General features: G+C 29.8%; 1 protein-coding gene and 2 long non-coding RNA genes across 3 annotated transcripts; all 3 read right to left on the bottom strand.

The window, feature by feature from the left end:
- Positions 1–31,801: 31,801 nt before the first annotated feature.
- Positions 31,802–37,729, bottom strand: LOC147814858 (uncharacterized). The gene is made up of 5 exons (XR_015430750.1): positions 37,604–37,729; positions 35,908–35,955; positions 35,784–35,828; positions 34,329–34,384; positions 31,802–31,925 (listed from the first exon to the last, which is right to left on the bottom strand). It is a non-coding gene; the product is annotated as an uncharacterized LOC147814858 (long non-coding RNA).
- Positions 37,730–102,508: 64,779 nt separating this feature from the next.
- LOC147814857 (uncharacterized) lies at positions 102,509–121,177 on the bottom strand. Its single transcript, XR_015430749.1, has 3 exons — positions 121,016–121,177; positions 108,337–108,401; positions 102,509–102,724 (listed from the first exon to the last, which is right to left on the bottom strand). It is a non-coding gene; the product is annotated as an uncharacterized LOC147814857 (long non-coding RNA).
- A 24,881-nt stretch (positions 121,178–146,058) lies between these two features.
- Positions 146,059–556,375, bottom strand: LOC107447604 (hemicentin-2-like). Its single transcript, XM_071177281.2, has 15 exons — positions 555,556–556,375; positions 355,882–356,208; positions 315,957–316,283; positions 295,697–296,014; positions 271,738–272,079; positions 268,330–268,608; positions 258,410–258,700; positions 248,372–248,710; positions 240,281–240,535; positions 221,838–222,119; positions 192,791–192,919; positions 177,735–177,768; positions 175,586–175,812; positions 173,438–173,523; positions 146,059–147,756 (listed from the first exon to the last, which is right to left on the bottom strand). The coding sequence occupies exons 1-14, from the start codon at positions 555,713–555,715 to the stop codon at positions 173,468–173,470; spliced, it is 3,366 nt and encodes a 1,121-aa protein (XP_071033382.1). The 5' UTR covers positions 555,716–556,375; the 3' UTR covers positions 146,059–147,756; positions 173,438–173,467.
- Positions 556,376–576,716: the final 20,341 nt, after the last annotated feature.

The following is a 576,716-nucleotide window of genomic DNA, read 5'->3' as shown; positions in this document are numbered from 1 at the left end:
CCACACTAGATGGCAGCACCGAGATTCTTATTTGGATGCTAAAGTGCACTAGGAATTTAATTTTTCCGGAAATGTCAAGAGCCAATAAGGCACCCCAGGGATCTTTTACATGCTGCATTATCATACGACATGGCCGCTGAGGATTTTTTGCATCTCGAAGATCCAGTGTCTGGGCCGGGGATCGAACCCACAGACTTGGGCTCAGAAGGCCGACGACAAACCAACTGCGCCACCCAGCCACACGTTTGTTTCTCGACACACTGTTAGCTGGTACAGTTGCAAATTAAAAAAAATTAAATAGTTTTTGTTCTTATTATCAGATTTTTAACTATTCATAAAGTTTATACTAGTTAGTTAGCCAAACAGAAAACAGACAGGAAAACGTAGTCTATGGTACCTTTTTTTCTTTAACAGATTTTGATATGGTACTATGGTCCAAAATATAGAGATAAAAAAACTGCGGATCAAATTATGGTATAATGTTCTGCTACTTTGTATATAACATCCGTGAAATCCATCTTACAGTAGAATCTTTTTTACCGTAAAATATTATATCGTAATTTTTACCGTAATATTGATCCAAATAGAGTGATTTGATATAACAATTGATAGAGTGATTGATTGAGTAGAACAAATTTTAGAAAAAATACATGCAGAACTTTTTCTGAAAACGAGTTTAGTGAAGGTAAAGAATAAGCAAAATTTTTTAATGCTTTAAAGTTTTCGAATTATAACTTTTTTAAAAAAACAAGCAAAAACAATGATTAAGTTAAAAAATATGCCAACAAATTAGGCGAAATTTAGAGAAGCTTCAAAGGTTCAAAAATTTTAAATCAATACTCCGTTCAAAGTTAAAATCTTAACCCTTTGACGTAGAATTTTTATTATGCATCAGCAAAACTTTTATTTTTCTTTATTTTGTATTAATTTAGACCAAAATAAGTGAAAAGTATTATATTTAGTATTTTAATAGTTTATTATTACATAAATGCAGCTGCATTTTCTGTGTTAAAGGTTAAATCTTCCAAACTCGACTAACTCCCAAACAAATGTTTTTCAATATTTCATAAATTTTTCTTTTCATCAGAAACGGTTATTCATCATTGAAATTTATTTAATATGCAAAATCATTAGTTGATAAATTTTTGAATGTGATTGCAATATTAATTCTTTTAAGCTACTTTTTCTTACATTTATATTTTAATATAAATAATAGTTATAAATAAAATTTATATTTTATATAATAAAATTTATATTTCTTACTTGCAATAGTACAAATAAATTTAGCAATTCCAATAAACTAAGAAATATTTTCAGTAACTATTAGACTATATTTCATGATTAAAAAATACCAAAATATATTTTAGCTTACAACGAGAGAGCCGGAAATAAAATATATAAAAGGAACACCTGGGTCCATATGCGCAAAATGTTTAAAGGGAAGTTTGAGTATTTTATTTTAGCGCCCAAAAGGTTTTAGTTGAAAAATTTTAAGAACGTAATTGCTTTACTAAAAATATCATAGGCTGTGTTAGAAATATAAATAATTCTATGATATCAAATCAAGAACATAACGATTTTTTGTTTGCATTTAATGTTATTTTTTAGCTATCTTTTGTAAACGACCCTCTAGAAACCCCAACACCCCTTAAATACCCAATAATGTGCTAGCACCCCCTTAAAAGTCTTCATAAACCATTGGAATGCCATCCCAAGTTGGGAACTTATGGTTTAAGTTTTTAGAATCATTCAATGTTCTATATTTTGATGATCAAGAAGCTGGGATCCAGCAAAAAATTAGGCATGCTTTTTAGGAAAAAGTAAATTTTTGTGTTTTATTTCGTAACTTTAAATATCTGCACTAATTAATTAAGTTTAAGGTTTAGCACTCGAACCATTAAAATTGAGTCATAGTATATGAAAATCCAATTATTAGTTTAAAAGGGTGTTCACTTTTTATGTGCATTGAACAACATGTTTGTAAAATAGAGGTGGTTTCCCCACTTAATATTTCTTAATCTGTTATATTAATAATATATATATCTTTTTTAAAAATCGAATGATAATTTAAATTTTATTGGTTATTTTGAATAAATTAAAACTTTTTATTATTATGAAATGAATTAATATTTCTATTTAAACTAAACAGACTCAGATAATAGTCTATTATATTTGTTAATTAATCATCTGTTATATCAATAATGTATTTTTAAAAAATCGAGTGATATTTTCAATTTTATTGGTTATTCTGAATAAATTAAGCGTTTTTATTATTATAGAATGAACTGATATTTCTGTTTAAACTAAACAGACTCTGATAACAGTTTCAGTTTTTTTTTGTAATTCAATTATTAGTTTAATCAATTATAGTTACCGTATATTTGATATAGTTAACAAAGGAGCTAAAGTAACTGAAAGTTTCTGTATCAAAAAATACACATTATTTTCCTTCATAAATTAGAATTTAGTTAATGTGAAACATCACTGCGTTCTTCTTTTAAAATAAATGCGGAAATTTTCGTAAAAATGATTCAATTTTGTTGAAATTGTAAGTTTCTATAGAATAATATTCATAATAATTGTTAGAACTGAAGTTTAAAAAAAATATTTTACAATATTAAAGTAAAGAATTCTCGCAAAGTTGATATTATTTCTTTGCATTTATATTTTGATAAACTAAATATTCAGTAAATTTAGGGGGATATAATATTCAATAATATTTCTTCCGTGATAGTTAACAACACTTTATTTTTGCTTGTTTTTTTCAAATTTAAAATAGTTCAACTTTTTAGAAAGCCATATTTTTTTATGTTTTAGCTATTCTTATGAATTAATGAATACTATATATTCATTTTGGTAGGATAAATCTATTTATTTGTATTCATGCATGGTAATGTGCGTTATATGTTTACCAAGTCTGGTAGGGATTATTTTATGTTGATATTTCAACTCAAAAGAATTTCTAATATCAGAGTCTAGATCTTTTATAGAGTTTAAATTAAACTGTTTTCAAGAATAGGTACACTATACCCTGCTCGCTTTGCTTACCGACACTAATAGAATTTTTCCTTTAAAATTAATGTAAAATAACCGGTAGCAGTCTGCCCATCCAATTAATCTTACCTTAAAGAACATTTTTTTTTCTTAGCAATTTCGGAAACCGTTTATTACTAATATGGGTAAAAATTCATGAATACAAAACTATACGGATTTGTAACCATTCACAACTATCATGGTTTCAAAACCATAAAAAAGATATTATTGACTCCCAAAATATAGGGGGTAGTTCCAATCTGGGGAATATGGTCCCAATAGTTTGGTTTAAAGAGCGGTCCGAAAATTGGATGATTTTTAAAACGAAATGTAAAATTTTCACACACAATTATTCCTTTACCCAAAAATAATTATATTAAAAAAGTTTTTAATTATTTATTATTATTTTTTATAATTTTATTTAACAATTGTCAAACAAATTTTGAATGTTAGGGTATGCAAATTTAAAGACGTTATTATTTTAAAGACTGTAATTTTATATGGCAAAATATTAAATTTGAACGAAGTCAATTGAATTGTTCTTCAGAAATCAAGTTTTAGAAATATCAGATATCAAATATTTTACTATATTGAGGCAACTAGTTTTTTGGAGGACTTTTCTGAGAGCACTAACCAACAACAAGACCACACAAACCTCCCACTGCTAGAGCAACAGCAAGGGGAACCCATGATCCGTCTGCCACTGAGAATAATTTACGTCAGAACTGTGGCCGGAGCGAACCTGGAGCAAAATTCGTATCTACCAGTCCTCTCTGGTATTTGAACCTGGGCCTTCTTGTTGGGAAGCGAGCACTGTATCCCCTGAGCTACATCGGCTGATACTATACTTACTGATAATGTTATTAAGTTAATTACTGTTTTATTCTTTTGTCATTTTTATTTTTAAGTACTGATCTCATGCATATTTGATGCACGGGGGCTAATGATGTATAATTAAGTGCTTTTGGCAATAATAACGATAATAAAAAACAAAAACTATTTTCTTTAAAAAAAGGAGCTGCATGATAAATTTCATAAAAATACAAAAAAATTATTCTATTTTTTTTTTGGGTTCAAAATATCTTTTAAAATCATGCCTCGAATGACAAATTCAATTTTACAAACAAAGTAACCGAAGTAAAATAAATTCCTTTTCTGAAACAAAATCCTCTATGTTTTCAGAAACAGCAAGAAAACATAACTTAACGCATTTCTCGCCATATTCAGCTACAGAAATCATGCAAAACTGTTTGGAAATAAAGCAAGTGAAAATAATTTGTTTATATTTTTACAGCAGAAATATGTCTTGAAATTTGAGCGAAAGATAAAAACATTAAAAATGAAACTCATATCCCTTTAAGTGGATTTTGGTGAGAAACATAACGCCTGCAAAGACATATTCGCCAAGAAAGAAGAAAAAAATCTTTTTTGAAATAGCTTTTCTTCTTCAAACTCTACCGGATATGAATGCTCCTGTCCATTTCTGACAGGTGTCTCAAAGAGATCACATTTCTAATACTTAAGAACGAGGATATCTTCGCACTAACAGACCTTTCAAAAAATCTGTTATGTCTTTTAGGCTCCATTTTTCACGCCTCACTTCGCCAAGGCACTGCACAGGATCAAACTAAGATTTTTATTTTACAGCCATATAAGAATATTTTCATGTCTGGTACATTGCTTTAATTTTATTTGAAAATTGTTTCCTACCTCATCACCACTAGTTTGGTGTTCTTTTCTCTGAAAGAGAAAGTCGTTTTGAAAATAATGATTTTCTTTGTAAGAATATCACCAAAAGCTTTTCAAATTCAAACTATCAATTGCCCGTTCTTGAGCATTTAATTGATTTTTTTAAATTTTACTTTTCGATATATAAGAACTTTTCATGGTATAGACAGATGAAGCAATGACTTTGAACAATATTTCAAAAAATGCCAGTAAGTTATATTAATGCCACTTGATTATAGTTTCTGTGTAGGCGAAATTATTAAAAAAATATAATAATCATTATTTGTCTAGAGGGTAAAATAAATACAAAATTAAATTTTGTATTAAATAATATTGTTAATTTTTAATATATATATATATATATATATATATATATATATATATATATATATATATATATATATATATATATATATATATATATATATATATATATATATATATATATATATATATATATATATATATATATATATATATATATATATATATATATATATATATATATATATATATATGGGTCATTCTCACAAAAACAGTCATTTTCATGTCCCCAGTATATTTTAAGTTTGTTTTACAACTTACGAGAAAAAAAAATTTCAGGGAAAGTGTCCTTCAGAATGCAAGCTAACAAAAGAATAAAAATAAAATTATCAATTTTTATTTTTCATTTATTTTAGGTCATTAAAATATACCAATATGTCATTCCCTCACTTGTCCCCACTGTTGATTTAAAAAAAGAAAACATTATTTCTGAAATAAAAATAAAAAAAATTACAAATTCGTGTTTTTTTATTTCAGAATACTGAAATATAGAATTCAGAAAATCAATTTTAAATTTAATTTCTGATAAAAATATTAACTCACCACTATTTTAAACTTTGTCCCCAGTGTTTCGCGTCATTCCCTCACAACAATGTTCTTATCACCTGCAATCTTCTTAGAATAAAAATATTTTAATAAAAACTTTAGCAGTTAACAACTGGCATCATAGAACAAAATTGCAGTATATATCCATCTTCAACTTAAAGAAACTTTGCTGTGGAATTAATTTGAATGAATCAAACCAGGTAAAATTTTTTTACATTTGTCATTCTCTCACGTCATTTTTTAGAGTAAAATAAAATACAACTTCATCGAGAAAGAAGATAATTATATGTTGCTTTCTTGTATGAATATAATTGTATGTGAATGATTTCAGAAATTAATTAGGCCTAACTGTCATTTTTAAATTTTATTAAATTTTGTCATTGCCTCACTAGTGTATAAAGTGAGGGAATGATGCTGAAAAGAGGGAATGATGTATGAGTATACGTATATTATTAAATTTAATATTATACAAGATGAGTATATTATAAAATTTTTTTTGTTCAATCGTACCAGCCAATTTTATTTCCCAAGCCTGTAAAAACTATTAAAAATATAAAACTAAATTATAATAAATGTTAGATATACTTAGTATGTTATCATTTTAAAACTTGAGGTAGCTGTAACTTACAGAAAAACATGTATTAAAATAAAATATCATTCCCTCACTTCTTAAACAGTGAAATTAATTAATTTATTTAAATATTAAGTATAATTTATAGGATATATACTTTTTTATAATGCCATTGCATATTTCTATTAATATAAAAAGTTTCAGAGCTTTTTATTCCCTTTATTTTTTTGGGATTTTTTTGGGATTTTATAAATATATATATATACATATATATATATATATATATATATATATATATATATATATATATATATATATATATATATATATATATATATATATATATATATATATATATATATATATATATATTTAATAATCATCATTCACCTTTGGGGAAATAAGTAAATAAAAAATAGTAGTAGTTTTCTTATTGTTAATTGGAGTCAGGAATCATTATTACATTTGCTAATTCTATTATTATTGATTTCGATTCTTCTAATTATTATTCCATTTACTAAAAATACATATCTGATCAATGTTAAAGGTACTCTTTTTTTTTAGTTAAAGTTATCTGAAAAATCTATAATCATTATTTACCTTACGAAAAAATAATTAATAAATATAAAATAAATTAGAAGGAAAATAAATTAAATTAGGAAAGTAAATTAATAAATATACAACAGTTTTATTATTGCTAATTGGAATATCGAAATATTGTTCCGTTTATTAAAAATATGCATCTAAATATTGTTATAGTACTTGTCTTGCTTCAGTTAAGGGAAAATTATCTGCGAAATTATTCAAATTTAGGGAACAAGTAGGGGAGAGTCGAGTAGCCCCGCCCACAGTCAATTTCATATGTATAGAATATTTTTTCAAGTCAATGGGCCATCGGACATTAATTGTTATATTAGAAAAAGATTATTTTCAAAGTTTCAAGTATTTATGCTGGTAACATGGTAAAGAATAGTTTTGAAAATATGTTGAATACAGTAGTCATGAAATTACGAAAAATTGGTTGAATGTTTCGATTAAACTTCATTTTAATACTAAAAAAATAATTTTTTCTATACATACAGCATTAAAGTATGTAGTCTTAAGTTTAATTTGCACAAAGAAAGAAGTTTATATGTGAAAAATTGTTCGAGTAATTACAAATTTACAAAAAAATTGGATTTCGGGTAGCTCCGCTCACATGAATGTCGGGTATCAACGACTAATTTTATTTCGTCGATAAATGTACGGTTGCAAAGATTATTATTTTATTGCTTCAAATTTGAATGTTATATGCATTTTTAACAACAAACATTGCTGTTATTAAATGATTGTTATTAAATGATTGTTATTAAATGATAGAGTTCACTAAAAGTATATGAATATGCAATAAATAAAATAATTTTGTGATAAAAATGATAAACGAGGTTTACTTATTGTCAATACATTGGTCATTGTCATTTACACCTGAAAAAACAGACAAAAAACATAATTTTTGTAACTGGGCGGGGCTACCCGACACATTTTGAAAAGAGCTGAAAAACATGTTTTTTTAAATTTATATTTTTTTAAGTTAAACTATTCTTTTTTTGGTTTATTCTTTTTGTATTATTTAATTAGATGATAAAACAATAGAAACATACAAAAATATTGATTATTACTCATTATTATACAGAAATATAAGCAATACTCCTTAAGTGAGCGGGGCTACCCGACTCTCCCCTAAGTAAAGAAAATAGTAATAGTTTTATATTATTGTTAATTGGTGTCCATTTCTTAAAAATATGTATCTGAACAATGTTGCGGTACTTGTCTTGTTTCAGTTTAGGAAAAATTATTCTCAGGGAAAATTATCTGCGAAATTATTTAAATATAAGTTAAAAAAATAGTAGTAGTTTTAGTATTGTTAACCCACTGGCGGTTTAGCAAATGGGAAAAATTGGGAGAACGTTTTAATATCAACGCAATGTTAATGATTTTTGACTATCTTTCGCTTAGCGAAAATTATTGAAGGAAGTTTATAAGCATTATTCACCTATAACAATAACAAAACTACAATACTTTTTTAATAAAAAAAAAAATATAAATATTATTTCTATAGTTAATTTGTGTACACTTAGTATTTTCGTCTGATATCCTGTCGCTATTTCGAATTTCTTATTACTCCTGAACCGTTTGAGCTAGAGTACACTGTTAAAATTTACATTCCAAAATTATGGTAAAATAACTGGCAGCCGTCTGTCCATCCGATTAACCGTAAAGTTCACGGTAAAGAACATTTTTAACTTTTATGGTTTTGAAACCATTTACAAAAAGTATGGTTATAAAACCATGAATGCAAAACTATACGGTTTTTTAAAAATGTACAACTAACGTTTTTCAAAAACGTAAATTTTTATTTATTTATTTAACTAGACATAGGAGCTCGGCTTTTCGTAAGGTAATAGGCATTGGAGAGTGCCGGACCCTGGAAATTCTTCATGTGTTGAAGGGAATGGAAGAAATATTGTGGTGTCAACACTAGGATTCGAACTCCAGTTCTTTCGGTCATGAGATTGACAGATAAGCCCGCTCTGGTATGATATGTATGCAGTTGAAAAGATTCATTATGTGGTTCTAGTTGGTGCGATAAAATTCTGGTTGTTTAACCGTATTAGGTAAAAGCAGTTAATAAACAGTTTTTCTCAAACTTAAAAGTTTGATTACCATTTTATTTATGGTTATTTGACTGTTTCGATTAAATATGGTAAAATAACCATTCAATAAATTTATATTTTACCATTTTTTTCCGAGAAATTTCTAGCAGTGTACTGAAATTTCGGAAATCAAATATATGTAGCCCTTTTTGCCTTTGAAAATCGTTTAAAAATTTTAAGTAATCCCTGCGGGAGAAATGTTTGAAAAATGGTTTGTTCGCATCAGTTTAGCGTTAGCTGTTGCTATAAATAAAACTGTGGACAAAACTTTTAAAGTTTTTATTGCATGTTCTTTAATCTTTAATTATTGTTTACTAGCTCAGTCATCAAAGTGAATATAAAAGTGAGTCGGTGCAACGTCATAAATTAATATTTCACAATTAAATTATCTGAAATAAATTGACAGTCACAAAATCACAAATATGTTTCCAGTTATTGACTCTAGAGGAGCTGCCATTCAAGAGAAAATTATTTAGGAAACATAGCAATCATTATTAAACTTCAGTAATAGTAAAATTACAATTATTTTTAATGAGAAAATCACAAAGTTGTTATTTTTTATTTTCATCTTTAGTTATTATTTTTTAATTAGTGTTTTTTTCTTTTAAATATATGCCTTAATTCTGTTTTAGGTACTCGACTAAATTCCACTTAGAAAAAATAATTTAGGAAACTTAATAAAAAAGATTTTTAGCTAGAAGTTTTTTTTTAAAATTTGTTATGAGTAACTTCTTAAAGGCGAATACTTGTGAAACTTTTTTAGATATTTCCCATTAACGGAAACTAATCAAGTATCATAAATTATGGCTAAATATAGCATTTGATATTTTTTTAAATTTTTTTTTCTTCAGTATTCTTTAAATTGCAAAGGTTCGTCACACACGCTGTTAGAATTTTTATTCTAAAATTACGGTAAAATAACTGGAAGCGATCTATCCATCCTATGTAAAATTTACAGCAAAGAACATTTTTTACCTTTACAGTTTTGAAACTGTTTACATTAGTAATTAGTATGATTAAATAATTAGTAAGGTTAAAAAACCATGATTACAAATCTATTTGCTCTTTTAGCTATTTACAACTAGCATGATTTCAAAACTGCAGGAAAGAAATTTAACTGGACATTGGAGTTAGGCTTTTCTTTGGGTAGTGGGCATTGGAGTTTGGTTGCTGTTGTGTTTTACTAAAGTAACCATGGAATGTGGTTTGATTAGTTTGTCTGTCTGTTTCACCTTTTGTAAGAGATGGAAAATGCAAGACTTTTTGTGTTAAGCAGTTTCATGAGGCTTATATCTATGGGCGAGTGAGAGTATCTATTAGTCCAGGGTCACAAATTGAATTAGTCCAGGGTCACAAATTGATGAGTGCCGGACACTGGAAATTCTTCATGTGTTAAAGAAAAGGGAGAAAATATTGTGTTGTCAACGCTGGGATCTGATCCCTCATTTTGTTGGACTTGAGATTGATAGATTAGCCCTCTTGGCTAAATATACATCCAGATGCAGAGAACTAAGTGTCTTTATTAGGAGGACTAAGTTGAGCGGATAAAATTATGGTTGTCTAACCGTATTCTGTGAAAACAGTTAACGGTTTTTTCCACAGTTAACAGTTTGAATACCATCGTTTTTATGGTTATTTGGCTGCTTTGTTTGAAGATAATAAGTCAACGAAACAAAATATAAACCAATAACGGAAAATAAGCCAACAAAATAAAGAAATAAAATATGACTACATTGCAAAATTCGCCGAAAAATAAACATAATTAGTTAAAATACAGGCATAAAAATAAATATTATTGGAATTTTCAATAAAAAAAAATTATAAGGAACAAAACAATTAAGAAAATTGGCATTATTCTTTCACATTTCAAATCATAGAACATTTCTAAATTTTGTTTCTTTCGTTGCGTAATTAAAATTCGGAGCCACTACAGTAAACCAATTTGATTAAAACTTTAATCAATATATTTATTTCTCACATTTGCACCTGTCAATATTTCAATATTTTACGTTGTGGTGCTAATTATATTTGGATAATTTATTTCAAACTTACATTTTTTTAAAGCTTTCTTGGCTTTAATCAGGATAAAGTTTCAGCGAAGAAAACTTCGAATAATAATTAAAATTTTTGATCAAAGAAACTCGAAACTTTGATTGTGTTTGTTATTAAGGAAAAAAATTTAATATAAGTTGGACGCAGCCTACTTGTTTAATTAAATTTCGTCACGAGAAAGCTCTTCAAGACAATTACTCTTACAAAGAAAACTTAACATAAATCTCAAAAATATTTTCCATTTTCTATATCACTTTCCGTTGTTAATTTAATTAAAGAACACGAACTGTAATAACCTAGTCTACAAATTTGATTGTCGAACTGGAAATGGATTTACTAAAACAATTAAAAAAAATCGCTGTGTAACTTAATCAGAAATATGAAGCTTCAATTATTTTATCCGATTAAGAAAAAAAATTATAATTAAAACTAAGAATAATTGGAAATATTTATATTCTGGTTTTAATTAATCAAATCAATAAGATGTCGATTAATTTAATTGGAAGTAAGTTTTTATTTAATAAGGGAAACAGACTTTTGTTAGCGAAAATAAAATATTCAGTGTTATTTATGAATTAGTTCATGAAACAATTGACAAAATATGTCAACGATTATTTATTTATAGCAATGCTTAATTAAATTCATAGATTGCCACAAAAGGTTCCGTTTTAGATAAATCCGATTCCACTATTGCCTAACCAAAATATGAGATGATTATTAAGCTTTTTTAATTAAAACTGATGAGATTATTTTTCCTGTTCGTGTTATTTTTTCGACTACGTTTTTATTAAATAACTTTCGCTTCTATAATGGTGGAATCATAATAAATTGAAATTTCGACCTCTTTCCAACTAACGCTAACTTTCGGTCTAATGACCATTGAAATTTCAATGGTTTTTTGGGATTTGTAAACAAATTTTATTGTATTTTTATCCCCCAATCTTATTTTTAATTAATCGAAATTACAACAACTTTAATTCATTCTAGCGCAGTGTAGCCAGTCTGGTAACACCTAATTCTTAAATGTTCCAAACCACTAGAAATATAAAACTGTCTTCTTGTAAACGTTTTTCAAGTTTTCAGTTACCACTGTTATTTAAGCAACAAAGAGAAAATTTATGCAATAGGAATGCAATATAGAAGAAAGGTAGCGGTTCCTTGATTAAAATTTGCTATTCCGCAAACTGCTAAGGTTAGCTGGATATCTCAAATTTTACTTGAGATCTGTGATGGATGACATGGTTTCTTGAACGAGCCAGCAAAATTCATCTCGATATTAATAACATCATCATTGATCCACATAGGGAATTTATGGTTTTTTTTAGAAATTCGGACATATTTTAGATTAGTAAGTGGCTTCAAAATTTTTCATGAAACTAAATGCTTCATCACAAGTTAAAATTGACTAAAAAGGATAACTCTATTTTTGTGAAACCCAAGTCGATAAATGCACTTATTGATTTGGTTCATTATATTCTCAATTAACTTAATAATAATTTTTCTTCAATTATTCAAATCTTAAATATCTTCTTAATTATCTTCCGTTTTCTTAATTATCTTCGATCTTCTTAATTATTTCAATTATTTTTTAATTATCTCAATTATATTCCTTATTATCTTAATTATTTCAATTATCTTCTCATTTATATTCTTCTTGATTATCTTCTATTATAATTATAACCAAGATTCTTCTATTATAATCAAGAAGATATTATAATTATCTTTTTGATTTTCTTCTATTTTCTTAATTATATTTTATCTCATTATTTATCTTCTACCTTCTTAATTGTCTTCTGTCTGAAAAAAACATGCTTATCTGGAAATATTAATTGCAAAAAAATAGAGCAATGAAAAATACTTGACATGAGAATCAACGTCATTGTAACACTTGACATAACGTAGGATAAATTTTTATAATTTTTTGGAATATGATAGCTGGACATGAATTTTTTGGACTGATGAAAGTAGAAAGATAAATGTGCAATAGAGAGGATGGTTGAACTCCTCCCAGCTAAACTTCCGGCAACAATTTTTGTTGTTGTTGTGGAATGTGTTTTGGATCAGCACGTCTCAGACCTGAATGCAACTTCTACTACTGTTCTGGCAACTGAAGAAATTTCTCTCTTGACATCACTTTCCATTTCCAAAAATGTCAGCTTTATCACTCTGGCTCCATTTCTACGCGGCATACTTCTACTATATGAAACTTATTCTATGGTACGATTTTTATTTTATAGGCGCTAATGATTTGGTCGCTAGATCATTAGACCACATTCTCCACAATAATGCTTCACTTGACTGGAAAAAAGCAGATAGTGAAGGGCACTCGTCTACATGCAAAGCAGTTATATCCTGGCCAGTTGTGCCAAGAGAGTGTGTAGAAAGTCAACGGTGGAGTGTTTAACTGAAAAATATGGGTACGAAGATAACCGTTTGGAGTTAGTTCAAAAGTTGCAACTGCAGCCTCACGAGGTAACTTAGAAACAAGCTGTGATTGTTTAAGGAAGAAAAAGTTGCGAAATTTGCCACTCGAAAGATGCAATGTCGTCTCACGTAGAAAACTCTTGCAATTTCCAATTTAGCAGAATGTAATCCCATATGTTTCCAGAATCTAGTGGTATGATACTGGTTAATATCCGATGCTTCTTAGACGTGGAAAACCATTTCGGTAAAATGCAAAACACTGTTACGTATTTCCAGAAAAAAAATATAAATCTGGTTAATAAAAACCAATACAGTATTTAAACCATGCATTTGGTAGTTTTTCCTTTTACATGGTAATGGTTTATCGGAAATTCTAGGTTCCGAAATTATGGTTCTTATTATCACACATTTAATAAAAAATACATGACTGAAAAGTAAATTTAACTGAATAATTTTTTTTATGCAATGCTCATTAACATTATAATAAATTTTTTAAATTTTGACTTTTGATCTTTTGAATTTTGACCTTTTTTAAAACTTATTTTATTATTAATTTTGTCAAAATCATCAACAAAACACTTCAGTAAAAATTATCGAGATATTTGGTGTTCCCAGAGGCAGAATCACTGTAAATTTTTAACATATTCTGGTAGTTTTGATTATACTTTCTTTCTTAGTTTCTGTATATTGAAATGGAGTTGTATCTTTTCCATGCAATTATGTTTTGCTGCTTTTACGAACCGCAGAATGCTAACTATCCGGATGACCCTCGTAGTTTTGCTATGACAATTTTATTCATTCTGAAATAAAATATTAATTAAAATAGAATGGAAGAGCTTAGAAGAATATTTTGTACGGCATTGCTGTGAATCTAGAATATGAATAATAGAAATATATGAGCAGTTAAAAACTGTTTACGTAGCATAACGTTACGTAGCATAACGTTACGTAGCATGTAACGTAACTGTTACGTTTAAAATTAAAACGTAAATGTGTTACGTAACGTAAATATTTACGAAATAAATTTTTTTTTAGGAAATGGCAGAAAAAAACTAAACCTGCAATTCAACTGTCTTTAAATATACTCCCAGAACGATTGGTTCCACGTTGACCCTAATATCTGTTCCTTAAACACAGTAAAAATTTGTTTTATCCTTTTTGAAGTGTGAAACTAAACTTCGTTTTTGTTCATAAAGGCCAACGTACTACGCAAGTTTATCAACTACGATAATGCTTAACTTGGAAACACGTTTAAACGATCGAAACGATGAGCGATATCTAAACGATATAACAACAAATTTAAACGATTAGCCTTGTTTTTGTTCATAAGAGCCATAGTATTGTGCAATTAAGTTTAACAACTACGATAACATCGTTTAGTTTGGAAATATGTTTAAACGATCTAAACGAAAACGATATTTAAACGACATAGCAACAAATTTAAACTATGTTGTGTTTTGTGTTACTTTAACATAATATATAATTCACAGAACATGTTTAAATTCAAAATGTTTTAACTTTTTTGAACTTTAATATTTTCTTCAGAATTTTAAGATTGATTTTTTAAAAAAAGGTATGACGTTTCTTCCATCATTTCTAACAAAAGTTAAATTGTGGACTTTTTTCTCATTATTTTTCGTTCAATAAAAAGCTTAGCAATGTATTCTGTTTAAATGAGAAATACATTGTTGTGTTCTAAAAACAAACTCTTCTATTTTTAGATAGAAAAAAGAACAGATATCTATTATTTTGGAACGTTGAAATCAAGAATTTGTTTTTAAAAAATAATAACTAGGTCTCATACTTAGTTACAGCTTTAAAAGTATGAAAGAAAAATTACAATTGGAGTATACTCGTTTAAGAACAAACTTCTGTACTAGAAATATTTTATTATCTCTCGTGATAAAAGTAAATTATCTCGAAAGTCTGCAAAAGTTTAACTATCCCTTAAGAATTTTCCAAAAATTCGAAGAACAATGTGCAAAACAATAGGTTGAAATTATTTTCGTAAGTTTCTTCATTATGAGTTTGAGTTGTTCAGAAATGATTTTTATTTTAAGTCATTCATTGCCATTTTTTTAAATTTCTGATATTCTGAGTTATGAATTTCACTTTTATTGTGTAATATCGCATATTAAAATTAGTTGCAAATTTACAGTACTGCTTTTGAGAATGTTTTTTTTTTAATTTAGAGTCTTAAAATAATGTGCTTATTTCCAAAATTTTCGGCTTTATGAATAGCATTTTTTAAAACTATAGAATGAAAATTATAAATTAAAATAATTTTTGAAAATTTCTAAATTTTCTTATTATGAGTTGTATAGTTCGAATAAAAAAATAAGCTTTAAATATGTATTTTTGAATTATTTTATAAAGTTTAGAGATTTTGCACATGAATTGCAATTTCTTTTTTATCTACTACGACAGTGCTTCCCAAACTTATGACTTTTGTGTGCCCTTTCTAAATTTTTCGTAACGCTATGCACCACTAATAAAAAAATGAATGAATTTTTTAAAAAATATGTTTATTTTTGCTATGAAAAAATTGCGCAAAACTTAAAAATCACAACTGGCTGTTGACACCACTCATTAATAACTGTTAACTCTGCAAAAAATAGGCAATAGAAAAATACGTAATCTTAAATTTTCATGGCTAGCTTTGTTTTTAAATAAATATTTTTCGAAATTTTCACTGCTGCAAGACATTTTGCATAAGAACGCATACCCCAGCTAAACTGTTCCCGTACTCCTGGGGGTACGCGTACCACACTTTGGGAAACACTGCACTAGGAAGCTCCACCGCCTGCTCGCACTACCTGACAACTCCCGAAATTGACTCTCATTCATTACTGTTGATTTCTTTTTCTCCAAAAAAACAAGGAACATTTTGGTTTCAAAATATACGATTATTGTAGCTGTATGAAAGAAAATTTTGTTAATGTGTTAATCTTAATTTTAATCTAGATTTGAAAAATAATCATCTGTATTTGAAAAGAATGTATAATCTAAAGAATACAGGTAGTAAGATTCAATGAGAAGAACACATTTGGCAACGTCGAACACATTTGAGGCATCTAGTCAATGAGGTAATTAATGGGGGGCTGGTGTATTCTGTCCCTCTCCTCCAGAAGAGCTCTTTCCAGTTCTTGGAGAGTTTGTGACAGTGGTAGGCGTCCAGCAATTCGTCTGCCCAGAAGGTGCCAAACATGCTCGATTGGGTCAATGTCCAAAGTCTTGTCTTACGAGTCTTGACTTGTTTACTTGAACGATATCATCATTATTGGGTACACATTTGAAGAGCATCTACAGAACATCCGAAAAATGCTGGTGAAATTCAGAATGGATAATCTTAAATTGAACCCCTCTAAACGTAAGTTGTTTGGCAGTGAAGTTAGCTATCTTGGACACATTATCTCATTGACCTTTAGTTGAAACTTGAGCACTCGAGCTAGTGAGAAAGTGGTTGAAATCTTAATCGGCAAAATTTTTATTTGATCATAACATAGCGATAAATTATATCTAACTCAGTGGCGTGACAGCGCATAGAGGGCCAAGTTCTACTGCGCCCATCTCAGTTTTCTTGATCTTGGGCCCTAGGGTGCAGGAGCAGATGTTCCGGTCAGGCGGTCAGCCGAACGCGGAACCCCCAGTGTTTAGTTCCCAAGCATGCTTGGTACTCATTTATCGACCCACTAAAGGGATGAAAGGCTGAGTCAACCTTGCCCGACCCGAGGATCGAACCAGGGACCTGTGGCACGACAGCGCGAAGTGCTACCTCTCAGCCACCGGGCGTCATAAATTATAACTGCAGTTGACGAAAAATGATTAAATTTTGATTTATTATCAGATATTAAGCTCCACTTGAATTTTGAATGCTTTAGCTACTTGGATATTGATGTTGGTTAATAAATGTAATTTACAGTTAAATTAGCAATAAAAAGTTGAATAAAAAATTAATAATAATTAAATTAACTATTATGTTATTAGCCATTAAATTATGGAGTTAAATTAGCTCTTTGGCTAGTCAGAAAGAGGCCGAAATCTTAAATTGCAAAAATTTAATTTCACCATAAAATAGAACTAATTTCTGTCTCCAGCTGTCATAAAATGATTAAATTTTGATTTATCATCAAACATTAAGCTTCAAGCTGAATTCCGAATACTTTAGCTACTTGGACATTGATGTTATCTGATAAATTTTGTTTAGAGTTAAACTAGCAATAAACCTGCACATGCAATAGTTTAGAAAATTACTGAAACTTGCATTTTCTTTTAGAATAGACCATTGTTGAAACTTACTCATTCTAGCTAATTAGGAAATGGTCGAAATTTCGATTGACGATAGATTCTATTTATGGATAAAATCGTGATGAATTCTGTTTGCAGCGATAATAAAATTATTGGAACTTCTATCGTTATTAAGTATTAAATGTTAGATAAAATTGGAGTACTTTAGCCAGTTGGAAATGGGTCAAATATTATTTGCGAAATTTCCCTTTACTACTCATTAAGGCGATGCAAAAAAAATATGATAAAAAGGCAAACAAACTGCATTTTATTTGGAATTAAAAAACTGTCTGTACTTATCGAAACTTCTATTCTAATACGCATTGATAAATAACATAATGATCACTCGTAACAACATTTTTCCTCATCCGTTTTCATAGAATTCCACTAACATATATTTCAAACGATAATTATCCCTTTGAAAAAGGACGAAAAATAAACCGACACCTGAAAAAAAAGAAGATAAAAAGAGAACTTTTTGTTGGAAAGTGGAGCTTAGCAGCATAGTTTATTGACCAATTCTGCTTCGAAATGCAAACAAATTCTAAGGTAACTGAGGAATTCTACTCCGTCCTAATATGTTTTATCGTCTGCGTATCAAAAGTAATCCCTGAAGAGCTGCAATTTATATACGTACCGTGGCAACACCTTAATCGATTCAATCTATGTCAACAGCGCATTCTTAATCCTCTCTTCCCATTCATAACTTTTCTTTCCTGAGATTTTTTTCCCCTTCTTCCCTCAACAAGCCCAGAAACAGGATAATTTATGATCCTGGATTCAGTTGCCCCCTTCATTCCAAAACAAATCGTTGGCTTCGTTTTATTTTTCTCTTTCGGGTGTTTGGTTGTAATATTTTCTAAGATGGAATTAGAGGAATAGCCAAAACCACTCTAAGTAATGACGATTTTTAAAATTTTTTGTTCATTTGGGAAAACAATCTGAACCCTTTATAGAGGAGTTCATCTGAATCTGGAGAAAGTCTTTGTTGCCATATCTGAAATTTATTAGTTATTGTATGTTCTTTGATATGCGGGGGTCTCATTTTCGCAATTGGTTTAGGCAGTACATTTGGTGAGTGGAAGTTTAATTTTCTAGATAGCTTGGCTTCTTAAATCGTTTTGCGTATTGGTTGCGTACTCTTGATCACTTTAAATACGCCATAAGTACTGAGGCAGGACATTTTTAAAAATGAAATTATGAAGGATTTACATTATTTAATTTAAAGATGTAAAGAAGCGTACAGTGTGCAAGAAAGAACCACTCTGAATTACTTTTGATCTAATGATTTGATTTTCACGTTCTAGAACTCAAAATTAATGGTTCGAAGGGTTGACTTTCAAGAATGGTAATTATTTAGTGAAGGCGATATTTTAAGTTACGAAACTGGAAAGAGAAACGCGCTTTTGCACCATTGACTTGAAGGCACACCATTGACCATTGACCAAGCTCATCGAAGTCGAAGGAGTTAATGATTCAAAGACAGAGGAATACTGTGTGGAAGAACCGTGACGAAAAGTCGAGCTAGACAACAAAACATGTAGCCATGCTCCAACGCTGCACTAACACACAAAAAACAAAAAGCGTTACGGTCCGTCACAGCCATGCGGACTTCTGGTATAGTTTAGTGCGTAATGGAAAATGCCAAGCAAGCATAATTGAAGACTCATCTTTGAATTTATAAAAAACTTTTATTTAGCGAGGGATAAAATAACTAATATTTAACATGACATAACTTTCTGGAAAGTGTAATCAAAAAGAGTATTCTACTCTGCACAGCTATACTCACTCCATACTCTTTCCAATACAAATGTCCCGAAGTGGGCTGATCGTTAAGCAAAGCGGTCATTCTGCAAGGGTCCAAGGGTGTGCTGTATTTCTTCTCGCTAAACTGTTCTACAGTAAAATGCTCAACTTCGCGCGCAATTCCTCGGGCTACCGAAGCAAAGGAGTTACCCTTTTTGCAGAGGATCAAAATTGTGATGGCTTGTCTTCGAATGTTTCTTAGACCGTCGCCAATAGCTCATTGTGCAGCTCTAGTATGATGAAAATAATGCAAATCTAATCTAGATTTGTCTCATATAAACAAGCATACATCTAACATCCAATCAGAAACACTTGCACAATGAGGGTAAAAAATCGTACACTTACAATTGATGTGTAATTTATTTTTAAATATCTGAAATAAACTAAAGAAATAAAGAAATAAACAGGCCAGAAAAGAAAGAAAAAACATCCTTTTTTCCAGAGCATAAAAACTTATATTTTCCCTTCTGAATCACTTTCTTTTTTTTCTCCCTCTTCCAGGGGTGTTTTGAACTTGTGATATCTGACTCGTCGTTCCTCTTACTCGAGCCTCGTTTCTTGAAACTTTTAGCCTGGGATGGCCGAACTATTGTGCTGTACTGCCAGGTTTTTTCCTTGTTCATTGCTGTACTCATCGCTGGCATTACGCTGGTTCTGCCGTTGAGCAAGAGACAGCCCGTATGAAACTAAGGCGGTTACCGACAGTGTCTCCTGAACCATGGTTCAGCAAACGTTGCTGCGTATGGGGCTCAGCAACAAGCGTCTGGTAAATGAACCAACCCTGACTGATGTTCATTGGCGACAAAGGCTGGAATTTTATTGCCAGTTTCGCAATTGGACGTCCACTGAGTGGCAACAGATGGCTTTTCAGATGAATCACGATTTATGCTCTATCAAACAGATGGATTTTGGCGTATGCAGCTTAAAGCATCAGAAAGCTGACATTCTACAACAATTGCGGGAAAGGCCCAAGATGTAGGAGGAAGCATTTTGGTCCAGAGAATATTTTAGTCGCTTTCTCTGGGTGCACCACCGCTGTGGAAGACCCTTTGATATCCCGTAGTCACTTTGGTATATGTCAGAAATATATACTAGGTCTAGTTAAGTGCCACTGCCCGGTCTACATTTAACCGGTGCTCCGAGCACATATGTTTCTCCTAATCTATCTTCAAGAGATATTAAAATATCGAATAAATATAATAATATCAACGAATAAATTAATATCAAATCTGACATAACAAATATTTCTGACATTCACCAAAGCTACTATGTGATTGCTGACATTCACCGGTAAAAGTCGACATTCTCTTCATTTCGATCATTCACCGTAACGTATATACAGATGAGTTGAATAAAAAGAAGTTATAAACGCAAACCAGACCTAATAATCTCATCAATTTTCTCTTGAGATATCTTAACAATATTTTATACAACTAAGCAAACAATTTTCAAATTTGATTACTTTGGAACGAAACTTTAAAAGATAACACTACATAAAAAGATAACAATACATAACGACAGATAATAATGTACAAAGACTTACGCTACTTTTAAAACACCAACCCTTATTTCAGCTTGAAATTTTGCATATGGATACCTCCTTTTTCGGTAGAATGATTTTATAGTTTAATATAAATAACAATGCGTTTATCTCAAGCAAAGATAGTTTTTCAAAAAAATCAATTTTTATTGATCTTTTTTTAAAAACTTAAGTGATTGATATATCCCTTATTTGAATAAAAGATTTTTCATGTGCAAACTTGTATTTTTATCGCTTTCATCAGAAAACTCTATGCAGTTTAATACACTAATGAAATCTTAGTAGAAGTTTATTCATCACATAAAAGTTTTTAAAAAGAAAGCGAGAAAACTTCCAAGACGATGCCAAAGTTTTTTTTTTAAAGTTAAAAAAAAAAAGAAAGCATGCACTTTAAAAATTTGCTTTTCATAGAAAATGACCTCGCCAACGCAGTGGAGCGTGAATTTTTATCTCTTGCAAATTTCCAACTAACGAAATTCCGTTCGAAGTCTTTTTAAAAAGGCGGGAAAAGTGCCGATAATGAGTTATTAAAAGACGCAGGGAAAACTCTTTTAAAAGACTTTTAAAGCAATAACAATGAAAGAAGGGGACCACATTCTCCCTACGTAATCGAAAATTTACCTTAAAATTACGAAAACTTTCCATATTCTTATCAGTTGAACCAGCCAAGATCTTTTTCTTTCACTTAAAATTCAAGATGATGCGATAGCACGGTTTTGAGAGATTAAACAATTTTATAATGAAATCGTTCAGATCTTTCGCAAGATAATCTTGGCGATCGCCGACTCAAAATTAAATAACAGGAGTTGGAAGTAGATTTGTGATAGTTATAGTTATGCTATTTTAGATTATTTTGCGGTTTGTGAGAACGTGAATAATTAACTCGATTATTTGACAAATAAAAGTTCGAAAAAAGGAACTAAATTTATTTCCTTTTCTCTTTTCAGAGAATTAATCATTTTTTAAGTTTAAAATTGCTTACATTTTAATCATGTTAAGAAGAATAAAATTTTGAACAATTGATTTATTTTTCGAATTTTTTTTATTTATTATGCACACTAACACTCCAATGAGATCAATAATGTAAGGACCAAAATATGATAATTAAATCAAATAACCTTATGATCATTTGTAACTAAATGTTCATTTCCTGACGATCATCGAAGACGTGTTTGGAGACGCACAGGGCAGAGGGGGGACTATTGCACGCCACACCGGCCCCCAACAAGACATTATGGTCTGGGGTAACATTTCCTTTGACAGCCGGACCCCTTCGGTCGTCATTAGAGGTACACTTACTGCACAGCGGTACGGCGACGACATCCTAAGACCTGTTTTGCTACCGTTCCTTTTGCAGCGCCCTGGACTGGTTTTTCAGCAGGACAATGCCAGACCACATACGGCCCGTGTTGCTATGAACTGTCTGCAAGCTTGTCAAACTCTTCCTTGGCCTGCCTTATCACCAGATCTCTCTCCCATCGAGCATGTTTAGGATATGATGGGAAGGCGATTGCATCTGGTACGGAATGTTGATGACCTCGCTCGACAATTGGATCGAATTTGGCAGGAAATACCGCAAGAGACCATCCGAGATCTTTATCGGTCTATGCCACGTCGTGTGGCAGCTTGTATCCAGGCTAGAGGCGGGTCAATACCTTATTGAACTTGTCACTGTAACTCAGCAATAAATTATTCAATTGTCCTGAAATTTTAATCATTTACTATTCTGTACATTGTCTTCCTATTCACCAATTTTCGTTTCAATCGGACAACTCCTTCTTGGTGCGTCGATTTTTTTTGTTATAGAGTGTATTTTGTCCATTGCTGTAAAAAATATATTCGACAGGCAGACTACCTCACCCAAATAGCGAATAAAATGTTTGGAGAATGAAATATTTTATTTATTGCGAAATTTATTTTAATAAATTAATTGAATATATATCCACACTAATATCTGCATTTTTCTCGTAATACCAGCACAATGATACGTACATATTTCCTGTATTACTTACGAAATAGTACATATATTTTTCTCGTAAATTAAGTAAGTATCAAAGATAAGAGAGAGAAAATAAAAAAAAGCATTAAAAGTATGATTAAAATTTCAATAATTAGGGTACGTAATTCAACATACATGGCGAAAAAGTGGGCATTTTATAGAATTTTCCTACACAATTGAAAATCTAGGAAGATATATATTAATTTATCTTCCTAATAATATAATAATACAAAGATTTATTTAAGCAGATATGTTAAGATCAAAGTTGAATAAAGTAATGAATTAATCAGCCTCGATTGATATGACTAAGGGTTTAGTTATGGTAATTGAAAATGCATATTTAAATGGAAGTAATTGTAAATATCAATAATAGTAAAGTTGTTCTCTATTTCCTTATAATGACTGCCAACTCGCTTGATTTTCCAATTTTTTCGTATCCAAGACAAAAAAGAATTTTTATTGCTTTGATTTTAATATACGTACATATGCATTCTTCCCCCGCCCCCGCTTTTTCGTATGCCTGTTAAGGCAGAGAGGGGTGCGATTGCTCTTGTTTTCCAGTGGCGCCATCTATGGCCAAGAATTCGACTTCCGCCATACGTCACATCCATTCATTCATCCAGAAATCGTGATTTTGACCTGAACTAGAGAACGATCAATTTCCAATTCAGTACCTCCAGAGGTATTAATTTGGAGGACTTTGCGACTGGACAGATTTAACGTGCATCAGTCACCATTTACTACACGGGGAGTCTTCGGCCGACGGGGTTCGAACCCACGAACTCTCGGGCATGGGCCCAGCACCCTACCCACCAGGCTATCCCGGCCATACATATGCATTAATATTTTAAAATTGATGTGTTTTTCAACAAACAGGAAAAATGGAGCCAAAAAAATAATAAAATAATTACCATAACTGAAGACAATTTATTTAATGTTGTATAACTAGTATTACAAATGCTGTACTTTAAGAGTTATTCTAATGTTGATTTTAATAAAAATAAATCAAAAAGATCTTTCTGTAATCAATAAAGTAAAAAAAACCCAGTTATTTTCTAAATATGTTCGCCTATAAATGATTTTTTGCGTGAAACTTTTATTACGGCTAACAAGAAAATTTTTCAACTGCAATGAAATATTTTATAACAACTAGTATCATATTGAAAAACATTCTATTCTTTGAAATTTGTGAGTGTGTGTAAAACAGATTCATAAAATTCTGATTCTTTTTTAAACAATGCAAAGTTTAAGCATTTGTAGTTTAAAAAGAATGAACAATATCTACAATCACAATTGAACTTCAAAATAAAATGCTTACTTAAAAAAATGCTAAAGAATACCGCTTTTTGTAAGAACATTCAAAAGAAAGAAAGAAAGGTAGAAAAAACAATTTTTTTGAACAAAAATTTGTCTTAGTTTGTTTCGTCGATTGCTAAAGAATAAAACAAATATACCTATGGCAATATCTATTAGTTTCTGTAAATGAAAACCTATTTCTTTGGCTTATTTTTATCTAGCGCCTCCTCAGGAAAAGCAAATTGCGCCGGAAACAAAAAGCAAAAAGCACAACTAGGAATAAAATAAATAAATAAATAAAAAAGAGCACAACAGATAGTACAAATCAAATCTGCCGCTAAATTTTGTTTTATCCCAGAAGGCAAGGAAAAAACTAGAAAATATTTTTTATTTATCTTATTTTTATATCTGTGCGCAATCATATCGCTATTTTATTTTCATTGGAAGTACAATGCTATTTATTTCTGCTTTTTCTTTTTAGGCTTTTAGTTTAGTAATTTTTCTTCTTCATTATTTTTAACGGAATTTTTGATGCTTTCTTACTTTTTAAGGGTGGGTTATATAATAGTTTGTTTTCTTTGTAAAAAAAAATGTCTTGCCGCCTTAACGGTTTCTTCCCATATATATAAAACTGGCTAAAAGAAGACAAAGGTATTTATCTTTAAATAGAAGAAACATACTTTAAAAAAAAAAAAGAAAGTTGCAAAGTTTGTTAATGCGAAAAGACAAGATAAAAGTTTTCTGTTGTAGGCATGATTTTTTCTCTTGTTAAAGGTTTTTGTCATCTCAGAGCCGTAAAAAACAGAAGCAAGAGTGAAATCAGACAATGAGCTATGATAACAATGCAATTTGTAACCCGAAGGGACACGTTACTAATTGCATGTTCATCCTCGTTCAGGCATTTGTTAAAGAATTATCCGCGGGGTACTATACTATATTCATTTTTAAAATGGAAAAAGATTTAAATGCCGATTAAATAGTGCTATGCATCGTTAAATAGTTTATTCTGTTTACAAAATAAATTAAACTCAACTAATGCTGTTTAAAAAAAAATCGGTTGGAGAAAAAGTTAACATCAATACATCATTAAAAATTTCTTTTTGTATTTAGAAGAGTTTAATGTGTATCGCTTGTATGTGTGTTCTATAATAATCATTTCATTAAAAAAGAAATCGAACAACATAAATGATTTTTATGAGTTTCTATATTACTATTTTTTATTCGAAATACAATGCTATTGATTTAAATCTTTATCTCTCCTGGCTTTTAATTAGCAAATTATCCTTTTCATTAGTTTTGGCAGAATTTTAGACATTTTATGCAGATAGACTGGATAATTTATTTAAGCTTACGAGATACACTATTTTGTCTCATAGTCATTAAAATTTAATTTTAATGATGCTAAAAATTTAATTTTATAGCTAAACGAAGGTAAGGAATCTTTGTTTTTTAGCCTTCGCACTGTAATAATTTTTTTTTTTTACAAAAAAAGCTACCGAATAATATGTAGAATTTTAATGAGCAATTAAAGCGATATTTTGCTTTTTTTGAAAGTATAATGTCATTTATTTCTATGCTTTTAATTTTCCTTGTATTTTAATTTGTAATTGTTCTCTTCATTACTTTTAACAGAATTAGATGTTTTCTTACATTCAATTAGTGCATTGCACAATAATATTATCGCTGCTATGTTTTATAATTATTTAAAATATTCATAATCATTTAAATTCCTGCTGGAAAGAAGTAGCATCAATTTCATTAAAAGATATGAGGAAGTTATTTTTTGCTTATATTCTACACTTAGTTGGTCGTAAAAAAATATAACATCATGTATGATTTTTATAAGCAGCAATAGGATTGATCAAAAATGAACGAACTACAACATTACATTAAAATACCCACACTTATAGTTGAAAACTGACTAAAATAAGCAGCTTTAAAACATAATAAGATTTTTAATGCAATCTAATAATAGAAACTTCATATCTGGGATTGATACTTTAAAATAATGTTTTTTTAGTATAGAGAGCTAAAATAACTGAAAATCTGAAATATTTTTTTTTTGCTTATAGAGAAGCCATAGCAATTTAAATCTGCAGTATTTTAAAAAGTATTAACTTCATATTTGCGATTGATACTTTAAAATATCTTTGTTTTTGTGTAAAGGGGGAAGTCACAGTGATTCAAATCTACAGTATTCTAAAAAGCATAAACTTCATAATATGAGAGTGATATTTCAAAAGTTTCTGTTCTTTCGCATAGAGGAGAAACAGTAAACTAAATCTACAGTATTCTAAAATGCATAAATTTCAACATATATTGTATTTTTACTTTAAAATATTTCGCTTTTGCTTATAGAAGAGCAATAGTATTTTTACAAAAGCATAGGATTCATAAGAAGTATATTTTGAAATGATGTGTATTTTCGATTGGAAGGTATTGCCTCCGTATTCTTAAAAAACACAATATTTGGGATGCATACTATGAAATAATTTGCTATAAATGATGCCACAATATTCTAAAAAACTTAAATTTTATAAATGACGAATACTGAATTTAACTATAAGTGATAAATACTTAATTAAAGCTTTCTGCAACACTTAGTCAGTCCCACAGTAATCGTTAAGGCACGGTTCCGAGCAGATCACCGAAGTCAAGCATCACTGGTCGCGGTCAGTGTACGGGTAAGCGACCACTTGGATTAGTCTGCGTAGGGACAGAAGGTATGCGGTATCGATCCTCGTTAAATTGTTCTATCGTAAAGTGCTCGACTTCGCGTGCCAGGTCGTTGGGCTACTGAAGAAGGGGTGCCAGCCCCTTTGCAGAGGATTAAAATTTTGTTGGCATGTCTTCGGATCATCCTCAAGGATGTTTCCCAGACCGTCGCCAATAGCCCATTATGCAGCTCTAGTGCGACGTAAACGAGCTACAACAACAGCAACAACAACAACAACGCTTAGTCGATATTTTTGGTTTAATCTGGACGAAGCTAATTTTTAAAATGAGAAATTTGCTTTAAAATATAAAATACGATTTTTCGCGCTTGAAATTAATTGTGTTTCTAAATTAAGCTTCAAAAAATCCCATCTAAAAACCAAAGTATATAAGTAATTATTAAAATCGGAACTATAAATATTTCCGTAATTCAGAAATTTCCTAAATGATCATTTATGGTTCTTTACTTTTCTATTGCTATAATAAAACCAAAAAAGTAAGAAAAATTTGAAACAATTTTTTTTTTTTAAATTTTAAAATAATTATATCAATGTATTTCAATAGTTATTTCAAAAAAAAAAAAAAAAAAACGATGCGAAGCAGAATTTCAAACATATAATATTTCCTACAATTCAAAATTCAATTTGCTGTTTTCCCAAGGCTTCTAAGGTTCTAATGCGATGATACCCCTTAATATCCCTTAATACCCCGATGGAACCCTTAAAGCACGAGTTTTTTCGGAAAAATTGGTAAAAAATGATCGACGTTTTTTTTCCCTTTTTTTTTTTACTGGAAATGAATGTATACGTGCTGTGTAAGTTATTTTTTACAATTTCAGTTGTGGGGGTGACTAGGAAGCTGGGGGGTAGAAGCAAAGTTTAAACAATTTGATTACAGGTTTATTTTGAACGAAATATTAAAATCAAATTAAATCAATATATCAATTAATAATCAATAAATTAAATTAATATATCAAATAGCTAATTATCAAGATGCACCATGTGGTTCACACAAGAAAAATGCTGCATAGTGGAGTCATCTATGGTAAATAAATTTAACTATAATCTAGCCTATCCATTTTTACTAAACCGGATTTCAGATGGGCATTAGAAACGAAATAATGCGAGATACAAGATTGCCAGTGTGAGACACGGACATGTGCAAATTTCCCAATAATTTTCGTCTGTGTCAGACACGAGCAAATACATTAAGGGTTTATTTTCAAAATGACCTTGAACATCGCACGCGTAAAACAAATGACATATCTTTTTTTCCAGATAACTCATTCCAAACACACATTAAAAATAATACTTTCTCCCAACTGTGAGTTAAGTTAAATTCTTAAATATGATTTATCTTATTCTTTTGTTACCAAGGCAACTACAGCACGTTTCTTAATGAGGAAAATTTATATGCTGTGTAACATAAATTTGTTTGTTTTTGTTAAATTAGTAGTGGTATCCGTGTCACTAAATATTTTATAACAGATTAAATTTAGGTAATGAGCAAACTTGCGTACAGACGGTTATAATCAAGTTCACTCTTGATCTGGCATGAGTAAATTTAAGGCAGTGTTCCCCAACCCCCGGTTCGCGGACCGGTCCGTGGATCAAACGGTACCGGGCCGCCCATTTCATTGAAACTAAATTTAAATTCCTAGGTTTATACCCCAAATTAAAAATATCTGTGCTGCATGAAAATTTTATTGATTTAAATAAAAGTTGCCCCCGAAGGTAGTGGCATAAATTTTTTAATGTTTGTAATGTATCATTGTCACCGATTACCTCCAGATGGAACCGGCTCATTGCAAAGAAACAAGCTCAGGATTCTCATTGATTTAACGTTCTAGTACTTTAAAATGTTAAATCCCTGTATATTTATCTTTTGGTGTGACTGTATTTTGTTTTGAAGGCATGTTTAAATACAATTAAATTAAAATTAATGAATCAAAATAATCTAAAATGTATAAGCAATCAACGCTCCCCCCCCCCCAAGTGGGCCGCGGTAAAATTATCAAACGTTGGTTGACAGGTTCGAGGTGATAAAAAGGTTGGAGAACACTGCTTTAAACCAAGGTTAGTAGACAGTCTCCAGAGTTTTTTATTTGCAATTTCTTTATCCCCGTTTTATGACGTCACAAGCAGCTTGGAAATTTAACCAATATATTCTCTATTCATTGTAACATTTTAGAATGCTAATATAACATTAAAATTATTGAAATACAATTTCACATTATTGTATTTTCCTGGATTACTTTTATTTAAATATCATTATTTATTTAAATATTATTTTATTTAAATATCATTATTTTACCTGGATTAGTTTTTAATAAATATGGGCCATTTATGTTAGAATATTTATTTAATAAACTTAATAACATATTTTAAACATGTTTAAAGACAAAATTTATTTTTTATTAATATCTAATAAATAAAAAATTGATTTTTCAAAACAGCTTAGAAGCAAAATAACGTCAAAAGAATAATTTATTTTTAAACAAGTTTCATAAAACATAAATTGTGTTATAATAGAATGCTAATCTGCAAGTATATTTCTGTTATGTGGAGCCATAAACTCGGATATTTCTTTATCTATTGGCAGCACTATAGTTATTATTCGTTTAAAATAAATAATCCCAAGAATCTAAAGCTGTAAAATATTACTTGATTAAGAACACCATTTATTTTAAAGATACACAAAAAAGGGAAGAAAAAAAACAGCCGACATGTTTTAAGCGTTTCCGAAATAGGAGCCCATTTTCAAGACTTGCTGGACGTGTTTCTTCTCATTCACATCTGGTAAATATTGAAAATAGGCACAGATTTTTAAAGCGCTAGAAACATGCCAACTGTCATACCAATTATTGGTGACGGAACTTGTCTTTTTAGAACGATACCATTCAATATATATTAAGAGATACTCAAGTTATGATTCGAGCAGTGCGTAAGGAAGTAGTACAGCAAGTAATGGAGTATAGGGAAGAGTTTTCTATCTCATATCAAGACAAATAAGAGTAAAACAAGTTTAAATAAGTGGAATTAAGTTTAACAATTCCGATGCCTACTCTGTTGTAATGTCCCGAAATCATACTTATGGTGATTTGTGTGATTTAATGGCTGTCGGGTATATTTTCAGTTCTTCTTTCGATAGCAACATATGACGCATTAATGTCCACTTCCTCATTATTTTTTAACTTTTAATTCAATTTGGTATGTAATATTTGCGAACAAAACAAACGTGCTTTCCCTGAGTACTTTTTGAGAAAAATCAACAAACCTCTAAATTATATATATGTTACGGTGAAACACCGAAATCTGGAGAATGTCGACTCTCACCGGTGAATGTCAACAATCACATAGTCGCTTTGGTGAATGTCCGAAATATTTGTTATATCCAATTTTATATTAATATATTCGTTGATATTATTATATTTATTTGATATATTTATATTTATTCCATATTTTAATACTTACTGACGATAGATTAGAAGAAACATCAGTGTTTGGAGTATCGGGCAAATATATACCGGGCAATGGCACTTGACCTTAAAAAAACATAAGTGTAGGGTATACCAGGCAAATGTATACCGGGCAGTGGCACTTAATCTTAAAAAAACATCAGTGTAGGGTATACCGGGCAAATGTATACCGGGGAGTGGCACTTAACTTTAAAAAAACACTAGTGAAGGGTATACCGAGCAAATGTATACCGGTGAAATGTAAATGTATGGCCCGATACTCCAAACACTGTTTCTTCTGATCTATCCTCAGTAAGTATTAAAATATAGAATAAATGTAATTATATCAACGAATAAATTCATATCAAATCGAATGTAATAAATATTTCGGACATTCACCAAAGCGACTATGTGATTGCCAACATTCACCGGTGAAAGTCAACAACCACCGATTTCGGTCATTCACCGTAACATATAGATTTATAAGCGTGTGTGTTCGCATACCCAATTCGGGCAAATCCGTGGCTAAAATTCTTCTAATAATCAAGAAAGAATTTTTTTTTAAAATTCTTTTTCAATAAATGCTTATAAGGCCAAAATAAATAATAATAAATATATACAGGAATTATGCCAGCTTTTGAGTTTAATGTACCTTTTGGGTATTTTATATCATAATCATTAATACTTAATTGTAAAGACCAGCAGATCAGTTTTCTTTTTAAATTTTTTACATTTATCAGCCAAACTAATGCTGCATGGTATGTTTGAAGAATTTATTGCCAAATAAATAATGATGGAATTTGTTTGATGCATCAACAATAGCAAGACATTTAAATTAGGTGATAATATAATTTTTTTCATAGTCTCTTAAGGAATGAGAATGGATGTAAAACACCTGAAACATCTGGCCGTTTCAAAATTGCTCTGACACCACTTGCATTGCAATTTAGGATTAAATATTTTTAAATGGGTTTAGAAATTCAAGCATCTTTCAAAATTTCAAAATTCGAAATTTGGGAGTACAACACCAAGCAGCATCTCTCTTCAAGAAATTAATTATTTATAAATTTATTATACACATTTATTGAACATAAGAAGCGTTGAAGAGATTTAACTTATGTTGGAGTGATTTAACATATTTTTTCTAAATGTTACTCCACCTATTAAGGAGTGACATTTAGAGGAAAGTATATTTCGCATAGTAGTAAAGAGAAAACTATAAAATGTTAATTAATGCATAACTTGGATATATTCATACAGTGTGTGAGGTAAGGTGGAAAATACATTGATGCATTGTAGACATTGCTCTAATATTTAATAAATTCTTTATTGAGGCTTTAAATTACATAATTCATTTATTATTCTTTCAAAATTTTATATATTTTTTTCTTTCTCTTTCATGCTAAGGCACCTGAATTCCTTTCATTTTCCCCTTTTTCTATCATCCCAAATCACTGAAAAAGAAAAACAAGGCTAGTATTTTATATTCTGCTTGATAAAAGAGTGTTTATTATTTTTTGCTTAAAAATTATTCTTTGGCACATTTTGGCAAAAAAAAAATTATAATTATTTTTAGTATAAATCATAACTTGAATATTAAAATTTGCTATTTAGTTTAATAGCTTTGAGTGGGTAAAGACAAAAAATGTCTTGGTGGCAAGGAAGTGGTAAGCCACACTTTTTCAAGAAGGAATATTTTTGTGAAATGTCTCCTTAGTATGGTTTTCTGGCAAGTACTTCGCAAGTTTGCTTAATTTAGGTAGATGACGATTGATTCACAGAAACATCTTATTTCCTTCATGTATATCATGTTTCAATCAAAAATCCTCTTCTAAAAATTTTGAAAATGTAGCTTATTATTTGTATTACGTCAAACCCATCAAATTAAAAATCATTCGATCTTTTGACGAATAAATTTCTTTTTGTATTTATGGAGTGATTATTATCCAGAACACATTGAAAATATAGGTTTTTCTATTGAAGCTTTTTATTCATTCATCATTTGGAGTCACATGAAAAATAAAGACAACTTCACCAGAAAATCAATGGAGGCTTTAATTTTATTCGGTAAGTTTCTTGATGACTATACAGCCTTGAATACGTCGAGTTCTGCTTCCATTCTGAACATTCCTTCAACGCCGCACCAGTCATCGGTGACTGATAATAAACGCTCCGTCTAGGCCGCATCAGTCATCGGTGACTGATTTTGAACTTCCCATTTAAGCCGAGTCAGTCATCGGTGATTGATTCTCAACGTTCCGTCTAGACCACGTCAGTCATCGGTGACTGGATCTGAATGTTTAGCCTAGACCACGTCAGTCCACCTCCTAGAAAAGAGAAGGCCTCAGCACGGATCAATTTAGTAGTCCGACGTAACGAACGTAAACTGAGCGAGGGAGAAAAATAAGAAATAAAGATGTCACTACGTTTGGACTACTAAAGGATCAAATTTCTTGTTAATGGTAACCTGCTTTAAGGCCTTCTCTTTTCTAGGAGGTATTGGTCTGTCACCGGTGACTCCAGGCTGAGTTAGTTATCGGGGGCAAATTCTGAACGTTCTGTCTAGGCTGCGTCAGCCATCGATGGCTGATTCTGAATGTTTCATTCAGGGAATGTAAGTTATCGATGACAGAAAGAATAAAACAGAAATAAAACTAAATAATTTAAAATTGTTTTACGGAATTACTGAAAATACATTCAAAATTTACTTTTCATGAAAAATCAAATTTTATTATTGGGAGTACAAATTAGATCGGTCCGTTTTTTTGTGGTCAAGAATGCATTTATTTCAGAACAAAATGAATGAACAGATTAATCAAAGTATTGTTTATCGCTGGCTACTACTTTTTCCCACCTCTCAGGCAATTTTCGAATTCCATCTCGAAAAAATGTCTCGACTTTTGAGGCGATCCAAGTTAGGAGCCAATTTTCGATTTCTGCGAAAGAAGTGAACTGGTGACCTGCAAAATCATGCTGCATCCGTCGGAACAACCAGTAATCAGAAGGAGCAATGTCCAGAGAATACAGCGGGTGCGGTAAAATATCCCACTCGAGCGTTTCCAAATAGTTTTTAACGACTTTTGAGACATCGGGCTGACCGTTATTATGCAGAAGAATAACTTTGTCATGTCTTTGCTAGTATTCCGTCTTTTTTTTCGTAATGCACGGCTCAAATGAATCAATTGTAGCCTATACCAATCGCCCGTAATGGAATCACCAGCTTGTAGCAGCTCATAGTATACAAAACTATTCACCATTTTCCATTCTTTTTTCACCATTAACCATTCTTGAAACGTCGAAACCATTCCCTACATGATTTATCAGATGGAGCATTGTCAACATAAACTTCTACAAGCATTCGATGCTCTTCAGCTGCACTTTTCTTCCAATTAAAGCAGAAACATAGAACCTCCCTCAAATGGCGATTCATTACCACAAAATTTGACATATTCAACAAAGTAAAAAACAAGGTTTTTGTATGATACTCAAAGCGATATAAACTGAATATTATTAACAGATGTTTAACCTCTCTGAAACCACTGAAACCAGCTGTCGCTATATAACATTCATAACAGCAGAGCCATTTTTTAAAAACGGACCGAACTAACTATTGTACAACCAATAATTTCAATTTGTTAGTAGTGCGCTTCGTATTGCTACACCGCAATACTAGAGCCTCTAAGCAGCACTTGTTGGAATACGGAATACGGAACGTGTTGAATGTGTCCAAAATTACTTTGCTTGTAATTGTTTGCTGTTTTTTATTTTTACGATTGCGGAGTTTTAAAGCCTTTTTGGGATATGACGATATCGTCCCAACAGATTTTAAATTACACAAATATAAAAGTGTTAGTTACCTTTTGCAATAAGAGGGAAGTGCCAAGCAAAAACTAACCATTGGATTAAAACATATCTGAAAAGAAAACTATAATGAAAATTGAAATATTGTAAAATTTTAATTAGTTTACAAGCAATGAAAAGTTTACATTCTTCTAAAGAAAATAGCCTCTTAAAACAAAGGAAAATCTTTCTAAGTACAATTCGCTCACAAAATTGAGTATTAACTAATTTTGTGTTCGTATGAAAGAAGTGAATAGAAAAATCAGAAAAGTGTATGTTAATATAGGAGATACATACTTAAATGAAATATTTATTTCGCTCTCAATTAAAAGGTATTGTTTTTAATGAACCTGGGAAATGGAGACATTTTTATGTCTTTACTTCCCAGATTTAATCGAAAGGTTTTTTATTTTCTGGGTAGTAACGAAAATAGCAAAAACAAAAATTTTTCTAAATACAAGTTGAGTAAGTAAATATAGAGGCTCAAATTGAGTATAGACTAAGAATAAGCAAGGAATTAAGGAATAAAAAATCTAAAAATAATGGTGAATTGTATGTTTATATGTGAGATACATACTTACACGGAATCTACATTCGCCATTTTGAATTTTTGGTAAAATATTGGATTTACGTTTTTTTATTATTTTTTGTATTTAATAAACTTTAAATGATGTCGTATTACTCGACAGTTCAATACATTTAAAAAAAGGTAGAAATTTGGGGGATTGTGAATTCTTCTTAAGAGTTATGATATGATTTGTAGTTATGAGTAAGTAATTTAAAACTACACGCTCCGCAGATTTTTTTTTAATTTAATTTTTTATAGCCTAAAATGAAAGAAGCCGTTGATGATTTGGTTGAAACTAAAAATATCTTTTAGCATTAATTGCATAAAATAAAGATATTTGTCAGAAATCTAAAGACAGACAACATCTACAATTTACAATACCTTTTAAAAACTGCTGATTGCAGAATTGTATTGGTGTAATTTTGTCAGAAAAAATTTATAGAGAATCTGAAATTGCGCACTTTTTACATCTCAATTTCTGATTAAGTGGTGGTCTTGTATTTTACATGTATCAAAGGATACCGTTGGTAGGAGTAAATATTAAACATTAGTTTATTTGTGAAAAAATAGTTAAAAGCAACAGAAGCACATTTAAGTATTTTCTACTTCACTCCACCCCTTCGACAATTGGAGGGGAGAAGAGGAGAGGAGAGATTTTAAATAAAATATTTGTTTCGCTTTCAATTAAAATATTTCAATTAATTTATTTGTTTCGCTTTCGGTGAACCTGGGAATGAAAGACATCATAAAATAAAAACCATACTTTGAATTTTGTTTTGACCTTTACAATATTTCGTTAAGGAATTGTTGATCAAATAATTTTAAGACAACATCTGAAAAAAAAAGCTACTCAATTTTGGGAAATCTCATAGTTTATTGATGAAGAACGTAAATTTCAACTTACTTTAAATCTCTCTACATCTTCGGATGACTTAGGATCAGTGACAAACTGGAAATAAGTAAATGTTTAAAATATCTTTTTTCTTCAATGTGTAAAGATTGTGTTCAATTTTAGAGAGAATACTTACTTCAGATGTAAATATGTCTGTAATTTCCTGAAGACAATTGAACGATGTCTGAAAAGATTGAAAAAAGGACGCTTTCAAAACTGCTTTTGGTCTTTGACGAAACTGTTTTCAAACTTAAAAAAATGAATTGTTTTTCAAAGTAGAAGTTTAAAAAAAAGCCATTTATAATAGGCTTTTAATAACCAAAACTTAAAAAAAGCAGCAGTAGCCATATTTTATCACATCATTTAGATTATCAGACATGATTGATAATTCATCTTTCTACCAGATTTTTTTTTTGATATTAGATACCTTTTTTCAAGCGAAGTTTCAAAACGGAAACGAGTAAAATAGAAATTATATTAAAAATATTAATTTTTTAATTCATTTTTTAGTTTATTAACTGTTTTCACCTAATACGGTTTAACAACCGCAATTTTATCGCACCAACTAATCCCACCTAATGAAGCCACTTAGTTCCTTACAACTATGTACCTGCCACGGGGGTAGTAGTAGCAGTAGGTTCGAAGAGGATACACAATGTGAATCATCTGACAGGTGGAAAGGCGATGAATCTTACTGGATTTATGGTAAGCTGCATACGGTATATCCGACAAATCATCTTTCTAAGTTACGCCGATGGCTGGCTAGTCTTTGCGAGCAAGAAAAAACACCACAGGATTTCGTAGAAAAAGTTTATCATTTTTTGTTTATTTTAGTTCTTAGATCATATGCATTTCTAGTGCACAACTCACCAATTTACAAAAGGTGAAAATCCACCACGTGGATGCTGGGTCCTCCCTGTGTGCTCCAGGGAGTAGATAGGAAATTAATTTAACATATTGAAATAATTGCTTTCTTGTAGAATTGCGTGATGCATCAAATAATTAGAAGATAAGGTTGCAGAAACTTATAACGGTAAAAATCAAAGATTAAACTCTAGAGCACACAGGGGGAAAACACAAAAAAAGACGCTGCTCTAAAAAAAGAAACCACTCACTTGAATTACACGGTGAATACTGGTCTATCTCCAAAAGATAGCGTCCCCTCCCTAGCGGTTGCGAGAATCTCTAAACACGAGCTTGGAGTCGAGCCCTAGAGACCCTGCAAAGGCAATGAAGAGGGCGCTCCTGTTGGAGACAGCCCAGTAGGAAAAGTAAACATTGTGGTGATCCCATGATCACACCACAGTACCTATTATAGACGAGAGGTCTAATCTGTCAATCTCATGACCAACAGAACTAAGGTTCGAGTACCAGCGTTGACACCCCAATATTTCCACCATTTCCTTAAATACATGAAGAGTTTTCAGTTTCCTGAACTCCACACTTTGTGTCCTGCACTCTACAATTCCCATTGCATAACGAAATGCCTAGCTCTTATGTCCAGTTAAATTTCTCTTTTACGGTTTTGAGACTATGCTAGTTGTAAATGGTTAAAAATGGTTCACGTATACTAATTGCAAAGCCAATACAAAAAAGGTCTCTATGCCGGATAATCGTGACGTGACATTCTGATGTCACCCAAACGTTAACATGAGACCACAAGGAGACATTTAATGTTGCAATGACATCAAGGTGTGACGACTGCGTGGCATATCTATGCCTGAACAAAGTCACTCCGTGACCCCGCAAAGACGTGAATCTGTCACAAAATGTGTCAATTTCACAAAAATGTTTTCAAAATTTCTTAGAAATAATAGTTCAAAATCCCTTACTAATTTCTCTTGGACTGTATCAATGCTTATGTATGGCTTTAAACATTCAAATCTCGTCTTTCCAGGTTCACACTCCGGCAAGTTCACATTACACGAAGTATTCACCATGTTTTTAAAGAATTCCCATGCCTGAAATATAACTTTTCTTGTAGTCATGTGAAAAAAAAATAATAATGATAATTTCACTTAAAGTTAAACTACACACGAAGAAAACTCAGTTCAGGGTCGGATCTTTACAGTTACTGTGATTGACCGAAATTGATGGTTGTTGATTTCTCCCATAAATGTTGACAATCACATAGTCGTTTCGGTAAATGCCCGAAATATGTACTAGGTCCAGTTAAGTGCCACTGCCCGGTATGCCCTGCATCAATGTCTTTTAAGGTTCAGTTCCACTAACTGGTCTGTATGTGCCCGGTATGCCCCACATGAATGTTTTTTAAAATCAAGTAATACTGCCCAGCATGCATTTAACCAGTACTCCGAACACTGATATTTCTCCCAATCTGTCCTCAGCAGATATTAAAATCTATAATAAATATAATAATATCAACGAATAAATTAGTATCAAATCTGAAACGACAAATATTTCGGATATTCGCTAAAGCGAATATGTGATTGCAGACGTTTACCGGTGAAAATCGACATTCTTTGTTTCCGGCTGTTCACAGTAACATTCATACATTTTAACTAATTGGTTGCTTGCAAACTTATTCACGTTTGCTCACGTTTGCTTATTTTTAAACTAGGGGGCTTAGCCCCCTAGTTTAAAAATAAAGTTATAGTTGTTTTGTCCATATTGTTGTTTTGACCGACCTAACAGAAACTCACGAAATCAAAACCAAAATGTTTTTTGTTAGGTTTGAGTATTTTAATCCTTTCATTTGGATAAATTATATTTCTGAAGACTAATAATTTTCGGAAATTAATTTTCGAATTAATTTTTTTGTTGTTAGTATTTTTATATGTTTCAAGTTTTTCTTGCATTTAAAATGTACTTTCTGAAAAACGTTGTTTTGGAAAAAAATGCTTTAAGCTGACACATATTACATCTAAGGTCAAAGTTTGGATTTGATATTCCTATCAAGTTTTAAGAAAGAATGTTCGAATTTTTTTTAAGTTCCATTTAGTTGTCTTTTTGAATTTTTTTTTATGATTTTAGTTTGGAACACAGGTAATCACATTATTGATGTAGAAAAAAATTATTCTGAAATTTATACATCACAATTTGTTGTAGAACTGCAAGCGTAACATGAAAAATATTTTTTAAACTCGAATTTTCCTTTATAATTTTGAAAAAAAAGTTCAAAATTTTTAATTTTAACTTTAGATTTATTTAAAGACTCCTGATTACCAAACACGAAATAAAAATTCTAATTAAATTTTTTTGAAAAAAAATTGTTCCGAAACCATTTGGATATCTTAAAAAAAAAACAAGTTTATTTTACTAGCTCATTTCACCTTTTTAGAAACACGTATTTCGATTTCTGATTATTTTTTTGAGACATTGTTGAATGTAAAGACATAGACGTTAACATTTTTGGAAATTTTAGCAATAAATTTATTTTTGACAGAGGAAACAAAACTTTTAAAATTCTTCGTTTAACGAATGCAAATATGTAAAGAAAAAACATAAATGCGCATATTTATATACTTTTCGTCTCCCTGCTACAATAATTTCAGCAAGTCTTCCCTTTTGCCTATATTTCAACTTGTAACTGAAAAATACTGTCGAGGAAAAAAGCAAGATTTGGCGATACCATGATTATATTGCGGGGGAATATGTGGAGAGTGGAAAAATTGCGTAATTTTGAGGTGCTGTTCTATTTACAAAGAGTATAGAGTATTATCTAAGCAAAAGTATTAAAGTATTATATACAAAGAGTATTATAAAAGTATTATCTAAGCGAAAACTTATGAGTCGAGCTTTTAAAAACTAGGTTTTAAATTCCAAACTTTAAAATAACAGAAAAACTATTTTAAAGCGGGGCATTGTATGTTATAATAACCATCAAAAATTCAAAAATTATCGCTAAAAGTATTATGACACATCAAAAATTTAAAAAATCAAATAACTAAATTCCATCTTACATGTGGATTGAAGAGGTCCCAACACTCTTTTTCTTCGTCTGCTACTTCTACAATATTAAAAAATATAAAAGTATTTTTGACTATTTTACATACATTCGTGGTATAGTGTAAGAAACATATGCGTCATTGGCTAATTGAATAATTCCATTCGTTTTAAACAGCCGATATAATTTTGCAATCTAACAGGCAAATATTTTCCGATATTTTCTAATGATCCTCATACTGAGCCGTACTAACTCACAGATAGAGCGCTTGAATCCCAATGAGGTTGCCTGGGTTCAAATCTCAACGATACCGGTTGTTTGATAGCGAATTCCGCACACTGCCTGCACAGACTGTTGTTCTGACGAAAAATATACTCAGTGGTAGACGGATAATGGGTTAGAGTCCCCTTACCGCCAGGCTGATCATGGGAGGATTTCGTGGTTTTCCTCTCCATGTAATGCAAAGGCTATTTTGTTAAACCATAAATAGACCTCCACAAACGCAAATTTCTCCCAATACTCTATCTAAGAGTTACCTTGTCTTCTGGATCGGGATCAAAATTTCCGGATGTTCAAACCAATGTTTAAACGGAATTGAAACTCAACATTGGGTTCGCTGTTTAACGGGGGGGGGGGATTAAATCACCCTTATACTTTTTTATGCTTATTACAAAGAACTCTCAAACTTTTAGGATAATTAAAAAATCAATCAATAATTGCTTAATCAGTCTGATTTAATTTAGGCCGTTTTCATGATTAAAACTGGTTAATTTTTTGCAAATTTTCTAATTAGACTAAATGCATATAAACTGACTGTAATAAGTCTAACAATATCAGACAGCTTAGAAAATACATTAGATTTTGTAATCGGTGTAGCACTTCGGAAAACGTCGGTGACATTTTACAAAGGGTCAGATTTTATAATTAGTCTACAACATATATAAAATTCTAATAAAAACAATCCTCACGGCAGTAAAAATACTGTGTTAATAAAGTATAGTAAAATTCTACCACAGTCGCAATATTGGTGTAGGGAACATTTCATCAGGGTAGTTAGAGCAGTTAATACTAGTTGTTTACGTGCACTTTCAAACAAATTAAAGGCGCTGCAGTATACAACTGTTGAAAGGAAAATGCAAATTAATTTATTCGTTGCTAACATTTTCACAAGGAATTTCAGTTCGAACTAAGAAATATGAGGAAAAATTTAGCTTAAATAAGTATATTTTTTTTCCTCTTTGAATTAGTGTGCAACTGATTAAATACAAATAATTTTTTTTCAAACATTATTTTATTGCTTTTTAACAGTAGGAGTTTTTAACTTTTATAAATCTACCCACCAATTTCGACCAGCTGCTCCAAATAAATGTTTGTTTTTCATAATAAAAAGTAATTTCCTTAAAAAAGCAAAAATGAAGCATTTTTATCAAAATGATTTTTGGAAGAAACAACTTGAAAAAAGAAACTGCGTTTTTTAATATAAATGTTAGAAAATCTCACATATATAGCTCTCGCATTCCATAAGCAAATTATTATTCCCTCTTAGTCTCAGGATTAAAAATAACGCGTACAAGGTATGTCATCCAAATTTAGATTTAATCTAAATTTGGCTATCTAAATTTAATCTAAATTTGGCTATCAAATTTTTGCAATCTTCAGACGTTTTTGTAGCAAACGAAGTTTTTATTATCAAGTACTTATGCTGCCGTACCTTCCTCACCTACGCCTCCTCTTTAAAAAAACTATTTTTCAGTTCCTCATTAAATATAAAATTGCAAATTTTCGTGACTTTACATAATGTCTGTGACAAAAAAGATGTGTTTAAAAATCAATATTTGTTTATGACAGAAATATTTTTTAAGCTGATTTCGGAAAATACTGTGAGCCTTTTGATTTTGATTTCCACCAATCTAATATAAACTAATATTCTAAAGAAAAGGATGAATATATATCATATCATAATTCGTCACAATTCTGGGTAAAAAGGTACTTAGGCTAGTCATCATCATAATTATCAAAATTTATTTAGTCGCCTATCGCCGGTCTATGGGCTAGTCTGTGATGTGATTGAGCGAAACGATTTATAAACAGTGCGTAAAATAAGAAACAGTCTACCCTGTATAAGTTTTGATGAGATGATCGGATTTTCACGTTTTAGGACTCAATATTACAATATTAGCAGATATAGCAGATAATATTTTGAATTACGAAATCAGACGAAAAAATGTACGTTCTCTGAATAAGCGTACATTTTTTCGACGCATTCGAATTTTGACATTTTGGACAGTTCCCAAGAAATCAAATTTTAAAAAATTCGAATTTTCTCAGGAACTATTGTATGAATTTCATTCAAATTTTGCATTTCGTCATGTAAAATTGCATTCTTTAAAATGGTGTAAGAAATTGCATATTCGAAACAAGAATTGCAAATTCGTTTATCCAAAGATTAGTCCATGGAAAAATTTTTTTTTAATAAGTATTTATTATTTTTCGTTATTTTATTCAATAACAGTAGGAAAAATTTTGAATTGTAAGTAATAAAATATTTTACATCATTTTAAAGCGTGTAATTTTATTTGGTAAAACACTAAACTTGAGCGAAATCGATTGAATTGTTCCTGAGAAATTGAATTTCAAAAAAGTCAGATGGTGAAGAATTTGATTTCTCAGGAACTATTCAACCGGTTTTGTTCAAATCTTGTATTGTGCCATACGAAATAATATTCTTTAAAACGATGCAAAAAATTGTATACTTTACAACTCAAAATTTTTCGACCATCTTCGCAGACAATAAAATAAAGGATTTGATTGTGTATGTGTGTCTTTAAAGCGGATGGACGGTAGACTCTAAGAATACGAAATTCAACAAGAAGTTGAATGAGTACAATTACAAGCTTTTTACGAAGCAGGATTTTCGAATTTTAATCCGATTTTTAAATTCGTGACACTTTAGAAATGGACTTTTCTCACTGGCTTAGCAGAAGCCATTGTTTCAAACTAAGCCATACACGATCCAGTCTTGCCAAATATTTTAAAGACAACACCAGTGTTTGTTAGCTTGTGGGAACCGTAGATATTCGACCATGTCAACCTTCATCTATGAAAAGGTACCCCAACATAGAGTCGAGTGAACATGTCGTATATATTAGTGAATTGTGGTTGTATTTTTGTAGTTGTAGATACGCTACACTACTCCCCCACCAGAATTATAGCTGTGATAGAATTCGAAGTATGGATACCACTAGTTGAGTCGATGCTGTTTTTGTCCGAAGTTGGGAGAGCAGTATTAAATCACCGAACTTTTTTTACTGATCGGGAGAGCTGTATTAAGTTCACGGTCGTAGTCGCTTCTGTGTTGCCTTTAGCAGTCGAGTGTATACGTTGTGTGTGATTGAAACTGAGCAGCAATAGCGTGATGTCGCAGTCACAAGTAGCAAGTCAACTGTTCAATGTGGACCATCCATCGAATAGGCGTTACTGTCTAGGTAGGCGTGTTCATATCGAAGTGGGTGTTTCTGACAACGTAGGCATGTTCACATCACGTCCGAAGGTCACCAATGTGGGGAGTGAGTTGTTTTATCGACCATGTCAACCCTCATCTATGAAAGGGTACACCAATAAGCTCATTGCTCTAATTAAAAAAAGTTTGTGCCGCATTCTGCATTATTTAACTTAATTATTTTTTATTCATTATACCAGATTATCTAAGATCAACGTCTAGCATAAGCAGACTTCGTCCCCTGATTAATTGTTTTTAAAGCTATTTGAAGCCACGTGCTTATTCTGTTTATTGTTATGCTTTTAAAACGAGTTTTTACAAAACTAAATAATTTAAAATCAGCAATAATTTGAATTAAGAAAAAAGTTTTGAACTGAAAGGAAAAATCAAGGGGAAAATAGTATTAATTCGTTGAAAAGAAAGTAATAAAACAGCGATATTATTACTGACGTCAATGATAATTATTTTGGTAATAGTTACAATTTGAAGTAAAAAACGAGCCATGAGCTAAAAAGGAAAGCTAATAAAAAATGGTACGAATTCGTTTAGGAGAACATTAAAAAGCTATAAACTAATATTGATATAAATGGTGCTTAATTATTTTTTGTAATAGGTACTAATTGAAATAAAAAAAATGAGCTGTGTACTAAAAAGCTAAATTGATGGAGAAAATGTACTTATTCGTTAAGAGGTACCATAAAAAATTCGTCCTTATATAATTAACTCCAATACTTAGCATTTCTATAATAGATTTCTTATAGCCCTTCGAAATTTTTACGTACAGTAGCTTGACTGTGGTTAATTTTCAGTATCTTGAGAAACAGAATTATGCAAGATAATGCTGAATAATACAGTTAGCCTTTTTTTTTATTTAAAAATGTGTTTTGATTAATCTAATAACGTAAATCTACCAAGAAGGGCAAAAAATAATCTATACATATAACAAAATATATAGTTTCTGTGTCTGAATGCGTGTAAACCGGATTGAGGGTATACCGTAAACTCTAAGAATGCGAGATTCAAAATTAATTTAAATGAGTAAAATTTAATAAAACTTTTTAATTATATTTTAAATTCAGAAACAGTTAAGAAATGGAATTTTCTCAGCGAAGTGAGTGTTTTAAAATAAGCTATAGACGATTCAATTTTTCGAATATTTTAAATATACTAGTGGACTGCGCCCCCTGCTCGCTAACGCTTGCCAATCGCCTGCTCGCTAACCTGCTCGCCAATCGCCTGCTCGCTAACGCTCGCCTCATCTTATATGGTTTGCGAAGCAAACCATATAAGATGAGGTACATTGCAAATGCACAAAATTCTAAGAATTCAAAACAATCATTCAAATCCATATAAAAACTTTAAAAAAAAAAAATTACATCTTTTTAGTAAATACTAAATCATTAAAATAAATTTGAATTCAAATAGAGATCATTGACTGAGACTAATTTTTCAATGAATAACTAATAACAATAATAAAACAAATAAATTCGTGATATAAATCCAAAATCGTCAAATAAATTCGTAATATATAAATTCGTGAAAAAAAGCGCTTTCGACAAAATACTAAAATAGAGATCTATCGACAAAGACTACTTACTTCTGCCTAGCTTAATAGTATGAGATTGCCGCAGCTGAATTGTTATTTCAGTTTCCGTTTTTAAAAGCCCTATATGTTGAGCCATTTCAGTTAGATTTGGCATGTGACATTTTTAGCGGCAATAATTGGTCGATTTTCTAGCGTTGCCATTCGGGGAGTTGTAATGAGACTTTTTTTGTCGCCGTGTAAGAGAAATATATATATAGATCATTATTTGCTATGTTACATCTTTAATCAAAAAAGATGTAATTTGTGAGTTCTGTTATACTTAATTATATTTTTTTTTGCTATGCAAGGTTATCTGAATGATTAACATAATCGTGGTAGCTTAAGCAAATTACATTTCTAAATTAATATTTCTTAGGATATTTGAAACCATCGTATTAATTTCCATTATGCTTTTAAAACGTGTTTTTATAAAACTCCATAATTTAAAATCAGTGGTGATAGAAATAAAAAAAGTTTTGCACTGAAAGCAAAATTTATGGAGAAATAGAACTATTTCGTTATGAGGTACTGCAAAAAGTCGCCATGCTATTATTGACACCAATGATGGATAGTTTTGGTACTGAGCATCATATCATGGTAATTAATGCACTTTTAATAGGTTTCAAATATACCATTTTATAGGGCCAATTATATAGGGCCAAGTATATAATTCATTACCAATTATATGCACTGTGATGACGAAAGTCATACAATAGCAATATTCAAATATGCAGAGGGGAATAGTATCGCGTACAAAATGCATATATGGGTGGTGCATTAGTAGGACTTTTATTTGTGTTCAAATTATTTATCTGAGAATGTTTCCGATGTAATTATGACCTCAAGACGAAAATTAACAGACTTTAAACGTAAATGGTAGTTAGGTTTAGACGCATGGGACATTCTATTTCTGATATTGTGAGAGAATTCAACATTCCTAGATCTACAGTCTTAAGAGTTTCGAGAATACCTAATTTCAGGCATAGCCTATCACCATGAGCAACTTAATGGCCGAACACCTGCATTTAATAATCGAGACCACCGACGTGTGCGTGGAACTGTCAATGTTAACAAACAAGTGACTTTGCGTGAAATAGCTGCAAACATTGATGCGAGACCTGTCAGTTAGGACAAAGTGACGAAATTCGGCTGTAATGGGATATGACAGCAGAAGATCGATTTGAATGTCTTTATAACAGCACGACATTACGTCCAGTGCCTCTCCTGGACATTGGTTAGGCCCTGGACAACTGGAAAACTGTAGGTTGGTTAGACGAGTCTGCTGTTCACAGATGATGAGAGAGTTCAAGCTTGGGGTAGATCCCACGAAGCCATGGGCACAAATCAACAAAGAACGATGCAATCTAGTGGTACCTCCATAATGGTGTGGGCTGTTTTTTCATGGCAAGGACACGACCGTGTGGTCTAATTGCACCGATCATTGACTATAAATGGTTATGTTCAGATACTTGATGGTCACTTGCGCCATTCATGGATTTCATGTACCCGAACAATGATGGAATTTTTATCGACAATGCACCATGTCACCTGCCATTAAGTGTTCGCGACAGGCTTGAGGAGAATTCTGGACAATTCCAGCGAATGGTTTGGCCACCTAGATTGTCCGAAATAAATCCCATTGAACATTTATGGGATATAAAGGAGATATCAGTTCGTGCACAAAATTCTGCCCCCGCAACACTTTTGCAGCATCTGTTAAGGCTGCATGGCTGAATATTCCTGCAAGAAATTTCTAACTACATACTGACTCCGTACTACGCTGAGTTGCTGCATTTCGGATAGCTAGAGAAATTCGGACGCGAAATTAAGAGGTATCCCATGAGTTTGTCATATCTGTGAACATGATTTTCCTATTGGAAAGAAAACTTCTAATAAGATAAGATGCATAAGAAAATAAGTAATAACTTCGAATAAGATTTTCGTCTTAACCTGAAGCTTTATTGCTTTTACGTCATTTTTTACTTGTTGAAATCTTCCTTCTATCTTATCTTGTTCTTTTTATTTTTATAGAATGCGCATTTTGTTCTCTGCCGTTTTTTTGTAGACAAGTCTTGGTTCCACAAATTAGGGCTTTTTTCATAGGTCTTGCATAAGTTTTACTTAAACTTCTCGCATAGTGTGATTTATTTCATGGTTCTTGAGATAAAAATATCAAGCTTCTGTTATATATTTATTTTATCCAATACCTCCAGAGATTGTATGGCAATTTTTTTAATTCCAATACATAGTTGGAATACGTTTAAATCTGCACATTTAATTTGAGTAGAAGGTGCAATTCCTTGTCCTTCTAAACTAAGGATCATGGTGATTAGCTTATGATTACTAAGAGTTTCGCATTTCTCAACTTGCCATGTTGATATCCAATGTATCCCTTCACCGGAGTCAAATCAATCCAGCAATGGCCAGTAGTTGAATCAAAAGTGACGTAGGTGTGCAGGCTTCATTTAGAACTTCTAGATCCATCAATGATCAACTATCCATCTTCCATTTTGTATCCTTATAATTTTGAACCCAACCTTGAAGACAACGAAACTCCTGAATCATGCATTGGCACAAGGTAGCCCTTGTAGGGGAATTTTTTTTATGAAACTAACTTCCATTTGTATTGCATAGAGAGAGAAAAAAGAGTAAACATCCCATGTTCAGAGTGACTGTAAGGAGATTCTAAAGCATAATCCATCAACCATAGAGAATAGTTTACGTCAGCACAATATTAGGTGCTAGCCGGAATCAGAATTCATATCATTGAGCTATTAATGGGATTCGAACCTTCACCTCATTGGGAGGCAAGCGCTCTATTCTCAGAGCCACAGCTGCTAGAGAAAAAGAATCGAGCAGAAAAAACGACAAACCAAATATTTTTTCATGCATGTTTGAAGCAGTCCTTAATCTAACTAAAATCGAAAACAATAAGTACGCTTGAGGTAAAATCATCATATCTTTGCATTCTGCTTAATCTTTAGATGGTTTCCCATTATTGGCACCCCTAAATGTATGAAATATGCAATGTATAAAGATAATGCATAAAGTAATATTAAGATAAGCATAATTTATAAAGATAAGCAAGACCTTGCCACTCGCCAAGTTTGTTGTTTTTGTTGTTGTTGCCATATTTAATACTTTATCTCATATTTAATACTTTATCTCATATTTAATAATTTTAATGCGTTTTTATTTTTCAGACTGTGAGCTGCTGTATCATGAGCAAGCAACATCACACTGGAGGGGGGAGTAATTGAGTGTCAAAGTTTACCATATAATACCTTTTTTTCGTACAAATATGGATGACTAAAAAAAGTATCATATGAGGGAAAGTTATGCAAGGCTTAACAATAATTTGAATTATTTCCATCTTTCTTTAGAAAAGAAGGTCGCAGGTGAATCACTAAACAATGGGAGACATGCATGTTCACAATGGTTTTATTATACAGAAGAATAAATGGCTTATTTCAGCGTAATAATACTGTTGAGTCACAAAAATAAAGTTTTTTTCTCCGGATGGTTCACGTACATCATGCTAATCAGTTAACTACACGCAATGAATGACATTAGAGATGAAAGAAAATCTTCGTTTAACATTGCTAGAAACATTGTTCTTTCCTAATTTACCAGAAATTACAAGAAAGTAAATTTATTTAAGATCCCATGTTGATATAGAAGGAAGAAATAAAAATATACAAAAATTCGACGAATGTTTATTGAAGTCAGTCTCACCTGAAAGCGATGTTGAAATCATCACACCAAATTTGTATTTAAAACTGGAGCGAAGTTGAAGGCAATTTAGAAATGCATTAGTTACTCTCCGAAACTAAGCTGGTGTTTTTAATAGTGTCTCATGTTTGACGAATATCGATAATGATTGGTCAAAATTTTAACTTTCTTACTACTAGATCCTTGTTCGCTGCTGCGCAATAACTCCAATGATTGCTTCGCAGCAATTGTTGCTTCTTAGCATAAAGCAGTTTTTTGAACGAAAATTGAAATTGTTTACTTAAAATATATGTACTGTAGAGAATTTTGTTTGCTTACGCTTGTGACCCTTCTTCTCGCATCCAACATTCATTTCTTTAAATTAAATATTTGTATTTAAATATTTAATATTTATCTTGAGTCAATTTTGACTAGTAAATAGTATAATAGCTATTAGTGAACATAAGCAATTTTGCTTTGCACCCATCTATATATATATTTCTCTTACACGGTGACAAAAAAAACCCTCATAACAGCTCCCCGAATGGCAACGCTAGAAAATCGACCAATGATTGCCGCTAAAAATGTCACACGCCAAATCTAGCCGAGGTGGCTCAGCATACAGCGCTTTTAAAAACGGAAGCTGAAATAACCAGAGAGAACTGAAATAACAAGAGAGAACTGAAATAACCAATCTCATACTATTAAGCTAGGCAGAAGTGAGTAGTCTTTGTCGATAGATCTCTATTTTAGTATTTTGTCGAAAGCGCTTTTTTTTCTCACGAATTTATATATTACGAATTTATTTGTTTTATCACGAAATTATTCTAAAACTTATACTTATGTTTCTAACAAAGTTGTGAATCGTTCATGATTATTAATTTTTAAAAACATAATGTTTTGTTTATGCAGGTTTTTCCATTGCAATTCACTTATTTCAATTTTTAATAGACTTAATTATAGCCAAAATTTTAACCTTTTTAAAGAGACATCAGTTTTAGAAATTTTATCTTAAGATTTCATACTATAGTACATTTCTAATAGGTTTAACGAATTACATATCATTTATTTGAATACAAATTTATTTTAATAACTTAGTACTTACTAAAAAGATGCAATTTTTATTTTAAAAAAAAAGGTTGTTATATGGATTTGAATGATTGTTTTGAATTGTTAGAATTTTGTACATTTGCAACGTACCTAAGTTAGTAGCGAGGGAAGCGAGCTTGGCTTGCGAAGCAAACCATATAAGATTGCGTAGCAATTTTTGGGGGTTAGCGAGCGTCAGTGATAAGGGGGCGCAGCCCACTAGTTATTTTGAATAACCTTCAAAATTCAAGGTATACTGTTATAATAAATTTGGTAAGTTCACAACAGTCATTTAATAGTTTTGCTTATTAAACAGGTGTAAGTAAAATATTTTATGAAACCCTTATTAATGATTAGCGAAGAAGGCTGTTTCAAAACGAAAAAAGGATTTGATTGCTGTATGCTATTAAAGGGGACTGAATATTAAAAACACCTACCTCCGATAGTGATTCGTCATCTTTTGAAAATTTTTTTGTTTTATATTCACTTAAATAATAATAAATGATCACAATCTATTTTTGAACGATATATCAGAATGGTATACAAACTTCCGTCATCTAGTGTATAAATTTCTAATGTCAGATCCATAAAAATTGATTTATTTTTGAACGAAATATATGCATATTATACAAACTTTTGTCATCCAGTGTGCAAATCTCCGATAGATGATCGATAAAAATTGATATATTTTTGAGCAAAATATCTGAATGGCATACGAACTTTTGTCATCTAGTGTGCAAATTTCCAATAACAGATACATAAAAATGTATTTATTTTTGAACGAAATATCTGAATGGAACATAAGCTTTTGTAATCTAGTGTGCAAATTTCCAACGCCAGATCTATAAAAATTGATTTATTTTTGAGCAAAATATCTGGATGGCATACAAAGTTTTGTCATGCAGTGTACAAATTTCTGATGCCAGTTTGATAAAAATTTATGTATTTTGAAAAAGATATCTGGATGGCATACAAAGTTTTGTCATGCAGTGTACAAATTTCTGATGCCAGTTTGATAAAAATTTATGTATTTTGAACAAGATATCTGGATGGCATACAAAGTTTTGTCATGCAGTGTGCAAATTTCTGATGCCAGTTTGATAAAAATTTATGTATTTTGAACAAGATATCTGGATGGCATACAGAGTTTTGTCATGCTGTGTGCAAATTTCTGATGCCAGTTTGATAAAAATTTATGTATTTTGAACAAGATATCTGGATGGCATATAAAGTGTTGTCATGCAGTGTGCAAATTTCTGATGCCAGTTTGATAAAAATTTATGTATTTTGAACAAGATATCTGGATGGCATATAAAGTTTTGTCATGCAGTGTGCAAATTTCTGATGTCAGTTTGATAAAAAATTATGCATTTTGAACAAGATATCTGGATGGCATACAAAGTTTTGTCATGCAGTGTGCAACTTTTCAATGCCAGATTGATAAAATTTACTTATTTTTGAACGAAATATCTGAATAGAATATTAAATTTTGTCATCTGGTGTGGAAATTTCTAATGACAGTTGGATAAAAATTGATTTATTTTTGGAACATAATATCTGGATGGCATACAAACTTTGTCATCTAGTGCAGTGTTCCCCAACCGGTACCGGTCCGTGGACCAAATGGTACCGGTACCGCCCATTTCATAGAAACTGAATTTAAAATCCTAGGTTTATGCCCCAAATTAAAAATATTTGTGTTCCATTAAAATTTTACTTATTTAAGCAAAAGGGGTAGTGACATAAATTTTTTAACGTTTTTAAAATTAAAGAAAAAAAAACCACCGCAACTATTATCTCTTTCAATTAGATTTAATAAAAAAAATCAATCATCATAACTGTAAATATCATAAATAAAACACGAAAGCGCGTTGCGAAATTTACATAGGAACTAATGAAGAACTTCATCTTCTGTCTCAATCGTAATTAATTGATTTAACGTTCTAGTAAGTTAAAATGTTAAATCCCTTTATATTAATTTTCTGGTGTAAGTGTATTTTACTTTGGAGGCATGTTTAAATACAATTAAATTAAAATTAATAAATCAATATAATCTAAAATGTAAACAATCAACGTCCCTCCCCCCAACGGGCCGCGGTAAAATTATCAAATGTTGACAGGCCCGCGATGATAAAAAGGTTGGGGAACACTGCTTTAAAGTGATTCATATTTGATTACAGAGATTACCACAGTATTCTTAAAAAAACAAAATAAAATTTAATTTTAAGCAAACTGTTTTTAGATGGTGCTAAAGTATCGTAAAAATATTAATTTTTTAATGAATATAAAAGAAATCTTGCTTACGCTTGTCTTACAGTAATTACATCTCTTTTATGAAGGCAGTAACCATAGATATTGGCAAATGAATGAAAAGCGTCGTTAGGGGTGATATCAAAAATTTCATTTCTATTCATGAAGAAGGCAAATTTTTTCTAAGTGGCAAGTAATTGTTCTACATTTTTTTATATAAATTTTTTCAATAATTTTTTTCATCTCAACAATAGTTTTTACGAAATAGCATTTGAAACTATTTATGCAAGAACAGAAGTATTTTTAGCTACATTTTTGAGATATTTTCAATAAATAATATATTCGGATAGATGTTAGTGAAATACAGATATCTCTACTGTTGGTTGTTGTATTTTGATATACATTTTGAGACGTTTTTTTATATACTACAAGTACGTGTATTTGCATTCAATAGCATGTTTGGGAACAAAACTTAATCGATTTATATCGGGTATACCAAAAAATGGCAGTCAATTTGAAAACTTAATTGAAAAAACAAAAAATAAAATTGTTCTGTTCTCTAAAAAAAAAAAAAACATTACAAAACTATTTGCAAAGTTCATTGATAGATGGTGCTGCTAACTTAGAAAAAGCTATTGGTTAATGTTTTAATTATTGTTAAAATTACCGCCCTTTGCAGCAACTACGTGACATGACACAGTCTGTAGACTAAATAAACAGACTGTCATGCAAATATTTTAGTTGGAAGGGAAGTTCAGTTGCAGCAGAAAACATAATTTTAAAGTTTTTCTATTTATCAGTACCATCTGTTGAGCAACTTTTTAACTATTTTTAAACTTTTATAAGTATATTACTAGTTTCCAGAGCAGTATGCAGAGAACCATACATTTATAGCTGCTTTTATGTTTCTTTAATCGATTTTACTCATCGCTCAGGTTTAGGACAACCAATATAAAAATGAAATTATAAAAATGGGACTGAATCTTATCTGTAAATATAAAAAAAGTCTGCAAAAATGACAACTATGTATTTTAGGGACATTATACGAGATACCTTGCGATAGACGAAAAACAAAATCAGAAGCATTTAAAAGTAACTAATTAAAATAAATAGTTTTAAAATTGTTAATAACAAGAAATTAATATTTAAACAGGAAAAAAATACCTTAATGTACTTAAAAGGAAATAAACATCTTAATGTTTGAATTTTCAAAAATACAAAACTAAACTTAGTAAACTTAAGTAGTAAATAACTGAACTTGGAAATACTTCTGAATTATAAATAATGAAATAATGACAAATTCATGCTCAGAAACGTAAAAAAATATAGAAACTTAAAACCTTTTAAGTAATTTTAGGAAGAAAGTTAAACAGAAATGAAACGTTAAGTATTTTTTCCATTAAGAAAAATATTATTTAGTTTATAATGTAACAGTTTAACGAATAAAGATATTAATCTGATATTTATAGAATTTTGAAATTATTTTGTTAAATTTATATTTTCTTTAAGGAAAAAGCATGTTATGTTGAAAATTTTTATGTGGTGTATTTTTTAAATCTTACAAATATTACAAAACAAATATTAAAGACTTTATTTTGCGTCTCGTTTTTTAATGCAAATTCAAATTTGTTACAAATTTTTACAATAACTTGAGATTCGCTTTGAAATAATATTGAGCTTTGAGCTTTTTGATATAAGTTCATGACATTTTAAGATTTATGACTAAGGGTATACGATGTTTTGAAGTATGTGATTTCAGTACAGGGCATTTTAAGATTGGTTTTAGTGTGCATTTTAGTATTTGTGTTAGAGATTAAGGTATTTAAAATTTATGATTTCAGTATACGGTGTTTTAAGATTAATGACTAAAGTATGAGTTGTTTTAAATGTATGCTTTCAGGATACGGTATTTTCAGATTAATGGCTAAGGTATGAGTTGTTTTAAAACTTGTGATTTCAGCATAAGGTATTTTAAGATTAATGACTAAGGTATGAGTTGTTTTAAATGTATGCTTTCAGGATACGGTATTTTTAGATTATTAACTAAGGTATGAATTTCTTCAAAATTTGTGATTTCAGCATACGGAATTTAATGATTAATGACTAAGGTATGAGTTGGTTTAAAATTTATGATTTCAGCATACGGTATTTTAAGATTAATGACTTAGGTATGAGTTGTTTTAAATTTATGCTTTCAGGATACGGTATTTTTAGATTAGTGACTAAGGTATGAGTTGTTTTAAAGTTTGTGATTGTAGTAAACGGGCAAGATTAATGACTAAAGTATGAGTTATTTTAAAATTTGTGATTTCAGCATACGGTATTTTAAGATTAATGACTAAGGTATGAGTTGTTGTAAAATTTGTGATTTTAATAAACGGTATTATAAGATTTAGGATTAACAAATCACTAGCAAGCAAATTTGAAATTTTTTTATGCAGTTAGTTATTTCGGTAGAAAATAATATGTTATTAACATTTTTATCTACTTCACTTTTGTTGTGGAGATGTAAATTATTAAAAATATAAGTTTGGGAGAAAAAACTAAATATCATTAATGCCATAAGAATATCATAAATTTCACCCAGAGCATGATAATGGCTACAGAAAGAAAGATAACTTTTAAGATACTTGAGAAGCTAATAAATATATAACGATTTCTCTATGGAACACTAATTCAGCTAATCAGTTGTTAACTAAAAAATAAATAAATGATTAAATGAGTGAAATATTGACGTTGCTGCTCTATAAAAACCTTTCAAGTTTTTTACTGAAAAAAAAACAGAATTTTCAGTCCTATTTTTAAATTTAATTTTTTAATTTAACCTTTTAAAACGCAGATATTAAATTCCAATTAAGGATAAAATGCTTAAATGAAAGCAATCTTACATAAATCTTTTACACTCAGCAATTGATATCGCATACGGAATAAATAGAACTTGGCGACGTGCGCTATCCTAAATTAATTGAAGAGACATTTTCAGTTTTTAAAATTCTTTATTTCTTTTTAAAATTTTTTAAGTGATACTTAGAGGATTATTTTATAACTTTAGAGATATGTAGGTCATATTATTTTTCCTGCCTATCAATAAAGTTTAAAACTTTCACAAGTATTAAAGTTTGAATAACCGGCAATAACTCATGAACGAAAATAATTTCGAATTCTACAATAATATCAAACACCTTATGTATGAAAATAAGGAAATATATCGATTACATAAATACAATCTATCTTATTATATAAAACGCTAATACGTACGTATGTATGTATGTATCAATAAAACCGATAATATTTCTTTTCTCACGCTGGCAACAGTTTTCATTTTTAATTGATTGGATTCGGCGCGCAAGATCACGTAGTGAGCAACCAGATAACAATAACCAGAGTGAGCATTATCAGGTTGTTCAATTCAGATTCATGCACTAAAAACATGACAATATTTAATTTAAACTCAATTAGGAATTAATTAATTAATTGAAGTGAAAATGCTTTAAAAGGCCGCTGTTGAATTGATATTTTTCTACTGGGAGCTACCTAAACGTCTAAAAAACGTTTAAGTGTTTGTATTGAATGCATTGAATTTTTTTATATTTTGCGTTTATTTATGCATTGAATTTTCACGCTTTAAAATGCAGAATATTAGTGAAGCAATATTTCATAATTTATTTTGCTAATATGTTTCTTATTTAGCTAATGTTTTGATTTTTTCACCATGTATAATCTAAATAGCTAATATACTTTTTTAAAAGCCAATAAGAACATTGGTAGAATTCTTCTACATAAGTACAATACTATGTCTTTGATGATAAAATACTATGTCTTTGATGATAATATATTATGTCTTTGTGCTAGAACATTGTATTCATTGGCGAGCGAGCGCAGCGAGCCATGGTTCACGGCGTGAACCACATAGGATTGCGTAGCAATTCTCGGGGGTTGGCGAGCGTTAGCGAGCAGGGGGTGGAGCCTCCTAGTCTTATTATATAAAACGCTAATACGTACGTATGTATGTATCAATAAAACCGATGATATTTCTTTCCTCGCGCTGGCAACAGTTTTCATGTTTAATTGATTGGATTCGGCGCGCAAGAGCACGTAGTGAGCATCATATGGCTGATCCATGTTATATAAAACGCTAATACGTTTTAATTGATAGGCTTCGGCGCGCAAGAGCACGTAGTGAGCAAAATTAAGGTTTAGAATTGCTTCGGAGAAATTTGAATTGTTAACAATGACTTAAACAAAAAGTTTTATTTTAACTGATAAATACTATATTATAATTTTAACTTTTTCTATGACTATACTCATTTTCTTACTCTTTGTTTTTTATACATTTTATATTTTTGTGATAAAATAAAGAACTTATAGTTGTTCTGCTTCTGAACACTGATGAAAACGCAAAATGATGGGTTTCATCAACAATCAAAAATATATACATTTATTTTACAAATTCCATATTAGGGTGGCGCCATTCAGAGAATTAAAAATACAAAATTATCTTCATCGAAGCCGATGCTTTACATCCGGCGTTCAGTACTATTTCATATTGTTTTACAACACATGATTTTAGCCCTTTGGTGGGAAAGACTTTAAAACAAAACTTACAAAAGTTACTTTTCTCAACAACTGAAATTTAGAATAGTGTGATTAAGAAAAATATGCGAACTGTTTTCAATTTCAAATTAATATTGAAATGCACAGGTTTAGAATTTTCTACAGTGAAAAGTTTTCGGAACTTCAGTGTTCAAAAAAATATACAAAAGCTAGACGTTAAGAACGTATCCAATGAGCGAGCGCCAGCGAGCATCGGATTGCGAAGCAATCCGAAATGAACTGCGAAAGCAGTTCCGGGGGTTGGCGAGCACTAGTGAGCAGGGGGCGAAGCCTCCAAGTTACATGAAATTTCGTTAAGCCTAGTTTAAAAATGTACGAAAATACCGACATTTTTATAAAAATCTATTTTTTTTTCGTACGTTTTTTGCTCAACTTTACAATATTCAATAAAATAATAAAAAAAAATTTGGAGCAATTTTTAATTAATAAATTATTATTATTTAAAAATTTGATAACAATTCGCTCAAAATTGCGGAAGATCCGAGCATTTAAACTAGCTCTTTTATACTGCACATGCGCAGAAAGCATTAGAATTTTTTTTTCCTGAAGCCCATTTGGTGATTTGTTGTATTTGGTAACTAATGTGAAATAATCCAATTTGAATTTTTGAGAAGTTAAATGAGCAGATTTGAGTTTTTGAGAAATTTTTGTGCAGTAAAATTTTTATAAAATTTTCAAACAGATCTGTCACCTATTAGTTTCACTTATAAATGACATTTCATGAGCTATTTTATCAATCGTAATAAAAAAAAGTATTTATTTAAATTCGAATTGTTTTGTTCAGATTTATAAATTGTTAAACCATAGATGATAGTTAAATCGATTATTTTTTTTAAAAGAATAATTTTGTATTCTATATATAAACAGATTGTGATAAATAATTTAATTAAATTTTAAATTACTATTTTGGTGGAATTAAATTACCGTTTCTCATATTCTTTTGGGAGCGAAGTTTTTTTTAATAAACTTTATCTAGTTATTCACAGGTTTCAATGTCTGATGTGTGTTTTTATATTTTTTTCGTTAACGCTTAATCCAATTTAATAAAACAGGATGCTATTTCAAATATCTATTACTTGAAAAAAAAATCAGTGTTATCTTACCCTAAGTTTTGTTGAGTCCCTTATATAAGCTTTTACGAAACTCTATTGTTCTATAATGTACCGTTAAGAATCTTAGAAAAAGAAAATCTTTTAATGGACTTTTTTTTATATATATATAATCCAATATTAAAGGAAGCTACTTTAGTTCATTTACAAATGTTCTTTTATGTCTTACCATTTTTTCGCTCTTTATTCCGTTATAATCCCATTTTCCAATTCCATTTCTACCAAAAGGGAAATGTTTCATTCTTTTAGTTCCATTTTTTAATGTCTTTTAAAAATGAAAATGACATATAACTACAAAAGAGGGAAATTTAGCTTCTTATGGGGGAAAATTATCTTTTTTATTCCCTCCTGCAGAGTGTGTCGTCGGATCTTGACAGCTCAGAATAGTGCTTGAGGGATACCACAGAAGTACAGTTAGTAAGAACTCTGATCTCAGATTTATACGAAAAAGGGAAGAAAAAAAGTATCTTTCGCTTGAATTATTAAGAGAAAAAGGGGAATTTTCTCAAAGGTGTATTCTTGCCTTCTTTTGCCTGGTGGTCACAGTTAGATGTTGCATAAAAAGAGAAATAAAACTCTCTTGAGTTGGATGGACAAGTTTTCGTCTGCTTTTATTCTTTGTGGAATTCTTTTTCGTTCTTTCCTTATATAATCTCAAGAAATTCGATTTGCAAACGATTTTCTGAAATAATTCGAGCGGAGTAAAAAAGGGAACCTTGCGGGTATTTTTTTCATTTATTTATTATTTTTTTGAGCGATTTTCGGCATTTTTTGTTCATTCTCTGTTTTTGAAGACGTGTTTAAAAATTCAAAGAAATTGTTGACGGAGGCAAAGCGGTACAAAGAAATCGTTTTTTCGTGCTCGCGGTTGAAAGAATAAGGTGCTCCTGACGTTTGAAAGAGAGAATTGTTTTAGACTTTATGCAGAAATATTTTTGTTTTGTGTATATAAAAAGGGATTTGAGTTTAGTTAGCATACCTTATTTCAGAATCGTTTAGTTTAAGGAAACCAATTTGCCCGTCAAAAGGCTTCTTAACTAAATATTTACTCAAAGTCTAGACTGGTTTAGATTCGCTAATAAAGATATTATTTTAATGAATTTTCTTAAGAACTAATTTAGTTTGTTTCAGTTGTTCTCCGTATAAACCAAAATGGAAAAAAGTCACATTATATTAGAAGTAATATAAATCTTCCAAAATCATATTCTAATGTTTTTAATTCACACTTTTAAAAATATTTCTATAATGCTGTCTTGTATAGAGGACGTTTTAATTGAATATCAAATATTTCTTGGACGATATTTTTTTATTCCAATGAAAATGCAGAAAAAAATTCTACAAAGCTATCTGTATTAAAGATTAAATGGTTGCCAAGATCAAGCAAAAGCTGCAAAAGAGACTAAGAAAATCAACCCAGAAAAAGGCTACTTGAACCATAAAACACATAGCCATCTTTACCGGTCACCAGCTTTGTATTTATAATTAATTCCAACAAGAACGGGGTATTGGAATTTTGGAGCCTTGGAGATTTCAATTGGAGTCGATATGAGAATATCTTCCATTTCTTTGTAATTTGATGACAAAAACATAATAGGAAAAGAAGTGATTTTTAATAAATTTCAAAATGCTCGTCCATGTATTTGTATAATGTTGTAGTAGAGTTACGGAGACTGAATTTTTTGTTTGGTTTGGTATGGTTGTTATTTACTAGAGCTCCATTAATGGGCTATTGGCGCCGGTCTGGGATTCATCTTTATTGATGATTCCAAGACGATAATGACGATACTGGCACATGAGCGCATTATACGGCTTTAATTTAGATTGAAGGGTAGATGGTGATTGTTAAGAAGCCTCTATTCTCACCATCTTGGAATTTAGGCTACAATTTTGATTTACGTTTTCTTGATATTTTTCTAAGCTTATTTAACTTTTGATGATATAGCATTTGCAATATTCTATACCACTTACGAAATATTTGTTTTATAACATAAATATATTTTGCTATATTTAACCATGGCAAAGTAAAATTACTTGCTTTTATTAATTTGCAATGAATATCATTAATTTAACCATGTTACTTTATCGTATATTTTTGTTAAATATAATAATTTCGTAACTACGAAATATTAGTGTGATTTAATTATTATCCCTTTAATGTAATTAACGTAATCAATAATAAGAGCCAACTAAACTATTTTTTCAATATGCTATTACTGCAATATATTATTGGGTTAGAATATTTTAAATAATTATTTATTATTTAAATATTTGCGTTGTTATTTATTTTGAATGATTAATATTTATGTGAATTAATTGTTAATTTATTTTTTTATGTCATGAGAACAATATTCTTATTTTATTCCACAATTTATACCTGGCATTTTCTTGTTTGTTAACAGTTATCTTTTGATGCTGCCTCCTACTGTTACTGACTCTAATCCTAAAATCATATTGTTACTGACAAACCTCCTTTGATACCTAAATGTTTATCACCTGGGAATTGTCTGTGTCGCGTTAACTGATCTTTTGCATTTGGGGATCACCCCATCACTGGTTTGAAACTAACTATAATTCGGCTGTCAACATCACCCCAAACTATTTAGTACCTGCAGATTCTGCTGTGACATTTAGGTAACTATTTTCTTTGTTGGTAGAAAACCGAAGCTTCAAAACCATTCGTTTTTGACTCGCGTCATATACTCGACGAACCCACTTTTTAGCCTTAATTTTACTCCTTTCTTGACAAATTTGGCTAAATTAGCTTCTTTCTTAAACTCCGGGTGCACAGGCATTTCCCAAGCATACCATTTTGGCTTTTCTGACAGTGTAAGCCAAGATAGATGGTGTTTTCTATACTGAGGCAGTTTGCTGCTATGGAAACAAGAATAACACATTTTAGGGAGGGTAGCTGTTCTTCACCCTAGGGCTAGATCTAAGAAAATTATTATCTTTTTCTCACCGACCCTAGCCAAAACCTGTCCTAAACAGTGACCCCACATCCCTATTTGAAATAGTTATACCTCGTTTCCATAGTCACAGCCACGGGTCCAGACGAATGGCTTGGGGAGTTCTTGCTTTAGACAGACTAGACTTAGGTACCTTCACTCACTTTTTATTATTTAATTTTACAAAGGTTGACAAAATTTAGATTCGTGAAGTATAATTTTTTTTTTACATCATTACAATCTGTATAGTTGTAAATGGGGAAAATCCGAAGTTTGAAAGAAATTGGTTGAATTGTTCCTGAGAAAAAAAAAACTTTCAAGCTATGGTATTTTTAATTTTATAATTCAAGGTATACAATCGATTATTAAGCTCACACCCTAGAAAGCAAAAATGGGAAGCTTTGTTACTGCCTAGTGATCAGTTGTAGCTTTTTTTAGCGGATATTTTTTGTTAAAACATGTGCCCACCTTTACTATAACTCAAAACTGTAAGCAATGAAAATCTTTTGATGCTAATAAAGTAAACCATTTCCTTTAAGACCTTTCTCAAAATATGGTAAACTACAAGGTTGATTTCAATAATGAAGAAAAATTTTAAGAAACAAGCGTTGAATATTTATTATGAAATATTTATAATAATTCCATGTTTATTTAAAACAATAAAATGCACATGGGATATATTTTTAAAGAAAAAGTGGTAAACTGGTGGTCATTAGCAGATAATTTTTTTAAAATTCCATTTATTATATTTAGTCATCCTGAAGAAGAAGAAGAATCATCCTGCACGTGGTAGTTACCGTTAGTTTTGCCCTCTAATGCAACCGATAAGGCTTATAACCGATTTCAAATTTTGAATTGAATTGTTTTAAATTGTATGAAAATGTGAGTATCTTGAATTACAAAGAAACTTTCAGTCATTATAAAGTTATATAAATTTTATTTATAATTCTTTTAGCGTGAAATTGTCTCATGAATAAAATTTTTTTAATTGTGACAAAATTTTCATATGAAGAAAAGCACAAATATTGAAATTAATATTAAGGGACCCGATCATTCGACCACTATCCTGACTGAACGATTTGGCAATTTTTTTCCTCACATTTTTGCTGTTTCCCATTTTTTGAAGGCAAAAAAACTTAACATCTTCAAATGTTTTTTTAAGAAAAAGATCTTTCATGTGACTGATTTTGTAATTTAACTTCGTCATCACAAATTAATTCGCATATTTAAGGTTAGACCTTCCTACCATACTTCACATTCCGATGACAGGATAAAAAGCTATTAAAGTTATTTTTTATTATTTTTATTTTATTTTTTTCTTTATACAAGCACTCAATATATTTCTTTAACAAAAAAAAAAAAAATCAAAGTTATAATTCATAAAATTTTTAACACATTGTTATTTATAAAATTTTCAAAGTAATTATCGAGCTAGATACTTTTTTTAATTTTCAGCTTAGCGCTCTTATTCATTTTAAAACAAATTTTCGTTGACATTGACGAATCGTTTTCGTTCGTAAACTCAGAAATTTATAAATAATTTAATCGAAATCGACGATAGAATCTTGATAGTGATGGTACGAATTATTGTAAAGCTCCGCAGGTTTTCCGACTTGCAGCCATTAGGCACCAAAATCGGAAGCACGGAGTCGGGAGGGGGTGACGACGTGTGAAGAGGGCAGAACAACGTTCGTAATTAATTACGAAAAGGACGAGAGACGCGTCTTTATTCCGTGTCAGTTTATTTGGACAAATCTGGTGGCGCCCGGTTTCAAACTAATCAATGGATGAATGGCATAGCTCTCGAGATAAGTCAAGATTTCAAGAACGTCGCAACATTGTTTTGTCGCATGGGGGGGGGGAGTATATGGGGGACATCTTCTACAAATGTAAATTTTGGTCTTGTAATTAGACTTGGAGATAAGATGGTGGAACAAACTCATTTAAATCTCTGGTTCGTAAAAGTGATGTTAAATGACGTTTTCAGTTAAAAATGGCTTAGTTGAACTTAAACTATTTGAAGGAAAAGAGCGAAGTAACTAGTTGAGTGAAGTTTAGAAAAAATACAGGTTATAGTCAGAGATGGAATGCTGAGTTATTAGTGGTGTGGTATTTAGTTTTATTCGGAACAAGTTTTAAAATACTTGTTTGAGTTATTCATATAATAGTTTAAATTTTGTAAACTGGGCTTAACCAAAACATCAAATTAATCTCATTGACATTCAAATAATTTGTTAATGCCAACAAAATAAATTCCACCAAATAATTTAAAGTGTTTTACTGTTAAACTACCGTCACGTAAATATATTTGCTGTTATCTTTTAAATTAAGATAACTCGAATATTTTTACATAATATCCTTTATATTGACTGTATCCTTTAAATGAAGCTAAGTCGAACAGTCTTATCAAATTCTTTAAATTTGCTGTAATCTTTAAATGAAGCTAAGTCGAACAGTTTTACCATAATATCTCTAAAATTTGCTGTAACCTTAAAATAAAGCTAAATTGAAAACTTTTCTTATCTTAGTACATGAGCTTAATAGTGCGTCTTATGCTGACATGCCCTTAACAAATGTTAGATAAAGAATTTTCACTTTTGCTTCACTGTAGAAGAAAACAGTCAGTAAGAAATAATAATTATTATTATTCCCTCATCAGTTTGTTTTAATTCTAATAAAAATACGTATATTTGTTACGATTTTTAGTTATCATTTTTATTAATTGTTATTACTTGTTAATTAATTATTCAATAAGTTTTGTTTTCCTCACTGCACACAATTTAAGAAAGCAAGGAAAAAGAAGGCTGTGGAACATCGTTTCAAGAATTGGCGATGTTGATATACGTTCTTGCTGGGAGTTTGGCATCCATTTGGCGTTCGCTTAGATGCAAACAGGCTCTCTCCGTTGGGATAATGGTTTTTTCTTAACCTGCTGCGAAGTATAGTAACGAAAGTATTTAACAGTTGTTTTAAAAGGTTAACTCATTACACGGTTTAGGTTGCCTTTTAATAATATTTAACCTATGAAGAAAAATTTGAAAACATAGCATAATAGCATAGAAAATTTTCTAAAAATTTTTTTTAGTCAACTTCTGAACTGTTTAGAAAAGTATTCAATAATATTCCCATCCAAATTTGGCATATTTCAGCAGTTTATCATAGTGAATTGAATAGTTTGTATCATAGTGAAATGACAGATGTCATTTCACTATGATACAATAAAGAAAACTCTTTATCTTAACCGTTTCCAAACCGGTTTCAACTAATATGGTTAAAAATAACCATGAATGCAAAACTATACGGATTTTTTTAACCATTTACAACTAGCATGGTTTCGAAACCGTAAAAAAGACTTTTAACTGGACATTGGAGTTAAGCTTTCTCTTAAGTAATGGGCATTGAAGTTAAGTTGTGTTTTATCTAATGAACCGTGGAATGTGGTTAAATTAATTTTATCTGGTTATTTCATCTATCATAAGAGATGGGAAACACGAAACTTTTTTGTGTTAAGCAGCTTTATGGTGCTGCCATCTATGTGTGAATGAAAGTATCATATTTTTGCAGTTCAAGATCACAAATTGGAGTCTACAGAATACTGGACCCTCTTCATGTGAAGGAAATGGAGGAAATATTATTATTTCAACACTGGGATTCGAACAACAGTTCTGTTGGTCTTGAAATTGATACAGTAGCCATCTTGTCTGTATAATGTATCCTGCCGCAAGGTACTAAGTAGCGGGTATGGGTATAAATATAAGCTTACATATACATGATATATATCGTAAACGATAGCACGAATTAAATTTCTGTCTGACGTATTTAATTTTCAAAAGTTTTTCTATTACTTTGAAAGTATATTTGTATAATTTGAATTGCGAAATAAAACAGAACTATACACAGTCACGGATGATTATTTAAATCCTATACCACAATAATATTTTCTTTTGAGGCTTTTTTTATGTAATAGTTTAAATTGCTAAGGAGTAGCAGAGGAATATCTTGCTGTAGTAAATGCCTGTTTCGCTATAGGATTCATGTAAAATTACGAGCTATTTTTAAAAATGATCATATTCGATTTTTATAAGAATATTTAAAACGCATTTAATATCTTTGAATTCAGTTATGAAATAAATTATTTTTGAAAATTAAATGCTTAGAAACTGTCAAGAGTGTATGAAGTCTTACCAAACGGTTCCACAAACGGTATTTATTCAGTTAATAACAACTTCATTTTCCAGGGGCAATATTTAATTCTAAAAACATATTCAGTGCATCAAAAAGCACAGCCTAAAAAACAACTTATTATCCTAAGATAGAATTTTCAAGTATTGAAATTCAATCTTAATAGTTCAAAGAGCCCACTTCAAATACGCTAATTACACAGCACTATCTATGAGTAATTTACGAAATCTGACACAGAAAATGATGTCATAGAGTTTCCCAGGTAATTACTTGCCCGGGTATTAGGTTATACATTAAAGATGAATCATGTAACAAATGTTTTTTCAGTTACATGCTACTGTGTTGATTTAAAACAGTATTTTGTACTGACTAAATTGTATTTTGATAAACAAATACCTATATTCATGCTTTCATATCTTCTATACATGCCTTATAAATAATAATAACTAATGCCAGAAATCGGTAATCATGAATTTATGAATACATTTATGAAATATATTAAATACATATATGGAAAAAAATTCTTGTAAAACTAATCATACTGCAAATTTAATCTTATTTCTCGTAAAAAAGGACTATAATTCTGGTTAAAAGAACCCAAAATATACGGTATTCAAACGATTCATTTAGTAATTTAATTTTCTTATAATAACGATTTATTGGAAATTCTGGCTTTTAAAATTCTGTTTTTATTACCACACATTTAGTAAAAAACACAAAATTTAAATGTAAATACAGCCGAATAAATGGATTTTATTCCATGCTCTAAGATGCCATGATAAAATTCCCAAATTTTATCGCACATTTTAAAACAATAATTTGCTGTTAACTTTGCCAAAGCACTTTTGAAATATTACCTGAGTTCCCATAGAGCCAGAAACGCGGTTAATTTTACTATACTTTTATTCTCAGTGTCATTATGATGTAACTACCACTATAAATATTAATTACCACTTCACTAGTATATAAAACATGTTAGCTTGATTCAATCCTGAGGTACCTTTTGATGAAGGTAGACATAGTCGTTCACTATATTGCTCATAATAAGACAGTTTTAACAGATACAGTGTAAAAATAAACTTTTGAGAACACAACTGTATAGCAACTTTCGAAAGATTTTTTGTAGCAAAATTTTTAAAAGTAACACGTCATTTTAAAAATAGATACGATTCTGTAATCGATCAAAAATACTGAAGGTACCAACCTTTTGTGACGTATATTACTAAATCAGGAATAGCGGATAGCGATTTCTCTCTGAGGTCAAAGTTTCTAAAGTAATTTTTTTTGGAGACACGGCTCTTGGACGCTTTGGTCTTGTTAGATTACGCTTGTTTCTTTCAAACACTGTGGTTCTTTTGTTCTAGAATCTCACCGGCAGATGATGGATTGCCGATGAATATATGTCGTTAAAATCGAATTGGAGATGGTATCGAAATAGGGCAGCCTATAGAGTTATAGTTGAATTGATACATAATTCTTATTCGTCTATGCCGCAAATATTTCATTAGAATAAAGCCTTTAAATTCGATACTAAAAATCCTATTTTTAATATCATATCAACCTATGGAGTTGTTGGTGACCTACTAGATTCGTACTCGATATTGCTCTATAAATATTTTAGTAAAGTAAAGCGCATAAATTCGACAATATGAACTCTATTTGTTAAATCATATCAACGGAAAATAATTGAAAGTCACAATATTATAGATAAACATAAAAATAAATGACTACTAAAATCTTTAATCTTTTTTTATCTATTTTTGTTAATAATTAATAAAGCCTAATTTTGTACGAATTGTTGCAAGCTTTTCTCAAAATTTTATTCAAAATCGTAAAATGTTTAGTTTTTATTTGTTTTATGCAATTTTAAATTAACAGACAGAGTCGAATTAAATAGATTAATAATTAAAATCATAGAAGCGGAATCAAATAAAATTTAAATAAGTTAAGTATCATGAAATTAGAAATGACTAGAATTTCAATATATCAATATTGAACTTATTTTACAGATTTTACAATACTGAAGATTTTGTCTAAGAATATTTACAGTACAGATTTATTAATACCCTGCATTTTGGTTTCAAAAATTATCATTTGCAATATGATAGATATAACACCACCATATATTATGTAACAAATCTTTATTGTTGTTGTTGTGGCGTATCCTCCAACTCCGCGGGCGATAATTTGTTTCCATTTGTTCTTGCAACGATTAATTTAAAAATCACAACTGAATCTAATATCATACTAACAAATATAAGAAGAGCAAAATCAAGTGAAAGAGAAAGTGAAACTGTACTGAAGATTAATAAATTTCAGAATACGATTTTCAATACAATAACTTAGAATTTACAGTACAAATTTCAATACTTTTATTGGAACATTTTGCCTAAAATAGTACATATTTGATTTTGTTATTCCTGTTGGACATAGTCGAGTTCCGACAATTAATGCCTTAAATGTGATGAATTCAATTCATGCTGCAATGTAATGAATGCTGAAATGCAATTAATGCCTGTAATGTATTGAATACAAAATGTAATGTTTTGTATCCATTTGTAATGATAATTTAAGATACAATAATAGACCATACAGAATTTAATATCACATCAATGCATAATGTCATTCAAATAATATCATTCAAATAATCCACAATGCATATATCAATAATATCATTCATTCTAAAATTATGCAAAACTGACCGACAGCAGTCTGTACATCCAATTCACTGTAAAATTTACGATCAAGAACATTTTTTACCTTTAAGGTAAAAAATGTTGCAACTATGGTTATAAAATCATGAATAAAAAATTTTACGTTTTTTAACCATTTACAACTAGCATGATTTCAAAACAGCAAAAAGAACCTTCACTAGATTTAGGAGTTAGGCGTTTTGTTAGGTAATGGGCATTGGAGAGTGCAGAGCACTGGAAACTCTTCACGTATTGAAGGGAACGGAGGAAATACTGTGGTGTCAACGTTGGGACTCAAACCACGTTCTGTCGGTCATGAGACTGACAGATTGGCCCTCTCGTCTATAACTTGTACCCAGCTGCAAGGAATTTAGTAGTTTCATTAGCTGAGCTTAGTTGGTTCGATAAATTTCTGGTTGTTTAACCATATTGGGTGAAATCAGTTAATAAACGGTTTTTCTCACAGTTAACAGTTTGAATACCATGTTATTTAAGGTTATTTGACTATTTTGTTTTAATATGGTAAAATAACAATTAAATGAATTGTTTATTTTACCATTTTTTCGGTGACATTTCGAACATTGAAGTACACTGAGCTTATTACACATATTTTATAATAGTTATAAAAATATTTCGTCTAAAAATATTATTTTGTCACAGTTGTTGTTACGTTAATGGGTATAGCCTAGTTCCGAAATTAATGTTTGTAATATAATGAATACAAATCTACATGTACTGTTCTGTATTTATTCCTTCTTTGAAATGGTAATTAAACAGACCACATATAAAACTAATGGAAATAAAAGATGCAAAATTAAATAACATCGAAAGGAAATTGAATCATAAATATTAACAAATATCATAATTAAGATTACGATACAGTAATTCTGAACTTATTGTTCAAATCTTATTATTGTTTGGAACGATTTGTAAAAATCATTTATTTGTTACACTTTCCATTGCGCTGTTAGCCATATTCTAGTTTGGAAAACCAATGATTGTAGAGTAATGGAAATAAATCCACTTAAGTTTTGCAGTCATTTGTTCTTTGCGATGTAGAATCCAAATATTATACTAATTGAAACATATGAAGCTAAATTAAATATAATTGCAAATAAGTTTACTGTAAAAAATAGCAAACTTAGGAATCCAGATTTTAATGTACACATACTTTAATTACCGTCGTTGAACAGCTGACCTAGGTAGGGTTTACGACTACCAATGTTCATATTCACATATTGAATTGAAAATACAGATTAAAATCTTATTATTTTTGGATGTATAGGAAAATCATTTATTTGCTGCACTTTTCATTAAATTGTTTGCCATATTCTGGTTTTGAAAACTAACAATTGGAGTCTAGTGAGTATAAATTCAAATAATGTTCTATACTTATTTGTTCCTTTTAATGGTGAGTGACAAGCAACATCTAAATATAATACTTGTTAAAGTACAAGAAGTTAAATTAAAAAATTAAGCAAAATCGAAGAAAAGTTGCATCTAAAAAATAAGTTGAGAATATGCATTTTAATATCACATATTGAATTGAGTATAAAAGTTCATAATTTTTTTTTTTAGGGATTTGTAGAAATCATTTTTCTGTTGCACTTTTTGTTGCTCTGCTGACCATATCTTAGTTTCGGAAAAATTAATGATTGTAGCGTAATGGATATAAATCCACTCAAGTATTGCATCAATTTGTTCTTTGTGATGGTGCAAGCAATTTCTAAATGCCATAGTAATTAAAATATACAACTCATAACTAAATAAAATTTAAAACAAGTTGAATCTTGAAAGATTAACAAATAAAAGCAAGTTGAAAATGAATGGCAAGTTGAAAAAATAACAAGTTTTAAGAATTCGAATTTTAATATTAAATTGATTCAACAAATTTTAATATTTTTCTTTAAACATTTTGTTTAAAATAATCATTTCGTTACACTTGTCATTGCTTGTTGGCCACAGTCTTGTTTGGAAAATTAATGTTCGTAATATATCAAAAGCTGACTTAAATTATAAATTGTACTTTGTGATTAATTAATCCAAAATGACATAAAAGAGATACAGAGATGGGATTAAAGTTTCGGCTTGTCTATTAGGTTATATTTTGCCCAACTTTAGGTCAATATTTCGAACACTTCATCATCAATTTTTAACGCTTCTCTACTCTCTGTCATATAATACAAGGACACTTTCTCAACTGAAAACTTTATTTTCGTTTTTAAATTAATTACGTTCTTATTCGTTTATTAATCATTTTGAAGAACGCGAGTAATTAGTTATAAATATATACTGCAATTATATTTCAGATAACGAGTTTATTCGGTTGATTTGGTTTTCTCGGAGTTAGTTGGAAAATGATTATATAAAAAAAATGAAGGGAGGAAAAAATTTTCTCAAAATATTTGATTGAATTAATGGGTTGCTCGAGTAAATCGACAAGTACCGATGGTTAATAAAGTGATATTAATAATTATAAATGAAATAATTGAATTGCAGCTATCATCAGCAAACTCATTCCGAATTATTTTTTTAATTAGATTAAACGTTTGTCACAATTTGTTTGATAAGCATCCTATTCGAATGAAGGTTACATACTTTCTAATTAGAAATGATTAGTATACAAGGCAATGATGAGTTGAGAGTTCAATATTTATGCCAATGCGAATCTGTTTCTAATTGCATTAGATTTTTGATAGATTGTTTGGGTTGTGAAAATAAAAGTTTCATTCTATTATTAAAAGAATATCAGAGAGATTATTTTTTTAATTTCGTTTTAAGTAGCATTTATTTTAGAGCTGGTGAATGTTGAGTATTTGAGGGTGCACCAAATTCATCACTTTAAGTTTTTTTTTCCTTATAGAATTTTGTTAAGTGGTCCTAGGCTTACGTAAAAACAAAATATTTGAACATTTTTACTCAGTAAACAGTAATTTAAAAATAGCATTAGAATCCAGATATTTTTTTGTAATAAGTTTTATTAATATCTGTAAGGTTGTTCAGTTATATTTAAAATTTTTCCAATCTAAGACTAGTTATTCTTAAAAAATTTCAAAAGAATTTTGAAAATGTCTTTTTTTAAAAAGTGAACATCATTTTGTGCACAAATAAATGCAAAAAAAATTGTTCAAAATATTTAGATGCACTTGCAAGAGAAAATCAAATGTTATACTCTTGTGATTAAATTAAACTAATAAATAAATTAAGAAAATAAATATTTTTCCTTTGCTTCTTAAAATTTAAAATTTGTTTTTTTAAAAGAATTTTTTAAAACTAATTGTGAATTTAACTCGGTTTTTAAAATTTTCCTTTAATCAAGCAAACTTATCATAATTTAGGTTTTTACTAAATTTTAGGGCTCTAACTGCAAAAGAAGCAAAATATATTGCGCAGAAGCTCAAAATATTGATTTTATAATTGTAAATATAATCAAGATATTGAAATTATTGTACAAAATTTATGAAGTGATTGAACTCAATAAATACAATGGAAAAAAATAATAACACTGGAAGTTTTTGAGGTATCAGCAAAACTTTGGTGGTAAATTAATAACATTATTTTTTTTTTTAAAATGAAATATTTCATTGCGAACCCCCTTGAAACCCCTTAAAAGTTAAAAAAATGAATACACAAATGGAAAAATTGAAACACCCTAATAATTTTTACTCTAGAGTTGGGCCTATCATAAACCAGGGTTTATTGATTTAAATAAAATTATTTTTTAGAAGTTTTATTGTTATTTTTTTAAAAAAATTGCTGATTTTAAAGTTTACAAAGTATTTTAAATATATAGTATTAAAATTTTTTATTGATTTTTATCGTCTAATAATGTATTATCGATATATCACTGTGTTAATAGCTTTCAAACAATCGAATCACATTTCTACTGGGTGCTTAAAAATTATAGTACTTTTGAAATGACATTTAAAAATTTTAAAACTCTTTTAGATTTTTCTGAATGCAAATAAAGGACAAAGTGAAATGTTTTTTTTTATACTTAGTTCTTTCTCAATAGTAAAAGTAATTATTTAATATAGATTCTTTTGGCAAAAACGTGCTATTAATAAAAATGTTTCGAATACATAATTTTAAAAAACAATTTTCATACCAGAGGATTGACCTGAAAATATATTTCTGAATCTTAGAGCGTAATCAGCTTTTAAAAGGAAATTATAGTAATATTATATATTAATAAAAAAGACTGATTTAAATATTTATAGACTGACTGAAAAAAAATATTTAAAGATGAATTCAGATACTGTAATTTTTTTTAAGTAAATGGTTAAGATATTGAATATTGAAATATTTTTCAACGTGCAGTTAAGGTATAAGGGAATAATAATCTGTTACAAACAAAGACCATTACGGTATACGATTTAAGTAATCATTCACAACTGCATATAGTTCCTTTTTTTTAGTTATCAAATTATATACAGGTAAATGTGTTTTCAAAAGAATATAAAAGCTTTTAAAAGTTAAACTCACATACATAAATTTATTTCCGACTATCTTTCACGATATATATGTCAGACTATGGATTTCAATGAACAAGGTTCGAGTAAGAGTCAGAGATCACGAGTTCGAAAAACCTCTGAAAGAGGGAGTTCGAACATTTAAAAATAATTCAAAGACAGAATTTGCATAGTATTAATTTTGAGTGTGTAAGTACCTTCGTTATGCAACTGTTATTTTGTATATATGTAACAAATCAAGATTGGATTTGGAGTTTTGTTTCTTTTGATTTTCATGACTGTATGTATTGAATACGTTACCTCATGTTATGGAGAGGATTGTTTTTCCTTCATGATGTTTAAGTTAAGTTATGATTTTTCTTGCTTAATAAAATTTATGATTAGTTAAAAGATGACTTTTTCATTATGCTTGCTGGGCATTTTCCACAACGCACTAAACTCTGCCAGCAAGGTTATGGGCCATGCCTGCCCAGTTTAGTTAAGCTTTTCTCGTCTTTAGAAGCAAGTTTATTATAACGCTACTGGGGCCGTTTAGATAGATTGGAGATGGCCGAAAATGACAGCAGCTCCATATTGGGATTTACAAAGCTAAACAGTTTCAATTACGGTAGTTGGAAAATAAATATGAAAGTATTACTCATCGATAAAGGCTCTTGGGAATTTGTTGGTGGTACAGAGAAGCCATTACCAACTGATGCAACAGACAGAGACTTACGCTCTTATGAAATGCGAAAAGCTAGAAGTTACTCTACTATATTCCAAGGAATTGATGAGCAGTTTCAACCGCTGATAGCCGACACAGAGGACGGAAAGACAGCGTGGACTATTTTGAAGGAAAACTTTGAACCTACCTCCCGAGCACGATTAGCCGGACTTATTGATGAATTCTTTGAATTGAAGTTTGATCCAGAGAAGGAGACTATTGGCATTTTCTGCAAGTTAGTAAATGAAAAAAGGAAACAGATTCATGACGCAGGTTTTGTAATGCCAGAAAAGCTCACATGTTTCCAATTAATTAGAAGATTGCCAGCAGATTATGACAACTTAGTTCAAATGCTTTATCGACTAGAAGATAAAGATTTTTCGATTTCTAATGTTGAAAAGGAGCTCCTAATCGAATCTGGAAGGATACAACAAAAGCAGAAAGACAGAGGAGAGGACATAGTCGCCGATGCTTATACTACTTCATCTACTAGAAAGCAAGCCTATCGGAAGTTGAATGGAAATAAAAGCAGTGGTCACGTCCTGGGCAATGATACAACAACAACAATTATGTGTTCCTACTGCAATAAGAAAGGACATAGTGCGGAAAGATGTTTCCTGAAGAAGAAAACCACGAAACGGAATTCCAAAACTCAAGATTCCAAGGAAACTTTTTACAGTGATTTGACTACGATAAGAGATGCTGAAATTCGCCAAAGGAAAGACAAGCAGTTTGTTGAATTCCTGATTGACACTGCCAGCACAGCTCACTTCTGTACACAAAGAGACTACTTTAGTAACTTCAAGACTTTGAATCCTAGTCAAGTACTTGTTGGAGATAAAAACAGTAAGTCTGATATTTTTGGTATTGGTGATATACATTTTAATGTTAAAGATAGAGATAAATTTGTTCCCATAAAATTAGAAAATGTATATTTTGCACCCAATATGCGTAGAAATTTAATAAGCGGTTCGAATATGGATTTAGCAGGGATTACTGTAAAATGGGGCAACAACAAAATGACTGTATTTGGTAAAAACCATAATTATTTATTTACTGTACCTAGAATTGATAAGTTGTATATACTTAAAGGCTATGTTGAAAAAGTGGTAGTAACTAAAGAATTAGCATTTAGTACAAGTCTAGATAGGGAATTGGTTCATAGACGATTTTGCCACTTAAATATTGGAATGTTAAATCATATGAGTCAAAACAATGTTGTGAATGGTTTAGATAATTTGTGTGGTAAATTTGATGCTTGTAATACTTGTAAAATAACTAAATCGACTAGAACTAGTTTTTAAGTAAATCATGGTATAATGACTAAAAGTGTATTAGAGAAAGTACATATGGATGTTTGGGGTAAAAGTCCCGTAAATTCAGTTGGCGGAGCTGAATATTTCGTATCTGTAATAGATGATTTTTCTCGTTATGTTGAAATTTTTACTATAAAACATAAACATGAAGTTTTTAATTGCTTTAAACTGTATTTAGCAAAATATGAAAGACAGTTAAGTGTTAAACTTAAATCTGTAAGGTGTGATAACGGCATGGAATTTTGTAATGTAAAATTTCAAGATTTTCTTAATGAATTAGGTATACGTATGGAGAGAACTTCAGTATACACTCCAGAGCAAAATGGGGTAGCCGAATCTTATAACAGAGTAGCTGGAGAGGGGATATGCTCGATGTCAGCCGATAGTGGTTTAAAAGGTAGATTTTGGGCAGAAGCACTGCATTGTTTTGTTCACGTAAAGAATCGTAGTGAACACAAACTACTGGAAGGTAAAACACCGTTTGAAATTTTCTATGGTTATAAACCGTCAGTTAAACATTTCAAAGTATTTGGATCTTTAGCGTATGCTCATATCCCTAAAGTTCAGAGAAACAAACTACAACCAAATGCAAAAGTAGGAATTGTAACTGGATACGCAGTCAATACTAAAGGTTATAGAATTTACTTGCCTAAAGATAGGAAAACTATAGAAACTATACACGTAAAAATTGATGAAAGTAAAAACGGAGTTAAAACACTATTTGGTAAACCTAGTAATGAAAACTTTTTATTTATAAATCTGAATTCAGACATCAATTTTGATGATAACAATGAAAATGAAATATATAAGGTTCATGCTAAATCTCCAGATTTAAAATTAAAACCTTTAAAAATAACAGAATGGACTAGAGTTGAGAGACCGCGTAATAAAAGTAACAGAATAGATGTTTACTATTACCCTCCAAGCGATAAAACCAGATTGAGATCAAACAACCAAGCTAAAGAATATTGCGATAAAAACCAAATTGAGTATGATCATTCTAAATTTAATTTTACAGCTTTAAGCAAAACTCAAAATTTAACTTCTTCCCATAGTGACACTGATAGCGAAAGTGAAGATTCGCCATCTAATTCTTTTGTAGATAATCAGATAAGTGATATATTTGAAGGTGAGGTATATAATGCAGAAATACCGAAAAACTTTTCCGATGCACAAAAACTACCAGAAAGAAATCAGTGGAATAAGGCAATGGAAAAAGAGTTAAATATTATGAACGAAAGAAAGGTATGGGAAATAGTTGATAAGCCTCCCAATGCTAAATAAAGTAATAGGAAATAGGTGGGTTTATGCAGTAAAAAGAGATGAAAACAATAATGTTAAACAATACAAAGCTAGACTTGTAGCACAAGGTTTTAGACAACAGCATGGTGTTGACTTTCTTGATGTATTTTCACCAGTTGTGAATTTTTCTGTTATTAGATTACTATTTATTATTCTTGTATCAATGTTATGTTGGAAATATGCACAGCTAGATGTGAAAGCTGCATATTTGTATGGACATCTTAGTGAGGTAATTTATATGAAGCAACCTCCAGGCTTTGAAATTGAAGGTGAAACGAATAAAGTATGTTTACTTAAAAAGTCGATATATGGACTTAAACAATCAGGTAGAGAATGGAATGCAGAGTTAGATACTATATTAAAATCGATTGGTTTCGAAAAATTCAAATGTTGTAATTGTGTGTATAAAATGAATAACATTATTTTATTAGTATACGTTGATGACATGGTGTTATTTTGTAAGACTAAAACTATTTTAGATGAAACTATTAAATTGATTAAGAGTAAACTTGATATTCAAAATTTAGGAAAAGTAAAATATTTGTTAGGTGTTAACTTTGAGAACAAAAACGGTAATTTGTATTTACATCAAAAAACTTATATTGAAAAATTATGTAAACGATTTAATGAATTACCTAAAACTCATGTTACGTTACCAATTAAAGTAGGTTTTAAATTGCCAAATAAAGTAAATGAAATTGTTGAAAATAAAATAATGAAGAAATTTCCTTATCATACATTGATAGGGTGCTTATCTTTTATAGCAAATCGTAGCAGACCAGATATTTCATATGCTGTGAACGTTATGTCACAATTCTCGAATTGCTATAATTACCAACATTGAACTGTAGTTGTAGATTTAATGAATTATGTAATAAATACTAAAGAACATAAACTTTGTTTATCAAATCTTAATAATTCTTCTTTGATAGCTTATTCAGATGCAAATTGGGGTTGTCATTTAACAAACAGATTTTCTACATCAGGTTATTTGATATGCTTAGCAGGTATTCCTTTTAGTTGGAAATGTAGCAAACAAAAATGTATTGCATTAAGTAGCATGGAATCAGAATTTATAGCATTAACCGATACGGTTAAAGAACTTTTATGGTTTACAAACATATGTAATGAGTTAAACATAATATCAAAAATTGAAAAACCTGTTTTGTATTGTGACAATCAATCTGCAATTTATTATTGTAAAAATAATGTTGAAAATTTAAAGACGAAGCATATTGATATAAGATTTCATTTCGTGAGAAATTTGCTTAATGAGGGAAAATTCGAAATTAAGTATATTAAAAGTAAAAGTAATTTGGCTGATTTTTTGACTAAGGCTTTAACTAAGACTGAATTAAATAAAATTAAAGGAATTTGTTTTGAAATGTTCGATGGGGCCGCATGTCAGACTATGGATTTCAATGAACAAGGTTCGAGTAAGAGTCAGAGATCACGAGTTCGAAAAACCTCTGAAAGAGGGAGTTCGAACATTTAAAAATAATTCAAAGACAGAATTTGCATAGTATTAATTTTGAGTGTGTAAGTACCTTCGTTATGCAACTGTTATTTTGTATATATGTAACAAATCAAGATTGGATTTGGAGTTTTGTTTCTTTTGATTTTCATGACTGTATGTATTGAACACGTTACCTCATGTTATGGAGAGGATTGTTTTTCCTTCATGATGTTTAAGTTAAGTTATGATTTTTCTTGCTTAATAAATTTTATGATTAGTTAAAAGATGACTTTTTCATTATGCTTGCTGGGCATTTTCCACAACGCACTAAACTCTGCCAGCAATATATCATATAATTATTAAAAAAGGGTTATAGTTCAGTAGTCTTACAGGAATCCTAGACTTGGCGCCATTTCGATAAATGAGGAGAACATTCGTTAGTTAAAAGAAACAACTATATGACGATGCAACAGCATTGGGTTTGATTGGACCACTAAAAATTGCATGTCTTATGTTGACATGCCCTTAACAAATCAAATGCGAGATAAAGGATTTTTTTAACTTTTGTTTTGTTATAGAATAAAATCGCCCGCAAGAAACAATATTTATTTTTCTTTCATCAGTTTCTCCAAATAGGAACAAAGAGACATATTTGTTACGATTTTTAGACATCATTTGCCTGAATTCTTATTAACGAAGAAAAACAAACAAAAAATAGTTTTTTATTCAACATGTTTTGCTTTCCTCATTTCACCCGATTTGAGAAAGCAAAGAAAAATTAGGCTGTGCAATGCCATTTCAACAGGTGGTGATGTTGATATACGGTCGCGCTGTGAGCTTAATAGTTAATTATAGTTAATAATTGATAATAATTTCTACACTGTTAGAAATTTCGTAGAAAAATGGTTAAATAACAATTTATTTAATTGTTATTTTACTATATTTAAACAAAACAGTTAAATAAGCATAAATAAAATGGTATCCATATTGTTAGATGTGAGAAAAACCGTTTATTTACTGCTTCCACTAACCAAATACAGTTATGGCACCAACTAGGCCCACCTAATATAGCAACATAGTTTATATATATATATATATATTATTAATAATAATATATATATATATATATATATATATATATATATATTATTAATAATAATATATATATATATATATATATATATATATATATATATATATATATATATATATATATATATATATAATTATTATTATTATTATTATTATTATTAATAATATATATATATATATTCTTCTCGGAGAATTTTTTAAAAATAATCTGAAGCATCTGTCTTAAATCAAATGGATTTTCTTAATTATAAAATTTAAATTAAGTTTTATTGTTAAAAAAACTATTTTATTGTTATGGAAAAGTAAAAACGTTTAACGTTACCGTTACACTTTTACGTTATTGAAAACGAATAGTAAAACCGTTTTAAGTAAACGTCATGTCGTTTAAAAGTAAAGAATATTTTAAAACTAATTGTAACCTTTACTATTTTAACTACTAAATCTCAACAAAAATTTTTAAACTTTGAAATAAATTTTATATGAAGAACTTTTCTTGAAGATAAGTTACCATTTATATGATCGATAAAACTTATTTTGATGTACTGCTATTTTGAAAACTAATTTTGACATTTTCAAAATATAACGTTTATTTGGACGGTTTGAACAAATGTTGTTTCGCCTGTGGTGATAACGAATGGAATTCACTATTTATGTTTGTTTTACTTCTCAAATTTTGAAACCACAAATTTCAATTGTTAATTTAAGTTACAATTAAAGCACTATGAATTATAAATTTTATTTCAAGTATCTATTTCTGAACTCATGTTTTTCTGTACCTGGGTAACTGAAAAAAGAACTCTTTCAATAACAATAAGAGTTTCATGACGTTTTCAGTAACGGTATTCGCTATACTGAGAAGAATGTCCTGATATTGATATTTGAAATGAGCATGATTAAGTTTGTTTTAATGTAATAAAACTTGTGTTTTCTGTAACAGTGACGTTATTAAATCAGTAACAGTTTCATAATGTTTTCAAAACTCATTGCACAGACAAGATAGTTTATATATTAGTACTTTTTACAAGCATAATAATTTTAATGTAAAATGAAAGTACGTTTTCATTACTTTTTCAGTAACAGAGAAACTTTTAGTTCACTGACAATTTCTTGACGTTTTCAGCATTTGTATTCAAAACTTGTTTGGACAAATAGAAAAACTTTTAATACTAGTACTTAAAATAAGTATAGTTTAATTTTTTCTGTTAAGTACGCTTTCATGCACTGTAAAAAATTGTTATTCAAATCTCACGAAACTGATAATCAAATCATTTCCTGGTATATGCCCCGAGCAAACATTTTGCCAAATTGACGAAATTACTATCTCCACTTCCTCGAGGAAATGGATTTCGTCAAAGGCAAATAAATCTTCTGTTATTATATTTTACAAAAAAAGAAAAGTGGCATTGTTTATCACTTCTTTGTGCACATCAATTCGGTGAATCAACGTCACCGCAATAACACGAGGACAGATAGAATGAAGAAATAAATTACACCCATGCCTGAAGCAGGGATTCGAACCCGGGATCTTCCTGTCATGCGATTAACTCCTATCACCATACATCCGGTCGGGTTATGCCGTCATTCTAGTTTCACTCGTGCAGTTTTCATTCTGGTTTCGTTATTCTAGTTAACAATTTCACACAATGTTCAGCGACGAGGTTCCAGTTTAAGGAAACATTTTCGTCATATATTTGAGAGTTCGCGCTTCATTACCAATCACGTAATTTCGTGACGAAATGATTCTCAAAACTAACGAAATGCAGCTCACGGATTGCGTCGAAGAGTGTTAATAGGTAATTTAAAACCTATTCATGAAAACGAACATAACTTTACGTTTTCAAGTCTATTACGTACGTAAAAGAAAATACTTTTTCATGACGCTTTCAGCAATTGTATTCAAAACTCACTAAACAGAATGGATAATTTTCGTACCATAATAGTAAATTAACATCATGAAACCAATTCTGAAGTAAAAAAAAAGCATGCTTTCATGACATTTTCAATAAAAAAAATTATATCAGTACCAGTTTGATGACGTATTCGGTAATTGTTTTCAGAACACCTTCCCCAGACGAGTAAACTCGACTATTAGTGCTGAATTTTAGTGCTCATAATTAGTGCTCAAAATTAAATAACATACATAATGCATGCATAACTAAATTCAATTAAATTAATTCGAAAGTAAAAGAAAAGTATTTGTTTTATAAAATTTTCAGTTCGCTGACATTTTTATGAAGTTTTTAGCAATTGCATTCAAATCTCGTTGCACAGTAGATAACTTTTGTATTTGCACTTGAGATAGCTTAACTAAATAAATTTAAAAAAAAGTTAATAATGAAGTTTTGATAATTTGTATTTAAAACGCGTTGTATACGAAAGATAATTTTCTCCTTAATAAGAGCCAGTAACTAACTTTATAGTTAAAATCGAGAGTTATCATTAACTTTGGCATTATTAAATTAGTAACAGCTCCTTGACGCCTTCAGTAATTGTTGCCAAACCTTACAGCAAAGCGAAGAATATTTTCGTATTATTGTAATTGAATTAGTTCTAAAATTATATAAAAAAAGTAAGTTTTCATGACGTTTACTGCGACAGTACGTCATGATGGAGGAAGTGAAATGATTGAATCATTTCATCCAAAAGCTTCGAAGTCCATTTGTTCCCCGAAGAACTCATCTATTTATCGTTCCTCTAAACATAACTGACATTCAGTCCAGCGGCCTTCAAACTACACAAACAGCTCTAAAAAAATTTAACAAACACGCCAAGAAAAATCATCAATTTGTCTTTGAAAACAGGAAGCAAAAGCTCTGTCACTGCTTCTGAAAAGAATAATAGAAAAAAAAGGGGGGAGGCTAAAGCAAACAAAACGAGAACTAAAAAAAAAGAAAGAAAGAAAAATCCAATCATTGCTCCCTTACCCCTCTACTTCATCAAAGAAATAAAAAATAAAATAAATAAATATCAGAAACCTGTCTCTTATCCATCGCCAAATGAAAAAAAGATGCCGAAAGAAAGGGGAAATAGAACAACACATCACAACGGAAAAAAGACATGGTCCAACGAGATAGCATTAGTAGAGATAAACTACTTTTAGACCATTTCTAACCTTCTAACAGATGAACTTAGATTTAAAAGTTTTTTCGGTTTATTTCTTTTTCTTTGGTTTATAGATCATTTCTTAGTGTTCCCTTCCTAACTGAACCAACCGCCCAAGCAGTGCATTTCATTTCGTAGGTTTTTTTTATTCTTGTATCAAAAACCATGGCCATTCCAACCTTTCGTTCGTTTTGGGCCAAGATTAGTGTTAAAAGAGAACCTGGAGCAAAAATGTTCGCTACATCATCTGATATAAATAATGCAAAGGTTTCTTTACGTACTGGTATCTTGGTGAGCTAGAAAAAAAAAGCCGGGTACTGTTTGTTTTTTTGCTGTTATACCTCCTTATCTATCTTCTTGGATTTCAGTTTGGACTGAAAAAGGATTGTATTAAAGAATGAATCTACTCTCGGAAAAGGAATACATTTGAATTAATCTACTCTGCGACTGATTGAAATGTACCTTACTAAAATGTTATTTCAAATTTAAGAATTCTATTAAATTACAAAATTTTAGACACTTACAAAATACCGTATTGAGCAAGTTATTTATTTTAGATGCTGATAAAATATCGTTTTTCGAAATAGTTCTTAAAACTTAAAAGCTAGCAATCCAAGTTTAACTAATAACTAGTGCGAAACAGGCTGAAAATGTCAAAAAGTGTTCGATTACCAAAAAGAACAGAAAGGAGATTAAAAAACGATTATTAAAAATTTATCCAAAAAGGGGAAGGTATAGGTAGGAACTTTATTTACGTCGCATTAGAGCCTGCGCAATGGGCTATTACAAAAAAGGGATTAAAAGAGGATTGTATTATAGAATGAATCTACTCTCGGAAAAGTAATACATTTGTATTAATCTATCCTTTGACTGATTGAAATGCACCTTACTAAAATATTATTACAAATTTAAGAATTCTATTAAATTGTAAAATTTTAGACAATCACAAAATACCATTTTGTGCCAAGCTATTTATTTTAGATGTTGATAAAATATTGTTTTCACTTCAGAAAACCGTTCAGCGCACTATGATCGTTCAAAATTGTTCGAAAAGCATAATATGTAGCTATCGAAATCTAACTAATAACTAGTGAGAAACAAAATACTGAAAATGTCGAAACCTGTTTGATTGTCGAAAAGAATTGAGAGAAAATTAAGAAACGATTATTATAAATATATCTAAATTTCATTAAGTAATTAAACTGGTTTTTATACTTAAAATCTCATTTTTCCGTTGTCTCTGGCTGTTTAGTTTTCGTTTTTGGCCACCATTGCTACGGTTATTTCTAACCTTTAAACCTTTAAATTTTCCAATACTGTTGTAAGATTACGCAAACGCTAAATTGAAAAAAAATTAAGAAGTTGGTAATATATTATTGATTTTTATCTCGTCCGTGTAAATTATTAACTCACAGCTTTACTGAATCTGAAATACGTAAACGTCCCATTTTTAAATAAACCCAAGCATAAAGAACAAAGAAGTCCTAATAGTCGTAAAAAGAATCGTTAGCAAAACTTTTACGAACTACTCGCAAAATTACTGAAAAGCAAGTATTATCGTTGCATATTATAATTACTTGCTCCTATTAATTAATTATTCTGATAACTTGAGTTTTAACAACCGTTTTTTAGCTGTTATCTGCTTTAGCAAGTATTGTAGTTGGATTTGGATACCCGCAAGTGACGTCATCGTAGGTAAATCTTGGTATTTATCGATTCAGAAGCCAATCAGGTTCGGCGTCGCCTACAACCATCCAATTATATCTGATTTAAATCACATGGTTAGGCACAAACATTTCACTTCTTTCTGAATTGAAAGAACCCAGTTGAAAAGAAATTCGACACAAAATTATCGTTTGCATATCTTCATTATATAATACTTAAAAATAAAGTGTTTTATTTTCTTCAGATGATAAAAAGGAATTATTCTCTAAATTTACAATAAGAGTACTATAATATTTTGACTATAACATTTACATAAATTTATAATATTTTTATAACATTTATCAAATTAATATATTAGTACTATAATATTTTGAATCAGAATCGTAGTTAAATTACATAAAAAAAATATATAATTTTTCTTTCTTTTCAATGGATTAAAATAAGAAAAGCTAAAATATACACGAATTAACAAAGCATCAAATATTTTTAGTTTATCTAATTTTATCCTTTTCCTGTAAAAGTAAACAAAATCATAACGTTTATCATAAAGTTCTAATAACATTTATTTAAGTACAATTGGCGCATTATATTATAATCAAAAAGTGGAGCTTAAAGACTCGATTTTAAACAAGCGCTTCATCCTCATCAAAAGCTTCCGTAATGTAGGTGGATTATCAAGCATTAAGCACCAATTCCGATCCTAATCCTCAAAGATGAGAATATGTCCTAAGAGTGAAAACTACCAATTTCTCCTCAACTTTGATAATGTCGCGATTAACCAAACGACCATACAACAGCAGTAATTTGATATTCTCTTAATATCGATACCACCAATACGGAGAATATCGATATTTTATCGGATATTATTACATCTCATCGTGGTATGTTACCTGGGCATATAAAATGAAACTGTTCTGACAATGCTAAAAGAATTTATTTGCCGCGTAGAAAAGGCAATTAAGCTCGTAGATGAAACTGGAAATAATGGCGGACATTACCATTCAGAACATCCAAGGAATTGCCTCTTGCGGATATTTCGCGGTAAATTAACCTCGGATGAAATTTAAGTAGAATTATAAATCGAGAAAAGCTGAATTTATTCTAGCTGACTATTGTAAGCTGCTTTCTATAAATGAGAATAAAGTCATAAAAAATTCACTGGAGCCGAGAGTAGATCGCTGATTGCTTTTGAGTCCGAGGGTCGGTTTTAATTAAATTGAACAAAGCAGGAAGAAACGTGATTCTTATAATAAGTTTTTTTTCTTCTTTTTTTCTAATTTTTCTTATATTCTCTTATTCAGTATAGTAAAATTTAATAAAGAATATGCAATAAATGTTAAGCCTTTTTATAAAATATGTATTTATTTATGACATTTTTGCCATTACTGGTATTAAAGAAATGTTCTTTTAAACAATTTTTTTTTGTTTATTCGCAATGTATGTTTGTGTCTTAAAAGTTTTGGAAGATAAAACGAAATAAAATGTAAAAGTATTCTTTTTCTCTATTTTTGTATATTTTTCAACATCGATATTGTTTTTATTGTCTGTGTTTAAGGTAAATACTTTCATTTCAAATCCATTATTTTTTTACTTATTTTAAAAAAAAAATGCATTTTCAATTTCTCGGATCGATTTTTCGTCCTTGGAAATAAAAGATTGTAATAAATAAAGAATTAAATGTGTAAAATAAAGAAATGAAGAATTAAATTACCTGTAATTACATGTACCTTGGAAATAAAGAATTAAATGAGTCAAATAAAAGTGAATAAAATAAGGATAAAAATTATAAAGGATTTTACAATACGTTTCTGTAAACTTTCTAAACGTTGGTCAGAATATTGCGGGCAAAAATAAATTCCTTTCTTTTACACTATGCTTCAAAGATGTTTTTCAAATGTTAAATGGTAAATGCAACATTATTAATGGTAAATGCAACATTTTATATACATATACCCTAAGCATATGTATATAAAATTATACTACACTGAAAAAAATTCCGGATCAAATTACGGTGATTTTTACAGTATTAAGCAACGGCACTTTGGATTTATTATCCGTAAAATCTGTTTTTATCGTAAAATATAATACCGTAATTTTTACAGTATTATTTATCTAATTAGAGTCATTCTGTGATTTTGCTGTAACTATTACTGCAAAAATCAGTGTATATCAGTTTTTTTCCTGTAATATATGTTTTGGTAAAAAAAGATTTTACCGTGAAAATAAAGACAACCTGAGCATCGAAACTTTTAACTGTAATTTGATCTGGTACTTTTTTCACAATGTATCTAAGTTTATGTTCATATGTATGCCTAATTTTTATATTGAGGGCATAATTTGTAGCTTTATTTTTTATAGTGATGTTTATTTCTAATATTCAAGACAAAGTGATAAAATTCTTATGAAATAAACAAGTATTAAAGTCAATCCAAGCCCTTACCAATTTAACATTTTATCAAGCCAAACTCTGCTATTTTTAAAAATTCATATGGTTTTCTCTTTCAAAAACCTTGGCTATTTTAATAAAAAGTAGACGATTAGTTTGAGAAAATCTGATTAAATTTATTCGCTACCCAAACCAAATTAGAATATTTTTCAAAAAGGTTTTCTCTTTTCCTTCACCAGAAGCTCTAATCTACATCCTTTTGAAACTTGAAACGTGAAATTTAATGATTAAAATTTTTAAAACATCTTGAAAATTTTCTTTTCCTGTTCTTAGTATGGAAGATATTCTCTCGATGTTATATACGATCTTTATCTTTTTACTGTAAATGACCTTTCGTAGCAATTATGCCTAAATTTTGTGATTAAAATGTCATTTTGTACTGACCTAACACCTTTGATTGCCATTATAGATTTTGTATTTGAATCAATTGTTCATGTTTTCTTCCTCTTTTTCAATGCATTTTTTATTTCTCTACCGTTTTTAACCGTAATGTATTCTGAGAAAAAGAATATTGTCACAACTACCAGAATATGATAAAATTTACCGTGTTTCTGGCTTAATGGGAACATCAAAAAGCACGATAATTTTCACCGAAATGCTTTGGCAATGAAGCTTTGTTAAAATTTAAGAGATGGAAAGCATTTTCACACATTCATTCACATATGCAAGATACCCGCACACCGCTCCATGTGTTTTACAATGGTTTCGTGAATGCCCAGAGTTACAGGAAGAAGGTCCTAGAGCCCTATGTGCGTCTTTTCAGGGGCGCTGTTGGCCCTGAGTTCATTTTTATGGACGACAATGCGCTACCGCATAGGGTTCTCATGGTTGATGAGTATCTGGAAAGCGAGGATAATCAACGAATGGATTGGCCAGCCAAATCCCCTGACCTGAATTCTATTGAACATGCTTGGGATGCTCTTGGGAGAACTATTGCGATGCGTCAACCTCCCCCCAGAGCCATTATGGAGTTAAAAATTGCTCTGGTGGAAGAATGGGAGGATCTTCCACAAGTCCTCCTTAACTCCCTTATTAACAGCATGCATACTCGTTGTGTATGCTATCTGTCTGTCAGGGGTGATCATACACCATACTAGAGGCAACACACACTGTACAAGCCTCACTTTTATTGTCATCTTTTATCCTCAAATTCGGACTACATTGGATTTATTGGCAATAGGTCTTGCCAGTGAAAGGCACTTTCATTTCTGTTTTGCATACTTTATTATCATGGAATAAGCTATATCCATACCAAATTTCAATTATTTATATTCAGTAGTTTTTGAGATATTTGGGAAAATGTCTTCCATATCTTAATTTTGTCCTCCAGTGTATAATAAATCCGTAAGAGATCCATTTACTTTATTTCTACTGACTTTATTTTACTGTCTAGATGTATTTTTTCGTCAAATAAATATCACTATTGTTTTTAAAAAACTTCAATCAAAAAATTTGACCCGAATCAAAAGAAAGCGAAATAGATTTAACTGGGTATTTTAAATTAGAACTTAAAGTATTTTTGCACTTATGTAGCAGTTTATTCTATAAAATAAACAAAAATAATTTATAAACAAATCTAGAATTTAAATAAAAGCAAAACTACTGACTACAAATAAATAAATCTTCATTAAAAATATTTTGTGAAAAGTACTAAAATAAAAATAAAATTAAGGTATTGCTATTTTGTAATAAAATCTAAAACAAATTCAACGCCGTTCTTTCTAAAATATGCAATTATAGAGCAAAATTTGATAAAAAAAAAAGAGTTTAAATGTTTTTTTTTGCAACTATAATTATGTGTTAAACTGCAATCTTACAGTTTCAATATACCGAACCTAACAGTGAAAAGAAAGCTATGTAATTAAAACTCACAAAAAATAACGAAATTAACGCCGAACTCCTATTTTCGTTTATTTCGTTGATCAAAGAACCAAACCTTTCTTAACCACCATCTACTAAAAGGAATCCAATTTTTCGCTTCAGTTAACAATGCTAATTTATAAAGTACTTAAACTCATCTTGATGTTGGTCGTTAGAATTAAAAAGCATTTATTTTAGAACTCTTAGCCAGCTGAGCTTACAGAGAGAAGTGTATAAATATATGCTCTCAGCCGAGAGCGGCTCTGTCCACTTAATTATAAAACAATCAGTGAAGAAAAATTTTCCGATCGTTTAGTAAAGGAAAAGGGCGATAATTTTGTGTCAGTTTAAATGATTAAGCTTTGCATCACAAAACAAGATTGATTGCCGTTCGTAAAGTTAGTAAAAAATATATATTTTTTAACTGAACCGGGATATTCATAATATTTGTTTGTCGTCTCTCGTACTTTAAGTGTGCTCTTTAGAAACTTAATGATTTTATGAACGTGTCAGCGGATTAACTGGCAGTAATGATGGATTTTGATTTATGCTGGGAAGGCCTATGTGTGCTTTGCAAAATTGATTTCCTTAAGTCCTTGAATGGGAAGAGTGGTAAGTTGAATGGGGAAAAAAAAGAGGAAATTGTTAGAAAGTAGGGATTTTTTAATTGCTAATTTCCTTATTTGAATATGAGTTTAAATAAGGAAAAAAATTCACTCCACTTTGTTAGCTTTCTGGAGACTTAATGGCTAATGAAAGTTGATTTTTAATTTTGAGAGTAATTCATTGGACGCTTGATGAAAAATAAATATTATTCGAGCTTTTAGCGGGGTTATTTATGGAAGATATGGAGTACTTTTTTTTCCTTGGTTTTATTTCATTAAACATTTTTATTATTTGGAACTTTGTTGCAACTGATTTATACATTATTCAATAATTAGTACTTCGAAGATTTATTATATTCTCGGGATATTTATCACGATGTATCGATTAACTTTTTTAAGAACAAAAACAGTTTTGATTAATTAATTAAATTTATTCCTATTAAGTTATAACTATAAACGTTTTACCTTTTACATTGCAAAATAAGTGATAATTAAAAAAAGGTTAATTACTCATCATATTAAAAGTTTCATAGAACGTAACGTGAAAAAATGATTTCTCACTAACAATAGTCTGGATGTAGCCAATAACATGCATGAACGAATGAAATAAAAATTTTCAATTTTTTGGCTAAAAAATTGAAAAGTGTTATTTTATTACCTCCAATACCCGTCGTCTAAATGTAGTAATCGATAACATACAAGAAAAATTTATTTCGTTCCAAAACCAAAAATTGCTTTTTCTAACTAATAGCTGTCTAAAAGTAACAAGTATCAGACATAAAAGATTTAATTCTTACTAGAAATTAGTTTTTTCTAACTTCTAACATTGTTACAAATTGCAGACATGAAACACGTTCAATGCGCTAAAAAAATAAGTCTTTATTTTCTTACCAAAAGCAGCCATTTAAATACAATAAATGTAGACATAAAAAGGTTTATTTTGTACTAAAAATAGCAATTAGTTTTCTTATTAACAGTAGTTGTCGAAATGTAACCAATATCAGATATAAAACATGATTGCTAAAAATACAACAATCGAGCATTTTACCAATAAGAGCAATTTAAATTTAATAAATATGAGACATGAAAAGTTTTTTTTTTCTTTCTAAAATGAGGAGTTGCATTTTTTTTTACTAAAATCAATCGTCTAAATATAACAAATATGAGACAAGAAATGTTTGTTTCGTTCCAAAATATAATTTTAATTGCTTTTATTAGTAGTTATCAGAATGTAGTTAATATCGTACTTACTAAAAATAATTATTGTCATTTCCTCTTGAACAGCAGTAATCTAAATATAATTAATGTCAGACATTATAATGTATGAGACAGACAATATGAAACGTTACAGATTTATGCAGAACTTTATTTTGTTCAAAAAATAACAACTGTTATCTTTTAAAAATTTTATTATAAATAAATTGCTTATTTATTAACTTTTGGTGAACCGGGATAGCCTGGTTTACAGGATACTGGGCTCATGTTCGTGAGAACGGGAGTTCAAATCCAGATGACGAAAACTTCCCGTGTAGTAAATGGTGACTGGTGTACGTTAAATCTCTCGAATCACAAAGTCCTCCATGTTCCCATAACAAATTAAACCTCTGGGGGTACTGAATTGCAGATTGATCGCTCTCTAGCTCAGGTCAAAACTACGATCTGTGGATGGATGAATGGATATATGAATAGGTCCGCCCTATAAATGAGTGTGGTAGAAGTCAAATTCTTAGCCACAGATGGCGCCACTGGAAAACAGGAACATGCATTAATGCCGACGAAAGCAACAACATTAATTACTAATCACATGCGAGTTTACACAATGTTATACATGCAAATTTATTGTTTATGTAATATTATTATGTATTATAAGACATAACCAAATAAATATAATAAATAACATTGTTTCAGGTTTATTATTAAGATCAAAGATTATCAATACCTAACTTTTTATAAATTTTTATTTGTTTGGAAACAACATATTTACCTTATTTACAGACGCTAAAAGCATTAAAATACCTAAAAAATCAAAGCCTGGCTTAAATTTTTGTTTTTAAATAATACTTTTTTAACAGCTTAATAAAACTCGTTTATTTATATATCAAGTAAAGCGTTTTTTTTAAGGAAAACTTTCATTATTTTAAATTAAATTTTTCAAGGTATAAAAAAGTGTCAAGTAAACCAAAAAAAAGAGAATATTTTAATAATATTTACTAAAACTATTTCAATAAACTACGCTATTTTATTAAAAAAATACCTTTTCTAATTAACAAATATTTTTCTTACGAATAAAATCTATTATAAGCAAATGTTTTTATGAGGTTCTAGCTATTTCTTTTCGCTTTTGATTTTCAACCTAACTTCACGCACCGTCTAGCTTTATCATGCAACCATTTTTTTTTGGCGTAAAAATAATCTAAACAATAATAGCCCAAACTTAATTAAAACTCGCCAAACATGAGTTTCTCGAGCAAGAAAAAAAGAAAGGGGAAAAAATTAGAAAAGCAAGCGATTTTTTTTAATATCACCCATTTTCTGAAGTCTATAAATATCCAAAGAGAGTGCTATTTATCCTTCCTCCTAGACAACCTGTGATCATTAATATTAAGCTGAGAAGGAGATCAATAGCAATTTTTAAAAAAATAATGAAGTGAAGTACTTTATTCAAAGCATAAAAAAGCATGTTTTGTGTAGAGCGAGCTTTTAAGTTAAACTTTGAGTTAGCTGTACGTTCTATAGAAGAACTTTTTTTTCAACGATTAAATTTAATTTTCATATTAAATAAAGTGTTCTTATTTTAATTATTGGTGTATTCAATATTGTTTATGCATAGCTGTTTTTTGTTCCAGTATTTTTATACATTAGATATTCTTTTCACAAATAACATTTAAATTAAAAATATATAATTTCTAAATTTTATTTCTCGGAAACGAATGAAGCCATATCTTTGGATTTTTTAATGTTGCCAAAAGCAGCTACGTAAATTAGCATGAAATACTTTTATATCTTCTTCTATAGCATTTTTCTTTTATTTGAAAAACTCTTTTTGTATTAATGTTTTTGAACATCGAACATTCCGTCCTCAAAAAATTAATATTTTCAATAAAAATATATAGTTTTTAAATATTATTTCTTGGAAACGAATGAAGCAATATGTTTTGATTTGTTAATATCACCAAAAGCAATTATGTAAATTAACATGATATTTTTTTTTGTATCTTCTACTACGGAAATTTCTTTTTAATATTGAAAATAGAATAAAATTAATAATTAGTAAAATAGTTTAAATGTAATAGTTCTGCGAATTCCATGAAAACGTCATTCTCAATAAAAGAGAATTCTTTCAGAGGTTTTAATATTCCATATAGGTTGTGTCTAATAATTTTTTATTGACATTTTAAAAGATTGGAATTCTGAATGTTTTTTCATTAATAATAATATAAAGCACATAATGTGTTTGTAGAAATACATAATACTTAAATGCTATTTCTTGAAAATTACCTAATATGATTACTTTAAAATTTTCTAATAATTGTTTTTTCTCGACAATCGGATAGGTTTCAATGCTTTTATTGTGAATTAGTTTTCTGTTTGTTAAGTAATAAGTTTGTTTTGTTTAGATATTAATAGTCATTTGTAAATTTTTCTGACAACGTTCTCGAAAAGTATTTTAAGAATGCAGATTAAGGGCCATAAATACGGAACATCCTGCATACGAAAAAGTAATTTGGAAGAATGTTTTTTAATGATAATATTATTATCATTATTATTATTATTATTGTTAATAATAATAGTAATATTAATATAATATTTAGTTACTGTTTGAAAGAAGCTGCATTTTCAACAAGAATTGTAAGAATAGATATAAAGGGCCGTCAGTACGGAGCATCCTACACATTAAAAAGTAATTTCGTGGAAAATTTTTAATACTAATAACAACAATAATAATAATAACATAAAATTTAATTACTGATTGAAAATAACTTCATTTTTGACAAGGATTTTAAAAAATGTAGATTAAAGGCCGTCTATAAGGAACATTTTGCACATTAAAAATTAATTTTTGCGTAAGTTTTTCAAATAATAATAATAATAATAACAATAATAATAATAATAATAATTATAGAATAAAGTCGTAGCATGTAGTTACTGATTGAAAAAGTGTTTGCGAGAAATTTAAGATCAAGTCTACTTTAAAAGTTCAATAGAATATTAAATTAGTAGTATTTGAGAATTGTAAACATTCAAATTCCTTTAATAAATGTATAACTTCTCGAGCTCAAACTAATTGATTTCCTTCAACAGCTTCGTAATAATTTATTTTGGGGACTATTATAGAGTTTCGAAAGACATAATAAGCCTTGGTGATAGTAGGAAAAAAAGTTCAATTATGTTAAAGACTCCGATGAAATGAATTCATTACAATATTTTTTATATTTTCGTATCTTATTAAGATATATATAGTATAAATTTAACAAGCAAAAAAGAACTGATTAAACTTGCTCAGTTAAAAAACTTTTAAGTGAATACGAAGAGGTTCGTAAATGAATTGGAATTTATATGTTGTTCTTTTAGTTGGCTTTCGCAATATTATGATGAAAAAAACAGAATCAAATATGTAAGAAAAGTTTGACATTTTCAAATTGACTTTTATAAACAATTACTTAGGTATCTCTTTAATAGTGTTTGTACACACTGTTAAACTTTTCATTCTAAAATTACGGAAAAATGAGTCTGTTCTCCAATTATTTACCGTAAAGTTTACGGTAAATAATTTTTTTTAACTTTCACGGTTTGAAACCGTTTACGACAGGTATGCTTAGAAAACCACGACTACAAAACTACATAGCTTTTCAACCATTTGCAACTAGCATGACTTCAAAACCATAAAAAGAAATTTAATTGGATATTGGAGCTAGGCACTTCGTTAGAAAATGAGCATTGGAGTTAGGTTGTGGTTGAGTTGTGTTTTATCAAATGAACCTTCGAATTTGGCTTAATTAGTTTATCTAGCTGTTTCGCCTATAGTTAGAGCTGGAAAATACTAGTGTGTTGCGTTAAGCAACTTTTTAGCGCTTTCATCTATCGTGAATGAAAGTATCGTATTTTAATAGTTACGAGATTGACAAATTAGCCCTCTCGGCCATAATATGTATACGTCTGCAAGGGATTAAGTGGGTTAATTAGGTGGGTCCATTTGGTACGATAAAATTCTGGTTGTTTTAATTAGGTAAAACCGTTTTAATCAGGTAAAGGCAATGAATAGATGGTTTTAACAGTTTGATTACCATCTTTTTTTATAGTTATTCGACTGTTTTGTTTGAATATGGTAAAATAACAATTAAATAAATTGTTATTCAACCATTTTTAAGAGAAATTTATGTCAGTATATAAGCTCTAAATTGGGAAACTTTAATTGTTGGATTGTGTACGATTAATTTAAAAAGGTGTCCAAGATGCAGCAACTAAGAATATCATTCAAAATTTAAGCAACGTTGTTTATTATAAAATAGCAAAACGACGAAAAGGGTAAATATTTCAAAGCATTGAATAAGAAATGGGAAAATAGGCAGAGTATTCCGCCTTGTCCAATTTTGATATGAAGTTTTAGAATTCTACTCAAAAAAGTCTTTAAAATAATCAATTTTAAACGTCTTCTTTCCCCAGAAATCAGCCCTGTTGTGAAGCTTTCAGTATTACTTTCCTCAGAAATGATGTGACAAGTTTTGTTATCATTTTTATTGTAATTCTCGTTTAAATATTATTTTGTGACCCATAATGCGAAAATGAGGAAAATAATATGCTTGCATTTTAATTTAGCTTATTTTGAAATAAACAAATATACCAGCATCGTATTTGCCGAACATTTTTTAACTTTTGATGGAGTATTTTTAACTCAACTTTTGATCATTATTTACTTCAGTAAAAGACATTTTATGACAAAATCAAAATTTATAATCTCTCTCTTTTTTTTAACAACCGGTATACATGCATAGATAATACTTCTACTTAACTAGGCTTACTTTCAAATATTCCAACATTGCATTTGCCTATTAATTTTCAGCATTTGATTGAGTGGCATATTCTTCACATTTATCACTCATGAAGCAGAGACAAATGATAAAATGAAACAGAAAAGTGACTTCTTTTATTTGTGCATTATTTAATTCAGAAATTTATTTTATATGATAATATCAAAATTTATATTTTCCTTCTTTTTTTTAATGTATACATGCATAGATAACTAAACTGAGCTCTTAACTAAGCTTATTTTCAAATATTCCAACATCACAATTGCTTACTAATTTCCAGCATTTGATTGAGTGGCATATTCTTCACATTTATCACTCATGTAGCAAAGACAAATGACAAAATGAAACTGAAAAGTCACTTTTTTTATTTTTTTATTTTCACATTTATTTTATATCATAACATCAAAATTTATATTTTCCTTCTTTTTTTCAATTACCGGTATACATGCATAGATAACTGAACTAAGCCCTTACCTAAGCTTATTTTCAAATATTCCAACATCACAATTGCTTACTAATTTCCAGCATTAGAATGAGTGGCATATTCTTCACGTTTATCACTCATGTAGCAAAGACAAATGACAAAATGAAACTGAAAAGTCACTTTTTTTACTTGTGCATGTGCTTGAGTAGAATTTATTGTAGGACAAAATCAAAATTTATAATCTCTCTCTTTTTTTTTTAAACGACCGATATACAAGCATAGATAATACTTCTACTTAACTAAGCTTATTTTCAAATATTCCAACATCGCATTTGCCTATTAATTTTCAGCATTTGATTGAGTGGCATATTCTTCACATTTATCTCAACTGAAGCAAAGACAAATGACAAAACTGAAAAGTGGCTCTTTCATTCCGTAAAAAGAATCAAAATACTGTTTACCTCGGGCCGACATTATTTTGACAGCGGTTTGGGGAAAAATGAGCATTTTTCTTCCATTTCTTTAACATCCGGGATATCTATCATCAGTCTATGACTGGTAATTCCGACCAACTATATATCCAAATAAATGAATTCATTTCCATTCAGAGGATTCTGACATATCTGTATCTGACAGAACAAAGCGAACGTTCATCTACTTCTCTGCATTCATAATGGAAACTTCTTTTGAAAAGTGAATCTTTTCTTCTGTTTGTGTATAAGACGGGAGATTTTTCAATTTAATAAATTAGTTTTTCTTTCCTCCGAGAGGAACAAAACATCAAAAGCATATTAAGAATATTTTTTTTCGACTGGAAAAGTTTAAAATTATTGTTGCTGAAAATTATTTATGAGCGAATTTTAGTGAGGCATGACTTGTGATGTTTTTTGAATGCCTCTTTTTATGACTAACCTCAGGTTAAAATAATATGCATTTTCTTTTTATTTCACTGAAGTGCTCAACTACATTTATTTATTATTATCAGATTAAATAAATGTCACGCCAAAAACTTCTCACAGAATGCAAACTTTTTTTTATTAAAGTTTTTTTCTTCCTTTTTTTAAAAAAAAAATGTAAAAAAATGAATGATGTTTATCATGTGAACATGGCAAAGCAATGCAAATTAAGCAAAAGGGTTCTGAAAAGGTACTAAAGTTTCAGTTGCTAAAACAAGAATCTTCCTCAGTGTCTAAACTTAAAAAGCCATTTTTTGCTTCTGGGTTAGAAATTTCTCGGTAAAAACGGTTAGATATCAATTTATTTCATTTTTATTCTACCATAACCAAACAAAGCAGTCAAATAACTATAAAAAAGAAGGTATTCAAACTGCTAAGTGTGAGAAAAAACATTTATTGATTGTTTTTTTTCTTATACGGTTACGCAACCAGAAATTTATCTTTTCATATTTTTTTCATTCATTCAATACATGAAGAGTTTCCAAGTGTTCACTATTCTTCATTCGGTGACCCTGAAGAATACGAAATTATCACTCACACATAAATGTCGTGGAACCCATAGAACTCCAGTATACGTTTAAATTTCACTCCAATATTCCTAAATGGGTACAAAACAGTACAGTTTTGGATTCACGGTTTCTTAACCTTTAACAGTACCAGTTTTAAACAGTTTCAAAACCGTAAAGGTGAAAAATGTTCCTAATTATATACTTTATGGTTAAACGATTGAACCGATTGCTACTGGTTATTTTACTAACAATTTTTTTCAGGTTTTTAATTTACTAACATTAATTTTATTTCTTAGCCGTTTATTTCTGACAATGTACAAAAGAAAGTAACTCAGCATCTCCAATCTCTTTCAAAAAATGAACACTCATTTGTAGCACTATTAAAACTCCTTTTTCGCTCAGCTAATTAACTAAGAATTCATTCTTGATTGTGATTAACAAGGCAACGAAACTTAAGATCTACATTTTCCTTTTCCATTGTTTATCAGGAAATATCTCGGGCAAGCTATGTCACATGTAAAAATTCCAGGACTAGAAATAACATAATTATCTTTCTTTGGGACAGCAGCATCAAAAATTAATATAATAATTTAAATAATTTCTGGTTAAAAAAGTTACGTTTGTAGACAACTACATTTTAATTTTGACTGGAATTTTGTCTAAATTAATGTGACTCACATAACTGATTTTGATTTCGTTGATTTCGATACCTATAACCAGAGAAAGTAACGCAGTATCGCCAATCTTTAACAAAAAATAACGGTAATAAATTTAAAAGAATTTTTAATCTCTTTATTACGATCATTAGTTACCGATTGCTTTCTTTTTCTGGTTTGACTCCGATAAACGCCACAATATTTCAAATCATGGGTTGCAAAAACTGTCTCAATTGATCTTCGTCGTCGGATTGGTTTTCAAATCCTGGCTATATGCGTCAAGACGTCACAAAATACTTTTCCTTCTTCAGTATTCATATTTATATTGAAATCATCATCAAGACAGTAATTATAAGTTAATAATAAAAATAATATAAAAATAATTTAAATAATTATTATGTGAATACATTAAGAATGACCGCTGGTGAAAAGAAAAAGAAAAATAGAATTCCAAAAAAAAAATATCAAGCAGCAGTGGCGGCCATAGCAACGCATGCAATGACAACGCATGCGCGCTATTTACTTTTATTCTTGAACACAGTTGAACAGTGTGATGACGTCCAAATAAAGTGCGCACGCCATAAAACCCAAAACAAGACCCATTTTGCCAATAGATTAAAAAAAAAAGAAGAAAGAACACTCATTTGCAGCACTATTAAAATTCCTTTTTCGTTCAGCTAATCAACCGAGAGTTCATCCTCATTTGTGATTAACAAGACGACGAAACTTCCCTACCCTCAAGATCTACCCTTTCCTTTTCCATTATTTATCAGGGAATATCTCGGGCAAGCTATGTCCCATGGGAAAATTCCAGGACTAGAAATAATACAGTTATCCTTCCATGGGACAGGGGCACCAATGAGTTAGATAATACTATTAATGAGACGTGATCGTTTCGAAAAAAAAAAAGAAGAAATGGGTAAAGAATATGACAACCAAACTGAGCACGAAACGATTGGTTCCCATTTTTTTTTGTACTTTTTTTTTGTGGGTAGCAGAGTGGGATCCTATCTCGATAAATGAGGCTTTTTATCTTTATATTTCATACGACGGGAAATTACACCCCTGAAGATAATTTCCGGATTCGTTAGTACGGAACTGAGGTTTTTATTTTATCTTCTAATTCCTCTTCTTTTTCTTATTTATTTGCTTCTTCCATGCTTTGAAAAAGAGACAAGAGGAAAATATTTAATTTGAAACTGCGGTTTCTTCAGAATTAAATGTATTTAAGATGCAGTTCGAAGTCGCAAGAGTCTTAGAAACCTTTACATTTTAGGTATAATTTAAACTAGTAATGCTCTTATGTGGTTTTAGAATTTTTTTTATATTTAGTGGTCTTAGAATCTTTATTTATATTTATAGATTTGTTGAACATCCATCTTTAAAATCATGTTTTAAATCCTTAATTAACTTAAAAAATCCTAATTTGTTTATAAATAAATTGTTTTTGGCAAGTCAGAATCAGACTCAGCCTAGTAGAAAACTTCAATGTTTTTGATATAGCGTACGTTACTTGCCTAAAGGGGAAACAACATTTCTTATCTAAGATATTGAGGTAGTTTAGTAGCAGTTAAATTGCTAATCAACGTCTTAGTCTAACTTAAAGGCACAGCAATTTTTTAATTATCTATATTTAAGATGTAATATGAAATTGCAACACATTTTAAATCTACTATGTTTAAGAAGCAATTTAGACTCACATGGGTCTTAGAATCAGTTTAAACTAACAATGGTTCTAGAATATTCTATAATTAGGGTTCAGTTTAAACTTAGAGGTTTGAGGATCTTATAATATTAAGGATGAGTATCAATTTACCATGGTTTTAGTGTCTTATATAATTAAAGTTCAGTTTAAATTCACAGTGGTTTTAAAATCTTATATAATTAAGGTTCAGTTTAAACTCACAATGGTTTTAAATCTTACATAATTATGGTTCAGTTTAAACTTACAATGGTTTTAAAATTTTATATAATTAAGATTCAGTTTAAACTCACACTGGTTTTAAAATCTTATATAATTAAGGTTTAGTTTAAACTCACAATGGTTTTAAAATCTTACATGCAATTACGGTTCAGTTTAAACTCACAATGGTTTTAAAATTTTATAATAAAGGTTGAGTTTAAACTTACATTGGATTTAGAATCTTATAAAATTAAAGTTCAGTTTAAATACGCAATGCTTTTAAAATTTTAAATAATTAAGGTTCAGTTCAAACTGACAATGGTTTTGGAACTTTATATAATCAATGTTCAGTTTAAACTCATAATGGTTTTATAATCTTTTATAATCAAGATGGAATTTGAATTGACAGTACAGAATTTTTTCTATTTAATGGAACTTATAATCATGAAATATCAAATAATCGTAAGAAATATATAAAGTGACATATGAAGAGTAATAAATATAGCAATTTCACAATTCAATTTCCCAGATTATCCATTCTTTTAACTCCGATCTGACCCAGATTCCTTTAAGGATATTATTTATCCGTAGATCCATATTCATGATTAAATACACTTCATTGTACTTTTTTTAACCATATTCCATAATCATGTCGGTTCTAATAATCATATGGGGTAAATAGATTATCAGATGTAGATTCATAAATATGAACATTTCATTGCGCTTCATAATTCGAGGCCCCGAATTGTAAACAACAATGAAATCATGCCAAATTTTGAAGGATTTTTTTAATGGATATTGTAATATATTTCTTAAAGCAATTTCGAGCACGTATAATGATAACCTAAAATCTAGTTGATTGTATTTCACTTCATATTTACTCGAAACCTTAACAAATTATATTATACACTTCTGACAAAACTTCATTAATTTCATTTTCGTTCCACCGATTCTAATAAAAGATATTTCCTGATGCTGATTTCTGCAAAGAATTAATTCATTTCAGCAATTTCCAGATTTATAAATTTTTTTTTAGCATATTTCCATTTCATATCAATACCATTGCGAGCATGATATTCTCCAAAAATTACATGCCAATTTGAAGAGTGTTTGAAATGGAGTTTTTTTTTATTTGAAAAATCTAATTTCGTGTAATCCTCTGCGTTATTTGTACTTTATTTGAAACACAATATTCAAAGTTTCACAAAGAATATTTTTTCTCTAAACTAATAAAACTTTCATGCCAGCGTGGCTTTGCATCGCCAATAGCATGCATAGAATGGAAGGAAATTAACACATTAATCCTTTTTCCTATTTGAAACTTTCCTCGGCACTTCATTTTCTAGGAAAGGAATTATGGAACGTAATGTTCGGACCCAAACTATCTTTTCACGGCCTTGCCAGATTCATGAATAATGGATATAATCCCACTATTCGAAGAATTGAATAACAGTGTAGATTATGGAATTAGATATACGAAACTATTTATTTTAAAAAAGATTACATTTTCCGTCATGAATACCGTCGTCTGGAATATGTTCTCTTTTTTTACGGCATTTATTCTCTACCGGCAGACGATAAATTAGAGTAGTAAAAAATGAGAGATTTTGGCAGGTTTATTGACATAATAGGTATTAGAACGCCTTCAATTCAAGTCATTCTCTTATTATGGCAAGCCTGTTGGTTGAGAACCCATAAATCACTTTTCTTTGTCCACTGTTGTCACGTGGAAGAATCGATTAGAATTTCCTGCCTTTACATATCGATAATTCAGGAATTTTGAAATCGATATTTTCAAGGCTTTCTAATGATGACTGAAACTATCGTTTGGAAGTACTTATCGTCTGATAAACGTTCGTAAGAGAGCGAAGTCTTTAAGGACTTTACACGCTTTATTGCACTTTTCAGCAATTAAAGAGAAATGGAGAGAGGGGAAACGAAAAATAGAACAAAATTTAACGAGCTCAATATTGAAGATCCATCCTTAAGCTCTATTTAATGTCGTCTGAGGAAGTTTTAAATACAATTCACTTGTTCTGCCAAATATTTGAAATTAACAATGGTTACTGTTTAAATAGAAATTGTTACTGTTGAATGTGCAGCAGCATTTCGCTCGAGGCAAGATTTGTTTGTCATTTTTAATTTGTTTGCTATTACAAAATTTTCGTGTAAGTGTCTCATTTTCAATTGACTTATCATTACACAAGCAATAGCTCATGCAGAAACCCTATAAGAATATTTACACACTTTTACTGTTATGACTGAATAGCAAAATATTCGTTCCTCTCGAATGAGGAAAATAAAATAAGTAATCAATAAATCAATATAAATTATTACAATAAATAATGCACGAAACTGCAAGGTATTCGTGGAGTATGTTGGTCAAACTTTATCTTGCAATGTCGCAACCAGCATTTTTATCAACTGACGAAAAAGTTGATTTTTGGGGATTTAGAGAATGACGTAAGGATTTGCAAAAAGTATGATATATTTTTTTTTCTACTACAGTTTCAACATTCTAAAAGAAAAAGAAAATTAGTGACCGCATTTGATCAAAATAAGAATGATAGTGAACGTTTGAAGAAATGCTGATGCCAACCTTTACAAGAGATCTATTCGAAACGTTTATTGTACTTGAAATTCAAGTTAAAGTAAATAAAAAAAATTAAGAAAATGATGATAACGATGGGGGAGAAGAATTTCAAACTGAGCCACTCTCAAAGCATTTAACGTCTTTTGAGTATGCAGAAAAATCTCCAGGGGATAGAGAGTTCGTCTTCCAATGAGGTGAACCGGGTTCGAATCACAGTGATGGCTGCTCGATACGAATTCCACACCTGGGTCGCCTCGACCACAATGCTGACGATCAAACATCCTCAGTGGTAGACTGTTCATGGGTTATAGTCCCCTTGCCATCCAACTAACCATGGGAGGTTTTCGTGGTTTTCATCTCCACGTAAGGCAAATGCGGGTTAGTTCCATCAAAAAGTCCTCCAAGAACGGAAATTTCTCCCAAAACTTGATCCAGTAGCTCCCGTGTGTTTTGGATTGGGTTCAAAATTACAAGGTTACGGAGTTGAACATTAGTAATAAAACTGAATTTGGGTCGGCAGTTCAACGACGATGATAAAATAAAATAAAATAAAATAAAACTTTTTTCGAAAACAAGAATGCAAATAACGATGTTTTTTGAGTCCTGAACTATAACAGAACAAGAAGACAATAAGGCAACTGTAAGCAAATTAACAAATTTCTTTTTTACTGTGCAGAAATAAACAGAGTAGGTATTATATTTATAATTTAGTAAGTATGTATGAGATTTTTTAGCGAACTTGCTTCTAACGAACACTGGGTTTTGACAAGTGATCAATTCTTACTCGTTATAAATGAGATCAACAATATCAATACAATTAAAAAGTTTAAAAAATTCCGATTTTGTTCTATTTGTATTGGTCATCGCTCTTCCGGTGACTCTTATTAAATTAAGCAAAAAAAAAAAAATAGTTTTACGAAAAAAGTTAAAAGTTAAATGTTGTTAAAGGGTGTTTTAGATGTTTAACTTATTAACATAATGATTAACTTTTCTCAGGATTATTCCGTAACGAAAATGGCATGTAGTACGGTCAACTCATGAAAAGTTCTATTATTATAAGCAATGTTTAACTATATGCAATTTTACACATTAATTTTGCAACATAAACTATTAGCTTAAATTGTTTCATTTTAATTAATTTTGATAGTTCACTGGTTATAATAAATTAAGGAAAAATTGCAAAAATAGTGATAGCTCTCCCAAAAATAAGGCTATCCTAATGAAATTCGAATATGTTATCAAATAAAACTGCAATATTTAAATTAGTGGTGCTGCAATGGAACGACGTCATTTGCAATGAACATAAAATTGTATGTTTAATCGCAAGCTTACAAATTTCGCTGTGTTTATGAAATTAGAAACTTGAGATAACTAATTCGCTACAATATTTTCTAGTCATCATTTCTCGAAGTGAATCCTTTTGTGGTTTATGGACAACAATTTCTAGCCCCAGCTTCAGCATTCAAAAAGTTCATCTAAGAACAGCTACGAATAGCACCTATGACTGACATTTATCGCTATGTGCACAAAAGTATAGAACAGCAATTCCAAGTCAGCTCAGATTTTCACTGAGTACAGCTATCGGAAACTGGATGTCAACGGCTACTGTGAGTGAAAGGCTTTATGGACTTGGTTTGTTTGCTAGGAAATCAGACATTTATGTGCCTCTTACGTCTCACCATTGAAGGAATGTCAACGTCTTCTGTGCGTAAAAGGCTTCACAAACGTGGTTTGTTTGCTAGGCAACCAGCTATTTGCGTGCCACTTATGTCACTCCTTTGAAGGGAACATTGAAGGGATGTCAACGTCTACCGTGCGTAAAAGGCTTCACAAACGTGGTTTGTTTGCTAGGCCATCAGCCATTTACGTGCCACTTATGTCACGTCATTGAAGGGAACGCAGCAGCATGTCCACTTGACGACTGATCTATGGAGGGCTGCTCTCTTCACAGATGAGTTCAGCTTTAACCTCCAAAACTATCGTAGGTGTTGTTTGATTTGGAGAGTACCTGTAATCCGTACCATCCATCAAACATCCATCGAAATAGATGCACACAAAGGCGGCAGTTCATGTCTGTCGGATGGTATCTCTTTGGGAGGAGGCACAAACTTGCATATCTTTCCACATAGAACGGTAGATGTTCACGTGTATAGAGATGATTTTCTTGATATTATGCGCGCACCTTCATGCTAGAGCAGTGGGTGATAATTTCGTGCTATAGGATGCAAACGCAACGCTACACAGGGGATAGCATCGTGGTTTTACCTGATTTCTTTTGACCTATTGAATCAAAAATAAATTAATATTACGAAACGTTTCAAAAAAGGCTTCCACTTAAACTCGTTTTCAATTGAAAAGAGCTCTAAGCCAGTAAACATTACAGGTGTGTAAAGAAGTAAAACTATCAAATAGGATTTCTAAATTTCGGTTTTTCTGCTGTCTGAACTATTGGAATTATATATTCTAGACTTGCAAACCCCTCATATTGCAGATAAAAAATTCGAATCTGTCAAATAAGGAAAATTCATAGAACGTTTATTCCTGGAATGTACGTTTTCGTGGTTGTTTTAAAAATTTGTAATATCGTTTACTCTAGTTAAGTATTATATTTAGCGTGCAACTATCGGAACTTTAAAAAGGGATTTCAGTATGTCAATGCCCTATCGTTGAATCAAAAGTTATTTAGGTATTCCGTTTCCTGTTTGGCATAGCATACAGTTTTGAGAAATAATGTAATTGATAAAGACGGATGATTATTTCTGTGCTATGGCAAGTACCAAAATGCAACATGAAGAAAAATATAACAATACTACAGGCTGAATCCTGCTACATCAATATTTTATCAGATTCAATGTAGTAATGCCATTTAGAAAATAAACTAAAAGTTCTCTCTCTCTCTCTTTTTTCAAAGCGTTTTTGGTCAAGTTTCTGGGTAGCGAGAATCTCCGGGCGGGGCATTTTTGCACTTGATCATGAGCTCGCGACGCTGTATCGGAAAATGCAGAAACGTGAAAAATGAAAAGAAAAGAAGAAGGAAAAGGAAAAAGAAAACTACAGTTTTTCACTTTTACCATGAGAACAGAAACAAAAAAAGCAATGCGGAAAGAGGAAAATGAAAAGGAAAGAAGAATAAATGGGGAAAAAAGTAGAAAAAATGTAGAAAAATATAATTTTTCTCCCTTACCATGCAATACAGAAACAAGAAATGCAATACAAACACAAAAAAAAAATAAATAAATAAATAAATAAATAAAGAGGAAAGAAGAATGAAAGGGAAAAAAAGTAGAAAAAAGGGAAAAAATATAGTTTTTCACCTTTACTAAAACATAAAGCTTGAGCTTCATTTCCCCCTCTTATAAACAGCGAATATTCCTATTCTATTGTTTTTCCTGAAGATATGAGTTTTTAAATAGTTTTGATGATTGACTGAATTACGAAAATTGATTAAAATTTATTATAGATAGCATTATAAGATAACTATTAAAATATTTCAATATGAAAATAATAAAATTTCGAAAAGTCAAACGTGTGTATTACATTTATATTATATTACATGCCACTTAGGACTAATTTAATATAAAATACCATCAACTAAAGCGAAACTGAGATAAGAAAAATTAGAGTCTGAAACAGTTATTACAATAATTTCAAAGATAATTTTCTTGAAGATACCAACGGTTTCGAGTTTCTTAAAACTTAGCTAATAAACTTAACTTTCTGCTTTAAATAAATTTTGAGGAATGATTAATAACTTCTTCGTTCCCCGATAAGAATCGACTTTGTTTGATATAAACTAAAAGATAACAACGCTATTTTTGATTTACAACCGCTGTTACTTTTAGCTCTAGTTACTTTTAAAAGCGAAAGAATTCAAAGCTATATAAATCATAAGATAATACAGAGATGACAAGCTGGTGATGAATTAGGAATTCTGACGACGCCATGATTTATCGGGGTGTCACCTTACACTATCGCAGAGAATTTTTCTTAGTTTTCTTTGAGGATGTGAATATTGCTTCACGAACTGTGTTACAAAGTTCCCAATTCATTTGAATACACATACACTGTGCGCGGAAACTTGTCAACGAATCGCGTTAACGCAAACAGCTAGGAAGAGTGGAATATTTAAAAAAGAATTTTTCTAAAAATATTTTGGTGATCACTCAAAATTAAGATTTATTTTGGTGTTTTATTGAATCAAAATTTCTTAGCTGTGATACAAAGTTTCAATAGAGTGAATTTTAATGCAAATGCGTGATTAAATAGGCGCAGAGTGATTAAAGGGAGAGCTCTTTCGCCATAAAAGTAAAAACGTCACAGTTTGAATGCCTTAAAGTCGAGACCAAATTTTAATTTTAAGCTACTTATATTATATCGTTAAAAAGTAATGTGCGCTCTTTAAAACCGACAAATAGCTAAAATATTTAAATAAATTCTTTAATATTTTAATAATTCGCTAATTTGGTGATAGTTTTCCAGCTTTCCATGATATATAATTGGTAGTGTTTTTCAAAGCTCCCCCCCCCCAAAAAAAAAACAAATAAATAAAAAAAAGGGCGCAATTTAACTTCTTAAAAAATTGAGGCAAAACTAAAATTTCAATTGTGTACACCATCTTGCCTCAAGAAATTTCTGGTCTTTAGAATGGAAGAAGCATGGGTCAGGATAGCCTGGTTGGTAGGACACTAGGCCCATGTCCATTTGGTTGTGGGTTCGATCCTCACCGGCCGAAGACTCCCCGTGTAGTAAATGGTGACATATGCACGTTAAATCTGTCGAGTCTCAAAGTCCTTCATGTTCCCACGACAAATCAATACCTCTGGGGGTACTGATCCAGGAGTTTCCTTGTCTTCTAGATGGGGTTAAAATTACAGGGCTACAGAGTTGAAAATTAGAAGTCGTAAACCCAAAATTGGGTCGGCTGCTCTACAACGGGTATAAAATAAAATAAAATGAAAGAAGTATCTTAAAATTTTTTACGTTCTTAGAAATCATCACAGACGAGATTTATCAAACTAGATGAAACTATCTATATAAATGTGTTTAGAGAATGCAACTTTAAGGTAATGCTTTTAATTTTCTGAAATTTTGTGTTTTTTTTTATATTGAGTATTTTCCATTTTCATCAGCAGCATATAGAGTGATTGCTATAGAGGGACAAAACTTAATCTAATAGTTATGAATAATTGTTACAAACTCGCAATAGTATATTATTAGTAATTTCATCTGGCGTTGGGATTGAAGAGTTGTAATCTATAATAATTATATCGAAGATCCTGAATTACTGAAAAAGGAAATCTGAACAATGGGTCTCTTTCATAACGTAAGTAGTCACTAAAAAAAAATTTTTTTTCGTTGATATTACTTTTCTATGGGGGTTAAATAAGGAACGAAAGGTTATAAACTACAATAATATATAAAGAATTTGTGTACGTCTGTCTGTTTGTGTGTATTTCTTATAAATCCAAAACTACTTTCGCTAGCGTTCTAAAATTTGGTAAGTGTGTGAGAGGGGTAATTTTTATCTGCCATCCTAAAATCCATTTAAAAACTTCAAGAAGATCGTTCAGAAGAGACATTTGAAAAATGGAATTTTTTTATTGGCCAGTGTTTCAAATTAAACTGTTCTATTTTTTCAAATATTTTAAAGTCAACACCAGTGATGTTTGTTAACCTATAGCACAATTTGATCAAAAAAGGAGTTTATTGAAAGTTCTTTAATATTTAATTATTTTTTATTCGTAATGTCAGATGAACTAGGTGATCAATTGAAATAAGATTGAATAGGTAGATTACGTCACCAAATTAGTGTTTCTAAAGTAATCTGCAATTATACATTTATTTTATTTACTGTTATGTTTTGAAAAAGTGTTTCCATGAAACCAAAAAATTTAAAATCTACGGAGATTGAATGTAAAAAATATAAAATAAATTAATAAACTTAAAGGCAAAATTAGTTAAGAAAAGCGTAAAAAATCGTCGTCCGTACTATAATTAACGTTAATGATGCTTAATTAATTTTAGTAATAGGATGTATTTGAATAAAAAACACTATGTACGAAAAGCAAAAATGAATGAAGGAAAGATTTTTATTTGTTTAGGGGAACCTTAAAAATCGTTAAGCTGTCATTGACCCTACTGATGTTTTAGAATTGAATTGAATATAGGATTTAATGGCACAAAGTCTAAAGGAGGACATGCTGCGATATGATGTTCTAGACAATACTAGAACATCATATCGCAGAACATTACGGTAATTGGTGCAGTTTAAATGTGTATCAAATGTGCATGTAAAATGTTTAATATGTATCTAATACAAGTACAAAATATATTAGTATATTTGGTACCTATTAAAACTGTATCCATGATATACAGTTTTAATATAGATACTGGGTAAATAGGTTCTCAGAGTACCAGACAAAAATTCTTTTTTGTGATAAATTTTCACTATCATGAGTTGGTATAAGACGGAATAAGCCTATCGCGGAAAAATAAAGTTAAAGAAGTCAGTGAAAGACGTAAACGTTTAACTGATCTGTGCAATGACCTTTTATTTACTTTTTTGGCAAGAATGTTTATGTGTTTACTTTTTTTTAAAGCATTGGCAAAATTTATGTTCTTCAACTGAACATTTCTTTGAGTTTTATTCTATGATCTGGACATTAATGAAATAAGAGAACAATAACAATGGTGTTTTGAACTGAGTAGAATATGGAGACATCGCATCATAGAAAGTTACAAGATGATTAAATGATATCAAGCGGTTGAATTTTTGTTTCAATTTCAAAAGAAAAATTAAAAAAAAATTCCCGAAGCGTGTACTGCAGAAAATATATGTAGCAAATATGAAGCAAAATCAAATAATAATTAAATACTTCTTCTCATTCGCTGCTAGCCATAGGATAACACAAGAAGAAAATGTACTTTATGTAGTATTAATAGTTATTAAACATTTAATTTAATAACGAAAATATGTAATTAGACTTTTTAGAGCATCTCTATTCAAGTTTTTTTATTTTTATTTGATGGAATGTCAATTTTTGTATTTTATTTTATTTTATAACCGTCATTGAACAGCCGACCCAATTTTATGGGTTTATGACTACTAATGTTCAACTCCGTTGCCTTGTAATATTGAACCCAATCCAGAAGACAAGGAAACTCCTGGATCTAGTATTGGGAGAAAGTTTGCCATCGTGGAGGACTTTTTAATGGAGATAACCCGCATTTGCGTTACATGGAGAGGAAGACCACGAGAACCTCCCACGGCTAACCTGATGGCAAGGGGACTCAAACCCATGACCCGTCTACCGCTGAGGATATTTCACGTCAACACTGTGGTCGACGGAAGCCGGATGCGAAATTCGTACCGACTGGGATTCGAACCAGGCTCGCATCATTGGAAGGCGAACGATCTATCGCGACTCTAATTTTTGTATCTAAAAAAAAAAAAAAAAATAAGTAAAAAAAATTGTGTTAGCGTAAGACGGAAATATTAAGGAAATAACTTCTGGCTATTCTGACAAGTCTTGAAAATGGGTGCCTGTTTTTGAGCGCTTGCATCATATCGATGGTTAGTTCAATTTTGTATATTTCTGAAGTGAAAAAAGTTTTTAATCAAGCTGAGCTTTTGTTAAACAGTGACTGATTCTCTCCAAGAGAAATTATACTGTTATTAAAGAAAAAGAAAAAAAAATCAAAGCAATTTCATATTATATGTAAATTTTGCTTAAAATCATCTTTCAAATATTTTAATTTTATTAAATTTTTCCTACTGTTTGAATTTATATATAACATAGTATACTGCTTGTGTATTTTAAATTTCTTAACTTCATATATTTCTAACATATATCAATTTTAGAAAATAAGGGAAAAAAATTCTATACTATCACCTTTGATTGCCTTGAATTCTTTGTCCCCCAGACTTTCCATTTGATGATGATGTAGACATAGATAACTGAGGTGGAGTACATATTATATATTAGAGGTAATATAAATGAAAATTATAAATCAGAAATTTGCAACTGTAAAATTGAAATAGGTCATGCTTTTTTAATTTTATTTTATTTCACAGCCGGCGTTGAACAGCCGACGCAAATCTGAGTTTACGATTAGAAATGTTCAATTCCGTAGCTTTGTAACTTTGAACCCAACCTAGAAAACAAAAAAATTTCCTAGATCAATCCTCGGGACAAACTAGCTTTCGCAGTGGACATTTTCATGGAGCTAATCACATTTGCGTTACATGGTGAGGAAAACCACGATAAACTTTCATGGTTAGCTTAACGGCAAGAGGATTCTAACCCGTGATCAATCAACGACTGAGGATATTTTGAGCCAGCACTGTGGTCGGTGTGCACAGGGAGCAGAATTCGCATGACACTCGAATGAATACTCGAATGAATATCACTTAATGAATACCACGAAACGTCGACTTTTTTGTGTCCCTTGGTCATGCGTGTGCTGGTTGTAGCCGAAACATTCCCTACTCGAGGGTCTGTTTGCCACCGACGAGTCTCTAAATTTATACCTGAGTGCCCATTTTAGGGAGCAACGGGGAAAAATATATCTTAACTTTATATAAATATATATAAATATATCTTAACTATATACAATATAAAGTGGTGGATGTTAATTCCTCAAAAACAATCATAAAAAGAAATTATTTTAGTTTTCTTCTTCTCATTGGCACGACAGACCAGGATGGGCCTTGGCCTTCTCAACAAGGCTATGCCAAGACATTCTTCCCTTAGCCAAGGTTCTCCAGTTTATTATCTTTAAAACTTGTAGGTCCTTTTCAAGGCAGTCTGAAAATCTTAGGTTTGGCCGTCCTCTTTTTCTTGTAGCTGTTGACCTGGCACTGAAAACTTTTTTGGTTGTCCTGCTATCCTCCATTCTTATAATGTGACCTGCACATTTAAACTTTTGAATTTCGGTAAATTTAATGACATCAGGTTCTTTATATGCTTTGTAAAGTTCCGTGTTTGATCTTCTAAACCAGGTATCATTTTTACTTATTCCACCAAAAATCGCAGTATTATTTTACTTTTAAATGTTAAAAAATTATGAACTTTTTAAATTTTGAACTACAGCATAAGCATGACGCAAAAAATTTTTTAAAATAGAATATAAAACCCTTTTAAATAATAAATATATTTACAGCCTTTTTGCTGCTGAAATACACAACTTTTATTCCGTCCTGTAATCGGATGCTTAGAAAATCGGATTTGCCCATCATCTCCAGTTGAAATATAACTCTCGACTGAGAAACTTGTGATATTGGATTAAAAGGAAAAAAATATGTCAAATAATCTACTGACTGCTTTAAAAAAAAAGAAAATCGAAACTTTAAAATAACGCATAAGAAAACATATTTACATTTGAGTAAGCAACTAGTTAAAATATTAAAGAAGAAAAAGCTGCATAAATAGAAATTTATAAAATGGCTGCCTTTTTCGATAAATTTCATTGTATATGCATAACTGGATTTAAGAGGAGAAATATGAATCGGGATGTACAGAAAAAAAAAATCGATTTTTAAGTTTTGAGAAGATAAACGACTTTTGTGCCTGGAAAAACAAAGTTTTCGTGTCACGCAAGTTGATAATCAGGCTGAGGGATTTTTTAAGCAAAAGAAGCAAATTTTTATCTTGGATCATAATCAAACAGGGTTAAGAACAGAGATGTTTATAAAACTTTTTTGCTGTATTTCTTGATAATGCTTACAATATCATATTTCTTGAAAGTAAGGTGATTTATTTCTACCTGTCATTTTGACTGTTTTGGTTGTAAATATATTTTTTACTTTAATCAAGTTTTATTTTAGATGAAGATATCTTCTTTGATGATTTTTACTTCAATCATTTTCTGTGTAAAGATGTTTAAAATATGTCATGTATTATATCTATTACTGTTTCAAGTGCTTATACAGTTTTTATATAATATAAAAGTTTTTATTATACTAATAAATTAATATAAATATTTTAAGGTATAGTACTGTCTAATGTATATGCAACACGTTATTTATATCATAATACAAGTAAAATTGAGTTGGAAATGCCACATAAGCCGAGAGAAGCTGTACTGCGCCAAATTCTCAAAGTATTACAAAGTGAAAAGTCTTGAAAATTTTGAGATAGAACTTAACTTTAAATTGCTTATGGAAGGGAAATGGAATTTGCAATTAAAGGTTTTTCTCGTAGTATGGTGTTCTCTTAAGGCTGTTTTCAAAGGCTACGTCGTCATATGAAATTATGCTTTTTTGCAATTAATGTGCTATTTTCGTAACTGCTGTGAGTTCGCTACAGTTACTCATGATTGTTAGGACTAGTTCAGTCCATCTAAAGCCTGCGCTGTCTATGTTTATTCTGTAAAATGATCCAAAATATCAATATGGTGAGATGTCAAAGTTTTGTGTAGATGAAAAGCGATAGTGGTCTAATTTTTTAAGATTTAGAAATTTACTCCGATATTGCATTATCTTGGCTCATAATATTTGCAAAAACTGAAGATAAGCTTGCGAATTTGATAATTTTCATTTAGATGGCAAAATATCGCCAAATTGGTGATTTAAAAAAAAGTTACTCTCAAAATTTGTTGTCAAAACAAAAAAGTTACTCTCAAAATAAGTTGCTTGTCCCTTCCGAAGCCAAGATAATTCTTCACGGTAAATGGTATAGATAGTTTAAAATAATCCCTTTGCTTCAAGGGCAAGGCATTTAAACAGTGGCTTTTTTAAATATTTCTTTTTCGGCAACTGTGCTTCGAAAAACCTTGTTAAGCACGTATTTTTTTAACATTAGGATCCTAGTGAATATCCTTGCGAAGTTATTCGTCTGTTCTAAAGCTCAGATAATTCTTCAAGGCAAGATTATGTATATAGTTAAAATCATCGTATTGCTTCAAGTGTAAGGCACTTAAACTGTGACTTTTTCATTTTCCCTGGTGACAGAGCTTACAACTTTTGATTTCTAAAGAAGAATTCTTTAGCGGATAAATGACGTCTGTTTTTTGTATGTAAGTACACGAAAAAGAATCCCTATAAATGTTGAGAGTACTTGAGATAAGTTTTTATTCTAGTGAATCAGCCTTACAAGATTTGAATGTAATTTTTGAACAGCCTGTGTAGACAAAATTAGAGTAATGTACTGATCATTGAACATACATCATATAACTGTTAAGCGATTTTGTTTGTATTGTGTTCTACTTGTGTTTTTGCTAGCTAACTATAGTTTAAGGCATTTAAGATATTTTGTTTAAAACGCTGCGTAGTAGCCATGAAATCAAAGTCCAGTCCTAAATCATACCCGTACGATTAAGAAGCACGTATCAATTTCTAATTATCAGGTCGACTTTCAAACCATTTAAACCCAAACATCCGTAGCTAAACTTAAAAAATTGCAGAATATATATTATGCTAATATATATTATGCTAATAATCCCCGGCCCAGACACCGGATTTTCGGGATGCAGAAAATCTTCAGCGGCCATGTCAGCGGCCAGCATGTAAAAGATCCCTGGAATGCCTTATTAACTCTTGGCATTTCCGGCAAAATTAAATTCCTAGTGCACTTTAGCATCCAAATAGAGTCTCGGTGCTGCCATCTAGTGTGGCAGAAACTAGACGTCCAAATTAAAATGACCAACGGTATCTCTCCCATTGTGGTGGTCCTGAAAGAGTGGATACCACCTCAGGAGAACGCACTAGGTCTGCTCATCGGCAAGACCGATTGTGCAGCTCATTGGAAATAAAAAAAAATTATTATGCTAATATACTTTTCAAAACGATATTACGCTAATAAATAGCACATGAAATCAATATATATGCTGAAATACATAAAATAAAATAGCACGTGTTCCTTCGTAGAAAAATTGATGTTTTCAAAGCTCTTTGTTTATCGTTAAACTATCATTTTTTGAGTTACTATAGAAATTTTCGTATATAAAATTTTTAGTGTATGAACAACGATAATTTAATAAATCTCTGAGTTTAAAGCAATTAAGTAAAATGCATTATTTATTTTTTTGTTCAGAAATTCAAAATAAAATCAATTTTAAAAAAAAAAAAAAACATCTTCAGAATATATAAACTTTAGGATTAGATATTTGAAATAATCTCTTTTTTGTACTAATTTAAGTAATATCTGAAAAGTCTCATTCTTACGAAAAGCCAGGATATCCAATAAAATATTCTCCGCGAGTGAAGAATCCTAAATGAAACTTTTTCAATAATCCAATAATTGCGCAGCTTGGTCCTATGCATGTAATTCAAATGCTGGTAAATCAGTCATGCACGTACAAACATCTCAAGCTAACAACAAAAGTTTTCCACGGGAGTTATTCTTTTACCTTGCTTATTGAAAATTTAGTCAAAAAGTATTTTTTCTTCTCTATATTGACAGATCAGATGCAAACCCAGATCTTGTCTAAAGGTAGAGAGTAATCGAATCTGGAATATGCCTGCCTCATCAGAAATTCATGTAAAGAACCCCGGGCTAGCGTTTATTCTGGAATCTTGAAGTTGCTTTATGTCCTGTAGGAATAGAGTTACCTCTATGTGAAAGTTGGTGCGTACCATCGCTCCTGAAAATGTCTTGTAAAGTGGGAGGAAAATTGATTTACATTGACTTCCGTGTGTTCTCTGTTATTTTGTTTATGCTTCTGCTTGTGTTTTAGAAATGATATTTCAAATTTATCAACAAAAGTATTTGTCTTTCAAAAAGCTAAGATTTGTGAGGCAAAATAAGGCTGATATACATATGTTTTAGTAAATCCTCCGCTCCCTGGTAAATCTATGTGAATTTGACGAACATAAAAGAAGAGAAATACTTCTAAAAATTTCAGAGAGCGTTAAACCATATCGATTAGATATGCTGTAGCCTTATTATGTTGCTAAAATGAACCCTTTTATCTTGCGTTTTCTTAAAAATTTGATATGGTACAATGGTTCAACATGGTTCAATTTAACACCGCACTTTGGTTGCACCACAATTTATATCAGCTTATGGTTAAAGGCGCCAATTTTCAATGTGGGACTGATTTTTTTTCAGTGGGTGTGCATTTAATATTGTTTTACAGAAAGTTAAAAAAAAAAGAAAAAAGAAAAAAAAAACGTTCGGCTATAAAATAAAGCGAGTTCAGAATATTGCATGGGGAAAATAACTTGCAACAAAAATTCGTACAGACATATAGGGTGTCTCAAAGACGTAGTTATGAGCATCAAGGAAACGTGGAACATATCAGATGGGTAAAGAAATGCACAGCGATCCATAGTCAGAAATTTCATCCACCATCGATTGGTGGTGCATGAGTTCCCTGGAAATTAATTGGGTGAGGTGGGCTGTCAGCACGATAACCTGATGTATACTTTCAGTGTGGTTTCCTGAAGCTACCGCAAGGCACCATAGTACTTATCTTAGAAGAGAGTACAAATTGTATCGGTTAATGGTTAAAGGCGCCAATTTTCAACATGGAACTGAATTTGTTTTCGAGGGTGTGTATTTAATATTGCTTTACAGAATGCTCCAAAAGAAACGTTCGGCTAACAAAATAAAGCGAATATTGCATAGGTAAAATAACTTGCTACAAAAATTAGCACAGACATATAGGGTGTCTTAAAGATGTAGTTACGAACATCAATGAAACGTGGAGCATATCAGATGGATAAAGAAATGCATAGCAATCCATAGTCAGAAATTTCATCCACCATCGATTGGTGGCGCATGAGTTCCCTGTAAATTAGGTGAGGTGGGCTGTCCGCATGATAACCTGATGTTTAATTTCAGTGGGGTTTCCTGAAGCTACCACACATCACCATAGTACTTATCTTAGAAGAGAGTAGACCTTTGCATAGATTACTATAGTAGTCAGAAGTAACAACCATAAACTGTACAGTATATGTTCAAACTACTAAATTTCGATATGGAAAAAAATAAGAAAAATGTCATAACGTTTGAACTATTAGGGCAGCATTCACACTGCTTGCAGTTGCCATAAACGCGTGGCAAATGTTTAGAAATTATCTGTTACTTCTCGCTAATGCGTGAATTACATTGACGTGCAATCGCATATGGTAATCGTACGCCTTAGGAATTCTACATAAAGATAGGATTTCTCGTTTATGGTAATCCGTGCGAAGGCCTTCTCTCTGTCAACAATTCTGTAAAGCCTACAATGGATAGCGAGGTAAGGTCATATATCAAAGAAAAAGGAGGAGATGACATCCTGCATAAATCTTCTTAGACCATTTTGTAACTTCGCTTGCCCCTTGATTCGTTAGGTTTTTGCCAATTTTGTACCCAAAAACACAACACCGTTACGATGTTTCAATGGAAAGCAAGTCACAGGAGCTAAACTTTAGCAATTTTTGCCCCCCTTTTCACACATTAACAGAAAAGATTTGTAATAATAACATATGATAGGACTCGAAGATTTTGATTTTTTTCTGAGGCATTAATATTTAAATTCGACTTATTTCGACATTTTTCTCCAATCAACGATGAAGCAAGTGATCTGTTTCGGTTTCAGAGAATTTCTTATTGCGGGGAGGAGGCGGGTTTAAAATCTCAAATTCCGCACACTCTAAAAGTGATTAGATAAATGCTAAATATTGTAAGGGGACTTCAGATAAGTCGCTCAAAATAAAATGAAAAAAACATAATTTTTATTCTATCTCTTTTAAACTTTTTACAAAATATTGCAAAGCCAATTTTTATGCATTTCTGAATTCCATCAGGCTCTGTAGGGGAGAGTGGGGTCAATTGTAACATTTTATGCTTAACTATTCTTAACTAAAAAAAATCCAATATATTATTAGTATTAATTGACAGACGAGTTTAAATAGACTCTCCTCTACTAGAAAAAAATACCTTAATTTAAATGATATTATATTAGTTATTAACAATTTTTGACAGTCGTGCACTTGTTACAATTGTCCCCACTTACGGGGTCAATTGTAACAGTTCATAAATTCAACTGAAACATAGTTAACATATTATCATAGTTGTGATATATTTTTTATTGATCAAAATAGTAGTGATATTTTAGGAGTAAAAATAATAATGAGCAGAGACCTAAAGGGTTAAACTTTTGACTTGAAGAAGTTAAAAATTTTAATTTATGCTGTGAAAGGTGACAAATAAAATAATGCACATGCAACATAATATAAATGATGCAGGAAACTATTGGTGGTTCTTAAAGAGTTAAGTAAGTGTTTGTAAACATAAGATTATTAATTTTCAACTGTTACAATCGTCCTTCTACTTATTGTTACAATCGTCCCCAAGACGCCCTTTCAGCTTCATTTGTTAAAAACAATGCTAGTTAATTAACAAAACTAATTTTTTTTATTGAAATGTTAATTAAGGTGTCCATTTACATATTCGGTTAATAATTTTTATTTTTTTAAACAAAATTATTTTGTTACAATATAATATTCTAATACCAAAAAAAGTACTTACGTAGCGTGAAAATATCTTTAGTGATGTAGCTCTTTAAAAAGTGCATAAAAATGGTTGCCAGCAGGGGTGTACATGTAGATTTATTAAATACGCCTTGTGCGCCGCCTAGGAACCAAATCTAGAACCCGACACTCGAAATTGTTGCTCTGTTACAATCGTACCCTGTTACAATTGACCCCACTCTCCCCTACGTTTTATAAAATAACGTAAAAAAAAATTAATCATTCAATTTCAAAACACTCTTTTTTACTGAGTTCTAAATACTATTAATACTATATTTTATATTAATAATGAGTTGTTAATACTTAAGTCAACTTAAGTGTTTTCAGAAACTAAATGAAAAAAAAAACGTATTGAACGGAATTCTTTCGATTGTCAAATATTTTATTATGGTTAATATATATGTAAAAATATTTTATTTTAGATAATTTTAAAAAATATATTTTTTACGTTAAATAAACAGTTACCAATTCTCTTTTAATCGAGCACTCATTTCAAATATTTTCTGAAGAACAAAGTTATTCTTTCATTAAAATATGATGTAATTCTATCATATAATTCGTTCAAATATTTTTTAAAATTAATGTCGGAAATGAAATTTTTGGAAATTAAAAAGACTATTAAGCTTCGAATTATTTCAAAACGATAACTCGAATAATGATAATAAATTTAAAAAAGTAGTAAATACAAAACTAAATTATTTTGTATAAACGATTTAAATACAAATTAATTGTGAAAAAGAAATGTGCATTGTCTAAATAAACATTCAAATACATTAAAGTTCACTAATATTAAATATAGTTATTGTCTCTACGAGAGCTTAAGAATAATTTACTAATAGTTTAGTATCGTACAAAATATAAAAAAAAAATAAACCAGCAAAATAATTAGTAAATAGAATGGATAGATAATTAAATTGGATGATTTGTGACTAGAAAAACTAACACGAATACATAAAAATTACGTCATTACGTAAGTCTCCTGAAAACAAATATTATAAATAAATTACAAAAATTATTCATTTACATTTGGTATCGTTTATTAACATTTACTTTAAAAAGAATTGTCGATTTAGTATTAAAAACTTCAAGTGACAAGTTCAAAGCACAAATAGTTTTATTTAAATATAATGCTACTACATATTTAAAAACAGTCAATTTAAAAAAAAAAGACATCAATCAAAATCAATTCAAAGTTTTCTGAATAGATCTCACTCTTTTAGAACAATAAAGTAATTATTTTTTATTATAATAATGACAATATTATAGCAAAATTGTTATTATAAGAATAAGAATGTTAATTGTTTGAGTTGGGCGCAGTGCAGTTATGTGCCGCTCTTGTGGTATTAAACTCTAAATTAAATTGACCATAGCGATGATAAGTAACAATAATTAAGGGAAAAAGACTGTTGCGGGAATGCTTTACTTTTTTCAAATTTAATATAGTGGAGATAAGAGACAATAAATTAAAAGTAAAGTTATGTAATAAACTCGAACGGATTCGAAAATAGTTTAATGAAAACTTTTTTTTTCTTCCAATGCCAACCTGTGTCAGCATCCGTCAATTCAGGTATATACAGGGCGATTGTGTTGGCCTCTCTTTCAGGGGCACCATATTAGGTGGGCCAACGTCGCTCCCACAGTGAGGGCAGATAGTACAGAGAAGGAAAAAACATCCATGCCTTGCCCGGGATTCGAACTCAGAACCTTTCTAATACAAGGACAGTTCCCTGCCCCCAACACCGGCCGTTCGGCAGTTTAAGGAATACTAAAGTCAAATGAAACTAACACAAAATGCATCGATTTATGGCTATCTTGTTTATCAATTGATGATACTATTCTAATATCAATAAAAATCTGAAAAAGGATGTATTTTTAAGCTCAAAAAAATAATTTACACAATCAGTAAGCTCAAAAACATATAGATAAATATTAAATTCAGTACCCAGAATTTAAGAAATTATAATCAATTGGTATTTTTTGAAGCTTTTTTTAACTTTAATAGATTTGAACTTTCTGTCATTTATAAATTTTAATTCTTATAGAGAAAACTAAAATGATTAAAAATGGTTACTTGATATTTATTTCATAAATTTATCAGGTAACATTTTCTAATATTGGGCTACAGTTATATTAAACCAATTTCCAATAACTGCTTACTATTAAGGTGCAGAACTATTCACAGAAACATATTTTCTCTGAATAAACGTACTTTTCTAAACGGATTTAGATTCTCGATCTTTAAATAATGAGCATTCCGGAAAATATTGTTCCAATAACTTAGTCAGGAAACTAATTAGAATTTTTATCCTTTAAGGTCAATTTCGCCTTTTGTGTATATCACTAAAATTCGAAACGTTTTTCAGCAAATTGATAATTTTTGCACACAATTTTAAAATTCGTTTAACCAAATGTAATTACTTTTATATCGAGCCTGATTGGCTTCTGAATGGACAAACGATGACGTATTTACCTACAATGTGATGACGTATTTACCTACGTCAGTTGTGGGTTTCCAATTGTGATGCTAAAATTATTTTGACCTTGGAGAACAAAGAGCACGTATTCTTTGGCCAAGATTTTGATACTAGAGCACTGATATTAATCTTCAAATTTATAATTATTATCTATAGCAAAAATTAGTCTAGTATATATTGCGTCAATCATTATAATTTTTATGGTTAAGTTCGCTTATAGTGTTTTTTTGAAGATTTTCCTTTTGTATAACATTGAACTTAAAACTATTTAGCAGTCTAATTTCTTCACATTGAAATCAAATGCATTGCCTGAATAAATCTAACTGCTTTAATTAAGATACCAATATATTTCCTGAAAGAGACACTTTAAGTATTTTATTCCTGTTGTGCCTAGAGAAAACCTATCTATTCAGATCTATTTTAAATTAATCTAAGTCTTTAGAATTTAAGTTTTATATTATCACTTAAATTACTTTCAGTGTTGATTCTGTTGTAGCTCAAAGTTTCTTATTGGGATTCAAAATTATTTCGCGAGGACTGATCTTTCACTTCAAGGGTGTTTAATTAGAAACACTTTCAATAAAATGCTAAATTGCTTTAACACTTAAAGCAAAAATAGTCACCGTTTTTTATTGCCGTTGTATTACAGCAAGGAAGCACGTAATAAGTATGTTTAACATGTTTTATTACTACCTTGCTTTCGTGCACTGTTAAAAATAGGATTCAACGTCTGACTAAATAATTGGTGTCAATTTAGCTGTAACCAACATAATATGAAGCTTGGTGCTATATTCTATCTATGTAGTGGTGCTGTAAGAAGTACTACAATTGTAGTTAAACGTTGAATGTGGTAAATTTCACGAATTTATTGATATTTAATAAATAATATGCATTAGTAAAAACATTTTTTATTAAGTTGACTAAAAAACATTATGTACCGTTAGATGGGGTGACTGTGTGCAACGAGGGGTGACTTTGTGCAAACTGTCATTTTTTTCAATTACTAACATTATAATAATTAAAAACAAAAAATTATGCACGATTTGTTATCTCAATTGATAAGACTTTTAAAGTATAACCTACCTTCCGGGCCAGGATAACTAGAACTTCTTCAACTGAGCAGACTTTCCAGCCTCCGATTTTGTGACGTTAAAAAATTTGAAACTGCTTGTAACTTGAGCGCACAATTTTCCAAGAACGATGATGTTTACATTGCCAGTTCTTGGTAAACCATTAGTTCGTTAGTTGATACTGAGCTTAAAAATACCCCTAGATGGCACGACGTAAAAATTGAAAAAATGACAGTTTGCACAAAGTCACCCCATCTGACGGTATAATAAGTTGGTTCTAATTCTTACAAACTTTCTCTACCTATTGGAATTTTTATATGTTGAAATATTAAAAAGATTAAAGGGTGATGTGATGACAATTTTGTATTTATAATTCTGTTTGCTCAACTGAAACAGTTTTATTAGTTTTGAAAATCCAACTAAGATTTTAGGCTTAATTCAAGAAAATAAATATTTTCGAGTTTTTAATATAATCTTGATAATCACCCTTCCATTTCTTTCATTATTAACTCATAATCAAATCTATTTTAATAATAATTCTCAGTATGTGATACATGTAGTTGCCTATATTAATTGTTCATTCTATTGTAGACTTATCTAAATTGTAAAAGAACAAATGCTTAATAGGGAGAAAAAAAAGAGATATTAACAATAAGGTTACATTTTTTCTTCATTATACTTTTAATTCTAAGTAACTAATTGAACAAAAACACATCGTTTTTAAATCTGCTTCATTTAGAGGAATTTAAAGAACAATAGTTTATCACATATTAATAATTTGTAGTCAAGTATTTTATAACAATAATGCTTGTTATCATTTAATATTAATGCTTTTATGTGTGATTAAAAATTATTTTCATTACCGGAATGCTTGATTTTGTTTTGAATACTCTTGTTTTCTTTAGTTTTTAGCGACAATAGTGCCCCGTTATTTTGGTGTTGTCTTCCACTTTTAAAATCGCTTTTTTCTGTCATCTGAGATTCTACCCGTAATAACTCTATATGATTAGAATTATAGATAATAATGAAAGAATTAATAATTAGCTTTCATTAAAATATAATTAAATAATTAAACTTGCTTTTTAAATTTTAAGAAATACTAAATGCATTCTAAATGGTTGCTTTTGTTAAGTACTGTACACTAAAATATAAGAAAGAAAGCATAATTTTTTTCGAAATACTAATTTATCGCATAATTTGTGCCTTGAACTGACAGTAAGACAAAAAATTACTAAAATATGGGTAAAAACACAACATTCATATTCCTTTTGTAATGACTTAGCTATACAAAATGCTGATTTAAGGAAACAGAAATATTTTATTTTATTTCAAAGCTTTAGTTCTTCAAAATTGTAATAATCACGCTGTTTAACCGATATTTTTATAGCGACGACTTTAAAATACGTATTTTCGGGAAGTAAATAAAAACGAAGGAAATTATAAATCTAATAAGATAAACAACCCGTCCAAAGTCATATGCTCAATCAAGAATTTCGTATTAAAAGCATGATGCTTTCTAAACAGAAATATAATATTGTAAAAACAATAATTAGTACATTGCACTTACCTTGCCAAATATAAAAATTGGATTTAACTTTCACGTGCTTTTGCTTCGATTGATGTGTCTTTAGTTGAAATACGCCGGTCGTCCGCCATTAACTTGATCTCGGTTACAGTTGCGTTATGTTTATCCACGAATATGGTAAAATCACTTCAATCTTGTCCCGCAGTGGACTGATCGTTAAGACACGGTTCCTAGCAGATCACTGAAGTTAAGCATCACTGGCTGCGGTCAGTGTGCGGGTGGGTGACCACTTGGATTAGTCCACGTAGGGACCAAGGGTGTGAGGTATTGGTCCTCGTTAAACTGTTCTACCGTAAAGTGCTCGACTCCGCGTGTAGGTCGTCGGGCTACCGGAGCAGGGGTGACATCCTCTCTGCTGAGGATCAAAATTGTGATGGCATGTCTTCGGATCATCCTCAGAGAGGTTTCCCAGACCGTCGCCAATAGCCCATGGTGCAGCTCTAGTGCGACGTAAATGAACAAATCAAATCAAATCACTTCAATCTTATTTCAAGTCATTTTTGATTGGATAGAAATCTACGTGAAATTGGTATGCGCCTGTCAGCTGGTTTTTGCTTTCACGAATATTTCGATAAAACGTTTAACTATTTTTTTTTTAAAAATTGCGTTACAATACCAATTGATGCAGAATGTTGTTCATCTTTATTTTGATGGGAAGTTCAAAAAACATGTTTTTTGCATAATAAAGGGTATCCCAAAATAAACGCAATATTTGAATTTGCTGCCATTTTTGCTGCAAATTGTTGGCAACCCTGAAAAAAGAACAATTTGACAGCTGAGTGTTCAAGGTTAGTAGAAATGGAGAGTCATACGATACAACAACGTGTTTTTAACAATTACAACAATTCAATTACTGCATGAGACATTTCCTGGTCGTGTACTCTTTTGTTTCGGTGATCAGAATTAGCCCCCTAGATCATGTGATTTAACATCATTAGATTTCTTTTTATGGGGTTATTTGAAGTCAAAAATCTATGTCAACAAGCCCATAAGCAACCGCGCATTGCAAAGGGAAATTAAACTCTGCATCAACGAAATTCAGACGAATTGCACAAAGGTCATGAAAAGTTTCGCCAGAAGAGTGCAGAGGTGCCAGCAAAGCCGTGGAGGCCATTTGCCCACTTTGCTTCTATTCCATTTTGCTTCTGTATTTTCTATTTAATTCAAAACTTGCGTTTATTTTGGGACACCCTTTATAATAACGTAAAGAATAAATAAAAAAAAAGTAAATATTTTGCCACATATCTTTTTAAGTTTTGTGCAAGATTTCGCAGGTTCATGAATACTGATTAATTGACTATTTACTTTTTTTTACCAGTCAGCTCGTCAAGGAACATATATACACCTATTTTAGGCATAAAAATTGTTGAAGATAATTTATGAGCAATGCATATTTTTTTCACCTTAAAATAGTACATAAACACAATTTTTCATTTAATGGAGTATTAAAAACGAAAAATAAATCCACCCTTAATTTAAGGAGAAACAAAAGTTAATAAAAAATTATAATAGTTTTAATTTTTCTAATAAGAACTTTTCCTTTAAAAATTCTTTGTGTTGCAATTTTCTTGTCTTAAGCTTTTCAATTGAAGAAAATTTTAATATTTCATTTCACTTATTGTTTTTTGTTTTATAAATTAGATGTGTAATTAAAATTTTAAGGTTATTTTTGATGAAATAAATTTAAAAAAAACGCAGCAAATTATAATGGATATTATTTTGAAAACACAAAACTTTTAATCGAAAACCCCCTTATATAATTACTGACGTAGTTAAAGTAAATTTTAAAATTAAAATATATATCTCTTTATTTCGAAAGAAGTTGGATTACAAAAGATACAATATTTCTATATTTAAAAAATAAAATGAAAAAAAAATTAAAACAGGATATTCTAAACAGATATTTAGTGGAAATGGAATAATATGTTTGAGAGGAACAATTAAAAATGAACAATATACTTTCTCTTTTGTTCCATTTCCCAAAAAGCTCTTCAGTCGCAACAATACACAGATTATATTCTTTTGAAACAGTTTCAGCTACGAAATGATAAAATGATGATTAAAAATGAGTTTTAAATGGAACTAGAATGATTATTTTGTGAATGAATGAGTTTTGATACAAAAGAATTGTTTCCTTTTTAAGGACTGAGTCAAAATTATTTCTACAAAATCAGTACTTCCTTCACATTTTCCTGATTTTATGTTGCATTTTTTAATTTCTGTTTTATTAATTTTATATTCGTTTGATTATTATTTAGCTTAAAAAATAAAATGGTTGTTTCCAAAAAATTATGTTTGAATAATATTATTTAATATGCATTATTTAATACATATTATTTAATATACACTCCTCAAAAGTGAAATTGCAACACCAAGAAATAATGCACGTAGCGTCATGCAAATTTCAGGAGCGATAGTAGTGAGAAGGATATGCAAATGATTAAAAAAACAGACTAATAAAATCATTATAAAGCAATTTATTCAATATCTAATGTGGCCACCTCAGGCAGCTATACAGGCCTCAATCCGGCGAGGCATGCTATCAATGACTCCATTGATGGTTGCCTGAGGTAACCTTTGCCAAGCCACATCCACTGCTGTGCGCAGATCATCGATGGTTTGCGCAATTGGTCCTCTGTTCATGCCACCCCCAATGAGATCCCATAGGTGTTCTATGGGATTCAGATCTGGAGAGGCTGCCGGCCAGGGAAGGATGTCAAATCCAGTCAGGCTGTTAAGAGTTCGCCGTGCGACATGCGGCCTGGCATTGTCTTGCTGGAATACCGTGTTGGGTACGCCCTGCAACAAGGGCAGAACAACGGGATACCCAACTTGTGTGACGTAGCGTTCCGCTGTCAAACTGCCGTGAATGTGTACCAGGGGCGTTCTGCGATCAAACATTATGCCACCCCAAACCATGATGCCCGGTGTAGGACCGTTGTGACGCTCGGCGTAATGGGCTGGTTCGTAGCGTTCTCCGGGTCGCCGCTATATCCGTCGACGGCCGTCATTTCTCCACAGACAGAAACGAGATTCATCCGTGAACAATACCCAATGGCATTGGATGGTCCAGGTATGATGACGATGACACCACGCCAGGCGTCTAGCCCTGTGTAAAGCGGTCAACGGTACCGCTGTTGCTGGTACCCGTGCACGTAACTGTACTTCATGCAATCTGTTGAGTATGGTTTGGGTGGACACAGATCCACCTGCTCCTGAAGGCAACCGGCTTCGGATGGCACGTGCCGTGGAGAAAGGGTCTCGAATAGTCAACTGGCGAATACGCTGGTCTGTGCGCCCTGACGTGCACCTGTGCGCACTTCTTCCTCTTCGGCGTACACGTAGACCTTCCTGAATCCATCGTGTGACACAACGTTGGATGGTACTCACGTTGTGCCCAACACGAGTTGCTATTGCGCGCAGCGACAAACCAAGTTCATGGAGTTCGATAATACGGTCACGTTCCCCGGTCGTTAACTGATGGTATTGAACTCGCCGACGTCTCAGAGGTATTTTCTACGCTTTTTCGAAAGTCACCGGAACCTCAGATGCCGTTTATGAGAAGGGAAAGTTGCTGTCCTTTATAGCCCGTATATGCGTACCACGTGATCAGATGCGTGCGCAAATTTAATCATTTGCATATCCATCTCACTACTATCGCTCCTGAAATTTGCATGACGCTACGTGCATTATTTCTCGGTGTTGCAATTTCACTTTTGAGGAGTGTATATTGTTTAATATTTCTTATTTATTAATATATTATTTATTTGTTTTCATACCAGTTTTATGTCACAGGTAAATTTCAGAAATAATGATGTGTATACCAGAGAACCAAGCTTTAAATAATTAAAGAAAATTTTATTTAGAAACATGTAGTTTGGAAGATTGTAATCTCATAAAATATATAAAATATTTCGGTAATTTTCCACTTCGCTGGGCTATATTGGGCTATATTAAAAATTGGACTATATTAAATTGTGCTTTAAAAAAAGCTATCTCCAAAAAATCAGTAACAGTTGAATTCATTTGTATCTGGGGATTTTGCATTGGTGGCGTTATCACCAACCCAGCAAAATTTGAAAGTGTCAATTTTTGAAAAAAATCACTTAATTAATTATAAAATTTTTTCTTAGTCATTTTTAATTATTGCATGCCTTAGATTTTGCGCAGAGAGAATTAATTATAGAATACACTGTATTAAAAAGTTAAAAAAGGAAGGAAAAAAAAAACTGTCACAAAACATATAAAATACCCTGAAATAATTCCTAAGCTATAGTTTGTTTAAAGTAAGAGCTCCCTTAGCCATTCGTCTGGACCCGTGGCGGTGACTATGGTAACGAGGTATAACTATTTAAAGTAAGGGTGTGGGGTCGGCGAAAAAAGGGGAATATTTTTCTTCGGTCTATTGTGTTAGTCTTACAGTGAAGAGAAGCTATCCTACCTGAAATGCGCTATTCTTGTTTCCATAGCAGCTGACTTTGTGGAGGGGGGAGTTCTTACTGCAGCCAAACTGTAAAAAGTATTCTATCCTTTTCGCACTTAATCAAAATAAAACAAAAATCAGAGCTCAGTCATTTACGTGTGCAACTATTGCAAAAGAGTTGAACATGAGAAGTTTTTCACATGTTTAAAAAAATGATGATCATGAAACTAAGAATTTTAGAATTGACTTCAACTGCTGTCTAGTAACGATTAAAAATTTTAATAAATATCTTCAAACTGAAATCACGTCCGTGTGATTATAGACCGTATAATGACGAAATTAGGTGTGATTGGAGTTGTATGGCATAATTGACTGATTGAAGAATGTGATGAAAACAAGCTGATGAAAGGGACAGTTGAAGATTAAAACTAGATCATAATTAAAGTTATTAATTTGTAGAACTCGAGATGCAAATTTTATATTTTATCTATAATAAAACTTTCTAAGTTAAATATTGAATTTTGCATGATAATATCAATGAGGACAGACCGTGGGATGACCAGCCTAAACAAAAGTCAAAATGGAAAGTGATTGAATTGTTCCCAATGGACAGTTAGGAGCATAGGAAGAGATCCAAGGTTGGCAATTTATCGAAAGGTAACATAGCCAAAAACAAAGCCGAGCGTAGTCAATATTATTTTGAAAATAATTTGTCCAAAGCAAATCGTCAAAAAGACTGTAAAAATTAGTATAATTATTTGCCTGAAAGATTTTTGAGGTAAGAAATTAAAAATAAAGAGTTATGAATAGATTTTTGTTTTCGATTTTAGTGAATTAATGAGTCTAGATTAGTATTGAAATAAAAAGTTGGCTATTACATTGATCGACAAGAAAATAGTAAAATATTTTACATTCGCTCTTTATAAAATGTAGTAAAAATTAAATAATTGATTTATCTTATTAAAATTCGATTAAGAATGACTTAAAAATAAATTTAAGAAATTAAAAAACTGCAAAGGCTAGGAAATATGTAATGCCTGTAGTGGTATCACAGGCCTCTGGTGTAGGAAAGGATCATTGCTTGTATTTTATTTTATAACTGTCGCTGAACAGCCGACCCAATTTTAGCGTTTATGGCTATTAATGTTCAACTCCGTATCCTTGAATTTTGAACCAACCCAGAAGGCAAGGAAACTCCCGGATCAGTACCCCCAAAGGTATGATTTGCTATGGAAACATGGAGGACTTTGATATTCAACAGATTTAACGAACATCAGTCACCATTTACAACACAGGGAGTCTTCGGCCGGCGGGGATCGAACCCGCAACCTTTTGGACATGGGCCCAGTGACCTACAAACCAGGCTATCCTGACCGTAAAAGGAGAATGAAGATATCATGTATTTGTGATCGCGGTCTTGGACGGGTTAATACGTCACGCCAGAGTTTTAGCCGAAGTTTTGTATCAAACCCCCGAATCTAGCTTTCAAGCCACTGACTGAACCAATTTGATATCATCAATATTCTATGTAATCTTCTGAAATAAGCTATGCAAAGGGAAAAAGTGGTCGGCAATTGAGTCTGTTATGTTTTTATTTACATTTCAGTTAAATATGAAAAGTCATGTCCGATTTTAAATATACTAAAAAATACATGTATACAAATTAGGGCCGGGCAGCCTGGTTGGTAGGGCACTGTGCCCATGTCCAAGAGGTCATGGGTTCGATCTCCACCGACCGAAGACTCCCCGTGTAGTAAATGGTGACTGATGCGCGTTAAACCTATCGAGTCACAAAGTCCTCCATATTCGCATAACAAATCATACCTCTGGAGGTACCGATCCATTAGTTTCCTTGTCTTCTGGATTGGTTCAAAATTACAAGGTTACGGAGTTGAACATTAGTAGTCGTAAACCCAAAATTTGGTTGGCTGTTCAACTACGGTTATAAAATAAAATTATAAAATAAAATATATACAAATAAAAGTTGATTTTAAGTTAAGACGTGAATTAATTCAATAGTTTTTACTCTATACGAGGTGCATATTTAAAAGTACATGAATCCAAAAAAGCCATCAATGGTATGGTTTTTGTTAAAATCAACTCCATAAAAAGTATCTTTTGGTAAATAATCAATAACAAATCATAAGAAAGGGCGAATGATAATTGATTAGTTAATTAAATTTAATTTTTATATTAGTCATAATATAATGCATTTAAAATTTTTAAATGTTTCCTCACTCAATTTGCGTAACGCCTGCAGCTATAATTGTTGAAAACACCCTAATTAAATAAAGTTAGAGACATTTGGGGATTAAACTTTCCTCCGACATATAACTTCAGAGGATTAGTTGGTTTGTTTTCTGACAAGATTTTAATAGTTAAGAGCTAATTATAATGGTGGAGAATTATGACGTCTATTATTTAGACGTGTAGAAATCACTGCTACATAAATTCTTGTAGTCTAACTGTCATTTTTGTAAATGTATTACACTTTAAATTTTTCTTTTTGTTTGAAAATCTTTCTCAAAGCTTTACTTATTTATTTCAGAAATAAATAATTCTTTTCCATATATTATTTGTGAATTAGTTTAGAATAAATACTTTAAATAATCAAGTTGTAATTTATGGCAATTTTGAAATTATAAATATTTTATCAAAATCCTTAAGTTCTTTTGTTTAATGATATTAAAGATATCAGGTATTTTAAATCAAAGCATTGTTTGAGTTTTTTTATTAGTTATGACCTAATAACATAATTATTTCTTCCTGATATGATATACAATATTTTAAATTTAACTAGTGGACTTTTTATTATTTTGTCCCAGTAAAACAGATTGTTATTTATGTTTTAAAATTTTGATATAATAAATTTTTTTTATCAAGAAAAATGTTTGCAAATTTTTATTGATGACGAGTAAATTTCATAGCTTTTGAAAAAAAATACATTTAAAATTTATTTCTATACTATAATTTATATGTTATTTATATTTTATTTACATATAAGACATGAATATTTTTATTTTAGTACATTATATGCCATAGTCTAATATTGTAAATATTGCGGAGATTTTGCTTGTGTACATCAATATATTAGTGTCGTTACCATACGGTCCTGATTTCCGGATATCAATACTAGAGTTGATATCAGCATACGGTCATAATGTTATACGGGCACCAACTGTCCGGATGCCATGTGGACATAAGCAAACGGATATCATGCTGATATGCGAGGGCATAATTACCTGAAAAGACTAATTGCAAAATATTCAGCATTATTTTAGCTAATTCTATGTACTGTAATTAGGTACTTGCGCTTCAAGATGAAGAGGATCATGGATATCTATACATATGACGTCAACGCCAGCTGATCATTTATAAGCAAAACGGCGTGTTACAGTTGAGCTAAGTTTCTCCACGTAAGTTAGAATGTTAAATAACGCCAATTTAATTAAATACCGAGCCCTATTGCACGTCGAATTTATTAAAATATAATTCTTTCTCGTCTATATCTTTTACTTAACTTTGATTTATTATTTGTGTGCGAATTTATTGCAGCCGGGATTCATTTTTGTTTCTTATACCTGGCAACCTCGATGCATAATTAGTTTGTTTATTTTCTACACAGTTTCATGCCTGTTTTTGTGTTAAATTAGAAATATATAGCGAAAGAATTGAAATCTTTGATTAAGAATATAGAATGCGTCACTTAAGTGAATTGACACTTGATGGTCTTGGCTTACTCGAAGTGGAATATAAGCTGAGTCACTTGCACGTAACCCATTCTCATAAGTTTCTAACAATTGACGCAACACATAGAGAACATTAAAACAAATTTGAATTAGGCTTAGTAAAACCTAAGTGGACCGAACTTAAATCATATAAAATCATTACATTTAATTGACATAAATATGTTAATTATCCTTTAAACACATAATTATCGGTATTACACAATTTACAAGCATACATGCCTTCGGTAGAAGATAATTTATGCATTGGTAGATGCACCATAAGAGACAAGAACTGACTAACACGTTGTTGTTGTCAATAGTAACAATCTACCGTTGCCATCTGACGTCTGTGAAATGCTCTTTTAAATTAGTGTATTATATTTTCTTTATTAGTATTCAAATTTAAATAGTACCTGTAAAGTGTATATTAGCTCTCAATTTGGTGTTTGGTTAAAATAAAGTACTTATTTTGGAATTCTAAATTAATGATTTGAACTGTAATATTGTATTGTAGGGGAGAGGGGGGCACATGTGAACAAATTTTTTTATTTCTTCACTTTCCGAAAAATATCATCAATTTTTCATAGTAAAAAAGTCCATATGTTTAAATAGTATTTTCTTTGTCTTGTGAAATTTTTTGAGATTTTTCAATAAAATATTTCTTTGCTTTATAATATTTTAGAAAAATGACTTCAGTTGTTCACATGTGCCCCTATTGGGGGCACATGTGAACAGGCCTGGGGCACATATGAACAAGATTAAAAACACAAAGCAATCATCATATTTCAAAGAAAAAAAATCTTTAGTATAACAGATATAGATACGCATTATACTGAGGGGGTTGTAGCTTACTATGTGAATTTAAATTGTACAACAGTACTGTCAATAAGAAAATAATTTTTCAGCTGTACAATAATTTATCCGTAATTGGGTTTTTCACAACTTCATGTTCCACGGGTGTTGTAATGGGCCTTTTTCTTTCTTCTCTAATACTCTTTCATGCTTTTTTTTCATTTTTTCTATCTTTTCATTTGTAGCTTTAACAATTCTATTTTCTCAAGTGTATCAATTAATATGCGTGATGCGCGATCAACCATTTAATAAAAAAAATTTTTTTTAAAGGAAAAATTAATAAATTAATTATGGAAAATTAAATAATGATAATTTTAAATGCATACATATTTTTTAAACTTATAATATCATGAGGATAGTAATCTTAATACTATGTAGGGGCACTTGTGAACTGTTCACATCTGCCCCAGATGTTTTGTTCACAAGTGCCCCCATCATCCTTCTTAAACCTAACTTGAAAAATAATGAACTTTTAATTGAGTAAAAAAAAAGAATAATTGTCATAAACTTACCTGAATGTTCATATAATGATCTGCAATAGTTAATTTTAGTTTATTAGTTGATTTATATTATGCTTTCACTTGGAGAAGCGAGCGGTTATTATATATGCAACACCAGCTGATACAAAGAAATTGTCAGAATAGACCAACAAAATGTCTCATTGCTCTGAAAGTTTTTCAGAGAGGTAGGATTAGTACTGCCATCAATTGAAAATTTTTCGAGATTTTTTATTTCAAATCATATTGGTAAAACATACCATGTTCACATGTGCCCCCTGTTCACATGTGCCCCCCTCTCCCCTATATTGTACTTTTATCATAAAAGTAACTTCACTGACTCTTGGGTGTATCATATCTTACAGAAAATTACAAATTTTGGTGTCACTCTTCTCCTAAAATTATGGCAACTAATTGATACCAAAAGAAGTGCAATGGAACGTTTCAGTGCTTTTTCACAAAAACACTTATCCTTGGTGTTTTATATTACCAAGAATTATCTTTGGTACTTCTCTATACCATTTTTGGTGCAACGGAGACAGCATCAATTTTGTAGTTAGGGTATACCAAATTTGTTACAATATATGCGAAATCTTGCCATGGCCTATTTTTTTGAAAAATAGTAAAAAATTTGAATTTGTGAAAAATTAAATTTCTTTTAAAGGAATTCATGATTTTTTTCAAATGATAAAATAGACAATCCAATTTTTCGGAATTATTAAATAGTTTTGATTTGTTACAATGTAACTTTAAGAATTGACTTTAACTTTTAAATTCTTAAAACTAATTACGATACCTTTAGGAATAATGAAAAGAGCTGTAATGAGAATGTAAAATATTTACATTAATTTAACAGTTTGATAGTGTTGAAATATATAGCTTGATATTATTTTATTTAAATTTTTAATGTATTAATAATCTAAACTTTCGTTCCAAACTTCAATCGACAAAAAAGAACTTAAATGCTCCAAAATGAATGATTCAGTCAACCATTTGATAAAAAGTGTTTTTCTAATTATTTACCAGGTAAAATGTTATTGTTTTATTGGAATTAATTAGGAAAGAAACTTTTAAGTTTATAAATCTTAAGAAACGTGAATTAAATATTTTACTCAACTTGTAAAATATTATTTTTTTTGTGGAAGATATAAATATACTTTCGAATTATGTTTGAAAAATTATAGAAATGGAAACTTAAGCATTATAAGTTTGAAATACTAATATAATGGTTTATAGATTTACTCCTTTATTAGACTATTAGTTGTTTTCATGGTATAGATTTGTAGTTTTTATTCATAAATAATAATTAAATTTTTCAGTTTTGTAAGAGAATAAAGTAAAAATTATACCTACTCTTAGGTATCTCTTATGCTGTCACATTGTAAATGACAAAATTTTGATATTATAGTAAATCCCATTTGATTTTTAACCTGAATTAAATATGTTACTTGTAAACGTAAACTTAACTTTTAAAATCTTATTTTTTCATGGAAAATGTAAATATATTACATTGTTCACAATCATATACATGCATAAATAATATACATGCATAAATTGCTTCAAACCTAAATTTAATATGTTACTTGTAGCGTAAACTTGACTCATAAAATATTTTTTTTCGTGGAAATTATAAATATACTATCGAATTATGTCTGAATATTACAGAAATTTAAGCATTATAGGTTTAAAATATACATTTAAAATATACATTTATAGATTTTAAAATATGCATTTATGGATAATTTACAGTTTATGTGGTTTTTATTCATAAATATGAATTACTCTTACAGTTTTTTAAGGGAATAAAGTAAACGTTATAACAACTCTTTGGTAGTTCTTAAGCTGTTACATTGTAAATTACTAAATTTCGTTACCGAAGTAAGTTCTATTTGGGCTTAGTAACATTAAATTCAGCATCCTATTCAATTAATAGAATTTTAATTGATAAATTCTACTCACCTAGTGAAACAAAAAGTTTGTTTTGTAGAATTACGAAAAATTTCATTTGATAAAAAGTAGGAAGGAAACAAACATCGCCCGATAAATATTTGTAGTTTGAATTTTTCTTCCTAAGTAGTAGAAAGTTTTTGTTGATCTTTCTATTTCGTTTCTTGCTGTAATGCTTTTTACTTTTAATGGTTAATGTAATAAAAACAGCTATCATTTTAATAAGAGTTTTAAAATTTTATTGAATTCTTTGGTAATTTCCGTAATTTTGTGTCATTTAGAAATTGAAAATAAAAAAAAAACAAATAAAATTGTTGTATAGAGTATTTGTTCAGTAATTATAACAAAAAAGAGTGTTGTTTTCGGAAAAATTAATACACAAGGCTTTGTTATGTAATTGTAAATGATGCCAGAAAATCCACCCACTCTTCTCAGTACCCTCTCCCCTTTTTTGTAAAATGAGGGGGATTTGAGGGGGAGAATTGAATTTCTTTTAGATAAGCAAGTGAGACATTGTTTCCGTCTACTTTTTGCGCTGAATTTAATGAGATGCTTGGAATAATAGTTGGAAGAGTTTTATTTACAAAAAGTACAAATTTGTACTTGTACCCAATTACTCATATTAATATCTTAACAAGTGAGACATTGTTTTCTATGTAACGACACTATACAAAAGTATGTTAAGCGAAGAGTTCAAAAAATGCAGAGCATTTTTATCTATAAAAAATACGATTTTTAACATGACTTATGTATAGTCTTTACTTTATATACGGACTATCTGAACACTGAAAGTATATTTTCCAATACAATTTCTGACTAAAATAAATGCACCTCCGTTTCCCTCAAAAAAGGGAAAACCATAAAGAGGAGAATAGAACAGTGTTCATGAATCCTTAAGAGTAAGATAACGAAGATTTATGTGAAAATAATCTTCGGTATTAATTTTTCCGAAGAGAAAGTCTAATTTTACTTAACTATAATAATTTTTTAACATCATAGAGGACATATTATGTTTACTATTTTAGTGTTTTGACAGAGTTATGTTCCCTTATGAAAGAAGTTATTGCTAATTGAAACGTCTACTTCATTTATGTGCATATCTTCAGCTTATTCGAAAGAAGCATAATGGAGAGAATGAAGGAGAGAATTTATTAGATTTGAGGATTAGAGGAATTCAATTTGTGGAGGATAGCATAGCTTCCATTAACGGTAGGAATTACACAAAACATACTCAAATGGAGTACTATTCAATTAAATAGAGTTGACTTAATGATATAGGGATAATGGAGCGCAAATCCGGTATTTCCTCTCTAATAGAATAAGCATCCAGTTCTCTAGCAAATTAACAGTGTTATTTTACTCCAGGTTATGAATATCGTTTTTAAATAGTTTTCTTGCATTGTTTTAACTTTTGTTGCATTTTAAAATATGTTTTTTAAATCTCAAAAGCAAAGTAATATTCATTGAATTTCTTTTAAAAATAATATTTAATAATTTAGCATCCAGAAATAAAAGCAATTTGGGAAGGGAGGCAGCTCAAGTTACATTTATTTTGAGGTATAAAGCATTGAAATATTATGAGAGTAGCGTTATTTTTTATATTTTATTCGTGACAACTTTTATTTTGGTAATAGAGATAAGCTGAGTGTGTTCACTAGCTCAAATTAAAATGGAAATTTATTGTATGATCATGCAGGCAAAGCTAACTCTATAACTTATTATAATTTTTGTTAATTACTCACTCACTCCTTGGTGCTGCAACCCATAAGAGATCTTGAACTCTCTCACCATGCATCTCCAAACTTTTCGATCTTCAGTTTTCTTTTTATAGCATGATTTTTAGGTATCACTCAACTTATTCAAGCCATCATTTTTTGGGTCCTCCAATTCTCCTTCCAGTAATTTTTTTACGAAAAGACCTTTTTTCAAACTTCGACTATTCTCCATACTTATTAAGTGACCCAACTTTTGCAGCCTTTCTTTGATTTTATGATGTTATTTATTTCTTTGACTTCATATAGTTTCCCAATTTCTAGATTTGAACTAATTCTGCTGACACGGCCATCCCTTGCAGGTTCAAATATTTTTCGAGCAGTTAGAAATTTCTCGGAAAAAATGGTTAAATAGAGATTTATTTAGTTGTTATTTCACCATATTTAAATAAAATAGTCAAACAACACTAAATACGATGGTTTTCACACTGTTAAGTGTGAGAAAACCGTATATTACCCTTCACCTAATGCGGTTAAGCAGTCGGACGGCACTAACCAGGCCCACATAAAAAAGTCACCTTTGCATATGGCGAATGGATATATATTATAGCCGAGAGGGCAAATCTGTTTATTTAATAGCCGATTAAATGAGAGTTCGGGTCCCAACGTTGACACTACAATATTTCCTCCATTCCTTTCAATACGTGAAGAGTTTCTAGTGCCTTGTAATTTTTATATTTGTGATCCTAGACTATTAGAGTACTCTCGTTCACGCATAGATGGCAGCACCATAAAGCTGGTAGACTATCTGCAATGTCCAGTAAAATTCATATATTACAGTTTTGAAACCATGCTAGTTGTAAAAGGTTAAAAAACAGTAAAATTAAAAAAAAAGTTCTTTACCGTACATTCTACGGTTAATTGGACACTGCAACCGGTTAGTTTGCCATAATTTTAGAATCAAAATTCTAACAGTGCTCTAAAAATTTCTGTAAAATTCGAAAAGGTGACCATGAGTAGTTACGGTCAATGAAATTGCATGGAAAAACAAACAATAGTCGTGATCTTATCGAACATTGCCAAAATTAATGGAATTATACGGTTAGCTTTTTTCTTCGTGAAACAAAGTCCGGTTGTCTCTTCGATCATTTTAAAGTAAGTTATATTTCATAAATAAATTTCATGATATTCCACAATTTCTTTTACTAGTTTCTATAAATCCTAACAATATGAATGACTTCCAACATAAGTAATAACATGGTATTTTATACATAATTTTCATCTCATTCAATAAATTTTTTTAGTAGCAGAAAGCGAATCTTAATAATGGGAATGATTTTGTTATGCGATATTATTGAGATAATTTTTATCCTATTTAACGTTTGTTTATCTATTGAATGTGAATCCTAGTAATATCGATAAAATTAATTTTTTAAAATTTCGTAAATATACTCTGTATTCCTTAATCTTATGTTTAAAACCTGAATTATCTTGTGTATCATATTTTATTTAAAATTGAACAACGATAGTAAGAAATTGTAAATAATAATAATAATAAATATTAGTTGCCGATAGGTGTTTGGATCATGAAGCGTACCAGTCAAAGTATACTAGGTTTAGTACTTATTTAGGTCATTATAATGACAAAATAAATGAAACAAAAATCATAAAAATATTATTTCTAATAATAAATAAAATAGATATACTCTGTATTCCTTAATCTTATGTTTAAAACCTCAAATATTTTATATACCATATTTTATATAAAATTGAACAACGATAGTAAAAAATTGTAAATAATAATAATAATAAATATTATTTGCAGATAGGTGTTTGGATCATGAAGCGTACCAGTCAAAGTATATTAGGTTTAGTACTTAGCAAGGTTTAGTACTTATTTAGGTCATTATTATGACAAAATAAATGAAACAAAAAGTATAAAAATATCACTTATAATAATAAATAAACACTATCCTATAGCTTCCTTAATATTCGTTTTTTTACTTATTTGTAAAGTTATAATATAAGCTTGAATTAATTAATCTTTTCAACATTTAAAATAAATATTAAAAAAAATTCATAGTAAAAATGCTAAAAAAAAACAACAGCGGGTTGTTGTTTTCTTTTTTTCTTCAAATTAATTGTTTTTTGATTAAGTAGATAATTTATAAACATAGAAAAAATGCTGTGGTTTGAAAGAAATGAAGAACTTAAAACTAATCCAGATGTTTTTTGTGAGAAACACAGACGCTAAAAAAAACTTATTGACTTTTCTCAACACGTGTGAAAAACAATTAAAAAACAATATCTCATCAAAAAATCCTATTTTAGTTTTTTTTAAAATTTGCTTAAAGGCAGAATTTATGAAGAGTTAATTACAGTGACGACAATAAGTATTTGGAATACTTTTTAAACAACTATTAGCAAGGAAATAAAAATGTTATTTTTTTTCTTTAGTTATTTCAACGATGAACGTGAAGAGAAACTATTAATAGTTAAATAAATCTCTGTGATAGTAATTAAAAAAAGTAGCAAATCTGAATTCGAGAGTATCATGCAATTAAAATGTTAAAAAATAATGCAAAAAAAAAAAAACGAAATTGTCATGAACTAAAATATTTTTCTTTTTCAGAAATGGTTTTTTGAAAAGAATAAAACATAGGTTGTATTGAGTTTTTTAATGGGATATATTGTGTAGGATTGACATTGAATTTATATATATATTTCTTTGGATTTATTATTAGGTATTTGCAATTTTTATGAAATGTTTAATTTAGAGTAAGTCTTTCATTTGTTTTAGATTCTTGTAAATAAAATATTATTCAGGCTTTGCTTTTTGTCTAATAATAAATGCTATAAAAGGTTCCCTACATTTCAAAAATTGTGGTGTACTGATTTGTTGGAGAGCGACTTAAATTTGTAAAGAAATAGTTTAGTTCAAGTTAACATGAAATTGAGCTTTTAATTAATTCGAGCTTAAATATTAACGTGCTTAACAATTATAAAGAAAAAAGCTTACACCAAACCCACGCGTATTTTCAGCTTTATGAAGTAGTTTCGATTACGAAAACGATAATTTTGGCGTGCGACACATCTTCAACATATTGCTTGAATCGAGTATGAGTTGATGGGACCTTGTAGAATCTAAGAATCATAATAATTTAAAACAACGTAGTCTACTACACAATCATTCAAACTTCGTAGTTCTGAAAGATTATCACTTAAAACTATGATTTTTGAGAAGGCAAAACAATTGCTATACACAGCAATTTAAGTTTTCTTTGACAATTTTTGAATTATATAATGAAATAAATGTTTTATTCAGAAACTAGTTGAATACTCGTTCTTCGTACGGGGTGAATGAAAAAAAGAAATAATCAAACTAAACAACACTGCGAAATCCTTCACAAAACCGAAAGGCATATTCCAACGCAATTAATAAAGCTAAAATAATTTCCTCTTACTTATTTATTTTTATTTGTTGCTCTTCTCGGTGGCCTTACATTACTTTAAATTAAGAAAAATTTTTTTTGTAGTATATCTCATCAGAATAGAGATTAACTGTATTCATGTCTTGGCATCATGCTATTGCTCGCGAAAATCTCATAATAGTCAAAATTTACCACTATTAAATAATTTTTGTAGGTACATGTTCTTTTCGAAGGGCCGTAATATACTTATTTCACAGTTTCGATATTAAACTGCTCAGTATTGGTACAGATTTAATAATTGCCAAGTATATCAATGTAATATTTTGTACCTATATTAGTATATAGTACTCATACATAACCGATTAACGTTTGAGCTTTGTGCAAAATTCCTTTTTTAGTTGTAAAATGTAAAAAATTCTGGGTCAAACTACGGTATCGCTGGATTCCTGGGTGCATTATTTGGAAAATCCATTTTTGCCGCAAGTTTTAAACCGCACACTTATTTTAACTTATTTTACACTTATATTTGATTACACGGTGATTCGGTAAATTTACTCTAAATATTACTGTAAAATTACGGTATATCAGAATTTTTGTTCTATTGGCAAAAATGGATTTTACGATAAAAAAATACTCGCATCCTGAGTGTCGTTGCCTTTTTCAGTTACTTGATCCGGAAATTTTTTACAGTGTTGCAAACTGAAACCGAAATTTGAAAGGCAAATAGAATTCTTATAAGACCTTAAAGGAACTAAAGGTCATTTCTCTATTTGACCTTTATTCTAGAGTGTAAATGTTTATTAATAATTGAATAATTTTAATAAAAAGTTTTATTAAAATATTAATTCATTAAAATATTACTTCACTATCTTTGCTGCCACTGGGGAAAATATATTCACGGTTCCTATAAATGAACAAGTACATTTACTCCATAAACTTTGCTTTTCATTACATAACTTATTTCTTTGATATCAATATGCATCTATTACCTAAACTTATTGGCATCAATAATAGCATAGCATTTTTTTAATGTTTTTCCTAAGCGAATGAGTAGCACTTTTTCCTTTTAATAAATACGAAAGATTTTTTCATTTCAAATAACATTGATTTAAAATTACTTATTTTTATATAAACAAGTTTTAAAAGAATTACTATAAACAAAATAAATAAGGGGTTCAGATAACTTTAGAAATACTAATTTAGTAACGCAGTCCTCTCATGCTACCATTAAAGTTGTTCGTTGAATTTATCTGACATTATTTGAATTTATATGACGCATAAAAATGATTAAATATTAAAATACGTGTAATAAACTCTTTTTATGATCGAATAGAGCTATGAACTACAAAATATTTTTGATGTTATCTTTAAAATATTTGACAAAATATAATTTTCTGCAGTTTAATTTAAAACAAAGGCTTGGTAATAAGAAAACATTGATAATAAGAAAACATTCATTTCCTTGATAATAAGAAAACATTCATTTTGTTTCTGCTCAATCTGCTTGAATCGTTAGTAGTAGAATGTTCAAATGTCAACAGTGACTTTTCCTTACTTTGAACTATCAGTATGCCAAATTTTATTTCTCCTGTTCGGATGGTTAATAAGTATATAAAGGACAGGCAGACAGTCATTCATTTTGATCTAAGTGAACTATTATTATTTTTTCTTTGAAATTTTATTTTTTAAATTTATTATAATTGCTATTTTTTCTCCTTTGCTGGAATTTAACTTGGATTAAACTAGGGTTGTTAACAAAAAAAGACGACGAATTTGAGTAAACTAGGTTAAAGCGAAAGGATGAACTGGCAAACATTTCAAGTGCAATTTCAAAAATGTTTGCTGAAAACGATAATAAAATGAAGTGGTTTCATTTTATTTCACTGTAAATCCGTTTCTCTGCTGTTAGAGTAAGTTGACAGAAAAGACAAACCATCATTTAGTTTTTCGGTATAATTCTTTTATGAGATCGTTCAAAATGATAAATAAATGAAATGGTTTCGCTTACATTCACTGTAAATCTGTTTCGTTGTTGAAAACGGGAGAGGTCCGAAGAGATTAACTGGCTTCTACTTTCTTTGTGTAGTTGCTTCTTAAATTTGCTTAATAATTAAAAGAAATCGTTTCGCTTTTCACACTACAAATCCGTTTCGCTGCTGTTAGCGAAAAGTGTCAGAAAAGAAAAAGTAGCACCTACTTTCTTGTCATAGTACTTTGATGAGTTTGTTTGAAATGAGAAATAAATGGAATGGTTTCGCTTTTCATAGTGGAAATCCGTTTCGTTGTCGTTAGCGTAAAGTGTCAGAAAAATAAATAAATTAATTAAAATTCGAATTACAGAATTATTAGAAATAAATTATAGAATAATTACGGAATTATCACAGAATAATTACAGAATTATTGCAGAATAAATACAGAATTATTATAGAATAATTACAGAATTATTACAGGATTATTACAGAATAAATACAGAATTATTAGAATAAAATTATTATAATTATTATAATTAGAAGAATTAATGATTTAATTTGAAATATGTGCTTTATTTTCTGAAAAGAGCAATTGAATTATTTTTTTGTATTAAATTCTTATGAAAATTTTGCAAATTGGAAAATGTGTTAAGTTCTCGAAAAGTGAGAATTCATCACAAAAATTATGAAGTTTAAAGGAAAATAAAAAGTTGAAAAATAATTTTTAACCAGATCAATCAAAATGGGGATTTATAAATATTTTCGTTTTTATATATGACACGCTGCATAATTTATTTTGTTGCATAATAAATATCTGATTTTGGATTATGTTTATGCAAACGTTAATTAAAAGAACTCAATTTTTACAATGAAAATATAGTGAAGATGTTGGATACGTGAACTTTCCCTTAATCATTATTCTTTAATATTTCTATCTATATTAAAAAATCTTGAATAAGGACCACCGACGCTGTAACTGTTTTAGGTGTTCAAACTGCAATTACATTTCCTTTGTTGAGCAAAAACTTCGAATTTGCAACTACAAATGAGTGTAGAAATATGTAAAAGGAGTACAATAGAATAAAAACATTTAACATTCGATAACTAGTACGAGAATTTATAACTGTTAGACTTGTATAAAAAATATCATGCGGACCACTCTGCATGCCTCTGGAAAATGCTGAAATGTTGAAATTTAAGTGCTGAAAAGGCATTTTTATTTATGTATTTTACACAGAATTGTTTTCGAAATTCCAATTCGTTTCAAAGCTATTGCAATTTTAGTTTTTTTTTTTTTGGCTTTTCATAAAATTTTTTAATGTTTTTTGCGCTTCATGCTACATTTTTTTTAGCTGCACAATATTTATAACACTTAAATATTTGAAATTATGGAGGTATATTAAAAAAAGTAAAAGGAGTACGATGGAATAAAAGAAAATAAGATTCGAAAATAAGTTCGAGAACTATTAACTTGTAGGTAAAAATACCATGTTTGGTCAATCTTTAGCCCACTGAAATGCAACTACAGAGTTAAACTTTGACATGCTGAAAATGCTATTTTTTATTTATGAACTTAACGCGATTTCGATTTTCTAATTTGTTCGAAATTTATTTCAAATTAAAGTTCTTTTTCGCGATTGTTTTCGCTTTAAAAACTGACTAATTATCCATTGTTGTATGAACTTCAGTTTTCCTTCACGAGATCTTTATTTTTTTTTTACTTTATAGCGTGTGAGAAGATGTCAATCATTAGTAGCAAAAATAAGAGTGTGTGTCAGAGCAAGAGAGTGAGATTACGCGTAACCAGATATAAAACATAAAAATTATCGTGGAATTTTTAGAAATGAAAAAAGAAAACCCTAATAAGGACCGATAAGAACCAGTACCCATTTGAAATATTATAAGCTTTGACATCAAGTAAGATTACTGTTCATTTACTTCTTACTGCTTCAAAAATTCTGTGTTCTTCAGGTTAAACCTTTTTTCAAGTCCAGATGATTATTTTTCAAAACCGGGTAATCACCCATTTTGTTATGATTAACATGTCAACAAAATTTTTTCACCTAAAGCTACAATAATTGTATTTCGAAAACAATATTCCGAGTTTTTGTGGAATATATTGACATTTAAGGGGGAAGAAAAACCATGATGAATGAGATAAGCAATTGCGAGGATGGGTGAGTGGAGTCTCCTAGCATACTTTAAAACTCTTATTAAACAAAAAGTTAAAAAGTATAAACGGGAGGATTCTCAACCTTATACTTAAACAAGAGAAAAACTAAACCACTTTCGAAATCTCGCGAATCACTAATGAGGTTGGCGGGATGAAATAAACAGACCATTTGGACTGTCTAATAAAACTTGGAGGATTTTATTTTTTCCGCTGTACAACTTCTCTCCATCTTCTGGAAATCAAATCATTGTTTTAATTTTCAGTTTGCTTCCTTTCTTTTTTTGGTCTCTTTTTTTATTGCACTGTAAAAATGTTACAGTAAATTTCATGGTTTTAAAGCTGCATCTTTTCTGCAATGGTTATGCAAAACCATAAAATGCACGAAGTATATCCGTAGTATCAATAGTTTTTTATAATACGAGAAAAAATTTTTTCCCGTAAGAACTATGAAGAAAATCCGTAGTTAGACTGTTCTTTTTTTTAAAAAATAGTAAGAAGACAAGTTTTTACAACAAAAATTGTCCCAACAGATTTTAACTAGGTGGGAACAAGTTTCCACTGTGAAAGGTATGTAATTAACTGTACTCATGCCTGATGTGAGTATTTCATATCGGCAGAATTTGTATCGATCAATCATCGTTGGGGTTTGAACATGGGTCATTTTATTGAAAGGCGTGCGCCCTGCTCCCTGAGCCACTATAGCTCAAAAGTAATATTATGAATCGAAAATTTCGCTTTAATATTCTTTCCATTCAGCAATAAAGTAGAATCGTTGTTTTATTTATACGATAGTCAAAAGTATAAAAAGTAAGACCACGCAAAGAATTTTTTTTCTTTAATGGCAGACACCGAACTTATCGCTCTTTGCCCGGGAAGATGCCGGAGGTGTTGCTCATTTAGCATTACCTGGTGGGCACTAAACAAAGTGACGGAGGCGAGTAACATTACCACGCCACACTGCCTAAGATACCCGCTTATAGGGTGGTTCACATTAGATGTAAATATAGAAGACAGCACACAGAGAGGAGCATGCGTGTCCTGAGAGCGATTCAAACCCTCAGCCATTGGCTTCACAGTCAGGCACGCTAACCGCTCAGCCACCTGGCAGCCACATATAAAAAATGATAGTAAAATAATTGGAGAAAAGGTAAAACTATGTTACGTAACGCATAACCACGTGGAAAAAACTGGAATTTCAGCAGACGGTTTTGACCCGCTTGTGAATAGGTTGAAAAATAGAGAAAAACCGCCTTGTTAACCTAACAACATTAAACTGTTGAATACACAGCCAAATTACCGCTAAACAGTTAGTATTTTTCATGGTGTGTTGATTTATTAGATTTCGATTAAGTTTTTATTAACTACGTTTAAATATTATTATGTGATATTCTAATATGCATATTCTAATGGTTATTCTAATATTCTGGATGGATATTCTAATATGTATATTTTAATGGATATTCTAATATTCTGAATGGATATTTTGATATTCATATTCTAATATTCTGGATGGATATTCTAATATGAAATACTTTTTTTAATGATAATTTAGGACATGGATTCTAAAATTATATATAAAGCGAGGTTATTATAATACAACCAGTATCATAAGGAAAAATAGAACAACATTAGAAAATGAAACTTCTACCAATAAATATTTTTATTTGCAATTCAAGTTATTCAGGTGGGCAACGCTACAATATTTTTCTTCAGTTTTAAACAACATTGTCAAAATTACACAATCTATCACAAACATAGAAGTTTACACATAAATAATCACGTGACAGCCTTTGACAGTGCCAACAATTCAAAACACATTAACATTCTTTTTCGACAGCTTAGATTTTTTTTACAGATTTGAATCATACGTTTTCCATAACGTTTCCTTCTAGTCCAGCTGTATTTTTCAATATAATTATCAAATATTTTGAATATGTAGCATTTCATGACATTCAAAAATATTTCTCTTCATTTAAAAATTTTATTTCATTTTGTAGAATACACTGCGTTTTTAAATACACATCTTTGAAACAGTAAAAGACACATTCGAATTCATGAAATTCAAAATACTTTTCTGACAGTTTGGTCGCGAAACTTCTGTACAGGTCATTCTTAATTTTTTTTTCTCTAAAAATATCTATTCTATGACATCTTTTATTTTTTTAGAAAAAGTATCTTCGGTCGAGGATTTTTTTATAATCTCGACAACAGTGCATAGTGTTTGAAAATGTGATTTAATGTAAAGCTCAATTAATTATCCCATCTAGATGCAATAATTCTGTACAAAATTTATGTGCCACTCTATAACTTTTTTTGTGTTCAATATTACGATACACTACTTTAGTAATCTTAATTGATAAATCTGTTCATTAAATTATCGGTTTTTGTTTATCATTTTAGAAAGTACTGTTTTATTTTAGTTGTAAAAATAAAATAAAAATATATTAATTAAGAAACATGCTTAAAGGATCCGTTTTTCAAAATGAACGATGATTTGGAAAAAATCTATATCGTAATGAAAATGGAAATTGATTGAAATGCATAGTTTTGTTCAGAAAACTAGATTTTTTCACCTAGTTTCATAATTAGTTGCAAAGTTTTTTCATCAGATGGCGCTGTTAATTGAAAATTAGAATAAAAAATTAGTAGAAATAAAAATAGAGTAAAAGCGTGATGCAGTCTGATAACAAAATTAAGAGGAGTTATGCAATTTTTTTAATTAGGACGTTCTTTTAAAAAGCAGAAGAAAAGTTCAAAATCCACAGTTTCAACTTTATTTATAGAGTTCTCAGATGGCGCTACTGACAGAGAATAATAATAAAACAATATTTAAAAAAAGTATAACAACGCAGTGCAATCTTAGGTCGAAAATAATAGATGCTGTGCAAATATTTTAGTTAGGATTTTCATTAAGCAACTGAAAAAAGGTTCAAAGCAACAGTTTCAAAATTTGTTAACAGAATTTTCTCAACAGACAGCCTCTAACTGAGGATAGCAATAAAACAATATTTAAAATAAAACTTTAGGAACAACATGATGCCATCTGAGAGTGAAATTAACAGAAACTGTGCAAATATTTCAGTTAGGATATCCTATGAAACAGCTGAAAAAATGTTCATAAGCAGCAATTTCTAAATTAGTTACGAAGTTTTATAAGCATCAGGAAGTCCTGTTAAGCAGCGGAAAATGAATTATATTACAGCTTTTTTCAGAGATCAGCGCCATTTGTTTCTAATTTTTCTAAATTGATATTTGGAGTCATCAGTTATTTTCATGGTCATTTCAAGTTTTTTCATGACAAAATTACCTGGTGTCATAAAAAAACTTGCAAATTAATGTTTAGTTTCAGTTGCATTAAAAAGCTTGTTTTGAAGATTATGTTTGAACTTTTTTAAAGATGAAATAATTTAAAAATAAATATGCAATTAGTGAATCTATTATTTATAAAAATTAAGCAATTTCTGATACAGACTGTAAAGATAATTGGTAACATTTCGAATTCAGATGCCTTTTTTAGATACCTTTTCGTTATTCCTATTTCTTCTTTCAAAATAAGTTTCGTTAAGCGATAAGCTTTATATTTGTACAGTGATTTATTATGTAGCATACATTCAGTTAAAAAGCTTTAATCTTTTGAAAAATAAAATTTTAATTATTGCTAATATTTAGTAGAAATTTATTTTACACTTCATAACGCTAAAAACAGATATTTGCATTTTCATAAGAATGAATATAAAGCGACTTGAACTTGTTTTTTATATCTGAGATCTTTTTTAAGGATCTAAGATTTTATTTGCTTCTTTGTACTTTTGATTTAGTTTGAAAACCAAATTTTAGAAAGACTAAAGCAAAATTTTAAATTGAGATACGGGCTGAGAAAAAATACGAAATGCACGTGTCTTCCAGTCGAAATGCATATTGATCCTTTTTGTTACATTAAGAGGTTTTGCAAGAAATAAAATTATTTTTGCAATAAAAATATTGGTAATTAATTTTACATTATATTCGTTATATAGTATGACATGATTAAAAATAACGCTGGATTTAAATTCTCATAATTAGATAGCACATTTACTTAAATTGACTAAGATGGGACATATTTTCAAAGTGTAATCGCTATAGTTATGCAGAGTGTTATTATAAAACTACATTTGATGTTTATTTTTATATGTTTATTAAAATTGAGATTAAAAAGTAAACGTGCCCATTGAGATACCGTAATTAATATTTCCTCCTAAATAAAATTCATGAAATTCCAGCAATTTAATTCATTAAAAAATTCATATTTTCCCTTTTTATAACTTTAATTTTGCACGGAGAAATAATTTTTTGATAAAATTACCATATTGTGGGGTAATGGCATTTCTGGTAAAAATAATTGTAATTTTGATTGATAAAACCAAAATATAATTAATTAAATGTGAATATATATTGGCATTTAAACTATTCATTTCGTAATTTTTCCATTTATATGGCAATGGCCTATCTGGAAATCCTGGTTTTTAAAATTACAGTTCGTATTACCACACGTTTAGTAAAAAAATATAAATCTGAAAAGTAAATTTAACAGAATAAATGGTTTTTAGGGCATGCTCTAAAATATGATAAAATTACTAAGTTTTACCTCATTTATCAAATTGTATCACATTTTATAATACCATATTCTGCTGTTAATAATCACTGCAGCACTTTGTTTAAAATTGCCAAGAACTTCAGTATTCTCATAGAACCAAAAATATGGTAAATTTTATCACATTTCGGTAGTTTTGACCAAGATTTGTTCTCAATGTAAATTTGAATTGATTTTTATTTCAAATTAATGGAGTATTATTATCTATTCCTATTGATAAACTCATAAAATAGCGCTAAAATCCCTTGCTAAATTCATAAAGTACCACCAAATTATTTCCTTATATTTAATTAATTACAATCTTACACATAACAAAATTTTTTTTAAAGTTATGAGAAATATTGAAAGATTAAAATAATAGCTTATTAATTTCATAGAATTTCGTCGTTTATACTTCAACTTAGAGCAATATAATAATAATATACTTTGAAATTATTCAGCAGAGTATACTAGTACAAATCAGGCAATAAGATTCTTATATGTTTCAATAAAGCGTTTAGATTATTAATTAAGTAAAAAAAGCTTTTATGCATTCTGCTGTTATTTAGTGAAAATTTATGAAACTTGTTAAATGTCTGTCAAAAATGCCCACTTTTAAAAAAATGGTTTTGAATCACCATATTTTCACATTCCCTTCATGCAGTCTATTTTTGTTATTAGCATACAAATATTTTTAAAATAGTCTTTGAATGATTTTATATAAGCATAACCTGCAAAATAAAGTCCTTTTTTATGTATGTTCAAATATTATTTTTTCAAATTATTTGCATGTATTAATTTCCATTAGATTAATCTCATTGGTATTTACTAACAATAGAATAAACTAATTTGTTGTATCACTGAAGTAATTTCTCGAAAAGTTTGATTGTATAATATTGCTTATGACGCATTGCTTTTACTGAAAATGAGAGTAATTTATCATCATTACATACAAACATCAACCCAAACACTTTCAACACTAAATTCCATTTCTCTTTACAGACATAGTAATTAAAACTGCAATTGTTGCAAAATTACCATTTTCGGATGAAAATAGTTATAAATTATTATTAAACAGTATAAGTAAAAGCATACCACAACATTGCTTTTTTTGTAACAAAACTTGAAGAACTGTTATTGATACAAAATATTAATCAGTCTATTCGTTAGAAAATGTTTTTTTTCCTTAAAAAAAACTTAAATTGGTATGCCATGTTCGTAAAATGATTGAAAGCTACTTTACAACAATATTCTTGAAATCCTTTTGAGTGCAAAAAGTTTTGTGTGAGTAACGTGTCGTCATCTTGGAGCCATGGAATCAATACTGCACAGATAGAGCGAAACGTCAAGTCTGAAAACAGTTCCGCTTGGACGGCGTCGCCTGAAATAAATAAATTATAAGAATGCATTTTGCTTGAATGAAATAAGCATTTATATATTTTAAATATTAATTTATCGAGTGTTCTATATTGATCACCCTTAATGCATGCTTTCTAATTCTACTAAAAACTCATGTCAAAAAACTATGCACATTTAGCTGTCACAAATTATCATTTAAGGATTAAAGAAATAAAAATTCAACCTCTGTCTGCTCACGATTTCGGTTAAGAGGAGCAAAAAAAGGAATTAAAATAATCTAAGTAAGATTAATTGAGCTTAAAGATATCGTTCTTCAAAATTAATCAATAGAAATAAGAGAATAAAAAGTCAACAGTTTAGGTGCTTTAGCATTGTTTTCGAAGCTTTTTTGCTAAGAAAAATTATTAAAAAGAACCAACAGTTTAAGTGTATTACACTTGAAGCGAAGCTATAATTTCAAACAATATATGCAATCTTGCTGTGAAGAATTATCTTTGCTTTAGAACGGACAAATAACTGAAATAGTTAAAAATATATTAAGCATTTTTAAGAACACGTCAATTTGGCGGCCTTTAATTTTTCAAATCCTTAACTTATTCTCATTTTTTTTGAATACGTATGAGCCCTGATAACTGGAGTAAGTTTTTAAATATTAAAAAATTCGCGAAAGACGTTTTTCCTCTCCACAAAACTGTGGCTATTCTTCGTATTGACGTCCTGTGCCCTTATCAGAATTATCATAGAGAGCCCTAGCTAAACATGGGCTAAACTTGACCTTAGAAGAACTGTTGCAAGAAGAACTGTTGCAAAATGACATCAGTAATGAAAATAACATATTATTCGCGAAAAAGCATTATATCATGCGACAGCAGTGCTCTCGAAAAACAGCCTTAATATCGATACAAAGTTTCAATTTGAAACTTAACGTATTCTCTTGTGGAAAACAAAGATTTTGATTTATAAGTCCAGATGTATTTGATTTTATAATTTTATGACCATCGTTGAACAACTGACCTAATTTAGGGTTTACGACTACTTATTTTCAACTCTATAGCCTTGTAATTTCGAACCCAATCCAGAAGACAATTGAACTCCTGGATCAAGTATAGGAAGAAATTTGCCTTTGTGGAGGACTTTTGAATGGAACTAATCCGCATTTGCGCTACATAAAGAGAGAGACCACGAGAACCTCCCTCAGTTATTGAGGCTGCAAAGGGACTATAACCCATGATCCGTCAACCACTGAGAATATTTCACATCAGCACTGTGGTTGCTGCAAGCCGGATGAGGATTCGTTTAGATCAGCTATCACTGGGAATCGAACCCGGTTCACCTCAATGGAACGCGAACGCTCTATCCCCTGAGCCATCACGGCTTGGTCCATATATATTAAAAATAACTGTAAATATGATAATGGATAAATATAGACGAATACCTGAAATAATTTTTTTAAAAAATGAAGTTTTTAATAAATCGCCAATTTGGCGAGATTTTTCCACTTCGATTTTAATGATAATAATAATGAATTATTCTAAGCTTTTGCATTTACGAGTATTATGAGCCCAAACAATGCAGCATTATAGTATTTTTTTAAAAATGTTAAAATAAATGAGACCACAAACGGCTTTTGCATTCCAAAAACTATGGGTTTTCTTCATATTGACAATTTGCACTATTTCCATAATTTACTTAAAGGGCACCGTTTATACATGAAGAAAACTTAATCTGATGTCATGTTATAAACTCATAAGAGTGAAAAAAACAACTACAAATAGTTTATTGTTTACTAGAATGTGGTAATTCTTATTACGACAAAACCTTCAAAAACGACTTAGCTCTCTGCTTACAGAGCTTATCATAGTGAGGGCAATCACGTTGGTTCACTGGCACCAGCCTTAAGCAAATCGTTAAATACGTTAACTAATTAAAAACTTCATTTGCTTTAAAAATATATAAATCGGAAATAACAGTCGATATGTTTCAAGCGCTAAAAAACAGGAGCCAGTTTTCAAGACTTGCCAGGCTTGAATGAGAAGAAACAAAAGATCAACAATCAAACGAGAAATTAGTATCAATTGCTGCACATTGTTGGAATCTTTGGTATAAGCCCCGAAATCTCATTTTTCCCTGTTAACGACAATAGTTCCTCACCATCTCTCCACAGAGTCTAGAAATGCATTTTATCATTTTTTATCCATCTCGGCCACTGGGGTTTTTCGTATTCTGTTTCTCTCCCTCATTTCTCCATTTTTCGTCAGCAGCTTTTTAATTTATATTTCAAATCACTTTTTTTTCTTCTCGTTCTTATCTGGCAAGTCTTGAAATTGGATGCCTGTTTTTCACAGCTTGATACATGTCGCTTGTTATTTCTTGTTTATATATTTTTGAAGCAAATGAAGTTTTTAATCAAGAAGTACCATAAGAGTCCAGCTAGTTTATTCAACTATTTTTCACGACGCAAAACCCGTCTTTTTTTCACTCTTAAGTGGGCAATTTTCGGAAATAATATTTCAGTTTTCTCCTTTTTTAAATACATATTTAAGCTTTGAACGTTCACACATTTATAACCACATATTGTGTAAGTTAATTTTAAAGACCGTCATCTGGAATCCTTCTTCTTATTGATAGCTTCTAAATTGTTACTTTGTTGGAAACGTCAAGAAAAACAGACACTATTATATGTCAATCTTTGTCAACAATGCATTTGTTTCGAAAACTTTCTGAATTTTCTTTGTGCTCTCTAAAGTTTATGATAACTGCATCGAGTTTCTTTTGATTAAATTTTTTGAAAAGCCAGCCTATCTCCTATACTATTTTGTATCTATGCAGAATAAATGCGTTAAAATGATTTAAAAACAAATTTAATCCTATAAACAGAATGCCTTTTAGAATAATAGAATGTCTTCGCCTTTTAAAAGAAGCACAAAGAAAATCGTTTGAGAATCCATCTCCAATTTCTGTTTTCGATCTTCCGAGAAGGATTCCGGTTCATTTAATTCTTCTTTTTGGAAGTATTTGCTTTGGTGATACAATGCCTCTCCCAATTACATTTCATTCTTCCATTACCATTCCTTTTCCAGAATCTTTTGCAAATTTACGATGTATCTTTCGTCAAATGACGTCATTACCATTTGCATGATGGGTAAAATGGAAAATGAGACGAAAAGGAACTCCTTCTATAGGCTAGATTCGATTAAAGTGTAATATATCGGCTCGATTGTTTCGAATTGTCACTAATGTTTACGGTTTCAGAAAAGTGAAATGGAATTTGGAAATTATCTTATCTCATATAGAGATAGAGAGAATTTTTTCAAACTGAATATAATCTTTGAAATGAATGTTTGGCAAATATTCAGCGTTCAAATGAATACAATTTCGCATAAAAGTTTTAATGATGTCCTTATCACCATTAAATCTTAATCTTAATATGTAATACACTTTTAGCAACATAGCGGATAATAAATTGTATTAAAATGACGATAAACTATTATTTTTCATGAATCCTGATAATAAACGCCTTTAACATTTTGTAAAGCAGAAAAAATTGAATCATAATTTTAGTCATGAAGATCCATAATAATTGTTCTGATCATATGCACGGCTGCAAAGAAGCAATCTGTTTTATGCTTAGACTCTTTTTTATTCAAAAAAAAGTGGGTTGATTAAAAAACTATGTAGTTTAAGAAACAAAAACAAATGTTTTTTCTTCAATTATTTACTAAGAACTCTGATAATAAACGCCTTTAGTATTTTGAAAACCAGAAAAATTTGAATCAGAATTTTAGTCGAGAAAAGCCATATTAGTTGTGGTCCTCATATCCTCGGCTAAAATGAACAATCTGTTTTATGTTCAGAATTTTGAAAAAAAGGTGAGTTTCAGAAATATTTATTCTTCAATTATTTACTAACAATCCTGTTAATTAACGCCTTTAAAATTTTGAAAGACAGCAAAATTTGAAACAAAATTTTAGTCGAGAAAAGCGATAATAGTTGTGGTCCTCATATGCTCGCTCGGTTCAAATGAAGCAATGGATTTCATGCTTAGAACTTTCAAAAAAAGGTGAGTTTCAGAGATAAAGACTATTTTTTTCCCAATTATTTACTAAATCAGAGCTTCATTCAAGAACAATCAATAAAATTGTGGTCATCATATGCACGACTAAAATGAAGCAATTTGCATCAGGTCTAGAATTTTAAAAAATGTGGTTGTTTAAAAAGAATGCAGTTTAAGAGTTAAAAAAAGAGTTAAAAACTATTTTTCTTCCTATTATTTACTAAGAACACAGATAATAAACACCTTTAACAATTTTTTGAGGATAAAAGTTTGAATCAAAATTTTAGTTAAGAAGAACCTTAAGAACTGTGGTCATCATATGTATGACTAAAATGAAGTGACCTATTTTAGATTTTCAAAATTTACAGTGATTGGTTTACTGAAAACCATACAGTTTAAGACATAAAAACTACGTTCCAATTTAGTATATACTTTGCTAAAAAAAATTTACGATCGGTAATACGTATATTAGATGTAATAATAATGACCATCATAATAATTATTATTTTCTAATCATAATTTTAAGAAGAGTATTTAATAATAAGGATCGCTCCCCTACTCGAACATTTTGAAGATATTACGAACGAAATAAATTACAAGTTGCTCTGTACAGTTCTCCCCAAAAATTAAAGTTTTCTTTTTAAAAGCATCTACGTTAAAAACTCGGATAAAATATCTAAACATTTTTAAGTTTTCCCTTTTCCAAATATTTCTAACAAAATGATTCTCATAGTTTACGAAACTCTGATTTACTTTTACCAACAAATAGCATTTTTTTTTCTTTCTTAACACACCAAACTCTTCAACGACCAGTTAGTTTCAATTCCTCTTGCACGAAAGACCTACTCAGTAGAAAATCATCTAAACTATTATACGCCCAAGTCATGTTAGCAAGACGGGAAACAATTGACAAAATAAAAAAACAAACCAAATATGCCATCTTATATACTAGCATTACCTTTAGTAGCACTTTTCTTAGATTTCTAACATTTACCAACTACTTTGGGAAGAAAGGGAAGATGAAAAAAAACCCCCGGATGATGATAAAACACGCAATGGAAGAAATACGTGTGTGGCACAGAACAAAACGGCGATTCAGGTTCTCTGAATGAACGCCGTTAGACGCCTAAGTGTCGCCAAATGTTTTGCGAATGTCACGATTCTCTTCAACAGGGCATTTGTCTGAAAAAGGAAAAGGACTTAGTACTTGTGACTGAGATTCTCTGTGGATATTCTCTGTTTCTCTTTCGTCATCAAAAGATGTTTTTTTCTTCTTCAAAGGAGTCCATTTCTGTTTTGTTATGTGTCCACTCACGTTTTTATGTGAGAAAATTGTTTTTGTTCCGGTGGGAATATTTTCTTCTTCTTCTAAACTGCCCCAGATTCGGTTCTATATTCGGCCATTTTTAGGTGAAAGTTTATATGAATAGGGTTTTGTTCTTATTTGAAGCTTCAATAATGCAGTTTAAGTTTTGTTTGAGTTTTGAATAGAGCTAAAGGAAGCAGCTGCCAGCATAAATGCTTTATTTGCTGTACTTGGTCTTAAATTCAACCATTTTGAGATGGAAGTTTATGTGCATGGAAATTTGCGGTTAATGTGAGAATAATTTGAAGTTTTGTTTGAACTTTGAACAGAATTAAAGTAGGCAATAACGACCGTAATATTTTCGGTACCTTCAGCTACTTTGAGGTGGCAACTTATATTCATGAAAGTTAATGCTTATTTAGTTTTTCTTGAATTTTGAATACCTTTAAAGATAGCATTGCCTCTATGCTGCATTCTGTGATACATTTGATTCTATATTCATCCACTGGTAGCTTATATGCATTGAAGCTTGCGATTATTTTAAACTTCAATAAATATAGTTGAAATTTTGTTTGAATTTTGAAAAGAATTAAATAAAACAATATCCATGATAAAGCTTTTTCTGTCGTACTTCGTTCTATATTATTGTGAAGTTGCACTTTATATGTTTGGAAGATTGTGCTTAGTTTAAGCTTCAATCAATAAAGATAAAATTATGTTTGAATCTTGAAGAGAATTAAAAGAACAAATTACAATCAATTAGCTTTTTGTGCTGTACTTGATTTTAGATTCATCCATTTTGAGATGGCAGTTTATAAGCATAGAAGTTAACGCTTGTCTTAAGATATATTAATGTAGTTCAAGATTTGCTTGAAATTCGAATCGAATAAAAGGAAACAATTGCCAGCATACTCATTTTTGTGCCATGCTTGGTCCTAGATTCAGCAATTTTGAGGTAGCAGGCTATTTGTATAGTAATTTTATCACGTATTCAATTTAAGCTGCAGTTGTACAGCTAAAGTTTTGTTTGACTTCTGAATGAAATTAAATGAAAAAAAATGTAGTTTTAATAGATTTTTCGAGTTGGTGATGTTGGAATGTAGGAGTGTATTTTGAATGATATATAGGAGCGAAATTTTATCACTACGCAAACGTTTTGATCAGAATAAGACAGTATTCAAATACGTATTAGCAATTTTTTACTCATAAATTTTGCTTTTATCTATCATTCTATATAGAACCGTGGTAGTGATAAGAATCCTCTGTACCATGATAAGAACTTTTAAATTTGAGAGCAGATAAGTTTGTGATAATCTTATATAATACTCCTCTTCCTTTTCTGCATTTTATAGCTTTGAAACCATCAGTATCATTACATTAGAACACATTCCGAACCACTAAAATACAATCTGTAAAAGAGCATTTTGATTGAAGGCACATTCCTCTGCAACGATGAATTATGGTTGACGAATTTTCTGCCTACCATACCGATAAGGCGGCTGAAATAATATGGGAATTTAGCACTTTCATGCAGCATATTCACGTACGTATGTTATGCATAGCACCTTTGCTACAGACCAATCTCAGTTCTCTACAGAATTTGTACAGAATATACGCACGTAAACTTGCTTAAAGCTGCATAGAAATGCTAAATCTCTTTAATGTATAATAAAATGTCGAAATTTTTCAACCTGCTATGTAATGATGGTAAAGACGTAACTGTAAAAAGCATTGGAGTCAAGCATTACTGGTTGCAGTCATCGACCGAGGTTGCTCGGTATTGGTCTTTGTAAAACTGTCCTACCGTAAAGTGCTGAAGTTCGCACGCAGATCGTCGGGCTACCAAAGACGGGGAGACTCTTTTTTGGTATCCCAAAGAAGAGTTCTTCCATCTCTGAGTATCAAAATCGTCATGGCATCTCTTCGGACCATTCTCAGGGATGCTACCCAGACCGTCCGTTGCCAATAGCCCATCCTGAAACTCTAGTGCGACGTAAATGAAATGTTACTACTATTATTTGAAATTTTGCATCTAATTTGCAACATAATTCTAAGTAACCGATTATATAAATTACTTTGTTTTACGTGGAACGAGAAACTCATAGAAAATCAATGAATGCAGCAGGAACTATCAATCAAACTAATTACCTCCTGGCATCGTATTCAAAAATAAAAATATGTTTATTTGCATTTTTTTCACCTAACATGCATATAAAACTATTCTAGCTCTAATATCATACACCACAGATGAAAATGTCAGTTTTTTTGCTATGAAGTATGTTAGAATTGATATCATAGAGTACAAAGAGTACTATTTCCTTTTGAAGATTTTACTTAATTTTCACCTTCTAATAAACACTGCCAACTGTGAACCAACCAATAACACGCTGGAAAAATTCGAAAGAGCCAATAGCTGAATGGGAGTAAGGCGACCGTTTTCCAACAGTAAACTTAATTAAAATGCCATCTGGTGTACATCTAATAACTACTGTACATACACGATTGGACTCTTTTAACTAACTAGCCCTGCAACACAGGCGTTTAATCTCGAGTTCAAAGCTCTCTCAGGAGCGGGAGTTATTTTCGATTAGGAAATGAAGTTCGTCGGCTTCTTCGCAATTTGGTGGTGCATCCCTTTTAATGGGGAAGTGAATGGTCACTCTTTGGGAGGAAGGTTTAGGAAGCGTATACCAGAATTAGGATTTCGATTGACTTGACCGATAGGGAAAGTTTGTTTCGGAAATTCAGGGAGTTTGTTCCGGTTCTTGGGACTTCATTCGATCCATTCGGAATAGATTTATTAAGAGAACGGGAATAGGATGAGTATTTGTACGGCATTAAAAGGCAAGAGTATCCTTTTGAAATGTAGAAATTAGTCATACCGCTGACCCCACCATCTATCATGACGCATTCAACGTCGAAGTAGTTAATTAAGAAAGCAAGGTGCGCAATAGTTATCTATAATGTGGAAATTAGTAGTAGCATTAAGCAATCTTGACAAATTTTTAAAAAGCGTTAGAAGTCTAAGTGGTTAATAACAATGATAAAAGAATCTGGGCTATAATGTAAAAATTACTAATATCACTAAGCCTTTCATACTTTAAAATGGCTAATTTGAAAAAAGAAATTTTAAAAAAAAATTATAATGTAGAAACTAGTTGCATCACTAAATTATTCCTCTTTTGAAATACATTAGATGCCATAGTAGCTGATTTAGAAAAAATAAGAATTCAAATTTGAAATTAATAATATTACTAAATGTTCCATCATTTAAAACTCGTTAAATGTCGAAGTTCTTAATTACGAAAGTAAAAAAATTAGAATTATCGATCTGTAATGTAGAAATTAGTCATATTAACCTCTTTAGTTTTTAAAGTTCGATAGAATTTCAAAATGTTAAATAAAAAAAAAAATACAACAATTTTATTTATAAAGTAGCAGAAAATGTAACTATCACTAATCGCTTCATTTAACAAAAGTTTTATTTAAGATTTTACTAGTACCATCTATGTTTTACCCTTTGCTGTTCTTGGGCAAAATATTCCTAGTTACAAATCTACATTTTATAGTATTCTTCTAGTTTTCTTGCAAACATTCACAACAATTGCAACATTCCATCATCTCGTGTTTTGACGTTCATTATAAATATGTATATTTTTAAATAACTCATAAGCTCATCAAAATGTTATATGTGTTTTGAATAAATTCATCATCCTTTAAAAGTATAATTGTCTGAATCGTACGTTAAAACGAACTATTTAAGAACTAAAGCCTGAACGTACTTTATACGGAGAAAAAATTCTGTTAGAGTTACCGCTCTGTATTCTGATTACATATCTATTCAAACAAAACATAAGTCTTGTATTAAAAACTAAAATATACGGTATTCTAACCGTTCATTTGGTATTTTTTTCTTACATACGGTAACGGTTTTCCGTTACCATATGACGATTACCATCAATGGTCCTTATTAACACATATTTAGCAAAAAATACAAAACTGAACAGTATATTTAAATGAATGAATGGTTTTTATGTCATGCTTTGTGATATTATGGTAAAATTACCATGTTTTACTATATTTATTAAATTTCAGCACATATTATAAAACTATTTCATCCGTAATTTTACCAAAGCCATTTCCAAAGTACTTCGGCTAAAATTACGGATTGTAGGCCAAAGGACCAGAATATGCTAATATAAATAGTGAATATATTTCGTGTACCAAAATATGATAAACTCTACCAGAAACACAGCAAAGTTCACCAGTAGTTTTGACAATAATTTATCCTCACTGTGTAAAATATAATAAAAATTTATCTATCGAACAATTTGAGTTTTTCAATAAACTGCAAGTTAAATTGAAAATAATCTTACTCTTTTAAATTATCAAAACACACTTTGGATAAACTAGTTTCCTAGCTGTCTTATAAAATGTTTTGATTTACTTTAATAGTTTCAGAAATATGACGAAAACGTAAGAGTAAAATTAAAATTAAGTTGTCTGAATTTCAGCTTTCTCTTTTAACTTATAATTTTAATATAATTTAAATCATTGTTGATAGATTGGGGCTATCCACACATGCAAGTTTATCTAGGGAAAGTACAGTTTATATGTCTGATTTTTGTAACGTTATTTATCTAAATTAAATACTTTAAATATTAAGACCGCATGTTGATATGTAAAACTGCAATCGTTAGGTTAAAGGTTTATTAATTTTTTTTGTTTCTATATTTCACGCATTATACAGTGAGAATTTTTTTTAAATTAGCATGCATAAAATATGATTTATCGATAATATTTTGACAGATTTCATTAAAAATTTTTGTTTTGTAATTTAAAATTGCATTCTATCAACGCATTTCTTTAAATTGGTGAATTTAATAATTTTGTGCAGAAATTTTTCATTTTAATTGAAATTTTCTCGATGGCAAAATATGCAAAAAAGTAAAATTAACATTAAGGGATCCAAACTTTCGACCACTTTTTTGCCCTAGCTATTGAGACGACCATAATATCCAGATTGTGGTTATTTCCAATATTTTGAAAGTCAGAAATCCGAATCCATCAAAAAAAGGGTATGCTTAATCAGAGATAATAAGTTTTTGCTACTTATTTCGTAACTTAGAATATCGTATGTCCTAGTTAATTAGCATGTATAACATAAGGGGTTCTCGAATCATTAAATTAGAGTCTTGGTACGAGATAATCCGATCATTAGATGAAAAGTTATTCATGGTGTTTCGTTTATTTAGTTGCGCACTGTACATGGACAACACGTTTTAACTTATTTTTAGGAATGAAATAGTTAACCTGAAAATTTCGAGAAATAAATAAATTTTCTTTAATTTTACAAAAAATAATGAACCATAACGTAGCTATGGAACAACTAGCAGTTACGTAACATTTTCTTTGAACAGATGCAAGCAAGAGAACATCATGTAACCTATTCATGTTTTGTAACTTGGCAGTAATTAAGAAACACATCAAACTTAAAGATTGGTTACAAGAATTTAATTGGAAGCTTCGGCATGGAATTTTCCGGAAAAGCATCGGTCTGGGGGGTATTAGGGAGGGGAGGGGTCTACCAAGCGATGATTACTATCTTGGGAATTTCCTTCAATTCCCTTCGAATCTGATTCAATTTATTTTGTCTCTGAGGTTTAGTTGTGCCCTATGTAGTTCTTGCCAATTAAGGCTCAACTAAAAGTTCCAACGCATGGAATGGCCTTAAAAGTTTGCTTTAGAAGAGAAATCTCTCTTGATATTTTTGGAAAAATTGATTGCAAGTTTCTTGATGAAGTTGGTAGAGAGGATGGGTGGGGAATTATATTGATTGAAAGTCTCTTGGAAACCGAAACAATTCAAGCTTTAATTAAGTGTTGTTTGTGTGGAAAATATATTGATTCAACTTGCTTAGAAATGTTCACAGACAGAAAAAAAGTCATAATTAATTTGTAATAATACTTTAAAACCAAGAATTTATGTAATAAAATATCCAACTATAATTAAAAAAAAGGACGAGATTTTATGGATTTCTCTTTCAATAAGATTACGTTTGACAGCGCCACCTAACAACTTATGGAGAAAGCTTAATTTCAGGGATTTTAAAAACCTAAGTGTTTTGACTTTTTTTTTTTTGGAAATTTACTTTCTTATGTAGCATTCTTGTTAATCCGAAAAATATACTGATTTTTTCCCTAGGTTAATGAGTCGGCTGCATTGGCCTTTTTACTTCCAGCTGTCCAGTAAAAAGTAGCCTTTATGTGAAAGTTGTAATCAATAATCAAAAAATTAGTGCTATTGCTTTGGGATGGGAAATTAGTGAAGTTATTAAAATTGCTAGTCTTTGGGAACACAGAGTCCTATGAGAATCATCATAAATGTCTATAAGGCGAAGGTGATTTTGAGATAATTATATCCTATAAAAATTCTGAAATTTGGATGAGATTGTTTGAGGATAAGACTGCATATCATTTTTTCCAGCAGCCCCAGCTGTTTGGTTGTCTTAACAAATTTATTTGTCGCTCTTACAATGGCGGAAGAAATTTGATTATAAGGAAGAACAAATGGAGGTTGTGGAAGCGAGTATCCTTGTTTGGCCAGTCGGTTAACCTTCTCGTTTACATATAGATCGCAATGGCTGGGAATCTACTAAAAGAAAGGACTGGGCACATTTTTAAAAAAAAACTTTTAGTATGTAGAAATGGCACCAACAAGAAACTAAAACTTTCAATGCCTGTTCAGGAACCAATCAGAATCAATATCTCAGAAACAATTATCAGAAACCAATATCTAATGTACATTTACTTAGAGAATAAAGAACTTAGAAAAAAAGCTAAACTTTAACAGCTATCTGGAACTATTTAAACTTGCTACAAACTAAAACAGCTATATAATGAACAAGGGATATTAGTTGTAATCATCTTTTTTCAGTGATCCCGTCCTAACTAATATTTAACTAAGGTTATTTCATACCCTTATAGTGGACACTTGCTTTAAGCAGTTACTTAAATAAATGATAAAAATTTCTTAATTTGATGAAGAGAGATTTCGTTGTAAACAGACTCTACTATATTTAGCACGTTAATTAATAAGCAGTTTATGTGCTAGCACAATCCTTACTTCCTATAATATACTCAAAAATATTTTACAGAGGAATTAGATATTGAGCACCATAGTTTATAGTGAACTAATTACTGTGACTACAAACGGTTCACTGTAGCGGGGTTTCATAATATAAACAAAGACTGTTTTGGATCTGCGGGTATGTTTACAAACAAATGCATGTAACTAAAGTATATTTAAATCAAACAAAAGTAATGGCATCCAATAACATTTTCCATAATGGGGCTACTTATAATAAACATCTGAATAGATGGACTTTAGAACACACAGATGGATAGAATCAAATTACGGCCGAAAACGCCTAGTTATTCCTTAGAAGCACTCAATTTTCATTACCGTCCTTTGCTTTGACGAACGAACGAGCTAATCGAAGTAGAAATCATTGAAATTATATTTAGACTTAACTGATAAATAATTGCTTGGCGACGTGAGAATTGAATTCAACTCGAGTTACACGCCAACACACACCCCCAGCAACCTTTTGTAAATGCCTTTTACTCTTCACCGTTACAAAAGTGCCCGGATGAAATTTAATAAATATTTTCGAGTGGGAAACTCATTAAAAGCTCCAAACCGACTTCACAGAATTTGGCTCAAATTAAATTTACACTTCAGAGGTGGTTCAAGGGTTGTATTAGTTGAAATTCTTATAATTTGATTCCTTAATTTCTGCTCTTTGTTCTTGATGCTCTTTCAATAGCCTTACTTTGTTCAAAACTATTATTTGGAAAATTTCAGTAGTGGGATGATATGTAAGCGGTTTATGTCAAATTTCCATTGGTAGAAGGCAGAATCTTACCTGTATTCTGTTATATTCAACTGCCTTTTTACCAGAATGAAAGGGGAAAATTTGAGCTGGTTTATGACAACTCTGGTTAATAAATAATGAGTCTCAATAATCATAATTGCACGAAATTCTTGAGATTGACTTCATTGATTTGAGATTTATATGTTTTGATTCTTCTTTAAATTTTAAGCTCTTAAAACTAGTACAATAGCACAGGACAAAAATTTGATTAATAACTCTAAATGTAAATTTCATTGGCAGTTTACGACAGCATTGTCTGAAATGTACTGTGATTTGTAAAGAACTTTATCAAGTTACTTTTGCGCAGTAAGTATGCATTTTTCGTTTCGCTTTTTGTATGTTTCTAAACACCAAAAGTTGTGATACATAGTTTTTTCTTTTAAAAAGATAGTTGTTTAAAAATTAAATTGTATGATAGTTGTCTTATAAATTTTTGACAACGAGCAAAATAATCTGAGGTATTCTACAAGCTCCAACAAAGCAGATAACAAGAAGGTAATACAACACTGTTACAAGGTGATATTTCACGTATTCATCTGCAAAAAAATCCCAACGGGTAATGCCAGGAAATCGAGAAAGTTACGTAAGTAGGCCAGTGTCTCGGTGTTCAGCATGGTCATTGCACCATTTCAGCAATGCAAAATTAAAGGAATTTCTTAAATCGATGATACAGGAGAGAGGAGTTCCATCCTAGTAAAAAAACTCAAAATGCATACAAGAAACGCGTTTCAATTTAATTACTTTGTAAGTTGGAGAATGCAGAAATCTCCTATTGAACGCAAGCTATCTCATCACTAGCCTATTCAGGGCCTATTTCTTTGTGAAGAGACCCCTAGCTGTGTTTTGTTAAAGTTTTTAAAGATTTTGAACTTGTTTATTCCTTTTTGTTTCATCCCATAAAATAACCTTTAAATATCCATAACAAAATATGCACTGTGAAAAGATATGACCAAAAATATCGATTATATATGTATATATGGTCATATCGGTTAAGTTTAGCACAAACGTGAATAAATACGTATCAACGTGAATTATTAAGGGGTAAAGCGAAGATTATTAATTAATTTGGATATTATAAAGTTAGATGGTCTATATATCCATGGAATCGATCCTGAAATTTAATTAACTTGTTTACGTCAAGCTGTTAAATGTATCAAGTATAAAATAATTAGTTTATTTAATTTATTTAATAGCTAAATGCGGTGTTTTAAAACAGATTAATCTGCTTAATTTACGTAAGACAACACACCAAGTACTGAAGGAAGAGAAAAAGATGCATTTACGAACAAATTGATTCATTTAACAGAATATAATAAAGCTTATGGATGATATATTATTGAGCGATCATATCTATGTGTAATAATCAAGTCTCTAAGAAATCAATTAATTATAATTTTTAAAGTACTCTCTTAAAAATAATCTTATAATTAACTTCATCTAATCTCAACCTCAAAGTGCAGCAAAGAAAATGAAAAATATATCGCCTTACTGATTCAAAAGCTTTCATTATATCTTCATTTATTTGAAAATCAAATTTAGATGCGAGAAATATCTTCTTGCTATCTCCATTAGCATACAGATAAGGGAAGGTATTGAAATTCAAATAAGGCATCTCGTTTGCGTACTTATATTTTGAATCTTAATACACATTTGAATATATTTATGCTTTATAACATGATGTATGAATATATAAAACGCTTTTTTAACCCTACTCAGTTTAAATTGAGTGTACTAGGTATCCAAAGCAAGTATACTTCCAATTTAATAGTTTTTGATTGTATATGAAGTTATTATAAAGTTATTATGGAGTTATATGAAGTCATTATATGAAGTTATTAAGACTTCTGTGAGAAGATTTTTTTAAAAAGTAAAAACAGTAAGTGTTCTTAGTTATACAAAATATTATTTTTTTCATGTTTTAAACTGTTTAATAAATTTTATTTCAAGACGCTTAGAAATAAATAACTTAAGCAGTCCGTATAAAAATTTTGCTAACAACTTTGAAAAAAAGTGCGGAAATAAGGAGAATGCTGTAATAGAACTATTGCGAAACATACTAGCTAGCTATATTTTTCTAAAAATAAATTAATAAGCTATTGAAACTTAAAAAAAACGATATGTTCTAATTTGATTGAAAATTTGATACAATGATGTTTTTAACTCAATTAAAAAACTAAGACTGTTGTTACCCAACGGTTTTAGTTTTTTAGTTCATTTTTTTTAAGCGGTTTTAGTTTTACCCACAATAATTCGAATGCTTTCACTGCTTACTTAACTGATTTTAAGTGAATACAAATTAATGTCATCACTTTCTCAGTTGATTTTATGCTGAAAGGAAAAAAACAAACAAATATTCTTCTTGTTCAAATCTATTAAATGTTTCCAACTTTATCACTTGTTCAATATCGTTTTTCAAAATATATGTCTTTTTCCATGATTTAAAAAATCACAAAATGTTTATAGCATACTTCTGTGAACCGTTAAACTGGTTTCAAAAAAGCAATAAATAATGTATGTCTACTGAATAATAAATAATGTATGTCTACTGAATTTGTCATTATTGGTAATTTCTTTTAGTTCGTCAGCAACAAAAAGTGTCATGTCAAAATAAGCCTGCTTTAATTTTTTTTAATAAAATGGAATCGAAAAGTATTTTTCATTAAAAATAGAATGTTTTAGAAAATTGTAAATAATATTTAAAAAATGCAAAAAAATTTAGATTAAAAAATACAAAAAAATTTCACTGTAATAAATAAAGTTCTCAGACGAGTATACTCATTTCAAATGAGCAGATTGATTTAAATCATGAAAACATACCTATCTGCTTTCTAAAACATAGAGTATGTTTCCAAATTGATACTTTCGCTTTATTTGTAAATAAACAGGGCGGCAGCGTAAGAAAATAAAGTTAAATACCGATCTTAAGGCATTTTTTATTCACGAAATAAATTTTGGATGCAGGTAGGTGCAGTAAAGTTTTCTCTAATTAGATTTTCTTTTCGAATTTTTGATCGTTATAAACTAATAAAGTTTGGAATTATTATAGCTTGTTCCAAACGATGGTTTTGCTAAAAATCATTTTTTTTATTTAATTAAATCTTTCTTTTTCGTAGAAACTTCATTTTAAAATCGTTCACTAAACAACTCCCCAAGTTTTGTTGCATAATTCAAACATAGAATATAAAATACTGCTTATGTTTACTGCTTCTAACGTATTTTTATTTATGTTGACTGTAAAAACTAGTGTTCGGTAATTTTAAATGAATTCTTTTTATTTCTTTTCTCTAGCCGAACAAGTTTATCACGAAATTACAATAAGCTTGCTATAGATGCCATTCAATTTCAGTTTCCTTCCTGTTTTTTTTCTAGTTTGTTTCTACAATTTTTCCTTTTTGTTTTTACGTATACAAAGGTAATTACGTATTCAAAGGTAATATACATTTATTTATTGATTTTATACTTTTCTAGATTAAAAGCAAATACGTATATTTACTAAATTTCTAATTTAAATTCGTTTTTATTGGAATGTTTCAAAAACATAATTTATATTTTCAGAAACAAAATTTTGGTTTAGTCAAAAAATTGCATAATTAATTATACTTTCTATATTCCCCTTTACTAAAAATTTCAATATTGGATACATAGAATTGTAACAGAATTCTAAGTAATGTTATCTAACTCTATTATCAAAATACTACAATTATGATTATCAACACATTATGTTACTGTGTTACTGTGTATAAGGTGTTTGTAATATCTTTGATCATGATAGCCATTATTACTTTTCTTTTAAATATATTATTTTTATTCATTTTCATGTCTTGAAGAACTCGACAAGATTTTTTTGATGTATTCAAAACTAAATATGATATTGCGTTTATGCTTTAAAATAAAACATTTTGAAGATGTAATTAAAAATGATATGAGATGGCAATAATGTTCTGATGTAACACTTAAAAATACATATTTTATCTTAAATTAATTTTCGTGTATTTTTGAATTGCAAAATGTATTTAAACATTATAATATAAAACAGATTGTATTAAAATGAGTACACTTTTTTAAAATATATTAATTTAGAGTATTTTATATCTCTTGCTATTATGTCTGACAGGGCATTTCAAATTATGAATTATATATAAACTCCTATTTTTAGTTTGCCTTATTTTACCTTTCAAATATTGCTGTTTATTTCTTACCGATTGTTGTATTACATCTTGCTTACTGTTGTGTCGTCTTTACTATTGTTTAGTTATTACCTCTTTCCTTAATTTTTTATTAGTCATGATTGGTCTTATTAATGTTTAATTTTGCTCAATCGTCAAGAGAGAATTAAAAAAATTAATTAAGAAACGAAATTACTTTAACATGTGTGGTTTCATTATTATTGTTAAAATGCTAATTGAAATTCTAGTAATAAAAATTTATATTGTGTTTATGCAAAGGTGTTGCTGCACGAAAAAAAAACCCTTAGAGGGAATCTGATAGAGAAACATAAAAACCCGGAATGTGGATTGAAATAATGCTTGACGTAATGGAATCTTAAAACGTACATTTTATAGAGATTTGATTGTCTTTGATTTGAGAATGATTTATTTAAAACTTCTTTTCATACATATTTATTCATGTTTAACTTGAAATATGTTCATTACTTTTGATAATTTTTTAAATTATAAATCCGGGGTAACGTTTTAGAATTTCCTCTTTTGTTCGAAATTATTTTTCCTTATTTCTATTCATTCTTCCAGAAATGTTATCCTATTTTAAGAGATTATAAGTCAATCAATGGAATTTGCACGAACTAAACCTAAACTAAATATTTGCATCAATATTCAATTTTATATGCGGCTGATTCTCTACTCTGGAGTTTTAATTTTTATGAATGGTGCATTAAATGGAATTAATCTTTTAACAAATGACTCCATTATCAAAACTTCTATTCTATTCATAATGCATTTTGCAGTTGCATTATTCCAAACGGTGTAATCGACACCCCCACATAAATTGCATTATCATGGACTCCAAAAAGGCCTGTTTTCGTACATTTCATCTACAACTTTAATAGGGAGAAAAGTTTTTAATGGAATTTCAGATCTCGCCAAATTCAACTACAGCTTAATGATGAGGTGCTTTCATTTGGCGCCTGGGAACAGAGGACTCCTTCGCTGTATATAAAATTAAGCCACTTTTAGAAAACTGAGGAGTATAGTTAAGCCTCTATCTCTAATTGCTAGAGTAAAAGTTTCGAATTTAAGAGAAGGGTGCAATCGATTAAAGGAATTATGTGATGGGATTTTGCGAGAGAACGAAGAACGAGATCTAATTTGTAAGCAGTTTTGAAGAATTTAAATTGGTTCAAGTCCGGAAGTTATTATTTTATTTAAATTAAATGTAAATATGCTTCGGAAATTTACTTTTACTTAATTAACTTTATGGGAATAATTATATTTGATATAGGAAGATTTAATGTGATTCTTAGATAAAACTTTTGAAAAAAATATTTTGGTTGATTGAATAAATTTGTTAATTAAATTAACAATTTGTTGTAATTAATGAGTTATACATATAATATAGAATGTCTCATACGAGCCTTTCTATATTAAATAATAAGCTTTTAATAGATTTTTCTTATCAATTTTAAGACGTAGAAATCATTATTTCACAAAGAGCCATAAAAAGTCATGGTGCAAATTAAAAGTTTATATTCTGAAGTTAAGGGGTAATAATTCCTAAAAAATTACTCATTAAGAAAATCCCAGAAATTCCCTATCATTTGAATGACGTCATGTTTTGGAGAATATCAAAATTTCTAAATTTTCCCATTTGAATGACGTTTGATTAAGTAAAGGATATTCTTGCAAACAATTCCCTTTCAGAATCCCTTTTTAAATAGCTGGAGCCACTGAAAATGAATGGCTTTTTCCTATTTTCATGGCCAGATAAATCTGCGCCAAATCCCAACATTCCTGCTACGGGAAACCATGGTCATCCATAGAAAAACCCCAAGAAGCCCATTTTTTCAAATTAGCCAAATGTTCTATGATTATCTAACCTTTGAATTTATATTATCACACTATTTTATATAATATTGTTACTTACATATTAATTTAGTTCCGTTGAAGTTTGAAAGATTTCTTTCAAACGCAATTTTTCTAAAGCTTTTGTAACAGAAAAACAGTAAGAAAGCAACAAACAGTGTTTTAAGTTCACTTTTCTAAAATTCAAGATTTAAAAAAGATGAAAATTAACATTAAAAATAAGCTTTTAAACAGAAAGAAAACATAAACAGTTAAAGAGCTTTGTCGTAGAAAATTCTAGGAGCAGAAACAATTTTTGAAAAGATTGAGATATTTTCAGAAAAAAAATATTCTAGTCTTATTTACTTTATTTAGTCACTTTTTTAAATGTTGGAAACTTTAATAAAAAAAGGTGCCAGTTGACTTTGCTTAGGAGTTTTTATGGAGTTTAAAAGGGTTTAGGTGCATTTATCAACCTACATTTGTCGAGTTACATTAAAAAATCTCTCATTTTGTCAGCAATTTTAAACGCCAGGATTGAGATGGCGAACATTTTAAATGAGCGTTATGGAATAATAAATTTCACCAATTGAAAACTTACGGATAAGAATGAAAGGTGAGATATAAGTTTCGTTTTTTACACAGTAATAATTTTCATTCTAAACTAACGGTAAAATAATCGTTAGCTGTCATGCAATTAACCTTAAAATTTACGGTAAAGAATATTTTTTCTTTACTGTTTCGAGCGTTTGCAACTATCATGGTTGCAAAACCATGAATACAGAACTATACGGTCTTTAACCATTTACAGCTAGTATCAAAACTGTTACGAAACGAAATTTAGCCGGAGCTAGGTTTTTCATGAGGTAATGGTTCAATTAATATTTCTGGTTGTTTCATCTAGCGTAAAACATGAAAACTACTAGACTTTTGATTTTTTTATGTTAAACAACTTCATGGTGCTGCCATCTATGCGTGATTGAAAGCATCATATTCTATTAGTTGAAGGTCACAAAGTTGGGGGTGCAGGAATCAGAAAACTCTTGTTGCATTGAGGAAATACTGTGGTGTCAAGGCTAGGACTCAAGCCCTTGTTCTGTTGGTCATGGCACTGACAGATTAGATCTCTCGTCTATAAAACGCACCCATTTACTAGGATTAAGTGGCTTCATTATGTGAGCCTAGCTGGTGAGATAAAATTCTGGTTGCTTAACCTCATTAAATGAAAGCAGTTAATAATAATATAAGTTAAATTTTCTCACAGTTAACAGACTGAATACCATATTACTTATGGTTATTTGACTATTTTTTCTGAATATGGTAAAACAACATTTAAATAAATTGTTATTAACCCATTTTTCTTCGATATTTTTAACAGTGTATCTTTCAGTATCAGTGAATCGAGTTAACTTAAAATCTAGTTTAGTGAAATTCATAAAAATGTTATTTAACGTTTATCCATTCAATTCTTCAATTTTATTATGCCTCATACTATTTTAAACTACTTTGGAAATACCAAAATAACTATCTCTACCAGTATCCTATAAGCGGAAGACAAGTCTGATACTTGACATGATATTTGAAGGCTCATACTATTTGGAGAAAAACGTCTTTGATCAAAATACATTTAAAAAAAATAATCTATTGACATTTAAAACGTTAAAATTTTATTGTTTTAACTAAATACATTTATCACAAAAAATATCGTCTTTAATGATGATGTTATAATTACGTGAAATGACGTGTAGATTATTATAAAAATTAAAAAAAGAAACAAGTTTGAAAAGATTGAGATAGATTTTTCATGAAAGGTATATTTTAGTCTCATTTATCTCCACAACATTCATTCTTTTTGTCAATTTTTTTTGTTGAAACTTTGGAAATCTTAGTGGATATAAGTACAAATTTATAGTGGTAGAATGTTTTTTTTTTGTAATGTGAAAAGGTTTTATGATAATTTTTTATGATACAATTGCTGAGTTACATTAGAAAATCTCTCTTTTGTCAGCTTTCTTTTGTTTAATTTTACGGATGGGTTTTAACGTGTTCTGCATACTTAACGGTTCAAAGGCTAGAATATAAGTATGCAAATTATACAAAATATGCATGCTGTTTTTTTCCCTTTTTACTTTTTTTTAATTTTTTTTTTTTTTTTTTACAGAATTTGCAATATTTATCTATAAAATTGGAATTGGCAGTAATCCGGAAATTTTTGTTAAGATAGTTTAGAACAGAGAGTGGTTGAATCACATAATATTAATTTAACCAAAATAATTGTAGTTACCTTAAATAATTTTTGATGTGGATTAATGATCAATGTGCTGATATGAAATTCTAATTATTTGCTGGGCACATTTTTACTATGCTTATTAAAATCTTTCGCATAAACACAGAGATCACAAGTTGTTTTCATTTTTAAAAAAAAATTCTAACAATTTTTACATGTTTAGTATATAATCATGTTACTTAAACTTTGTAATGTTTCGGATTTATGAGTCGTTTAAATATATACTCTTCTATATCATTGTCTCAAATATTAGTTCGCAATTTTTACCCATTTTGAAAATGAAAGTTGCTCTATAATTTTCATGTCCGTACACTTTGCAACTAGTCCAACTTCAACACCATAATGAAAATTAAAGTGCTATAAGAGTAATAAAAAATCGGGCTAACATAAGCATCAATAAAAAAAACAGCTCAAGATCAAATTAAAAAAAAGTAGACGATAATTTTAAATTTTTGTAGTTGGTTGCTTTCTATAACAGTTTTCTTATTTTTTTATTTTTACCTGCTTGAATATGATCTTAATTTGAAATATTTTTATGTCATTTTAATTACTAATTTACTCATAATTGGGTATAATATAAAAAAGACACAACTACTTCCACTTAGTAGGAATAACATTTACCATGACGCAATGCTAAATTCTATGCTACTATCCACATAAATGCCACTATCCACATAAATCAATTATTAATCAAAAATCGAATATCAATTACTTTTCTTTATAATGCAATAAAATCTGGCGAGTAGCTATTTAAACGATCAAACACTACGTTTGTTTATTTGTGGCTTGAAGTTAGGCTCGCAGAAAATGCCGTTCATGGGTTAAATTTAGTAGGAATAACACAACCTGCGACGTAGGCTATAGTATACCCAATTAATATCATTCAATCAATTTCCGTTTGCACTATTCCTATTGGACGATTCGTATTCCTATATCAATAAAAATACGTTCCTATTGGTTGAATTTGTAACTGATTGATCGTTAATTGATTTCCCGTGGACAGGTAAGTAAAGTGACTTCAGCTAAGGCATCTCTATATTGGCCCAATAGAAGTGCATATTGAATTGAAAACCTACCTTGCCCATTGGACGACATGGGGACAAACGGCAATTTTAGCAGTATGAAACATATGAGTAATGGGTAACAAGTTAGCTTAATTTTATCCGTTTTGTAATTAATTGTTATTATGCTTTCAAATGTTATATTATACTACTTCAGAAAAAAATATTCAAATTTACATTCTATCAACATTTTTAAAATAAAACTTTAAGTTACGTAAATAAAATTTAAACAAAATTCCGATCAATTCGATTAGATTAACTTATTTGCAGTTAAATGTAGAAAAGGAAAAGCTGCAATGTAATCTGAACCAAATGTTCGGACTTACAGGAGCGTTAATGGACGTAACTCAAACTAGGATCGAAACAACTCAGCATAGCCCTTTGGCTACTTTTAAGCCAACGCGGCCAAAACTTTTGGCCAAAGTCTTTACATCTCAGAAACTGGAAATTCGGGATGGAGTAATTATATTCGGTTCTGACTTCTACGAGTATTTAATTGAGAAACCAGTGGCGAAAACCGTTCTCGGATTTCTCTTAAATTACTTAATTCCTTCTCGACTTGGTGAACCACCCCTGATTGTCTTGAAGGCAAAAGTCGCGTTCTCGAACTCTAATGGAAAAGTGATTGGAAGTTGGGAGATTCTGATGAAACGAAGGGGGGGGGATACGGGAATTAGAATATTCCGGAATATTGACTCCAGATAAGGGTAGTTGAAAAGGTATTATTTAGAGCTAGAAATAGCTTTTATGTAACTAAAACTAGGTGATTTGCTATTGTAGCAAAATAGTGTTCCATTTAAAATCAATAAATAATAGTGTTAAATTCTGTTTAGCAGATTAAACGGGGGGGGGATTAATTACGGAACTATAAGAAAACAAGATAAAAAGAAAGGAGAAATAAATAAAAGAAGTAAAAGCTGAATATAAGAAAGAAAGAATAAATAAAAGAAGGAAGAGATAGATTATAATAGTCTAACTTACATACTGTAAGAAATTTTTGTAATTATTATTTTACCATATTCAAACAAATCAGTAATTAACTGCTTTTGCCTAATACGGCTTAACAACCAGAATTATCACACCAACTGAGCCCACCTAATGAAAACACTTAGTTCCTTGCAGATGGGCGCATATTATAGCCAAGAGAGATAATCTATCTATCTCATATCCAGTTAAATTTATTTTTTAGGTTTTTTGAATCATGCTTGTTTTAATGGTTAAAAAAACCGTATAGTTTTGTATTGGTATATATTTAACCACATTAGTTGTAAACGGTTTCAATACCGTGAAGGCTATAATTGTTTTTTACCGTAAATTTAGAATGAAAATTTTAACAGTGTAAAAAAAAACTGAATGTATGTTTTTCTTAACATGTCAAATATGAAAAAACTGTTGTAGTTACAAATGCGAATACAGTTAATTTTGACTAAGAATTTAGACATCTATTCCCAATTTCTAAAATTTTATTTCGAATTTTTTCATTGATTTCTTTAATTTTCACTAACATAAGAGACATATGAATTTAAATTCAAGGGTTAATTTAATTATTATAGATTTATAATATGATAATTGAGAACCTTTCAAATATATGTTATAGATTATTTTCTTTTTAGCTTTTTTGAATATAACTTTATGAAACTCTGATATAATTTCTATCGATATCAGTTGTATACAATGAATTAAACCATAGCACACACTGATAAATTTTGCTTTAAAACCTCTAATGAATTGAATGTCAATAATCACAAAGGGTACTTTTTTTTTAAATGTGAAAGGAATAGCGCATAGTATATGTTAAACAATTAAGAAAATATTTAAAATTAAAGCTTATTTTTCAATACTACATATTATTGCAGTTTTCATGCTACTATTTTCTGAATCTAATACGAGATCAATGGAAATGAATGAAGAAGTTTTTAACCATATTCACATGTTTAATAAGAAATTTTTTTTCCAGTCATACTCTTCATTTGCAGAAAACTTTACAGGGTTCTCAATTTTTTTATATTTTTTATTATTATCTATTTATTTTTCGCTTCACTCTGAGAAATAAAACTCTCACTTTTAACGATTCAGCAATCCTTGAGCTGTATTTCGTTAATTTTGAGAATCCCTAATCACATGATTTGTGAAGAAACGCGCACTTTCAAATGTATGGCGAAAATGCATCATCAACTCTATACCTCGTCATAGTGTATTGTGAGAGGTTGTTAACTAGAATCATGGGTGAAAGCCCTTATATAGCAAGACGGAAAAGAGAAAAACCTGGTACGTAAAACATTTCATTCCAGCATTTTTTTCGAAAAAAATGAAATATCTGTAGCTATCAAGATTTCTTTTATAATTCTGGCATATATATAAAACTGCTTCTTTTCCAAGATAAAGTAGATATTGTTGAAAAATTTAAAAAAAGAATAAGTAAGCTCCTCCCCAAAACTAGCTATAACTGAAATGGTTTTACTACCAGCCTTTCCTCTTTTCCGTCTCGCTTTCACCCCTGACTAGAATGACTAAACTAGGATGACGACCGAAACTAGAAAACGAAAACTAGACGATCGAAATTAAATGACGAAATAAGCCGAGCTCTATGGTGGATGGAGTAGGAGTTGGTCTCGTACCTGGAAGATTCCCGGTTTGAATGCCGTCACTCTGCTCTACGAGATTTTTTTTAGCAAAAAATAGATTGACGAGATATTTTTTCAAATTTGGACGAAATTCGTTTCCTTGATAAAATGACGATAGTTATTTCGTCACTTAGACGAAATTTTTTACTGGGAACATATAACAAAAAACTGCTTCGTCAAAAACGTAGAAATTTTCCTGAAATTTGAGTACCCATTGTTTTACCGCGCTCTCAGCATGAAGTCAATTAAGAGTTCAAAGCATGCATTTTAATAAGCTTCTTAACTGTTAAGGCAGAAAATGTTAAGCATTGAATATATCACAAAACTTTAGAATTACTATGACATTTTATGCAAATCTTCACCCTAAATTGGAATAAATTCCTTTGAAAAAAAAACAAGTAATATGAGTGACTCTTACTTTTCATCGAACTCCTCATAATTGCTTCCATCATCCTGCATTGTTTCCATGGTCAACTTGACATATATCCCGTACTCTGTACATATCTAGAGGATAATATATGTATATATATATATATATATATCTAATCTAATCTACAAATCTAATTAAATCTTAGAAGAATTCGAACATGCTTATAAACTAATTTTCGTACACAATATGCTATGCATAGAAGTTTTCTTTTCTAACAAGTTATTAAATAGAAGGATTTTTAATATTTTGAAACAGTTTCTTATTGTTATTATAATTTATTGAGCTAACTTTCCTACACTTATGAAAATGTCTTTAAGAACCTTTTTCTTCACTAAACTCTTCAATTAGCAATTCTGTGTAAGTGAGCTGTTAGATGAATGAAATTTATTTTTCTTTATTAACCCAACAGACCGTTGTATACCCGCAGGATCTTCTTCAAATCTATTTCCGTCAGTCTGATGTAATTTTGAAACGGAAGATAATTTTACAGGATTTGAATGACAGCCTTACGGCCTATCTCAAGTCTAGAGACCAGAGCTTTTTTCTTCCTTTAATGCCCAATAATCACATGTCCTGCCTGGGAGGCTCGGCTACATAATCATTGTCATAGCTCAATGGATTCTAGGCACAAGCAAACTTACTCACCAAGGTAAGCTGGTGCAGTCGAGTGGATTATACTCATTAAAATATGGTATAAAAGAACTCTATAAGTGGACATTATACCGCAGGAGGAACTTTTTATGACATATTCTATTTCTCATTCATTGGGATTATAAAATGTAAAGTTTAGAGAAAAGTGCGATATAGCAATACGAAACTATTTTTCCTATTAAAAACCACCGTATTCAATGAACAGGTAGAAATAAACTATTAATTTCAGTTGAACAAAGCATATTTTTTCGATTGAACACAGCTACTGAAATTTTAGCCCTTTTTAGAATATTACTTACTACCATATCACAACTATCCTTTGAGGTAAGATAAAGCTTATTTATTAATTATTACCACGTAATAATGAATAGAACTATAGAAAAAGATAGGCTGAGGCAAAAATTTTTGATAATAGGATCAAACTTTCAAAGTTTGATATATTGTTGTTTACTTGATTATCATACCACAAGAGGGCGACAATAGATAACTATTAAATTTTTTTTTATTCAATCCATTATTTTACTGTAATTTTATTTAATAACTTTTTTTAATAATCTAAGTTATTTATTATAATTTTCTGCTTCTGGTTACATTACCATTAAAATACTTGTATTTAATTTTTTTAAGTGCCTAGAATGGCAATCAAAGACATCAAAAAATCAAGTAGAAGATAAGTAAACTCCATTTCGGAATAGAATCAATAAAATATAATATTTTTCTATATATCTATGAATGCCAATCAAAAGCATCAAGTACTGTTTTAGAATATTTGAAATAAAAACTCATTTTGGAATATCTTTTAAAATTTGCTTGCGGCTTCAATGTCCTAAATGCCTACGGAAGTTATCTTGATGCTTTGAGCACTTTGTAAGAAGATTTTAAAACAAAATCTATTTCGGTTCAGACTTCAGAAATATATTAATTTTCTATGCATATATAAATGCAAATTAGATATCTTAATCAGATTATCAGAAGATTCTAAAGCAAAAATCCTTTCATAACAAATTTCGAAATATATTCATTTCAGAAGCATTAAACAGTCCATAAGAAAAATCTAAAGCAAAAACCACTTCTGAATTGATCTTAAAATATATTGTTTTCCTATACATCTTATAATTACCAGAGACTATAAGCAGTCTATAAGAAGATTCTGAAGAAAAAAAAATTCTAAACAGTTTTTAAAATGTATTTATTCTCTACATATTTATGAATAGCAATCAGAAACAAGTCCATTAAGGAAAGATTTTAAATTGTAATGCAATCTCCTCTGCGTCTATGAATGCCGATTAGAAATATAAATCACTCTATTAGAAGATTAGAAAGAAAAATTCATTTCAGAATAGATTTTAAAATATATTTATTTTCAATTTATCTATGAATGCCAATCAGGGAACATAAAGCCCTCTATCGGAAAAATTGAAAGCAAACTCAATTTCTGGATAGATTTTGTCCTTCCGGAAAGAGGAAAAAAAAAAATACTCTTACCTGGACAATTATTGGGCAAGAACCTCCTATTGTGTAAGTTCTTCCCTCCATGATGTAGGAGGGGGGAAATGATGTGTGGTCGTGGTGGAGGTGACATCTTCTTCATGTCAGAGAGCAGTGGCATCATGACACCACCCATGGAATCCAGGGGATTTGGTGATGTTGGCAATATGGGAGTTATACTGCTGCAGAGATTGCTTTCTCCTGATGGACCCCTCACATCAAAACTTTGAAAAGAAAAACTACAATTAATTAATATATCAGATTCAGATTTAAAATAAATAGTCTAAACTATTTGGATGTAATTATCATCTTCTAATAAGAATATAGTTTAAGCATAAATAGTCTAAACTATTTGGATGTAATTAACATATAATAATATACTTTAAACATAAATAGTCTAAACTATTTGGATGTAATTAACATCTTCTAATAAGAATATAGTTTAAACATAAATGGTCTGAATTACATAGTTAATTAACATCTTCATATTCGAAGATGTTATGATGAAGAATATGGTAGACATGGTTCAGACTAGGAATGTACCGAGTACCCGGCTATCGGGTACCTGGTTATCGGGCTAACCGGTCTGATTTTTATGACCTAGCCATTATTTTGAACTAGCAATAGTCAGAATCTGATTTTTAGTTTCTACACTCAGTACAGAGTAACTGATGGAGAATATTACCGGTTTTATAGTCCCTGGTAAAACTTGTTTATGATCGTAAGAATCATATTCACGTTTACAGTAACCATAAAACTATTCATAAGTAATAGTTGCAGTTTTGGAAATCCACGTATTGCATCACTTTTTTGATTTAAAAAAAAAACTGAAATAAAGGATTTAGGCGCGACATATTTTGCTTTTGTGTGGATAGTTACTCAGGGAAACCTTGGTGAAGTGAAATATGTTCGATAAAGTGAGGTTTCAACTTAAATGCAAAATTCAGGAACATGATACTGAAGACTATTTTAACTAAAGTTTTTTTTTAATACTACTTCGTAGCCTTGTAATTTTGAACCCAATTCAGAATACAAGAGAACTCCTGGATAAAATATTGAGAGAAATTTGTTGTGCAGGACTTTTTGATGGAACTTTTCACGTTTCTTAAACTTTAGCTTTCCACTGAGGACTGATTTTAGGACACGGTTCTCAGTAGATCACCGAAATTAAGCATCACTTGCAACGGTCAGTGAGTAGATGAGTGACCAATTTCATCAGTCTTCGAAGGGACTGAGGGTCTGTGATATCGGTTCTTGTTAAATTGTTCTACTGTAAAATATTCGCAGTTAGTTAGGTTACTAAAAGGGGGGAGCCATCACCTTTTCAAAGGATCAAAATTGTGATGGCATGATTTCGGATCATAATCAAGGAAGTTTCATAAACCATCGATAATATGCTTACATTATTAATATAAGTACATTATTAATATAACTTTTTCGTATTATGCATTAAAAAATTTTCGATTTCATTTTCACCTTTATTTTACTTCAAAATTTCCTTTCGAGCAGAAAACATTCAATCTTTCTAATACCAATAGTAATGTATAAAACTCGACTTCCTTTTCACACTGTTAATCATATTTTTATCAAATTTTTAATAGTATTTCGTGTATTCAACACCAATTTTATGTATTCTACACCACCCGTAATTTATACTACTAGAACTTACTCTTAGGTTTATTAATTGGATTAAAGAAAATATATATTTTTATCCCTATATAAAATAATTATTAAATATTCTGAAAATCTAGATCCTTTGAAATAAAGCACCGAATATTTAAAAATTTAATCTTATTTAACTTGTAAATTAAAATAAAAATATGCTAAAACAGAAATTAATGATAAGTTTCATTTTTTGAAACAAAATAATCATGATTTCTAAAAATAATAAATAAAAAAAATTGAATTTTTCCTCCTTGTCTTTGAAGATTTTACTTTTCAATATGTTGACATAAAAACATAAATTAGTCGATTAAAGTTAAATCAATTATAATTTGTTTACACTAAATCTAAAATAAAAGAAATTAAAATTATACATAATCGTCAGCATGGATTATGCACTGTTGAGTTTAATATAAGAAAAAATTAAAAAAGAGCAAAAAATAATTTAATTTAAAAGAAGGAAAAAAAAGCAAAAATTACTTACTTTTGTCTTTCGTCAATGTCTGGTTTATCGATTGCTGTAACAAAAGAAGATTAAAATCAGTTTAATTAAATTTATTTTACATTTATTCAAACAAAAGTAACGAGACACACGAAAGTAATAAAAAGTCATTTTTAAAGTAAAATCTGGTAGTGGTTTACTCATTATTTTTTAAAAAAAAATTCTACTTAAATTAGATTTTTTAAGCTTTCTTGAGTTCAATTTCAAGCATTCTTTCTAGAATTTTTGAACTTTCAGATTATTCAATGTTGAAAAAAAAAACAATGATACAATGTAAGGTATTTAAATTTTTTTCATGATTGATGGCAGTTACACATTATTCAGTGTTAAAAAAAAAACAAATTTTATATAATATAAGGCATTTAAATTTCGCAAGTGACTACAGTTACAGATTATTCAGTGTTAAAAAAAGCAATGTTAAATAAAATAAGGCATTCAAACTTTGTTCGTAAATGGCAACAAAAAAAAACGTCATAAATATAGTCTGCATTTATTAATTAGTATATTTGAGGTCACCTTCTCAAGACATTAAGCTTGAAACCTCTAACGTGAATATCCAATCATTAGATCAAAAGTTATTCAGGGTGGTCCATTTTTTATTTTGCGCACTGTACAATAAATCTATGCTTAAACTTAAGAATTTTTACGATAAATCTATAACTAAATTTCAACAATTTTCCGATAAATCTAAAACTAATCTTCGATATTAATGGTAAAACAGTAAACAAGATATCTTACAATACGCATGAAATTTTTAATAATTTAATTTTTGTATTTAATCAAAACCTTTATTAATCACTCGAGAAATCGAGCCATTAAAATAACAGGAAAAACACTAAAATATTCCAGAAAAATCAAATATGTTGCAGAGAAAAATTTTAAATCTAAGAACGAACATTTTACATAGTTTACATCCTGTATGCGTCTTTTAGGAAACCTTCATATACCGTTTCAATAGAAATTCGCAGAATAGTTTGATATGCATTTAAAGCGAAAATTTTAGCAAGAACCTAGAATTTCAAAGGAGCACCAAACTCCATTGTCACCAATGCGCAAACTAGTTTCAAACTATTTTTTTTTCTCAAAACTCCAATATCTACTTCAAGTTCTGGTGAAAATATATAAGTGAATCGATAAATAATATTTCAAAACGATGGCAAAAGTGAAATTCCGCCTGCAGAAATTTCTATTATTTTCAGAGACGAAAAAAGTTCTTTTTTCACTTCGGCAAAAACTCTATTAGAATCTTCAACGCATTCCAATTCACACCTGATGTTTAGCAAGGGAAAGCAGATGCTGCTATAAAAACCATTTATAGAAAAACACTAAAGATCTTAAAAAAAGATGAAAAAAAAGAAGAGAAAAAATGACTTTTTCAAGTTTCTGCCTCTGATTGCCGCAGGACATCAGTGAAAATATCAGCGTCTTTATATCAGATTTTTTTCTTCATCTGAAACTTTACTCTTTTTTGTTGTTGTTGTTACTTTGATCAAATTAGAAGAAATGCATTTTTCTTTTAATAACTTAGGTTTCCTTCCAGACTATTGTATTCAAATCTCAAATTTTATTAGAATAATCTCTCAAGTCTATGCTCACTGATTTTAACAGATTTGTAAATTTTAGATTCATTTTTCTTAAAATTATTATTTTGATCTTGCGAGCAAGATATTTTCAGTGGTAAATACTTAAATTATGATATGTTTATTTGATTAAAATTTCGAAATCGAGTAATAATTTAATTACAAATTGATTAACATAAAACAGTTTTCCTGAAAACATAATTTTTTGAAATTAAAAGGGTAAAACAAAACAATATATATTTATTTTCATAGCATATCCATAACTTAAATTCAACCACCAGATAAAACTGTAAAAAATTCTCGATCAATTTCCGGTAAAATGTATTGACACCCAAAGTGCTTTTTACCAGAATCTGTCACGAAACCAAAATTCTCATATACTGTAATTTTTACAGTAATAAATACCGATAAAAACATAAATCACTCTAATTAAATAAATATTACTGTATAATATTTAACGTTAAAATGGATTTTACCTTAAAATGGTTTTACTATTTACCATAATTTTATTTAGAATTTTTTACAGTGTACCATAACTTAGAGAACTTTTTCGTTTTGGAAAGTTCCACTAGTTGGTTAGCGAAAATAAAAAAAAATTATTGACATCCAGTGTAGAACAGAATTGGAACATTTATAAATAAAACTAGTAAAATTTTACTATTATGAAGACCAGTAATTGTTACTCTGCTTTATAATAGTAAAATAATATATTATAAACTAGCTGAATACCCGTTCTTTGCACTGGTTGGAAAAAAGTAAACAATAAATAAAATCGGTCTTAATAAACATTACGAAATCATGCACAAAGCTGAAAATCATATTTCGACACAATTAACTAGGCTGAAACATGTCCAATTTTTTTATTTATTATTTTTATCCTTCCTGGACCCCGTTCAAAAAATACTATAATCGGTAATTAACTCTGGTACTTTTTTTTTTCATTGGGCAGTAAAAAACATATTTCCGCAATGCCTATACTAGGTATCTTGGTATCAGCATCAGTATATTTAGTACATATTAAAAAACACCAAGCGACACTATTGATAAAAACAACATCTACTACCAAAATTACTTACGCATTATTGGTGTCAATGATGCGTGAGTAATTTTGGTAGCAGATACTGGCGTATGGCAATTTTTCACGGTTTTCATGTACGAATAAGTACCTCTTCTCCATTAAATTGAACACGAAATTAATTTTTTGAACTCCAATTTGAACCGATTACATAAATAAATTAATTTAAAGTCTCGAAAATAATCAGTAGCGACACGAATATTTTTAAATGAATTTTGGCTATTTAATATTGATATTATTTTCGAAGACCATAAAAATTCGCCAAACTGTCATCAATGACAGTGGTGCTGTTATAAATACCAATGGTGTTGCGCTTATAGGTGCCGGGGTAATGAGAACCAATTATATCAATATAGGTGCCTTATACAGTTATTGTGGTAACAGGTTTCTTACCACTCTCCTAAAAGGATAAATATTTCAATATTACCACATTTACACATTAATGTACTAAATGCATAACATTTATTTATATATTTTCTTTTGGTGTACACTCCGTGTTGATTTACCATAATATGAGGTTTATGCTCAACTCATCAGAATAAAGATTTATTTGTATATCGTAATACTTAACCTGAGATAATAAAAATTTACCACTACTTTACCTATTGCATATAAGATAATTAATTTTGTTAGTTCCTGTTGAGTTTAGCATTTTTTTTGTCACTTAAAATGATCGAGACACGTTTTAAAAGCTCTATTTTCAATGTAAGAAACACGTAGTTTCAAATACGAATTCAAACACGAATTCGGAGACGTTATCATTATTTTTTTACTTTATTTCCAATGAGCGGCACAATCGGTCTTGCCGATGAGCAGAGCTAGTGCGTTCTCCATAGGTGGAATCCATTCTTTTAGGACCACCAAAATGGGTGAGATACCGTTGGTCATGGTAATTTAGCCGTCTAGTTTTACGTTATCATTATATTTCGAGAAATTATAAACGTTGATTTCATATTTCTCATTCAGATAGAGTCTCGAATGTATATACCGCAATCAAGACGCGGATAGGTTTAGAATTGAGGATTTATAGAGGGTCCCTATGTACACACTTATAAACATTCTGCTTTATTTATATAGTCATGTTGTACTCTATTACAATAAAGTTGTTTTGATGGGTAATGAGATTTCGGCAAAATGACACCCTTTTATTTATTTAAAATTCTTTACAAATTCATTAAAATAAACCCAAAAAATAACAAAAAGACTACTTTTATTTCTTTACAGAAACAATTAATTAAAAAGAAACGTAATTATATGTCGATAATTGCTAAGGCTGGCATGTAGAAGGGTATTGTAATAATATTTAAGTACCTAACTCCGTATTTGAGAACTTAATGCAAATGCCTAGAAACACGTAGAATTAAAAGTTCCAAGTAACAAATTATAGTAATTTGATGGTAATTACATAGTTTCCTCTCAGATATTATTAAATAGCTTACAATTCTCATTCTTTATCATCGACACGTCTCTGATTAAAGTTGGCTCTTATACGCTATTCTGTAGATTACTCTCTTAATATTTAATTCTATTTTTATCTCTGAAACGTGTAATTGTCTCAGCAACCCCATCCTTATCATTTACCAACAAAAGAATAAAAACGTAAAATAATATTTACTTTAAATTATATTTCACTGGAATATTAAAAGAGGTAAAATTCTTTTGCTTCTTTCGGATCCATTACTTGCTTTGAAAAAGAACTATTCCAAGCGTTCGCTTTTAATGATCGCAGACGACTTTACGCTTACTTATGTATATCAACGAAATGAAATGAAATGAGCAGAAAAGGAAAATAACTAGCAAAGCAGTGCTATCCATTTCTGAAGAAAAACGAGGGCAAAATGTTCCAAACAAGAATATATTCCTTCTTCGCCATAAAAGTTAGACTTTAGTTTTTAAATGTCGCTGAATAGAAAGAAATAGAACGTTGCGCAGTTTCGAATGTCATTATATTTGTGGAGCCCTATTAAAAATCTTTGCTTTCGCTAGATATTCGCAATTATAATAATAGTATGACCTGTGTTTTCATTTCTTTTTTTCCTTATTTACAATTTAGAATTTATGTTTTTCATTCTTAATGTAAATGAATTCGGAAATGGATATTTAAAATATACTTGAAGTGAAATGAAATGAAAACTTTACCCCTGGCGATGCTTTAGAAAACATTTTCCGAGCTTTGAAAGGAGACCTCAAGAATTCTAATGGATTTTCCACCCTCGCCGAATAAAGCTATCTTTTCTGACTTGTGAAATGTCGTCTGGTGCTTTGTCCCGGGGACATGACAAAATTAAAACTGTCTTTTCTTGTTGATTTGTTGTTCATTTTAAAGCATCAACAAATAAGACGATAAAACTCAATAGTATTAGTAGTAATGTAAAATGTTCGACTCTATATTTGGAATTTGTTTCTTTTCCGACTTTTACTGAACTGAATTTCTGCAGAAAGCCTATATGTACTAGCTAAATAAACTTAAATTGAGTTTTAAAGCTTGTTACGAGTTTGCTATTGAAGATAGCAATATATTTAATAAAAAGTATTCGATGAAATTCCTTTAAAAGTTCATAGATAAAACAAGATGAATAATTTTATATTTAAAATAAAATATCTATGCTTAAAGATTTGTCTTTTATAAAAACACTCTAATAAGACTATTCGATTGTAGAAGATGTTGTTCTTTAAATTGCATGTAAGTAATGAAACTCTAAGATATAGAAATAAAATAAACCTACTTGAGAACAAATAATTTTAGAAACAAAATAATACGAAATAGTTCTTTTGAGAAATTAAAATTTCCTTTTCAACTTTTATTGAGCTGAATTTCTGATTTGCTTTAAAAATGCAAGAGTTATAGGAGAAGAACTAAATTATTTTAACAAGAGTGTTTGATTGTTAAAAATGTTCTTTTTTAAATTCATTCTCTAACTTCATTTTAATGAAAATAATTCCATGAAAAATAATAAAAATATAAATTGATTTGCAGCGAAATAACACTAAATAAACTTTTGTGATATATTAAATTTTTAAGTAGGCTCGAAATGATTAATTTCATTTTTTTACTTCTATGAACTGAATTTCTAATTCGCTGCTGAATGTTAATGTACACGAACTGATAAGAGTAAATTGAGTTTTGAACCTTATTACGAGTTTGTATTCAAAAACTGCAAAATCTTTTTTTATAAATACACTATATATTTCCTTAAAAACTAAGAAATAAAAAGTGATGAGAAAAATCTAATTTTTAAATAAGATATCTATGCTTAAAACAATCTATGTGTCTTTTACAAAATTTCTCTTACAAAGTTGTTTGATTGTTACAGATGTTGTTTTTCAAATCGTACTTAATTTTAATGTATTTAATGAATAAAAGGAATTAATTGAAGCTATGGAATAAATTAAAAAGGAATTAATTAATAAAACAAGCAAATATGCTTTGAAACCACTGATTTTAAAATAAAAATAATGCTAATTTTAAAATAAAAATAATATCTTGAGATGCTAAAGTTTAAAATATGTTCGTTATATTAAAATTTATTTAAAGACTTTAATTGAATTTCTGACCTGTTATAAAAAGCCTATGTACACAAACTAACTAAATTATCGAGTTTTAAATCTTGTTACCAGTTTCCAATAGAAGATTGAAATTTTTTATTTAAAATATTCAATAAACCCGGTTAAAGAAATAGATATAGAATATGGTTATATTTAGTTTCTGAATAAAATGTCGATGTTTTTTATTAAAATAAACTTTAACACAACTATTTGGTTATTATTCAAATTGCGCAATATTACGTAAGAAGAATTTATTTAAATAGTTTTCTTTTGTTTATAAGAAACTAAAAAAACAAATCTTATTTTATCAACTGAGTTTAGATTATGTAAATAGTGGTATTATATCTACCTAGTTAATTGTTGTTACGTATTCTCTTAACATGATGTACGTCAAATAGGCTCCAGAAGGTCGCTGATAGTAAGAAATTCCTCAGCAAAAAGACTATCTGAGGTACGATCCAACTTGAAAAGTTCAAGGCAAACCAGAATATGATTTGGCGGAGCTGGCTAAACTCAGCATTTTTTTGCAAGCGAGGAAGATCTTTCTGCCTCCCTCAAAAGTAAGACACTTAAGGAGGCCACTTGCAAATCTGCAAAAAGCAGTCTAGGTTCCTCGGTTACATTTAATGTCCTTCAGGGTACCAGGGGATGTCCTATGATACCTGCAGTGTGTAGGCGGCATACACCCTTATAGATGTCCCTAGTTTGTGTAGAATAGAAACACTGGTTTCATCGCTTGCAGAGGACCAGTCACTTAGATGTTGTGAAGAGCTGCCTGATAAAAGTCTGATCTGTGTCTGATAAAAGTCATAACTCGCTAAAATCGCTTTAGTTTGACTATATGGTATCAAGTCCTACATTGATCGCAATTAGCTCACTCTTAGAGACAGAGCTATAATCGGAGTTGCGTTATTAAGTGTGGTCTCAAAGAGTGGAATTTTAATGTAAATATCGCTGCCAATACGATCTTCTGTATGATTATCATCAGTATAGACCTGTATAGCATCTTTAGGAATGCAACAAATGATTTCCAGAGCAAACTGTTTTATACGATCTTCAAGATGAGTTTGCTTGTTTGATGAATAATTCAAATCAAAGTGGAAGAGAACTCTTGACAGTCCCTCTGAGAGATCAATACAAGATGTCAAATACACAGATTCAAACTCACGAGAGATTAGGTTTTGAGTTCCCACCAAGCTAAAGGGACTGTATTTCTTTAGCCTTTGATTTTTTTGACAAGTGTGCAAATACAGAGAGTAGAGGGACCATAGTTGTAGATTTTATTGAAGTATTTGACTAGATTGACTGTTTTTAAATGTAGTGGTAGTGAGTTTATCTCATATAAGGCTATAGTAGAAGAGCAGCTATTTCTAAGTCCTAAAATAATGCGAGCGGAACTCTGCTGTACACGTCGTTCCAGTTTCTGAAGCTTGGTTTCAGATGCACAGAAGTAAATTGGGTAGCCATGTTACAAAATGGGTCTTACTAGCGAAATGTATGCTGTTTTATGTGTGGCTGCATTCGCCTTCCATACTCTGCCAGCTGGATACTTAAAAATGTGGATGCATTTTCGGGCCTTCAAAACGAAATTTTTTGTATATTTATCGCTGTTGAATTCGAGATCAAGAATGAATCCTAGATTCTTGGAATGTTTTTCATATTTGAGAGCCTGAGCATTGGTTTATAGTTGTATAGATGCTTATTGGTAGTGAAGACAGTCGCTATGGATTTTGTTGAATTGAAATTCAATATGTGGTCTTTTGCAAACACAGAGAGGGCAATAAAAGTGGTATTAAGGAGTGTTTCAATGTTAGTCACATTAGGGATAGAATTCCAAAGTGCAACATCGTCAGGAAAGATAACTATATCAAAAGATTTTGGCATGATTTTTCTACAGCCAAAAACAATAAGAAACGAGTAGGGCTTACGACAAATCCCTGAGGTGCGCCTTGGTCCGGTTTAAAAGGGTCTAAAATTTTTTTTTTTATGAATTTCACTTTAATGGATATGTCCCTTAGGAAAATTTGCCATAGAGAAGCTTATGGTAATCTATGGCAACCTATGGCTACCATAGAAATTTGTATGGCAAGATGCCATACGCCTATGGTTACCATAGAGATTTGTATGGCACAACCCCATAAGCCTATGGCTACCATAGAAATTTATATGGCAAGATACCATAGGCCTATGGTTACCATAGAGATTTGTATGGCAAAACCCCAAAAGCCTATGGCTACCATAAAGATTTGTATGGCAGTATACCATAGACCAATGGTAACCATAAGGATTTGTATGGCACGTCACCATTGGCCTATGGCAACCGCAGAAATTCGTATGGCAGTATACCATAGGCCAATGGTAACCTTAAAGATTTGTATGGCAGTATACCATAGAGAAAAGCTGATCCAGATCTCCACCAACGAAACAACAACTTCTATGGAGTCCTCAAAAACATCTTCTAAAAGAAATAAATATCCATATTTTCATCCCGAAGTTAATTAAATTCAACATGTAGTCCCACAAAGGATTCCTGGTGAGTCTTTTCCGGCGACTGGGTGGCCAATTTTCCAATTTTTGAGTGTTTGAAATCCGATGTTCTATTCTTTTAGGCATAGCGTATCAGACCGCCATATTAACGTGTCATCCACTACAAGTGGAATCTTTCGCCAACTTTGGCGACTTATTTTAATATTTTTTCGATCTCATTCTTGGTCAAAAACACTTTATTGCAAACGCCTATGCGATCATCTATCTGAATTTATTAAGTTTTTAATTTTCGGCGGTCTGGTACTTTTATTATCTGTATCTTTTTAAAATGTGTCGCGATTGGGTATAGGTTTTCGCTGTGTTAAATTTTGCTATTTGTTAACGCTGACATAGTACACTTTAATTAATATCTTGCTACTTATATATTTATCTAAAATTTTTATATTTCTTTCTCTCAACTGTTTCTGATTAAACGACATCTTCCTTTTTATTTTATCCTCTGATTTTATATACATTTTTAAAGTCACAACACTTTTCCATTATTAATGGTGTTCTATTCCCCATAGCAATTTGTAAACAATCTTCATGATGAAAAACGCAGTTAAGTGCTTATGATCAAGCCAGATCCATCATTTCTTTAATAATTAATTTTTTTTTAATTCTTTTAACTTGTTCGGTGACAATTTCATTTTATTGCTGTCATATATCAATATCAAAGTCAGTGTTTACATTCTCATTAGTTTTTGATTTTAACTCCACTTGGGTTCTTGCAATGCTTTTTTGCATTATCTTACATAGGTTAGGGCTTTATATTTCTATTTGGTGTTTAATTTTTGCTTGCCATTAAATTGTTTATTTATCATGTCTCTGTGTTTTACTATCTTACAACTAATATTTCTTAAGTATCCACATATATTTTTACAATGTTCTGTTGCATATTTATACATAACTTAGGGTCATCACTTAACTAGATTTGCTGGATTACTGTTTGACAATTTTTTTGCTTCAATATCATTAACCGGACAGTCCCTGGCCAAATCATTTGCTGCTGTTACTAAAAGTGCTTTTTAACAATTTAATCTTTCCTTAAGCTTACAACTTTTTCGTCACAGCGATTCCCTATACCCAATTAATTTTTATTTACTATCCCTGACCAAGTGTCAATTTGTCAATAGCAATTACTAATTTTACCTGTTTTAATCATGCCTTAAACAAGTTTTGTATTTACCAATGTTTCTATATTGCGTTCTCTTTTCTAACTGTGCTTAACACAACTCAACATAAATTTTCTGAGTTTTATGTCCCTCTTTAATAGGGGATCAACTAATTTAGCCTGTTTTCTATTCTTAGCTTTTCATAGTCTAATACCATCTTTTTTATAGATAAAATTTTGTTCACTTGCCACCACTGGTTGCACAGTTACATATTCGGCTTTTGTCCCGTTTGGTCTATTTTAAACTAATTTCGCTTCGACCACCGGCCCCACTCTTTATCTCTTGAGTTTTCATAGTATTTTATTGTTTTAGTAGTCTGTTTAATTTTTAGCTTAGTATCACACATCAAAATTTAAAAAATTTTCATACTCGCTCCGACCATCGGACCATTATTTTACTTTGCTTTCTCTTAGGTTTCTCTAATATTTGACGCTTATCTAACTAATTATGATACCAATAAATCAAATTAACGTTTTTTATACTCGGTCTGACCTCCGGACCCACTTTCTATTTTCTTGTTTTTTACAGCTTTAACAAATATTGGTTGCCTGTACTCAATATATTTTGTTCCTAATCAGCATAACCAATATTTTCCCCACTCGCTCCGACCACCGGACCCATTTTCTAACGATTAGTATTAACCGTTTGAAATTTATTTGAATAAGAACAGCATTCAAAAAGGATTCTGCAAGTAAAACAGGGGAAGTTTATCAAAGAAATTTTGAAAAAAGCTTTCTGGATATATATTTATTCTAAAATCATTAAGTTTTGCATATCCATTGCGAAAGATTCTCGTAAGTATTTATTTTTTGATGTATGGTAAAATATCAACCAGAAATGTTGCCATAGCTGTATGGCAAAGGTGTACCATAGCCTATGGAAAATATTTCTTTATAAACTGTAGCACACCTTAGTTTTATGGCAAAAATTTGCCATATAAAAAATGCCATAGGATATTCCTATGGGGTTTTGCCTATGGCAAAATTTGCCATACATCTATGGCTAAATTTTACCATATAAAAAATGCCATAGGATATTCTTATGGGGTTTTGCCTATGGCAAAATTTTGCCATACACTTTTGCCATACATGTATGGCAAAATTTTGCCATACGTATATGGCAAAATTTTACCATAGGCAAAACCCCATAGGAATATCCTATGGCATTTTTTATGGCAAACCTATGGCAAATTTTCCTAAGGGGTGTTTCAAAATTCAGCAATCCAAACCAAGGCAATACCTCCAAAATTGAAAAAGTCATGTAGTTTAACACTAAGCTTGTCCTTTCAAACAGTATCGAAGGCTTTCGATAAGTCTAATAAAGCTGCCACGGTATGTTGAGTTGGTTTAAAATTTTGAGAGCGTCCTTTATCTTTTGACAAAAGTATAGAACCAAATCTGTGACCTTTTTTCAAATCCATATTATTCGGGTGGTAATAGATGATTGGAATCCAGAAAATAATGAAATCCTTTTTTTCACTGTCCTCTTGGGAAATGACCTGCGTCATACAGGCATCGGAATTGCAGATTTGTTGGCCCGTTTTCCAGGGGCACCATATTAGGTGGGCAACGTTGCTCCCACTATAAGGACATATAGTACAGAGAATGAAAGAACATCCATGTCTTGCCAGGATTCAAACCTAGAACATTTCTGGTGCAAGGCCAGTTCCCTGACCCCTGCACCGGCCGGTTGGCAAATAATGAAGTTTTGCAAGGATAATTTTTTCCATTTGTTTACAAGTCATACTGGTTAGTGCTATAGGTCTATAACTCTCTAATCTTAAACAGTCATATACAGGTTGCGTCTTTGACTGTTTTTTTGATGGGAATAATTTACAGACTAACTGATTTCTGCCCTATAGCGGTATTATATCTACCTAGATAATCTGCAAAATTATTAATTTTTGAGCTATAGCGGTATTATTTCTACCTAGATAATCTGCAAAATTATTAATTTTTGAGCTATAGCGGTATTATTTCTACCCAGATAATCTGCAAAATTATTAATTTTTGAGCTATAGCGGTATTACTTCTACCCAGATAATCTGCAAAATTATTCATTTTTGAGCTATAGCTGTATTATATCTACCTAGATAATCTGCAAAATTATTAATTTTTGAGCTATAGCGGTATTATTTCTACCTAGATAATCTGCAAAATTATTAATTTTTGAGCTATAGCGGTATTATTTCTACCCAGGTAATCTGGAGAATAACTGATTTCTGCACAAAAAGGGGTATTACATGTAACTAGATTATCTGCAGAATAAATTATTTCCGTCCTACAGCGATATTATAGCTACCTCATTATCAGAGTAACTGATTTTTGCACTATAACGGTTTTATATCTACTCCCATAAATTTTGACGTTCAAATGCTGGAATCTCGTTAAGCATATAGACTGTTTTATCGATAAGATAAACAAGTCAACTAATTAGTATTTTTCTGTTATTTAAATCTCTTAGATTTTCATTGTTACCAACAGATCTAATCAACCCTTTTGGGCGAAGTTTCCAAACTTTTTTATCATCACCTCCCTACTCTAATCGACCTAGTATCTTTTTCAAAGCCACGAATGAGTAGTCCTCGTTTTCCTTTACTCTTTAAATGATTGAATCTCGGGTGAGTTAAGTCAATCAACAAACTTTCTCATTATTTGTCTTCTACGAAGAAGAAGAAGTATTTGGAGCAAATGGGAATCCATGATAACAGCCATTACGATTTAGGATGTACGCTTCATTTCATTTTTTTTATCACCATTATTTATCCCCACCCAACTAAATGACTTAAAGTGAAGGGAAAATATTTCTCCAAGGCGATGAAGTAAGAATTCATATTCTTTCAATGAGCCACGCAACTGTGCCGATCATTTTGTTTTGAGAGAGGGAAAACAGAAAGAGAATTTTCCCCATGGGGATTTTAACGCGGCGCCTTAGTATCATTACCCACATATTTTACATGTCAGGGTGGAAGTATAACCGGGAATGGGCTAATTTGTTCATGAGAAACTTTTCTCAGTCTTAAATGATGCTTATTTGTAAGTATTTTTCTAGTTTTATTGTATTTTTTAATAAATGATGCATTTTCAATCAGTGGGAAAATATTAAAAGATGATTTAGTGTTAACATTATTTTAAATTTAGTGCCCAACTGTTTTATTGTCCAAGGGAAAGCTTATTTTAGGTCTAAATTTAATCTATTATTCAATATTTTTTTTTTCCAATAAAATCATAATAAGGGATATCTTACTTGCATGTTTGTCTCATAAAAACAGTAAAATTTATATGTAATGGAACAAAAATTTAAATATATTAAAAAGTAATGTTTTGGCATTTTTAAAATAATTGTCTTTAATTACTGCCTTAGTACATCAAGTACGCCAGCAGCCTTAAATACAATTTAAATATAATAATAAAGAATCAAAAAACGCATTTTATTTTATTTATATATTTTGATTTATTGATTATATTTTCACTTAGTTGTATGTAACCTTGATGATTTGAAGGGTGTGCTTAATTTTTGTCAGATGTTAACTAAATCGTGCGTGTTTTGAGAGACGAAATCTGGAAAAAATAACTTCGTTGCACAAACTTGCAATTTATTTTAGCGAAATTAGAATTTTAATTCGTCAAAACAGGTACGGGGAAGCACAAATCTAGAAAATATAGTTCCAATAGATTTTCAAGAAAGTATAGTCAAAAGTTAATCCTGTATTTCACAATTTCTAATTTTGAAACTTTTTCCATGTTTTTGAAATAAGCTTTAAGAAAACTAAAAGATTTTCTAAGAAATTATTATAAAACTAGTTTATCCAAAGATAATTTTACTCAATAAATAATTTCTATAAATAATTTCAATCTATAATTGTTGCTTAATTTTACTCATATAAGCAGTGATTTAAAAAAAATCATTAAAATTTAAGGTATGCAGAGACAACTTTATTTAAGACAAAATCCAATGTTTAAAAAGACTGAATAAATAGAATTTAATTTGAAAAAGGAGTTTGAAATTGAAATTAAGATATTTTTTGAGCATTTATAGCATAAACTTTATTTGATGTTTCAAAATTTCTATTTTGCTCTTTAAAAATCATAAACCCGTATCCATCAGTAAAAAGTATTTTCATTATGAAGAAATGCATTTCTGTGTTTTATTTTGTGTTATAAATTTGTTGGCTCAAGTGCTAGAAATTTCGTGAAAAATGGCTAAATAACAATTTATTTAATTGTTATTCTGCCATATTCAAACAAAACAGTCAAATGACCCATAAATAAGATGGAATCAAAATTTCAACTGTGAGGAAAACCGTTTATTAACGGTTTTTACATAATACGGTAAATCAACCAGAATTTTATCTCACTAACTAAAACCCTCACTGAAACTATTCAGTCTTTTGCAACTGTGTACATATTATAGCTGAGAGGGCTAATCTGTCTACTTGTGACCAATACAACGGGAGTTAAAGTCCCAGCTTTTCTCACCGCAACATTTCCTCCTTAATCTTCAACACTTGAAGAGTTTCCAATGTCTTGTACTCCCCCATTTGTAACACTGAACAATTTGAACGTGATACCTTTATTCACACATAGATGGCAGCACCAAACAACCGCTTAGCAAAAAAAGTTTATTTTTTCCATCTCTTACGCTAGGTGAAACAACCAGATCTAATTAAGTAGCTATCTATGGTTAAGCCTAGCTCCAACTTAATTTCTTTTTTGCGATTTTGAAACATTTCTGGTAATAAATAGTTAAAAAAACCGTAGAGTTTAGTATTCAATATTTTTTTAGCCATACTAATTGCAAACGTTTTACTAAATCGTAAAGGTGCGAAAGTGTTCTTTACCGTAAACTTTACTATTAATTAGATGGGAAGATTGCTTCCAGGTATTTCACCGCAATTTTAGAATGAAAATTCTAACAGTGTAAAAGTCAGCCTGCGTGTTTAAACTGCTCTTCCGTTTTTCGAATTTCTAATTATTATTGTACTCGGAAAGAGATTCTTAAAAGTTTTTTTTTTAGATTTTATTTCCAGTTGTATATACATGATATATAACGGATATATCAGGTATATACAACTATGATAATTAGATATCATATATAATAATTAGATAATGACAATTAGATATCATATATCTATACCTGATATCCTTCTCTTGACTGCCACCACAGCTGCAGTGATAACAAGGAAAACCATTAGAATGACAAGACCTCCCGCTACTCCTGCTACAATGATCAAGTTTTCTTCTTGTAACACCCAACCAGATGGAGCTGGAAAAGTATATACATGACTAAAAGAATGTAAAATAATAGAAGTATATAAAAAAATTAAAGTATATACACAAGTATACATTAGACTTTTTTACTAATCGAAATTTAGGCAATTTTCGTTATAATTTTCCTGTTTACTCACGATTTTTAATATTTGTATGCGTAATAGAATTAAAAAACGCGATAATTTATTATTTTTGGATAAAAGTTGCGCATTTTTGATTAGTTCATATTCACTGCAATATTTCATATTATACTAAATGAGGTAATAAGGGGTGTTCCAAAATTAAAGCAAGACTTGAATTTGCCTCCATTTTTGCAACCCTGATAAAAGAACAATTTTGCAGCAGAGAGTTTAGTGTTAGTGGAGTGTACAATGTGTATATGGATTGTACAAGACAGTGCCTCATGCCATACAGTCAGTGAAACAATTCAATTTCTGCATGACACATTTCCTGGTCGTGTACTCTCTCGTTTCGGTGTTCGGAATTGGGGGGGGGTTTATTTGAAATCAAAGGCCTATGTGAACAACCCCACAACCACCCGTGCATTAAGAGAGAAAATTAAACGCTGCATCAACGAAATTCAGCCACAATTATGCAGAAAGGTCATGAAAAATTGGACAAAATTGTGCGTATGTGGCAGCAAAGCTGTAGAGGCCATTTCCCAATGTGTTATTCTAAATAACCCTATTTTATGTACTTTATGATTCAATGAAAAAATAACAATCTAAAGACTAAAAACTGTGTTTTCAATTTAATTCAAACCTTTCGTTAATTTTGGAACACCCTTTATGCATACACCAGATTATAAAAATTCTTTTGGAAAATGAAATTGCAAACAATTTCTAGTCTTATTCCTGATATGTACTTGTGTATAAAATAAGAATCTGTTTGAAAAAAAAGATATGTTTCATTTATAGTTAAAATAAAAAGTTAAATCACAAAAAAGAGTCGCTAAAAACTGAAGTCAAACATATTAAATATGCGTATGCGTTGTAAAAAAAGGAAGATAATAAAAATTGAGATTTCACACTCTTTAGTGGAAACAATAAAAAAAACACTTTCAAGCTCATTCATTGCAGTCTTGTTTAACCATTTACAGCTTCCAAAACAAATAAGTTTCTTTTTTTAAAATTTAGTTAAACAAAGAAGAGCTTAAAATGAGAGGAATTTTCTACCCATTACGTAAACTGAGGAATGAATATTTAATGAGGATAAAAAAAAACGCTTTCGAATAGTTGAAAATAGGAAAGCATTAGTCTATAAGGGAAAAAGAGATATAAATAAACTTGAAGCTATTAAACAAAATGGAAGTGTAATCTTTGATATTAAATTAGTCATTTGCTTATAATGGAAAACGAAGCTTTCAAAAAAAACTTGTTTGCGAACATAATTTTCTTTTTCATCTCATATTTAAGAATCTCATAATTGTATTTTTGAATTTTCGTTTATCCAAAAACATTAACGAATTTTTTCCTTTGATTGTGCATTTATACATTTGCAATTTTGTAATATAAAAATGATGTCATTTATATTTTTTAGTTACGGATGAAACTGTTTTACTTTCATTAAAAATGAAAGAAAATTTTTAAAAACAGCCATTTTTTACCTCTAATAATATCAATACTCAGCCATGCGGTCTCAATAGATGTCTATATTTACGAAAGTGTTGCAGAATTCTGTGAATGAATTGATTTTATACAATAATATAAATGTTTTTCGAAAGATGTAAAACAAAAAAATAATTATTCCGATTTGAATTTTGATTAAAGAAGCTAAACTCATTCAAATTCATAAAATTTTATAGGGTAAAAAGCACATTCTAAAATAAGTATTCTCAAAATTGAGCAAAAATGTGTCAAAATAGCTCCGAAGCAAATAATAGACGAATTTGAAACCTCAATTTATTCAGAACTAAAACTTATTTCCAATTTTACTGGTGCAAAGGCTTGCAGCGTTAAAAATATGTTCCCAATAGCTTAGCCAGGAGATCAATAATTTTTATTTCACTCCTTGCCTATTTCGCTACAACTTAAAAACTTTTAAGTGAATGAAATGTATGTTATGACGTGTTATTGTGGCAGTCACTATATAAAGCTTCCTAATACTCCCTGGAATTTGGTATCCAAATATGGTGGTTAGAGAATCCTGCTATAAGCCCGGAGGTTCTAGGTTTGAATCCCACAGGTAGCCAAAGGACATCTCTTTCCCTCTACATCCCTTTTGAGACTACGTTTTTTTCAAACATAAGTATATGGTCTTTCAATATTCAGAATGCATGGAGTTTTCAAATTCAGAAAGTATTATTGTATATCTAATATTATTATATACAATATTCAAAATATTATTTGCTTCGGAGCTATTTTACACATTTTTGCTCATTTTTGTCACAGTGCAGGTGACGTAATAAATTAAGTATGAAATTATATTATGATAAGGACTGCTCATTGCTCATTACATATTAAAAAATTATATTATTATTGTTGAAAAGGCAATTATGAAGCTCTAAAGTTCAAAAGAGATTATTCTTCAAAACTGTTTACATAATAGCCATTTTTGACAAAATGAGTATTTAATAATGAATATGGTTAATTTAGAAAACGAAAAGGAACGTGCTATTTAAAGGGCATAGAACTATTCGGAAAAATTAGAAAATTTTGTTAACGGCTACTGACCAGTAATAGAATTTTTAATTGTGTGCACTTTTTTAAAATGTGTGGCCACTATTTTAGAATTCTAAATTACAAGAAAAGCTATTAATTTTTTTTAATGCAAAACATTTATGAAAGACTTGAGAACACTACAGACAGGGTTTATTTCTAAAATAAGGAAAATTTTTCCCAACCACTTTAGTTCGGTTTATGTAAAAATTAGGTAATGTATGTAACGTTTTCAATTAATAAAATTTAGGTTCGAGTTTTTGAACAAATAACGTAACATGGAAATTTAACGTAAATCATTGCAAAATAAATCTGAAATAACTATATTCATGATGGTGAAAGTATATTCATTAGACTACTTTAAAATATTATCTTCAATAATTAAAAAGAAAAGTAACTAATTAACTTGAATTCAATAGAAATTTTGATAACCAAATTTTGCCCCAACGAAATTTTGGATGGCCAAATTCTTATCCAAAGAAAATTTAAACCATAGTAAAATAACCTGAAAGTTCGGGAGATATTACAACTTTTTCATTCAATAACTAGCATATATAATGTGTTTAACGTAGGCATACGTAATGTGTTAAACTAACTAATTTTTAATCGTCATTTTTTACATTTACTCACCCTCTCGTTGATGGTGACAGTTAATTTTCCCCTATTTGGAAAATTAAAAGTAGACAAAAATCTCAGTCTATTGAAGCGAGAAGGCATAGACTAATTCGTTGGTATTGAAAGACATGTAATAAACAGTTAGTTGTACGATGTAATAAGTAGAGGAGGTGGGTGTGGCAGGCGTCAATAAATTGGTAAATACTAAAATTAACGTAAAATCTAAAAGTTTAAAAGTGAGTTGAATAATTTAATAACGACAAAACAAAGAAAAAGATTGATGTAAAAAATATTTAGTATAGTTTTGTTCAAGTAAACCATATACGTAAAAACATGAGTCCAAAATGAATTGTCCAAATAACATCCCAATTAAATTAGAACTAGTCCAAAATAATATCAATTATGCCAAATGAATTTTTAAAGTAAAAAATGACTTAACTAAAAAATTTAAAATAAAAGAGAAATGATCACAATTTAAAATATAAGTTGTTAAATCATATCGATTAAGCGAAAAAAATTTAAGTCTGTATATCTTTGCTAATCCCATGCGTCTTGGTAATTGCCACTCGTTTCTGGGTTGGCCGACTCTATGGAATTGCCGATTGATTGATGTCTAGACAGTGACCCAAGGGTTCATTCGGTTTGCATGTTTACCGAGGAATCGATAAATTTCTGTGATTTGAAACTGTGCATATAAAAGAACTAAATTGATATTAGTTGAAGTAAATTCCAGAAATATAGTTGAAACCCCACGATGCGCGTTTTACTAATTTTAAATCATAAAGACAAAATGGTAATTAGACACGTTTCTCAAATAATAAACAAGGCTTCTGTGAGTTGTTTATAAATGGTTATTTATTTATTTATTTTTTTACCAAAATCTCCTTTCTTATTCTTAGAAATCAGTGGAAAATTAACAAAGACAGTTTTTGTACAGACAAACGTCGCATATAATGGTTCTTGAATTTTGCATTAATTTACAAGGAGTTGTAGAAAGACAATATATTTTTAGAATTGATTTCCTCTCGAAAAAAAAATTGTCAGAGTAGAAAGTCAAATGAAAAAAGAATTTAATTTAAAAAATAGTATTACAAATAATTTGAACATTTTTGATATGGCAAAAATATAATACTGTTTATATTATACCATGCTCTAAATTTAATTCAAATCTATTTAATGTTATAAAGAGACGACACAGACAAATTTACAACTCATTTTACAACTCATTGCAGTTTTGCTTATATCATTCTAAGTTCAATCAAAGATTAAAAAAAAAAAGTAAAGCGTCTTATTTTAAACACAAGAATAAGAGCGATCACAGTAAATTTCCCCTACCTTAAAGTATAAATGTTTTTTTAAAGAGATATGAAAATGGGGGGAAATCCTTTCAACATGTTAATTAGCTTTTAAATCCACCCCAGGGTAGCGATCGGAAATATCTCTTATGAATAAAACATCAGGGAATTCCTGCCAAGATGCCAGATTCCAACGAAACAAATAACTTCCCTCGCCAAATATTTATGGGTTAAAGAAAAAAAAATTATGAATGAGGGGATAAGTAGATACAAATAAATGGAATTTTGATATTAAAAGGAATGGAGGGATAGAGATATTCTAATCACGTGCTCTGTAAATGAGAATGCTATTCAGAGAACTTCATTAAGAGTCATATGTCTGCTGTACTTTTTGTGAGAAAACCATTTTGTTTACAATACACGTGACAAAAACTTGACTTATCTCAATGAAAAACAGTAATAGTTTCACGTAAAGCATAATAAATGTTGCATTATATTATTTTTATTTCAGTAGACTGTTTCTTATTGGCTCTTTTCTCAAAGATAAGAGAAAAAAAAATTTGGATGGTTTGATGTGGTTGTTGTTAACGTAATGTATTTTAATGTTTTTTGTTAATCTTGTATGTATATTATATTTTAAATTTTTACAATGAGAAAAGTAAAAAACTAAATGAAATAGTATGAATAGCTATCTAAATATATTGAGTAAATTTACAAAAAAGATATTTTTGATTTATTGGGTACTTCTTTTTTTGTTCTTTGAAAACTTAATAAAAATTCAAGATACTTAATTGCTGTTTTAAAATTTACTAATCTACTCTAAAAGAAATGCAAACATTTATTGAAGCATTACGTATATATTCTTCTAAATATAGTGCGCAAACATTTTAAAAAATCATCTTTATATTGTATTTGCTTTCTTCTTTGAGGATTTAGTATTGAAAATACTATTTTGATATTTACTCAATAAGCAATTTAAATATTAAAAAGGAAAGAGTATGTATCACTTTCTAAATGAGGTAAGCACATGTTTATATAACAAAACTTTTTCATATGATGCATAGTTTTTTATTTGAATGTTGTGAATAACTAAGTACTGTTTTGAAATTTACTCTACGAGAAATGTGAACAATTAAATGATGCAGTACGAATAGTTTTTTTTAAAAATATTGGGTAAAAGTTTAGAAAAAAATTGTAAACAAGGTATCTACTTTCATAACTATAATTTAAATATTAAATTTAATTAATAGTAAACCTTAATTAAAACTTATAAATAAATTTTAACAAAATTTAGAGAAACGTATTAAAACTCAATTATTTATACCTCTTGCTAATTTTGTAGTCAATAGTTTCAATTTTGCTACATAACATTTTACTTAAATTTCGACGCATGCGTTAATTTGACGTTAATTTAGCGCGTACGGCTTTATTTGTTAATTTAGTGCAAATTTTTTTTTTGCATTCTACTATCTAAAAGTATCAAACTGATACTGACGATACATAAAAATATTCAGAAAATATTTTTAAATTTGAATATTTCCTAGCTTTTAGTGCTGTAAATTATTTTTATGTATTTCTTTCCCCAGTTTCTGTTTCATTATTTGTTTTTCTGTTTTCATAATATATTTTATGTCAACAAATTAAGAGGCGTTAAATAATGAGAAAGAAAATTTTCACGGATTAGCTCACAAACGTTGCAGTCTTTTTTGAGCATTTAATAGCTTTAAATGTGTGTACTTCTCCTTATAAGCCTTACGTCAGTAATTTGAATCCAAGTTTAAAGAAACGTTTGTAACTTCCACTGGAATAGAGCGAACTGAAAAGGAACATTGGAAAATTTAAAACGACCCCGACTAGAAAGTCATACCGCAGAAAATGTGGAGAGGTGAGACAAAAAGAAAAAGTCATTTAATATTAACACATAAATGAAAAGTAAAAAAAGTTATCCTCACAACGAGCATCGGTTTAATTGATGCGCATTAATTATTCAAAAGACCGTAATTTCTCTCAGCAGCGATTTTTCCGCTTTCTAAATTACCCTAGCGTATATTTTACAGTTTATTTTTTTTACAGCTGTTTTAATTGTAGATTTTAATTTTTATTCCTACGATTTTTACCAGTTACAACATTTTGCTTTTATGCTTCGCTTTGGATGGTGGTAAACATCCAGTATACTAATGTATTCATCACACTCTCAAGGCGGAGATGACTTTAAAACGGGAATTTCATAAGTGTTTGACGAATATTTCTTCTTCACCAAAGATTACTCATTTAATGGAAAAGTGGAGTAAATCTTTTTGGATTTTTAAATGGAGAAGGATTTATAGTGCCATATGCATTTATGGATGATTGGATGAAATTTTTTTTCTGCCATACGCCATACCATGCTAACGGTGGGCTAATCAGCTCAGATATGCCATACAACTCGTATAATATCTATAAATAAAGTAAGGAAAATATACAAACTCGCCATAAGCTCACTAGTTTTTACCCGAAAAGATAGTGCTTTCTAAATTTGTATTAATATAGCCGAAGCAAAACATATCAGTACAATAGTGTGAGAAGCACTAAAAACAATTGAAACGAAAATAAAACTTAAAGAAAATAAGTAAATTTAAAATAATAAAAATTCTTGTTGAGCATTACTACTGGATGACAGTTCAAAATGACATTTTCGTAATATATATATATATATATATATATATATATATATATATATTACGAAAATGTCATTTTGAACTGTCATCCAGTAGTAATGCTCAACAAGAGTTTTTTTTCCTTCATAAATGTCCGCGTTGATAAGGTCTCCACACTCAGAAGATAATGGTCAAAACAACCAGAATATGGTAAAATTTACCGTGCTTCTGGATCTATGTGAACAGCATAATCATGGTAGTCTTTTGGAAATGACTTTTTGGTAAAATTCACAATAAAACATGATTTTTATTACTATGTTATTAGATAGTAAATGTAGTAAAATTTGGTAATTTTAACCAAAAGTAGGTAATTTTGAACAGTTAAAGTAAAATTTGAGATGACGCAAAAATCTTCAATTACCTCAATTGTATATGGTAAACTCTAGTCAATTTTGTTTCTCGTCAGTAAATTGCTTTTTTTTATTTAAACTATAATTTAACATCTCCCAACATTTAAAACTATAAAAAATTTACATTATCTAATGTACAAATGACTGAACAAACTTAAATTAAATCAGTAGCTTTACAATTACGAATCAGGGCCATCCCAACATCTCAAATTTGAAGCGTAGAGGCAGTGGTTTTGAATCCCCCCGCAAACCTTCATGCATCGATTTATTTATACTTATTTATTTATTGTTGCGCACACATAACCAGGCATGTGCGCTCATTGCAAATCATGGCTTACATGCCCTTGTCAACTCAAAATACAGATGGCACTAGATGGAGAATTACATCACAAACATATTTCCTGGAACACCGAAGAATTTGAACCCCTTTATCTCCCCGTTATGATAGTTGATTCTTGTAACAGGCATTTTTCAAATACTTTAATCAAACATTTCAAGCCATCATTCATGTCCTTTTACCCCGTTTTAAAATCGAAAAATTATAATAGAGTAAAAAATAATTAGCAGCCCTATAACTCCTATCAACCAATTTAAAAAATCGTCATTTTAAATAAACCATAGAAGTGTAAACAAATCAATACCATTCTATTTGGTAAGAAGCATAGACATCAAAAGGTTAAAATTACTAAATAAATGGTAAAATGACTGATAATCTTGAAGAACATTTTGGTAATTTTATCTTGATACTTTAGAGAATGGTATTTAATGAAATTTACTTTTGTAAGTAGGTAGCTATTTTACTTACGTCGAACTAAAGCTTCACAGTGGTCTATTGGCGACGGTCTTGGAAATTTCGCCGAGGCTGATCGAAGGCATACCATCACAATTTTTGATACTTTGCAGAGGGGATGGCACCTCCGCTTTGGTAGCCCGACGACAAGCTCTCGAAGTCGAGCACTTTATGGTAGAACATTTTAACGAGGACCTATACAGTGCACCCTCGGTTCCTAATTAGGCTGATCAAAGTGGTCACCCGCCCGCTTACTGACTGCAGCCAATGATGCTTGATTTCGGTGTTCTACTGTAAACCGTGTCTTTACGATCAGTTGACTGCGGGACCTTTTCCGTTTTGTATTTGTTACTAAATCCATAATAATGAGAACTGTAATTTTGAAAATCCAGAATGTCCGGTACACAGTAACCATAGCGAACAGTAGAAGTATCGAATATATGGTTTAAGTAACGTATATTTTAGCTTAAATACCAGAATTATGGTTCCTTTTACCAGAAATATCTTCACCATACAAGTATGGAAGAAAAAATTCTCAGAGTGGTTGAAAAATTTTGTGTTGTAAATGATTTAACTATTGATAATCAGTGACTTTAAAATCGTTAAAAATAATAAAATTTAAACTTTAATAGAAATTTCAAAAAATCTTAAAAAATCTCTTAAATACAACATCAAAGAAAAACGACTTAACTCACTTTTCAAATAGCGTGCTCCCCTAGTTTCATGAATATCAACGATTTAACACAGTTTTAATAAAACCAATTATTGTTTTTAAAAAAATGCATGTTTTTGTAAAATTTAAAATAACACGCTCATAAAAAGTTTGTTAGTGCTAAATTAAATAATTAACATCACAATTTGAAATTAAGACAATAAAGGAAAAATAAAGTTAAGATCAATTAAATACTGGCAAATCGAGAAAATTTATGAAAAGTTTTTGTAATAACTCTGCATTTCTCGTTAACATTAATAACACAGCTATAATTAGACAAGTTTTTTTGAAATTATTTATTATTTTCAAAAAATTTAGAAGATATTTTCAGAAGAAAAGAAAGTGACACCTAATTAATAATTATTTCCGTTAATAATTCAGTTTTTTAAATCTCCGAAGTCATAAATTATTCTGACTGTCAAAGGGGTTTATTTTTGAAAGTGAAGATTTTTTTTTAACCAATAAAAATTGTCAATGTTTTGTTTACTAGAGTTAATAGTAAAAATTCTTCTTGTTAAGGGAACAGCATGAATTAATAATATTTATTGCATGTTAGTCTTAATTGTATTTGATATTTATATTTTATCATTAAATATTTAATGTAAAAAAATAAAATTTGCGTAAAATTTAATTCTATAGTTATTCAAGATAAGCTATTTGCTTACGTTCGCTCCAATTAAAAATGTTATTACTATCAATTTCCTCACTATTCATATTACTGATCGTAATTATTTAAAGCAGTGATTCTCAACCTGTGGGGCGCGCCCCCCTAGGGGGGTGCGAGCACACTAGAGGGGTGGCGCGAGAATATTCAAGAGAAAATATTATTTAAAAAAAATTGATTAACTGTATGAAAAGAAAGCGCACAAACACATAGAGAACAAAATACATTTCGACATATTTAATAACTTATTAAAGTGAACCAACTTATTGAATCAAAACTTAAGGTAATGAGCCAAAAATGGCTTTGCTTTGAGGATTTTTCCTAATTTTCTGGTAAGTCTGTGTGGCTGAAATTTTTTTTGTAACATCTTACACCTATCTCTAATATATATCACGTATACATTTAATTGTAAAATAAAATTTCATTTATTTTATAGTACAATTTCAAAATTGTAGCTTCTGCGCCTAAGGTTTCCCACAGGTTCCAAAGGTGAGCCATATATTGAAATCACTTTTTCACTTACTCAAATTATCCTTAGAAAAAACATTTAGACTGGCAAACGTCTTTGAAAAAGGCACTTTAAGTGTCTTGTTGGTAGGAACAAGTTTCCCGATTTTGAAAAAGATATTTGTTTTTTCAGAGTGTATATTTTGTTTATTGATTTTACATTGATAGTTCTTGTGTGAAGTCACTAGCGATTCTTTTAATCTTTATTACTGAGTTAATTTTTTCAAAAGGATTAACTAACAAGAATTAAATAACCATACTAGAGTTAACTAACCTAACCCATAACTAGTATAAAAATACCCATATTTACAAGAAAATACCAGAATCGACCATAAAAGCACTCGTGATTCCAAGAAAAATAAAAAAATACCTGAAAAATTACTTTAAAATGCAAAAAATACAAAAAACTTGTAACAAAATATCGCAATTTCTGCTAAAATGCAGAGAACGTCAAAATATTATAAAAGTTTAAAAAATACCAAAGTTTCATATTTGCTTAAAATGAAATAAATCAATTGGCATTCAATTCAATCATTCCTCTTTGAGAAATAATATGCTACGTAATGATTTATAATGAACTCTTTTATAGATTTCACGTTTGTTTCCGAAGGTGGCCCCTGTGTCCCCAAGATGGCACCGGTGTCGGGGCACCTCGGGAACATGCACATGGTCACCATTTGCACGACTTAAAACTATTAATCTGATAGATTAATTAGAATTAAAGTAATGTGGTTAAAGAAAAAGAAATAAACTTTCAAAGTTCTAAGAATTTGAACACATATAAATTACAATATCTTCTCACCCGGAAATTAGAACAACTGCAAAAAATTAAATCACTTTATAGAGTGGAGGCCATTCAAGGAAATATCTTCCAATTCAGCCTCGTGCACCTCAGATACAAGATTTACAATGCAGCAGGGACGTCTTATGATTCAAAATAAATTTAATTTTACTTTGGGGGGTGGGCTACGTTAGGAGCACTGACCACCTTTGGCTTACCCACCTTACTTAATCAAAGCATACTAAATTTAAAAAAGAAATTAATAATTTTTAGTGATTTTCTTGGGCCCAAAGAGCGGAAAAGATTCTTTATCTCAGGGTTCTCATTTTTATATAATTTGCAATCGTTACAACCGTAGTTAACACAATATTAAAACCAGGGACGCATTTCTTTTGAAGCCAAAGCTTCTCTGTAGATCATGCAATGTGTCCAGACGCATGGAGGCGATTTTTTACAAGTGCTTGTATACTTTCGAACCCTCCGGATATTGAACGAGCGCCATCGGTGCATATTCCGATGCAATTTTTGCATTCTATGTTTACCTCATTCATAATTTCATTTGAAATAGCAAATAATGCTAGCGCTGTTGTTTTGAGTTCTATTGATTTGCAGAAAAGTAGTTTTACTACTGACATATTATCACAAAATCAAACATAGACAATTAAATGAGCATCTTTATTGTGCTTCATCAAACTGTATTGAAAACATTTTGTCACGCAACATGGAGAAAAGCTGACACTACATTTTCAGCTGTATCACCAATTCGAGGAGCAACAGTATCGTTTGAAAGAGGACGGTAATTCTTTTGAAAAATTAACTCCCAACATAGTTCCTGCAATCTCAATTGCTGCTGGCTTTTACTTTACTTTTGTTTTGGCAGTTAGTTAAAAATATTTTAAAGACAGAATTCAAAATACTCAATATTCATTATTGTTGTATACATTTTACTGTAGGTGGGGGGCGCGATGAAAATTATGATTGAAAACTAGGCCGTGAATACTGAAAGGTTGAGAACCGCTGATTTAAAGAATTGTTATACAATAGATTGGAGCGAAAGAAAACAACGTTTTCGATAATTAAAAGGAACTACTTCCTAAAAGCTGCATATAGACTGATATATCACATATGAATTTTTTCAAAATTCTCATGTATCGTCTGATATCTTTCGATATCTATATAATTTTGATATCTTTCGAAAAACTGCAAATATTTTCAAATTTTTCAAATTTTCGAAAACTATCATATAAAAACAAATTACCACTCAAAAGTTGAGTGTTTAATGAAATATTACTTGCGAATTTACTCAGAATTTTTCAGTTATATTTTCACTCTTTGCAGCAGCTGTAAAAATCATAAAATTTTACAAATGAGTACAAAACTATAAAAAGTCAACGAATTTTTAAAAGTTATCGGAAAAAACTAAAACACAATGCAAACGTTGCGTATTTATTAATATATTAGTCAAGAATTGTTTTGATAGTTTTCTGGTTCATTTTCTTCCTTACTCAGTAGCGGACGCTAAAGGTTTTTTTTTAAAATTTTTTAAAGCTTTTTTCATATTAACAATCCCAAACCAGAATTAAACTTGGGACATTTGCTGGAACATTTGCCATGTATAGAATGCCGGATAGACTTGGTGCTGCCTTAGCGGTAGCATTACAACGTGATTTACGGAGGGTGAAAACGAAGAAGAAAATATACATCAAAAAATAAAAGATCAAAAAATAAAGAAGTTCTTCGATCATTGTAGACAGATGCAAAGTACACAAAGGAAGCAAGGAAAACTGAAATTAAATTTGCAAAATTAAGAAGCAGAATAGGAAATCAAACTTCAAGATATTTTCTTTGATGGAGGAAAAAATAAATTGTTAGCCAAGAAGAGTTAAAAGACGGTCGTTTCCATCGCAGATCAAAAATCAAACAATATGTGTATCGATTATTCATGAACTAAGAACTAAGTAACTTCGACACATCTTTCCGTAAACTCCATCAGAGTCAGATATAAAGGAATCTATTTTAAATTTTCTAAAAAGAGAAACTAATGATGCTTCTTCTCAATTTTTAGACCTTATTTGTCTGCTTAAAAGGAATAATTCTAAAAAGATCTGCAATGAGAGACAGGCGAGTTTCACTCAAATGTGCCATTGCTAAGGCATATTATCAATTACTTGGAGTGTCCGAGAAGGAGTCCTTAAGGAATTTTCCGACCAATGAGCAAGAGTTTGTCCAACTGCGAAAACCTTTCGCTAATTAATTTTAACGGATTGAAAAAGATTCATAAGAAATCAGAGAATTTGGTTAAGGGCTTAAAATATATCACGTGACAGCAATAATGCGTAAATACTGGGAAACAAACTATGATTTTATGGTCCTTTAATGAGAAAAAAATCAGGTAAAATTATTCTACTCTATGGCAATAGAATTTTTAATAACAACAATAATAATAATAATCAGATTTTTGGATTCCAGCTGCGTTTTAAATTGCTTTTGGTTGAGTCCACCATTTTATTTGGCTAAAATAGGGATTTCGTCTATTAGAGAACTATCTCATATTAAGCAACTTTCCTTTACATGGTGTTCTGTAGTCTTCACGTTTAAAAATATATTATTACTCTTGTTTGTCTACGGTAAGAACTTTTCCGAGTCTGAGGCCGTCTGCTGCTATGGAAACAAGAATAGCGCATTTCAGAGAGGGCAGATAACACAGTAGACCGAAGAAAAAGATTTCCTTTCTTTCGCCGATCCGAGCCAATAACCTGTCCTAAATAATGATCCCACACCCCTACTTTAAATAGCTATACCTCGTTACCATAGTCACCGCCTCGGGTCCAGATATATGGCTAGGGGAGTTCTTACTTTAGACAAATATAGAATCATTTTTGAAACTGACGAAAAAACATATGTACAAGAGAGGTCAAAATCTAATAATAAAGCAAAGGAAAAGCAAACTCGCTGTCAAAATCGGGAGTATAATTTGTGGGGATATCGGGTTGAAAATTTTCAATTACACTTTATAATAAACTAAAGTAAAAAAAAAGAAAAAAAACTTGAACAAAGCACAATTGAAAGTATAGAGATGAACATACTAGAGTTCAAGTTCTGCAAACAAGAAATTATTAGGATTTAGTTAATGATTTTTCCAGTACTGCAGTTTAGTTAATGATCTTTTTAATATACCACCGTTTTCCAACATTTCGACATTCAATTTAATTTAATCTGTAGCACCCTGGGGTCCCCGTCAACTCCCCTCACACCTGTTTATCATCCCTCTTTCTTTCATCAATTAGTTCAAACTTGTTTCTCTGCCCTGGTTAAACCACTGGTTGAACCACTACTCACGTGTTAGTCTCTTTACTTCTCTATTACCATTTGACGTTTAGAGATTGAGGAAGGCTTTTGTTTATAGAACCGAAACTATAGTATGTCCATTTCTATACTTTAATTTGTACTTTATTCACGTTGTTTTCTTTTGCTTTAATTTACATTGCCCAAAGTATATCCTATCCTTTTTGGAAACTCTATAATATTGAAATTAATTCTTTCATAATAATAGTCTATAAGGTAATAAAATTTAAAGAAAAAGTAAATAAAATGACTGGCTTTTTATTATGTTTGAAACGATCCTCAAATAAAAATTCTCAAAAAAAGAATAACCTTAATAACACGTTTTTGATGTAGATACTGTATATGTTAGCAGTATATTTTTTCTGTATTTCCTGCTGTATGTTATGATAAAGTATATAAGAAATATATCATTGCAAAAAATTTTTCTCTCTCGTTAACTTTGAATAGACTTTAAAGTTACAGTCAACTCAAATAAGGGATCTTGATGATTTTGATTTCACCGAGAAAGCGTAAGTGTACAATTTTTATTTTACTTTCTATAACTTATTTAAAATTTAACTTGGATTCTGAATTTTTTTCAAGAGTTTAGCATAAGCATAGAAATTACTTAAATGTCAACACTTTCGTGAACTATCACAAAAACCTGTTATATTTTAATTTAAAGTTAAAGTTAATTTAAAGTTACAATTTAAGGAAAATAAAAGATACAATGATGTCTTGGATACATGATAAAAGTCATTAAAATCCTTTTAATGACGTGAAATAATTTTTAATAGGCAGTTAAATATACAGCTTTTAAAACCATACTAGCTCAAACAAAATTGAAAAAAAAAAGTATTTTTTTAAATTAAAAAAAATTGTTTTTCAGATTTTTATATAATAATGATTTTTTTGACCAAAATAAGTATAAAATATCTACCTATATTATCTGGTATGATTTTAAGCAATATGTGATACTCCAACCGATTACTGAGTTTCAACTTAATTATCTTGGTTTTACATAGAAGTCGAGTAATCCTGCATTGCAGGTAAAAAAATGTAAATTCAAAAAAATTAATTTAAAGACAAAATTTCGTATAAGTAACTTCAAACAAAGTAAGTAAAATAACAGGCGATTACAGTTGAGACAATTGGTGTGCTATTCTCTGTATTCAGTCAACGAGTCTCTATTTTTGCTACAATTTTAAAAACTTTCGGAATATCCCCTTATATTTGGTATAATATTATTTAGAACAAAGCAGGTTATTAACTATCATGTTTGTTTCAAAAATTGTAAAATTTTGATAAAAAAAACCCCCTCTAGACCCCTTAACAAACCATTAGGTAATTACCAGGAGGCAGCAAAATTTATATTAGTACTTTTTATCACTGAGAAAAATTTTTAATAGGTTATTTTGTTTCTAAAAGGTTAATTCTAAAAAATTACTCCCACTATTTTACTATCCTGCTTACTATTCCAACCAAAACATTTTTCTAATGGTATTCACTAAGCAAAGCTCATTATCGCGTTTAAAAATAGTTATTATTATGGACGCTAATTGAATGCCTTTGTTAAAGCGTAGGAACATTGTTACTTTGTTCAAAAGACTTTTGTTCTCCCATATGAATAGAGTTTACTATTACACTTTATGTTGGCGATCAATAAATTCGGCAACAGCCCTAAAACTACATATTTCCTACGATTTTAGTAGCTCTATCGCGTCCTGGAAAATGACATAGAATGAGTCCCAGTGAATATCTTCATTTTTCGCCAAAAAAAGAACATTTCAATGAAAGTCATTAAGGAACACGCCAAAGGAGTGATAACGCTCATTGATTATCTGCAAAACTGAAAATATTTGAATGAACAAAATAAAAAGAGCCCCAAAGAAAAAAAAAGTTGAAATGGCAAATGAGTTATTCCTTGAGTATAAAGAAAAAAAATCATATTTATCATATTGATTTTACTAGTTCAGTTACAGTTACGCTTCAGGAAAAAAATATTTTGCTTTTTTTTAAAACTCTCGCCAAATGTATGCATTTTATTGAAGAAAAAATTCGATTTCCTCTTTCTCTTAATGATCAGAAACTATGCTCCAATTTAGATACATGGCGTTTTGGCGTAAAAATGAAGAAGAATGCTTTGATAAAATATTCATATCAACAGACCAGGAACGCCTAGGGACCTTTATTGACTCGTATTTGATAGGAGTGAAAAAATGACACGAAATTTGCATAGAGATATTGAGAAAATGGGATCTTATCTTGTGTTGAAGCACGCAGTCTAAGTGATACAAGAAATGACTCGTTTAGGAAAATCTCGCCGATGATATAGACACAGTCTTATTGAAAAACTGTTTATGGAATTCTTCACAAAATTTTCTATAAAAAATACATTTTACAGGTCCTTTAAGAAAATCAATGCGTCCCAAAATTGATTAAAAATACAAATAAAACAAGGGGAAAATACATTTTTAAAGAGAAGAGGAAAATTATTAATAAATAAATTGGCTTTGAAAAATAGTTAAAAATTTTTAAAAAAAATTAATAAAAAGCTGGAAAAACGGAACAAGGAAAAGACATAATCTTGTCCTCAGCTCAATCGATTATATAAAAAAATAGTGCTTTCTGATATAGTATTAATAGCATTGCGAAGCAAAATGCATCAATACAATTGAATTCTCATACAATTGTATTGATATATTTTAATTTGCTTATAAACCACACTTTTTCGCGGATATAATCATCGTTTCACCTGATGACGAGATATCTTTTCCTTATTTTGTTTTTCTGGATTTTTATATTTATTTTTTTTCAAATCGACATTAAAAACATTTTATTTATTAATAATTGTTTATCTCCTCTTTTTAAAGATAATTATACATTTTCCTTGTTTTCTTCGAATATTTTACTTATTTAATGGGTTGCGCTATGTACCTGCAGCTTATGAGCTGTAAGTAAAAATATATATTAGATTATATATTAGATTAGAGCAATTAGATTCTATACACCTGGTAGCATTGGACATATAGGTTCAGAATGTAATCCTGGTGAATGACATTCCATATGGCTTCGACCTGACTTCGAAGTTCAGTCTTACTGTGTGCCCTACCAGCTGTACACGCGAGTTTCCGACAGGTGAAATCACAGACTAGTTCAATAGGCGACATACCCAACCCAATGAGCAGGCCATGGAAGATGCGAAACCTGATGCACGTCAAAGAAGGCTTGCGTAGACCTAGAGATATGAACACGGTCAGTATCATGCTGAATTGCAATTCTCAGAATGCATAGAAGAACAAAGAGTATCTCTGGCTCCACAATTTCCCTCCTGTCACAGTGAAAGTGGAACCTCTCACATTCTTTGATGCTATGCCTTTTCTTCAGTATGGCTCTGAATAAGATCCTGAGGGAACAGACTAATACTACTGGAGCAGATTTTCCACTCTCTAATATCTGTAGCGTCCTCTGTTTTGCATATTACAGCAAGATTCGTCGGATAAAACAACTTGTTGCAACAAGACACGCCATTCATTATGTTGCTGAGTCAATTGAAGTCGGAGGGTCCTGTGTTGGAGGAATCATGCTTAGGAAGGACAGAGGAATCATGCTTAGAGAAACCCTTGTAAACCTTGATTTCTACAGCAGACGGAAAAGAATCGTGGAGCTAGACAGCAAAACATATGTGCCCGTGATTCAACGTTGTGCTAAACACACGAGAATGACCTGCACGGTCAGTCAGATTGCCTGTCATTCCTTGCTATTTGCGTACCCCACTACCACGTTTTCACCTTATTTGTTTCTTCTGTGTACAATTCTTTCTAACACGCATCACGGTTGTGGCATTGCACAGCGTAGATGCTGACAATTTACCGATACAAAATTGAATTCTTTGGTATACCAACTATGCGGCCTCACAAGAAAGTAGTTAATTATTGATATAACACTAAACGCTTTTCACGAGTCATATTAAACGTTTACCGCAGACAGAAAACAAAAAAACTGATTTCAACGCATCTTTACTATAGCTTATATTCTTGAAGCAAGCGGTTGATAGGGAACATGTTCTCGTTTACTTCGCAATCACTTCGCAATTAGCAATCACTTGCATGTGTTACCACAGTTTACATTTCATGTAAGTTTGATTCGATTTGCAGAGAGGAATAGAAAAGCTATTGACATAACAATGAAATTGCAATTCATTAATTTAATATTAAATTGTCATGGACCAATGAATATTACCATTTCCCTTCAAAGCAATTTCTAATTCTGCAAAATTTCAAAATAACTGATAAGTAACTAGTATTAGCCGTCTCAATTTTAAAATTGAGCTTTTTAAATAATAAAATATTATATATTACTGCCAATCATGTGCGCATAGAAAGTTTTCGTCTAACCACAAGTCTTGATGTACAAGACCAACAAATCACTAAAAAGTTAATCAACAAAATCATTGAAAAGTTACGCAGATCAATGAAATGTTTTTAGCTATGCCTAACAATAAAATAGTTTCAGTTATATATCACAGATCGTTTAAATTTTCTTTAAACAAAGTATTCCTTAAATTTAAATTTATTATAAATCGTCTAACATTGTGAGTTACAACCAATCATATGCATGTAGCAAATTTTCAGCTTACCAGACTGGTGAGCCACAACCCCTGGCACATCAGACGATTTAATATCATTTTCTTCTAGTTCCAATCTAGAAACTATTAGAAGGGTAATATAGATAAAGAATTACTTCTGGTGTTGACCTTTTCCCATGAAATATCTCCAGTTATAATGAATCGCCGATCCATTATTGTTTAAACAAACCCGTCCTCAAGTGGCAAACTATAAGGCTTTTCGACTCACCAAATGTCACCTGACAACTAACAAAAGGACATATCCTTCTAAGAATACTTAAGTCCTTCTCCTGAATTCAACAAACCACTCCTTCCATCCTTGAGGGTCTTTGGACTTAATGGCGATTCCGTGAATCCCAGAAGGTTCTGCTTAATTATGGTGATGGAATTGCATCTTGGGACATGGTAATGCTGAACCCTCCGCCCCACGTAGTGCTAAGTTCAAAATAAGCGATTTTCTGCGTAATGAGAGCTTGGCTGTCTTGGCACCTTGGCATCGTTACTAGTGCCATCTTGACTGGGCTATTAGTAAACGGGTAAATACGGCAGATAATGAGCGTAATTCCCAGGGGGGTACTCTAAGAGGAGAAGATATATTTCGAAATGGTAAGTAAAGGGTACAGTTCGTTTTCGAAATTCAAATGTGAAATCGGAATGTACCACGCAACAAATTGATTTGTAAAAGATTGTGCGAGCTATTTGAGCCGCTCGATATTTATACTCTTACCATCGAAGTTTGTGCAATGCATTGCTGGTGACGAAAATATGCTCGCTGCTCTAATGTGGAATTCAGAATATAATGAGTTTTGTTTTGGGTTCATTAGTTAAAAGTAGCCAGAGCAGTATGTAAAAACTCCAATGATTTTCTTAAAATTAACTGTAAGCATACTTCATGAGATAATGATCAAAATAAATATAATTAGAAATACCTTTTTCTTAATTAAAGGTGGCAGGTTTGAATCATAAAATGAAGAACAAATGATTTCCTTTTAAATCAATAACTATTTAGGCGTCCGAATAGCTTTTTTCAGATACTTCAACAATTCTGAGCCGATTCGCGTCACATTTACTGTTCACAATGTGAAAAATTCTGAATCATATTGGGATAAAAAGTACTGGTACTTTTTACCGGAACATGTTACGGGACAAAAATCTGATATACCGTAATTTTCAAAGTAATAATTACCGTAAAATTACTGAATTACTCCAAGTAAATAAATATTTCTGTAAAAATTGCGATGCAATATTTTAAGGCAAAAATGGATTTTACAGAGAATTTTACACCCAAACTGCCGGTACTTCATATCGAAATTTGACCTAAAATTATTGAAGGCGTGGGGAGTCATCGCTGCCATATAAGTCATCACGGCCTGCCTGTGACCATTGGTTCTCTCTTTACAGAGCCCAGACAGGGTATTCAATTGGGTTGAAATATAGATAAGATTGAATTTCCTATTGGATTTCAAAGAAACTGAAGTTATCAATGTAACAATTTATAATAAATTGCACATGGTTCTTTTTCTTTTGTCTCTTTAGTTTAAAAGCTAAAATTTTTTAACTTTTTTATTTATTTGAAAATGAGTTTCAGTGAGAGTCCATAACACGTGTTGAATAAATATTTCTCTTTGGTACTTTAAGTTAAGCAAGCTCAGGTAAAATCAGCATCAGCAGCTTAAGCAAAATCATTTTTTTATGACATACGAGGATGGTGCTAATGAATAAGTATTTAAAAAGCTGTGAAAACAAAAATTCACTCATTTGAAACACGTTAAATAATGTTAAGTCAATAGGTATCTAAAACTTTTAAATTGGGGTTGAAATTTAAGTGGCAGTCTAAATTGCATGAATGAAGTAAATATAGATTATAACTGAAGCTAGAATTATTTCCGATGCTGAATAATTCATTGTTGGGAACTACTTGTGCGGCACAGAATTTGCTTTCTATCATCCCATCAGATTATCAACGAATTGAGTTAGAATCCACCAAGAGTCTAAAAGAAAACTAGAGGAATTTCTAGTTGATTCCATATTTAATACCTGATTTTTCACGAAATATACAGAGGTATTTAATTCATGTGATGGTGCATAAAAAAAACTTGTTCTTTGCCTACATAAAATATAAGGGAATCTTATCATAGTTGGCATAACATATAGATCTTATTGTATGATACCTTTAGATTTTAGATAATACCTATAGATTTTATTAGAGCCTTTAGATTGTGGCAAATTTTGTTTTTGAAAGAAGAAAAGTTATTCATTAAACGCAAAAATAGGCGTTTGCGAGCAGTGCAGTGAGCAGGAGTCACTGTCCACCAGTTTAATTAAGTTAATAAAAAAACATTTCAAATAAATTCAATCTTATGGCTATATCACACGAGAGAACCAATCAGAGAGAGAATCATGAACCAATCAGATCGTTTGCTTTTTATGACGTTTCAATTTTATGTGATGACATATACAAATGTAAATAAAAATGGCGGCGACGTTAGGAAGAGGATGATCGGATGAAATTTTTTTATAGATGAGACGGAACAAGTTTTTAGTTTAATAATAACATTTCCTTTAAAATGAAAGCATTAAAAATACTTTCGCACTATGAGATGACCATCTCAATGCAGTTGATGTACTACCATAACAGGAACCTGCACACGATTTTAGTATCGGTAAGTATAGTACATTATTTTTGCGATAAATTTTCTTTTAAAATATTTATTTATTTTAAGCTAATAAAATTAAAACTTATTATAATTTGTTCCGATCAAAGTTTTAATTACTTTAAATAGAAATAATTTCTATTTTTATATATGTAAAGAATTATACTGGCGAAAAGCTTTACTTTGAAATATTCGCCAAGCAACTCGCCAAACTTTGTTTCAGTATTATAACATAAAATATAATAATGATTATATTTCTTTATTTTTAAATTTTAATCTTTGTTTCTGTTGATTGTAAAAGCATGTGTCCGATTATTTGAAAGTTTTATAATTATTAGTGAAATAATTATTTTATTCTTCCCTAAGAATTCTTTTAATTTTTGAAAATCTCATTTTAAAACAAGTTAGAAAATATGTGTGGTAAATATTTAAATTGTTTCTCCCAAAGTTACCTCATTTTCCAGTAATTATTGAAAAGTATTGCAAGAAAGGTAGTATATTATATATAAAAAGTAATTATTAAAAATGCAAATTCCCAATCTCCTTGTCTGTTTCTACATTCATCCCTTCTATTTTTTTTTTTTTTTTGTGTATGATGATTTGCATAATATTTTGTTTATAATTATTCAAAGTTAACTAATGATACTTTACTTTTTATTTATACTTCACATTTATCTCTTGATACTTAGCTTTTCTATAATGACAGTAAGTATGTAAGTGTACCTTACTAATTTTTCAATATACTTACATTTTTAAGAGTCTTCGTTTATAAATACAATTTATTTTTCTTGAAACAAATTTCAATCCAAACATAAGAACTACAAAACTAAACACACCTGCCATCTTTCATTAGTGTATAGAATAATCTTAGAACTATAATCAAAATATCTGTCAAACTTAAAATAAGTTTAAAAGGGATACCTAAGGACTTAAATGATTTCAAATTAATGCTTAAATGATTTTAAATTAATCTTCCTTATTCTAATAATGTGTTGGTAAAATTTTATCATGAAAGTGATTTCTTTCTTTTATTTCAGATATTTCGTATAATCCTGTAAGGTTTATCTGGTAAAGAAGGAAAGAGATGTAATACTGTTTTTATGGAAGAAATTAAAAAATAAGAAATAAAAATGAATAATGTTCTAAATGTTTCACTTGACAATAAATGTTTTATTTTTTAAATTGATTCTTGTATTATTTAAAATGCAAAACAAAACACGTAAAGGGCTATAACAAAATAATATGATACATTAAAAGTATGTTCTTAATAAAATATTGTTTTTTTTTATAGTTATAAATAAATTTTAATTTATATACTGTATATTACAATAAATTTGTCCCAAAATAAATCCTATAATTTTTAATTAAATTATCTTATACCAATAATGAATGATATAAATTTTACAATAATAAAATGTAAGTATGACATTGAAAATCCTCTTATATTTAAAAAGCAATTTTACTGAGAAAGTGGAAAAAATAATTTTCATAAAAGTGATATTCCTGATATGCAATGTGTAAATGAATAAAATTGATGATCCCTTCATGTAATGTAAATTAATTTGATGAAAATAAAATTCTGAGACATTGTAGTATAGACAAGTCTGATTATTATGTATTTTTTAGACTGAATTTAAAAAATAGAATTGATTTGATAGATCTAATAGTTTTGATGTTATAAATATTTTATGAGTGAAAGGTAATTCAAAAATTTATATTTCATACATTAAACCATCATTTCTTCTACAGAATTATTTCAAAGGACTATGTTTTTGAATTAAGCTTAAAAAATAAATTTGAAGAAATGCCTTACTTGATTAGATAGCAATGTCAGTTGCATAAAGTGGTATAAGTCATAAAATTGTCCTTTCTACACATTAAACTTTTTATAAATTTTCGAATTGTTAAACTATTAAATCAGACAGCTTGTTTTTATTCTCATTCGATTTAGTGTTTACATAGATAATGATACCGCACTTGCCTAGCTAGCATGTTACATAGTAAATATATATAAATAAACTATGCTTTTACAGGGTGCGGAGCCAAATCTTTCAACAAAAAATAAGCAACTTTTAAGAACATTTTAGGCACTCAAAAAATATTTTAAAGCTCTAGGTAAATTGACAAAATGCAAAATAATTCTGAGACTTTACATGATCATGATAAAATAACTAGAATTTGACAAAGAACTGTTTTCTTGATTATATTAGCCATTAAAAAAATGATCAAGAGATTTTTCGGTTCGATTTCAGAGGGTGGAAAATAAAGCCTGAAATTGAGAATATCTTGCAAAATACAGCATGAGAGAGCAAGAATCTCACCGAACCCAGCTCACTAGACGCACATGCGGACTCGCAAGTATTTCACCAAACCTGTAAAATGATTGGCGTTTTCATACGCTATGGACTGACGGTACGCTGAAATTGATCATGGTTGAATGAATTCTGCTGTTGTTGTTAATTTACGTCGCACTAGAGCTGCACAATGGGCTATTGGCGACGGTCTGGGAAACATCCCGGAGGATGATCCGAAGACATGCCATCACAATTTTGATCCTCTGCGGAGGGGATGGCACCCCCGCCTCGGTAGCCCGACGACCTGCGAGCGAAGTTGAGCACTTTGCGGTAGCACAGTTTAACGAGGACCCATACCGCACACCCTCGGTCCCTACGCAGACTGATCCAAGTGGTCACCCACCCGCACACTGACCATAGCCAAAGATGCTTGACTTCGGTGATCTGCTGGGAACCGTGTCTTAACGATCAGTCCAGTGCGGGACGAATGAATTCTGAAAACGTGAAATAGAAAAATGTGAAAAGTACGTTTTTACATAATATGTGGCGAAAATCGACATTCCTTTTCATAAATCTCTTTTTCGAAAAAGGAAAATAAGGCACTTTCTAAAAACACTTATTAAGAAAAGCACCTTTAAGGGCCTTTAAAAAATGAAAATCAAAAATAAGCACCTTTAAGCACTTTTTAAAAACGCTACGCACCATGTTTTATACCTTAGTCACTCAAATCAAGATAAAAAAAATCGTCAAAATTCTAGATAGTATTTAAGTCTATCCCCCTTTCACCCCCTTATCCTTTTAGGGACACAACATGAAATTCATTGATATCTTAATATCATTTTATATTATGAGGTAGAAATCATAATCCTTTTTATACTATGCTACTTCACTTAAAAAGCACTTTTTAAAAATGCTACGCACCATGTTTTATACATTAGTCACTCAAATCAACGTAAAAAAATCGTCAAAATTCTAGATAGTATTTAAGTCCATCCCCCTTTCACCCCCTTATCTTTTTAGGGACGCAGCATGAAATTCAATGATATCTTAATATTATCTCATATTATGAGGTAGAAATCATAATCCTTTTTATACTATGCTACTTCACTAATGGGGAAATAAAGTTTTCAGAATTTTAATTTCCTGCTGAAGAAAAGACTTAACACAAATACAAATGTAAAAAATTAAATCAAAATCAATCAATATTCTACAGCATCTTTACGAACATCGTTGAGAAACTATGATATAATAGAATCATATGATAAAATTAAATATGAGCCAAAAGTAAAGATAAATAACAAAATATGGTAACCCAATTTCATGCAACCGTTCAGGCAATTAAGCAACCCTTTCGGCAACTCCGAACGGAGGAATTTCACTTACAGTTGCACTTACACTTGCAGTTACACTTGCAGTTGCACATATTTTTCTCTCGTGTGATAGAGGCATTATGCTACCAATGAAATTTGCATCATAGTGTTGTGATGTCTTAGTTTTAAATTCTGGGGTTTTATTTTATTCCGGGTTTTAGCTTTTTAATAAATGTTCATTATTAAAAAAATAAGTAACTTGAAAATGTACAAGTTTTAGTTTTTTTAATAAATTTCTATTATTATTCTTATAGCATTTATTAGTATAGTAAAATAAAACCTGTTCTACTGCTTAGATAAAACATCGTGCTATTTTTTTAAGTTCCAAACGTTGCTAGTCACAGAATTACCATCCAAGAAAAGAACGGAATTGCACACTGAGAAAAAAGTATCGCCAAAACTACTAAAATATTAAAACATACATCGCTTTTCTGTCTCTATGGAAAAAATGCCAAAAATATCTGCAAGTCTTACCGAAGTGCCTTAGTAATGATTTTGGTAAAATTAATAAGAAAGTATGGTTTTGTAATATCTGATAAAATTTAATAATTTTATCATGATACATGAGAGCATGACTTAAAAGCCATATATTCGGTTTTTCAGTTTTGTATCTTTTACTAAATGTGTGGTAATAAAAATTATAGTATTGAAGAACATATAATTTCTTGTAAACAATAATCGTAACTAACTGAAAAACTACTAAATGAATAATTTAAATACCGTATATTTTGCTTTTATTAACCAGAATTATGTTTTTATTAACCAGAAATGTCATGCACTTCGATAATTTTACCAGAATTGAAAGTCAATATACGGACTTTTTACATTTTGGTTGATCTAAACGTTATAGGAGTACCTATTTTAGATGCCATTGCTTTTTAATGCTTAGATAACAGATTAGATTACTGATAAAAAAATATTCGAACTTTTTTAAAAAGAAGTTGCTTTGATTACCATTTGTTATAGTAATTAAAATGAATGAACGACCTTTCAAAGCGATCCAGCATGGATACAATATTCAAATAATTTTTCCACTAAATTTCACCATTATATGAAGCATGCACAAAAACTGTAACAAATTAGGCAATTTATTTCAAAAGGAAGAAAAAAAAAGCACTAAGAATATAAGATATTTGTCTTCTCTGGTCAGTATATCATGCCGGGACAACAACAGCTTCCATTAATTTGATTTCGCTAGATGCACCCCTTCTAGCTTTACCTCAGCTGAAGTAAAGCAATAAATCTTCTCTCTTTCGCTTTATTCCCTTTTCCTTTTATGTGAATAAGACTTCGGATTTATTGTGTTGATCTAATGGAATGATCGATTCCTGATGAGTCGCGATCGAGCATAATTCACCCTCTGTAATTCCGACGGACGGATCTTTCCAATTAAATCGGATCCTTGGCGACCAGAGGAAAACGAGTCAATAAAGATAGCATACAACAAAGAAAAAAACAACATAATTGTTAATGAGATAATTATTATCTCTATGTTTGGAGATTTTTCTTGAAGGAGTTTTGATATCTACAATAAATTAACTGTTTGTACTATCTTATTAATATTTTTCGAAGTGAAAATTTGTTCAGAGTGATAGTCTAAGTCCCAGAAAATAATTAGTAATTATGTTTTCTGATAATTATCGGTAAGTAATGCATCAAAAAACTAAATAAAAACACTATATTGGATATAATTTATTTTGAATATTGCATACTAAATGATTTTAGTTCAATTATATGAAGCATATATTTCTTTCACCATACTTATTAGCAATAGGAGTTAATTGGAAAAATTTTACATAATTACCTGCTTGTTTATTAAATTATTAGGCGATGTCACCCCCTGATTAACTATAACCGATGTGTTAAACTATCTAAGAATTAGAAAGACATTAAGATGTTAATGATCGGATCAACTCTAATATGATGGCAAAAAATACTCTCTCAAGATGTTGTAAATTAAGTGCAAATTATGCTGCACCAAAACTAGTAAGCCATTTCAATTATTGTACTAAATATAATTAATTCGATATTAATCTGGCATGGCTATAACAATTATAATTGAAACCAAATATATTATTGATTTAATTGCTTAAAAAAAGGCAAGTTATGAATGTAGGAATTATCAAAATATTTAGTAATTTATGCATTATTTCAGTATTCAATGCTTTTCTGAATCTGGTGTTGCTTATTGTTCTTATTTTATAGTTATAAAAGTATTTTGTAGGTATTTTTAATTAATTTTCCTTGTGTTAAAAATTTCCCATTTCGTACTTGAAGCTAAATATACCTGAAAGTTTTATAACTTATTTTCGGACTGATGCTTTATGGTAATACATCTCAAAATAAATCCTTATTAAGTGCAAATTTCTATGTATCCACTTTTTCACCCATTTATAAACATAGGGATAAAACTCCAAATGATTTCTAGCACCACTATAAATTAAATAACAAATATTTCTAAACCAAACGCACAAAGGGCTTGGAGAATATTTTTAATAATTCATAATGTATACTAGAATGTTGACCGTTACTGTTACCTATTTATAAGGATCTAGCGCCATGTAGGTTTGGTTCGTGAATCCATATGCCTTCATAAAATCAGACTCCAAAACAGGATGTGAGTAAAAATCTCCCAATGCATACTAACTATCAAGGATACGATCGAGAGGATCCAGATAACCTCTGAACTTTTCACAAGTTGAGCAGACTTTAACATCGTATTTACACGAGAATTGAAAACATGTGTCTGAAAGCAGTCCTCCAATGTGACAAGCATGTAAAAAGGCTTGTAAATTTTTCACCATACTTGATATTGAGATTTCCCCCTTGCAAGCATGAGCGAAAAATAACCACGTGACAGAAAGAACCAATCATAATCATTACGTGTCTGAATTCCGGCCTGATTCAAAGTTATCTTCGCCCAGCAATGCTTGCCAGAAAGAAGGCTAGAAGATTTGGAAGTGACGTCACGACGTTTGTTCGCCATGTAACGTCATGAGCCTGAAGTTAGGCCTCTTGAAAATGGGGAGTTATTACTAAAATTGAAGATAGTGCAGAACAAATGATCAATGAAGTGTCGAGAGGTATTCGTTCAAGAAGAGCTGCGTCTCAAAACTAAAAGTCAATACTCAGGTAGATTCGACGATACCAAAATTGGATAAAGAAAGGTTCAAAATAAGTTCCACACTGTAGTACTAAAGAACTATACAATTTCTGATTCGTGTGGTGAAAATGGGGAGAAATCCTCGTGAAAAATGGGAAATTGCAGCCAGATTTAAAGATCATGCAGTTTAACTGTTCAATAAAGGGTGAAGGGGTAGCCGTTTTGACATGACCTGTATCTTTTAAACTAAAAGTAAACATCAGGGTATATTCGACTATACCTAAGAGGAAGAGGAGGGGACATAAGAAGAAGGGATGTCAAATACGTTCCATACTTTTGTGGTAAATTGCTATAAAATTTTTGATTTGTGTGGTTGAATTTCTCTCTTAAGGTACACAGCAAAACGAAAACTAACTTTTATAGCAAGCTTGCTTTGTGAAGTCATAATGAGAAGAAGTTTTGAGCTGCACTCACCAGGTAGAGATGTAAGTTGAAGCTTACAAGGATCAGATGGGCCCATGGAGTTGGTGCTCACGCAGGAGTACCTAGCTAGATTCTCGTTGTGGTCTTCATTGCTGAGAACCAGGGTACTTTCATGCCTGCCGTTCCTATGCATTGCGTCTCTCATGCCATTTAGTGATACATTGTCCTTGAACCAACTGAAGTTCGTCACAGCGGGGTAGGCTACGGAATGACAAATGAGAACTATTTGTCGTTGGTCGTTGTAATCCTTCCTGATGCTGCATTCCGGTCTATCTGCAAAAAGAGAAAATTTCATCATTGTTTTTGATATCATTCTCTGTAACCGTTATGAAAGTAGTCAAATTATTATTATCCTTTTTTACCTTAGTTGAAACAACGAAACATTTATATAATAATTAAATATATATGTGGGTATCGCAATGGTAAATCACCAGATTTAGCATTAGAAAAATAATTTTTTTTACTGAATTATTAACATTTATATGTAAAATTACATTCTAAAATAGTGTTATCGATTTATAAGACTTTCATCGTGCATTTTTGTAGCACATCTTTTGAATTTATGAAACACTCTGAACAACAATATTTTTAAAGCTACTGTTGTTCCCTCTTAATATGGAGCTAAGCTGAACCAAGTTGTCTATCACTTGCCTATCCGATACTATAGTTCATCTTATTCTTTTGAGCCCACCGGGACATGTATGTCCCGGACACTAATGGGACATATGTGTCCCATCTAAAAAACATGGCGGGACACATATCCCAGCTTCTCCGATTTTCCAGATAGTTATTTTTTTATTCCGGCAGAATATTGTTGCTTTTACCTTACTTGATCTATTAAAGTTTTAATTTATCTTTTTATTGTAAAAGAAAAAAACTCGTTATTTAATAGCTCAACGTTAAACTGAATTTCTGATAGTGTTAGAGCAATTGTGAGATAAGTGAATTAAGTTTATTTCGAAGCAGGCATAAGTCAGAAGTTTTTAAAGTTAAATGTTTGACTGAATTTACAAATATTCGAGATGACTATCCAATATCAGTGATATTTTTAATATAATAATTTGATTTTAACCATAAAAATGCAATAATGATTATTAAATATATATATATATAAATAAACGAGTTTTAGCTTTAAATGAACTTATTCCATTCTTAAAAATAGAGGCCAATTTCTAAAAGCCATGATATTTTAATAACTCATATTATTTTTTTTAGAGTCACAAGTTTTATCAAAATTTATTTAGATCATCACACATTTTAAAATGAGGTAGATTGCTTCAAATCAGCCCATGTAAAACGATCAATTCGTCGATTGGAAAAAAATAAACTTGACTTTCATAAGAATTTAATAACAGGACTATGAATAAAATAATTATCAAATAAAAAAAATGTATAATCATTAGCGTAAAAAATGAATTAGTCTTGAGGACTACTTTTAAAAAATCTAATTTTTTGAAAATTTCATGTTAACGTTTTTTAACTATTTTCAGTAAATGCTTGATAAAAAAAAATTCTTACTAACGGTACGTAAGGTAATATTGAAAGAAATATTGAATGAAATTTAATATTTTAATATTTTAAAATTTTAATATTTGAAAATAAAAATAAATTTAACTAAGAAGTCAAATTAAGGTAAATAAAATCACAGTACTCTTAATTTTAAAGTAAACAATTTTTAAGCAGTTTTATACTTTGCAAACTGGAATATTTCTTTTTAAGATAATTAAATGTGACAGGCTTCTTTAAAAAATAAATTGCATCCTCTTAATGAAGTTTAATTATTTATCAAAGGATCCTTCATTTTAAATTATCAGAATTAAGTAGAAAATTGTAATATTTTTTACAAAATTTTATCAATTAAAAAGCGAAAAATAATTAATAATTGAAAACTTAAATTAAGGCCAATAAAATAAACATACCCTTAATTTTAAAGTGTGATACCTTTCAAATAATACTACACATTTCAAAGTTCAAATATTTATTTTTTCGATGATTAAATGTGCCAGGCATCATTAAAAAATAAACGGTATCCTCTTAATTCAATTTAACTTTTTATCAATGGATCCTTCATTTCCATTTATCAGAATTAAGAAGAAAATTGTATTTTTTTAAAGAATATTTTATCAATTAATAAACGCAAAACACTTAAAGATCATCCCATTATAAGGATTGCTATAGGAGGTAAATGGAATAAAATTATCTTACAGGAAGAAAGGGGAGATGGAGATGTTTGATCAGGATTAGAGAATTAGAGAATATCTCTTTACTAAAGAGAGAATAAAAATACAGTTCCCATTTTCTATTATGCTCGGTCTAGTATAATAGGATTCTTGGAGGTATTAAAACCATGAGAGTATCTTCCAAATCAATTAAATAAATATCCTAAAAAGAGTACTTTAAAAGCTTCTTCCCTCCTTGGTCAATATATCGATATTTATACTGGGGAAAATGAGGAGACGCTGAAAGGGGAAATGGATTTTAGAAGTAAAATATTATTTGAGAGCGTAGGGATTTTTAAAATCCTTCCGATCAAAAGTGATTTCAACATCGCTTCTTGTTTATGTTTGAGGGAAATTCAAGACGCGTTCAATCGATTTATAAAAAAAAAAATAGTGTTTTGAGTGAAAAAAGTATGGAATTCATAAAAAATAAGTCAAGATAAATAAACTATGGTGTAAAAATGTGGTTAGTTTTTTCTTTAAATTTAGAAATAAAGTCCACAGTTAAGCATCGCTTTCTAGCTTCCATTTTAATTTTTTTCAAAATTAAAAATGAATCTTGAGTATATTTTATTTAATAAAGCTTTCATATTTCACAGATAAGTTAATAAGTTTATGAAGATTATTCAGTACTTCAGCAATAAAATGTAATTCCCATTTAATTTTTTTTTAATTTAGAAGTAAATTCACAGTTAAGCATCTTTTTATATTAGCCATTTAAATTTTTAAATTAAAAATGAAACATGATTATTTTTTATGGAATAAAGCTATCATATTTAACAGATAAGTTAACTTTATTCATCATTTCAGAAATAAAAAGTATTTCACGTTGTACGTTTTTTTTTTAATTTAGAAATAAAATATACAGTTAAGCGTCTCGATATAATTGCTCTATTAAAATTTTTTAAATCAAAAATGAAACATGATTATTTTTATGCATAAAACTTTCATGTTTTATAGATAAGTTAATTTTATATTTGTAAAGATTATTCAGTACTTCAGCGATAAAAAGTATTTCACGTTTTATATTTTTTTTTCAATTCAGAAATACAATTCACTGTTAAGCATCTCTCTAAAATGTAATTTTAAATCTTATTGATGAAGGGGAAATAATGATAATTCCGAAAGAAGGAGAAGAGTAACATACCAAATCTCGTAGTACTTAAATGTTTCATTGTTTTAAATGTTAAATTTTTCCAATCATACATTTTTGCAAATATATACTTCTTATTTATTTAACATTTTATCATAAAAATTTGAGAAAACATAGCCAAAAACGAGAATATTTGAATAAAAACATTTCTTGAGAGCCAAAAAATCCAAATCAAACTTTCATTTTTTATTACTTAGAAAGCAGTTTGAAATCTAAATTAATTCAAACAGAATTTTAATAAAGATGTAATCTATTAGTTCATAAAAAAGTCCCAGTTTTCTTAATGGTACTTGCTTTATGTGAATTAAGAAACCTGTTTCTTTTAGGAGGAAAATCTACTGTTTAAAAGTATTTTAACAGGCAGCATAATTTCTTTAAAAATTAAAGTTTTTCCTTCAATGTAAATTTAGACACCAGCAACCTGCAGCAAAATATTTAAGTAAATATTCATGAGATATCAGAACAGATGAGAGAACACTAACTGACAGGAGAACACTCTGAAGAAATCAGTTGAATGTTGAAACATAATATTAAACATTGAACGTTTAGCTAAATATCAGGGAGTTAGAAAGGTTAAACGTTCGGCCAAAAAAGAGAATATTGGGCTTGATGTAAAAAAATAAAATAAATGATAGATTAATTTGTCAGAAAAAGTTTTAATGGGAGAATTTATTTTTGTTTTTACTAACTTGAATTTAAAAGTTATCCCTTACAAAAAATTAAGGAATATTTAAGGAATATTTGAGGTGTTAATGTTGATTTGAGTTTTATTTGTGTATTACAAAATAAGTTTTAAAAATATCACTCAAATTGATTTACCTTTGCTAATATTTTTAAATGCATTCAAACACTAAACCTTAAAAACCTCGAACTTATGGTTATTTCCAAATGAACTTATTTCCACCTTTAATAAGAAAAGCACAATTGTTCGGATACTATTAAAAATTTGTTTTTACGGTGAGCCACTATGAAGTGCAAATTTGCTGAAAACTTATACGATGTTAAGAATAACATGTGCCTGTTTAAGATGAGTTATAGCATCTGTTAATTAAGTAATTGATAACATCCCTTAGAAAAATTAAGGAGGTTTATTTGAAGTTGACTTCAAAACCAACCTTAAAAATCAACCTCCTAAGGTTTATAATCAAGGTGTATGAAGCTACTTTATTCACACTTGAAGCTGTTTTGAATTTGATGGAAATCTACCTTTGAGAAAGAAATTTAAAGAAGTTGTTTTTGAAGTGAACATAGTATTTTTTTAACACTTCAACCAAAAAAAATATATTTGAAGTGTGAAGTAATTCACCTGCTTTTAACTAAAATTAATGATGGGTTACATATGAGGATGATTTTGTGAGCTGTAAATGAGGTTAAAACAGAGGTTTTTGATAAGGTTATTTTTGATGCAAAACATAGCCTCATTTTTTACCTCAGGTGTATTTTTTTGCACCTGTTAAGTACAAACCAAACTCAAAAACATCTTATTTTTTGTGAGGAATACTTTATTTAAGGAAACAAATTTTTACTTAGCAATACTAATATTTTACAAAATTTTAAATAATTATACGATATATAATATTATACGATATATAATATTATACGATATATAATATTATACGATAATAATAATTATACGATAATAATTAAACGCGATAAATTTAAAAATAAAAAATTCTGAGTCTTCCGTTTCGGGAAAAAAAGCCTCCATTTCATAAAAAATTTCTTTTTAATCTGCAGAGCGTATTTCTCGACATGACATAAATTTTAATTTGGTGGGATTTTGGAAAACCACAATATCATCTGAGAAACATTTTTCAGTTTTTTAACCAAAAAAAACTAATAAAGAGAAAGTTCAAAAATAGTTTGTTCGTAAAATAACATTTCAAAAGTCACTTTTTCTTACGATTGCATTCACAAAAATAGTTGTACTTTTTTAATGAGTTATGAAATGTGCTAAAGTTAGAAAACGACATTCTTTCAACTCAGATGAAAAAACTTTAATTATTTAGTTTAGCTCTCTTTTTATAATTCAGACTGAATCAATGTTTCCGAAAGTTTCTCAAAACAGAGAAGCAGTAATTATTACTCTCTTTTTTTTTCAGGACGAAGTTAAAGTAAGGCGAAGAAAAAAAAATAATATTTTGAAGTAATTTTGCAAATGACAACGCTTCTAGTTACGACTGCAAAACTTTAATTACTAGACTCGTTTTGAAAGAAAGTAAAACTTGAAGATGTATTTTGGTAACAAAAAGAAAAATTGAGTTTGAAGTTTTTATGATGACGACGACAGAAACGAAATTTCATACTTGACCAGGAGAAAAAACTATGCATGACTTCATTACAGTATTGAAGTTTTGAAACTTTCAGAAAAGCTTAGTTTCATGATGTACGAGGTGCCGGTATTACATAATAGGAATATATATATATATATATATATATATATATATATATATATATATATATATATATATATATATATATATATATATATATATATATATATATATATATATATATATATATATATATATATATATATATATATATATATATATATATATATATATATAACATATATATATATATATATATATATATATATATATATATATATATATATATATATATATAATTTATATATATAACACACATATATATATATGTATATAAGTTCAATATGAAGATTAAAACAAAGAAAAATTATAGACATATGAAAAAAGGGGGGGAAATAATAAGTAAAAAAAATAGCAAACAACAGTTTAAAAAAAAAAAGAATGAAATTTTATGTAAAAAAACCGAAAAAAAAAATATATAATCTTTTTATCAGCCCACACGATTATATCCGCAAAACAGAGTGCTTTCTGATATTGCATTAATAAAGCCAAAGCAAAATATATTAATACAATAGTGTGAGGAGCACTCAAAAAATTAAAAAAAAAAATTGCAACAAATAAAATAGATCACAAGAAGTAAAAATAAGTAAATAAATTTTTTATCCTTTTTTCTTTCTTTTTTTTTTTAAACTGTTGTTTGTTATTTTTTTACTTATTATTTCCTCCCCTTTTTTCATATTTCTATAATTTTTCTTTGTTTTATCTTCATATTGAACTTATCTAATGAGTTCTGTTTACTTGCAGCTTAAGCGCAATAAATGAAACTTATTGTTTTTCTTAACTTTCTTCATGTTCTCTTGTATTTATTTACTTATTATATATATATATATATATATATATATATATATATATATATATATATATATATATATATATAAATATATATATATATATATATATATATATATATATATATAGGAGGAAAGAGAAGAAGAAAAAATTAATAAAATGTATAAAAAAAATTTGTTAGAAAAAAAATTTAAAAAGCCCAAAAACAAAGTAATGATAATATATAATCTCGTCATCAGCTCACACGATTATATCCGCATCCTTTACTCCTTTGCGCACCCATGAGGTAACCTTTGCGCATTAGTATTTAGCCTCCTTTTTGCGGATATAAGCGTGTGAGCTGATGACGAGATTATATTTTATCATTACTTTGTTTCTGGGCTTTTAAAATTTTTTTTTCAAATGAATTTTTTTTAAATATTTCAAAAATATTTTATTTTAATAATTCTTTTTCTTCTTTCTCCTTTCATTAATCTTTATTACATTTCCCCCATGTTTTCTCTGCACTTTTAACATAAATATAATAAGTTTCACATTTTTTTAAAAAAATTTTTCCTCGCTAAATATCGAACTTTTCTAACATGATATTTTCTCTCTACAGAGAAGAGTTTTCAGCTATATGTACAGTCGTCAAAAAAAAAAAGATATCACCCTGAATAACTTTTGTTCTAATGATCGGATTTTCACGATTTAAGTGTCAATCTTAATGGTTTCTGGGGGTGACCTCAAATATGCTAATTAATTAGTGCTAACTATTAATTAAGTTACGAAATCAGACACAAAAACGTACTTTGTCTGAATAAACATGCATTTTTTTTTACATATTTGGAATCCTGTCCCTTAAAATAGGGGGGGTAGACAAAATTTCGAAAAAAATGGGTTGTAAATTAGGTCGCAATAAGGATTTATATATCTGGCGATGGTTTAAAAATATGCCAAATTACCTCGCCATAGAAGGGGAAATAATTCACAACAACCATAAAGAAATGAATGAATGACAAGATGGGAAAAGATAGTGCTTCTCGTTGCTAAGCAACCAAAAGAATTTTTCGCGTTGCTTTCTGGGCTTTTTTTTTTTTTTTTTAAATCTCCTTTAAAAAGGAAATTTAAATAAATTAATAAATTATTTTTGATTCTCCAAGATTATAGAATCTTTAACTTTTTATCTGACATTATTTATTTTTTTAAAGCTGTTTTAATGTAATTTGTAGGACAGTTTTGAATTAAAACCAATTTTCATAAGCTATCATAAATTTATGAAGAGTTGTAGGGTTAAATGCTTTTGCCCCTCACTTCGAGTTTCTTAGGAAAGGAAAAAAAAGTGATCAAGCAAAGGTGGACCTGAAAAAAGATAGCTATTCTGATGCATAATCGCAAAATTTTATAGAAATCACGGTATTTATTTTCGATAAAATTGTAAAACTTAATAAAGTTTATATGGCATTTTAAAAGCATTTTGATATATATATATATATATATATATATATATATATATATATATATATATATATATATATATATATATATATATATATATATATATATATATATATATATATATATATTATAATAAATAAAAACAAAAAAAACACGAAGAAAATTACGAGTTGATGTTATTTACACACTCCTTTCGTTAGTTCTTTAAAAAACATGATTAAAAGAAAATTAGGTTTATAATACCCTTAATTAAACAAGAGTAACAATTGTTACAGTTTTTACAATACTTTTTCAACTCTGACACTCTTTTCATGAGATAACTTCTTTTCCCAACGATTTTGTCCCTTTTTTTTGTTAATTGAAACCAGCTTATGCATTCTTGTAATTTTTACATTTTATCTTTGAAATTTCAATCTCGAAAGACATGCATGAAGTGACGCCTAGTCCAAAGAATCTAAGTTAAATAGTTGTAAGGCCGATTATTACGAAAACAATTAACTACTCTGGTTCAATGAAACAATTACAGTAAAACTTGTGTAAGTTGATCACTTCATGTGCATTGTTTTAGTGGCCAACGTAGACAAGTGGTCAACTTATAGAAGGGGTGGGACATTGTTTACTTTTTCGTTTCCTACATGTTGCTATACATTTAAATTTTTTTTTTTACTTGACTTAAAAATTTGATTTAGCAAATGGCCAAATGAATATCTCAAGAAATGTGTTTAAACCTAAACGAACTTCAATTTGTTGCACAGAAATAATTTTAATATTTAACTAACTTTTCTAAAAAAATTATTTTCTTAGTTATGCATGTGAAGTGTTTAATAAAAATAATTTCTTAAAATATCAGAACACGAAAACATTGAAAACTTTAACAAAACAAAATTATTTTAACACTTCAAAATTTATTCTGTTATTACTACACATATAAGCCTATTTTCTCACTATTGCAACTGGAAGAGCAACTTTTCAACTAACACACCTGTTTTCAATGAATGGTCAAAAGCTGAGTCCCTACAGTTTCCCCAGATGGTCAACTCACAAAAGGGTTTAGATTAGCTTTTTACACTATTTCAAAAAACAAGAGAAATATTAACATACATTGCAAAATGACAGAAACTTTTCTGGATTTTTTTTTTCTGGTCAACTTATGAGGGTTTTAGAATAGAATTTCATAATACTCCTAGACAAAATTAACTTATTTCAGTGGTCAACATACAAGATAGACAGGTGGTCAAGTTACAAAGGTTTTGCTTCTTTATTATGTAGGAAAATTTCCGTTCTTGATAATTGAGGTCAACTTATTCAGATGTAAAACTTACAAGTGTGGTCAACTTGGCAGGTTTCACTGTATAAATAAATCATTAATATTCTTGTTTTTTTATCACGAAATATTAGGAATTTGTTTACATAATTTCTTCAAAACGTGTGTTAAACCTATGATTATAAGTTATTTAAGAAGAAGAAAGTCAAATGGAGTAAAAGAACAATTTTTGAGATGATGATTCTAAAAATAGCACGTTTTTCTAATCTTTTTACAATTTTTTATTTTAGTAGTTGTTTAACAAAACAAGGCATATCAAACATTTTCCTGATATAGCAATATTTTTTTGAACTGTGCAAAAGTTGAGAAATCATACAAACAACTTTTAAAGCAAATATTTTCAACTTTTTAAGGCAAAAGGGTTAGCGCACAAGATTTTCTTTGAATGTTGAATTAAAATTGCATGACCATAGTTTTTTTGTTCATTTAAAAAACAAAACAATCTGTTAAATTTTTCCCCTGTGCGCACATACGCATTTACTATTCATTACTCGAATAAATAAGAAGCAATAAAAAAAAAAATTAATAATTTATCTTCATTTTTCGTAAACAATAGTATTTTTAGTAAATAGTCAGCTGTTCTGCTTCGAATGATATTGTGTGTGATCAGTAGAATATTTTTAATTTCTTAACAAGATTTAATTCTCAGATAGCTGGCAATAATTCTAAGTTTTCTTTCAATAAGAACTTAGCAATAATTTAAAAAGTAATTTTATTTTAAAGAAAAACATAAATTAAAGTACTTAAACGATTGATTAATATATTATTGGACCAAAATATACATAATAGAATTTAAAAAAAATTGCATTAAAATTCAATAAAAAAGTTAGAAAAATAATTCTGCGAAACACGCACAGACAGGTAATTTACAAATTTATTTTAAGATTAAGGCGATATATAAGATGTAAAGAAGTTTTAAAAAACTCTACTCTAAACTCAGCTGCACGACAGCCCATGGAGGGCCAAGGCCTACTGTGCCCATCTCAGTTTTCTGGACCTAGGGCTCTGGGGTGCAGGAGCAGATGTTCCGTTCAGGTGGTCAGCCGAACGCGGAACCCCCAGTGTTTAGTTCCCAATCATGCTTGGTACTTATTCATCGACCCACTGAAGGGATGAAAGGCTGAGTCAGCCTTGCCCGGCCCGAGGAACGACAGCGCGAAGCGCTACCGCTCAGCCACCGGGCGAAGTTTTAAGATGATTAAAAATGTTGACTACGCATTCGTATTAATAATTATAAAATATATATTCAAGAAATTGATAAATATATTATTCCAAATCTATGCATACGTATGTATATTATTGAAATTGTATCAGTTATTGAAAAAGAAAATCAAAAATTAAAAAATAATCACATTAAGTAAGCACAATCTGGTGCATAATCATATTCTATCAGAAGCACGCCTTTATAAAACTAGACATTCGTTGAATAAAGTGTTTTTTATTCAAAATGCTTTATTTATAATTTCTTTACTAAATTACAAATAAATTATTAAATGACTAAAAAGAAACATCGTATTTTATAGTTTGAAAGAAATAAAAATAAAAGGATTAGCAAACGATTATTAGCGAAAAAAATATGAATGAAATTTTACACTACGCGCGAGAAGTCAAGTTCCTCGCAAGTTTATCACATTTTAATATTAATCGCCCCATTTAATCATTTTTTTATTGTCGCCAAATTATTTTCTCAAAAATAATTAATTTTAATTTTTTTCAGCTTCTAATAAATAAAAACAGTTGAAACTTTAGATTTTTGTATTGAAAAATATGTAGATTATTATGGTATAAAAAAATTCATACCTTATAATTCAAAATTTTTTCATCCTCAATTTAATTAAATAATAAAAAATAATTAATAATTACTAAAAATTATTTTTTTCATGAAATTATCTTTGGGTAAATGAGTTATATGAGTGGGCGCAATTTTCTTCAAATTGCTTCATTAGTTTTGAAAATATGACTAAAAACGTAAAAAGTGAAATTAACATTAACGGGTACGAACTTTGGATCGCTCTCCTGGCCAAACTATGGGGACCATATTTCCCAGACTGCGGCTACCCCCTATATTTTGAAGCTTAGAAATCCAAATATGTAAAAAAAAATACATGTTTATTCAGAGAAAGTACGTTTTTGTGTCTGATTTCGTAACTTAATTAATAGTTAGCACTAATTAATTAGCATATTTGAGGTCACCCCCGGGAACCATTAAGATCGACGCTTAGATCGTGAAAATCCGATCATTAGAACAAAAGTTATTCAGGGTGATATCTTTTTTTTTTTGCGGACTGTACATAGGGCAAAATTAGGAATTTTTGCAACTGGTAGAGGTCAGTTGCAACAATTTTAATATATATAAGGGTTTGCCTTTCGTTGTTTCAAAAATATTTTTCTCAAATAATATCGAATCATCTCCGTTATTAGACCTTTAAACATAATAAGTTTCTTTTTTTTCCTTTTTCTCATCATTTGCTACATATCGAACTTTTCTAAGATGATATTTTTTCTATACAATGAAGAGTTTTCAGCTCTATGTACATAGGGCAAAATTAGGAATTTTTGCAACTGGGAGTGGTCAGTTGCAACAATTTTAACTGTGGATCATTTTTTTTAAAGAAATTGAAAATTTAAAACGATTATAGAAACTGTTTATATTAATAATGCAAAGCATTACTTTCGAAGTTTCTCTAAATATTGTACACATTAATTTCTAAAATTGAGAAACATTTTGAGTGAAGAGCGTGTAATAAAGTAATTTTTAAAATATTATGAGGTGTTTTTGATGGAAAAATTGTTATCAGTTGGAGACTGACTGGCAATTTTTTAATCACCATTTGTTATATTTGGACGTCCTGTGGCAGGTTGTCAGCGTTAGTTCTTCCCTATAGTACACTCACTCTACTTTTCCCTTTCTTCTACTCATATGAGTCCCTTCACTCCGAATTGGAGCATAGGGCTTCATAGCTTTCCATATCACTCTCTCTGTGGTCAGATATTTTGCCTCTCTCTATGTCTTCCCTATTGTTTTAAATTCACTTATAATCCGTCTGGACCAAATATTTTTAGGTCTTCCTCTTTTTCTATTTCCCTGAGGGTTCCAATTAAAAACTTGCTTTGCTTTAAATTTCTCGAAGCCTTGCGTCGAATTTGACCGAACCATTTCCATTTTTTTTTAAATTTTCAGTTCAATTATGAGTCGTTTACTGTTAAAAAATTTTCAGGAAATGTAGAAAAATTTCTTTTTATTGAAATTTATCGCCTTTGTCTTCATGATGTCTGCACAGTCTCGCCGAAATTGCAATTAGGATAATTTTATACTTTTTAGCTCAGTCTTATTTTAATGGTCATATGAGTATGCCCAATACCCATGGTGACTCTTAATAACATGGTGATCTAAGAACGGGACGATTGATAATGCACTACTCTTTGGTGCACTGTTTAAATGAACGATCATGGTTCATTAGAAGATCTGAATATTATACTTACAATTTTTTAAGAATGATTCATTAATAATCTATATATATATATTATATTTCTCTTACACGACGACAAAAAAAGCCTCATTACAACTCCCCGAATGGCAACGCTAGAAAATCGACCAATGATTGTCGCTAAAAATGTCACATGCCAAATCTTGCTGAGGTGGCTCAACATATAGCGCTTTTAAAAACGGAAACTGAAATAACCAGAGAGAGCATCAGCAGGTTGTTCAATTCAGCTACTGCAATCTCATACTATTAAGCTAGGCAGAAGTGAGTAGTCTTTGTCGATAGATCTCTATTTTAGTATTTTGTCGAAAGCGCTTTTTTTTCACGAATTTATATAGACTAAGCCAGTTTTTAGTCATGATCAACTTTATGTTGGCCTGTCTAGGGTTAGATCATTTGACAGCCTAACAGTGATAGCTCCAAGTCCAGAAATTTATAATTGTGTGTTTAAGGAAGTTCTTAATCTTTAATAGTAATTATTTTTTTGTTATTAACAAAGCCCCTAATCTTTCTCGGTATTTGTTCGCATTTAGTATTTATTGCAAATTAATGTTTAGTTTCTGCAAGTTTTTCTTTTGTATGTCAAACTTTTAAGACTTATACTTATGTTTTTAACAAAGTTGTGAATCGTTCATGGTTATTATTTTTTAAAAACATAATGTTTCGTTTATGCAGGTTTATCCATTGCAATTCACTTATTTCAATTTTTAATAGACTTAATTATAGCCAAAATTTTAATCTTTTTAAAGAGATATCAGTTTTAGAAATTTTATCTTAAGATTTTATACTGTAGCACATTTCCAATAGGTTTAACGAATTACATGTCATTTATTTGAATTCCAATTTATTTTAATGACTTAGTATGTACTAAAAAGATGTATTTTTTTTAAAGTTGTTATTTGGATTTGAATGATTGTTTTGAATTCTTAGAATTTTGTGCATTTACAATGTACCTAAGTTGGAAGCGAGCGAAGCAAACCATATAAGATTACGTAGCAATTTTCGGGGGTTAGCAAGCGTTAGCGAGAAGGAGGCGCAGCCCACTAGTTTAGTAATAATAGTACTGTGACATCATGAATGATTTATCTGAACTAACAGGCTTTTGTCTGTTATCATTTTGTTTCGAGAAAAAAACATTACTCCTGAATTTTTGATTGGAATTCTCTGATGAAGGATCCATGTATCATCTTAATGAAGAACTTTATTTAATAAATATTGTATTTATTTTTATTAAAATTCGAGTGTTGTTTTGCAGAATAACACTTCTCTTGAATTTTGAGAAAAAATATTAAAATTCCTTGATGAATAATCTATGTACAAGCTTAATGGAGATCTCGAATTCATGTATAATTTATCTGGAATAAGGTTCATGTATCGGGAGAGAGTTTGTTTTAAGGAATAACAATTCTATTTAATTTTAAAAAGGATTTTTGCATTCTTTGATATCATTCTTTCAAATACCCTCTTAATAAATAGTTTAATTAGGCTAAGCTTCGTGTCAGGACGAGTGTTTTCTTTGCTCTTCTGAATAGTAACATTTCTTTTGTACTTCGAATATGATTGAGTTATTTGATGAAATTATCTGATGCCATTCTTTCATGTACTATCGTAATAAAAATCTTGAATTTATAAATAGATTAAAAAGAATAAGTTCTTTATGTTAAGGCATGTTGTTTTGAAGAATAACACTTTTCTTGAATTTTCATGTGTCCTCTTATAAAAAATCTTGAATTTACAATTAGCTTATCTGGATGAAACTAGGAAATGTTAGGAAAGGTTTTGCTTTGAACAACAATAGTTTTTTTTCAACTTTTGAATGGGATTATTGAATTCTTTGTTAAATAATCCATGTATCATGTCTTAATGAAATTTTAATTTATACATATTTTATTTGGACGAAACTTCACGTTAGGCTAGTTTTGCTATAAATAATACTTCTCTTGAATTTTCAATAGGAGATTTAAATTCTTTCATGAATAATTCATGTACCATCTTAATGAGTTCATGAATTTTTGAAAAATTTAATTAGTCTAGGCTTTGTGTTAGGGCATGTAATATAATGTTAAAAAATAACAATTATCATGAATTAGAATGGAATTCTTGAAAAATTTATGTAGTAAGGGTGAAATTTTTGTCATTGAAACTATTGGTGGGTGATTGCCAAATTTTAATATTTTTTAAAAGATTATGTGCTTTCGACTTTTAGTATGCTTCTTACCTCTTCTTCTTAGGCACTACAGACGATTATTGGCCAAGGTTGTCTCAGTTTACCCTATCTAGATCCGTTAGATTCGATTTCTCCATGTATTGACTCTCAAGTCCTTTACCACTTCTCTTCTCTATTTTACCATCCTCTACCATCATTTACCATCATGTTCTATTTCCTCTTCTTTTTATTTTTTTCCTTTGGGGTTTGGAAGGTTATTTTTTAGCAGGATTTTCATAGCTGTATGGAAATACATGTTCTAGTCTCCTTATCTAAAAACCTAGACCATTTTTACTATGTTACGTTCGTTGTATTTTGATTATAATTCATGGTTGTAACAAATTCTCCAGGTTCCGTTTTCTCTTACTGCACCAAAAATTTTACTTAATAATTTTCTGTCGAAATTCATTAGTTTCTCTTCGTCTGCTTTGTTAATTGCCCTGAAACCGCTGCTATCGCTGTCTCACTAGTGTCTTGTAAAACTGTATCTTTGTGTCAAAACTTATGTATTTAGATTTGAACTGGTTCCTCAATCCAGGATAACTTCTGTTAGCTATGTTGATTCTGTTTTCGATTTTAATTTTTATGTCTTACTACATAGTCGAAAACTATTTTCGAAGGAAGTATATAGCTTTTTACTACTTTGATAAGCACAATCATTAAAAAAAATAATCGGGATAACAGCTGTAAAGATTTTTTCGTAGATGGACCTATATATTTGCCTCAATCAACGAACAGCGCAATATGGATTTGTATGTGCGTTATTTAATAAAGGTTGTATCTCAATAAAATTAAAGAGGGCAATGAACGAAATATCTATGTTCACATTTACAAATAATCATGAGGACACCTGCTACACGAAAACGCCTCTGTCAAAATTTAAAAGTTACTTTTAAAATAAGAAAATAAAAGTGGTACTTTTGTCCAGCTCTATTTAATAGAATCTGAAGATATATTTTTATTATCATATTCGAATCCTATGCATTTAAGTAAAATTGCGTTATTTCAAAAATAGATAGTAATTTGAATTGTGAGAAAGTATCAAGAGTTCTTTTTTCGGAATTTCCTTAAAAAAAGTATTTAACCCTAATGACTATTTGCTTTAGAACTTGGTATCAATAAATCGAAAGTGAATACTGTTTTTTCTTATTATACTCATCAAGCTTAAAGTACTTCTCTTTTATTTTATGTACTAAGATATATTGCAGAAAATATTACGCTACTTTTTTAGGAAAAAAGCATTTTTCCACATTACCAGGAATGAAATGTAAATTTATAGTACATGTTTTATCAAAACAGTCATATATTTTTAAATTATCTCTGAGGTATCATTATGATGCGAAAGTTTTTCAACTCATTTAAAAAAATATCATCAAAAAAAAAAAATTTGAATAATCAATCCAGAATCCCATTTCGCCTTTGTTGAAGAAAAAAAAAATCAGAGAGAAAATATATACAGATAAAAAAGAGCTACAAAATGCTACAATTACCCTATCAACCCTATTTCGCGAATAACTGATGTTATCGCCAGATGGCGCAAATGCTCTTAGAATTCTCGATACGTACATTTATCCCCAAGCTATATTTCTATATCTTTTATGTGGAATCTTCAAAATGACGCGTCTTTACCTCTCATCAGGCTTATTCAGCTGATGTATATCTTTCCGAAATATACATTCTTTTTTGCCCCTTTTTATCCCTATTTCTGGAAACTTGAAGTGATTTTTTTATTTGAAAAAAGAGAAAAAAGAAAAAGCGTGCTTCTTAAACCTCCCGCTGAGTTCATGTGCAATTTTGATTGAAAGGTGCTCTTTGACAAGGCTTCACTTTATTTTTTCTTTCATTTTCGCGCCAGATTTCTTGTTTTTCCCCATCATGGGGATTTTGGTATGTTTGTGCGTGTAAAGGATAGGTATTTCATCTTGTTTTATATCCCTCCGCTTTTGCGATATATTTTATGGGAAAACCGATTTATATTGAGAAAATATACCCTCATTCTGTAGGCACAAAGCTTTATTTCCTCAAACTCGTGCAAAAAATTTTGATATTTTATTGAATATTGGTGATGAATACATACCGATAAAAGATAATAAAAAAGTGCACTGTAAAAAGTAGTAAATGAAATGAAAATATGTAGTTTTTTTTAAAAAAAATATTGGCTGCTCAATATGAGTAAAATTGCAAAATTGAACAACTATTAGCTCTGATGACTTGCAATTTTTTTTTATCTTTGCTCATTTATAGTTAGCTAATTATATTTCATTCATCACTATTCATGGCTTTTATAAAATTGTTTAAAAAAAATGCAATAACTTCGCAATGACACACTTATTTCGAAAGGAAATCTCACATGTGTCTAAAAATTAGTGCTAAATCTTAGAGTGAGCTCAATTTCTTGTTTGTATACGCAACAAGGAGCATTTTAAATTTAGCGGACTTAAGATCTTCCTATTGTAATGATATGGAAGCGAAGGAGATATGATACTACCCTAGGCGTTGACCATGTTATCGAAAATTGATACGAAAAGTACAAGATAATCCAGCAAGCAGTTTAAAAGATGGATTCTTAATTTAAAAATTAGAATAAATTGAGATTCCTAAAGATAAATTAGTTGATGTTCGGCTGCGTATAAATGTGAGTGTAGATCTTATTTCAATCCAAAAATTACTGATATAGTGCAAAAAAGTCCAATATACTCAAAAAAGGAAGTGGATAGTTAACCTGCTTATGAAAGTAGTAATTTATTCCCACTGAATTTCAAAACTAGTTGCAAGCCTCATCAACAGATAGTGCTGCTGACTGTCTTCACTGAATTAGGCATTAAAAAAATAACAGTTACTTGTCCGATTAATGCCCCAACTCAATTTATTATTTGAATTGTCATAACTAATAGCTAGAGGTTTAAATCTACTATTTTTGCTATTATTTTATGACAGCCAATATTTCAAATAAACTGTTTCATCATCTGGCTAATTTGAATAACAGTACACTATGCAGGCAATATACTTAATTCCAATGTTTTTTTAAGACAAAAATATTATACTTTTGATACATATACAAATCAGGCGACGTTGAACAAGACAATAAAGGTTCTCGGTACTCTTAAGTGAGATTAATTTATACAAGCGCTTGTTATAAACTACATTTGGAAAGTTTGTTACAAATAGAAGACTTTTCCAGTTTTTAATATTTTAAAAAAAAATTAACAAATAGTAGTAAAATAAAATTTCTCGGTTGATACTGTGACGCTGTGAATTTAGAGAAAGTGTAAATGCTTATATGATTCAAGCGATTGAGTTGTCTGGCCCATTCCATACCGTTTATCCCGTTTCAGATAAAAAGAAAACAGGAAATATGAAACTTAGAATTTTTACATAGTAAATGCTTAAAAGTAAATTGTTTCATGAAAATATTTTAAAATGCTTACGATTAACCATGAGTACCAAGTCAGCCCTGGCATGCCCATGGGAGTTCTTGACGTTGCAAGAGTAGTTTCCTGCCATGTCTCTCGTAACTGAAGCATTGAAGGATAAGACGTGAGACCGAGACAGAACTGTCTCCCCCACTGTCCAAAGGTAATGTCCAGGAGGAAAGGCAGATGCAGAACAAACTACGTCTTCGGGTGTTTCTCCTTCTACGATATCAATTAAGTTCAAGGATACCTGGATGTTTTCTGGTGGATCTAGAAGAAAAAGTTACTATAAGTATTACTCATTTTTGAAATCTTGCTAAAAGACGCAAATAGGAACAGTTAAAGATGCAATGCTGATATTAGATATATACCAGAGCTCGAAAAAACTCAGAAATTTTACACGTCCCCGAGGACGGATTGTCCAACAATGTATCCGTCCTCCTTTGAAACTAACCCGTAGCTTCTAAATAAATGAAAATATAATTTTTTCTTTTTTATTACAAACATTTATATAAATTGCACAATGAATTACTAATAGTAACCTAGTATTTCTTTTATGAAATACTTATTTCTTTTATGAAATAATTTAAATGACAAAGGTCAAGTTATCTGGAATGTCAATTTATCCGAGGGTACTGCGTTTTTTAAATGAATCAAATATGACGTTTGCCAGTTCCAAAATCAAGCCAATGATTTACAGATGTTTCTGCACAGAAATCTGAAAGGGGTTTTCCAATTAGGTGGATGTTCATAATTGCGTTTAACGCTCCTTGTTTAAGATCAGTACGTAATGTGTTTTTTCGTAAGTTCATTGCTGAAAAGCCCCTTTCAACCGCTGCAGTACTCCCAGACAGAGAAAATATCAATTCCACCATGGCAGTATGTTGCTGTATTTCTAGATTAGAGAGTCATTTTAGAAGTGAGGCGTTAGACTCTGGTAAGATAACAAAAATTGAAAATGTATCACAAGCATTAAATGGCTGTCCGCGCGGACGTCGGATTCGAGGAATTCGTAGTCAGCGGGAAATTTTTGACCACCGAGGATGGGCGGTTTTTCGAGCCCTGATATATACTAATGTAAACTAAAATGCACAGAGAAATACCAAGTGCTCAAAAATGGTAGAGAATTTCCATATCAGCTAAAGGATAGAAATCAGATTCCATATCAGTTAAAAGATCATTTATATATCAGTTAAAAGATCATTTCCATGTCAGACAAAAAATAGTTTTCCATCAGTTACAGGATAGAAATGCACGTTTCATGCGTTCTGCTAAAATTGCTTGTTTTTTTTATCATTATGATAGAGAATTAAAAACAAAATTCATTAACAGATGGCGCAACTGCATTAGGTAAAATGTAAAATTACATTTTTCATGTTGAATTCCAGTTTGATCCAGATGAAGAATTCACATGGGTTTAATAAAATATTTAAATATTTGCACTGCTAATTTTATTCTGAAACTGCAATCCTCTTTTTGCCACTTTGAAATCATTGTCGCAAAATTTATCATCAGATCCTGCTGATAGCAAGTAAAACATCCCCAAGAAAATCAATTGATTTATCATTTCTTTTTAGTTTATATTGGATACCTGCAAGTGACGTCATCGTAAATAAATCATGACATTTGTCGATCCGGAAGCCAATCAGGTTCGACTCACAGTTATGACGTCGCTTACAGGCATTCAATTAAATCTGATTTAAATAACATGGTGAGGCATAATCACTTAATTTTTTTTCGAGTAGCGAGTACCCAATTACCTGTTTTCGTGGTGTGGGAATAAAAAGTTGTTTTACTGTTTTCCTTAGTAATCGCAAATATTTCAAATCTAGTTTTAGAACTATGTTTGAAAAAAATAATTTTCAAGCAAAATATCATTAATTTTATAATTGGTTTCTTCATTTAATGGTAAGTCCATTATAAAAATTATTAACACGCAACATAAATGCTTTTTTTTAGTTGCAATAAAATATTTAAACTTTTTTTGTGCAAAAAAAGAAGGAAAAAAGCAGATTTCACGTTCAAATTTTAATAGCATTAAAACGATTTTTTTATGATTAGATAGAATTTTGTGAAAGCCAATTTTATTTTTTATTTCATAGATTTTCTTTATAAGATGCCTATAGCGAGTTAATAATACTTTAGTGACAGTTGTTTAAACCTAATTAGCATCATAACGAGTCTGGTTTAGTTATGCTTAAACTTTCAAAAGAATATTGCTTGTGGTGCTAAAAGTTATTTTTTGTCTTAAATTAATAAAAATCGCATTTCTTTGATGTGTCTAAAGAAATTATAATCTTTCTAAAATAATTAAGAATTCCCCCCCCCCCAAAAAAAAAAATTCCAGAAAACTTAACAGTGCCCGAGGTTAAAATAATTAAAAATATTCAAAAATAACCGTTCATCTTCAGAATTATAAAAGAAAATACTTTACTTAGAGATTTATAATTTAAGATAGATATTCATTAAAATGAATTAAGTTTTGAAAGACTATCTAAGCACTCATTAAGCTTTATTAACAATTTACATTTTCATGGTAAATTAGTTATGACAGACAGGCTGTGAAGTGAAAAATTGAATTTTTAATTAGGAGATTAGAGTAAATAAAAAATTACTTTAAGCACGATTGCTTCGGGCTACCGAATGATTAATAACGCTTCATGTTTATGATTCTTTTGTTTTTGCATATTAGCGACAAAGATAATAGAATAATAACATTAATATGATGTTATTGAAGTCAGGAAGCAGAGAAAAAATAAGAGGAAAAAAAAAACCTGCTTTTATGAAATTCAATGGATATGCATTATTTATTTTAGAAGGAATTTCTTCAAAGTTTTTTGTTAGTGTTTAATTTAAGTATATCTCTTATGAGTTTATTTTAGTACCGCCTATGGACGGCCAACTTAATTTTGAGTTCACGACTCATAATGTTCACCTCTGCAGCCTTGTAACTTTGAACTCAATCCCGAAGGCAATGAAGATCCTGGATCAAGTATTTTATTTTATTTCATGACCGCCGTTGAACAGCTGACCCAATTTTTGGGTTTACGACTACTAATGTTCAACGCCGTAACCTTGACATTTTGAACCAATCCAGAAGACAAAGAAACTCCTGGATTCAGTACTCTCAGAGGTATTGATTTGTTATGGGAACATGGAGGACTTTGAGACTCGACAGATTTAACGTGCAACAGTCGGAATTTTCTACACTGGGAGTCTTCGACCGGTGGGGACCTAAGGGACGAACTCTTGGACATTGGCCCGACACCCCACCGACCAGGCTATCCTGGCCTAATAGCGACAATTTATCAGAATTATTGTTGCTCCGCACCTGTGGACCTGCTACAAGGGGAGTATTAGTTGATTATATGGTTGATTATGGCAGTAAATGGAAGTAAAGTATCGGAAGAAATTTGTCTTCGTGGAGAACATTATGATGGAAACATGCGTTGCATGGAGAGGGAAACCACGAAAAACACCCACTGCTAGCCTGTCGGCAAGGGGACTTCAACCCCGTATCCGTTTACTACTAAGGATATTTTACATCAGCACTGTAGTTGGTGTGAGCAGGGTGCGGAATTTGTTTAGACCAGCAACCACTGGGATTCAAAACCGGGTCACCTCATTGGGTGGCAAGCCCTGGAAAGCTCAGATTTTTTTTTATTTTCTCTAATGCTCTTTTAAAGATAACCGAATAGTTAAGGCTTAATAATTTCATTAGAAAACAAGCTGCTTTTGGAGACCAGCCAGTCATTTTTCAAAATTTTCTTATGCAGTTCGCAAAAGAAAAATCGGACCACTCTGAATAACTTTCGATTTAATGATATGATCTTCACATTCTACGGTTCAATCTTAAAGGTGTAGAAGAGTGAATTCAGACATTCTAATTAAGAAGTGCAGACGATAATTTAAGTTTCGAAATCAGACACAAAAAAATATTTTCGTTGAATAAAAACATGCCCTTTTTTTTTTAACGGATTCGGATTCTGATGTAGAGGGTAGCCGCAATCAGGGAAATATGATCGCCATAGAGGAGAGGACTTCAAAGTTTGTACTCTTAATGTTAACTTTACCTTTTGATTATTTTGCTATATCTCGAGAACTTTATAAGCAAATTGAAAAATATTTGCACGCTATCCTGAAATCCATTTATCCAAAAGTAATTTCATGCATAAAATGATTTTTAGTAATATTTATTATTTTTTATTATTTTATTTAATAATGGTCGAAAAATTAGATACAAAATTTCTTGCATTGTTTCAAAGAATGTAATTTTACATGGTAAAATACAAAATTTGAGCAAAATTGATCGAATGGTTCCTGAGAAAATAAATTTCAAAGAAGTCGGATATTTAAAACTCAATATTCGAAATTTAAAATATCGTCTACACTCATTAATTAGGATTATTTCAAGTCAGCCTCCTCGAACCATTAAGATTGAATCTTAGAACATTAAATTCTGATAATTAGGTCAAAAGATATTCAGAGTGGTCCATTTTATTCTGCACACTGTACATTATATAACCTTTTTTAATGGTAACCAAGATGAATGCTCAGCAAAACTGTAATTAAATATTCGAATTCTTCAACCCTATCCTACATTTCTTACTCTTTAATTGGCTTGGTTGTTTTAGTTTAAACAACAACGGTAAGTTTTAAATAACTTACTAACCAATTTTTTTTACTGCCTAGCTCTCGCTCGGGTGAAAATAGTTTGATTTTAATTTTTACTATTTTCGATAGATGTCACCGATATTATCGAAATTCCTTATGTGCAGAATTTTATAGTAATAATTTCAAGTCTGCACTGCAGCCACTAAATCATACAAATCACCATAAGAATGAGTTTGGGGCATTTTAGTTTGGGGCGCAGAATAATTGAAATTATTTCTATCTCCTGACTTGCGATAAGATAAAAAACTCATTCCAACTGTCCATTTCATGTTATACTACTTCCTCACGCCCCTCTCGAGTCATTTCTTCAGTGTTGTATAATATGCATATGCTATTTTATTTTATAATTATCATTCAACAGCCGAACCAGTTTTGGGTTTACGACTACTGATGTTTAACTCTGCAGCCTCGCAACTTTGAACCCAATCCAGAAGACAAGAGAACTCTTGAATCAAGTATTGGAGGAAATCTGACTTCACGTAGAACTTTTTTTTGACGAAACTAACATTATATATACAGAAAACCACGAAAAATTTTCATGCTAAGCCATACAGCAACGGGATTCTATCCCTTGATCTATCTACCGATGAGGATATTTTACGTTAGCATTTTGTCCGTGCGAGCCGGGTGCAGAATTCGTATTGACCAGCCGTCGCTGCGATTCGAACCCAGTGCACCTAATTGGAAGGCGAATGCTCTATCCCCTGAGCCACCACGGCTCATGTATATGCTATTGCACGTAAAAGGCAAGCTCCGTCAACATGCTGCCCCATAGCACCGTTTATGCTTCAAACTTTCTTCTAGACCTATTTTAAAATGAGTCAAAAATAAATCTAAATAGGCACTTCGTAACTAAGTTTTTATGTCTATAAGAGTGCGAAATTATTTTAAATAAATACCTAAAGTGCAACCATTCAACGCTACTTAAATTATTACTTTAGATAACCTAGCAAAATCAATCTAAATAAATACGTAATGTGTAACTAATTTTTTTAACACTGCATAAATTGTCATTTAAGACAACCTAACAAAATGAATTTAAAGAAATTCTTAATATATAACTAATTATACAACATTCAACAAACTAAATTCAATTTAAACATGTTCAATTTTATTTAAGTTAGAAAGTGTTTTCCCCCCCCATGGCTGATTCAGTTAAGTTAATTAACAGAACAACAATGTTGAAATTAAATTAGTTTGAAACAATTATGAATTCGTAACAAAATCTTAAAAGTATTGTATTAAATTTTTGCAGATGGAAAAAAAGCTCACTTTTTAACATTTCCTATTCATATCTACAAATATTCTTTTATTAATAAGAAAAAAAACTTTCATTACTCAAAATAATGAAGCATGCAGCTCTCTTCCGTTAAAGTTGCAAAAAATTAGGCAAAAAAAGTGAGCAAAAAATGTTAAACTTCAGAACACTAATTAAAATTAGCGTTTTACTATGTTCTTAAAACATTTTTTTTTCTTCTAAAGAAAAAGAAGATAATTATTTTAGTCATTTTCTTGGTTTCATACCAGAGTTACTTTATGATTTTTTTTTCGTTTCTTAAAGCTTTTGTAAAATAACAATGTAGAAATTTTTTGATTTTTTTTTCTCTCTAGGAAGGGTGAAAGTGCTTCAGGACGTTCGAAAAAGTTAAAGGTTTATTCGATAGAATTCTGCCCGAACAGAATCAAGTTCGGCAATAAAAACAAAACTATTCTTTTTACAAAAAAATACGAAAAAAACAGGTATTGTGTTTTTACAGTTTTTTTCGTTGAAAAAAAATTATACGTTGAAGTGAACAACTCTTGTTTTGTACTATTGAACTGGAAAAGAAATTTTTTTTGGCCAAATATAAGAATGTGAAACAAAAAAATTTTTTCAAGTTTTTATAACTTTAGAGTTATATATTTTTTTATAAAAGCGTCTAGTTAAAATACTATTAAATATTTCGACTGTATAATGACAATGGTTAACATTTTTTTAACTAATATTTCTAGATTTTGTTAACAAAAACTAAGAACAGAATTAATGTTTAAGGTAACAGTTTTAGCTAAGGAGAGGTGAAAACTTGTGTAGTGTGTGTAATTACAAGGCGTTGCTACATTCAAGAGGATTCTACAACGCGGGAGAAAATCATCAAATTGAATTCTCCTTAACCTGCATTAGTACTTTAAAATTTAAGGTATAATGAAAAGGGAAATCCAGGTAAGCTCAGAGCAAAGCATGAAGCTTAAATATCATTTTCAAAATATCAACTAATTATGTCAGGATTAGTTCTCCGCAGCGTATTTCTGAGTATGAGTCCAGAGGGTAAAAAATTGATGTAAAACTTATGGTTAATTACAGTAAAAGTAGAAAAATTTAATAATCCAATGAATTGAGCTTTTAGACTTAAGTTGATCATTCATTTCTGGAAGATTTGCTGTTGTGTTTTAAGAGCTGATAATTAAAATCTTTATTTGACACAACGGTTTCAAAGATAAGAAAAAATGACACCACAATGTTTTCATGCTTTGCATATTTGCTCTCCAAATAAACTGATTTCCTTTTATGTTACTATACTGATTTCTCTTAAATTGCACTCAGAAGCTCTATTTCGTTGCTTATGCTACTTTAAACGCTAAACCAGAATATGGATACATTGAATCGCAATACGGTTCTTATTTATTGCAACCTTTAAAGGGGATAAATTAAACCATGTTCCCTTGCTAATTAAATCATATTTCATTTCATTTTATAATCGTCGTTGAACAGCAGGCTCAATTTTTTTGGATTTACGACACTAATGTTTAACTTCGTAGCCTTGTACGTTTGAACCCAATCTAGAAGACAAGGGAACTCCTGGATCAAGAATTGGGAGAAATTTGCCTTCGTGGAGGATTTTTTGATGGAACTAACCGCATTTCCGTTGCATGTAGAGGAAAACCACGGAAACCTACCATGGTTAGTCTGACAGAAAGAGGACTCAAACCCACGAGCCGTCTACCATATAGAATATCTACTATGAGGATATTTTACGACAACACTGTGATCGCTGCGACTCGGGTTCGGAATTCGAATCAACCAGTCATCACCGGATTCGAACTCGGTTCACCTCATTGGGAGGCGAGCACTCTATCCCCTGAGCCACCACTTCTCAAATTAAATCATATGTAATGAAATGCTAGTAGCACTGTTATATGGTTCAAATTATCACTTTATTAAGGTTGCACTAAATTTGAATGACATTTGCTCAACGCGCTCTAAGACTGTTAACTGTGTATGTCAGAAAAAAATAAATGGAAGAAACATTAATATTTCTGTACACGTTAAAATCCAGATTAAATGTTTTATATTCCTAGTTTTATTATTGGCCTCTATTGGCCAATGACAGTTATTTATGGTTAAACGTGGCATTCGTATTATGGTGTTATTCCAAAACATCTGCCAAAACTTACATTCTATCCTGAAGAGCGTGGAGCTATTTACACTAGGACCGAGATCATTAGCTGAGCTGACACAAGTGAAAGTACTGAAATCGAAACTCGTTGCTGGTAGATGACTTAAACTCCAGGACAGAGTGCTAACCACAGATTTGAGGACGTTCCTTTTCGGATCTGGATCCAGGACCATCGTTTCTGTGAGAAAGAACTTTGAGTCTAACAAAGAGTCTGTTCCACGATACCATGTCACATTGCAGAGGGGATCACATTCCACGTGGCACATCAATCGAACTGATGACGCATTTCTTGCGGCACCAGATTCTTTTGGTAGAGGTCGAACGAAAGCTGGCGGAGCTGTTGGACGAAAGAAAGGGTTACATATTTAGTACAACGCTCTCAAAAATATCATAATTGTCTAAATAATAAGTATAAAATAAACCTGATTGAAATAGCGACAATTTTATGAAATTTTATATCATTATAGTGAAAAAAAATTGGAATACTGTTTGCACTCTAAGAAATGCTATTGCGATTTTATGATATTGTTATTAAATGCTATCGTTATTTGATTCAAATCCAAGATCTATTATATATAATTCTCTTACGTGGCTCCCAAATTTTGGCTGTATTTCTTTTCCGCCGGTGGCAACGTTTGCTTTGTTTTGCTTACGTTTTGAAAACACCAAAGCATTCTGCCTTTTAATGATGTGTTTCTGATCTAATGTATATAATTCTCTTACGTGGCAAATTTTGGCTGAAGTACTTTGTACAACTAAATACGATTCTTTTCACAACACTTAAATATTTACTTTATTTGCTTCATTTATAGAGAAAACAGTCGGCAAAGAATTCTCTTAGGTTAAAAAACATTTCGCTAAAAAAAATAACGAATTCTAAAAGAAATAAAAATAAACAACTCATAAAATAAAAATGCCGTTGCCAGCCATAGAATTTTTTGAAAGTTAACTTAGCAACATAAATCAAAATGACTTAGAAGCGCAACTAGATCAAAATTATGATACCTGAGCGCTTGACGTAACAAATCCTTCAATTCTATAAGTGTTGTATCGCCAAATGCCCAAATTAACAATTGAGTTTTTAAAGAACAATAGTTTTAAGTAACCAAACTACTTCTACAACTGCTTCTTGAAGAACTTGGCTCATTGATTAAAAATATTGTTTTAATTTTACAGTACTAACTTTACTTCTACTTTCATTATTGCTATGACCCTCTTTCATTACATTTTACAACTTCATGCTGAATTTGAGGACTTTAAGTTGTTTTGTGGTTGAATACTGACATTTAGAAATGTGTACATAAAAAAATAATATTTAGAGATTAAGAGTTGCCTCAGAAAAATTTGAATTGTTGACATTGAATTTAACAATGGAAACAATCGTTTTTGTGAAAAATTGAATTGTATTGTTAGCATTAAAACTAAAAATATTGTGTTTCAACTTAACAATACTACCTTAATTTATACTTTAGAATTGCCTCGGAGAAATTTGAATTGTTAGCAATGACTTAAACAAAAAGTTTTATTTTAACTGACAAATACTATATTATAATTTTAACTTTTTCTATGACTATACTAATTTTCTTACTCTTTTCTTTGTTTTTTTTACATTTTATATTTTTGTGATAAAATTGAAAACTTATAGTTGTTCTGCTTCTGAACACTGATGAAAACACAAAATGATGGGCTTCACCAACAATCAAAAATATATACATTTATTTTACAAATTCCATATTATTAGGGTGACGCCCTTCAGAGAATTAAAAATACAAAATTATCTTCAGCGAAGCCGATGCTTTACATCCGGCGTTCAGTGGCAGACTACTATTTCATATTGTTTTACAACACATGGCTTTAACCCTCTGTTGGGAAAGACTTTGAAACAAAACTTACAACAGTTACTTTTCTCAACAACTGAAATTTAGAATAGTGTGATTAAGAAAAATATGTGAACTGTTTGCAATTTCAAATTAATATTGAAATGTACAGGTTTAGAATTTTCTACAGTGAAAAGTTTTCGGAACTTCAGTATTCAAAAAAGTATACAAAAACTAGACGTTAAGAACGTATCCAATGCGAGAGCAAAGCGAGCATTGGATTGCGAAGCAATCCGAAATGAACTGCGAAAGCAGTTCCGGGGGTTGGCGAGCGCCAGCGAGCAGGGGGCGGAGCCTCCTAGTATTGTAATATTTTTAATAAATAACAAATTTGTCTATCAAATTGTTGCTTAATAATTAATTAATTCAAAATTATAATTACAGCTGATAGTATCACATGTTGTTGTTCTTAATCATAACTGGTCTGCTATTTTGATTAGACCAGATCCCTTCTATACAATACCAAATGTTAGAAATACATAAACGAAATGCAACTTAGAAGTATTTAATTAGTTTCAGAATCGTAATTAAGCGTTGAAAGTAGCTTATTTGTTGATTACAAAAATGTCAAAATGTGTGCGTCATAGCGAAAAACAGAATCATAACAGAAGCGTTTTAATCGTTACTTAAAATATCTCAAAATCCTAACAATTACATAGCTTTTCAAAGTTTTGCTTACAGAAAGGTTTTTAAAATCATACCGCTATCACAGTTTGATTCCTTGGAGCTGAAACATTTTTTTTCTTTCCAATGCCCACTTGGAGAATGACCATATTAGGTGGGCCAACGTTGCTCTCACAGTAAGAACAGATAGTACAGAGAATGAATGAACATCCATGCCTTGCGCGGGATTCGAACTCAGAACCTTTCTGATGCAAGGCCAGTTCCCTGACCCCTACACAGGCCGGTCGGCTGGGGCTGCAACATAAGTAGCAGCAAACGTATGTCAACTGTAGTGGTTATGGTGCTACAGAACCCATCCTCTATTGGTTCAAAAGGTTAACTTCAAATATGCTAAATAATTTTTGTCAACCATTATTTAATTTATAGAATCAGACCCAATTACGTATTCCCTTTAATTAATCATACCAGATCACCGGACTTGGAATCTTGAACGACAAAAAATAGGGGGTAATCGTAATTTGCAAAATATAGTTTCATTAGCTTAAAAAAGACTTTTCGAAAGCTTAAAACCCTTAAGTAATTTTTTTTTGGTGTTTTTGGTCAATACTCTAAAACTATAAGAGCAATTCAAATAGTTCTTGCACTTATGAATCCATTAATCCGTTATGACATAAAGCGTTGTTGACATGTTTAATAACCCATATATACAATTTGTAAACGTAATGCTTCATTTTAATGTAACACGCACATTTACAATGCGATGTTGTTGTTTTTTTAAATTTTTTTAAAACTAAATATCGATTAAAGTCTATTAATGGGGAAACCTGATATTTAAATCATAACAAATATTTCTCCTTGAGAAAATTTCCTAGCATAGCACTTTTTGAATTGCTTTAAGACATTTTTGCTCATTTAAACTTCGATACAATATTCACATGAAACTTTTTATTTTCTCAAACTCTATTGAAAATTCTCGTAAATCTTACACAAAAAGGTAATACGCAGTCCTTTGAAATATACTTTTATACTGATTTTTCTTTCAATATTTCATCAAAGTTCGTTCTCTGAATGAGAGTTAAGCACCCCATTCATTTTCTGAAAGTACTGAAATCAGGAAACAAAAATCCCAAATTCAGATTTAAATCCTCTCTCTCGCATTTGCTTTGATGTGTGGAGAGAAAGTAGAGTCATTCGATTTCTATTCCACTTTATTGGCGCGAGGCCTTTATATTTCGCGCCTATTCCATTCATTTTGGCGCGAAGAAAAAGAACGGGATTTAAAAGGGGAGAGAACTAAAAGTTTACACAACCCTGCGGATATTTGCATCGGAAAAAAGCACACTAAAGCTTTTGCTGCTAGTTTTCTAATAAAAATATAGCTACTTCAGCCTATAGCTAGCACGTCAGCGAAGTTCCAATGCCATTGTATTTCTGAATTTCTTATCTGGTAAAATATATAGAAAAGAAACTAGAAAACCGGATCTGGAAGTTTATGTTTCATTCTTTGTGCTTCTTCGCGGGTGAATAAAGTTAAATGCTTTTCCGAGTTTTCACGGGGAAAATTTATTCGGGAGGATTTCGGGAATGCTTAGAGGAACGCGATATTCCGGTTTCGGATAAGGCTCCCGGAAAATCCGCCGCGTATATCATTTGAATTTTTTGCATATGTGCTCCGGAATTCTTCTCCTTTTCTTCCAGAACATCGTTTTTCCCCTTTTTTTCAGTAGATACATATAAATGGAAAAGGGGTATTTGAGGGGATGGTGAACCTTTTTTTTTCTTTCTTTTCTCTCGCTTAACGTCTAGTGCCTTTATATGTCGTGCTCAGCATAATTTCGACGTCAGAAAATAAAGAAGAGCGAACGGTACTGAAATGCATAATTTTGAATTGAAAATCTACCAATGGGTTTTAGTCGAGGACTTTTTTCTTTATTTAGTCACGAGTCAATCCGGGACACACATAATACGTTTTCTTAGTTAAGTATCTAATTGTCTATAATTATTTCTTAAAATTGAGCAAACACGTGTCAAAATAGCTCAGAAACAAATCCAGTCATATTTAAAAACCCCATATATTCAATATTAATGCATCATGCAAGCATGCAATTTTAACAAAACAAAACAGTTTCAAAAATGACGTGGAAGGTGAAATATGTGGAAGTAATGTTCGCTGGCTGCCAGTATGATTCGAATCAAATACCTCCTGGACCATAGTAGGATACTATAATCATCATGGATGCACACACCTGACCAGGGAGAGTTATTGCCTCCGCAATGACACACATTATGGTATATTTTAATTCCAATTTCAATGGTACTTAGGGCTGCGATTCAGAAAATATGGTCAATATAATACATATGGCCATAGTTGTATAATATATATAAATATGGTCAATTCAGAAAATATGGTCAATATGTTCAATAGCTTAGTCAAGAGACATTCACTTAATTCACTACATTTTAAAAACTTTTAAGGGAATGACATGTATGTTATTAAATGTCACTACGGAGGCCATTTTATAAAGCTTTCTAGCTCTCACTGTATTAAGATGTACAAAAATGGTGGTTAGAGAATCTTACTAAGAATCCCGGGGTTCTCGGTTTGAATCCTGCAGCCAATCAACCAGCATCTCTTTCACACATTTCTCCCACCATATGCCTTTTGCTTGAAAATAAGTATGTGTTTTTTCAAATTTGAATAAATGTGGTTTTAAATTCGACTGTTATTATTAATTTTTAATTCTATTAATTTTTTATTGCTGTTTTGTCATATTTTTGCTCAATTTTTAGAATTTTTTTTCAACAGTGTGTCATACTGCAGCGTTTTTATATTAGGTAGCAAAAGAAATATTTATATAAATTTTGTCCTATTAAAGAGACATTAAAAAATTACTGTATTTGCTAACTGTCCATATTAGCTGGTCTAATTGAGAAAGATTGGTATTCAACAAAAGCTTTTCGACAACATTCGTGATCAGGTGCTGGAACGGATTGAAAAATAAAAGGCAGGTTTTTTGATCAAAAAAGAAATAGAGATATTTACTGGACAGTACATCTTGTCCCTTTTGACTTGCCCAGGCTCGAAATTACGAAAATGTGTAGAAAATGTGCAGGGAGTATGTTGGTATAAAAAATTACCAATCGATAATTAGTTCGAAAATTATTAACTCTTTAACTAGTAGTAAAAAATACTATGCAAGCCACTCTGTAGCAGCATTTGCAGAATTGCAAATAGAGAGTTGACTTTTAGCATTTTAAAAGGGGCATTTTTATTTATGAACTTGACATGAGTATTTTCGAGACTTTAATTTGTTCGAAAGTAATTACAAGTGAAGCGGTCAGTGTAAAAAGGGGTTATGTTACAAATCTGCATTTTCGAGAAAAAACAAAAAGACTGTGTTAATTGTGGAAAGATTGTTCTAATTGCCTCCAAATTGAGGCAGTCTAGTAAATTACTCGGTATTTGATAATCGGTGATTGATATTCCAAAACCAACAAAAAAACTTATGTCAATACCCCAATTTAAATAGGAAACTGTTTTAATATCTCTTGAGCTCTAAATTAAAATATTTATATATTTGAAAAATTCAACTTAAAAGTGAAGACGATATATATGGCACATCTAATCGCTCTCTCTTTTTTCAATCCAACTAACTAAAAATGTTAGATACTTCCATTTTATCATTGACCATTTCAATTGTGATTTCTTTCCTTATTTTTGCTTTAAATAATGATATATTAACATTGTCGTGGGGAATTTTATTTATTGCTGACAGCTTCATTTTTTGCGCTAACCAATGCGTTGATTGAAAAAAAAAAAGAGAGCGAAAGCGAGCGATTAAATGTGCCATATATAACGTCTTAACTTTTATGATGAATTTCTCAAATATATAAATATTTTAATTTAGAGCTCATAAGATATTAAAACAGTTTCCTAATTAAATTGAGGTATTGACATAAGGTTTTCATTTCATACCATTAATGAGTATGACTTCGAATTATTATGTCACATACTCTGCTTTTTTTTAATTAAAGTTTTTCAAGTGCTTTTACTTATTTTTGAAATTTAATTCATTATTTTGTTACGATTAACATATTACAAACAAAAGCAGTAAAAAAATTGTATATAGTATAGCAAAAGTATTGCATTATTTATTCACAAAATGTTCTTACATAAATTTAACAAATTGTTATTTGCTTCTTTTAAAAATACTGAATTTAGAAAACAATGACGCGAGTTTTTAAATGTAGTTTTTGCTAACAAAAGCCTTCTAATACCGAAAAAAAGTATTTAACTTTCACCATTAGTGTATGCTGTTCTGATGGTCAATTAAAGGTGAAATAAAGATAATTAATATACACCGAAGAGCTATTACATTATGACCACCCTCCATCTATAACAATGGGCTCGCCCCGGAACAATGCTTTCATGGGGCACATTAGGATCCATAATCCTCATAGAACTATCCCTGACGTCTGTAAGCTACTTGGACATAGTTGCAAACCAGGTTCACCCATTCATGGCAACAGTGTTTCCTGCGGGGGATGGTGTTTACCAATAGGATAATGCATAATGTCATAAGAGCCGAATCGTCGAGGAACATTCCAGTGACTTTCAAGTCATGTCTTGGCCCCCAAATTTACCTGACCTTAATCCAATAGAGCATTTGCGGTCCTACTCGGTAAACCAAATTCGTGCTGCCACGTTACCCCCTCGCAATGTGAGGGAATTGCAGGACCAGTTGGGGAGCGCTTGGTACCAGATACCCCAGACTACCTATCAGCACCTTGTGGAATCAATGCCACTTCGAGTGCTAGCAGTATTGAGAGCGAAAGGTGGTCCTACATGTTATTAGCAGGGGAAGGGGTCATAATGTAATGGCTCTTCGGTGTATACTTATAGAGAAGATAAGAAAAACTATTGAAGTAACGTTAAAAGTGAACGAGTGGCACTCAAAACATTATTTTTTCTAGTTAAAAATTATTTATTCAAAATTTTAAAATTCTACTAATTTAAATATTTTTTGCTTATTATTGAAATTAAAATCTTTTATTTTTAAAGGATTTCATTAAAGCACCGGTAATCGAATTAAAATTTTACGGTAGACTAATAATTTTCTAAATGTTTTAGTACACTGTTAAGCAGCAATTAAATCAAATCAAACGATGATAATAATTGTGTAGATATTTTTTATATTATATATAATATCTGTTGATATTCTACCATTCCAAGGACAGAATATCGAATTGTTACCCCCAAGAGTGCCTTTCGAATCAGCAATCGCGAAGTCTCATCACTTTCGATTCAGTATGTTGGGTATCTTTCTCGACCCTCGTCGCTCCATTCGACCCCTGAGTCCAATGAATTAACCCCACTTCTCGATTTCTCTCTGTTATCTTCACCCATACAGCTGCCAGCCGTGTGGACAAAGGCAACCCCTGTCGAATCAAAAGGATTAAGACAGGAAAATAAAAGATTCAATCCATGGTACTACTGAGCCCAGGTACTTATATAAACATAAAAGACAATTGCTGGCTCGGCGCCAAATAGTGAACTTGTTCCCCAAATAGTCAGGATCAGGAAAGGTCTTACTTGTTTTAAGAAGTTCGTCTCCAGGACAAAAGGAAAAAAAAAGGGATTATGTTCAATAAAGCAAGAAGGGACTTCGGGTATGTGTCGCCTGTTTTTTCCCCCTAACTGAGATTGCAGCAATAGAAGAAGGGAAAAAATAGTGTTGTTGTAGTTTTTTCCCCCTATTCTTTTTTGTCTCAGCCCGAATTGTTTTTTGATGAGGTATTCCTGATGTTATTCCATCACTTGCAGCAGTTAGGATAATGATATGAAAGACAAATAATTTATCATCCAGGCATGAAATAAAAATGAACAATTAAGAAGACGCTATAGTGGGGTATAGCGTCTTCTTAATTATGACTTTCATGCTAGAGTAAACCATGAAGTTTCAAGTGCCGAAAATGTTTTTTTAATGCAAACAAATTATGACTTGATATCTAAGGATTACGCTGAGGAGTAATCATGTAATAATTTGCTTACATTTTGATAATTTGAAAATATTTTTGTGGCATTTAAAATTTTCCGTTTTAGTCTAGCAATACAAAGTCACATTTAAAAAAAATTAAATTTTTCAATGTTTTAAAAAGACGCTGTACCGTGGTAGGTATAACGTCTTCTTAATCATGACTTTCATGGGAAATTCTCCTTCACCTACATAATTGTATTTAAGTAATACAGTCATTTTGTCAAATATTAAGTAATACAGTAAATGTACAATAATTTTTTTAAAAAAATAGAAAAAAGCGAGTTGAGGAAAGGCTAAAGTAAATCATGAAGTTTCAATAAAAGAAAACATTTTTAAAAATATCAAAATGCAAACAAATTACGGCATGATATCTAAGGATTACGCTGATCAGTAATCATGTAATAATTTGTTTGCATTTTGATAATTTGAAAACAATTTTGTGGCATTCAAAACTTTCTGTTTTAGTCTAGAATTACCTAAAGTCACATTTAAAAAAAAAATTAAATTTTTCAATGTTTTAAAAAGACGCTATACCATGGTAGGTATAGCGTTTCCTTAATCCTGACTTTAATGGGAAACTCTCCTTCACCTACATAATTGTAATTAACAGTAATTTTGAAATATTAAGTAATGCAGTAAATGTACAGTAAATTTTTCACAAAAATAGAAAAAGCTAGTTAAGGAAAAGCTAAAGTAAATCATGAAGTTTCAATTGCCGAAAACTTTTTTCAAAATATCAAAATGCAAACAAATTACGGCATGATAACTGGGGATTACGCCGTAGAGAAGTAATCATGTAATACGTTTACGTTTTGACATTCTAAAAGGATATTTTTGGATATACTTCATGGTTTACATAGTTTTTCCTGAAATCACTTTTTTAAAACTTTTAAATTTTAAAATATGTGAAACAGAAACAGATTGGATATGAAACAGAATTTGCCATGTAAATTTTCCATTTCGGTATACCGTTATTCTATCGTCAAGGAGAACGCTATTACGCACTCTTAACGATTAAGACGATTGTCTAAGCGATTGTCGTTATATATAAAATTTTCATAGTCAAAATCATTAAATGAATGTTTAGAAGCGAAATAAGAGAAAGCTTGTTTAAATTCTTGGTTTAAAGAGATAATAAGAAATTTAAGTTAGGAATAGATTCTAATATGCGATCCAGTTGAGAACTAATTGGCCAACGAAGTTATTTAATTTCTATGCTATTAGAAATGTATGAAATTGCCTTAAATTACGTTTACAATTGAACCGAGCGTATTTCTGGGACATTTGCCTTTGCCTCGATAAGTATTACATAGATTCGCGAACATATATAAGTCAAAATTGAATTTTCTTTTTTTTTTCTTTTTAGACACGCTGTAAAGATGTGTAGTAGGAAGAATTCAGCAAAACTTCTGAAGCTGCTTAAAACATTATTTCAGCTCATACATTAAGTATGTGCAACACTTTCATAGTTTTTCTTTCAGATAAAATGCAACTTACCGCTTAGTTTGAGTTTAAAATGGCCCAATGGTCCCGTTCCCACCTCATTTCTTCCAGCACAGAAATAAACTCCCTCAGACGCTGCATTCACTTTTTCCATGGTCAGTACAGAAGCAGATGTTGTGACTTGATTCGAAGAACCGTTATTGCTCATCACTCTAGTGGGTGACTCCCATAGATATTTCGAGGCCTCTGGGTGTCCGAGGTCATCTAGCTGACAAGAAAGCGTCACAGTGTGACTTTTTACAGCAACTGTCTCCAGCTGAGCAATCGTTGCAGACCCAGGTGGATCTGAAAATATATATTTAAATGCAGCATTTGCATATGATTTGTTTTATAACTCAAAATTTAAACAAATAATTTTTAAGAGACCCAAGATGATACTAGAGTCATGGTGGCTCAGAAGATAGAGCACTCATCTCTAAATGAGATGACACGGTTTCTGGCCGATTCGAATTCTGCTCAAGGCTCTCGCACCGAGCATTGAGATGACGGGAAATATCCGCAATGGAACATGGGTTAGAATCCCCTTTGCGACGGGCTAACCAAGGGAGGTTTAAATAGTTTTCCTCTCGATGTTACGCAAATGTGGATATGTTCCATCAAACATACTTTGAATTAGATTTAAAAATTACAAAGCTATGGAGTCGACCATTGATAGTCGCAAACCCAAAACTAGGTCGCCTCTTTATTGCCAGTTATAAAATAAATAAAATTATAAAACCAGTTTGATTTTATCTATCAAGTGAGTAATTGAATATGTAATTTTATCTTCTAAGGTAAAATTTTTTTACAGTAGTGCAGATTGCGATATATGCCCTGCGGTATTATATGCTAAAATAAAAACTTTGTACGTTTTAAAGTCGATTAAGAGGGCGAAATTTGATAAATAATATAGTGAAGTTTTCCGTGTTTCTGGCTCTATGGAAACACTAAAAAGGTCGGTAATTTTTTTTCAATATGCTTTGATAATGATTTTGGTAAAATTAGGAATAAAATATATTTTTATAATATGTTACAAAATGTGTTGATCGTGGTAAAATTTGGTAATTTTATCATGATACTTCAGAGCGTTTCACTAAACCATTTATTTTGTTAGATTTACTTTTCAGCTATCTATTTCTTACTGTATGTGTGGTTATTATAACAATAATTTTGTAAACCTGAATTTCCTGTAAACCATTACCTGAACGATTACCATTTTGATTCTTTTACCAAAATTATACTTTGTTTAGTCGAAAGGTCATTACCATAAAACAAGTTCATTTTCCTTGAATTGCTTCCTTCTTGTAGTATATACAGTGTGCTTTAATTTTTAAACGCGTTTTTCTCCTCGCTAGCAGATGTACTTTATCAATTTAAGGGGGCACCCTTCAGGTTTACTTCATATATTAAGTTACACTATGAAATGAATTTCTTATATCGGGTCCTTACATTGTATTTTAAACATATTAAATAATAATACAGCTCAAAACAAGCAAGTATTATATGTAATATTAGAAATACTGTAACGAGAGCAGTAAAATATTTTCTTATATTTTATTTCATTTAATAGCATTCAACTTGACTTAATACAATATTTCTCTTACAAATTCTAAAAAAATATTTATTTTTTTGTCAACGACAAGATAAATAATAACAAGAGAAATAAACTGATGCGGAAATTGAAAATTAAAGAAATATTTACTTTAGAATTTTGAATACCGTTCTAAAATTAAAGCTAGAAAGAAAACAAACCCGTCAAGTTATTGTCTTTATCAATTTAGATAAGAATTTCAGAGTAAAGTTTGTATACACGGAAAGTAGAAAAAAAAGTAAAGCAATATTACTGTTCACCCTTTTTTACTTCGAAAGTTATATTATATTCTCATAATATAATTATTTTAATTTTTGTTTCTAAAAGAATAACATAGATCGACATACTTTTGAGGCATACATTGTAGTGTTTTCAGATTGGTTTCATGATTTTATGGTTTATACATAAATGCTGAGAAAAATTAGTTTCTTTCTGCACGTTCAAATGAAATTTTTTCCGCATTTCGTATCTAACTGTAGGGGGAGGAGTTGTATCTTGAGCAGTTAGAAAATAAATATTTAATTTTTACTTGGGTAAAAATTAAGGTAGAAATGAAATTAATAACTAATTGCTTACTATTTAAAGAATATATAAGCAGTTTAAAATTAAAAATATGTTAGTTTAAAACAGAGCAATAAATCATTTTTTACAACCTTGCAAAAGGTATAACAATCCCAAAGTACAACACTAAGTTGTAACTAGGGATACAGAGTGTTTGTTGTACCCTGGTACTAAATTAAAAATAAATAAAATATAGCAAATAAATCTTATTTAATGAATATAAAATACAAAACATAATAGAAAACATAAAAAAAGGCTTCTTTAGCTTTAGAATAGTCCAAGGGCATGTCATATGCACTGAATTTCACAGGAAGCTTGAGTGATTGCTGTTGTTGCTCTGAAAACCCTGTTACTGAGAGTGGAGGCCATTTACATATTTTTTCTTCTTCATCTATTTTATGTATAGTTTCATTTCTTTAAAAAAAGATATTTTATCCTGATTTAACAGGTTCGTTCCATTTTAACAATTTAGTCCCAAGGTACAAAAAATTGAATAAAACAAAAGCATGCCCTGTAAAAATATTCGTGGTTAGTTGTTCAGATTAACTAACCATACTATTAAGTAGAACATAATTAAAAGTTCAATATGCTATCTCAGAGATGCCTACTTGCTCCGGACAGCAAATATATATTTTAAAGTGATAGTTTATCAATTGTGATTCTTGATTTAATAAATTCAATTTAGTCGATTTTTATCCGCCACAATTTCTAAATAATTCGTAGGCTTATATAATTCACCACTTTATAGAACTTATGTCATGCTATACCTTTTAAAAAGGAAGCAAAAATAGTCAAATATTTGCAAAATTTACTTTGCAGTTACTTACCGTTTTTTTTTAATTATTTTGTCGCGTCCGGAGCAGTTGGCATCTCTGCTATCTTGATTTTTAACCCTAATCAATTAAGAATATGTAGATAAAAAAAATGAAATAATGCTAATTTACTTGTCGATGCATTTTTTCCCTTTTATTTTCTAAATCCCGCTAATCTCACTCTAAAGTTGCTAGTTATTCTTCCCTAACTTTTGGTGATTAAGGGAACAACTATGTAATTCAGGTAACTTTTATTAGTCGCCAATTGATGACAAAGCTATGCTGTTCGTCCCAAGATGCAACTGTCCTAAGGTACAACGCTCTCCTCAACTACATGATCTTAAAAAAGCGAAGTAGTATATTGAGCAAATGATAACAATGAAAAAAAAAGAAACGTAATACTCTGAAAAACTTTAGATCTAATGATCAAGTTTTCTAAGAAACTTTTTTATTGGTTTGAAGAACAGACTTTAATTAAGGTAGACGATATTTTGAGCTAAAAAATGATACAGAAAAACAGAGAGAGATCATCAGACAGTCAGAAAGATTCAGACAGATTTTTTCCGACAGTAATGTTAATATTTTTTGTCAGGACTTTAAGAATAAGGTTTAACGAGGCTAATAAAACCACGATAAATAATAAAGAAAACAATATAACATACATCAACATCACCAAAGTAAAAAACATGAAAAAAAAATTATTTTTTAAAAAGAGTGAGACTGGTTTAAGTTTGAAGATGTTGTGAATTGTTTTGGATATATTTAAAAATGTGGTTGAATAAATGAACATGTTCTTTTAATTGTATTAAGAAGAAGATCACGAATACCCACACATATGACTTATGACATCGGTGCCGGCTGATGAAGTGTTAAAGATGAGCTAAGTTTCTTCACATAAGTTAGAAGATGAATTAATGAGAAATTCATTAAACACAGCTCCGTATCACTTATTGAATTTGTTGAAATATAATTCTTCCTCGTCTACGTCTTTTACTTAACTCAGATTTATTATTTGTATTTTATTTTAACCGTGATATATTTTTGTTTTGTTAACCTGGCAATTTCGATGCATAATTAGTTTATGCTCTACATGGCTTCGTGTTTGTCTTTAAGTTAAGTAAGAAATATATAATGAAAGAATCGAAATCTTTGTGAAAGAATATAGAATGTTTCATTTAAAAGAATTAATTCTTGACGGGCTTATCTTACTCGAAATAGAATGGAAAGACCAGTTTATAACGTAAACAAATACTATGTTTCAACAACCGATAGGGATCAAGATACCCTCACTACATCACTTGCAAGTGTCCCATTGCACAATCAAATTTTTAATTATATCATTGTCGATGGCGCTAGTTTAAACCCAGACCACTCTGCTATTTCTTAACATTTGTAATATTTAATATTGTTTAACATTATTACTTTACTATCCTTATATTCATTTAATATTTTTAAATTTAATTTTTCTTCCAATTACAGGTATTAGTCGCAGTTTCAAAAAAAAAAAAAAAAAAAAAAAAGAAATCCTATAATGTATTTAGAACAACGGTTGAAACCTTAATACTCTTAAAGTTAATATAACTTATTGCTTTCTCCATAGTTAATCTGAAAGTTTTTATTCAAATTGATAGAAAAAATTGCACTCAATTGCAAATTCAGATACTTTTATATCTGAAAATAACTGAATCCGTAATTTGTTCCTTAATTATTCATTATTTTTCCCTCTAGAATTTAATAAAGACTGAAAAAAAATCGTACTAATCGTGAAATCGCACAAAAAATCAACTTGAAGAATGCAAATTTAAATACAAAAACCATGTACATGTTATGGCCATCTTTTCTGTATTAGGAATATTCTCCGTATTTTGGGGATCAAGGATCCAAATCTGTTAACGAAAAAAATAAGCCTATTCAAGAAAAATACTTTTCTGCGTAACATCTGTGACTTTTGACAGTGACTGGGATCTTTTCTGTAACTGAAAACTTATCTGGCATAAATATTTGAGTATATTTATAGTTAGTTCGACAAATTATTATGACTGCACAACAGTACCTAAAGTTTCATCAAATAATTAGATCATAAGTTTCTTTTGTTTTCTTTTTCTGTTTTCGCATTGCGCAAATGTAGATGTTAAGGCGACATTTTAGTGAATAATAAATGCTATGATTTAATAAAATCTCTTATATTTTATTGATTTTTAAAGTATAATTCTTATATTTTATTAGAAATTCAGGAATATTATATTTAAAGAAGCATGGTGGATTTTGCAATATCAATTGCATTTTTATTGGGAGAAAGGAATGAATTATTTATTTTTGCCAAGAAAGAGAGCTGCTTAAACTTTTTTTAGGGGACATACGAATATTAGATAAATATAAAGTTTTTCATGAAACTTTGAATATCATGCATCATTTGTGGAAATAATTTATTTAAATATAGTATTTTTGAAAAAATCTGAACTTGTTGCTAGGTAATTTTTGGAGAACGAATGGGCCAATAAATTCTAAATTATTTTCTTTTAATTTAAATTATTTATTATTAAATCAAATTTGATCTAAACATAGAAATTAATAAGCATTTTGCTAGTATTAACAGTTTCTTAATATGAACAATTTGCGAGCATAAACTGTTTTACAAAATATTAACAATTTTTTAGAACATCGAGTTTCAGAAGTAAGGAATTCAACAATTGTATAGAATTAATTGTATTGTAAATAAATAAAATAATGTAATGTATTAAAGTTATTACTTTCACTTTAATTTATGCATTTGTAAGTAATAGTTTTAAGTACTTATATTATCTGCTAAAACAAGTCCCTCAGAAACTATTGTCTTCTCAATTTTTTTTGCTTATCAGATCAAATTTTTTGTCACTGATTTATTCTGAAATACATCAAATTTTACAATTATGCATCAATTCACCTAAACTATAAATCTTAATGTAAAATTATGAGCCATAATCTTCAAAGAAAATCCCCTCAGATATAAACACGAAACTTTTCTAGAAGTTATTCCTAGCCTTGCAAACACTTGCAAACTTCAACGAAACTGTTGGTAGATACAGTAGATTTGAATAGTTGACGCTCTATGGTTTATAATTTAGGATCCAATACATGTTTTTGCTTATTTATGCACAATTACATCATGAACTATGATTATAGATATTGCATGAAGGAATGATATACTTCTCTGTGTGTAATTAGTTTTAAATTTGCTTTTTTTATTGCTTCATTTTAATATAAAATATTAAACAAAGAAAGGATTGTATAGATTTATGTTAATATTTCGAAATATTTTTATATTGCTCATTTATGTAAGAATATAAAAATTTCCTATAGTATTCGAATCATTTATCTTCGATTTCAGTTTTATTCCAGATAAAAATTGCTTCGGTTGTATTTTTATTTAAGACCAGATATTGCTTTCGGTCATATAATAAATTATATTATGAACAAGGGAAAAAATTTACAAGTTACATTAATAACACATTTTATAATTTTTTTTTTCAGTTTAAAAGGAATAATGATGCATGTCTTCTATATAAATATGTATTTTATTCATCATTGAAATAAACTTAAGAACAAGAAAAATAATGGAAAATAAAACATCTAATATAAATTGTAGTTTACTTTCCAAAATGTACTTCTGTCTTTGTTAGTACACGATATCCCCCAAAATTTAAAATCTCCCTATTTCATGGAGCTATAATAAAGTAATAACCAAACGAACATAAAAAATTCAATTTAAAATAATTAGAGAAAACGATTTATTCTAACATGGCGCTAAGACCGCTTAGGATAGAGTTACTCTTTTGTAACCCACTGAAAAGAGAAATAGTAAAAAAAAAAAAGAAAAAGAAAAAGAAAACATGTTGGCTATTTATATGCTCTAACATTGAGTGGAATTCTACAATAATTATAAAAGCATTATAAATTCAAATCGTTTTCTCATTATCAATTTTAATAAATTTTTAATCGAAGAGAATTAAAAAAATTTTTAAGAAAGTACTTTTTGCGAAATGATACAGATTATTTTTAAAATGCATTAACAATCCAATATAAACTTAATATCTTAAATAGGAAAATGCCAATTCAATTTCTTCGAAAAAATGATCTAAATAAAAATGGTAGATTTCAGGATAACTTCCCTTTCCTATCTAAATTTCTGTATTTTTTTTAAAATAAAACATAGCAAGATAATTTCAGGGCATTACTTGATAAAAAAACAGCTGTTATTTTCCAACTGTGCAAATTTTACAAAACGAATTATTACTTGAAAATTCCTTGTTGACAAACCAATGCGTAGAAAATCGTTTTGATAACAAGCGACTAATGCTAGAATGTCATGCTATATAACATTTATTTTCTTAATTCATTAAAAATTACTTTTTAAACTGATAATATTCGAACACAAAGTGAAACATTTCTTAATTATAATTAACACTAAAATTACAAAAATATTCCAGCGTACTATCAATTTTTTTTTCCTTTTTCGAGAAAATAATAATCCCACTAAATAAAGTAATTACAACTAATGAGGGACATATATAGTCGTTAAATCTGATTTAAAATGAATAATATTTGCTTAAAACTCACTGATAAATATTTTAATAAAATAAAAGAATATATTTAACGTAAGAAACTGCTGTAATCAAAATATATTTAAATTATATTAGTCGCTTCACAATTAAAGGAAATTGAAGAAACATAACAACGATATCCAATTATTGAGAAATAAATTAGATACGGGTATTAACATTTAATCTCTGAGCAATATTTGTTGCAAAATAACAAGCAAGTTTTTTTTTGTTTCGTTTCTCATTAATTCCTTTCTCTTAAAATACATTAAAAACTGATGCTTCTAAATCTTTTGCTTACACAAGTTTCTTAAACATAATCTCTTGAAGTAATTATCATATCTCCAAAATTTAAATTTATAAATTTGTTTTTAATCTCGAGAAAATAAATTTTAATATCAGAATGCAGACTGCAGATGTAATTTCCTGACAGCTTTTTAATATGTTTTAGTTTTTGACTTCATAAATTGGGAAAATATTACAGAATTTTCTAAGAGAGTGTTTATCCCTATCTATTTGAGAATAATTTTTAAATTATGTTAATGATTGCTTTAGGGAACTCTTGAAAATTGAGAAGCAGAAAAGAAAACACTTCCAAAAACATGAAGGCCATTGATAATTGAAAATTAAAAAATATATATATAAAAAAAGAGTGTTTTTCTGAAAATTATAGATTTATTTTTAATGTAAGTGTTTATTTTATTTTATAACCGTCGTTGAGTAGTCGACCCAATTTTGGGTTTACAACTACTAACGTTCAACTCCATAGCCTTGTAATTTTGAACCCAATCCAGAAGGCAAGAGATCTCCTGCATCAAGTATGGGGAAAAATTCTGTTTTCGTGGAGGACTTTTTGATGCACCTAACCGACCTTGGCGTTACATGGAGAGGAAAATCACGAAAAAATTCCACTGTTAGCCTGACTACAAGGGGACTCTTATCCATGATCCATCTTCTACTGAGGATATTTTAAATCAGCAGTGTGGTCGGTGAGATCCGGACCGCATGTTGCATAGACATTATTAACCATTTCTTATAAGAGCATTTAAAATGGATGTAGAGTCGTTTCAAAGTGTACTGAATCCAGAACGGAAAACCGCGTAAAGTATGCATTTTAGAGGCAATATGTCGATAAAGCGGGCATTTTTATTCGAATTGTTCCGTTGAAGGTGACCATTGTCCAGGTCGAATAGCTATAAGCAAAAAATGTAAACATTTTCATGAATGGCGATGCCAAGTGCATCACAAGCAAATACTATGAGCTCAAATTTATCCAAATAATGAATATATATGATGAAATATACAAAATATAAATCATGGATATGTATAAAATTTATGAATAAATGAAGAAAGAGGTAACCAAATAGTTATCACTTGTGACACTTGTGCATTATCTTCACTGAAAATTTTTCAACTGCACGCTTTTCTGCTTTGGACCCATCACTCTTTACCAGGACTTTTATTTTAAATACTCTCATCTGAACCTATTATGCAGCTGTACACAGTCTACAGGACAATTTTCCTACCGTCCATTATAGCTCTAAATGATGCTGCTGCTGATTCTCCTGTATTTCTGACATAATCACACATATCTCCACATTTTATTTCGACAACTATTATAGCAATTTTTAGCTATTCTGAAAATCTATTAATTCTTATTTATCTGCTTCTGAAAAAGTAGCGTTATAAGAAGTACTAAAATGTGTGTGTTTTTTTTTAATGAATGAATGAAAGAATAAAATTTAAGAATAATTTTTAATACATATTTATAATAATTTCGAGATAATGTGGTGGTACCGCTTACAAAATTCAAACATTTATTTTTATTATGCAAATAAAGTAAATCAAAAATTAGAAAATTTGTGGGAAATTAGACTTACTCTTTGTGAAGGACTTATGATGGAACTAATCTACAGTTGTCTTTGAATGGAGAGGAAAACAACGAATATCTCTCTCTGAAAATCATAGTTAGCCTAACGGCAAAGGAGCTTTAAACCATGATCCGCCTACCACAGAAGATATTTGACTTTAGCACTGTGGTCAATGCGAGCTGGAAGCATAATTCATAGCGACAAGTCATCGCGGTGTTTTCGAACAAGGCACACCAACACGGGTAGCGAGTGCTCTATTCCCTGAGTCAGCACAGCTTGGACCAATATATGTGAAATATCTCCACGGATACAAATAATTGACTTAGTCTTAAGATAGTTGTGCTAACGTTAAAGTCAAGCACACCATTATAATGTTTTTTAAATCAATGCTCATTTCAAACAATAGCTAAACTGACCAAACGAGTTGAACGCTGTTCCAAAGTTATTTTTTTTAACATTTCTCGGCTTAAGACCGACAAGGTATAAATTTAAGGTATAAATTTTAAATACAAATATTACTCACAGTGAATATCCAAATATTTTGCTTCTGAATCTGAACTCCAGCCGGCAGTGTTAAGCCCCCTGCATGTATAATTGCCACTCTCGTCTCTTGTCAGATTCTTGAGTGTGAGTTCGTTCCTCTCTGTTTCTGCGTGGTCACCAAAAATGGGCAAGTCATTGTGATACCATCTGACAGCCATCAGCATAGCAGGATTGCCATCAATAGGATTGCACGACAAAACTGCCTCTGTCATCTCGGCTGCAACTTCTGGGACAACACTCACACTCACTGATGGTGGATCTATGGAAATCAATATAAATGCATCAGATACCAGATAAGGAAGTTATAGGGCATCTCATCCGCGAGTGTTATTGGGACGACACTCACACTCACGGATGGTGGATTTATGGTAATCGGTATAAATGCAGGAGTTACCACATAAGGAAGTTATAGGGCATTTCATCCATGAGAGTTATTGGGACGACACTCACACTCACGGATGGTGGGTCTATGGAAATCAATATAAATGCATCAGATACCAGATAAGGAAATTGTAGGGCATCGCATCATTGAGTGTTATTGGGACGACACTCACTCTTGCGGATGGTGGATCTATGGAAATCAATCTCCCAATGTGTTGATGTTTCTGTGAGATACCATATAATGAAGTTTTATCATCCAAGAGTGTAAGTGGGATGGTGCTCCTACATAAGAATGATTTTATAGAATGCGAGAGATGCCATATAATAAAGTCATAGATTGACCAAAATTATGTTTTGCTCTGAAGCAGAGTGATTCAGAAAAGTTGTTACGAGGTTGAAGGAGAAATTGGACGTAAAGATTGAGAGTTTTGTAGAAGTTCATGGCCAAAAATGGTATTGTACGCAGCTAGAAGAATTTTTCTATTATGATTTTCCTGTTAGTGCTGCTTTGAATTAGTAATTTTATTTAAACAAATTACATTTTTTATGCTTAATATTATGTTAACAAATACTGTCACAAATTGCCTTTAATTAACTAACAAAATAACTACATAAGTTATTTTGTTGTTACCCAATGATTTGGCAACTAACTTGAGTAGTGTATATTCAGATGGGCTCAGAAATAGTTTTATCGTTATTTAATGATTTAGTGACCAACTTGACAATTGTATTCAAAAAGGTTCAGAAATCGCTGTTTTGTAGTCATTCATATATTTAGTGATTAAAATTACTAACACTCCACGTCATTAGTTACGATAAATCAGCCATTTACGAGCCTATTTGAATACAGTTCCTTTCAACAACTATTAGAAAACAAAAAATAGCATAAAATTAGAATAATTTCTATAAACAGAAGTAGATTTAAGCCTCTCGAAGAGAATCAGGCACCCCTAAATGCGTACGATTACATCTCGAACGAGGAATAGGGTACCAAGTAAATACATTTTATTTGATTCACATATTGCACCCATTTTTTTAAAGGAATAATTGACAATTAAGCATGAAATAATTTAAGGTACCTATTTATGGTTCAACACTGCAGTGTTTTTTCACAGCAAGAAATTCAGAATAAGCATGAAATTAATAAACCACAATGGCCATACTATAGTTCAATTTGAACGGAAATATGATTCAATTTAGTAACTTATTAAGATTGGCATAAATTTGCCAGGTTTTATAATTCAGTTTTGCAACGATTCTTCTGTAAATGTAATCGAAAGTTAAGTGTGAAATCAATGAATCACGGTGACCAAAGATCATATGATAAGTAATATATTTTATTTTAGCAATTTTTTACTAAAATTATCACACAGTCACAAATTATTACAAATAAGTCCGAATTTTATCAAGCAAAAATAATTATACACCACAAATTAGGTTAAATGAGATGTTTACTTTGGATTAAGTGCAATACTTTAAAAGTTTTTTGATTCAATGAAATTTTCCTATTCACAATTTATGAACGTGTCAAATCTATTTTCTCGTGAGATAATTTTAAAATACATCATTCTAGTCTCACGAGTCTATTTCGTTTCGTTCGGAAATTTGGAGAAAACTTGACATTTTGAGTTTAGTATAACAACGGCACGTTTTCCAGCTCCTACCGCCAACCAAATTCGAAATTTAATCACCCACAACTGCAGTTAACTCGAATTTACTCGTTTGTTTTAGACTGACTTCTAAAGTGGTCGACAAATTTGTAGAATTTCATAAGTTCTGAGAACGAGAACGTACAACAACCGTGTTGTTTGTCGATGTTATTAGTAAAGTGTAGGCAATGAAAATTCGAGAAATGGTATACTCTGTGCAAAGAGCCATTAGGTAAATTGAAAGCAAGTTTCAAAATATTTTGTGAGTCAATTATATAAATGGAATTTTGTAAAACTGACTGTTTAATGAAGAAGGAACCGACTTTATTTAACATTAGTTGCATTTTTTATTTGTACAAATTAGCAATAGGTTTAACAAAGTTTGCAATTTTTATTTTTTTCAAGAAATGTTCATTAGAAATTCAAGAATGCATTTTAAATAATGGTTAATATATTTTTCACTGATAATTTCCTTTCTTATACTTTGAACTAAAGCAAAATCATAACAATGTTTAAAAACCTAAACACAATCCGTAAATTTTGAATTAATAACTTTGTTTTATGTATAATATTGCCAATAACATGTTTTACAGGTCTTGTTAAAATATGCAACAGAATTGCACAGACAGCAACTAACTACATCACCAAGAATAACATTTTTGAATTAACAAAAATTTGTATCCGTATACCCATTAACAAATTCAGAAAAAAATATTGGCTTTGCGAGTGTTTTGTTTCTGAGTAGATAGTTAACCTCGCAACTAAAATTTCTTTTATAGGGTACTTTTCTTATCAGTGCTCTGGAATCAACTAAATCACACCAAATTCTCTCACATTGGTTCTGTTTAAATAGTTAATCCTGAATTCAAAGTTTCCCGTATGCGGTAGTTTTCTTACCAGTACTTCGGAATCAACCAAAGCACGCTAAATTTTTTCACATTGATTCTGCTTAGTTAGTTAACATCGAATCCAAAGTTTCCCGTATGCGGTAGTTTTCTTACCAGTACTTCGGAATCAACCAAAGCACGCTAAATTTTTTCACATTGATTCTGTTTAGATAGTTAACATCGAATACATAGCATCCCGTATGCGGTAGTTTTCTTACCAGTACTTCGGAATCAACCAAAGCACGCTAAATTTTTTCACATTGGTTCTGCTTAGATAGTTAACATCGAATCCAAAGTTTCCCGTATGCGGTAGTTTTCTTACCAGTATTCCAGAATCAACTAAAGCACGCTAAATGTTTTCACATTGGTTCTGTTTAGATATTTCACATCGAAACCAAAGTTTCCCGTATACGGTACTTTTCTTACCAGTACTCCGGAATCAATCAAATCACACGAAATTCAAGTACTTACACAAGACGTCCAAGCCCAGAGTGTTACTGGAATTCCCTCTTCCGAAGGCATTCCTGACGTGGCATCCGTAGGAGCCAGCATCTTTCCTGGACACTCTCCTCAGTATCAATTGTGGACTCGGCACAAACGATGGGCTTCCACTTGAAGAGGCACTCGGTGATTTGGTAAGTTTTGGCGTGATCACAGGAAGTGGAATGTATTGTCGAAGCGGTAGACCGTCCTTGTACCAAATGACTTCAGTGACATTTGGGGGATTGGCGCTGAAATTGCAAGTCAAAACAGCTTCACCACTCTCGTTGACTATCAACCCTCCCACTGGTTGGACACTCACTGATGGTGGATCTGAAAAGAAAGAAAATTCATTTTGAAATGCGGCTTCTTGTTAGTCTAAATTATTCATTGAAAAGAATGTACCACAGTGATAAATAATATGACGGAATGAAACAGGGGGTAGGGCAAATAGATTTTCTGGATTCAATAACTCTTATCAGACAAAATTTTCCATCACAAACTTTCTCTTCAATCATTTGTGTTAATCGATATGTTGCATTAAACCTAACGCTTTTGACTAGTTCTGTATCTTTAAGCAAGTAAAAAGAGTTTTATCTTCAATTTGACACATTTAGGAAACAGTTGCGTCCATAAAGATGAAAATTAAGCGAGTTTTGAGCGTTCATATCTTAGAGTGAAAAAGATTAACAAAAAAGTATAAATTAATCAATTAAATACGTTTTTCTGCTTTACTTTTAGTATAATTTCTATTTAAAATTAAAGCTTTCCATGAGATTGAATCCCAATTATCTCAAGCTTAAAAGTAATTTTTTTTCATAAAATCTTCAGAATGGATTTATTTGACTTTGATCAATCTTGACCTAAATGTCTCTCTTGGCTTCCATTTCACACATTAGAAGGTAGAAATAAATTTTAAACTGATATCAAAAACTTAAAGCTTCTAATGCGTAATGCTTCTGTCGATATGTATAAAATTTGTGCATACATTTATATATTGAAATAAATTATGAAATACGTTTGACCCAAAGAGTTTTCAGATTTTCCCTTCATTACAATCCCTTTCTATTATCTTTGTGGTGGAGAAAAAGCATAGATATTCATACCTCAATATGGAATATCACACACTAAATATAATGAGAAGCAAATCTACATTCTGGAAGCAGTGAAGACAGAACTATTCATCTGTCTTCGAGACTAATTTAGAAGGGAAGATGGAACACGTATTACTAATGCTGTCGGGAATTCGATGGAATTTCTAATCACATGAATACGCAGATGTTAGTCTATGCATCAGAACAATGGTGAATAGATTCACTCCTTCCTGAACTGCAGGTGATATCAGCTGTTTTAATTTCATGTTATGTCATTGCAATGAGAAAAGGTATAGTTTTCAGAACAAGATCAAAGTTGTACATACGTATTCTATTTTATATGTTATAATGTTATAGGCGTACAAAAATTATATAATTAATTAGATATTTTACATAAATATTTTACATTATATGGCTTATGTATGCAGTGTACATTACGCCATGGCAATTTATTATCACGATATATTGTAAAGAAATATTGATATTTCACGATATATTTAATGTCTTGCTAGATATCGTAATGAGAAAAGTAAATCGTAATGAGGGCCAATATATATATATATAAATATATATATATATATATATATATATATATATATATATATATATATATATATATATATATATATATATATATATATATATATATATATATTGGCCGGCTCTGTCTACTAACTGTTGGTCAATTAGTCATTATTTTATCAGTTTCAGCATGGAGAGTGGGAAAAACACGTCCTGGGCCACTCGTCTTCTGATTATTAAACAATCTTAGAAAAATTTCATATTTTGCTTGTGCCACCGAGTTTAGAATTCCAAGCTTTTGATGGCATAGTAAAGAAGTAGAAGGATGGAAAAAGTAGGCATGATCTTCTAAGATGAGGAGTCTCTTTAACCCGAAGAAATTCGGTAGCTGGCCTACTAAAATAAGAGCGCTAATAAAATATGCAATTTGATGGTAGCCAAAAATGTGCTCAAATTGAGTAAACACACCATAAGACGTCGACTGTATGCATATTGGATTGTGTGCACAGATTCTTGAAAAAAATCTCCTTTCCTTTTAAAGAATAGGATGATCCGATTGAAATTTGAAAAGAAGCACGAATCATAGACAGCTAAAGATCGGAGGAATGTCCTTTGAAGAGATGAATCTAAATTGCTTTGAAGTGATAACCGGCGTTTTACTGTCACCTCGTCACCCAAGAGGCAACAGAATAGATCTCCGGTATCAACGGCTAACATTGAAACACGAAAAACAGATCAGTAATGGTCTGGGGAGCTTTCCATCATAATGATTTCGCCCTCTCGTTCATATCGATGGGACTACGGATCAATATTTTTTTAAAAACATTATAGAAGTAGACATTTAGAAGGATGAGTATTTTACGCTGTTTTTCACTTTAGGAGACATATTTATTCACGTTGTTGCAAACATTCTAAGAAATTATACTCTTACTTTTTGAGGTTGTTATTTGAGTCAGTAGTGTAGTTAGTATAAAAGAGTGTTGACTTTATAAAAGTAGAATAGAAAGTAAGTTCGATATTGAGCTATTAAAGAAACTATTTTATTTATGAAAAAATATTGCAGAATTTACATTAGTTTAGTAAGCTTCGAATCAAAGCTTGACTTTTAAATATAATTTATTTTACCCTGTTCTTTTTATATGACACTTTAGTTTTTATTATTAATATTACTTATTTCGATAACTTAAAGGGTAGTTTAATCATAAAAATTTCTTTTATTGTATATGATAAATATAAAAAATTACATTTCTTTATTAATTAAGTGTTTTAAATATCAATAAAAATATTCCAATTTAAACTAAATGATTTTTTAGTTATGTTCTAAATTAAATGAAACGTAATTTAATCTTTCAAACGCAACATTACAATTTCAATCAACTTTTAACTGCTTTTTGCGAAAAACCTACTGCAAATCTCAGATCTTTAACTTGCTTTAGACATTTTTATACAGAAAAAAAGAATAGCTACACATTCTATAAAAACAGACGATATTCATAAAACTGCCTTTTCTCGAACATGTTGTGCTTCGTCAATGAGTTTGGGTGGTTTAGTATTCTATCGATAATGTCACAACCTCGCACCTATACATTTTTTCTTCATTGATCAGTTCTGAGGTAAGCTTTCTTTTCTTTTCCTTTTATTCGTAGCTTTTTTCATTGAGCTACTCTTTCTTTTCATTCCAGATTCCAAAAAGAAAAACCAATAGAATAACATTTTATTTTGTCCCAAGTGTCCCACCTTTTGAGAGATATAAAGCGAACAAATTTCTTCAGAAAAAGACATTTTTATTAAAACTATCACGAAATATACGTTTTAGGAAGAGTTCGGAATTAAGCTTTTGAAGAATAGAGATGTTTTTTATTTGATTGGATTTAAAAAGAAAATGTTTGCGGTTGCTTACGATAAACCACAATCTTAAAATTGATTTCAGTTATTTTATTCTATTTCTGGAAAAGCCAGTTAACTATTCTTGCCAACGAATTTGAAAAGAATTTAAACGTTAAGTTTTATTGAACACAAAACTGTATGATAATGACAACTCTAGTGAAAAATAAATTTTTTTAATAAAACTAAAATGCTCGATATTTAGACCATTCATTTGGCAGTTTTTCCGTTAATATGATAACGGTTTTCGGAAATTCTGGTTTTCGCAATTACAGTTCTTATTACCACACATTTTGTAAAAAGAACAAACGAGAAAAGTAAATTTACTTTTAATGTGTAATTTAACCCAATAAATGGTTTTTATGCCATGCTCTAAGGTATTATGATGAATTTACCAAATTTTACTACATTTATCATATTTAATCACATACTATAGAACCATACTTTATTATTAATTTTTTCAAAGTGATTACAGAAGGGCTTCGGTAAAAACTACCGAGCTTTTTGGTGTTCCCATGGAGTCAGATGCGCTGTAAATTTTACCATATTCTGGTAGTCTTGTTCATACTTTTTTTCTTAAAATACAACAGGAAAACAGAATAGTCTAACACAGTCTTCCATTGATTTCGGTACAATTTTATTAGCCTGGAAATTATATGGTTTCATTATATGGTATGGTTCAAGGGTCTTAGCCCTCTGTCGATTATATATAAACTTAAGTATTTTTTATTGTTAACTACCTACAAAATAAAACACAATTAAAAAATGATCAAACAGAATGTAAAAATTTTTATCAATTATTATCAGCAATATTCACAGAAATAAAATAAAAATAAATTAATTAATTAAAAATAAATAGATTAATTAAAAATAAATAAAAATGAAATAAAATAAAACAAAATTAAATTAAAATAAAATTGAAATAAAATTAAATAAAATAAAATTAAAACTTTGCTTTCCGATTACTATAGCAGTTGTTTACTATGGTTAGCACATCCGTTAATTTCTCTCAAGCGTAAAAGGTTAAAATGCTTTTTCATTTTACACTTTTTTTATTATCATGCTGATTTTATTTTTTCTACTTTATAACAGCCGACCTAATTCTGAGTTAATGACTATTATTGTTCAACTGCGTAGAATAGTAACAGACAAGAGAGCTCCTGGATCAAGCATCGGGACAAAATAGCCATCGTGAAGGACTTTTTGGCGGAACTAACTGGCATTTGTGTTACGTTCAGAGGAAAATCACAAAATCTCCCATGGTTAGCCCAACAGCAAGGGGATTCTAAACCGTGATGCCTATACCACTGAGGATATTTTTGGTCAGCACTGGGATTTGTGCGTGCCGGAAGCAAAATTTATATCAGCCAGCCACCGTTGACGAATTTCGAACTTTCGTCACCTCACTGGGAGGCGAACTCTTCACCCCCTGATTCATCGGGGCTCTGTCATGCTAATATAATAAATTTAATCTTTAAGTGCTAACTAATGGAAAAATAACCATACGCAAGCAAATAACAAATAAGCCCTACAAAATTCTTCGGCCTAAAAAAAGCATTTGAGATTTTTTTTTTTTTTTTGCTGAAAAAAACCGCCTTTTTCATAAAATCATGCATGAAAAAATCCTTTTTTTCATGCATCAATTTTTCACATTATCCAAAAAATTCCGAAAAACTGATAATAATTGTCAATTATTGAAGTGCAAAAAGTGCTAAAATATTTTCAAACTCAAAGCGTTTTTTTCCTAGAAGAAGGGAATATAGTAATATTTCCTTTTTCCAAGAAAGAGGAAATATAGTAATATATTTTCATTTGACAATACATTACGTATTGTCAAATGAAATTCATTTGAAATGAAGTAAAATTCATTCAAATCAAACTCATTTTTTTATCAGTTTGTTACAATGTCGCTTTATTTATTTTGATATAAAAAAGTAACTTTAAACTTTATTAAGGACGCATTCAATTTTATGTTCGAAGCTTATTTGATCAAAACTAAATTATTCAATATAACGAGAAAAAAAGTCTAAAGATTGAACATTCGATATGACCATTGGATAAAAGTGGAGGTCAGATAGGAAGCGGACTGTGATTCATATATCCAATGGAGTCCTCTAACTTAGACGATGTCGCCATCCCATTATTTCTAAAGTGAAAGGTGAAATTATTGGCCAATAGAGGGACCATCACCAAACTTCACATGGGGGATTTTGAACTTTTACTCCAGAAAAAATTCATTTTAAAATGCCTTTCACATTTACAATGAAATATATTAATGAGTGGATCCTAGAATAGCCCACCACTTGGCGATTTTTTTAAAATTTCGCCAAACACGACCGATCGTCAATGAACGTCCGATCACACCACCGAAATTCTTAAATCATGATTGGTTATTTGATGTGTGTACCTACGCGAAAGTTGGATTTCCTTAGAAATGAGTTAATAGGTTTTTTTTTTCTCTCTCCATTTATGCTCCTGATCTCTTGTTGTTAGAATCATCATTATAATTTCCTTTTTTAACCGTTATTTCATTTATTACCGTTATTATTTAATTTTTAAATTTCTTATGCGATACCAGTTAAAAGAAATATTTTTTTTTAAGTAATCAAAACGTTGAGCCCAGTAAGAATCAACAGCTTGGCGAGCTTTAAAAAAAGTCGCCAAGTGATGGACTATTCTAGTATTTTACCATATTAATTTTATAAAATAAGATAATATCTATTTATATTACTGAAGTTACAATATTATAAATTTTTATTTTATTAAAAATCTGATACATTTTTTATACATTATTTTATAAATTAAATAATATTTTAATCATTAATATATACATTTATCTTTCTTTAATCAATGCATTCATATATTTTATAATACTTAATATTTCCTCAGTACATTATTACATTATTTATTAATATTACAATATTTTTTATTTCCCTAATGTATAAACATTTATATCATTATTGTTTAGATTATAATATTATATATAGATATTATTGTAACTCATAAGACTCTGCATGCTTGTTTGCAACAATGAAAATTAATAATTTACTATTTTAAAACAACAGAACCAATTTTTGCTAATTCCAATTTAAAAAAATGCAGTATTTGTTAAAATACAACTTCTTGTAAACATCCATATTATTGTTATTTCATTAATTGTTCCAAATGTAACATTTTCAGGCTAGTTATATATTTTACCTTAACTAGACAATTTGTGGTTATAGTTAGTCCTAATGATTATTATTATCTTCGTTGGTCGCTTATAAATGTTTAATATAGTATTTGCATACGATGGGTAAATGCAATAGGTCTTTCAGTCTAAGAATATAAAAAAATAGTACAATTTTGCTTGTTCTGTTAAGACATTTTTATAGTGAACACAGGTAAACCTCCAGTAAAGACAACCTCTGTGTAGCGACCTCCTCTATTTACGATCACTTTTGGGTGGTATGGAATTGTTTCCAAAGACTTTGCATTGAAGAAAATTTTAAGGAGAGATCATTAAAACCTCTCCCAGCGACCGGACAAACTTCCGCTCCAGATGCAGGAAAGGTCAAATAAGGCTCTGACTTCGAGAGCTTCTTTTGACGATCTCTGATATAGATCTAAAATTCAATGTTCAAATCAGAGTACAGTATAGACGATGGTGTCAATGATCTATTTTTAGAGTCGAAAGTTAAATTAGATTAAAAAGGTGTTTAAAAAAACGAAGCATCTCAAACAAACAAACTTCTCATTTTTCAAAGAAAACTTACTTTTATGATATAATAGTAAATGTAAACTTAAGCAAAAACATAATTGTTTATTTATTTAAAATAGTGCTATTAATCATAATTGGTCAATTTGCTTTACCTCATAATTTTATCAGTACTGGCCGTTTTTATTAACGTTAAATTTTATTCATCGATCAGACTTTCATGAGGCCAATACAAATGGCTTTCCTGCACCAATAAAATGATACTGAGTAAAATTAAAATCTCTTGCGAACTTTCGATAACATTTCGAAGTAATAGAGGTAACCTCTAAGAACGACCAGCCTATTTTAACGACCATTTACTGCGGAACAGAGAGTGGTCGTTACAAAGAGGTTTCACTGTATATATTTAATATTTTAAAAATAATTAGGCTAAATAATAAAAATATAAGAACAAATCTTTAAGTAATTATTTTGTGTGAATGACTGATATGCGTTGCATTTGGTAAAACTGATCTGAAAATTTCTCTGTATGTCAAAATATCTTGGTATTTGCTCTAAAAATTCCCCGCCAGTCTCACATGTAAGCCCATTAAACTTCGTGTAGGGCGAAAAAGATAGTTAGTAAAACAAAAAACTGATGAAATTGGTTAATTACTGGTATTCACTTTCCCCAACACTGCATAATTAGAACTAAAAAGTCCTTTATTTAGCTAAAGAAGAACTTATAATTCTATTCACCTAGGTTCTTCTTTCAGCTACGTTTTTTTCCTCATTTTTCTTCCACTCCATTGCGCAATTGCTTGAGAATAATTTCATTAAATTACGCTTTAAGAAGACATTTTAACTTTCAAAATTGCTAGCATTTCTTTTTCCTACTTTTTCTCTAAACGTTCTGCACCTGTTCTTATTAGTTTGCTGCATTGTTTTGCGCATACTTCTATCTCTTCCCTCCATGTTCTGCATCTATTCCATTGTATATATCTATTCTCCACGTGTTCTGCATTGATTTTCATCTGTTCTCTACATGTTTTATTTCAGTTACTATCAATAAGCTGCATGTTTCGCATCTATTGCTATAATTTCTCTCCAAGTTATGCATCTGTTCTGATCGTTGTATCTGTTCCTTGCATGTTTTGTATCTATTTCTATCTGTTAACTGCATATTCTGCTTCCATTCTTATCTATTTTCTGAAATTTTTCACTTCCATTCCCCACTTTAAACATTACTCATCAAACTGTCTAAAATTAAGTTGAGATTTAGGTCAGAATCCAAAGTTACAATGATTTGCAGCTTGAGGATAACATCATATTGTAGAAAAAATAAATGCAGTTTGTTCTAAAATTATTCATAATTTTTTTAAACGTGAAAATAATATTTACTGTGACAAAGTATGGAAAAATGGAATAAAGTAAAAAATATAGGAAACGAACTTAAATAAATCAGTAGTTAGTATTAATTTCTTCAGTAAATGAAAATAGTGAGTAAAACTAATATAAATATTTGTATCATGTTTTTTTCTTTTTGAAAAGTCAAGGAAAAAATTCTTTTTATTTATTTGGGCATTATCACTGACGATAATGGGAACATAACATGCAAAATTGTGGAAAAAACTTTTAACTTTTTCTTATTATATTCTAGCTCAGTGTTTCTTAACCTTTTTGATATATTGGACCCCTTTTAAAATTTTTTAAGAAGTCACGGACCCCCCCCCTCAGTGAAAGAAATAATTGTAAGAAACATCAATTATTAGAAAACATTTTATTTTAATTTTTTAATAGTATACAAAATTTTAAAATTAAAATTTAGTAATATGAAGGTTGCTGCTTCTTTTCCTTAATTAATAAATTGAATTGGGGGATGGTTTTCGACAAAGCAACGTGCATATCATGTTCATTCAATGGATTTCGATGTTATGTTTTTATTGTCACGAGTGTGGAAAATCTCGTTTCGCAAAAATGCACTGTAGCAAACGGAATAATAGCTGCCATAGCTCGCTTTACAAGCAATGTGTAGGCTTCCAAACGTTTTAAAAATTAGGAGTAGTCAGTGGACCCCCAAAATATAACTCATGGATCCCTTAGGGGTTCATGAGCCACAGGTTGAGAAACCCTGCTCTAGCTGAATACTAATTCTTCTTACGTTGTGGAAAAAAAACAATAAAAAAAAGTAAATAATCAATAAATTATCCTTTAATTATCCCTTTCAAGGGGCGTAACAAACCGATTTCCCCATCAATATTACCGACTTCTATTAAAAAAGCACAGTGCAGTTTAAATCGGTGCCAAATTTACTCATGAAATACTTCATTCTTATCTTAGTTTATTTGGCACCTATTAAAACTGCATCAATAACCGTAATATCGGTATTACCAAACTTAATCATCATAGGCGAAAATAAGAGCATGGAGGTTTTTTGCGATTCTCCGAAACGAAAAATTATCATTTCTCCATTAGTCTTACTTCATAGTGCATAGCTTAATTTCATTTATTACTAATTATTACCAAAATTAATAAAGCATCATTGGCGTCAATAATAGTATGGCATTTCTTTACGTATCTTTTGAATGAATTGTTTGATTTCCTCATTAATTTTGCTTCTCAATAAATAAATTATTTTTGAAGAAAAATTAATTTTAATTTAAAATTATCAGTTTTGCAGAAACGCGTTTTAAAAGTATAGCTATAAACAAAACAAACACGTTGTTTTTGATATCCATAGGAAAACTCATTTGGTGACGTAGTATGCCTATGATACCACACTCGTATTAATCATTGAGTTTATCTTACATAACAAATGAAAAATAATAAAAAAACGTGCGTTAAATTCGTTTTTTAATCAAATAGATCTATTAAGTAGCAAACATCACTGATCATATCTTTAAAAATTGAAAAAAAATATATAGTCCATATTTCAATTTTAAATAATGGCTAACTCTTAACCAATGAGAAAAACTCCATTTTTCAAGCGGTTTTATCGAGCAAAAAACGAACGAATGGACTTTGGAGCAAAAATTGTCTCTTGCTGCCGCTGTTGAAATTTTAAAATTGATAGTGGAAACGGTTCTTCACAAGAAAACTCTTCATTTAATTATTTTAAATTTTAAAGCTAACTTATTTAAAACATAATTTAAAAAACATCGCACTTATAGTTATTAAATATATTTCTTCGACAAATTTTCGTATAACAGTTTTATTCCAATCAAATTATCACTCAATTAACAGAAATCATCCAATATAAATGACGAATTGTCAAAACATGACGTATACATAAAAAAAAATGGGAATTGAATAAAGAATGTAATTATTTTTTATGAATAAACAGTTCCTATTTGAAGAATAAAGATAATGTAGAAAAATAAAACTAATTGAGTCTTGTGTTATTCTTTATTTTGGTTATTATAAAAGTGCGAAAAAATCTCATTACATTTTCCTTTTATCACAGCAGGGATGCAAAGAAAGAGAGCAAAACAAACTTGTACCTACAGTGAAATTTAATAATTCTTCCGTACGAATTGTATCTACTTTGTCCTGATTGAAATTGAATTTGCTTTATTTTGAACGTTTACTGTCTTTTTAATTAAAAATCTGTTGTAATTGTTTTGAAATATTACAAGGTTGTCACTGTATTACCATTTATTATTATTCCATTGACAGCATTTCAGTTTTTCTCCTCACCAAATGTATAATTAAAAAAGTTTTAATTTAGAAAAACTGTAAAAAAAAAGAATTTTTTAGTTTTGCTGAGGAATGTAATGGTTGTTTTTTTCCCTGTGAAATTTTCTCAGAAATAAATATTTGTACAGTCACTTTCAATTTGAGTGTAAAATTTATTTACTAATGCAAGTATAAAGTGTGTTTGATTTTTAAACTAGCGCTATTCATTTTTTAGAAGTTTTCAAGAGGGGGAAAAAGTAGCTCCATAAAAAGGTGTGTAATGCTAACAAAAATGTTCCCAAACTATGCTGTCAAACAGACAAACAAAAAAAAGGTATACAGTGTTTCTAACTTAATAATATATTCCATACCAGCATGTGCTGTCAGTCATTACAAAATGAATGAGCGAATACAAAGCAAGAAAAGGTATGAGATATTTATTTATACAGAAATGAGCTCTCTTATGTATAAATAAATCTCTCATTTCTGCGATCTGCTACCCGCTGAAATGCAACTACGGAGTTAAAACACAATTTTTAGAGTTTTCAATGCCGAATTCGGATAGGTATCACAACACAGTTTTTACAATGTATATTATTTCTTTGAGGTGTTAAATATTTAATCATCTTTTCATGTATTAATCATATTATTCAAACTATCTATTCCGTAGTTATTTTTATTTTTTTGTCAGTTCATTAGTTTCGATATCATTTGTTGTAAATGTAGGATATTCTGTCATCTTTTTCCTCGTCTATTACTCAAACTGTGAATTTCCTCATAATTCTTCTGTTTTTTTTTAATCAGCTCATTAATTTCAATATAATTTATTGATGTTGTTGAATATTTAATTATCTTTTTTATCGTTTATTATTCCAACTGTGGATTCCCTTGTGTGGGACGTGGTAGCCAGTGGTTGGAGCATCCGAGTTTGGTCGGGAGTGGCCGGGGTTTGCTCCTTGAAGCCGTTAAAACGTACAAAGTACATGCAATATACGTGCTTGCGAAATCGGTGAAATCGAAACGCTTATGGTCGCTGAGTAGTACCAAAATTATATAGTGATCAGAAGAAAATTTCCTTCCTCTTCATATCTTAGTTTAAATTGTGGAATCGTCTTCCTAAATAAGTGGTGCTGCCTTCTATCAGGAGAATACTGAACTAAATCACATTTCACCCTTGCGGTGCTCTCTTGTCAAACCAAAGGTGCTTCTCCCTGATTCAATTCGAAAACGATAATGGCTAACCAGCATGGCTTGTCTAAGTTTTATTAGAAGAAAAATAATATTCCCTCGTAATTTTAACTTTTTTTTCCATCAGTCATTAGTTTCAATATTATTTGCTTAAAATAATGGATATGTAACAACTTCTCTCTACTTTTATTCATTGATATAATCTTCTTTCTTATTTTTTTAACTTTTATCCCACGTCATCTGACCAATAATGGCAGCGAACGCGAACTTCACAAGAAATCTGCTTTTTCCACGACATGAGAATGAAACTGAACACCAGATTGTTATAAAATGTTATATTTTACAAAATTTTCTGAATTCATTCACCATTACAGTGATTGAAACTGCAATAAAATTTACATCTAAGAATTATCATTTCTTTTAGAGCATACGATCCCTTACCGGTCACAATGTCTCTCCTGAATTAGATATCTTCTTTTCCAGCCACAGCAATCTTCACACTGGACCTTTTCATTTATTTATACCTACTTTTCTTTTTCTTATTCGCTTATAGATCATTGGTTTATTGAGTTTTCGCCACGTACAGAGTTAGGCCCTTTTTTTCCCTCGACCACGAGCATTCTTCCCGCAAAGCGAAAGGAAATAGGGAAAACAAGACATGGAGTGGGGAAAAAACAATCTTTCGCAACAAAGGGGAAACAATAGAGAAAGATAAAGCGTATCCACATTATTGTGTTTCGCACAATGTTGAAAAAATTGTTTCTGTAAGCTGTAAGCTTGTTAGTAGACGTCAAGCATTTATTGCAGTTTTAGGAATAAAATAATTACAGGGGAATTCTGGGTAAAACGCAGCTGGTGTATATCGCAGCTTTAATTTCTTGTCTCACCAAAATACAATGTGCTTTAGTTTTTCTTCTACTTAGAATTGTGGTTGAAGGTGGAAAAAAAAGACTTATTATTCACGGATTAAATGTAACTAATTTATTTCTTTAGTTAATTTGGAAATACCATGATTAGCTTTTTGCTTGAAAATTAATTGATGTTAACAATTTATTAATCCTTGTTCCTTATAGAATGTGAAAATATTTTTTGTATTTTATATTTTGATAAGCAAAATTAAAATATGGCTTGTAAATTATTCTTTAAGAACATGTATCTTAAAATTTTGTTGTTACGAATTTTTTTTCTTTTTTGTTCAAATTTTGTTGTTGTTGACTAAGTATATAACAAGTCAGGGAGTGAGTTTACCATATATAGTATTAAAATAAATTCCGAACACAATTAATCAAAATAAATTTACATGGTAAAATATGTGAGTGGGTGGATGAAATATATATATATAAGAAAATAGTACACTCGATTTGGGATACATTTAAAGAGTTAAAGCAAAGTATCAAAGAAGTAAATAAAACATCTTATGTGGTATTAGAAACATGCATATAGGTTGGAATTCAAAAACAAATGTTGTCAAGCAAATCAAATCAAATCTAATTAGTTACTCAATTGAAAAATACGTTTATATTGAAATAATTAAAACGAAAGTTATCAAAAAAATAATTACTTTAACAACATGTTTCTCAAGATAAAAGTTATGTTTAAAAACACTAAAAACATAAAAAATTTCTAAAATGCAAAAATTGACATAATTGAAGTAGAATATGCTATCAAACGTAGATGCTCTTAGGCCTCAACTATTTTTGTCCTGTTAAACACCAACCAACACCATATAAACATCTATGAACTTAAAAACATCTCTATATATATCCTATAAGAGTGGAGAAACTTAGAAGAAGGAAATCCTAATCCCAGTTTTACAAGTGCTAACGCCATGGTAAAGTTTTGTACCAGAAATTGAACCCATGATCTTAGATGGTTGAAGTTTGCCTGAAAGAATTTGATGAACTAGAAATTTTTTCCGGGTGTGCTTCAAGAATCAAAAATAATTCTATCAATAAGAAGACAAAACCAGTAAAAAAGCGCAGAAATTAGTTTTGCTAATCAACGAAATCAAGACGCTACTTGAACATGGGCAGGTATTTTATCTCTTTTTATAACCATAGTTGAAAAGCCGATCCAATTTCGGGTTTACGACTACTAAGTTCAACTCCGCAGCCTTGTAATTTTGCATCCTATCCAGAAGACAAGGGAGCTCCTGAATCAAGTATTGAGAGAAATTTGCCTTCGTGAAGGACTTTTTGATGGAACTAACCCGTATTTGCATTACAGGAAGAGGAAAACCAGGAGAAGTATTAGCTAACTCGGGACATTGCACGCCCACTCACTCCCAGACCCAAGATTTACACACACCTAACCTTTTCAGCGAATCAGAGTCAGGCTAAGAAATTTAGAGAATAATATTTAGATATTAAAAAAAGGAAAAAAACTTTCGTCTCTAACTTTTCTTGTAATAACTGGGGTTCAGCTCTAGTCTCGCCACTCCGTGCCTTGTTTTACTCCTGTTTATTTCAAAATTTAGTATAACTCGTTTTCGTCTGCTAGCCATCACTCATCGTTCCATGAGTTGAAATTAAATTTGCGTGAAACTCATCAAGTTCTCAGTGGAAACTTTTTTCATGACCAAGACGGCCTATGGAGATGATTGTTTGGTGAAAACGCCAAACCAACGGAAAGCGCCAAATCTACGGAAACACCAAAAAAAAAAAAATGGAGGCACAGAGCGTATATTTATAGCCATAAATCTATGCTTATAATTATAGCCATAAGTATAAGAATTAGCGATCTGTTGGAAGGTAAATTACGACCACTACTATGACACTCACGGCTGAATTCTTGAATCAAACCACCATTTCAGAGTTTGTCACGGACATTAAATATTTAAAAATAATCAACGAACTAGCAATGTTCTTTGCCTCTTTACATTCACCGTGAACTATATCCTGGCCGATTCTAAGGTAACAATGGTTCTGCAGTCATAATACAGACCTGAAATGGCCCCTTCGGACTTCTTTTTTGACCCCAGACCTTGAAAATTCCCATCAAACAATATCACTTAGAGCATTAAGCTTGCACCTAGTCTATAAATGGTATTCTGGAAAAGTTCTATCCTGCTGTCTACGATGCCTGCATGTATCGCGTATCACTTGAAGCGATATATCAAGACCAAAATATCCCGTTTTGGAAATCATTTATTGCACTTTACTTTTACCATTCCCATCAATAAAAGCATTTAATTGTCCATGGCATTACTTTTCTAAGAAACCCTATACACTTAGGGGGCCTTTATAGAAACGTAGAGTTAAAAACCGTAAATTTACGCGATAGTTTCATTAAATATTAAGAAAAAAACAGAGGATGAAATTTTGTTAAATCTTAAATTACATTAATATTATTTCGTGCCTCGAAAAACTTCACTCATGAATTAACTTGGAGCAGAAACTATCGATTAATTTAATTTAATAAGTAAATATTATTAATATCGGAAAAATGTCCGCATTATCTTTCACTTTGCCGAGGAGAAATATTTCTTATCTTTTAATGGTTATCATAAATTTGTTTTATCCAAGAAAATATTTCGTACATCAGTTGGCGATTTTTTTCTTTAAAACTCTTGTCATCCTTTTACATAATACATCTTACACAAAGCAACTCAGTTGGCAGGCTTTATTAAAGTTGTCAAAACACTTAGCAAAGACTAGGTTTTTTCTAGCATTTTGATGGAGGCTGTAATTTTTCTTTCTTGAATACTGTCAGGGCATTTTTCTGGCGCTGTCTTTGGCGACGGTGATGTATGAAAGGTACGTCTTTGAAGTGAAGATAAATGCGACGAATTTTATTTTTCAACAGTTTAGAAATTTTTGATTTTCCAAAAGTGTATTGAAGAGAAGGATAACATTTTTAAGATTAACGCTCTATGTGAGAAAATATTAGCCTATTTTTAATTAGAATAGAATTACCATATGGTTCAGTTCAATAAAAAATTATATTTGCAATATATGCTAAAACTTAAACAAGAAACGAAAGAAATAGAAAAAAAAGACAAATTATTATTCTTTAATAGTAATAGACATGGTAATAGACTCTTTGATAGTAAGAATTCTTCTGACATGGCTCAAATTTTTACTAATTGTATATACAAGTGCAGAATTAATTGCATTACGGTTTCTGACGTTGCTTACAACGGAATACTAATATTTCAACCATATTTTCTGCCTTTTTTTAAACATTTTATCCATGCTATTCATTAATATTTTTAACATATTTCATGATATTATTTAAAGCAGAGGGAACGCGTATGAATATTTTTTCGATTTAATGAATTTTTCAACATATTTTAAAGCAAAAATAGGCTTACTTTAATTTTAAATTTTTATTTAATATTTTTTTGAGCAAAGTAATATACATACATATATTGGAATGATATATAATAAAAATCAATCCAATTCCAAAAACTGAGAGAATTTCTTCTCATAAATCGCTGTTAAAATGCAGTTGCCAAATAATTAGAAACCCAAAACAAAACATGCATGAATATTACCAAAAAAAAAAGAAACATTTTAAAATACTGATACACTCATTTATGTTTTATACACATTAGCATAGTGGTAAGTAGAGAGAAAAGAAATTGAGGCTTTCAAAAAGTGCTTTATTTAAGCAAATAAAAATAGAAATCAGAAATTAGAATGCATCTCAAGATATCTTATCTTTACACAACATTTTACAAATAAATCAGTAGTAAATTCTTTCTCCTTTAGCATAAATAACCATTTGTAGACGGCTTGGCACAGATTCAACGAGAAACTTGAAAGTGTCGAAAGTAGTTTTGTCCCATATTTTTACCAAATCTTCCTGTAATTCCTTAACTGTAACTTTCCTGTTTCTTCAATTTTTTCTTCAGTATTCCCCCCAAACTGGAATCAGGGGATGAATGTCACTTTAAAATATTTATTCCTCTATTACCAAGCCATTTTTGGAATTTGTTTTGAAGTGTGACTACTAGAATTATTTTGTCCTGACAGGAAAATGTTAGGGTTTCCATAGTTGGAAGGAATGAAAGAGCTTTAGCTAATTGTTCAAAACTCCGATGAACGATTTTTCTGGCTACGCATGATATTCTACTTATTTTTTGGGAAATTGAGAGGTCCTTCAGATCCTGCTCTTCTGCAAGTCCGTCGTTATTTTTTAGACTGTTTTTCTTCAAGAAAACGAAAAATTATAATTTTTTTTCTCCATTCATTTCCATCAATTTTCGAACGTCATGAATACCCACACTTATTAAAGTTTCATTCTATATTTTTCTTACCATGTCATAATTCTTCACTCAATATAAAAAACGAAATATATTTTCAAGCAAAAAAGGCTGAATTATATGAATTAATTGCGTTCAGTAGTTTCAATCCCCTATAAACAATTTTTATATACAAAAATAAATTGTGATAAGAGTCATCAAAAATTCATAATTTTAACTTTCTTAACTCATGAATGTTTTTTTTTGTTTCGTTCTGCGTAATTGATATATAAATAGGAAGGAATAGTTTAAGGAACACAGCTTCGTCAGTATTTATGAAGGCTAAAGTGATTATGCCTATCCATATGATTTAAATCAGACTTAATTGGATTACTATAAGCGACGTCAAGCCTTTGTGTCGAATCTGATTTGTTTCTGAATCAACAAACGCCATAGTCAACCTACGAGAACGTTACTTTCAGGTATCCAATTATTCTTGTTTATTTCAATAGGTAACATAGTTATTTAAATCTGTCTTTTTGTTTCAATGATTCTTGACAATTAACGCAGAAGAGGGAGGCGTTTTAACAGATGTGAACCAGACATAACTTGCAAATCGATTTAACTTAACTATTTCACTTTTGTCTACTGCCTCCATTATAATCTACCTTGTTGTTAATGTGCATTTTTTTTGTTCATTTCCTTACCCTTTTCATTGGTTTTTACCCATTTTACTAGTTCATGTAAGAATAAAGAGCCTAAAATTGTTGTATCTCCAAATAAGTATTAAAATTTCTGCGATGCATCATTACGGAGGGATTACGAGTCAAAAATAATTCGGACATAAAATTAAGACCCTTGATAAATCTGAATTTTACGTTTCTCTTTTGTTATACATGTTGTAAATAACACATTATTTTCGAAACAGGTCATCAGTTTACCAATTTTCATGTTTTTATCAATTACTTTTCAGATCCTTACTTAACATATTTTATTATTACATAATTAACTTATTATATATTTAATTTTTACATTAAATTTTATTACTTTGATACTTAATGCAATATTTTACTTTTTATATGTCTTTCATTATTTAAGATTGGATATTGCTTTTTATTCACATTGTTATGTGGACATACATAATGTGTCTTCTGCATTTCGTCCGAAATGTTTAGAATTTAGTCCAAAATGCGCAAATTTCCCCTATACTATTTCCTAACAGGAAAAAAAATGGGAAAAACCTGTTTTTAGAGCCAAAAACCGCAGGGTTGAAGTTTGGAATAAACCGGGAACTTCACTCAGAGGGCTAAATAATATTGCGCAAATAGTGTGTGTGGCTAAATAACATTGTATTAAAAAAAAACATGCCCACAGCAGTATAAAATTATTACAATGTCTATAATTGATGAAAAAAATGAAAACAATTTACTTGCTCGAGTAATTATTAATAATTAAGCTGCAGTTTCGCTGTCGCGTAACTTTTGTTCAAAAAATTACTTCTACTTATAAATAATAATAAAAAAAACCCAATCAGAACAATGCATTGATATTATAATTCACCGGTTTTTATGTCCTTATTATCTCCAATTTATCTTCTGTTCTCAAAACAAAAGGAAAGACGAGATAATTTTTCTTCTTACAAAGCTTTAACGAGGCAAGACGACCACGGTTGTTGCTTCCCCCGATTCCACTGTTCAGCGTCCCTCATTTTGCTTCTACAGAAGGGGCGAGTATTAATTAAAGTCTATTTTGCGCCAAAAGAGAATTATGAATCCCTTTTATAATTAGGCACAAATTGCAGTCATGACTTATCCCTGGAGAAAAGAACTCATGTTCCTTCCCTTACCCTAGATATAAAATATGAGTACCTCTTGCTTCTGCCCACCCCCACTCATTTATAGAACTTTTCCAGGATTTAATGAGGGTTTCTGTTGCTCAGCAGTGTTTAAAAATGATGTCTTTGTTAATCAAACTGCCGTAACGTTATTAGCAGCGTCATGTTTATTCGTGTTGCGTCGTATGATTCAAAATTATTTGATTAAATTTCAACCGATTTCTTTATTTTAGTACAAAGATTCAAGTTAAATTCATTCTACAAAAAATTAAGAATAGTTTCTGGAATGCTCAATTATTATCGATATTGGTAATATAACTAATACTAGATCGATGAATTTGGTTTATATTTTATTTAAAAAAATCTTTATTTTGCTGTTATACATGTGTATTCAGAAGAGAATATATTTTAAGGTGAAAAATGTGTACGGTTTTATAAGTCTGATTAATTAATGATAAAATTAATTTCATTTAAATAAACTATTTAGAAATTCATTAGTAAAATTTGACCAATGAGTTGGATTATTCCAGATACAATTCGTTTCATTTAAATGGAATTCCGTTTTAATAATCTATTTTATTATTCTTAGTTATAGGTATTTAATTTATTACAAATAATGAATTAAATTACTTCATATAAACTGAAAATTCCTACGCATGAATTTTAATTACTGAATTAAATCATTCTACTTACCAGAATATTTGTTATATATACTTATTATATACTAGTTTTTGATTTAAAAAGGTATTAAAAATGGTTTTGACTATATTCTAAGTATAATTGGACAGTCTGTCAATCTGTAAAGTTTATGGATCGGAACATTTATTTATGTTTACGGGTTTGAGACCCGTAAATTGATAATTTGGAATGGTTAAAAAAATCGCGAATGCTATGCTGCTTTGTAACTAAAACTAGCATGGTTGTAAAACCGTGAAAATAAAATTTTATTGGATACTGAAGTTAGATTTTTTTAGTAATAGACATTAGAGTTAGGTTTAGTTGAGTAGTATTTTGTCAAGAGAGCCGTTTAATTACTTTATCTAGTGGTGCCATCTATTGTGAGAGATAGGAAATATTATACAGTATGTGGTAAACAAATCTGTTGCATTAATACTGGGTTGCCCATTAAGGAGAGCATATCACTGAAAACTTCTCGCTGGGACTCAAACCTTAGCTTAACGGGTTATAAGATTGACAGAGCCCTATCGACTAAAATATGTACACATCTGCGAGGAACTAAATGGTTCATGAAGTGTTCCCCGCACACTTATTACTGTAAGATCCTTAGACATCCTTAGACATATATTGTATAAGGTATCCGATGATGTAAAATAAAAAATGAATTCGTAATCCCTATCACACGGTTTATCTTATAACTTTCAAAGTTTACTTAAAATTTTCATTGGCCATGGGCATAGTTGGTGAGGATAAAATGTTGGTTGCTTAACCGTATTATTTGAAAACAGTAAATAAATGATTTTTCTCACAATAATCTTTTGATTAGCATCTTCTTTTATTATAGTTATTTGACTGTTTTGGTTGTCCATATCAAAATGGTGTTGTTGTTGTTTCTAAGGCTACTCGCCACACGGGCAAGCCTGCTTGGTTAAACCGAGAAAATTTAAGGTGGAGTGTGCATTTCTTGTTTTTCAGTGGCCCCATTTATGGCCAAGAATTCGACTTCTGCCAAACCACACGTCGCACCCGTTTATAGGGCGGACCCATTCATACATCCATTTATTCATCCACAGATCGTAATTTTGACCTGAATCTGAGAACGATCTTTCTCCAAACCAGTACCCCCAGAGCTTTTGATTTATTATGGGAACATGGAGGACTTTTGCGACTCAACAGATTTAACGTGCATCAGTCACTTTACTACACGGGGAACTCACTTTACTACTTTTGCCGAACCCCCGAACTCTCGGACATGGGCCCAGCCCCCTACCGACCAGGCTAACCCGGCTTAAAATGGTAAAATAACAATTAAATATTTTGTTATGTAACCCTTTTTTTCGAAACAATTCTAAAAGTGTGATTCTAAAACAATTCTAAAAATTTTGGGCAAAGAAAACAGAGAAAAAATGCATTTAAAATAATATTCCCTTAAAATAAAAAAACGGAGAAAATATTGATCTTTTAACTATGTTTGAACCCTTTGTTGATTGGTAAAAAATTGTTTTGTTTTAATAATTTAATTGCACCTTTCATTGATTCGCACTTTGAACGAGGAATATAAGAAAACACAAACTTAATATTCTAAAAACGAGAAAATATTCACATATTTTCAGACGTTAGAGAAAGATCTTAGGAATATAGTCTTAACTGAATCGGAAAAAATCACTTTTGCGCTAATTCTATTTGAAACCAATTACTTAGCTACTCCATAGAAAAATTCATTGAAATTTTATCAAAAAAATTCCCCTCTTGTTTTTATTTTCCCATATTTGCCACCGAAAAAGAAGCAACTGAAATATATATTCATCAAATCCATCTGAAGTGCTAATAATTCAAAATGAATTTCTAAAAGAAATTTCAGCAATATCTAACAATTTATTCTTAAAAGGCATACAACAAAAATTTCGCGAGATTTCCACGAAAATTCTACTATTCATGGGCAATAAGGAATTTTCTTTTTCAAATCTTTTCAGTTCTTTAGCAGCATAAAATATTATTTTTTTTCTTCCTTCTGCCTAAAAGATATTGTAATGTATTTTTGGGAGTGCCGAGTCTCATGAATTTTCCAACGATGAAGCGATATGTAAACTACCAATATTTTTCATTTCCAATTGAAAATATATCATGTGATTTAAAATTCCTCGCAACAGATGCACCTTATAGGTACCCATTGGAACTCCAAAGGAAGAAATACTGAAACATGCTTTGCAATATTATGAGAAAGTGAAGAAAAAAAAATCATTTCAGAGACCCGGATGAAATATGGAGATATGAATGGAACTGATAAAAGTATTATGTATAATACCTTGTTGGAAGAACGAAATAACTAAGGTAAAAGTATATGAGTTATGCGAAAGATATAATTCCATTCGATTCGAAAGTCTATCCATTATTAAACGTTTGGGAAATGCACAAATGGTTCAGATTAAAATGGTTTTGAAATTGTAGACGTAAAACTTTCAAGCCATGGAGAACTGAAACTAAATATTGGTTATTTTAATAGAATTAATAAATCTATGATGAATATTTCAGAGATCATTTTGTTATCTCCGAAAATAGAATATCAAATTTATCTGTTGGAAGGAAGTTCTAACTAAAATTAGATACGTAAAAATAAATATTAGTGCTCTACAGTTAGTTATACATTTTGGAAGTTATAATATATATATATATATATATATATATATATAACAAGCAAAATATAATTATTCATCTCAAAACTCCCTCTTATAAATATCTGTGTTCTCGAAAATCATTGAAACTACTGTGTTTAGAATAGAGTAACTATAGTCTTTTTAAATGAAAGGATTATTTTTAAAGTTTATTAATGCAATTAGTTTATGTTGATTTAGTCTTTTTGATTAAATTTTTATTTTGTTTCTAAATAAATTTTAAATATTCTCTCATTTTAAGTAATAATAAGTTGCAGTCAAAATAAGTTGTAAAAACGTTAACACCAATGACAACTTATCTGATTTACAAAAATTTTCATAATTTAATGTGAAAATTATAAAGATTTGAAAATATTTATAATAATAATCTTGTTAATGCATGTTTATTATATTATCTATGTTGTGAATATTTTATGTTGTCAAAGTAAAATACAAAAATTGCATATGTGCAATAAATTTGCGGATTGTTTCATTATACTGTTAAATTGTCATAATTTAATGCAAAACTTATAAAGATTTGAGAATCCTTATAAAATATTGTTGTTTATATATATTTATTATAGTATCTTTGTTGTAAAGATTTTATGCCATCAAACTTAAATACAAATATTAAATATGTGCAATAAATTTGAAGATTCTTTTATTTTTCTGATAAATTGTCATAATTTAATGCAAAAATTTAAAAAGATTTTAGAATCTTTACAAAATTATTCTTGCTTAAACATGTTTATCATAGTATCTATTTTATAAATGTTATATGTTATCACAGTTGAACAGAAATATTAAATATGTTCAATAAATTTGTTGATTCTCTTATTTTACTGCTAAATTCAAATTAACTGAATTAAAATTCAAATAAGGGAGAACATTGGAGAGATATTACAACTTTTGATTTTACACGCTTTCAAAGAAATAATCAAATCATGGAAAAATTAAAACTGAAGGACATGAAGCAATAGACTAATTAATAATTTAAGAAGTAAGCATTCAGACACTTGCTGCTTTCAAAATTGCTAGATGCTAAAAATTATTAGTTGATCGATTAAAATCTTGGAAACTTATATTTATTAAACTTTTATTTATTTTGTTATTTATTACGCCAAACAATTTAGTCAAATTTTACTTTAAAGTATGTAAAGAAAACTTTTGAAAGCTTAAAAAAAATCTTTTTAAAGAACCTAAACACGCAAGTATATATTCCAATGAATGAATTTAAATAATAGTTTTCAAATTGTTATTTCATTTATAGACTGGCGTTGATGACATAAATTTCTACGTAGATTTATTTATTTGCTAAAACTTTATTAAATTAATATTGTAAAATTAAATCATTTTCATTCCTAGATAAAAACTAATTTAAACATTACTGCTCATTTAGGTGAAATTAATACTTTTTTCAAGAAAAACAAAAGAATATTTAAATGTTGAATATCTACGTATTGTTCATACTTTTGAGTAATTATAAGCTAATAAACTGCGATGATGTCCGTATAAGGTTTTTTAGAAATAGTTTAGATGAAAAATCAAATGCTATCAACTTACAAAGCACATCTAAAGTCACTGCATGCAGAAGAGGTGGTTGATGCTGTAGTTTCTGAACTTCATTGAGACCTTGGCAACAAAAATCACCCAAATGGTCGTGCCGCGAGGCTATAAAAACTAGTGTAGAAGATGTCCGGTATGTGGCATCACTCATCAGATCTTGCGATGCTGGAGGTTGGGGTTCCACTTCACGTGATCTGTTGAACCAAGTGATGGAAGCTGCTGGTCTCGAACCTTCGACCGTACATGTTAAAGAAACCATTTCTCCGGCGACTACTGGTGTTGTTGGTCCACGTACGCGCAATGATACAGGTTTCACTGTGAAAAGGAAATTTCATAACATTAATTATCATATGGTTGAATTAAATATTAAATCATTTTTAGATGCATTAAATACAATTTAGCAATTAATAAAATTATGTCACTAAAGAAACTATAGTTACAGTTAAAGTTACACTCTTTCTACAAGATGTATGCACAAAGTTCGGTGAACGAATAAATACGCTGAATATTATATGAGTAAAATATGTCTCTACATGAGAGTCAGACATTAAAATAGCATTTAATGAAACGCGAGAAATAGATATGGGTACATCTGTCGTGGGAGGGTTCCGCAGTGGACTGGTCGTAAATATACGATTTCCAGTAGAACACCGAAGTCAAACACTGGCAGCGACTACTTTAATCAGTCTGTCTGGAGAAGTGTCTGGTTACGCGGTATCAGTCCTCGTTAAACTGTTCTACCGTAAAGTTAATGCGCAGATCGTCTTCATGCGCAGATCGTCAATCTACCAAAGCAGGGAAACCATCTTCTCTTCAGGGGTTAAAAATTATGATGGCATGTATTCAGGGTCATCCTCATGCGTGTTTCTTAAACCGCCGCCAATACCCCATTGTGCAGCTCTAGTGCGATGTAAATTAATTACTGCTACTACTACTGCTGTGGATGGTTTCATCAAAACAGAGTATTCGCAGATAATCACCAAAAACCAAAATGGAGCAACATATACCAATATTTTGGGTTTACGACTACTAATGTTCAACTCCGTAGCCTTGTAATTTTAAACCCAATCCAGAAGACAAGGGAACTCCTGTCTAAGGTTATTGGGAGAAATTTGCCTTCGTGGAGGACTTTTTGATGGAACTAATCCATATATGCATTACCTGGAGAAAAAAACCACGGGAATCTCCCATGCTAGCTTCACGGCAAGGGGACTCTAACCTATGATCTGTCTACCACTGAGGATATTTCACGTCAGCACTGTGGTCCGCACAAGCCGGATGGGGAATTCGTATCGCCCAGCCATTGCAAGGATTCGAACCCTGTTCACGACATTAGTAGACGAAAGCTGTATGAGGAAAATTTATTTCTCAACCCTTCCATCTGACCATATTTATTGAAATTTTACATACTGATTTTCGAATTCTGGACAGATTTGAGCCAAAAAGTTCTAGAGTTTTGAGAGAGGTCGACACACGCACACCTGAACTCTTTTGTTTATTTACATAGATAAATTACTATTTTAAATGTCCAAAAAACTTTCTCAGATAAAAGAAAAAATTAGAACCAGAAGTAAAACTAATGTTCTTCGTAGAATAAAAGCAAAATTGGAAACTCGTGCAAGCATTCTTTAATATTCTCTGCTCTGAATTTTTACTTTTAGTATTGTAATTTTTACTATTGAATTCTAACTTTTAGTATTCGAACATTTAAAGGAAACCGCAATTTGTACTTTAAAATAGTTCTTTCAACTTTAAGTAGTTTAGTTACTTGAAGGAAATGTAACGATAACTACAATAACAATAACAGTTTTATTAAAATTTTATGAATAAGAGGGTTTAAGGAAAAAAAAATACAATTTCCTGATTTCCTCAAACATTAGAGAAAGCATTAAATTATTACTCTATGAAATCATTAACGAAATATTCGAACAATTTATGATTATTAAGTACTGAATCTGAATAAGAAACTTCTTTTATATCATGTGACAAATACGACCAAAGAAATCTTTGAAAAGATTAAAAGTCCCGATGTAATTTAAATTTTCTTGAGATCAAGAATGAAAAAAAAGGTAATAACTTTTACCCTTAATTAGAACATGCCTTACTTGTTTCTTATCCCATTTTTGTAGAATTTTTCTAGAAATGAAATTTTTTACCTCTTTTTCAAACCACTGCTGTAACTACTTTTTTTTTTTCATTTTTTAAAACCCAAAGCAATTTCGTTCATACTCAAAAAAGGCTCGTTAATTTTGGCACGGCAATTAATCAAAAACTGTCTCACAGCGACCAGTGTAAATCCGGACTACCGGATCTTTTTTTTTGTGCTTGAAACCGGATACGTCGGATCCTATGACATCGGCTATTAATTGCTTGGATGCCCATTTTTTCTCCCGCTTAATAACAAGGCATTTGAAGACGTTTAATTATCAGCCATTAATGGTTATGACAAAGGACGAATTAATTATTTTATCTTTGGAAATGTGTGAGTTAGCGGTTGGTGCCTAGAAAGCCACATTAGTCTTTCTAGAAAATCCTTTTTCGACGAGCTTTCTATTAATCGCTTGAACTCATTTAATATTGGCGAATTATTTGGCGAAGGAAGTGGTGTAGGAAACAATGTAATTAGAGTTAATCGCTCTTTGTTGAAATCGATTTGGCATTTTAATAAGGTAAGCGTGTGGTGTCGCCCTTCGCGTAGTTAGGGGGTCATTTGGGTGTAGTTAATTAAATTGATTGGCTTGATTTATAGGCTGGCATGGAAAATTATTTATTGAAATTCTATTTCGAACGCATCCATATTCTTTCATCTAGCCTATTATAGATGGCTTTAATAAAAAGCGCTGCAAAATGAAGAAATGAGAGCAAAAGTGGTCTAATATAGCAAATTGATATTTTTCATCTCTATGCATTATTTTATTTTAAATACGAGCTATAATAGATTATTGACTTTTAATAAAATTATCTACAGCGCCAGAAATTTTGGAATATACTACGCAGCAATATCGTTAAAGTTCGGTGCAAGTTCAATATTGTGACAAATTGAACCATGTTTCTTTACTTCTTATACTTGATGAGACAATCTTATAGTTCAACTTAAAAATTATCATAAATCGATTAAACACTTTATTGATGTTGGAGAAAATTTGAACCACGCTATGGTTCATGGTACCCAGGTTATTGGCTCGACACTATGTGGCTACCTTGAACCATCGGCGAACATTGAACCAATTTTTCTAACAGCATGTGTACAAACAACACTTATGTAAGAAACAAAATCTTTATAGAAATTCAAATTTGCTGATCCTTTGAATGTTCAAATTTCTTTTTAGTCCACTGCTATATTTTTAACTTTTAATAATTTTTAGGTATGCCCTCTGTAACATTTACGGCCTCGGGTGATCTATAGTTTAATATATTAATATTTATAGCTTGGGAAAATTTTATCGATAACACATTATTTATTTCATTTATAGCCTCAAGCAATCTTTATTTTTAAATAAATAATCACAAAAAACTGAGGCGGTAATGCTTTACTTGATTAAAGAAAAAGCTTCATTGATTTCAAAAATAAGCAGATCTAAATAAAAGTCGAGAGGTTGCAAGTGCTCAAAAATAGGCGCCCATTCTCGCCTGACAAATCTTGAAAATGGGTGCCTATTTCTGAGCGCTAAAAACATGTTTTTTTTATCTCCATCTGCATATTTTTGAAGTCAGTGAAGATTTTTAATCAACTAAAATATTCATTCTTATTATTACATTTATAGCTTCAAGTAATCTTAGCGCAAATTGACAATTACACTTTTAGCTTCAAATTATTTTTACGTCTATCTATCACAACATTTGTAGCCTGAAAAAACTTCATCGTTAATCCAGTATTACTACAATAGTTAAGATTATTATAACGTCTTGGCACAAAATTATTACGTTTATAGCCTCTCTCGTTATTTATTAAGTTTACTTGCCTCATATAACACCTCAAATACGCAAAACAATAACTACCTTTTTGGCCTTCGCGCGAATTCACTGTTTCGTTAATTACCACAAAAACTTTTAAGGTAATATATTTATTGCTTTTATAACCTTCGTGTAATTTTTGCGCAAATCCCCTACTATTTTAATAATACCAAGTATTTTAATGTAGAATAATTACTGCTTTTATTACCTGATATTGCATTCAGTTCGCTATTATTTTTTATATCCTCAAATATTCTTATTAAAATAATAATAATTATTATTATTAACTATTAAAATAATTATTACATTTGCAATTTCATATTACATTTATACATCACTCTACTAGATCCTTTGTTGCTTTGAAAAATATCTGCGACAGTTCAATTGTGTTAATGGTCTAACTTCCTATTTGTACTCTTGTTTTTTCCTATTAAAACCAACGAAAAAAAAAGACAATAAGTTCATGTATCAAAACCAGATTGGGTTTGAATGGCTTTTTTTCATTTATTTAAAAACTAAGCAAAAATTGTTTTAGTTACTACTACTTTACTAGAAGCACAAAAAATGGTTAATCTTATCCAAAATTTTGCATGACTTATGTATTTGACCAATCCCATGAGGATTTTAATGATGAATAGAGCAAATTTTGAAGCAAATGGCAAATAAAAATTCCAAACAGAAAGCGCAGTTTATTAATATATTTGGAAAGCAGATCATCGATGAGCTCTTTATTCTGGACACAGCTCAAAAAGCCTGCTTGAGAAACAAAACAATGTGTCTCTTCAGTGTTCTACCCGAAATTAACAACCAAACGAGGTATTTTCTACTTGTTTTTCCTTACTTTCTAAAGAATAAGCTTAAGCCTGGATTTCAAAGGTTCTGTCGTCGCTTGAAATAATTCTTTTTGGCAAATAATATATTGTTTTCATTATTGATGTGAGTTTGCAATGGTTATTCATGACCGTTAGATCGATTTGCAGTCAGCTCCTTCTAAGTTTGTTCTGAAAATGGTGTAAAACGTCAACACAGAGAAAAGCCACAGTTCAGAGAAAATGAGATGCGTATCTGATCTTATTTTTCAGTAATTAAAAGCTTATTCCAATGCTACATTATCTGGACTCATAAAAATGTGTGAAAATTGGAAACAAGACTTTGATTTTGATAACTTTTATCTAGGAGGAAAAAGGTCGCCAAATTGGCGACTTTCACAAAAAGTTTAAGAACTTTTAAAATACTTTAGTTATGTATTTATCTTTGTTAGTTATTTGGAGCTCTTTTGCCAAGGAAAATAAGAAGAAACCTTAGTTTAAATGCTTTACACTTGAAGCGAACGAACAAATAACTAAAATATTTTAAAAATTATTAAAGTTTTTGAAAAATTGTTAAATTGGCGACATTTTTCCACCAAAAGGAAAATTATTCCAAATTTTTGGAAATTTTTATGAGTCCAGATAATGCAGCATTGGAGTACGTTTTAAAATATTAAAAAAAAGAGACCACAAACACTTTAAATTTTTTCAAAACTGTATCTTTTGTCCATATTGTTGTTTTGCGCCATTTTCAGAATAAGCATCGTGGGCGCTGGCAAAAGATAGGCTGAACTTGACCAAACAGTCCTGAGTACAGTATTTAAAAAAGTTCTTAAGCTTTTCTTTGAAAATCGCCAATTTGGCGAAAATTATGAAAATAAGTGCCTTATTTCCAATTTTCACACATTTTTATGAGCCAGGAGCATTATGTAGCACTGGAGCTGCTCATATAACAGAAAAAAAAAACATAATTTCATGTGATAACAGAGCCTTATAAAACAGTCTTAATTTTTCGAAAAAGGCCTTGAAAAATCTTGTTAAACACTAATGGGCAAAGTCTAGGACATTGGGGTGGGGTATTCTGCAGATGTAACTTTTCAGTCGATTTCTACGTATTCGGAACAACAAGCGATAAAATGGTTTTGAAATATCTCAATTCGTGCAACTTCAATTTAATAACCCTATTCAAAATTTATTGTATCCGTGATAATCTTATCTTATAAAAAGAACTGTGGTTTTTTTTAAAGATTTTTTCTTGAAGGACTTATTAAAAAATTGTACAAAGCGATTTAATCAGATGAAAGACATTACGATTTCATTCAGATCTATTTCAATATTTTTTTAATTTATTTTGTTCAATATTTTTATAAGTGAAGTTTAAAAAATTAAATCAAATGCCATGTCCATTTCTTTAATATGTATTTCAAGGTGTGTCCATTTTCTTAAACACTCATTACCAATTTTCTTGAACACGTATTTTGAGCTGTGCTCATTTTTTTAAATACTCATTGTGAGCTGCGTTCAATTTCTTAAACACAAATTTCAAGCTGTGTCTATTTCTTTAAACATCAAATGTTCAGAATAAAAATCTCCCAAATGAGATATAATTAAATAACGTAATCAAGTAACGAACTGGTGGTAATAAATGATCTCTGAAATGACTGAAATGTTGTCTAGTTGCCACATAGCTCTTGCGTTACTAAGTTAGACTAAACTGTTTCGGATTTTAACATTTAAATTCAATGAAAATGACTTTAACTTTTAAACTATTCTCCTTCATTTCCACACTTTCATTTCAGTACTTAAATGTGACTTTTTAGTAAAAAGTCTCTTTTTTGTAATTATTTTATGCTAAGTAAATTCAGAGCATTATTTATTTGGGCAAATTGTCAACAATTACAAAAATTTGGGATCAAAGCTATTTTTTTTAAATGAGCAGTGGCAGACACAAAAGGAATATTTAATCAATGAATGATATATTTGTTGCAGTCAACAAATTATCTTTTTTTGGCTTATACAATATTTCTTTTCAAAAAGAGTTATTCATAAAATTAATTATTTATTTTGAGTGATCTGAATTTCGATATTTTTTATTTGACAAACTAGATTTGTCAAACATAGTGATAGATTTGCTTGATAATCAATAAATAATATTTCATATTCATCTTTTTATATTTCTGATGTCATTATCAGCAATTTGATTTTGTAGGAATTTCTCATATTTCCTTTACAAAGTAGTTTTTTATATAATTAAATATCTATTTAGCATGATCTCAAGTTTGATATTATATGTTTGACAAAATAGTTGTTCAGACTATCAATTTTTATATTTTAGATTTATTTTTTATGATATGTATATCATTATCGACAAATTTATTGTTTAGGATTTTATCATATTTTCATTACAAAACTATTATTCAGATAATTAAATACTTGTTTAGCGTGATTTGGAATTCGGTATTGTATGTTTGGCAGAATAGTTTAGATATTAATAAATTTTTAAGATTTATTTTTAAGTGATTTGATTAGAATTATCCTCATTTTGACTTTTTATGACTTGTACAATTTTTCTCTACAAAACAGATACTTAGACAATTAATTATTTATTTCAAGTGATTTGGAATTCGATATTTTATATGTGCGACAAACTAAATATTTAGATAACAAATAATTTATGTTTGACATTTATTTTTATCGATATGTCTAGCATCATCACGAATTTGATTTCTTTTTTCACAATTTTTTCATGACAAAACGGTTATTTAGATAATTATTTACTTCGTGTGATCTGGAATTTGATCTATTATGTTTGGTAAAATAGTAATTTAGATAGCAGGTATTTTACTTTGTTAAAGAATTAAATACAAACGTATTACAAAAATAATTATTTATTTAAAGAATGAGTTATTTTTAATGAACACAAATTCAATTTATTATAATTTTTTAAATGGGGGTTATTTATTGGAAACAAATTCATTTTATTCTTTAAAAACTTTAGGCACAAATATTTTTATATTTTAGATTTATTTTTTATGATATGTATATCATTATCGACAAATTTATTGTTTAGGATTTTATCATATTTTCATTATAAAACTATTATTTAGGTAATTAAATACTTGTTTAGCGTGATTTGGAATTCGATATTGTATGTTTGGCAAAATAGTTTAGATATTAATAAATTTTTATGATTTATTTTTAGTGATTTGATTAGAATTATCCTCATTTTGACTTTTTATGACTGGTACAATTTTTCTCTACAAAACAGTTACTTAGACAATTAATTATTTATTTCACGCGATTTGGAATTCGATATTTTATATGTGCGACAAACTAAATATTTAGATAACAAATAATTTATGTTTGACATTTATTTTTATCGATATGTCTAGCATCATCACGAATTTGATTTCTTTTTTCACAATTTTTTCATGACAAAACGGTTATTTAGATAATTATTTACTTCGTGTGATCTGGAATTTGATCTATTATGTTTGGTAAAATAGTAATTTAGATAGCAGGTAATTTACTTTCTTAAAGAATTAAATACAAACATATTACAAAAATAATTATTTATTTAAAGAATGAGTTATTTTTAATGAACACAAATTAAATTTATTATAATTTTTTAAACGGGGGTTATTTATTGGAAACAAATTCATTTTATTCTTTAAAAACTTTAAGCACAAATATCTGTTTAATAAAGAATTATTTTATTTTTTGATACCTCGCTTGATTCCTGCAATTCGAAACAAACTTTCGAAACTGCTTCTACCTCCATATAAAAAAGAAAAAAAAAAGAAACAGAACTATCAAACCAAAGCACTTCCTAGTCCCTTAGAATTTTTCCGAACAACAAAAAGCAGATATTATGAGGGTGGGAAAGACTCCCCGAACAAAAGAGAAAATCACTTTTTCGAACAAAAAAAAAAAATCTTTTCTGTTTTTGAGGATGTCTAAGAAAAAAGTCCATAAAGTAAGGATCTAACATAAAATCTAGATTCAGAATTCTTCTCAGAGTTAGATTGTTTTATATTTTGTTTGAACTTCTAAAGCTGTGGAAAAATTCTGACTGCGTAGGTGTGGTTAAAAAGTCTGGCATCTAAAAAGTTTATACATTTTGTTCAGAAACTTTCTGGGAAAAATATTTCCTTATATTTAAGTACCATAAAAAACTTCGGCATAAAATTTTTAGTTTAAAAATTTGAATATATACTTGAATCCATAAAACTATTCGCGAATATTTTCTAAGGAGTAATGTGATAGATTTTTTGCGTAGTTTCAAAAATGTGGTTTTTACACACGTGGGGAAAAATATTCTCGCAAAAATTACCGGGCATTTTTAGTAAAATATTATTATTCTGATTTAAAAACCAAAATATAGGGCTCTTTAACCATTCATTTGGTAATTTTTCCCTTCATATGGTAACGGTTTAATTTAAATTCTGGTTTTTAGAATTAGTTCTTTTAACCATATATCTAGTAAATAATACAAAACTGGTACATATGCCTCGCTCTAAGGTATTGTGATAAAATTACAAAATTTTACCTAAGTTGCCAAATTTTATTACATAATCTTAAAACATATTATATTGTTAATTTTACAAAGATTATTACGAAAGCTTTACGGTAAAAGCTATGAAAAATTTGGTATTCCCAAAGAGTCAGAAACACCGTAAATTTTATCATATTCTGTTAGTTTTGCTCTTACTTTCTTTCTCAATGTATAATTTTACTTGTGTAAGAATGTACAACTAACTTATGTTTTTTTAAACTATTGTTTTTGTTTTACATGTCTACATGCTCAATTTAAGACCAGGATTTTTTTTAAATTTCTACTGGTGGTATGATAATGATGTTGAGCGAAGAATTAAGACAAAAGAGCTGACAGCGGTTAAACTGAGTGAAACATAAAAATTAGCGCATATTTAGAACAAATTATCAGCAGGTGCTAGACACTAAGTCTGACGGAAGAGGAAAAAAATCCATTTGGTACCTTGAGTTAATGGAAAAAAGGTAAATTTGTCGTAGTTTGATTGATAGATTATTGATCATCAAAATTGCTATATTTAGATATCTTTGCAAATTTTTGCTTGCAAAATGTAAGTAAAGCTATATTTTATATATTTTTCTTTACAAGAAAGGTCACTTTTCTCTCATTATGCCGACGATTATTTTTTTAAAATTTTCAATCGCTCACTTTCTTATATGTCATTTTCTTACGTTGTATGTAAAAAATTGCGGAAAATTTCCCTAATTTTAAATTTATTTTTAAGGAAAATAAGTGTTAGTTTGTATTGCACAAATGCTATTTCGAAAAGATGTTTATTAACAGGTTGTTTCGTAAGAATTCTCTCTTAATATATATTTTTCGAATAATTCTCACATACAAGTGCACATCATAGGGTAGAAAACTATTATTTGAGCGAGGTTGAAACAAAAACGCTATTGAAATCTGCCAAATTAACAGTTAGGAAAACCAGAAGGAGAATTAAATATTAGTTTGATTGTACCATAAAAATAAAAGCGGTTCTAAAATCCACCGTTTCAACTCTCTTCCGTCAATGAAATTGGATTTGATGATTTTTATGACCCAACTTGTCCATCAGTAATCCGTTAGATATCTATAGAATTTTGGTTTTTCTTGAGTTAAATATTACTTTGCGACCCCTGAAGTATGCACTTTTTTAATTGAACACATTCAAAAGTCAAGTCAGTGCACCAGCTTTTGCATCCCATCATCAAAGAACTATACCACCTGACCATTCAACCAGTTAGTACAATTTCTTTCAACAAGTCATCATTTCCCAAGCGCTTTTTACCCAGAAATTCCTTAAGTTTTAGTGTCTGACAGTGCTAAATCAGGGCTGTATGGTGGAGGATCCAATATTTCCCATTTGCGTCTATAGTTCGTCCCGATTGTTCTTCATCAAGAATATTTGTTCTTCCTTCATTCTAAAGTCTGAGCCATTTTGGCACATTTCCATCATTCATTACATCTTTACCATAAACTTCAACAAGCTGGCGTTGAATTTCAGCAGTATTTACCTTTTTTTACGATTAAAAACCGAATAGCTGAACGTATTTCACAATCAGCGGGATTACTGATGGACATGATGGCAAATGAAGCAGTATTACCATGCAACCAACTCTGGCAAAGACGTGAAACGTAATGGTGGTGTAGTGAAAGACTTGCCAACTGACAGGATGCGTGGACACGATGCGCAGTCAGTTTTTACTTTCAAATTTACCCTCGTAATTTTTGTAGGGATCTTATTAGTTTTGATAATCGCTTTTGCATTTACCTTACTCCTAGTCAGTGCGAAATTGGCTTCATCGGGCAAAAAGGACTCGCTTTACAATTTATACTTAAAGTATGTCCTTTATCAAGAATATTAGAAGTAAGCAATTGCTGCATATTATTGGAATCTTAGGCATAAATTCAATTTCGACACTGCCAAAATTATTTCCATCCCAGTCTCACTAGCTCATCTTGATTCTTTGGAATCTTATTTCATTCTTATAAATGCTGATTTCTTTGTTAACGACATTAGTTTCTCCCGACCTCTCGATAGCGCGTGGAAGTACATCTTACCCTGATTCGCTCTCTGCTGCTGTGAGTTTTCTTGCTCTGATTTTAATCTTTTCTCTCTCTCGGCTACTGTGGTTTTTCTACTTTTGTTTCTCAACTTAATTTTTTCGTTTTTTGCTGCAACTTTACGCTTTCTATTTCAAATCACTTTTGTTTCTTCTCATTCACATCTGGCAAGTCAATTTTTCAATTTCGAACATTTTGCTTTTGTTGATCTTTTCAATTCATATTTCTCTGATAACCATTATTCTCAATGTTTGCAACAACTCTTTCACATTTTTATTTCAACTAAAATTTAAATATAAGTTTGATTTCAACAATTTGCATACACCGAAAATTAATTCAGAACAATACAAGTCACTACTCCAGCCATACAAGTTCATTCTTCATGCCGGGGTTCCGCAAAAAGAGTGATCATTTCAACTTACATAGCCGAAATTAATTCAGACCTAAACAAGACGCCGTTCCTAACCAACAGGTTTATTCCTCATATTAAATATTTTAAAAATAATTAGCAGTCTATGTCGTGTTAGGATGCGTACAATTGATAGTTAAATTAATCATGAAATCGGAGTTCCACTAAAAGAAAAGTAATCACTTAGGCTTACATATCCGAAATCAATTCAAAACTAGATAAGACGCCACTCGAAGTCTGGATTGCACTAAGATATCGATGACATTTAGGCCTTGGTAGGCGAAAATAATTTAGAGCTATACAAGTCGCAGTTTCAGCTCGACGATTTCGCTCCTTGTATTAAATATTTCACAATTGCTAATTTACTAAATATATAAAGTCACGCATCCACCATAGATGGGCGATCAATTAGGCTTACATAGGTGAGAATAATTCAGAGCTAAACCCGACGCCGCTCTACACTGTAAAACATTCCGGATCAAATTACAGTAAAAAGTACCAGAGCCGCGATTGCTCAGGGGATAGAGCGCTCGCCTTAAAGTGCGGCGAACCGGGTTCAAATCCCAGTCGATACGAATTCCGCATCCGGCTTGAACCGACCACAGTGTAGACGTGAAATATCCTCAGTGGTAGACGGATCATGGGCTAGAGTCCCCTTGCCGTCAGGCTAACCGTGGGAGGTTCTCGTTGTCTTCCACTCCATTCAACTCAAATGCGGGTTAGCTCCATCAAACAGTCCTCCACGAAGGCAAATTTCTCCCAAAGCTCGATCCAGGAGTTCCCTTGTCTTCTGAATTGGGTTCAAAATTACGGAGCTGAACTTTTGGCTACGGAGTTGAACTTTTGTAAGCGTAAACCCATAAAATTGGGTCGTCTGTTCAACGACGGTTATAAAAAGTAAAAAGCACCAGTACTCAATATTCCAGTACTTTTTACCGTAAAACCTATTTTTACCGGAATATGTTACGAAACAAAAAAAAATCTGATTACCGTAGTTTTTACTGTAATAATTACAGTAAAATCACCAAATCACTCTCATTAAATAAATAATACTATAAATATTGCTGTGTAATATTTTACGGTAAAATGGATTTTACTGATGATGCATCCAAAATGCGATTACTTTATACAGCAATACGATGCAGAATTTTTTACAGTGCAGCCTTACGAGTTCATTCTCTAGATTAAATATTTTAAAAATATTTATTTGCCTTTCTTTGGTTTAGATGTTTACAATTACTAATGAAATAAACTTATAGTGTCGGTTTACTCATAAAAGAATACAGATTATTAAGCATAACATGGAAGAAAAAATGAGAACCGCTGTTGCATACAACCAGTAAAAAAGCAATATATATGAAAAGAGAAATTAAGCTATCGGGGTAAGAATGCAACTTCAGCTATCGAGTCACATAAGAAGATAAAAAAAGTACCTTTAGTGGACCCTCAGAATAAAAAAAAAGATGTGAGAGAGTAGGACATATAGTCTCCCATCATTCAATTTTTGACATGGGAAATCGAAAGAGATGTCGATGAACTGGCCATCCCGTAGTGATCCCACTTGATAGTAAAGAAGGTTCTAGAATAATCGCTTAAAGATAGCATCATTTCAAACGCATTAGCAAAGAACATACATTTTGGGATCGATAAGATCTGGGGTGTCTGTGTCCTGCACTTTCTGAGATGTTCGATGGACTTGTTATAGACCAGCTGAGAACATGACCAGATTTTCCTATCATAAATAAAAGTTGTTCTGCTGAAAAGTCAATTCTGTTTCAGAGAGGAGACTTAAATTAATTCGTTCCGGAAAGACAGTGAATGGTCTATGTTTGGGAATACTTGGCTTATACAGTAATTTATACAGTGTATCTAAGAAAGAGGTAGATTTATAGTAGTAAAAGCAGTTTATACTATAATACTTTTTTAACAATTTTAAAATCTTATTTAACTATTTATTTCGAAAAGGACTCATAGAAATTGTTTGAGTAGCTTTTGTGTACTTTGTGTAGAGTAAAGCAAAACATTACTGTTAGAGATTGTAATTTGCTGTTACGTGTTACGTGAATAATATCACGTGACTTTAACTACTACTACTTCCACTTAATTTTTATTGTTTTACTTTGGTTTCGCTTATGGCAACGCTGCTGGAATGTTTTATGTTGGATATTTAGTTTTCGATTAATTAAAATTTATAAATATCGCTAAGTTTAAATTGGTTTGGAATTAATAAATGTTTGTTATGTTTTAATTCGTATCTGTTTATTCATTTGTAGAACTTGTAGTTCATTTGAATAACACTGAAAGGCGTCAGTAAAATTTATTTGTTTGCTGCAAATTACAATTACAAAACAATACAAAAAATTCTTTTTCTTAAAAAATCTGTCTTAGGATAAATTTTTTTGTGTAAAAACCATTCTTTCAGATTACAGTATTTCGATTTATTGATAATATTCATTATTTTGTTTTTACTGTGCATATATTCCTTTTGTATTTGTTATTGTTCAGATCAATAATTCAAATATATTATCAACAGTGGGTGATGCAAACAATTGTAATGTATGATAAGCTTTCATGATTTCTCCAAGATACAGTCATTTGACTGGAGTAATTCGAGAGTCTAACGACATTAATGCATTCTGGGGTGGTGAAGTGGAGCTGGGGTTTTGCTATCCCATTTCGAACGTGCCCCCTTTGCTAAAACGGAATGCAAATGAGAATCCTCCAAACTCTAAGCCAGAAACCAAATGTCTTGTATTACAGATCACGTGTTACCTCATTATGCTAGCATATTTATCTTTCAGAAGATTTAAAATGCTGAAATGTACCGCCAGGAACCGAAGAATGCCTCTCGTAGTAAAACCATTTCAAAAGGGCATAACAAGAAACAAAATTAAAGATAAACAAATAGAAAACAATTCATTGCGGAAATAAGTACTTCCTACACTATATTTATTTTTAAACTTTAGTTATTGATTTCAATTGTGTGTCAAGGAGAACTTAAGTGCAAGCAGAACCAGAGTTTTTGATAATTCAATGCGTTTAGACTAAGTATCTATTACTTATTTATGTTGAGAATAATAAACAACAAAATATTTAATCTAAACGCTGAAAGATTATAGTCCAGGCGTTTAAAAAATCTAACTGTTAACATATATAGATAAATATTTTTTTTAATAACTGTCGTTGAACATGCGACCCAATGTTTTGCTTACGACAAATAATGTCCAACTCCGAAGCCTTGCAATTTTGAACCTAATCCAGAAAACAAGGGACCTGGATCAAGTATCGTGAGAAAATTACCTTTGTGGTGGAACTAACCCCCATAATCACATGGAGAGAAAAACCACAAAAACCTCCCACGGTTAGTTTGACGGCAATGAGACTCTAATCTTCCATGTAATTACCATGTAATCAAGGAGACTTATCACTGTGGTCAGTGCAAAGCCGGATCCGGAATTCGCATCGACCACCCTTCGCTGGGATTCGAACTCGGTTCACCTCATTGGAAGGCGAACACTCTATTCCCTATATTATCATATTGCGTATTATTTATTTCTTCCTTTCAGTAGCTCAAGGCTTTGGTCTTTCTTTAATGTAAATTTCAATACATACTAGTAAAATCTTATTTTAGACAGTAAGCTATATTTCAGACAACCGCTGTGTTAATAGTTTTATTTAGTGACTATTGTGTGCTACACAGTATGGCGCACATTTTGTTGCATTCTTTCAAATATGATGAAATATTTTGTATACATTGGATGACTATGTAGAATATGAAATAAAATGTCTCACACAGATTGGAACACAATCTAAAATATGAAATCTTACGTTTCACACCCTGGGAAGATCATGTAAAATGTGAATTTTATGTGCCACTTATATCCAAACACCGTGTAAAATAAAAAATCTGATACTTCACATTCGTTGAAACACCATGTAAAATAAGAAATCTTACGTCTCACACCCATTTGGAACTCCAAGAAATTTTACATCTCAAATTCATGGGAAAGCCATATCAAATTAGAAATATTACGTCTCACATCCATCGGAACGTCATGTAAAATAAAAAATCTTGCGTCTCACACCCATCACAACACGGTGTAAAATAAAAAATCTTACGTCTCACACCTTTGTCCTAACATGTAAAATATGCTGTCTAATGTCTCAAATTTATTGAAATACCACTTTCAGAATAAATAAAAAAGTTATACTATCTGTCTCTATCTTTTATTGTGAAAAAAAAAGGGTAAAAGAAAATGGCTATACGTATGTGATGGATTTGTTTTGTTCGAATGTTTACTGTAATTACTAAATACTTTATAAAGTGATAATATTTTACACAATTTAATAGATTGTTCCTTATGAAATAAAAAATCTATGGTATTTTGACTGAAAAAAGAGGATTCAGTCTTTAACTATCATAATTTGCTTGTTTTTATAATTATCTTAATTTTAACGAAAAGTAAGGATATTTATTCAATTTATTAAGTTAAGCACATTTCTATAGCCTATATTACTCGTTTAAACTGTAATATATGCCAAATGTTAAAAATGTTTGACAGAGTGAATGAATAAAGAAAAATGTAGGTAGGTATGTAGTTTAATTGCGTCGCACTAGAATTGCACAATGGGCTATTGGCGGCGGTCTGGGAAACATACCTGAGGATAAATGAATAAAGAAAAAAAGGAATGAATCAGTTAATGAGAGCCCGCAAGCATTATTTGCTGATTTAATTAATTACCCGTTAATTTTATTCCTATTAGGAATAAAACTAATGGGTAATTAATTGAAACAGCAAATCGGTGAGACAATTTATTAAAAATGGGTGAAAAAATAAATATAAATAAATAATCATAAGATATTGTAAAAATTATAAAAATTAATAATCATAAGAAATCTTTCAACTTTAGTTTGAATAAATCTATGTTTAAAATTACAATTTGTTATTTTTGAAACAAAAATTCCCTAAAGAGAAAATTTTCAATTAATAAAGAAAAAATTCCCTTTATTGGCCGATGTTTCATTTCTAAAACACGTGACATACCGTTAGACGAAATTTTTTTTCGTTTCAAGTTTTGATTCTTAGTGATAATTAATGATGTAAATATTAATTATGTTTCAAATTTTAAATCATCCGTATTATAACATTGTTTGAAAGTAATTCATCAAGTAATATTCTTTGATCTTACTTTTATTAGTGTCCGTTAATTTCAAAATAGCATTGACTTCTTTTAACAATAATGATTTTTAGAAAAATTTCGATGCTTAAAATTAATTAATTCATTAAAATAAAGCAAATCCACATTCAAATTAGATTAAATTTTCAGCCAAATTTGATAGAAATCCTTCCCGATTAAACAATTTTTATCTTTTACGAATAAAAATCCAATTATCACAAAAATTACGAACGGAATGCCATTGACTGCAAATATTAAGTAAAAAGAAATCCTTAAAACGAGAGAAAAATAAATGACAATTCTAAATAGTTTTTCCCTTTCCGAATTAAACTTTCGTATTAACAATTTCCCTCGCTGTACTCTGTAATTTCAAAAGTACCCTAAAAGCGCTAGGCTATCGGTCTTTAACAATAATGAGTTTTCGCCGCTTTTAAAACTTCAAAAATTTCTACCGAAATGCTTTGCTGGTTTGCGACCAGTAATTGGAAACAAATTGCTCGAGAGTTAATTTTTTTCCCTTTTTTTTCCCCACTCATTTCAAAAATACAGATGGAGCCAAGTAGAGGGGAAAAAAGTTATCAGCAATAATCACAAAGACGCCAATGAACTTCGCCAAGTGCTTTCCCAAGTAAAAATTTAATAGCTTTAAGGAAAAAGAGATTGACTCTTTCAAGAAGAGCTTTTGAAGGATGCAAGATTAGAGGAGTTGCCGAGTTGGAAAAAAAATATATTTGATAGAAAAACGGCCTTTTTATATATCTATATATGTGTAATCGAGAAATAAGATTGAATCGCTATTAAACAGGTTTTCGCGTCAGCAAAAATGATTTTTTTCTTTTTTGGCAAAAGAAATAATTTTCTTTTTCTCTTTTTTCTGGCAAAACGTTAAGGGCTTTTGTTGAATCATAGCTTTAAAATTTCTTTTACTTTTCAAAGGTATGTCAACTGATTTTGGTTACGGGTATTTAAATTCAACCAGAGGCAAATATAAATTTTTTTGAAAATCTTATTTAAATGAGTACGAAAAGTAATTACTCGATGACGTATCATTTTTCTGTATTTATTTTTTAAAAAATGTGAAAAGAAAATTGAAAAAATGTTCTATTAATTAACAAAATTTAATGAATATGAAAGTCGTATCTGATAAGACCAAAATTAGAAGTATATTTAAGGTTCTTCTAAAATTAATTGGAACTGATTGGAGTGTTGTCAGTTAAAAGTAACTCAAACAAAGAACATGAAATATGACATCTAATCTGTCTGTGGGAAAAATGTATTGTAAATATTTAATTTCTATCATACAAATTTTAATGAAGAAAAGTTCTGATATTTATATCTCTATTGTTGCTATCATGCAATACAAAAAATGTATGAAAATTTTCTGTTGTAATATTTTATTACCATCGTAAAAATTTTCCCTTAAATATGAAAAAATATGAATGAAAAATCATAATATGAAAAATTGTGAAATGTGAACGAATGTGAAATTTTATTGCTTGATAACATCTCATGTTTTTGTACTTATTTAAAAGAAGCGAAAGGAAATTTTTAAAAGCTTAAATGATTAACAAATTCTAATGAATATGAAAATCGTATCTGATAAGACCGAAATTCGAAGAATATTTAAAGTCTTTTTTTTAATTGATAAGGAACTGATTGGAGTATTGTTAGTTAAAAATTACAGAATCCGATAATTTGATAGCTTACGTAACTACCTGGCAAACTTTACTAAAAATATGAAGAAAAGATTCATAGTCATAAATTTTAAAATTAGTTCGGCTTGTTCACCGATAAAGAAATTTCATTACCCTCATAAGCATTTGCATAATACAATGTTAAAATTAAATTTTCGCAAATTGTAACTTTTACCTTTATGCTCTTGTTTAAACCTCAACTAAGGCAAAGGGAGATTTTAATCAAATGTTGCTACAAATGTAAAAATAAAATTTAAAGTAGCTTGAAGCTTAACAAAAAACGCTATTTTCCAATTTCGTAAGCAAGTAAGCTAATTACTATTTTCAAAACATTTTTTTTTCGTTAAAGGCTAGGACTTCATTAAGTTTAATTTTGACGTACAATTAAAGATATACATAAATTAAAAACTGGTTCATAAAATGTATTCTAATTTATCAAAACGTCAAAGAAATTTTACGATTAAATGAATTACTTTTGTTCAAGTTAAATACATGATTAAATAGGATAATGATTTCTTTTTAAAAAAAAATACATATTTTTTTTACAAAAATTTACCTTGTGTACTGAAGCGAAACTTTGAAAAATCTCCGTACTTCTTTTTCCCCTTTCATAGTCTTTTCAATTTCAGTGAGAAACTTTCGGCGATTTTTTTTCTTCCTCAAGACAATAATAAATGAACTTCTAAGCTGAAAAAATATCCTTTTCAAGCGGGTTGCGGTTGAAAAAGACTAATTAATGCTAAGCTAATGATGAAGCCTATACTTCGGGGGTAAAATAAAGTTTTTCCTCTAATTCTTTCACCTATTCATTAACTATTTCTTGTGAATTATGTTAGTTAACACGTTGTTCCTCAATATTCCACCGCTAATTCTCTTACGTCTAGTCGCCTTGCGCAGATTTTGTTTTTTTTCTGTGGTTTCCTTATTTTTCTGAGGCTATGCATTTGCCTGAGGAATAAGTTGAGCCTTAAGTTATTAAGATTAATGGACCAGTATAAAAATTCTCAAGTTTCGGAAAGCAATTTATTCAGCTATTATATTTTTTAATTATTTTTTTTCATTCGCTGGCCTTAGGAAAGAAATTTACTCTAACGCGTTTAATTCGGTTGAAAGATAAGATATGAACTTTTTAATGTGAAAACGTGGCTAATAAATAAAGTAAAAAATAACAGATATTGTTTTTTTTATACGTTTCTAGAAAAGTTTCGTGGTATGCAGTAATGGTATGGAGTGTTTTTAACCATTAATTTTTATTAGCGAAAATTATTAAGATATTTTAATGCATTTAACTAAACTTATTGTTGATAATAAAATTGGAGAAAAAAGTTATGTTTCGGTTAGTACTGTGTTTGGGTATCTAAATACTTATTACGAGGGGGGGGGGTTTGATTCATGCAACAATTTCAAGCGATTATATTTTACTTTTTGAGAAAGTTTTAGGACTTTAACGTAATGACAGCTCTTTACAAAGGGTGTTTATAAATAACTTTGCTAACTTTTGACCTTCTGGAAAGCATACTGCTTGAGTGAATGGAATTTCATTTTGTACATGATTATAACTATACATATATACAGAGGAGAATGGTGTTATAAACAATTGCGTAAAATAACTCACCATGTATATCTAGTTTAATCCATTTAACCATAGGCGCTAATGTAGCATTACTTTGAACTCGGCACTCGAGTTTGGATTCTAAGTCCCATCTAGAAAGCACAAATCTTGCTGTAACTATGACGTCACTGGCCCCATCTTCTCCAGTTTGGACATGGCTTTTAGCTGACAATGACTTTGTTGCATTCCAGAGAGTGACCAGGGGTGGTGGTCGACCTCCCGACGACCGACAATCCAAAATGAAAGTTGATCCTTCTGTATAGGGTCCAAGGGTTGAGGCATTTTGGATTGGCGAACCATCGACGTACAATTCTGGAGGTTTAGGCTTCACTAGAATCAAAACGAAAGAAATTGGGTTTGTTATTAAATTAATAAAATATACTATTTTTACTATAAATAACTCAGAAAAATTTCTATTTCTTAGATTTAAGTACATAAAACTGAAACTGCAAAATCCCCTAAAACAGACAAACCACTTTGCAACATTTAAGAAGAAAATAATCAAATGTTAATGTTGTAAAAATTGTCGAGACATTGTTTTTGTTGGTATTTTTCATTTTGATCTGGTTAACTGATTAAACTGATTAAATAATATAGTAATTGTCTTAGAAAAAACTATACGGCTGTCATTATTCACATATTAAAATATAAATAAATTATTGTTCTACAACTAAAATAATATTCGAAATTTCATAAGCGCCAGAACAGAAAGAGAAATCTGACCAAGATTAATAATAACGGTTTGTTCGGAAGGTTAGACATCTGAAATTCAGTAGAAATTTTAATGGAAGTAGTAATTTTGGTGCTCAACAACATATGCCCCTAATTAAATGCTGGTGCAAAACTATTTTGGACTTGACAAGTGACATGATTATTGCACATATTTTATATGATTAAACATCTTAAATGCGCATAATTTTGCATAGTTTTGAAAAGGATTCCTGCAGTGCATGGCAGAATTGAATATGAAGTTAAATTTTAAAAAAAAGGGAATTAATTGGAAAATGGGAGGAGTTAAGTAAAAAATGAAGTGAAAATGAATGAAGTGATGTTGAAAAAATATGCCGAGATGAAAATTCAGTTTTCACATTAAAAAAAGATAATCTGCTCATAAATGACAGCTTTTTCATATTTTAATTTCTTTTCTCTATGGGTAATATACAAGACGTGGTTGCTCACGGGATAGAGCGCTTGCCTCCCAATGAAGCGAAACGGATTTGAATCCCAGCAATGGTTGGTTGATTCGAATTAAATACCCGGCTAGCACCGACCGCAGTGCTGACGTAAAATATCCTCAGTGGTAGACGGATCATGGGTTAGATTCCCCTTGCCGTCAGGCTAACAGTGGGATATTTTCACCATGTAACGCAAATGCAGGTTAGTTCTATCAAAAAGTCCTCTACGAAGTAAATTTCTCCGAATACTTGATCCAAGAGTTCCCTGAACTTTCGGATTGGGTTCAAAATTACGAGGGTACGGAGTTGTACATTGGTAGACGTAAACTCTAAATTGAGTTGACTGTTCAACGATGGTCATAATATGTGTACTATACTGGATGTCTACTAAATGGCTGATCCACTTTGAACGTAAATGAAAAAAATGGATTGAGATAAAAATGTGTTGTCTATTGGAAAAGCAATAAATTTAAAAAAAAATACATAGTGCTAAAAATAGTTCAAAATTTCGCATATAGATGGTGGTGGTGGCTAAAAACTAAATAATAGTAATAATTTGAATACAGTCATCCTCTTCAGTAATAACATGCTATTGTCTCAAAAGAAATTTTGCACATACACATGACTCATAGTAGAAAGGTTATGTTCAATGTCCGCTAGAGCTTGGAATTCTTGATGGTACACCTCTGCTTTCAAATTTCCCCACAGAAAGAAATTACAAGCATTTAAATCCGGAGAATAGGGAGGCTCGCTTCTGCCTTTTCCGTTTATTCCTTTGACAGTATTTGGAACTATTTTGAACGCCATGTATTTTTTTAAATTTATTGTTTTTCTTATAACAATGCAGCAAGCGGCCTATTTTTTTAAAACTCTCATACCGTGCTTATTTTATTTTATTTATAATTTTTTTTAAGGTTCAAAATGTCAGTTATTTATCGAATGGTCTGTATATTTCAGATTTTTTATCAATTTAGAGCAAAAGTACTTTGATTTTTATATACATACACTTTACTCCTGATATTTTTAAAAATTTAAAATAGATACGATAGATAATAATTTTGTATAGTTTTCTCCTGTTAGTAGTCTTTTATTCTACCACTAACCCTGCAGTCTACAATATCCCTAAATTAAACGTAAATCAATTAAGTAACAAAATATGTCTAAATAACAGTAACGCTAATTAGGAGGAACCAAATAATATCCCTTTAAATAAAATATACCATACCTCCTTCCAGTTTTGAGTTGTTCCCCATAACCGGATATGATACGTATATGGTAAAAACTAACTCTAAATTTGAAACGGGGAAATACTTTTATGGTAGACGGAAATTTACTACAGCCGCTCTTAAACAACAGATGCCTTGAACACAGTTTCTTCTCAAATGCGCGAAACAATCGTTATGAGGATATTGCGTGCCATAACATATGTATAAACTATGACAACACCCATTCATTGTCTTTAATGCTAAAGTTTAAATACAGCAGAAACGCTATAACGGTGGAAGAATTTTGAGTAGTTTTAAGTTTCTAATAACCTGTTAGCTAGAAAGTATAACTGTCGTAAAACAGCAGCAGTCGTATATGAACGTGAACTGAGAGTTCTGGATAGTGTAGAATAAATTTGCCATTTTTGTATAATTTGTGCTGAAAGCTGTGTAGAAAAATGTAACGAACTGTTAAAAATTTTTGTAATAACAACGAAGAAAGATTTTAATATAAAAATGAGATATTTAGTGAAACAAATACACGGAATGAAGTAAAACAGTTTTAACTGTAAAAAAAAAAAACAGTAAAAACAGTTTTTTCCTTTTTGCGGTCCTAACCTTTTCCTGGTTATGGTAGTCAAATGATGTATATCGTATGATAATTTTATTTTCATGTTATATAGAAACATATGGCTTATTAAAAATCTATATATATATATTTCTCTTACACGGCAACAAAAAAAGCCTCATTACAACTCCCCGAATGGCAACGTTAGAAACTCGACCAATGACAGCCGCTAAAAATGTCACACGCCAAATCTAGATGAGGTGGCTCAACTTATAGCGCTTCTAAAACGGAAGCTGAAATAACCTGAGAGAGCATTCTCACCAATTGTGATCTCTTCCGAAATTCATCTTATCAATTGCGGCAATCTCATACTATTAAGCTAGGCAGGAGTGAGTAGTCTTTGTCGATAGATCTCTATTTTAGTATTTTGTCGAAAGCGCTTTTTTTCACGAATTTATATATTACGAATTTATTTAACGATTTTTGATTTATATCACGAATTATATTATAGCACATTTCTAATACGTTTAACAAATTACATGTCAATTATTTGACTTCAAATTTATTTTAATGACTTAGTATTTATTAAAAAGATGTAATTTTTTAAAAAAAAAAAAGTTGTTAGATGAATTTGAAGAATTACTGTGAATTCTTAGAATTTTGTGCATTTGCAATGCAACTAAGTTAGTAGCGAGCGAAGCGAGTTTGGTTTGCAAAGCAAACCATATAAGATTGCGTAACAATTTTCGGGGGTTGGCGAGCGTTAGCGAGCAGCGGGCGCAGCCCACTAGTAAAATTTAATTTTTTTAAACTTTTTAGTGATTAAAAATAAAAATAATGCACGAGTCAAACCGCGCATGAGATAAAAATTCGAAAAACAGACGAGAAAAGCGAAGCAAACAAACAGATTTTTATGATCTTATAACCGAATGGTGTGGAGAATTTTTTTTGCGCTATCAATATATAAGAAAAAAATAAGTAGGATATCATATGTCATATTTAAGGACTATGTGGAATATCAATACAATTCTTGCAATAATGTTCAACAGAAACCAGCATTTCATTAGACTATGATTTGACTTCATTAATTATTTTATAACTAAACCCCTTTATACCATTTGAATAATTTAGTATTTGTTAGGCTTAATGCTATGATCAACATGTAGCAACATTTGGTAAGATTACAGATACAGTGATTGAAGGGGTGCGAGGAAGGTCATGCTCGTTTGGTTCCCCATGCAAATACCTCCATTACAGTCCTTTGAATACTCGAGAATTTATGCGGCCTCCTGATTACGGACACATAATCAGTGTCCAGAACTCAATGGAGACTTTGGAAACGTCACGAGCGCTAATGTTCTATTATTCCTTAAAGCCGAGCAGGTGGATGCACCTGTAATGCAAGCATCTGAAAATGGACGGACGTTTGGAATCCGCTACTGCACACACTGATGAGTTCGATTCTGGCGCGGGAGATGATTGCTCAACGGGAAGATAATGAAAACGTGTGAAATATTCTATCCTATAGAAAATTTACTCGATTACTATTCTGCTTCCAATGATATTTGTTTCTGCTTCTTACCTTATTTTAGACTATTTTCTTTACATAATATCACCCGTACATTTTAAACACTGCTAGAATTTTAATTCAAAAATTATCGGCAGTAGTCTATTAACCATAAAGTTTTAGGAACATTTTCCTCTCCTTAACAGCTTGAAACCATTAACATACCTTTCTGAGTTGTAATGAATGACGACTTAACACGTCCTCAATTTTGTCTACACTAGTCCCATATCTGGTCCACACTATCGCCTTGTAGTGAGACTGGCGTGGACAAAAACAATCATTTAAAAAATATATAAATATATATTGTGGTAAAAAAACTAAACAGCTTTTTATGTAGAGATGTAAGCTGGAATGAAGTATAACATCCTATTTATTGTTAAAAAATATTTTATGCGTTAAAAATTATATCTTATAAGGTTTTTCGATAAATTCGTTAAAAATGTCCACATTTGACCCCATCTTCCCTTCTAAGTTCCCATTAATCTATCAAATATTATTTCGGTGTCTTCAAAATAACTTTTAAACTGAAGTGGGAGCCAATTTTCCCCCATGAACTGATTTGTATTGAGGAAAAAGACTTTACCACAGGAATAAAAAAAATAAGATTCTATAATAATAAACTTGTCATGGGAAATACTTTGTAAGCCGCCCTGCAGCCCATAAGAATGCAGCTAAGTTGAAACCTAATATGCTGAAAGAACAATTTTTCTAAATTCTAATTTGTTTGAAAATTATCGCAATTTTAAGACCTTTTTTTGTCGATTTTTTCACTTTTGTTTTTGCTTTAGATACTAACTATCCATTCATGTAGAAAATTTTATTTATGTTTCCCAAGATTTTTATTTTATATGCTTGTGCTTGAATTGATTGAGAGATATTAGACGTCACTCTTAATATTTGTACTGAAGTATTTAAAATCTATCTCAGAGTTCAGTTCAAGATATTTAGTTTCCATTTAAATTGATTTAATGAAATAAGTTTATAGTTGGGTGTTGTTTACGAGTAAAATTAATTTTCTTTCATTTCTTCATATTGTATCTCCTTCTTTGTTAACTTAGTCATTTCCAATTATTTTTGGAATCCAGCACTCTCAGAAATTAAACTCTCATAATTGAAGGACTTAGAAATCCTTGAACTGTAGCTTCGTTAATTTTGAGAATCATTTCATCTAGAAATCATGTGATTTGTGACGAAACACGAATTCTAACGCAATACGAAAATGTTTCCTTATTTACAAAACCTCATCGTAGTTTGAATTGTGGGAGATTGTTAACAAGAATGGCGAAACTAGAATGAAGACTAGATCATCGAAAATAAAGAGACGATCAAGTTGACCGGTTGGCCTGTGCAGTGGTTCAGCTGTTGGTTTCATACCAGGTAGAGCCCAAATTCGAATCCTGCTTCTGGCATGAGTGTAATTTACCTCTCTGTTATTTGAGACTCTTGCTGTTTCAGAAACGTATCCATTTGTATGGTGCCCGTGATAAAGTGATTATTAGGAACGGCATTAAGCACAAAAATTTTTTTTTGCAATAAAATATAATGACAAAATATTTGTTTCATTTTGACAAAACTTTTTTCTTGAAGAAGTGACGATAGTTATTTCATCACGTCGATAAAATATTTGCTCGGAGCATATACCACGAACCGGTTTCGTCAAAAGCAAAGAAAGTTTCGTGAAATTTGAGTACCCATTTTTTTACACAATTCAATTCCTTACGGTTAACATGTTAAGAAAATCTACTTTTGTAAAATAACAGCAATTACATACTTTATTTACAAAATCATCTTTTCTTTTATAATGAATATCGATTTAAAGACAATAATGGATGAGAAGTAATCACGAGGGCTGGTGTATGGAACGAGCCGAAGCTAGAACCACTTAGTTTTTTTTTCTTCAAAGGTATGCTAAATCTCAAATAAAACCTGTAAAAACACCCTCTCATAGTTTCTTATTCAAATGCACACAGACATTTTTATAGATAAACTCAGTGCTAAAGCTTCAAATCATCGAAGCGTACATTCATTTTCCTTTACACCCTCTACAATGCCTCCGTGCGAAAGACTTTGGAGCATGTCTAGACATGCCGAGGCAGGAAATATCTGAAAAGAAATAGAAGTTATTTCGAATCTGAGTATGCAGACTTCTTTAAGAGAAAGAAAGGAAATCCTTCTCCATTTACTGAATATGGTTGGAATAGCTGTGGTTCGAAATATGCTTTTCTTTCAGAGAACAATTTACATTGTTATTTCATTTCGAGAGGAGAAAGATATCTCTTTTTTTTCGTCTTTTAAAGTAAAAGAGAAACGCATTTAGGAATGGGAACCGCATTGCTTTTTCTCAGAACAAATTGTTCCCTGAGAAAGACAAATGTGGACTCACAGCTGAACAAACATAAGTGGAGTGGTTTTGCGGAATTTGATATTGTACTATGTAAATATTACTCGTATATATTCGAGGAAATTATCTATCGAACAAATGCTTCAGCCATTTTGACTTGATTCTAAAGAAAATGTATTCAGAATAAAGGGTTTTCATGAATTTAATAAATAAAAGCTTTACAATTTTAGGCTTATAAAATGATAAAGTAAAATGCACATGGAATGAAAATTACTATTAATGGGCCACCAAAATAAAGCATCAAATTAGATATTTTACAGTTTGTAATTTTACTTTGCAAGGTTCAATTATTAAATGTTATGTAAAAATGGGCAAAATAAAACTAAATGTCTTTCGTCCTATAAAAGAAACTATTCGCCATCATGATACGCTAGTTCTGCTATCGGAATATTTTTTTTCCAATGCCCGCCTGTGTTAACATCCGTCAATTCGGGCATTTACAGGGCGATTTTGTTGACCTCTCGTGCAGGGACACCATATTAGGTGGGCCAACGTCGTTCCCACAGTAAGGACAGATAGTACAGAGAAGGAAAGAACATCCATACCTTGCCCGGGATTCGAACCCAGAAACTTTCTAATGCAAGCTATCGGAATATAAGGTATGGTTAAATTGTTATGAAAAATTACGCAACATGACATAGCTGCGACTAAAAGCGTTTTCTTACAAGAATTGGGACTATAATCATATTTATGATTGATAATTGGCAATGACAATCCCAAATCCGTCTTATTAACGGATTTACAATTATTATTTTTTGGTATTATTTTTTCTAAAATTGATATCCTTTGTGAACAGAAAAACTATTTATATAATATGGAGCTAACGGAAAGTGAAGATGACCATTCTTTTATTAATTTAATCACGCTTCCACCATTTTAAAAAACAATTTTCTTCCCTTTGTCTCTGGAGAATTTAGAAGCTTGCCTAGATTCCCCTAATGGAAGAGTTGAAACCCTGTGCTTCGACCGCGATAATTTATTGTCTATTGAGTTCGTGGACAAGTGTTCTTTCAGTTCTACGCAATGTATTTTCTTTGTTATCAAGCAATAAGAGTCTGGAGCTTGCATTCGTGATAAAATTCTGTTTGTTGAGCTCTAGTTTTCACGTAAAATGAGCGCTCCTTTCTGAATGTCATTGAAAGCCAAGATATATATTTGAAAGCTATATTTTTTTTACTACGCACAGCATTTTCCATTTTGAACATCACACTGTGTTAGATTCGGAATTATACTTACAACGATTATTTGTTTATTGAGTCTTGGTTGGGCATCAGTTGTGCATAAAATATGCGTCTTTACGGACATCAGGCAAAAATGACAAGATAAAGAATCAGAAATAATAAATTTATTCCAATGACAGTTGCCTTTTCAATAGCTTAAACGAGCACTTTTAATGTAAAACTATCTCTTTTTTGAAATTTTGTTAACAACAATAACTGTCTGCCGTAGTTTTGTTACGTGACTGATGCTCACAATCGAAAAATCTAACGTATTGCACTTCCACACAAGCTTTCTATAGGATGTGTGCAAAATCTATTCTTTGAGCGATCTTTTCTTAAAGTAATATCGTTTTGCCGTACAATGTATAAATATCAGTACTAGAGCATGCCGCCTGATCATTCTCGCCATTTATTATCATTCTAATTATTTCTAATTTGATTCTCAATATTCACTAACATTACATAATTATAATTGCAGCTGGAGCATTCATTTGGCGACCAAAACATTCCTTTGAATTCTTTTGTTGCCAATTGCACGCAATAACAAAAGATCAGCATCGCACTTGATAAATAATCACATTCGGACAACAATAAGCAACCCCATAAGTGCCCGACAATTAATTCAGTCTGTAATTTCATCAACACCGAATGAAATCTAACAATATTATTAATTATTCAAATCTTTAACCGAATTTAAAACAACGTGTATGATCCATTTAAGCAACAATGTACAACCGCAAATTAATAAAACTCTTTTTAATTTGCATTTCGCTCCGTTGAATCACTTTATAATTAATATTTATTTCAGAAGGAAAACTGTGTCTTTGACACGGGCGTACTTTGTTAGGAACGAACTTGAAAAGAGTACTTAATTACGCAAAATTAACCTTAACTTTAATTTCATTCTTTTCATTAAGGAGTGACTTGAAAATAAAATGAGCTGGGTGGTATCGATTTACGCCAGTGTTTGGCGAAATAAAATTAAGCAGAATTAAAATTCTGAGTCCGTTCGTTTTGAGGTAGATGTACAATCCAACGGACGAATGTTACCTTTTTTCCGCGCTTAAGTGGATCTTTTGTTGCTATTTATGTTGAGCATAGAATAGAGCGTTATATGAAGTAAAATACAGGACATAAACTTGTTAAACTTTATTTCGCATGCATGTTTATCGTCATTTAAGATTATTGTTATCATTAATTGTTCTCAATCTTTGAGGAACATTGAACAAAAGTTCTTTTTTTTGTTCACTTGATTTGTGGGCCAAGGATTTCTTTAGAGCATTTTCCCATTCCTTTCTCCAGTTGATAAACAAAAGTTCATAGCTAGCAAAAACGCCACGAAAGTGTCTAATAATAAAGATTGTTACGAAATTAATGAAGAGTGCCGATAAAGATAATCTTGAAGTAGTCTCTCAGTAAATAATGTCTTGAAATTCACGAAAGAATTGAATTTATCGTCATTTCTTTATCGTCGTAGCTGATATTTCAGGGTTATTACCAATGGGGTGCTACATGATTGAGCAAATGCGTTTTCATAGCTTTAACAATCTTTTGAGAGTTGCTGAAGTCTAACATCGACCATCCATGCTTTGAACGAAGAACTGATTGATCAATGCGTTTTAATAGTTTTAACATTATTTTGAGAATTGCTGAAAGAACAAACTGATCAAGCTGAACGAAAATGAATTATGAATGAAAGAAACAAAATGCATTATTTTCAATAAAAGAAACCTGTGCTTGCCATAGTAATAAATTTAATTTAATAGAGATTATTATAAATTAATATAAACTATGAATATCAATTATAAATCAATTTAGTCTATGGATTTTGTTTTCAATGGAAAATAAATTTTATATTTATTTTCTTTGAAGAGAAAGAATACTTAGATTCTCATAACAATATTAACTTACATTTCTTACACTAAGAAAAACATTCTAGTAAAATTACAGTAGGGGAGAGTGGGGTCAATTGTAACAGGGTACGATTGTAACAGAGCAAAAATTTCGAGTGTCGGGTTCTAGATTTCGTTCCTAGGTGGCACACAAGGTGTATTTAATAAATTTACGTGTGCACCCCTGCTGTCAACCATTTTTATGTACTTTTGAAAGAGTTACATCACAAAAGATATTTTCACGCTACTTAAGTACTTTTTTTGGTATTAGAATATTATACTGTAACAAAGTAATTTTGTTTAAACAAATAAGAATTATTAACCGAATATGTAAGTGGACACCTTAATTAACATTTAAAAAAAAATAGATTAGTTTTGTTAATTAACTAGCATTGTTTTTAACAAATGAAATGACGTCTTGGGGACGATTGTAACAATAAGTAAAGGGACGATTGTAACAGCTGAAAATAAATAATCTTATGTTTACAAACCATTACTTAACTCTTTAAGAACCACCAATAGTTTCCTATATCATTTATATTATGTTGCATGTGCATTATTTTATTTGTCACCATTCAAAGCATAAACTAAAATTTTTTACTCCTTAAAGTTAAAAGTTTAACCCTTTAGGTCTCTGCTCATTATTATTTTTACCCCTAAAGTATCACTACTATTTTGATCAATAAAAAAATATATCACAACTATGATAATATGTATAATTAACTATGTTTTAGTTGAATTTATGAACTGTTACAATTGGTAAGTGGGGACAATTGTAACAAGTGTACGACTGTCAAAAATTGTTAATAACTAATATAATAACATTTAAAATAATGTATTTAATTTTTTTCTAGCAGAGGATAGTCTACTTTACTCGTCTGTCAATTAATACTAATAATATATTGAATTTTTTGTTAATTAAAAATAGTTAAGTAAAAAATGTTACAATTGACCCCACTCTCCCCTACTCTATGACATTTCTGGTAAAAAAATCCACCTGGTTAATAAACACCAAAATATGCATTATATAAACCAATCATTTGATAATCTTTCATTTTATATGTTAGCGTTTTACCAAAAGGCTTTAATCTTCATACTCACATAAGTTAATATTTAAATGAATTATAATTTTATGTATTATTTCATAATTATATGTACTATTACCACACATGCAAGAAATACAAAACTGAAAAACAATTTTCTGGAATGAATGTTTTCTGTTCCAAGCTCCAAAGGCATGGTGATAAAATTGCCAAATTTTGCCACATTTATTAAATTTAATCACACACATTATAAAAGCATATTTCATTGCTAATTTTACCAAATTCATTAGCAAAGTGACTCTGTAAAATTTACCAACCTATCTGGTGCCCTCATAGAGCCAAAAACACCGTAAATTTTATCTTATTCTGGTAGCTCTGACCACACTTTTTTCCTAAGTTAATAAACTTAACATACTTGCTATATCTTAAGAATTATACATTAAGGCAATATTTGAGATACATACCCAAATTTTACCCTTAATCTCTTTCATTGTTTTCACATGAAATTTTTGACCTTATCTTCCAATAGTTTCGGCTTTGAAACTAACCAACATAATAGTAAGTAATTCAAATGTTATCAAGTTATAGTCAAGCAGTAAGTTATATTAGGCATGAACTAATTGCTTCCTCCATAAATTAACTGTATAGTGGGAGGGAGGCATAAATAGTTATGAACTATGTATATGCTAATCATACTGTCCAATCAGTTGATTGATAACAGCTATTATAGTTTACAAGCTGCTGAATATTAATTTAACTTGACTCCAGTTAATTGGATTTAGTTCAATTCAGTTTTCTACAATGATAACTGAGAATTATCAAATGCTCGCATATTAAATAATTAAAAATTTTTATATGAGTTATATACTTATATGATCGTTAGAAGTAATAGATCGAATGATGTTTTTACATGTTTTAACGATGCACTTACGCTATGAAAAATTTCTTAAGAAATTTTTAATAGCGTAATTAGATTAAAGGAGTATTTAATAACTTTATAATAGCGTAAGGAGATTATAATAGCCTAGGAGTATTTTATAATAGCGGAAGGGGCTTAAAGGAGTATTTTATAACTTTAGAGATGCTTAGTTCATGCAATTTTTCATACTTAGCAATAAGATTTAAAGTTTTCAAAGGTTTGGGGGACCAACAGAAAATTACGCAAAAAAACAAATATTTTTGAACACACTATGCCAGAAAACGAAGCAATAAGCTTGTATCAATTACTTTAGCTGCTATTTTTAATAACAGAGTAAAATTTTGTAAGCCAATTTAAAATTTATTACACTTAAAATTTAAAAAAAAAATCGTTTAAAACTGCGCAAGCTATAAGTATTTACGTTAGTTATTTTGAACTGCGCATGAGCAGAAAAAATTCAATTTTTTTTCCACAATTTTGCAGTGATTTGTAATTTAGCAAGTAATGAAAAAAATGTTTGATTTGAATATTTCAAAAATTAAAAAGTTTCGAGAAATTTTCTGAGTAGTTTTTGTGTTTTCTAAAAGAAAGCTCAAGAAGATTAGGGGTTTTCTCCAAAATGTATTGCGTATCTGACGAAATTTAATAAGAAATAATATGTCCGGAAAACAAAATGTGATGGTATTAGAAAACAAAATACTCAAAAGGAACACTTTAATGTAGGACCCCACAGTGCTGTTCTCATTTTGAATAAATATTGTTTAATGGTACAAAATGAAATTTGTGGAAAACCTCTGATAGTTTTAGGCTTTCTTTTAAAAAATACAAAAACTACTTAGAAAATTTCTGGAAACTTTTTAAATTTTTAAGACATCCAAATCAAACTTTTTCATTAGTTGCCAAATGTTATTCACTACAAAATTATGAAAAACAAAGTGAGTTTTTCTGAGTATGCGCAACATAAAAGAACTACTTTAAATACTCATATTTTTTTGCAGTTTTTAACAAACTTTCTTAAAATTTTTAATCAAAAATGTTTTAATTACATTTACATTTCTCCAAAAATTTTGTTTATTTCCATCGAATATTTTCATAGTTATAGCGAAAGACAAAAAAATCAGTCATTTTTTTTAAATGTCCATATTTACAGACGGAATTTTTTTCAGTTATTAAAAATATTAACTTACATAATCGATACAAGTTACGTTTTCCATCGTAATTCATTGTAGGTCTCCCAAGCGTGTTAAAGCTTTAAATTTTTAATGTAATGAAAGTACGTTTTAATGTTTAATTTCAAAATTAAAATTTTGTTGACTAATTAGTTAGTCTGCGTAAGGTGAGACCCTCCAAACATTAAGATATATACATATATAAAATATTAGAGTAATTAAATTTAGAGTAATCAGAAAAATTTAGTTGAGTTGCGCATTTGGCTTGATTTGCATTTAAAATTTACACGTTGCACGTTGAAAATCAATCAAAAGTTTTTCAGCATGTTAATTTCTTTTATTTTGTGTACTGCAAAATGTTTTGAAATTTACAACTTTTTTCGTGCACAAATTATACAAAAACACAGTTTTCTCAAGCATTATTTGTTTAAAAACAAAAAAAATATTATTTATTTACCAATAATGATAAATCCTCCATTTTAGAAAAAATTAAATATCTTACCGCAAAAAATTAATTTTCTTGACATTTAAAAGAAAAATTATTTCTAAGAAAAAAATATGCGAGTGAATAATATCCGAGTGAAAAATATCCGATTTCGGTAGAAGAAAAACAAACTGATTATGTATCGAAGTTTCCAGATACGCAAAACAAAAATATATCACGGTTAAAATAAAATACATAAACAAATAATAAATTAAAGTTAAGTAAAAGTTATGGACGAGAAAAAAAATTATATTTTAGCAAATACGGCGTTGTATTTAATTAAATTCACATTGATTAATATTTTAACTTATGTGGAGAAACTTAGTTCAATTTTAACACACCATCTTATTCATAAGCGATCAGCTTGCCTTAAGGTCACAGGTCACGTGTCAGTGTATCAGTGGTAGTCTTCTCCTCGAGTTGCAAGAACCCAATTTCAGTAAGCACTTCCATTTAACTGTTCCGATTTAGACGCGATGAGGCACGGAGCACTGACTTTCATGCCTTTCACTGTATTTGTGTGAGTGCAACATTCTAACAAACGCAGTTATGGTTCCATATTACCCTTCAATCTGTAATCATAAGAACGAAAATATCTTAATGATATATTTTTTGAAAGTTTTTAAGTTAACAAATTAGTTGACTTGGCCAAGTTATACGAACTAAGACTTAATTTTCCCTCTTCGATGAAACTCTTTCCAAACTCTATTAAAATGCAAGCATCAAAGATGCCATGCTAGAGTATCAATAACTCGATCACGAATATAATGCGTTTAAGACTTCAGAATAATTCACCGAAAAATAATTTTGAGTCATATATCTAATTTATTACCAATGGAATAACGAGACTCAGAACCTCACAACGCAGGCTACTGATTATACATTAATTATGCAAAATGAATTTAGTGCTTCCAAAAATCCCTACTATCTAGTCATTACATATTTGAAATTAATGAATATTTATGTTCGAGGGTACACAGGTTGATTTAGGGAGAAGAGTTATAATAATATCTAGGCTAGTGGGTCTTCGGACTCAGCTTAAACTTCTTTACTGGTTCGAGAGCATTATACAAGCTATTTATTTACCCAGAGAATTAATCAATCCAGAACGTGCACATACTTTAGACCGCCCAAAACTGCAATTGGCGGAGTATTACTGATAAAGCTCGCCAATGCTCCAAAGGTCTACGTGGTATAATAATTCTCTATATCCTTTACCGCCTTTTAATTTATTATTCTGGTTTATTAATGCGAAAGAGGATATGTAAGGGGAAATATTCGCTTGAAGGATTTTGAGAACAATGACTTTATTGAAGTGTAATAAGGAATATAATCTGGAGATATTTAAATTACTAGACATTTTCATTTCTAAAACAGTATAAAAGGATTTTATTTTAATTGATAAATGAAGTATATATAAAATTTCAAAGGATTAAATGAAATGAAAATACATCCCTCACGTTTGTTTTCACTAAGTTGGGTAATTCTTTGTTTTATGTGTTAAACATGTTGTCTTAGCAAATTATTCCTGCAAGCAAAAATTTTCCAAAATTTTCCAAGTCTGTGAAGTTTGTGAACAAGTATTTAATTGAGCAAAGTAAATTCTTAGAATAAAAACAGTATTCAGTAGGCATTATAACAGTAGGTAAACAGTATTCTAAGCATACACTGAAATAATAAGAAGATAAATTAACTTCTTAAAAGAAGAAATTATTTAGATAATAATCATTTAAAAAATAAAATGAAAAAAAGTATTTCTGAAATTTTTTTTCAGTTATTTATTTTTTGAACAAATAAATTACTTAGTTGTTTCTTCAAGTATGCGTATGTTACCATGAAAATCCGAAATCTAGCGAATGTCGACTTTCACCAATGAATGTCAGCATTCACATAGTCGCTTCAGAGAATGTTAGAAATATTTGTTACAACTGATTTGATGTTAATTTATTCGTTGCTATTTTAACACTTATTCCATATTTTGTATATATATTCTATATATATATATTCTGTATTTTGTATATATATTCTATATATATATATTCTATATTTTGTTACTTATTCAATGTTTTAATATTTATTTGATTATTTAGTACCTGATTTGAATATAATAGGAAAAGACGAGTGCAGGGAATATCGGGCAATGGAACTTAAATTTAACAAAAATATCAGTGAAGGGAATACTGAGCAGTGTAGGGAATACAGACAAAGATTTTTACTCTTACAAAAACATTAGAAAATAGAACATCAGATATTAATCCCACATTTGCCTGGTATTCACAACACTGATGTGTTTCCTAATCGGATATTAAAATATCGAATAAATATTTTAATAGTGATGAATAAATTAATATCAAAACATACCTAGCATATACTTTATTTACTAAAAGCGACTATGTCATTACTGATATACACTGAAAAAAAATCTCCAACTAACGATTTCGGTCCTTCACAGTGTCAAACACAACTACTCATTCAAAGCAAATTTCTTTTCACAATCATGCGAAAATACCGAGCTTTAATACAATATTCATGTAATTCTTGATTCTGAAAATGATACCACTTATTTCTGTATCAAATGCTGGCTATCAAAAAAAAAATGCTAATTCTCTTTATTGCACGTTGCCACGAAATTAAAATTTTAAAACAAAGTTTAGATTATTCTATTCCGAAAATTATTAATGCTTCTGTTTTAAGTGATGGTCTCTTTAAATTAGCTAACAATGAACAAAAGATTACAAAAAGAAAGTTTTGTGAACAATTTTAAAGTCTAATTGCAAACTCATTCATAAAAAATCGACTTCTGCTGTGGTATAAGACAATGAAAAAATAATAAGAACTTTTTCCCAAGAAAAGCTTTTGCTTAGAAATACAATAAGTAGCTTTATATAAAAACAAACAATCCCTACTCTTTTCCCTACCCGTTGTTAAAAATTTCTTAGAAATAATAGTTAGATAACAATACGTTTAATTGTTAATTTACCATATTCAACCAAAACAGTTGAATAACTACTAAAATTGTTACTAACTTTGTTTTCTAACTACCAGTTGTATTAACTTTGCTTTCTTCTATCTGTTATCTAACACAACAGTATATACCTATTATTCTTGCAGTAAAAAGTGTGTAGTAATCATCTTATGAAGTCACTTCGTTCCTTGCAGCTGAATACATCCTTTAGCCGGAACGGCAAATAAGTCAATTTCATGGCCTGCGGAATGCGGGTTCAAATCCCAGAGTTGACATCACCAGCTTGCCATTATTAGGTTCTAAAGCTTTGCACTGATTGCCTATGTCCTGTCCAATTGGTGACCCTGCACTTTTAAAACTCAAAACCATCGAACACCTAAAGATGGGGGCATAACTGAAAATTTTTAGTACAAAAAAAACAATAGATTGCACCACTAGATGAACTATATAAGCTTTATTCTACGGTTCACTTGACAAAACAAAACTAAACTACAACCTAACTCTATCCAGTTAAATTTCCTTTTTTTTACGTGGGTTTGAAACCACGTAGTTGTCAACCCGTTTTGATTTGTATTCACTGTTTTTTAACTGTACCAATTGTAAACGGTTCCCAATCCATAATTAAAAAGATACTCTTTACAGTTAATTGAATTACAAATTGTACGGTTAGTTTATTGTAATTTTAAAATGAAAATTCTAACAGTCTAAAGGTGCTTTCAAAACTAAATATTTTAAGGAACACAACTCCCAGTCATTTATTTCAAATAAGATTGTAAAATTTCCCATATTAAAAAAAAGCTATTAAACAAGATGTGTATTCATAATTTAATTTGTAACTGCTCAAATAACTGCGTTTGAAGTTTTTGTGCCGATACTAAAAGTACCTTTTAAGAAAATCGTAATACAATAAAATAACCATTTATTAAATTTGCTTCATTTATATTTAAAAGAATGAAACATTTTATCATAAAGCAGGAAATTGCTTTCCTTTATATTCATAACATGATAAAGCCAGGCTTACAAAAACATCCATTCACTAAAAAGAGAATAATTTATCTTTCAGCTAAATAAACATTTAGACTACAGCGAATAGCAATTTTTATCACGAAAACAACAATTTGAAACAAATTATTACAACAATAAAATTTTTCTTTTTGGAATATGCTCATTCCGTGTTTTGGATTGAAAATATTTTCATAAGCGGAAAAAAATTAAATTTAGACATACTTCAAATCAAACGCGAAAGAAATATGAAATTTTAATCTATGAAAGCATTCGCCGAATTTTAAATAATTTATTTTCTTCTTAAAGTTGAACAGCAGACGGAAAACAAAAATGTGTTTTCTAGTTCTAAAACTGAAAACTAATAATAATATTTATTTCAACTTTTTAAAGGAAATAAAACTTTTCTAGTCACACTGTGACAAAGTTCACAGAAAAATGGTTATATGACAATTTTTTTAATTGTTATTTTACTATATTCAAACAAAACAGTCAAATAACCATAGATAAGATGGTAATCAAACTGCTAATTGCGATAAAAACAGTTCTATAACTGCTTTCACCTAATACCGTTAAATAACCGTAATTTAACGCACCAACTAGGCTATCCAATGAAGTTATTTAGTTCCTAGAAGCTGTGTACATGCAGCCGAAAGGACTGATCTGCCAGTCTCATGACTGACAGAACGGGGGTTCAAGGCCCAGCGTTGAAAACACAATCTTTTCTCCATTTCCTTCAACTTATGAAGAGTTTCTAGTATCCTACACTCCCCAGTTTGTGTCCCTGGACTATTAGAATATGATACTCTAATTCACGCATAGATAACAGCACCATAAAGCTGCAAAACAAAAAAAAGTCTAGTATTTCTCATTTCATACGATAAGTGAAACAACCAAATAAACTAATTAAACCAAAACCCACGCATTTGATAAAATGTAACTGAACCAAACTCCTATGTCTATTACCTAACGAAAAGCCTACTCCAATGTCCTGTAAAATTTCCTTTTCACGGTTGTGAAACCATGCTAGTTGTAATTGGTTAAAAAAAACTTATAGTTTTGCATTCATGTTTTTTTTAAACATACTAGTCGCAAACAGTTTCAAAACCATAAAGGTAAAAATATTCTTTACCGCAAATTTTATGGTTTATTGGATGGACCCCGACAGCTGCCGGTAATTTTACCGTAATTTTAGAATGGAAGTTCTAAGTGTGCAGCGATAACTTGAATTGTTTTACCATGAGAAAAGGTAGTTTTTTTCACAAAAAAGTATAATTTAATGTATTCAATATTGGATTTTTAAAAAAATTGTACCAATGATATTCAACAAGAGCCAAATATTATTTCGAATGATAAGGCATTCCTTTCGCTATGAAAATATTAAAATGTAATGCTTATCGGCATTCCTTTAACTTCTTAAGATCCAATATTAACTATATTGGACAACATTTAAAAAAATTTTGCTAATTAAAATGTTTTGAAAATAATTTCATTGCCGTTACAAATAACTGTTTATATTTAAAAATATGATTAGATTTATCCCCCCCCCCTTTTGTTGAACTATCGCATTGATGATTTTATTTTCCACAACGATTCATATTTAAAAATAAAAATTGCTATTTCCATCTTCATTTAAAGCTCTGGTATAAGGTTAATAGTGATACTTTTCAGTAAGTATATAAAACGCTTTTATGAGAAAAAAATTACTGAAATCAGCATGAATTGATGTGAAAAAAAGACAAATTCAGCAGTCCTTTTCATGATATATGAATATGGATCAAGTAAAATACGAAACAAATTAGTATTATAGAAATATAGAATAATTATTAGCAATATCGAATATACAACATATAAAAAATTATATGATGTATAGAAAAATTGTAAATATTTTTTTAAAATCTAAAATGAAGTTATGATGAACAAAAATACTGAAAGCAGCTAATATGTAGAATAGCAACATGTAAAATTAAAAATTTTTGAATCAATGTAATTTTGAATTAACGATGCGTTATTATATTTCACATTGTGTTATAATTTATAATATTTTTTCTATCTATCTATATAATACGCGGAAATAATTCTAGCTTTATTATTTGTGTTGATATCCATCTTAATGTTTTGTGCACGATTTTGCAGTGTTATTCTGTACTAATTAATTCATGCTTATTTTTTTTATCCCAAGCGAAAACGAGTATTCAGCTAGTAGTTATATTATTATTTATTTATTTTTTGATTAATGGCGGGTACTTGGGTCTATTTCCCATTGGCATCAGAAATGTCAGAATTGCTACTCTCTTATCATTACTCAGTGGGCACCTATGGCTAAGCCACGGCAGTGGAGTAGCGTCGCCCACGTCATACAACCACAAACCTGTTTATAGGGAGGGTTACATTCACACAATTACACAGAAGAAAGGACATAGAACACAGAGAGAGAGAAAAAGAAAGAAGCATTCGTGCCCTGAGCAGGATTCGAACCCGCAACCATCGGCTCCGCAGACAGGCACGCTAACCACTCGGCCACCTGGTCGGCGAAATTATATTATAAATTATATCATGTTACATCACAATACATATTATATAATTTTATACTATATTATAAAGTTTATTGTAATAATTTTTTTCGTTAATTGGTAACGGCGTATGACGTAAAAAAGCAATAAAATTTAAAATAATCAAAACTATTTAACGACGAAATATCGGAAATAGATTTTTAAGGAATAATATCAATATGTAATTTTTATAAATATTATTTCAAAAATATTGAATTCTACTTCCTTGCCAAATAAAATGCATTTTTTTGTGGTTAGAAAAAGAAATAAATTTTTGCTTCCGTGAAGAAAAAAACTGCCTTTAAAAGGATTTTAAAGGTAATTTATTTTTTTCGGAAATATTTTAGTTGAAAAACGAAAAAAAAAAAATGGTGAAAAAAAAACTCAAAGAATGACGCATCACTCATTTTGTCACTTTTTTTCTAATTTGCGTCATTCCATTTTTATCCGCTTAAAGTATAATTAGCTTTGATCAAAGGATTATAGTAATTAATCATTCTTTTCACTTTTTTAGATCGGCTTCCTCTTATAAAGATGTTAACTACTTTAAGCCTTTTAAAACTGATGCCGAGAAAAACAGTGCCTCATTATTTTCTTATCCTAATTAAACAAATTAATACAGCGATATTTCTTCTTCTTTTTTTAACTTAATATTTAAATTTTTAAATTAAAATTGATCTAGTAATAAAATCGAAAACAAAGCAGATTACTTTTAATATTCCGCGCAAAATTAAGATTTCTACTTCGAGAACTGACTTTAAATAGAAACAAAAAGATTTTGAAATGTGCTTAAGCATCTAATTTAAGTTTTTCGTTTCATTGCAAAAACTGTAGTGTACTCCTAGAAGAGAGAAAGGCTCAGCACGGATCAATTTAGTAGTCCGACGTAACGAACATAAACTGCGCAGTGGAGGCAATAAGAAATGTGTAACTACGTTCGGACTTCTAAGCTGCGCAGTGGAAGAAAATACGAAAGATCTCATCACGTTTGGACTACTAAAGGATCAAATTTCTTGTTTATGGTAACCCATGCTGAGGCCTTCTCTCATTTAGGAGGTGTTGGTCTTATCCTCTTTTCCGAGTTTTCGAGTTAAGTCATTAAGTTGAATGTTCTTTGTGGAAGAATAAGGCTATTTTTTATTAACTTTAATTTTAGTTTCTTACAGATTGGAATGCTCCTGATTGGTTAAAATAAATGACGCTTATCAGTAGTGACTACAAATAAGTGTGTGCGAAATGTGACCTCTGTATTTGATGGTGTCAACGTTATTTATTTTTATTTGTTATTTAAAAGGATTAAATAAATTATTATTTCATAGTTTGTGGTGATATACATATTTTATGTTACTACATATACATATTAAATGACAGAATATACACTGAGTGGCCAAATTATTATGACCACTCCTTCAGTGGTCTGCTTCCATACCCTATACGGCGCAATGTGGGTCGAACAGTCCGTTCAGAGACGTTCACAGTTGCTCCTTGATTAAGATCACTTGCAATTTGTCGCACTGTTGCTCTCCTGTTGCGCTGCACAACCCTGGCCAGCCTTCTCTCTGATCAAGCATTCAGTCCCCTGTGACGACCACAAGTCAGACGTTGAGACCCGGTTTTTTGCTTGATTGTCCATTCTTTGTACACATTAACAACTGCTGCTCTAGAACACTTCACAAGTGCAGCCGTTTTGCTGATGCTCGTTCCGACACATCTCGCACCCACAATAATTTCATGTTGAAATTCAGTTAAATCACTTTTCTTTCCCATATCTGAGCAAGCAACACAGTATAACTGATGACTCACTTGTCCAGCATTCCCGCGTTATAGTTATCTTGCCCTCTAGCGGCAGCGCTGTGACGCAATAACTCATTTGCATAAAACTCTGAGGTGGTCATAATAATTTGGCCACTCAGTGTATATATTAAATGACAGAATACATATTGAATGATAAGGATGTTATGACATATAGCACTGCTAAAATGTGATTTAGTGCACCCATCACATTGCTTTCAATACTAATTTTAAAGTTACTGAGAATAATTTAAATCTTTTTTTTTCTGCATGTACTTAATGATTACTCTTTATTTGTTATTTAAAATGATTAAATAAATTACTATTTCATAGTTAGTGGTGATATGTATTTTTTATGACATATATCACTGCTAAATTTTGCATTGGTAAATTGTTACATTATGTTATTACATATAGTACTGCTAAAATGTGATTTAGTGCACCTATCACATTTTTTTAATACTAATTTTAAAGTTACTGAGAATAATTTGAATCTTTTTTTTCAGCATATACTTAATGATTATTTTTTATTTGTTATTTGAAATTGTTAAATAAATTATAATTTCATAGTTAGTGGTGATATGTATTTTTCATGACATATAGCACTGCTAAATTGCGCATTGGTAAATTGTTACGTTGTGTTATAACATATAGCACTGCTGAAAGGTGTTTTAGTACTCCCATGACATTGTTTTCAATACTAATTTTAAAATAACTGTGAATAATTTGAATATTTTTTTCTGCATATACTTAATGATTATTCTTTATTTGATATTTAAAGTGATTAAATAAATTACTATTTCACAGTTAGTGGTGATATGTATTTTTCATGACATATAGCACTGCTAAATTGTAGTTTAGTACTTCCATGACATTGTTTTCAATACTAATTTTAAAGTTACTATGAATATTTTCAACCTGTTTTTCTCCTGCATATACTCATTGGTTCTGCCGTCTTCAAAGTCAATTTAACGTATTTATAAATATTATTCTAAATCACAAATTTTAACGACGCAGTAAGGTATAATCGATTTTCACTCAAAAATAAAATAGTGCAGCTAAGATATCGAACGCAAAATTTAAACTTGGTAGGGACAAAACAGTTCTTCCCCTGCATTTCATTACTCTGCATGTTAAGGATTAATTCTGCGGACTAAAGGGGATCTTAAAAGCGCGTGAAAACTCTGTGAATATTTTCAGAAGGTGTCTAAAGGATGGATCGATTGGTATGTCTTTATATGGTGATGATTTTCACCTAAGGTGAAAGGGGTTGTAGGACACAAAGGGGTGCGCGGAATTCGTCGGGGAAACATTTTTAGATGAATTATTTAAAGATTCCATCTCGGCTGAATAGGATCGGAGCTGAGGAAATTTGGTTCCCGTATTTTGCAGCTGATTCGCTTCGCAAGGGGATGAATTGCGACGAATTCTAAGACTAATTTTCTCGTGGAGGGAAATTTGTCGCTTCCATTATTCGAAATGGAATTCGTCAAATATTTCGAAAGAATTGATGTGGCGGTATAGGATTCTTTTAGGGCAAACGATTACTTTTAGGTGAATGCGGTCTGTTGAATGTCAATTTATGCATAAATTAGTCGCGGTAACTGTATTAATGTAATAGAATTCCGAATAATCAGAATTCCAGCATTTCAGAAATGTCAAATTTCTATTTAATTGATTTATAGTCTTCGTTCACAGAACAGAACTGTTTGGTAACTGAACAGTTACGTCGAAGACAGGAAGTAAAAATTAAACCGAAATAATATGTGTAAGCTGAATAAAATTTTTTATTAAATAAATCGATATTCACATGTGGAAGTTGAATGTTAAAAGTGGGATACCAGCAAGTGATGCAATGTGGGTATCTCTATCTTGATTAGTTGTTGAAACATGACATCTGTTTACGTTATCAACTGTTCTTTCCATTCTATTTTGAGCAAGCTAAGTCCGTCAAGTATCAATGCTCTTAAGTGACACCTTCTATCGTCTTTCACAAAGATTTCAGTTCTTTTTTAAATTAATATTTCTTACTTAATGCAAATACAGACATGAAGCCATGGAGAGCATTAGCAAACTAAGTATGCATTGAAGTTGCTTGCTGCACAAAACAAAAATGTATCACGGCAACTATAAAATACGATACATAAACAAATAATATATCAAAACTAAGTAAAAGACGTAGAAGAGAATTAATTATACTTTAACAAATTCGATGAGGGATACGGTGTTGTATTTAGTAATTTTACTTTAGTTAACATTCTAACGTATGTGGACAAACTTAGTTCTATTTTAACCATTCTTCTTGGTTATAAGCCGTCGACTTATGCTATCTATCTGTAATTATTATTGCATTAAATGTAATAAAAAAATTTATAAATCCTATATGCAATCATTGCCACTTGACACTAATCTTATACAATATATACTTATATATCATTCTATCCATGTACTGTGCTGACTAAGCTCAACAATATTATATTCAATTATCAATAGTGTATTCAATAATGTCAACCTAAAAACTATGTAAGCACTGCACTAAACTGATTCCAAGAGAAGGTCATCAGGCTAATCCTCTTAATATTTTTATTAACGTCGTACCATTGCCCACAGTTGCCAACCTGATCCAGTAATTTAGCACAACTAAGCTCCTAAATCCAATCCCTAATTCTGTCATCTCCACAATAGTTTTTCCATTTAACCCAAGTGATGCTGCTTAGGGGCTAGCCTGGTCAGTAGGGCACTGGGCCCATGTCCGAGAGTTCGTAAGCTCGAACCCCGCTGGCCGAAGACTCCCCGTGCAGTAAAGTGAGTGATGCACGTTAAATCTGTCGAGTAGCAAAGTCCTCCTTCTTCCCATAACAAATCAATACCTCTGAGGGTACTAAATTGGAGATTGATCGTTCTCTGATTCAGATCAACATTACGATCTGTGGATAAATGAATGGATGGGTCAGCCCTATAAACGGGCGTGATGTATGGGTGTGGCAGAAGTCGAATTCCTGGCCATAGATGTCGCCAGTGGAAAACAAGAACAATCGCCCCCCTCTGCCTTAACAGGCATGCGAGAGAGAGAGAGATGCTGCTTAACTATAGTCTTTAGACGAGCTTAAGTGAGTCTGTAGGGTTGTAGGATTGAGAACTAGGGGTGCAGGACCGAACACGTGTAAAGTCATAGGTCGTGTGTTTGGGTATTAATGATATTCCTCTTCTTCTTTGAGTGCAAGTACCAAATTTTGTAACTGTCGCAGTTTGATGCACTATTATAATTTATAATGCTGAAATTAAAAAAAATTTTATAGCAATATGAAATAAAATTACAATAACTAATTATTTATTTAGTTTTACAGGAACTCAAATAAAGGATTCGATTTGTTCTCTCGGGATGATACGTTACATTTTAACTTCGGGATGGCTTTAAAAAACGTGCCTGTTAAGTTATTTAAGCAATGAGAGTGCTACTTATAAGATAATAAGATAGCAAAAGCGTTATTTCTAAGTTAATACAATAAAGTTATTTTTTTCAGGCAATATAAACATTAAAAGTATTTCTAATTAAGTGGGATAGAGATTAAAAGTAATACCTTTCTAGAAAATGTATATAAAAACGTTCCGTATTTGGCATTGAAAAAATACTTAAGGAATTACAGGCAATAAATGCATGCCAAACTAAAACAAATTTTCTGTCAAAAATGTAAAATAAGAAATTAAAAAGAGAAAAAAATAAAAAATAAAAGAATTATTTTTGTGTACGGAGAAAGAAAAAATTTGAAAGAAAAAAAAATACCACACTGTTTGGTAATGATATTTCTATTATAAAACGTGATTCTGGTTATTAAAACCGAAATAGGTAAATTTTTATTTTCCTATTACCTATTTTGTAATTTAAATTAATTAGGTAATTTTTCCGTTCAGATGGTACAGGTGAACCAGAATTTTAGGTTTGCAGAACCACAGTACTCAATGCCTCGCATTTAGTTAGAAATACAAAACTGAAAAGTAATCAAATAATTGGTTTTAAGCTATGCTCTAGGGGAGGGGTGTCAAACTCAAAAGCTAACTTGGGCCAAATAAGCAATGCTTAACTTTAGGTGGGCCGCAAAAAATTAAATAAAAAATAAAAATATCAGTGTTCATAGAAACATATATTTTTATTTTCAATAGTACTTTGTAATAAACATATATAAAGTAAAATTATTCTTTAATATTTGACATCTCTTCTCTGCTACTATCTTTCCTATTTCGGGAGAAATTTTATTGGCCGAGACTACTTTCAAAATTGGCCCAGCGTGAGCGTTATTAATACGGTTTAAGACAGAAGATTTATTTCCATTCATAACAGAAAATAATTGCTCACACTGATAAGTACTTCCGAACATGGAAAAAATTTCATATGCAAATTTTCGAGTATTTTCCAACTTAGCAGGTAAATATTTGTAAAATTCAGGCACACCCACTTCAATGAATTTTGCCTTCAAATTGGAGTCGCACTGAATCTCAATCACTTCCATTTGTATATTACTGGGTACTAAATTTATATTTATTGAGAAAATCGAAGAAAACAAACAAAATTTTTCTTCTAAAGAATTAAAATCTTTAAACCTTGTTTCAAATTCTGTTCTAAGATTAGAAATTTTTTCTGCGTATTTTTGATACGATGCAGTTTCCCTGGAATGGCAGATGCCACAAGCCAATTAGAATTTTACTTTTTCGCGGGACGCAAAAGTGTTGATCTCGGGCCGCATGTGGTCCGCGGGCCGTGAGTTTGACACCCCTGTTCTAGGGTGTCAGGATAAAATTACTAAATTTCATTACATCTACCAAATTTTATCACATATTATTATTGTTATCGTCCTATTTTATTGTTATTTTTATCAAACTCATTATCAAAGCACTTCGATGAGTATTATGATTTTGTGTCCCATAGAGTCAAAAACACAGTAAATTTCACCCTATTTTGGTATATTGATCTTAACTTTTTTCTAATCGTGTGAAGGAAACAAAAGTCAAAAACCTTCGTTTGTAGAAGTTTATTTTTGAATACTTTTACTTTTCGAAAATATGAATTTCCTTGAACAAATGTAACTATTAAGCTTCGAATTATTGAAAAAAGTATATGAATATTTTAGGTGAAGTAAATTTTACAGTAATTTACTTAAATGCAATATTATGGGAATTAATTAATTTACAGTTTGAAAACAATGGTATGGGTATATTGATCTCAACTTTCTTCTAATCGTGTGAAGGAAACAAAAGTCAAAAACCTTCGCTTGTGAAAGTTTACTTTTGAATACTTTTAATTTTCTAAAATATGAATTTCCCTGAACAAATGTAACTATTAAGCTTCGAATTATTGAAAAAAAGTATATGAATATTTTAGGTGAAGTAAATTTTACAGTAATTTACTTAAATGCAATATTATGGGAATTAATTAATTTACTGTTTGAAAACAATGTTATGGGTATATTGATCTTAACTTTTTTCTAATCGTTTGAAGGAAACAAAAATCAAAAACCTTCGTTTGTGAAAGTTTACTTTTGAATACTTTTAATTTTTTAAAATATGAATTTTCCTGAACAAATGTAACTATTAAGCTTCGAATTATTGAAAAAAAGTATCTGAAAATTTTAGGTGAAGTAAATTTTACAGTAATTTACTTAAATGCAATATTATGGGAATTAATTAATTTACTGTTTGAAAACAATGGTATGGGTATATTGATCTTAACTTTTTTCTAATCGTGTGAAGGAAACAAAAGTCAGAAACCTTCGTTTGTAAAAGCTTATTTCTGAATACTTTTAATTTCCTGAAATATGAATTTCCCTGAACAAATGTAACTATTAAGCTTATAATTATTGACAAAAGTATATGAAAATTTTAGGTAAAGTAAATTTTGCAGTAATTTACATAAATGCAATTTTATGAGAATTAATTAATTTACAGTTTAAAAGCAATACCAGCAATTTTGTGACATTATTACAAATGTTAATTGTGACTTTATTCTATTAATATCCTTATTTTAAAAAGGGAAAACAGGTTTCTTTTTTGCTAAATTTAATGAAAAATCGAATTAACCATTTAATTGAAAATAAGGTAACTCTAACAATATAACGCTACATTAAACTAATTGCTCTATTTATGTTTAATGAAAATCAAATTCATTATCTTGCTTTAAAACAAGAACAATTCTTAAAATGTACATAAAACAAAAAAACTAATTAAAACGCCTTTATTCGAAAAGAAAACGTTATTGATATTTAATATTTTATCGTTCAACATAATTAACCGGAATTATAATTAATAATTTTAAGTAATGATGCTCAGATTATGATCAAACAAGTAATAACCGTGGATATTTAAAAATAGTTGAATTCATTGAACAAGGAAATGATCCAACGATATCACATGAAACTAATGACCCTTTCTAATTCTTTAATCGAATTTAAATGATTTATTAATCATTATTGCCAATTAAAATGGCACTAATTACTGCATTTTCGTGAAATATTTTTAGAACATATTACAAAAATCCTGGAACCAGTTAATGTCATTTGTTAATAGATGCAATTTATAAATATGTGAATAATTAAGTTATAGTTAAAAGGATTAAAAATTTAGAAAAAAGAATTGGCATAGATAATGAGTTTGAAATTTGAGAAGTTGCTGAAATTTGACAAGAGAAACAAAACTCGTTTTTTATTCGAGAATTAGAATTTCAAAAATTATGCATGCTCCCATTCATCCCTTAATTACAAAAGTTTTATTTTGAGGACGTTAAATTCATTCTTATTTAACCAACGTTTCTAAATATTGTCAAACCATTAACGTAATTTTTAAATTGTAAATGCTTTAGTTGCTGTTCTTTTTCTTCAAAAAACGCTTGTATTACAATGTATATACAGCACTTTATATACAGCATGACCACAAGTAATTGTTCATTTCATGTGATTAAAAAATATAGGTTTCAAATGGTCAAGTTGGTCAATTTTCTTGAGAGTCTGTAAATTTCCCGAGGAGCATTTAATTTATTATTCCGATTATTTCATTCATCTTTTAAATACAGCTTTTTTGATTGCATTTCCCCATCGGAATATTTATTTTAGTTTCTGTTTTGAATAACGATTTTATTTTAAAGGGAATAAAAAGCATTTTCCACAATTTACTGAAAATTAAACATTTTTATAAGATTCTAATTCCAAGTATTAAAAGAAACTCTGCAAAAGATATTTCCTTTTTTTTAATTAGTTTTCTCCATTTTTTACCCACACATTGCATAGTCAGAAAAAAATATTAAAGAGAAAAATGTAGTAAAGAGTGTAATAATAAAAGCAGACCCATGTATTTGTTCGAAGTTTACTATAAATCAATCGATCCGCTTGACCATCTAAAAAGACGGTTTTTTATTAATTACATGAAAAGATCAATTCTATGTAGTCATGTAGTACACCTAGTGCTTTTTTTATTTTGAGGGTTTCATGTGTAGCTGAATTTGGACAGCATATTATTAAAATAAAATAAAATAAAATAAAATGAAATAAAATAAAATTAAATAAAATAAAATAAAATAAAATAAAATAAAATAAAGTAAAATAAAATAAAATAAAATAAAATAAAATAAAATAAAATAAAATAAAATAAAATAAAATAAAATAAAATAAAATAAAATAAAATAAAATAAAATAAAATAAAAAAAAATAAAATAAAATAAAATAAAATGAAAACGCGTCCACAGAATAAAAAAAATTTACTTTGGTAACAATAAGTGTTACGATTTAAAGAGATTCGAATAATCGAAATTCTGTGGCATTTATTTAATTTATTATTTTTAATCATGATATTTTTATTTCGGGTCTTGATTTTGAGTTATGATTCGGCTAAAGTCTCAACGTGTCGCATCAAAACTTGAAAAATTGTTTAATAATATTTAATATATGCCTGACATATTATTTGCATTCACTTTCCAATGTAAGACTATTTCATTTAATTTCTATTTTGAATAATGATTTTATTTTAAGGGGAATAAAAAGCGCATTCCACAATTTTCTGAAAGATTCAACATTCATCTAAGGTTCTAATTCAAAGTATTAAAAAAACTCTACAAAAGATCTAAATTTTTTTATCAGTTTTCTCCATTTCTTACCCATACATTGTATATTCAGGAAAAAAAATATATTGAAGGGGAAAATGAAGTAAAGAATGTAGTAATAAAAGCAGAACCATGTGCTTGCTCGAACTTCACTACAAATCAAACAAGAACTTTCTTATACATTCGTTTGTCGAAGATTCACTTTATAATACGCACTCCATACGACGGCGACGACAAAATACTCCAACCGTATCCAGTATTTCTGAAAAGATCTTAAAAATTTCGCTTCTTCGCCAGCCCTTCAAGCAAAGATGTAGCTTGGACTTTTCAGGCCAAGTTTAAACAGCACTTTCATTGAATTCGTATTCTTTTTTTTTTAAATGAAATAAAAATTTCTATTTTATTCTACTGAGTATATATTTTTATATTTTATATTCGTGGCAAAGTGATTCAAGATTGATGAATATTTGCACTTGCACTGATTGGAGGGATAAAATTTGAATGCTCTTTGCATTAAATATCAATTATGTTCTATTTACTTAATATGCCTGGCTCTTTGAGAAATCTCTTGATGTTTATTTAAAGCATTTGCAAATGAACTGAATATCATACATCGAAACATATTATATATTATTTGTGAAATTCTGGCAAATATTTACACATATATTATACAAGTATGTAATAGCTTCTATCAATTAATTTTTAAATCCTCATGGGATTATTATAGAGTGAATAAAAATTTTTGACGCTGCTGCAAGTTGCTTTGGTTTAAAGCAGTTCAGAAATTACACACTTTACATTTCAAATTACACACTTTCAGGTAAACTTTCAGAAATTACACACCTTATATGTTTTTATTAATGAAATTTTATTAATTCCGATGAAATTTTTATTGATTTTAAAACGGGCAACAGTAATAAATAGTAATTTAAAAAGGAATTGCTTGAAGCAATCAGTATACAATTTCTTAATGTCAATGCCAATTGTAATTAAATATTCGTTGGAGTAAATTTTAATAAAAATAAAAACAGTGGTGAAAAGGGGAACAAAAAAAGTCGATAATAAAAAAGTAGAACAAAAAAAGTCGATGGTAAATTTTGAATAAAAAAAGTGTTAAGAAATTAAGAATCTAAATTTACTAAATTTTTCAAAATAATTTCAATTTTACTTCTAGTTACCATACAAGCGTGTGTTCAAAGTTTTCATTTCTTATAAAAACTGATAAACATGCAAGATTGTTTGATTGCAGAGGGAAACAGAAGTGATTAGAACAGTCCTTTCTCCTTTCAGCTATGTAAAATTTAAAAAAAAAATTTTTACGAATTTTATAATTCTAAATTTACTAACTAATTCTTTCAAAATTATTTCAAATCTTTTTCTGGGTATTATAAAGGGGCTCCTAAATTTTTCATTTCTTATAAAAACTGATAAACATGAGAGACTGTTTGATTGCCGGGGGAAGCAGAAGTGATTAGATCAATCTTTTCTCTTTTCAGCTATGTAAAATTTTGAAAAAAAGTTGTTCAGAAATTTATAATTCTTTCAAAATTATTTTACATTTATTTCTGGGAATTATATAAGGGCGCTCAAAGTTTTCATTTCTTATAAAAACTGTTAAACGTGAGAGACTGTTTGATTGCTGAGGGAAACATATGGATTAGATAAATTTTTTCTCCTTTCAGCTATGTAAAATTTTGAAAAAAAAATATCAAGAAATTGAGAATTTATATTTACTAATTCTTTCAAAATAATTTCACATCTATTTCCGGTTATTAAACAAGCGCGTTCAAAGTTTTCATTTCTTCAAAAAAACTGATAAACATGAGAGGCAGTTTGATTGCCGAGGGATTATTAGATAAATTTTTAAAAATTCATCAGATTTTTAAAAATATTTTGAAGTTGCCATATCCGCCTTCCTTTACGCGTCAATAATTTTCGAATATAAGTAGCTTGGTATTTACACTACATTTATTCCAACTCGCGCTTTTATTTTACATTTGGCACTTCTTTATTCCTTTTGCTTCAAGGGTTTTTCCACCTTTACAAAGTAGTAGAATTTTTAGATCTTTATATTTCAAGACTCCATTCAACATCGACGATGTAATTGTATTTTCGTTTTTGAAAAGGAAAGAAAGGATTATATTGTCTTTTTTTTTCTCTCACTTCTGGAGACAGAGTGAGTTCACTGCAACTGCAACGGAGCAATCGATTCCGTTTTTCGGTTAGTATATTAGAGATCAATGGAATTTTTCCACTTACAAAGATCGTGATCGATACATATATGTCAACTACACGCGTTGAGTTACATCAATTCAAGAATTTTTGCCTTTTCTTATGATCTGATAGAAATGGATGATTTTTTGAAAGTGCTTGTATTCCATTATTTGGAAGATAGAAGGTATGTGATATGAAATTGGAAGTCGAAATGATGCTTCTGGAAAATGGGATTTTTACGGCGATATTTTTGGGAATTGCACGACTCAGAAATTTCTATCTTTCTCATTTATTTACCGATCATACATTTTGAGAGTAAGGATAAAAAAGCCCTTATTTAAAATCGTCCGATTCAATAGTAAAAATATCCTTCCACTTTAAAATTACTTTACATCGGATAAAAAAGTTTAAGATAAGAAGGAAATGGAACATCTATAGCGGGAAATTGGTTTTATGATGTCTTACACTGAATTTTATGATTTGCGCTTTCTTTAATTTTTCTCGTTTTAAGTCTCTTATTATTTTAATATCTCCAATTCCAGTAACAGCTATAATATAAAAAAAAGGAAGAAAATGCGTACAGAGAAACCCACTATATAAACCCACACTCTTAATTGACTTCGTTTATCAAAAACCTAATTTAATCGTATATAATAAAAGTGGTGCAAATAATTTATAACCTGATCAACTGTCTATCTTCAATGCGTTGACCAGTGAGTAAAATTTTCAAGGAATGTAATTGAATGCTATTCTAAAACATTTGTAAGTTTACTGAGAAAGAAAATTCACTTTTTCTAACGAATTTGGATTTTTGACCTTCACAATAAGATATTATAATTATTATATTATAATCATTATAATATTATAATTGTAATATTATAACCGTCGTTGAACAGCCGATCCAATTTTATGGGTTTACAACTACTAATGTTCAACTCCGTAGTCTTGTTATTTTAAACCCAATGCAGAAGACAAGGGAACTCCTGGATCGAGTATTCGGAGAAATTTGCCTTAGTGGATGACTTTTTGAAGGAACTAACCAGTACTGGCGCTACGTGGAGGGGAAAAACGGTTAGCCTGAGGGCAAGAGGACTCTAACCCATGATCCGTCTACCACTGAGAATATTTCACGTTAGCACTGTGGTTGGTGCAAGCTGGATGAGGAATTCGCATCGACTGGGATTCGAACCCGGTTCGCCTCATTGGAAGGCGAACGCTTTATCCCGTGAGCCATCATGGCTCTTCAAAATAAGGTAGTCGCAATCTGGAAAATATGGTCCACATAGTTTGATCAGGAGAACGATCAAGAGTTTGGACCCTACAATATTAATTTTACTTTTCGCGTAGTTCGCCAGAACTCCAGAACGTAGTAAAATTGAAAAACATTTGCATACAATTATAAGATTCACTTATCCAAAAATAATTCCGTTGCAAAAACAAAAATTAATATTTATTATTTTATTTAAAATCAATCGAAAATACTTGAATTGTAAAGTATACAATTTGCACGCTATTTTAAAGTTGGTAAGTTTGTATGGCAAAATGCAAAATTTGAGTGAAATCGGTTGAATAATTTTTCAAAAGTCGAATTTTAAATATACAACTTCTTTAAAAATCAATTTCTCAAGAACTATTTCACTCAAATTTTGCATTTTACCATGCGAAATTACATTCTTTGGAAAGAGGTGAAAAATTGTATACCTTAAAAATCAATTTTTTTCGACTGCTATTTAATAAAATAATAAAAAGTAAAAAATATTTTTTACATGGTTTATCTTAGGATAAATGATACATACAATTGTGGGGAAAAAAATTTCATTTTGCTTAAAAATTTCTCAAGATATGGAAAAATATGTACAAAGTAAAATTAGCACTAAGAGGTTCAAACTTTGTATAGCTTTCCTGGTAAAACTATGAGGACCATATTATCCAAAATGCTGTTACACCCTTTATTTAAGTGGTCAAAGTTCCGAAAAAATTCGGACAATATTTTACGTCAGCACTGTGGTCAGTGCTAGCCGGATGCAGAATTCGTATCGACCAGCCATCGCTGGGATTCGAACCTGTTCACTTCATCATCTTATTACTGGTCCCGCCGTGTATGTTCTTAAAAGACCTTGATGGAGCCAATTTTGAGCCAAACTGGCACCAAGGTTAAATTGCTCCGGTGTATTACTTCCGGTATATAAATGTGTTTTAAAAAGTTCTATTCATTAGAATGAAAAATAAATATATGATGAATAGTGCTTACAAGGAGTGAGCACGACTTGGGAAATTTAATTCTCGAAATATTAAAGAGCACCAGCTAGCCAATTCTGAGAAAAAAAATAAGTTGTCAATTTAATCACAGAGTTTATATGTTGGGAAAGAGCATTCTACTTAGCATATCTACTGATGAAGTGGGCATACACAACCAGAAATGTATGATGAAATTTTGCAGGATGGTAACTAATTGCCGACATTTACAATTAAAGTTATTTTTCCAAAATGTACTATTCTCGTACAAACTTGTAACGTTTATTTTTATAGGCGGGTAAAAAACCTAATAAAACTTTTATGAAATCCTACATATTTATTCGAACAAAATGGATAGATAAATTCTCATAAAGACTGTATTAAAATACACTCAATAGTACATCATCAATTGTCATCATTAATTTTTTTTCTTTTTTAAAAAGTACAAAATATATTTTTGGTGTCAGATATTTTTCCGATATTGTAAATTCGATATTGTAAATCCGATATTGTATAAAATAAATGAATATCGGCCAAATAAGAGTCTAAGTTATTTTGCTGCTAGAGTAGTGGCAAGTCACCGAAAAGACAATGAATTATAGTGATAAATTTAAATTATATTATTGTGCTGGCATAAATGTTTTTAAGTTTTGTGCACGATTTCGTAGTTTTTACTGAATACTGATTCCTTGATAATTTATGATTTTGTTTGTACCAAAGGAAGAAAGGGTTATTCAGTTATAAAGTAGGATAACTGACGAGGCATTTAAAATTGAGATTCCATCTCCGTGATTCCCAGACATAAGGACGCATTTCATGATTAAATTAATTGTTCTCACTCTCGACATCCAACAAGGAGTGCAGAACTCTGAGTTCAATTCATATTAAATTGTTGAATAGATTTCTGTCGTAATTGTTGGATATATTATTATATGCAGCCGTTCCCATTTATATAAAGTGTCAAAATTAATGCAACATTTGCATGTTATCTGGATGTTATTATATGAATTTCCCTTTGCCTAAAACTTCCTAAGGATTTTTTTGAACTTATGTCGAAATCCATGCATGAACTTCTTCACTTCTAGAACATCATAAAGTATTTAGAAGGATCCCTTATCACTATTGTGACAAAAAATAGAATTGAAATATATTCTTTAGATTGGTACATTACGAATTTTGGTAAGACAACTAAGAATTAGTAGTGGTAAAAAGTTTTATTGCTGATACGAATATTTAATGGTTAAAAAACTCCACTTCGTCTTCTTTAGAAAAATTATGGACCATATTTCATGAGGTGACTTGTCACATTTTATCAATTCTGTTTATACTCTTATTCTTTTTTTCCATTTTTAAAAATTTTTTTTTTTGGTTTAAAACATGCATAGTTTCTAATACCGTTTAATTATTATTAGTTTCTTTTTTCTTGTAATTTTCGTAATTACAAGAGAAAATAAAATAAAAATAATTAAACGGTAGTAGCGTAAAATTTTGTTTAAATTAATTTAAACCGAATTTAATTAATTTAAACCGATGTTTAGCCCAACGTAGCTGCCATGAATCCAATAGCATGAAATTCGATGAAAATGTGCTCTTCCGATTTCGAACAAGAATAAAATAGATTAAATCTCAAACAGGCTTATAATCTACGGCATTACAGACAGTTAAACTGCTGTTTGTAGAAAATGCAACACCATGAAAGAATCATCAGAATCAAATGAAATTTAATGCAGAAACGACTTGTACTGATACAAATAAATGATGAAATTTTCAAAACAAAAGAAACAAATTAAGCGTCCGAAATCAGCATTTGGTGCAGCCACCACGCGCTGCAATAAGTGCTGCTATACGACGTGGCATGGAGTCAAACAGATGTTGAATATCTGCTTGAGGAAGAGAATTCCATATCGCTTGTATGCGCAACCAAAGTTCGTCTTTGGAAACTGCAGGACGCGGATCACGAGTGAGACGCCAACCAACCATATCCCACACGTGCTCAATAGGCGACATATCCGGCGAATAAGCAGGCCAAGGAAGAAGTTGCATGCGTTGTGCTGAACAGAAGTCTCTAACAGTCCGCGCAACATGTGGGCGTGCATTATCCTGCTGAAAGATAGCTCCAGGGATGCCTTGAAGGAAAGGAACGACTTCGGGCTGTAGCACTTCACGGACGTATCTGTTGCTATTGAGATTACCCTCAATTCGTATCAAATTGGATCGTCCATGATACGAAATCGCACCCCAGACCATAACTCCGGGTGTTCGACCACTATGTCGTTCAATAATACACTCAGGAAGGCAGCGTTGACCGGCATAACGTCTAACACGAACACGGCCATCATGGGTCCACAAATTGAAGCGTGATTCATCTGAAAAGACAACTTGGTGCCAATCAGCTCGCCAGTCTCTGTGCTCAAGAGCCCACTGCCGACGCAGCCGTCGATGATCCGCCGTGAGGGGAATCCTGTATAATGGCACCCTTGCACGCAATCCACGGCGCAGCAGACGACGACGAATTGACGAAGCCGACAATTGTACACCTGTAGCAGTAGACCAATGTGCTGCCAGCTGCCTGGGGGAAGCTGTGCGATCATTCACCGCCATGCGGAGCAGGTGTCGATCATCGCGCTCTGACGTCACCTTCTGTCGTCCAGTGCCTGTTTTTCGAGTTGTTCGGTGCTCGTCGGTCCACTGCTTCCAAACTCGCATCACTGTGGAACTGTTCCGCTGCATACGAGCTGCTATTGCGCGATAGGAAAATCCTCCTTCTCGAAGGCCGATTATCCTCCCTCGTTCAAACTCCGTAAGTTGCTTGAATTTCTTACTCTTCCGTCGTGGAGGCATACTCAGGTCTCACTAAACGTTTGCCACTAACAAATAATCATAGACTATTTTCAACGTCCCGCTACAGCACTTTATTTATACGCTTTCAGCATCAATTCAGAGGGCGCTGCGCGCGCCACGCACGCGCGATGGCTCTGAAACTTTATTAATTTGCATAATATCCTATAATTGACATTTGCTGCGAATTTCATTTGATTCTGATGATTCCTTCATGGTGTTGCATTTTCTACAAACAGCAGTTTATATCCGAAAGATAGTTCTGATGAAACAGTTCTTAGTTTTTTAATATTATAATACTTTTGACCAGATAATCCGGCAGATTTAAATTTACTGATAATGCTAGCAATGCTGACCACATTGCCACAATCACGAAATTGGAAAGCCTTAACATCCAATCTCCCCGTCCATAACGTGATGCTGCGGGAATGCTTTATTAATTTTACTAATTGTACTATTACGTTTTAGGCATATTTTTATCTTAAATTAATTACAATTTCAAGCATCAGAAAGTTATGTGTTTGTAGAGAAAGAAATAATAACAAAAAAACAATCAACTTCACGTTCCAACATTCTAACTTACGAGGAAAAACTTAGCTTCGAACTTAACGAAACTTAGCTTAACTAGCTTAAGTAAGCTTAACTGTGTTGACTTAACATGTCATTTTGCTTATCAACGATCAGCTGGCTCTGATGTCCTACGTAGGTCACATGTGTGGGCATCCATGATCTTCTTCTTTCTGCAGTGCAAGTACCTGAGTACATCAAGAGTGGTCCACAAAAACACAAGAATGACAAAATTTAAGTGCTGAACCTAAAATCACAGGGGTAGGAATTTTTTTTTTTGGCTCCTCAAAACCAGGGCTAAAGAGAATAGAAGGGCTAGTTCACTCCGCCCTTAGAACTGAAGCTACGATTTCCCTCCTCATTACGTCACTGTGTCCTCAGATCTCGGAAGATCGAACGCAAAGATATTATGATAACTTTGCATCTTTCTCTTTGTAAAAATAAGTTAGACTTTTTCTGGTTATTAGCTTTCAAACTTTACGTAATTAACACATTATTTCCATTCATAAACATAGTTGAAAAAAACTTTCTTGGCCAGTATATTAAAAAAATACCATTTTTAACTTACAAAATATTTTACTAGTTGGCGAAAATGACACTATAAATACTTTATTTTAAAAAGTTCAGTTTTAACTTTAATTATTAAGAAAAATGAAAGTATAATAAGTTAGACTTTTTCTGGTTATTAGCTTTCAAACTTTACGTAATTAACACATTATTTCCATTCATAAACATAGTTTAAAAAAACTTTCTTGGTCAGTATATTAAAAAAATACCATTTTTAACTTATAAAAATATTTTACTAGTTGGCAAAAATGACACTATAAATACTTTATTTTAAAAAGTTCAGTTTTAACTTTAATTATTAAGAAAAATGAAAGTATATATCGACACTTTTTTATCTACATATTCTTTTATAACAATAAGTTGAGTTAAATTTAGAATCCCCGATTTTAAAATATGCCGTTAATAGTAATTTGTTCATACCTTATCATTAGGAAACATCAACGTTAAACGATAATTACTGAAACAAAATAATAATTTAGGTTCATAATGACATTAGAAATTTTACAATTGTTTATAGATATTTAAATTTGCGATGGTATAATTTAAAGATATTTAAATTTAAGAGAGTATAATTTTTAAAAAAAATCATAAATATTAAGAATAACTACATTAAAAAATATGTTATGAAATTAGGAGAATTCCAACTATATACTATATATTTTATTTATACTTTTTACTTACATTTTAATTTTCTTTGACATTATCCATTTTTTTCACCTGCCTTTCTTTTTGAAGTAACGAGGCGATTTCTATTTAGATAATGAATTTTTATAAAAGTTCTTAACGACAGAATAAACGTATTGCTGTTTTATATTAACTGTGTCATTTCGGAATCCATTCTTTACGTAGTTGCTCATTTACTTTAGGGAACACGCGGAAAATTATATTTTTTCCTTTTCAAGTTGCAATCGCACAAACTGGCATTTCGATAATAATTTTAAATTCTTGTAAATTCGCTACAAAAACTGAGGAAAGTCATTATAGAAAATAAAAAATGTCTTAGAATATGTCGCAAAAGGAAATGCTCCAATATTAGTTAGAGCTAGTAAGGCCGAAAGCTCCGTTCTTGAAGTAAAAGTGCGAGCTTTGCGCCAAAGTGACGTCACTAGAGAAAATCAGAGGATTGGCGCGGCGAGAGCTACTTCAAAGGAGTGAACCAGCTCTTCTATTCTCTTTAGCCCTGCCTCAAAATAATCTATAATTAATTAAAACGTATTTGGTTAAAATTAGTTTAGATTTATGCAACATTAGACAGCGAAATCGAGCATAATAGTGCAGATGCTCTGCAAAGAAACTCGTCCCAAGGAGAACTTTATCCATTAAAGGCGGAATGTGCACTCCCTAGATTTTTCACTTTTTTTTATCTTTCTTATAGTCTAAAACCATTACTACAATCACCTTTTTTTTATTAATTTCAATTCTATTCAAATAGCATGGGCGGAGAAAAAGTGCTTATGAAAAGATAACTTACTTAATGTGTAAAGTTTGGTGAATGTCAATGAAGGACATTTTCCATGCACGTACGTGACGTCACACTTGTATGTGCCTTCGTCAGAGACATTCAATGACCTCAGATGAAGTTCGGCATTCGAGTTGTTGTGAAGAATGAAATGGGCTCTTCCCGCGAAAGAGTTCATGGGTTTCGAATGAGTGTCGCTATATAGATATACTCTGCGCCACTCATCCCCGATGTGTTTGGTCCATGTGATGACGTATATCTTTCCACACCCATGAGTATCCACCTCACAGGGTAGTACCACAGATTCACCAACTTTTCCGGACACCACATGCTCTCGACCTGCAATAGAAACCTTGTATTACATACTGCACATAACTTGTACTTTTATGTATTAAAAATACAATATTTAACCAGTTCAGGACCAGCTAAAGGAGAAAGAAGTGGTTCCGCGGACTCACCTTGATTAAAAAAATAGGTGTTTTTGAGGTTGTTATGAGGTGGACAGGTGTAAAAACTACACCTGAGGTACAAAGAAGTTATGTTTTAGATCAAAAATAACCTCATTAGTAAACCTCAATTTAAACCTCATTAACATCGCACAAAATCAACCTCATATATAATTCATAAATAATTTTAGTATAGATCGGGTGACATTATTCACACCTCAAATATACGTATTCGCCTGCAGTGCAGAAAAAATAATCCGTAAACCTTAAAAACAACATCCCTTAGTTGGTTGCTCTAAAGTAGAGTTCCATCAACCTCAAAACAACCTCAAATAGGAATAAAAACTTCATACTTCATACAGTGGGAATAAAAACTTCATTACAGTGGGAATAAAAGCTTCATTTCAGTGGGAATAAAAACTTCATTACAGTGGGAATAAAAACTTCATACACCTTAATTATATAGATTGGGAGGTTGATCTTTTAAGGTTGTTTTTGAAATCATCCTTGACACCTCAAAATACCCTTAAAAAATACCTTACATTTTTGTAATGGCACCTACTCCGAGTCTATACTCTTGGAACACGTGATCTTGGAGAATTGTATGCACTAAAGAGTACTTACCAATACGAGGTGTAATGATTAAATATGTAATTGTGATTGCTCTATGTGATTATAAACATCTGGAGTCAGAAAGGCTCGTCTCATTTATGATACCGTGGGCCGTAAAAAGAGAATCGCGTGATTACGTCAATTTGATTATGGACCTGACTGGGTTAAGAGTTTGTAGTAATAAATAATAGTTTTGTAATACCAGTAGAAAAATTTCCATAGTTTATAAGAAATCTTTTTTATTTCTTAACGATAAACAGTAATGATTAACAGATTATTGTATCTAAAATAATTATCATTTAATCAAAAGATACAAATATGTTTTTTCGCATTTACACAGAAATAATTTTTCTAAATTCCTTTTGGAATAAAAGTTAAACCTAAATATTTTGTTCGGTTACCGTTGCATATGTATAACAAATAATACATGCAGCAGTACCGTCACTAAGGGTGCCGGTACTTTTGACCGTAAAATCCATTTTTACCGGAGCATGTAACGAAGCAAAAAATCTGATATACCGTAATTTTTGCTGTATTTATTACCGTAAAATCACTGAATCACTCTAATTAAAAAATAATGTTGTATGAAGTGCGGTATTATATTTTACGGTAGAAATGGATTTTACGGATGATGCACCCAACGTGCGGGTTCTTTACACCGTAATTGGATCCGGAATTCTTTGCAGTGCAGTTTGCCTACTGCAGACGTTATTTGTTAGGCTTATAGCATAGGTACATTAAAAAGTGATGTCGGCAATCTGCAAGAAGCCGAATTTACGAATGCTGATTTTGAAAATTTATTATTTTCGAAATTAATCTGTAGGTTTAATTATTTTTTTAAATAGCTAGTTTTTTTTTTAATTACTGACCACAATGAACACGCTGAAACCACAATGTTTCCCTTTATTACCTTCAACTCATGAAGAGTTTAAAATATCCTGAACTCCACAATTTATGACCCAGGATTATTAGACAATGATAATCTTATATTCTAACACAAAAAAAATCTAGTATTTCCCATCTTTTATGTTTGATAAAACAATCAGATAAACTAATTATATCACATTCCACTGTTCATTTGATAAAATACAACCTATGACCATTGCCCACTATCTAACACAAAACCCAGTTCTATTATCAGGTTAAATTTCTTTTTTAATGTTTTGAAACCATGCTATTTGTAAATGTTTAAAGCTATGCTATTTGTTAAAAACTCTACAGTTTAATATTCATGTTTTTTTTAAACCAAACCGTAAAGTTCGTTCTTTATCGTAAAGGGTACGGTAAATAGGTTGAAAAGACTGATGTCGGTTATTTTAGCGCAATTTTAGAGTAAAGAAGGTACAAAATATATTTGGCTACTAACATATTAAAGGTAATCTCATAAAATCTATATTTTGACAAACAAAATTAAAATACACTAAAAGTGCTAACTTTATGACGTGGACAGTTTAAAAAATGTCAAGGATTCATACATTTTGCCAATAAGAAGATTTTTGAATTTAAACAAATATAATGTATAATCATTACTCCTCCTACTTTATTATTTTTCATCCTAACCTTAAAGCTAATAATTCACTAATTATTAGCTTTCAAGCCTTTTCTTCCGTTCAGCTCTTAAAATAGTTATTCTGGGTATTCTTATCTTGCAGACTGTACTTCAATTAAGAATTTAATTTGTATCGAAGAACATAAATATTGTGCCTGTCGCTAACTAAACGTTAATACTAACGCAGCGAAACTATTTGATATATAATTTACTGATAATTAGCGAAATTAGTAAGGATCAAGTTTACTGCTACTCATTAGTCTTTCTAAATAGCTTAACGACCATTAATGATTTGAAAGGGATCGATAAATCGATTTTTAAGATACGTTGACAGAAGATATATAACCATATTCAATTTACATGTAATTTACTAACTAATTTCATCGAGTTTACCTGAATTAGTTAAAAATCGAAAAACGTAATTTAATAAAGTTCTTTTGAAAATGAATTGAAATTAAAGAAACAGTTTCTATTTCGTTTTAATTTAATCGCTTTTGTATCTGTTAGATTGAAATCTTGCAATCAAAATTTCGACTAGCTGGGGTTCAAATTTTTTTTTCGGGCGCTACGTGTTTTATGATAATACGTTTCATATGTAAGTTTTTTTTATGTTTTTGACAAAAGCTCAATATAATCAATTTAAATTTTGACCTAGAGTAAGCTAGAGTATTAGACTCTAAATTGGAGTTTTGTGTTGGAAGACTAATGTGTACAATGTTGCCGGACCCGACCACAGCAAGCAGAATTTAAATCAATTCTCTTTTTGCTAATTGTAATTTATCTTCAATAAAAAAGTTTGACAGAATTCTTGTTTGCAAGAGCTCTAAAACGTTTACCAAGAATTCTATGCCTCATCCCATGACAATTTCAACATTATTCCTAATACTTAATACTTTTAATACTTAATACTTTTTTTTCTTCCTTTGCCAATTGAAAACTTCATTACTATCTGACATGATAAACAAGCAGACACAAAAACAAAATAAAGAAATAATAATATAGGATAAAAGCTTTAAAAACATAAAAGTTTTTCTAATAAATGAGAAAAAAGAAAAAAGTTATTTAAAAATTATAAATATTACAACTATTATTTATTTATTACTAATTATCAACAATATGAAATTCAATGTATTCTTCATAAATGAATATAATTTGTATGAATTCTTATGAATAGTTAGTGATTTGAATGCAGGCATTAAAATTAATAATATGAAATCCAGGATTTTAAACTTGTTTTATCGGCAGTAGATTTCTAATCTTTATCAGTTTATAAGCACTCCCTTCCTAAAGCTAAAACTTCAAAATACTCGATAATATCTAGACGACCAACTATACGATTTCGACAAAATTAAATCTGTATTCTCTCGCCAAACACTCAATGTCCTCTAAGCATAATATTTGTTCAATGCAACGGACAACACACTTAAATGTAAAACTATTCCTCTATATCTAAGTATTGCTTTTGAAAGGCCATAAAGCTGGATTTTGACCCAAACGAATTGTGCAACCGTATAAACCTTAGTTTGAATAATATTCCGATGATGAATATCAGTTACGGTCACAGTTTTCGCGTCTATTTATTAATCCATCCTAACCCATCTCATCGAGATCTGATAACACCCCGGCACTATTTCCTGTTATTGAGGCTCAGTCAATTACTTGGCGGAGTATTGGCGATAATTTATGCTCATCTGGAAGGATTTGCATTTTATGAATTACTTTTCAGCGAGTTATAGTATCAAATGAACCATCTCTTGATGGATTATGCGTTCCAAGGATTTAGTCTTAAAGATAAGTTGTTCGCAGAAATGTGGAAGTTTCTCAAACTTTAAGGATTTAAGTGACGTCATTGCTTAAGAACTTTGTGTTTGAGAATATATAACACGTCTTGAGAACTGAACGTATCTAAAATTCACGAAACATTTCCTGAAAAGGATATAAATCCAGGTGTTTGTTTCTAGTGAACCCTAAAGTACCAGGTTTTCATTAGTTATTCCATCTTCTTACTAAAGAGCTTAGTGGATGAGAGTATTAAGTGACAGATTTGAAAAAAAATTATATTATCGTGTCATATTTTAGTCTTATGTAAGAATAAATTATTAAACTATTTTTGGAAGATTTAAAGTTTCTCAAATCTCAGTGGAAGAAGGCTTCAAGAGCATTCAGCAACGACGCTTGATGTGTAATCTTAGAAAAACTGTCCTTTGGTCTCAAATTATCCCCCCAGTCACCATATGGGGTAAGGATTGAGTTTTCGCCTCCCAATGTGGGGAATCTGGTTCGAATTTCAGCGGTGGTTGCTTGATACGAATTCTGCTCCCAGATCACACCGACCACAGTCGTCAGCACTGTGGTCGGTGTCTTTCATGGTAGATGGATCATGAGTAAGAATCCCTTGGCAGTTAGGCTAACCATGGGTGATTTCCGCGGTTTTCCTTCTCATGTAACGCTAATGCGGGTTACTACCATCAAAAAGTCATCCACGAACGCTAGTTTGCCCCAATGCTTGATCCAGGAATTCTCTTGCCTTCTGTTAAGGATTCAAATTTGAAAAGCTTAAAAGTTGAACAGTTGTAGTAGTAAATTCAGAATTGGGTCTAATGTTCATCATCGGTTATAAAATTAAATAAAATAAGAAGAAACAATGGCAAGGCATAATATTTATTTGCTATTGTCAGCGAATTAACGTTAAAGCTAACTTACTTTAATTCACTAATATGTCAAAAGCTTTTAAAATATCATAAAATGTCTTCAAATATCAAGGAATAATAATGTAATATAAAACCTATAAGGTATATCATGGAGTATGCCATTTTTAATTCTTATGATATAAACAATACTTTAACACTAAAGGGTACATTTTTGTAACATTTTGGACATTTAACTACTTGCCTAAAAAGGTATTTTCAGGCTGATTTCCCTAAAAGTTACACAATCATTATACATCAATTGATCATTTATTGACTGATGGCCAATAATAAGAATAGTTGTAAAGGTAAATGAAATGTTCATTAGCAAATAGAGGGCGAAAACAATTCAGCCGCTCTCTGTACAAATCGATTAACACCAATTCTTGAAATATCTTATGTTTAAATGGTCGAATTCTTGGATTGGTCATAGCTTTTCATAATTAGAATAATTTCCTCAAATAATAAAGAGGAGCATCAAAAATTTTTAAAAAAAACTTATAATGTAAGAGGATTTTTGAGAAAGAATATAAATTTTTTATCGCATTTTCTACTTTTTGACTTATTGAGTAAATCAATGTGTTTGCACTGAACAAGTCAATTGATTGGATATATTAGAGGTCAACTATATCTAGATTAGCCTGATCCGAAGAATACATCAATTTGAAACACACTGTGAAGTGTAACTGTATTATAGTTAGATAAAAACTATACATTTTGTCCGTCATAAATAACTGATAATCTAATATAATTTTCATCTGTTCTTAGAAATTTAAAGTTATGTCCTCAAGCTGAGAATTTTTCTTCTGAATACTCAAAACGCTTCATATCTCTAAATTAGATCTAACATAATCTAACACATATGATCTAACATGATCTAACACATTGCAAAACATTTAGACTAAGTTCAATACTTACATAGAATATATTTCTACATTTTAATTGTTAACAATAAAAAACATCTTCCGTAAAATTCACCATCAAATAGTAGAATGTAGCCCAACCAGTACAGTGCACAGTGCACAAAAAAGGAGCACCTACATTAATTTTGATTCAGTGATAGGAATTTCATTACTATGACTGATTCCAAGCGAAGATAATTCATCACAAAAATTATTTTTAGTAAGTATTTAGTATTTTTTATTAGTTTATTCAATAATATTTTAAAAATTTTGAGAATATACATATTTTTACATAATTGTAATGAATGTAAGTACAATGGCAAAAAAAGTTTGAGCAAAGACATTTTTTACGATTTCTTAACTCAGAAACTATTCAACCGATGACACTCAAGTTTCGTATTTTGCCATATCCAATTACATTATTTAAAAAAGATGTAAATATTTGTATAACTTATAGTTAAATTTTTTTGTATGACTATTATTAAATAAAATAACAAAAAACAATAAATAATAATGAAAAATTAATTTATGGTCTGGAATTGAACTCCGAGGAGTAAATTTTATAATTGTGTGCAAAAATTTTTATATTCAGTAAGAAAAAAAAATCTTGAGGTGCAGTTTTGCTCGTAAAAAGTAAAATTAACAAGAAATATCGCTTCGACCACTTTCCTAACTGAACTATTAAGAACATATTTTAAAGATTACAATAACCCCAATTATTGTGAGGGTCAAAAGTTCGAATCGCCAAAAAAAAAGTATATTTATTCAAATAAAGTACATTTTTGTGTTGATTTCGTAACTAAAATATCGTCTTTTATAATTAATTAACTCCTTTGAGATCAAGCCCTCTGATAAAATTGAATCTTGGTACGTAATAATCCTCTCATTAGCTTAAACTTTATACAGGATGTTATTTTTTTCTAACCACGATTTGAGATATTTTATGGCAGGAATTTGTAGGACATCAGAAAATCGTTGATGATTTGCAAAGTCAACTTGAGAAAAAGTGAGGAAAAAATATAAAAGTGCGTATGACTACTGCTTTCTGTTCAAGGAACAAGAAAAAATCTTTATGTTGACTGAAATAAGTAGAAAACAATGTTTTCTGCATCACGTCAAATCATTCAAACTGAAAAATTTTTTCCATAATTATTTTGCTGGTTTTATTCGAAAATTTACCTATGTAAATGCTTCAAATGTTGAATATTATCTGTAAAAGATTTTGTACACCAAATGGCGCAATGCGAATTTAATTTTCAGTATTAGTTTTTGATTTTAGAATTCTTTATCTCTTTTATTTATTTATTATTATTTTTTTATTTCTGAGACAGGGGTATAAGGTTATGCTTACAAAAATCCCATCGAGGAACAAAAATATAATGATATTAAAATTTTCTGAAAGTTATCAATTTGTGAATCCACGTTTATACTTTTATAGAATTAATGGAAAGTTATCTAATGTCTTTACATATCTCCAAGGAATACTAATAACAGTTTTAAACAGGAGGACTTATTTTTTAACATAAATTTCTATCCCTTATATTTGTTTTTAAAGCTTCAAACTTCAATAACTCCATACAAAATAATAAAACTGTAAGCATGTAAGTTCCTAACGTGAGTGAAAAACACTAACTCCATTAATGGAGAAATTGTTAAGGTTGTTAAGAAACACAAATTATAGAAAAAAATAATTTAATTTTTATAATTCAGAAGTTCTTGAAAAATATATTTTTCATATTTTGAAAATTAATAGCTTTTTTTTAATTATGTTATACGACGAAAAATTATACAAGCAACAGACAATAGAAGATTATTAATAGTTTATCGGGAAACATCCATGCAGTAACTAAAAAAGTAACACTGATCGGTATTCATGCTTTAATTAGACATTGCTAATTATTTCAGTCTTTAAATAAATATTATGGTAACTCAAAGCATTGTGAGATTCAATCAGAACATTTTTATTTCAATTTTTTATAAGCTACTAGAGAAATTTCACTTAGACATAGTCAAAAATTCAGTGTGCTTTAAATAATCATTACCATATCTAAAAGCATTGCGATATTCAATGAAAGCATTTATAGTTAAATTTTTTATTAGTTACCGAAGAAATTTCACTAATACATAGTCTAAAATTCAATGTGCTTTAAATAATCATTACGATATCTAAAAGCATTGTGACATTCAATCTAAACATTTTTAGTTCAATTTTTTATTAGCTACCACAGAAATTTCACTAATACATAGTCTAAAGTTCAATGTGCTTTAAATAATCATTACGATATATAAAAGCATTGTGACATTCAATCTAAACATTTTCAGTTCAATTTTTTATAAGCTACCAGAGAAATTTCACTACCTCTAAATTCTCTTCCTTTTATACTTGCTGTAAAAGTAGTACTAAAAATCCATAAAAAATTATTTTATCTTCGCACGTACCCTTTAGCTCTACTTTTAATACGGAATTTATATTCCGTTTCAGTCCCCTAGGAATTGTGGGTATCGAAAAGTATTTCATCTATTCATCTGCAGCAAGGGATGTTATTCATGTGACGTCACACGCAAAGGTAATATATTTTAAATAGGTCATTCATAATAACACGCACAATGGTGCGGCATCTCCATAAAACATGTATTTCTGAACAGTTTATGATCCTTTTCATCATTGTTATTTTAAGGCAGCTCTTTTCTAAAAAAGATGAAAAGGTATTAAAAGTTGGGTTTGATAACTCTCCTACCGACATTCAGTAATAAATTTCATTTTATACTCTGCGATAAGACATTTTTTTTCCTTCGTGAATGTAGGTATAATTTTTTCCCCTTCTTAACTAGATTATTAAGGTAGCGTCAATTAATCACGATTTCTGTGCTATTTAAATAAACTTAAAATACAGTTTACATCATTGTTTGATTTTTTTTTAATTGCTCTAAAATATAGAGCTAAGTTAAAGAACGTTTTAAGGGACATTTTTTAAAAAAAATAAAAATAGAGATTTCTTGAGGATATATTTTATTTTGCTTTTATTTAACTATATAGCATTGATTTATTTTTCGTCAAATCATGAAACCACAGGAAAAACTTTGATGCCCTCTGTAGATTAAGGCAGTGGTTCTCGATTTCTTTTGTCTACGGAACCCTAAATAATCAACCCTCTTTCGGCGGAACCCCAACCTTATAAATGAATTGCATTTAGGTAATTGTGAACGTTATAACCTATAAAAAATTATTTTCTAAATTTTTAATTAGAGGAATGAACATTTTTAATCGTTTATCATAAATAATCATAAATTAGGTTTTATTTCCGAGCAGTTGAATTTGCAGTCCCTGTGCTATATCTAGTCTAGTCATGAATTTTTTTTGGGTGCATATACACGAATGAATCAAATAAGCTGAATTATGGTTAACTTCGAGTTGAAACTGCTGTTAAGAAGGGTTACTAGGAAAACATACTTCTTTATTAAGGAATTATTTAATTTTATTTTAAAAAGCACAATGGAAAATACTGATGCAGTATTTTATACAGTATTGAAAGTCTTGCGGTCTTGCGGAATTTTGTTTTTAATGTAAATTTGTAAATTTTTCTTCTTTTTGTTTTCTACTTATAACTGTAAGCCTCATGCTATACTTTGTGATGCATGAGGAGTTTTAAGTCGTTTAAATAAAATAAAAATAAAAAAAATATTTTATATATGCTAGTTCTTTCCATAATATGTTCTATATATTATTAGAAATATTATATTTCCATTTAAATGTTTTTATTTGCATTTTACTTGATATAATTTCATAAAGACAACTGAAAGATAAAATAAATTATGAATTATAGGTTATATCTATATGTAGTCAGAGTTTTTAAAATGCGTCACTGATTATAATAAAAAGTACTAAATCAAGAAACCTAATTTATTCTACTACGGAATCTTAGGGTTCCACGGAACACCATTTGGAAACCAATGGATTAAGGTACTAAGGGATATTTTTGAAAGCACTGAGATTTTTCGAAAGGGATGAATTCATAAAGGCTAACTTGATGATATGAAACTTCATTTGGTGTTGAAGGTTGTTCATTTTAAAATTGAAACAACGTGGCATTATTTGTCACTTTTTTCTTACGTTGTTTAACTTAAATCCTGTCTGTGTTCTATTTATTCTTTGTATTAAAAATTATAAATGCGTAAATATTTTGGAAAACAAATTCCATGCAACATTAACTTCAATTCTGTAAAATTTCATAGGATGTATCTATATTTTTTCTCATTCACAAATAACAATGTGTTTTATTTCAAATAAAATTGTAGGACAAATGCTACAAACTTTCATCACTGTTCAAAAGCAGAATAGTTTCTACGGTTTATACACTGATGAAGGTTGTTTATTAAGCAATCAAACTAATAGTATACTAAAGTATGAATCCCTTGCTACATCACTTGTTGCTTCACTTCATGCTTGCAGTCTGTTCAACTTGCTTAGTTCTGTTATTCCTTATGATCGTTGCTATAAAATGCTTAACTATTTTGGATACCAAATTCCACACTGCACCAAATTCATTTCATAACATTTTCTACTTCATAAAATTTACAAATCTACACTTATATAAGATATATCTATACGAGGTGCATTCAGAAAGTAAGTTTCCCTATTTTTTTTAAAGAAAAGAACTCATACTTTCGGGAGCATACTTATTGGCAACAAGTACAGCAATGTTTCAGCTATTTTTCAACATAGCCACCACCAAAATAGAGACGCTTGTTCGTATCGTAGGATCAACTTTTGTATCCCTCTGTCGTAGAACTCTGCCGCCTGTAAATGGAACCAGCGTGTGACAGACGTCTTCAGCTCTGCGTCATTGCCAAAACGCTCACCGGAGGACAGGAATTTTTTGAGGTGCAAGAAAACATGAAAATCGCTGAGAGCAAGATCAGCGCTGTAGGGTGGATGATCAGACAACTCCGAGCCAAATTTCGTTAAAACAGCTGCTGTGCGTCGAGCTGTATGTGGACGAGCATTGTCATGGAGGAGCACAACACATGCAGTAAGCATTCCGCTCCTCTTCCTTTGAATGGCACGTCACAATTTCTACAGTGTTTCACAGTAACGGCGTTTACTGTTTCACCACGTGGTTCCATTCACAGGTGGCAGAGTTCTACGACAGAGGGATACAAAAGTTGATCCCATGATACGACAAGTGTCTCAATTCTGGTGGTGGCTATGTTGAAAAATAGCTGAAACATTGCTGTACTTGTTGGCAATAAATATGTTCCTGAAAGTATGAATTCTTTTTTTTTAAAAAAAATAGGGAAACTTACTTTCTGGATGCTCTTCGTATTTTCTCATTCAAAAACAACAATGTGTGTTATTTGAAATTAAGCTGTAATACGAATACAGCGAACTTTCATTAGTGTACAAACGCAAAATGGTTTCTGTGCTTAGATACTGTTGAAGGTTGCTTTAAGAAACCAAAACTATAGTATACTACACTATGTGTCTCTGGCTGCATAATTTATTGCTTCTCTTCATGCTTGCATTCTGTCCAACTTGCTTAATTTTGTTATTCTATATGATCATTATTATAAAATGCTTATACAATATAGAAAAAAGAAACTCATCACAACACAAATGTTAATCCCATAGTTCCATATTCCAAATTATGAATTATCCAGATTTGAATCTATATTAGATTAAAATTTCGGCTTCTACTATCAAAATTAAATTTTAAATAAGAAGAATATTCTCTACTTTCATAATGTCATTGAAAAGTAGTAAATCTACTTAGAAAAACTTTCATTTTTGCATCTTTGTTCAACGCTAAATATTGAAGGAATAATATTATCCAAAACTAAAATTCAGCAAAGTTGGAATGCACCCAAAATCAGCATTATTCCTTCAATCCGCAAGATTACAACCTAATACCCGAAGGGCTTAAGTGGCTTTCTTAAAAACACGTTCAGCTAATACTTCTTGATTGAGCTGCATATCATTAAGCCTTGGTGGAATGTGCTTAAGACGTCTGAAAAGGGGTGGGCGAAACAGGGGGTCCAGAGGTTTCGAAGGCAAATTTATGGAAAGAAAGTAAAATTAGTTCACCAGCAATTCTTCTCCTTGTAGGGAAGAAATTCTATAACTAACGATGCCACACTTTTCGAAGCCTAAAAGTTTATTTTTAAATAAATAACCTGTCGCTTTTAAAGTAATTTAGGCTAACGTTAGGAAATTAAAGAACGGATCCAATCGAAGTTGAAAATTGAAGTGGTTCGTAAAGTTTGCATCATGAAATTAGAACTCTTGGATTTAATTAAAAGTTGAGCAAAAATTTTATACCTTGGAAATGAGACTCGTTAAAAAAGTTAGCAGTGTATCATGTAATAAAAGTTCTAGAAAATTTCGTGTATTATAAATGAACCTTGATAGTAAAGCTTTTTGAAGATTGTATCGAATAGTGGTTATTCTTCGCGTGCTATTAATCAGCTGTTTCATCTTTAGAGGAAACCGGTGAATATTTATGCTTTTATTACAAGTTAACTAAAACAAACAACTAAAACTTCTGAATATTAACCTGAAAGTTATTTTGAGTAATTGTATTTCATTCCACAGCTGATAATATTGATTTATTATTATTTGCTGAAGTTATTCAAAAGAAAGAAAAAAAGAAAATAAATAAAATTTTATTTAGTTGGTTATAGAGATTTCCGCTGGATTTTTTTGGAACATTTTTACAGACTTAATGAATTGTAACTACTAATTTCTTGGAAAATAGAATATAAAACAGTTTAAAAATGGAACGTGCTATATTAAGCCCTAAAAATGATAGAACAATAAAAATACATTAAATAGTCACAATATAAAAATAAGCATTTTATTCACACGTATTATATTTCTTTAAATGAATAACTAATTTGTTCTAAAAAATACCTTAAGCATAATACGCCGTAATTAACTTAATTAACAATGCATTAACTTAACATTGTATTCTGTTTTACTGTGGAAAAAATATATGACTAAAAAACTTCAAATTACTAAGGTGTATAGAAAAGGGTACATGAACTAAGAAGACATTAAAAATTGAAAATTTGATAACTAGTTCGCGGTATATTAACAATTAAACTTGTTAGAAAAATAACATTCGGGCCGTTCTATATGACCACAGAAATGTGACTACAGAGTTGTAATTTTTCATGCTGAAAGGGCCATATCAGTTTATGAACTTAACATAGATGCGTTTTTTTTGTGAAATTCAATCTTTTAAAAGTTATTGAAATTTTAAGTTTTGAGAATTGTTCTTTGCGAATTTTTTTCAATTACTTTTGCTCAACGTTACATTTTGCTTTGCTGCTCAAAATCAGTTAGACTCAGAAACTTGAACTTACGAAGATGTATTGAATAATGTACAAGAAGTTCGATCTATCGTCCACTGAAATACGGCGTTAGAGTTGAAATTTAACGTTCTGATAAAATTGTTCGAATTATAACTTTAACGAGAGTTTTTATCAAAATTCCTACATGTTCGATGATAATTGCAGTTTTTTTCCTGATTTTTTTTTCTCTCAATAATAATTATTTATCCATTGCTGTCGAGAAATGTTTTCAATTTTCATTTTATAAGCTCGCGCTAGACTTGAGGAGAAAAAATAACAAGTAAATAAATACAGAGAGACGTTAGATGTTATCAGTTATAAATTTTAAGTCGGAACTTTTAAAAGTTTGAATAGAGATAAAAACTGATTTTAATGCAAACTGTTATACGATATAAGGTTATCTTATTTTGTCGCATATTCAGTATTCTTAAGCTTAATTTTTCTCTCAAGTACATTTGATTAGTTTTCAAATATAGCTATCCCTTCATTTCGTTATGATTAAGATATTAATAAAAACTCTTTACATAATTATAAACAAAACTATCTTCTTTAATCGAATTTTAATTTAAAAAAAGCTTTTAAGAAGATCAAGCTTAAAACGACTTTTGTCTAATGAAGCTGATTCTGAGAAAATAACGAATTTGCGCATAGACACAGGAACATTAATTTGCCAAATTTTAGTCATACTCAAAATGTAACAGAAGACAATCCGATCAAAATTTTTGTAAAAAAATGGACATAAACAGTTCCTTCTCCTTAATCTTCAATGTTGAATTAGAAGCAACCATGGAGGTTTGTGAGCTAAGCAAACAGGGGCGGAACTCCAAAATATATAAAAAAAATTGCTACAAATATATCAAGAACATAAATAAATATAGACTTAAATACAAAAAGATAGAAACTAGATTTATATGATATAGACTTGAGAATATTTCTTGAATATTATTTTAGGAAAGTTCATAGAAAATAAAATAAAATAAAATAAAATAAAATAAAATAAAATAAAATAAAATAAAATAAAATAAAATAAAATAAAATAAATTAAGTAATATAAAACTCATTTTTAAATCATCCACACAGCAAATTTAATAATTTTTTTTTTACATACCAATATTTAATTTTAATTTTCATGTGATATTTGAAGCTTTTAATGGACAAATAAATTAGACGGAGTTGAGTTTTGCTTTGATGCGCTTTTGCTAATATTTTTCGATCTTGATTTTCTAGGAATGTACTGTAACTATTTTTTTTTCTTTCTAAGTTCACTGCTGTTATAGGTCTTAATTTAAGCTTTTATTCAAATATACAGAACTAAGTTTTGGACATTGAGCTATAATTTAAATATTTTTTAATATTAAAATTCAAACGGTATGAAAATTTTGACAGAAATTTCCATTTTTGTCATAATGAATTAAAATGTAATTTTGTCAAAAAAACTTTAATATTTGTCATTTAAATTTATATTATAAGACATTGAGTTTCTTAAAAAAAAGTAATCGGAAAGAAGTTTTTGTTACGAAATTGACTTTCAAATTTTTGGAAAAACACATTTAAGATGTAAAAATTAAATAGTCACAAAATGCATTTAGAACTCATCGCAAAAGAGTAAGTTACTATGAGACACGCATGTCAAAGTTTTTTTAACAATGTGGCAGCTAACGTGTTAAATACTATCTTAAATTGATAGATGATTGATTTTTTGATGAATATAAATCTTTAAATAGGTTGGTTTAAAAATTGCTATTGATGATCCCAATTTTTTGCTAATAATTTATTAATAATAATTGTAATACTTAAATCAAACTAAATTTCCCGTATACTCTACTTAATTCTAGTGCCATGCCTGATATCGTTCTTACACGAAACTACAAAAGGAAACAGAAATGAATAGTTAATACATTTCAATTCCTCTGTCGCCAAGTCACTTTATCAAAGTTAATGCTGATATAACCTTTGGACTGTAATGTCAGAAATTAAACCCTAATTTATCGACAAAGTGAGGACAAAGCGAAGGTGGCACTTCCAGAATATTCTGGCGAATTTCTCGCTTCGTTTTCGTGATTCGTTGAGGTCAGAAAATTAGCAAACTCCATATTTAATGAAGGATTTGAAAATGGAATTCTGCACGGGTCCCTTTATCTCTTGCTTTGATGAATAGAGAGAAAAGCCTCTTGTGAAATTTCAGAGTTTCAGCGGATGATGACTGAGTTATACTTCTTGTAATTGAAACTGTAAAGTGTGAAATAGTTGAAATCCAGAGAGGATATGGCATGGCGATTTTACTCATTATTTATAATTCTATGCAAAATAATATGAGCTTAGAGAATTAAGGACCAATGGATTATTCCGCATGGCATATATCATTCAGTGTTTCAAATTGATCGGAAAATGTCGAGAAGCTCTAGTAAACTCGGTAAAAGTATGTTTGGCGAAAAATATGTTTGATCCCTTGGCGAAAACAATAAATTTTTTGGCGCTAGTTGTGTCAACGTGCAAAACCCTGCCGAATAAAATGGCAGCGAAAACAAAATTGAATTAAAACATGAAAATTTATAATTCGAAAAAAATGCATTTTATATCAAAATAAAACGAGAAAATCGCATAAAAATTTGAGTGTATGTTATCTAATTTGCACGCTATTAAGGAAATATCTGACTACTTTATTTTAATGTTTTGGTGTACATGCCGCCATAAATGATACAACATCGCTGATCCTGGTAACCAACTTGGCGACAATCTAAGAGGCATTTTAAAATCAAAATTTAATCTCAGTGAAAAATCTTATGATGTAAATTATTTCCACTCTTTCTTTGAATCTGAAAAAAACTGAACTGAATATGACAAAAGGAAAACTTTTAAATTAATTTAGGATTATAAAGATGTTTAAGCTGGTATTATTTCGAATTCTTGCGAACTGAAAATTTATCATTGATCAATCGGTTGCTAATAGTAACCAATTCAAATTCGTTCCATTTCAAAGTTCATTTATTCCTTTAAGGATGCCGTGTGTTAAAGAGGAAAAAAGTATATTTTGTAACGTAAATTAAAAAATATTTTTATACTTATTAATTTCGCACATTTTTATTATTCTATAATTGATTTCATTGTTAATTGAGGTACACATTTTTATGCCTTTCTTTTCAACTAATTGAAGAATAAATACGAAAAAACGTTATTAATTCAGATTTATTTTTTTGCTTTATTAAAGAATTTATCATATGACAAAATGAAACAAAGAAGTTTAAATAAAAATATAAAAGAAAGAGTATTTATGAATGATCGAAAGAAAATCTAAAATATTGAATTACTTATACATTTTTTCATATTTCTATACAAATAATGTGAAAAAAACTTAAAACATTGACACAAATACGCGTAATATAATGTAACTCAATAATTTTTATATAAATGAAGCTTATAAATAAGACTTTAAAACTAAAAATTAAAAACAATTAATATTTATTCTTACTACAAATGTTTTCGTACAGTAATAAACAAAAATATAGCGAATACATTAAATATCAAATATATTGCAACCACAAACCGTTTCTTTAAATTGTTGCGAGATGGCGCATGTTCCCGTTGGGCTTGGAGAAACTCATAAAAAAGTGCCGAAAGGACGACAGTTCATGAGTATTATCGCCCGCCCACAGTGACAGATTAGATGTTTGTTGTGAAGTAAAAGGGGGTACATTTTACATTTACAACCTATGTTGAAGAAAACACAACTTTTTTTCAGATTGTTCATGTCCAATTTACTGTTCATTAAATATGAGGAAAGTAAATTGAGCCTAACGATTTGAATACTCGTTTTGAATACTCGTCGATTTTTTCATAATTTCCCTATTAATAATTCCGATCCTTTATTTGTATAGTATCTGATCTCAGCAATATATAGGAAGTGCAACTTTTCTGGTCAATGATTTCTGAAACTGAATGTTAGAAACTGAAATGGAACACTTTCGAACATTTTTAAATGCCATCGTCCTTCTTTACTTTTTGTACTTATACAAACAAGTTTTAAATAACATCATAGAAATAAATAACATCAATTCAGTTTAACACCTATACAGTTTTTTTTATTATTATTATTTAAAAATGCTTCAGATTTAATACAAATATTTTCTTTTGAAAATTTGTTCAAAATGTGATCTAATGCATCTATGAAATATAAATGTAGACTTAAATAATCTCAAATGAATTGTCATTTAAATCTGTATCGCAAAAGCATATCATTATAGATCCGATACTAAGTTTCATTAGTAATAAATATTTTAATCTAATACCATTTTGGATTATGTTTAAACTTAGATTACACAAATTTAAACTATATAAGATGTTAGCTCTATGCATAAATGAAATCATCTGTTGTTATATTTATGAAAATTAGAGAAATATGCTTAAATTAAAATAAAAAAGTAAATTTAAATAGAACAAAAGAAATATGGATCTATTAGAATTTTGGAGAACTTTCTCAAGGAACTTTCTTTCAAAAGCATTGATGTTGGAGCTCTTTTATGAATAACTATTTAACAAAGCAAAAGTAACAAGTTAAAAAAACAAAGCGATAAAGACAAGATACGGTTTGTAGCGAAGTTATTCTCACCAAGTTTCAAAATTAGTAACAAATTTCATCCACTGCTGATTTTATAAAAAAGTTATTTTCTTTGCCATGCACTGAAAAAAATTGCCTCTGCTTTTGAAAGTTTTTTTTTCAGACAGTAGCGTACTTTTGCTATAAAAGATGGTTCCTTTAAAAACATTTTATTATAATCTTCTCTGCAGTAATATAAGTAGAAGTGCCATCTGCTTAGGAAATTTGTTACTAATTTTAAAATTTCGTGAGGATAAAATATCTTGTTTTCTAAACAAATGCAGTAAACCATACACTTTCATTAATTGATTTTTCAAATATCGATCGTTTCTGGTATTATTTTTTCTATTTTTTTAATTGTTTTCTTTTTTGATTTTGTCTATAAACCAGTTGCTCCGACTTCGTAATAGCTAAGCTAGTTCTTTTTTTTAAAGTAACAATTATTGCTAAGGACATTTACCAAACTTCTTGATCCATAATATTTCGTCGTGCACAGAACAATGTATTATTTGAGGTTCTTATCGGTTTCATGACACATGTGTTGGTGACTTATTTTTTGAGCTTGTGCAAACGAGGACATTTCTCCCAATAGCCAATAAGTGAAGCCTATAGCAATGCATTATCAAAACATCACGATATTTTATAATAATTATCGATAATTTTACAATTTAACTTGTAAGCTATTTTAACATTGCCAAATATGCTTGTTTTCCAAGAAACATTTTCCAACACTCACAATAATATCGTATTCAAAAATCGTTAAGGATACTATTCGTTATATTATCTGTAATATATGTTTTCTTATCGAAATAATTGTGATTTTCCTGCATTCGACAGTTATAGTTTTCTACAAAAATCGGAATAATTTTGTATTTTATATGTACTTATCATTAATGATTGCGATATTGTTGTATTTGATATGTGAATTATTAGTAGCTTGTGATGAATGTAAAACCAAATTTCGGTTTTGCTCCGACGTGTGAGCGAAGTTTTCTCAATTTTTCCCTATATCTATCTAAATGGATTCAAATAATAAATAAACCAGTTTCAAATTTCATTAGTGATGTTGAATAAATAGTATCTTAATTTTGATCAACACAAAGGGGAACTCAGTTGCTTCGGAAATGTTACTTTTGATCTTTAGAAGCACATTAGAACCGGAACAATTTCATTGCAAATAAGTTTTACAACTTGTCCATAATATATTAAATACAGCTCTTTTTTGATAAGCTATATCTGAGTTGTTCTGTATTACAACAGCTGAAACGCAATAAAATTAATCCTCTTGGGCTAATGATAATTTAAGGACACAAATAATTGCTTTTAAATAGCAAATTATTTCTCCTGAAAAAAAATATATAACATTCATAAGATCGTAAATTTTCATTTCAATCCATCAAAAGATCCATTTGAGAGGCGTACCTATTTCATTAGCATACATAAACAAATTTTAGTGACACTGTAATTGGAATTACGAAAAAAAAACGGTGAGGAGCCAATTGGTTTTTATGGCATTTCGACAAATTACCATCCAACATGAAAGTGTGTCGTCAAAAAACCGTTAACAATTGGTTAACAATACAAAAAATATATTAGGAATAAATTATCCATCTAATGGATAATGCTTGATATTCTACGGTTGATCGATTTTTCCCTATTTTCCCCTAACCCCCGTAGCTTAAAATTCCCCTGAGCACGTCATTCAATTATTAACGCCACATCATGCGAGTACAGCGGAAGTAAAAAATATCCCTCTAAAAGAAAAATAGATGAGTATGGCAATTTTGGCGACGGCAGAGCGACTTATTTTGCATTTGTAATGGTTTTTCGGAACAAATTTTACGAGTTCTGCCTCCTACTTTTACGGGTCGCGGAGTTTATTTTATAACTCCCACTAGAAGCATTTTTACGTGCATTGCCCAAACATTTCCTCCTCCCGCCACGCAAAACTTTTGAAATGTGTGTTTATTCTTGAATTTAAGAACATTAGATCTGATGGGAAGTTTGGGTTTTGCGAACTGTTGGTTTATTCTATTTTGCTTTTCCACCACGATCGCAAATCCGGCTTTTTCGGAACTTTCGTGATGATTAAAAATTCATAAGATTGATAAAATTTTTTCGGAGAATTTTTCTTTACCAAATATTGCATGCCATTGAAAAGCTGAAATCTTATGGAGAATTTGTTTTATAAATCATATTTTTAGAATATACCCTTCTTTTCTTATTTTTACGAATTCAAATGTAATTATTTGAATTTCATTTTTAGCAAAATTAGAAGTAGTGGAAAATGAATTACGCATAAATTTTGAAAATTAAACAATTTTGAATCCGAATAATGCTAAGACTGAAGGAAAAGTAAGAAAAAAATAACAAGAACATGGTAAAATTTGCAATCTTTCTGGCATGGTAATTTTTACAGATGCTTGGTAATGGTAAAAAGATTAGTGATGCCAGATGATGATGATAGTATTTTAAACTCTACACTTGTGATGGGAAATGTAGGAAATATTGTGGTGTCAACTCTGAAACTCGAACCCTAGCTTTGTTGGTTATAAGATTTACCTATTTGCCCTCTCGCAATAATACAGGGGTTGGACGAAATAATGGAAACGCTTTTTCACAAATAAATTTTTTTTAGAAATTACTTAGAGGATCATTTTATAAATTTAGAAGTGTTTAGGTTATGCGATTTCTCGTGAATATCAATGAAGCTGAATTTTAGATGTTTATGGAACAGATAAAAAATTACTAACGGAAAACAGTGTCTTTGAACACCCTAAGCCAAAAAATGTAGAAATAGATTTGTAATTTGTGACAGTTATTTTGGCTATTATATAACAATTTTGTAAACCTAGATTAAATATTTATGTAGATATGGATATTTTTATAAAAAAACTAATAATTTTGTCTTACTTTTTTTTTTGTTGCTAAAACTTCAAAAAAAAATTTTTAAACTTGAAGAAAATGTGTGGGATATTTTCAAATTAATTGCCTTAAAATATGAGAAACATTTGTTCAAAACGCAAGATACGAGTAATTAAAGTAGTTCTCTTATGCTGCTCATGCGAGAAATTTTTTTTATTTTCTTTCCTTAATTTTGTAGTAAATCGTATTCGGCAACTAATTAAAAAAATACGATTTGAATATCTTAAAAAATTCATTACAAAGTTATGAAGTAAAAAAAGTTAATTTTTCGCGCATGCGCAGTACAAACTAACTTCTTTAATTACTTATGTATTGCACAGTTTCCAAAAATTTTTTTTCAAAGTTTAACTCAAACATTTTGTAATTCATTTAAATTGCTCTAATTCTTTTTAAAAATTTATTTGAAAATTTTTAAAGTTATTGCAAATAACGTAAGACAAAAAGAAAAACTTTTTTTTAAATACCTTTATAATAACTTACGGAATTTTGTGCAATTATTGCAAATAATTGCAATAATAATTATTGCAAATTATAAATATTTTACAACATTGTTTTGGCATCGGGTGTTCAAAAATGCTATTTCCCTTTTGTAATTTATTGCTGGGGTCTCAACCTCCAAAAGCTTTTAACTTCTTTAATATGTATTAGAAATCGCATGATTTAAACACTTCTGAAGTTGTAAAATTATTATTTAAATATTTGCTGAGAAATAAGACGGAATGTACAAGTATAGAATTGTTTCCATCATTTTACCTAATCCCTGTACTCAACTGCATGTACTGTATGTACTCAACTGCAAGGAATTAGTGGCCTTATTAGGTGTTCCCAGTTGGTGCAATTAAAGTCTGGTTGTTTAACTGTATTAGGTGAAATCAGTTAATAAACCATTTTTTGCACAGTTAACAGTTTGAAAACCACCTTATATCTGGTTCTTTGACTGTTTTGTTTGAATATTTAAATATAAAAATTAATTAAATTGTAATTTACCATTTTATCGAGAAATTTCAAATAGTGTACTAGGCTGGTATCACGAATAATTTACCGTGAAAAGGAAAGGGCTCACAATTTTATGTAACTTACGAAATAAATAATAATTTTTTCAAAAATAAAATTCTCAAAAATAAAACTGTTAACACAAATGCTAACAAAAAAATATATATATAGAACATTTTTTTTCAACGGAAAGAAAAGTTATAAAATAATCACTTTCACCAATGTGGAAACAAATACAAGATGAAACATATTTCCGATAAAATTGTTTAAAAGCAACAAAAAAGAAGATATAACTGTCAAAGTGATATTTCATATTTTGAGAAAACTGTAAATGACATTTTTGAAATTAGATATCGATTTTATACTGAGAAAACACAGCAGCTTTTAAGCAATATCGGAAAAATATTTTTTCTGGTTATTTTTTTAACTTCCATCAGCAAAATAAAAAAAAAAATAAAAAACCTTAACTATAGGATGTGTTCAAAATAATTAAAAGGCTCATGGTTCGTAAGATTAATGCCAAAATAAAGAATCTTAAATGTATACAAAATTTTCATGAAATAATTATATAAAATCTAAAATTATATATTAATATTATCTCTTAATAATTACATAAAATAAAAATTTGAACATAGTACTTGTATATTTGACATAACCTTTTTTAAATATACTAACCAAGTCATCTGTATTATATTTTATAGTTTACAACGTAGCTTGTTGTTTACCAATTCAGTCTTTTATACAAATTCTTCAGCTAATTACATATAATTGTATTGTGTAATTATTTATTAAGCCTTGTTCTGTTTTATATTCCGTAACTCATTAACTCAGCCTTTTTCTGAATTATATTCTGTAACTTTCGAACTCAGTTCGTATCTGTGTTGTATTCTGCAATTTACTAACTCAGGCTTATTCCTTAATCATTTTAATATTTTGGAATAAATTGCAACGGGTGATTCTTTGAAACTTATAAAATAAAATTTAAAAAAATGATTGCTTTCACAAAATTAAAAACATACATCCTCATCACGGGTTACTGCTATCATGGGTTAATGATTTGAAACATTTTATGAAATATAAAAGTGACTGCTTGACATTAAAATGACTACTAAGACACTAATGTGAATGGAAAAATTGAAATGATAGAAAAGGTAAATTTGAGAAAGTTGCACTACTAATGAAAGATAAGTGCAAAGGCTAGAAAGTTTAACGAGTATATTTGTCAAATAATAAAATACCGTAACATTACTGAATGCGTTTAAATTTTATCCCATAACCATCGTTAAACAGCTGACTTATTTTTTTGGGATTACGACTCTAATGTTCAACTCCGTAGCCTTGTAATTTTGAACCCAATCCGAAAGACGGGGATCAAGTATTCCTGGATCAGGGATTGCGATAAATTTGTTTCCATGGAGGATTTTTTGATGGAATTAACCCGCATCTCTGCGTCACAGGTATAGGAAGACTACGAAATCCTTCCAGGGTTAGCCTGATCGTAAGGACCTCTAATCCTAACTCAGTGGTAGATGGTTCATGATCCATCTACCAATGAGGATATTACGCCAGCATTGTGGTCGGTGTGTGCCGGATTCAGAATTCGTATTGACCAGCTTTCGCTGGGATTCGAACCCGACTCACCTCAAATCGATAAGTGAAATTAGAAAATTCTGTGTCTCTTCTGAAGGCGCTACCATTGCAAAGAAAAGTAAGACGAATAATAGATATGTAAAATTATCACACGTCGTTCTACCTACGATTACTAAGTGTGTTTATAACAGATATTAGTCTTATAAATGAGTGAAAAATGTATTTATAACAGATGCTAGCCCGATAAATGAGTCAAAAGTGTGCTTATAACATGAAATAGAAGGATAAATAAGTGAAAAATGTATTTATAATAGATGTTAGGAAGATAAAGGAGTAAAAAATGAGATTGTAATCTGATGAAGCCACTTAGTTCCATAAAGTGGCTTACATATTATATCTGTTATACTGACAAAACGGGGGTTCAAGTCACTGCGTTGACAGCACAATATGGTCACCATCTATTTCAACACATGAAGAGATTCTAGCGTCCTGCATTCCCTAATTTGTGATCTTGAGCTATTAGAATACAATACTTTCATTCATGTATAGGTGGCAGTACCATTAATCAACAAAAACTGCGTCTAATGTCCAGTTAAATTTCTTTTTTTTTTGGTTTTGAAACTATTATTGTTGTAAACGGTTAAAAACCCGTATAGTTTTGTATTTACGGTTTTGTAACCATTCAAGTAGTAAACGGTTTCCAACACTTCATACGGTGTAAATGGTTTCCAACGCTTCATATGGTGTTAACGGTTCAAGGTAACAGTTAATTGAAGAGACAGACTGCTGCCAGATTTGTACTTACAGTTTTTTAACCATTCAAGTTGTAAACGGTTTCCAACACTTCATACGGTGTAAACGATTTCCAACGCTTCATACGGTGTAAACGGTTCAAGGTAACAGTTAATTGAAGAGGCAGACTGCTGCCAGATTTGTACTTACGGTTTTTTAACCATTCAAGTTGTAAACGGTTTCCAACGCTTCATACGGTGTAAACGATTTCCAACGCTTCACACGGTGTAAACGGTTCAAGGTAACAGTTAATTGAATAGACAGACTGCTGCCAGTTTTGTACTTACGGTTTTTTAACCATTCAAGTTGTAAACGGTTTCCAACGCTTCATACGGAGTAAATGGTTTCCAACGCTTCATACGGTGTAAACGGTTCAAGGTAACAGTTAATTGAATAGACAGACTGCAGCTGGTTATTTTACAATAATTTTAGAAAAAAAAATTCTAACTGTGTGATGGAATTCATTTAAAAAATATAAAACCTTTATTATCTGTAACTATTTTTAACTTACATTTCTATGGCACCTACAAGAAACTATTCAATTTACTTCCTTTCAAATTCAATAAGAGAACAAAAAACTTATACTTCCACCTACGCAGATTTCTATTTTATCACGACCTTATCTTTTTATTTAACAAATAAAGAATTTCTTTCCGAGAATTTTTAAATAACAACTTCTAAAGAGTTAATATAAATTTTTACGTCCTCGCTTTAGTAGATGTTTCAAGAGAAACTTTTCAAAGAGTTTTAAAAATATGAAAGAAAGCAAATAAATATAAAATGTATGAAAATAAAATAAATATAATCCTTACTTATGAAAAAATTCTATAATTATTTGAACATTGATTCCACTTTTATTTAATAAACGAAATCTTGTAAGTTTTTTTTTTGCTTAAAATATATTCAAATATTATTTTTGTAGATGAATTTATTTATGTATTAATACGCAGTTATTCTGTATGTAAATAGCTTTATATGTATTAATAGAAAATTAAATATTGCTTGAGAAATTAAATTTTTTTATCTTTTTCTTTTCAAACATTATGGAAACATTATAATAAAACAACTCTGTCTGCATTTCTTAAGCACTTCCCGCTTTCACTCATGTAATTAAAAACACGCGCATAACAACATAATTTTTCGAAATATCAATTGATACTCACAATTTTTTGTCAAACTAAATAGCACGCATAATTATCGTTTAAAACATCTTAAACTGCATTTTTAAGTGTTTTATAAATATATTAAGTCAATTTTAATATTTTTGGCACTTATATTTCGTACAGTTATTGATTAAATCCGACACAAATTGAATTTAATCCCCTATTTGCACATTCCTTTAAACAAAACTAATTGTATACGAAATAAATAATTTATTTAATGGCTCTCATACTTCATACCATAATGAAATTGCCTGAAACACCGTTGAAAAAATCTGTTAAAATTACTGGTTAAAGTACCGGATTTTTGGGTTCATCAATCGTAAAATCCATTTTTCCGTAAGACATTTCACCGCAATTTTTATAATAATATTTAATAAATTAGAGTGATCCAGGGATTTTTCACTGTAATTACTACAGCATATTTGGTTTTTCGTTGATTTTTTATCTTTCAGATATCTTGAACATCTTCCGGTGAAAATGGATTTTATGGCAAAAAGTACTGGCATCCTGAGTGCCGGTACTTTTTGCCGTATTTTAATCCAGAATTTTGTACGGTGCACAGATTCGACATTTTGATCATTATTCTCATATAATATTTTTAAATTAAATTTTTTTCAAGAAAAAAATTACTTTTCTAAAAATAAATACAATTTTAGTGCATAAGTACTTATCGATATATTTTCAACTGCTTAGAGCTAAAAATCATTTTAAGGCTAGCTGTAAGTATCTTCGAAACTCCTAAAACAGACAAAAGTAAAATTATGACTATCCTATGGATTTTAAAAGGTTATTTCATCCATAAAACTCGAATTTTATTACCTGAAACTAATGCTGCAACCGGAAGATGTTTTTATTACTTTTTATGACGTATCATTCTTCGGTTTTATGTTTGCTTTCTTTTTTTTTCTTAACTGTTCCTCGATTTTAGAGAAAAAAGTAATAAATGAAACAGTTTTTTATTTTACAAAAGTGTGAAAATTTTAAAACCTAAACTGAAGAAAAAAATAATAATAAGGGTAAAAAAGTTATTTCCTGAGAGAATTTATGCGATCATTTTTTAAACGCGGGCATTTTATTACGTTAAAGTAATATCGAGTTTATAATTTCGTGTATTTTGAAGTAAATTGAACAAGCTATAAACTGACCATAAATCACAAAATGCGTGTACTATTTTTTTGAACTAACATAACGTTTCTGAAAGATTTACCGTTGTTAGACGGAATAAAGTAATGCATATAAGATTTAGTGACATGATTTGAGCAATAAATTAAGATACTTATAAATTGCTTTGTATTTTATTATATCATAAATATATATTTTTAACTAAAGAAAGTAAATAAGATGACATAATCCAATGTCTTATTTTAAACTATGATTTGAATGATAAGTTTTGAGTTATTTTTAAAGGATTTATTAGTATATTGTTTTTTGTAGTGAAAAGAATGTTAGAAAATTTGATAGAGTAAGCTTTATAGGAATTTTTATAGCAGTACTGAGATTATTACTTATGTTATACACTGAGAAAAAAGTATGGTCGAAATTATTGGAATATGATAAAATTAATCATATTTCTGGCATTATGGAAACACCAAAAATAAAATATTGGTAATTTTAAAAGAAACTCTCTAGAAATAATTTTGGTAAAATAAACAATTAAATATTTTATTACAATATGTTATAAAACATTTGGTAACTTTATCATAATATTATTTATTCAATTAAATTTACTCTCTAGTTTTGTATTTTTTACGAAATGTTGGTGATAAAAACAATAATTTCTGAAACCGGAATTTTTTGTTAAACAGTTATCATATGAATGAAAAAATTATCAAATGAATGTTTTAAATACCCTATACTTTGGCTTTATTAACCAAAATTGACTTTTTTTACTAGATATATCATTACCATATAGTATGGTAATTTTGCCAAAATATTTTTCTCCGTGTAGAGGAAAATAATATAAATAAGTTTTTAAAAAGTCTTACAAAATGAAATAGGATTTATTTAGTTTTTACTTAGTATAACTGTAGTTTTAAGACTATCTTGTACGGAAAGATAGAATAAAAGCAATTATAGATCCTGAGACAGAAATCGCATGTATATGCGAAAAGCAGAAAAGCAACAAAAGGTAGTGCAGATCAATCACGTCACATATTTTCCACGTATAGTAATAACTGATTAAAAATTACCAAAAAAAAGGAGATTTTTCGTTCCAAAACACCAATGTAACGTTTTTGAAACCTATGTCTATAAAACAGTTTGTATAATTCGCCATGCAAATATATAGGTTAAATTACAAAACAAAGGAAAAGTTATAGATAGCTATTGTAAAGTGCAGAGTGCAACATAAAAAATGGACCACTCAAAATAACTTTTGATCTAATAACCAGATCTTCATGTTCTACGATTCAATCTTCATGGTTCGAGAGGAGGACTTCAAATTTGCTAATTAATTAATAATGACGATATTTTAAGTTATGAAATCACACACAAAAACGTACTTCCTCTGATTAAGCATACCTTTTTTCGACGAATTCGGATATCAGACCCCCAAAGTAATCTGAGAAATACAGTCCCACGAGAGTGGTCCAAAGTTCGGACCCCTTAAAGTTAATTTTAGTTTTTACGTCTTTTGCCATAACTCGAGAACTTTTTCAGCGAATTGAACATTTTTTCACACAATTATATAATTCGTTTATTTAAAGATAATCCAGTGTAAAATATAACTCAGTAAATATTTATTATATTTTTTTATTTTGTTTAATAATTGTCAAAATTATTAAAATTGTAGGGTATACAATTTTTTACATCATTTTAAAGAATGTAGCTTTACATGTCAAAATACAAAACTTTAGCAAAATCGAATAGTTTATGAATTTTAAAAATACGACTTTTTCAAATCAATTCAAGAAATTTCACACAAATTTTATATTTTGCCATTTAAAATTGAATTTTTTAAAATGATGTAATGTCAGAAAAAATTGAATTGCTTAAAATTTAAAATTCGTTTTACCATAACTAAACAAAATAATAAATATATAATAATAAATAAAAATAAAAATCAAAATATAACCTTTAGTCAATATGACTAAAAGTTATATTTTGCATGGTATTATCTTTGAATGAATGGATGATATAATAGTTAGCAAAAAGTTCCCTTTCACTTATAAATTTTCCAGATATGTAGAAATAAGCAGAAAGTATAATTATCTTAAAGTTGTCCAAACTTTAGACCGAATTCCAGGCTAAACTGTAGAGACTATATTTCTCAGATTGCGGCACCTACTGCATAATCCCCTTGATTGATTGCCCAATATATTGAGGGTTGCAAATTCGAATCCATCGAAAAAAAAAGTAAATTTATTAAATGAAAATACGTTTTTGTGTCAGAATTTGTGTCAGTTTCTGCTTTAATTAATTTATCATATTTGAAATCACTCCTTCGTAGCATTAATATTGAGTAGTAGAATGGGAAAAGATCCAATTATTATATCAAAAGTTATTTATGGTAGTCCGTTTATTTATTATTTTTTGGCGCACTGTACATCTAAGAAAACATGAACCCATGTGTAAGAGTATCAATAGTATCTTGAAAGAAGCATAGATTTTTCGTTAACATGAGTTTTTGTGGAAATAAAAGTTTTTATTCATATAGCAGCATATATAGTCATGTGGAAAGTTAATTGCAACCAAAATGCATTCCTTATTTCATTAACTTAGGATACTTTTACAAATTTATATTACTCAACTAGCCATAATGTCTGACATTAGAGCAATTAAAGATGAGATTTCAACTAAATACTTAATTAAAATAAATCCGTATAATATAATTAATATTCCATTTAGGAATTTACTTTTCCAATTTTTATAATTATTTATCATACTTATTATTGTATATTTGTTTTTTTTTGTCCAACGTTATTATTATTTTTAAAGCACAGTTAAACCTGTTCGTATCTAAATTACCTAAATTGAAAGAGTGATATGGCAACAGGCTAAAGAGCATTTGTGACAGTCATGTTTTGTCCTAGAAAACAGTGTAAATCTCAACCAGGTTTTTAAGCAAAGCAAATCTCGACAAACAGTTGAATAGAAGGACCTTAAGTTTCGAAAGTTTTTGAAAGCAATAACCATAATAAATGAGTAATAAATAAATAAAACATTTAGCAGTGGTTTCCCTTTTTCCTCCACCCAAAAATCTTCTTCAAAATATTTTTACAATGGTTGCGCTTTTCCTTCTCTCTAACAAATTATTTTATAGTGGTTGCACTTTTTGCTCCCTCCAAAAATATCTTAAAAGTTTTATTATCTTGAATGCAATATTTATATATTTTCATATGAATGCTATCTCTATCATATATGAATATATCTAGGAAGATATATTCATATATTTCCATGTAGAAGTTATTAAAAGCACTCTAGAGGAGATAGAGTTAATTAAATGCCGGTATCGAAATGGTAAAATATAATTATCACCAGTTTACCTAATCATTTTACAGTTTGATAACTTTGCAATAGTTACCTTTATCCACACGTTTTAATTACTTAATCTCTCCCCACTAACTATAATACAATTTATTAATGCATTAGCATATTGCATACACTCTAGTTAACTTTAATGGATATTTGACTTTTAACCGTGAATTAAGTTAAGGCTTTATGTCCTTAATTAAAGAGATGTAACCCAGTGTAAGTAATTATCGTGTATGTGTTATCGTTCACCGGCTTTTAATATATCTGTATTTGAGCTTGATATAATTTTAGGTTTTGAGAATAATATAGTGATGAAAGAGTTAAAGCAGGTGGATAATTCGAGCTTGTTTAATTTTCAATTCTAGATAATGTGAATTATTTTCCTATAATTCAACATAAAACAAAGATATTAAAATGGTATTCTATTTTATAGTGAATAATATGAATAAATTGCCATTTTTTAGGCCTGCTTCCTCTCGTTGAGCGAAAAAAATTGCTCCCGAAATTGTAATGAATTTCAGCAAAATTAGTAGAGTTTATCGTTAATTTTTATGGTATTAAATAAAGCTTTCAAACTTCATTTCGGATGTGTACGTTCTTTTCAGTGGGGGTTATATCATCAGGCTGCCAAATAAAAGGTTCTAGATTCACACCCTGTCGGCAGAAAAGGACTTCTCTCACACTCCATCCACATTGATGACCACCAATAGCCGACTAATCATATAACGTAGTTCGAATGAATTTGACGACAAATTTCTTGTATCTCAAACAATATCAAGGCCCTAATGAAGGTATTTTTTACAAGCATAACGTTAATTTGCGGTCAGGGGAAATGTATTTTACGAGAAAAAAATTGCTGACTGACAGGTATTTTTACGTCCGCCTAAAGGTTTTCGAGCTTAGACTTTGTTCGACGGTCATTGAATTGTGCACTTTCTGCTGATCACTACCCGTAAATAATCACTGTGCTGAACACTGTGTCTAGTGGGTATATTTTTCAGAGTATGTTATGGTAAAATTTATTAGAGGGATGGTGTTCTTATGGAAAACAAAAACAAACTCCTCCTACTGCTATCACTATTGATTAGACGTTTAAGGCCTGTTTGAAAGCTTTTATGTTATCAGAAAGATTTGAAAAGAATTTTTGACAGAAAAATTCATTCCATTGCTGGTTGAAAGGTGAAAGTTCTCCGGTAGTGCAGTTTATATTTCAGTACAAAATGACGATTGCTTCATGTGAATGGTTTTATGCATTCTTACCGTTGTGAGTTTTTGTGCTTGAGTTTTATGCATTGTTTCTGCGCTTTTATCATGACTTTAAAGATAAATACCTTATAAAATAAAATAATTTGAATCAAATCCAAGCCATGGCTCACACCGACCATAGTGCTGACGTAAAATATCCTCATTGGTAGACAAATCATGGGTTAGGGTCACTGTGCGGACAGGCTAACCATGAGTGGTCTTCGTGGTTTTCCTCTCCATGAAACGCAAATGCAAGTTAGCTCCGTCAAAAAGTACTCCTTGAAGGCAAATTTCTTCCAATACTTGATGCAGAAGTTCCCTTGTCTTCTGTATTGGGTTCAAAATTACAATGCTATGGAGTTGAACATTGGTAACCGTAAACCCTAAATCGGGTTAGCTGTTTATCAACGGTTGTAAAATATTGGTTATACAGATTAATTAAATTATCAGGTAGCAAATATCATTCAACATTTAAAAAATCATTATTGATAAGATTGAAGTTATCTCGAGAAGCAATGGAACAACTAGGGAAAAAAAGTTAAACATGCTCAAAGGTTTATAAAAAATTATGAATTTTTCTAGTTCCTAAGTTTTTTATTTATTTATCTATTCATTTATTTTTGTGGATTTAATATTTTGAGTATAAAAAACAGGCTTAAATTTTATTTAAATGAAATATCAAACACTTTTTCATCGTAACTCTGTTCAGCAGTTAAATCATTCATGATTGTCGTATTTGCCAATGGAAATACGCTGTTAAAACTTTCATAATAAAATTACGGTGAAGAGCAACCAAATGTTGCTCTTCACCGTAATCTTATAAGTCCGTAATATTCTTTTTATAAGTCCGTGCTATATACTTGACACCCACTTCTTTAATTTTTAATTGTCGACGGGAAAATATTTTCTATCCTATGATGTGTGGAGCCATCTATTGATAACTCCAGCTAATATGAAAAAAATAATGAAAAGCTTTTTTTACATAAATTTTCATAAATGTGGGTAACAGTAAAAGTTTGCGCGGGGTCAAGAAGTCTAGCATTATGATTTTGTTCATTTGATCATTTCGCATTGAGTTTATTTGTAATTATAAATACTGAATCTATGAATTCTGCTATTTGTAAAATGAAAAGTTAAAGTTTACAGTCAATTCTTTACAGGGGGTAAAATTTCGAATGTCTTACTCACCTTCCATCGAAGAAATATCTATAAGAATCGAATAAAATTTAGGTAATAAGCAAAAAGAGTTTCTTTTCATGAGTCAATCTCAATACTTAAAATATCTTAATATAATGCAACGAGAAAAAATGGCTTTTCAAAAAGTTAAGCCATATCAGAGGTATTTCAATCTTTAAAACTTATACCTTATCAAAACAAATATAGACGTAGTTATTTTGTGCACTAATGCAAATATGCATACAAATAAAGAATATTTTTATATATATGTCTTTGGCTTAGCGTAATATGCGCAGTAATATGATTCTCTGAAATAACTTCGATATTAAAACAAACACAGAAGCTTTTTTTTTTCTTCCGAAGACTGCATTAAAGTTCGGGAAAGTATGCCGCGTGTTTTCCAAAAATAAGGCGATTTTATATGTCTTCCCTTATTTTTATGGGTTTAATATTTTTATAGCAACAGAAAATCCCGGAAGAAAATGGCATTTTTTTTTTCAAAAGTATATTTATACTATCACAATAACTCCCAGTCTTGTTTTAGAAGTAGAAAATGGAAATTCCGTTAAGGTAACTAAAATATACTTTATCGCATTTTTGTTATTTTTCAGTTTCGAACATTTCTGAGAAAAAAAAAAGTTTACAGAAATTCATTCGTTCAATTCGAAACAAAAAGTTGTTCTCCGGTATTTTTTTCATGGTTCATGGAACAAACTATAATAGTTTTAGTCATATTGTTTCTTTTTAAAAAAGAGGAAAAAGTAATCTGTAAAAACTGCGGGGTAATACCAATCCGAATTTGATGTCGAAAAACTCTAAAAATTTCTAAATGATTAGTTTATTTCAAGTTAATACCGAATCGAACATTTTTACACACTTCAAAGGGTGTAGATAAATCTTAATATTAATAATTGATTAAGCCCGCACCAATTTGCACCTTGTTGTATCATACATTTGAGCAATAATTATTTAATATTTATACTACATATTTAAAATCTTGTCAGAAATGATGATAGGGTACATTTAAATCGGATGAAAAATCCTTTTAGACTATTGTTAGACGTTTAAAAGTGAATAATCGTACAATTATAAGATATAGACAATAGGGCGGCCAATAAGGCGGTATGTTTGTAATAAACGTTCTGATGAAATGCGTACGTTATTTTAGTCGCATTGAATTGACAAACAATCGCAGTTATTTTGCACTTAAGAGATTGCTAACATCAAAACTAATAACGAGAAAAACAAAGCTTCAGGTTTATAAAACTACAATCAGACCAACCGTTATCTATGGATCAGAGACGTGAACTCCAACCCAGAAACAAAAAAAAATGCTGATTACCTGGGAAAGAAAAATTCTTAGAACTATTTTTGGACCTGTCAAAAAGGGTGATTTGTGGAGAAGGTGATACAATTTTGAAATTGCAAGACTATTTAAAGAAAAAGATATAATCAATTATGTGAAAGCAAGGAGAATTCAATGGCTAGAACACCTTGAGAGAATGGAGGAAAACAGAGGCACTAAGAAGATATTCAAGGGGCAGTGCCAGGACCAAAGGAAAAAGAGGAAGGCCGGTCAAAAGATGATTTGACGAGGTGGAAAAAGGCCTTAAGACTTTAAAAGTCCGAAACTGGAAACAAATAGCTAGAGACAGGGGACTTTGGAGGAAAATTGCTAGTGAGGTCATGGTCCAACATGGACTGTAATGCCAGAGAGTTAGTTTTTTTTTGGATTGATAAACTCGTCATTGCATTTTAATACCAAGTAAGTCTAAATTCTCTTTACTGAGTGATTAAGATTATTGATTGTTGTCGAATATTTGCAAAGTAATTTAAACATTCTTGTCGAATCGATTTGATAAACTGCTCATGCAAGCTTTTATAAAATGTATGTATGTTTCTAATTCTGTAAAAAAAAGTTATTAATGTTCACATAAGTTTTACATAAATACGTATTTTTACAAAATAATTTTATAATATTTAATTTTTGCTCATTTTGGTTTTGCTTGAATTCATATTAATATTTTATTTGTATACCCTGTGCATTTTGATTAACAAACAAATTTTTTTTAAAGAAATGTTTTATACATGCATCCTGGATCAGTGATTCTTGGTTGAGATTTTATAACCACCGTTGAACAGCCTGCCCGAGTTTGCGTTTACGACTTGCGTTTACGACACCTCCGTAAACTTGCAATTTTGAACTCAATCCAGAAGATGAGGGAACCCTTGGATCAAGTATTGGGAAAATTTCACCTTCGTGAAGGGCTTTTTGATGGAATTAACCCGTATTTGCGTTACATGGAGAGGAAAACAACGAAGATCCCCACGATTAGCTTGACGTCAGGGGGACTCTAACCCTTGATCCGTCTACCTCTGAGGATAGCGCCAGCACTGTGGTTAGTGCGATCCGGGTGCGGAATTCGCACAGACCAGCAATCTCTAAAATTCGAACCCGGTTCACCTCATTGGAAAGCGGATGCTTCATTCCCTGAGACACCACGGTTTAGATTGTTTAGTTGTAATGTAAAAATAACTTTACTGATGTGTATCATATCTTACTGAAATTATAAATTTTAGAATTACTGAGGATGGTGGTGGCTACTTTATATCAAGTAGTTTAAAAACATTCTATGTGTTTCCCTACAGTGGGAAATATTCTTGGTTTTTGGTGTAGTGGATGATTTAGTGAAACACCACTTTGGTATAAAGTAGTTGCCATCATTTTCGGTGTTAAGGTTCAGGAATTTTTTTTACTGTATATGTAGCTTAAACACCTGTAAGAAGCTTGTAAACTTGTAAGAAAAATAACACTTTAAGGCATTTTTACATTTACTATTTTTTTAAAAAAGTGAAACATCGAAAATCATGTGTTTAATTATTGCTACAATTTAAAAAACTAGTTTAAAATCATCATGTATTAAAAGCCAAATTGTAAATATATAACCTATGATTTTAATTAACAGAAATTAAACATTTTATTTTCATTATAAAGTATTAATCTATATATATATATATATATATATATATATAAAGTACTATATATATATATATATATATATATATATATATATATATATATATATATATATATATATATATATATATATATATATATATATATATATATATATATATATATATATATATATATATATATAAAGTACTATATATATATATATATAGTAATAAAAAGATGATTTCATTTAACAGAACTAGCAGCAATAAATTTGTTTTTCTTTATGTCACATATAATGGAACAATGGATAAACTTCACCGAATTCTTGCTAGGAACTTAGAAAACTTTAAAAAGGGTCTAACAATACTATCATTTTCAAAACAAATTTTTATGTATAAAGGTAATGTCATCAGTACCTTTTATAAAGTGACCACCAGTCAAGAGAGCTTGTGGACTGATAAAGCACCACTTAGTGTCGGCCACAGTATCAGTGACAGCATTCATAGGGGCGGATGTACTATCAGTGGGGCTATTTTATCGGTGTCAACTTGCGTGGAAGCTATTAAGAAGTTGCCCTCGCCCTGTCTCACTGATGAATTGGCACGTGATCTTTATGACCCATCATTAACCCCTTTACCCCTTTTACCCTCTCTACCACCTGAAGGGTTGGGAATGACACTTTCTGTAATTAATTATGGAAGACTGTATCAGAGTCCTCTATGAGACGATTGGGGAAGAGATGTAAGTATCGTTTATTGCAATTGAATGGATTTTTCAACCAGAGGTTCATTAAGTAAACGTGTGATAGCTTAGGAATTGAAGTTAACACCGATTATTTTCACTCATTAGGAATGAAATGTTATTTTATTTTTTATAGTTTAGTGGAGCGTTATTTTAAACAGTTATTAGTTTTTTGAATAGGAAAATTTTAAGACTATTAGCGTTATGAAGCAGTTTGTCAATGCATCTGCTCTCTGTCTCTAGAGTGTTTGCTTCCTAATGAGGGGAACCAGGTTCGAATCACAGAGATGGCTGGTCTGTACGAATTCCGCACCTGGCTCGCATCAACCACAGTACTGACGTAAGAATGTCCTCAGTGGTAGACGGATAGTTGGTTAAAATCACCCTGCCGCCAGACTAACCGTGGGAGGTTTTCATGGTTTGCCACTCTATGTATTGTAAATTCGGGTTAGTTCCATGAAAAAGTCTGCCACAAAGGCGAAATTTCACCCAATATTTGATCCAAAAGCTTACTTGTCCTCTGGATTGGCTTCAAAATTTCAAGGCTGCATGGTTGAATATTAGTAGACGTAAACTTAAAATTGGGTCGGCTGTTCAACGATGGTTGTAAAGTAAAATAAATTAGGGACTATTGATTTGAACTAATCGGTTGAATAATCAATATTTGAGGATTTTTATTTATTGTAATTGCAAATTCTGAGGCAGTGACTTAAAACTTTACTATTTCCTTTACCAATAATATAAATAAAAAATTATAATCAACTAATTGAAAAAGTTGCGAAATCTGTCAATTGATTTAGGGCTTTGTTGTTAATACAGATAGGGATGTTTAATAATCAGCACGAACTAATAAAATATTCCAAGAAAAGAGGGAAAAATAAGCATCAATCTGTATCAAAACAGTATTGACCAAGCAATAGTGTCTGTCAAACATAAGATTCAAGTCAGTAATTTTTGTTTTCCATTTTCTTTTTGATTCAGACATTTGATTTTAGTTTTTTTAATGTCAAAAAAAATAAAAATTCATTTCTCAAAAAATATATAAAGTATATTACTTTAAGTAAAAGCGTGCATAACTGAAACATTAAAATATATATTATTTAAAAGTAAATGTAAACATAGTATTCAAAACATTTTTAAATATTTCGCAAACAAGGGGAGAACATGTAATCTGGAGGTATAAATATTTTAATACAGTTTTGAGTAAAGTGAAATTAGAAGTTAACTGTATACTGTGCAACTGTTGAGAAAAAGAACTTCGAAATTTGGATAAAAACGACGCACGCATAGATGACAAGTCTGTAAATCGAAATCAATAGTATAATAGAAAAAATATAAGTGAAAAAAAAGTATTTAAATAAAACACCTAATTAATTAAAATGAAAAACTAAAGCTAGTTTTAAATTGGCTTAAAATGCTTATAGGACGCAAACATTTGAAATATATTTATTAATCTTATTCAGATGTTATTAACGGAAAAATACAAATATATACTGTCTCAATTTTAAGAGAAATAATCTGCAATTAAAGCACAAATATCTAAAGCTAAACAAACAGTTGAATAAAAACAACAAAAATAGATAACTCAAATTATTCTTTGTTTTGGAATATGGAAAAAAAAATAAAGAATCATTAATTCGAAAAAGGGGTTAACGTAAGTTAGAAATCACTTTATATCCGTCTCTTCTACTTTGTTCTATTGGCTTTTAAAAATGGATCAGAACTTCCAAAATATTTCTTAACTATAATATAAGCTCTGTATTACAAAACTACCATAAAAAGGCAGCTTCCGTCTTTCAAAAAAGGAATCCCAATTCTGGTTCAAAAGAGTAATACTCTGCCGTTAAAGTTTCCGGCATAACCAGTCTAGCATGAAATTCAACTGGAAGCACCCCACTCGACCTTCCCGGGGCTATCTCCATTGCAGGGCGCAGTGATCAATGAATAAAAGGGGCTTCAGATAAGAGTATTATCGGCAAAGGAAAGGGGTAGAGCACCCTTGTTTTCCTTCCAAACGATAAACAGCACCAGAAAACCGCTGGATCTGCTGACTTGGCAAACAAAAGTTCTTAAGCCCTTTACCTCCCCCGACTTTGGAGTTGAAATTTAGGTTAAGTAAAACTCCGAAAGGATCGACTTTTAAGTAGAAATGTCATGAAGAATTCTTCTTTTCTTGTTAAGGAAAAGAAAAGTTTTCATTTGGCTCCAGAACAATAAAGTGAGACGGTATCTTGTGTTTGTCTTGTAAAAATAACGTTTCCTTTCAAATGAGTTTTGAACTTTATTGCGTGTTTTCTTTAAGAATAGAATTTTTGACAAGAAAAAAAAAAGCTTCATTATTTTGGTTTCCAAAATAATAATCTCTTAAAAAACGCATACACTTTTTTATCCAATTTTTTTAGGGTTAGAGCAAATATTTTCGTGTTAAAAAAGAACAGTTGGTTTTAGTTGTAGTTCAAATAGTTATAATTCGAATAAATGAATATTTTTGATCTTTGAAATATTCCCGTTTTTGTTATTCAAAACAATAAAATTTAACTATATTTTATTATCTTATCAATACTACTGCTGCTTAATTCTATTTATATATAGGAATTAATAAAACTATGTACTGTAAAGAATTCGGGATCAAATTACGGTATAAAATAAGTCACTTTGGGTACATCCATTGCGTAAAATCAAATTTACAGTGATACTCATTTTTGTAATTGGATATCATACCGTAATTTTTACAGTAATGCTTATTTAACAACAGTGATTCGGTGATTTTACGTTAATTATTTCTGTAAAAATTATGGTAAGTTAGATATTTTGTTTCATAACATATTCCGGTAAAAAATGGATTCTACTGTAAAAAGCACAGACACCCTGAGGACAAGTACTTTTTACCGTTATATGAACAAGAATTTTTTACTCTGTGGATAAGTAAAAAAAAATGTATAGATTGCGAATATACCATTTTATTTTCATTTTCTAGAACTGTGATTCTTAACATGTGTCGTTGAAGCTTTTATGTCGTTCGCGAACATATTTTTCAGCATAGTAATAATAATAAACTTTCAAATTTGCATTAATAAAATGAGTTTGGCACTTTCATCACTATAAGTTCAAATAGTATAATGTGCTTTGTAAAGGCCTAATTTATTTAATGCAAACATTCTTTATTAAGTATCTTTCAAAAGAATAAATAAAATTCGCTTAATGTCTTTTGGTAATATACATTTCAAAAACAACGAGAAGAATATATATTTTCGAATGATATATGAGCGGGAAGGAATTCGAAAGCATTACAATACATTCCATATTTCGAATTACTTATTTATATATTTTTAGCACTTTCATAGGTATACAAATATGTCAATGCAACTAAAATATTCATCTGTCGTAGATTCATGTCTAGACAAGTTTTCATCCAATTTAATCTAAATGCCCCGCCATTGATTTAATAAAAGATCTTTAGACATGAAAAGTTTGAGTATCACTATGCAAGACTGTGAACAAGCTGCTATATTTTCTAAATTATAAACATGCTGCGTTAAATTATTGCGAACTCGTAGCAAGTACCAGGGATCTACGGTAGACAATTCATGACGAATAACACCACTTGAGATTTGTCATATAAATACTTAAATTTAATTAATTTATCACTTTCAACTCGTTGTAAGAAATATCTACATGCAAATTTTGTTAAAGGTGACACAAAATTCAGATTTTCTGAATAATTCTATAAATTTAATAAATTTTTCACGTTTATCTCGTCGTAAGAAGATCTAATACGGGAGATACCAATTCATAATTTCCATAAAATTGCATAAAAGCAATTAATTTATCACAAACAGTCAGTCGCAGGGAAAGAATTACGATTGACACAAGTCACACCATTTAATAATTGTAATTAAAACTACCATTAAATTAAAATACACTATGATTGAAAAGTCCTCAATAAATTATCTGTTTAACAAACATCTTAACTTAGCATTTTTCTAAAATTATTAGTTAATAAATTATAAATTAATGTTGAGTTTCTTAAAATTAACTTATATAAATGAAATTTTGCTTTTTAGGTAAACTGTAAAAGAATCTAAATAAAATTACAGTAAAAAGTACAACTACTCTTGTTGTCGGTACTTTATACTGTAGAATCCATATTTACCAAAACATGCTACCGAACAGAAAATATGAAATTACAGTAATAATTACCATAAAAGAACTGAATTACTCAAGGTAAAAAACCATTACTGTGAAAATTACTGTATGATATTTTATGGAAAATATGGGTTTTACGGATGATGAGCCCAAAATGCCGGTACTTTGACCGTAATTTGATCTGGAATTTTTTACAGTGTAGGAATACAATAATACATTTGAATTCCACAAATTTGCATTGAAAGTAAAACGACAAATAACGTCTGATTATGTTGTCTCAACAACCAAGGACAAAGATAAATAAATGCATTCATTATCCGATTGATGCTGTTCCAATTTGTGACGATACATTTTGAATTATTTTGTGAATAACCCTTTCACTAATGAATGGATTTATTGTAATGAAAATTTACACCTCATGCCACAATTTCTGCCGTCACCTTTAACATGTTGGCTCTCTCATTTATAACGATAATAATCTACTTCGAAATGGAACGAATAGATTTTCCAGCTCATTACATCACACAGTATTCCATTACAAAGCTCCAATCACCTGATTTGCGCCAAGCCTTTCCTTCATCTAATTATTTGGGAGGTAATTAGGTTCACATTTGGATAAATAAGCATTTGTTAGAAACACTTAATCCTATTTTTAATTGGTAGATCAGGGTAATGAAAGCCATCTGCAATTTATTTGATTATAATTATTTCTTTCCTTGCTTAAAAAGAACAAAAAAAAACTATGATACAGTGTTATGTAGTGAGTACAAGAAATATGTTTCTAAAAATATAAATTCCAGTTTGAATACTTCATATGTAACTACTCAATAAGCAATAACTTTTATCTTGTTTATTGCAGATTCTAATTTTTATATATTGGAAAGAAAAGCCTGGAAATTGCCAAGACTTGGCGATTATTGTGCCACATATGACGATACGGAAATCCCCTCTTTTTATTTCTTACTTTGACCGAAGAAAAGCGGTTGTTATTAATTTTAACCGGTTAGTATTAATAACCGGTTAAAGTGAATAATTTGTGATATTTCTCATTTTGACCAAAAGAAACGGTTATTATTAGTATTGACCGGTTAGTATTTATAATACCCGGATTTATTACTTTAACCGCAACATATATATATTGTCAAAAAAAATGTAAAATATATTAAAATCTGTAGTTGTTGTTAGAAAAAAAACTAAGATAATTCTACAATACAAAACTTTCATTGAAATTCATATATTTTTTTAAAATTTAATTTACGGTACTTTAAATTAAATTCCTTATAAATTTTTTGGACCGGTTCTAAATCCATTGCTAAGCTATTATATTTTAAATATTAAGCATTCTAAATTTGTGCTCTTTACTGGTTTCTCTACAAAATTTCCTCCTATAATATTACAGGAAATATTCGACTTTTATCCATGTCTGTGAACAATATCTTATCAGGTCTTCATATTTTATGAATTCACCACTCTTTTATTGGATTTCATTCCCTTTTTTATAAGCCTCTTCAAATATCGAGTCTGAAAACTGCTATTTTGACTAAAAAGGCACTTGTATGTCGCCAACTTTACTCAGAAAAGTCTATATAAAAAGAGAAAAGCACTCAAAAGCTCGCCAAAGAAAAAGAGAAAGAGGAAACTACTTCTTATACTACCCCATCTGCACCTACTTTTCATCAGTATTTTCCAAGATATAAAACTTGGATTCTTAAGGGTCGGAGATACTACCTTTTCCTGCTACTTAGCTGGAGATTTTCAGACACACCGTCTACTATCTTATAAAACTGAGTAGGTTTTGAAGTAGTAGGAAGATATAAAAAAAGGTTGTGTGATGGTATGGGGAAGGTGATAAAAAAAAGAAAAACTTTTGGCGATGATTTCATAAGCTCTTCCAATGAATGCAGATAAAACTCTGAGGCTATAAAAGAACCACCACTGAATATGTATGAAATGGGCGGTAAAAATAAAGAAAAGACTTACAAACAGCAGCTCTTGGCGAAAAAAATGAGGAGAGTTCTTGGTTCGGGCTTGGATGTGTCTTTATGATAGATGTAACTATGCTAGATCAGGTGATAAAATGGTAAAGTGCTAGCACTAAAAAGTTGGTGACTGTGTTTGAAAAAAGAGTATGAATTTCATGATAGGACTGAGAAGAAAATAGCTTCATTATTACCAAAAAGATAAAGTTAAGAAGAAATTGTGAGAATAAAAACGAAGAAAATGCTTGTTTGTCAAAAAGCTGGAAATAAAAAATGAGTTCAAGTCGTAAAACGGTTCGTAAAATTGCTTTTTTTTGTCTGTAGTGTCGGATAGACATTTTGCTCAAAATCGTAAGCTTAAGCAAAATATTTAAATTTTTCTTCGATGCATTTACTACGATAATTTGAAATGTTAATTAAGTTTCAAAATTCAATTAGAAGTTTTGAAACTAATTTGACGAAAACTATTCTTACGAAAATAATTTTGTAGCAGATTTTAAGTTCATTAACAAGATAAAATATTATAGAATGTTGAACTTTAAAATATTAGGCAAACAAAGTTTAACAGTAGATAAAATAAAACTGTAAGTTTTAATTAGAAATATTTATTTTTTTAGTTTTGCAAATAAATATTGACTAAGTTGATAATCATATTAGCATTTTAAGAAAGCGTTTGTTAAGTATTTAACTTCTATTTTATAGCAAAATTATGATGAAGCAATATAGCAAAATTATAGGAAAATTATGAATATTTTATAGCAAAATTATATGAAGACACAAAAATCCGCATTAGGTAAATCCTGTTATCTGCGTTATGTAAATTCTTATACCAAATAAACAGAATTTTTCTATTATAAGCAAAATAAGAGTATCCAACTACATTATTAAAAATTTCACGAACAAATAAGTTAAATAACAGTTTATTTAATTGCTGTTTTACAGTATTCAAAGTCAAAGAACAATTAATTAGATGATAATCAAACTGTTAACTGCTTTCACCCAATCCGGTGAAAAAAAACTTAATTTTATTGCATTAATTAAGATCATCTAATGAAGTCACTTAGTTCTTTGCAACTGTGCACATATTTTAGCTGAAAGGGCTAATCTATCAGTTTCATGATCGACAGAACTGAAGTTCTAGTCTCAGCGTTGACACCCTAATATTTCCCCCATTCCCTTCAACACCTGATAGTATTCAGTTCTGCACTCTCCAATGCCGATTACACAACGAAAAGACCAGAACCTATGCCCAGTTAATTTTTTTAACAGTTTTTGACACTATGCTAGTTGTAAATGGTTAATAAACCGTATAGTTTTTCCTTCATGGTCCTATAACCATACTAGTTGTAAACGGTTTCATAACAGCAACAGAAAAAAAATTCCTTCACTGAAAATGTGCTGTTAATCGGAAGGAAAAACTGCTGCAGTTCATTTTACCATAAATTTGCAATGAAAATTCTGACAGCGTATAGAGCAAAAAGTTTCGTCATCAAATTACAATAAAATCCTTTATTCTCGGAACATGTTACGGAACAAAACATTTGATCTATCGTAATTTTACTGTAATAATTACCACAAAATCATTGAATCTCCATAATAATAAATATTACTGCAAATATTACGGTGAGGTATTTTAAAGTAAAAATGGTTTGTATGGTAAAAATTGATTTTACGGATGAGGCACTTAAAGTATCGTACTTTATACTGTAATTTGATCTGGAATTTTTTTACAGTTTGTATTCCGATTAAAAAAAAGGAACTTAAATTTTAAGATCAAAATATTTTATGAAACTAGTATTTTATCATAACTACTAAATATTTTATCCTAAAAGAACTAGAAATTTCCGATGACACAGTAGTAAAGGCACTAAGCTACCATTTTGTAGGACCGGGGTTCTATCCTTGGACGGGTCCTAAGGACGGGTCAAAACCCCTTCAACTTTAGACCCGGTGGTTACTATCTTAACTGAGAAGTTAATCCAGCCAGTGCATATTGCCATAATCGAAAGTGTGGAACCCTATAATCCAGAATAGAGATAGAGTTCTTTTTAAGTTAGATAATAATAAAACATAAAAATAACAACTATAATTGAATGTCTGAAATGACTGCACCAAACAAATGTATTTCCTGAAAATTACAGATTTTTATTATTGTTTTTTCTGATATTAAATTCAAAGAGAATTATCTCTTAAAATGCTAAGGCTAGATTTTAGTTTTCATACGTTTTTCAAGTTATTGATATAAACGCATTTATTATAACCCAAATTGTATCGCAATGAGTTTCTAAAGGAATATATCATTCGCTTATCGAATCGAAATTTTACATAAATATAGGTTTTAAGGCTATGTAATTGATAGGTAAACATTTTTATCAAGAAATTTGAGCAAGTTTTAAACTCATGGCTTTTTTAAAAAACTTCAGTTTATCCCCGAGGTTTAAAGCTGGTTTTCGAAAAGCAGTATTGGCTTCAAAATGTTGTTTGAATTTAGCTACAGTTTTCCCTTGTGTATTGTAGTAAATAATATGCTTTCAAACCTTAATCTGTTTATTAATTATTTCCAGAAACAAAATTATCATAATGAATAATATTTTTTTTTTAAATAAGTTGTCTATATCTTAAAGCAAGAAAAATAAATATTTGTTGTAGCAAACGATTACAGTCGCATTTTCGTAACCGGTGTGTAAATTTTCTGCTTTTGTTAAAAAAGTAAAATTAATTAATTTGAATAAACAGAAACTAAGAACAAACGTTTGTATTGCATGAAAGTATTACCTCACAAGTAGATATTTTAATATATAAAAGACTGAAGAAAACCTGCTTACTGTTTCATCCAAGTGGATTATATCTCTATTTCCATTACGCGTTCTTACAATTTACTAATAACAGAGTAATTGCTTGTCTAACTTAATAATTTATTTAAAAAATTTCAGCTAAAATTTATGCTTTTAAAGACCATTTTTTATTTTTGTAATTCTCCTAGTTAAACTCTTATAGGGCAGTACGTATGTACCTTGGGCCTCGTGTACAATGTACCAGAGAAATTATTTGCGCTCTGTATTGTTCTGTAGTGACTTTCTTATATTTTAGTTGCTGAGTAATATTTTTTCAATCAATTTGATTGTAAAATAAAACCACATAATTTTCAGATTTGAAAGCACATTTAAAATAATTGAATAGCAAAGCAGAAAGAGATTTTGGTAAAATTACCGTACTGTATAGTAATGACATTTCTATAAAAAACTTCATAGTTTTGGTAAATAATACCGAAATATATGGTATTTAAACCATTCAATTCGTAATTTTTTCATTTACATGGTAACGGTTTATCAGAAACGTTGGTTTCAAAAATTAAGATTCTTATGACTACTAATACAGTTCAAAATACAATACTTAAATGTAAAGTTAAACGAATAAATGCTTATTTGGTCATGCTCTAAGGTGTCCTGTTAAAATGATCAAATTTCGCCTTCTTTATCAAATTTTATCACATATTACAAAATTATATTCCATTGTTGATTTTACTAAAATAATTACCAAAGTGCTCCGGTAAAAAAATTAGCTTTTTGGTGTTCCTATAGAGCCAGAAATAAGATAAAGTTTCATTCTGATGTTTCTGATGTTTTATTCTGATGTTAAGTTCATTCTGATGTTTCTGATGTTTTATTCTGATGTTATGTTCATTCTGATGTTTCTGACACTATTTTTATTCTCTGTGTATTTGGACCCATTTACTTTACTTTAAAAAATAATTTTTTTCTTGAAATGTATGACGTGATTTGCTCAAGAAAATTAAATTAATACTCAAACGAGAAAACGTATAATGTACTTCCCACAAAATTCCTAATCTTATTAGGATAAAAAAATCAAATTGATCATATGTAAAACCCTTTCCATTGTTTTAAATTACTGCTTATGTTTTTTTTTCTTTAATTTTACTTAGCTTATTGGAATAACTCATAAAATAAAGCATGCATTTTTATTAGGAATATTAGATTATTTTAAAGCAGTAAAAAAAGCATTTTCTTGTTAGTAAATACATAAATAACTAAACTTCTAACATATATTATAATTAATTGATAATAAGAAAGCAATGTTTAGTTCAAAAACCAATGATTTAAAATTAATAAATCACTTAAGACCAAAAATTCATGCTTTTTTCAATCCATTTATTAAATTAAAAACTTGGAGTTATTTTATAAAGTATGAATGATTGCACAGAAAATTAAGATATGACACGCTAAAGGATTTTAATAATTTTTTTGATAAATATTCTTTATAATATTTTTCATCCGCTGTAGGATGAAGTAATAGAATTATGAGGTTCCTAAACTCACATTTTCTCCACCAATAATTCCAGAGACGCTTGGATCGATCGAAAATGTCTGAAATTACTCGGCAGTAAAATTAAGAACTCCAATATATTTCCTAATAGTTTCGGTATTTTTAATCTATTTCTTAATTAGATTAAAGTGGCAATCTCTCCTTCCTTCTTAAGCAGTTTAAGAATCTTTAGAAAATAATTTCGGCTATAAAGGAATCCATTAAAAGATTTCCAACTAAGACGAAAATGAATCCCCCAGAGGAATTCTTCAAGCTATTTGCTGAGAGCACCATTGTCGATATCAAAGTTAAATCTTACAAAGCATTATATTTAAATGAAACGGAACGTTTAGGTAATGTGCACCGATTTCCAATTCACCTATTTCTTAATGTGTTCAAAACTTTTCGGAAAATTATTTATAGTTTAAATGTTTACAAAAATTTATGATCCGTCAATTAAAGTATTTCATAGCACGAAAAATACAGCACAGTACATTGAAAGAAGAAGTAGTAGGCAGCCCTGTCGAAATTATTTTAATAATTTTCTTTTTTCTCTAGTTTTCTCACATTCAATTCAATTTACACAATTTTGAAAATAGATCAGGGCAACATATCGATTTATGGTAAAATATCATTTTCCTTAAACATCGATATAATGATATTTTAAAATAGTATTTCCACCGTACATAGTAAATAACACGTTGAATAGTAACCAACAATGTCATTATTGCAATTAATCGTAAAGACAATATTAAATAGAATAATATTGAGAATAATTTCGTTGACGATAATTCTTAAGTCGGATAATGTCTCGCGCATATTGCTTTATACTTATCGTAATACAGTTGCCATTTATGAAGTATTATTGCAATAGATGCGATATGATCATGAGTGTTATTAAATTTTATTTAGTATTAGAAAGTATTAGTAGTATTTAGTATTAGTAAGTATTAATAATATTTAGTATTAGTAAGTCTAGTCTAGAGTAAAAATTATGCTATTTATTAAAGTTTCAAAAAAATGTTACAATACTTTGCTTTTTTCTGTACTATTTCGTGATTAATTCAATTCACACAATAATAAATACAGAGCTGGGCTACATATATATCGATTTATCGTGAAATATAGCGTTATCGTTTAAAAACCTTCATAGTTTATAAAAGTAATTTAAAGATACATCATGAATATAACGATAATTATTGCAATAATTCTCGAAAAAGCCCATACTGAATATGATGATATCGATAATAATAACGGTAACTGCAATTATTGAAAATAAAAATATTTCGGGTTTAAGCTATAATGATAGTTATCTTAATAGATAGAACATTGAAAGTGTATTATCATTATAGTTGTGATATTAACATTAGTGTTAATAAACTCAATTGCGGTTACGAAAATATCGTGACTAATATGAAAAGATAGCAACTTAGTTGAAATGGAAAAGTATCTTGATTTATCGAAAAATATCAATAATTCTTAATGATATATCTCGACCTTAAAATTACACTAACACTCGTCACTAGTTCATCTGAGCAGTACCTTTTGGTACTATAACACTGTAAAAACTTCCGAATTAATTTACTGTAAAAAGTACTGGCACCTTGAGCTCATGATCAGTATAATCCATTTTTATTGTAAGCTTTTATACCGTAATTTTTACAGTAATATTTATAAAACTACAATGATTCAGCAATTTTACAGTATAAGTTATTGTAAAAATTACGGTATATAGATTTTTTGTTTTTTAACATTTTAAGTTAAAAATGAATTTTAAGTTAGGCTAGATTTAATGAAATACTTTACAGGAATTATGATGATGACAGGAATTTTTTTACAGTGTAAAACATTATATTAAGTGATATGATAACATTTTAAGTGCAACAAATAGTAAATACAAATAAACAATATTTGTTCAACTATTTAAACAAGTCGCAAAAAATCCAGATTAATTTAAAATAAATTTCAAAAAAGGAAATTATTTCGATGAAATATTATTGTAATGTCATACTATTAGGAATTTTTGGAACAACCATTTTTCACTTTATTTTAGGAAAAAAAACATGTTAATTATGAATAACATTCAAATATCGATTCTTTTCAACAAATCATGCGAAAGAAAATGTATTAAGAAAGTGTCGGTTGATTTGTAAAAAAAAATGTAAGTAACCTATAAATTCTTTAAAAATATTGCTAAACTTCTTCAAAAAGAATGTTCGAATATATTGGATAGGCTCCTTAGATGTTCACGCTAGCATTTTATTCTAAGACTTTGATTTCCAATTTAATACATTTTCACTTACTTACGTGCGAGCTAACTTTCGAACTTTAACATAACACGTTTGAAAACGATTGAATATTCAAAAGAAGAAAAAAATTCAAAGTCTACCGAACCATCTCAATATCAGATGATTTCGCCTTTGATTTGATTTGCAAGTTTTTCTATAAAAACAACTTTTTTTTTTGCGATTTATTAGAAATACGGAAGCGGATATATATTTTTTCTCCACTCAATACGAATCTGGTTTATCCGTGGTACAGCTTTTTTTTAAAATTTTCCCTAAAGGCTTCTCGCGGATAGGGATGCCAGACAAATGTGTGTGTTAAAAAAGAAAAAAAAGTCCGCCTCGTACTGATAAGTGATGTTTGTGTGATTCTTAAAACTCACGCGGTATCAAATATATGCAAATCGTTTGGAGAAATAAAGGAAACAAAATAGGATCAACTTTAGTCAATTGCTGATATGTCGCTCTTCAATGAAGTTTATCAGTGAAAATATTTTCTATCATTGCAAGCTTTACACATTAAATGCGCTTTTCAAAAGCCTTGTTTCGAGTCTTTCTGTAAAAGAAAGTCTATGTTAAAATGTCTCGAAAAAATGCTGTTTTGAATGATGAAATATTATAAATTATTGGTTAAAAACTAGTGCAACCCCTAATAAGGGTACAAAGGTTAACATAATTTTTATGATATTTTTGGAGAAAAAAATTATTAAATGGCAATACTAATTTCATTTTTCTCGTTGTTTTTTTAATGGATGAATTAATGGAATTAAGCTGGATTCACAACGTTATAAAACCGCAAAACTTTTGTTCCACACCAACAGTTTATTAATTTAATTTTATAAATTATTGGTGTTAAAGTACCTTTAAAAACTTTAAAAAAAAGTCAACTTTAATAAAAAAAAACAATTATGTAATAAAGAAAATAAATAACTATTTAATAACTTTAACAAAAATAGTTTTTTTCTTTGAGTATCAAATATATACCAGTCAAATATGAAATATCCTTTACAAAAATGTAAAGTGTTTTTGAGATTTATTTAAGGTTGTTTTAAGGTGTTAAGGTTGACTTTAGGCTTATTTGAAACTACCTTAACTTAAGAAAACTACCTTAAGAAACCAATCCTGCAAGTCTTCTAATAAAGTTATAAAGTTGTTTTAGTCTCACGTCAGATGTTTTTGAGGTTGATAGAAATCTACCTTTGAGCAACCAGTATAAAGAGGAGGATTTTGAGGTGTATACGTTATTTTTTCTTCTCTTTAAGCAAAAAAGTATACTTGAGGTGTAAATAATTTCACCTGATTTCAACTAAGAGTATCGATGAACTGTATATGAGTTGTAAATGAGGTAAAAAGTGAGGATAATTTATGAGGTTATTTTTGGTGCAAAACATAACCTCATTTTGTTTCTCAAGTATATTTTTTTACGCTTGTCAACCTCAAAAACACCTTATATTTTGTAAGGGATCATCGCCATGGTTCACAAAAATTGCGTGAAGGTGTAAATTAAAACTTTTTTACGCTTGTGAAATATTTAAAAATAGGAAACGTCCTATGAATAGCGAAAAAAAAATCATTCTTTTAATATTTAGATTTAACTTAAATTTTTTTCATAAATTTTTTTTGCGGTTTATTGGAAATACGGAAACGGGTATATATTTTCACTGCATACGAATCTGGTTTATCCGCGGTACATAGCTTTTATTTATATTCCCTGAAGGCTTTTTGCGGATAAGAATGCCAGACAAATGTGTGCGCAAAAAAAAGAAGAAAAGAAAAAAAGTCTGCCTCGTGCGGTTAAGTGAGGGGTCGTAAAATTCTTAAAACTCTTGCGGTATCAAATGTATGCAAATCTTTTGGAGAAATAAACAAAATAAGGGGACCGACTGTAGTCAATTGCTTTCATGCTTTACACAAGAGATGCGCTCTTCAAAAGATTTGTTTCAAATCCCACTGTAAAAAAAGAAAAACCCTCTTCGCTTTGCGACAAATAAAGATGCTTCTATAGCCTGAATCGCTTTGTATGCAGAAGATTATGTTTATTTATTTTCTTTCCTCCTCCCAAAAATCTTCTCTGCCGAACAAATAGAAAGAAAAATAAACATTCATTATATTTTGCACGCATTTTATATTTTGAGAGCATTTGGATTATTGAAATAAAGATTTAAAAGAGAATGACAAAGTTTTTAAACCCTAAAATTTCTGCTTTACACTAATTTTACAAATTATTGTCTATGTTGAGAGATTATTGAAAAGTTTTTCATTGAGCAGCAAAAAGATTTTTTATACATATTTGAAGCATCAAACATTACGTAGTCAAATATTTAAACATTAAACTAAAAATAAATAATAACGTAGATATAATTTATAAATTTTTACGAATTGAAAATATAAATTTTGAAATACATAATTTAGAAGATATAGATTTTTTCCGGGTAAGGTTTTTGTTTTTAAATATTTCTGTGCACATTTCATTATCATTTAGATTTGAGTATTTACATGATAAGATTGTATTTCACCGTTGACAATCATCAAATTTAGGATATGTTTTATTTGGTAATATCACTTTTAATTTTGAATGTATTATTATGAGATTGCCATCGACAGTAGACTTAAAACAATCTTCTCTCCGTGATTTTTTAATTTAATTATTCTTTTAGAATTGCAATTTTAGAAGTTTTAATACATTTTCTTTTTTTTTTTTTTATTTCGAATTTCAAGTAAATTTATGTTATTTTTATATTGCGAGTTAGAGGTTTGCATGTTTAAGTTTTAATTAGTTAACTTTTAGTAAGTTATGTTTTTGACACACGTTATTGTTTATTAGACAAGAATACAATATGAGTGCTTGAATATTGTTAAAACAAAAAGAGATGTCGTTAAATAATATAAATAAATACCGAAAAATATCAACAATTTAAAATTTCAATTTCAATAATAGGACAGTTGCCGTGAGACGAAGAAAGTTTAAAATAGTTAGTTAGAACATATAGTTAGAACAAAAGTGGATATTATATTAAAAGTTGGGGTTTGGGCCTAATATGACAATTTAACGATCTTTCATTAGTTATTTCATAGAATAACTATCTAAAGTAAGAAATTTTTTATCTATTACATACCTTAACTGATTTGTGCAATTATTTCGTGATATATCTATTTATTCTACGAGGTAACTGAATTATATACTTTAACGGGAACACATAAAATTTATTACTTTCTTATTTACATAATACACAGTACATAGCCTATGCACTTACATGTTAAAACTGAAATGTTATTATAACTCAAGTTCAGAGAGATAAATATCTGACATTTAGGGGACATATAAGATAAATATATGCATGAATAATCGTAATCCTTATACAGTAAGGAAGAATACTACATCATGCTTTATATTTTTTCTATTTGCAGTATGTTAGTTGCACCTTGTTATTTTCTATGACACCTAATAAATACTGGATATTTTATTCACATATATTTATAACTAAAATATTTCCAATTTATAAAATAAGGATATTAATTCTTTAAACACCGAAGTCAAGCATCACTGGTTGCGGTCAGTGTGCGGGTGGGTGACCCACTTGGATCAGTCTGCGCAGTGACCGAGGGTGTGCGATATTGGTCCTCGTTAAACTGTGCTACCGTAAAGAGCTCGACTTCGCGTGCAGGTCGTTGGGCTACCGTCGTTGGGTAGGCCGGGGGTGCCATCCCCTCTGCAGAGGATCAAAATTGTGATGGCATGTCTTCGGATCATCCTCAGGGATGCTTCCCAGGCAGTCGCCAATAGCCCATTGTGCAGCTCTAGTGCGACGTAAATGAACTACAACAACAATTCTTTGCAATGATATTAAATTTTATTAAAAACAATGTTTAAAATTGGTTAGTGAACCTATACTCGTTTCGGTCTCGCAATGGTATAGCTTCATCGGTAGGTTAAATAATAGTCATGGTAAACAAGAAATGGTTAAGTAAGAAATTTTTTTTTCTGTAAACTTAATATTTTACCTTCAACTGCATATTTATATCTTGATTACACTGTAAAAATTTCCGGATTAAATTACGGTATAAAGTACCATAACTTTGGGTGCATCATCCTTAAAATCCATTTTAGAGTTAAACTCATTTTTACCGTGTAATATTATACCGCAATATGTACAGAAACATTTATTTAACTAAAGTAATTCAGTGTTTTCAAGGTAATTATTTCTGAAAAAATTACGGTATACCAGATTTTTTGTTCCGTAACATGTTTCAGTAAAAATGGATTTTACTGTGAATTGTACCTGCATTCCGAATGCCGATACTTTTTACTGTAATTTGTACAGGAATTTTTTACATTCTGACAGATTAAGTCATTTCTGTCTGTAGAACTCCTGTGTTTTATCTAACTGCTGAAAGTGAATTATTTTAACGTTAAAGCATGTATAAGTTTTAGTAAAAAGTAATTTCTATTGTGATTTTTAAACGTTGTTTTCAATGAAAGGTTCACTTTAGAAAAAAAAAGATCCAATCTCTTAATAACTTGAAAGACTATACGCATAGATAGTTAAACTTAATTGATTACAATGAAAAAGAATACCTTATTATACTCTATTTTATTACATGATTGTTGCTAGAAGCATGTTATAAAATATGTATTATTTTGTGTGATATCTAGTGCAGACTAAATATCTTATGCACGCATATGTGTTCACTCTCATATTATTAAATTCCGGCATTATTTATACTTTATCTATTCTAATAAATTTCTTTAGAAAACCTGAAAGGCTCTGCATTCCTGTTTATGCTACATAAAATATAAAAATAAAAAATAAAACATTTTTCCAAGGCCGGTACCATTTGATGGTTACGAATTCTGAAAATTCATGCATGAAAATGCAGGAAAAAGCTCCACCAAAAATGAAAATACGAGCTTTTGACAGATGAATATTTGATATGGGACAAGAATTCCTTTTTGTAAAAATAATAATAATGATAAATAAAAAAAATGGTTTCCAATGGAATAAAAAGCTGGTTTTTCCGAAATTCCTTCTCATTTGAAGAAACCGTTTCAACGCTGCAAAGCATAAAAATTCTAAAATAAAAAATAAAATAAAATCTTTTTTCGAAGGGGTGGCGGCGTTTTTCCTCCTAAAGCAAAAGATCTTAAATTGGAGGGAGCCTTTGATTCGTATATAATGATGGATGTAATAAAAAAAAATCTCGACGCTGGTTTTAGAGCTCAGGTTTTTAGAACATTCTAGAATGAAAAGAAAATATAGATTTTTGATACTTCCTCATTCAGAAACGTAAAGAAAGAATGGAACACGTGTTTTCCAATTGAAACGAAGAGCGAGAAATGATTGTAATCAAGAATGGGGGGTTCGAAAAATCCCGGTTTCCTGATTTCTCCCTGCTTTATCTTTTATTCTCCTCTTGTGTCCTGATCTTCCAAATCGATCAATATCATTTCAAAGTTCTAAAGAATGTATTGGAAAACAAATCATGGGTTTTCCTATGTGATATCAACACCTCTATCATGCTATCGAGTATCGAGGGTGTTCTAGATTTTTCCAGAAACTGAGACTTTAATTTCATGTCGTGTGATTTTCCCTTTTATTCATCCAAGCATATTTCAACACCAACATCTCAATTTGCCATAAGAAATCCCTCAGGTACTTTTATATTATGTGTAATATCCTTGAAAGGAAAATTTCCTTTTTTAAAAGATATTTTGTTGAAGATTATATTTGACAAAAGTTGTCCCATAACAGAATAATAATTATACTTTTAGGAGCTTTATATTTTACACAATTTTCTTATAGCGAAAAAAATTTTATTGGGAGATATTTATTTACTTGGATGAAATTTGTTCTTTTAAGAATGATTGTATATTAGCAAAAATCCTTTTTAGTTCTTTTTGAAAGATGAGATTTTTGTATTTTATTAAGAACACAGTCTCAATTCGCCATAAGAAATCTCTCAGGTAATTTTGTATTTTATATAATGTTCTTGTAAGGAAATTTTTCCTGTTCTTAAAGGATTTTTGTTCACGTTTTAGTTAACAAAAGTTGTCTCAAAACACACGAATAGTAAAATTTAACAAGATTTTCTATATTATCCAACAATTTCCTGAAAGGGAGAACTTTCTTTTCGAATTGAGAGATGTTTATTCATTTATTTTCTCTTTGACAAGATTGATTTCATGAAATGTGAATAATTAGCACGTTATGGATTTTACATGTTCCTTAAATGCTTTTTTAGAAGGAAATTTTACTATTCTTATAGAAATTTATATATTTTAACTTATAAGAGACAGATGATAATCCATGAAACATGAATAAATATATTTGAAAATATCTTGTATTTTATGAAATTTTCCATGAAAGGGAATTTTTCTATTTTTTAGAGATAAATATTTTAAGATGAAAAAAGTATCAAAAATAAGAAAAATTTAGAGATTTTATATATTCTCTACATTCCTTACAAAGGTTTAATATTTTATGAATTTTCAGTTCCTTCTATTCCTTAATAAATTTTTAGTTCATAAAATTTGCTCTCCAAAAATGAATAATTAAATTTGAAGGAATTTTTATTTCCTTAAAACGGAATATTGTTATTCTTGAACAAAATAGTCTAATATTTTGATGATAAGACTTGTCTCTTGGACATTAATAATTAAGCTTTTAAGTTTTTTTTATCCTATACTATTTCCTTAAAAGGAAAATCCTCCGATTAATATAGAGAAGTGTCTATTTTCATTTGAAGTAAAGTGGACATAATAAATATAACATATAACAATAACACAGAATACAATAGGACAAAAACAACTTTCAAATTACATAAAAAAAAATTTCTTCATTTTTTTCGAGAAATGTTTTAATTTTTATTTCATAAATGTTTTTCCATGGAACAAAACTGTATAAATTTTAAGGAAATTTAAAGTATCTACAATTCTTTTAAAGGGAAATTTTCTTATACTTATAGAGTGACGTTGAAAATTTCAAATTTTTACTTAACAACCCTATAGAAAAAGAATAAATAAACTTTCCAGAGTTTTAGATTTTATATAGGTCAATTGAAGGAAACATTTTAATTTCTAACATTACACTAAAATGTTAAGGTGATTGATAGATTTTGTACTTTTACGTACCTTTCTTGCATAAATACATGTTTTGAGATTTGCCCGATTTCCTGCAAGCATTATGAGCTCTGTCCTTTCATTCTTTGAATTTTTGAACGTGCTTCTGAGCTATGTGTAAATTAAAAAAAATTTTCATCATGCATTTTTATCTCTATCTCATATTACCTCACATTTTTATATATTATTCAGTACCAAAACTCATTTTAACACTTTTACTTTCGTTTTCAACGTAATTTCGATTTGAACACTCAAATTAATTTCTTTTTTTCCCCTCAATATACACCAAAGAGCCATTACATTATGGCCACCCTGCTAATAACATGTAGGACCACCTTTAGTCCTCTAAACTGCTCGCACCCGCTGTGGCATTGATTTCACAAGGTGCTGATAGGTAGTCTGAGGTATCTGGTACCAAGCGCTCACCAACTGGTTCTGCAATTCCCTGACATTGCGAGGGGGTAGCGTAGCAGCACGAATTTGGTTTTCCAAGTAGGACCACAAATGCTCTATTGGATTAAGGTCAGGTGAATTTGGAAGACAAGACATGACTTGAAAGTCAGTGGAATGTTCCCCGAACCAATCCATGACGATTCGACCCTTATGATATGGTGCATTATCCTGTTGGTAAAAACCATCCTCCGCAGGAAAAACTGTTGCCATGAATGGGTGAACCTGATCTGCAACTACGTTCAAGTAGCTTACAGACGTCAGGGAATGTTTTATGAAGATTATCGGTCCTAATGTGCCCCATGAAAACATTGTTCCTGGGTCAGAAACCATGAAAACCTGGGCAAGCCCATTGTCATAATGTAATGGCTCTTCGGTGTATATGACAACGATAAGCTTTAAACCTTCCAGAACATTCCGGACAAAAGTCAAGCTAAAAATTACATACGACATAAACAAACAAATAAAAAAGGTAATGCTTCTAAATTCTTTGTAAAATGGATCACAACACTTGAGTTTTGGATGTGGGAGTATATCAAAGTATGGGGATACTTGGTTTGGCTATACCAAATATCCAAATATCTTGGGCAATATATCAGTCTATTAATTCACGAAAAGCTGGAATATTTAGTAAAAAAACTAATATTATCTAATAACTGGTTCAGCTTTATATAATCTTTCTACCTAAAATGCTGCAAGTAAGTTGATTTATTTCCATTTTTCTAAGCAAGTCTTTTGTATGAAACATAATATATAAATTCATGATGCCTTTCTATGCAAGCGTAGTTGTTTACATTAATTAGTAATGAATGCTAATACTGAAAAAAAGTCATAAAATTAAATGAAACCACAACATAAATATAATCCATAAAGAAGTCTACTGTAAGCAATTACATTAAATATTTGTATGGTTCCAAGGCTATATAAACAAATAAATTATTCTATTGTTGCAATAAAAAAGAAATGCTTCCTAGAACGAAATCTAATCTACCATCAACTGTTAGATAATGCATGTATTTATTTGTAGCTATTTGTGTTTATGCGTTCCTTTATTATTTAAATACCTAATAATTCTATCTATTCGTAATATTTAGAGAAAATAATTTAGCTAATGATTTCGTAGAAGGTTCTCAGATAATTAAATTTTGATAATCAGCCTCACTTTCAAATTATCTATGCATGCTTAATGTTATTCAATTAACAACTTTTGGATATAATTCGTATTTTAAAATGTCGTGTTCTGTAATGGTATGCTCGTCATTTTCATTGAAATTGAGTGGAGTCTCTCAATAACGGAATCAATTGACCTCCTAACAAAATTTCGCTATACTGTGGTTTTATATTTTTTACTGTCATTCATTTAGATGTTAAAATTTTTGTATTTGGTATATTAGGCTTATAGTTGCATAATTATGACGAAAATTATGGCAATACATATCACCCTGGTAGCTGAATTTACAGAGTTTATCTGCTGAACTATCTTCAAAACTTTAATTTTGTTTGAGAATTTGACACAGCCAAGCGGTGATTATTATCGTAAAAATTATGGTTAATCGAAAGCAGATTTGACACGAATTGCAAATGATAAATATAATAAAGTTGTATATAAAAACTTTATGTTGTTTAAATTTAATTTGAATTTTGCACAATCTAATTAACAGACTGAAGACAATGAAGTAATCAGAATAACGGATTGAACTGAACAGAAGAGCAGAAGATTATTTTTAAATAAAATCGTTTTACGTTAAGTGAAAGGATCAACAGAATTGCAATTTATACTATTCTTATTTGTGTCGATTTAAAGATTTTTCAGAAAAATTTATTATTATACTATCACAGATATTTTGCAGACAAATAATAAAAACAGAAATATTAATATAAATAAGCGTTATATTTCGGTTTCAAATTTAGAAAAAACAAACTACTCTTTATTTTTAATAAATGAAAATCAATAAATATTTTCTTTTTTGTTCTATCTCTTAGTTTTACTTGTTCTCGTTTTTTTCTGATAGCATTTTTCTCTCCATTTTTTTCCATATATCTAAGGTGGATAAAAATGTGTAGATGCTGTAATAATCTGCAGATACTGTAATAATCTGCAGATTTTTACCATGGAGGGTTTCTTCTACCGGGTATTTTACAATGTTCAAAAGTTAAGAAAATTCTTCCATTTAGAGAGGAATAATAAATTTTTGTGTTTGTTTTGCTTTGCAAATTTTGTGGTTTTGCATTATTTCGCATTACGTAATGTTAATTTTTATTAAAAAGGTTTCGCAATTTAAGTGTGAGATAAAATGGCATAGTTTGTTTCGTTTTGACACCATATTTGACATATTATTTGACACATTATTTGTTTGTTTTAACGGTTTTATAGTACTTTAACACTTCAATGCCATGCGGTTTTGGCTGCATCATATTATTCCTATTGGAATCTATGTTACTTTCATTTGATGAAATCGTGACAGTTGGCATGCGTATTTAGGTTTTTTTCGTACATCGAATTTTTTAAAAATTTATAATATTTATTAAATGTTTTAAAACTTTAGCAGAACATATTTTAAAATTTCAGTTTCTCAAATCTCTGCGTTTTAACGTTTCAAGGATTTCATAAACGGATTTTTACCGAAGATTTGAAAAATGTTATCCCTAATAAAATTAATAAAAACTAAATTTCTCGACCATGCAGAAATTCTAATTAAATCACGACTATCCAATATGATAAAATATTTACGATTTTTATGCACTGAACTTTTACATTATATAATATTTTTAAATAATAAAAATGCTCTGAAAATTCGGATGTATTAAGTAAAAAAATATGGCGTTTAAAGAATGTCTTTTTTTTTCAAAATTGTGTGCTTTTAATTTCATTTCCGTGCAGGATTTGATAAACGGACTTATATCCTGAATTTGAAAGTATGTTAACAAATAAACAAAAATAAACAACAACAAAAAAACATCTCGTCCGTACAGAAATTCTAATCAAATCACGCTTATCCAACAGGAAATGAATTTTGGGATCCCAAACCACTTCAAATCTAATCTTGTAAATTTTCCCAAAAGCACGAAAGAAAAGAACATGATATTATTATAAATAAATTCCCCAGAAAGGGAGAAAAAAAATCTTTCCTTCCCTTTTGAGAGCTCAACATAACCAAAACCTAGGGATTTTATTTTTCACTTTTCCTCCACCATTGCAAAGTATTGAAAGCAAAATCCAATTTAGGTGTTGGAAAACTACGCTCTAAGCGAATTAGCTATCCAAAAAGAAAATTATTGATTTTCATTGATCAGTTCAAAACTTGCTAACGACATATCATGTATTTTGCATGATACACACGTTGCAGATATATATATATATATATTGCATATTTTATGCATCCATAACTTTGGTTTTTCTTCCAAGGGTTGACATAAACCTGTTTTGAATACCAACCACAAAAATTTAATTTTGATTATTTTCTTATAACTGTCAACATTACGCTTTTTTTTTTATAAACACAATCTATTTAAGATGCAAAATAGTGTAAAAATGGTTATTTAAATACTGTTAAATTTCATAGATTTTTTAGCGCGAAGTTTAAATTTAGTATTGAAAGGAGTTTTTTAGTTTCTGCAAAATAAGATTTTAAGAAGCAGGCCTTAGATAAATCCTTTTTTTTTCAAAGGACTTTCTGAAACTAGGAGGTTCCAGCCCTTGTTCTCTCCCCTCGCTAACACCCCATTATCTCACAAAAACACTGAGCATTTTGTCTTCACAATATACAAATATTGTAGCATAGCTTTGTATATTTGTAGTTTTGTATCAATTTTGCAGTTTTGTAGCATTGTAATTTTATAGCATCATTTTGTAGCATAATATGTATTGTAACATATTGTTACCTAAATGTAAGAACATTTTGTTAATTTTAAGTAGCCTGTAGCAATCAATGAGAGAAAACTACTTTTTTTCGTAGAAAAGAAAAACTATTCTTTCAAACTGATGTTTTAAGTTCCATATGTTTAGCTATTTTATCCTTTTATTACCTCCATCCAACTTACATAGAAGTTACTGATTTAACATTTTGTACAAGGCGAAACAATTTCTTGTAAAATTACCCGATTGTATGGTTACGTCATTTCTGAAAGAAAAAAAACGTAATTCTTTTTAATAAAATATTATACTTGATCCAGGAGTATTCTTAAGACTATGGATATATCTTATACCTATGTATACTAAACACAAAATACTATCTTATATGATGATAGGTATAAGATAGTATTTTGTGTATCTATACCCATACAAAATACTATCTTATACCTATCATAATACATAAAATATTATCTTATATTACTTCATACTATTATATACATATAAATAAGATATAATTCTTGACCCAGGAGGACTGTAGATGAATGAAATAAGTTATTAAATATCCGACATCCACAAATCATTTGTTTCGTATTTTTTCCATAAATATGGTAACAGCTACCGGAAATTCTGATTTTCAAAATTATATTTCTTATAATCACACATTTTGGAAAACAAATACAAAACTGAAAAGTAAATTTCACTGAATGAATGTTTTTTTTTTTTAATTTATGCTTTAAAGTATCCTGATGAAATTAACAAAATCTACCACATTTAATAAATTTTATAGCATATTATAAAATAATATTTTATAGTTAATTTTCCCAAAATCACTATCAGAGAGCTATTTTAAAAATTACCATATTTTTGGAGTTCCCATAGAGTCAGTAAGATGGTTAATTTTACCATATTCTGGTTGTTTTGACCGTACTATTTTTTCCCAGATCAGGTAACTTTAGCAATCTTGTTTTATTTATTTATTTATATGCTTGTTCTAGAAAACTAAAACATATAAATATAGAATGCAATTCCAGACCTAAGTTTGCAATTATTAATTAACTTTTAAGGTAATAGCTTTAGATTTAGCAGATGTCTTATTTTAAAAATAGTTTGAGACTTAACGTATTTAAACAAAATACAAAACCAATATCAAGTGGTCAAGAAAGCGGGAAGAATGAACAAAACCAGCGTCATTGATTAATGAAACGATTCCTAATTACGATAATTTTTTTCATGTTTTCCAGAATTCTAAAAATCCATATTCAGAACAGTCGTCATGGAACACTCTGCAAGTGTGTTGTCGATATTTGTCACTTAATTTATTTATGTATGAAAATTACTATAGAGCTGAGTGCTAATGTATAGTTAATGCAAAATGTATTTTAAATTTACGTACTTATAATATTAGAAACAAGCACAACTAATATCAATTTCTCCCACCAAATCAAAATATGTTTTTCAAAAGCCGCGTTCGAAACCAAAAGATAATAACGAAGCGGGTTCTTTTTTTAAAGAAACAATATTTAAAAATTAATTATAAAATAATAATGGAACACATCATTAGAATATTATGCGTAGTTATTTTTCATCATTACTGACTTTGATAAAAAAAAAATTTACCATTCGTTGACAGTTTTGTCATTTTCGAGGTACAATGACACTTTTATGCTGATTAAGGCATACGAGTTGATATGCAACAAAAAATTAGAATAATTAGAGAAAAAAAGAATTATAAATAAGCAAAACTTGGAAAGAAAATATTTTGAATGTCTCAGCATGTCTAGTGAAAATAAGAGGTAAAGAAAGAAAAAATTGTTTTTAATTTAACCTGTCAAATACAAAGTCCAATTAATTGTTTTTATTGTGAGCGGAGATTCTGATGAAATGACTGCTGCCTAATTACCGTTCGTTGTTTCAGAAAGATTTTCTGTAACATGACTTAAAACTGTGTAACTAGTATAACTGTTATTTTACTGAACGCTGATTTCTTCAGCAGAGAATTTATTTCTAAAAACGATCTTCTGTCACTTTTTAAAAGAAATCTTATTATTTTCTGTAATTTTTACTTGACTTTTTAGTACTAAAATAATTAGATATTGAAAGTAGAGATAATAATTAAAAAGTATGGTAAAAATTAAAATTTCTAAATCTGAATTCCAAAAACTTTGTAATTTTAACCGAAGCGCTTTGGTAATGATTTTGGGGAAATTAAAAATAAAACTTTTATAATCATCATCATCATCATCGTTATAGTTGGCCAGGCAGTCCAATGTGAGCCAATGCCTTCCTCTGAAGATTTCTCCATGACGACTTCCTATTTACCTTTGATCTCCAATTCTTCTCATTAATTGCGAGAAAATCAGACTCCACTGAGTCAGCCCATCTTAACCGCGGCCTTCCCCGCTTTCTTGTTCCAATGGGTCTAAAAAGCAGTATCTTTTTTATTGTATTGTCATCACTCATTCGAATCCATTGCCAATCCATCTAACTTCCTGAATGGCAATCAAATCAATATTGTATTGTTCTATCTGTTCCAACAGCAAATGCAAAGCTTTGGCTCTATAGAGAGACAGAACGTTCCAGCTTCCATTCAAAACTTTTATAATATGGAATGAAATTTGTTAACTTTATTATTTTAACTTAGAGTATGTCATAAAAACTTTTATTTGGTTGAATACACTTTAATGCTTTCTATCTTTTAATGTTTTATTAAATGTGTGGTAATGAAAACTCTAATTTTGTAAACCAAAACTTAACTATTAACATATGATTGGAAAAATCACCAAATGAACGGTTTAAATACCATATATTTTAGTTTAATAAACCAGAACTATCGTTTTCTTAATAATAAATGTTATTATCGTACAGTACTGAAAATTTACCAGAATTTCTCCCTCCATGTATAATCTTAAATTAACCATTTTATAACACAATAGCGACATCAAACTCAAGAAAATCAACACCATAGAAAAAAAAGGTCAGTTTATTAATAAAACCTAAGCCAAAAAATAGAACAAAAATATAGATATTTTGAAATTTAAGACTATTATTATTTATAAAATTTTAAGTAGTGTTAAGATGAAAAAGAATCAATTTTAGGATAAAATCCCTATTAATAACTTAGACAAATAATAATAGTCAAACAATCTAAATTATCTCACGATCATCAACTAACAATCCGATGTGTTACAATACGTCCGATATGTCAAAACACTGGAGAAACTGTGAAGCAGTTAACAGAAATTATGCCGAGAAATACCGTTTTTTTATTCTTTGAAAGCAATATTTTAATATTTAATTAGTAAAAAAGTCTCAAATATCAAGATATTGAATAATATAGGTCACGGCTGAAATTAATTATAAAATGGTAAGTAATGATGCGATAAACACTGAGCAATTTTAAGATACTGATAATCTTAGGTCTTTGAACAGCTAAGTCATACATATTTTTTCACAAAAGAAATCCTAAATCCGTACATTTTAGCTTTTCTCAAATAAACTATTCCTAAATCTGTTTTCCTCAACTCTCAAGAGTAAATCCTTTTTTCAATACTCCGAAAACTTTTCAGCATTTGACGTGTTAGAATGAAAAATAAATTTATTGAAGAATATGACTAGAATTCCAAACTCCTAACAGTGGTTTCCATGCCAAAAAAAAGTAAAGTGTTTCTTACGTGAATTTTGTTCTTTCGCCAAACGCTCGGGAACTGGCGATTTTTTTAGGTGGAAAATTACGCCGAGGAAAATTCTAAAAGAAAAACATACCAAGCTTGACTGAAACTTGATCTACGTCTTGTAAACATTACATTGAATTCCACCCACTTGTTGATAAAGAGCGAATATTTGAGGTTTGAAATTGATTCTGGACTGATGCACAATTCAATAAACCATGCATTAATGTCTTCACTAAATAAATTTTAACCTCATATTAAAAAGAATTCAGTATTAAATCGGTATAAAAGTGAAAGATAGATTAAATACGAGTTACTTTAAAATTCGGCTTTAAAAGATATGGAAAAAAATTTAAAACGGAATAAATTAGCATCAAAGTGAATGAATGGAATTCAGCGAAACGTAAGAAATAAGAGTTTTGAAATAGATCCATATAAATCCATATAAGCGAAAAGACATATTTTACAAAATTTTATATATTACCTTTTTATGCTTGAAGCACCATATTTTACTGCTGCTGAAGGTACTCACGTGTATTTAATTTAAAAGATATTTTTAAATTATAAAATGAAATTAATCCTCTCTTTAATATATATATATATATATATATATATATATATATATGTAACATGCGAGACTACAGCCTCTCTGTTAGTACGCCAGATGTCGCTCGCCTTAACAAAAAGCAACGAACATTCTCGATGTAAATGAAGAGTTAGTCAGTTGATGTAGTTTCTAAGTGAAACTGGTTGTTTTTAGGTAAAACTTGAAACCTGTGTGATTCGAACCTAAGTGGTCAGAGTCTATGTGACTCATGTTATTATTGAGATATTAATACTATTGTTATTGTTATTAATCATATGGTTGATTGAATTAGTTGATAATAACCAACATCATCACATTATGGTGTAGTTTGAAGTAAATCGGCATATATACCTGATATATATAGCATAGTGAATGGATACAAAAAAACACAAAGAAAATTAAGAAAAACAATATGTTTTATTTATTGCACGTAAGCTGCAAGCAAATAGAACTCATAAAATAAGCTCAAAATGTGGAGAAAACAAGGGGAAAATTACAGAACAATGAAAAAAGGGGAGAAAAAAAATAATAATAATAATAAAAATAACAAAAACCGAAATAAAAAAAATTCCGAAAAAAATTACAATTTTTTTTTTTTAAATTTTTAAAAAAATCCGGGAAATAAAAGATATAATCATTTTATCAGTTCACACGATTATATCCGCAAAAAAGAGTGCTTTCTAATATTGTATAAATTTTTTGTCCCTTTTTCGGAATTTCCCCCCCCCGCTTTTTGTTATTTTTATTTTTATTATTATTTTTCTTTTTTTCCCCTTGTTTTCTCTACATTTTGAGCTTATATATATATATATATATATATATATATATATATATATATATATATATATACGCATCCGATACGCGTATACGCATCCGATTCTCCTTTTCAAAGCTACTTTTTTTAATTCTCAAATGAATTGTAATATACTAAGTGACGATGATAAGTACAAATGAAGTCTAATATACTCTTTGGAAAAGTAAGAATACTTCTAAAAAAGTATTTAACTGAAATACATAGATACATATTTTGCAATGTCTAGACACATTTTGTCTCTACAATTTTCAGGTTCCCTTAAATATTTTATGCACATGCAAGGAATAATTTATTTAAGATCAGCAGAAAGATAAAATGTTATGTCTCATTTCTTTAAATATTTAAGAGGTAAATTTATCTAAACTTCAAAACTCTAATCTAAGCAAATTGAATCTTACATTTATGGTTTAGCATCAAAGATTTTAAAAAGTAAAATATGAGGAAAAAAATATTAATCAGATTCGATCTTTCAAACAACAGTTAATAATAACAAGTGACTTTTAAAACTATTTGCAATGGTGTAGTATAGAGATATTTAAGCTGTCGTCACTTTAGTTTTTTGTTTATTGAAAATTTATCAATTATCAATCAATTATTGAAGCAACCAAATGGATGACGTATCCTTCCAAAGTGAAGAAGCGTAAACAAGCGATTGCCTTTAACGACCACAATTTTACGCCAATGGGATACCTTCAAGTGACGTAGTGTGGGTATCTCCATCCTGATTGGTAATTGAAACATGGCATTTGTTCACATTAGCAGCTGTTCTTTTCATTCTTTTTCGAGTAAACCAAGCCCGTCAAGTATGAATTTTCTTAAGCGAAAGATTCCTTATTCTTTTACAATGATGATTCTTTCTCAAGTATTTCAATTCGTTCACTGTCCATTTCTTACTTAACTCAAAGATAGGCACGAAGACATTTAGAGCATACACAAACTAATCATAGTCGAAGTTGCCAGGTACACAAAACGAAAATACATCACGGTTACAATAAAACATAAAAAAAATAATAAATCTAGCTTAAGAAAAGAAGTAGGCTAGAAAGAATTACACTTCAGCAATTTTGATGAGCGATACGGCAATGAATTTAATTAACTTAACGTTAATTAACATCCTAACTTAACGTCATTGATCATATGTGTGGGTATACGTAATCTTCTTTTTCTCAAAGTGCAAGTATTCAATTGAATAAATAACAATAATAAAGTGATGTAGTTTAGCTTCTGGCTTGGACGTCTCTATTCTGAGTTCCCTTATATCCGTAATCTTCATCTGTAATAAAACAAATCATTGATATTTTAAATTTTTTTTTATCTGTACTTTCTTAGTTCAATAGTAGTTCAATATGAGAAATGTAATCTCATAAAGCGAAGGAAAGAAAGGAACTGTATTTACAATTGATTTTCTTAAGTACGCACTATACATATCGAAATATTAGATTACATACATGAATAAACTTATGGCTGTATCGTTCGTATAAATACATATAAGTAAGCTTATTTCAAAAAGTAAGGAACGAAAGCTTTAAAATACAAAAGTCCACATGTATTTTAGTGGATTATAATTTTTTTTTAATGAAAGAAAGTAAAAGCATAATAATTTTGATTCTCTGCTAAATTGTAAATAGAAACAGAAATTTAAACGTAATTATTTTCTTAAAAAGAGAACCTCTCCTTTTCACGTACATTAAATTTCATATTTCGGAGAAAGAGAGCTGGAAGCAAACCGGATTAGAATGACAATGAATGCCGCTCTGCGAACAACCTTCTTGTTCTAGAACTTAAGAAAAAAACTCCGTCTTAAATATTTTATTACTTCCAAAAAGACTTTTTTTAAACTGAAGAGGGGGAAACATTCAATTTAAAAGACACGAGACGTAAAAACAGAACCATAAATTATAAAAATCTGAATGTTCTAAGCAAAATTAGAGTTTTTAAAAATATTAAAAGGTCCGCATTTTGCGGCAAACGACATAAGAAAAAAACAATTTCATAATGAACTAAAACCGTGAGGAGGTATTCTGAAGAAATCTAAAGTTCTTTCCGAGATTCGAAAGTGAATTTCATTAGAAAACTTCCATTTTAATCAGAACTTTTATAAAATGTTCCACGTTTTAGATGATATCGTTTGTTGTTTTATTTGTGAGGACAATTCTTCTATTCATTTTTCTTTTTCTAGTGCGACGGCTTAGAATTTCGAACTCCTGTTGTCTTGGAAAGATTCCAAAAAAGACATGAAGGAAAAAATTTGACATTAGGATGGATTCTTCAAATATCCTTTTGGGGCCTTTAGTGCTAGCGATTTCGAACATTTACTTCGTTCTGTTTCGAACTTGAAACGACTTACAAAGAAATATGAAAATCGGAAGAAATGGGTCGTATACTTCCTGTAAAGGCTCATTTTTGAGAAGTATATTTAGTTTTTGCTTTATTTTATATTCAAGATTTACAAAAAAAAAATTGAATATATTTTCTAAAGCATATTGTAAAAAACTATCAGAGCATGACACGAAATTGCCTTTAGGAAACTTTTTTTTGTAAGTTTTATGCTACTGGTTGTCGTAAAGCAGAATTAAATGTTAATAATATTTAGTGATCTGTTAGATTTAATAAGCTACTTAAAGAGTAAATTGAATGCATAGATAAACATGCATTGTTTTTTTGTTTCAATTATCGTTAATACATGATTTAACAAATTCATAAAAATACAATGCAATTCGGTTACAGTTTTTTCATTCTCTGTTAAATCAACGCCTCCTATAACTAAAAGCCTCCACACCGTATTTTATAGGTAATCCGATCAGACCACTATGAAGGTAAAACTATTTACGAAAGAGCCAATTAATAGAAAATCTAATAAAAATAATAAAGTGACAACAAATATATGTCTAATTCTTTTAAATTTCTGAATATAAGTGGTTTGCCTTCCTTACTTGTCAGCCACCAAAGATTTAATTGTCAAATATATATGATAACTTTCTCACACTTATAAAATAGAATTTGGTTTCATGCGCACCACTGGTTCACTTTTTAAATAGTCTGCGCAGACTACTTATAAAAAACCGTGTGGAGGCTTACTGATGTAGGAGGTGATGGCTGAATGCATTGAACATAACATGAAAAAAACTTTTTACTGTATGTTTTTAGGATGCGTAATTATTATTTTTTTGACATTTGCTTATAAATTTTTTAATTTACAAATATTTTTCGTTCTTTTTTGGTTTTAAAAAAGGGGCTTTATTATCAGAATGATAGTTTATTTTTAACTAAAAATGTTCTACGGTTATTTTACTACAATGCTTTTGTCCATGTAATTAGTATTACTAAATGTGAAGCTTGGTTAACCAACTAAAATTTAAGTGACGGTTTAGTTGGCAAGAGTTTTGTCGTAATTTATACTGGCAAAATGTGGTTTGAATCATCTCAGATTAAGTATATGATAATAAATTTCTTGTGTAACTAAAAAATTTTTTAAATTTTCCAACTAGCACCACATATTTTTAAAAAAGAAAATATGCTAGTTAATCTTTTTTTATAAATTGTTTTCATAAATAGCAAAAATCTTGTAATCGTTTAAAAAAGGGGAAAAAATTAAGAAAGTTTCCTTTGCAAGCTTGATAGCACCAAATAAATTGTTACAAGACTGATATTAGTAAATTTATGAAACTCAATAAAAGATTATAATAATTTTTTTTTTTTAATTTTTAGCAAAATGTTTATAATTTCTACTCTTTTATTGAACAACCAAAATTGATTTTCTTTTGTCTAAAATGGTTTTTTTTTATTTTATATTGTTTTTTAAATAGCAAAAATCTTTTAATCGTTGAAAAAAGGAGAAAAACTTGAGAAAATTACTTTTTTAAGATTGATAGTAATAAATAAATTGTTACTAAACTGATATTAGTAAATTTATAAAGCTCAATGAAGTATTATAAATATTTTTTTTAAATTTTAAACAAAAATTTTATAATTTCTGCCATTTTATAGAACAATTAAAATTGTCTTTCTAAAACACATGATAAAAATAGATATGAAATTTTTAAATATAGAAGGTCAATTTTCAAAATGGAATTTATTTTTTTCTAAGGTTTTATAAGTTGGTTTACTTTTATATTAACTTTTATATAGTGTTGTTGAATATTTTTAAAGCAAGATATCATAATAACATTTTATGTTTTAAAGGTTTAAAATTTTGAAGCTCAATAAATACAAAAAATAGAGGTTAAGAAAAAAGATAAACATTTCAAAGAAATTTTGTCTTTTAAAAAAATTCTACTTTTGAATCTCAAAGCGTCAGGCTTATTTTTTTCTTATTGAACTAGTTAATAAACTGATATAGTTAATCGGATTTTTTTAAACGAAAAAGAATTACTACTAGGCATGTCTTAGCATTTATTATTTGTGTTTTTGCTAGGAATTTATAAGGCAACAAACACCGAAATGTTTAAGAAAAATACTAAGATTTTTTTTACAACAATTCCTTATATGAAGTATTCTTAACACGTAATACTTTCGACAGTAGAATCCTTAAGCAAAATATTTATGTTAGGTATCGATTGAAATTTTCCTTAACTTTGTCGCCAAAAGCTTGAAGAAATCGTGATTCTGCCATAGAGATTTATTTGTTTTTATACTTCAATCAATATCAGACGCTGCATGTTTTACATCTTTTGTTTACTATTTTAAAAAACAATAAGACATTTTTGATTCTTAAAGAAAATATATATCCACCACTGCCTTTGTACATTTGTATACAAACAATAATAAATTAAATTCAAACCAAGGAGCTTAGTGAAAGATGATTGTCACCTTTTTAAAAGGCTCAAAGTTTTACAGTTAATACGCATTATGTCAAACTGTAGTTAAGTAGTTCTGATACAAAACGATTTCATGCAGCCTTAAGCATCACCAAACTATTATTGACGTCAGAATTGCTTAATTATTTGAGGTAGTAAGTACAACTGGTGTTGGAATAATAGGTACCTAATATATCAATATAGATATCTTACATAGGTTTTATAGTAATAGACTTTTTAAGACTTTTTAAATGGATAAAGTACTCTAATTACTTAAGCTGAGGTCATTTAATTTATGAATACGTTAAAATGCCGTATATAAATTGGTATTATATGCGAAAAATGAGCCGTGATAGCTCAGGAGAAAGAGCATTCGCCTTCCAATGAGATGAACCGAGTTCGAATCCCAGCATTGTCTGTCGACACGAATTCCGTATCTGGCGTGCACCGACCACAGTGCTGACGTAAAATATCCTCAGTGGCAGTCGGATCATGGGTTTGAGTCCCGTTGCCGTTAGGCTAACCGTGGGAGGTTTTCCTTTCCATGTAACGCAAATGATGGTTAGTTCCATCAAATAATCCTCCACGAAGGCAAATTGCTTCTAATACTTAATCCAAGAGTTCCGTTGTTCCTTTTGGATTGGGAAAATTACTTCTGGAAAGTTATTAGGCTAACGGAGTTTAACATTAGTCGTAAGCCCCCAAACCTGGATCGGCTATTCAACGATGGTTATAATATGCAAGCAGTGCACGAGATCTGCATTTTTCAATACAACGATGCAATAGAAACAATTGCAAAAACTATTTTGCAGAGCACACACTTCACTGTCAGCCTGTCATACGTTCACCGGACGAAAAAAAAAACTCGCAAGACTTATGGAAGTCAGGGAATAAAATTTTTTGTTGTTGTTACTCCTCTTAGGAAGCGAATCCACATAGTTTTGCAAGCACGTAGCGTCCAGTTTAAATCTCACGCTGAAAATATAATTGAGTATTCCCACTGAATTGTATATGCGCATTCCCTCTCCAATTGCTTCAATAGATTATCTTAATGGTTCATTTCAGGTATTTTGTGGACTAATTTTAATTTAATGAAGTATGATTTTTCATAAAACCAATCGCATATTCTAACAGTCAGATAAATTTTGTTGCTGTCATCTTGTTAAATAGAGGTATCATCAGTTTACCAATCATAAGTATGATGACAGAAAAGGCACAGCATGTTAGATTAAAAAAAAATCCACTTAGATAAGGTACGCATTTTTATTCAAGCAGCTTAAGTATATGCTTTAAAAAATGTTTTAATCATTTTTGGCATCAAGTTTACATTTTAATGAATAATGTCATTCTGAAGCATCATTCAGAAGTAAAAATTTTACTTGCTCTTGATGGATTTTAAGGTTTAGAAAATATAAACTTTTAAAACTTAAAGCATCGTAAATATATATTTTAAAATTTTTATTATTTTTTGCATCGAGTTTATATTCTTATGAAATATGTGATTCTGAGGTATCATTAAAAACTAAAATTTCCCATGCTGTTAAAGGACTTTAAGGTTTAGAAAACATCAACTTTTAAAACTTAAAACAGCGTAAGCACATCTTTTTAAAATGTTTGTCATTTTTTGTATCAAGTTTAAATTTTTATAAATTATGCTATTCTGAAGTATCATTTAAAAATTAACATTTTATATGCTCTTGAAGGATTTTAAGGTTTAGGAAATATCAACCTTTAAATACATAACAGTGCATAATGTTCTTAACTTTTTACTTCAAGTTTTTCATACTTTGATGTCTCATAAAATTCAAAATCTATAATCGGAGTAAAAGCGTAAAAGAACTAATTATAATATCAAATTTCAAGATACACCTGCCTATAACATTTGACAGGGAAATTTTCTCGAAGGAAAAAAAATACAAAATAACCCTTGAAAGTCTTATACATCCCAAAAAGCTCCTGATTATGTCGTCAGGAGGACTTCAAGTTGAGTTATTTGAGATCATTAAGTAGATAAAATGTCATCTCCAGAGATATTATCGATCTTGGATTAAGAAAAGAAGCCAATAGGCATAATTGGCTGACAAAAAAAGCGAGCTTGCAGCCATTATTATCAAACCTGGTTTCGAATTTTGTTGTTTCTTTTTGTAAAATCACTGTCCAGAAAAACAATGAAGGTGACGTCAATGTGGGTAATTATTAGTAAGATACGAAGGAGAATTAGTTTCAAAAAACTTATAATTCTTTTAATTGGTTTATTTGATAAGGGTGGTAATTTAATGCATAAAAATAACATTTTGCTAAAAATGGAGGCGATTTTATTTTTTTATGCAATGTTGTTCTGTTTTACAATTTCGTGGAAAGAAAATGTTAAGATAATTTTTTTTTTGTTGTAAACCAATTTTTGTGAATCTCAGAAGCAGCTTAGCAATACCAAACTATCTTCTGGAGTTTTCGAGGAGGTTTTGTACTTGGATCCAATTTTGACATTTATACTGACTGTTTATTTAATAAATAAAACAGCTTAGAAATTTGCGAGAAATACATATAGCACAAATATATCCTTATTGTGACTGAATACTATCATGCTACTCAGGAGAAAAAAGTTGATAAAAAAGCAAAATAATAAAGCGAAATAAAACGACTTAGAAATTTGTGAGAAATACATTCAGTTGTCCATTAATATAAGTTTATTGTGATTGAATACTATCATGTTATTCAGGAGAAAAAAGTTTGAAAAAAAAAGCAAAATAATAGAGCAAAATGAAACGGCTTAGAAATTTGTGAGAAATACATTTAGTTGTCCATTAATATAAGTTTATTGTGATTGAATACTATCATACTATTCAGGAAAAAAAAAGATTAAAAAAAAAAGCAAAATTAGTCTAAGGTATTACATGAGGCTGTAGCTCGAACCACCATATATTGTACTTATAATTACCTTATATTGCTCTTCAGATCTTGCGCGTAGGATAAAACTCATCTTGAGTCCCTGTCTTCTAGACTTGAGAATTGTTTGATGTTGGATATTTAGAAAATTAAAACTTATTTATGAAAACTTCAAATGGCTTGCATTGGTTAAAATATACTGTAAAATGTAAAACATAATTGAAATAATTGAAAAATATTAAAGATTTACTAAGGGCATAAATAATTTTACGTATTCCATGAGCAAAAAAATTGTATTTGTGCTGACTGGTGTTCTGAAGCAAATTCCTTAGACCTGATTCAGGTACCGGTCTGACACTATTCCACGATACAGCAAGAGAATACTTTTTAAATTGCGTTAGGTCTAGCAAAAAATAGCAATTTTTAATCAAAATATGGTATTTTATATTATAAAGAATTATATTTTGGTAATTATCTACCTCAGTTTTGATTTCAAATGTAAGTAATATAAGTATATCCAACTAAATTAGATTAGAATAATTATCAGGAAGCAACAAAAAATCCTTAGCAGATGCTTGAAGAACCTAATAACAGAAAGTGCAATACTTGAAAGGCCAATATACAAAAATATGCTTAGGATACTAGAAACTAAATTCTAAAAATAAACAGTTTTTAATTTTATAAATTTTTATCTTTGTGGGTGTATTATTTATAAATACAAGCGGAAAAAATGAAGAGAATTTGGAAGAAAAAAAACTTTTAATTAGCTGTATTATTTTTTTAGGAAAATATTACATTAATTACATAATCTAGAGCCGCGGTGACTCTGGGGTTAAAGCATTCACCTTCAAATGAGATGCTTCAGGTTCAAATCCCAGCCGTGGCTGTTTGATATTAATTATGCTCCAAGCTCATACTGACCGCAGTGCGGACATAAAATATCCTTAGTGGTAGACGGATTATGAATTAAAATCCCTTTGCTCACGGGCTAACCGCGGGAGGGTTTCTTGGTTTTCCTCTCAGTTTAACCTCAAAAAAAATTGTAGATCAAAAAATTGGAATGAAAAGAATTGGAGATCAAAGATAAATCTGAAGTCGTCGTGGAGAAATCTTCAGAGGAAGGCATTGGCTCACATTGAGCTGTCTGGCCAAATATGATGATGATGATGATGAACCTCAAAAAAACCTCATTGAAGGCTAGCTTGCTCCAATGCTTGATCCTGAAATTCTCTTGTCTTGTCAACGGTAAATTCTTTTTAACGATAAGTTTTGCTCATAACTGTCACTAAACGATCAAAACTTGTAATTCATTCAAACTAAAAAACTCACTTTGAGAATTGCATTGAAGGTTAGTTTGCTTGATTTCAGTCACAAAAATATGAAAGCTGGTTCAAAAAACGTAGTAAAAAATTGCAGTTAACCATAATTATGAGTGCAAAAAAAAAAAAAAAACTTTTTAGCGAAATATAATATTTAAACTTTTCAAATAATTATTTTTTTCAAAAAAATTATTTTTTTCAACAAAATTCCATTTTACAAAATAGGCTAAGAATTAAAAAATCAAAACTACTCTTCTAGTTATCCAATGACAAAATATGTGAAGTGACTACATTTTAGGACTAAAAAATTTAAAATTTACGAACTTATTATAGTTTTTAAAAGAATTGCAATATAAAGCTACATTTTATAAAAGAAAATATTGAACATCTAAGAAAAAAATAAGTAAATATATTCTTTCTTTCCTTTATGCAGAACTGATTTTAAGATCCCTAATAATATTATTTCTGCAACACTTATATTGTTTACTAAATCACACATAAAAATAGCAAAGATTTACTTTACAAAAGGTTTATTTATTTATTTATTTGCATTACCATTCTTCTGATTTCGAAAAAAGAAAACCTTTGCATTTTTAAAGACTGACGAAAAAATGTATAAGGATTAGTTTTCGGAAAGTATTTAGAATATTCTTTTTTGTTTCATAATCCCTTAAAATGCTTAAATGTTAGAAGAAAGCTCCTAAATAATTTATAAAAAACTGGAGAAAAAAGGTACTAGACTTGTTTTTTTCTTAAGTATTTACTTAAAATGTCTTTTAAAATCTTTTCTCGAGTATCTGCATGTTTTTTTCCCTTCAAATTATTTTAAAGGTTTAATATTTAAGTATCTCAAGATTTTTTTTTAAATTATTATTTTTTTAAATTTTATATCGAACTTGGTGAAGAAACTTTAATTCTTTTTAATGATGTTTAGAAGTGAAAATATGCTTATAAATAAAGAATAAACTTCATAAAATTTCTGCGAATTCTATAAAAATGGGTGATTTGTAACTTTAATTTCATTAAAATTTTTAAGTAAAATAAATTTGAAAAAATATATATTTAGAACATGAATGGAAGAAAATGGATTTTTTTATAACTTACAACGGTTTACTGGCTTATAGTTAAAAGATCTTTATCATATTTATTAATATTTTTAATGCATAAATATAAGATTAAAAATTAGGATAAGATGGTTAGAACTTTAAAACATTTGTTTGGGTGTTTTCAGAAATTGTATTGGGAAAAAGAAGAGTTAGAAAAAAAAGTCGTCAAAATAACATTTGACATGCATTCGCTTTTAAAGATAACAACATTTAACATTTGATATATTTTTTGCACAAATATTTTTCTAGTAATAGGTCATACACAGTACATTGTAAAAAATTCTGGATCTAATTGCAGTCAAAAATACTAGCACCCTGAGTACCGGTACTCAGGAAGCCAGTACTTTTCATTATAAAATCTATTTGTACCGTAAAATCTTAAGGAAAAAAGGAATCTGATATGTCGTAGTTTTAACAGTAATATATACTGCAAAATTGCTTAATCACTGTAATTAAATAAACACTACTCTTAAAATTACGGCATAAAATTTTACGGTAAAATAGATTTTACCTGTGATGAATCTAAGGTGCATTAGTTTTTCCCCTTAATTTGATCCAGAATTTTTTATATTGTAAGTCTAAAAAGTTATTTGGTGTCAAACATTTGATGTCAGAAAAGAAAACAGTTTGGAATAATTTATTTCCAAGCAATTTCGCGTTTAGCATAAGTTATTTGCAAAGTAAAATATTTAATTTTAGACCCCCTTTTTTCCTTTTACAGCACGCAAACTATCAAAGTGAACACTTTCAAAAATTTTGGATGAAATTTCCACGCACTATAACTTAATTTTAATAGCTCGAATGCATAGTCTTAATTTTATATATCATGAATGATAAGATGATATATGAGATAAATTATCTTTTGAGACAAGGAATTATTAAAAGAAAATATAAGAAATGATAAATAATTATTAATATAAATGATAAATAATTATTAATATAAATGATAAATAATTATTAATATAAATGATAAATAATTATTTTACGTGGGATGATATGAATAAACGGATATGATAATGTGCAAAAATGCTTCGATTAACTTAAAATATTTTAAAAGTATACGCAAATACCCAAAAAGTGATGTAGAATACGCAAGAAGTAATATAGAATGCGCAAGAAATAATTTAGACTACGCAAAAGAAAAATTAATCTTAAGGTGTCCAAACTTTCAACCATTCTCCAGGCTAAACTATTGAGACTTCCATGCTTTGAAGGACATGAAAAGTAAATTTTTGTATCTAACTTTACAACTTAAAACATCGTCTTTATTATTTTATTCACTATATTTAAAGCCTAGAAAAAAGTCCGTTAAAATTAGCATAAAATAGGGAATGATATTTCGAGTAAAAAAGCAATTTTTCAGATATCAAAAACTAAAATATACGATATTTAAACCATTGATTTGCAAATTTTCCGTTTAAATGGCAACGCTTTACCAGAAGTTCTAGTTTTCAAAATTATATTTCTTATTACCATACCTTTAGAAAAAGAATAAAACTAAAAAGTAAAATTAACCGAATAAATGGCTTTTAAGACATGTTCTAAATATCATGATAAAATTAGCAAATTTTACCCCATTTACCAAACTGAATCATGTATTTTAAAACCACATTTTATAGCTAATTTTACCATAATCTTCAAAAAAGTGCTTTGGTAAAAATTACAGAGATTTTAGTATTCCAATAGAGCCAGAAACTTGGTAAATTCCACCATATTCTGGTAGTTCTGACGGTAATTTTTTCTCTTGGAAAGTTACGCCCTTCAACTAGTAAGATTGAATCTCTTTTCAAATAATTCCGATCATCAGTTCAAAAGTTATTCACCCTTACTTTTTTTAAAAGTATTAACAACAGTTCACATGCTTCACACTTTTCCATCATGCAAATAAATAATAAATCGAAATTTGTTATGTCAAATTTACTGAAATTAATTTATGCCAAAAAGATTAACAAATATTTGGATAATCAAAAAATGATTACTTTAAAGATTACATAAAATGATTACATACATATAATAAATATAATTATTTTTCATTTTCACAGGCAAATTCAGCACCCTGAAAGCGCTGATAGTAAATGTCAAGAAAATACAATAAATACTCAATTTACAGTTTATGTTATTATTATCAGATACAAAAGCTTTCATTTAGTGCTTAATGCATCTTTATATTTCCCAATCCAAATTCAGTTTACAGTATTGTTATTATATTATTATTTGCTACTATTTTTAAGTATTTCGAATTAGAAATAAAAAAATAAAGGTATTTTAATTTCTTTCTCATCAATCAAAATTTTTTTTGTTCCCAAAGCCGCCATAAAACTGTAAAACAATATTATAAATCAGATTCATTTTCTTTCATTTCACATTTAATCCCGTTTCGTACCTACACGACGCATTTAACCAATATTATACAGAAATTTAATGGTCTTTACATACAAATTGCGCCATCATTTCTTAATGTAATAAGCAGGAATGAAATATAAATATAAATTAAAAGAAAATGACTATTTCATTTTCCGCTTTAAAATAAACAAAAATTAAATCGTATGCAACAGCAAAATGAGTTTCAATATTCTAAACTCGGCAGAAGACCGTTAACTGTATACGAACGCATTAACTCGTCTTAACGACGACTTCCGTTCGCAAACTAAATGCTTCTAAGCTATTCACGTGGCTCTGAGTTATTCCACGGGTGAACGACGAGTTCTGTACTATGAAAGACGGGAAGGATTCATTAGCGTTTTTATTGCGCATAAAAGAAATCTCTTTCATCTATTTAATTCAAACCCATTAGAAATATTTAAAAGAGAAGCTAGCAGAGAAATATAATTTCGCAGTTATGCATTTGAAACGGAATATAAAATAAATTCTGCAGATGTCATATCATATAGCTTAAAATGACACATACCTTATGTTGTAGAAAATATAAATTAATAATGCGTAAAGATATGTACTCATAATGAGTTTCTTTAAATTTTGTTGAGTTGAGTTTTACCCGGAAGTAACTTCGTTTGGGAAAATTTTCTAATTTGTTGTCTAATTAAATTCCGTTTCCCTTCATAGTTAGGGGATTTAATATTCAGTTCCTCAATATAGCTCTGAATAAGTAGCGCTGATTATGTTTTCTAATTATACTTTTATCCATGAAACTACGACTTGCTTTTGCCAAACAAATTTATTCCAGTTTTTAACGTTACGCGTACTGCAAGAAGCTGGAATTGTAAAGGTATGTACTTGTATTTCATATTTTGTATACTTTTTAAACAGTAAATTACTTTTTCATCTGAGTTTTTATTAATTATATTTTTTCTTAATTACGATGAAAAAAGAGTGTTTCCAGGTACAGGATTTTGTTATGAAAGGGAGAGAATGGTTGAAAATCAATTTTCCTCTTGCTTCTTTTCTCTGAGTGAAAAAGCAATATCGAAACTGCCAGAATATGGTAAAATGTACAGTTTTACCGTTAAATTTACCATTTTCTGACTCTATGGGTAATTATATATTTATATTATAAATACAATCATTTGTAATGAAATATGAAATAAATTGAGTCTACGTCATTTGATAAAGATTTAATATCATATCACTTATGTTTGATAAAAGATACATAATGATGAATATATGTAATATATGTAATACAGATGAATATATGTAAAGATAGATTCATTATTTACTTATTCTTTTCTAATATTAGCTGAGTTGAGTTACAATTTAGCCTCGGCTTCAATAAAACAAATTTTCTAATTCATTGTCTAATTATAGTATATTTCTCTTCATGATTAAAGGGATTAGTAGTAAGTTCCTGATTATAGTACTGAATTAGTCATGCAGCTAATGTTTTCAAATTATACATTTAATTTTGAAACTTCAGCGTGCTTTTGATGAACAAATTTTAAAGAATTTTCTGTGATACGTATGATAAACTGAATGGAATGAAGCAAGAGATGATTGTAACAAAAAAATTCAATATAAATATTCCGTTTTTTAAAAAAAATAAAAATAATGACTCATTATTCATTTGGAGTATGAAGAAATCTGTCTGAAAAGAAATTTAAAATATGTGGTGGTTATATACTGTAAAATTGGATACTCAAATCTCACGAAATTTGTCGTTTTTGATAAAAACATTCCCTGGAATATGCTTCGAGTAAAAACTTCGTCAAAGTGACGAAATAACTATCGTCACTCTTTTGAGAAAACGAATTTCATCAAAATTAAATAAATATTTTGTCATTCTAATTTTTGCCTCCCAAAAATGAGAGCAAAAGTACTCCACTTCGCAGTGCCTATTGTATCTAACATTTATAATAATCAATTTACAGTAGGCACTTTAGAGGTGGATCAATGTCACCGACGACAATACAAGAAGAGCAGATAGAATAGAGAGATAAATTACACCTATGCAGGAAGCGGGATACGAACCCGGGATCTTCCTGATACGAAGCCAAGTCCTTAACATACAGACCCAGTCGTCTGGTATTATCGATCGTCTAGACTTCATTCTAGTTTCGTCATTCTAGTTAATCTCCTACAATGCACTACGATGTGGTTTCGAGTTGTGGAAGCATTTTCGACATATATTTGAGAGTTCGCGTTTCGTCACAAATCACGTGATTTAGTGACGAAATGTTTCTTAAAATTAGCGATATGCAGCTCAAGGATAGCTGTATCGTCAAAAGTGAGAGTTTTATTTCTGAGAATGTATACATCAGATAAAAATGATTGACGATTTCATACTTATAACAATGTAATGCATTAAGGTTTCCTTGGTTTATTGAAAAAATTACTGTTTTAGAATCTCTATGACTTCTCTTCAATTTTGCTGAAGTTAAGGGAACTTCTTTGAAAGTTTAAAAACTGAAAGGTAGATACTGTTTATTTCATTTTTTAGCATTTCCTGCACAGTAAAAAAGTTTACTATATCTTAATACCAAAACTACTTTACACCCAAGTCATGTAGAACCAACAACACAACATGGCGTAGGGAAGCACTAAGAATGTTCTGCACACTACACGATGTAAAGTAGCTATCACCATTTTTGATATTCCAGTAACACAAATATTTATGATTACAGTAAAATAAGATGAACATAAGAATCAGTAATGTTGTTTTTACGCGACAATGTACAGTAAGAATCATTAATTAAGAATGGATGTATACACTAATTCTTAAAATAAAATAAGTTTATTGGCGTCGTACTTGGCTTAACACAATCACAGCGGAGAGAAATGATACATTTTAAAATTATTTAATATAGCTTGCAGATATCTAAAAACTTCAATGTAAATATCCTTATTGAACAACTAAAAACATACATATTTTAACGGCGAACTTTTATAAATGTACGGCTGCTTTGTAAATAATTATAAAATATTGCCAACTTGTATTCAAATGTAAACTATCTATAGACAACAAATAAAGTGCGCCAATGTAGGTGTTTTCGGACGGGAAATTATTTAACGCATGGTGTGAAATTGCGTGAGATTGGTGTACACTTTTTGCATTTTAAGAGTTGTTTGTTTACAGCTTTTGAGTTGTATATGAAAGTTCAATTTGGTGTTAACTTTAAAAAAAGGGTTTCTTTACAGTAATTTTTCAACATCAAATTTGGCTAGCTAATAATTTGATTTCGTTAGCCTTGGTTAAATTTTTTTTAGTGTAGAACAACTTAAGTAGATTAAGATCGTATATTTATTCCAAATATCGACTTATTTAAGTCTGAGTTTTATTAAAAATTGCTTCAAGCCTCTCCCAAATATTTCAATTTTAGAGGCAGGTGATGTTGCAAGGACGTGAAAGAGGGCGGAGCTGAGAATTATTGCAAAATTATGGAACCCTTAAAGATGTTTCAGCTTAGTACCACAGGAAGTAAATGAAAAACTGTCCGTAGATTTCGTCAATGCAATACACGAATCAAATGAAGTTCATTAAAAATTGTGAACAAAGACGTGGAACACTTTTCAAAAATCAATTAAAATGCTTTTGGATTATAGTTCTTAGGCATTTAACGAAAAAATAATCATTTCAGTGCTTAAAAGCACTTAGTTAAGTACCTAAAATAAATACTACGATCTTATATGCAGAAAATATAATAATTGTATGATTGACTAAAAATATAAAAAGCGAAGTCAATTAGCGTTTTATTTTAATAGAAATATTCAGACGGAAAGTTCTTTCTTTAATTTCAGCCCTGCTGCCATTTAACTGAAAGGAAAATCAATGCAAATATCGAAAAAAAAGTTCTAAATTCCATTAGAGGAGAGAGAAAAAAATAATAACTCATCTCTTTTTGAATAATTCACTTTCTCCTCCATTTACATGTTCATTTTATTCCCTATTTTATTACCTTCACTATTTCTTTTGATTATTATTAGTGTTACTAACTGAAATTCCAACCGTCATTTCTTAACTAGCCTTTTTGCAAGTTATTATTTGTTCCTTTTTTTCCCAATTTTTCCCATTCAAAAATGCCCGAAAGCACTTCAGAAAATATTGTTTAATTTTTTTTTTTTTTTGCGGTTGTCAATAATCAGTATGACATTAATATTAAATGTGAGTTCAAACCGTAAAAAAAGTTGAAAAAGAGCCATAAAAAACGTTATTTTAATAAATGTCCTGTCGTTCGTAAAGTAACCGAGCATCAACTAGGGAGAGTTCGAAGGAAATACAGTTATAATATTTTTTTTTATATTTCAATTCTACTTAATTTTTTTACTTCGTATTTTCTGAATATAACTTTTTATTTATTTTTAGAACTCTGAGTCATATTTAGGAATGAATTTGGGGCTCGTAAAACCAGCGTCAAGTTTGAGAATAAAAAGGATTTTGTTTGACTCATAATTTCAATTTTATTTTTATGTACTCTTTTATTTGTTTTTATGCTTACATATTTGGCAGTTAAAAAAATAGTTGTTATTGAATTTTTATTGAAATTTAATAAAAATTTCAATAAAAAAACTTCATAGCAACTTATTTATATTTTATCTTGATGAACAAAAATCCATTATTTTCAAAGTTTAAGGAAATCTATTACTAAAACCCGTTGACGCAGATGGGACACTGGAGTCTCTTTTATAAATATATATTTTTGACGCTCTAGTTAAAAGCAAAAATACATTTTAATTATTAAAAATTTATTAGTTGCTAAAAATTTGCTTCATCGGAATTATATTTGCATCAAAATATAAAATCTAAATAATATACTTAGAAAAAAAATCTTTTCATGCGCATTCAAAAATTTATCAATAATTGATTTTGTAAATTAAAGAAATTTCAGTAATGAATAGCTCTTTCTAATAGTAAATAAGTGCAAATTTGAGAAAAATTATTGTTTGGATGTGAGTCCTGTTTGAAAGATTTTACCTTTTCACGCAGAAAAAGTCACCAGTGTTTCATGCATTTTTTATGATCATAAATTATTAAAATACTAAATATACTATTTTTCACTTGTTTTGACCTTAATCAATACAAAATAATGAAAAAAGCATTGCAAATATGTTTAATAAAAATTCTGCCTCAAAAAGATCACTAACTTATATATATATTTACTTTGTTTCTTAAACCTCTTCTCTCTGTTTCTCTGAATAAACATACCTTCTTTTAGACTAATTCAAATATTTGATAGTTTATAATAGTTTGGTAAAAAATATTGATCGAAAGTTCGGAACCCTAACTGTTAAATTTCCTTTAATTCATTTTGTTATATCTTAAAAGATATTCAAAACATTTTTGCATATGGTAAACAAATAACAATTTCTTTGAGATTGTGAAATACGTTAACAGGGAAATTAACATTATGGAGTCCCAAAATTTCGACTGCTCGCCTACCTAAACTACCACCTGCGTTTTGATAATCGAATCCCTGAGAGGAGGGAAGCATGTTAATTTTTAAAAAAAACTATGCTTTATTGTCTGCTTTTGTAACTCAAAAATTATTTTAACATTTTAGCATGTTTGTTGAAAAAACCTGTTAAATTTACGGAAAAGAAACTGTCAGCTGGCGTGACAGTATGAAATCGTACAATCGTACAAACGGAAACCTGATTTACAATCAGATAATAAGTACTCCCATTTTAAAGTTATTGAAAATAGACTGTTGAACTCAAACTGTTTTTTATTTTAACTTTTTATTATATTTCATGATGTATGGGATATGGGGCTTGTGCGTGGCCCAGGTGCCCAATTTTTTATAAATAAAGTGAAGTAAAGTTATTGTAACAGACTTCTTTCCTTTAACAAACTCTCATATTTTAACAGAGGAAAAACTCAATAAAAATAACTACGTCAGCATTTTGTTCTGTGAGAGCCACGAGCAAAGTTTGTACGCCCAGTTAATGCTGAGATTCGAACCTATGTTACCTCATTGGGAAACGAATGATCTGTCCCTTGAACTACTGAAGCTTGAGTTTTGATATACAACCATTTGTTATAGAAGCAGTTTAAGAAGGGTTAAGATAATAAATTTGTAAAACCATGAGTCAATGAAGTATCAAATGCAGTTCTAAGGATCTGAACTGGGGTTCAGAAAAAACCTGTTAAATTTAACGAAAGGAAATTGTCACCTGCTGTGGCAGTATAGGATCATTTATTTTACAGAATTAAAATACAGTTATTATAAAATGGACACCTGATGTATAAAAGATAAGTAGTTTTACTTTAAAATTATTTTAACACACTTATTCATTTTAACAAACTCTCTTACTTTAACAAAAGGAAATATCTATAAGAATAACTACGTCAGCATTTAGGTTGTAACTTTAAATTGTCAACTATACAGAGCAAGTTTGTAAAAAAATGGAAATTTTACATTTTATTTCCATTATTTCCGTTACGCAGACAAAGGTTATGAACAGAAAAAAAAATATTTTTCTTTAAACAGTTTTTTCCCTGTGAAAAATATGTTTTTTTTTCAATCGAATCTACAGTTATTTTTTACAGAGCAGATCACTGAGTACAGTATTTTTTTTACATACTTAGTAATTTTCTTAAAAATATTGAAAATATAAGTTTTACTGTAAAACGTAACACTTCTAAAAACTGAAATGTGATATAAAAAAATTATAAATAAAGCACAAAATAAAAGACAACATTACATTCATGCTTTTCAATTAGCTCAATTTTTTATGTTCAAGAAATAAGAGATGTATTAAAATAATTTATTGCATCGAGTACTTAATTGAATTCAAGTAAATTAAAAGAGATTATAATGCACATAACTCCCTAATTTAAAAATGATAATTCTCATAAATTTGAATGACCTTTGTATATTATACTAAAGAATTTTATTTCAAATATTCAAAAGAATAATTTTATAATAAAACGTGACATTTCTAACAATAAAACTAAATTACATTTGAAAAGTAGGAAAAAATCACTGAACAAAAAACTTAAATATCAAATTCGTAATCTTTTAAAATAACACAAATGGTTATTTGTTCAAGAAATCAAGGTATTTATTAAATCAGTGCCTAGCACTGAATAGTTAATTGAAAAACTTATTATAATAAGTTTTAAGTTTTTGCTTCTTTCAATTGATTTCAAAATTATAAACACCATTGAAATTTGTAAAGGAGAACTAATCTAATTTAATTTATGGTGCTATTATTGAAAACTACCCATTCAATTTTGAAATATAACATTGGAAGCAATTAAAAAGATTAAGTTTTATCTGAATTCAATAAAACTTTTATTAAAAAAAGTAGTTTCCTTTTAACATTTATCTCAAGTATACTTGAATAAAAATGTTTAACTATCTCATAAATCATTGATATTATTTTCAATGAATACTGCTCAGGGAAAAATCTGTGTTTACTAAACATAAATATTATTAAAATACTTGTAAAATATTTATTATTTGAATGGTTCATTTTAATAGTCAAGATAAAGTACAGTTTATTCACCCCAGAAAAATAAACTATTTTTGTTTGTGATGCAATTTAATGCTAATAAAATTTTTATTCATTTATTTATTTATTACTAGTAAAAAAATTATATAAATACTGGGAATTTAATCTGATATGTAACTGACGGATAGAAAATATATTACGAATTGCATTAGTAAATATATTTTTGAATAATATTTTGAATCAATTTTAATTTTTGCTGCAATAATATTTTAAAGCATTTTAAATCTCTATATATATATATATATATATATATATATATATATATATATATATATATATATATATATATATATATATATATATATATATATATATATATATATATATATATATATATATATATATATATATATATATATATATATATATATATATATATATATATATATATATATATATACACAATGTGTTAGTGTTTTTGTGTTCATAAGAACCACCCTTAATATATATATATTTTTGGAACTCTCATCAGATGATATTGTCATCATCCCCAAAGATAAATACATTTAGGGGTCACACATCAATAAAGCAAAAGGAAAGCTTTAGAATCCTGACAAATTACTGCAGAGGAAGAGGTATGAAATAAACATAAGAAAAGGTTTGATTAAAGGTTGGAATTATAAATAATCGTCTTTCAACTCTACTACTCTACTTTCAACTCTACTTTGTTTATTAGCGGAATTAAATCTGTCTTACTACCTCACCTTTATGTACTGTGATTTGTCAAATTTTTTAGCGTTTAGCTTTTTTCTCAGTTTAAGATGAATTTTTAACTGCCAAAAAGTATGCTTATTCTTATTTTAATTTCTTTTAAAGATTATTAAAGCAGATTTTCTTAGCGATCTTTAAGGAACTAAATGAAATCATTGAGATTCAAGTAGAACTTGAAATATAAAAGTTTAGAGGCAGCATTTGTATATGTCTTGTTGTGTGGCTCACAATTTATACAAAGACATTTTTAAAAGACGATACCAGACCTGTAGTTACTCAAGGGATCAAGCACTCGCCTCCTTATAAAACCATCAAAGTTCGACTCTCAGCAATGACTTGTTTATACGAAATCTTCTCCCAACTCTTTCCATCTGCATGCTGACGAAAAACATCCTTAATATTAGGAGTTGAGTTAGAGTCCACTTGCCATTTGGCTATCCGTCAGATTTGCTTTCGTAATTTTTACCTCTATGAAATACAAAAACGGAATAGTTTCATTTAAAAAAATTTCCACGAAGGTTATTTTGTCCTAATAACCAATTTAGGAACTGCCTTGTCTTGTGAATTGAGTTCAAATTTGGAAGAAAAATTGATAGACATAAACACAAGAATAGGAAATCTGCTCCGCACTGTTTATAAAATATACTTTAACATATGATTAGTTTTAAATGTAAATAATGAACACAGGGTGTTCTGTAATGTCTGGTCTGACCTATATATATATATATATATATATATATATATATATATATATATATATATATATATATATATATATATATATATATAAATAAATACAAGAAAACACGAAGAAAGTTAAGAAAAACAATAAGTTTCATTTATTGCGCTTAAGCTGCAAGTAAACAGAATCCATTAGATAAGTTCAAAATGAAGAATAAAACAAGGAAAAATTATAGACGAATGAAAAAAAAATAGGGGGGGGGGAAATAATAAGTAAAAAAATAACAAACAACAGTTTTTTTTTTAAAAAAAAGGGGGGGATGAAATTTTATTTAAGGAACCGGAAAAAAAAAGATATAATCTTTTCATCAGCCCACACGATTATATCCGTATGATATGTTTTTCTTCGTTTTTTTTCCCCGGCTTTTTAAATAAAATGTCATCCTTTGTTTTCTTTTTAAACTGCTGTTTGCTATTTTTTTACTTATTATTCCCCCACCCCTTTTTTTTTCCTTTAAGCAAGTTTAAATTTTTTATATATATATATATATATATATATATATATATATATATATATATATATATATATATATATATATATATATATATATATATATATATATATATATATATATATATATATATATATATATATATATATATATCTTCAAGTCACATAAAATAAGAAATTTTGCCTTGTTTAAAGAGATTTGAAAAACACTGAAGCCATTATGTTGACCTAAATTTTAAGGTTTTCAGTTTCTAGCTATTCATTGTTTACTTATTCAAATTACTTATTTTTTTATTTAAGATATTTATAAAAATTAAAATTTAAATTTAAAGAAAAAAGAATATTCGTTCAATTGAATTTCCAACAGACATGAATTTTTTTTTTCATTTGGCTCTACTAGAAGAGTATAAAACACTTTGAGAGACATAAATGTTCTATAAATGATTTGTGATGAAGTTTTTCATTCTGACTGTAGCTCTGGCCGATTGTTTTTTTCCCCATATCACAGCTATAGAACGATGTATCGGAAGAACTATAAATCTGACAGATTTGGCATGTGAGAAGTTTTTAGAAAAATAATCGATGTTCTTGAGTTTTGTTACATTTTCAGTTCGATATTTAAGGGATCATAAAAGAAACATTTCTTCCCTACTTATCTTTTGTTTTGCGATGCTACTCTCACTAACTCTGTCTTTTGAAAAAAAGAGAAGAATTTTAGTAAAATTAAAGAAAATGTTTCAAATTTGGAAAGATATGCATTTTTTAAGTACACTACTAAAAATTTAGTGTTTCTTAACATAAAACTCATACTATCAAATATACTACCAATTAGCGGTAAATACTATATTCTTGTCTCAGTTCATGTCTCCCATCAATTCTTCAGTTCTGACATCGCATTTCCCGCGATTTCATGTCACAGTTGGTACGAAATTCTTAATCCTCAGGATGTACAATGAGCCAAAAAATATAAAAAAAACATTGCCTTGAATATTACTTGATCGGATCTTCACGTTTAAGGACTCAATTTTAATTGTTCAAAGGAGTGACTTCAAATGTGCTAATTAAATAACGTAGGCGATATTCTCAGTTACGAAATCAGACACGAAAATTCACTTTTTCTGAATAAAGTACCTTTTTTTTCGACGGAAGCGGATTTCTGACCCCATGGGGAATAGCTGAAATCTAGGATATATGGTCCCCATAGTTTGGTTAGGCCCGGTGGCTGAGCGGTAGAGCTTCGCGCTGTCGTGCCGCAGGTCCCTGGTTCGATCCTCAGGCCGGGCAAGGTTGACTCAGCCTTTCATCCCTTCAGTGGGTCGATAAATGAGTACCAAGCATGCTTGGGAATTAAACACTGGGGGTTCCGCGTTCGGCTGACCACCTGACCGGAACATCTGCTCCTTCACCCCAGAGCCCAAGGTAAAGAAAGCTGAGATGGGCACAGTAGGCCTTGGCTCTATATGGGCTGTCGCGCCAATGAGTTTAGTTTAGTTTAGTTTGGTTAGGAGATCAATCCACAAGTTGGAGCTCATAACGTTAATCTTATTTTTTGCGTATTTCGCCATATCTCGAGAACTTTTTAAGCGACATGAAAATGTTTTGCACACAATAAAATGCATTTATTCAAAGATAATTCCATGCACAAAAAATAAATTTTGGTTAATATTTATTATTTTTTTTAATAATAGTTGTAAAAATCTCGAATTGCAAAGTATTAAAGTTTCTACATTATTTTGTAGTAAGTAATTTTATGTAGCAAAATACAAAATTTGTGCAAAATCAGTAGAATAATTCCTGAGAAATCGTGTGCTGAAATTAAGACATTTTCAAAATAGGATTTCTCTGGAACTATTCCACCAATTTTGGTCAAACTTTGTAATTTGCCATGATGTAGAAACTTTTATATTTTACAATTCAAGTTTTTATTTTGACTATTATTAAATAAAATAATACTAAAATAATAAATACATTTATTTTCTGTAGGCAATTATCTTTACTTTTCTTAAAAAGGTCTCGAGATATGGCGAATTATGCAAAGTATAAAATGAACATTAAGAGGTCCAAACTTCGGATCACTCGCTTGACCAAACTATGTGAAGAATATTTCTCAGATTGTGGCAACCCACTTTATTTCAAGAGTCAGAAAATGGTATGTTAATTCAGAGAAAGAGCATTTTCGTGTCTGATTTCAGAACATAAAATACCATCTGCGCTAATTAATTAGCATATTAACGCTCTATAGGCTTTCACTTTTGCGGCAAAAAATGAGGTTTTCAATTTCTTTGAGCATTAAAAAGAATTATTCCCGATTCCTTACACATCCCTTGGGAATAAATTTTGTAAATCTCGGAGATTATATTATTTTTAAATTTTGGTTGCATTGTCAACTTTAATTATAATCGAATAATAATTATTATAAAAACACTCGGCATTTTCTATAAATCCTTAAAAAAACGTGGTATGGAAATATGCATATATTGCAGGCGTGCCATAAGGACATACTTTGTGCAAAGGTACGCTATACCGCGGGATAGGCTTTTCATGGCAAATTCTGTTTCACTTCCATTGGTACTTCAAAATTTCAAATTTTAAGTTTAGATTTTTAATTAATGATGAAGGTGAATAAGAATTTTCCATGAAGGATTTTGCCCTCGGTATAGCGTTCTCTTAAGAATGGTCTCTGGCTGTTTTTTTTTCCCCTTTTCTTTTCCTCAAGAGTATGTAACCAGATGAAATTTGTAAATTTATAAAATGCTATTTTTTACTAAATTATTTATACATATTTTCAGTTTTCGAGTTTTGGCTTTTATAATTATATCACGTTAATTGATTACACTAATTACATTTTCATTAAAAAAGGGAATATCAGATTTTAAAAAAAAAAAATTTCGAAAAAGTTTTTTTTCTTTTGCGTGATAAATATTTTTTAAATAATAGTTTTCTGCAATTGTTTATTTATTTATAATTTTATTTATTTAAATTAATATATATATATATATATATATATATATATATATATATATATATATATATATATATATATATATATATATATATATATATATATATATATATATATATATATATATATATATATATATATATATATATATATATATATATATATATATATATATATATATATATATATATATATATATATATATATATATATATATATATATATATATATATATATATATATATATAAATTTAAAAATAAAATGCCTGATCTGTTTTCATTATTTTAATGCCTGGCGGATATTCAAAATATCTAGTTTCAAAACACAATTTGCGGTTTTAGGTCTTTTTCTTCCTTTGTCGAAATCTTAGAAAGGAAAGAAAATGCTGCAAATCCCATAAAATAAAAAAAAAATAAAGTGTTTGTTGTGGTTTCCATATTTTCCCCATCATATACCTAAAAAGGATAAAAATAAATTCAATTTTATTAAAAACAGGAAAAACTGAGAACACTCTTGTTTGGTTTGTCAAAATAAGAGGCTACGAAAGGAACGCTCATTGTAGGAAGAAAAAGGCAGCCACAGGCTGAATTTTCAGAAGTAAAATCTCGCCAAAATATAAAAAGGGATAAAATATCGTAATATAGTCAGCGAGTGAAAGAAAAAGAAAAGAGGGGGAAGAAAAAGTCTTGACAGATTCAATTTCGAAATCTAACTTTTCATTCATTTCGACAAAGTCAAATGCGTTTAGATTCTTCCTCCTTTACCTTGTTGTTGTTTCCAAATCCACTTTTTTTTGACAAAAAAGTAAATAAATACAAAAAAGAAAATGCCGAAAAGCAAAATATATTATGATTGTGCTAGAAAAATGGCTGAACTTCAGACGACATTTGTTTTCAGTCACGTGATTCGGAGAAATATCCTCAGACACGTGAAACGAATATAGATATTTTATCAGTCACTTTTATATTTCTGTAATAACTTTTTTTTTATCCTAAAAAATACCTTCATGTCAAGAAAAATAAAATTCCATTTTTTTTATCTCGAAATTCAAAGTTTTTTTGATCTAGTTTAGTTTTTAGATCACTTACAATTCAAGTGTTTACCTATAAGGGGAATTTAATTTTGAAATCGTAGTTATCAAGAATAGAAATTTGTAATGAACGATATTCGTTAAAAATTATTGTATAATTCAATCAAAATCAGCATAATTATCTACTTTGTACACATTTATGACAAAGTATACACAGTTTCGCATTACCATGCTTTACAACGTACTTATTACAATGTACCTCAATTACGTATTACACAGTAAGCACTAATGTGTATTTACTACATTCAGTTATCCGATAGACGCTACGCATGCGGCAATGTATTCATTACAATTTATTGCAATCTCATATTACACAGTATGTAGGGGAGAGTGGGGTCAATTGTAACATTTTTTACTTAACTATTTTTAACTAACAAAAAATCCAATATATTATTAGTATTAATTGACAGACGAGTAAAGTAGACAATCCTCTACCAGAAAAAAAATAAGTACCTTATTTTAAATGTTATTATAATAGTTATTAACAATTTCTGACAGTCGTGCACTTGTTACAATTGTCCCCACTTACGGGGTCAATTGTAACAGTTCATGAATTCAACTAAAACATAGTTAATTATACATATTATCATAGTAGTGTTATATTTTTTTATTGATCAAAATAGTAATGGTATTTTAGGAGGAAAAATAATAATGAGCAGAGACCTAAAGGGTTAAACTTTTAACTTTAAGGGGTTAAAAATTTTAATTTATGCTGTGAAAGATGACAAATAAAATAATGCACATGCAACATAATATAAATGATATAGGAAACTATTGGTGGTTCTTAAAGAGTTAAGTAATGGTTTGTAAACATAAGATTGTTTATTTTCAGCTGTTACAATCGTCCCCAAGACGCCATTTCAGCTTCATTTGTTAAAAACAATGCTAGTTAATTAACAAAACCAATCTTTTTTTTGAAATGTTAATTAAGGTGTCCACTTACATATTCAGTTAATAATTTTTATTTGTTTAAACAAAATTACTTTGTTACAATATAATATTCTAATACCAAAAAAAAGTACTTTCGTAGCGTGAAAATATCTTTTGTGATTTAACTCTTTCAAAAGTACATAAAAATGGTTGCCAGCAGGGATGTACACGTAGATTTATTGAATACACTTTGTGCGCCACCTAGGAACCAAATCCCCGACAGACCCCGGAAGACAGACCTAGGAACCGAACTAGACCCCGACACTCGAAATTTTTTGCTCTGTTACAATCTTAGCCTGTTACAATAGATCCCACTCTCCCCTTCTAATATGTATTGACTGCATTCAGTTATCCGATAGACGCTACGTGTGCGGCTATGTATTCATTACAATTTATTGCAGTCTCATATTACACAGTATGTATTAATATGTATTTACTGCATTCAGTTATCCGATAGACGCTGCGTTTAGGGCGTAGTAGGTAATTGTGCCCCGGCGTTGTTGTATTCAATACATTGTTTTCTGTTATGATGAAAATGCTGTCCCTCAAAAATTACTTGATCGGACTGTGGTAGCCCAATGGTTGGAGAATTGGATTCCTGTCTGGTTTCAACTTCACTAAGATCTACCAAGTACATGGGATAAACGTGCTCATAAAATCTGCGGAATTGAAAGTTGTCGGTTGCTGAGCAGTTTCAAGGATACAAGGATCAGGAGAAAATATCCTTCCTCTTTAGATCTGCGTCAACATTGAAGAATTGACCGACGGATTGGATTCCACTACCTATCCGGGAGGTTTTTAACTAGGTTATGATGCTTTAACCCTTGCGGTGCTCTCTAGTCAAACGAATGGCACACATTTCGGACTTAATTCACTAAGGCCAATGGCTGGCGGGCTTGGTTTGTCTGATCGTCATAAGAAGCAACAACAACAAAAACTTGCTCGATTTACTCAGAAAGTGTTTTTGGTATAATTCAGGTATATTTCATTTGTATTTATGTATCTGCTAAAACAGCGTACTTAATAAGAAACAGCGTACAAATGATAAGACATTTGTCTCCAAAAGAGAGTCTTAAATTAGTTCTTCCAGAATAAATAATTGTCAATCAAAAAAAATTAATTGTTCTTGCTGATGAAAACGCTTGAATAAATATTAAATTCCCCTGCATTACCAAATTGAATTAATGAATTTTAAATTTAAAAAAAATATTGTTTAAAAAAACCTATATAATATTCGTTCACTTCTGAAAAATCAAGAGTGTTTCGCTAAAATGTTATTGTGTTACAAGGTTATTTTTAGTTAAAAACAATATGCTTCAACAATAACAACAAAAAATGGTAAACAGTAAAACACAGCATTTTAACAAAATGGGGGGAAAATTAAGGTTTTATGGATTTTCATTATATTTATGAATTGAAGATTGAATATATTTGAAGCCAATAAATGTTTTTTACCTTAATCTGTAAAGGGAACATAGTATTTTTCTTACCTGAAAAAGAGAAGAAAAAAGATTAGCACTTTCGTAAATGTTTTATTGAAAATGCATAAAGATAAAATGTTATTTAAAATCAGATAATTAATAATTGAGTTCACTTTTAGTCTAAAAGTGACATTCAAATGAAATGTATTCACTGGGGCTATATTTTTCTGATTTAAATTATAAAATCAAATTTAATTAATTCAATGAAATAGTAACAATGATTAAAATTTTAAGGTATTAAAGCAATTGATGAGTGGAAGTGAAGTAGTTAAGGAGAAATAATTGTTGTAATTTACAAATTGTAAAACAATTTTATTTTCATGAATTGTATTTAAACATTTATGGAATTATATGAACGAATAACTGAAAAAAATTCTAAGAAAATGAAAGCCTTGCATTTGTTGAATATTATAATTTATTTATCAAAAAACAAATATTGTAAAATGATTTTTTTTAAAAAAAAAGACTTGGAAAAACATTAAAATCATACATTTATTTAAAAAATCTTAAAATGCAAGGAAAAGTGTGAAACGAAACTGTATAAAAATCCAAATTCATATCATGATATTCATTCATACCAAATTCATATACAAATCCAGATCCATATTTTCTTACGTGCTTATGGAAAGAAATATGCATTTTTCCGTAATTTAGAGACTTTTAAAATTCTTAGAAGGTAGGGGGTGATAGATAATAAATAGTATTTTTTATATCATAATAGTTTTAATTAAAAATAATTTTATAGCGATTTGTAGCAGTATTAAAATAAGTAATTTTTGCATATCTTCCTTGAAATGTTTACGTAACCGTTTCCTTAGAAAAACTTTTCTAAATTTCTGAATTCTCTTTTTTTTATTTATCTGCATAGGTAGTGAGGTGAAAAAATGAGCCAAAAAATTGTCTCATTAACTTTTTTTTCAAAAAAAATATTGCCACAGTATAAAAACGGATGAAATAAATAAATGATTTTACAACTCGTATGGATCATTAAAAAATAATGTCATCTAAGACATAACAACACGATAAATTGTAAAACTTGTACTAATTTTGTATCAATCCTTTACGTTATTATAGTGCAACGTTGCATTGTAATATCGTTCTCATAGTGGTTCTATGACACAGCTCCTATTTAGAAATGGATAAATTATATCAGCCAGATGATCTGGGGACTGAAATTGAATATGAATACGCCTACTTAATTTTATAAAGAATATTAGAAAGTGATGCCTCAAATTTATTTTCATTATTTACACAACAGAGAAGCTCCAAGCATTATTATTCATTACAGATGGAATCTAAACAACTCCTCCGTTTTTACTTCTCCGTTTCCCCCCACTCCGTTTTCTCCTCTGTTTTATAGGGGTTTCAAATCTTGAGAAATCGGGAAGATGGCATGGATTTCCACAAACAATTCTCCTGAATATCCCATCTCCTGAACCAGCGACACATTTCAAGAAAAGAGAAAATATTTTCTCCCACAGAAACCAAACATCTTCTGATCGAGAAATCAGATGATGGGACGGGGTTAATTTGCATAATTAGGATCGTCCTCTTTCCTCCTCAATCCCCCTTTTTCTACTTCCCCACTCCCACTTTTCATTCGAAATTGCAGTTATGGGACGCCGCAGGGATGGTCGAATTGATTCACCAAAACCCGCATGCTACCCCAGACCAGAATTCTACCTCCAGGCGACAACCTTTGCTTTGATGTTGAAGAGGGTTTGTGGAAGAGATGGATTTGAAAGCCCTCGAGTGGTTTCAAACGGGCGGATGGTGTTGGGGGTTACATGAGAAAAAAATAGATGTGCCCTTACCGTCAACCGATTTGAGATTTTCCTGGGTCTGCATTGGAATAAAGTCTGATTGTTGGAAGGAAATGCCAGATGTGGATTGGGGGGTGGGAAGAAATATGTATAAATATTTTTTTTTTTTATTTCTCTGCTTTTTTTCCTCTATTCGATCTTGTCTAGTATCCAATTTGAGGCAGGGAGATTGGAAGCTTAAATCGAATGCCCGATAGGCCTTTCAATTTTGTGGCGAAAAATGTGGTTTTCAATTTGCCCGAGCTTTAAAAAATCATTCTTCCCTCCCTTACACCTCCCTGGGGAATAAACTTTGTAAATCTCAGGGATAATATTATTTTAAAGTTTTGGTTGCATTGTTAACTTGAACCATGATGGAATAATAATTATTTTAAAAGCATGAGGCATTTTCTATAAATCTTGAAGGGAATTTTAGAAATATGTATATAGTGTAAACTAACAATTTAATCATACTCATTTAGAAAGGCAGCATGTGCGTAAGGTTATTGGAAAAATTGAAAAAATGGACAATTTTAAGGATAGATCCCGTTTTCGTTAAAGTATATGGAGTGTAAAAAAAAATAAACACTCTGAATAACATTTGATATAATGATCGGTGAACGAACTAACATTCAATTTTACTTATTCGTGAGTCTGTGCTAATTAATTAGAGTAATCGTTATTGTTTCATTATTCTTTCCTTTTTATCTATTTCATTATTCTTTCTTTTTTCTATTTCACTTTATTTTTTCATTACTTCTTTTTTTTATTTTTTTACCAATTTTTCATATTGTTTTTCAATTTATATTACGGTCTACAACTACTTTTCCAAATTTTGTTGCAATATGCAATAACAGAGAGCAATTCAAGCAATAAATTTTATCTCTCACGCACAGTTTTTGCAATCATATACTTCGAAAAAGTTTTTTACTAAACGTTATAGTCTCTCGCCGTATATGTTGAGCAATATTTATACTTTTTTTCTTACCTGTGTAAGTAGATTTATTGACTCATATGTGGGAACACAGATTGTTGCCAAAATTTAACAACAAAGGCTCGGAAGTTTATTGTTAGATACATTTTTATTATTTTGCAGACAGATACAAAAGGAAAAATCATAAATCCTTAAAATATCTCTTTCCCATTTATTTAAATTTGAATTTCAGAATTAAAACTTAGTGAAAAACTTCACAACTTGAAGATATTTCCTTTATTTTACGAAAATGGAGTGAATATCGTGAAGTGAATAAATTTAAGTAAAAATCATGAAGTGAATATCATGTAGAAAATATCCTGAAGTGAATATCATGAAATGAATATTTATAATGGCCCCCTTCAGACTGAAAAAGAATTTTACTTCAACGTTAACTTACAGAGAATTATAAAGCCGCAATTTTCCTATTTACTCATTCACTAATGAAAATTTAAAATAATTTTTATTTCATTTTATTCATTGAAATATGTTCCACTGGACTTGGTTCTCGAATTTTAAATTTTAAGGGTATATTCATTTTTAAAACTTGATCGTTGAAGAACTTTAAATACTGAAAAAGTCTTAAAAACACTATCTTAACATTTGATATTCGATAACTAAGTACATTCGAATATACTTTGATGAATATAACGAAACAAAAAGTAGTCAAGAATATTAATTATTTAATGAAAAAGAAATAGTTCTCTGCAAGTTATGTATATATATATATATATATATGAAAACCGTACTAATATATTTTGTATTTCCTAATATATTGAATTAAGTGTGAAGTAATTAATCACATTTAATTAAACTTATAGGCCAACAAATCTGTTATTATTTTAAATCATTTTCAGTTTTCCATCCACGTTTTTCGTAGCACTTATCCTGTCTTCTGCACAAAAATAACATCACGTCCCATAAAATTCGCACGCGTCATTAACCCATTCTACGACCACGAATCCCATTTTGGTTCTTTTTTTATCTCTAAATCCCTCAAAAGACGAGAGCAGGGGAAAAAAAAGGAAAGGGTTAAGAGGAGAATTGAGGAAAAGACAAAAAGAACAACAAAAAAAAAAGAGCATGACATGAGTAAGGAAAGGAACCCCCTGATTAGAGCGATAATCGCGTTTAACACTTGAAGAAGCCTCTTCTTCTTATCAAAAGAAGGTTCGACAGGATGGAGAAGTGGGGGTGTTGGGGGTAGAAATCGCCCTCAAGGGAAGAATAATAATATTGAGACTCAGCTCTATTCCTGAAATGTTCGAACTCTCCTGGAAACGTTACTTTTTGTGCAGATGATATGCGTTTTGATTGGAACAGCGTTTATTCAATACTTTTGAAGTTTTTAGAGGGATTTTTACGAACTAGAAATATGCTTGAAATGATAGGGGCATTTAAATGTTGTTAAGGCTGATGAGATAAGGAAGCATATGTGTGCGTTATCAGCAAATTGAATTGAATGCATCAGCTGAAAATATGAATTTAGGTTGAGTATGGACAAAGGATATACAGGGAGATAAAATAAAATAAAAAGTATTTTGTCTGAATCAGTATTATTTGGCGTTATTCCAGTTCTAATTGGAGAAAAAAAACTTGCATCATTGGCAGCATTAAGGCCTACTTGTAGAAAAGAAATATCTGTATTATTTTATTTTATAGCCAACGTTGAACAGCCGACCTAAATTTTTGGGTTTACGATTGCTAATGATCAACTCCGTAGGCTTGTAATTTTGCACCCAAGAGACAAGGGCACTCCTGGTTCAAGTATTGAGATAAATTTGCCTTTGTGGAAGATGTTTTGATGGAACTAACCCACATGTGCATTACATGGGGAGGAAGACCGCGAAAACCTCCCACGGTTAGTCTGATGGCAAGGGGACTCTGTTTACGTCAGCACTGTGGTCAAGCCAAATTGGGTGCAGAATTGGTATCAACCAGCCATTGCTGGGATTCGGACCCGGTCCACCTCATTGCAAGGTAAACTCTTTATCCTCTTGGCCAACACTGCTCTCTCTCTCTCTCGTTTTCTCGTCAACGATAAGTTTTCAATACATCTTACAAATACTTTATATGTCATAATGGAACCATAATGGTTCAGGGGTTAGAGCTTTTCTTTTCCAATGAAGTGAACCTGGTGCGAATCCCAGGGATAGGTAGTAGATACTAAATCTGCCCCTGGTTCACCCTGATCACACTGATGACGTAAAATATTCTCAGTGGTCGACGGACTATGGATTAGAGTTTTCTTGCTGGCAGGCTAACCGTGGGAGGTTTTCGTGGTTTTCTTCTCCATGCAACGCAAATGCGGGTTAATTCCACCAAAAACTCTTCCACGAAGGCAAATTTCTCCGAATATTTAAACCAGGAATTCCCTTGTCTTCTGGATTGGGTTCAAAATTTCCAAGCTACGGAAATGAACATTAGTAAACGCAAACCCAAAATTAAGTCGTCTGTTTATCAACGGTTATAAAATAAAGTACATGTCATATGATTTTGCTTATGTTCCTTTAGAAGCAAAACCACGATAATAAATGACCCATAAGTCAATTTGTTTTTGTCAGGAAAGAAAAAATAAGTTTGAACCAGCTTTAAAATAATAATTTTGAACAATTTTACAAAAAAATTAAAAAAATTAAATAATTTTTAAATTAGCTGAAAAAAAATTTAAGAATTAGTTTAAGGTAAATGTAAGAAGCATTTTGAGGCAGTTTAGGAAATCAGCCTAAAGCTCATATATAAAAAAGAATATTTTTAAAATAAGAGAATAAGAATTTCTTTTTAAAATGTGGTTTTAGTTATTTCTATGGAAAAGAATTTTTTACTTCTTGTCCTCTGGGTGCGGTTTAAAATTATAAGGCTACGAAGTTGAACATTTTTAGTTGATACTGTTAACGCCAGCTGTTGAACGCTACTTATGAAATATAATGACGGATTGCGGGAGTATGCCGAAATTTTTAAATTATGTCATTCGTGAATGTATAGCAGATATTGACTTAGAATTTAGATGAACATACTCAGTGAAAATTGTCTTTTTCAATCAACACCCGAAAATAGAAAAACAAATAATTATACGCTTTTTAATTAATTTCTAAGAGTATAAAATACTTTTAAAAAATTGATTCCCTCGGCTGTTATTTTCTACTGTTGCTGCTAGATTATTTCTTTCTAAAGGGATGCATAAGATTAGAATTCTCTTTCATGCGTTAATATTCGGATACCATTTATTATATCGGTGATTAGCTAACTTATAGCTCTATTAAACCAAATGTGAGTTTCATTGGAACACGTTCAATGAATTAAAGAAGGAATTATTTTGTAACATAACAGCAGCATCACTGTAACTGAGAGCAAATTCTTAAAGGAGGATTTAACTCATAGCTTTTTCACAAAAATACATTTTTCCCCCAAGAAAAATAGCGCCTTTTAAAGTGTTTTCTTTAATTTTGAAAACTGTTATCCCACGTCCAACTGTTATTGCCACGGTTATCCCTGCCATTCCTTTAGTTTATTACTCCTGATCAAATAATTTTAAAGTTTAAAAATTCGCTTTGACAATGACGAATCTATCAGGGCTTAGGGTTATAAAAATATATTACATTTCAAAACGAGAAAAGACTAATTTTTAAACAACTAATAGCAAATAAGACTAATTTATAAAATATTAAAGAAATAATAATGAGCTAAAGACTGTTCATATTTTTAGTTTGTTTCTAAACTGTGCTATAGAATCAGAGCAATAAGGTCGAATGCAGCAGGATCAATGTACTACATGAAAGCGGAAAACAATGTGAAACAAAGAAGTGGTGCTCCATGAAGGCGGGAAACAATGTGAAACAAAGAAGTGGTGCTCCATGAAGGCGGAAAACAATGTGAAACAAAGAAGTGGTGCTCCATGAAGGCGGGAAACAATGTGAAACAAAGAAGTGGTGCTCCATGAAGGCGGAAAACAATGTGAAACAAAGAAGTGGTGCTCCATGAAGGCGGGAAACAATGTGAAACAAAGAAGTGGTGCTCCATGAAGGCGGAAAACAATGTGAAACAAAGAAGTGGTGCTCCATGAAGGCGGAAAACAATGTGAAACAAAGAAGTGGTGCTCCATGAAGGCGGAAAACAATGTGAAACAAAGAAATGGTGCTCCATGAAGGCGGAAAACAATGTGAAACAAAGAAGTGGTGCTCCATGAAGGCGGAAAACAATGTGAAACAAAGAAGTGGTGCTCCATGAAGGCGGAAAACGATGTAAAGCAAAGAAGTGGTGAGTTCCTGCAGGTGAACAAACTGGTCAGCACGGATGTCTAATAATTAGTTAGTATAATCACACTGTTTGACCAGCATTACCTGCTTTTTCCATTAACTTTTTTACATGCATAATACAAAACACTTTTTCTCTTAATTTTAATTTATTTCACTGAAACTCTTTATACGAAACACAATAGGAAAACAACTTTTCATCTAATTATAAATTACATCACTGAACTTTTTTATTAGGTGCATAACCTGAAAGCAACTTTTCTCTTAACTCTAAATTATCACCAAAGAAAAAACTCTTCTGAACATTCATTACTTGATTCTTAACCCAAGTTTAAACAACTTGTAACAACCACATAATGAGACATTTACATACCACTGAGAACGCAAACCATTGATCAAGAAATCAAATCAGCACACCCTATTGAAGCGTGAATTTAGCCATTTTAACGGAAACAAGCTCTTTGACTTGAAAATCTTTTCCATATTCATTCCATCGAACGATATCCTTTCGGGTTACTTTACCGCTTGTCACCCCCAGTGACAGTCTGAACGCTGCATAATCAGAAATATTTCTCACGTTGTTTTAATGAGATGTAACAGGAATTCGAAAATTTTATTTCTTCTACGATGGCAACGCTTTCGAAATCGTCTGCTCATTTTACAAGGTCATCAACGAGAGCGCCAAACGAGGAAAGACAGTTCGAATGCAAATGAAGCCTGATGTGATACCAGAGTGCTCTTTGAATTGATTACGACGTCGTTCTGTTTTCGAGGGGATGGACTCTTCGAAATGAACCCTCCACAACACAATTAGAGGGTGGAACAATAGGATGGAACGAAATGTGAAACAGACGGTTTCATCGTGGAACAAAGACACTTGCTATCTGCTAACAAATGGAGAGGATTTTAAGAGCTGCCCATGGTCAATGTCGTTTGTTGTGTTAGCCATATGTTGACAATGGACAATATGCATTATTTCTCTGGGTGCTACACCTCTATATGATAGTTACTAAAGACATTATGTTTAGGAATTCAAATTATAATAGAATCTGAGAAACATGGAATTACATCAGCGTGATATATCATTTTATTATTTGCTTTAATTGTTTGATATACCATTTGATTTGATTGCTTCATGAGAATGTTTTCCTTTAATATTGTTACTTTAAGCAGTTAAATTAAGATAAATTTTTATGAAACAATCATTATTTTACTTTATAGAATGCTTTATGTATACAATAAATAAATTTCATTAATATATTTTTGTTGTTGTTTTATTGGTAAAAAAATATACATACATAATTTCTAATGTAATTCCAAAATTCAGAAATACATTCCAAATGTAGCACAAATGTCTTGATTTTAGATTTAGAGGAATCATCTTAATTATCCGATGTAAGTTGATCGAATTATCTATTCTTGCTACAATGGTTTTCAATAATTAAAGTTTGAAACTATTCCAAAGTCAAAAACGAAAGTTGAAATGCAGTTGCTTGGTCGCATGGCCAAAAACAACCAATGGTTGAAAATTAAATGAAAATCATATTTTTTATGTAAAGAATTTTCTAGGCAAAGAATAAAATAAAAGTAACTAAATATTAAACAAATTAGAGTTTGTTACCTCTATACTGTGCAATTTGAAAAAATTCAGAAAACAAGAATCACTGTTAAATTCCTTAAAATCTTGATCATATTCATATTATCTAGTTTCTCTGAATAGTCCAGTAATTATAGCAACAACAAAAATGTCTTTTTTTAGGGAAAATTAGTACCCTAGACTTTTTCTTCACAGAAAGCTTTGCTATGTCATTATAAACAATGGCTGAAAACGCTCAACTCTCTCCTATTAGCTTCATCCTTTTTAAAGGGGAAATTTGGTATATTTTTCTTTTTTTTGGGGGGGGGGGGCATTGCATATCAAATATTTCGCCAAGTGATGTAGTTATTGTTCATAATGAATATTCTTATGTTGAATGGAATGAGAATAATCACTAGGCGATAAGGCCAATTGTTTAAAAATTATAAGAGTTTTGTGTACAATAAATAAATAATACAATTTTGTACTTGTACCTATTAAAGCATCTGAAATTGCTTTCACGCTGAATGAGACTGTACACGAGCGTGTACAGTCGAGTGAATAGTATAAAAGTTGCAAGATTTTTTATGTATGAAAAGTAATTATACTTACACACAAACATTTACATTACTGTCTAGAGTTCATCTGAACATATAACGTACTATTTTTGATGTAATTTTTTGCATTGATTTGAATGAAACTGATTCCGAAATGATGAAACTAACAAATTAAAAATTATAAGCATTTTATATACAAAATGTACAATTTTGAACTTGTACTTATTTACGCATCTTGCATTGTTACATAGACAAGTGAGGTATTGTTTCTTATGTTTTCTTATTTAATCAAATGAGATCGAACGCGAATCAAAAGTATTAAAACTTGAAAAGTTTGAATGATTTTTCTTTTTTTTGTATAAAATGTCTTATTTTTAAATTATACTTTTTATAAAGAGAAATCTTACAAAATCAAAACTATTTATTCAATGAATTCGATCCAATTCATCATAAGACTTATAATCGAAAATATAACTCGCATGTTCAGATAGTTCATAGCCTCTAGATATCCGAGTAAAAGGTGTACATTAGTGATGCAAGAAATAGTACTTTTTTATACATAAAAACGCTCGAAATCCTTGAACGATTCGTTTTATTGACTTGCGTATAATTTCAATTGATTCAGCACGAAAAAAGAAAAAAATGTCAGAAATCTTACTTGCCTGCCTCAAGGAAAATCAATTCCTCTCCTTAAGTCACCACCATTTCCCACAAAAAAAAAGGGTGCAGCGTTCAGAAAAGAATCGGGGAGTTTTCAGGTATCATTTATGAGGACAAAGCTTTTCAGGAAAATAAAATCTTAGGCTTCAATTTTTTTTCAAAGAAAAGCTTAATTTAACAGGACTATAAACGGCATTAATGGGAAATATTTTTTCCTACCTCAATTTTGTAAAAAAAAAATAATCGGATACTTCAATGAATTGTTATTTATTTCATAGGTACCAAGCAGCAGCCACCCATTTTGTGGTAGGTTGAGTCTTCCGCGGTTTTACCAGGATTCAATTTTTCCTTCTAAAAAAAACGGGGGTCTGATCGAGTTAATTTTTTTTATTGCATCGATTTCCACTGTAACATTGTGCTCCCAGTGATCTTAGAGTCGAATAAAGCTAAATGTTTAAAATTTAGGAAGTCATTTACAGAGTTTGACTTAATTTTATTCTGCAAAATTAAATCTTCTGGCATTATTGTTATAGAAATTTTTAGTTTTTTAATTCTCTGTAATTTTTCTCCAGAGTAATAATAAATCTTCACGTAATAACAAATTATTTACTTATTTTACTGTTAGAAATAATATATATAAAAAAAATTACTGCTTCATACCTTGCTCCACTGTGCAATATAATTGTACTCTTTAAACATGATTACACAATACTATCTTTTAACTTGGACGAAAAAAAACCCGATGGATGGACTCAGTTAAAAATGTCCGAATCAAAGTTTGGTAAAAAATACTGGCACCCCCACTGATTGTTCATAATGTTCACTTATTGTTTAATAATGACATTCCTGATAATAAAACAAAAATATACGTTATTTAAATCTTTTCATTTGATAATTTTTTCGTTCCTGTGGCCGGAAATTCTGGTTTTCAAAATTATAGTCCTCACTGCTACAGATTTTAAAAAAATATAAAATTAAAAGTAAATTTAACCAAATAAATGGTTTTTATGACATGTTCTATAGTATCATGATAATATTACTAATTTTAACCTTTTTCACCAAATTTTATCATATTGTATGTAAGCATATTCTATTGTTAATTTTATTAAAATTATTAACAAAGCGGTAAGATTTAAATTACCGAGCTTTTTGGTGTTCCCATAGAGCTAGAAGCATGGCAAATTTTACCATATTTCGGTGGTTTGACCATACTATATTTCTCAGAGCTAAACTTCTTAGTCCGTAATTTTTATGGTAATATTATTTTACTGTAAATATCACTGCAGAAATTACGGTGCATCCGATTTGTGTTTAGTAAAACTTTAGGGTAAAAATGGATTTTACGATACAACGTTGTAGCACGTTGAATGGCAACACTCTTAACCGCAATCTGATCAGGAATTTTTAACATTGTATGTGCGATTTAACACCTGATTAAAGTTATATTTCATTGCATTATGATTAAAGATAATGTTTTAAGGTATGGAACTTATTTAATTCACATTTATGTTTAAAACTTTTACCATAGTTTAATGTTTAAAAAATTGAATAATATTATTTATTAAGAAATTCATACACGTATAGTGATCATAAAGCATATTATTTAAAAAAAAGTTATCCTTAAAAACAAATTGAAAGTAATGAACAACTCAGTGACACGGTGAATTTGATTAACTTGCTATCGCTATAATTTCACTCCAGTATTGGATTATAAGGGTCCTTATGCGATCTGTTTTAAATATCTTCGTATACGTTTCCAGTACAATTTATTATTTTCTAATCTCAGATTTAAACATTGCAATCCTAGATTTAAAGATTTTCAGGTGTAAATTCTTAAAACCTTAAAACTTAATATCACATTGTAAATATTGAAAAATCAAAACTATTTCACGACGCTTAATGATTTTTACATCCATAAAAGTTTCCTGTGCATTGGTTTAAATAGTCTAAACCATTCAATTTTAATTAAAAACTAGATTTATTTATCCTGCAGTTGATTATTCTAATTTAATCCTATTTTAATTAGCTTTATCTCCTGTTTACAATTTCAGAATTGCCAAAATGAGAAACAAATATTCTATGTATTCTGTTTTCATTGTAAGATTTATTCCAATTATGAATGTTCAAGTTTGGAATTTAATATTATTTTCCATGAATTTAAAATTTTCTTAGAATGTAATTTCTACATTTTAGGACTATACAATATTCCAATATTTATTATGTACTTTATCTCTCCTCTCAATTTCAAACTATTGTGTTAACTCACACTGCTTAAAATGAAACCTTTCAGAAAATATAATGTTATTTGTATTACTTTCGTGGGTTCAGAGAAATTAATTATAACTAATAAATTAAGTTTTTTTTTCATTTCCAACCAGTATTCTTTATGCTAATTTTGGAAATGGCACAAAATACCAGTTAAGAAAAGCCACAGTATCTAGAAAATGAAAAAAAAACTGTGTTCTACTTTTTTTTTAAAATTGAGTTATTATTAGTTTAATGAAATTTTGCTCTAGCCCCAACGTTGATCACTATATTTATATGATCACTATATTGCTGAATATAGTGATCACTATATTGCTGAATACATGTACACACATGTATTCAGCAATGAAGAAAAGTAATAAAGCGAATAGTTTCCTCTAGCAAACGAAACCACTTGTTTGAAGTTTATTTAAATATTTATTATCCTCAGTTGTCGATAGGTCGCATAGTTAACTTATAAAAATTTTTACTTTCTAGCAAATGTAAATGTTGTTTAATTTCGGACACAAAGTTTTCAATGGTGATAAACTTCCATTAATGCAGAGAATTTGGCACGTGCTTTTGTCATGATAAGTCTGTAATCTCAGAAAAAAATGAATGAAGGCGTCCACTTGTCTTCTGGGTTTATCTCAAAATTACCGAAACATCTTAATAGAATAATTATTGAATAACAACAATTGTCTTCTGAGTTTGCCTTAAAATTGCATAGTTAATATAAGACTGACATAGCAACTGTAAGGATCGGCTCTACAAGTTTCATGATGTTGATTCATTAAATGAATTAAGCTTGATTGTCATCTGAGTTTGCCTCGAAATTGAATTATTAGTAGTTTTAACAATAAGAATAGTACAAAAACTGTATGGGTCGGCTGTATAAAGTTCTTCACGTTGACTTAGAAAAAAGTCCACTTGAGTTCTGAACACCTCAAAATAGCATAGTTAGCAGATTTAATATAAAAATGACATATAAAATACATGGATTGGAATCAACGTGCATCACAACATGCGTCAAAACCAAAAATAAAAATCCAGATTTTTCTATCAGATACCTGCGCGCAACGTCATCGTAGGTAAATCGTGGCATTTGTCGATTCAGAAGCCAATCAGGTTCAGCACACACGCGTGACATAGCTTACAGGTATCCAATTAAATATGGTTTAAAACTCTTGGTTAAGCTTAACCACTTCACTTCTTCTCGAGTTGCAAGCATTCGAAATGAAACACTAATTGAATTACTTATAAATTCCATTCAAGGAACAGTCAATTTAAAAATTTCACACGGTGAATTTACTTACTAATAAAGCGATATAAACCATGAAAGATTATTATTTCAGAAAAATAGATATTAAAATTATAATTTCTTTGAAATTTATGTGACGAAATTAAAATAATTTATTGTTGAAACGACAGAAATTTTGAAATTACCAAAACCGCCTTATGTATGATAACATAAATTGAATGGATACATTAAAACGAAGAAAAAAACAAAATACCGCCAACACAGATTTTCTCAGGGGGATCAGAATCAATTTAAACGAGCTCCTTTTAAATCTGGTTTCACCGCTTTTCAAACCCTGAATTGAAATTTCGCCAATCAGGTGGGTTGAACAGATTTTCAACGCATAGCCTCAGGAGCCACAAAATGGTAGGTTCAAAAGCGAAGGGAATGTTTGAAGAATACATTTCTATATCGTAATTTCTCCTCTTGTGATTTTCTAAAGTAAATTAAATGCATTAAATGTAAGTGAATGATACAAGATTAAGATTTGAAAATTAATCAACATTTATCATCGTTCCTAAATTACGTGAATAATTGATGTCGAGTCAAAATAAATTCAATTATGTCTTGGAATGTTTCTTCATTAAAAATTTAAATAAGGTAAATGCCTTTTTAAAGTAGAATGAAATGTATTATTTTTCACTAATCTAGAAATTTTTATGCAAATTAAGATAAGCAATTGCAGTAAATTATTATAATTCGTTGTTATTCTATATAGTTTTTAATCTTTAATTACTTTTGTTAGTTTACGTCATTGAACTATAATAATTTTTGAATGGGGCAGTGATTCTTACAAGTTGCTCCTTTTGTTTTTGATGTTATACATCTTTTTATTTATGGAGGTATGCACGCACAAATTATCATAAGGACCATGTTTCAAACGAAAATAAGAGATTGAAAACTTAACACTATGCAAAAAACTTCTTAGTTACTCGAAATTCAATACAAAAATGTTTTAAGCCTAACCTTAAAATTTCTGTCAACTTTTGTTCTAAATTTTATTTGTAAGCACAAAATTAAAAAAAAATAGCACTTTAAAAAAATATTCGTGGCAGCAAAATTGTAATGACATACAATTTCAAATTGTTTGGAATACTATTCTTCGAAAGCTCTTTTTATGACTGTTATAGAAATTTTATAGACATGACTGTTATAGAAATTTCATGCCTGTTATAGAGATTGAAATTAAATTGTATTATATATGTGTGTCTGTACATGTCTGTTATTGAAATTTTATACTTAATTTATCTAGAATATGAATGAACGTGCATGTCTGTTTCCAAAATTCTTAACTTAAATTATCTTGTATGTGTACGGATGGCACTCTAAAAAGTAAAATTTTAGTACCGAAAATAAAAAGAATACTTATAGAATCCACTATCCTTTAAATGATTTTAATCCTATAATATCACGTGTCACAAAAATGACTTTATAAAAAATTAAGGGAAATGCCTGATTACCATATTATTTATGGTTATTTGGCTGTTTTTTAAATATGGCAAAATAACAATTAAATAGATTGCTATTGAGCCATTGTTTTCCGAGAAATTTATAACAGTGTACTGAAAATGTTCCCTGCTAGTATACAGCGATCTTCGGCTTGGTGATCGTTGTTATAAACAAAGAATTACTGTTTAAATTTTAATTAAGTTTAACAAATCTTAAAATGCTTTTTTTCTTACTAAATTATTTAAAAATTGGTTCGAAACATATTAAAGAAATTTCATTTAATTACATATAAAGAAAAAAACAACTCTGTTCATTTGGAATTTTTTTAAATTTCTGCGCCAACGTTTCATCAATTTTTCACAAACTTTGTGTAAGTAATTTAGCAAGTGATGTGTTTCATCCATTAAAGCTCATCTCAACAAATTTGAACTTAGAAGTTTTAAAATCTGTTGTAAGTAAAACTAGAATTAATCAATTCTTTACTATCTGTTCTATGTTAGAATAAAAAGTAATCGAGTAAATGAGGCCTAACATCACATTAAATGAAATGGAATAAACTTCTGGCAACACTTTTCAGCGTAAAATGTCAAAAGAAAACTTTCTTTTCCAGATCGTTTAATCTTAAGCATCTTTCTGTTTATATTTTGAAATTTCCTGAAAGTCGAATGGTCTTAATCTTCTCTACGTAAACATGTCGCCAAACTTGTGATTATTCTTAACTCACTGAATTTCATTGTTTTTTATTTATTTTTATTTACTTTTAGATGACACTTTAACTTTTGTTTAAATTATGAAGAAGAAAGACTATCTCTTCACAAAATAAGATCTTTAGGTTATATTTCTATAAACATGAGTACGAGTGATTCATTTAAATTTTATCCAAGACTTATTCTTAACATAAGAATTGTATACATAATTGAGTGTCCATAAATTCACTTCTAACATAAGAATTCTTTTACTTTTTTAAACTCACTACTGACACTCTAAGTAATTCTAAACAAATGAATTGCACGCGCATATGAATAGTAATCAACCTAATTTTTCCATAAAATTTATTTTTAAATCTGAAACTACCTCTTAACACTGTGTATCACTCTTAAGATAAACATTGTACACACAATTGAATGGCCATATATGTTCTTTCAAAATAAGAAAAAAAAAATTTTTGTTATATTTTTAAACTCACTCTTACTGAAAGAATTATTCATACATATGAATGGTCTTTAATACAATCTTTACATAAGAATTATTTTAAAATTTTAACTTCACATTTAAGCTGTATTTTTCTTTTCGCATAAGAATCGTACACACAATTAAATGACCATAAACTCAGGCTTAGCGTAAGAATTCTTTAACTTCCTCTTTCCAAACCGACTCATAACAAATAAAATGCATACATATTTGAATGGTTTATTTTATTAATCTAAATTTTGCATAGAAATTATGTTTAATTTTTAAGCTCACTTTTAATGTTGATTTTGTCGGTTTTTGACACTAAACTGTACACAGAATTGAAAGGCCTTCGAGCACTTAAAATAAAACAAAAATAAAAATAACGGACTCTTGAAACTGTTAACTTTCAAGAGTCATGCAAACAAATAAGTATTGAAAAGAAAAAGAAAATCCCGTGAGTTTTTCAATGTATAAAAAAAATAACTATGCAGGTTCTTGTTTTGTGGATTTTCATACAATCAATTGGATTTTCAAAAATGAATTGAATGCAATAAAAAAGAAGATTAGGAAACTTAAGTATCAAAATTGTCAAACATACACTTTCTGTACATACCAAATCGAATATCAGAATATTGAGATTTTTCCAAAGTAATCAAAAATGGTTAACTTCATAGTTTTTCTTGATGAAGTGTCTTTTTTTATGAAAGATATACTGTTGAACAGGTAGCAACTGCTAATTTTTATTTAATTCATGAAAAAGAACATTTTTGATCTGATTTAGCATGAAAGAATTATGAAAGTGTTAGAAGTACGTTGGAAATGCTTTTAGTATACCGATTTTAAAAAAAAATATCATATTTTCTTTATAAAAAAAGATATTTATCATTCAAATGAGCACTTATGTAAAGAATGTCATTATAAATATAATGTTTAAATTTAAAATCAATTAAGGAAGTTTATTTGAGTTTTAAAAGTTCGTCAAAATGCTTTACGGAAAGTAATTTCGGGAAAAATGATTTTTAAGTTTTCTGTGAATTGTTGATTATTTAGACAATTACTTGCTCATAAAATTTTATTGCATGGTATTAATGTTTTAAGATATCTTTAATACAAAAATAAATAAATAATTGAGCACATAAGTAATTGAAAAAATACATGAACTCTAGACTTTTTAATAAACTTAAATAAAATTAAATAAAGCGTATTAACCAAATAAAAATTGTTTTTTTAAATTTCGAACATTTAAGTGGTCTTTGTTATTACAATTATTCTAATTTCTTGTTATAAATAAATAGTGCTAAATAAATAAAGTAATAAAAAAAAATTAAATTATTATCTAATATTGAACGTTAAACAATTTTTATAGAAACCTTATATAGCTTTATCTTTGAACACAAATCTTTCAAACCAATTTATTCATGTCCAATTTATTCGCAAATTATATTTTAATTAGTTATCAATAATTCATTCTGAATGCCCCATCTTCCAATTCCTCATAGTAATTACCCAAACAATGTCCTTTTACACAAATATTCCAAACACGTTTTATACATTGTATCTAGTCTTTATCATTTTAATATATCTCTCAAGAAAACGTGACAGAATGTCCGGCTAGTTCTTAATGTCTCTCCCAAAGGAGTCATTAAAACAAAATTAATTTCCCCTGTGACTACCTAATCGCCACACTGGATTTTAAAGTACCAGTAGTGGGAGGTTGGCGATACTTTTAATGTTGGCTCATTTTACTTTAAATAGACGATTGTAAGACCCCAAATTAGTGGGTTAGTTGGACGTAGTTAGCGTTCTTTGTCGGGCTTTAAAACGGGTTAATGAAGGTAGACAATTATAAAGGATTCAGCTCTGGGAAGCGTATTATTTTAAATTAACTTTGGTAATTATAGCTCCACGGTGATATTTGAATTCTCATCAAAATAATATTACGCCAAATATTTAGAAATGAATAAATCACAGTATATATATATATAAAAAAATATAATAACTTACAAAGAGCTCGAAATGCATAAATATGGTCCTCATATGTGTAATGATGGTAGTAACCTTAAAGAGGATCCCCGATTTCTTTTGTGCCAAAATTATAAATTTTTCAGAAAATAGTCCCCAAGTTTACCTTAGAATAAAATATGGCATTATATAATCGCAAACTTAAACTGGAATATAAATTGTTTAATAAGACTATATCGCAAAAAATACTTGTTAGATCATAAAATAAAAACAGACTTGATTATTATTTCGAAAACAAAACTTGATCCTAAACTGATGACACAAAACTTCATCCCTGCTTCGCGTCACGAAGCGACCCGTAGGAAGTGGGGCAGAGTTCCAAATATGCAATAAAAAATTTGGGTTCTTACTTAGAATTGAAATGTTGCATCCTTAGGAGTAAGATTACCGTGTCGAGTTTCATATGCTTAAGTGCATCTTTTAAAAAAGTATATTTTCGGACGATTTCTTTGATCACGAGATTGCTAAAACTCTATCAAAACATCGACTTCAAACACTCACTTAATTTATTATTTCGTTAACCATTATCAGAAATTTACATATTCGAGTGTTCTAAGAATGCCCGATGGCTCTAAAAACTTTTATAAATCACGTTTTATGGGGGGATTATTTCCAACAAGTTAAAAAGTTCGTCACAAAGCTCGCCAATCGATTTCACTGCTATCTGAGAAAAAATATGAAGCACTATTATCAAAAAAATCCCATTTGCAGAAAATCAGCTATTTTATACGAATATCGTTTTGGCATTCCTGCAAATGGAGTTTTACAGTTTTTTCAGTCAAAAGCGCTATCGGTTGATACATTTTGTTACTAATTTTAAAATATAAGGAGGATAAATAATCTTGTTTCCTAAGCAAAATGCAGAAAACCTTACACTTCTTTTTCCAACTAATTCAATTCAGTTCAATTTTCATTTTTAAAATTTAACTTTATTGCACTTACCCATTTTTATGTTTCTTACAAGTGTTTAATTTTATTTTTTATTTTTATAACCATTGTTGAACAGCAGACCCAATTTTCGGGTTTACGACTACTAATGTTCAATTCTGTAGCCTTGTAATTTTGAACCAAATCCGGAAGACAAGGGAACTCCTGGATCAAATATTGGGAGAAATTTGCCTTTGTGGAGAACTTTTTGATTGAACTAAACCGCATTTGCGTTACATGGAGAAAAAGACCACGAGAACCATCCACAGTTAGCCTGGCTGCAAGAGGACTCTAACCCATTATCCATCAATCACTGAGGATATTCCACGTCAGCACTAAGGTCTGTGCAAGCTGGACGTAGAATTCGTATCGACCAGCCATCACTCAAATTTTGTTTTATGGCTTGGCATAAGAATTTTTAACTTATCCAATATATTCAGCAATTTCGAAATTAAAATTATTTTTGAAAGAATCGGAAAAAGTAATGAGAGATAAAAAAAAATCTGTGCAATTATAAAAATAACAATCAAAATATTCAATTTTTTTTGTACTGATTAATTCGATCTACATATATTGTTTTAAATTAATATTCGTGAATTTGATTTCAGGCAACTCGTGTATTTTTTTCCTCTGAAATTTCGGACGTTTTTTTTGTGTCTGATGACAAATGTAATGATACAAGGCCAAATCAAGAGATTATAATCGAACTCTAAGGAAATAATAATCTACAGAATACTGTGTAACTAGTGCAACTATATTGAAAACGTACAGCTGCTTTGGTGCTATGAATAAGTACTATCATTAATACTTATATGAATCAATAAAAATACGAAAATACTTTAGTTACTAAGTTTTTGTAATTTGAAGCATTCTTTGGCGAATATTCTGTCACTGTTTTTTTCTGGTAACTCTAATGAAATAATAATCTAAGAATGCAGTGTAACTAGCACTGTAATGAAAATATTTTAAGACGCAAGCTGTTTTGGTGCGATAAATAAATATTATCATTAATACTAATATGAATCAATAAAAATTCGAAAATACTTTAGTCACTAAGTTTTTGCAATTTTAAGCATTCTTTGGCGAATATTTTGTCACGGAATTTTTTGCTTTACACACTTTAAAGCTTTGAATTACGAAGGTATGCAAATGAAGGTATGCCGTCAGTAAGACGAGATAAGAAAAATACGATTTCGCATCAGCTGTTATACTTGTAATAAAGAAGTACCATGTTTTATCGACCTGTATTCCATGGAACGTAACTACCAAAATACAACTATGGTATCAAATATATTACAATATATATATATATATATATATATATATATATATATATATATATATATATATATATATATATATATTTAGTAACTTAAATTAAAAATACTAGGATAAAAATTTGCTAAGGAAATAACAAGGAATATAGACCTGCTGTTGTTAAACAAGATTTTGTAAGACTAGAGATGCCGAATAAGAGATTTTGAACATAAGATGTTGAACAAGAAATATACAGTTAGAACAAGATTTAGAACTATAGAACTGGAACTATAGAACTAGAACTATAAAACTAGAACTATAGAACTAGAACTATAGAACTAGAACTATAGAACTAGAACTATAGAACTAGAACTATAGAACTAGAACTATAGAACTAGAACTATAGAACTAGAACTATAGAACTAGAACTATAGAACTAGAACTATAGAACTAGAACTATAGAACTAGAACTATAGAACTAGAACTATAGAACTAGAACTATAGAACTATAGAACTAGAACTACAGAACTAGAACTATAGAACTTGAACTATAGAACTAGAACTATAGAACTAGAACTATAGAACTGGAACTATAGAACTGGAACTATAGAACTAGAACTATAGAACTAGAACTATAGAACTAGAACTATAGAACTAGAACTATAGAACTAGAACTATAGAACTAGAACTTAAAACAAGAGGTAAAGAACTATAAGTATAGAATGTAGATCATGAACAAGCGATATGAAACTGCAGACGTAGAGCAAGAAATATTCAACAAAAGAAATTTTATTAAAGATGTATTACAAGAGTTATAGAACTAGAGACATAGTGCCGGATACGGGATATAGATCAAAAAATGTAGAATAAGAAATATAGAAGGGTATTGGAGAAATATTTTTCCAATTGTAATGCTTTGCTTAACTCTAAGAATAAACAGAGCAAAGCCTTTGAAAAGTTTATAATATGCTAATCATCAATTCAAAGATAATAAAAGTATAAAAATAATAAATGTTTAAAGTGACTTCAAATAACCTGTTTATCTTTTAACAATATAGTTAATTAGTTTTAAGTTCAATTATCAAGAGAAATAAAAAGATATCAAAAAACTGTATAGCTAGATATAAACTATCAGGTTCCATGAAAAAAGTAAATTAAAATAGTTCCAAGATAAAGGTAAATTAAAACAGTTCCAAGAAAATTCAGAGCTGATCTGATAAAAGAGATACGCCAAAATAATCGGCGGAAGTACGATCGAAAAGTTATTAGAGAACCTTCAGAGTTTGAGATGGGGCTTCTGAAAATGGAAGAGAAAATCACTGACTATATCAATTAACTAACAATTTGCTTTCATTATTCACAAAACGCCGAACAAAGTGGAGAATTTCTCCCATCTTATTCCCGAACCGTATCTTCTGTCTGTCATTTATTTTTCGCAGGAAACTTTCTCCTTATATCCCAAGCAAATAATGTCTTCCAGCAGAGTCGGTGTCAAAACTCTGTTTCAGAAAACGACGCTAATTTCCCCTTGGAACTCATAAAACTTTTGCTCCGGCGCTTTTCCTCACTCTCCTTCCTGCCGTAATCTTTCAGAGAGGTAACCATGGGAACATAACGCAAGATTATGGGAGCTTTACCTAAATAAAGCGAAATAACTATGGCCGAAGCCGATCTCTACTGAAGCAAATATAATTGATATCCAGTCATAGCTACTCGGCCAACTATAACGTCTACCTTATTTTTGTTTCAGCCTTTGGCTGTCTTTTAATAAATATCGCCCACTTGGCGAAGAGGCTTGCAATAATGTTGTCCAAGGTAGCATGTTAGAGTTGCAGCCAGCAAAACTTTCTTCTGAATCATTCTTCGAGTAATGATATTGAAGTGACCATCAGACCATAGCCGCAGGTCAAAACGCAACGATATCGTCTTGAAACCAAAAGTTTGGTCAACCGATAAATGAGGAATATTGTTAAGATATCAAGAGGCTGATATATTATATCTGATCGTTGAACTTATTAAGTAAACTGGTTGGAGAGATATTTCCCATTTTCAGATAACTTATGTGAATTTAAAATCTTCGGAATTCAGGCGGGTTGTTAAATAAAATATGTACTCCATTAATCAATATAAGAGTAAGTTTTCCAAAAAAAAATTATATGTTAATATTAATTTGCGAAACAATATTTGTATAGTTTCTTTTGGTATAACATTTAGAATTGTGTGAGTATAAACCATATTTTTTGGTTGTCTTCATAATTTATTTTCTACAAATATTTCAACAGTATTTTTTTTAAATTTAAATAAACTTTATTTAAAATTCTCAATTAAAGACGGGTTTTTCATTTCAAAGTTTAATATACTTTCTTCTTACTTGATTGTCTTTCAATAGTATTTACATTTGGGACAGCTAGAAAATTTTATTAAGATGCAATAGAAAAAAAAGTAAAATTCTAACCTGAATTCCAACAAAGGAAAAGAACACCTCAAAGTCTGCCTTAATTCTTACAACAGAGGAAATGCTATCATAAATCGAATATGAGATAATAATCAAACAATTTTGAAAAACTGTGATTGCAGCTTTGAATCATTCAAATCAATATCGTCTGTTATGAAAATGTCGTTTTCATTAAATAACATGTTCGGTAATCTACTGGATGATCTATTTATGGTCTAACAGCTTTTAGATGATGACATCATTTAGCAATTCCTGCGGCAATAAAAAAGACATTTTTTTAAAAAATTGTTTATTAACTGACTAGGAGTTCTGTTCATGGAGAAAGTAATTAATAAATCAATCAGTATTAATCAGCATTACGAATTCATGCACAAAACTGAAAGGTATATACCGACAAAATTAAAAGAGTTTGAAATAGTTCCAGTATTTTTTTAATTTAAGATTTTTCTTGCGCTTTCGACTAAATGGTGTGTCAGAATAGCTCCGTTTTATGAATCTCCTCCATTATTTTTTCTTCATATAGTGTGCTATACTCTAAAGGCAAGGATAGCCTGGTTGGTTCGATTCGGACAGTTGGGTCGATTTCGTGGGAAAGTGAATTCGAATCCCGCTGGCAGAATAATTCCCGTTTATGGTGACTGGTGCAAGTTAAATCTCTCGGGTCAGAAAGTTCTCCAAGTTTCTGTAACAAGTGATGGTGGCTCAGGGGATAAAGCGTTAAATCTTCCAATGAGGTGAACTAGGCTCAAATCCCAGCGATAGCTGTAAAGAATTCCGCACCCGGCTCGCACTGACAGCAGTGCTGGCGTAAAATATCTTCCGTGGCAGACGGATCATGGGTTAGAAGTCCCTTGCCATCAGATTAAGCGTGAGCGTTTTTAGTGGTTTTAATCTCTATGTAATGCAAATGAAGGTTAGTTCCATTAAAAAAGTCCTCCGAGATGGCACATTTCTCCCAATACTTAATCCAGAAGCTCCCTTGTTTTCCGGATTAGGTTCAAAATTACAAGGCTACGGAGATGAACAGTAGTCATCATAAACCCAAAAAATTAGGTCCTCTGTTAAACGACGGTCATAAAATAAATTAAAATACGTTTTCTGGTTCAGGTCAAAATTACGATAAATCTATGAAAGGAGTAGGACTAGGTCCTCCCTGCAAATCGGACTGTGACATGTATGTGGCTGAAGTAGTTTTCTTGACCATAGATGGCGCCACCGAAAACACAAAAAACGCATCCTCTGTCTTAAAAGTTTGATTGATTCCCAAGCGGGCTTGCTGATATTGGCAAGTTGCATAAGTAGCAACAACAACACTATACTTCATTTTATATCTACATAAAGATAATTCTTTCTTTCGATATTGTTCGTATTATTGCTTCTAAATTTCAAACTTGAATGGCAGAAAAGGAAATATAAAAGAAAGAAATTCAATTGATGCCTGGAATATTTTATAAAAATCAAGATTTATAATTTTATTTTACAATGAAACTATTATCGTGATCATTTGAACTAGTATGATCAAACTATGGAATTTAATTATTCCTTTACATTTCAAAAAATCCCCATATTTTATGATTTTTCTTCTGTAATAAAACTTAGAAAGTTAATTTATTTTGTTCTTAGTAACTGCACACTTTTTGGATGTTGTTTTTTATTCACACTGCTAAACTTTGAGTATATGAAAGAATGGCTGAGAATTCAACATCTGGAATTTGTTTACATACTATTTACATTTAACGAATGGAAACCAATTCAACTACGTTAGTTAAAATAAATAATTATTATAAAGGATATTGTTCAAAGAGTTGAAAAAACTTGCAATTTGTTTATTATTGTTTACTGAAAGTTCGTATTTAAAAAAACTGGTATGAAAATTTAGTTTATTTGTTTAAGTTATTCCCATTATAGTTGGAAGGAAATCAGCAGTTATACTTACTAAATTGTCGTAAATATATTGTGTTCCCTCAACTTTTTTAAGCAAACACAAAAAAAAACTAAATCTGAACAACGTGTATTTGATAAATAAAACTTTATTCAACTAACTATGAAAATAAAGTACTTTTTTTGATATAAATAAATGAAAAACGAAAAAAATATCAATTAAGGGAAAAACAAATGAACTGGCGACATAGATTCCAGGAACAAAGAAAACCTCAGAAAATAAATTTTAAAAAAATGTAGTCACAGAAGGTGCGATAGAATTAAAATATTTTCTAGCCTGAAAACTTCTCAGAATGCGTAAAAGTTTTGTTCACAAAAGAATTATTACTATCGGCGACAGTACCGTCTCAAATTCAAATTGTCTTAAAGCGAAGAAAAAAAATATTTAAACAAGATTTCCCAAAGTACTCGAATTGTCCAAAAAGCAAACTCAGGATCGAAAAAAGTGAAAAGAATGTGCAAGAAAAGTAAAAATGCCCTCCATTTATTTGGTAGTTTAACAAATCTTCAGTTCTATTATTTTCTTTCAAACATTTGGCACTCTTTTAGGCATTGATTTGATCTAGACGCTTGGGAACGCTATCCTCCAGTAAATAACAAAATGAAACAAGAGAATGAACTAAGCAAGTAAAAGAGCGGGAAAACGATCAGAAAAAAAAAGAACGATTTTATTCAGCTTTTTGGAAATAGCTCGAGGTTCTAATTACCGGCGTGCTAATTGCGGCCGCACTCGTGTAAGAATCTCAATGAAATTATGGCGCGTTACAATCGCTTTGCCTTTTACAACCTCTGGGATTCGAAAACATTTCTCCTCCGCTTTATTTTTTTTTTTATCTTCTTCATCGTCTTTTAGATTGTGGCCAGTGGCAACACATTAATGCCATTCGTCTGAAGAAGAGTTTTGTGTTTGTTCGACTGAGCTTTAATTGAGAGACAGGGTTGTGTAGAGGAAGTGGGTTTGCATTCACAGAGTTCTCGCAGCAGATGAATCGAAAGATGTTTTTGGACAAAAGAGTTGAAAGAATTGGAGTTGGAATCATTAATTTTTTTTTTATCTGTTTGCTCACGCGTGCTATAGAATTGTCGTGAATAAATAATTTTGGTTATTTTTTTTTTTTTTACAAAAATCTTATTCAAGAAAAATTTAAAAATAAGAAGGGAAACTTAAAAGTTTTACGATTGAATTAAACTGTGAAGTTTTGTTGGAATAGAACTTTATAAATCACACAGAAAACTTACTTGACTTGAGCAAACTGTTTTAATTTTTTATTATGCCTCATTTGTTTAATGAGTGAATAAATCTGTAAGAATGCACTGGAAATTATGCGCTTATTTAAAACAAACAATTAGGGATTTTTATTTGCTTGAAGAAGTACTATCAGGATTATTAATAAAACAATGACTATTTTTTGAAAATATCGCTATTTAATAAATAGTTTCATTCATAATTCTTAATGCTAAATGTGTTTTTTTTCAGTTTCTTAAAATGTTTGTTACAAACAGAAACTGTTAACACAATATACTCATTTCATCTATGAATATTTTTATGTCTTAAAGCATTCTAATAACTTTATATTTTTTAATGAATCGTAACATGTATAGTATTGAAAAATTTCAATTTTAATAAAATACTAATAAAATTGCGTGCATATAAATAATTATAATGTTTTATTTAAATCCAAGAACACAAACAATTAAAATTTACTAAGCATATTTATGTTTATTTTTTGTAAAGTATAGCAGTGCATTCAATCACAGTAAAAAAATTTCAGAAACTAATTTTGACTCGACAAAAACGTTTCCGAAACTCTGGGAAAAGTTCATTATATATCATATTTCCTATCAATTAAGAAACATTTATTTTATTTTCAAAAGTAGAAAACTGAATCGCATTGACAATGATTCAGTTTCAGAGAGTAGCGTAACAGCTACCATAACTAGCAAATTGCAATTCACTGATATATAAAGTATGTTAACTCCAATCTATCAAGAGGTACCATTTAATAGCAGACGGTTGACATTTTATTTAATAACTATCGTCGAAGAGCCGAACCAATTTTGGGCTTATAACTACCAATGATCAACTCCGTAGTCTTGTAATTTTGAACACAATCCAGAAGACAAGGGGACTTTTGAATCAAGTATCGGCGAAATTTGTCTTCCTAGAGGACTTTTCGATGAAACCACGTTTATGTTACACGGAGAGGAAAACAGCGAAAACCTACCACGGTTAGCCTGATGGCCAGGTGACTCTAACCCATGATCCAGCAACTCTGAGGTCATTTTACGTCAGCACTGTGGTCGGAACGAGCCTAGTGCGTAATTCGTTTCGACCAGCGATTGCTGGGATTTGAATCCAGTTCACTTCATCAGTCACCACGCCCACATACATGAGCCTAATACAGTTTTCACACCAATACTCAAAGTCCTGTAGTCTTAATACAGCTTTCCCAGCCTCTCTCAAAACAGCAATGAATCAACCAGTGGTATCCATTCATCGAATTCTATCACAGATAAAATTCTGGTGAGGGAGTAATGTAGCTTAGCTACCACTATAACTATTGAATTAAATTCTTCCTTAGTACGTATGTATTCCCTAGTATGTAAGACATGTCAACTAGAATATTATACATAGGAATTTATTCTTGCCAACGCTGATATTTATAAACAGAAGCAAAATTTTGGCGTTAAATAAGTATGTTTGTTTTCAGCTGTGAAATAAGGATAGCCATATTTAAATTTTTAATTCCTTGAAAAGTATATTAATTAGTTAATTAGTTTATAGTGTATGATTTCTCACCGCTTCCATTTTTTCAAGGCCATCTTAAATTCGTTTAAATATTATCTCTGTGCTGTATGTATGTTTGATTTACAAACTAATTTTATTCTAGGAATTAGTGTATGTATGCATCCAATATTTATGATTCCTACTTTATATTGCATTGTAAAAATAACTTTACTGACTTTTGCATGCATCTTATCTTATTGCAATTGTATATTTTCGTGCTTTTTGTTTCATTTCACCCGAAATGTCATCACCATATAGTACGTAATTTTACCAGAATACTTTTCTCAGTGAGAAAAGTATGCCCCATTATTTTAAAAAAAATTTACAAACCCATAACTCATAATAAAAGCTTCCAACATGCTCCACAACTGTCTTTTTCAAATGTACGAAAAACTGTTTAAACCAAAAAACTGTTAATTGATGAAAACTGTACGAAAGTTTAATTTTACAAACGTAAAACGAAATCATTCCAAAACTGATGGAATGTTAAAAACATTTTCAGCTACAAAATAGTTGCTTACATAAACTTATCATTATAAGTTTTGAAAATATTTGCTTATTTACCAAAATTCAAACCTCCATCTATTTGAAAACATGTAAACATATTTGAAGCTGACCAAACTCCAAATCATTCAATCGCGTGTTCACATTACGCAGATTTTTGCAAATGGAACTTTCCTGTCCTTTCAGAAAAATCAGCCATTTCATAATAACTTCAAGAAGAAGCGACAAAATGTCTTTCCCTTTCAGCCAACTTACATCCCAAGTCAGAAATGGAACATTTTTAACTATAAAAGTTGGCACGCAAATTCGCCATTTCTTGCATAAAAATGCTCAACTTATTCCCTATATATTCTATTTCCAATTAGAATTCTAACATTTTTACGATAGTCGATCGATTTTTCCAGTTTATGTCTAGTACAGTACTCTGAAATATTGCAAAAATATTCAAGTCATATGGAAGAAAGTTTACAAAATCGTACCGATTTCACAAATCTCTCAAAGCAGCGTTTGAAATATTTTAAATATAAAATACAGTTATTCAGTTACTTAGGTATTATTTTTTTTAATAATAATATGTGTACAGTAAATATTTAAAATTAATTGTTTTCAAGGGATATGATTTAGAAAGCCAGTTTCCTAAGCCGTATGCCTTGCTCCATAAATCATACCTACTTTAAAAATATTCAGTTAGTATGATTAAGGAAGTAAGACAAGACAAATAGCATAATAAGAAATGTGAAACTATTTCAATTACAGTAACAGTATTAAATGCCAAGAAAATAATTTAACCTGGTATGACGTATTACAATACCAAACATGACTTTCATACATGCTGCTTTTTAAGACTTCCAATAAATTCCAATTTTAAGACTTCCAATGCTACTTTTTAAGACTTCCAATAAATTCCAATTTTAAGACTTCCAATTCCAAGACTTTAAAAATATTGAGTTTCTATAATTAAGATAAGAAGTAGAATATCTGTAAGCCAAGACAAATAGCATAATAAGAAATGTGAAACTGTTTCAATTACAGTAACAGGATTAAATGTCAAGAAAGTTATTTAACCTGATATGACGTATTAAAAAATCAAACATGACTTTCATACACGCTGCCTCTTAAGGCTTCATCTCTTCGGGATCTATAGCCAATTTCCTTCTTCTTAGGTTTAGGAATTGGGAAATAGCTTTAATTAAAGCCATCAGCATGGAAGGAGCTAGGACAGATATGTCTATATAAACCAATTATTATTAAATTACTACTTAATAAACCAGAAAGCGTAATACTTAGATGTTTTTCATCACGTTTCCATTCTTGGGAATAAGCAAAATAAATCTCATTATAAGGATACTAAATCTCATTAAATTTAGATAAATAGTTTCCTTTCATTCTGATTCACATATAAATTGAGGTTTCTTGATGTCAAAAAATCAGTTTAATTCAAGATTTATTTCAGCAGAATAGTTAAATTCTTTTAAATTCTTTAATAGTTAATTCTTTTCTTTCTTTTTGTTGTTCTCTTATTATAAGCGATGAAGTTAAAGTGAAGTTAAGCGATGAATTGCAGGAAGTGTGGGTAAAAAATCATCGTTAAAAAACTTAATCAGAGAAAATAAATTCGTAATAGTTAGACTTATAATTTCCTTTATGGATAGATTAATACGATAAGTAAAGCAATCAACTGTTTTTAATAGTAGGAACTTCTATAGAGCATTCTAGTTATTCGTACACGGAAAAAAAGGGACTTCTTAAAATTGAGAAAAAATGTGTCAAAACAGCACCAAAACAAATATAGTCCAATTTGAAATCCCCACGTAAGCAAAATTGAAACAGGATACATGAGGGTGGACAGATATGTTCGTTGGCCGACTGCAGGATTCAAACTAGGTGCCTCCATGATCGTAGGAGGATGCTCTAATCACCATAGTAAGGGGGATTTACACAGTGACACTTCATGACAAACCAATTTCAAATTTCAATAGTACGAATGATTGCAATTTGTAAAATATGCTCCCAATTATTCAGCCAGACAATCGGTAATTTTAATTTATCTTTTTTCCTATTCCTCCACATCTTAAATTTTTAAACGAATGATATGATGTGTCATTGTGATAGTTAAGGTACAAAGCTTTCCAACTCTTCCTGGACTGAGGTGTACAACTATAGTGGTTAGAGCATCTTTCCGCTATTCTGGAGTTCCCTGATACGAATTCTACTGGTAGCCACGCAACATTCATCCCTCCATCATTATTTTGAGACTAGGCAGTTTGCTTAAAAATAAGTTTGTGCTTTTTCAATTTTGAAAACATAGGTTTTTTTAATTTGACTGTATTAGTTTAGGAGCTATTTTGAGAATTTTCGAGATACCATTGTTTACAGTGTACACACCTTTTAATTTAACATTAATTTTGTAAATCAAATTAACATTTTTCACGCTATCATACGTTGTATTTTGCAGTGATCTGCATTTTTATCAAAAATATATAGCTAATATTTCCGAGAATGCTAACATGGCTCACTGAAGATTAGCAAATTTTCTTATATGTTTTTACAGCAAAATATTTTATTTAAACCAAAGCAAGTAAACTGATTAAATTTGCAACAAAATAATAATGAGCAACAATTTTTCTTCAATAAAAATTTTTAAAAAATTTAGGAAGTATTAAGTTTAAAAGCAATATTTTGTGGAAAACTAATTATTTAGTAAACTCATACACACTATACATGAAACAGCACTTGATTATGTCTTTAAGGGCTGTCTGTAAGAAAATGCATCTTCATCGTATGTGATATTCAAAATTGTATTTCATGATAAAATTTATAGCTAAGTTTGCTTTAAAAGACGTATTTAAAAAATTAAACGTAATAAAAATATTTAAATTAGTTGCGTAAAATAATATTTCAATATAAAATATCATTTCCTTATTTCAAAGGTAGCGCTTGAAATTAAATACGATGAAGCTATGAAAATAAATTTATTCACTTAATTTTATTGCTCTTTTATCGAAGTAACATTTTTAAAAACTGGAATTGATAAGGAATTCTTTCGTTCAATAAACGTAATCTAATGCATGATCATTTAATAAAAATAGTTTTAAGGTGAATACTGAGAAAATTATACAAAAAATGTGAACTAAAAAAAATCATTTTTTCGAAAGCAGCTCTTTAATTAATTAAGACAAAAAGAAATAATCCATTAATTTCAATTTAAAGATATTAACTAACGTTAAAAAAGTTTCTAATGCTGATAAATGATTTGTAAAGAGCGCTTAGTGAGTATTTTCCGCAGATTTCGTCAATTGACATTTTTAACGGTATTTTGTATTTTCAATAAAAAAAACTTTATGAACGTTTTTCACTGCATTATGTGCATGAACATCCATTAATTTTATTCTTAAGATGGCGTAACGAGTTAAGAACGAAACAATGATGAAAAAAATGCGATGAACATTCTGGCAAACTTTCAAACTTCATCAAAAAATGTAAATCGCTACTTTCTTCTTTATTTTTAAACTTTGTTTTCTGAAAAAAATGCGTCTTTAGGGAAAAAAAAGTTCCTCTCAAAAGAGAAAAATCAATGGGAAAATTATTTCAAATTCTTTTCAGAAGTAAATTCAATAATTTCTTTTTATCTGTACAGTTTATTCTCTAGAGCTTTTGAATCTAGAGTTCTTACAATAAAGTATTTCTGGATATTTTTTTCTTTCCATAGATTTCCCGTAAAGAATTAAAATGTTTGCAGTTATTGATGAAAAGTATAAGAAATAAACTGCGATACTTAAAGAAAATCTAAAAATTGAAAAATAAATAAATAAAAAACATACAAGCTTTAGAAAAATAAGGCAAGAAAACCATTAATGTATTAATAAGAAATAATTTCTATTATATTTCAAAGGAATATATTAATGCTTGATGTTTTCTAAAACTCCTTTCATTTTTTAATGTTCAGTTGATAATAATATGTTTTTAAAGTTACTACAAGCCTTCTACATCTAACATTTTACTAGTAGTTAACTTACAGTAATGAAATATATTCTAAAAACATAATTTTTACTTTTATACCAATTTTGTTTTAAATACAAAATTAATTATATATCAGCATTTTAAAAAAGAATTACACAAAATATTGTTTATTTAGTATTTATAAAAAAATATTTTTCTGAAACAAATATCAATAAAAGCAATTAACAAAGAATAATACAATAAAAACAATAAGCATCTAATTTCTGAATTAAATTTTTGAAAGTTAAAATCATATTTTTTGCATTGTTTAAACTTTTTTAAACTGATTTTTTTGTGCGGATATATTTGCCAACACGCATAGCAATCATTAAACAATGAAAAGTAAATCTATTAGTAAATAAAAAGTCTCACAATTCAGTTTATTTTTCCAACTATTCACAAAAGACCTCTTCAAATCCCTGGTTTATCAACAAAAATTACTTATTACTTAATGAATTTGCATGTTTTACGAAGATTTTTTAAAAGTTCTACCGACCATTGAGTATTGAATTTATTTGCGTGTTTTTTCACAAATTAAAAAGATGAATTACTATTAAAGGAATGTTTTTTAATAAATTAGGAAAGGAATTGGAGAATTTTTAATAGGAATAAAATTTTTGCATTAATAACTTCAATTTTAATTTACTATTCTAAATATTAAATAATAACAAACAGAGATAGTATTTGAATTTTCAAATTTTCAATTTATCGTTTTCAATTTTTTTAAATATATATGCTATATTTTATATAAATATTTAGTAAAAATAAATTAATAAGAAAGTTTGCAATAGTATTTCTGTCAGGAGAAAATTGATGCTCCAATTTGTGCTTATTATACAAGGTGACAAACTAGAAGTATTTAATTTTCTTTCTCAAAAAATGGCACGAACTTCTTTTATATTTGATAGACAGCTACGTAACATTTCTTCAAAAGAAAAAAAAATAATAACATTCCATTAGATGCCATTAGACGTTTTAGATTACTTGAAAAATGATTGTTCCTAGCTAGATGTGTTTTTGGTTAATTTATGTTAACTGTCAGATCATTAAAATGTAATGTTAAGTTGAGAAAAATAAACATTTACGGCACCTCCATCACTGTAAAAAAATAAGGATCAAATTACGGTAATATATACCGGCACTCTGGGCGTCGGTACTTCTTACTGTAAAATTTTACAGAACCAAAATCTGATATACCGTAATTCTTATAGCAATCTTTGTTATAAAATCTCTCAATCACTGAAGTTAAATAATTATTATTTCAAAATATACAGTAAAACATTTTACGGTAAAAATAGATTTTATGGTAAAATTAGTTTCACAGATGATGCACTCTTAGTGCTATTTGTTTTAACCGTAATTCAATCTAAAATTTTTTACAGTGTTCTTTTCACTTTTACAGATGCCGTAAAAGCTGATCGTGATGTTCGTGGAAAGGGTGCCACTGCTTGAAGAACCACTTGTGATTGGTATGCTAAGTTTAAAAAGGAAAATTTTGACCGCAAAGACGGACCTCTAGTTAAAATCAATTAAAACAATATCACCAATTTCCTTATCACTTAATAGCATCAAGAAATTTGGTGTAAAGTAGTTGTCGCCACTTTTGGTGTTAAGATAAACTAAAATTTCTTGCAGTTATTACATTTTCGTTTACATTTTCACTGTTGTAGTGTAGTATTATTTATTTATTTATTCATTTTTTGAGTGTTTTGTTATTGACAACGCATGTTTTCTTTCGAATTAGAATCAATTTAATAACTTCATTGCAAAAATATTTCGTTTAAAAACAAGCACATTTTTAGTAATCTTCTAGTTCTAATCTAGTTCTTTCAGACAACTACTAAATTGTCAATTCTATATAATACTTTTTCCGCTATTACTACTGCTTCAAAATTTATTTGTATTTGTTTTATATTTGAAAATATCTCTTCAGCAGTTTTAGTTTTGAATTACAAACGCATTTTTTAAAACCAAAATGTAGTTATGCAAAAAAATTATAAAAAAAACTTATAAAGTAGCAATAGTTGGAAGAATTACTGTAAATATAATACTAAAAAAACTTGTATTTTAAATGAAGTATTTTTGAAATGAAGATATTACATCGATACTAATGCGCATGAAAATAAGTGCTGTGAAGAAACAAATACTATAATTCCGATAAAAAAAATAAACTAATATTTCTGTTTTTAAAAGGGCATCTAACATGATTTTTTGAAATTGATCTAAACTTTAAGACATAGTACTGTAGACAAACTTTAAAAAATATTTTTGTCTAGTATGTGACATTAATATTCGATATATTTGTGATAATAAGTGCTACATTATTTCAGTTTAGAAGTTTTATTTCAAGATTTTCAATAATAAATAATGAAAATTTAAAATGTTCCGTTCTAATAAAAAAAACTTTTAAGGCTTATATCACTTTGCTAAATCAAATAAAACAAAACTAGTTTAAAATTAATGACTCGAAAATAGATGTAATATTACCAAATCCTAAGCAATCATTTCAAAACCCATACTTATCCACCATAAATTTAACGAAAAAAGTTTAATGCCTCATTATAAACATGCATTTTACCTAAGAAATACGCCATTCATCAAAAATATTAATGGTGAACACCGTTCGTATTCTTCCGTCGGTGGATGGGTTCCCCTCTCTTATATATATGGCCTTCTCACTCACAGATGTTCTTTAATGCTCTTTACCCTAAACAACAGCAGTAAAAATTCTTTAAAATTTTGACAAATCTTTTCTAACAGAAATAAAATGCAGCTGCTGGTAATAATTCAGCTTAACATTTTCTTCACGCTCCACGCCTAAGCGAGAAAAATGTTGAGGACTCATATGGACATACATCACTGCAAGATCTTTTCAAGCCTTTTCCATCGAATTGAAATTCTACAAACTTTAAAAGATGTGCAAGATTTACTCTGGCGGAGATTTTAAGTCGATTTTGTGCACGTGTAGTTATGGCTTAAAGATTGCGAGAAAGCTTTTTTTCTTCTACTTTTGATCCTTTTGCAAAATTGATAAGTGCCGTTTCAGCATTTATGATTTTTCAAGAGATTTACACTTTGAATATAAAAATATGTTCTCTTTCTACTACTAATGCGTTTATTTACAGGAGAAAATGAACTTCGGTATACAGCTTAAACGAAAGCTCCTAGGAGATATATTCCAACTGATGTTGCTGTTTTTCTCTTAATGATGGATAGACAAATGTTTGATGCTGAAGCACAAATGTTTCCAAATTTTTTTTATTATATTTACTTCTACTTTGTAGACATTTTAAAGTTACATTTTTCAACTCAGTAGATAATATAAAATTTTTTTTGTTAAATTTAAATAACATCTTTGTAAATATGTTAAGATATTTTTTGAGCTTCAATTAACTGTTTATGGAATTGAATCTTTTGTATTTTCAGCTGATTTTGATGTTGATGTTATGTTTTTTTTTTATTTCTAACTGATGCTGCTGTTTTTCTCTTAATGATAGATTGGCGAAAATTTGAGTCTGACTCACAAATGTTTCTAATATTTTTAACTATTTTTACTTCAACTCTGTAGACATTTTAAAGGTTCGTATTTTAATTTTGTAGATAATTTTTTTTGTTGAATCTATATAACAGTGCAAAAATGTGAAAATATTTTTTTGAGCTTCAACTGTTTATGGAATTTGAATTGTTTATGGAATTCAATCTTTTGTACTTTTAACCTTTCTTTAGAATATGTCCACTGACTTTTTCAATACAGCAAAATTGATCCCTGAAGAGCATTTTTCACGCATTTTGAACTTGTATAATTCCATGCAGTCGAAAAAATAACGTAAATGCTTGCGGATATATTTCGAGAAAAACGATTTGACAATAATCTTTTCGTTGCTAATATTATCAACGATAAAATAGAAAACAGATTAAAAAAATAATTGATTTTTGAGAATGCTTTTGAGAAGTGTGGCTTAATAAGAAAAAGTTTTGCGTACAGCTTGCTTAAGAACTGTAAAGAGGGATGCTTTTTACTGTTTAAAGAAGTAAGCAAAATTCCTTGTTTTGTTATTAAAATTAGAGTTTAACATTAAAAAAGATGTACTTTGAGCCGATTCCTTTATTTTGAAAGTGCGTTTTTCTTTTTTTAAATGCAAATTTCCAGGTAAGCTTCAATTTTTTTAAATACGCATTGTCCGAAATAAGTATTTTGAGAGATGACCATCAAGATCCAAAAACCAAATTTTATTTAGTGATCCATAAAGTTTTGTCAAGTAGTTCGTAGAAGTATCAATACGCGCTATGTTTTATTTATATTTTTGAAATAATTAGTGGGAATTTTCAAATATCAAGAAATTTGAGTAAAAGATAATGATTAAACAGTAAGTAATTTGATTTGCCTACTCTCAGGAGATTGCCAGTTCAATCAGAATGATCCTCACAATTCAGTTGATGTTATCACTACTGCGTAGGCCTAACACAAATAAAATGACAAAGTTTTCGGGGAAGTAGGGCATATCGTAGGGATTAAGAATCATTTAATGAAACCATGACCAAAAATTTCCTCTTACGCAGCTAAGGTCACTTTCTTAGCATAGACATGTTATTCGTGTGCCTTTGAACTTGCACTTTCATTTTTCTAAAATATTTCAATTTTATGTTACTACCATGCTATAATATAACCATCGTTTAACAGTGGATCCAATATTATGTTACTATAATTTTTTTATATTTATAACCGTCGCTGAACAGCCGATACAATTTTGGGTTTGCGACTACTAATGTTCAACTCCGTAGTCTTGTAATTTTTAACCCAATCCAGAAGACAAGGGAACTCCTGGACCAAGTATTGGGAAAATTTTTTGCCTTCAGGGAGGAATTTTTAATGAAACTAACTCGCATTTACTTTGCATGGAGAGGTAGAGCACGAGAACCTCCCACGGTCAGCCTGACGGCCAGGGGACTCTCACCCATGATCCGACTACCACTGAGATATTTTATGTTAGCACTGTGGTCGGTGCGAGCCAAGTAAGGAATTCATATCGATCAACCATCGCTGTGATTCAATCCCGGTTCAACTCATGGGAAAGCGAACGCTCCATTCCCTGATCCATCTTGGCTCAATGTCATTATTAGTTATTGTCGAGAGTTCCCTTAAAAATGCTGTTTCATCGTAATTTAATAAATGGGTGAGCTTGTCCAGTTAGTCGCCAAATCATTAAATTAAGATGAAGCAGTTATTACTGTACCTATTTGAAAGAAGTTTTTGACAATAATTAATGGACAATAAAAAATTAAGATAATTTAGACCAATAAAAGTACCTGATCTTCAAAGTCACACGTTGTAACAGTTCATAATAGAAAAGCGCCCTTAGTGGCATACGATAATATTTCCGGTCATGGTTTCCCTGGTAATTCTTAATTCTTATGAAGTGCCCTACTTCCTCTAGAAGTTCATTGCAACATTCATGGGACACCCTGTATGTATTACCCATTCATTTTCTTTAAAAATATACATACCATCTTATTTTCTTTAAAAATGTATGCATTTACTCAACAGGAAGAAAAAATGTTAGATTTAGATTTTATGTCATTATTCATTTTTAGACTGTTAAGATAGATTTATTTTTATAAAAATACATTGAGTGGTTTCATCAGCATGGCCTAATCCAAGCCATAATGTGAAGGGTCTCTCGCCAAATGCCTTCATATAATCTTCACTTTAATCTCTAATAAGCTCATAATATGGTATCAATGACAATTTGAGCTTGGTTGGCGATCAAATAAAACTTTATTTTATGGTCGTGGCTTTTCTAGTAAAGTAATCGGTGTAATTAAGTGGAAATTATGTTCAGATATCTTAGCTTGGATGCAGTTTATTTTTTAGAACGTACTGTTCTTGCGAAAATAAAAGGATTATCATTTTTATCTTTTACTTTTTGTTATAAGAATGTGGTTTCTAATTGAACAGTTATAACATAGTTTTCTTTTCTTAATGAATTAAATTTTAAACGCTTTTTGAGACTTTGAGAAAAAAGTCTTATTTTTAATAGGAACTACAGGACCGATTACGCTAGAATTTTGTATTTTGCTATGTAAATTACATTTTTTAGAATAATGTAAAAAAATGTATCGTGCCTTGTAAAATACATTTTTTAAAGTAATGTAAAAATTGTATGGCTTACAATTCAAAATTTTTCGGTTATTTCATAATCAAATAATAAAAAATAATTAATATTTATTAAAACTTTTTTTCTTTGGACAAAGGCATTTTATAATTGTATGCAAAAAATTTTCAATTCGCTTAAAAAGTCGTCAAGATATGTTGATATTTGCAAAAAGTTAAATTACCATTAAGGTGTACCATCGCTTGTATCTCTCTCCAGGCCAAACTATTGGAATCATTTTTCCCGAATCGTGGCTATTCCCTACATTTTTGGGGACAGAAAATCACACTCGTCAAAAAAAAGGCATGTTTATTCTGAGAAAGTACGTTTTTGTGTTTGATTTCATAACTTTAAATATTGTCTGCACTAATTAAATAACATATTTGAAGTCGACAGTTGGGCCATTAATATTTAGTCCAAGAACGTTAAGATCCTATAATTAGATCAAAAGTTATTCAGGTTGTTTCGTTTACTTTTGTACGCACTGTACATCGCCGGTTATAAAATAAAATTTCAATCCAAAAAATATTTTACTGTACTGTTACTAGAAACAAATGGCCAATTAAAAGGTATAATAGATTTCCTCGATGAGAACTGCACCCTGATGTCTTGCAAAGCATAAATTTTCCTTATCACAATGACTACTTTTCCAGTTAAATAACTTTTAATCCTTTTATTAATTATTTTACCGCTTAGCGTTAACTTTGATAATTTTTTTACGTCAGAAAACTTAACTTTTATATATCTGAAATATGATGTGAAATATTTAAGGAAAGCATCTACTAAGCTTACTAAATTTCAATAAAATTCATCTCGGAAAAATTTCCAATGGTCTCGCGGGCATACCAAATATGTCCAGAGAGCGCTGAAGTCGCTCAGAACAAACCGTTGCCAACGACCTCATAATAATGAAAAGCAATTAATCCTTCTTTTTCGAAAATCCATCCAATTAAATCGGGGTTCAAAGTCTTCCTTTTGGAGTTTGTTGTTGCTTTTTTTTTTTCATTCCCCGGTCTTCGTTTAATGAGATTGGGTTTCGTCCCACTAACTTGCTACGTCCGGCCGTTTTGCTTGCTTGTCAACAACTTTGTAAATGTCACTAAAACTGTCGTGTTAAATGAAGTAAGTTGAGCGTTAATTCCCACCGAGTTTGTCACCGTTCGAAGTATAAAGTTCTTGATTGTTTTGTATCCAGTTCGAAGTAAATTGACCTCATTTACGAGAAACTTTTAGTTAACGAACGACTACCGAAGGAATATTCGAATAAGTTTTAAATTAAAAACGCGATGGTTTTAGTGTATTTGCGCGATTAATAAGTAACAAAGTTTGAGTAAGTAAGTACACCGAAAAGGAAGTTATTGAATATGAATGCATAGTGTATGTAGAGGGAAAGAATATAATCTTTTAAAACTTATGTTGGAAAAAAATAAGCAATCATCGTTTAATGAATTATTGTAAAACTTCTTACTTGACTTCCAAAATAAATAATTAATTTATCAGAAATGAGAAATACTTTCTGCACCAGATATTTTGAATCTGCAAACCGTATATTTTATAAAAGTAAAATGAAATTCTCAAAGGTTTGTTACAATTTTTAGACATCGGGGCAAAATGTGATAACTTATATTTTTGTACTATAGTAACAAATGGCAAATATTACTTTCAATCGTCTGTTACAAATTTAAGATATCGAAAGCAAAATGTGATAACCCATATTTTTGTAATTTCATCACAGATGATACTTTGAAAAGTATGTTACAATTTTAAGATCTCGGGATCAATTAAAATGTGATAAGTCACATTCTCGTCCCGTAATAACAGATGTTACTTTTAAACATAGGAAACAGTTTTTATACCTTAAGGGGAAAATGTGACAATCTAGAGTTTCGCACGATTTTAACAGATGCTACTTTCAAACGCTAATTACAATTTTAATATCTCGGAATAAATTAAGATTACCCACAGTTTCGTATAGTTATGACTAATGTTACTTTCAAACGTATGTTACAATTTTAAGACTTTGAGAATGTCATGTAACAACCAATACCATCATCCGGGGTTACTTAGGGATAACTTAAGTTACTTTTTCTATATACATTTTGAACGCTAATTTGAGCATCAATGTTTTGAGTTAGATTTCCCATCTGCATGACATAAGTTACTAGTTTCATGGATGTTCTATTAATTTATCAATTCTATGAGTATTTAGAAGAAAATTTATTTAAAAAAAATACTTATATTTAAGATACATTTTTTCATAAATGCATTCGTTTCATAATTTTAATAATTCTCACTTGTTATTTTAATTCGTACTTCCTGTAAATAGTTTAAAATATAGTAACTAACAAACATTTTCTGATTGGTTTACTTTGATTATATTTCCCTTTTGAGGTTTTTCCCTGCATTTCAAAATTTTTTTGTTTTTGCCTTCACGGCATAGGGCAAAATTAAAAGCTTCCGTTACTGGCTAGTAGAAGCAGTTATAATGAAGGATACTTTTGAAAACATGTAGAAAGCTTATTTAAAAAAAAAACTTAAGACTTTAAACTATTAAAAATCTTTCTGTGTCTATAATATTAAGTATTTCTCAAAAAATGGCAAACACTGTACGCTTGATTTCAAAAATGAAGAAAAACTTTCTTGTCCTCTCAAAGTAGGCTTATTAAAATTTATCCATAAATATAATGTGTATAATGTTTTAAACTTATTTCTGAACTAATAATGGAACAAAAAAATTATGTTTATTGATAAGCGTTCTTGATTTTGTTCATTTACGCGATGTTTAAGGCATTTTAAATATTCTTTGAGTGACTAACTTTAATATTGTATTTAAGTTTTCAATACTTTGCTTTTTAGTTGACCAAGGAAATGCCCTAATATAGGAGACACTGCATTTATTAAAAAAAAAGCTACACTTTGAAAAATTCCATTTCAAATTACGGTAAAAAGTACTTTCACATTGAGTGCAGCATCGTTAAAATACATTTTACCGTAAAATTCATTTTTATCTTTAATATTTTTTATCTTTATTAATTTTCATCTTTATTAAATTACAGAGATTCAGTGATTTTACAGTAAAAATTACTGTAAAAATTCACGATAAAAAGAGATTTTACAGTAAAAAAAGGTATGAGTGCCGGTACTTTTAACCGTAATTTGATCAGGATATAATGATTTTGTTGAAAAAAAATTATGTACTTGAAAAGTAATATCCCAAAATTTATATGTTGATAAATTTAATATTTGCTTACAAGCCGGCCAGGTGGCTGAGCGGTCAGCGTGCCTGACTGCGAAGCCAGAGGCTGCGGGTTTCTCTCTGTGTGTTGTTCTCTGTTGTTTAATGTGACCCAACGTATGAACATGTATCTGAGACAGTATGGCGTGGGTAATGCTGCTCGCCTCCAGTGGCTTAGGTTCACAGGTGTCCTCTGGGTAACGTTAAATGAGCAACACTTCCAGCATCTCGCGAGGTGAAGTTTAGTGACTGCCATTAGAAAGAAGAAAAAAAAACATTTGCTTACAAAGAGAATGGTTCATTCATGATTTCACAGGTTACCACTATACACCTATTTACTAATTCACCGATTCTCTAATTAATTCATTTTTTTTCCTTCTACTCATTTATTCATTCATTTACTCACTTTTGAATTCGTTAAATCAAGAACCATTATTAAATATTATTTTAACTTTATACATTTCTTGAATATTATTTATCGGATATAATTTTAATACAATTTTCGTAACTACTGCTGACATAATAAGTAAAAGTAATTATATGGCGAAACAATATTAAACAATTAAATACTAAATATGGATATCTAATTTAGAAAACTATATGAAACGCCGTAGTGGTGACAAAAATTAAATTAAACCTGATTTTAAATATAGCTCGTATGTATTGTAAATAGCAATTGATAAACTGTCTTCTCCCATGAAACTTACATAACAAATAAAATGTTTATAAATAACCTGTAATATTATAATAAATAATTTATAAACCTAAATAAATATTTATTATGATCAATGAACTCGATTCTAAAACAATCAACTTTGTTGGGAAAAATAATTATAACTCAATTGATAAAAGTAACAGTAAAAGGTACAATATCAGCAAAAAACTAAAAATTGACATCAAATATGCTAAGAATCTAGAATAACGAGTTAAAATGCATCAGCGAAAGCTATAAAACTTTCCTAAAAGATACATTTTCTTTTCAGAAAACAAAAAAATGTCTTGATTGCTATATCCAGTCACAACAAAGACGCCCTCTCAATTTCTTATAAACTTAATCTAAGACAATAACTTTTACTGTAGCCATAGATAACAGAAGCACCATAAAACCTCTCTCCACGTTAACCACAAATGAGAAATAAAAAATAAGAAAAAAGAAGATGCCAGACTAAAAACTGCGCCAACCCTTAACCTTAATGATAACAAGATTCCGTCAATCTGTTCGACATGCAACTAAAAGACGCCAACTCTTCTGGTCGTGATCATTAGAGTTTAGGAGAGATAATGGAAGACATAGTTTAGGCAATGCTCTCTAAGGCTAAAGAAAGGAGTTGTCTTTCTTAACGATTGGATCCCCTAAGTAACCAATCAAGCCAGAGAACAACGGCGTCCCACAAAATTACAATACCTCATGCTGCTTTTTCTCTTAGCTCTGCAAAAGCCTGAAGTTACTCATCATATATTTTTTTCACGTTTTATTCAACATATCTTCCAGGAAAAATAAGGACTGATTTTTTGGCTCTTTAATGAGGTGGTGACTTGCATAACATTATTAAAACTTTTTCTTTCTTTTAAAGCCAGACATGATAATTTCTTTTTTTTAAAAAAAATATCATGTTGGTTTTAAAAGTTCTACTTTTGGGGGAGATAGTGCAAAAAATTTTAAAATCAAATCGAAGTGCTCATAACATTATTCAAGATGTTCCATGCTTTTATAACTTGATCCTGTCTTTAACATGGACTAAAAAAGTAAATTTTTATCTGAGAGTTGCGCAATGATAGATTTGTGCAATGGTTTCGATTTGTCCTTAATTTTTGTACTACGCTGTTACCATCCTTAAACAATAGTGCTCCTTAGTTTTGTCATTCCGAATCTATTCCAGAAGACAAAGAAAATCTTACTCATGCGTTGAATCTAACTCGCTTTTATGAATGACTTTCTGATAAAACTTACCCATATTTACGTTACATTTAGGGGAAAATAACAGTAAAATCTTCCGTGACTAACATGACGGAAAAAAATTATAACCCATGATTCGTCTACCACTGTCGGAAGGTGAATCAAACAGCCATCACCGGAATTTGAACCTCTTTTGAAGACGAGAATCTATGGCTTATCAGATATGGTTGTAGCCGTCAATTGAATAGCCTATTCCTAGGGGGACTACAAGTGCACAAGTACACTGTAAGTGACTATAAGTATTTTTTTTATATCGCCTTGTAATCTTAATCCCGATTCAGAAGCCGAGGAAACTTTTGCATCCAGCATTGAGACATACTCACATTTGCAGTGATTTTTAACGACCCTAACCAGAAATTTTGCTTTGTGAAGAAAAAATTCATGAAAATATTACACCGTTGAATATTAACCTACAATTTGTATACCATACAGGTTATTTTAAGTCAGCACCTCGGTGGGTGAAAGCTGAAAGTAGTAAATGAATCAAGCAGTTATTCCGTGGGATTTAAAACTGGATAATCTCATAAGGAATCAAGCCCTTTTCTCTGCCAGCCATCCCGGCTGTTTTAGATATAGCCTGGTCTCCGAATATCATATTCAAATAAGGTTTTCGGCTATCTATGTTCTTATTCCTAGCTTTATTTTTAATCCCAATTCAGACAAATCAATACCTCTGGGGGTACCGATCCAGGAGTTTCCTTGTCTTCTGGATTGGTTCAAAATTACAAGGCTACGGCGTTGAACATTTGTAGTCGTTAACCCAAAAATTGGGTCGACTGTTCAACGGCGGTCATAAAATAAAATAAAATCCCAATTCAGAAGACAAGGAAGTCTGCATCGAGCATTGGATGAACCCGCTTTTGCTAAGATTTTGGTTAAGCTAAGTAAAAAGAATTTTCGTTTTAGGAATAAAAAGATCACGAAATTATCTTTCAATCATTTTGACGACAAAAGTAAATTTTCTCAAAGTGACGCTCCACCCTTTTAGCCATTGCGGCCTTATTAGATAGTTGTAGTAATTGCAGTTTTTTAAATCTTTAATTTTATATAACTCTGTTACGATAATTTATGTTATTTTATTCACTCTGTTTCAATGCTCAATTCTTCATCCTTTTAATTTTTAACCTTACTAATAGAGTTAGAATTATGCTTAGTTAATCAAACACTTAAAAGCATGCAATAATAAAGAATTTTAACTTTAGAATTTTTCCTGACATTTATTGCTTATTTATTTTATTTCCAGCTTAATATTTTACCAGAGTAATTTAAATCGGTCATTAGCCTTTTACTTTTTATAAAATTTTATTACTTTTAATTTCAAATAAATAGTGAATTATTGAACATAAAAAATAAACAAATCTGCAGGTCTTAAGTTGCATTTTTCTGTTCAAGGATTTTTCAAAAGATTTCTTGTTGAAACTACAGCAATTAAACTAATTAAGATAAACATGCATGAAAATATCTCATAAACAGTAATTATTTTTCTTTAATTTTCTTTTCATTAGCATTAGATTGCGTTGAAATAAATTAATCATAACATGAGTAATAAATTAGTCACAAGTTGTTATCACTTAAGGCTTTGAATAAAAATTTCTAGAAAAAGAAATATTCCATATAGTATTAAATATTTAATTTAGTTGACTGTCTTCTTAAAAGTCTAATTATTACTAGTTTCAGTTATTGTAAATGTTTTTAATAAAACAAAATTACATATTTGAACTCATAAAATTTAATTTTAAAAATCAACGAATATATCTAGAAAATTAAATAAATTTGAAAAAAGAGTAATTCATAAGAGGCAATCGTATCTTTACAAACGCATGCATTTCAATTAATATAACAGCGCAAATAATTAAAATAAAAAAATAACAGCAAAACAAAGAAGCACTGAGTTTATTAATTAAATGTAGCATCGCAGTTATAATATTTGATGAAATTTATCCAGCTTTTAAATAATTATGTGATACCGTTTTCAAATAAAATTAATTAAGTTTGTACAGGTGATTCGAACTAATTTCCCACAATCTAATTAGAAATTATGGCATAACTAAAATTTATCAGTGAATGACCTTTTGAAGCGATGGATTTTTAAGATGACAACTTCTCATAGAATGAACTCTTAAGACATTTCATTGACTTGTATATTGTATATGACACTTCCACGAATTCAAATTTAATGTCAAGTGATCGCATTTAATTCCCAACTAATTTCTCTGTTGTTAATTTCAGTTTCAATAACATTGCAGTATCACTAATTAATAAAAGTTAAAATTTGAAACTGTAATAACAGTTACTTGTTTATTGTATTACATGTAAGAAAATTACTAGTAATTTGCTAAAATTAAACTATATATGCTGATATTGGTTGAGTTCAACATTTGGAAGTTGTTAAAGAATGCCAGATACATTTGTTGTAATTTTATATTTTTACTTTGGATTATTTTACAACAAAATACCCAATAATTTTAAAAAAGTTTAAAACATGAAAATTTTGTAAAAAAAAAATATGCACCTCTTTTAAAAATAATGGGGTTAAATGGCCCTTATGCTTCAGTTAAAAGTTTCTAAATAATGAATTAAATATGAAATAATAACTATATATAGAAGAAATAGTAGTAACTTCAAAAAAGTGAAGAAAAAAAATCCTTTAATACAGTGAAACTTTCAAGAAAGACCACCTCTGTGTAGCGACCTCTTCTATTTACGCGACCACTTTTAAGAGGCCGGAATTTTTTTCCATGGACTTAGTGTTGAAGAATACTTTTAGGAGAGACCATCGAAACCTCTTCCAGAGACCAGGAAAACTTTCATTACAAATATGAAATAGGTCAAATACGGAAACACAAAAAACTATCAAAACAAAAAATATTAAAAAAACAACAACAAATAAGTAGATTTTAATATATTCAAAATATTTGCGAGTGACTCGTATTCGAGAGTTTTTTTAGACGAGCTCTGAAAGAGATTGACAACCTCATAATTAGAGAGCACTAAAGGCGATGCTATCAATGATTTAGTTTTAGAGTTGAAAGTTAAATTTGAAAAAAAAATTATTTTGGGAAAAACTAAGCATCTCAAATAAACAAACCTCTTATTTTTAACTTACTAATTAAATTAAGTTGCAAGTTAAGAAGAAACCATTACCCTTATCGAGAGAGCCTGTTTAAATCTATTCCAGCGCGAATGTATATTAACCTCATTAACTTTTATAACGAAGATGCAAAATCCTTCTTTTTGCTAGCTTTATTAAATCGTGTGAAATGAGAGAAACAAAACTTATTCAATGATTAATTAAAAAGTAATAAGAATTAATAAAAATGATATCTAAAAATCGTAACAATTACACACCTTTCTGTTCGCATTTAAAGAAACTGAATGAAAGAATAATAATAAGTGTTTCTTGCAGACGATTTTCTTCAACAGCGACACAAAAGTAAAAATTATTTATCGCACATTTGATTTGTTAAGAGTTTCTCAGCATATGACGCACCATTTTTAGAGATCCAATCAAATCCAATGCTTTTGCAACGTCATATAATTCTTTCGTTTTCATGAACGAATGTTCTCCGAATTTATCGAAATATGTCGCCATGTCTGGATTCTAGTAAGATTACGAAACTATATCTTTTGTTTAGTAATCGTATGATATCTATAGTAAAATATTACGCGAATAAATTTCTGTCTGACGTGTTTTAATTCTTAGAAAATTTTATATTGATTTGAGAGTATATTTGTATAATTTGATAACGAAATAAAACGGGACTATATGCATTCGCAGACGATGACTTAAATCCTAAACCACAATGGTCTTTTCTTAGCTTTCAACTCAGTATAACTATTGAAGAATAGTATGCGTGATTTTAAAAATTCATCCTAAAGTACAAGAGGGTACGATATTGCTTTGTAAACTATTCTGCAATTTTAGTATAATATGGAAGCTTATTTTGAAATATTGGGTTGACAACCAAGTTCTCGTTTTTTTTTTTAAATTTTAACATTCTGCATGCCTAAATGTTTCAGATCAGAAAGAGAATGTGATTTTATATTGGAATGCTCGTTTAATTTTTTTGGTAGGTTCAATTTAAACTATTTAACTATTAAAATGGACTGACAATTTGAAAAAAAAGGAGCATTTTTGAAACCTCTTTCTTTTTGCTTTTGATCAAAGTCCTGAGGTTAAAAATGTTGCTGGTGAAATTTGTTCTTTGTATGGAAAAGGTGCCACAGTTAAAAGAACGATTTGTGATTCTTATACCATATTTTGACCTCAAAGGCCAGTTTTGTTCAGGTTGTGCAACAAAATTTGATGCTGTGCGATTAAGCCATTTTTTATTCTAAAATTCGTGGCAAATTATATGGGATCTAGTTAAGGTAATATGCACCCGTGATTTAAATTTAAAAATAAATTGATTGCAGCTTAATTTTCCACCCATTTTTTTCTGCAAGAACGTATATTAGTATGGTTTTTTTCAACAATAGAAGATGTCTCTATAACAAAAATTGTGCAATGCATTGTAAATTTGATAATGATCATCATTATCGAAAAAGAAATCAATAATTACCCATATTGCGTTTAAGAAGCTTGCTTTAACGTAACGATAAAATGTACAATATATTTCATAATTACGTTTTTTTTATCTTTAAAAAAAGCCATTTTTTCGTCAAATACTGTGAGACTGATTCAATCTTTATTCTCCATTAACTTTCAAGTCGAAGATGATAGCTTTGTATAAAAATTAACTACTTTTTCAATAGTTTGTTCTTTTTTACCCCTCAACTTCAGAATGAAAATAAATAAGAAGAAAATCTGTTGTAAACAATTATTGATTAGCAATAAATCAAGATGCTATTTTTTCTTAAGCTTTTTTTTTCTTCCTTATCTTTGACTCTAAAGATAGCAAACATGTAGTTTAAGGTTTTCTTATCCAGAAATTGATCCGGAAAAGTTATTTCACAATCTTCCTGCATCCCATCGTCTTCAATCATCAGTTTATTTTAAGATCTTCGCTATACTTTGAAATTTTCAAAATTATTTAGCGATAAATAAATAAATTACCTCACCGATGCTTGAAGATTTCTAAACATTAACTAAATAGAGTTCAATGGTGGGTAATGATACTCTAAAAATATTTTTATTCCGAGATAAAATTTTATTACCAATATTATTACGGCTGTAAATTTTATAACCACATTATAAATGTGTGCTTTGTTTCACTGTGTTTATTCGTAATTTGATAATAAACTTTTATTTTTTTTATAACGATGTAAAACGCTTGTTTGAGTAAGCAATGGTACTGCTTTTGTTTGAATATTTCATAAAAAAAGAAGGAATGAAAAAATAAAAACGAGAAAAGTAAAAAAGAGAAAAAAAGGAAACAAAAGGGGAAAAAAGCCGTGAGCGTTGATAATCTTAACACAAATTATGTGTTTATAAACTGTATTTCATTTATAAATGAATATTTTTTTCAATGGCGTGCACTTGGAACTATTGTCCATTGGCCTCAGAAAGTGCCAGAACTGGTTACTTTTTTCTCGTTACCCAGTGGGTACCTGTGGCTAAGCCACGGCTGTGAAGCAGCGTCGCCCACGTCACACAACCACGAACCCGTTTATAGGGCGGGTCACATTCACACACAAAGGAGAAAGGGCATAGAACACAGAGAGAGAGAAAGAGACATCCATGCTCTGAGCGGGACTCGAACCCGCAGCCAACGGCTCCGCAGTCAGAAGCGCTAACCACATGGCCACTGGTCGGCATAAATGAATCTTTGATTCATGTATTCATCCAGTCACTTATTTTCGAATTTATTGACTTCTTTATTATTCACAGTTATACAGATTCTACACTTTTCTGATTCTGAACATCAAAGTAATACATTTCTTTTCATGCAGCATAATATTCTCTTAGCCTCGGTGCATAGGAAGTTTTCGCTGTTTTTCTCTCCTTGTAGTGCAAATGCGGATTGATCCCTTAATAAAGTCCCCAACGAAGGCTAATGTGTCCCAATGCTTGATCTAAGTACCCCCTTGTCTACGGAGTTGAATATTGATAACCGTCAAGGACAGAAAATGGGCTGACTGTTCAATACTGCTCAATATAACAAACCCGGCAGTCCTGGCGAAAAAGAACGTTATAACGTAATGTGGTGATTTTGTGAGTTGCTCAACAGATAGAGTATTCGCCTTCCAATGCTCAGAGTCAGGTTTGAATCCCAGAGGAGTCTGGTTTATACGAATTCTGCTTTAGGCTCGTACTAACCACAGTGCTGACATAAAATATCCTGGGTGGTAGAATGAACCATGAGTTATAATCTCCATGCCGTAGGCTAACCTAGGGTGGTTTTCGTGATTTTCCTCTCCATGTAATGGAAATGCGTATTACTTCCATCAAAACAGTTAAGTTGTTTCGTACATCATATGCGATAGCCACACTAAAAAGTTTAAATAGCTTCCTTGAAACTTCTGCGGAATCAAAACTAAAATCACTCTAACACTATATTTGGATTAACAGTTTTCTACGGATGATCTAAGGGATGATAAATAGCAAACCTGACTTTCTGTATAAGTCGTTATAATGGAAAATCTTTCTAATCAATCGAGTTCGTATTAAAAACCAACTGTATATTATTTATGGCTATTATAAGATATTCATGAACATTAAATGCACTACGATTGACTTTATGAATCTTGTTTCATTCATAGTTACCTTCGATGGTTTATGGGACCGAGCATTCTTCTACAAATGATTTGAACCAGGTTCGAATCCCAGCAATGGTTGTCCGATACGAATACTGCTCCCTGACTTGCACCGACCATATAACTGACGAAAATATCATCAGTGATAGACAGATCATGGGTTGGAATCGCTATGACGACGGGCTAACCGTGGGGTGTCTTTGAATTTTTTTCCCTCTATAACTCAGATTCGGGTTAATTCTCTCAAAACTACCAGTGGGATGGCTAGTTCTCCAATACTTGAACCAAGAGTTTCCTTGTTATCTCTGTTGTGTTCAAAATTACGAGGCTAACTAGTTCAGTAATGATAGCTGTAAACGAAAAAAAATGAGTGTGAAATTTTACGCTGGTTATAAATAATCGGGATTACCCAGATAGATTAATTTTTTAAAAAAAAACTCGATGAAAATCTATAAAATAAAGTTATCATTAATACCACGGTAAGCCATACCAAAGCAAATTTTGCCCTTTTTATGTTTTTTCTATTAGTAATTTTAAAAAAAAGGGTTACGCTAAAATGTCTTATCTTTTATATTTTAGTGGCAATGTTTACAAGTTGAATAATGTATGAATACATATTGGTTTCAGTAATTAAGTTAAAACGCTGGTTCAAAATATGTAACTAAATAATTAATTATTGAAGCAGAATAGGTATTATGAATCTTGCTAATGGAATTAAACCACGAAACATAGAAAGCACTTATGACTATTCTGAAATTTTGTTTGTATCTTTTTAAAAGGTTTATGCGTATAGGATATGCTTCAAAGTAATTGCCCGATTATATTTTTCTAGGTAAATAGCATATTCATTGAAATGAAAAGAGTTACACTAATGCATTTAAATTTTTCAAATGAATCTGAATACAAAGCACTTAATAAATGTTCTTTCATAAAAGTTCTATACATTCTTTAACAGAAAATATACGAAAACTTCAAACGAAGATAATTGTTTAGGTATTTGAATGTAATTGTTTTCTATTGTTATAGGTAATGTATTATTATAATTAAATATTTGTATATTTACCCATTTACTTCTGACAATTGTGATTTTAAAAGATAAAAATGTAATTTTGTTTATATGTTTAAATTAAAGTTTGGTGTTACATAAAAAAATTGTTGAATAGAGTTGATGATATAATAAATAAATAATATTACTAATGCAACTAATAGATGTTATAATGTAATTTAGTTAAAAAAATTTATTGTGTAATGCACAAAACGAAAAAAAAGCAGTCAATTCTAAATTACTTTTGATTTAATAATCGGATTATAATATACTAAGAAATAATCTTAATATTTAACCTTAAATACAGAGTGAAACAGGTACACGAAAAAGAGGACAGCCAAACCAAAGATTTTTAGACTACCTTGAAAAGGACCTACAAGTTTTAAAGATAATAAACTGGAGAACCTTGACTAAGGGAAAAATGCATTGGCATAGGCTTGTTGAGAAGGCCAAGGCCCATCCAGGGCTGTCGTGCCAATGAGAAGAAGAATATGGTGAAACGTCTCAGGAACGACCACTCTCTGCTCAGCAGTAAAATGGTCGTTAATAAAGATTTTTCGTTCTTAAAGGTTATCTCCATGGACATTAAAATGCTATTCAAGGTAAATGATTTTTTGCAAACCATTTAAATTTCAGTAAGTGTCGTTGCCACTTGTGTTGACGTCATGAAAATGAATCGATGAAGAAAATTTAGCTTCAATAGAAATGATTCCTACAGATATAATTATGGGCAAAAACAAATTTACCAATTGTGAACGATAGAATTATTTTAAATAAAAAAACAATGACTGACTGCAACATATTGATATTTTTTCGTGTATCCTTATTTGACTATTTCCGCACTTGGTGCAGATGTTTTCTCCGGTCACTGGGAAAGGTTTTGATGGTCTTCTCAAAAGGTTTTCTTCAACACAAAATCTATGGAAAAAATTCCATGCCTCCCAAAAATGGTCGTAAATAGAAAAAGTTGTTACGTAGAGGTGGTCTTTCCTGGTAGTTTCACTGTATTAAATCTGAGTTATCAAATTTAGTTAAAGTTGCATACGTAAAATTTAATTTCTAGAGAATTATTTGACTGAGTTCTTTCAAGATTTATATTTTGTCACATAAAATTACATTCTTTGAAATGATGTAAATATCTATATACCTCAAGATTCGAAAGTTTCTCGATTATCATGCATTAAAATAATAAAAATTACCGAGTAATTATTTAAAACTAATTTTTGCATGAATTTATCGTTGGACAAGCAAATTTTATTGTTGTGTGCAAAATCCGTTTTTATATGCATTTTTGAGGAATGACGATTTAAGGAAAGAGCAAATCATTAAAGCGCCCAAACTTTCGACCGTTTTACTGAACTCTATAGGAATATAATATAATGAACCGATAACTTTTAAAATTGAGTTCTGAAGTTTTATATCACAAAAACTGATAATTCTTCAAATTTAACCTTTCGAGGTTGTAGTATGGTGGCACTAAGATCTGTACCTTGCAGAAGTATTGTACTACAAACTAACAGATTTTAGAAATGAATACAGCAAGGTTTTAATTCAGTCAACCAAAAACTCACAAAACTGAGTCTTGTAGAGTTTTACAGTGAACACACAACTTTCAAAAGCAAGCACTGATTTATTGTTGTTGTTGTTAATACCAATTGCCATTATCGGCAAGCATGGTTGGTGGAACCAAACAAATTTAGGGCAGAGGATGCATCTCTTGTATTTTTCAGAGGTGTCATCTTTGGTCTGAAATTCCATCTTCAGTCACACAAAGAAGTACCACGCATAGGTTGCCATCTTTAGCCACACATACGTCACAGCCCGGTTTCGAGGATGGACCCATTGATACAACCTTTTATTCACCTGAGATCGTAAATTTTGACCTGAACCAGAGAACGATAAATTTCCTATTCAGTACTCTCAGAGGTATTATTTTCGTAAGGGAACTTGGAGTACTTCGTGACCCAACACATTTAACGTAATCCAGTCTCCATTACTAAGCGGGTAGTCTTCGGCCGGCCATGATTTATAATATAATCAACAGACTACTCTTGCAAGTGTGACCTGAAGGGTTATACATCAACGGGCAGACAGCTTTTAGAAATCAGCTTTTAAGGTTTATCATGCAAGAAATAGACAACTAATAGAAATGAGACATGAAAAATAATACAATAACAATGAATCAGCTTTTAAAAATAAGCCATTCGAATGAATGATGCAAACAACCACCAAGTCTTACTGAACTGAGGCCTACAGAGTTATATTATAACAAACAGACAATTCATAAAAATGAATCTAATAGATTTATAACAAAATCTTACGGCAATTACAACCAATTTAATTTTGCTTATTAATACTTAAAAATACAAAATTTAGAAATTAAAACTGCAGCAGTGCACGGAGAATTCCGTATTTGAAAACTATAGTTCTTATTATAACACATTTAGTAAAAATAATTTTTTTTATCGACGTACAATAAAAAAAAAATTTTTTTTTTTAGAAATAAACTCTCAGGAACCAACTGGAAGCTCATTGAACTTATTGCATGTGGAATTTATGATCCAAATCACCTATCTGATATTTGAATCTCAAGAATCTAGTCCTCAAGGTACCTCACACGAACCAAATCAGAATTGCATAAGGAATTGAACTAAACTAACTTTTTTAATATGAATCTTCTGATACAGTAGGAGATCTGTACAGTATCAGATACATTTTTATAACCTTTCCTCTTTCTAGTTGCATATTTGTATTCAGCCATTCCAGCATAGAACCGTTTTTATTATATTGTGCACTTAGCAATACTGCTGCACACTTAAATCAATAGGTTTTGAAAATATTTATTAATTTACGAATTGGAGGAGGGTGATTAAAAGTATTCCTTAAATAAAAAGGAATAATATTTTCAAGCATATTATATTCATTCGACAATATTTAAATCTGGCCCGCATGACAGCAGTAGGTTTTGATTTTTATAAAGCCTTGTGGAATCTTTATTATTTTAAACGAAAGCAAAGTGATAATATACAGCGTTCTTGCCATTGCCTGTTTCTTTATCTCAGTCTACATTGGCGTTTGAAAATATTCTGCTTTTATTTGCCCTATGATCATATCAAAATAAGCTATTTTTCGCAATTAGAAAATTTTTTGAACTCAAAATTACATAATCACTGATTCTACATTTTAAGACGTATTGAAAACGTCTTTAAGAGAATACATATTTTCTTTAAAATATGAATGTGCCACCCCAAAGTTCGAAGAACGAAAAACAAATTAGAGATCTAGTTTGGTTTGGTTGTTGAACTAGGTAGGTAAGTACTATATTTATGTTGCATTTGAACTGCGCAGTGGGCTACTGGCGACGGTCTAGGGAACATCCCTGAAGATGATCCGAAGACATGACCACTTCCTCAATTTAGAAATAGACCCAGATCCCTTTACCCATGGTACTGATCAGTGACTAACCACAGGACTTTCGATCCCAAAGATTTTACAAGTACGAACATCGTATGTACTTAGTGGGTCTTGTGGAGTCGAAGGTGGAATCCCGGCTCCTTCGAATCAGCTGAGCTGTACTAATGATACTATATACTATATAACACTAGAACTGTTCTTTGGTTACTTTTTGGGATTTATATTTATGATTTTTTGATGATAATACTGGCGCATGCTCTCACTGCACTACCACAAATTTTGTCGGAGGACAGTTGGTGGTAGAAATCAATGGGTTTCAAAACCAAGATCTCTATTTTCTGGATCTTAAAAGGCCGGGGATGTTTAAATTCCGAACAACTATGACACGATCAGAGAAAGCGCAATCCTATCATACATTCAGATTTTAGTATGTGGAATCCAAACCCGATCCAAGCCGTGTTAGTTAAAGACTAAACCCACCTTACCGAAAAAGGAGTATAGAGCACATACATTTTAAAGAAATTTTAGATGTTTCTGAAATAAAGAAAGAATTTTTTGTTCTTTATAATTAGAAAAAGGAATAAGATTATTTTTAAAAGAAATATTTTAAAATAAAAAAAAATTTAATCCTCCAGATTTATTTAAAAGAAATTCCACCAAAGTCAACAAAGACAATTATAATACAATAAAAAATAAAAAAGTTATTATAATACAATTAAAAATAAAAATTATTATAATACAATTAAAAATAAAAAGTTATTATAATACAATTAAAAATAAAAAGTTATTACAATACAATAAAAAATAAAAAGTTATTACAATACAATTAAAAATAAAAATGAAAAACCCCAAAACGCTTAAGCACTCTTTTAAGAAGAGACTTTAAAACTACAAGCAGATACCAATTAAATAGACATTTCGTCTTAATGAAATGTAAATAATGCAGCTATATTTCGCTCTTAAAAGAACTGAAAATAAAATTTAATAAACATATAAAAAAAAATCGGATACGTTTTTAATTTTTATAAAATTATAATCTCTTCACCCATTTTCATAATTCATTTTATTTTTCAATAAACCAAATAAACATTATCTAGTTTTACTTAAAAATATAATATTTTCAAACCATCTGGGAAATTAAATGCGAATCTATTTTAGTTTTAGAGACAATAACATAAATAGAAAAACAGTACAAGTTTATTCTACTTTATATTATTGTCCCAAGTTCAAAAGAAAATATTTACTGTTGTCTCTACTTTCTTTATTCCTTTCGTGGCATATTCTGTCTTTAATATGCATTTTTCCCGCAGACATTCACATATTTCATGTCTCATCGCACAAAAATAAAATATCAAATAAAGAATTTTTGGCAATCTATTGAATTCATTTTTCCGTTAGTAAAATTTATACGGAAAACCACAAGTGGGCTTTTCGATTCCTGAATTATTTATATTCAAACAAAGAATTAAAGGAATCTTTTATTCGTTTTGAAAAGGGAATATATCTTAAGGGAAACTTCAAACATATTTCAAAAACGTTGGAGAATTTTTAGTAAGAAACAGTGTAAAAATCTGTGGATTATGTTTTATTGCACGCTTGATAAAGATGAAGTATAAAGCTGGGGACACATATTCCAAGTTTCATATTTTAGATTTTAGCTTTAACTTCTTTAAAAGAAATTTGACAAAAAGACATTTTTCCCAACGTTCTTATGAATCCCTTTTCCACATATCAAGTATCTTTAAAAATTAATTGATGTCTTTATATGGTTATTTTGTAAAAGACTAAAGCGTGTATTATTAAAAAATTGTTAGTGATTCTCTTGAAGAACTACAATATCAAAAGAGTGAGCAATCTTAAGCATGGACTATTAAACTTGCATGTTTGGAAATTTCTGAATGATTTTTACCCACCTATTTACCAGAATTACCAGATAAAGTTATTGTCTGTAACCGTTCTCTATACAGACAATAATTGTATTGTCTCCATAAAGATTGTTGTAATTGGTATTATGACCATTTTTATAGAAGATTGATTAACCCTCCCTAAAGTAGGAATGTATATCCAAATTTGAACACTATTAATTAGATCAGTAGTTGCTATGAACTATTAATTAACACTATTAATTAAGACAGTTTTCATATTACAACATAAAATTGTACTATGAAAAAGATAATAAAGCTTTCTAAGTTATCAAATAATGTCAAGGTTGTTAATTTTATTATTATTTTAAGTAGCTAAACTTGAAAAATATAATTAAAACAACTGCGTCTGTCCCTTGTTTCATCTACTGTTTTACTTTTTCCTCAATTCGTAGTAATAAAAATTAACCCAAGTATACTGATAATTAATAATTAGAAAAAATGTTATCTCCTTTATAACAAAATCTAGGATGCAAATTCATTCATTCACAACATAGGTAGGATATATCTTTCATCGTTCCTAAAATAACTAGGATATACCGTCTGATTTATAAAATAACTAGGAAGCTTCTTCACTCTTTCATTAAAGAAACTGGAAAGTACCTTAATTCCAGCTAAGAATCTTGTTAAGAAGACGTTTTTTTTATATAGAATAAAAAAATTGTATTTTAGTATAGAAATATGGGCGTAACACGCACATGATAGATATGAGTATTGTAAATAAAATGTATATAAATGATAGATATGAAGGCATATGAATATTGAACACGAAAATAAGAGTAAAATGTATTTAAGTATTTATTATATTTTTTATAATCAGCATTAGTCGGCACTAAAATTCCACAAGACTTTCTACTTAATAGTACACAACTTCGTCATCATAATATATTGTATTTACAAAAATAAAGAATAAAATATGTATAAAATATTGTATTTACAAAAATAAAAAATAAAATATTGTATTCACAAAAATAAAAAATAAAATATGTATAAAATATTGTATTTACAAAAATAAAAAATAAAATATGTATAAAATATTGTACTTACAAAAATAAAGAAAGGCAACGTAAAGAAAAAATATTATATGTTTTAGATGTTATTTTATTATCTATAAAGCAATATTTAAATTGATTAAAGTGATACCATTTATATGATATTCTAATATTTGTTTGAGACTTAACTGAAAATAACATATAATCGTTGTTAAAAAGCCTATCCAATTTTGAATGTACGACTACCAATGCTCAACTCCATTGCCTAGTAATTTTAAACCCTATCCAAAAGACAAGGGAACTCCTGTAGCAAATATTGGTGGACTTTTTATAAGAACTAACCCACATTTGCGTAACATGGAGAGGAAAACAACCTTCCACCGGTTAACCTGATGACAAGGGGACTCTAATCCTTGATCCGTCTACCACTAAGGGAATTTTACGCCAGTACTGTGGTCGGTGCGAGCCGGGAGCAGAATTCGTATTAACCAGCCACCACTGCATATAATATTATTTATCAAATACTTATTACAATAATTTTTCATTCAAAAAATACCTTTAGGTAATATTCACTATCCTGTCCGAATTTCTAATAAGTCTACCAGTAAGACATCCTATAAATAACAGAAAAGTATACACATTCGGTTTTTCTTTTCTTTTTGCTTAACTTATATCTTTCTATTCTTGTATATATTTCTTTCTAGAATTTTGTTTTCTCCTATCTTGATATTTCTTTAGTAGAAACCAGAGATTTTTTTCCTTTTCTTTCTGAAACAATAAAAAAGGTTCAAGAATCAAGAAAAGAATGTCTGTGATTGCATTCCTTTCGTAACATCTGCCTGTCTTTCTTTGACATATTTAGGGCGCCAATCATGAATATTTGGCACAAAAAAAAAGCATCTGTATATAAAAAAGCATATATACAAATTAAATGCAGTGCCTCATATTGCATGTCGACTCTTATTGAATATGTTATGCAACGAAATATATTATAGTTAGTAACTGAGTAATTGTTTATTTATTTGCAAATTTCATCCTAAATTCAAACCGAAAAGAGAGAAAAAAGCTAATATCCATAGTTGAAGCTGCAGGTTTTTCTTGTCATATTTGTATTATTAGAAGCAACTATGTAAATTCATTCTAGTATAAGGTGCATAAAATTTTATGAACCATCGCAGCCTATTGACCTGAACCAAGTTCGAAACGCAATGTTTATAGTTCTATAGTTGTAGAACCTGCTATAACGGTGATGAAGCGCAACGAAATTGGTACATTTAAAAAATATATGGCCCAAATTAGAATATGTTAAAATTTACCATGTTTCTAGTTCTATTGGTGAGCACCAGAAATAAGGTAATTTTTATTGGTAATGATTTTAGTAAAACTAACAATAAAATGTTGCTTAATAATATGTTATAAACCTTGGTAAATGTGGCAAATTTTATTGTGATATTATTTGGTTGAATCCCGTTTTCCTTGTTTTACTAAATGTGTGTTTAACGAACTATAATTTTGAAAACCAGAATTTATGGTAGATTATTAAAAACCATATGAACAGAAAAATTAGCAAATTAATGGTTTAAATACTGATTATCAATCTCCTTATTTTCGCTGGTATTCAATAAATTAAATTTAATTTCAAATAATTTAACTAATGATTTTTTGTGCACGTGTCAACGTCACACGTGCATTTAACAGATGATCTAGAATATATCAAGCAATGTTCAGAAATATGCGATGTTAAGAGTAAAATTTGTTTTTTAAAATGTTGTAATGTTATTTTTGTTATCATGTTACAAATATCTTCAATTTTTTTAAAGAAAATAAATTAATTTATGCAAAAGTTTTACAAATTTTAAATAATCTAAACCAATAATCAATAAAGGTGGCTGAGATATAACAAATACATAAATTGTTCAAAAATTATTATTTTTGCCTTAAGTCTAGTTAAAACATTGCATCGACAAAGGTTAGAAATTGTTAAATATATTTCGAAATTTTCTGTTCCAAAACACCGCATTAATTGATTTTAGTGCACAAAACGTTAACAAAAAGGATCAAGAAAATTAGAACAGCTTTCTTTAAGACTAAAATGTTTTATAAAAGCTGCAGCGTTAGATAGAGAAAGCTTTCATGAAAACGTTATAGCATTTATAATTATAAGAAATCTTTATAAAAGCTATAGTATTGGGAAGATAATCTGCAAAAAAAATTGTTGCTTTTAAAAAAGTTAAAAACCTCTATTGAAGCTGTAGTTAAGCAGACATTCTCTATCTGGTCTTAATCTGCCGATTTTATAATGGTTTTTAATCTTTGCTTGCGCCAATTCTCTTAAGCGTTATTTGAAGGTTTTGTTTTAAAGATTTTGTTCAGAATTTTTTTTGGACATAATCAGTTAATTAAGTGCGTAATATTTTCAAAATATTTAAGAATCTCATTATTATCAGCAATATGCTTTTCGAAAATCAAATCGGTTACAATAATCGCTTTTCGTTTTCATTTATTCCAGTTTTTCCTTTTAATTTGAGAAAAATAAACTTCTTTCCTTTAAAAAGAAACAAAAATATTCCAACAGTAGAAATTCCTTAACGTAAATTTAATTATTTTCTAACATTCTTTATAAACGCTTACTGATATTTTTCTACGAGCTCAGATTTAATACATTATATACATTAAGTAGAATAATTATTCTCAGAAAAGTAGTTAAATATTCGCATGCATCTTGCCATACATCAGGACTTCAAGTGATTTATAAAATCTTCAGACCAGAAAACATTCATTCTGGCCACTAAATTGGGTAGTTTATCATAGTTTTGTACCCATTTAGTGTAGTACTTTGTTGTTAGTACTTCCAAGGCATGAAAACGTATTACATTTGTAGAATACTTTGTAACGGTTTGAGATTTTTAAAACCGCACTGTAGACGACAAAATATTTATTTTTTTCTAAACGTTAAAATTAAAAATTAACTTAATAGAAAACTTTCGATGCAACTTTTATCAAGAAATGTTCTTTATTATCATAAAATTTTATAGAAATAATGTTTAAAATTTATTTTAAAGATTAGGAGGGACCACTCCTGCTCGCTATCGCTTGCGAACCCTTGAAACTGCCGACGGGTTTTCTTTCAGATTGCTTTGCTATCTATAATCATTTCGCTTATTTTGTTCTCGTACGTCTTGTTTAAAACCCTAGTTTTTATACTTTAATATCGTTTGTAGTTTATTTTAATCAAATGAAAAGCTACGTTCTCTGCTCGTTATCGCTCGACAATCCTCGGAATTGATTGTGAAGGTTTTTTTCATCAGCCCAGGCACTAAGGAACCACTTACTGATGGAGCCGCAAACAAATCATAGATTGAATTGATAATTATCATTTAGAAATTGCAACTTTGCTATTTAATTATTCTGAAATAAATTTGAAATTAAAGCAAATTAATTTAAATAAGTAAATAATAATTGACCAGCCAATAGTTTTCATTGAACTAAATTACGCGGCTCAAAAAGAAAATCGTCACATTTGACATAAAATGACTATTTGATATCCAAATATTTATAAAATATTTCTTTAGAAATGCTCGAAATTTTATGCTGTTTCATTTAATAATTTTTTAATAATAATAGCAAGGTTTTGCGCTAGACGAAAATTTTCTAAAACAATATTAATTTTTTTTCTCTCTCTTTTTTTCAATAAAGAGAACTCAACAAAATTGCTGATATTTTTCAGAGGATTTGTAGTTTTTTTAATGTTTTTCCCCTTCTTTCCTCCAATAGTGAAATTTCTTAAATTTTTTCTATACATATATCCAGGCTATGGTGGCTTAGGACATAAAGCGATCGCCTCCCCATGAGGTGACCAGCATTCAAATCCCTCGAACAGCTGGCTATATATGTAGCTACAGTGATAGCTGGTAGATAGAAATTCCACACCCAGCTCGCACCGACCACAGTGCTAACGTAAAATATCCTCAATTGTAGAAGGATCATGGGTTAGAGTTCCCTTGCCATCAGGCGAACCGTGGAAGGTTTTGGTGGCTTTCTTCTTCATGTAACGTAAATGCGGGTTAATTCCATCGAAAAATCCTCCACAAAAGGAAATTTATCATAATACTTGATCCAGGAGTTTTCTTGTCGTCCAGATTGTGCTTAAAATTACAAAACTACGGAGTTGAACATTGATAGTCGTAGTCGTAAAAATATCGGATCAAAAATTGGGCGGGATGCTCAATGACAAGTGATTAAATAAAATACATGTCTACCGAGCCATGGTGGCTCAGAGGATAGAGCATTCACCTCCCAATATGGTGTCCGGGTTTGAATTCCAGTTGTAGCTGGTTTAATACGAATTCTGCTCCAAACTCGCACCGAATACGGTGCTGACGTAAAATATCCTCAGCAGTAGACGGATCATGGTTAAAATTCCCTTGACGTTGGGACAACCGTGGTAGGTTTTCGTGTTTTTTCTCTCCATGTAACGCAAGTGCAGATTAGTTCCATCAAAAAGTACTCCACGATGGTTAGTTTGTCCCATTGCCTGATATAGGAGTATCCTTGTCTTCTGGATTGGAACATTGATGGTCGTGAACTCAGATTTGGGTCAGCTGTTCAATGCCGGTAACAATAAGAAAAAATACATATCTAAATTTTTTTGTTTAACACAAAATATAAAGTTTAACTTTCAACTAGTCCAATATTTTTAAATATAAAAGCAAGAAATAATTCTTATTCTCATTTCGATTTCTTAAAAATATCAAGAAGTCACAATGAATTCTGAGCAAATTTCAACCTAAAGTAATTTACATAAATACAATGTAAGCTTCAAAATAAATTTAACTATTCCCAGTTATATCATTCAAGGCTGACTGGCACCTTTATAACGAAAAAAAAGGTTAAATTTATGTATCTTACTTTCTATAACTTTGTTTGAGTTTAACTTCAATAAATTTTATCTAAATATATATTATCTAAAAATATTTGATTTGTTTTCATAATATTGGATTATAAGAAAAGACTATTTGAGTTTTTTAACATTGTAAACAATTTTGAGAATAAATTCTTCAAAACGTTATAAGATTTAAACTCCTATTTTAAATCAAATATGTTTAGATATTTCAATAAAAGAATATAAAGGATTCAGAAAGTATTTATTTTGTTGGAGAAAGCAAATGAAATATTATACAATTTTGATTTTAAATTCTATCAACTGGGATACAAATAATTCGCCAGTGAAATAAATAACAAGTAGAATAACTTTAAATAAATTTGGAATTTGTTTAAGTGCTTTTTTCTATTTTTTTTCCTGTATTTCATTTAATCTAAACATTTTCTGTAGTTTCGTATCAGTTAATCTGGGCTAAAGATAATATTTGAGCAACGAAATATTTAGAACACGTGACAAAATAATAAAAGAAAGTTTTTCTTTCCTTAGGTTTTATTTCCGCTTTATTTATAAAATTTTCCATGTTCTAGATTTTGTTTTTCTTCCTCAGACTTTTAAGAAATATTTCGCTATTTTTAAAACAACTATGAGTTTGTAACAAATATTTTAAAGTAATTGTTAGTTTAATTTTTGACTATGCTTAGCCTGTCTCATTTTACGGATTATGATACTGGCGTAAATTATAACATAAAGAGAAACACTTTTTTCATGTGTTTGTGATACCATTTTTAAATATTCTTCTTAAATATCCCTCTGCCACCTCATTGATTTATGAAAATGTACAAAAATCGCAAAATCATTCATTGAGTTTAAAGTTTTTCTCCAAGTGGGAAATCCTCACGAAATTGGGAATATTTTTTTTTAAAAATAATAATAATAATTTTCTTAAATATTTTAAAATTGTCCCCCCTCCAACAAATTTTCAGAAAATGTGGAGAACGGGTAGTTAATTTATACGGTTAACCCCTTTATTGAGAAAAAGTCAGTTAAAGTAGTATAATTCACCGCTAATTTTTACAGCCCGAAGCCTTCTTTGACAAAAAAAATGCTACCCGTAATTACAAAGAACTTCAGCAAACTTAGAAGAGTTAACTTTTAATAGTATGTTTATTATTTATAGTTTCCTTACTCAATTTATGGAAATTCACCTTTTTTCATAGTAGATTCAGGCAATTGAAACAAAGGCCCTAGATTAGAACCCAACTGTTTCTAAAGAACATCTACCTCTCATTCCCTCTCTTAATTGGTGACGACGAACAAGCAACTCCCTCAGTCTTCAATAGAATACAGCACAACATTATTACGCTTCGTTGTATGAATCATATTGAATATACATTCGAAACGCTTTTGCTTCAAATTTCTTAACTGAAAATAACTATCGTAATTTTAACGTTAATTTATAATCAATGGCCATACATTCAACGAGAAAAAAATAGAGACAGGCATGCATTTTTATCGTAATGATAATTTTGCTTATTCGAAGTTAAGGTTGCGGTCAGAGAAAGCAACAATTTTTACCTTTCCCGTAACATAATCTGACGGCGAATTTTAGATTTTTTTTAGAGCATGCAGTTTAAAGTTTTAGATTTTTTTCGTGTTTAAAGGAATCCTGCGTCTTTTCCATTTCTTTCTGCTTAAAAGTTTTGTAAAACGTACTTAAATTATTAATATTTTGATATTACTAACTTTGTAAGCGACGAATAAAATATAATTGAATTTTTTTTAGAAATACAATTTGCAAACAGATTAGCTGTTGAACAATCAAAGCTTTTACATGACATCTTTTAAGCATAAGTTTTAATTTCTAATGATTAAAATAGTTCATAAATTTGTGATCAATATGCAAGAGTATAAGAAAATTGAAACTCTTTTTAATTGTCTGGTGGTGGATATACTATGCTTTGGGGGGTGTTATCTTGGGCTACTTTAGGGAAAGTAGTTGTTGAGGAGCAGGCCGTAATTTGAAAATAATAGCGGATCAGTTGTACCTATTTACAGCGCTTTTTTCTCAACTGGAAATGGGATCTTAGAGCAGGACAATGAATCAATGCACTCGGATCGAATTGTATTGGCATCCAAAATGATGTTCAGACCATCTAACTCACCGGATCTTAATCCATTGGATCACATTTAGGATGCCATACAGCCTAGAGATGAAGTATCTCGACTGTGCGTTACCACTTCTTCGGCAATCGCAACAACCTATATCACCAATTTTCTACCAAGAACTCGTATCGTCCATTACATTACAAGTCGAGTTGCAACTGGTTTGAAGGTTGCGCGACGTGTATTGAGTCGATGGTCATAATATCTTTGCTTTCAATGAGCTGTTAGAAATTCTATGTTATGTTAACCGAAAAAATATCTTTTAAAACCATTGCTCAATTTTTTTTGCAACATTAATAAGATATCAAGTTTAACCATATTTTCCTGCAAATCTTTCCTTCTTAAACCTGATAGCTGGATACTATGGTTGGGTTCAAACGGATTCGTGTTTCAATTTAACAACTTAATCGAAGTTGCAGAAAAATTTCTATGGTCTTTTGATTCACAATAACGCTGTTATTGTCCAACCTGGACGGAAAGATCGGTTCAATTTTACACTTCATGCTGGTTGCAGAAAATTTCCATGCTCTTATGCTTCCCAGTAGGGATACTATGGTTCAACGTTAAAGGGAAATATGATTCAATTTAATACCTTATCAAAGTTGAAGCAAATTTGCCTGATCTCATGGTTCATAGTAAGAATACTATGATTCAACATTGAAACGAAACAAAATTCCTTTTTTGCATCTTCTCAAAGTTGCAGCAAAGATGCATGATTCATAGTAACAATTCTATGGCTCAAAGTTGTATAGAAACATTATTCAATTCTACACCTTATCAAAGTTGCATTGTTCAATCGTTTATGGTAAATATATCATGGCTTAACTTTAACCAATTTCGTAAGATAAACAGATCAAAACAGTTTTTGGCTTGTCCATATGTCTATCCAAAGTACGAAGGAAATTTTAAGCTCATAGATGTTAAATTATTTCAATAAATAGAGAATAGTAGTGTAGCAAGTTTAATATAGCGAGAATAAAAACAAATTATCATAAAATACTCTAAAGAAATTGTTTTAATGTATTGTAAGGATGAATTTCAAATCAAATCTAAATTTTTATCGAAAGTCGAGAGTTTGTATTCAATTCGCTACGATATTATTCGTATGCATGTGCTATTATAAGTAATAAATTATCAGGTAATCATCAGACTCTCTGAGCAATAATAAAAATAATCAGTATTCATTTTTCAATTTAACACACTATTTTTAACGCTCAGCGTGCCCATATTATGATTTAATGTTCAAGAGATTTTTCTAAACAATGTAACGTTTAAGAGTTAATTTATTTGTTGTTCTTAACTTAAAACGTTATTTGTTGTTCTTTACTGTATATTTATTTTTTTTCATACCTCATAATACTCTCTTTGAAAGTTTTTTTTCAAATATTATTTGAAATTTGTATGATTTCTATCGGTATTTTTTAAAATATTATTTTTAATTTGTATGATTTACGCAATTAATTGTTATAGTTTATGTAAAGTAATAAAAGGAATATTTTGTTTCGAAAAATCAGTACTTAACTGAATTATTAATGACAATTTCAACTATAGCTAATGCATTAGTGGCTATTTTTTTGCCTATTTATCCCTAAATGAAGTTAATATCTAGGGCACATAAATTATTCCCTTTGAAAGGGTAAAGTTTCTTTAAAAAATTCTCTTTGATTCTCAGAGACCTCTGATATTTTCCCCGTCTAATCTTAATTTCATGAAGGTAAATTAATGGAAAGATGTATTAAGGTGATTTAAATATCCTCTATTTTTAAAGTAATATTATGCATCAATCATAAACAATCTTTAGAATTAATCCTTAGAATTTTGTCAACTTAGGACCCCCTGAAGAATACATCGTTTTGGAAAACGATAATAAAATGTTAAATAAAGATCTAATGCTTACGCCTAATTATTAAGTTTAAACTATTATTTACAGTCCCTGACCAAATTATTTGATGCACTGTAAGATTTTATGTAAAATTTTAATTATCAGATGATACTATACAGCATTAGTGTTTTTACACAGCTGAAACCGGTTTATATTTGTTTATGTTCGTATATCAATTGGTTAACATTGTAACGCAATACGTTCAAAATAACTACAAATAGGAAGTATATAAAAAGTCTCCTGAATAAAAATCCATTACACGTAGGTTCAAATATAAAAGTATTGCATATAAACTCGTGCAAAACATGAAACTATTAAAACACTACAGTGCGTCTAATAACTTGATCTATATTATAATATACTAATATAACACCTAAATATTCCAAATTTATATAATATATAATATTATTTATTCAATAGTCGAATTTATATTATATATCGTCTAATTTAACCAATTGATGCACGGACGAAAATAAGTGCAAACTTATTTTATTAGCGGAAAAACAATAAAGCTGCATAGTGTCCCTGGATAATTAATATTTTACACAGAATTTTGACCAGGAACTGTAGCTATGTAGCATGGTAACTGTGATTGTATTTCAAAATTTTTGATCACACCAGTTTTTGATCGCAACTAGATGATCTTGGTGAAAACATGAAACGGAATTCGCATATGGTTTGGCTTTTAATATCGAACTAGAGTGATATTGAATGAGCTATTGGCGTTGATCTAAAAGTTCTCTTTAATGGTCATCAGAAAACAATACTAACGCATGCGTTCATAAACTTCAAACTGCAGAGATCGACAAATGGCGATGGAAAATGAAAAGACTACGCACCGAGCATCCCTAATTCCCTAAACCCAACCGTCAGGAGTTTTTTATCGCACTAAAATGGCGGGGTCAAGGATTCCAAACTACTACAGCGCAGTTAGGGAGATAGTGCACCATGATCCAACCCTTAGCACTAGGAATCTAATCCTAACCTTTTTAAACCTATTTGGCTTAGGTCAAGTTTGTAAAAAAACAACCGATGCATAACTTTTAATGACAATGAACAAACAAGGAACTTTCAATAGCCGGTGTTATGGATGGAAAAGGTAAGTTCAATAACAGATGAAGTGTCGTCTTAAGCGTCTCAGCATGTAAACACATTTACCTTAAAATTTTACATGTAAATTCTAACAAGGTATTTTTTTAAAATTAGTTTAGCTGATTAATTACAGATCTGATCTTTCCCTACTAAATCTGTTTTTTTCCCTTCTGATTGTTAGAACTAATATCATCAAACCAGTGACGAAATCTGGCAGACAACAGTCTGAAAAAATTTAAAAGTTGTGACAAATGAAGTTATTGTAAATTTAAAAAGTGTTTAACTTAATGTCAATTTTGGGAATTCAGTTGATCAGTTGTAACACATATATTTGATTAACAAGTATTTTTGATCGATCATAATTCGTTGGAACAATTTCTTTCCTCGATCGACTTCTGCCAGCTTTTTTTAATTTTTCTGGAAAATGGCTCTCCCTTGAAAAGCTATTGAATTAATGTTTAAATTGTTTAAGTTAATATTTTTATATGATTGAAAATGTCAAAACTGAATAACCCTGTAGAATAACAAATAACTAAATAAAGTTAAAAATGCTCTCATGAATGAAATATGCATATTTATAATATTTTAAAATAAGTTCAAAACAATACAACGTGATGCAAGAAATATGCAGAGTTAGTTGTTTACATTTATTTATTTTTTAATTACAGGATATTAACAATGAAAAAAATAATTTTATCCATAGTACATGCTGGTAACCTTTTGCTTACGGCTGGTACATCATGTGAACCACATGCAATGGTATAAATGGTACACTGTAAGCAAAGAGGTAAAAACTCTACTTTCATAAAAGGAAAAAAAAAAGAAATCGGTATGTGTTGACAAAAGATGTGACCATCTATGCCTATGATAATTTCATCAGGAATTTTGAGTCTGGGCTAACGTTTATTCTGGCTTTCCACTTTATTACTTGTATCAATGTTAGTATAACAAAATATTACTGAATACTACGTTATAATTTCTCAGTTGAAGGCTCAGTTCATACAATTGACGGTTGACGTTACGGAAATTATTGTTACATTGTTTCTGCATAATAGTCTCAATAATGTATACAACCAGCAATATATATGTTATGATCTAGAAACATTATTAATGAAGTGAATTGAATCATCATACATCAAGACATTGCATTAGGGTCTTGATTGATACGGTCCATACGTACCGCCTCTTCCTGATGCGAGATTCAGAGTTCAGCCAGTGTGCATCTCAACTCTCCTTTACATCCTGTGACGTCATCTCAGTGAGTAATGGCTTCACGAAGTAGCGATTACTGGTTCGAAAAGGAATAAACCACATTACGTCGCTTTCTTTCCACTGTTGAGTCACGTGCAAAATTGGCGACTTGGCGGGGTGGATTTCCGAAGCTTAGCGCGAAACGATGAAAAATTGAACTCTTTAATCTCCGTAAAATGTGTAATTAGAATCCAAGCTGAGCATTTTGCCAAAATGGGTTGGTTTATTGGCGAAAGGCCCTTGTTTTGAGAAGGGTTCTTAATAAATGATCGGGTATCAATTTAATCCTCTAGTTACACGCTTTGTGGAAACAATTATGAAAGTTCTATGTTAAGGTACTCTGTAATAATTACTAATTATTACATTGCGTGATTGCATAATCTGGAGGAGTTTAAACATACCAAGGCAAGTAATTCCTTAAAAATTTACTACATTCTGATACACAGTGTTTTAAATTATTCATAATAGCTTTCTTGAAACAAAGAAAATATGTTTACTTCTTACTTTAATCGCCGTGACGTTGGCTGTCTACACTGATTAACCCAATGAATCCAGGAAATCATTACCATACAATGATAAAATCTGTCATATTTTCCTAAATTCACACTGAATAAAGTGGTGAAAAATGTTATCCCGAGCTATAAACTGTATTTACTTTAAAATGAGTTGTTAGATATTTCGCTTCTTATAGTAAAAAAAAGACATGTAAAATATCATTTCGATCAAAACAAAGTCAGTAATGTATGTCGAATCGTCGTACTAAAATACGCAAAAGATATCATTTGAAACAGCAACAAAAATTTCATGCTTCAAGTAAGATCATCCAATATGCTTGTTACACTAAAAAAAATAGTAAAATATGATCACAAATAAATAAAATATATGCAAATCAACCATTATAATTTATTTTTCTCTCCTGATATTTGAAAGATACGATTATAGGTAAAACATTTTATATATAAAACTAGAAAATGTATTTTACGCTATTTTTTTCATTAAAGAAACTTAAAAAATTTGATTTCAAATTAAATACGTCCACCTCAAATATCATTTTTTACAGATTTTGCATTTAAGTATTTTTTTTTAAATATGATCTTGAGAAAAAAATTGCATCTAATTTAAACGTTTTGGGGTTTCTGGCATAATAAAAGCTTTATTTCTAAATAAAATAATGAGTATATTATATCTAATCCTAGATTTTACAGTTGCCGCCAACGTATTCATTTTTAAAGTTGTGTACAGTGCTCAAATAAAGAAACGGAAAATTTTGATAACTATTGATATAAAGATAGGATTTTCACGCACTAAGATTCAATCTTTAGTTCGATTGCCTAACGTTAAATATGCAAATTAATTTACTCAGGCGATATTTTAAGTTACGATATCAGACACAAAAATGCACTTTGTATACGCATACCTCCGTTTCTGCTCATTTTTATTGCTAAGCTGCAATTTGGAAAATATGATCCCAATAGTTTGATCAAGAGAGCTGTCGAAAGTTTGGATCCCTTAATGTTAACTCTACTTTTTAAATCATGGCTCAATAACTTTTTAGCGACATGAAAAATGTTTGTAAAAATTATAAAATTCATTTATTTAAAGATATTTCCTTGCAAAACTTAATTTTTAATAAATATTTATGATAATTTTATTTATGATTATTTTTTTAATAATAGTCACAAAAAATTCTTGATTTATAACGACTTATAACTTTAATTTTATGACTGAACTATTATAACTGTTATTAACTTAATATTACACTCAATATTACACTTACAATTTGTAATTTATGTAACCTAAGAAAAAATAGATAAAATGCTGAACCAATAATTTTTTAAACTTCTTACATTAGGTTATGCTATAGATCAGATGATGAGATGTCTCCTGAATATACATATATTCAATATTTATTTAGTTTTTTCATCAACTGAACACATATTCAGACGTAAGGACAGGTTTCATTATCAAATTTATACATAAACTGGGGCCATTAAAGGTTAATGTGAAAACATAATAAGTATATAGAGATGGCAACAGGTACAAAGAGATCCTGACCAATCACATAACAGATGCAATCATCATAAGAGGTAGGAAATTTACATTTGTATTGACCTTAATTTATGACATTCATTCCAGCACATCATTATATAATTGATTTTAAGCGTGTGTATATTAATATATCCATTGGTTTTAGTTTGGGGTTCCACAATCATGCAGAATCTAAAATGAGAATGCAAAATAGTAATTGATTGAGGCTTTGCAAATTTTTAAAGTTTTAAATTAACATTCTGGAAAATAAGCAGTTTTTTATTTGAGCTACTTTCATATTTCATCATTTAATTAGTTTGAAAACGTTGTAGCACTCCTTATTTTTTTCTTATTCAGTAGTACCATCTGTTGATGAACTTTCTAAATAATTTGGAAAATCCATGAGAAAAATATGCTGTTTGTTTCCTTAGCAGATTACAGCAAGAATTCTTACATAGAATTCTGAAAGTTTTCAAAACGGAAATTAATATATCGGAAAATAACTAGATTTTTTTTAAAATTTAAATTATTAAATTCTACATCATTGATTATTTTGAAGGCATTCTAACGTTGTTCAGATTTTTATTTTAGTCAGAAGCGTCATCTCTTAATTAATCTTGCAAATAGTTTTGAAAATTGGCGTGAAAAACATTTTGTTTTCCTAGCAGAACGGGAATTTCTTCTCCTTCTGTTTCTTAATTGAATTCTTAAATCATCGATAATTTTTAGGATGAACGGTGCATTAAAAATAGAACATTATGAAACGTAGTTTTTCTGTATTAATTATGTTTTAAAAAAACTACACTGAAATTATATTATCAAATTAGTCTAATAAAAAATTTCAAGTCATAATAAAAAAATGAATTTTTATAATTATCTCTCAAAGTATATAACCTAGCTACCACTTACTAATGTGGTAATTAATATACTTTTTTTTAAACATTTATCCTGGTGTCCTAAAAAAAATTCGTAAAAAAACTAAATTATGATGAAAAAAGTGTTCTCCGTTTTATGGAAAAATTAATGTTTACCCTAGATGGCTGATATCAGTTATTCCGTTCTTTCGGCTGTCGTTCTAATTTGCGTGACGTGTTCGAAGTCAGATCAAATTATTTTAATCTGACTTTCCTGAGACTGAGTAATCAGAATAAAATTAAATTAACTCGACTCATTTTTTACGCTTGCAAAAGAAAAAAAAGTAGTTTCACGTCTAATGAAGTATCTCCCTTTTTTGATTCTGACAAATAGTGTAGAAAAAATTTTACTAATACTAGGCGAAAAAATAGCTAAATAAACAAGGCGTCATGACTTGTCTTGACTCTAGACAAACACAATTAAATAACTTTACTGACAAGTTACGCTTTTTTTTCTTATTTCCTACAAAAAAAAGTTATATCTATTTTCATTTTTTTTTCAAAGCGACAATTTTTAAAAGTAATGGTCTACATAGGCTTAGAAAAATTAAATTTTTATGAAAAGGCAAGATTTTTTTAGTAATAAATTAGTTATTCATTCAAACTTTACACAGGTAGATAAATTATATTAACTTATAAGCAATAATTTATAAAAAAATTTTCTCAAAGCAATCTACGAAGCAATAATACAAGTTTTGCGAAGCAAGCAGAGGGTGTGCACTCTTTATAGTTAAAATCAGTCGAACATAGCTTCTACAAATGCGGAGTGAATATTTCTGTTATAAAATAAAACACAGTAAAAATATCGCTAATGTAGAGATAAGAAAGTCAACAGCTTCTTACAGTTAATTACTATTTTAATTTTTAATAATTTTGTGTTGAATACAGCCGAAGATTTCAATGAATCCTTTGTTTTTTAGGGCAGCTTGTCCTACTTGCTCAGGAACGCAGTTTTTAGGGACCGGGTGGTTAACGGAAGGGTGTTTAGGGTATACATTTGTCTTTTCTAAAGTATCTCAGACATACTCTATAATGTTCAGGTCTGTAGATCTGGATGAGCAATCCATGTGATGAATATTCACTTTTAAGGTAATCGGTGAGAGGATGAGATTTAAGTTACCGTACTTAGTTGTAGTTAAAAGAAAATTCGATCAACTGCAGCCCGGAGTATCTGTTCTCAAAGACATACGGTGGCTCATTCAAAAACAGGAAAGAATGTGCAGCTATCCAAAACGAAGCCCAGCTTAGCCTGTCAAAATATCACTGCAGTAAAATGATTGTTTTCTAAAGTACATGGAGTTCTGATATAGTGGTTAAGGCATAGAATTGTCATTGTGAAGGACTGGTGTTCGAACTCCAGTGACGGCTCAAAGCCTTATCAGCTTCAGAAAGGTGGGTAACAGCTTGTCTGGAAAGTAAAGGTAGCTAAAAACCAATGCTGATCCAATGCCAATGAGTCAGAACCTCCATAAGCCCATTGGTCCTCAAAAGGCACAATACTTTATATTTTTTCTTTTACAATACTTTATTTTTTTTTAAATATTTGAGGGCAGGTAACGTGTTCCTACTTCATACTTTTACGTGGAGAAAGCCAGAAACGTTCTTTGATCTCCAATGTTGACCAATAATGCAGAAATGCAGTAGCTCAGAAAGATATCTGTAAATCCCTCCACGTCTTTGTAAGAAGCACCGTGACTGCTGTAAGGTGTAAGAAAGATATCTTGAACTCTATGTTTTCCGTTTCGGATATTCGGATGAGACTGATTTTGTTTTAATAGATTATTTCTGACAGCAATTTATTTCCGATAGTGATTTGGTTTGGATCAGAACAGTGGAATATTATATTGCATATTCTGAATAGTGGAATATTCACCGTATGATATAGACAGCTTAGTCTTTGGACCGCAATCAAGTAAAGCATGTCTAAGAAGCTCTAAGGAGAACAACTGAAAGTAACAACCCATTGGGACAATTAGTTAGGGCCAGAGCATAGCGATGTGGAAGACCATTTGCCACATGTACAGCTAAAGTGCCATATTATCTTCATAAAACTTCAGGTTGAAGCCTGTAATGCCATTAAAAATAATTTGGGGGTGGGAGCTCCAAATTAACCTTTTTGTTTGTGTTCTTTGTTTGATTTTGTAATCCCAGTTTCACATATTCCGATTTTAATGCTTGTTTCATACGAGAAACCACGTGCCTTTTTTCAGAAAAGTTTATTTGCTTGTTTCATATCAACCTATTTTATACCAATTTTCATTTATTCATCTATCCATAAGTTCAAGAGTAATCGATGAAATATGAAATTTCTTTTAACTTTTAATGGAAGAATGTACTACAGCCAATAAATTTTATCTCCAGTAAAGTTTAGCACATTCCTAATCTCATATTTTAATATAAGTTTAATGCTTTTCAAAATTAAAGAGTTTCCTTAGTAGTGTTAAAACTCAGTTATTACTTCTCTTATGGTTATTTCATAATAATACATGTAAGAGTAAAACGTTTATGATTCATCCCTGTAGATATTCATAATTCATTCATAACCATACGTGTTGCCGTTTGCACCAATCATGTCTCCAATTAGGTACTGACAACTCAAAAAGAAGTGAAACGGCTGTGTCTAATTGGGTGATTTAAATCGGATTTAATTGGATAACTGTGAGTGACAGCGTGCGTGACTGTCGAACCTCATCGGCTTCTGAATCGACAATTACCCCAATTCACTTACGAGGGCGTGACATTCAGATATCCAAGATCGTATACAACGACAGATAACCTCAGCTTTCTTTTATTATTATATTTTAACATGTCGTAAATCTTACAAATCTATGTCATTTTAAGCCAAAAATATAATACTAAAAATGCATGTATCGGGTACAACATATCATCTCTGTAATACATAGTAATATCACAAGTGCCCTAAGCTGCCATATCGTTAGTGTCATACATTGCCTTATCAACAGAATTCAACGAAAACCCATCATTTCACCCTTCCAAATTGTATAAATGCTAATGACGTCATTGTAGGAAAATCATGGCATTTGTCGATTCAGAAGCCAATCAAGTTCCACCCTTATGCGTGAAGTCACTTACAAGTAGCCAGTTAAATCTGATTTAAATCTCAGGGTTAGGCAAAATCACTTCACTTCTTGAGTTGCAAGTACCTAATATGTCAGTGGCATACACTGCTTATATCTTGCTCCACGCAGCGCCATTGCAAAATGAATAAAAAAAAAATTCTTTAAAGTAAGAAATGTCAAAATGTTTGGCGAACTCTTAAATCACAGCGCACTTAATAAATACTACAATAAATGTACAAACCGACCCATAAAAATGCAGTTAAGTCATGAAACTGAAACTACAACAAATAAATTTTATCTCCTGAAAAGATTTGCGTATTCGTTATTTCATTTTTATTACAAATTTAAAGCTTTTCAAAATAACAGAATTTCTTAAAAAGAGTCTAAACTCTACAATTCGTACTCTTATATGTATAGTTCACGAAGTTATTCGCGTGTATAAAACTTTCATGAACCATCCGCGTAGCCATTTGTACTAGTGATGCTTCCAATTCCTTCTACAATAACGAGGAATCCTATCTTTATACTTTCTTTTTATATTCTACTCTGTCTCGGATTTTACGAGTCTATGTCTTGTTTCGCAAATAATGTTATACTAAAAATATATGTATATATATATTCCTAAATTTGTATTCATTTATTTTGCTGCCTGTCTATTGCAGTTTCTTTACGATGCACCGCGATTTATATTTCCCTTAAAGTTCTCCATAGTTAAGTCATTAACATCGAAGAAACGGTAATGATTTGGTAGTTATAGGGGTTGGCATTATCTTTCGCAGAGCTGACCCTCTTCATGAGGGGTGGTCGTTCTCTCTTCTACCCCCCCTTTTCCTGCAGACATAATTAAATCAGGCATGGAGATTGAGATAGGGATGCTCTGGGATAAATGCAATTATCCGGGAGCTTCACTGTGCATTTGAGCGAAAAATAGTTGCCGATGTGCTATCATTAGATCGCAATAATTCGTCTTGGCGCTAAAAAAAAAAACTAAACCTTCATTATATGTTCATTTTTCGATTGACCGATTAGTTAATATATGATTAATCTTTTATTGGAATATTTTTTTATTTACTTACCGTGAATCCATTGATTTAAGGGGAATAAATAAAATACGGAGTATACATAATCCAATAAGGTTTTGTAAATACATAAGATTCTACATTGTTGTATACGAAATCCGTAATATTATTATTCAATTATCTAATTAAGTTATTTCTAATTATATATAGTTATCATTATACTGATGGGTTGCTTTAATATTATAATATAGATAAATTTAACGTGATTTGAAGGGAAAAAAACATAATTCAAGGTGCCCCTTGGTGAAAATTGCGATTTATATTTCTTTTGTGGCAATCGCGTTACGTGCAATGCACTACAAAATAAAATGGAGGGGAGAGCATAATGAAATAAATCATAAAAAATCATACATAGGAACATGCATGATTATAACATAGTGATATGTTCAGTAAAATATTCGGATTACCATAAATGAAGGAACATCGCCATCTTAATGACCAACTTAGTGATAGTCGAAGGAAAACCTTGAAGCGAAGACTACCCCGTGATTTATACACATTACGGTATTATTAAAAAAATGTTAAACAATTTTCAGTCTTGGAATGATAATTTATGTTTTTATTTTTTATGATATTGGTGATACATATTCGCGGGTTATTTTCACGATGGTCAAAAAATTACGAATTCATTTTACTACATAATTATTTGATAATGTTTAATTGTAGGAATTTGCAGTGTTTCATGTTGATATCGATCAACTCATATTGACCAATCATCTCTGAGATTCGAACATGGGTCACCTCATTTAGAGCGGATCTTCCATCTCTTGAGTCAATGCTGCTCTGGCTCTATGTCTGAAGAGTTGTTTATTAGAGAAAAAATGCAAGTGTCTGGTATTAATTCTTTTCAAATGATACGCTAATTATTAAGTATCCTTATGAGCCTTTGACTGGCAAACTGGATTCTAATGTGGGAAGTACTGTACAGTTTATGTGTTTTATCCTTCATTTACCGTGTGTATATTTTCTCTTGTAAAACATTGAGAATAGTTGACGTTTAAAACTTGCACTAATCAGTCCTCAACTGATGAATCATCTCTTTATTTTAATATTTAAATAAATTGACCAAAACTTTTCCCAACCAATACAAAAATGTTAGATTTCATCTCTCTATTAAAAATCAAAATATCTTTTAATTTGCAAGAAATAATTATTAAACTATTGAGACCATATTTGTCATCGGCTACTCCTCCCCCCTAGTTTGGTGGTTAAGGATCTAAATACGTGAAGTTGGAATCTGAAGAGACATATTGATATTAAAGTATATTTTTCTACCTGATTTCATATTTTAAAACATCATCTGCACTATGTAATTGACATATTTAGGTTAAGCCCTCAAGCTAAAAGAATTGAGTACTAGCATGTGAAATCATTAGATGAAAAGTTATTTGGAGTTTTCCCTTTTCTAATTAGTAAGCTTTGCTAATTCTACTTGCTTGAGTGGCTACTTGTTTATTTTTGCAAAGAGCTCTTCGAACTCTGTATTATGTTTAATATTATTTAAATCTTTAAGATAAGTTTTTCTTAAACAAAATTTTTAAAATTAATTTTCAGGTTTATTTTGTCTTCACTTTGAAACATTCATATAAATTTAATTAAATTTCATCTTATAATTATATAAACAAATAAACATAACTTACAAATCAAAATTAACTTCCATCTTTAAAAAAATGCGTTGGGATCTTAACCTTATTAAACGTTAAAACATTCCTGAATTTCAAATCATATCGCATATAATTAACATTTTTATTAAAAATACACTCTTTTTTTTTAAAGAATGAGACTTAAATCTATAAAGAAAGCAAGAAAAAGAAATAAATTATTCAAGTAATGCATAAAATGTTAACATTGTGGTGGAAATTTGCAAGAAATTTTTAAAAATAGAGAAAATGAATTCGAAATTTAATTGTTTACTGCCTATAACTTTTTTCTTCATCATTATACGACGTCAATTTATTCTCTTTAGGCGAATTTGTTCCTCTCTGTCTGAGAAAAAATTCCAAAACTCTTAAAAATATCTCCTTCGCTCTCTCTCAAAAAACGAAGTTCAAATATTTAAACTTAGAATAATTTTGCCGCCTTTGGCAGTTTTCTACAATGCTAAAAATTTTCAATTCAAAAAGAATCTTCTCAAAGTAAATAAGAAAAAAAAGCGACAAAAAAATGGCGACCGTCTGCAATTTGAAGTCTAAGCAGGGTAGAAAATTCCTTTTGGTCCTATTTCTTGCAATTATAAACAAGAAGTCTTCAACTGAAAACCAAATGAAGCATCAAGCAAACAATGTCTGGATGTGATAGGCGTTGGAGGTATTCCCATTGTTTAAGACAATTCACAATTTCGCCAATCTATTGGTTTCCAAACGAAATCAAATTGACAGAATCCGCAATCGATCCATCGACTTTTCCGGAATGTGTGCTAGCTAGGAGGAGGAACGTTCGTAAATTGATTATTGTTCTTCTAAACCACCATGAATACTGAAAGTTTTGAAAGGCAGTCGTTAATTAGTTGGTTTTGTTAGTGGAAAGAGTTGAAGGAAGAAACATTTATCCTCGCCAAATTTTTAGAAGTAAAGCAAACTTTGGAGGGAAATTTATTGGCAAATAGAGAGGGCAGTTTTTTTGTAGATATTTCAAGGGGAGAAACGATATTAAGTAACTAGATAATGCGTATGCTAATTAAGGAAGTTTTCAGTTCGTTCAAAAATAAGATTTTTTTTTAAAGGTTTTCTTTATTAAAACATACAATTTATAGCGAAGAATATAATTGTTTAAAATTGGTATTAATAATTAAGGAAGTTTATTTTAGAAACTGAAGTTTTAAATCAGATATATTGACAAAAGTTAAAAATTAGGCTTCTGCTTAGTTAAAATTAAATTTCTTATGCCAATACTATAAGGTTTTTTATTAGCCATTAAAAATTGATTTTTTTTTCCTTTTGAAACTAGTTTAATTTTCATGAAATGTTAAAATACCAATCAACTCTATTGTAAAATATTTATTTTTGCGTACAGTTTTATGCAATAATAATCTATCTTCAATTTTTTATTTATGATTTTTTTTCCATGTTTGAGAAAAAAATAAGGTTTTTAAATATATTGTAACATTTGAAAGTATAAATGACGAACAATTTTATTTGAAACTCTTGTTTGAAATTTGTTTCGTTACTCGAGTCGAAAAGAATGATTTGCTTAAAAATTGCCTGATAGTTGCTTGCAAATTGGTAGTTCCTTGCAACTGGAAAATACTGACAACGGTTCGTGTCCTAAGAGTGGCCCACCAATATCACTATTCCTGGCTGTTGTGCCAGGCCTATTACCACGTCCGAATAAACCACGGATCAGGTATTCCAAACCTTTTGCTTGCTTGGTTTTGGCTTTTGGAACTTAAAGGAAAAGTCAATCTGAATCTATGACTAAAATCATTGAAGATCTCATCAGTACAATTACATTTCGCAGATAATTTTTAAGAATACGAAAGAAAGACTCATTGTAAAATTCGAATGCAACAATGTTGGGGTTTGAAGCTCAAATTTAACGTTTGACAGATATTTGATGTTTTTCAGAGCCCTTTTTTTAAAAAAAATAGATCTTCTAAAAAAAATGGCGTTAAAATAATTTTGAACTTAAAATTATCGATGCCTTTGGTAAAAACAATAGGACTTAATGACTGTTCTAAATCTATCGCATCCTGGCAAGAAAAGTGACACAAATCAAAAAACAGCATTTGAGAAAAATCAACTTAAAGAATACTATGAAACTTATTCTGAAATAGCACAATCTAGAGATGAGGCACTTTTTGAGCTTGGCGGCGTACTTCATACAAATTTTTTTTTTTGGCATAACCTCAAAATTGCTGTTTTTTTACTTCTTTTTTGCTGTTTTGACTAGTTTTTTGCTGTTTTGACTGGTTTGATTTGTTTTTTGCTGTTTCACTTTTCTTATACCGGAGTGCGATAGGTGCAATGATATTGTTTTGTATTAATAATTATTGAACTGTATGTATACAAGTAAAGCAAAACTTATTATAAGCCACATACTTCAACTTAATATTTTTTGAAATTGACTTTCTTATGCGGGAGTAGGATTAAATAAAGTCCTAGATTACTTAGCTTAATTAGCGCCAGTCATTTTTCCGCAACCTTTGTGGCGCTTTCGATTTTGATTGGCTGCCACCGATCTCGTGGGTAAATAGTCGCCATATTGGTGACTGGTTTGGGCAGTGAAGTATCATTGCTTCCGCTACTGTTATTTACTGTCATTTACTGTTTTTTCTGTTTTCGTTTTTTTACTTTATTTCATTTACACGTTTAAATTAATAATGACAGCTTATTGCTCATTTGTGAGAAATAAGTCAAATTTAGGCTTTAAATTATATAATTTATCTAGGTTACATCGCTTACAGAGTTTGGGGATTACAATAAAAAACGACGAAAGTATGGCTGCATAGAATTGGCAAAGATAAATGGAATCCAAATAAAAACAGCAGATTATATGAGGTAAGTTTGCAATATTTTTTAATTAATTCATTTGACTTAAATTTTAATGATATTCTTATTAATTATGTGGAGCAAATATATTTCGATTTTTTCACATAACAGGTTTAACAAATTAGGTTACGTATATCAATTTGCATCACCTGAAAGCAATGAAATTGGACTAAAAATATTGATTTTAACTTGAAAAATTTTTTTGTTAGAAATTTTAAAAATAGATTTAAATAGTTGAGTATTTTTGTTGTCAGAATTGAAAGTAAACAAGTATAATGGAATAAATTTTTTTCAACTGAATAAATTTAAAATTTCTACGTTTTAATAAGGTGATCTGATTTCTATTTAAAGTCTTAGTATCTTTATTTTTTTTATATATATATTTTATACATCATTGTAAAATTTTGTCAAAAATAACTTTGATATATTTAATAATCAGAGTTTAAATAAAAATTTTCGATGAAATATATATTGATTACTGAACAAAACAGAACTCACCTATTTCGCTAATAGACGTTACAAAGCCCCTATTTACTATTTATTGACTATTTTTCTTAATTTTAAAGTATCTAACAAAACTAAAATGATTTCAATTACTATATCTAACTATATTTTACAGCACTTCTTTACTATATACGTATTTATCATTAGTTTTCTAAATGATTTTGAAAAAGTATTTTGTTGCAGAATTTGTTTTGAACAATAGATGTACTGCATTGCTTAAAATATTTGTTACGTACTATATGCTATTCAATAATATAAATCAATAAAAAGTGGCATTTAGAAATAGAAACTCGGTATTTCTAATATTGAAAATTGCGTGCACAGGAGAGTTACGATCATTAAAATTGTGGCGTGTAGCTACTTAAGCTATGTATACAGGGATTTAGGGTAAAACGCGTATGACATACGATTATGTAAACAAATTCGCACCCGTCTTGTCAACGTAAATGTCACGTTTTTATGATGTGTGCATTGCTAAAAAATTGGAAAAAATACCTTCATGTAAAAAAAATATGGGTTTTTTTTTCAAATTTTATTAGAAAAATATTGAAATAAAGCATAATCTAAATAATTCCAATTAAGATAATTGCAGTAATCAAAATAGTGGTTAATTTTTCGTTCTTCTTTTTTTGTTGGTTCCAAGCCGTTAATTATCAAACTTTTTGCATTAAAGAATTGATGCTTTGCATTTGATTTTACAGTAAGCTTTAAAAAAAGACTTTTTTTTTTCTACTAATCTCACTTGAAAATGTGTAGCAAAGCTGAAACAAGTTGGAAAACTTAGCTTTTAATTAAACTTTTCCCGAAACTTTCTCACAGAGAGATTTTTCTTAAGTATCGAGAAATCAGCCATCCGTGAAATTGGAAAGGTATCGACTAGGCTGCCTCCGTTCCTGTTTTTTCCCCTTCAAAAACCCCCCAAGGACGTGTGTTACACCCCAGGACATAACACAAGAGTCATTCTTCGATTATTTTTCTGAAAAGGACCAAAATAAATATCAAGCACTCACTTCTTGGCTTCCTCAAGAGTCAAATATTCTCCTTGTCTAGGTAACCGTCGCCAAAGAAGGGGCCAAATAAAATTGGATTAAATAAATAATGAAGCTTCCTCTGAATCCGATACTGATTTGGAAGAAAGCACCTGAAAAGTTCTTTGTCGGATGTGTTATGTGGGTGGGTATTGTTGTTGAGCGATGAGTCCTAAAAAAGCAATTCAGGATCACAACTGGAGAAATCCTTTTTTTTTTTTTTTTTTTTTTTTTTTTCTTGGAACCAGGAGAAAAGTTAGCAATGGGATGGTGAAGCGTATATTTAGTTCGCCAAGAAGTTTCAACAATGGTTTAAAAAGATTCTTCCTATGAAACATTCCAGATAAGCATTGCAAAAAACTGAGAATTTTTATTCCGAATAAAAGTTTTTTTTGACATTTAAAATAAATTCTCTGCAAGACAACTTTATTTATTCAATTTAATAGATTTTTGCGCTATTGTATTTACTTTAAAATGTTCGTTCTGTATATTTTCGAAAAAAAATCATTCTGATTTTTTATATGAGTGAATTGGTCAGTATTTTTCAATACGCCAAGTATTGAAAAATACTGACATCTTACTGAAATGACAAATACTGAAAAATACTGACTTCATCAGGATAAAAAAAAATTTTTACACCAGTTGATATTTATGAGGTATCTTTTTTATTTTTCAACTTTCTTCAAAATGTGTTTTTTAATTGATAAAAGATATTTTTGAAATTTAATATTGATGCAAAATAATAATACACTCGATGCATTTTTTTCCAGATTTTCATTGAATTAGGAGAGAAGTTAGCAATTGGATGGCAAAGTATGCACTTAGATTGCCAAGAAGTTTTAATAAATGATTTAAAGATAATCTTCTGATTAAACATTCCAGATAAACATTACCGTGAACAAATAGTTTTTTCTTTTACATTTGAAATATTTTCTGCGGTACAAAACAACTCTATTTGCTCCATTTCATGTAATTTTATTTATTTTAAAACTTTATTTTGTGTTTTCGTTGAACCAGGAGAAAAGTTAGCAATGGGATGTTGACGCTTGTACTTAAATCGCCAAGAAGTTTCATCAATGGTTTAAAAATATTCTTCCAATGGAACATTCCAGATAAGCGATGTAAAAAATTGACAGATTTTTTTCGAATAAAAGTTGTTTTCTCTTTGACACTTAAAATACTTTTGGTTTCAAGAAAACTCAATTTATTCAATTTAATATATCCTTACGCGATTTATTTTAAAACCTTTTTAAAATCTTTTTTTTCATGTATCATGTACTTTTTCTTTAGACAGTTTTTTAATTCACCAGACGTTATGGCATCAAGATAAATCATTTTTTTTCCATGAGTTGATATTTTTGTTAGTCATCATTCTTATTTCTAATTATTCATCAAAATATGTTTTTATTTGACAATAAATATTTTTAAATTTTAATTTCGTAAATAAAACCATTGATACAACTGGACATTTTTTCTCATGTTTTCGTTGAATTAGGAGAAAAGTTAACAATGGGATAGCGAAATGTGTACATAGATGAAAAAGAAGTTTTGACAATGATTTTGAAATAATATTTTTATAGAGCATTCCAGGTACACATTACAATGAATTAACATTCTATTTGTTCCATTTCATGCGATTTTATTCATTTTAAAACTTTATTTTGTGTTTTCGTCGAAGCAGGAGAAAAGTCATCAATGGGATGATGAAGAGTGTACTGAGTTCGCCAAGAAGTTTCAACAATGATTTAAAAAGAAACTTTTTTTTTTCGAATAAAAACTATTTTATCTTTGACATTTAAAAAAGACTTCTGCGGTGCAAGCCAACTCTATTCGCTCAGTTTAAAATAATTTCGTACCATTTAACTTTATTTTATAATCGTAGTTGAGCAGCCACCCCAATTTTTGGTTTACTATTAATGTTCAACTTCGTAGTCTTGTAATTTTAAGCCCAATCCATGCGACAAGGGAAGTCCTGGATCAATTACTATTTGAAATTTGCCTTCGTGGAGGACTTTTTTGCCACATTTTCGTTACATGGAGAAGAAAACCTCAAAAACCTCTCAAGAGTAGCCTGACTGCAAAGGGACTCTAATCCATGATCCATCTACCCCTGAGAATATTTTAAGTCAGCAATGTGGTCGGTGCGAGCCAGGTGCGAAATTCTTATCGAACAACTATCACTGTGATTCGAACTCGATTCACCTCATTGCAAGTGGAAAACTCTATTGTCTGAACGCCCACTGTTCTGCATCAGGACTATTGATAGAACTGGAGTAATAATTTTTTTGTACGTCTTTTTAGAACCAGACAACAGGAAAGCGAACAACATAAAATAAGCAGGATGGAAGTTTTAGCAATGGCTTAAAGACATTCTTCTGATTAATCATTCCAGATAAGCATTAAAGTAAACTAAAAAAAATTATATGTTCAACTTAATAGATTGTTATGCTAGTTTATTCGTAGAAAACTACTTGGTCAGCATTATCAAAATAACCTCCAATTTTTCATGCAAAGATAATTGATCAGTTTCGATTATTTAACTTGCCAAATATTTATTTATAGTCTCAGGATAAAAAAAAATTTAAGAGGGTTGATATTCATTTTCATTAAACCAGAATAAAAGCTGACTTTGTGATGTGCTGTTTGATGTGTCTTAGAGCTTGCACTCTAGATAACAAAGAAGTTTCAAAAATTATATTCTTCGGATAAAACATTCTCAGATAAGCCTTGCAAAAAATTGACAGTTTCTTTTTATTTATTTTTTGCAGAAATGAAAGTTTTTTTTTGGAATTTAAAATACCCTCTTCGGATCTGAAAAACTCTATTTGTTTAACTTATTTGATTTTATCTGATTTTAAAACTTGTTTTGTGTTTTTAAGAAAAATCTTGGTACTTCTCCATATTGCAGACGCAAGTAAATTCAGCTACTTTATTTACATATTGAATTAAAAAAAATAGCAGCCATTTAAAAAAAGGCCTCTGTCATTTGCTGTTGGTGACATTGCATTGGAAACTTTATCACAGATTTATATGAGTTTTTCTTCCTAGATATGCTCAATACAAATATATCTGACCTTAGATTGAGGTTTATCAGCACAAAATTTACTAAGATGAGTAAATATGGTAAAAAAAAAATAAAGGGCAGTTTGTTTCTGAGATTTAATGAATCCTATGAAGAAAATGTATAAAATAAAATTTCAAGAAATTTCTTACTTTTTCGCGCAATAAGTTCATCAATAACTTTTTTTTTAAAAATTATTTGTTTCAATTTTCCTTTAAGTGTGATTTTAATTGTTGCTATATATATTTTTTATTTTTTGTAAATACATTTTTAAAGCATTTTAGCGGCGTGCAATTTTTTCGTTTAGAAAAATTATTAAGTTTTATTTGATAATTTTCTTGAATTCGTGTTTTTTAACTTTAGTTATAGTAAATTGGTTTAAATCAAAAATTAGAAAGAAAACTTTATATAATAATTAAATAATTCAAGATCTCTGTCAGTGACATGCCTTCTGACTTTTAGTTTGGTAGTGGTTACTGCATAGATCATCGTTAAAATATCTTTAACAGCAGCTCCACTTTATGAGAATTTATCCGAGAAGGAGTTATGGTCGAAACAACCAGAATATGGTAAAAGTTACAGTGTTTCTGGTTATGAAATATAATACAATGTTCTGGCTTGTCAACTTTTAACGAAACACTTTGATAATGATTTTACGAAAATTAAAAACAAATTAAGGCTTTATAATATGTGATAATGTGGTAAAAATGATAACCTTTAGTAATTTTAACCTGATACCTTAGAGACTGGCATAAAAACTATTTATAAAGCTAAATTTAATTTTCCGTTTTGTATTTTTGTTCAATGTGTACAAATAAAAACTATAATTTTAAAAACCTTAATTTCCTGTAAACCGTTACTATATTAACGGAAAAAAATTGCAAAATCAATGTTAATTAAATGATTCCCAGAAAGTGGCAAGATATAGCTAGATTGAAAACTTCATTCGCTTAAAAAATATGCTAATTGAAAATAACAGTCGACATGTTTCTAGCTCTCAAAAAGAAACGCCCATTTTCAATACTTGCCAGATGTGAATGAGAAGAAACAAAAAAGATTTGAAGCATAATACGTAAAGTTGCAACGAAAAATGAAACAGTAAAGAACTAGAAAAACTACAGTAGCTGAGAAACAAAAAAAGATAAAAAATAGAACAAAAAAAAAATACCCACAGTGACCGAGAAGGGCAAAGCAGGATAAAATGCATTTCCACGAGCTATCGAGAGGTAGTAAGGAACTAGTACCGTTACCAAGTTAATCAGCACTCATATGAATAAAACATGATTCCAGGGCATCAAAATGAGCTGAAGCGATTTCGTTGGAAATAATTTTTGGCACTGTGGAAATTTAATATGTGCCTAAGATTCCAACAATGTGCAGCAATTTATGATTTATCGTATTCTTGTTAACGTAACATGAAAGATATTCAGGTTTTATAAGCCATGTTTTTTAAACAGAAATATTATGTTTATATGGTACGCTATTTTTACCTGAAAACTTTCTTCGCGTATAAACTATTTTCTAGCTTTCCCTTATTTTCTACAAATTCCGTACATAACGATCTAATACTTTAAAATTTTAAGATCGCAATGTCTTTAAAAAATAATAAAAGTTTTATTTCTAGTTATAATCCTGAAAATAATTCCTGAAACTATTCGTAAACTGCAATTCGAAATATTTGATTGAATATAAAGCAAAATATTGGGGTAAAACTTCTCTTTTAATGATAGGGAATCCCGAACGCTTATTCCCCACTGGCGAGGGGAAAGTTATCCAAAAGAAATGGATTTAATTGTTTCCATTATTTATTTTAATGATCAGTCATTCTCGAACAAATCGTTCGGCATTTACATTCAAAAGGGAGGTCAGCAGGAACACAAAATCGATCCCTTATTTCGAACAAAGGAAAAAGGGATTTCAGTCTTCTAAAAGAGAACGGAAAATTTATGAGAATCGTTCAATTTGAATGGACGAAGAAGTCCGAAAAGGAACAGATAGAACATAAAAAAGAAAATTCTTTTTTTTTAGTTCTAGGCAGCATCGAAGTAGTCAGCGTGTAGAAGCATTTGTTCTGCCACCGAAAAATCGTCTGCAAAGAACTGAGCGCCTACACATCATCAATGAATATATTTGTGCATTCTTTCGCTTTTATTTTTTTGACATATTTGTTTCTTGTGCTGAATGGCAACATTGTTGATACATTGTGAAAAATAAGATTGATTTTCCGCTAGCGATGACACTGAGTAAATTTGTTTACATTGTTATTTCTGACTAAAAACGTATGTGAAATGTATTGAATGGAAGTAATATTGTAAAGTTATGACTGATTGATGAAATTCAATTATGAGTTTTTAACAACAAGCTTTTAATAAGATAATACTGGGGAGGAAACCTTTTGTTGCATTTATGCAAGTACTTGATCTTACCTGATTCGGTTATGGAGAAATTCAAATATGAAATTATCTTTTTTCGGAAAGCAACAGATCTTTTTCGAAATGATATTTTTAGTTATCTTTGTTCGAATGTACAAATTTTTAAGGAACGTATAATTTTATATACATAAATATACACTATTCTGCTCCCTTGAAGAAAGATGGGAATAAGAAGTTCAAAAAGGAACAGATATAGTACATAAAAATATAATATTCTTTTTCTTTAGTTCCTGGCTGCATCGAAGAAGTCAACGTGTAGAAATTTTTGTACTGTCTCCAAAAATCGTCTGCAACGAACTGAGCGCCTACGTATGATCAACGAATATATTTGTACATTCTTCGCTTTTATTTTTTGGCATATTTTTTTTGCGCAACAGAAAAGCAACATTGTTGATACATTGCGAAAAATAAAATTGATTTTTTGTTTGCAGTGACAGTGAGTAAATTTACTTACATTTTTATTTGCGAATAAAAGCGTATGAGAAATATATTAATAGCGCTGTAAAGTAATGACTGATTGACGAAATTTAATTACAAACATTTAAAAGATGATTTATAGATTACATAGGAAAATTTTGTTTTTGTTTCATTTGTATAATTACTTGGTCTTGTTCGCATGTGGATATTACAAATTTGAAATTAGTTATTATTGGAAAGCTGCAGAAGTTTTTAAAAATTATATTTTCAGTTTAATTTATTTTTTATCTGAACGTACACGTTTATAAAGAATATTTGGGTTTTTATACTTGCATTTACAGTAGGCAGAATTGTTTAAAATCATGGTTAAGACTTATAACATATCTCATCATAAACTGAAATTCCTATTATCACTGTAAACTGATAGAGGATTTAAATTTAATTTTGAGCTATTAATAGAAGATTAAATTATTAAAACTAGAACTATTTTATCATTATTTATTAATTGTAATACATAAGATATTGCTATGTTTCGGTAAAAGGGGAAATTGATAGTATATTATTAAAAATAAAATAAATATTTTGCTTGCAATGACTATGATACAATTATTACGATACGATAAAATGATTACGATTTTATCTGATATATTATTTCATCAATGAAAAGGTATAAGAATATAAGAAATATATTACATTTAATTAATCTGGTAAACTGATAGAATGATGAATGAATGGTAAAGTGATTGATAGACTTGATAAATTTAATTATGAACTGTAAATTAAGGACTATAATATCATTCATAATTAATAAATTATCGATCCTTTTTTATTAAGAGAAAAGAAAAATTTGTCAATTTGGAAAATTCGATAAATTGGGTTCGTTAAATAGACTGTATTCGTTTGACTAGTGTTCTTAAAACAGAACCAATTATTTTCCTCTAGTTTATTTTGAAATAAAATTTTGCTGTACAAATTTTGGTTCGATACTTCTAAGTGTAAGTAATATCGCTCCAAAGAAATTAAATGCTTGAAATATTTGAGAAAATATTTTTTTCCTCGTAGCGTTCCATTTTTAAAGAAAGAAAACGTTTCTCAAGCCTTTGAAAAATAAAACTATAATTCAATTTTGTTTTCTTTTAAAACAATGAAAACTTTCATAATAATTAATGTTATTACTGTTATAATTTTCTTTTCTAACAGCTTTAATATTATTTCACTAGAATTAATTTTAATTTGCTCTTATTAAAAAACATTCATATAAGGTTAATTTTTGAAAGCTTAATATTTGAAGAAAAAAAAAATTTTTTTTTTTTGCATTATTAGACTTTAGGTATGCAACTCTTTGTAAAGAATTCTTGTATTACGCTTGTAACATTATTTTCGTAAAAACATGGTTAAAATTATAATACACTGGCCGAAAAAAATCTAAACACCAAGAAAAAGTTGTGCTACATGAACTAAATTTGGTAGACGTATACAATTAAAAATGATGTGTATTCAAATTCATAAGCTTGGCGTTAGTAGCACCACAGTGAACATGCAAATCAGAGTTACATTTCGTAAGCCTTATTTTTTGATACATTTTGGCCTAGTTAGTTGCTGTTAGTCAAGAATGTCTTTAAGAAGACGAAGAAGCCATTATCACCAGGTCACTGACTTTGAACGTGATCATGTAATAGGGCTGAGAGAAGGTGGATTTTCTTTCCGCAATATTGCAGAAAGACTGGAGAAAAATGTATTCACTGGGCATGATTTTATAACCGTCGTTGAACAGCCTACCCAATTTTTTGCCTCTATAGCCTTGTATTTTTGAACCCAATCTAGAAGACAAGGGAACTCCAGGATCAAGCGTTGGGAGAAATTTGCTTTCGTAGAAGACATTTTGATGGAATTTGCGCATACGCATTTGCGTTACATGGAGTGGAAAATCACGAAAACCTCCCATGGTTAGTCTGACGGCAAGGAGACTTTTACTCATAATCTGTCTAACTATGAGGGTATTCTTACATCAGTACTGTGGTCGGTGCAAGTTGGATGCGGAATTCGTTTCGACCAGTCATAGCTGGGATTCGAACACGGTTCACCTCGTTGAAAGGCAAACTTTCTATCCCCTTAAACCACCATGGCTAACTGAATATGACTGTTATGATTGATGGCAGAAGTGGTCATGGGGAGAAACTGCTTCAAGAAGTCTGGATTCTCGGTAGCCCCGCGACACTACTCAGAAGGAAGGCTACCATGTACTGGAGAATGGCTGTGGCGCTCCATGCTGTGTCTGCATCAGAAATTTGAGCTGCAGTTGGCACTGCAGTGACACAAGAAACTGCTACAAATCGGCTATTTCAAGTACAGCTCAGAGCGAGAGGTGCTGTAGCTTGCATTCCACTCTCTCCAAACAACTACCGTTAACGACGTGAATGGTGTCTAGTCAATGCTCACTGGAGGATAGAGTGGAGATTTATTGCGCTTGCAGATGAACGTCGGTTCTGCCTTGATGCCAGTTATAGCCGTATATTGGTTAGAAGGAGGCCATGTGAGTGCTTGCTACTGACCTGTCTCCGGCCTGGACACACTGGACCTGCACCTGAAGTCATGGTCTAGGGAGGAATTTCTATGACAGCAGGATCACTCTCGTCGTTATTCCACTCACCTTGACTACAAATTCGTACGTCAACCTGGCGATTCAACTTGTTTTGTTGCCGTTCATGAGCAGCATTCAAGGGGGTTGTTGTAACTCAACATGCTCGACAGAATTTCGACATGTTGCCTTGGTCAGCTGATCACTGAATCTTTCACCATTCAAGCACGTATTGGACGTCATTGGACTTCAACATCATCCACAACCAGCAGTAACTACCTTCGTATTGACTGAAAAAGTGCAACAGGCATGAAACTCCATTCCAAAAAATGACACATGTATGACACAATGCATGCCCGTTTGCATGCTTGTATTCAAAATTCTGGTCGTTACACCGGTTATTAATGTGCCAGTATTTCACATTTGAAATGCCTTTTCTCTTAATTGAATAAACCTGTTATCTTGAAATTTTGATGAATTAAATATGTAACTCAGACAAACGTATTGCCAACATTTTATTACTCTACTATATTTTTTTCTTGGCGATGGGAGTTTTTTTCCATCAGTGTATAAAGAACACGAGTTTTAGAATATTTCAATTTGAAAATGCTTTAGTTTAGCATAATTTTTAGCGTTTTATTTTAACTAAAAGGATAAAATATATAAAGATAAATGGCAGTTCATCGCGTTTTATAAATTATTGCCAAAATGAGTTTCTGATTAAAATTAATTTATATGAATAAAATAATGTCAATTCAAATTATTTAACTTGAATTTCAGAGATATATCATTTCTATTAGACATTTTTAAATAATAATACTTGAAAATAGATTTGCATAATGATTTAAGAAAATTAACTTTTTTGCAAAAGTTAATCAGCAGTTACAAATTAAAACAATTTTGTACAAAAACTATTTATAGTTATAATTATAAACTAGATATTTAAGTGAATATATAAAAATGAAAACTGTTTCTGCATCGATCATTTAAATACTCAGTTGATGCCATCAGTTAGAAGCAGGGCAAACTTTTGCTTTGAAACACAAAAAGTAACTGTTTATTTAAAAACGTTGGATAGCCAACCAAATTATTTTTTTACATAAATTTAGCGTTATTTCTTTTTGAATCACATCGTTTAATATATGAGACACTTTTTACATCAAACAATTATTTAGAATTTTTTCATATAGATATTTAAAATGTGTACGGAATTTCTACTAAATAACATCACAACATCGTAACGTCAATATGAGAAATCTTGAAATTTTACACAAAAAGAAAACACTCATAGATAATCAGTCCTCTTTTTAATCATTTTATTGGTTTGGACCCTTATTATTAAACGTTTTTATTACAGCAATAAAAATTGTCCAAAAATTATGACAAAAAAATTTAATTTTTATAATGAAATAAATTATAATATATAGTAACGATTATTTCAAAAAAATTGCATCTCATTTATAGACTAAGTTCAGACTTCCATTTTATAAATGATACACTTTTAGAATTAAAACTCACACTTTTAACAATTAAGTAATCCTTGAGATTTATTTCATCAATTTGAGAATTATTTCGTCATGAAACAATGTAATTTATAAAAATAAATAAACAAAAAGGCGATCTCAAACGTATGGCGAAATGTTTTCTCAGCTAGAAGCTTCATCGTAGGGCACTGGAAGAGGTTTGACAAACTAGAATAAAATTTAGGTGATCAAAAATAAAGTGACGAAACAAGCCGCCTGCTTCTATAGTGGTCAAGGAGTCACCAAAAAGATCTCAGGGTCGAATTCCGCTTCAGGCATGGGTGCAATTTATCTCTTTGTTCTTACATATCCTTCTGGTGCTCTTTGGTAGACATTGATCTACCTATAGTGCCCACGATAAAGCAATTATTAGAAAAATTAGATACATTAGGCTGTCTATTATTTTATTTATTTATTTTATTTATTTATTGGAAGGAAATAGAATGACGAATACTTTCTTTAATTTTAAAGAAAATCGCTTCCTTGAGGAAATAATAATAGTTATTTCGTCACTTTGGCGTAAGTTTTGCTCGGAGCATGCTCTAAGAAGGGGTTTCGTCAAAAACAAAGAAATTTTCGTAAAAAATTGAGTATCTATTAGATACACTGCAAAAATATAATGATAAAAAAATGACTTTGAAAATCCAGTTTGTCTAAAACATGGTAATTCACTTCAGTCAATAATACATGGTTTAAAAAATGCTCACAATTAAAATTCAATTTTCAAATAATTAAATGAAAAACAAAGATATAAACAAGGAAATACATAATATATACAGTTTTCTATTTGAAAGGAATATAATTATGATTACTATTCAATATAATAAAACATTTTCTGATGCATTTATTATTCTAAGAAAACATAACATAAAGTAAGGTATAATAGCGATTACTTCTTACACAAGCGATGTTATTAATATACTAAACTCTCTAAGTTTCATTTTATAAATTGTACAAATTTAATATATTAGAAAATAACTTATAGATTTAGTTTTCCCTGACGCACACCAATTCACTTAACGCAATATCACTCGGTTAAAAAGATCGTAATTCATAAATTTTAATAAATCAAGTCACTATGTAAGAAACTAAGAAGTTATTTTTTTACAGCACAATGATGAATGACCTAAGCATTTTTAAACTTTATAATAATATTTATTTTTAGATTATGAAAATGTGTGTCTAGACCATGGAAAACAAACTGTAAAAAAAAAAGATGATTTAAGGGAACTTCATTTTTCTAACGGAGTTAAAATTTATCATTTTTAACAAGAGCGAGATTATATAACTAAAAGTGAGAAAAGAATGAAGCTTGAAATATTTTTCTGAAATATTTGAGATAATTCAATTAATTTTTTGAGTTGGAAGGTTATAGGCTTTTGCAAATATATTCTAGGAGAAGAATTGTTTAATAAAAATAATTCAATCAGTAAAAACGTTTGCCGTCGAATTTTAAACTGGAAAGATTTGCCTGGGAGTTGTTGTGGCTTAGGGGATACAGCAGTTGCCTTCCAATGAGGTGACCCAAGATCAAATCCCAGTGATGTATAAAAATTTTGACTTCTGTTCTCGACTCGCTCCGACCACAGTGCTGATGTAAAATAATCTCAGTTACAGATTATGGGTTAGAATTCTCTTGCCACAGCACTAACTATAGGAGCTCTTCCTCTGTGAACTTATATTGAAAAGCTTCGTAAGCGAGTTATCGATTAAAAAAACATCGAGTTTAGAAATAGAACCAATGTAGCTTATTCTTTTCCATTGTAAAGTTTCCAAAAAATTTACTATAATTGGGTAACGTGTAATGTTTCTCCTGTGCTGTTCTATCCGATCACATATCGTATAGTTCTGTGATTATACTCTAACATTTACATTAAAACACGTTTTGAACATGTAAAGGTGGCATTTTAATGACGTTTTCTAAAGCATTTTTCTAATAATCAAAAATCAAGTGTCAATCAACAAAAAAAGGACAAATTCTCGCTTATAAAATAGAACAAGTCGGGTTAAAATACCTTTTATACAATCTGAAGACGAGGAACTTTATTTTGGTGCGAGACGTTTTGCACATGAACAATATCTAGCTCATTTATCATTTTAACAAACGTTTTATGGTTTTTTGTCATCACACGTCAATTTTTATGAATCACAATATCCAACTGAGTGAGAAATATAACTCACAAGAACCAAATTTGTTTTTATTCCGGGGGCAAATTTTTTCGATTTGAAAATATCTGGTACAGAAATGTATTCCAGGAGTAAAAATCGGTTACAAACAAAACTAGGTCAGGAAATTATCTTTCTCGTGTAAATAAAATTCCATTTATGTAAAATCTCGGTAAAAAGTAATTATTCGTTGTTAAATCATAAAAATGGGGAAAGCAAAGAACTGATAGAATTTCTTATAAAATTGGCAATAATTTTACAGTTTTTACGTAAAACTTCTCCACTGCACCACTTTGCTACGGACTATGTTCGATCAAATGCAAAAAAGTCTTTTTGAGACAGTAACTCGCTTTTTCTCACTTTTATGCACTTTCCGCTTCCACTTTTTTTTTACTCTTAGTTATCTAGTCAAAAAGAATAGAACGGACGTATTTTCGTTTTTTACCAGCATGAAAGTTTTTTCCCTCTTTAAAGGAAAAGAAGATTTAAAGCAGATATCGTATGGTTGGTTAAGGCTTCCCATAGCAGAACTTGGGCAAAAGTTCGATCCCCGTGCTTGGTCTCGGAACGGACTGCCATTTTTTGGAATGTGCGTCAGTGTCTGGATAGCCACTCTCATATAATGTACTAGAATTGTGGGATCTCAGAGGATGGGGGCATTGCCTCTTAATGGGGTGTCCTAGATTCGAATCCCAATGATGGCTGATCAATACGAATTTTCCATCGACTCTCACCGTCCACAATGCCGACGGAAATATAATACCATCAGTGGCAAACGGATAGTGGGTTAGAATCATCTTGCCCTCTGGATATGTGTGGGAGGGTCTGGTGGTTTTTCTTTCCATTACGGCAGATTTCGACTAGTTTATTCAAAAAGTCTTCCATAAAGGCTGGTTTACTCTCAACGCGTGATCAGGAAGTTGTGTTGTCTTCTGCGTAAGTGTTTAAAATTACAATGCTACGGGGTTAAACATTAAATGCCTTGCACTCAAATAAGGGAAGGTTGTTCAATTCTGGTTCTGAAATAAAGTATTTGTAGGAAAATAGTTCTAAATTATACAATGATTTTGTAATTAACTTAGCTATTAATAGAATACGTTGGAAAATTAAATCATTTAATAAATCAATTGCGAAATGTATGTAATTTAAGAGAAGTAAGTTAATCACTTTCTGCATTTTGTTTAAGGAATCTAGTTGTTTTTATCTAATAAAGTTTCAAAATCAATGACATATTTCGTCATCAGATACCACTGCTATTTGAATGAAACTGTAAAAAATTTCTCTAAGATTATTTGCAAAGTGTTATGCAGTCAGTTGACCAAAATAAGAGACACTCGGGGCAAATATTTCAACTGGAATATTTTGTCAGGCAGCAAAAAAGAAAAAAATATATAATTTTACGATTTCCCCGTAAACATCACCTTCAGTTGACAAATTTGTTTATAAATATTGAAAATTAGAAGATTGAATTTTTTCGTTTTCTTATCAAAATTTAGCTTGTTATGTTATTTCCATCCTTGCGTAATTTCTTTCTTTCTTTTTTTTCAATCAAATTTCTAATCAAATTACGGTACAAAGCATCGGCACAGAAAGTGCCGGTACTTTTTACCGTAAAATCAATTTTTATAGGAACATGTTACAGAAAAAATATCTGATACGCCGTAAATTTTACAGTAATAATTTCCGAAAACTCACTTAGTTCCTCTAATTAAATAAATATTACTGTAAAAATAACACTATAATATTTAACATTAAGAATGAATTTTACGGATGATACATTCTAATTGCCGTTTGTTTGATCCGAAATTTTTAGCAGCGCTCGTAATTGAAAATATATATTAAAATATATTACATATAATTACATAAAAGTTAAATGTCAAATCAGTATACCTAAAGTAGTTTACAGCAGGCCAATGAGAAAGCATGATATTTTTGACCAATGAGAAAGCATGATAATTTGTTTATTAGTTTTCGAAACAAGCAATTTCTTATGAGGGATTGTTATTTTCTCTACACTCAAATTTCAACCAGGGTGTTGGGGTCGAATGCATGGCCAGGGTGTTCCGCTTTGCCTGGTGTTTTCCTATCTTTCTATCTGGCTGGGGTAAACTTGTCAGTAGCTAAGTTATCTCCAAATTTATAAGGATATAGATGTAATAAAATGAAATTACGAAATTTTTAAGGATGCGTGTGTAATAATTTAAATAAAAATTGTAAGGACGTTGATGTAATAAAATTTATAAAGTTAAGAGAATGAGATTTACAGGGCACATTTGTCTCTCGCTTGGATAAATTGGACGCTCAAAACATGCAATATTCAACCAGAAACTGGCAGCACAGATAGAGGAAGTTTAAAAATTCAATGGCTGTACACCATAACTACCAATTTTAAAATGATCATGGTGTTGTCACATCAAGAAGAACGACATGGAGATATGTTCTAGAGGAGGTAAAGGTCCACCCTGTACTGTTATGCCAACGAGAAAGTGCAATTGAGAATTTCCTATTTGATTACTATAAATTCTTTGGTATATAGCCTTATTACAGTTATATAACGATTTTTTTTCGGAAAAGTATTCTCTAAAAAATTGAACCAAAATATTTTTCTTATAAAATACATGATGAATAACAAAAAAAAATATTTCGTTTTTAAATCATAAACTTGCATTAACTCGAAATAACAATTTCTGTTAATATGAGAAACATAACGCTCTTTCAGAAAATGAATCATATGCTAATATTTTATAATATTAAAATAGGATTTAATATTTTTCTAAGAGTAATAGATAGTGCTTCTTGATGTTTGCTTCATTTTTCATAATAAAGTTTCGCTACTTACGTGCTTACAGAGGAGTTAGTTTCGTGAAAGAAACGCTTTTAATTAAAAGTTAAGAAAAAATTTCTCAAGTGCAACCAACATCTTTCTCTTTTCAAGAATATCCCTTACAATAATAAATTACTCATATTCATCGTATTCTATCTTCCGATTCCGGGTAATTTTTGTAACAAGATTAAATTAATAGGTTTCGTGTCTTGAAAATATGTGAGCAATAAAATTACGTACTTATATAATACTTCTATGCTGCGTGCAAAAGGTGAGTGGCTCGGTGCATATGGTAAAATTCACGCAATTTTTTTTTTTTTTTCGTTTTCACCTTCAAAGTTTTATCTTGTGAGTAAAAAATTTACTATGATAAAATATTTTGTTCAAATAATTCGCATATAAAAGAGTAATTTTGTTTAAAGTATAGCTCGAACTGAATTCAAATCTGAAACTAGCTAGAAAAATTTTCAAATTTGTTATTTTGATTTTGAAGTATTTTTTGGTATTTCTGACAGTTATATATTAAACAATTGTCTTCAGTAAAGAAAGAAAAGTCCATGTGTGCGCTTTTGTACTTCTGTTTTTATAACTATGAAACCCTTATATTAAAGATCTTGAAATTCTGACAGCAGGTGCGAGACAAAGTTTTACTCTAATACCCTAAAAATCCCATTAAAATTTTAATTAATCCATGAGGGAGGGAAATAAGAAAAACAAATTTTATCGTAGAATAAGCATTACAGAACTTCGCAATTTTAACTGCAGATGCTTTTCAATTATTTAGATTATGAACTCAGTTGGACGGGGCAACCCAGTTGTTAGGGCATCTGATTCGGATTGATACAGAGAGTTCGTGGTGCGATTATCAAAACCACCGAGACCCACCGAGTACACGCTATATAGGGGAGAGTTGGATAAAACGGGATACCATTATTGTTTTTATTTACTACGGAATATCTGTTAAGGAAAACAATACATTATTTTTTTGTAGCTACAACATTTATTGAAGCACACAAAAAACATATTTTCAACTAATTTTAATGACAGCGAAATAGAAAAAAAAATTCATTTCCAAACTCTTACATATCCCGTTTTAGCATACCTGGGTTGGATAAAACGGGATAGGGTTTACTATGTTTAATTTTTTGCATATATATAAAGATAAAATAATAAATAATGCAAATATATAAATAATTGTTTATGTATAATAATTGTTTATGTATAAAAAAGTCTTCATCAGAGAAATATATTACAATTAGCTCTAAAGAAAGATGTGAAATCCTAGAGTCGAAAATAAAATGCTTAATAATGAACGTTAATAAACAAATTTTGCATTACTATATAAAGAGACTAAATTATTCAAAAAATATCTATAGTTAATATAAATAAGTTGTTTAAAAAGCCTAGGCCTACATTAATATATGGATATTTTAAAATGTAATAATCCAATAAATAAATAGGTGGATAAAACGGGACATGAAAAACTCTATCCCGTTTTATCCAACTCACAAGTGTCCCGTTTTGTCCGACTCCGTCACTTTTTGAAACAAACATGGTTGCTGCGTAAATGTGAAAAGAAAATTAGATAGACTGCACATAAAAATATTGGTAAATAAATGGTTAATTAAATTTAATACTCACCGGAATTTTATTCCCTTATATGTAGGCAGTACAATGCAAAAAACAACGCACGTAAATGTAGAAAATGGCAAGAAAATAGAGTAAAAAATTTCTGAGACCTACAACTTTCTATGAAATAGTGATCTCGAGGCGGGACGCACCGAGAATGATATAATCACGGTCGAATAACACGTTTCTGTCGTTGTCCACTAGATAGCTGCAATAGTCTGGTCCCTAGGCGACGTATCCCGTTTTGTCCGACTATCCCGTTTTATCCAACTCTCCCCTACATGCTCGTAAAATATGCGTAATCGAAAGTTCCATGGTCAGTCACTGAGTAGTGCTATATGTACAAAGATCAGGAGATTACCTCTTCAGATCTATGTATGATTGGTGCTGCCCTCTATCCGGAGGGTTCTGAACTAAATCGCACTTGCGGTGCTCTCTTGTAAAGCGAAAAGCGTTATTTCCTGTCTTAAATCTCAATAGCTGGCAAACTTGGCTTGTCCTAATGTCAGTAAAAACAGCAACATAAACAACATATTTGTTAAATTACAGTTCCCTTTAAACAAAAACGAGTTTTTTTGTACATATTTAGTCATTAGTTGCTTAATGTGCCAGGTAAACACAAGCACGTTCATAAATAGCATTTGAAGATGACGTGCCACGAATTTGTATTTCCGAAGCTGTCTAAGAACCGTAAGCCTTTGTCTGTAGTTATTATTTCTAATTGCATTTTTTTAAAAAAACTAGAAACATCATAAAGTAAAGTCAACAAAAACAGAATTAAAAATAATAATAAGCTCGGTACTAATACGTCAATTTATCGATAAAAGTTTTTAAAAATCTTGACTATTAGTCTTTTCATGTTTTGGCCGCGATCAATAATCAATTGTACCATTTTCAGTGACGAATACTCAGTGTAGTTTATCGTTCATTTAGTTTGTTCTAAGAACATTATTCTTCAAATAAACAATTTTTAAGTTTAATATTGTAAAGTAACCAGAAAGGACAACAAATATTAAAGAAGAACTAATTTTTGAAAACAATTTTTTCATTACATGCCTAATAATTTTGTTGCTTGTTTGTGTTGTAATTATAAGTGATGATTCAATAATCAATTATGATTTTATTTTATCCCGTACGCATATTATCCTATATGGGTATTACGCTATAAGTATGCAAAAACAAAAAATAATTTTTTTGTATCATTCTAAAATATAGGAACATATCCTTACTAAACTAACACAACAGGAAAAAAGTGCTTCTCAAAATTTAGCAAAAATTTATCAAGTAGCTCAGAAATAAATTATAAACGAAATTAGAAACATCATGTATTCAAAATTAAAACAGCATATATTCATTTTTGAAGCAAATAATAATTTTCTGCAGTCTCAAAAGTGATCTGGTGCGCGAAATGTGTGAAAGAGTTCTTCGTATGCCGTAGGTTTGAACAGAAGAACTCCGGGTTTCATAATTTGGTTCTCACAATAGCATAGTTTTTCAATCCAGTCATAGGACAGATAGGAAGCTTTATATATTCTGTTTACTAAAAGGTTTTTAAAAGATAACGAAATTAGCAAAAATGAAATTATAATTACCGATCGTCTGACTAAGCTTTGACCATATTTTCCCATCTGCTACCCTCTACTATTGAACTTAACTTGAAAACTAGCAAGCAACTGTCACCATATAAAGTTTTTTCAATCTCCATGCACTGTGGTGTTCAGCCACGGTGATTATGGCATCCTACTACGAACCCGGAGGTCCTTGGTTCGAATCCTGACGGCAGCCAATGCGCATCCTTCTCACACATTTCACTTATATTTTGCTCGAACATGAGTATATGCTGTTTCAATTTTGAATGTACGGGATTTTAATATTTGTCTATTATTTGTTTTGGTGTTATTTCCTATTTTTGCTCAATTTTGAGAAATCCTTTCATTTATTGCGCACTTAATGTAATTGGTATTTCATAACTTGTATAAAACTCAATGTTTTTATTTTTTTTTCAAGTTTTCTGAAAATCGGAACTACTTTTAGTTTTATTATGACCTCAATTTTCAATAAAATTAATCCTGTTTGTATTTGCAAGTATTTAAACCTTTATTTTGAAATAAAGTTCGTAAATCAAGAAAAAAATCTAATCAAAAATAGATCAACTTGTATTCTGAATGGTTTTGAAGATAAGAAAACTCAATGAAAACTACCAGTTAACTTTAGGAACGGCAAAAAAAATCTGGCTGAGTGCCCGTCAAATTTCAATAAATTCTGTTAATGTTCTTCAGAAATAGTTCTGAAACTTTCGTGGGAGCCTGATATAAATTCCATACAGTAGGTTTTTACATTTTCTATTATGCTAAAAGTTATGTTCATAACTTTTCCAAAGTTTACTATTATCATACATTTTAGGGTATTTCAGCTAAAATTCACTTTAGAAAAATAGTTTTCTAAAATGAATTATATTTCTGCGATAAAGCATGGATAAAAAATAAATATAAAAAATAGTTAAAGCAATATACTAAATTTCCTATAACATAATAGTACAAAAAGCGATTGACCAAACTAAAAGTACAGTATGATTTATTTTTATTTTTAAATTGGTTTAAATCTATGTCTGGAAAATGAATATCTTTAGTATTCTTCCAGATTAAAATTACAAAATAAAATTTATCATAACGATACGCAACATCAAAAAAGTATTTCTGCTGCATACAATACAAATACGAGTATATTATTTTCTAAATTATTAAAATACGGATATTAGTGGTCATTCGATAAAAATATAGCCTTGCTAAAAATCTCTTCTAATGATCCTTGCCAAATGTACACTAGCAAAATTATACAGGTGCAAAATTGAATGTTCACAACATGTCAAAACATCAAAACTGTATACGGTAATAAAATTTAATCCGAACAGGTTTTGTTTGCTTATGTACGATGTACTGGGGTTGCACTAATCAGTTATCTGTGATACTCTGGCATTCTTACAGATGATCAAAATATATTGCTATCACCAGCACGAGCTACACATAAGCAATTTAGATCCGAGGACATATCGTAATAATCATCTTGCCTCCCCCTCACTCTTCCCAATCGAGGGTGGACTTTTCTGGTTCTAAAATCATAACAATATTCTATTATTTTATTTTATAACCAGCACCATACAGTCGACTCATTTCTGGGTTTACGACTATTACTGCTCGTCTCCGTAAACTTCTAATTTTAAATTCAACCCATAAGACAAGGGAACTCTTAGATCAAGCATTGGGCACACTAGCTTTCATGAATGTATTTTTCATGAAACTCTCCCGCATTTGCATTACATGGAGAAGAAAAATCATGGAAACCCTTCCAGGGTTACCCAGACGGAAATACGATTTTAATCCATGATGGGTCTGCCACTGAAAACATTATTTACGTCAGCGCTGGCCGGGCGAGCCAGTTGCGACTAGCCATCACTGGGATTCGAACTCCTCACTGGGAGACAAGTGCTCTATCCCCTAAAAAACCACTGCTAGATGCTCCGGTGATGCAGTCTGTTAAGGCGTCACTCTGATTGCTCGTTGGAAGCTGCGGGTTGTGAGTTCGATCTTGGCAGCAGACGAAACAGCTGCCGAATATATACAGCAAAGTGCATGTTAAATGTGCCATAGCTTAATGTCTTCTCGTTGATTGTGGTGTAGAAGTTTTGAGAAAGGGGTTCCAGTTCAGGTGCCGTCCACGTTGTCTGATCGTGGTCAAAACAGCGTAACATTCCGCCATGACCGTTAAACAATAGAACCCTGAAAATGGGACTAGGTACTTGGCCATGGTTGGGAGATGTGCCTGCTCTGGAGCATTACAATTGAGTGGATACCTAAACGCGGACAAACACTAGGAGAAAGTGCAGTCCATACACCCAGAGCGGTAGTCGAATTTTTTTCAAATCCCTGTTAGATAAAGCCGTAGCCAACCACTCGGTATAGGTATTTTCTTTTCCTTAAAAGCTGGAAAAACGTCAATGTTCGCAAAAACAGAGAATACGTTCTCTCTATTTCTTTTGACAAGATGTGTAAGAACTAAGTTTTTTTAGTATCTAACTAGAGAGTATACACGTTGAATGTGTCGTTTCGTAACTAATGCATTTAGTTTTAAATCGAAGGAATGTCACGTCATATGTTTTTTTTTACAGTTACTGTGCGCCTTGTTACAATAAGAAGCATAAATAAGTTTCATTAAAATACGATTAAGTTAAAAAAAATTATCAATTAAAAAGACGATTATACACAACTATACACTAAAAACTACAAATCGAATTATTATCGATAAAAAGTGCTAATAAAAAATTTTTAATAAATCGTTAATAATATTAATTTAGGAAAACCTACACTGCAAAAAAGTTCCAGATCAAATGACGATGAAAGTAATGGTGAAAAAACGTTCAGAGTACTGATACTTTTACCAGGACATGTTAAGAAATAAAAAATCTGACAAATCATTATTTTTACAGTAATAACTTCCCTGAAATCCCAGAATTACTCTAAATAAATATTGCTGAAAAATTTACAATTTAATATTTTCCGGTAAAATTGGAATTTACGGTAAAGTAGGTTTTACGGATGGTGTACCCAAAATTCCGGGACTTTATACCGTAATTTACTCGGAAATTGTTTATAATGTAATATCTTGAAAACGTGCAAGTATGCTGAAACCAATCAATTTTACGCTTATTGTCGATTCGAGGTTTAATGTGCAATATAGTGTCATACTTTCTTTTTTGAAATTATTAGAGCATCAAATTCATTGCAAATTTCTTGTCGCCTTTTTCCTTAAAGTGGTTCTTAATTTATATTTATTTTTATCAATAGAAGCGAGAACGTTCATAAAAAATATATAAAACTGATACATATGAATACAGAATGAAACTGATACTGAATAACTGATACTGAAATGAAATACGAAAAATAAACCGTCTATAAAGAACAATTATCTGAAATCAAATTTCGGTGTTTATAATGAGACTAAGAAATAATAGTCTAATGGATACTTACACTACTTCTATCAACGAAAGTATGTTGCTTAAAAAACGTTCATGCCTAAATAACTTCTCCGTCATTTGTATTATCTAATGAATTAGCAGATGTTAATTATAATAATATAATATAAAGCTATGTCAATTAAGCTAAAATATATATAAACTCTTTTTTTATTACCTTCATACTTAAGGCTAACCATCGTTGTAGAAAATTATTGTAGCGATATCCAATGTTAACTACTTATTTTAATACGATTTTCCTAATTATTAATTTTAAAGTCAATACTTAAAAACGAACTTAAACTGTTGGTGAAAAAATTAAAAGACCATAACGAAAAGCAACGTGTATTCTTTATAAGGAAAAGAGTTACTTATTAATAATTTAAACTGCGATTTTCATTTAATTACATAGAATTGAATTAGGTAGTATAATTTTCAGTAATATTTAATTAAAAAAGAATTCTTATATAAAAATAACACATATATTTTGACTGGAAAATTGAAAATTATTTGCGGTATTATTTCTACAAATAATTTATAAAATTAACGGAAACTAAATTCATGCAATGTGTCCTTATATTTACATTATCGTATTATTCACAGCAAACAAATTATTTACAATAAGGACAAGAGAATAGTAATATTTATTATTTTTCTGATATTTTGTATAGAATTGTAATATTTTTTAGAAAGGATACGCGATCAATAGTTTAGCAAAAAACATCTTCGTACTTCCGTCATACTCAATGTACTATACTTTCTCGTGATTAAAAACAATTAATTACTCTTTATAAAAATTTTACATTCGTTTCTTGATTCTATAATCAAAAACTTCTATGTTTATGAATGTTTAGTCATTAAAAACACGTGCTTATTTTACGAAAAGAAATTATACATTTCATAATAAAAGCAAGGTATTTGTTATTAAAGTACAATCGAAGCAAAATGAAATTAAATATAAAATCTGATTTTTCTAATGATCATTATAGATTAAAATTTCTTGATCAATTGTTATTGCCGTTTTCGGAGAAATATTGTATCTAATTGGAAATGAATAACATTGAAAAATTTGTTCTCACAAAATGATTAAAATACATATCGCGAAAACAAAGAATTCGTAATAAATGACAAATAAAAGATGTAACGCACTTCTAATTTATAAGAAGCATCCGTTGCTTTAAATAACTATAATTTAAGTTACAAAATTTATGTCAATTGCAGTGTTAATAGAAAGTAGATATTAATAATAATAATTTTTTATAGCTTTTATACTTTAAAAAGTGCATGGAAAATGCAATTACAAAAACAGCATTACACATTAGCAGTAAACAATGTCCGCGACGAAGAATTTTTAATTTAAATTTTACCTTAAAAATAAACAAATTTCCTTACAAAGCAGAAATGTTAAAGTACATTTGCGGAAATTTCTTGCCGATGAAAATTTTTTTCTTCATATTTCTCGCTTCTAATGTTCTTATCCACATGCAAGTTACAAATAATGATTTGTCACTTAAAATGTAGTCTATCAACAAAACAAAACATGATGTTACGAAGTGTTTTTATATTTATTTAAATATTTTTAAAAATGTATAGAGCCAAATTGAAATTTATAGTCTGGATTTACAGTTAATAGCATAAGTTAAATCTTAAGCCATACTCAAAACCAAATCAAATATATTAATTTAAAAATAAATTTTCTTAGCGTCTTCAGATATAATAGTTGGCATAATGTTATACTTTGATTTACTCAAGACAAATTTAGTTCTACCTATGGTGATTATTTAAATTTGTTAATTATTTAATATGAAAGTTATGAATATATCAATATGTTTAAAATAACCAAAAAATTAACCTATATTAATATTGCCTAAATATTTAAATGAAAGATTAATCTAAACTTTAATCTATTTCATAAATTGAAATGTATTAAATGTTTGAATGTCACTGAAAAAATAAACAATCAAATTATTAAAAAAATTATCAGAAAATAATGAAATTTTTATTTTAATTACATTATTTATAACTGAACTTTTTTAAAGCATGAACTTAATTTTTTTCCAACTCAATGCGTTCAGTAACTCTTAAAGTTACGTTTCTTTTTTTTCACTTAAGCCGTAGTATAAATTCTATCACTGGAAATAAGAGTTTGACTATTGTTTTAGTTTTTTTAATATTTTGACAGAATGTTTCATGTTCAATTAATTTCTTTAACCATTGCGAAAATTTGTGTCCGATTAAAAAAATTACTGACAAACACATCAACCTTTTCAGCAACTTAACTAGTGTAATATACATTTTAAAATATTAATAGCCATCTGTTTTAGTTTCAGGAAAATCTGAATTTTTTTCACATAAATAAAATAAACTAATATTCGTTTTAATGAAATCCAACAGCTGTTTAATACAATTTTACCTAATTATAGATAACTTTTACTCACAAAACTACTCTCTTTATTCCCGCGATTTTCCAGAAAGTAGGAAAGTCACCAGAAGCCAGATATTTTAGATAATTTTCGCTTCCTTTTTTTTAACAAAATACTTAAAAAAGTGCTAAGAAATTCACTTACCTGATACAATTTCCGTCGAGTGCAATCCAGGTAAAAGGGCAATAAACATAAGTGCAGTTTTTACTACGAATTCCTTTCGCAGGTAGTGCCAAGAAATTCGATTTCCTAAAGTGATTAATCTTCCACAGGAACGATCAAATTGTCTAGGCCAACCCGTCATTCTTGCACTTTAAACGTCAGAAGCACAATCAAGAAGTTTCGTTCGGATTTCAATATATAAAGATTTCAATTTGTACTCTCTTAGTTAAAACCATTTAAAAGATTTTTTTCACTCAAAACTCTTCATTTTTTAGTGTAAAATATTAGCTTTTGTAACAAATTATTGCTGTCAGTAATGTTTCAACAGACTATATTTTTTATCTGATATATTAATTGCGGAGAAAGTGAAAAAAAATATTCGTTTTTACTGTCAGGTTTCGAATTTTTTTAATTCCTTTATAGTAAATGGCCAATACCTTGTAATAAATACCACAATATTGTAAAAAGTTCTTTCACGGTCTTATCTACAAAATAAACATTCTTATTTCTGTCAGTATCCCATTAGAACTTCTAATTTCACTTTGTTTTTCAAGCAATGAAGAAAAAGAAAAACAGAAATTTAGTCGCCAGAAAATTTCTCCGAGAGGAAGTGATTCACTCCACTGTCGCGGTCAAAAGAGCGGAAAGATGCTGGGAACACCAAGAGCGTCCCATGAAGATGCGGAAGAGCGACGTGTGGATGCTTTCCCTCATCCCGGAGGTATGAAGTGAGTTAGTATGCTAGGGTGTCCTCTAGTTGAGAAAAAGAGTTGGTTGTTTCCGATAGAGCACACCGGACCCTTCCCCAGGGCGCGTAGCGCCACCTAGTAGTCTTGTTTTCGTCTGGCAAAAGTGAATATTCGGGCTAAATTCCCCTTTGGAATGTTGTGGGTGGATTGCTGCTTTGAATTTGATCAACATTGCGAACGAAAATTTATCTTAGGATAAAAAGAAAACTTGATGTCAAACGAATTTTTTTTTAATTTCGTAATTATATTTCCTTATTTTTTTAAATGTGTTGAATGCTTGAAATGTATTATAATTTATTTCTCGCTTTATAACTTAGTTATGATTATAAGATTTTAATTGCTATTTTGATATAAATTTTAGAATAATTTCAAATTTCACCGCATCTCAGTTAATATTTGACAAAATATCATCCTGAATAAAACTGTTAGAGTATTAACCGACTTCACATAAAGGTGCGTAAACGCACCTTTTCAATAAATATTTCTATTAATACTAATTTTATTTTTTATTATTATATGACATTAACACATAATATTTTTCACTTATTTTATTTTTCTCCTTTTGCCAATGGTTCTGAAGGCATCGATAAAATATTAGTGATTCAGATAGAGTAAACGCTTTCCGTTAAAAAATTTTGACACTATTCCAGTTTTTTTTATTTGAAGAATTAGATCTATTGAGAAATTCGACCTTTTGAAAATGTATAATTAGTCTATCTCAGATTAATCATATGCTTTTATTGGGGATTAAAGATACAAATTCAGTTAATAAAATAAAAATAGAACAAATTTCATAAAAAAAAACTAGTGCTGAATTAAATTATTTGTCCATTGATTTGGCCATATACACGTATATGTAAGCCATTATGTAAGCACAATTTTATTTCTTGAAAAAAATGTTATTTTTCATTCCCGAAGTTTTGGTCTTAATCAATAGAAAATAAGCATAATTCAACGAAAATAATATACAATTTTATGAAATTTCTACAATTAGCCTAAAATAGTTTTAAGTTTCTTTTAAACATTATTAGCAATTTAAAAGCGTCCAACTGATTTATCTATTTTATCGAGTATCTTTTGTAATAAAAGAAATGCATTCTTGGAAATATTGATATAATTCAACTGCAGAAAACCTTATTTTTTCCCTTATTTTTTTTAAAATATTTCTACGTTAACAGATAACTAATGTAAATTTTATCTCGGCAAAAAAACATAATTCTTTTTTCTCGATAGGAATTTATTAAAGTCAGACGTAAAAGGCAGATTTACAACATATATTGAGCAATCTATGAATTATAAACATAATTTAACATAAATTTATGAATGGAAAGCAAATTTGATTATTATAGTTATTAAATAATATATTATCATAACAAGTATAGGCTACGTAACGATCAAAAAGAAATATTTTATGATAATAAAGCCTTTAACATTATCTGTTGAAAATAATTGTGACCAACTACGGGGAATAATTTTTGGAAAACAAATTAAAATAAAATCTGTAAAAAATCTTTTCATAAGCATGATATTTACTTTATTTTTTTCAAAAAAAAAAGTTTCGTTTCTCAATTATACTCTAGTATCTTATTCTGCGTAATACAATATCTAGGCACATTGCACTCTTTATTTTTGAAATACCTTTAGCGGCTGCAGTTTTTATTGTAAGTAAAACTAAAAATGAGATCTCTGCTCCTGTGTTATTTTTCGTCTGGTGAAATTATGAATTTTATATATATGCTTTTACATATATCTAAATATTATTTAACTTTAATGACTTCATGATATAGATTATTTATTTAGTTCATATCCTATAATGAACTGATCGTAAGACAACTGACATCGAAGTCAAGCATCACTGTCAGGGATCAGTGAGTGGATGGGAACCACTTTGATCAATCTGTGAAAGGATCGTAGATGTGCGGTGTCGATTCTTGTTAAACTTTTCTACTGTAAAAGCTATGACTGCACTCGCAGGTCATGGAACTACCAAAGTAAAGGAGCTGCATAAGGTCAAAAGTGGGATGACATGTCTTCGAATCTTAGTCATGTTTTTCTGTCCATTAAAAATAACTCATATCTAGTACGCCGCAAATAGAGTACTTCTATTGCTACTAACAAAGAATATAAAAAGGAGAAGAAGTCCAGCACTTCAAATACGTCGCTAACTGCTCGGCTCGGTATGTTATACCAGAAAAACAACTTACAGAGTAAGCAACATGCTTCTCATTCAGCAGAGCATTATACACACTAGGGTTTAGCGCATGCGCATGAGAAGCAAAGGACAGGAGGTACGTCAACTGCGAGCCGGTAGTTAGACAACTTCACATGTAGGGTTAAGTACATTGCTTCCCACCAACTATAATTTTATTCTTTATTTCTATATCAAAATGTATTAGCAGATTTATTAAGCATGAACGATGTAAATGTTTTCTCAAAGAAATTTATTATTTAATAATAGAGTACTGCTAAATAATAATGTAAATGTGCATAACAAATGTAACAATATAAATAAAAAGAGAAAACCTTTCTTCTCCTCTACAATCCTAGAAGTGGTTCAGAGGAGATGAGAGGACAAACCTGTTAAAAGAACGTCTGCTGATGTGCCCTGAATGTTGTTTTTCTTTATACATAGGGACCACAGCAAACATCGGGGGATTGGTTTACATTACGTCTATGGAAACTAGCTTTCCTTCCCTATTTATTGCGAGTAATCTGCTTATAGGATGCTTGCTTGATACTAAAAACAAAATATTTCATTTATATATGAAGATAATATATTTATTTGTTAGCTAAAAAAGTGATTTATTAAATTGCTCTTCAGTGTTAATCCAGCTAATACTATTGTGCGTGATAAACAGTTAAAAGGCAGATAAAAGTATACATCCATAATAGCATGCACATTTAAATAAAAACAATTTACATCGTTCATTTCACTGTAACGAAATTTTGTGCATTACCAAATTTTGAATTTATAAAAGCAATTTAATTAATTATTTTCGTACGTTACAGTTCCTAACATAATTCTTATAATAATTTCATTTTTAAAAAGCATTTTATACAATTTTGTCATGAGTTGTTACATAAAAGACATTTTCCCCCATTTTTATCCCCATTAAAGGGCAAAGATGCGGAAAATAGAAATGGGAACTTGCACGTAACTACTTATTCTAGTCACAACATTTTCCTCTTTTTTTTTTAAAAAAAAAGTATATATCATTTCACATAAAAGAATTGCTTTAACAGAATTTTTGCAGAAATAAGGTTTTCCTTTCAATGATTATTTACCATTGAAACATTTTATTACAATAAAAAGTATTTTGGATGCAATTAGTTTGTTTATTCTAAGAAAACTTGTGTTTTGAATGTGTTTTGTTATAGAACTATATAGATAAAATAACAGTTTTGTGTTTTAAAACTGGTTTTAATTATTTCTCCCATTAGAACATAATTTTGAGTAAAAGGTATTTGTCTTTTTAAAAAAATACATCGAAAACAAACTGCAGTACAAATATATTCTACGTTTTAAATGCTGCAAAATAATATATTAAATCAACGGTGTGATATTAATAACAAATATATATTAATCGTAAAAATTCCACTTAGTCAAATAAAAAAAGTACAACTTTGTGTAGTGTTAATGATATTCTCAAGCTTTTGCTTTAGTCAAATGTGAGCTCCCTTTTCTTAAACTTTCAACTTTCATTAAGTCCAATCCAATTTTACCTTCCAATTAACCAATTTTTATAAACACCTAGAAATGTCAAAAAAATGACAGAGTGCGTAGTGTTAATAATATACTTAATTTTTTAGTTCATTCAGATATAGTTATCATTAGATAAAGATTTCAAATTTCAGTACGTTCAATCCAATGTTTAAAACCACCTTTTTCGATAAACACCCAAAAACTAAAAATGTTTAGAAATAACATTGCAAGTACCGCTGATAAAATGCGCATACGCATTTGGTTAATGACCATGATTGGCAATACGTTTTAAATTTCCGTAAATTCGATCCAATTTTTAAAAATACCTCCTTCAAAAAAACATTCAGAAACTGATAAATGCAAAGAAATAATTCTCCAAGTAGTGTTGAAAAAAATAATAGTTATGAAAATAACAAAGATTTGATTAATGAGGTTATAGCCCTCATAGGCAATATGTTTCAATTTTTCATAAGTTCGATCTAAGTTTTAAAAAAGCTTTTTTCAATAAATACTCAGAAATTAAAATATGTAAAAAATTATATTGCAAGTAATGTTGAAAATAATATACGCATGCATTTGATTAAGGAAGTTATAGTCATCATTGGCTATAGATTTCATATTTCAGTAAGTTCGATCCAATTTTTAGAAATACCTTCTTCAATAAACATCCAGAAACTGATAAATGTAAGGAAATAACTCTACAAAAAGTGTTGAAAATAATAATAGTTATTAAAATAACAAAGATTTGATTAATGAAGTTATAGCCCTCAATGGCCTCCAATTTTTAAATACACCTTTTTCAATAAACACCCAAATACTAAAAAAGGAAAGTAATAACAATATATGCAGCTAAAATTATTATTTACTTATATTGCCAAACATTTGGTTCATAGAAGTGCAAACAGCATTTCCAAAACTTCCCAAATTTTTGTAAGTTTGATCCAAATTTCAGAAACACCTTCAGTAATAACAACCGAGAAACTAAAATGTGGAGAGAAAGAAATAAAACCTGGAAAATGATAACAATGGGTGTAGTTACAATTATTATTTATTTACATTATCAAACATTTGTTTTTTATCCAAATATAACCAATCTTTTCAAGACCTTCCATTTTTTTGTAAGTTCGATTCAATTTTCAGAAACACCTTTTTTAATAAAGACCAAGAAACTAATAAATGGAAAGAAATAACTATTGTAATCTTATCATAACATATTAATTTCTTTATGTAAGCATGATAGAAATATTTATTTAGATTTTATTATTAAGTCTTTTTTTCATATACGCTATAAAAACCTTTTTTTCTCGGTTATAAGTGGAAGAAAATCGTAAAGCCATGGCGTTCGAGATTATAAGAGATTGTATATGATCATAAATAAGAAAAATAATTATCGAAACAGGGAAGTCGAGTAAATAACTTTTCTGGTAATGATTGGGAAAACGAATTAGACAATGTTCTTGAATAATAAATTTTTTTCTTCATAAAAATGCATAATTGCATTATTACAAAAGCCCAATTTTGACAAAGAAATGTAGAAAAAAATTAAGAATTTAAATGAAGTGTAGAAGTTGCAAGCTAATTCTTTGTTATCCAAGTGTTTCTGATTAAGTTTTCAAAACGGTTTTCATAATATTCTTGAAAAATATATCTCTTCACAGCTCTTTGCATTAAAATATGTGATTCATTTTTCTCGATCAATATTTCTTCTTTCTTGCAAATAATAACGAGCATCCTCTGATTTCATTGTTTTGCGTTTTGTATAAGCGCAAAACAATGACAATGAAAACAATGTTTTCAATAAATTACTTATGAAGAAATCTTGTATTCTGAGAATTTGTGGAATATGTTGAAATGTAATATATTTCATATTTAATGCAGTCTTAATATTGTCATTAATGTTCTAAGTTCAAGCGTATTATCGATCCCTTTTTTTGAACACGATGCACGATGATGAGGCTCAACATGAACAGAAACATGATTCAATTTAACGTCCTATTAAGATTTCAGTCAGCTTGCTCGAAATTATGATTAAGGGTACTTTCTTTGCATTTCCAGGCAGTGATAGTAAGATTCAAGGTAATTATATCACGATTCAAATTAAATATAATATGAGGTACTGATGTTCTAATTACAGTTACGACATAATTCTTTAAGATATTTGAGGTACAGATATTATGTATCACTGCTGTTAAAGGTACTAATATTATGTTTAAAGGTACTTACATTATAGTTCAAGGTCCTGATATCACGGTTCAAAGTAAAAGCACTATTCCGTATGGTATTGATATTATATTTTGAGGTAAAATATTATGATTTAAGATACTCACATTACGGGTCGAGGTACTGAAACTACTGGTCCATAGAAGTGATAATTCGATTAATGTACTAATATTACTGTTTAATATATTTATATCAAGGTTCAAGGTACCAAGGTACTGTGATATTATGATTTAAGGTACAGATAATATAATTTTAGTTTCTCATATTCATATTACATTTCAAAATACTAATATTACGGTTAAAGGTACTGATATTCCGATTCAAAGCAAAGATACTATACTATTTATATCAAATTTTAATGTACTGTGATATTATGCTTTAAGGTACGAACCACTACTTTAAGTTTCTCTTGTTCATTTTACAGTTAAAGGTTGACAGGCATTGATAATACGGTTCAAAGTAAAAGTAATAAATTGTATGGTACTAAAATAATATTTCGAGTTAAGATACTAGGCCTTCAGATACTCATATTACAGTTGAAGCTATTGACATTGCTGATTCAAGATACTGTTAATACGGCATGATGTACTTATATAACGGTTCAAATTGTTTACATAGTGGTTCAAGGTAATGTGGTATTATGCTTTAAGTTACAAATAATACATTTCAAGCTTCTCATTGTCATAATTCATATCAAGGTTCTTATATTACGGTTAAAGGTACTTATAGCATGGTTCAAGGTGCTTAAATTATATTTCAGTGCACTGATATTATGGTTCAAAGTAGTGGTATTATGGTTTAAAGCAACAATATTTTGTCATAACGTTTAACCGATTTTTCTAAGTATGTAAATAATAAAATTCTTCATGCAGACTAATAATTTATTGAATAATTATTATAACTATTTTTATTGAAACATTAATTCAAAAATAACAGTAACAATTATTAATGCTTATAAAAAATACTACATATTTAAAAAGAAAACTCTTAAGAAAACTTTTAAATTGGAACAAACATTTTGTTCAGCTTCAGAATTTCTGTTTAGCTTAAAATAGTATGAAAATACAAATAAAATAACTCAAAATGTTTCTTTTGGTTATTTTAACGTATTCACGTAAATTGCAAGAGACAAGAGAATTAGATAAGTGTAAAGAGAATTCAACTTTCATTAAGCAAAGATATTGGTTTTAGAAACTGAAACTTTAAGTAGTTTCGATTTTTATATATTCGTCTTAAATTGCTTTTGTCAAACAACGAAAAGTACTATTTGTGTGATAATAGTTTTGAATGTCTAACTTTTGTTTAAAATTCTTTTTTCTAACAATTTTTGAAAACTAGTTTTGAGCAAAGAAATATTTTAACAAATGAGGTATTGGAATTGATAGATACTCACACTAGTTGCAGATTATATTAGCTTTAATTATAACCGTTGCTTTGAATTAGTACAATTTATTACAATCCTTATTACAGAATGTTTTTTCTGCTGCTTATGTATATTTATCATGAGTAAGTAGTATGTTTTGTGCCAATGAAAAAGATCTTTTTTTACACCTGTAATTTTATTACCTTACCAATTTTTCTTAATTTTTTTGCTGGTACAAAGCCTTTACATTTTTTTTATTTTATTGAACTCGCCTGAAGTGTTAAAAAGTTTGGATCAAATAACGGTATAAAAAATACCGGTATGTTTTACCGCAAAATTCATTTTTACCGTAATATATTTTTGAAAAAACCTGATATACCTTTAATTTTACAGTAATAAATGTCTTAAATCTCTGAATCACTCTAATTAAATAAATATTACTGTAAAAACTACTGTATAATATTTAACTGGAAAATGGATTTTACGGATGATGCATTCCAAGAGCTTTAGAACTTTACCTAGGAAATTAATTGATCAGGATTTTTTTTTGCTGTGCACGAAATTGAAAATATATTTTAAAATATATTACATATAAATACTTAAAATAAAAATTTCAAATTATTATACAAATTGTGGTACATAGTTATTTCCAAAGAATAAATGTAACTATAAAGGTTACAGCATAATATCTTAGGATAAAAATAGATTTTACGGTGAAGAGGATTTTACGATGAAAAGGGTTTTTTGGATAATGCACCCAAAATGTACGTTGTGTAAACCGTATTTTGATCCGGATTCAAGGTATTGTGTGTCGATATACAAAGAATTAAATCTTTTCTGTTTTAACAGTGCGAAATTTATATAGTGAAAGTTTTGTTTATCGATCTACAAAGGATTTAATCTTTACAATTGTAAAAGTGTAGATCTCATAAAGTAATGGTTTTGAGTGACAAAGTACAACTGTTAAAATCTTTTCACTTTTAATTGTATTGAGAATCCCAAGTCAAGGTTCTTTGTTTAAATATACAAAGCATTTAATCATCACGCTTTTAATTTTCTTGAGCTAGTTAACTAGCTTAAAGTTTACGCTTTTATTTGAATTGAACTCATTTGTATTGTAAATGTTTACACTTTTATTTATATTGAACTGATCCAGTCAAGAGTTTGTGCTGAACTCACCTAGTCAAGGTTTTGCATGTTAAAAAAATATTCTTTACGTTTGCTATTTTATTGGCCATGTCAGATTTTTCGGCGATGATTACATGAAAAACTTTGAAACATGTTGCATTCACTCATCAAAACAGAAAAAATTGTGACGCAAAAAGGAAAAAAATTCTCTTTATTTTTATAAACCAAAGCAAAATTAACTGACTACAATAAAATTTGGAACCAAAAATAACGATCTAAAATTCTCTTATAATGATTTATTTTAAGTTTTTTACATATAGAACTGTGTGATTAAATGTAAGTTCATCTATCGCGACCTTTAATTCAAATGAGAATATTGGGAAGCTCTGAAAATCTAATGAAAAAGAAAACATTGACTTTTTTTTCAATATAAAAAGTTAAAAACAAATTTGGAAAATGCACCAAAAAATAAAGGCAATCCCTTCAGTTTTTAAACAAAGTAAAAAATAATTGATAAAAACAAAAATTTTGTTAACTTTACTGTTACAATAAAAATTGCATTTACATTATATATATAATAACACAAATAATTATTCCTCATTAATTTTTATGCTATAAAATAGCACACTATCATAAATAAAAGATAATTTTATTTAAAAAAATAACTAAATTTTGTTTAATTTTTTTTTTTTTTAAAATTCCTGCCTAATTCCCGAAACGCCTAATTCCCAAAGTAGCACGTTGTAGTAGCTAATTTTTTAAAAATATATGTATAAATAATTAGGTTTATACTTTATCCAAATATAAAAATTGAACTTGGAAACGTAACTGAGAGCTTTTTTGCTTAGAAATTTGCAGCAACAAAAATTTACAAAAAAAATCAGAGGGATTTCGGAATTTTTTTAAAGTTGATGCAATTTTTACAGTAAAAATAGTGTATGGCTATCAGACGTGTTTACCTAATTAGCAATTTTAAAATCGGATTGCGGCTGCCTAGATTGGCTAAATATTCCGCTATGTGATGATATTCTTTCAACTGATTTAGATTCCTGACTCTCAAAATATGAAGCAGTGTCAGCCACAATCTGGAAAACATGGTTCCAATCAAGAGTGCGATTGAAAGCTTGAACTCCCTGATATTGAATTTTTGTTTGGCGCATTTCTTCATATCTTGAAAACTTCTTAAAAAATGGAAAGATTTTTGTACATTTGATTTTTAATAAACATAACATGTGTTTATCCAAAAGCATTTCTGTACAAAAAAAATAATAATTTCATGATTCTTTTTGATAAGAAAATATTGAAATGCAAGGTATACAAAATTTTACATTATTTTAAGGAATATATTTTTAAATGGCAAAATGAAATGTCTGAGTGGAATCGGTCAAATAGTTTCTGAATTATCAAACTTGAAAAAGGCATATATTTAGAATTTTATTTAAGTAATAATTATACAGATTTCCGTTACATGAAATTTAATATGATAATTTACAAATCTGGTAAAAGTGTAATACCATTTTTTAAACAATTTTAAGGTTTTTCATTATTTCGCATAACAAAAGTTTAAAACAAAACTTACTAAGTTCAAATTCTGCATGCTCAATAAAAATTAACTCCATCCAGAGTATTAACTTAATGTGACTAATGAGGAATAAATTTAAAACAGTAATTCCCCCCAAATGTTTACCTTCATTACATCCTAAATTTTACATTCATTATAGTGCGTACATCTTGTTGTGCTTGCAATGAAATAAAGAGATTTTAGAAAGAAACATACAGCTTTTTTAAATAAGTTCTGCACTATTTTCTTTTTTAATAATTGACAATAAAGCTAAATACATTTTAAATATTTTTTTTTTGTTCCTTTAATTCTGATTTCTTTGATTTTTTTTCTGATTTCCATTTTTTTTGTTCCTGTGGTAAAGTAATTATTTATCGCATTCCTAAAATTAGATATTAAAAATCAAAACAATTTAAAAATATTTATACGCTTTCTCTGCGCTGCGAATAATTAATTCTCTGTCTACCTTATATATGTAAACTTAATGTATTTGAAGAAAAAATTTTTTTAAAATCCCCTGTGCTTAATTTTATCACGTTTCTAGCATGAGACATTACAAGATATTAGATATTCTAACATTGGACATTAGACAAATAGAGGAGACTAATTGTCTTTTTAAACCCACTGGACCCCATTTTATCCCGCTTCTAACATTAGAAATCACAAGACATTAGTCATTCTAACATTCGACACCATGAGAAGACTAGTTTTTTTTTTTTTTTTGCAACCACTGTACCCCATTTCATCCCGTTTCTAACGATAGACATTACAAGGCATTAGACAGTCTAATATTAGACAAAAAAAAAGGAGACTAATTGTTTTCTTAAATAGGCTCAGCCTCATTTTATCCCGCATTCAAATTAGACAATAAAAAACTAAAAATATTTTAAAGGAACGTCAGATGTCCGCAGTTCCCAGCTTTGCCTCATTTTTAACGCATGATCAATGGTTCACAAATGTTACTTTCAATGGAATCCTAAATGAAGAACCTTTGTTTAGCATGGCAAGGACACATATATAAAATTGACTAGCATTTGTGAACTTATTAACTAAAATAAATGACAACTCTAAGAAGAATTACGGTAAAAGCTATCAAAATATGATAAAATTTACAGTGTTTTCGGCTTCATGGGAACACCAAAACCTTTGGTAATGATTTCGGAAAAAATTAACAATAAAATATGGTTTTATTAAAATAGAGTTTAAGTGATAAAATATGGTAACTGTGGTAAAATGTGGTAATTTTATCATCATACCTTAGATCATGACATGAAAACCATTGATTCAGTTAAAAATTTTTAAAAAGAGCTATGATTTTTTAAAACAGAGTTTTTGAGTTTCTTTTCGAACTGAACCAATGAATGATGGTTTATGCATTTCATATTTTTATTTTTTACTAGAACTATGTATTTTTCTACACATAAAATGTCATTAAATTAAAATACGGTTGCTTTTTTTCTCTGTGTATTTTATTTCAAAAAGGATTTAGTTTGAAAAGTTGGTTTTTTTCACCATTTCATAAATAATAGGTGTAAAAGGAAGTTTTATATCGTACAGCTCAATTCGCATGTCAGAAGTGATTTCTAGTGCAGTTCTCAATTATTTATTTGATGCGTATATACTGAAAATGAACAAAATAAACACAATTACGGCTTACTTTAAAATTAAAAAGAAAAAAAGTTGTTGTAAGAGTTAAAAATGGTTATTAGAGATACGTGTACCTAAATTGTGGAATCACTTATTTAATTTCGAAGAGAAAAGTTAAATGAAAAATGAAACTGATTGTTATTTTTTAACATTGGCATTTTTTGCTTAAAATCACAAAATTACCAAAAAAAATATAATAATGGATAATTTATTGGTTTATTATTATTAAAAGATATTTACTAAAAATGTTATTACACTCTTGGAACACTACTGACTCCACCACGGAATTTCATTGTTCAAAAGAACACCTTTTAGGAATCCTACCTTAAAATCTTTTTAAGGCGATCAAATTTTTATATCAATTGTACTCCCATTTTATTTAATTTCGAACTTTAAAGAAAGATATTCCCACCAAACTACAATGAAATAAAGAAAAAAAAAGCAATTTGAAAAAAAATCCCGTCCTTCCAGGAAAATAAATGGTTTTTAGGAATGAAAATATATAATTTCCATAAATTCAGTAATTCACCTGTAGAAAAGTCAAGTAGTCTTCAGAGAACAAAAGAACATTCGAAATTTGCTAGGGGGTGTGCGGCTGTGGAATGTCATAAAGCACATGTTAGAATGAGATACATTTATGTAATGGAGATGGGGTCGAGGCATTTCATATTTGATGATTCCAATTTCTTCTCCTCCGGGCAATTATAAAGGCATTAGAGAACAGCCCCGCACGGTTACAGGTTCTTTACTTGTATCTAAGATCGTTACGTAAAACAATTACGATGATGTTTTCTTATTTTCTCTCAGATCGTTTGTCTTTGTAAGTGCTTCATTTTTTTTTCTTTTTCTCATCTCAGAAAATAACTGTGTCTTTTTATGGTCAATTCGATCACTTAAGTTAGTATCTTTTTTACGTACCTCAATGTTTATTATTATCGAAGAGAAGATTTAAATCTTTGAGTGAATATTTCTTATTAGACCATTAATGTTCATTTGAAATAGACATTATTGATTTTGACATAAATAAGAGATTATTGATATTAACATAAATATGACATTATTGATACTTTACATAAATAAAACATAAGTAATTTTTGACATAAATAAGAAATTATTTAAGTCAAAATATTTGACAAAAATTAGGTATCAATGATTCTTGACATAAATCAGACATAGATAATACTTATAAATGAGATATTTATTGATACTTGACATAAATTAGGCATTAATGCTGCTCAACAAAATTAAGGAATTATCGATACTTGACATAAATAAAGAATTATTAATACTTAACATAAATTAGGCATCAAAAAATTCGTTCCAAACTGCGAAAGATATGAATAATTAAAGTAGATCTTTAATTCTGCGCATGCGTTGGGGGAAATTAAAATAAAAAATGTCTTAATTGTTTAGTGAATCATGTTTGAAAACTAATAAAAAAAGTTCAATTTGAAAATAACTCGAAAAAATGCGTATCTTGAAAATTACTCGAAATTTTTAAATTAAGATATTCAAATGGGATTTTTCTATTAAAGGCCAAATACGATTCACTACAAAATTAAGAAAATTTTTTTTGAAATTTTTCAAGCGCATGAGCTGTATAAAAGAATTACTTTAATTACTTATATGTTGTGCACAGTATTAAACGAATTATTTTCTCAAATTTTAAAACGAAATTTTTTAATTAATTTTGAATTGCTCTAAGAAGTTTGCTTCATTTTATTGAGCACTTTGAAAGTTATAACAAATAAACTTGAGACAAAATTACTTTTCTTATGAAACTGTCTATACTTCCATTCATACTTACGTAATTTTGTAATGTGCATACGAAATTTTATGTAATTATTGCATATAAAATCACCAAAATAACTGTCTCCAATAGTTACAAAATAGTTACTACATTTTTTTGGCATAAGGTGTTTAAAAACCTTATTTTCCGTTTGTAATTTACTGTCGGTTCCTCAAACGTCTGAAGGCCTTAAACTTCACTGATGTGTATGGGAAATCACATGATCTAAACACTTCTGAAGTTACAAAATAATTTTTTAAGCATTTCTAGAGAAATATGAAAAAAAAAGTATTAGTACAGAAGTGTTTCCATTATTTTGTCCACATCCTGTAGTTCCTTGCAGTTAGGAAAATATTATTTCGTCGAGGGCAAATCGGTCAATCTTATGAGCGACCGTACGGGGGTTCGTGTCCCAGTTTTGACACAACAGTATTTTATCCATTCCCTTCAGCACATAAAGAATTTCTTGTGTCCAACACCACCCAATTTGGAACACTGGATTATACTAGAGCTCGATATTCTTATTCACGCATAGACCGCACCCTAAAGTTGCTTAACACACAAAAGTCTAGTATTTTCCATAGCTTATGATAAGTGAAACAACCAGATAAACTAATTAAACCACATTCCACGAATCATTTGGTAAAGCCCCACTAAACCACAACCTATCTCCAACACCCATTACCATACAAAAAGCCTGGTTTCAGTGTTAAGTTAAATTTCTTTTTCACGGTTTTAAAAATCATGTTAGTTGTCACTTCATAAATTTTGAAATTCATGGATTTTATACCATACCAGTTGTAAATGGTTTCAAAATTGTAAAGGTAAAAAAGGTTCTTTACCGTAATTTTTACGATTAATTGGACGGACAAACTACTGCCGGTTACTTTACCATAAATTTAGATTTAAAATTCTAACATTGTGTTTAATTTATATATGTTTCCTAATCTAAATAAAGTTTCTCAAGGAAATAAAATAACAACGCTTCAGAACAGTGTGCATCCGAACGTATGTTTTCCTATCTAAATAAAGATTTTCAAGGAAATAAATAAAGCTTTTCAAGGAAATAAAATAACGCACCTTGTGCATGAATACAAAGCCTTGAATCAAATTGTAAAAGCAGTATAATAATATACTTATTTTCTTAAATTTCGAAACTTACCAAACAAAACAAAACAAAAAAAAATCTATTAAATCCTTGATGCACTCAGAGCAAAAAGAATAACTAGTCCATGGCTTTAAAAATTCATAATGCTACGTAAACTCTTATCAATACATCACTGCCCTCCATATTTTTTGAACAAAAATAGAATTGGAATAAAGTTTGAAATGCAAAATAAAAATGCATAATCTCTTTTGGGAATAAAACTATTCTTATTATATATCATTCAATTGTAACTATACGTTATATCTAATGTATATTTTGCATCTGCTATGCAAACCAAAAATACAACTATAATCTCATAAAGTAAATATAGTGAATTCGGATCACGATAGTGATATTTATGAGATAATATATAGTTGAAATATTTTAGTTGTATCAAATGAATTCTTTTTTGGAGTGAAAAATAGTTCTGAGAAGAAAAAAAATAGTTAGGTATATTTGACTTCCATGCGATAAAATCAAGTTATTATCTGACGAGATTGTTCTAATGTATGATGAATTACGTAATAATGAATTACGAAAGAAGTACACATGTGAATTTACTTTTATTTTAATAAATCGAATCAGTCAAAGTAAACATTAAAAAAACCATGTTTTATGAATTGGAAATTTATAATGAAAACAATTTTTTTAAATGTGCAACAATGAAGTTATTAAAAGTGAATAATTGAATCGAATTAAAATTTATTATTAAACTGTAATTGAGTAGAATTTTATCATTTTAAGATATCGGTCTGGTTTCGACACAAATAGTTTTGAAAAATAATGAAAATTAATATTGATATGTTTCGTAAGCAAGGATTTTAAAATTTTAAATTTAAAATAAAGTTTAAAAACTTATAAATACTCTTCCTTTTCGCGATTTTTTCTCAGTTTCATCGCTTCAAATTTGAAAACATAATTCAAAAAATAAATTTGAATATTTATAACGCAGAAATCAGCACGAAGGAAAAAAAATCTACTAATAATACCTAACTATACAATAATGACATTTCAGATAAATAAAAAAAAAGCATAATTCTCGTAATAAAAACTAAAATATACGTTATTTAAACCAATTATTCATATGTGTGGTAACGGTATACTGGCAGTTCTGGCTTCCAAAATATAAGTCTTTTTGCCACAAATTTAGTGAAACATAAGAAATAAAAAAAAGCAAATTTAGCCGAATAGAGGGTTTTTATACCATGCTCTAAGATATCATGTTAAAAATTAACCTAATTTTATCACATAGTCTGAACTAAAAATAGATTTGCTTCATTAAAGTTATGAAGATTCAAGAAGTTAAGCTCCAATTAGCATATAGTACGCGTCGGGATATATTTAAACACTCAGACACTTGCTCACAAAACTTTGAAAAAAACAATTGTTTTATGTAAAATTTCAAAATGTTTATATTGAAATAAACATGGCAAAATACATTTAGTTTTGAAACTAGTATCATAATAATTCATTAAAATTGAGTTAGTGAAACAATATTTCTGCCCTGAAACTAATCAGTCAATGCGAAAATGCAATCCCTAAAACCTTAGAAATTCATAAACGCCTGGGTAAACATTTGATGTTAAGCCCTGGCAGATGCCGAAGCTCAACAAATTTCATTATTTTAGTCAGATTTCGTAATCCTTTTGATCTGACGCAACAGTGAACTTTGTCAACATCCAAACTGGGTCAACTATTTAAACTAACTATCTACGCAAAACACATTGGAAATTAAAATTATGTATACACATTTTCATTTCGATAAAAGAAAAAGTTATTATATTTTGTTATTATAATATTAGCATTTCAGGGTTTATTTTTATATTAGCTTAAAATAGGGAATTTCAGCTGTGATTGAGAATTAAAATAAGCATTTATGTTATTAAATAATAAAAGTATATTAGTCAAAAATAAAAAATTGTAGAATGCATACTATATTTTTATTATGATAGTAAATATTTTCATGTTGCATGCAATAAAAATGTAATCATGGTGGGAAAACGAATAATTTTTTTATTCTTAGGGATAAATATTATGAAAAATAGTTCCAAAATTTTTATTGTTTATAATAATTAATATAATTTCTTTCATGCAAAACAAAACTCTGTCTACGTTTGACTACTGACGTAATAAATCACTTTTTCGAAGAAGCGAATTTCGTAAAAATCAAAGAAATATTTCGTTATTCTATTTTTATACTACCATACACACCTTGCGGTTTAAATCGACACTTTATTTTCAATAGTATATTTTTATTCTAATAACATAATTCTAGTTAATAATCTCCCACAATGCACTATGATTAGGTTTCGAAAATATTTTCGTCATATATTTGAGAGTTCGTGCTTCATCACGAATTACATGATTTCAAGACGAAATGATTCTCAAAATTAAGGAAATAAATCTCAGGGATTGCTGAATTGTTAAAAGGGAGAGTTTTAATTCTGAGAGGGTGCAATTTATAAAATGGAAGTACGAACCTGCTTTATAAATGAGATAACTTTTTTGAAATAATCACTACTATATATTATTTTTGTTTTATTTCCGAGAGAGTTTGTTAATTTGTATAAATAAAACATAACCCAAATAAAATTTTATTCTATTTGTATTTATATCTTTTGTATTGGGAGTCAGTTGAAATATTTTGTTGAAAGATTCTATTTAATATAAGATATTTAATGTTTCAACTATTACAAATTCTTTAACTTTACAGCAATAAATAAACGTGGATCTGTAAATGCGCTAACTATATTGGCACTAAAGCATTTAAGAAAATTCATTATAAATGAATATAAGGTCAATTAATTAAATTTAAACGTAATTTATGTTTAGTAATTTATCCAATAATCCAAATCCATACCAAATAATAAATATAGATCATTTTTTAATTAATGTGAATTTTCTATTAAATTTATTATAATGTAAAATAATTATAGTACTAATAAAATGTTATATTATTATTATAATAAATTATTGGGCAAAATTATTATTATCTCTGTACATATGCATATATTATTTTATAATGATTATAATAATAATTATAATATAATCGCAATCATTACAGAGAAAGTGGATTTGCAAAAGATTAAAACCTGTTTAATTAATGGTTAATATTTGAAAGTGATTGTAATAATTATTTTTCACATATTCCGTTATCTTTTCATATTGAACTTTATAATTTATTCCTCTTTTTCCTTTCAGCATTCAAATAGGTTTTGGTGTTGGGTACTCCCGCCTTCCTTTTAATAATTTTTTCTTCAATATTAGCAAAAATTTTAAAATGATATATGAAAGCCAACACACAGTATTTGTTCTAGCCAAAATCAAATTTCTTCATGATTTCTCGCCAACTCATTTATTTTAAAACAGTTATCTCTGGTCATCGGATTAGACTGGGATTTTTTACATCACGCAATGTAAAAAATTCCCGTCTAATCACATCGTACGGTATAAAATACCGGCGCTTAAGATGTACCATTCGTAAAATCCATTTCATCGTAAAATCCCTTTTACTGAAAAAATTCAACATTTTCACTGTAAAATATTATACCGTAATTTTTACAGCATTATTTATTTAATTGGTGAAATTCAGTGATTTTATGTCAATTATTACAGTAAAAAAATGAGGTATATCACATTTTTGTTCCGTAATATGTTCCGGAAAAAATAGTTTTTACCGTAAAAAGTATCCACACTCTGAGTGTTAGTACTTTTTACAGTAATTTTTTCCGGAATTGTGCACAGTGTGCATGCAGAATTTAGTAATCTTTAATATTTTAATAAATTTCATTAAATTTTTCTAAACAGCCTAATTCTTCTCAATTTAAATAAAATTATAAAAAAAGAGCTGCCAAATACAGAAATTTTTTTAGCTATGTTTCCGGTGAGGTTTGAACGTCAATAAAAGTTCCCCAAAGCTGACTCCAAATGCACCCATTCTCGCTAAACTACATCATGTAATGAATATTATGCGAATCAATGCAGCCAAACGTGATGAAGACAGCAATGGTTCAATTAACACGCATGAAGTCGTCAGGCTTCGTTACCGTTTCCGGCTTTTCAATTCCCTCTCAGCTTTTAGATTATCCATGTGAAGATATTTTTTTTTCAAGGAATTGAATTGACATCCTGTAAATATCATCTGGCATTTTTAATCTACTGAAATACTTGGAGGTATCTGTACATGTGTCTCTTTTTTCTCACAATTCCAGAACTGTTTGCGTTTGGATTCTGATTATGAATTTAGTGAAAAAATGGGAGAATCTTCTCGTAGAATTTCAGAACTATTTATGCTAGGATCCTGATTATGAATTTAATTAAGAAATCGTAGGTGTCCCTTTTATTAAATTTCAAGAACCGTTTGTGTTAGGTTCTTAGTTATGAATTTAATGAAAATTAAGTGCGGGTGGCTATTCGCTTAGAATTCCAGAACTGTTTGGGCTAGGATCCTGATTATGAATTTAATGAAAAAATGGGTGTCTCTTCTTGTGGAATTTCAGAACCGTATATGCTAGGATCCTGATAATGAACTTAATGAAGAAATGGGTATGGTCTATGTGCGTAGGTGTCTCTTTTGTTAAATTTCAAGAACCGTTTCTGTTAGGTTCTTAATTATGAATTTAATTAAAAATGGGCGTGGGTGTCTTTTTTCTTTTAAAATACCAGAACCGTTTGAGTTAAGATCCTGATTATGAATTTAATGAAAAATGGGTGTTTCTTCTTGCGGAATTTCAGAACCGTTTATGCTGTGGGATCCTGATTATGAATTTAATTAAGAAATGGGTGTGGGCATCTATGTGCGTAGGTGCCTCTTTTGTTAAATTTCAGGAACCGTTTGTGCTGGAATCTTAATTATGAATTTAATTAAAAATGGGCGTGCGTGTCTTTTTTCTCTTAAAATACCAGAACCGTTTGAGTTAAGATCCTGATTATGAATTTAATGAAAAATGGGTGTCTCTTCTTGCGGAATTTCAGAACCGTTTATGCTGTGGGATCCTGATTATGAATTTAATTAAGAAATGGGTGTGGGTGTCCATGTGCGTGGGTGCCTCTTTTGTTAAATTTCAGGAACCGTTTGTGCTGGAATCTTAATTATGAATTTAATTAAAAATGGGCGTGCGTGTCTTTTTTCTTTTAAAATACCAGAACCGTTTGAGTTAAGATCCTGATTATGAATTTAATGAAAAATGGGTGTCTCTTCTTGCGGAATTTCAGAACCGTTTATGCTGTGGGATCCTGATTATGAATTTAATTAAGAAATGGGTGTGGGCATCTATGTGCGTAGGTGCCTCTTTTGTTAAATTTCAGGAACCGTTTGTGCTGGAATCTTAATTATGAATTTAATTAAAAATGGGCGTGCGTGTCTTTTTTCTCTTAAAATACCAGAACCGTTTGAGTTAAGATCCTGATTATGAATTTAATGAAAAATGGGTGTCTCTTCTTGCGGAATTTCAGAACCGTTTATGCTGTGGGATCCCGATTATGAATTTAATTAAGAAATGGGTGTGGGCATCTATGTGCGTAGGTGCCTCTTTTGTTAAATTTCAGGAACCGTTTGTGCTGGAATCTAAATTATGAATTTAATTAAAAATGGGCGTGGGTGTCTTTTTTCTCTTAAAATACCAGAACAGTTTGAGTTAAGATCCTGATTATGAATTTAATGAAAAATGGGTGTCTCTTCTTTTGGAATTTCAGAACCGTTTATGCTGGGATCCTGATTATGAATTTAATTAAGAAATGGGTGTGGGTGTCCATGTGCGTGGGTGCCTCTTTTGTTAAATTTCAGGAACCGTTTGTGCTAGAATCTTAATTATGAATTTAATTAAAAAGGGGGATG

The sequence above is a fragment of the Parasteatoda tepidariorum genome, chromosome 2, assembly GCF_982258835.1.
Source record: "Parasteatoda tepidariorum strain Cologne lab strain chromosome 2, Ptep-v5.0, whole genome shotgun sequence".
NCBI classification, from domain to species: domain Eukaryota; kingdom Metazoa; phylum Arthropoda; class Arachnida; order Araneae; family Theridiidae; genus Parasteatoda; species Parasteatoda tepidariorum.
Note: the sequence above shows the minus strand (reverse complement) of the source record. Positions and strands in the feature narration are given on the sequence as shown.

Bases quoted from the DNA above. Each gene is read 5' to 3' on its own strand.
- LOC107447604 (XM_071177281.2), bottom strand. From the start codon at position 555,715: ATGACGGGTTGGCCTAGACAATTTGATCGTTCCTGTGGAAGATTAATC. The intron at 258,701-268,329 runs GTGAGTAATATT...ATATATTTTCAG, and splicing joins AAAATATTTGGATATTCACT to ATCCACCTGGGTCTGCAACG. The intron at 222,120-240,280 runs GTAAGCATTTTA...CTCTTTTTGCAG, and splicing joins CTTGGTACTCATGGTTAATC to ATAGACCGGAATGCAGCATC.